Source organism: Cotesia glomerata, linkage group LG7, assembly GCF_020080835.1.
Source record: "Cotesia glomerata isolate CgM1 linkage group LG7, MPM_Cglom_v2.3, whole genome shotgun sequence".
NCBI classification, from domain to species: domain Eukaryota; kingdom Metazoa; phylum Arthropoda; class Insecta; order Hymenoptera; family Braconidae; genus Cotesia; species Cotesia glomerata.
Genome location: NC_058164.1, coordinates 2,654,779 through 3,231,494, shown reverse-complemented (window position 1 = coordinate 3,231,494; position 576,716 = coordinate 2,654,779). Strand labels below are relative to the sequence as shown.

Genomic DNA, 576,716 nt, shown 5'->3' with positions numbered 1-576,716 from the left:
TATTAGATATTAAATAGTTTTTTCAAGTGATTATAAATTCTAAACTAATTGTTTTTTCATACAAATGGAAGATTCTCTAATATGGAGTTAGACAATTTGCTAATTAGAACGTCGATATTTCAAGAGTATACAGTTAAATTTTTAGCTAAAAACATTCAGTAGAATTAAAGTTATAGTGGTTTGAAGACACACGCCTCAAAAAAAATTGACGCTTACTTCTTCAATGGTATCTGTTAATTGGCTTATCTGAAACAAAAAAACCCAGCGGGATTTTAATCTGTACACTTAAATACACCGAGTGGACTACGATCAAAAAAAATTTTTAATGAAGCAAATTATCTCCCGATAAATCAAGATAAAATTAAATCAGAGATCATCTGAAAGCAAATGAGAAACATCAAAGCTCGCCTTGGATTCGATATAATCCAAGCGAATCAGTATCTTGGAATATTTTTAGCAATGTTTCGTCTAATTAACCATCTGGGAATGGTACAAAGTGCATCCACATATCAACCCACACTCTGATAAACACACATGTATTGTATAAGTGAAATATGCTTGCGATGTACTATCACCCAACAGCGCTAAATAGAGCACATAGACCTAACCGGGTACTAATTTAAGCATGGAGATAGTTGCCCAAATTAGCAAGTAGGATCGTCCACTCTCGGGAGATAATCATCGGTTATTTCATTCCGGGTGGATCATCAGCCACTCAAACCATGTATATATTTATGTACAGCAAAGTTAATTCTCAACGGCTGCCTCGTAAAGTCTTGCTCGAGGCGCTTTCTTCCCAGTGCAATAGAGGCTCTCTCTGATTCCAAAGCCACCAACTCTGAACAGAGTGCAGTGCAAACGATAAAATACTGCGGTGGACCAGAGAATTCGCTGGTGGCTCATTAACCCTCATTTGGACTAAAGTACACACCTTCACCCCGTTCAACGTCTGTATTTCATATCTCGCGTTTCCACGACTACCCTCAACTCAACTCAACTCATTTCTGCCTCTTACTACCACTTACTTTCCATCCTGTCGACGTCTTCATACCCTTCATTTTAAAGAGACGAGAGATCTTTTCAGTAGTAAACCTCAACCACAAGAACTCGTTGCTGAATACCGAGCTCGTTTTACAGTACCATTAAATATACTTATACTTTTCCAATTCGGTATAATACTTTTTTTATCGATAAAATAAACCTCAAGCGCTTTTGTGAAAAGATAAATTTTTTTCTTGAACGCAGGTGTTATGTTAAGAGCTCTATCAAGCTAGCATGGACTCATTCATTAGGCATTGACTTATTATTCAAGCAACAAAATTTATTTGTGGTGCTAAATTTGTTGCTTTTTTGTTGCTAATTAGTTGCTCTATTTAGAATATTGTTGCTTGTTTAGATTCCGAGAAATCAATAATAATGATCGTCCAAGATGGGCTCTGTCACTGCTAGCTTGATATGCCTTATGTTAAGCTCTAGCTTAACAATTCCAAAATCAATTCTTTGTAAAAGTTGATATGAGTAACATTAAAATATGTATATTCTTTTTCAAATTTTTGGCTATTTGCCTAAAAATCTAATTTTTAATTTTGTCCCATTTAATCGTTTTTTAATACTTATAAAATTAGAAAATCAAACGCGCTTTGTGCGCTTTTGTCAAAATGTTTATTATCGATAGTTAATTTAATCAATATTTTTACAAATTTTACTCATTAATATTATTTAACCGTTGCCGTGGTAACTGTTGCCAAAGTAGTCACCATTGCAACGAAAAGCGACAACAATGAAAACGTCACATCAACTTTTTAATAAAGGATAATGTACATTTTTGTACATTAAAAAAAAATTCTCGACTGATGTCAAAGTTTCTTGAGCCAAGAAAATTTTTTTGATCTACGAAAATTTCTTCTGGCTCCAAAATAACTTTTGTTTTCCTTAAAATTTTCTTGGCGCAAGAAATTTGTTTTTTCTGTATACAAAATGATTGTTTTTGCACGGAAAAAAGTAAACTGTAATATTCACTCGGATTCCAGTTAATTTTTATAGTTTCTAACAGTAAAGCGGACATCGGGGTGGCAAAAATATAAATATTACAGAACTTAATGTAGAAAGTATAAAAGCCACAATTTATAATTTAGTATCTAAAATAAGTGATTAGTAGCTGTCATTATAGTAAATAAGGACTCTTTCATCTTAAAAAATTACAGTTTCAAACAGTAAAAATTGCCATTTCAACATGTAGTCGATATTATGAGGAGAAGGGGAATTCAGATGAAATAGAAGGTGGTCTCACTCTGGGAGAATTTAACATTTGAAACAGTAAAAATTATACTTTTAAAATATACATTTTACCAGTTCAAGCAAGTCAATAATTACAGTTTGATTTTTAGCGTTGCGTTTAAAATTTACCATTTTACTTTGTAAATATCGACGTTGCTTGTATTAGAAATTTACTAACTTTATTTTATACACGGTGAGAAATTTCTGTAGAAATTTACTATGCATACATAATAAGACTGAACCTTAATGACTCAATTCAAAATATTACCATAAAAATTTAAGAATATCATATTGTACCAATCAATATTTACTAGGGACCATAGTAAATTTGACCATGCAACTGTTACATAAACATATATAAAAAATTTTCGTAAACTGACAGAACAAAAACTGTTAGTGTGCTTAAAACTTTTCATTATAGTTCCATAGTAAAATTTCTGTTGCTCAGTCGACAATAAAAATTTATAAAAAAGTTTCACATTTAGTCACGTGTACTCGGTTTAAATTTAAGATTGTGACTATGAAATTTTCAAATGTCCCATAGTAAACGTATGCGCGTCAGTCGCGACGCGCGCTCTTTCATTTTTTCGTGCTGCTTTGTTTTGTCAACATAAGTCTACAGACGCTATCAGTAGTGGTTAACGGTGTTATGAAAATTGCAATAAACATTAAGTTTTAAATAAATATTAGTTTATAAATCCATCAACACATGAATAGTTAATGAAAATTTGTAAGATTCATAAATAATAAAATATTTAATAATTTACCGTGAAAAATTAAAATGAAAACAAACATTTGATGGTTAACCTGCAACCGACACTTCTAATAATAATAAAAAATAATTTAAAAGTTATATATTGTGTTTATAATTATTCATAATAAAATTAACTGCCAAAAATAAATCCTACGTTCATTGTTAAAAATGAAAAAAAAAATAAAAAAACTATATTTTAAAAAATATTTTTAAAATTATTGCAAACAAAAAAAATCTTGTTTGGTTTGATATTTTTTTTTATTGCTAAAAACATTTTTTACTCTAAAATTTTTTATTTTTTACAAACGTTTTCTTATTTTTTTTTGCTATAGTACATTCGGAAATTTAAATTATTGCATATTTCATTTTACTATGGTACATTTCAATTTCTACCATTTATTATGTCTGATTTCATTTGTTTCGGAAATTACTATGGGCCATTGTAAAATTTTATTCTGAGTCAATAAGGTTCACTAGTAATATGCACCATTGTAATATCTAAAATCCATGCAGAATAAAAAATAATGGAAATTTCTCACCGTGTACTTTTTACATATCATAAGATCATTTTTTAGGTACGAAATGATAAATATCAAAGTCTGAATTCTTAATTATTATACTTTAACATTTTAGACATTTACATAGCGAATATTACAGTTTGAAATAGTATTTTCTTCCATGTAAAGAGTAAATTATAACGTTTAAATTGTAAATATTATAATGTGAATAGTAAAATCATGATTTTACTGTTTGAAATGGTAATTTTTAGCAGTTGATCATTACTTATTATAAATCGACTGTTATTTATTACAGTTTACTTTTTTCCGTGTGAACTACTCATGACCTTAAAGCCAAAAATTTATACAGAACAGCTAACACTATAACTTCAAAAAATTCAATTTTCAAAGTTTAATTTTTTTAATCGTTATATGAAATTGTACTAAAAATTTCAACTCAATAGAGTAGAAGTACTATTTTTGGCCACTTTAGCACCGTTTTTGGCCAGTTAACATTTGAATTAATTTACAAAAAATTATAATATTGTAAACATATTTTTGTTGAGTTTTAAAAAATTTATATTAAAACAAATTGAGTTTATAATGGTTTATAAATATAAATTCATTTCTATCTTTTATTTGAACAATAAATGGCCATAAACGGTACAGTGACCACAAACGATACTTCTACCCTATTATTTTTTTTCTTTACAATTGACAGATTTCAATTAGAAATTATTCCCAATTTTCTATCCTTTGATCAGCCATATTACTTTTTTTCTCATTTATTTGAAACTAGATGAATTTTTATAAATTTCAAATGAGCAATTTGTGTGATAATAACTTGCTAGTAATTTATTTATTTATTTATGACGATATTAACATTTATATTAGAATCAAAATTATTGAACTTTAATTTTCTAAATTGATTACAAATTCCTTATATAACTTTTTTTTTTATTTATTTAAAATATTATCTTTTTTATAGAATGAACACTCAAGACCAAATTTTTGTCCTTCTCAATTCTGCGTAGCTGTATAATTAAATAAACGCCTACCCTGTCGGATTAATTAAACAATAGGAATATAAACTACGTCGGAGGCAGCGGTAGATTGTATATTCCATAAATGACAGCATGATAATGTGTACCTTATATTAATATTAATATTAAATTCGTGAATGTAATTAACGAGAAGTGACATTAGGTGTGACGAGCTGCGTATGACAAGTTACGGTATAACATATAATACTATACGCTGTACATCATTCGATGTTAAAACGTGGGTATGTATGCAGCAGAGTTATGCATATCTGAGTGTGCGAGCTCGCTGTTATATTGTTATGTATCAAGCTCAACCATCGGGCATCCATCGTCTCTCATGTGTCTCTCTGGGGAGGTACATCAGTATGCATACACGGGCTCTGGGGCATTTTAGCTTTCAACCGAAAGTTCCAAGATCAAAGCAATTGCTACTCCTATACGTTTCGCTGATTAATGATGTGACACTGTGACGGTGTGTTGATTCTGGTAATAGGATTAATCAACTTCTCTGATTTCTGTTTCTCTACTACTTCATAAATTATCCAAAATACATACTTGACAAGAATAAAATAGCAAAAAAAAAAATAAAAATACGTGCGTACAAAGTACACATGTCAGAAGTGAAACTTTTTTGGTAAACTAATTTTTAAATCTCGTTTATATTTATACAGTGAAACCTGGTTAAGAGAGAGTTCAAGGGACCGTAATTTTTGCACGACTCATGATGCGAAGCATCAGAGAGTGCTTTACGATCGAAAAATTTTTTTCGCCTCATTTTGGCGGCTATTTTTATTATTATAGCCTTGTTAGTTCACGGAATCAAGATATTTTGCATACTATTGTCGAGATAATTTAATGGAGATTAATTTCATACTTTTTAAAAATTGATTTACTGCAATAGAATTGGAAAAAAACACCAAAATAGGTCAAAAAATTTTCCTGTCCGTCATGTGTGAAACTCGGAAACACTGTAACTTGTGAAAAAATCCATTATTTGAGTTAAATTTTTTTTTAAAAAATTCTAATCGACGATTGTAGGTCACTGAATGCGAATGATTAATTAATTCAGTGTCGTTTAATTGTAATTAATAAAAAGACCATTCGGCAGCCGAAATGGAAGTAGATTTCATCATGAATAGAAAAAAATATAACGAAGATTGTATACAGAACTAGGGCTTTTAACTTATATGCAATCGACAAAAATATATATCGACGGACAAATACTAAAACCAGTGCAATAGCAAATTTCATAATTGGCATAGGGGAATGGGGCATAATTTTGAGACTACACATATGACATGGTACTCACATTAACGCTTATTTAAAGAGCTTTCGGATGCAATTTACAGAATTGCAATAAGTTATCCCATTCAAAAGTTATTCGAGTTCGAAAGTGAAGAAATATGAATTTTTATGATTTTCAAAATTTTGAAATCCTGGTATTTCTAAATTACTTGACCGATTAAGCTCATCTTCGAACTTGACTTTGGTATTTATCTGTAGAATAAGTATGTTGAGTTTGGTAGAGATCCGTTGTAAATTGGCGACGCTATCGTCCTGACAAGCCGCGTTATATCCCATATATATATAAATATATATATATATATATATATATATATATATATATATATATATATATATATATATATATATATATATATAAATACATACATATATAAACTTTTGAACCATATGCATTTTCTGAATTCGCTTGACGAGCTGAGTCGAAATATAGCAAAATTTTTCAAAAGTTCCGTCATGAGGACCAATGCAATAGTTAGATTTCTATGAAATCTACTAAAAAACGAAAACTACAAGACTGTATATCTATATATATCCATGTAAAATTAACATGGATGGTGATATATCTATATCTATAGATATTATGTACGTTTTATTCCACCAGGGGCGCTTGTGCAGTACCTTCCTACTACAGCTGTTTTTTCGGCAATTAATTTTGAACGACTTAAGTTTTTTTTTTTTTTATATTTCATAATTAAATGAACATTATGAGTCGTGCACTTTTGGATTTTCCAAACTTTTTTCTCTTTTAAAGAGGTTTCTCACTAATCCGAGTTTCTAGCTTATGAGGTACACGGAAAAAAAAATTTCGTTCTGGTAACGTAACTGTAGAGTTACCACAACTATACACAATTTACTGTTCGTTGTAAAGTTACAGTAACAAAATGTTATTTAGTTCTGATAACTCAATGTTGTTGAGCTCTCAGAGCTCTACGGGATCGTTCTCAGAGCCAAACGGTATAGTTGGGAGCGCTCTACGTTGCGCAGTAGTGGAGTGCGTTGATATATTTCATAACCTTCTAAAATGCCAAACATAATTATTTTGTTACTAATCTATATTATTAAAAATATATGAGGACAATTAAGTTCCCAATTTATTTATTTAAGAAAATAGTTTTTTTTTTTTGTCAAATTGAATTTCGTTAGAATAGTTTTGTATTTATGGTTTTTCAAGGTTCATTTGCAGTGACTGTTAATTTAATTTATTAGTTGAATATATTGTGATAAGTGATAAGTAGGGCCGAGAATTTAGTTTTTTTAAAAGAGAGAGACAGAAGATAGGTGTAGCCAAGTATTCTGATTCGTCGTAATAAATTAATTGTTTTTTGTTTTTCGCAATCAAGTGAAGACAGCAGATTGAAGAAAAAATAAAAATTAGATTGCTAATCCAACATGAAAATATGAAAAATATGTCAAAAAAAATAGGTTGGTTTGCAAATGTAAAGGTGCTTGTAAACAAATACAAGTCTGTACTGCTCAGATAAATAAAGAAGAGCATTTGAAGCACAGTGTTGGGACTAAAATGTTCGATAAAATTAATTTAAAGTGAACAGTGACAAGCTGGCAATTTCGCTGAAGATCGCGTAAAGGAATCGCTCCCGGTCTCACTGGTAATTTTGTTGGAGATCGCACTGACGTTCTTTTTAAAGGTCTCGCTATAACTCTTGCTGACAGTCTCGCTGGAGATCACGCTGACGGTTATTCTAGAGGTCTCGCTGACGGTCTCACTGGAGGTCGTTTTGCTGGAAGTTGTGCTAATGGTATTGCTGCCGGTCTCGCTTGGTGATTTTGCTGGCGATCGCGCTGACGGTCACGCTGGAGATCACGCTGACGGTCTCGCTGGAGATTACACTGACGGTCTTTCTAAAGATCACACTGACGGTCTTTCTGGAGATCACGCTGACGGTCTTGCTGATGGTCTCGCTGGAGATCACGCTGACGATCTCACTGGAGATCACGCTGACGATCTTTATGAAGGTCTCGCTGGTGATTTCCAGCGAGACTTCCAGAAAGACCGTCAGCGTGATCACCAGCGAGACCTCCAGAAAGATCGTCAGCGTGATTCCAGCAAGACCGTCAGCGTTATCTCCAACGAGACTTCCAGAAAGACAGTCAGCGTAATCACCAGCGAGACCTCTAGAAAGATCGTCAGCGTGATCTCCATCGAGATCGTGAGCGTGATCTCCAGCGAGATCGTGAGCGTGATCTCCAGCGAGATCGTGAGCGTGATCTCCAGCGAGACTCCCAAAAAAACCGTCAGCGTGGTCACCAGCGAGACCTTCAGAAAAACCGTCAGCGTGATCTCCAGCGAGACCTCCAGAAAGATTGTCAGCGTGATCTCCAGCGATACCATCGCCGTGATCGCTAACAAAATTATCAGCGTGACCGGCAGCGTGATCTTCAGAAAGATCGTCAGCGTAATCACCAGCGTGGCCTCCAGAAAGATCGTCAGCGTGATCTCCAGCGAGACCATCAGCGAGACTGTCAGCAAGAGTTTTAGCGAGACCTTGAGAAAGACCGTTGGCGTGATCTCCAGCGAGACCTCCAGAAAGACCGTCAGCGTGATCTCCAGCGAGACCGTCAGCGTGATCTCCAGCGATACCATCACCGTGATCGCCATCAAAATTACCAGCGAAACTCCTAGCAATACCATCAGCTCGATCTCCAGCAAGATCTTTAGCGAGACCGTCAGCGAGACCTCTAAAAAGACCGTCAGCGTGATTTCCAGCAAGACCATCGGCAAGAGTTCTAGCGAGACCTCCAGCGAGACCTTCAAAAAGACCGTCAGTGCGATCCCCAGCAAAATTACCAGTGAGACCGGGACCAATTCTTTTACGCGATCTTGAGCGAAATCGCCAGCTTGTTTACTGTTCTCTTTAAATTAATTTCAATAAACATTTTAGTCACAACACTGCGCTTCAAATTCTCTTCTTTATTTATCTGAGCAGTACAGACTTGTATTTGTTTACAAGCACCTTTACATCTGAAAACCAACCTGTTTTTTTTGACATATTTTTCATATTTTCATGTTGGATTAGCAATCTAATTTTTATTTTTTCTTCAAGCTGCTGTCTTCACTTGATTGCGAAAAACAAAAAACAATTAATTTATTATGACCAATCAGAACGCTTGGCTACACCTATCTTCTGTCTCTCTCTTTTAAAAAAACTAAATTCTCGGCCCTAGTGATAAGTTATCGGAATACATTAAAAAGACCTTTTATTAATTTTATCAACCGTGATTTTATTATAATTCTCCTAACTCGTTATCACCTATTCGGTCATTTTCATGCTAGTATAAATCTAATTTCAAGTGGATGGAAATTTCCATCTTCACTAACAATTTGAGACAATTCGTCTTCGGATAGTTAGATCGATGGGCAACCATCGAACTTGAACACTAGTTAGCTGGTGAATGCTAGTATCTGTTCGACTATATGTTAAGTATTAACGATGGAAAGCTACTGAGAATAAAGGGCAACTTTGAAAAATTCCATGAAAAATTAACCAAGCCAGGAATCGAACCTGGATCTCCCCGATTACATGTCAGGATGCTTTACCAGTTAAGCTACCGGGTCATTCTCCACTTACTTTCTCTCAGTATACACTTAACTCTCAGTAGTTGTCAATACTACGCTACCTCCTCCCTTTAAACTCCATACTACGATAGAAACTGTAGTACTTCTGTTTCCATTTTCTAGGCGCTTTTATATTTTAAACGGATTTTTTCAAAGTTGCCCTTTATTCTCAGTAGCTTTCCATCGTTAATACTTAACATATAGTCGAACAGATACTAGCATTCACCAGCTAACTAGTGTTCAAGTTCGATGGTTGCCCATCGACCTAACTATCCGAAGACGAATTGTCTCAAATTGTTAGTGAAGATGGAAATTTCCATCCACTTGAAATTAGATTTATACTAGCATGAAAATGACCGAATAGGTGATAACGGGTTAGAAGAATTATATTAAAAAGACCCCATTTAACACAAAATAAAATTCGTTTTCGTTTATTTATCTTTTCTCGTGCATATACGGTAGTGATTTTATGTCCAATATTTATTGATATAATTAAGAAAATAAGATAATTTTGTGACGACCATATTTTTATTTTACAAATAATTTTTATTTGTAATATAAGTTCTATTGTTATTTTATTTCTATTATAATACTATTCTTATTTGTCATATACAATTATTTTTGGGAATATAAATTCATTCTGCCGCATGTATTTATTAAATTATCAATGCTAAATCGTAAAAAAAAATTATTAAGCAGACTTTCAAAAATTTGTTATAGTCTCAGAACGATCCTGTAGAGTTGTGAGAGGTAAATAACGTTTAGCTCTCAGAGCTCAACGATGTAGAGTTGCAGGAGCCAAAGGGTATTGTTACTATAAGAATACGTTAACCTAAAAGTAAAAGGGCGTATAATTAAAGACATACGCCCTTTTACCTTTGTAATTTTTTTTTTCAATTTTAAGCGCAGAATGTGTCTACTACTCGATTGGCAATTAAAAAAAAAAAAAATATGCGCCCTTTTACCTTTGCAAAGGTAAAAGGGCGCATAAATTGTTATAAGTCCTTTTACCTTTAGGCACGCGATATAATTGTATTACTTTGAATAGATAATTTCAATTATTTACTTATAACTCATGTAATTGAGTAAATTATTAAATATCTGGTTTGAATTATTTTTACTAAGTTATGACATGAAATACGAATATTAAAGTTCTTTACATAATTTTTGTAAACTGATTAACTAATTTTTAGATTAAATAATGGCAGAGTCTAAATAATGACAACAATGGGTAATAATATTGCGATCATAATTGATAAAATACAATAATTATAATAAGAACAATAATAAAATGAATTACTCATATTATTTGTATGCATGTCTATAATACTAAAATAGCTTTAATTAAATACGGAAAAAATTTTTTTTCTTAAGCCGTATATACCCAATTTCTGTGAAGTTGTAAATAGTAGAAAAATGATATGTCATAAAGAAGTTTCACTTCTTACCTGTGTACTCTGGTGCATACATATATTTTTTTTAAATTAATTTTTTCGATATTTACATTTTTCGATGCGATTTTTATTGGTATTGTTGTGACCAAAGCATTATCATAACTAAAATATGCAATATAAGTCCATGTTTCAACATTATCTAAATATCTTGTAAAAAAATACAAGAATTTAATTTTCAAACTTATAATCCCAAGTGTACAGAACACCAGATTGCATTTATAAAACCACCTCGTTTGATTAAAAATAATTTACAGAAAAAATTTAACTTACATTTTTATAAAATTTATTTTAATAAGAAGCAACGCCTCGGATAAATGAATATGAAAAAAAAATACAAATGAAATCTTATAACACCCGAGTGACAAAAAGTTTAAAATATTATTCCGGAAATAAAAAAACAAATCAAATTTCGTTAAGTGTTTCATACATTATTTCTTACTATAAAAGTATGGAAGTGGAAAAAAAAACAGCACCCACAATGATAAAAAATGAAGTTAATATTCAGAGTCACATAAAATATTTCCGTACATATTTAATGAAAAAAATTCCATCTCTATATGAAATATTTGAATATTTCTACTATCTGTTATTTCTGGGAACCGTCACCCTTGTTATTTTTTTTTCCAATACTTTTAATATTTATATATATTTATATATTTTTCGATAACTATAACTATAACACTCAACGATTGCACTGTTTTTACCTTTCAATATCGAAGAAACGGCGTAAAATCAGGATAATCGTCGGCTTAACCAACTTTTATATATTATAAACATAAAAACGGTTATTTTGAATAATATAATCACAATTACAAATATAAAAAACGAGTACTTTAACATTTACACTGCTAATGATTTTAATAATTCATCTATTAAAAATTTTCTCGGGAATAATTTTATAAATTGTGGGTGTGGATGCTAATCTCAACTTAATTGAACGTATGAATTAATCATGAATGAGTGAATGAATGAATAATTAACGACGCAACAAGCGAGTCAGGAACAAAAGAAGTTTGTACTTTTTATCGGAAGTATAGGAGAATTTGCTCATGGTTATTAAATTTAATTACGCATGATTAATTTAATTCAGTTTCTGATTGAATATTAAGCTCTAGAGTTTTTTTTAGTTCCGATAAAAACTGATTTTTATTGGAATTTTTCCAAGTTTGTTTTTTTAAACGGATCTTCCCGTTGGCTATTGATATCTCAGTGAATTATGAGTAGATAAAAAAAATGAGGATAGGTTTTTAAATTTTAATGAATTTTTTACAAAAATCTTTTCTTTTCGTGAAAAAATCTTTTTAAATTTCTAATTTAACCATGTACAATTTTTTATATGTCCTAATTTGCTCATATATGACCTAATAGGACCTAATATTGCTCTACACTGATAAAAAAAAATTATCTTGACCCAAAAGAATTTTTTTTTAATACAAAAGTCATTATCAAAACATGTAGCAGAAAAAAAATTTTTTTTTCTTAAAAAAATTATTAAGAAGTTCAGAAAGATATTGAAATCTAACTTTAAGGGAGTCTTCTGATTTGACGCCCTGATTTTTAAGCATTTTTTTAAATTTTTTTTGTAAAGACTAATAAAGAGATAAAACTTTGAACTTTTTACCTTTTATTTATATATATTTCAAGAGTATACAGTTAAATTTTTAGCTTTAGTATATAAATTTGTAGTTCATTTTTTGAAAATTTAAAATTATTTACAAATATATTTTGTAATAAATTTTAGCGATTTCAAGAAGGTTAAAAACGATTTAGAATTGTATTTGTCATTATGATAGAGTTTACTTTAAATTTTGCCATATTATATTCCAAAAATATTGTTTTTTATTACTTATTTATTTTTTTAATAGTATTTAAAAGAAAGCTAAATTTATTAACAACAGCTTGTTTTATACACTAAAAACACTAAATCTGTTTGGTGTAGTTTGAATAAAAAAACTTTAATCATTTTGCACTCGCAATTAAACTTTTGGCTTTTGATCACTCGAAATAGAGGTGTTCTACAAAATTAATCAAATATCCTATTAGAAAATTTATTTTGATGAAAAAAAATTTTTAAGGGGGTCTTCTGGTTTGACACTGATTTTTGAGCATTTTTTTGGGATTTTTTTGTAAATACCAATTAAGAGATAGAACTTTGAACTTTTTGCCATTTATTTATACATATTTCAAGAGTATACAGTTAAATTTTTAGCTAAAAACATTCAATAGAATTAAAGTTATAGTGATCTGAAGACACCTGCCTCGAAAAAAATTGACGCTTACTTTCTCCATGATATCAGCTGATTTATCTGAAACAAAAAAACCCGACGGGGTTTTAATCTGTATTCTCAAATACACCGAGTGGACGACGATTAAAAAAAAAATTTTGAAAATTGGATTTTTGACAGACTTCGGAACAAAAAAGCCCGAATTTCACGTATTTTTTTGTCAAATTTTTGATTTAAAAAAAAGTATAAATTTTTAAAATTTTGAATTATTAATTATTATAAAAGCTTTTTAGAAGAAAAAATTTTTTTACTAAATTTTCGAGATGCCTCTTCCCTTCCTTATAGAAGAAATTAGTTCTTAGTGATTATAAACATGAATACGAAATTTAATTACACACATAAATTAAATTGATAAAAAAAATCCCGAGAATAGTCGTCTTGGTAATGAACACATTAAGCCGATCGATCATTCATTATATGATATCACTTATACACAGACTGTTTTAATTATAATCCGCGAAAGAGCTAGTTACAATCCTCCTATGTGTTTCTCCTATATGCACATAATTATAGTCATATCCACGTATATAGACCTTGGTCTATATACTTCTCTTTACTACTTACTACTTACTGTTATACGTATACGGCAAGCTGAATTTAGTACACTGTTATATTCATAGTGGTAGTCGTAAGTTATATTATTAATTCCTTCTCATTACTCCGAGTGATTACACGTAAAGATCAAACTTTTAAAACATATCTAGTGATAATTATCTAAGCTTTTGGGTTAATTGCTTTGAAATGATATTTTTCTTAATTAAAATGTGTTTAACTTTCCTGCCTCTGAGCCTGCGATTATTTTACCCACTCAGAATAATTTTTTTATAATAATAATATTTTTATTTACAATGCTTTGAATTCTTCATGATGATTTTGAAAAGTTTAATTAAAATTAGTTTTTATTTACTCAAAAAAATAAACACATTTGTTATTTTAAAGTAAAGAAAATAATTAAAGATATAAAAAATTTTTTTATAATTATTAAATAATTAAATAATAAATAAAATAAAGAGCAAAAACAAAACCGCACTAAGGGTAAATAAAAATAAATTTAAGTTTATATATAAACCTACGAAACGTAGATTTAACGATCACACTAAATGCTCTCAGTTGCAATAAAAATAAAAATAAAAATAAAGTATAATATGAGTTAAGTGTTTATAAGGTTTATGTGTGTGGTACGTCTATGTAGGTAGGACCCGGACCAGTCATGGTGGGTATATATGTACATAAAAACCCCTTTAGTTTTCTCCCGATCGTTTATTCTTGAGTGAGGGTTTCGTGGCAAAAATTGCAGCAATATCGTTGGTTGGATACCCGACTCTGCACCCTGCACACTACTTTACTCTGTGTACTATCGCTGTATATGTACATAGATATAGATATATAGAGTAGTGACAACAGTATGGTCTCTGGTGAGGATACGGGCCGTACGGTGGTGAAATTTTCGTTGAAATAACAGTTGAAAGCACACAAGCCGCAGCAGGTACTGCTGTGTGCTAGTCCAGACTCCCAATGAAAAATATCTCTTTCTATTCTACTTTCTAGTAGCGTTTTTCCACGGTTTTCATTTTTACTCACTCACAATTGTACATATATATATATATATATATATATATATATATATATATATATATTTTTTTTTTACTCTGAGCTGTACAGCTGTGTATATATTAGAGCACTATAACAGTATTGTTAAATAAATAAAGTACAGAATAACAAAAGGTTTATTTGTTGAAGCCCAACATGTGTTTTCGTACTCTAAGTTAGAACTCTGTGTTGAATTACATTCTCTTCTTTTGCCAAAGATTGCTTTAGTTTGGCTATTTGTACTTTTATAAACAATACACTGTAAAATTCGGTAGTGAATTTGGAGTACCGGAGTAAAGAAATAGAGGAATATGGGTATGGAGTAAATTTGAAGTTTCTTTTCAGCGGGGTGGACTCCGGAAAATATTCAGTACGGAGTTATACATGGAAAAAAGTAGACTGTAATAAATGATAGTTGATTTATAATAAGTAATGATCAATTGGAAAAAATTACCATTTCAAACAGTAACATCATGATTTTAACAATCACTTTATAATATTTATCATTTAAATGCTACAATTTATTATTTACATGGAAGAAAATACTGTTTCAAACAGTAATAATTATAATAAGTATAATAATTAAGAATTTTGACTTTGATATTTATCATTTCGTACCTAAAAAAATGATCGCATGATGTGTAAAAAATATAAACTACAGTTACTAAATTTCTATACTAGCAACGTCAATATTTACAAAGTAAAATGTTAAATTTTAAACGCAACGCTAAAAATCAAACTATAATTATTGACTTGCTTGGACTAGTAAAATATGTATTTTAAGAGTAGAATTTTACTGTTTCAAATGTTATACGGAAAAAAAAACTGTAATAAATGATAGTTGATTTATAATAAGTAATGATAAATTGGAAAAAATTACCATTTCAAACAGTAACATCATGATTTTAACAATCACTTTATAATATTTATCATTTAAATGCTACAATTTATTATTTACATGGAAGAAAATACTGTTTCAAACAGTAATAATTATAATAAGTATAATAATTAAGAATTTTGACTTTGATATTTATCATTTCGTACCTAAAAAAATGATCGCATGATATGTAAAAAATATAAACTACAGTTACTAAATTTCTATACTAGCAACGTCAATATTTACAAAGTAAAATGTTAAATTTTAAACGCAACGCTAAAAATCAAACTATAATTATTGACTTGCTTGGACTGGTAAAATATGTATTTTAAGAGTAGAATTTTTACTGTTTCAAATGTTACACGGAAAAAAAAACTGTAATAAATGATAGTTGATTTATAATAAGTAATGATCAACTGGAAAAAATTACCATTTTTAACAGTAAAATCATGATTTTAACAATCACTTTATAATATCTATCATTTAAATGCTACAATTTATTATTTACATGGAAGAAAATACTATTTCAAACAGTAATATTCGCTATGTGAAAGTCCAAAATGTTAAAGTATAATAATTAAGAATTTTGACTTTGATATTTATCATTTCGTACCTAAAAAAATGATCGCATGATATGTAAAAAATATAAACTACAGTTACTAAATTTCTATACTAGCAACGTCAATATTTACAAAGTAAAATGTTAAATTTTAAACGCAACGCTAAAAATCAAACTATAATTATTGATTTGCTTGAACTGGGAAATATATATTTTAAAAGTAGAATTTTTACTGTTTCAAATGTTAAATTCTCCGAGTGTGAAACCTTCCCCTTCTTATAGTATAGACTATATATTAAAACGGAAATTTTTACTGTTTGAAACTGTAATTTTTTAAGATGAGAACAGAATAGTGACGGCTACTAATCACATTTTCGATATTAAATTATAAATTGTGGCTTTTACACATTCTACATCAAGTTTTGTAATATTTACATTTGTGCCATCCCAATGTCTGCTGTACTGTTTGAAACTATAAAAATTAACCGGAATCCGAGTGAATTTTACAGGTTTCTTTTTTCCGGGTAGATTAAAATAAATTTTCATTAACTGAAACTAGATTTTGATGTTGAATTACTCACAAATACTTTAATAATTTTATCTTGAATTTAAATTTATAAATATTTATTATAATTTTGGGATTTTTTTAATAAATCAATTATTATAAAGAGAATTTATTAAAAAATTCTACTTGTAGAAATTGAAAAAAAAATTTTTCTTATAATTAAATTCATATTTTAAAACAATTATCTCTTCATAATAAATTTAAAAAAGCCATGTCAAGTTTCTTATAAAAATTTATAAAATTTTTTTTGTAAGTAAATATGCTTTGTAACAATAATATTACACCATTAAACTTTCTACAGAGAAAACATTTACACAAATATTTATGAAATTCATCACCAGAAAAAACTTTTCTGGATCGCTAAAAAATAAATTCTCATTTTAAAATAATTGATGTCAATTAATAGAATATTAATTAATGAGTAAAAAACAGTCAAATATTTTATATAAAAATGTAAAACACATACAATAAGCACACATTTTTTACAGGATTTTCTTTTATGTCATCTCGAGGGAATTGTGTGTGTAGCACCAGATGAGTGACAACGCTTTTTACATGTGCGGTCACTGCGTAAATGTAGATACCAGATCTTTTATTTTTATTCATATGCACGTATTAAAATGAATATACATTGTCTCTTTTATTTTTTTGTTTTTTATTATCTCATGTGTGTTTGCATCACGAGTAAAAAAACCTTTGAACTTTCTTTCCTAATTTATGTCATCATATTTTTTTAGCGAAATTGCTGAAATGTAAGTTTGTAATTATTCATGGAAAATTTTCATGAATATAAATTGTTAAAACTCAAATTTATTATTCATTATTATTATTTCATGGTCATTTTGACTATTGAGTATCATAAAAATAGTAATATTTTTTTAAAGCTTCAAAATTACAATTAGAGCTTGCGGATTGAATATGTCTGTATTTTTGGGTATTATTAACTATTAATAATAATAAACAAAAAATTATAATTAGCTGGACTTGAATTTTCAAAAGGTTTTTTTGTAATTAAAGGTAGCATTTATATTTATTGAAATAAATGAAAAAAAAATCAACAAAAAGACATACATGGAATTGTAATCAACGCATTGTAATTACTGGATTTGTGCAGATGTACATGCAAATCTTATTGCTCTTCATTGGATAGTAAATAACTATTTATGTGTTTATATTTATATAAACTGGATTATGGTTAACTCCCAGGTTGTTTGCCAAAGCTACAAGTTATGACGCGAGGAAGCTTTCATTTACCACGCATGGGTGGACGTGTATGTACAGTGTAAGAAGATATGTGCAAGGAAAGGGATCAACCTTCTGGTTTTCCTCTCTCAGCACTCTACTCTTCTGATCTGGTGTACCGAGGATCCGTTTTATTTCAACGGTTGTGTGCTAAATATCCGATATTATTTTGTTTATACAAAATGGAAGTTTGTTTTGTAATCCTTAAAGGTTTACCTTTAGGTAAAATTGCTTAAAATGTATTTTTAGATTTTTATAAAAAATTTAAAGTAATTTAATTTTGTAAAATATAAATTAAAAAAGAAATATTTCATGAAATTAATTGTTTAAAATAATATCATTTGTCTTTTACGAGTAACTGTAGTACGACATTTTTTTGTAGTGAGTTTTATATGACATTAAATGATCTATTTTTTTACTTTAATGCGGAGTGGTAATAAACGCTGACAATTTTTCTATTTTTCAATTTTATTTTTATTTCTTATTAATAATAAATTGAATTTTAAAAAATTGAGGTCACTGTTAATAAAAAAAAAATAATTTATGGGAATTTATTAATCAGGTTAAACATTATGATGATAATTGCAATTATTTATATTATTAATAGAATAAGCAAAATTTTGTGACCAGTGTATTTATATGATAAAATGGATTTTTATGGTTAAATTTGGTATCATTGGAAAAGTCTTGACTTGATTTTATGCCTTTTCAAGGTTTCATATCATTCTCACCAATAGTCAATTTATGATGATAAGTATCTAGGCTGCATTCGAAAATGCTCTATCTCTAGATACATAATTAAGAAATTACCTTGTATCTTGTGAACTATTGACCGGCTGCTCAATTTTAAAACACAGTAACTGCAAAATTTTTATACCTGATTTTTTTCAGTATTGCTGCATTTCTTATAACTTTTAGACCTTAATTTCAAGTAATTTTTCTTAAAAATATTTGTATTCAAGTATTTTCTATTTGTGAATCCAATTTTTTATGAATTTGGCGCGTAAACTTTTTTTTTTAATAAGAAAAATTTTAAAAAATCTTAAAATTGTCAGTTACTGTGTTTCGAAATTGGGCAGCCGTGACATCTTTAAAGATATAAGTTCTCCCCGACATTACACTCATCAAGACCTTTCATTTGAGTACCCACATAAATTTTTCATATATTTTATATATGAATATATGAAAAATATATCAAAATGCATGTGGGTACTCAAATGAAAGCTCTTGATGAGTGTAACGTCGGGGTGAGCTTATATCTTCAAAAATGTCTATAGTTAAAAAAGTACAGTTCAATTTAACAAACATCTTGTGAAATATTGACATTTTTAAAGATATAAGCTCACTCCGACATTACACTCATCAAGACCTTTCATTTGAGTACCCACATAAATTTTTCATATATTTTATATATTTATATATATGTATATATGAAAAATATATCAAAATACATGTGGGTACTCAAATGAAAGCTCTTGATGAGTGTAACATCGCAATGAGCTTATATCTTTAAAAACGTCAATAGTTAAGAAAGTACAGGGCATTTTAACAAATATCTTGTGAACTATTGACATTTTTAAAGGTATAAACCCATCCCGATGTTACACTCTTCAAGACCTTTCATTTAAGTACCCACATCAATTTTTTATATATTTGTATATATTATATATATGTATATATGAAAAATATATCAAAATACGTGTGGGTACTCAAATGAAAGCTCTTGATGAGAATAACATCAGAATGAGCTTATTTCTTTAAAAACATCAATAGTTAAGAAAGTACAGTGCAATTTAACAAAAGTCATTGTTTAATAAAGCAAAATTTTATTTATTTATAGTTCACAAGTCACGGCAGTCTCATAGTGACTACAAGGTTGCTAGTTCATATTATTTTAATTATATCTATCGCATAAAAAATTATTACTTAAATTACTTTTAAATAGAATTCGAAAATTCATTCAATAGATTTTGTAAATAAAAATTTTATTAATTAAAGAAAAAATTACTTTTTAATTTATAAAAGTAATTGTTTTCAAGTATTTAATATCTTATCATTAAGATAAACTTCTGAACCAATTAGTGATGAAGAAACAAAATTCAAGAGTGTGATTGTTCGAGTTTATCAACCAATTTTTTTCGACTGTCCCTCCACAAACCGGAAAATTATTATAAATGCGGAGATTGAGTGCGTAGAGCATCAGAAAATAAAAACTGCGCACCATGTCGAAAATAACTTTAATTCTCTTCATTCTCGGTGTTTTACTGACTATTACATTGGCGGCTGATGACAAAAAAGAAGAAACTTGTGAGGGACAATGGGTGAGCTTAAAATTTTTATTCTTTTTAATTTGATTGCTTAAATTATTATTAATTAGATAATATTAAATAACAGTGCCATGTTATGAAACAACATATATATGGCTGTTGTAATGAGAAATTTGTGTGTCGGCTAGTCAATCCTTGGAAATTTTGGAGTAGTGAAGGACAGTGCACATGGAAATGAACCTACAGATATAATTATTGCAATAATTGGGTTAAGACAGGCAATGTATTGTTTATTTGAAGGAATTTCATGAGTTATTATAATAAATCTTACTTATTGAATAAATCATAAATTGTTTTTAATATTTATTTACTGCTAATTTAATTCCTCGAGGATTTTAAAATGTAAAATTTGTTGAGATATGATTTTTACTATTTATTTTTACAAACACAGCTGCTTAATTTGGAACAGTAACTGATTTTTTTATATTTTTTTTAAATTTGTTTTATGAAAGAAAAATTTACAGTTTAAACTGACAAAAAAATTTTATTTAGATTTATAAAGCTTTTTATTCAAAAAAATAATATCAGACTGTCAATTTAAAAGATAAAAAATGTAACAATACCAAAATAAAACAATTCTAAAAAATTTTGTAGTTATTGACGATAAAATTAAATGATTAATATTCAATCAAATTTATTATAGTAATTTTATGTGCACGGAAAAAAGAAAACTAGAAAAATTACATTAAATATTGTAACGTGGTGCTCCGTGATGAAAACTAAAAAAATTACAGTTTCAGATTGTAATTATTACAGATTTTGTAAGAATAATATTGTAAAATGTAAATATTATATTGAAAGCTCTGAAAATTAACATTCAAAGTTTGAATTTAGAAATAGTATATTAACAAACAAATTTGTTCCAAAAAATTATTCATAAAAAATTGAATTTTTTATTTCATAAAATTCCTACATGTCAATTTAAAAAAAAAAATTAATCATAAAAAATTTTTTTTTGTCATAATTTATTTTTTACAAAAATTATCAAAATATCAAATTTCTACTAAGTTAATTTTTACTACAATTAGACAGCTCAATATTAATTAATTATTTTGACTTTTTCTAAAAGTATGAACTTTGTAATGTCAATCTCACTTCTTTAATATTGACAGTTTTCACAGTCAATTGCGTGCGACAAGTAAACTTGTTGCACTCAAATAACAGTTTCATTTATGAAAAAACAAAATTTTATTTCGAACTGGAATTTTTCTAGTTTTTAATACGACGGGATACTCATTACTATTTACAATGTATTTTTTCAAATTTTCTTTTTTCCGTGCGATTACAACTAAGCGGAAAAATGATATAATATGTTATTGACAATCTACTGCTCATATAATTAATTATAAATTTAGGTCAAGTATGAATACTTATGAAACAAAAAGCGTAAAAATTAAAAGCGAACGTGATAAGGGTCAGCTTACAGGTCAACCGTTTGTGATTTATTATTACATTAATAGTCGTTGATAATTAATTTAATTCTGAGTCAAACACTGACAATCTATTTTTATTTTATTTAAACGGTCAAGAACAACTTGGGGTCACTACACTGATCAAAATATTAACTGATGTGACTTTTCTTTATAAATAAGTAAATTAATAAAAAAATTTTAGTAACTTTTTAATATAAAAAGCTCTTAAAAAAATAAAATTCTTAGATCTCGTACTAAAAAACTTTACCTTTTACAAACAAGCTAAAAAATTTACCACGAACGATAAAAGATCGCGCAGTTAAATTTTATATTTATTAAGCCTAATTTAATGAATAATCTGACGGCATAATATCCATAGACACACAAGTCGTTGCATAATCTATTAGAATAGAATAAAAAGGAGGAATTTAAAATTCAAGTAGCAATTTCATCTTTTATTCAATATACAGCGGGATGATATCCCACAGGTGCAAGACACGCGATACAAAATGTCTTCCCGGTATTGGGTCCTGTTTCTTCACCGTCATATCGTCCGAGTACACTGAGTACTACTACTTGTTCTCCGTTCTATTCACCCATTTTAAAACCTGATATTTTACTGCACGTAAAAAAGCTAGTGGATAGAAATAAGATCAAAGTGAAAACCCTTCTCTGAATATATTGACTGGAATTCACTTCCTGTCCTTAGTACTTACCACCAATGGGAGAAGAAGGCATACATTTGTATACATTCCAAACACGTTTTGGCCAACATCGGATGCACGTCACAATATTTTCGAGTGTTAGTACAAAGATGAAAGTTTTAAATCCAAATTTTCTTTAAAATTTAAAATTATTTAATAACTTTTTTTTATTAATTTAATTTTTTATAGGGTAAATGCACCAATTATTGACCGATTAAGGTTTTTTTTTTCTGTACTAAGCTGTAAAAAAATTATTAACTTATTAACTACAATTTGTAATGGATTTTATTAAAGTTAAATACTTAATTAATAATAATTAATAACTATTTACAATAAAAATTAACAAAATTATATTAATTTTGTTATTTAAATCTTGAAATACTAAAATCACCAATTATTGACCGAAGAAACCCAATAAATAACCGATCGTTCTCCAATTAATTGACCGCTGAAATAATTATAAGTAATTTTATAAACTACATGTATGTAATTAAATTTATCCAGTACTTTTGAAGTATTAATGACATCTTTAATAAAACTAAACTTCCAATATAATTTTAAATCGTACTTTTTTATAAAATAATATAAATAATAGCAATAATTAACATAAAGTCACAATTTCTTAGGTCACAAATAATCACAAATTCATTTTGATGACGATAATTCTTCTGATTAACTTGAAATTTTTTTATTCTTCTTCTTCTTTTTTTAATTAAAGCTTTTTTACTAGCTTGTAACTCTTTTTTTCTTTTAATTGCTTAGCAATTTTTTCTTCTAATAATTCGTTCCTTAAAAAAGGAAACCATAATTTATAGCTAAATTTGTCATTAAAGACAAATTTGGGAACTGGGGAAATAAAGGATAAAGGGGGGAGGAGGGACCTTACTCAGTAGGAATTTTTCGGTGACCGAAAAAATAATTCAGACAGCCCAGACTGGGACTCGAACCCGGATCATTTGGTTACGCGCCAAAGGTTACGCGCTTGGAAAAGGTTTATATGTTTCAAAATATATGATTAAATATATTGATATTATAATGTGATATATGGAACGATATATAAAATCATATCTATAATTTTGCCACAATGATATAAAAAAATATATTGTAAATAAATATATCATTTTCATGTATAAACCATATATTCATCAATATATTTGCTTCATGTATGCACGATCCATACGTGTATCGGTATAACTTTTTATATAATGATACCTTATACTTAAAATAATGTATCGATAAATATATGGTGTCACATATATTCTTCATATATTGTACATGATATATTATATATGGTTTTTATGTATTTGGTAATATAGCAGATGATATATACTAAACAATATATGGATCACCATATATTAATGAATATATTATTTAAAATACATGGTTCCATATATAGAATAAAGTTATACTTTTCAATATAGACAATTTCGCCGCCATATATTCATCACTTATATGCAATATATTGTATAATATATTTTTAACGATATATAGTATTTTCATGCGGGTTGATATAACCGTTCACGAAAAAAATTAGAACAAAATAAAATTTAATAATTATAAAAGATTTTAAGTATTATTTTAATTATAAATATACATTTTATAATCATTATTTTTATATTTACAAAACATTGGCTGCGTTCAGGTTTACTAAGTTCTGAGCAAGGCTGACTTTATCTACCAAAAAAATTAATTTTAGACACACTTAAATAAATATACATTGCATTGTTTTATTATAGATTTAAAAAAAAAATAATATAGTTATTTTAAGTTGTTGCTACAAGATATGCTCAGATCTGCTAAGAACTTAGTAAACTTGAACGCAGCCATTGAATGACTAAAGTACTTTAAACAGTTGACAGATTTAATTTTGAGGTTAAGAAGTTTGTATTATAAATATACGGTCATTAATTGGATTGTGATAAAATCAGAGGGTCTAATAGATGACCATGCATTTTTTACTGGGTAATGGGCTTCTGACGGGTCCAATAGTTGACCGGTTTTAAAATAATATTAAAACTGATAATTTTACTATATTTTTCGATAAAAGTTGGAATCTGATCTTTAATTAACATAATAAAACTAAAACATTTTGTATTATGCCGATAAATATCACTAAATTAATGATGAAATGCACTCACCTCCCAATTGTGCGCTAGTTATTTTTGACCGCTTTATGGCTGGTCGCGTTGTAAACAAACTCAGAATATTTTTTTAAAGCTATAATCACTGCGCAATGAATTGCGTAATTTTTTATTATTTATTTATTTATTTATTTCTTTACATAAAGACCCAACAGCAATAGCCAATAACAGGGTCACTAGAGAATAACTTTAACGTCCTTTTACAAGATTATATTACATATAAAAGAAAAAGTGTAAACAGTAATGTTTTAATGAACTTGCATTTTGAGAAAAATGAAAAAAAAAGAGAAAAAAATTGGAAAAGAAAAACAGAAAAATTTGCGCTTTTTAAACATCTGTATAAATTTGAAAACTTAGCTAAAAGAATTTAAATTGCGGTAATGATACATTATTTAGTCGATGATTATTATGATGATTAAATGCTATATTTTTTTATTTTAATACTTTAAGAAAAAAACACCCTTGTAAAATATTAATTAATTAACTTTTTTATACATCGGTCAACTAATTGGTGACCGGTCAACAACTGGTAAATTTATCCTAAATAAAAAAATCTAATTTTTTATAAATAAAAAAAATCTAATTTTTTAATTAATAATTTTCAACCTTTTGGATGTACCTCGATCGAAAGATTTTTAATTAATTGATTTTTTCCAGTTATTACATTTTTTTAACTTCCCGCTAAGAAAATTGAAAATTTTCAAAAATTGGGAAGTTATTGGTTTTACCCCGTTTTTCGAAAATCGAGTTTTCATCAGATCTCGACGTTTTGAGGTCCTAGGAAGCTTTCCTGACTATTCCCGCGAGGGTGTCACTATGTCTGTATGTATGTGTGTGTGTGTAAGTATGTAAACCTCTTATAACTTTTGAACGGTTGAACCGATTTCATCGCGGTTGGTGCCATTCGAAAGGGCTTCGCCAAACTTAGATTTCCTGTTAACTTGAACCGATTCGGACCGATAGATTTTGGGAAATTTGGAGAAATCTAAAAAAAAGTAGGAAAAATAATTTTTTCTGAAGTGGTTTTTTTGGGATAACTTTTAAACGGCTCAACCGATCGATTCCAAAAACTAATTAGCTCTCAACCTTGAAAAACCACGTCGATCGCCGCCAATCCGGTCAAAATCGGTTGATTCGTTCGAGAGATATCGTGAACGAAAGAAAACCGAAAAAAGTGTTTTTTCAGAGTTACTCCGAAATTTCTAGTTTGACCAATTGAAACTTAAAAATTATTTATAAGGCTTAAAAAACTACGTAGAATGCCGCCAACCGCGTAAAAATCGGTTCATTCATTCAAAAGCTATTGCGGTATGAACATTCAAAAAATAGTGTTCTATGAAACTTCTATCAGACTTTTGAGCTCAAAGAGCTCAAAAGCATAGAAAAGGTATCTTTTTGAGCTCGAAGAGCTCAAAAAAGCGGCCAGGTATTAACGGAATTAGCGGGAAGTTGCAGGGATGGCCTTCAGGGTCAACCGTTTTCCTAATTTTTTTAAATAACATCGAAAAAAACTCTCTTTATTTGAAGTATTTCAATGAAAAGAGTGATTAATGTTCTTTACGTGGTATCAAAGGTAGTAATTAAATCCATCATACACATACTTGCATTTTTTGTTCAAACATCCCGTTCTATTTCCATTGAATTAAACTTTTTCATTTAAAAAAAAATATGTTGACATAACACAGAATTTTTCATATTAAAATTATTTTTGCATAAAATGAAAATCTCATAAAATTATATTAATAATCTTTGAGTTAAATTCAACAACTCGCATTTTCCATTATACTGTTATTTATTTATTTATTTATGTATTTACTTCTATCAAGTGATACTTTTGGTCCGTCTTTCTCTCTGTTGGCAAAACGAGGATTTTTATTACATTAGGAAACTTTGATATTCTCAGCCGGACTTTGTAACACAACGCTGGAAAATAGAACCCAGAAACAACAATATCAGTTATGGCGCCCAACTGGATAAAAAATAATAAAATAAAGTATAAAACGAAAAAGCATAAAAAATGTATTAAAGTAAGAAAAGTATAAATATAAAAATAATAAAATGAAGAATCCATCAACACTATGCTATGCATTGAAATGTTTTTTTATGTTTTCATCCACAGTAACAGTAACTGAACTCCGCAAATAGTATACTAGGGCAGAATCGTCTGGTGTAATGTAGTAGTATCGGTACACGCAGATAGAAGGGTGCTCTTGAAAACGCGACTGGAATAAATATCCGGGTTTTTCAGACACGTCAACCAGGATGGCTGCATCCCCGTGCGATGAAGTGTTGGAGAATGCGAGTCAGATGCTAAATTCAACGAAAAATAAGAAATAAAATGAGGGAAAAATAGTTTCATGCTGAAGGGGATCTGAATTTTAGACGTCAATAAGACTTTTTTCCGTCAACCAGGAACCGTTATTCTTAATATCTTTACACGGAGAAAAAAGTATTGCTATTGTAGGGATCCAGTGGATCGTGAACGTAGTATTGTGATTAGCTTAAAACAGTATTGTCATTTTCACAATATTATAACCTGATATACTCAATACTTCGGATTCTTATATTCACTTGCCGTGGTATGTGAATATGTAAAAACGTATTGTGATCATAAAGAAACGTTTCCTTACTACGGCGAAACGGATCGTGATTATCACGATCCACGACGCCTTCAGCGCCACCACGCATAACCAAGTCTGAAACTTACGAGTGGATTTGTTTACAATTTTGGTGATGAAATAGTGATAATTACATAAATTAGTGAATTAATAATAATAGCGATATAGATGATTGGGTTGTTGATAAATTACTCGACTGAAATCTTGAAAAACTTGTGTCGATTTTTGAAGGCTAGTAAAGAAATAAATCTTCCTATGTTAACTGTGTTAATGCTGTGTCCGTGGTTATTGTATATAATTCTACTGCGTTGATAAGGAAAAACAATGTACATTATACACGGAAAAAAAAATTTCGTTCTGGTAACGTAACTGTAGAGTTACCACAACTATACACAGTTTACTGTTCGTTGTAGAGTTACAGTAACAAAATGTTATTTAGTTCTGATAACTCAATGTTGTTGAGCTTTCAGAGCTCTACGGGATTGTTCTCAGAGCCAAACGGTATAGTCGGGAGCGCTCTACGTTGCGCAGTAGTGGAGTGCGCTGACATATTTCATAACGTTCTAAAATGCCAAACATAATTATTTTGTTACTAATCTATATTATTAAAAATATATGAGGACAATTAAGTTCCCAATTTATTTATTTAAGAAAATAGGTTTTTTTTTTTTGTCAAATTGAATTTCGTTAGAACAGTTTTGTATTTATGGTTTTTCAAGGTTCATTTGCAGTGAGTGTTAATTTAATTTATTAGTTGAATATATTGTGATAAGTGATAAGTTATCGGAATACATTAAAAAGACCCCATTTAACAAAAAATAAAATTTGTTTTCGTTCATTTATCTTTTCTCGTGCATATACGGTAGTGATTTTATGTCCAATATTTATTGATATAATTAAGAAAATAAGATAATTTTGTGACGACCATATTTTTATTTTACAAATAATTTTTATTTATAATATAAGTTCTATTATTATTTTATTTCTATTATAATACTATTCTTATTTGTCACATACAATTATTTTTGGGAATATAAATTCATTCTGCCGCATGTATTTATTAAATTATCAATGCTAAATCGTAAAAAAAAATTATTAAGCAGACTTCCAAAAATTTGTTATAGTCTCAGAACGATCCTGTAGAGTTGTGAGAGATAAATAACGTTTAGCTCTCAGAGCTCAACGATGTAAGGTAAAAGCCCCAATTATTGACGATATAAGAGACAAAGTTATGATTTCATTTTTTTTAAGCAATCAAATATAAATATCGATGAATTTTGTTTGTGGTAATGTCTTCAGTAATGTTTTAACTAATCAATTTCTTTTTTTAAAATGATAATCAGTGATATTTACTAATTAATTTTAAATAATTAAATGTATGATCTGGATACACCAATTATTGACGGGTTAAAAAACTGATTGATCTAATTATTGACGTACCGTAACCCCAATTATTGACGCCCCTACTGCACATGCGTCGAATCATTTGGTTATATTGTTATTTATCAAAAACTTGATATAAAGTAATCAATATTATTAAAGTTAATTAATAATAATTTCTATGAATGAATAATTATTATGAAAAATATAACAATTTATTTAAAAACTTATTTAACACTAAAACACGCCGAGTTATTTGACAGTTAAAAGCCTTGAATATAATCGCGTACACAACGTATTTTATACTTAAAAAAAAAGGCGTCATAGCGCTGTCGACTGGCTGTCAATATGGGATTCACCATAAAAATTATGAACTAGTTATTGACTCCTATTATTTAAATATCATAAACCCGTGCAAAAAAAAATTCTGATTCAAAATGAATTTAAGATTGACATTCATATTTTGACACAAATATGAATTAATTTTGAGATAAATCCAAATTTTAAATTGATTTGTAAATAGAAATTAGCGCACCTGTAGAACTTTCGATCCTGTTTCAGAATTTTAATAAAGACTTAAAAATATTTAGGATTATTTTATGTATAAAATATTCTTAAGTTTTTATTAAAATTCTAAAGCATGATTGAAAATTCTATAGACGTGCTAATTTCTATCTACAAATCAATTTAAAATTTAGATTGATCTCAAAACTAATTCTATTTGTGTCAAAATTTCAATCTTAAATTCATTTTGAATCAGAATTTACGAAGCTTAATTAATTTCGATTATTTAATTTTATAAATATTTCATATATTGTTAATTAAAAAAAAAATAGATCATATAATTACATGAAAAAATTAATTTAAACTCGGCAGTTAAAAAAAATGCTTTTCTAACCAAAGTTGTTAAGAAAATAGACGCTCGTAAGCTGATTTGATGAACTGGTGCTAACTTTATTTTTTTTTTAATAATTAATAGTTAATATTTTGAACTGAATGTGATTTTTTTCAATTTTTTAATTAATTAGAATTTAATAAAAATTTATTTGATCGTTATTCTTATTACAGATAATTTAATATATTTAAAAATAATTTAGAGTGTCAATATTTAGACCCCCGTCAATAATTGGGGCTTTTACCTTAGAGTTGCAGGAGCTAAACGGTATTGTTACTATAAGAATACGTTAACCTACTGGAACTTTTTACAACTAACTAACTACTATAGAGTTCCTATAGCAAAATTTTTTTCTCCGTGTATCATTGTCGAAAGTGGCCGTATGATCATTTTTTTATTTTGTCGAGCTTAGATACCAAAACACGATTAAAACATCTCAATATTTTCCCCAGAAAATTAGCAAAACCCAAAAGTTTCCATGAATATGTATTTAGAAGTACTTTTGGTCTATTATATAAATTATTTTGAATAATAATTCAATTGTTATACTATTACATTGTTAAACTTTCGTCTCGTAATACAACAATAAAATAACAAGGTAATGCAAACTTGTTTGAATGCAAGGAATATAATTGGTATTACGCGAGGCTAAGTTAGCTGTAAGCTGTAGGAAAGCTATCAAAGCTGGCATTAAATGTTAAATGTTACTAGTTTGCTCTATGCCATACTGAATATATACATACATACTACTTCGTATTCTGCATCACACAAATTATCCTCGAGTCAAACCTTACGTACAAATGTAGCTTAAGAACCAGTGATAACTGCATCTGATAGAAATCTGCTAGTTTATCTCTCTCCTTTCAGTTTTCGAAATTATATTAAACAATACCGAATCCGTACAGAAGTTAAGTATTAATAAACTCCAATGTCTGCTCAATTTACTTACAAAGTTTCGTTTTGAAAAAAAAATAAAAACATAATAAAAAAAGAAGACATAACGTAAATAAAAGATCAGTTTAATGTGGTTAGAATGATGTAAGCTGAATGAAAACGGCTCTTATACACAAGGTTTAAAGTTGAAAAAGGGTAGATTGAATGAATTCAACTGAAACAGGAATGAGTATCAGACGGAAAGAAATGAGATATTTTCATTGGAAGGGGCTTAAGAACTTTAATTTGAAGCTTCCTCATCAAGTACTTTCTTTTACTTTTTCTCCGTCTGGTAAAGTTTAATGAAGTGCGCCCGCAGTGTTTATTTTTCTTTTTTCATTCCGTAATTAAATAATATTATCCTGAATTTTTTCGCTCACGATGAATTCAGTTATGACTAAATAGTAATTACGAAAACTTTATTTCCCGAGAATTTTTATACCCGTAATAATAATTTCAATTTAAAAATAGTTCAAGATTTAAGTTATGAATATTTAAATATTTTTTCGTAAATAATAAAAAAAAAAAAAAAAAATTTAACAATTATAAGAATGAGAATGAGCAATGGGAAAAACTAAAAGTTGAGCTCGATAAATAAAAAAGTTTTTTAGCAGTTTACTTTTTACACTTTAAACTCGTTAAATTCAACAGAAGCGTATAGAGTTTTATACTATACTATAATTGAGTGGCTTTGTTTAACGAAAGGCTCTAACATTGTTATTGTTACTAGTAATAAATCAGTAAGAAACCTCATTAGCGATCTTAGAAGCCAATACCGTATAGGAAGTACATGTATCTATAACACACCGAATAGAAGCTATGACCACTATCCGTTTCCTAGTGTCGAGTTGTAATGTCACAGTTATTGTTACGGGTACACATACTGTACCTTGCCGCGAACGTCATAGCTCATACGCCGGAGTCACGTGACAGTGTGACGCCGGCGAATTTATGGCGCCCGACTCTACTGTACTATAGTGTATATAATAATAGTATATAGTACGCAAGCGACTAAAATATATCTGAAGAGTTCATGTTCACGTTCGTGCCGACATTTATACTCCCCATATAGCGGCGTATAACTCGCAGGCCATTACTCCACAATAATTAATATCGAGTATCGAAAATCGAGTCTTGTGACGCTCCGTGCAAGCGTAAGGGCAAATTGTCAAATCCATTAAGCACTAACAGTGTTACTAAACATTTATCACTTGCCATTAAATAATAAATACTTTTTTTGTAGTTTATTTATTTAAAACTAGCAACCTTGGAATTACTATGTGACTATCGTGACTTGTGAATTACACTGATAGAAAATTTATGTTGACTCAAGAGATATTTTCTTGATCTAAGAATTTATTTTGAAAGACAAATGATTATTTTGCTTTAAGAATTTCTTGTCTTGATTTAGATTTTCTTGGCTTAAGAGCTATATTATCTTCAATCGATATATTTAAGTTTTTTAATCAAAATAACATTATCGTTTAAAAAACTTAAAATAATTCATCAAAGTATATTTCAAAAACTAAATAGTCTTTAATTATTATACCAAAAAAAAAAATTATTTCTTGGAAATAAGTAAATTAATGACTCAAAAAAAAGCCATTTTTAACACAAGACGGTAACATCTTGAATCAATGTTATCGCTTATCTTGAACCAAGAGACAACAATTCTTGGAAGAAATATATCTATATCTAGTTTCAAGAGTTCAAGTTTTGAAGAAAAAAAGTTTCTTGAATCAAGATTGTTTTTCTATCAGGGTAGGAAACATTAAAATTTTGCTTTATTGAATAATAATTTTTGTTAAATTGCACTGTACTTTCTTAAATATTGACGGTTTTAAAGATATAAGCTCATCCTGATGTTACACTCATCAAGAGCTTTCATTTGAGTACCCACATGCATTTTGATATATTTTTCATATATTCATATATATATATATATATATATATATATATATATATATATATATATATATATATATATATATAAATATATGAAAAAATGATGTGCGTACTTAAATGAAAGGTCTTGATGAGTGTAACATTGGAATGAGCTTATATCTATAAAAATGTCGATAGTTCACAAAATACAAGGTTATTTTTTAATTATGTTAAATTACACTGTATTTTCTTAAATATTGACATTTTTAAAGATATAAGCTCATCCCGATGTTACACTCATCAAGAGCTTACATTTAAGTACCCACATGCATTTTGATATATTTTTCATATATTCATATATATAAATATATAAAATATATGAAAAATTGATGTGGGTACTCAAATGAAAGGTTTCGATAAGTGTAACATCGGGATGAGCTTATATCTTTATAAATGTCAATAGTTTCCGAGATACAAGGTCATTTCTTAATCATGTATCTAGAGATAGAGCATTCTCGAATGCAGCCTAAATACATCGTAATAAATTGACTATCAGTGAAAATGAAATGAAACCTTGAAAAGACACAAATTCAAGTCAAAACCTTTGCAATAACACTAAATTTCACTAAAAAAAACCGATTTTATCCTATGACTATTCTGGAAAGAACTTTTTTTTTATTTTCTTAATAATATAGATTATTGTTGATAAAATTCATAATCATAATCATAGAAGAAAATATTTGATTTATAATTTATGAAAAAGTGAAAAAAGCAGCGGAAATATTTTCGAGTGCAGTTCAAAGTTTGCGTAGCGAACCGAGCGATTCCAGTATTGCACGGTTCGTTGACCAGCGAGTAGTACAGCCCGTACGAGAGCAGACGGCTGGACGGTACTCCAAGAAAGAACAAGCTTTTCGGTCAAGTGAGCATCCATTTGACCGTCCGTTTATTCTACGTTAATTTAATCAACATTAATTTATATATATATATATATATATATATATATATATATATATATATATATATATATATATATATACATTTAGTTCACTCATGCAAGAAACTCCACATTTTTAAAACATTTTTGATATATTTTATGTTGTGTGTATGTTTAATTAGCTTACTCTCCATCGTAAATTCGAGCTGATACACAAGCTTAATTAAGCTCAACGTTGGTTAATTTAATGTCTCATTGTCGTGAAAAACTCGCTAATTACATTGACATTACATTTATTTATATGAGTTTATAAAATCGTGGAACATAATTAGTCAACCGTTATAGTTTATGCAATTACGAAAACTAATTTTATTTGAATTATTCATTTATTTACATTTAAGTTTTTTTTTTTTTTTTTTTTTCCGAAGCATTGAAAAATTATTTTTAATTTAAAAAAAAAACATTTATTTTTTTTTTTTTGAGAATTGAAAAATAAATGTAAAAAATTCAGGTTTAATTTAAAAACTAAATAATTTATAAATCATATTAAAATAAAACTTTTTAACCGCCATCAATTACACAAATTTCCAAAAATGTTTAATATGAAAAAATATTGAGGCACTTTAATTAGCAATCTTTCGAAAATAACATAAATTAAATAAAGTTACGCGAGTAGCAGCTGCGAAAAAGTTTTCTTATAAACGAATCCCTTAGTTATTTATTTGTACAATATATCAGGAATACATACTAATACATGATTTATAAATAACTCCCCATCCTCTCCCATCTCTTCATTTCTTCTTCTTCTTCCAAAAACTCCAGGAAATTAACAAGGTTTCGACAAAACTTTTCAATTAATTTAACAAAGAACACTTACCTCGCATGATACATTGTGATAATAATAAAAATTTCATTTTCGCCCCAAAGAATTTTATATTCTTGTTATTAAAAAAAATAGTGTTTAAGCTATAAAAATTTTCGCGTACGTGAAAAAGTTTTTCGCATTGCGGCGGTATTTGTATGAAAACACGTACACGTTATATCTTTTGGTAGCACACCCGGTAGTTTTCTTATCAGAGACCCGCGAATGTCGGGAACATATACACCAAAGTTGTATTTCGAGAATATTATCCTTTCATATTTATAAATGATAAATGGTAGGGGCTTTTTTTTGTTGACCGCGCATAAAACAAAGTTAAAAAAAAATTTATAAATTTCTCTCTAAAATTAGAACGATCTTTTTTATTTATTTTATTCATTGAAGATTATTTTTTTTTTAAACGAAAAACTCAAGATTCTTGTCAATTTTCTTAAAAATAATCAATGTTATCAAGAGAATAACCAAAATTTTTTAGCCAGTGTATTTATATGATAAAATGGAGTTTTATGGTTAAATTTGGTATTATCAGAAAAGTTTTGATCTCGAGTTGTGCCTTTTTATATATGATGATAAGTATTTAGGCTGTATTCAAAAATGCTCTATCTCTAGATACATAATTGAGAAATGACCTTGTATCTCGTGAACTATTGACATTTTTAAAGATATAAGCTCATCCCGACATGACATTTATCGAGACCTTTCATTTGAGTACCCACATCAATTTTTCATATATTTATATATATATTATATATATGTATATATGAAAAATATATCAAAATTCATGTGGGTACTCAAATGAAAGCTCTTGATGAGTGTAACATTGGAATGAGCTTATATCTTTAAAAATGTCGATAATTAAAAAATAACCTTGTATCTTGTGAAATATTGACATTTTTAAAGATATAAGCTCACCCCGACATTACACTCATCAAGACCTTTCATTTGAGTACCCACATCAATTTTTTATATATTTATATATATTATATATATGTATACATGAAAAATATATCAAAAATGCATGTGGGTACTCAAATGAAAGCTCTTGATGAGTGTAACATCGGGATGAGCTTATATCTTTAAAAACGTCAATAGTTAAAAAAGTACAGTGCAATTTAACAAAAGTCATCATTTAATAAAGTAAAGTTTTATTTATTTATAGCTTACAAGTCACGGCAGTCACATAGTGACTGCAAGGTTGCTAGTTTTTATTAATCAATTTTAGTTGATTTATTTTTAGTCACACGTAAATTTTTTTTAGTTTATTTAATTTAATTTTTATTAAAAAAGAATACTAAACAATTAATGATTTTCATTTTAAAAATTAATTATTAAATTCTTTAAAAAATTGAAGATATTTTTACTCAAATAAATTTAATAGGTCACTAAAAATAAAATTCATTAATTTTTTTACGGTATTCAAATAAAATAATAAAAAAAATTCATTATTTTAATGTTAAAAAATAATTATTAAATTCTTTGAAAAATCGAGGATATTTTTATTCAAATGAAATAAATAGGTCACTATAAATTAAATTCGTCAAATTTTTTGCAAGTTTGCTAGTTCATTTTATAACAGTTTTGTTAATTAATTTTTTTTATTGAAGTTTTTGTTATTATAAAATAAAAATCAAGAACAGCATTATTTTATTAATTTTATTTTTTTTAATTTTCAAAAAATTAACATTTATGTCAATTTTTTGAAAAATAATTTATTCTATAAAAATTCTTGTAATTAATTTAATCAATTATTTCAACGATAATTATTTTTGAATGGAGAATAATTTTAAAGTTATGTAATTGAGAATAAAAATTAAATCTTAATTTCTTTTCAAAAAAATTTTCCTTTCCAACATAATCAAGGATAATAAATCCCGAGTCGAATCCTTACATCGAAATGACTTGTCTCATTAATACAAAGGGCTCACAATTCCCGCTAACGAGCAGCAGAAGGTCTCGAAAATTTTTTATATACCTGACTCAGTACAACCAGCTTGCCCTTTCAGAACCACAGCCGGTGTACTCACACCCCTTGCGTAGGTTTGAACTATTCTGCGCACCGCGACCGCAGACTTTGCAACAGAACGGAGTAGTAAAAGGATCAGGGGCAAAAGTACTGAGTATAAAAATCCCTTTGCTTTAGCTTTAGTTTTCTTTACTTATTTCAGACCACGCTATATATACTATATAATAAATATATATATGTACACTAGACTGTACTTAAAATTTTTTATTTCAAAACTAACTCAGCAAGCTCTCTCTTTCTCTTTATCAGCCTGAGCCACGTCGTCAAGGAGCAGCTCAACTTCGTTTGATCCTACTAAAAATGCTTCCATGTTTTTGCTCGTTTCGACAATTCCCGGGCTAAACTTTTCCAGAAAATGTATTGACCAACTTTTTTATTACCCCGCGCCTTGCCGTGAAAAAGTTGGGTAATAAATTAACCGGGTAAAAAATTCTTTGCTTCACAGTGATGGTGATGAATTAACAAATATAAAGGGACATCTAAATAAATTCAAACGTTTCCTGGAAATTTTTAAAATCGTATTATACACGCCTGAAAAATTACGCTCGTTTATTTTAAGAACAAAGGGACGATACTCCTACGGAAATTATTTTTGTTTGTTTTTATTGTTTTTTTTTTTTTTTTTTAATGTTACAAGTGAGTCCAGAGCTCAGGAGGGCATTAAATTAGGTTCAAGAAAAAAATTTTTATTTATTTTTCCACGAGCTAAGGAGGTTCAAGCGCAATTGATGAGTCAAAAATAGCCTTTGAATTTTTCTGTATTCTCCATTCTTACAATAGAAATTTAAATTCGTTGTTTTTATTTATAATTGGAAATTATTAAGTATATCAATAATTTTATATTCTAAAGATGTTACTATATTTATTTACTCAAATTTTAGGTATATAATTTTTTTAGTCAAAGTTAGAAGCTTAATATAAAAAAAAAAAATTTTTAATCATGAGAAAGGTTTTTCAGTCATTAAAGCCTGTTAATAAAAATGAAAAAAGTTATTTTAAAATTTTTTTTTAGGATTATAATTAAAATTTGAGAATCTATATTATTAAGAGAATAAGAACAATTTTGTCAATTTTGTGTTCTGGGTAATAATATGATAAAATTGATTTTTATAGAGAAATTTAGTGTCATTGCAAAGATTTTGACTTGAATTTGTGCCTCTTCAAGGTTTTATTTCATTCTCACCGATAGTTAATTTATTATGATAAGTATTTAGACTGCATTCGAAAATGCTCTATCTCTGAATATATAATTAAGAAATGACCTTGAATCTTGGGAACTATTGACATTTTTAAAGATATAAGTTCATCCTGATGTTACACTCATCGAGACCTTTCATTTGAGTACCCACATCAAATTTTTATATATTTATATATATGTATATATGAAAATACATGTGGGTACTCAAATGAAAGCTCTTGATGAGTGTAACATCTGGATGAGCTTATATTTTTAAAAACGTCAATAGTTAAGAAAGTACAGTGCAATTTAACAAGTTTGTTAAATTTGTTCACAAGATATTTATATCTTGTGAAATATTGACATTTTTAAAGACATAAGCTCACCCCGACATTATAGTCATCGAGACCTTTCATTTGAGTACCCACATCAATTTTTCATACATTAATATTTATTATATAAATGTATATATGAAAAATATATGAAAATGCATGTGGGTACTCAAATGAAAGCTCTTAATGAGTGTAACACCGGGATGAGCTTATATCTTTAAAAATATCAATAATTAAGAACTGACATTTGTTATCTTGTCAACTAACGATATTTCTAAAGATATAAGCACATCCCGATGTTACACTCATCAAGACCTTTCATTTGAGTACCCACATCAATTTTTCATATATTTATATATATTATATATACGTATATATGAAAAATATCTGAAAATGCATGTGGGTACTCAAATAAAAGCTCTCGATGAGTGTAACCTCGGGATGAGCTTATATCTTTAAAAATATCAATAATTAAGGAAGTACAGTGCAATTTAACAAAAGTCATTATTTAATTAAACAAAATTTTATTTATTTATAGTTTACAATTCTCGGCAGTTACATAGTGACTGCAGGTTGTTAGTATATTAATAAAGTATTAATTTGTATTTATAAAAAATGATAATATGCCTGTTAATTTTACATCAGTATGATAAAAAAAAAAAACTTTTCTCAATGATTTCGTAAATTCCTATTACAAGTTTTTAACAGCTATAACTAACATCAGTTTGACACTTAATATAAGTCCAACCGTATATATTAATGTAAAGTAAAAACTTAAAAAGATTACCAAAACTCTGAAACTAAAAGCCAAAGCGGGTGATTTAACTTCGAATAAATCAATATCCAATAAAAGAGCGATAAAATTTTAAATAACGCTGACAAGCTCTAATGCATATATCATCAAAAATGGTTACGTAAATCCCACATCCAATAATTTTTCCATGTCTCTGGAAAAAAAATTTCACATGTATCATTTTAAAGCGTTTTAAGAAAATTACTTTTACATGTACAATGTATATACTTAAAAATATATCTTAGTAGCCAAAAAAAAAAAAAAAAAAAGAAAAATTACAAAATTAAAACAAAAAAGTTGACCTAATTTTGTATGCAAGGATAATTAACTCGATTTGAAGCGACGAATGCTAAAAATTCAGGGAAATCTAAAAATAGTTTAAAAATAAAGAGAAATTCAATGAACATGCACGTATGCACGTTAAATGCGACAACACGAGAATGAGAGAGAGCGAACGATAATTCTGCACTTGTGTGGGTCCTTCTACAGGGAAATGGAGTCAGCGGCACAAGCTAAATAGGTTTGTATCCTCGATGAAGAGCAAATTAGATTACCGCGGAACAACCTACGCGACCTCACCCGGTTGTACGCGACAACTATGTTATATGTTGCATGTTACATGTTGTATATATATTGATATTGTGTATCTTCGTATAAATTTAATGCGTATATATATATATATATATATATATATATATATATATATATATATATATATATATATATATATATATATATATATATATGCCGGCGTTTGAGGGTGTGTGGAAGTTATTCACCAAAATGTCAGGTACATATGTATAAATTTAAGGGCCTCAAAAACATATAGATACCTCTTGGCGTCATAAACGAGAATATATGCCTTCTAGAATATCATCTATGGAATATGAAATACTAAAAATTTGTTCACTAGACTAGAATTATGTCAAAACCTTGAGCGTTAAATATTTATGAAATATAAAATTATCTTTTATTTTTCCGGGGATCCAGACATGATTTTTATTTTTTTTTTTAGCTTGATTCTACTCACTTGCGACCTCGTAAATTTAAATTTGGAGGTTTTGCATTTTTTTAACAGTTGTTGACTGTTTTTGGGTAAAAAAATAGTTTGAAAATTTATTTGAGAAAAAAGTAGTGAAATTTAATTATATTAACGTAGGTAATTAGTCAAATTTTTGTAAATACATCTTTTAGTCAGTAAAAAAATTAGGAAAAAGTTTCTATCCAATCATAGAAAATTGAAATTCAATTCTTTGTTTAACAATAAAATCTAGCAACTTTGCAGTCACTATGTGACTGCTGAGAATTGTGGGCTAGAAACAAATAGAATTTTGCTTGGTTAAATAATAACTTTTGTTAAATTGCACTTTACTTTCTTAACTATTGACATTTTTAAAGATATGAACTCATCCCGATGTTACACTTATCAAGAGCTTTCATATGAGTACCCACATGCATTTTTGATATATTTTTCATACATACGTATATATAATATATATAAATATATGAAAAATTGATGTAGGTACTCAAATGAAAGGTCGCGATGAGTGTAACATAGGAATGAGCTTATATCTTTAAAAATGTCAATAGTTCACGAGATACAAGGTCATTTCGTAATTATTGACATTTTTAAAGATATAAGCTCATCCTGATGTCACACTCATCAAGAGCTTTCGTTTGAGTACCCACATGCATTTTTGATGTATTTGTCATATATACATATATGTAATATATATAAATATATGAAAAATTGATGTGGGTACTCAAATGAAAGGTCTTGATGAGTGTAACATCGGGATGTGCTTATATCTTTAGAAATATCGTTAGTTGACAAGATAACAAATGTCAGTTCTTAATTATTGATATTTTTAAAGATATAAGCTCATCCCGATGTTATACTTATCAAGAGCTTTCATTTGAGTACCCACATGCATTTTTGATATATTTGTCATATATACATGTATGTAATATATATAAATATATGAAAAATTGATGTGGGTACTCGAATGAAAGGTCTCGATGAGTGTAATGTAGAGATGAGCTTATATCTTTAAAAATGTCAATATTTCACAAGATACAAGGTCATTTCTTAATTATGTATCTCGAAATAGAGAATTTTTGAATACAGCCTAAATACTTATCATAATAAATTGACTATCGGTGAGAATGATATGAAACCTTGAAAAGACACAAATTTAAATCAAGACCTTTGCAATGACACTAAATTTCACTAAAAAAAACCGATTTTATCATATGACTATCTTGGATACAAAATTTTCCTTATTCTCTTAATAATATAGATAAAATGAATAAATAAAAATTTACAAAGATTTGTTTCTTTAAGTTTTTTATGCCCGAAGTAAACTTGTAAATATAAATTGATCAAAATAAAATTTAAATATACAAAAAATTTTTACTAATAACTTTAATAATATTTTCAATTTTTTAATGATTTTATATTAAACGTCCATAGAAAAAAATATTAATAATACAAATTATTAATATTACTATTATTATTATTAATATTACTATTATTATTATTAATATTAATATTACAAATAAATTAATTTCATTTACAGTTTATTCTGAAATTTTTTATTGAATATTAATGAATTGTTTTTTATTCCGAAAATTTTAAAACAAAATAGATAAAGTTTGGAAAATCCAAAAGTGCACGACTCATAATGCTCATTTAATTATGAAATATAAAAAAAAAAAAAACTTAAGTCGTTCAAAATTAATTGCCGAAAAAACAGCTGTAGTAGGAAGGTACTGCACAAGCGCCCCTGGTGGAATAAAATGTACATAATATCTATAGATATAGATATATCACCATCCATGTTAATTTTACATGGATATATATAGATATACAGTCTTGTAGTTTTCGTTTTTTATTAATTGTAATTAAACGACACTGAATTAATTAACCATTCGCATTCAGTGACCTACAATCGTCGATTAGAATTTAAAAAAAAAATTTAACTCAAATAATTGATTTTTTCACAAGTTACAGTGTTTCCGGGGTTTCATACATGACGGACAGGAAAATTTTTTGACCTATTTTGATGTTTTTTTCCGTTTCTATTGCAGTAAATCAATTTTTAGAAAGTATGGAATTAATCTCCATTAAATTATCTCGACAATAGTATGCAAAATATCTTGATTCCGTGAACTAACAAGGCTATAATATTAAAAATAGTTGCTAAAATGAGGCGAAAAAAATTTTTCGATCGTAAAGCACTCTCTGATGCTTCGCATCATGAGTCGTGCAAAAAGAATTAAATAAAATCCTCTATTTATTTCTGTAATTAGAATTATAATTGCTATTGCTATTTATAAACCTGCATCATCTGTAATAATTAATTAATGGCTAATTCATCAGTCAATTATTTAGGGATCGCTCACTGAATGTGTACGTATTAAATTAAATAATTCAGGTTTAATTCTACATTTTACCGTAATTAATATCTTCATTTAATTATCCATTATCATTCCACACACATTTAATAAACCAAAGTAACTCAACATCACTGATAAAAATACGTAAACTAATTAAATTTTTAACTAACAAATAACTCGCTTATATAACAACAATTTATATTAATTAATTACGAAAGTTACTCATCACTCACGGCGAAATTAGTTTAATAAATAAAATCTCGGGGTTTATATTTACTATCGAGTAATTTTGAATTTTATACCGGTCTCTCCCTTTCTCTTTGCTTTAATCCTCTTTCGCGTCCACAGTTACTCACCCCATCTTTCTCGCGTATAGAGGTCATTTCTCGTCGTTTCCGCACTGAGGACATCAAACCGAACCACACGGTGAACACAGAACAGAGAAGCTCGTTCCTCGTTCTGGATACCAACGACGTGTCCAGGTCATAAAGCAGATTAATTTGCTTGTTTATACTACCGTCCACTGCTATGCGGCGTATGACCGCTCTTGTGTCGGTTGTATTAATGCCACACTGAGAAAAATACTTTTTATATACATATATATATTTACAAGAAATTTAATACACTATTCGTGTATTATTTTTTTTTTACGGACAAAAAATTTTAGAAGGTTTAAATTAAAAAATTGGTTAAAGTTGTTTAAGTTTCATTTTAATCTCAAATCTCTATTGGAGTTAAATTATTAAAATGAATTGATAATTTTAAAAACATTTTTTGTAAGTTAATTTTGAATTTGTAGAAGTTATTAATATATTATTAAATTAAAAATTTACATTCAAGAGATTAGACTAGAAATTAGTTTAAGTTTTTTTTTTTTTATTTTTTAATAAATTAACTACATTAGAGTTTTCCAAAGCTTCAAACTAACTTAATAAAAATTCAGGTTTTTTTTTTTAAGTAATTTCTCATTAAAATATTACAAAAAATTAATGTATGATTTTCAATTGATTTTTTTAATACATTAAATAATAAACAATATAGTAATCTATATTATTAAGAGAATAAGAAAAATTTTGTGTCCGGGATAGTTATATGATAAAATTGTTTTTTTAAGTGAAATTTAGTGTCATTGCAAAGGAATTGATTTGAATTTTTGCCTTTTTAAGATTTTATATCATTCTCACTGATAGTTAATTTATTATGATAAGTATTTAGACTGCCTTCGAAAATTCTCTATCTCTAGATACATAATTAAGAAATGACCTTGTATCTTGAGAACTATTGACATTTTTAAAAATATAAGCTCATCCTGATGTTACACTCATCGAGACCTTTCATTTGAGTACCCACATCAATTTTTCATATATTTTATATATTTATATATATAAATATATGAAAAATATATCAAAATGCACGTGGGTACTCAAATGAAAGCTCTTGAGTGTAACATCGGGATGAGCTTATATCTTTGAAAATGTCAATAGTTAAGAAAGTACAGTGCAATTTAATAAATATCTTGTAAACTATTGACATTTTTAAAGATATAAGCTCACCCCGACATTACACTCATCGAGACCTTTCATTTGAGTACCCACATCAATTTTTTATATATTTATATATATTATATATATGTATATATGAAAAATATATCAAAAATGCATGTGGGTACTCAAATGAAAGCTCTTGATGAGTGTAACATTGGAATGAGCTTATATCGAAGAGCTTATATCGAAGATCGAGAAGAGGGCGCTAAAGAGTGACAACGTGGAGTTGAATCGCTCCTCTTAATTTAACTATCAATTTATTTCATCAATCAGTATCAAGTGTTGTTTGGATAACATTCAGTGTAAATAAAATCATACTTCAGATTGACATATAAACAGTGGTTTTTTATATTGTGTATCGGGAGTTGTCGTTTACTTTATCTTGGTCATTCTGGTGCTAACCTATAACCAAGTAACCAAGTAATTATAACTTTCGCCATTAGCGCTATCTGTAGCACGGGTGCAGAAGCTTTTACTAATTACCATATTACTGTGAAATCTATATTACCGGCAAACATATATTTTATTTTGTTCTCAGTGTTACTTTATTTTCTTTATAACCTCCAGTTTCACTTTATTTTTCTAATTAATATACAAAACTACATCTGAATAAACTGGTTAAAAAGTGCATACTTAACTTATCCAACATGCCGAAAGTGAATAGCCCTGCAAATAGCCCTGCAAATTCCTCTAAAAAATGTAAGGGCTGTAATAGTGCTATTGTTAATGTTAACCCGGTGTTTTGTAAACAATGTGGATCATCGTATCACCCTGGATGCGCGAAAGCCACCTCAGTTCTGGCAAATGGAGGATTTCAGAAGTGTTGTGGCATCAAAAAGTCGCTGTCTCTTGAAGATATTAGGGAGATGTTCCGTACAGAAACTGTCACATTAAGAAATGACATTAATGAGGACAATCAGAAGTTCATTGACCCACTTAAAATGAGCATAACTGAGCTCAGGGCTGATGTGGAAAAATTTACTGCTGGCATTGAAACAAAACTCCATGATTTTGATGAAGGTCAAAGAAAAATAACAAATGAATTATGCTCAGTTCGCGTGGATATTAATAAAAACATCGAATCCATAGTCAATATTCAAGTAAAATTAGATAACAACAACGAGAACATTGAAAGATTGGTACTTGAAGAAATGGAAGATCGTATTAACCGTTCCACCAACGTAGTTATCTTTGGTCTTCAGGAATCACATGACGTAAATAATGAAGTCAGAAAGCAGTTCGACTCTGGTCAAATAGCAACTGTAATGAATGCGTTAAAACTTAACATAGCGCATGTGGACCACCATCGCCTAGGTAAATACTCAACTGCTCTTACGGTCCCAAGACCTCTAAAATTACGCCTCCGACACTCTCATGACACTGACATTTTAATACAGAACATTGTGGAACACAAACGCAAAAAATCTCTTCCGGAAGAATTGTCCAAGATAGCGATCTCAAAAGATCGCACTATTCGTCAACGAGCAGCACAAAAGGAAGCAGAAGCCGAGTTAAAACGTCGCACAGCCGAAGGGGAATTGAATCTTATGATAGTGATGAGGCGTGGAATGCCGATCATCACCAAACGTCATCAGAAACAGCGGAATACAGCAGAGACAAACACACAATATTAAATAGTACAATTAAACATTTTTCATTGTACTATCAAAATGTTCGAGGCATAAAATCAAAACTCAACACGATATACTGTAATACAGCATTTATAGAGTATAATATTTTTGTTTTTTCTGAAACGTGGCTCAGTCCTATAGTCTTTTCATCTGAAGTATTCGATATTAATTTATTTTCTGTTTTTAGGTGTGACAGGCGACCGGACTTCAGGAGGTCTGGAGGCGGAGTCCTGATAGCATGTGAGGTTACACTCAAAGCTCTGTCAATAGATTTTGTAGATATTTTGCTCCAGTTTAACCAGATTGAAATTGTGGGTGTTTTAATTAACTCACATATTACTACAACATTAATTGCAATATATGTACCGCCTGACTTGGACCCTCAAACTTACTCAGACTTCCTGGAGATCCTGTCGTCTCACTCGTGCATGGATGCTGTGTCATTGATTATACTAGGTGACTTCAACTCTCCTCTCTTCTATCAACACATCAGCTCCGGATCATCGTCTAACAAATCTGACTTTTTAGTATCTTTTGCATCCTATCTCAATCTCAAGCAACACAACAACATTCTCAATTGCAGCAATCGTTTACTTGATTTGGTCTTTGCATCTGACGACTGCTTTGTTGAGCTTTGTACTGATCCAATTATTAAGATCGACCCTTATCATCCTGCTTTATTAATTTCTATGCAAGTATTGTCTACGCGTACAAAAGAAACCAGTAAGAAACCTGTATGTAAATTTAACTTTCATCATCTGGAGAAGGCTTCGCTCATGTGGGAGCTTGATCAACTAGACTGGTCAAATCTGGACATGGAAGTCTCATGTAACTCTATGTGTGACATATTCTATGAACTACTTGATGTCGCAATGTGCAGAGCTATTCCTGTGTGCAAAGGTCATTCCCATCGTAGTACCCCTTATCCACCGTGGTTCACGAGTGATATTATATATGATTGTAAACTCAAGGAAAAAATCAGGATAAAATATCGCAAAAATCATAATATTTATCTCCGTGAACAATACAATGGTCTTAGAGCTTCGCTAAAAACAAGAATTAAAGTAGCTTACAGCGAGTATCAGGTAAAAATAGAGTCCCGACTGACTGAAGATCCAAAAAGTTTCTGGAAATTTATAAAACACAAAAAGAATAACAATCAGTTCCCAGCATGTTTCGTAATCAATGACAAAATCTGTCCAAACCCTGAAACCATTGCTTCTGCTTTTGCTAGTCATTTTAGTAATGTTTATCTAGCTAACGATAGAAACACTTCTGACATAACGAATAGGAATATGAACCAATTAGATACTCTAGGCGGAATCGAATTCCTGTCAGAAGATGACATTTTACGTTACCTTAAAAAATTACCGGACAAGATGTCAACAGGAATCGATGGCATACCGTGTTCAATAGTTAGGTCATGTGCTAGGTGTTTTGCAAAACCCCTTAAAATTATATTCAATAACTGCCTAAGATTTGGTATCTTCCCAGAGAAATGGAAACTGAGTAAAGTATGCCCTATTCTTAAGTCAGGTGACAATGCTCTTGTAACTAACTACCGTCCAATATCAATAATCTCGGTATTTGCAAAAGTATTTGAAATGGCAATATACGATAAACTCTTACCTTTTTTTAAAATGGAAATATCAGATGCACAACATGGTTTCTTTAAAAAAAGATCTACAGTCACAAACTTACTATCTTTCACGCAATACGTTAATGACGTTGTATCAGACAATGGACAGGTTGACATGATAACGACTGACTTCGCCAAAGCGTTCGATAGAGTAAATATACATATCTTGATCAAGAGACTTAAAGATATTGGTATACCGGAGCAACTTCTGAGCTTGTTATCTTCTTATCTTATAGGCAGGAAAAATTTGGTCTTATTTAATGGATACTATTCTTCGGAATTTGTATCTACCTCAGGTGTACCACAAGGCTCCAATCTAGGACCATTACTATTCCTTATATTCATCAATCCATTACCGGATAATATCTCATGCTTCTTTGAGCTCTTCGCAGATGATGGTAAGTTCTATATGCAAATTAAATCGGAAGCTGATTGTCAATTCTTGCAGAGAAATTTGGATGTCCTAGCACTCTGGTGTAGTGACAACAAACTGTCGATTAATGAAGATAAGTGTCAAGTAATGACAATTACTAGAACTAAATCACCCATTTTGTATGAATACAAATTGAATGGTATTAAGCTCAATGCAGTCACTATATGTAAGGACCTTGGTGTATTATTTGACTGTCGGTTGACATTTCAAGATCATTTTAATTATATCGTTAATACGGCGTTAAGAACTCTCGGTTTTGTTATAAGATGTACAAAGAATTTTAAATGTATTAAAGCTATAAAGACATTGTACATCGCCCTTGTACGTCCTAAATTGGAATACGCTTCCATAGTATGGTCCCCAACGTATAAAAAACACATACTTGAGATTGAGAAAGTCCAAAGAAAATTTCTGAAATACTTATCTTTTAAAATTACTGGTATGTACCCTGCGTTGGGTACCAACTATATACAGTTATGCAATGATGCTGGTGTGTTGACCCTGGAGGAGAGGAGAGCTTGCTCATCTATATTATTTGTAAAAAAGTTGCTTACAGGTTTAGTAGACTGTCCTAGATTATTGCAGCAGGTACCTATATTAATACCGTCGTGTAATTTAAGAACAACAGATTTATTTTATTTACCCACAGTCAAGTCAGTTCTGGCTCAAACTTCCCCTGTTTATAGGATGTTAAAACTATGTAATATAATTGTAAACAATTGCGTACATGATTGCGACTTACTAGGATCTACTCAAATATTAACTACCAATGACATAGCATCTATTCTAGTAAACTTGCGTAGTTAACTCAAAATAAATTTTAAATAACAGCACAGGAATTAATAAATCAGATTAAATTTTAATTTTAATGAATATATTATGTCAATTTAACAATATTTATCTGTGTTAACTATTTTATGTGTCTCTCTTGTGTAAAACTCGATGTAATTAAAATTATTATTAGTGGCCCTGTTAATGGCAATTGCTGTTGGGCCTAAATGTAAATAAATAAATAAATAAATAAATAAATATCTTTAAAAATGTCGATAATTAAAAAATAACCTTGTATCTTGTGAAATATTGACATTTTTAAAGATATAAGCTCACCCCGACATTACACTCATCGAGACCTTTCATTTGAGTACCAACATCAATTTTTCATATATTTTATATATTTATATATATAAATATATGAAAAATATATCCAAATGCATGTGGGTACTCAAATGAAAGCTCTTGATGAGTGTAACATCGGGATGAGCTTATATCTTTAAAAATGTCAATAGCTAATGAAGTACAGGTGAATTTAATAAAATTTACTATTTAATAAAGTAAAATTTTATTTATTTATAGTTCACAAGTTACGGCAGTCACATAGTGACTGCAAGGTCGCTAGTATTAATTAATTAAATAATTAAGAAAGTATGAAAAATTTGTTCAGCGTATTTTTATAATAAATTCTTATTTTTTAGTTAAATTAAGTATAATTGGAAAGGTTTTGACCTTGTTATTCCATATATATTTATGTTATTTCACGGTTTCATATGTTTTTTAACAAACTCTAGATTGAGTAGAAGTACCATTTGTGGCCACTGTACCGTTTATGGCCATTTATTGTTCAAATAAACAATAGAACTGAATTTATATTAATAAACCATTACAAACTCAATTTGTTTTAATATATATTTTTTAAAATTCAACAAAATATCGTTATAATATTATAATTTTTTATAAATTAATTAAAATGTTAACTGGCCAAAAACTGTGCTAAGGTGGCCAAAAACGGTACTTCTACCCTAGATAAGAATGTCGCGCTGGATAAAATTTGTTTTATTTTGTTGTAAGAGAATAAGGAAAATTTTGTGTCCGGCATATCTTTATTATAAAATAATAATAACAAATATTGTAAGTGATAAATGATTTTAAGAAGCAATTAAAATTCGTATTAATATCTTTCCATCAAAAGCCATTTGTATTTAGTATTTCCTTCTTGACGTTCTAAGAAATATGAAAGATTGCGACAGGCTTTAATGAATATTTGAGAAGACTGAGTAAAGTCAAAAAAAATGACAGTAAACACGAGAGGGTTAAAAGTACGTATGAAATATGATGAAAGTGGTGATGCAGAGAACAGAGAAGACGGACGTGTCACTTCCCCAGAGAGTTGAGCAGACGACCCGCAAAAGCCCTCACACTCATTCAAGTTCCACGATTAAAGTTGGGTTAAGCTCATCCATACTCGGTGCTCCTCATTCCGTACGGTCCTTTTTTCCATTGGCAACCCCGAGTTTTTTCACTCGCGACCCGATTTCATTGTTGGACGGCGATGGCTGCCTAGTGGGAATCCCTCGTTAGACAGCCCACGACTAAATCCCCAGTGAACCGATCGAACATGCTGACTCTTTCTAGCCGTCGTGTGTAATGACGTAATAACGAGTTGAACTAGACAATGCTGAAAAGCTCCGATGGATTATTCACCCGGGCTAATTGTCCCGTTTGATAAATCTCTGCAGCGTCGACTCTGTACGAATGGATTCCCAAATGAGCTGAGGTCATACTTTATGAACGAATATGCCAACAACGACCGCTATGCCACTGCTGCGAATGAACCCCTCAATGCATCTCCATATATGTCGATAAATATCGATATATTGCAATACATGTGTCTTTCGATCGCATATTGAGGGTCAGTACATGGGAAATAGAAAAGGTTGATGTGCGAATGGGCGCCACAGGGCTGGAATCTCGATATGTGAATTCAATGAACGGTATTAAGTGCTCATAGAGTGCTTTCGAAGGTCCTAGATCGAGTTCGGTTATGACTATGACCGATCGCTGATCGATTATTCAGGGAACATTTTTAAACTTTTATTGACAAATCACTAAAAAGTTGATAAATCTAAAAGTGCATAGCTGAAGCCATGTGTTCTTAAAATAAAAAAGCAACTAGGTGTAAACTGTAAAATTAACTCGGATTCCGGTTAATTTTTATAGTTTCAATCAGTACAGTACATCGGGGTGGCACAAATGTAACTACTACAAAATTTAATGTAGAAAGTGTAAAAGCCACAGTTTATAATTTAATATTGAAAATGTGATTAGTTGTCACTATAGTAAATAACGACTCTCTCATCTTAAAAAATTACAGTTTCAAACAGTAAAAATTGCCGTTTTATTATATAGTCTATAATATGAGGAGAAGGGGAAGGTCTCACACTCGGAGAATTTAACATTTGAAACAGTAAAAATTCTACTCTTAAAATATATATTTTACCAGTCCAAGAAAATCAATAATTATAGTTTGATTTTTAGCGTTGCGTTTAAAATTTACCATTTTACTTTCTAAATATTGACGTTGCTTCTATAGAAATTTAGTAACTAGTTTATATTTTTTACATATCATGCGATCATTTTTTAGGTACGAAATGATAAATATCAAAGTCAAAATTCTTAATTATTATACTGTAACATTTTGGACTCACATAGCGAATATTACTGTTTGAAACAGTATTTTCTTCCATGTAAATAATGAATTGTAGCATTTGAATGATAAATATTATATAGTGATTGTTAAAATCACGATTTTACTGTTTGAAATGGTAATTTTTTCCGGTTGATCATAACTTATTATAAATCGACTATTATTTATTACAGTTTACTTTTTTCCGTGTAGTTTCAAACAGTACAGTGGACATCGGGGTGGCACAAATTCAAATATTACAAAACTTAATGTAAAAAGTGTAAAAGCCACAGTTTATAATTTAATATCGAAAATGTGATTAGTTGTCACTATAGTAAATGACGACTCTCTCATCTTAAAAAATTACAGTTTCAAACAATAAAAATTTCCGTTTTAATATATAGTCTATGCTATGAAGAGAAGGGGAAGGTCTCACACTCGGAGAATTTAACATTTGAAACAGTAAAAATTCTACTCTTAAAATATATATTTTACCATTCCAAGCAAATCAATAATTATAGTTTGATTTTTAGCGTTGCGTTTAAGTTTACCAGTTTACTTTGTAAAAATTGATGTTGCTTGCATAGAAATTTAGTAACTGTAGTTTATATTTTTTACGTATCATGCAATCATGCGATCATTCTTTAGGTACGAAATGATAAATATCAAAGTCAAAATTCTTAATTATTATACTTTAACATTTTGGACTTTCACATAGCGAATGTTACTGTTTTAAATAGTATTTTCTTCCATGTAAATAATAAATTGTAGCATTTAAATTGTAAATATTATAAATTCATTATTAAAATCACGATTTTACTGTTTAAAATAGTAATTTTTCCAGTTGATCATTACTTATTACAAATCAGCTGTTATTTATTACAGTTTACTTTTTTCCGTGCAAGAATTAAAAATTAAGGATGAAAAATTTTGGCTTAATGATTTTTCAATATTTTTAAAATCAAATTTCCTTATTCTCTTAGTTTTTCAAATAATAAATTGTCTATCGACGTTTGAATTTTAATTCTTTTTCATTAAATTTTAGTGAATTTCCATATGACGGATTTAAATTGCATCATTCATGTCCTACTTTTACTGATTTAATTATTGATGCTCCATCAATGTTTGTCAGTTGTAATTCATGAGCTTTTATTGAATTGACTTTTACATACGTCGAATATTCAAATAGCAAAAAAGTTATTTTATCTTTGGAATACCGCGAATTTTAGTTAATTGGATCAGTCTTTTGATTAACAACGACAGAAATTCCTATGATGGATTCCAATGAATTGTTTGAAAAAATTGCATCAAATTTTAATAATTCCGACACTTATCCTTTATAAAATAAAATTTGTCAAAGTGAAATAAAATTTTTCAACCTTTGATTTATTTTATTGAATTAAATTTTTGGCAAAAATAAAATTAACAATATAAATTAAAACAAAATATTTTTATATCCTTTGAAGTGAAATTGCTATCCAGAAGGTTAATAAAAATCCCGTGATAGTTTTTTTAGACGTTGTCTCGTAGTCATGACAGTGAAGTTTTTATTTTATAGAATCTAATGAGTAGATGTATGCAAGGAAAATATTTTCACGGTGTATAAAAAATCAGCCTGGTAGTAAACCGGTGAGGAAAACTTCCTAAACTAATTTAAAGTAGACGTGAAGGCATGTCATTTATGATTGACATTTCATAAACCTTCAGATTGAATAAAAAATTTTTTATCCCATTTTTTTTAGTTTCAAACTTTCAAATAAATTTTCATAGTTGTTGTGAGTTTTTTATTATAATAAAAAATCAACCTTTATTATCTTGCAATTTATTTTATTTATTAAATTTTTTAATGAATAATAATAATTATTTTTTACATAAAAAAATAATAAAAAAAATTTTTCAATTGTTCTTTTCCATTTATGTTAGCTTGCAATTAATTTAAAGTAGCACTCAGGTTAATGAATGCATAAAATAAAAAATCAAAAATAAAAATAATAACTAAGAAAATTAAAGTGGTATCTTGATTAGAGCTTTTTCATCCTCAAATAATTCTCAACTGGTTTCTATTTAACCCTCGGATTGAGCCTTATCACAAGGTTCCCCGATGAGCTGAGGCTCTTGAAAGTTCAAGTGACTGAGGAAACAAAATCTCGACAATCGCGACCCTCACGCTTTTCAAATCCGGCCGAAGTCTACAAGTCTCGTGTGTCAGAATATACAGAACAGATCCTACTCATTCTCTATCTCTTTTGCTCTCGCTTTTTTTCTAAAACGTCTCTGTCGTTCCAACGACTGTCCCTCTTATCCTCATTTCATAGCTTAGCTTTTGCGGACGCTAGTAATTCCCTCCGTCGGATTGTTAGATGGAAAACGTAATTGTGAAATTTTTTTTTCTGGTTTTTTATTCGTTAGAAAGTTCCATGCATTTTTATGACGATGGAATTATGAATTTATGAAATTTTTTTTCTGCATAACATTTTTTTATAATCTAAGTTATGTATTTCAATTATATTATTTATACTTTATAATATTAAAATTATGTTAATAATTGAAAAAGTTTTGACAGTTAAAAACATGGAATTATAAAGTTAGTAAATTTTGTCTTAGTTGATCTTTATGATCCACTTCACACACAATATTAAGTAGTTAAAAAATGAATAATTTTTTATAATATTGGATTTTCAAATTTTTCAAAAATTATTAGTTGTAGATTTTGGTCACAGGAAAAAATTAATATTTAAAAAAAAAAATTATTTACTTAAAATAAAAATAAATGAATTAAAAAAAAAACTAGTAACCTTACAGTCACTATGTGACTGTAATAACTTATGACCTATAAATAAATAAAATTTTGATTAATTAAATAATGACTTTTGTTAAATTGCACTGTACTTCCTTAACTATTGACGTTTTTAAAGATATAAGCTCATCCCGATGTTACACTCATCAAGAGCTTTCATTCGAGTACCTACATGCATTTTTGATATATTTTTCATCTATACATATATATATATATATATATATATATATATATATATATATATATATATATATATATATATATATATATATATATATATATATATATATATAAATATATGAAAAATTGATGTGGGTGCTCAAATGGAAGGTCTTGATGAGTGTATCGATGAGCTGCTTCTAAAAAATGCCAATATTTTACAATATATTTGATAAATTGCACTGTACTTTCTTAACTATTGTCGTTTTTGAAAATATAAGCTCATTTCGATGTTACATTCATCAAGAGCTTTCATTTGAATACCCACATAGATTTTGATATATTTTTCATATATACATATATGTGATATATATAAATATATGAAAAATTGATGTGGGTACTCAAATGGAAGGTCTTGATGAGTGTAACATCGGGATGAGCTTATATGTTTAAAAATGCCAATATTTTACAATATATTTGATAAATTGCACTGTACTTTCTTAACTATTGTCGTTTTTGAAAATATAAGCTAATTGCGATGTAACATTCATCAAGAGCTTTCATTTGAATACCCACATAGATTTTGATATATTTTTCATATATACATATATGTGATATATATAAATATATGAAAAATTGATGTGAGTACTCAAATGAAAGGTCTTGAAGAGTGTAACATCGGGATGAGCTTATATCTTCAAAAATATCAATAGTTTACAAGATACAATAGCATTTTTTAATTATGTATCTAGAGATAGAGCATTTTCGAATGCAGCCTAAATACTTATCATCATAAATTGACTATTGCTGAGAATGATATGAAACCATGAAAAGGCACAAATTCAAGTCGATATTTCCAATGACACCAAATTTAACCATAAAAATCCATTTTATCACATAAATACGTTGGCCACAAAATTTCACTCATTCTCTTAATAATATAGATAACTTGGTTTTCTAAATAAAAATGTAATTAAAGAAAAATATAAAAATTATTGAATAATAAGAAGCAGAGGAAAAAGAAAATTATGTAAGATTTTTTAAAATAATGACATTAATGTTGATAAAGTACGCGTCACACATACATTGTTAATAAATCAAAATTTTTAATTACCTTTAAAGGAAGTTTTGATTTTTATTAGTATTTTTTTTTCCTGTTCTTTTAAGTTGGACATTGAAGTAAAGTAACATAGTTCGATATTTTATTTAGAGAGTAAAAAAAAATAAGTAGCCTAAATGGAGTGTCAAAAAATATTTGACCGTGAGAAAATGCTTATTTAGACTCCTTGCGAAGAAGCTTAAAAAAAAATAAGAGTAAAAAAAATATAAAGGATGTAAGAGAGATCGATATATATATTCGTCCACTTCTCTAAGGACGCTCTCGGCTCTCGAACGGCTTTTCCGGCATCTCGAGACCGTCTCTCTTACTCCCGGTTCTCATCGCAACTGAAGCACGAACTCTGCTCTTAAGGTGAACCAACTGAGGACGATGGAAAGATCCTGCGGAGTGAGAAGGCGAGAACTGCAAAGGGTTTAAAGGCGAAAATGCAGAGAGTAATTCCTTGGATCTTCCACATGACACGTGCGAGTGACTGTCGAGGGCTTTCTAACCATCACACTCAGCTCACTCTTCCCTTTTCTCCTTCCTCCCTTTCTTCTTCTTACTATTTGTTGTTTTTATTTGGAAAAGATGCTTTTAGCATCAAGTGTTTATTGTTGTTTTAAATAAATAAAACTAGCCATTTTTTTTTGCTTTCAAGTTCTCTGCAAACATTTTTCGATAAGTGTTCAAATATTTTTATTTGCTGGTATTTACTTTCATTATATTGGTGCAATTTTCATGAAAATGGTTCACAAAAATAATGTATTATTATAAACCTGCAGTTACTATATAACTGTTGAAAATTACAAATTTCAAATAATAAAACTTTCACTCAAAAATTTTTTGATATTTGTAATTTTAATATATATTATTAAGAGATTAAGTAAAATTTTGTGACCAGTGTATTTATATGATAAAATAAGTTTTTATGGTTAAATTTGGTATCGTTGGAAAAGTATTGACCTGGAGTTGTGCCTTTTCATACCATTCTCACTAATAGTCAATTTATGATGATAAGTATTTAGGCTACATTCAAAAATGCTCTATCTCTAGATACATAATTAAGAAATGACCTTGTATCTGGTGAACTATTGACATTTTTAAAGATATAAGCTCATCCTGATGTGACAATCATCAAGACCTTTAATTGAAGTACCCACATCAATCTTTCATATACTTATATATATTATATATATATATGTATATATGAAAAATATATAAAAATGCATGTGGGTACTCAAATGAAAGCTCTTGATGAGTGTAACATAGGGATGAGCTTATATCTTTAAAAATATCAATAATTGAGAAATGACCTTATATCTTGTGAACTATTGACATTTTTAAAGATACAAGCTCATCCCGATGTTACACTCATCAAGACCTTTCATTTGAGTACCCATATCAATTTTTCATATATTTATGTATATGTATATATGAAAAATATATCAAAATGCATCTGTGTACTCAAATGAAAGCTCTTGATGAGTGTAACATCAGGATGAGCTTATATCTTTAAAAATGTCAATAATTAAGAACTAACTTTGCTATCTTGTCAACTAACGATATTCTTGAAGATATAAGTTCATTTCGATATTACACTCACCGAGACCTTTCATTTGAGTACCCACATCAATTTTTCATATATTTTATATATTCATATAGATGAATATATGAAAAATATATGAAAATGCATGTGGGTACTCATATGAAAGCTCTTGATGAGTGTAACATCGGGATGAGCTTATATTTTTAAAAACGTCAATAGTTAAAAAAGTACAGTGCAATTTAAAAAAAGTCATTATTTAATAAAGCAAAATTTTATTTATTTATAGTTCACAAATCACAGCAGTCACACAGTGACTGCAAGGTTACTATTATACATCATTTGGGTAGTTTTTAAATAAATGAAAAAAGTAATATTGTTATTACAGGATCAATTACCATTAACTTCATGGACAAATATGACGGAAAAAACTTTTAGAAACAACAAACTATTTAAAACTCCTCCAAAAAGCTAATACAAAATATTAATAATTTCCAAAAAATATATAAAATTCTTCAACGGCACAAATTGACATCAAAATATTTCTGATATCAAATTTAACTATAAAAAATTACTTTTACAGAAAATTTATGCCCGTCACAGAATTTTCTTTACTCTTTTAATTATATAGATTGAAGTAAAATGTATAAAAATAAATAAGAAAAATTTATCTAGCACAAAATTTGAATTTATTTAGAACTACTTTGAAAACTTATCATAATAAATTAACTGTTGTTAAAAAACATATGAAACCTTGAAAAGATATAAATTTCCATCAAGATCTTTTCAAGGATACTTAATTTAATTTTAAAAAACCATTTTATCCTACAAATACGCTAGACAAATTTTTCATACTCTTTTAATGAGATAGATAACGTTTTGAATTTCTCTTTATTCAGAAATTTTTTTTTTTTAATAATTTTGCCTCAAGCTCCTCTCTTTATTCTATTATCAAATATTTTTATAAATAATTTCAATACAACACTGAGACATAATACAACACATACAACACCTCATTTTTAAATTATCAAATAAACGGATTTAATAAAATTCTCTACCGAGAATTAAAAGGTTATATAGTGAAGAAAAAATAAAGTAAAAAAAAAGAATAAAAGATGTCGACTTTTGTGGACGAATAATCCCCAGCTCACTATCTTACTTGAGTGCACAGACTCGTCGTCCTTCCAATTAGCCAAAGACCTTTGATTAAAGTTACTTCGCACGAGGTTCTCTCACCCCAGTACCCACAGAATTTCTCTCCTTTCTTTTTATTTCTCGGAGCTTCTTTTCTGTTCCTTAAACCCTGAACTCTCTCTTGGCCTGCAACCCCAACTACGACTACGACTGGCAAACCAGAGTTTTCATCCTCAGCTAATCCCTTTCTTCATTCTCCTTTAGTCACTCGCGTTTCATTAATCAACAACTTTACAGCCAATGCCGCATTATCTTAATGTATTACCCTGTAACCGTATAGCACTTTGCGTTACTATTTAATTTTATGTGGCTGGGATAAGAAAAAAGAAGTCAAATAAAATTTAATTTTAGTTAAATTGAATTAAAGTTAATGGATAGTTCCTTAAAAAATCCTAAAATCAATTTTATTTTTATTTTACGGAGTATTTTTAAATACCAGTCAGCAAGCAAACAATTAATTTGAAGTAAAATGATTAACTGCTGTTGTTTTTTTTGATTTTTTTTTATGAGAGAAAAAAGTGAACCGATGACCGAAATACGAATCAGCGGCGTATATGTATGTCTGATTTAATTTACATAAAGCAAAATCTGATGGTATAAATAATGGATAAAAATAAAAATAAAAAAAACGAACAAATAAAACGAACGAAAATATAAATACAGGGAAGATATCGAAAAGAGAGAAACGAAAAATATGAATATCTGAATAATCTTGATAACGGAGTGGAATATATGTGCATATGTGAAAAATGCCGATTAAAATTGGTAGCCTACATATTCCATTTAGCAATGCCAAATGTCACGGTGTTGTTTTTTGGATACTTGTTTGCGAATACGTTTATTACCATTTGCGTTGCGCTTCGCTGATTTTTTACCAAGTTTATCACCTGCAGCTGTTTTTTATTACACATCACTGCATTTACACTTTTTATTATTTTCATAACTGACTTCCTCGATTTATATACGTATTTTATCTCCATAAATATACATATAAATATAAATATGATAACTTTATATCAATATACTCTCATAATCTCTTTGGAGTTTTTATATTAGTAAAATACAATAAGTAGAGCGCGAGAAAATACTAAGTTGCTTGTGTGGAAAATTGTATTTTAATTTTAAGAGGTAAAATTTTGACGTTCTTATACGATATTAATTATTAATTATTAATTATGAATTTGTGGAGTCACAAATTCACTTAGTTTAAATACATTCAAGACAAGTGCTTTTGAATTCTTCGTGAAGCGTGAACGAGACAATAAATGTTAATTTTTAAAATATTAATATTCATTTTCTCAATTTTGGTCCATGAGTTTATCATCTTAAATTATCATCTTTATGTATTTGCATCACTTATTTTAATTCTTTCATTCAAATTTATACTTTTGTTGTATTTATCATAATTACATTCCAAATTTAAGGAAAAAATGATTTTATTGAGTCAAGAGAATAAATTCTTGAGTCAAGAAATTATTCTTGATTGTAGAAAATTTTTTTATCAGTGTATCTTCATTTATAAGTGTACTTTATTATACTATTTTTCTTGTATACTTTTGCCATTTGGCTGTACTGCCTTGGCATTGAAATTAAATAATAATAATAATATTTGTTTGGATGTTGAAACCCACCTGAAAAATTGAGCTATTGAAATTTTAGTTATTGCAATTGAAATTTAGTTATTCTTCATTGCAGAGCTACAAATTATTTATTAAAAAGTTGCCAAAATTTTATAATTTGTTTTTTTTGGTAATTTAAGAATTAAAAAATTTTTGTCTTATTTTTGATTGATATTTTTTCAATATGAATTTTTAGAGTACCATAGTATTTTTTTCTTTAAATAGCATGAAAAATTATGCAAATTAAAAAAAAGTGTCATAAAATGATCGGCTGCCCAATTTTAAAAGAAAGTAACTGCAAAATTTTTATACCTGATTTTTTTTTTTAATATTGCTGCATTTCTTATAACTTAAAGCTTAATTTCAAGTAATTTTTCTTAAAAATATTGATATTAAAGTATTTTCTATTCAAAAATAAAATTTTTTATCAATTTTGCGCGCAAACTTTTTTTTAATAACAAAAATTTTTAAAAATCTTAAAATTGTCAGTTACTGTATTTTGAAATTGGGTAGCCGCGATGATTTAAATATTTTTTATAAACTTTTTAAAAATTTAACATTGCATTAACGATTTAAAGGCAATATGTCAATATTTCATTATAAAATTTTCTTATATTCTAAATCAAAAACAGAAAAATTAAAAAAATACCAGCATCAAAATTTTTCAATTTTTATCTTGAATTCCAGATCGAAACAATTATTCACATGATTTACAAAGCAAAAAAAATAAAAAATAACTAAACATTTAAAAAAAAATTACCATTGCATGTTTACAAAAAAAAAAGAGTTAAAATTCCTTAAAAAAAAATATTGAAAGACTAAAAATGCTAGAGAGTGATTTTGTTGGTAATTTTTCACTGAAGGTAATGAAGCGTCGTAACGGACGTCAATTACGCTGTGTCCGGAATTTATCGGATTCTTGGAATGCTCTTTCAACCGAAGACGTGAAACTCGATTACTAAGAAACGGAACCTCGACGCTGGGTACTGGAAAAGGTATCTGGTATATAGTACATACCCGAGCTGTCGATTTGTGTGCAGAAAGGATTTTACTGAGTTATTGCCTTCGCTGCTTTTACATTGTAGGCAGAACTTTTTTTTTTTTATTTACTTTTCACTCTATTTTTATCCTGCAAAATTGTAAGACCGAAGTTGAATTAATGGCGCCCAAAAATATTTAAACAGCTAACGTGCGCTAAATATCAAGCAAAGAAAGCTTACAGACTCGTAATCGCCATTGTATGAAGCATATATACACCCGTGACTACCGATTGAACAGCAAACTCTATTATTAAGTTCTATTGACCGTATAAAGTAAGTCGGTATCCATATCAAGTATCGTAAAACCAATGTTGATTACATTACTAGCGTACAGAAAAAAAAAAAAGGGAGGTTGAGGTATCTCAATACTTAATCCAAACTTTTCGACTTCTTTCAGTCTTAAGCTCCGAGTATTTTTTTTTTTTTTTTTTATTTGTACTCTGAGAACTTACGTCTAATCGAAATGGATACTTGTACAACTGTTATTTTTTTTTGTCAGACTTTTTGTGCAAAAATAAACTAAACTTTTAGGTAAATTCAAACTTAAAAGCTGAAAAAAGTAAACAGAGAGTTTTTAGTTTTTTTAGTTTCTCATTGGCGATTTTTGTTTTTGTTACAGTGTGTTACGGCATTCAGATGTTTGAAGAGACACCGAGGTACACGGAAATAAATCCGGGGGAAGATGCTAAGCTTATTTGCCGTGTTTCTGGCAAACGCGGATTATGTATTTGGCAGAAGGATCAAAAGGTATGCTAGTCATTTATTTTAAGTCTATTATAAAATAATTTATTTTAAAAAAGTTTTTTTTTTTTTTTAATTCAATCGCTGAGTCTACACTGATAGAAGGATTTAGTTCTATTTAATGAGATTTAGTAACAGATACTAAATGATTTAGTAACAAACCTTTCATTACCAAATATTTAGTAATAGGTACTAAATCATTCATTAAAGCTCATTTAGTTCCACCAAATAAATATTTAGTAGTATTTAACAAATGATTTATTGGTACTCAATAAATCGTTTATTGGTATCAAAAAAATTAATTTTTTAACTAATTTTAGCGTGTAACCTAACTTTTTAACTTAAAATAAATTAAAATAATTAAAATAAATAAATTTAAGTAAAAATATAAGGTATTATAAAGAAAAGAATCTCATTAAATTATATTTTTTTGTTTAAGACTTTTATAAAATTTAAAATTAAACAAGTTTTTAACATATCAATAATAGACAAATTAAAAAATGTAAAATAAACTCCACTGAGAAAAGACATAAATAGAAGCCATTTATTGGGCGTATGTGTATTTGTAAAGGTTTAATAAATCTCCCAAAATCAAGCTGAATAAAATAATCTAAGAGGCGCGCAGTAGCCCTATCGGATCCGGCCCTTGCTTACCAAAGCATTGGACCGGGTTCGAATCCGGCGTACACCAATGAATATTTTCAATATTTAAGTGTATTATTCTGCTCAGCCTAAAAAATAAAACGAGTTCCAATCTCAAAAGTTTACTCCCTACCGTAGTCGCTCATGACCTTAGTAGTTTATGCGACTTTAAAACAAATCAAAAAAAAAAAAAAAAAAAATAATCTAAGTCAGTGAATAGGTTATGTATCGCATAAACATTAAAATTAAAGCATACACTGATAGAAGGATTTAGTACGGAGTACTAAACTGATTTAGTACGAAGTACTAAAGTGATTTAGTACGGAGTACTAAAGTGATTTAGTACGGAGTACTAAAGTGATTTAGTACGGAGTACTAAAGTGATTTAGTACGGAGTACTAAAGTGATTTAGTACGGAGTACTAAAGTGATTTAGTACGGAGTACTAAACTGATTTAGTACGGAGTACTAAACTGATTTAGTAACAAAATTTTTATTAATTTATTTGGAGAAACAAATATTTTGTACCCATCAATATTATTTGTTACAGTTTAATAAATGATTTCTTTATATGAACAAAGCCTTATTACATGGAAATAAATATTTAGTTCCACCAAATAATATTTAGTAACAGGTACTAAATATTTCTTTGGCAAGTATTGTCGGTAGATGGCTATGCTTTAATTCCAATGTTTATGTGATACATAACCTATTAACTAACTTAGATTATTTTATTCAGCTTGATTTTGGGAGATTTATTAAACCTTTACAAACACATATACTCCCAATAAATGTCTTCTATTTATGTCTTTTCTCAGTGGAGTTTAATTTACATTTTTCAATTAGTCTATTATTGATATGTTAAAAACTTGTTTAATTTAAAATTTTACAAAATTCTTAAACAAAAAAATATAATTTAATGAGATTCTTTTCTTTATAATACCTTATATTTTTACTCAAATTTATTTATTTTAATTATTTTGATTTATTTTAAGTTAAAAAGTTAGGTTACACGCTAAAATTAGTTAAAAAATTAATTTCTTTGATACCAATAAACGATTTATTGAGTAGCAATAAATCATTTGTTAAATACTACTAAATATTTATTTGGTGGAACTAAATGGGCTTTAATAAATGATTTAGAATCTATTATTAAATATTTGGTAATGAAAGGTTAAATAAATAGAACTAAATCCTTCTATCAGTGTAGCTATCTACCGATAATACTTACCAAATAAATATTTAGTACCTGTTACTAAATATTATTTGGTGGAACTAAATATTATTTGGTGGAACTAAATATTTATTTCCATGTAATAAGGCTTTGTTCATATAAAGAAATCATTTATTAAACTGTAACAAATAATATTGATGGGTACAAAATATTTGTTTCTCCCAAATAAATTAATAAAAATTTTGTTACTAAATCAGTTTAGTACTCCGTACTAAATCCTTCTATCAATGTAAAGACTAATGATTTAATTTTTATTTTATTTATTAAATAAAAATACAACTGAATGTCCAAGAAGTCCTATGTAGGTTTTTTCCAGCATTAAAAGTTTTAATTTCTGACCCAAGCTAAAAAAGTTTTTATATAAAAAAAAATAGTAATTCGGAAAGTAATTAGACGAAATAATTATTTCTGTGAAGCAAAAATGAGTTAGCAAAGTTAAATTGAAGATCAAAATTACTACTTTCACATAAAACATGCATTACAAAAGTCTTAAACAGTATTTAAAAGCAACTAAACTTGGAAATCTCTTCTAGGATTTCATGTATATATATATATATATATATATATATTGTAGGAACCACACACGTACAATGCTTAAAACATTGGTCATGAAACTGTTTTCACTCTACTTACTCTGGCATTCTATTCAGTATCCATTTAAGTTGAAGCCCTTCACACAAACTTCAAACTCTAAACTACTGTACTGAGCTACGACATAATAAATAACATAAACAATTCCACGCTCTTCAGTTTAAAATTCATTTAAAATTACTGTTCTCTAAAACTTTCATCGCAAACATTATCAACTAAATAATAAAATAATTTATCAACGGGTCGTAAAATATATGTGTGGTAAATTAAACTAACTTTTGATCTATAAATTATGCATGCACAAATATTTTATTCCGTATAGTATCACATGTTATATCATTCAATTCAGTAAAAATAATCTATATTATCAAGAGAATAAGAAAAATGTTTCCAGGATATTCATAAGATAAAATCGGTTTTTTAAGTGAAATTTTGTGTGATCGCAAAGGACGACTTGAATTCGTGCCTTTTCAAGGTTTCATTTCATTCTCACCGATAGTCAATTTATTATGATAAGTATTTAGGCTGCATTTAAAAATGCTCTATCTCTAGATACATAATTAAGAAAAGACCTCGTATTTTGTGAACTATTGACATTTTTAAAGATACAAGCTCATACTGATGTTACATTCATCAAGACCTTTCATTTGAGTACCCACATCAATTTTTCATATATTTATATATTTTATATATATGAATATATGAGAAATATATCAAAAATGCATGTGGGTACTCAAATGAAAGCTCTTGATGAGTGTAACATCGGGATGAGCTTATATCTTTAAAAATGTCAATAATTAAGAAATGACTTTGTATCTTGTGAACTATTGACATTTTGAAAAATATAAGCTCATCCCGACATTACACTCATCGAGACCTTTCATTTGAGTACCCACATCAATTTTTCATATATTTATATATTTTATATATATGAATATATGAGAAATATATTAAAAATGCATGTTGGTACTCAAATGAAAGCTCTTGATGAGTGTAACATCGGGATGAGCTTATATTTTTAAAAATGTCAGTAATCAAGAAATGAACTAGTATCTTGTGAAATATTGACATTTTGGATGATATAAGCTCATACTGATGTTACACTCATCGAGACCTTTCATTTGAGTACCCACATCAATTTTTCATATATTTATAAATTTTATATATATGAATATATGAAAAATATATTAAAAATGCATGTGGGTACTCAAATGAAAGCTCTTGATGAGTGTAACATCAGGATGAGCTTATATCGTTAAAAACATCATTAATTAACAAAATGCAATAGTCATTTCTTAATTATTAACATTTTCTCAAACATAACTCAATTCTTATGTTATACTAATCGAGACCTTTCATTTGAGTACCCACATCAATTTTTCATATATCTATATATATATATATATATATATATATATATGAAAAATATATCAAAATGCATGTGGGTACTCAAATGAAAGCTCTTGATGAGTGTAACATCGGGATGAGCTTATATCTTTAAAAACTTAAATATTTAAGAAAGTTCAGTGCAATTTAACAAAAGTCATTACTTAATAAAGCAAAACTCTAATTATTCATAGTTCAGAAGTAACGGCAGTTACATCGTAACTGCAAAGTTGCTAGATTTAATTAATTATTAAAATATCCAAAAAAATTTTTTAAATTAAATTCTCCAAGTACATAAAATTCCTCATATTAAAATTTACTTGAACATGCGCAGTTACAATAAATAAGATTAAATTCCTCGACAGTAATGCAAAAAAAAGAATTTTTAATATTTATAATAACATCATGAGTTTTATATTCCCAAATCTATTTAGCATGAATTGAATCCTATTGAAATTCAATCAATAACTTATCTTATACAATCACAATCCGTAACGATTTATCATTAATCTCATTTCTACCAAAAGTAAGAAGTTTAAGACGATATTAAAAGAGTTGATTTAATTTTTTCGAGGTAAATTGATACTCAAGAAGTCAATTAGAAACAGAAACAAGATTTATAAATGAGAAAACTTGAGACAATAACATCAAACGCACTTGATTAAATAACAAATAAAAGTATCCGAGAAAAGTCTTGGGTATTATCTTTAAGACCATCTTCTTATTGAATTCTAAATACAAAGAAAGTGAATGACTGGATGGGATGTTCTGTAGGAGGGTTGAAGGTAAGGCTGAGTATTGGATTTACTTCAAAGATATTTATCGCCACAGGATGAAGAAAATAAATAAGAAAAGAAGTAACTCAAAGTTGAAGTCTTTATCCAGAGCCTCTGATCTGTTTTATCTTCTTCTTATTATTTTCTGTCTCTTCTTCAATCAACCCCTGTCTGATGAGGATGAGAAAACTAAACATATATATGCTATGCCGACAATAAAGAAAACGTGAAGATGAGAAAGGTTAAAAATACTTGTAGTCGAAAACATGCACTGTATTTTTTCTTTTTTTTCAATTTACGAGCGTCTATCTCTTCTTATTCACGCTTTTGAATGCCCGAACTCGGTTTTTCTTCTTTTATCTGTCATCTATTTCTGAATAATTCTAGCTGAGAATTTACGAGACCTCACGGCGATGTAAGCTTCCGCATCATCCCAGATTGAACCTTTGAGCTTTTAAGCGACGGTTTTATCATTTTTATAAGATACAGATGATATTGCTCTGACTGGAGTTCAAATTTCTTCGATACAAAATTTTTTTAATTTAGTTCAGTCGGAGAATTCAGTCTTGAAAGAAAGTAAACTGTAAAATTCATTCGGATTCCGGTTAATTTTTATAGTTTCAAACAGTACAGCGGACATCGGGGTGGCACAAATGTAAATATTACAAAACTCAATGTAGAAAGTGTAAAAGCCACAATTTATAATTTAATATCAAAAATGCGATTAGTTGTCACTATTGTAAATAACGACTCTCGCATTTTAAAAAATTACAGTTTCAAACAGTAAAAATTGCCGTTTCAATATATAGTCTATACTATAAGGAGAAGGGGAAGGTCTCACACTCGGAGAATTTAACATTTGAAACAGTAAAAATTATACTCTTAAAATATATATTTTACCAGTCGAAACAAACCAATAATTATAGTTTGATTTTTAGTGTTGCGTTTAAAATTTAACATTTTACTTTGTAAATATTGACGTTGCTTATTTAGAAATTTTGTAACTGTAGTTTATATTTTTTACATATCATGAGATCATTTTTTAGGTACGAAATGATAAATATCAAAATCAAAATTATTAATTATTATACTTTAACATTTTGGACTTTCACATAGCGAATAATACTGTTTAAAATATTATTTTCTTCCATGTTAATAATAAATAATAGCATTTAAATGATAAATATTAAAAAGTGATTGTTAAAATCACGATTTTACTGTTTGAAATGGTAATTTTTTCCAGTTGATCATTACTATTATAAATCGACTGTTATTTATTACAGTTTACTTTTTTCCGTGTAGTTTCAAACAGTACAGTTAACATCGTGATGGCAAAAATGTTAATATTAGAAAAGTCAATGTAGAAAGTGTAAAAGCCACAATTTATAATTTAATATCAAAAATGCGATTAGTTGTCACTATTGTAAATAACGACTCTCGCATTTTAAGAAATTACAGTTTCAAACAGTAAAAATTGCCGTTTCAATATATAGTCTATACTATAAGGAGAAGGGGAAGGTCTCACACTCGGAGAATTTAACATTTGAAACAGTAAAAATTATACTCTTAAAATATATATTTTACCAGTCGAAACAAACCAATAATTATAGTTTGATTTTTAGTGTTGCGTTTAAAATTTAACATTTTACTTTGTAAATATTGACGTTGCTTGTTTAGAAATTTAGTAACTGTAGTTTATATTTTTATACGTATCATGAGATCATTTTTTAGGTACGAAATGATAAATATCAAAATCAAAATTCTTAATTATTATACTTTAACATTTTCGACTTTTACATAGCGAATATTACTGTTTAAAATAGTATTTTCTTCCATGTTAATAATAAATAATAGCATTTAAATGATAAATATTAAAAAGTGATTGTTAAAATCACGATTTTACTGTTTGAAATGGTAATTTTTTCCAGTTGATCATTACTATTATAAATCGACTGTTATTTATTACAGTTTACTTTTTTCCGTGTAGTTTCAAACAGTACAGTTAACATCGTGATGGCAAAAATGTGAATATTAGAAAATTCAATGTGGAAAGTGTAAAAGCCACAATTTATAATTTAATATCAAAAATGCGATTAGTTGTCACTATTGTAAATAACGACTCTCGCATTTTAAAAAATTACAGTTTCAAACAGTAAAAATTGCCGTTTCAATATATAGTCTATACTATAAGGAGAAGGGGAATATCTCACACTCGGAGAATTTAACATTTGAAACAGTAAAAATTCTACTCTTAAAATATATATTTTACCAGTCCAAACAAATCAATAATTATAGTTTGATTTTTAGCCTTGCGTTTAAAATTTACCATTTTACTTTGTAAATATTGACGTTGCTTGTTTAGAAATTTAGTAACTGTAGTTTATATTTTTATACGTATCATGAGATCATTTTTTAGGTACGAAATGATAAATATCAAAATCAAAATTCTTAATTATTATACTTTAACATTTTCGACTTTTACATAGCGAATATTACTGTTTAAAATAGTATTTTTTTTCCTGTAAATAATAAATTGTATCATTCAAATGATAAATATTATAAAATGATCGTTAAAATCACGATTTTTCTGTTTGAAATGGTAATTTTTTTCCAGTTGATCATTACATAATATAAATCGACTATTATTCATTACAGCTTACTTTTTTCCGTGTATGCTGACTTAACCAAACCTCAAGCAAGCAATTGACATGAAAAATTTATAATTTTTTAAATTTATTGTTTAATTAATTTTTCATAAAAACTTTGCAGTCAATTTACTCCAATAAAAATTTTTTCCATCAAATAAAATTCTAATTATATCGTTCATATTTACATAGTAAAATTTTAAATCCACCCCTTTCATTAATAAAATATATCTTTCAATAAAAAAGGAAAGAAAGATAGCGTAAAAATTATTTCCTCATCAAATAAAACTATTTACCAACTTCACTCTTGTGAATTTTAATTAAAAAATTAATAGCCTATTCAGAGCCATAAAAAAGTATTCAAAGCGTTGGGTACTAAATTTTTGATATCAATTTTCATTAGCTCTTTTATGTCGGTATCACTTAATAAAGCTACACTGGAATCAATCGGATGCACAGTTATGCTCCAGATGAAATTAAAAAAAAAAATAAACCCGCATATTCATTTTACGTTCCACACATATTTATTTATTTTTTATCGTTATTCAAAATACATTCTATTAAATGTCAATAGAACTTTAGCCCTTACATAAATTTAAAAAAATTTATCCCCGATTTACGTCACTTCAAATTCGAGCATTCATTTTATTCGTGAGTTACATTTTTCATAATCGGCTTTTCAACGTGAACTTCATTTATTCATCAACGTCTACTTCGAAAGTTGACGTTACATTGATCGACATTATTCTTTAAAAGTATAAAAGTATAAAAAGGAAAAAAAAAAAAAAAAGTAACTTTTCTGTCTTTTATCAACTTCGGCCTTTTTTATTATTTCTTACTTCCAGATTTACTCTCCGGCATTTTATCAGGCAATAAAAAAAATAAACTCTTATAATAACGGAATTATATATACAGTAGTCTTGATCCCTTTTATATTTCCTTACTCTGTCATTCAGCGATAAAAATTTATTGCTCTTATATTAAAACGGGATATTCAAACTTTAACTTTTTGTCAATACTTAAATATTCGGAATTGTTATTTTCCGTGTGATTAAACTGCTTTGAAGCGCGAAACTGTGGGTGACAAAGTGGATATTCGTAGTGAGCATCATAGTCATAAAAAAAAGAAAAAAGTGTGGATGTAAAGGTGAATTGAATAGTTGCAGATGGAATGGGTGGAAATTTTGAAATATAGAGGGTGAGAAAGTGAAGGGTTGGATGCCGTGTTGTATACACACAAAAGCTTAAGCATCAGTTGGTTGAGTGTAGGGCGGAGGATGATGTACGGAACAATTGGCCCTCGTAATATGCGTCAAACTAAAAGATCGACGATCCGTCGGGTTTAAATTGAATGCTCGTTAATCAACGTTGCTTCCAGTACAAACACGTAAATAAAATCCTGGTGTAAGTTTTGAATGAAGTGGGCGAGCGCGAATGTGGGGCATCGATTTTTAGTGTAGTATAAATTTTGTTTTTATCTGGGAATATCATATTTAATTACGACAAATGGTTATCGTTTATTTTAATTAATTGGACTGAATATTTATGGGTGCTTGGGAATACATTTTTTAACTGCGCTGCTGGCTATAATTGTTATTGATTATTTATTATTATTTTTTTCTTAATATAAAATCATTTATAATTTTTTAATTTGAGATTATTTTTATTGAAAATTTTGATCTCAATTTTTGCTACGGTGACAAAAGTTAACTGTAATAAATAATAGTATTTATAATAAGTAATGATCAACTGGAAAAAATTACCTTTTCAAAGAGTAAAATTGTGACTTTAACAATCACTTTATAATATTTATCATTTAAATGCTACAATTTAGTATTTACATGGAAGAAAATACTATTTAAAACAGTAATATTCGCTATGTGAAAGTCGAAAATTTTAAAGTATCATAATTAAGAATTTTGACTATGATATTTATCATTTCGTACCTAAAAAATGATCGCATGATATGTAAAAAATGTAAACTGTAGTTAGTAAATTTCGATACAAGCAACGACAATATTTACAAAATAAAATGGTAAATTTTGAACGCAACGCTAAAAATCAAATTATAATTATTGATTGGCTTGGACTGGTAAAATATGTATGTTAAGAGTAAGGTTTTACTGTTTCAAAAGTTACACGGAGAAAAGTTAAGGGTAATAAATGATAGTCGATTTATAATAAGTAATGATAAACTGGAAAAATTACCATTTCAAACAGTAAAATCGTGATTTTAACAATCACTTTATAATATTTATCATTTAAATGCTACAATTTAGTATTTACATGGAAGAACTTGGAAATACTATTTAGAACAGTAACATTCGCTATGTGAAAGTCGAAAATATTAAAGTATAATAATTAAGAATTTTGACTTTGATATTTATCATTTCGTACCTAAAAAATGATCGCATCATATGTCAAAAATATAAACTACAGTTACTAAATTTCTATACAAACAACGTCAATATTTACAAAGTAAAATGGTAAATTTTAAACGCAACGCTAAAAATCAAACTATAATTATTGATTTGCTTGGACTGGTAAAATATATATTTTAAGAGTAGAATTTTTACTGTTTCAAATGTTAAATTTTCCGAGTGTGAGACCTTTCCCTTCTCTTCATAGTATGGACTATATATTGAAACGGCAATTTTTACTGTTTGAAACTGTAATTTTTTAAGATGAGAGAGTCGTTATTTTCTATAGTGACAGCTACTAATCACATTTTCGATATTAAATTATAAATTGTTGCTTTTACACTTTCTACATTAAATTTTGTAAGATTTACATTTGTGCCACCCCGATGTCCACTGTACTATTTGAAACTATAAAAGATAACCGGAATCCGAGTGAATTTTACAGTTTACTTTTTTCCGTGCAGTCGATCATTTTTTTTTTTTAATTAACAATGAAAATAATGACTTAAATTTTTGTTTGTTAAATAATGGAAATAAATTTTATTGTTAATTTAACAAAAATCACAAAAATTGTTGCTAAAATTTGTGATTTAAATTTCCAATAAAGATAATGTGAAATTAAAAAAATGGGAAGCCTATAAAATTAATATTACAAAATATCATCATTACTTATTATTTAATTTTTAATTTCAACGAATATTAAAATCCTGATGATGTTATAATAATATATTCAACGACAAAAATTCCAATATACATCAACCTTTTAGTTAACAACAGCGTAAAATCCCGTATAATATGTAAATTCATTCAACTACAAGCTAAATTTAGAATTTTATTTAACATGGTCCTAAAAGTATCAGATTAACATATTAAGCATTATTAAAAATAAAACTAATTCACAATATAATCATTGAAAAAATTTTTTTTTCTATTTTTTCAATACTAAATTTATTCTCCAGACCGAAATTTTTTTATTATGATTAGGATTAACTGTCGAGCGCGGTACAAAAACATTTTTGTAAATATAGGGGAAGGAAATTTTACGGCACTTGAACTTTTGGCACCGACTCCCGGTTCTTTGGCATCAGTTAGCCGTGGGTTGGGAATCAAGAATCGAAGTTGGCTCAGTTCATGACCAAGCGCTATCAATTTTACCAGTGGGCGTTCCCAATTGTCGATTTGAGGTTTCACCAATTTTCGCGGATACTTATCTTACTAATAAAAATACGTATCTCTTCTTTTGTTTTCCCAGATAAATTGTTGATCAATACTTTCTAGAGCTTTTGATAGAAGAGATAACTCCTGCTTAACCTCTTTTTGGGTATCGAAAACTTTTTCCGTAAAAAGTTTCTTCCATAAACTTCTTAAATCTCTACTAATTTCTGTGTCACTTAATGAAAACTAGCAACCTTGCAGTCATTAGTCGACTGCCGCGAATTGTGAATTATAAATTAACATAATTTTGCTTTATTAAATAATGACTTTTGCTAAATTACACTGTACTTTCTTAAATATTGACGTTTTTAAATATATAAGCTCATCCCGATGTTACACTCATCAAGAGCTTTCATTTGAGTACCCACATGTATTTTGATATATTTTTCATATGTACATATATATAATAAATATAAATATATGAAAAATTAATGTGGGTACTCAAATGAAAGGTCTTGATGAGTGTAACATCAGAATGAGCTTATATCTTTGAAAATATCATTGGTTGACAAAATAGCAATGTCAGTTCTTAATTATTGACATTTTTAAAGATATAAGCTCATCTCAATGTTACACTCATCAAGAGCTTTCATTTAAGTACCCACATGTATTTTGACATATTTTATATATATATATATATATATATATATATATATATATATATATATATATATATATATATATATATATGAAAAATTGATGTGGGTACTTAAATGAAAGGTCTCGATGAGTGTAATATTATGATGAGCTTATATCTTTAAAAATATCACAAGTTGACAAAATACAGTAGGGTAAAAGACCCCATTAGTGGCGGGGACCCCATTACTGACACTTTCTTTGATTTTGGTACTTATTCAATTAATTAAATCATTAATTTCAATAATAAATATATTATTTATAATTTTTAAGACCTTTTGATCAAAAAAAATTTTTAATTTTTATTCCAAGTAGAACATTTTTCCATTGAAAGAAAAAGTGCCACTAATGGGGGTTAAAGGTGCCACTAATGGGGTCTTTTACCTTATAATTCCTTAATTATTGACATATTTAAAGATATAAGCTCATCCCGATGTTACACTCATCAAGAGCTTTCATTTGAGTACCCACATGTATTTTGATATATTTTTCATATATACATATATATAATATATATAAATATATGAAAAATTGATGTGGGTACTTAAATGAAAGGTCTTGGTGAGTGTAATGTCGGGGTGAGTTTATATCTTTAAAAATGTCAATAGTTCACAAGTTACAAGGTCATTTCTTAATTAACTATCTAAAGATGAAACATTTTTTAATACAGCCAAAATACTTATCATAATAAATTGACTATCGGTGAGAATGATATGAAACCTTGAAAAATAACAAATTCAAGTCAAGATCTTTACAATGACACTAAATTTTACTAAAAAAAATATGACTATCCGGGAGATAAAATTTTCCTTATTCTCTTAATAAGATTAATAATATAGATGAATGAATAAAATCATATGCCTCCTGAATACGCAAACATCCAAATCTTCTCTTTCGAGTGTTTGAATACATTGTGATTGTGATTGTACGCATAAATTATCATTTTAAAGTTGTTTATTAATGTAACTAACGTACATCAAAATGCATCAATTAACAGCTATATACACAAGTTAACATCTAACTTTATGTTCTGGCAACTACATGCTATGCTAAGTAACATCTACATCATTCTATTTATACGTTCACTCCTACCCTATAAATACACATATATTTATGTTTCCCGGCAAAGATATGTATATCTGGAACAGATAGGACTTTCCATTGATGAGGTAGTCAAACTAAATTCACGACTAACTATCGTCACCTATATATATGCATCATCTCTTGAATTTATGGAACAGAACTTTGGGAAAACTTCCGATCTTGGAGTTGATATAGTGGCATACTTGATCACCGTCCCGCATCCCAAGTCTCACGTTCCACTCTCTCCGCTCTAACCGAAAAGCTAAGTGATTTATAATGAAAATATAATTAAATCTAAAGTTTTATCAAATTAACTCTATCCGATTCAATTCAATTGATAATTAATGTTATAATTATCTACAACACTTCAATTTCATTTCATTCGTTTGATTCAAGATTACTGACAATTACTCTTCAGTGATTTCATCAAACGTTATTTAATTTTGGATTCACAACCAATTAACGAGGTAATTGTATTCTCTTTCATGATATCGATACCTTGCAAATTTGTAATTATGACAAAAATCAATTAACCATCTAGTTAGTTAGTATATGTATATTTATGTACTTGAGTTTAGATGCTTTTGGGGGAGTATTGAGTCTCTTTTCTCGGTCCTGGTTGCGCATAAAGGGAGATTAATTCTCGCTTTTTTTCGGAAATTACACTCACTCAGTAAAAGAGCGACGATTGCATTTTTCTTATTGAAAATTTCAAGCTGTGGTAATTATTTGTGTTTGTAACTTCTGATAGAATTCTTTTACTGATGGTTAATTTATTTTATAATTTACTAGCCGATCTGTGCGAATATTTTTACGGTTTTGTGATAAAATAATAAATTTATTTTCTATAAAGTTTAAATAAGACTGATGAATTTATTTTCAATTTTACCATTCAGATCTTATGTATATATTAATAATTGCTAGTTATCTATATTATTAAGAGAATAAGCAAAATTTTGTGGCCAGTGTATTTATATGATAAAATGGGTTTTTATGGTTAAATTTGGTATCGTTGGAAAAATCTTGACCTCTAGTTGTGCCTTTTCATAGTTTCATGTCATTCTCATCAAGACCTTTCATTTGAGTACCCACATCAATTTTTCATAGATTTATATATATTATATATATGTATATATGAAAATTATATCAAAATACATGTGGGTACTCAAATGAAAGCTCTTGATGAGTGTAACATCGGGATGAGCTTCTTTCTTTAAAAATGTCAATAATTAAGAAATTACCTTGTATCTTGTGAACTATTGACATTTTTAAAGATATAAGCTCGCTTCGACATTACACTCATCAAGACCTTTTATTTGAGTACCCACATCAATTTTTCATTTATATATATATATATATATATATGAAAAATATATCAAAATGCATGTGGGTACTCAAATGAAAGCTCTTGATGAGTGAAACATCGGGATGAGCTTATATCTTTAAAAACGTCAATATTTAAGAAAGTACAGTGCAATTTAACAATATTTATTATTTCATAAAGCAAAATTTTATTCATTTATAGTTCATAAGTAACGGCAGTCACATAGTGACTGCAAAGTCACTAGTAATATATTATACTACAACTCTTCGATACAAAGATGTATTTTTATTTTTCTAAAAAAATTTTTACTCATTAACCCTTTAGAGTCTGACCTTGAAACCCCACTCTTTGGTCTGGCGGAGCCCAATAGAATTAGAAAAAGCGCGAAACAAATGTGACAGGGCCGTATTATAAGAGAAAAAATTTCACCTGGGTGGGAAGTAAAAAATAATTTTTTTTTCAATTTTTAATTTATTAAATAATAAATATCAAAGGACTCAAATTCAAATTAAGAACAACATTTTGTCTCATTATAAATATAGTTAAGTATTTTAATTATCAGCATAATTATTAGAAAAAATATATACTAAGAAAAGTTCAAATTTCAATATCAATTCTTATAATGTGAATAATGGCCATATTTTAATAATATTTTTAATTATATTTTTATGTTTTTTATTTTTCTTTTTGGCATACTAGCGACTAATTATGAGCAATCAAATTATTTTTCAATTACATAGCAATGTATGAAATTTAAAAAATTTTTCTAACCTTACTTTCGAAGAGACTATTTCTTTACGTCAACAATACTAACTACGGCACTGTCAATGAACGCAGCGCGAGATTCAAATGAGTGGAAGGGTACTCACAGGCACACTACTACTCTCACATGTCACTCATACATACTCACGGGACTCTACGATTCGCGCTCTCCCCACCAGTCTCACACGTAGACGTTTCAAGATCCTCTGACTCTAAAGGGTTAAACGAAAACTCTAAATTATTGTATGCCTAAAGAAAAAAAATTATACTTTATATTTAAATTAATGACATATAATATTTAATATTATATATTTAATGTTAAATATTTGATATCTGATGTTTGATGTCGGATGTATAATATTTTTTTTAACGCTTGATATTTGATGTCTAATATTTGATGTTCGATATTTAAAATTCACCTTGATGGAAAATTTAATATTAAAATCGGAAATTAAATTTTTTAATATTCAATATGTTATGGGTCTACTAAAAATATATCAGAGTAATCATTTGAATGAAGACTTAATAGCCAAATATAAAAAAAATTCATCATAGTTAATTTTTTTTTTTAACTAATATTGTTGAATATTTTATCAATTTTTTTAATGAAAAATATTTTTTATTTTTCAACATATTTTTCTTTTAAAATATTTTTTTTATTAAATTTCAATGAAGTAATGTAAAAAATCATAAATATTTTTTAAAACATTATTTATTATTATTAATTTTCATTATTACGGCAGTAGCCAGCTGTATAAAAAATATTTTTCACTCCAAAAAAATTGCGTTAATTAATTAACTAATTAATTAATTAGTGAAATCTTTCGCGCATAAATTCTCTCAATAACTTAAAAAAAATACTGTTTTATTGTAAAAAATATCAAATAACATTTCATACGTTAAAAAAATCGTACGTGATGGTCAAAAGCGCAAAAAATAAAAGTAAAATTGCCCCTATCCTCTACGCGTCAATTATATTATCATGAATAAATAAAATAAAGACAAACATGAAAGATGAAGAGCACAAAGGCCGTATAAATAATGCCGGAGAAAAGCAAGTATATAAAGTACGAGTATAATTATATTTTTCCCTATATGTAGGCAGCATTGTTGTGTACTTGCTTTTAAAAACTTATTTGTAAGGGATATCATCTACACCGGGGTTGTTATTTTATAAAAAAATTTTATATATCTACTTAGCGATGATTCAAATAAAATGTGGGCTATAGACCGTAGCGTTATCTCTTTGTTTGATACTCGAAACAAAACCCAAGTACATTTGTGTATTTTGAATAAATATAAATTTGAATACGTGTATGATATGTTGCATTATGCGGCTTTGTGAAGTTGAGCAAAGCATATTTACCCAGTATTCAAGCAAGTATGTGTTTGTGTGTATATACACTATACAACCACATATTATGTATATTGAAAAATAAAACACAAGTGCAGAAGTGCATTGCAAGGAACAAAAAGAATATTGAGAACAAAACGGACTCGAGAGAAGTTAAACTAAAAATGTTAAAGTAACTAAAATTGCGTCGCGAGTCGTGAACTCAAGTTTCAACTCAAGTTGGGTCAAAAGAATTTTTATATAAAAAAATATATATATTACGTAAAACATAGTTGTTATGCTCAACACTTGTATGATAGACTTGTAACCTTATAGTTTTTCTTTTTTGCGGTAACACAACATTTTAAGCTCGTTGTAGGTTTCTTGAAGCTCATGTAAGTCTTTACAAGTAATGAGAGCATTTACGGAGTTCTAAAGAAAAATTATGTCGGGTTTCTCGTGTTAGTGAGCACTCTTGTTTTGGAAAAAAATAGTTAAGAATTGAGAATTCGTTTTTTGTGTTTGCGCGTAACAGTAAAAAGTTAAACGCCCTCGTATTTATCAAGATTTCTTTACATTTTAGCGTCTTTCATATTTATACACTCTGTTACCTCTCTTGGGGTTACTTTACATATATTTTATTTTAGACGTAAGACATAACATCAGCTCTTAACTTCTCAAATGCTAACATTTTGTTGAACGGCTTTAAACCGTGAACGATTTGTTTAGGTACAGTTTTTAAAGTTTTGACGTTTAAAAGGTTGGTTTATTGCGGTAGAAAATTATCCGAACAAAAACAGTTTCACTGTAAAAAAATCGCGACAAATCCACGTTCATAAGACTATTAAGAAAAAAAAATTTGTTTTTTTCTTTACAAAAATATATAAAATAAAAAAATTAAAAAATCCAAGTAACCGATATGATTACTTATGATTTTCGGAAATTAAAAAAAATTTTGTTGTAAATTTAAAAATTAAAAAAAAAATTTTGGAACGTATTTAGTGTGCGTGGTTGCAAAATATTTTACTTTTAATGAAATTCGTAAAATCTATTTACTAGGACTTTAAAAAAATTGAAATACACAATGACGCACACCAAGTACGTTCCAAAATTTTTTTCTTAATTTTTAAATTTATAACAAAATTTTTTTTAATTTCCGAAAATCATAAGTAATCATATCGGTTACTTGGATTTTTAATTTTTATTTTATATATTTTGTAAAGAAAAACAAATTTTTTCGTAATAGTCTTATGAACGTGGATTTGGCGCGATTTTTTTACAGTGAAACTGTTTTTGTTCGGATTTTAGTATTTTTTGTAATTATAATGAAAATTTACAATTGATAACAACTTAAATCTTGTGTTGACTGCATTTTTTACTGCAAACTATCCCCTTGAAGCTACAGTTTATGTAGATGTAATTCCAGTGCACCCTGGCGGCCGTAAATGTAAGCTGTGAATTACTTTTTTTAACTGTAATTGCGTATCTATAGGAGGATTACTATGCATTTTCGAATTATTTAGTCTGTGGCAGATCACTTTGCTCATCGAAAAAAAGTCAGGATCGAAATTTTTGCGTTTCTATAGTTTGTGCTGATTAAATTTAATAATTTCAAGTAGATTAATTGTTATAAGTTAATATAATTAATTAATAACAGTCAAATAAAGTATGAATTACTGTTATAATATACAATTTAGGAAAATAAAGTACCGTAGAATTAAATAAAATTTTGCAACCTCAAAATACCGTTCTGCTTACAGTAAACACAGTCGGTAGTCTGGCGCTCCGTTTACAGCAGATTTGAACGGAACTTGGCGCCAGATTCTACCGAATCTGTGGATGAAGTTTTCTTTATATGCTACAATGTGGGTATGTATGGTTTTTTGATATAAAAAATTTAAAAAAATATTTTTGACTGGGATAATAAAGGAATTTGGGGATCGAGTTGTTTTAGTTTTATAAAGTATGCATTAAAGATTATTCTCCTAAATTTTTATTAAAAAATATCATGTTGTTACAAAGTTATTAGCATTTTTGTGGAGGACCAAAAAAATTTCCTCCACCACGGTGCGAACTCTAACTCAAAAACGGATTATCTAAAACGAAAAAACGAAACAGCTTTGTAATCGGCATTCATGTGGTTATCGTTGCACGTAAGGAATTTTGAAAATTTGGATTTAAAAAAAAAATGGCGACATATTAAAAGTTTTTTCGTTTTTTTTTTCTCATTTTTTGGATTCAAACAGCCCTAAAGAATCTTAAAAATCAAAATTTTCAAAATCCCCTAGATGCAACGATAGCTACTGAATAGACAAATACGGAGGAATAAAAGTTGCAAATCGGTTCATATTTATGCAAATTACAGTTTGCACCAGTTCAAAAAAAGTAGTTTCGAAAAAAACGCATTTTTGTCGGAGCGCCACGCGTGCAATGGTCATTTGACACACTGTTACAAAAATGACTATAACTCGAAAAATATTCGGAATTTTTCTATAAAACTCTAGATAATTAAAGATTTTTTAATGAAGATTATTTTTTTTTTTTTTAATGTGCTTAAGAAATTTTTTTGCAAATTTAATTATGATTTAAAATTCTGATTATTCTTAAAATTTTTCTCTAATATACACTATTGTCATATTTTCTTACTTACATAATATTCATAGGAATAAATTATCAGATAAATAAAGTATTAATTTCAACAGTAATTAAGTTGCGACAATTAAATTTTTCCTGACGATCTCACCGTAATTTCACTCCATACCAACACAATACTAAGTTATAATTTTAATTGAGCAACAAATTATTATCGGGATGTAATTAGCGTAATTTACAAATCGCTTTTCCGCTAATCGACTGCGATACAATATTCTCACTGTAATAATAGCTCGGTGAACGTTAATTATGCAATCAAAAAACCACAATACCCATCGCCCATTACATTACCATAAACAGCACATCCATCCATACATACTCACATCGATATTAACAAAGCGCGTAATAATATATACCATAACGGAGATAAAATATAAATCAGCCAGCGAATGTGCTTTGTGTTATACCAGAATACTTGTCAAATATGCACAATGCAAAATTTAAATCCTCATTATGCAAATAAATTTTTTTATATTTCAATCCCCAAAATTTTTTTTACATTTTTAAACAACAAAACTCTCCATAATTAAATGTCAGTTATTTTTATCAACTAAATTCTTCCCCTAAAATTTTTCTATCTAAAAAAACTCTTAATTTAACCACACTGATAGAAGGATTTAGTAACAAAATTTTTAGTCATTCATTTGGAAGAAACAAATATTTTGTACCCATCAATATTATTTGTTACAGTTTAATAAATGATTTCTTTATATGAACAAAGCCTTATTACATGGATATAAATATTTAGTTCCACCAAATAATATTTAGTAACAAGTACTAAATATTTCTTTGGCAAGTATTGTCAGTAGATAGCTTATGCTTTAATTCCAATGTTTATGTGATACATAACTTATTCACTAACTTGGATTATTTTATTAAGCTCGATTTTGGGAGATTTATTAAACCTTTAAAAACACACATACTCCCAATAAATGTCTTCTATTTATGTCTTTTCTCAGTGGAGTTTAGTTTACATTTTTTAATTTGTCTATTATTGATATGTTAAAAACTTGTTTAATTTTAAATTTTATAAAAGTCTTAAACAAAAAAATATAATTTAATGAGATTCTTTTCTTTATAATACCTTATATTTTTACTTAAAATTATTTATTTTAATTATATTTATTTATTTTAAGTTAAAAAGTTAGGTTACACGCTAAAATTAGTTAAAAAATTAATTTCTTTGATACCAATAAACGATTTATTGAGTAACAATAAATCATTCGTTAAATACTACTAAATATTTATTTGGTAGAACTAAATGGGCTTTAATAATTGATTTAGTACCTATTACTAAATATTTGGTAATGAAAGGTTTGTTACTAAATAATTTAGTATCTGTTACTAAATCTTATTAAATAGAACTAAATTCTTCTATCAGTGTGTTAAATTCATTAAATTTCTAACATATTTTCCTTCTTCCCTCCCTCTAAGTCTCAGAATACCAAAGCTTTAGATTAGTATTAATATAAACAAGATTTAAAAATCATTTTGCCAAAGAAATTTCACTTCTGACATGTGTACTTTGTACGGACGCATTTTTTTTCACCTAAAAAAACTCTTAAATTAACCACCAAGATTATTATTTATTCTTAAATAATAAAAAAACTTCACCGCAATATAATATCCACCAGCGCATTAATTTTCATTTTAGTATGCACAAGTAATCTATTTTAATGACGCTCCTGGATCGGAGAATTTAAGGTATAAAACAGCGCTATAATATCTTTTACCTTCAACCGAGAAAAAATAACAAAAATAATCCAAGAAAGAACAAGTGAAAAACTTTTTCCTCGTACTAAGCTCCAAGAAAATTTACAAATAATTAAAAAAGTTGACGGATGATTAAAAAAAGTTTTCTCCGTCGTGATTATTATAAACTGCGTAGTGCAAAAAAAAAAAAAAATGCTCGTACATAATATTGATAGAACATATTACTCAAGTTTTGTTGTGTGGTAAGCTTATCAAAATTTCCGCTTGTATTATTTAATATTTTTTGCTACACGTTTCGTTACAGTGAATATTTATGAAAGATGTAAATAACCAGAGGATCATTCTCTTACTCAGCATCTACCTGACGTTGCATTGGGCGCCAGAGGGGACTCCTTGGTTAACCAACCGCAGTAATCCTCTAGCTTCAAGCTTTAGTATCTTTCTTTTCCTCATTTTCTATCCCGGTCTGGCAATCGCGCTCGTGGTGGAAAACACGCAAGGAAACTAAACCCCCTTCTGGGATCCACAACATCGTTGTCTCTGATTCAAAGCAAGTCGCTGGCAGCCTCCAGAGCAGAGAACCTCGGGCTTTTGATTTAATTTTAAATATCTATCTCCGTCATTTTATTTTTTTTTCCTCACTCCATCCTCGAACTTTGTTATTATTATCGCAATAATTTGCGCCTGGTTGCTCCCTTAAATATCGACCGATTGTTTTTATTTCTCATAAATCTCTGTCACTTTCATTCGACACATATTATATCAGAAATAAAAAAAAAATTTCACGATAAATTGTGTAGTACATTTTTAAAATTATATATCTTGCAATTGCAATTACATTTTTTAATTAACGTTCCATTTTGTGATTAAAAATGTAATTACTTTAGTTAATTAATTTAACTGAAGCACTGGAAAATAATATAACAATAATATTAAACAGTTGGAAAATATATTGGATATTATTTTATTTAAATTAAACACCGCTTTGATCAAATTGAAGGAAAATATTTTTAAAGGTCAAAATAATAAACATGCTTTGTCGTTCATCGTAAATATAATATTTATGGGAATGTTTGTTTTTTTTTTTTTTTTTTTTTTTTGCTGTAGATAAAAACACGGTCAAGTAAAACAATAGGATCTTGAGGTAAAAGGAAAAAATTGTTAGTTTTTTTTTATTTGAACAAAAGGATTGCGATGGGTGGAATATAATTGAATAAAATAATTGGTTATTAAATTTCAATGTTATGCTTTACATAGAAGTTGAAATTGAAGCTTTGAATTTCAGTCGTTAAATAGGTATTATTTCACACAGAATTTCGTTTCAATTGTAATTTTTAATATAAAAAAGTCCAATGCTGAAAATAACATATTTGGAAATGGAGATATGGTGAATTTTTTGACAAGAAGTTAATTTTTTATTTGAAGTAAATTTTCCAAAAATTTGTCAATTTTTTTAGTATAAAAGAACAATGGATGCATTTATTTTTTAAATAAATAATAATTAAAAAAAACTAAAAAGTACGGTTTTTATAGAAAACCAAACTAAAAAATAGAATATAAATTTTTACACTATATAAATAAAGAATAGCGTAAAAAATTTTAATAAATATAAATTAATAGGGTAAATAAGGGAGAAATGTATTTTATTTTAAAAAAAGTGTGGGGTGCATGGTGTCAATAGTTATAAATATTTTATTGACAGATATTAGATAAAGGATTGTTATTTTGATAATATCTTAAAAAGCACCCCACGCTTTTTTTAAAAATAAAATACATTTTTTTCTTATTTATACACGGAAAAAAGTAAACTTTAATAAATAACAGTCGATTTATAATAAGTAATGATCAACTGCTAAAAATTACCATTTCAAACAGTAAAATCGTGATTTTACTATTCACTTAATAGTATTTACCATTTAAACGTTACAATTTACTCTTTACATGGAAGAAAATACTATTTCAAACAGTAATATTCGCTATGTAAATGTCTAAAATATTAAAGTATAATAATTAAGAATTCAGACTTTGATATTTATCATTTCGTACCTAAAAAATGATCTTATGATATGTTAAAAGTATAAAATAAAGTTGGTAAATTTCTAATACAAGCAACGTCAATATTTACAAAGTGAAATGGTAAATTTTAAACGCAACGCTAAAAATCAAATTGTAATTATTGACTTGCTTGGACTGTTAAAATGTATATTTTAAAGTATAATTTTTACTGTTTCAAATGTTAAATTCTCCCAGAGTGAGACCCCCTTCTCTTTCATCTGAGTTCCCCTTCTCCTCATAATATAGACTATATATTGAAATGGAAATTTTTACTGTTTGAAACTGTAATTTTTTAAGATTAAAGAGTCGTTATTTACTATAGTGACAGGTACTAATCATTTTTTTTGGATATTAAATTATAAATTGTGGCTTTTTTACTTTCTACATTAAGTTCTGTAATATTTATAATTTTGCCACCCCGATGTCCGCTTTACTGTTTGAAACTATAAAAATTAACCAGAATCCAAGTGAATATTACAGTTTACTTTTTTCCGTGAACTATTATTAATTTATCTTTATTAAAATTTTTTACACTATTCTTAATTCAAATTTATTTTCTATTTTTTAGTTTAGTTCATTTATAAAAGCGTATTTTTTTGAGTTTTTTAAAAATATCATTTGTTTTTTTGAATTAAAATTCTCTTTGGTATTCGAAAATTTATTAATATTAGAGAACTCGGCTAAAGATTATGATTGAAAATTAAAATTAACATCAATGTTGTTAATATTATCGTCCATAATTATCAACAATTATTAGTATATCAGGAATGTAGATAAGATAGGATCATAATAACAAAGGCAACTGTGCAATATAAAATAGTGATTGTTATAATTCGAATTATGGTAAATATTGTAATTGTAGCGATTGTTACGTTATTATGTTGGTTATTAACATGTGTAATTTTCAGATGCCTGAGGAAAGTCTAATAAATGACCAAAACGTCTCAGAAATAATAATGTAATTTTTTATTATGATCCTATCTTGTCTACATTCCTGATAAACAAATAATTATTAACATCAATTCCTGCATTATCGATGAAAATTATATATATAAATTAACAAGAATAATCTTATCAAATTAGTGTATTGTCATCCATCCTCGATCTATCTACAAAGTTTGAACGAAATCTGGCCGTTTAATTTGTTAAATTTTTTGGAGCAGAAAAGCGCATTTCATTGAACGCTTAACCCAGTAAATATTTATTCAAAATAATTTAATGAACGATTCATTGACAAAATTTCTGCATTTACATTAAAAAACCCAAAAGCTTCTCCATTAAACCAAATTACGCTTCCATAAATCATCAACCATCAACCATCAACAAACTAAATCCTCTGAAAAGCCAAAAAAAATCACTCAGTATCCCTGAAAGCATGAAAATCGGTTCATACAAAATTCAATCCCCGGTTTATTTTATTGAACGTCGGGCAACGATCTGAAGGCTCCTCTGGTGAACGAAATACAGATGCGTGATCTATTCGGTAGCTCTCAGTGTGATTGCCCTGTTCTGCAAGTGCGATGCATTTGGCGTGTGTCTGTGGCGCCTTGGAATTCGACTTTGCTCGACTTTGCTAAAAAACTAGTACTTATACATAGATCCAGACCCAGAAAAAGTAATAGAAATGGAAATAGGTGTCAGTACAGGGACACAAGTGAGAGAAAATCTAGTGTGATACCAAGAGAATTATTCCTTTACTTCTCCTTGCACGGGTGTTTTATTTCTAACGAGTAGTTGTATGTACACACATGTACATACAGAGTGTGTATGCAGAGAACGAGTATGAACAGAAGGAGAAGGGATTACTGAAGTTCCCGAGAGGCTGGGCGGTATGTCTGCGGCGGGTACATTACGCTGATTGCTGCTCGCGGCCTTACTCTATACTTCGGAGAATACACTCAAGTGGGGGTTTATGAAACTCTTTTCTTCTCCTGCTTTTGCATGATCTCACTCTTGCTCTAGTGAAGAAAGAATAAACAAAAAAAAAATAAAAGGGAAAACAAGAAAGAGAGAGAGAGAGAGAGAGGTTTTATTCTTCTTGCCATTAGTTTTCACGTGACAAGCTTGACTGTACTCGTACTGCTTCACTTAATATTAAGTAAGTGTACCATGAGTAGACTCGTGCCTTGATTTTAATCCCTTAAATGAATGACGCAGGCTCTTGTCTTCTCAAACTCTTATCTGAGGCTCTTTCTGCACCAAATAAAATTATAGTTTTTATTTTTTTGACACTTTATTATCCAGTTTACCAGACTCGAGGGCCCGTATCTTGAGACAGATGGTCGAGGGAATTTTATTAGATGTATGTATGGTGTTATGGTATGTGAGGGAAAGAAATGTTAGGGTATAAAAATATTGCTGAGGGTAAGTAAGAAAGATCGAGTTTTACGATCGGTTTTAGAAACGGAAACTGATGAAAGATTTGTCGGAGGAGTCGGATTGACTTGCTTTCGTTTTATGATCTTGGAATGGGAATTTTAGTTTGTTTTGATGAAGGATAATTTTTTTTCAAAGGTTGTAATTTAAAACTTTTATTAAATATAAAAAATTTATAATTGTGAAATAAAAGAAAATTTATTGAAGATATTTTTTTTTATCTGTATTAAGAAAATAAGCAAAATTTTGTGGCCAGTGTAATTATATGATAAAATGGGTTTTTGTGGTTAAATTTGGTATCGTTGGGAAAATCTTGACCTGGAGTTGGGCTTTTTCATGGTATCATATCATTCTTACCAATAGTCAATTTATGATGATAAGTATTTAGGCTGTATTCGAAAATGCTCTATCTCTAGATACATAATTAAGAAATGACCTTGTATCTTGTGAACTATTGAAATTTTTAAAGGTATAAGCTCATCCTGATGTTACACTCTTCAAGACCTTTCATTTAAGTATCCACATCAATTTTTCATATATTTTATATATTTATATATTTCACAAATACCATATATATAAAATATATAAAAAATGCCATGTGGGTACTCAAATGAAAGCTCTTGATGAGTGTAACATTGGGATGAGCTTATATCTTTAAAAATATCAATAATTAAGAAATAACCTTGTATCTTGTAAACTATTGACATTTTTAAAGATATAAGCTCATCCCGATGGTACACTCATCAAGACCTTTCATTTGAGTACCCACATCAATTTTTCATATATTTATATGCATTATATATATGTCTATATAAAAAATATATCAAAATGCATGCGGGTACTCAAATAAAAGCTCTTGACGAATGTAACATATGGATGAGCTTATATCGTAGAAAATGTCAATAATTAAGAAATGACCTTATATCTTGTGAAATATTGACATTTTTAAAGATACTAGCTCATCCCGATATTACACTCATCAAGAGCTTTCATTTAAGTACCCACATCAATTTTTCATATATTAATATATATTATATATATTTAAATATGAAATATATATGAAAATGCATGTGGGTACTCAAATGAAAACTCTTTATGAGTGTAACATCAGGATGAGCTTATATCTTTAAAAACGTCAATATTTAAGAAAGTACAGTGCAATTTGACAAAATTCATTATTTAATAAATCAAAATTTTATTTATTTATATTTCACAAATCACGGCCGTCACATAGTAACTGCAATATTACTAGCTTTTATTAATCAATTTTAGTTGATTTATTTTTCATCACACGTGAATTTTTTTTAATTTATAAAATTTTCATTACAAAAGAATTCTAAAAAATTAATAATTTTCATTTTAAAAATTAATTATTAAATTATTTAAAAAATTGACGTTATTTTTATTCAAATAAATTCAATAGCTCACTAGAAATAAAATTCATTAAATTTTTTTACTGTTCAAATTTCAAATAAAATAATAAAAAAATTTATTATTTCAATGTTAAAAAATAATGATTAAATTCTTGAAAAATCGAGAATACTTTTATTCAAATAAAATAAATAGGTCACTATAAATTAAATTTGTTAAATTTTTTTTATCCGTGTGTTGTTCAATTACTCAATTTAATTATTAACCATTAATTAGTTGAGCAAAATTAATGATAATAATTATCCGACAATATTTATTCTCTGTAATGGCGTTTTTGAAACACCGACATATAATGAAACTTTATAAAATTAATCTTCATACATAATGAAATCATTTTTACCGGCATAGTGCATCAGCGCGTGTAATTAAAACCCATTTATAAAAGCTAATTTTACAAATTTTGTATAGTATAATACAAAAACAATGTACAATATGTTGAGCAATTTATTTGAAATTCAGATTATTTAATGAAATATATAATAAAAAATGTTCAATAAAATATCCGAAACAGTTGGTACATATATATGTATATATGTATAGATTTAATGGGAATACCAGGTACTAGATACTAAATGCCAGTAACATAATTGTGCAGCAAAGGTTGAGGGCTGGAGGAAAGAGTAGGAGTATGAGTATGAGTAGAGGAAGTATAGGTCTGACCACAGGGGAATTTATCTACTGAGATATTCGGCAAGTTTCTCTATCGTTTCTACACGTCTGTACTCAACACCAGACTTTGTGCAGTAACAAGTGATTATTATACTCATACTCATCCTGGTAGTTATTCTGACACGTCTGACTGTTCTGTTGGTCTACTACATTTACCGTCACATCATACCGCACTGGATAATATAACAGCACACCAATCCACGTAGAAATAGTTACACTACACCGCTCCTGAATGTTACTTAGGCAATCCAGCTACTGCGACACGTTGGTTAACCCAGAGTATGCCTGACTGAAAATTTAACTATCACTGCAGTGCTCCGGTATTACTATCAGAGTTACAAAACTATCTACCGTATTAATTTCAATTTAATTATGTTTCGTAAATCCGGAATTTCATTTCTCAAATGTAACACATTGGTATTAATGTGTATTAGTGATGCGTTCTATCACAGTTTCTAATTTCATTAATTGTTTAGCTGTGATAATTATTTCCTTTTTTAATTAAAATTGTTAAGAGAATTTTTAGATAGAAAATTATTGCAACGATTGTCGGGAAATTTGTAAGCGATATTTAAATCTATGTTATTAAGACAATAAGGAAAATTTTGTTTCCAGGATAGTCGTGATAAAATGTGTCATTGCAAAGTTCTTGACTTGAATTTGTACCTTTTCAAGGTTTTATTTAATGTTAATTGATAGTCAATTTATTATAATATGTATTTTGGCTGCATTCAAAAATACTCTATCTCTAGATACATAATTAAGAAATGACCTTGTATCTTGGGAACTATTGACATTTTTAAAGATATAAGCTCATCCTGATGTTACACTCATCAAGACCTTTCATTTGAGTACCCACATCAATTATTCATATATTTGATATATTTATATATATTAGATATGAAAAATATATCAAAATGCATGTGGGTACTCAAATGAAAGCTCTTGTTAAGTGTAACATTGAGATGAGCTTATATCTTTAAAAATGTCAATAATTAAGAAATGACCTTGTATTTTGTGAACTATTGACATTTTTAAATATATAAGCTCATTCCGACACTACACTCATCAAGACCTTTCGTTTGAGTACCCACATGAATTTTTCATATATTTATATATTATATATATGTATATATGAAAAAATATATGAAAATACATGTGGGTACTCAAATGAAAGCTCTTGATGAGTGTAATATTGGGATGAGCTTATATCTTAAAAAATGTCAATAATTGAGAAATTACCTTGTATCTTGTGAGCTATTGAGATTTTTAAGGAAATAAGCTCACCCCGACATTACACTCATCGAAACCTTTCATTTGAGTACCCACATCAATCTTTTATATATTTTATATATTTATATATATTATATATGAAAAACATATCAAAATGCATATGGGTACTCAAATGAAAGCTCTTGAAGAGTGTAACATCGAGATGAGCTTATATCTTTAAAAATGTCAGTAAGTAAGAAATGACATTGTATGTCGTGAACTATTGAGATTTTTAAAGATATAAGCTCACCTCGACATTACACTCATCAAGACCTTTTCTTTGAGTACCCACATCAATTTTTCATATATTTCTATATATATTATATATATGTATATATGAAAAATATATCAAAATGCATGTGGGTACTCAAATGAAAGCTCTTGATGAATGTAACATCTGGATGAGCTTATATCTTTAAAAACGTCAATATTCAAGAAATTACAGTGCAATTTAACAGAATTCATTATTTATTAGAGCAAAATTTTCATTTTTTTTAGTTCACAAGTCACGGCAGTCACATAGTGACTGCAAGGTTGCTAGTATATTTTAATTAGACATATTTTCTTAAATAAAATTTTTCGTAGTTATTTAAAAAGGAAAGTTTGTTAAAAAAAAATCAAATTTTAAAAATTAAGTCAGTTTTTAATTAACATAAAAAATTTTCTAACTAACCGTAATTTAATTTTTAAAAATAAATATAAATGTAGACCGCAAAAAATTAGCAACGAGCAAAATTAGGTCTGGACTTTGTGACCTCGTTTAAATATTCACCGTAGCGAATTCGCTGAAGAATCGAGTGAATTTTCGCTCTAAAAATCTTAAAAAGAATAAATAAAAGTAAAAAATTTAGTGAAAAATAGAATAAAAAAAAAAAAAAAAAGTAGGGAACCCATTTGCGAGATTGAAGTTCAATCATTTATTCGCAGAGCTTTCTGTGCATATAACACCCACCACATACGCGGTACACATACGCGATACACATCTATATATTTTCAGAAACGAAAAAAGTAGATATAAATATAGTATAAAGTAAAAAAGATCCTTTGGTTTAGTTGTGCGGTAGTCTTGGTTTGTTGTCAGGACGCGGAAATTCAATACGAAACGGGACTGTGTCTATTGTCGAAGAAACGGTTGGTATGGAATGTTAATACTTCAATACCATAACCTCTTGAGTAGTGTGTTATGTGTTGTGTGTTGTGTGTTGTACGGAGGCACGTAAATCCTTATTCGATTTGAATGTACTACTTTTGAACTCACACAACTATACACACTTGCGTCACAAATGGAGTGATTTTTTTTGTTTTTGCAGAGCTTTTATTTCGATTTTTTTTGATTTACGAATACGTTTGTAAGCTAGATGAATCCATTGGTTCAATGACGTTTTTCCATAAACGTTTCAAACGTGATTCAATCTTGTTCGAGTACATTATACTGTCGTGCAGTTTGTTTTATCCATTCAACAGCAATACGTCCTGAAATGTTTGCATCAATCTTTCTGACGCATCATAATTTCACGTTTCTGTTTACTATAGTAAATAACGTTTGATTAAACTAGCAATATCGTTATCAAGGAATCCTTTTTCCTCTTTAATTAAAATTTATTATTATTTATCCTAATTTTAATTAATAAAATATTATTATTATTATTATCTATATTTTTAAAAGAATAAGAAAATTTTTGTCTTCAGGGTAGTCATATGAGAAAATCGGTTTTTCTAGTAAAATTTAAAGTCATTGCAAAGGTCTTGACTTAATTTTGGGCCTTTTCAAGGTTTCATATTTCAACTCTAGATACATAATTAAGAAATTACCGTGTATCTTGTGAACTATTGACATTTTTCAAGATCTAAGCTCATCCTGATGTTACACTCATCAAGATCTTTCATTTGAGTATCCACATAAATTTTTCATATATTCACATATATTATATATATGTAAATATGAAATATATATCAAAATGCATGTGGGTACGCAAATGAAAGCTCTTGATGAGTGTTACATCGGGATGAGCTTATATCTTTAAAAACGTCAATAGTTAAAAAAGTACAGTGCAATTTAACAAAAATCATTATTTAATAAAGAGAATAAAAAAAATTTTATCTTCAGGATAGTCATATGATAAAATCGGTTTTTTTAGTGAAATTTAATGTCATTGCAAAAATCTTGACTTAAATTTGTGCCTTTTCAAGGTTTCATATCATTCTCAATGATAGTAAATTTTTGATGATGAGTATTTAGGCTGCATTCGCAAATAACCTATCTCTAGGACACATAATTAAGAAAAGACCTTGTGTCTTGTGAACTATTGATATTTTTAAAGATATAAGCTTACCCTGACATTACGCACATCAAGACCTTTTATTTGAGTACCCACATCAATTTTTCATATATATATATATATATATATATATATTATATATATTATAAATATATATATATATATATATATATATATATATATATATATATATATATATATATATATATATATATATATAATACATATAAATATATATATTATATATATTTATATGTATTATATATATTTATATATGAAAAATATATCAAAATGCATGTAGGTACTCAAATAAAAGCTCTTGATGAGTGTAACATCGGGATGAGCTTATATCTTTAAAAACGTCAATAATTAATAAATGACCTTGTATTTTGTGAAATATTGACATTTTTAAAGATATAAGCTTACCCCGATGTTATACTCTTCGAGACCTTTCATTTGAGTACCCACATCAATTTTTCATATATTTTATATATTTATATATATGTATATATGAAAAATATATCAAAATGCATGTAGGTACTCAAATAAAAGCTCTTGATGAGTGTAACATCGGGATGAGCTTATATCTTTAAAAAGATCATTAGTTGACAAGATAGCAATGACATTTCTTAATTATTGACATTTTTAAAGATATAAGCTCATCCCAATATTACACTCATCAAGAGCTTTCATTTGAGTACCCACATGGCATTTTGCATATATTTCATATATATGATATTTGTAAAATATATAAATATATGAAAAATTGATGTGGGTACTCAAATTAAAGGTCTCGATTAGTGTAACACCGGGATGAGCTTATATCTTTAAAAATTTCAATACTTAAAAAAGTAGAATGCAATTTAACAAAAGTCATTATTTAAAAAAAGCACAATTTTATTTATTTATAGTTCACAAGTCACAGCAGTCACATAGTGACTGGAAGCTTACTTATTATTATTATTACTATCATTATTGTTATTATTAAAAAATAAAACATTATTTTTCAGCCAATTGGAATGCATTTAAAAAAATATGAATGGGTCGCCTCGCCAGATTTGGGTGACTGCTCGCTTTGGGTACGATCAGCAACCCTAGAATTTGACGACGGATTATGGCAGTGTCAAGTCACCGCCAGTGATTTTACAACGCAAGATGCGCTGGCTTCAGAACCAGCCCGATTAGTAGTCAGAGGTAAAATTAAAAAATCATAATATTAACAACAATGAAAACAAAAATAAATTTCCCAAAACTTTTAATGAAAATATAATCCGCTTATTTCACTTTTACTTTTAATTGAACATTTTTCATCCTCTCTCCCATATCTTCTAGTTATCTGTTATCTGTCTGCAAAAAGCTTGCTTGCATTTTCCTATTATACATAATTGCAATCCTACAATTCCACAATTTAACAATCCAATACAATATACAATATACAATAATAATGAAAGTACCCGATTCATGGAACGTAAATAACAATACCGGATTCAGTAGACAACAATAAAAACTAAATATTTTCAAGCCCATTAAAATAATTCATTGATCTGAAAAAAAAAATTCACGAAAAATAGCGAAAAAAAAATTGACGATCTCATCAGTTATGCGCCCGGATTTTCCGGGTCGTAAAACTGGCTCGACATTGATCGATAGCCAGGATCTCGTTCGCGAGTACCCGTCCTTGATGTTGTCAATAAATCATTAATTATTCATTATGTATTGCGCACACAATGTTATACATATTTTCCTCTCTTTTAATCCCTCGTCTTCGCAATATCATCCTGCAAAACTTATACATTGATTCAAGAAGTTAACTTTTGACAGATGCATTTTTTTAAATGAATTAATTTATTGATTTTTTGTTATAAATAACTACACTTAAATTTAAATTTTTATAAATTAAATAGCTTAAAATCTACAAGGATGAAAAATTCAAAAATTTTAATTCTAAAGTATTTAATAAAATTGAGATAAATATTCATATCTCTGAAATTTATATTATTTCAATGTTTTAATTGATTGCTAAATTTTTTCATCGGAACAAATATTTATATTAATTTTTTTATTAAAAATTTTTAATATTCAATTCATTTTTTTACACGGAAAAAAGTATACTGTAATAAGTAATAGTCGATTTATAATAAGTTATGATCAACTGGAAAAAATTACCATTTCAAACAGTAAAATCGTGATTTTAACAATCACTTTATAATATTTATCATCTAAATGCGACAATTTATTATTTACATGGAAGAAAATACTATTTCAAACTGTAATATTCGCTATGTGAAAGTCGAAAATGTTAAAATATAATAATTAAGAATTTTGACTTTGATATTTATCATTTCGTACCTAAAAAATGATCGCATGATATGTAAAAAATATATACTACAGTTACTAAATTTCTATATAAGCATCTTCAATATTTACAAAGTAAAATGGTAAATTTTAAAAGCAACGCTAAAAATCAAACTATAATTATTGATTTGCTTGGACTGGTAAAATATGTATTTTAAGAGTAGAATTTTTACTGTTTCAAATGTTACAAGGAAAAAAGTAAACTGTAATAAATAATAGTCGATTTATAATAAGTAATGATCAACTGGAAAAAATTACTATTTCAAACAGTAAAATTGTGATTTTAAGAATCACTTTATATTATTTATCATTTAAATGCTTCAATTTATTACTTACATAGAAGAAAATACTATTTCAAACAGTAATATTCGCTATATGAAAGTCCAAAATGTTAAAGTATAATAATTAAGAATTTTGACTTTGATATTTATCATTTCGTACTTAAAGAATGATCGCATGATCGCATGATACGTAAAAAATATAAACTACAGTTACTAAATTTCTATACAAGCAACGTCAATTTTTACAAAGTAAACTGGTAAACTTAAACGCAACGCTAAAAATCAAACTATAATTATTGATTTGCTTGGACTGGTAAAATATATATTTTAAGAGTAGAATTTTTACTGTTTCAAATATTAAATTCTCCGAGTGTGAGACCTTACCCTTCTCTTCATAGCATAGATTATATATTAAAACGGAAATTTTTATTGTTTGAAACTGTAATTTTTCAAGATGAGAGAGTCGTTATTTACTATAGTGACAACTAATCACATTTTCGATATTAAATTATAAACTGTGGCTTTTACACTTTTTACATTAAGTTTTGTAATATTTAAATTTGTGCCACCCCGATGTCCACTGTACTGTTTGAAACTACACGGAAAAAAGTAAACTGTAATAAATAATAGTCGATTTATAATAAGTTATGATCAACCGGAAAAAATTACCATTTAAAACTGTAAAATCGTGATTTTAACGATCACTATAAAATATTTATCATTTAAATGCTACAATTTATTATTTATATGGCAGAAAATACTGTTTCAAACAGTAATATTCGCTATGTGAAAGTCGAAAATGTTAAAGTATAATAATTAAGAATTTTGACTTTGATATTTATCATTTCGTACCTAAAAAATGATCGCATCATATGTCAAAAATATAAACTACAGTTACTAAATTTCTATACAAACAACGTCAATATTTACAAAGTAAACTTGTAAATATTAAATGCAACGCTAAAAATCAAACTATAATTATTGATTTGCATGAACTGGTAAAATATATATTTTAAGGGTAAAATTTTTACTGTTTCAAATGTTAAATTCTCCGAGTGTGAGACCTTTCCCTTCTCCTCATAGTATAGACTATATATTAAAACGGCAATTTTTACTGTTTGAAACTGTAATTTTTTAAGATGAGAGAGTCGTTATTTACTATCGTGACAACTAATTACATTTTCAATATTAAATTAGAAATAGTGGCTTTTACACTTTCTCCATTGTTTCGTAATATTTACATTTGTGCCTCTGTCCGCTGTACTGTTTGAAACTATAAAAATTAACCGGTAATCCGTGAATCCGTAAAGTATTTAATAAAATTGAGGAACATTTTTATAAAATTTTTATTATTCAATTCATTTTTTTCCACTATTACTCATCAAATGGAATTTTTTAAATCCCAAACATTCCTCATAAAAAATAAACCAAAATAACTGCATACGTAATCTCTTTAATAAAAATTTTTCAACCGGTGTATTTATTTATCAAATTACATTCCACGCCCGAATAAATGAAATGTACATGAATAAATCTCATTAAACACAAACAAATCTTCCTATAAGTGTGCCACTGTACATAACTACCTATGTGTGTATGTTGATGATGAATGAACAAGATAGTAGGTTAGTTACGCGATCAAATGGATCAACCGTAGTCTAGCCTTAATCTGTAGCCTTGCATGTGCCAAGTATAGCATCGGACTTTTATCATCAATCCCTACAGCGTAATTTGACTCCTATCCGTCTCTATCCTTCTAATCCAAGCGTACAGGTATACAAGTGTACAAACAATAGAGTGTACTGTACCGTAGTATACAATAAACTATAGTATATATTAGCTAAAGCGCCACGTAGTGGAAGCGTCCTGAAGTAGACACGATGGCGGCCACAGGATAAACGACAGGATTACGAATTAATCTTCGCTAATTGTCTCATTCTAGTCAGCCCTCAGCGGCCGCAGATAGAGTATGCTGGTGGTGTAATTCTACCGGGTGGCAACGTGACAGCCCGAGCAGGTGAGATTGCTACGCTCACTTGCACTGCTCGCTATGGGAATCCTCCGCCTCTAATTAAATGGTTCGTAATTGTTACACGTAGATACACGTCTTACTATTTATTTTGTTAATGGATCTATCATTTCTCGGTTCTTTATTCCTGTACTATTCTTTATTCTGTTTACAATTACTTGTATTGTTTATCCTGTCATTTTTTATTTTTTCCTCGTCCGTATTATATCAATACGTATATACTAATTAAGTGTTGTCCATTAGACGGCTCTTGGACAAATAAATGGGGAGATTCTTTTAGTGTTCTGTCTTAATTAAATTCCGTATTTTTGCTGAAAGAATCTCTGCGTAATACCGTCCAAGGCACGTGGAAAGCTCTACTTCTCCTACACGCCGGTCATGAATAATCATGATCTGTTCTGCATCTTGTATAATAAACCTCTATTCCGAGAGGAACAGCTGAGGGAAGCCTACGGGAATACATGTGTGTATCTTAGAAAAACCATGCAAGTCACGTATTTTAATCATGGCTCGTAGTTTTCATGAATTTATAATTTGTTTATCTTGTTAATTAAAACCAAATCAAACACACGAGTTCTGATGATAAATTTATGTGATTTTCGAGAGGTCAAATTTCGTGGTGAAAAAGGGTTTAATTATTTATTTATTAAAGTTTTGGTCTTGATAAAAAAAATTATAAAAATTGGTAATCTATATTATAATGAGAATAATAAAAATTTTGTTTCCAAGATAGTTATGTGATAAAATCGGTTTTTTTAGTGAAATTTAGTGTCATTGCCAAGGTCTTGACTTGAATTTGGGCCTCTTCAAGGTTTTGTATCATTCTCGCCGATTAGTCAATTTATGATGATAAGTATTTAGGCTGCATTCGAAAATTCCCAATCTCTAGATACATAATTGAGAAATAACCTTTTATCTTGTGAAATATTGACATTTTTAAAGATATAAGCTCATCCCGATGTTACACTAATGAAGACCTTTCATTTGATTACCCACATCAATTTTTCATATATTTATATATATTATATATATGTATATATTAAAAATATATAAAAATGCATGTGGATACTCAAATGAAAGCTCTTGATGAGTGTAACATCGGGATGAGCTTATATCTTTAAAAACGTCAATATTTAAGGGACTAAAGGGTATTTTAACAAATATCGGGAACTATTTACATTTTTAAAGATATAAGCTTACCCCGACGTTACACTCTTTAAGACCTTTCATTTGAGTACCCACATCAATTTTTCTTATATTTTATATATTTATATATATGAATATATGAAAAATATATCAAAATGCATGTGGGTACTCAAATGAAAGCACTTGATGAGTGTAACATCGGAATGAGCTTATATCTTTAAAAACGTCAATACTTAAGAAACTACAGGGCATTTTAACAAATATCTTGGGAACTATTGACATTTTTAAAGATATAAGCTCATTCCGATACTGGACTCGTCGAGACCTTTCATTTGAGTACCCATATCAATTTTTAATATATTTTATATATTTATATATATATGTACATATGAAAAATATATCAAATATACATGTGAGTACTCAAATGAAAGCTCTTGATAAGTCTAACATCGGGATGCGTTTATATCTTTAAAAACGTCAATATTTAAGAAAGTACAGTGCAGTTTAACAAAATTCATTATTTAATATAGCAAAATTTCAATTTTTTATAGTTTACAAGTTACGGCAGTCACATAGTGACTGCAAGGTTGCTAGTAATGAATAAACAAAACAAGATAGTGTTACGTAAAGCTTGTGTTAAAATCTTTTATTTAATCTTAAACAAGTTAATACAATAAAATATCAAAAATTCAAATAAAAATTTCGAAATAACTTTGAATAATTTAGCAAATATAATAAACTTCAATTTCTAGTAAGTTAAACTTTAACCTTGAATAGCTTTTTAAAAAGTGTATTTATCAAAAAATTATTAAGAATCTTTTTTATTAAGCACTTAATTCTATACGAAAATATTATGATGAGACTAAAATAAATATATTTAAGTCTCATCAATAAGACAAAATGTCAAGAAGTTACAAAATTCCAATTATAAAAAAAAAAATCTTTTTCCATTTTAATTTAATGACAAAAATGCGATTTAATATTGAAAAATAAAACTGAAAAATAAAAAAAAAAGTAGTTTTCAATGCAGCCTGTTTAATTGAATTAATAATTAACCAGTGGGCAGTGATTAAATAAACAATTATCGCTCGCATTTAAATTCTTATCGAACTTTTTAGCTCTAGTATATTATCGAAGCAATTTTCCTTCCCAACTTCACACAGTTGTTACGTTAATTCTCAGCATTTTTCCTGGTGCATGTCTACAGAATACTGAATATTTTTGGCAGGCTATTCCGCCATACTATATACAATCCACAATATACTATATAGTACATATTACATACTATTTATAGATATATATTTGAATAGTATACATATACAGCGTAGTTATACACAACAGCAGTTGTGCAATGCACAGTCGCGCTTTTAAATTCGAATTCCAGGCGACAGAAAAAAAATATAAAAGTTTAACATCAACCCTCGTAGTTTCACTCAGCCCACGATACAGTGAGCTCGCTACGTGAATGCAAAAACAGCTCACCTCGGTACATACAAAGATACTGCACAATATATCTACAGTACTGTAACATCCACACATAAATTCTTTTACAAAGAAATAAAAGAGTTTCTACAATCGAACTCGTCCATCCTGCAAAATCGACTCTTGACGGTTTCGTATAAAAATCGCATTTGTTTGTTACGGAAATCTCACTCGATCTCTACCATCTACTATCTACTATCTGCTATCAAACTCATTCCTATACTCATTTTACTATCAATGAACAAAACAACAAAATACACTTTAAATATTTTATTTCAAAGAACAAAACTTTTATTGTTTTTAGTTTTCAAAAAACTATTTCATTTTATTTATGATTCAAATTAAAAAACTTTACGGAAAAAAATTTAAATAAAATTTTCCAGACGTCAAAATTTTTTTTAGCCGCTTAGGAAATTTAAAAGGTTAAAATTTTTAACTAATACAATTTTTTTGATTGATTCAAAATTTATATTTAAGTATATTTAAAGAAAAAACATTAAATTTAAATATTGCAATTCTAAAAAAATTACAGTTCTTTTAAAATCAACTTTATTGTCACTCGAGGTGTAATTTTGAACTTCTTTTTTTTAGAATGTCATTTATTTTCAATTACAATAGGAAAGAACTTAAATTACAGTGTTCGATAGAGTCTAAATGAAAAGAAATTTAAAAAATATTAAAGAAGCTAATGGATGTAACGTACAAATTGTAAATGCAAGTGGAGATCGAGTTCCGAGTAGTCTAGGTCTAAAGTTAGAGCCACGGGAAATACTTAGAAATCCTGAAAATTACTTGAGGTTTTCAGGGCAAGTAGCTGAAAGGTAAGTGGGTTACGGATCGGAGGATCTCAAGATTTAAAGCTCAAGCTTGAGAGATATAAGAAAAATACGGTACGATGTTATTCGATGCTTCAGCTGTCCAATTTTAAAATGTAGTAACTGATATTTCTTTAATTTTTTTAAAATTATCTGAAATGATCAAAAATTTTATTTTAAAATAAAAATGTCAGACTGTTTATTTAAAGTACTAAAAAATGTGGATGGGAAAAAAGTTCTATCAAAATTACAAAAAAACTTTTTAAGCTTACAATTTTATTTCTATCAAAATATTGTCAAATTGAGATTTTTATTTTTATTATTATTAGATTTTTAGGAATGTTAATTTTACACAATAAAAATTGTTAATTTGAATACATGCAATTTATTTTGGAAAAAAATTTTCCAAAAAATAAAAATTTTTAATTCCAAAAAATGAAAATCTAGCATGTAAAAAATGTAATATTTTACATTAAAAAAAAATTTAGAAATTTGTAAATTTTATTTTAGAAAAGTTTAGTATATTAAGCTATATAAAATTATCTATGGCCAAATATGTTCAGGATAGTCATATGATAAAATCGGTTTTTTTTAGTGAAATTTCGCGTCATTGCAAAGGTCTTGATTTGAATTTGTGCCTTTTCAAGGTTTCATATCGTTCTCACCGATAGTCAGTTTATGATGATAAGTATTTATGTTGCATTTGAAACTGCTCTATTTCTAGATACATAATTAAAAAATTACCTTTTATCTTGCGAAATATTGATATTTTTAAAGATATAAGCGTACCCCAACATTACACTCATCGAGACCTTTCATTTGAGTACCCACATCAATTTTTTATATATTTATATATACTATATATATATGTATATATGAAAAAATATATAAAAATGCATGTGGGTACTCAAATAAAAGCTCTTGATGAGTAACATCGGGATGAGCTTATATCTTTAAAAATCTCAATAATTAAAAATGACCTTGTATCTCGTAAACTATTGACATTTTTAAAGATATAAACTCACCCCGACATTACACTCATCGAGACCTTTCATTTGAGTACTTACATCAATTTTTCATATATTTCATGTATTATATATATGTATATATGAAAAATATATCAAAATTCATGTGGGTACTCAAATGAAAGCTCTTGATGAGTGTAGCATCGGGATGAGCTTATATCTTTAAAAATGTCTATAATTAAGGAATGACCTTGTATCTCGTGAACTATTGACATTTTTAAAGATATAAACTCATCAAGACCTTTCATTTAAGTACCCACATCAATTTTTCATATATTTATATATTTTATATATTATACTTATGTATATATGAAAAATATATAAAAAGACAAGTGGGTACTCAAATAAAAGCTCTTGATGAGTGTAACATCGGGATGAGCTTATATCTTTAGAAATGTCAATAATTAAGGAATGACCTTGTATCTCGTGAACTATTGACATTTTTAAAGATATAAACTCATCAAGACCTTTCATTTAAGTACCCACATCAATTTTTCATATATTTATATATTTTATATATTATACTTACGTATATATGAAAAATATATAAAAAGACATGTGGGTACTCAAATAAAAGCTCTTGATGAGTGTAACATCGGGATGAGCTTATATCTTTAAAAATGTCAATAATTAAGGAATGACCTTGTATCTCGTGAACTATTGACATTTTTAAAGATATAAACTCATCCCGATATTACACTCATCAAGACCTTTCATTTGAGTACCCACATCAATTTTTCATATATTTATATATATTATATATTATATTTATGTATATATGAAAAATATATAAAAAAGCATGTGGGTACTCAAATAAAAGCTCTTGGTGAGTGCAACATCGGGATGAGCTTATATCTTTAAGAACATTAATATTTAAGATAGTACAGAGCAATTTAACAAAAGTCATTATTTAACTGTCACAGTTACTATATTTTTAAATGGGACACCCGATTTATTATATATTATAAATTTAAAGTGATTTTATTTATAAATGTATACGTATACGTATGTATGTATTGTACTGATTTGGTACTGAAGCATCTAGAGTGTGGATTTGATAATGAAAGTGTGGGTGTACGTGCAGGTATCTGAGGGACACGGAGCTGAGAACCACGAGGCCGCAAGTAAATGCCACGGAGATTGATAACCCACGAACGTGGTCCACCAGGAGTGTTTGCGATATCGAGGCAGATCGCTCCAGATATGGACACCTCATTCGATGCGAAGCCAATCATCCGGCATATCCTACGAAAACTTCTAATGTTGAAGTGCGGTTTGATGTTACTTGTGAGTCAACAAATTTCAATTATTTCTAAATAATAAAAATTATTTCATTATTAATTATTAATATTTAATGTTAACATATTAATATTGCAAACATGAACATTTTTATTAAAAAATAATATAAAATGACCAATAAAATAAATCGAAAAAAAAGTAACGTTACTGAGAAAACACTCGGGACAAAAAGCACTCTACTCGAATAATATTTATATTCTTTCTCGGTAAACTTTTATTCTCTTCTCATTCTTATTGGTGCGGTTTTTCTGACCCCTCTTCTATTTCAGTGGCTCAACATGTCCAATCCTTTCATATATACCAGCATCGTATTTCAACCACCTTGTGATTCTGTATAGGATATCTACTTCACTTTAATCGGCATCGATCTCGGGTCCACTACGTGACCACTGACCGGGATTCACGCTACCCGGAGGTTGATTCACTGAAAAACCCACTGAATAAACGATTCACTGAATTAATTTAGATTCCGGAGATTCCAAATTTCAATTTGGACTTTATCATTCTACATAAATTCATTATGTTTATCAACAAATAAAATCTATCTATGTAAATAAAAATTAAATCCTGTTTGTTATATTGGAGAGCGTATCGATTGAGAACAACTTGACCGATTCGGGCTTTGTGTTTTTTATTTTAATTTTTGTAACAATTGGAAATAGGTTAATGTGTTTAAAACATTAAAAATGTTACTTGGAAAATTAGTTAATTCGAAAAAAAACTTTAAGAAATTTTTGTAGGAATTTAAGACTATTATTTAAAAAAAAAAAAATTTTTTTTTGCATTTATAAAGAAAAGTCGGACAAATTTTAAGAAATTTCAAAAATCATAATATTTGTTTATTAATTATAAATAAAATAAATTTTGGCTTAATGATTTTTCGATATTTTTTATCACAATATATAATTGATAGATTGGGTACTTATAAAAAAAATTTTTAAAATAATATCATTACAGAATCAATCAATTAAACATATTATCATTACAAGATCAATCGCCTATAGTTTAATGGACAAATGTGACGGAATTAGCTTACAGACAAAACCCGGAAAAAAAACTTGAAAAATTACATCATAAATAGTAATAACTGTCCCGTTATATTAAAAAATAAAAAAATTACAGCTAAAAATAAAATTTTTCTAAATTTAAACTTTGAATGTTAATTTTCAGAGCTTTTAACGTAATATTTACATTTTACAATGTAATTTTTACAAAATTTGTAATAATTACAATCTGAAACTGTAATTTTTTCAATTTTCATAAGGGAGCGCCACGTTACATTATATAATGTAATTTTTCTATTTTTCTTTTTTCCGTGAACTGCTCGAAAAACGTATAAAAATTAACCATATAGCCAAAAAATATAAAAAAAAATACAAACTTAGAAAGAGATTTTTCCAATTATACTAAATTTACCAAAAAACAAACCTCTTCTATTATATAAATACGCCGGAGACAAAATTGCACGACTCATAGCGCGAAGCGCGTGAGGTTGTGCTTTATACTCGACTCGTTAAAGTTGAGCAATTTTGTGATCGAATGCCTCTATCACAACCATATTGTACTTATATAATAAGATAAGTAGATGTACACCGAGAAAATACTTAAATAAAACCATCTTATAATTTTTAAAATCATTTAAACTTGCTATTTTGAAAAAAAAAACTTTTTGAATAAAATTTTACGCGGACGTACTGATGTCACTCCATTTTGGATGTACTAAAGATTACTCAAGAACAAATTGATATTTCGAGACCTCGGGCTTTTTTTATTAGTTTAAGAATTCGATGAACTGGTGCCGTATTTCATGTCAGTAGTCTACACAGTAAAAAATTTTGCGTCATTGTGTCAAAAAATTTTGTGTTAAATATTTAACACTTTTATGTGTAAATTTAACATTTATTGTGTTAAATTAATACAGAAAAGTTTTAAATTAACACAAAAAAGTGTTAAATATTTAACATAAAAATTTTTGACGCATTGACGCAAAATTTTTTACTGTGTATAGTTTACATATTTTTTTTTTAAATTAAATTTTTATTAAAATTTACTACGATACACATGTACAAATAGCGCGAAGCGCGTGAGGTTGTGCTTTATACCCAACTCGTCATGTTTAAGCAATTTTTCTTATTTCTCTCTTTTCTTTTCTTAATCATTATTTTTCTTTTTAATCAATTACACTATTAATTTTTTTCTTAAAAAATAAATGAGCGTTATGAGGCGTGCCCTTTTCGATTTTCCAAACTTTTTTCCTTATTTTTTTAATTATATAAATTACAATTGTTCAGATTTTTATTTCTTCAGGATATTTAATTTTGTAATTAATATTTTTGTTGATGAAAAAAAGTGATTAAAAAATTATTTGAAATTTCTATCGGCAATTCAACAATTGTCCGATCAGTTAATTGATAAAAAAACAAAAAATATTGGTGTTAGTAATTTTTAAAAAATTACTCAATATACGTAACACATGAAAGTGACATTAATTCAAACAGATGACCTAAAAAAAGGCGAATAATTTGCGGATAGTTCTTGAACGATTGAAGTGCGAAAAATATAAAAATCAGGAGTGCCGATGGCGGTGGTTACATTTCATTTTTGCTGACGTATTTCACACGTTTGAGTCGTCAAAAAATTGGAGAAAAAAAGCGGGTCATGTTGGCACTTTCAGCTGTGTATGTATGAATTTATACTTTTCGCGTATATAGTACAGTTTTAGCCCGCAGTCAATCCTCAGCTCTTTTAATATGGCGACAATTGTCCCTCATATTCAAAAAGCTGTGTATGCACGCACACCCAACTATTTGGTATGTGACACGTTGTATAAGCCTGGATATAATAATGGAGAATGGAAAGCTAAAATTGGGAATGGGTCAGCAGGTATTCGTTCGCGCGTATTTTGAAATCATTGTTACGTGAAATGGACAGCTGCGAAAGCTATCCGCTCGATTTTTTTCCTCCTCAAACCCCACCCCCGTATACCACACACCCTCATAACCGGCACAAACGACAAAAAATTTAATTGGAGTATCATGTGACTAACTTACTTTCGGAGGCTTACGCTTTATATATTTCATCTACTTTTTCTAATTCGTTTATTTTTTTTTTTTTTTTTTTTTTTTCGTAATTTAGATCTCGAGTTATTTTTTTTTCTTTTTTATTATTTATAGACTTGCAATTTACTTTATTAATTTTTCAAATAATTAAAAAAAATTTTTTTAATTATAAGATTTTAGAATTTTTTTACACTCAAAAAAATTTGGATTGAAATTTTATTCAAAAATTTAAAATTGAAAAAAATTTTCCAAGTAATCTGCATTATTAAGAGAACAAGCAAAATTTTGTGTATTTATATGATAAAATGAGTTTTTATGGTTGAATTTGGTATCGTTGGAAAAGTTTTGACTTGAATTTATGCCTTTTCAAGGTTTCATATCATTCGCACCAATAATCAATTTATGATGATAAGTATTTAGGCTGCATTCAAAAATGCTCTGTATCTAGATACATAATTAAGAAATTACCTTGTGACTTGTGAACTATTGACATTTTTAAAGATATAAGCTCATCCCGATGTTACACTCATCAAGACCTTTCATTTGAGTACCCACATCAATTTTTCATATATTTCATATATATATATATACATATGAATATATGAAAAATATATCAAAAGTGCATGTGGGTACTCAAATGAAAGCTCTTGATGAGTGTAACATCGGGATGAGCTTATATCTTTAAAAATGTCAATAATTAAGCAATGACCTTGTATTTTGTGAAATATTGACATTTTGAATTATATAAGCTCATCCCGATGTTACTCTCATCAAGACCTTTTATTTAAATACCCACATCAATTTTTTATATATTTTATATATTTATATATATGAATATATGAAAAATATATCAAAATGCATGTGGGTACTCAAATGAAAGCTCTTGATGAGTGCAACATCGGGATGAGCTTATATCTTTAAAAACGTCAATAGTTAAGAAAGTACAGAGCAATTTAACAAATATCTTGTGAAATATTCACAGATTTAAAAATATAAGCTCATCCCGATGTAACACTCATCAAGACCTTTCATTTGAGTACCCACATCAATTTTTTATATATTTCATATATTTATATATATATGAATATATGAAAAATATATCAAAAGTGCATGTGAGTACTCAAATGAAAGCTCTTGATGAGTGTAACATCGGGATAAGCTTATATCTTTAAAAATGTCAATAATTAAGCAATGACCTTGTATTTTGTGAAATATTGACATTTTGAATTATATAAGCTCATCCCGATGTTACTCTCATCAAGACCTTTTATTTGAATACCCACATCAATTTTTCATATATTTTATATATTTATATATATGAATATATGAAAAATATATCAAAATGCATATGGGTACTCAAATGAAAGCTCTTGATGAGTGCAACATCGGGATGAGCTTATATCTTTAAAAACGTCAATAGTTAAGAAAGTACAGAGCAATTTAACAAATATCTTGTGAAATATTCACAGATTTAAAAATATAAGCTCATCCCGATGTTACACTCATCAAAACTTTTCATTTAAGTACCCACATCAATTTTTCATATATTTTATATATTTATATATCTGATATATATGAATATATAAAAAATATATCAAGAATGCATGTGGGTACTTAAATGAAAGTTCTTAATGAGTGTAACATCGGGATGAGCTTATATCTTTAAAGACGTCAATAGTTAAGCAAGTACAGTGTAATTTAACGAAAGTAATTATTGAATACAGCAAAATTTTATTTATTTATGGTTCACAATTTACGACAGTCACATAGTGACTGCAAGGTTGCTAGTTATTCTAATTTATTTATTATTTTAATTTGAATTAAAATTTTTATTTTTGCAAAATTTTATATTTTCATAGATAAAATTTTTTATTTTGTGATTATTAATAATATCGGTACTAAAAAAAAAAAAATTAACAATCCTCAGAGCCTTATCTAACTTTTTTGAACAATAAAAAATTTTTTTTTAATTATAAAAAATTATCCCTGACATTAATTTAAATTTCAAGACTAATTTTACGACTTGATTAAAATCGTTTAATTGTAATAAAAAATCAGTATAAAGTACACATGATTGCTGCTCACTAATTAAACGTTAAATTTGTTCAGATGCGCCAGAAACTCGGCTCGTCGGAGTGCCAGTAGGGCCATTAGAAGAAGGCCGGGATAAATTAGAAATCCGATGCCTCGCAAATGCAAATCCAACAGCATCAATTCTATGGAAACGAATAAAAGGCGCAGACATGGAAGTTGTCGGTATTGGGGAAGCTTTGATGTATTCACCAGTCCATAGAAATCACGCCGCGACCTACGTTTGCTCGGCATCCAATACTGAGGGTGAAAGTAGCCCAGTTTCCGTTCAAATATCCATTAATTGTAATTATTCCATCTATATTTAAAACAATACCCATTCCAAGTTCAAATTCAAATTCAATTTACTTTATTAATTTCATTTAATTGTAATTGCTATCAGTTCCGCCGAAAATAGACTCTGTTGGACCAGATCGATTGTCAACCGCGCTTCTCTACTCCGGAGCTTCTTTTGAATGCAATGCCGACGCTATGCCACCTGCTGAATACAGGTAAATATTATTTTAATAAACTTAATTTTATTTTTCTATTTTAATCGTCAATGACTTTTTTTTTTCTTCATTTTTTTAATTAAATTTAATTCAATGTGAAGCGATAAAAACGACATTACTGTTTCAATTCCAACTAAATTGAGGGAAAATGTTTTTATAGATGGGAACAAGTGTTTACTGATGGAAGACCTCCAGCTGAGTGTGGGAAAGGTCAACGTCTAATTCTTACAAATGTTACTTATGAGCAACAGGGTCAATATATATGTCTAGCGTCCAACACGATAAATGGAAAAGTTCGTGAAGTTAAGAGCATTCCAGTATCTCTGGAAGTTGTTGGAGCTCCGAGGGTAAAAATTCATTAACTTTAGCAATTATTTTCATTTTATTTCATTTTTTTTTTTTAAATCATTAATAAAACTGATAATTGATTTAGTTTTGAGCTTCGATTTAATAAAAATTGAACCAATTATCTAGTTACTTAAAAGAGCGTATAAAAAAATATTTAGCTCCAATCAATTTAAAAATAACAGAATTGTTAAAGTTTAGTGAAAAAATGAAATGAAAAAAAAAGAATTTTATCGACATTCATTTGCGCTTAAAAAGTACAAATTTTTTGGAAAAAATTACTTTTAAATTTACATGAAAAATAATATACTCGGAAGAATAAAATTTAAAAATATTATCAGTGGACAAAATGCAACGTCGTTACTTAATTATTGACATTTTCTAAGACATAAGCTCATCCTAATGTTACGCTCATCGAGACCTTTAATTTGAATACCTACACGAATTTTTTATATACTTTATATATTCATATATATGAGAAATATCATATGTATGAAATATTTGGTAAAATTCATGTGGGTATTCAAATGAAAGGTCTTGATAAGTGTAACTTCAGGATGAGCTTATATCGTTAAAAATATCATTAGTAGACAAAATACAACGTCATTTCTTAATTATTGGCACTTATTAAGATGTAAGCTCATCATGAAGTTATGCTCATCGAGACCTTTCATTTGAGTACAAACACGATTTTTTCCATATATTTGATATATATGATATTTATCATATTTGTGGAATATATAAAATATATAAAAAAAATTCGTGTGGGTATTCAAATGAAAGGTCTTGATAAGTGTAACTTCAGGATGAGCTTATATCGTTAAAAATATCATTAGTAGACAAAATACAACGTCATTTCTTAATTATTGACATTTTTCAAGATATAAGCTCATCCTGATGTTACACTCATCGAGACCTTTCATTTGAATACCCATACAAATTTTTTCATATATTTTATATATTTCACAAATATGAAATATATCATATATATAAAATATATGAAAAAATTCGTGTGGGTATTCAAATGAAAGGTCTCGATGAGCGTAACATCAGGATGAGCTTATATCGTTAAAAATATCATCAGCTGGCAAAATACGTCATTTCTTAATTATTGACATTTATCAAGATATAAGCTCACCATAACAAGAGTAAAACTGAGGAGCTGATTTTCAAAAAGGTATCTTTTCATATTTAAAAAAAAAAGTTTTTTGAACTATTAAATATTAATTAATTAGAGAATTATAAAGATTTCTAAATGAAAACCGAATTGTAGCTTTATAATCAATAAAACTTCATAGCTAAAATAAAAAAGTTCAATAAGAATATTTATAATTGAAGATAACCAGTTTTTTGTCTCGATTAATCAAAAATGAAAAGATACCCTTTTGAAACTCAACTCCTCAACTGTAAATTTTCTAAATTTTTCTTTAACTCAAACTTTCAGAGGAATTTTTTTCCATACGGCCTTTTAAAATTAGTAACGCGATAAATTGAATTATTAAATTTGAAGCAAACTAAATTGATACCAGATGAATTACAATTTATAAACAAATAAACAGTTGACCATAAAGGATCTGTTTGTGATTAAAGATAGTGAAGCCATTAAGCACCGAGAAATACATCGTATCGACAACAGAAGGAAATCCCGCCAGATTGGAAATCAGATTGTGCTCGAATCCAAAGCCGCGACTGGTCGCCTGGGAGTGGGGCAGCACGAGACTCCATGCCGGTTAGATCCATCGATTTTCCAGTTTAGAGTCTTCGTAATCTATTTGGTTTGCCTTTTTGTTTTATTTGTTTTATTTTTTCAATAATTTTGTATTATTTTGCTGCAAAATTTGTTTTTTTAGACATTTAAATTTCAGTTTTTCTCACCTGCGACTTTTTAAGTTATTGCACGAAATAGTTTGAAGTGTTAACAAAAATATCAATTAATAACGATCAATTATTTTTTTTTTAATTAAAAAAAAAAAATTTATCAACAGGTGAAGTGTTGGAGTCGCGGTACAGAGCATTAGACTTAGAACCACTGCCATTAGAAGATTGTTTTGTTGCAACTTTAGAGTTAACTAGTACTGTTAAAGAGGACCAAAGACTTTATTACGTAATTGTTGAAAATGACCGCGGGAGCGATAGGCGGACATTGATGCTGCGAGTAGACGAGCCAGGCCAGGTTAATTAAATTATTTAAAAAAAAAATTAATTTCCCGATTTTTGAAAATTTTAAATTTTTTTAGCGGGAAATTTAAAATAAAATAATAATTATAAATAATTTATAGATACCGCTGGTTATTGGAGCAGTGGCGGGATTCACCGTCCTCTCGGTTTTGATAATGGGTTTCATTTGTTTTCTCCGTTCAGACAGATGTTGCGTCTCCAGAAACACTGGCCCGACGCTTCAGCAAGTTCACTGGTAAGATTTATATTTATTCATGAGTAAACTTTACAGACGAAACTTTAAGTGTGACAATTCTATTCCATTAAATGCTTTTAACCGGCTACATACCGCACTCCATTTACAAATTGTTCTTCTTTAGATTATAATTCCTCTTTTGTGATGTATTATTATTTAATTTAAATAATCTTATTTAAAAATTCGTAATTTTTTAATTTATTTAATAAGTAAAGTAAAGTTTAAATACGAAAATTTATTAATTAATTTATTAAGTCATTGTTAAAAGTTTTATTGATAATAATAAATAATTAATATTTTATTAAAATTCAATAAATAAAAACAATTAATGATAAATTAATTAAAAGTTAATTACAAAGTTTTAATAATTAATTATTGCAATTATTAAAAATTTTATTAATTATAAAATTATAATTAATTTTTCCCAAAAATTCAAACTTTCGAAAAATAAAAAAATTAATGATTAATTAATTGAAGCTTAACTATAAAATTTTAATATTTTAATATTTAGCTAAATTTTAATACTTAGCTATTGTAATTGTTGAAAATTTCATGGATTTTAATTAATTGTTTTATTAAAAAAAAATCTAATTTTCATGATATTTCTCCAGCGAATAAAATAATATAAAATTCTGACAAAGAAGATTAGTCCCTACAAGAAGTTAATAATTCAACCGGTCTCATTACACTGCTTGCACAGCAAAAGCACTCATAAATTGAATTATTAATTTAAGATAACTCGACAGAGTAATAAATCAAATTAATGCATATAGCTTGAACTATAAATCGCACAATATCTAACAAAATAAAAAACAATACTCGTGCAAAACAAAACTTTAAAATAACAATCTATATTATTAAGAGAGTAAGAAAAATTTTGTCTCCAGGATAGTCATATGATAAAGTCGGTTTTTTTTTTAGTGAAATTTAATTGCGTGAAATTTAGTGAAATAGTGAAATTTAATTTAGAGAAATGTCATTGCAAAGGTCTTGAATTTGTGCCTTTACAAGGTTTCATATCATTCTCACCGATAGTCAATTTATTATGATAAATATTAAGGCTGCATTCGAAAATGCGCTATCTCTAGATACGTAATTAAGAAATGACCTTGTATCTTGTGAACTATTGACATTTTTAAAAATATAAGCTCATCCTGATGTTACATTCATCAAGGCCTTTCATTTGAGTACCCAAATCAATTTTTCATATATTTGATATATTTATATATTTCACAAATACCATATACATATATGAAAAATATATCAAAATGCATGTGGGTACTCAAATGAAAGCTCTTGATGAGTGTAACCTCGGGATGAGCTTATATTCTAAAAAATGTCAATAATTAAGAAATTACCTTGCATTTTGTGAACAATTGACATTTTTAAGAATATAAGCTCATCCTGATGACATACTTATCGAGACCTTTCATTTGAGTACCCACATCAAATTTTCATATATTTATATATATTATATATACATATATATATATATATAAATATATATATATATATATATATATATATATATGCATATATGCTATATATATATATATATATATATATATATATATATATATATATACATATATATATATATATATATATATATATATATATATATATATATATATATATGAAAAATATATCAAAATGCATGTGGGTACTTAAATGAAAGCTCTTGAGGAGTGTAACATTGGGATGAGCTTATATCCTAAAAAATGTCAATAATTAAGAAATTAAATTGTATCTTGTGATATATTAACATTTTTAAAGATATAAGCTCATCCTGATGATATACTCATCGAGACCTTTCATTTAAGTACCCACATCAATTTTTCATATATTTGAATGTATTATATATATGTATGTATGAAAAATATATCAAAATGCATGTGGGTACTCAAATGAAAGCTCTTGATGAGTGTAACCACGGGATGAGCTTATATTCTAAAAAATGTCAATAATTAAGAAATTAACTTGCATCTTGTGAACAATTGACATTTTTAAGGATATAAGCTCATCCTGATGACATACTCATCGATACCTTTCATTTGAGTACCCACATCAAATTTTCATATATTTATATATATTATATATATGTATATATGAAGAATATATGAAAATGCATGTGGGTACTCAAATGAAAGCTCTTGATGAGTGTAACATCAGGATGAGCTTATATTTTTAAAAACGTCAATCTTTAACGAAGTGCAGTACAATTTTACAAAAGTAATTATTTATTAAAGCAAAATTTTATTTATTTATAGTTCACGAGTCACGGCAGTCACATAGTGACTGCAAGGTTGCTAGTATTAATAATCCATCATTTTTTTAATTTCAAACTACCCCTTTCCCAATTGTTAACGTTACGTAATCCATGAAACACAATAGAACGATTTCCATGTAACTAAATTGAATGATTTCCAGTACAAAAGCGTCAAATGCAATGATAGAAGATCCAAGGCTGAGCGTGGAGCCAATGGAGCGAGCGAGAGAACAATTTACATCAGAGAAACGTCAAAATCACGTGTTGAAGCCAGTACCGACTCAACAGTACCAACAAGACTGTTATCAACTAAATCGGCATGAGCCTCTGCACGAGCCACACTACCAGAGGCATCATCACCACACCCAACAACTTCATGGACCTCAGTACACACTTCAGGTCAGACTTAACGCATAAAGTTGGTTGTAGAGGATTCGAGTCCAAGTCCATGATGGAGAACTTGGATGGATGCTAGACTTTTCACCCCCAGCCCTTGTTTAAATAGATGTAGTCAATTTGTTGATTGTCTTGTTAGCGCTTCGGCAAAATCACTTCAATTAGTCTCTTTCTTTTTTGTTTTATTTGTCTCAAAAATTCATTACTCAACTTTAATATTTGCTTTTAATATTTCTCAATTTTAATATTTATTTTAAAAAATTTCATGTTATACTTTTTTGTTAAATTTTGAGAAAGAGACTAAATTATTATATTTTTTGAGTCCATTAGAATCAATATTTGCACCGTTTTTTGTAGATTCCCAAGCATGCTAGCAAGATGATCCTTCTCCATACCTGGACCTACCACCAACTTCTCAATTTCAATAAATATCTGGGGATATTTTTTTTTATTTTCAAATTTATTGTTTTTGATTTTTTGAAAAATTATTTAATTAAAGAAAAAATTACCAGCGTTAATATTTTTGGTAATTTTTATTGAATATTTTTGGGACAAAAAATAAATATCTTGGATAAAAATTTTAATGAAAAATTAATACACTGAGAAAAAAGTATTTTGCTACTAAGGATATTTTTTTTTGATAATCAGAATACTTGGTATTGTGCTACTAAGAATACGTGGTATTTTTATTATCACAATAAGTATACTGATTATCACAATAAGTATACTGATTATCACAATACCTAGGTATACTGATTATCAGTATATCAGTATAACAGACTATTAGATGTTTATAACCTCACTTTACTGGCACAAATCAATTGACTTATAAAGCTAACAAAACAAATTAAAATTAAAATTAAAAGTGTAATAATAAATTTTTTTAAAGCTAATATAATAAATGTTAGTTGAATTCTATTTTTACCAGTGCATAAATCAAATAAACTGACTGTTAGTGTTAAAACGTCGATGGCAGTGACAGAGCATATATTATAGTTTACTGCGCAGAGTATAGGTCTTGAACTGACTTATATTCTGACTAGAATTTAATTTGCGCGCGCAAGCCGCGCCTCATATTTACTTTCATGATATATTTATGTGTCGTTTATGTATATTATATTCGTTTTCAACCAATCAGAATGAGAATAAATATTTTCAACCAATCACATTACGAATAAATTGGTTTCACATACATTTCATCTCAATTTTATTATGGGATATGGGACTAAAATTCAAATTTGCGCGCGCAAGCGCGCGCCTTGACTATAGAGTTTGCATATATTTTCATGCATATGATATATTCGACCAATCACATCACGAATAGTTTGGTTTCACATACATTTCATCTCAATTTTATTATGGAATTATGGAATAATCACAATACTTGGTATTTTGATTATCAAAATACCAAGTATTTTGATTATCAAAATACCAAGTATTGTGATTATCAAAATACTTTTTTCTCAGTGTATAATTTAATTTAAAATTTTTGGTAAATATTTACAAGTGGGGACAATGATTTTAATTTTCATTATTTTTAACGAAATATTTATTTGATTTTATCAATATATTTTTTTTTAAATAAGGTAAAAGCCCCAATAGATGATCACGTACCAGTATATGATCACTCCATGTATTTGTATACCTATATTTATGAATATAGATATACAAATACACGGAGTGATCACATACTGGTACGTGATCACCTATTGAAGCTTTTACCTTACATAAAAAAATGAACAATTAAAAAAAAAAGTTGATTATCACAATTTTAACAAATTTTCAAAAAAATGTATAAATTTTTTATAAAATTGTAATCAACTTTTTTTTTAACTGTTCATTTTTTATGTACTTTTCAAAAAAAAATATATCAAAAAAAGATAAAATAGATATTTTATCCAAAAATATGAGAGCCAAAATTTTTTCCAACTTTTGAAGGCAAAAAATCTATTGAAATTTTTAATTTTTTCTTTCACGACATTTTTTATCATAAATGCGCCGTAAAAACAAACAGAGTCAAAAAAAAATTTGATAATGTTAATTTTTTACCTAGTTATGGCCCAAAATGGGATTGACCCCATTTGTAAATAATTACCAAATTTTTTAATCTATTTGTGATTAAAAAAATGAATGGAATTAATGAAAAATAAAATTTTTTTATAAATTTAGAAGCTATTTAAAATTTACATGAACTAATTTAATTAAAAATTTTAATTTATTAATTTTTTAATAAAAAAAATTATTGTATAACTTGAATTTTAATTATTTATTGTAATATATTAAAATTCTAATTTTATTAATTAAAAGATATTTTTTTATAAATTATAAAAACATTAAATTAGTATATATTAACGCAAGTGGCAAAAAAATAATCATTAATAATATTGAAGACGAAAAAAAAAAAATTATTTTGTCGCGATACCTGGAAGTAGGAATTTTTTGGTTACAGCGTGGAACTGGGCTGAAGACCGAAAGACTGAACGATTCTAATTCAATCCGGAATGTTTCGCGACCTCGTTACAGGACCTAGATGAACGTGTCTCTTAAGGGTAGCCCCAAAATACTATGAACAATGAGATTGCCAAACTCAGAAGCTATATAGGTATTGTTGTTTAAGGGATGAACGCTCAAGCCTGCCTGTGACGCTCACCGAATAAGTGTGATTCACCAATACAATGACTAATTATTACAATGTAATAAATAATCAAATTTTAAAACTGATGATTTAATAAATTTAAATTACTTATATAATAAATTATAAATTATAAATATAAATATATTAATATTAAAGTTTAAATATAAATATAAATATTAATTAATCGTGAAGAGTGATATGGTATTATATAAGTTTAAATATATTTGCGGGAACATTAAAAAGCTTTGTATTTGAGCAATTATTAAATTAGTTGCCGACTAAACAAACTTATTATTATCTTTTTGTATATTGTATTAATATTAAATTACCAATGCTTGAAGTCGCTTGTTGTCTGTACTGTTTTAGTGCTAAATTTATTTACTTTTTTGATCTGAGAAAATTTATTAATTAGTTTATTAATTTTATAGAGAAAATCAGGTTATAAAGATCGGCTCGATTTTTAATTTGTCAAGCATGAACGTTAATCATGAATTTTTTAAGATTTAAGAACATCTACAATAATTTAGAAATATTAATCATATTATAAAAAATTTTCTTATGACATTAAAGTTACACGGAGAAAATTTTATAGTAGAGTTTACTATCTAATTATGGTAAAATCTATTAACTGAATTTGATAGTAGTAAATATTATTTAAATTATTATGTAAACCATCTGAATTGTAGTAGTTACTATCCTGATGGTAACCAGTAATAATAGCTATTATTATTTTAACTAGTTACTACTATTATCAAAATCGTAATTCCTAATATAACCTGATGGTTACAGTTACCATCAGTAATAATAATAGCTACTATCTAAGCTAGTAAAAAATATTTAAAAAATTAAAAATTTCCGTTAGCGTGGATGCTTTTCTGAACGAGCTAAAAGCAATTGTAGCGCAGTGTAGTAAAAAAAATTTTAATCTTACAAAAAATTTTTAAAAAACATAATTTTCAAAAAATCTAAGATTTTCAAAAAAAAATTTTGAATACAATGAAGCTTTAAACTAATTATTTATCATAATTATCTAATTATTTAAAATGAAATAAACTCATCGACCTGTTCAAGTTATGCATTCTGTTGAAGAAATTCAATGCACAAATTATTAAAACTAACAACCTGCAGTCCCTATGTGACTGCCAAGAATTGCAAACTATAATAGATAAAATTTTGCTTAATTGTATAATGATTTTCGTTAAAGGGTACTTTACTTTCTTAACTATTGACATTTATAAAGATATAAGCTCATCCCGATATTACAATCATAACGAGCTTTTATTTGAGTACCCACTCGCATTTTTGATATATTTTTTATATATACATATATATAATATATATAAATATATGAAAAATTGATGTGGGTACTCAAATGAAAGGTCTCGATGAGTATAATGTCGGAGTGAGCTTATATCTGTAAAAATGTCAATAATTCACAAGATATACGTTCATTTATTAATTATGAATCTAGAGATAGAGTATTTTATCTTAATGATATTCTTTTAATAATATAGATGATAGGATTACAATTAATTCAATTATAATGGAACCATTAAATGATGTTTCATTATTTTATCTTGTGAAAAAATATTAATAATTGATAATAATAAGACTTTTTTAGTAACCCAAATCTTGGATGATTGCTATTTTGATAATCATAGTCAATCATTCAAAATAATCAATAACAGCTCTAATTTAAACGATTGTGTTATTATTTGTTTTAATATTTTAAAGGAAAAAATGTTCATAACTGAAATATGGATGCAAATAAAGAATTAAATTAAATAAATTTATATTATTTTTTCTTTTAGAATTTTTACAATCTGAGATGGTTACAGTTACCATCTTCGATTACAGCAGTTATAATTTTTAATAATTACAATTATCATTTTCGATAGTAATCGTTACCATTATTAATAGTAACTAGTACAATTGTCAATAATAACACCTATTATTTTGTGACTAATTAATTTTATTACCATTTCAGATAGTAGGAGTTAATATTTTCGTATAGTAAATACTATAATTAATTTTTCTCCTTGTAGTTGTCACTTTACAATTTTTTTATTTTATTTAACAAAAAAATTTGTTCTAAAAATTTATTTTTAAAAAATTGCATTTTTAATTTTTAAAAATTTCTACATGTAAATTTTTTGCTATAATTTATCTGTTATAAAATTTTTAAAATTATTAAATATATGCTAAATTAATTTTCATAATTTTCTTACTTAAAAAAATAATCATTAAAAAAATAAATCGATGTTTTAATAAGCAAATTGTCTAACTCTATTTCAGAGAATCTTTCATTTGTACGAAAATACAATTAGTTTGTAATTTATTATCACTTTAAAAAATCATTTAATATTTATTAGAGGTATGATATTTTGGTTAGGATCATTCAAATAATTTATAAGCGGACTATTACTACATCAAAATGTTAAAAAATAAGGAGTTAGACCACACGGAAAAAAGAAAAATAGAAAAATTACATTGTATAATGTAACGTGGCGCTCCGTGATTTTTTTCTGTATAATTAATTCACACTATTTATTTAATATTGTATTTAAATAACAAAAGGGCGTATGAAAAAATTTTTTTCTTCTATTGACACATAAAAATTTACTTAAATAATTAAAAATAAATTTTTGTTCTTAAAACCACAAAAACATACAAAAAAATTTATTTTCATTTTTATTTTTGAAATTTTTGCTTCAGAATTTGAATATTTTAAACTTTTGAATATAAAAATAAAAATTGAATAATTTTCAATTTTTAATTAGATTTTTAAACCTTAAAATGAAACTTTTATAAAATTTTAACATCCCGAAAATCTACTTAAGAAATTTTTCAATTTTTATAATCAAAACTTTCAATTTCTAGAGCAAGAAATTCAAAAATAAAAATAAAATTTTTTTTATGTACGCTTTTTTGATTCTAAGATTTTTTTTTAAATAAAAAAATTTACCTTTAATTATTTCAGCCACATTTTTAAGGTTAATAGAAAAAAAAAATTTATTTTTTGCGCTCTTTTGATGACTTTAATTATTTATAACAATTGACTTAATTATAAAATAAGATACATTAAGAAGTACAGATAACTTGACAAGCTTCAAGCCATTATTGTGTTCATAAAAAAAATCTATGTATTAATTTACAATCAAATATGTGCACATATTGAATGAAATAAAAAATGTGGGAGGGGTTTAAAAATAAGAATGTAATTATAATTATATTTGTTAATAATTCTTTACCCTCGATATTTTGAATCCTTCTATCAAAAACTCCTAAACTCCTTTATTTTTCTTAATGCTTTTTGAATTTTTCTCCCTATCACGTAATTATTTTTTTTTTATTGATTAGTTTTGAAATTTTGTGGAAAAATTTATCCCGAATGTGCATTACCCTGCAAAATTTAGTTTGATACTCTAGAAAAAAATTAAACAAACCAAAAAAAATATTTTTTATTTTATTTTTTGACATAATAGAATTTTGCTTTTTATTTAAAAAAAATTGCATTGATAAAACTATGATTTGTTATATAAATTTGTCTTATAAAAAGAGTAAACAAATTGGTTTGTTTAATTTGATTTATTTACGATTTTATCAGGAATAATCCTTTCTGCCTTAAGATTAGTAGAATGTGTAGTAGCCTGTTGTAAATAAAAGAGATAGTGTAATATAAAGCACAAAAAATAAAAGAGACGGTAATAAATGTAAAGATAGTAAAAAATATAAATGATGATGACTCTAAGATAGTAGTTGACGATAAATGTGCAGGCGGAGCAGCTGTTTCTCAAGCCAGAACGTCTAGCCACCTTGAAGCCACACAACAAGAAGGAAAAACCGCCCCAATATACAACCTTCAAGCCGAGTATCAATCATTGAGAAATTTGTTATCTATTTTATATTAATACGATTAGGAAAATAAAAATAAGAATAAATATAAATAAAATAAAAGTGACATTCAATCAAAACTTATTTATGAGGGTGTTTTTATTTTTTTATTTTACCTATCCGGTTTTTTTTTCAATCTATCAATAGAATAAAATAAATTTAGTAGATATTTATCTATATTGTTAAGTGAATAAGAAAAATTTTGTATCCAGAATAGTCATATGATAAAATTGGTTTTTTTAGTGAAATTTAGTGTAATTGCAAAGGTCTTAATTTGAATCTGTGCTTTTTCAAGATTTCATATCATTCTCACCGACAGTCGATTTATTATGATAAGTAGTTAGGCTGCATTCGATAATTATCTCTAGATACATAATTAGAAAATGATCTCGTATCTTGTGAACTATTGACATTTTTAAAGATATAAGCTCATCCTGATGTTACACTCATCGAGACCTTTCGTTTGAGTACCCACATCAATTTTTCATATATTTATATATATTATATATATATATATGTATATATGAAAATAAATCAAAAATGCATGTGGGTACTCAAATAAAAGCTTTTGATGGGTGTAATATTGGGATGAGCTTATATCTTTAAAAATGTCAATAATTAAGAAATTACATAGTATCTTGTGAACTATTGACATTTTTAAAGATATAAGCTCACCCCGACATTACACTCATCGAGACCTTTCGTTTGAGTACCCATATCAATTTTTCATATATTTATATTATATATATATATATATATATATATATATATATATATATGTATATATGAAAAATATATCAAAATAATGCATGTGGGTACTCAAATGAAAGCTCTTGATGAGTGTAACATTAGAATGAGCTTATATCCTAAAAAATGTCAATAAATAAGAAATTACATTGTATCTTGTGAAATATTAACATTTTTAAAGATATTAGCTCATCCCGACATTACACTCATCGAGACCTTTCGTTTGAGTACCCACATCAATTTTTCATATATATTTATATATATTATATATATGTATATATGAAAAATATATCAAAATGCATGTGGGTACTCAAATGAAAGCTATTGATGAATGTGACATCGGAATGAGTTTATATCTTTAAAAATATTAATTAGTTAAGAAAGTACAGTGCAATTTAACAAATATCTTGTGAAATATTGACAATTTTAAAGATATAAGCTCACCCCGACATTACACTCATCAAGACCTTTCATTTGAGTATCCACATCAATTTTTCATATATTTATATATATTATATGTATGTATATATGAAAAATATATCAAAATGTATGTGGGTACTCAAACGAAAGCTCTTGATGAGTATAACATCGGGATGAGCTTATATTTTTAAAAACGTCAATTATTAAGAAAGTAGAAAGTACTGTGCATTTTAACAAAAGTCATTTAATAAACCAAAATTTATTTATACATAGTTCACAAATTACGGCCAGTCACATAGTGACTGCAAGGTTGCTAGTTAAATCTTAATAATTTTTTTAACAATTAAATTATGACAAAAAAAATGACGTAGATGTTTTCAAAAATTAAAAATGTAATTGTTTAAAAATTATTCTTCGAAACAATTTATTATTAAAAAAAAAAAAAAAAAATTATCATTTGACTGCTAACTTTGTCATAAAAATTTTGTTTTTTTTATAATCTAAAAATTCTACCCCAAGCTAAGAAAAGATTTTTCCCTCCACCATAAATAATAATTATTATAGAAAAACTTACCATTTGGAAACTAAAATAACTTCAACCAACCCTACATTTCCAACCGCAGGAGCACATTCACTTAAAACAGGCGAGACCGTCCTGATAGTCAGCGCTTTCTCAGTAAGTGTTGACTTCCAGCAGTTACGGTTAATTTATACATCAAGTTGGCGGTAATTCTTCACTCAACAACAGTTGTAAGCAAATTGACGGAAATCTACGGCCGCAACTTGAATACAAGTTAACAATCAAACTTGTAGTTAAATTTCCTTTCAACTTTACTACAATTTGACGGAAATACTTGTACAGCAAGTTTTGACGTCTATTTGCAGAGTAAGTTATATGTAACTAATAATAGGTAATCGCTCACTTTGCCAATTCTTTCCGTCAAGTTTGCTTCAAATTGCGGACGTAGATTGACAGTAAGTTATAGGTAAGGTGGCTATCAGGGCGCATCTTTTTCTCACTTTGCTCTCACGGAGTTCAACGGAACTATCTCTGTTGCACTCCCAACAGCAGAGCAATTGCAGTTTCGATTGGTTTCACGAAACGAATGAAATTTTTGAAAAAAACCCTTTGTGGTGAAATAGTTTATCCTAATATAAAATTGAGATGAAATGTATGTGGCATCAAACTATTCGTAACGTGATTGGTCGAATATATCATAAGCATGAAAATATATGCAAATGCTACAGTCAGGCGCGCGCTTGCGCGCGCAAATTCAAATTCTAGTTATTATTAAATTAAGTATCTATTATCTCTAAAAACGTTTTTTCAAAATTTCCATTCGTCTCCCCTGATAGCCAAGTTGGCCGCAACTTTCTGTCAATCTACTGCCGCAACTTGTCACCAACTTGGCGGCAACTCTTGGAAAGTAACTCGGTTGGTGTCAACTTGTTCACCAAGTTGTCACCAAGTTGTCGGCAAAAGTTGCTCTGAAACTTTTTCACACCAAGTTAACGATAAGTTTCTCAAGAAATTTGGCGACATATTGCGGCAGTAGATTGGTCTCTTTTTTCTCAGAAACTTGTAGCCAACTTGCCGCCAACAGTTACAAATTCGGAAGTTGACCGCAAGTTGTCGCTAAGTTGGTGGCAACTATCTGACACCAACTTGGTTGGTCTGAAACTGCCCTGATAGCCAAGTTGGCCGCAACTTTCTGTCAATCTACTGCCGCAACTTGTCACCAACTTGGCGGCAACTCTTGGAAAGTAACTCGGTTGGTGTCAACTTGTTCACCAAGTTGTCGGCAAAAGTTGCTCTGAAACTTTTTCACACCAAGTTGACGACAAGTTTCTCAAGAAATTTGGCGACATATTGCGGCAGTAGATTGGTCTCTTTTTATTACACGCTTTATATTAGCTTCACTTGTATGTCAGTTTGTCAGTATGTCAGTAACTCTCCGTGGGTAATCTGCGCGCCTGCGGCCTTCCTTGGTTCTGGTAGCCGTTTCTCAGGCTCCCTCTCCGAAATCGAACTCTGATTCCCCGTATTTATAATATTTATAAATAATTATTTTTTATTAGCTTCACTTGTATCTCAGTATGTCAGTATGTCAGTATGTAACTCTCCGTGGGTAATTTGCGCGCCTGAATATTTTTGATAATCAACAAATAATAGTTTAAAAAAATAAAAATCACGCTTTTATAAATAAACCAAACTAAAAAGTAAAAAATAAATAATAGTTTAAAAAAACTAAAAACACGCTTTTTATAGAAAACCAAACTAAAAAATAGAAAATAAATTTAAATTAAGAATAGTGTTAAAAATTTCAATAAATATAAATTAATAATAGTGTAAATAAAAAAAATGTATTTTATTTTAAAAAAAGCGTGGGGTGCTTTTTAAGATATTATCAAAATGATAATCATTCTACTCATATCTGTCAATAAAATATTTATAACTATTGACACCATGCACCTCACGCTTTTTTACACGCTTTTTATTAGCTTCACTTGTATGTCAGTTTGTCAGTTTGTCAGTTTGTCAGTTTGTCAGTATGTAACTCTCCTTCGCATAAAGAGACTACCATAATGATATTATTTAAATTTTGATTATTATCAACCTAGAACCCAGGTGATGACCTTCCTAGTCATCCTCTGATGACCATCCCGAAGTTATATCTCGAAACCAGGTGTTTTCCTCCGTAGGTTTTCATCGGGAATGGCACAGATAAACCCGTACATCAACCCGGAATCCTCTGATGACCATCCCGAAGTTATATTTCGAAACCAGGTGTTTTCCTCCGTAGGTTTTTTACACGCTTTATATTAGCTTCACTTGTATGTCAGTTTGTCAGTATGTAACTCTCCGTGGGTAATTTGCGCGCCTGAATATTTTTGATAATCAACAAATAATAGTTTAAAAAAACTAAAAAATCACGCTTTTATAAATAAACCAAACTAAAAGTAAAAATAAATAATAGTTTAAAAACTAAAAACACGCTTTTTATAGAAAACCAAACTAAAAATAGAAAATAAATTTTAATAAATTTAAATTAAGAATAGTGTTAAAAATTTCAATAAATATAAATTAATAATAGTGTAAATAAAAATGTATTTTATTTTAAAAAGCGTGATGTGCATAGTTTAAATAGTTATAAATATTTTATTGACAGATATGAGTAGAGTGATTATCATTTTGATAATATCTTAAAAAGCACCCCACGCTTTTTTTAAAATAAAATACATTTTTTTATTTACACTATTATTAATTTATATTTATTGAAATTTTTAACACTATTCTTAATTTAAATTTATTAAAATTTATTTTCTATTTTTTAGTTTGGTTTTCTATAAAAAGCGTGTTTTTAGTTTTTTTAAACTATTATTTATTTAAAATAAAATACATTTTTTTTATTTACACTATTATTAATTTATATTTATTGAAATTTTTAACACTATTCTTAATTTAAATTTATTTTCTATTTTTTAGTTTGGTTTTCTATAAAAAGCGTCTTTTTAGTTTTTTTAAACTATTATTTATTCTCAGAAACTTGTAGCCAATTTGGCGCCAACAGTTACAAATTCGGAAGTTGACCGCAAGTTGTCGCTAAGTTGGTGGCAACTATCTGACACCAACTTGGTTGGTTTGAAACTGTGGCTATCAGGGTGTGGCTATCAGGGTCGCTAAGCCGATTGAAACTGCAATAATAACTGGTCTCGGCTGTTAACTTACCTGCAAAACATAACATATATAAATCCCCCAATTCTGTAGAGAATACTGCAAGCTTCATAACCCAGCCACCGGCGCTCGTGTTTCCTTTTTCGTCTCCCACCATTTCGGCCATATTCCAACGATCCAACGGTCACACAAGCAGATTCATACCACGCAAGTTTATATATAAACGTTTACGTTTTATTTCACTTGCATTAAAAACTCGTGTTTTTTGGCGCCAACCACCATAAGCCCCATTAAGTGTATTTTAATTACCAATAAACAAACAAACAAGTGAGTAATTGATAAATTTTCCCGGCATCCTTAACTATTCAACATTCATATAAATAATTAGAGTTAATATTAACCTTTTAAATGTGTTTATTATTTGTAAACTTGCAAGCTAACCTGAAAATTATTTGTAGTGCCGCCAAGGAGAGGAACTAAACGCACAGCAACTCCTGTTCAAGAGGAAGAAGTTCATGAGCCTAAACAGATGAAAAAGAAAGGTGAATTTTATTTATTAATCTTCATTTGTAATAATTATTTTATTAATATTAATAATTTAATTGCAGTCGCACCGTAGTTAGGTTAAGACTCAAAACATTGAATTTTATTTAAAATTTTTTTTTTTATCAATATAAATTACAATTAAAATTATTTTATAAAATGTTTTGTTTTAAACTAAGTAAATAAATTATAATTATTTATTTATTTATTTGTGAAAAAATAATAATTTTTTTTATTGTAATTTATAATAAAAAAAATTAACCGACTTAACTTCTAGTCTCAGCAACTATTTTACCCCTAATTGACTATTGCATTATTGTTTTAACAAATTCATTATATGAAAATGATCGTAAACTTCAACGTGCGTTAAACTCAGCTATTCGCTTTATCTTTCACTTGAAGCGTGACGAACACATCACGTCTTACAGACGTGAACTTGGTTGGCTATCTATTAAAAGTCGCCGTATTTATTATGTTGCTTGCTATTTTTATAAACTTTTACACACAGAAAGACCTTGTTACTTGCGAGATTTATTCTGTGAAGATCTTACTGTTAGGCACTCTGAAAGATTAGCAGCAAAGAAAAACAGTAGTTCCAAAATGCCGAATTTTGCTACAACTCATTATGAATATTCTTTTGTTGTAACGGTCATACGTCTTAGGGATGAACTTCCAGTAGACATTGTTAACTCATCTAGCCTAGAAATCTTCAAGAATAAACTGTTCGATTACTTATTTAATCTCTATTGTCTTATTTACTATAATTGGTTAAATCGTTTTATTTGTTTACTATTATCAGAATTAAACTCTTATTTTTAACATTGTTACTTCCCGTACAAAAAAAAATTTTAGTTCATGATGAATTTCCGGACGAACTTCAGATTGTGAAACAAATATGAATTTCATGATGAATTTTATAATTAATTTCATCGTGAATTTCAGATGAAGTTCATCGTGAATTCCAGCTGAATTTCATGATGAATTTGAAACAAATCGTATATGAAACTTAATTTTTTTAATCTGTAAAAAAATATTCGCAGTCAATTATATTGAAATTTTTAGTTTTATTTATACTGACTCAACATTTACGATTCTTAAACTTATATTTGGATAAATTTTTTGAAGTAAAAGTAGACAATATGCAAAATTAAATTTCAATATTCATTCTGAATTATTGGTCAAATTTCAGCTGAAGTTGATGATGAATTTGAAACAAATCGTGTATGAAACTTAATTTATTTAATGAGTATCATATACAATTTGTCTTCAATTCATCATGAAATTCAGCTGGAATTCACCCTGTAATTCATGATGAATTTCGAAATATTATTTTGCATATTGTGTTATTTTACTCCAAAAAATTAATCCAAATAGGAGTTATAGAATCGTAAATGTTGTCAGTATAAATAAAACTAAAAATTCCAATATAATTGACTGCAAATATTTTTTTACAGATTAAAAAAATTAAGTTTCATATACGATTTGTTTTAAATTCATCATGAAATTCAGCTGAAATTCACGATGAAATTCATCATGAACTTCATCTGAAATTCACGATGAAATTCATTATGAAATTCATATTTGTTTCACAATCTGAAGTTCATCCGGAAATTCATCATGAACCAAAATTTTTTTTGTACATATTAATTAATATGTAAAATCGTTAATATTTATAAATACTTATTATATCAATTTTGTTATTATTTAGGTATAGCAAATAATCATTGTATAATTAACTGTTAAACAAATTTATGTACTTAATTTCTGAATATTGCCATCTGGCCAAATTGGCTTTGGCATAACAATAAATTAATCTAAAAATCTAATCTAAAAAATCTAACTTGTGTATTACAGAAAAGGTTGTAGAACCAGATTTACGAGGTATTACGACACCAGGTGTTGCGCTCACAGTTGGTCAAGGTGATGTGGGACAATTGGGCCTCGGAGAAGATGTTATGGAGAAAACGCGGCCAGCTGTCATTCCAGGACACAATGACATAGTGGCAATAGCCGCTGGAGGTATGCACAACGTCTGTCTGACCAAGTCCGGCAAGGTATTGACCTTCGGGTGCAATGACGAAGGCGCACTAGGACGCGATACTTCGGTAGAGGGCTCAGAGACTACTCCTGGATCGGTAGAGTTGGATGGTATTGTTGTTCAAGTGACTGCAGGTGACTCCCACAGCGCTGCCTTATTGGATGATGGACGAGTGTTTGCCTGGGGATCTTTTAGGGTAATTATTTTTTTTATTTTATCTATTTTTATTAATTAAATTTTTTAATAAATGTGGAGTATAAAAAAATATTTTCTAATCAAAAAATTGTTGATTGTGAGTAAGGTAAAAGACCCAGTTATTGACACTGGCCTAGTTATTTGACACTTGCAATTTTATTTAAATTAAAAAAATAAAATGTTTTTAAAAAATCAATTATTTTTAAATTTATAATTTTGAAATTATATTTATTAATTTATGAGTTGAGTTGTTTTTTTTTTTTTTTTTTTTATATAAAATTGCTAATGTCAATAACTGTGTTTTTACCTTAAAGAAATAAAAAAATTTATCTCAAAATAAAAATAATAAATTAGAAAATTAGCAAACTTCCGAAAGTTTTTGGAATTTTTATAACAAATAACTGTGATTTAAAAAAAAAAGTATTTTTAAAAAGTCGCATTTAAAATTTTATTTTATTTTTTACATGGAAAGAACAAGATGACACTGGATATCATCCCAGAGGTAATCGGAAAAAATAGACCCAAAAAAAATTTGTAAATTATGAAAAATTCATATTATTTCATTAAAATTATTATAAAATAAAATTATAATAATAACAATTTAATAAATCTGAAATAATATGAATTTTTTATGACTTTAAAATTTTTTTCGGTCTATTTTTTCCGAGATTCCATCCCAGATTATACTCAGTGATATCTATGGTGAAAAAAAATTTTAGATTGTAGCTATAAAAAAATCCAGATTATACTGCGTGATATCTGGATTATACTAGCTACTATCTGAAATTTTTTTTCACTCAGTATAATCTGAGATGATATTCAGTGTCATCTTGTTGTTTCCATGTAGCTGTAGACTTTTTAACTTAGTTATGAAAAATTTTACTCAACAAAGTAATTTTTAACTTCCCGCTAAGAAAATCGAAGATTTTCAAAAATCGGGAAGTTATTGTTTTTACCCCGTTTTGTAAAAATCGAGTTTTTATCAGATCTCGACGTTTGAAGGTCACAGGAAGCTTCCTTGACTATCCCCGCGAGGTTGTCACGGTGTCTGTATGTGTGTGTGTGTGTGTGAAAGTATGTGAACCGCTTATAACTTTTGAACGGCTTGACCGATTTCATCGCGGTTGGTGCCATTCGAAAGGGCTTGACCAAACTTAGATTTTGAAAACTATTTGGACCGATTCAGATCAATAGATTTTGAGAAATCTTAAAAAAACTGAAAAAAAAATTTTTTTTAAATGTGGTTTTTTTGGAATAACTTTTAAACGGCTTAAAGGTTCAATTCCAAAAACTAATCAGCTCTTAATCTCAAAAAACCACGTCGATCGCCACCAGTCCGGTCAAAATCGGTTGATTCGTTCGAGAGATATCGTGAACGAAAGAAAACCGAAAAAAGTGTTTTTTCGGAATAGCTCCAAAATTTCTAGCGCGATTAATTCAAAATTTAAAATTCTTTGTGAGGCTTAAAAAACTGCCTCGAATGCTTCTAACCGCGTAAAAATCGGTTTATTCATTCAGAAGTTATTGCGGTTTAAAAATTCAAAAAATAGTGTCATCAAATCTCTATCAGACTTTTGAGCTCGAAGAGCTCAAAAGCATAGGAAAGCAATCTCTTTGAGCTCGGAGAGCTCAAAATAACTCATAAATTGTATTTTTGAGCTCGAAGAGCTCAAAAACGTCATTGGTGCAATTTTAAGCGCCTAAGTATGGAATTAGCGGGAAGTTGCAGGAATGGCCTTCAGGGTCAACCGTTTTCCTAATTTTTTTGCTAGTGTTTGATTTTTTTTTAAATGTGAGAAATGATTGTAATTGATTTTTTATTGAACAGGATTCACATGGAGGTATGGGCTTGACACCTCGAGGCAAAGAGAGTCTACCGATAGAAGTCTTGCCGACGATTAAGATAGTAAAAATAGCATCTGGAGCTGATCATTTGGTGATGCTGACAGACCGCGGTCGTGTTTACACTTGTGGATGCGCTGAGCAAGGACAACTTGGACGGATTCCGCCAAGATCAGTAGACCGACATTCTCGTAATGCCTTGTTACACATACTTACACCAGGACTAGTTGGGTTTAAAGTTTCCCGCAATTTGGTGTTCGATGACATCTGGGCTGGCCAGTATTGCACTTTGACGAGAGATCGAAAGACCGGTGATATTTGGGCGTTTGGATTGAATAACTATCACCAAATAGGTATTTTATTGGTCATTATTACAATTTGATGTTCTAATGAGCAAATTATTTAAGTCCATTTAAGAAAATCCTTTATTTATCTGAAAAGTAATAAATTTTATTCAAGTAGAAATTTAATATCTGATTATAGTGCATCTCTATATAAAATTTCTTTGAATTTTAAAATGCCTTAGAGAAAATTTATATTTGAAAAAAAACTAATTATAAATCTCTGCAATGATAAAGATCTATTTAATTAAAAATGTTCTGAGAAAATAATTGATTACGTAACAAATTTTCTATAAGTCAAAATTTTACAGACAAAACATCTCTAAATATTTATTATAAACTAGAAAAAAATATTTACTTGATTCAATAGAGAAAAAAAATCCTAGCAAATCATTTTACGAAGTCTTATCGCCTTAAAAAAGAATGAAAAATTCTATAATTAAGTTAAATTTACTCAAACTGGAAAATAAGTCTTAGCTTAAGAAAATTTCAACTTGGTTTAAGACAATAAAATTTTTCAAAATGATTTTCTTAATTTAAACATTTTTTTTTTTTCAGTGTAAGGTAAAAGACTCAGTTATTGATACTGGCCTAGTTATTGACATTTGCAATTTTATTTTAATTAAAAAAAGCATATCAACTCTTATAAATTTATTAATATAATTTTTGAATTATAAATTTTAAGACCTTTGGTTTTTTGAGAATATTTTATTTTTTTAATTAGAATAAAATTGCAAGTGTCAAATAAAATATATTCATCATATAAATAGACCACATTCTAAAAAATGTTAAATTACATAATTTGCTAATTAGAATATCAGAAAAAATTATCAAAAATTTTAGTTGTCAACTAAAAATTAATATTAAAATTTGAATTATTTTTTCAGGTCTTAAAGACACTGTACCATATTTCCAGCCAAATTTATCAAAAACTTTTAGTAATAAACAATGGAAACATATCAGCAGTGGTCAGCATCATACAATAGCCCTCGATGATCTTGGTTGTGTTTATGTTTTAGGACGTAAAGAATACGGTCGACTTGGTCTAGGTCCTAATTGTAATGATGCCACAGAATTGACTAAAGTTGAAAGCTTAGAAAAGAAAAAAGTTATTGATGTTGCTGCTGGTAGTGCGCAATCTTTTGCTGTTACTGATTCTGGTAATTTTTTATTTTTATTTAATTAATATCAAATTTATTTATTTTTTTTATTTTATAAAATATCTAAACAGTATTTTTTTTTTTTTTTGATAATATTTTTTTTTTTTATTTAAATTTATAAAATATTCTAGACATTTTTTTTTTTTATTAATGATATTATTTTTTTATTTAAATTTATAAAATGTTCTAGACAATATTTTTTTTTTATTTAAATTTATAAAATATTATACAATATTTTTTTTTTTAATATTTTTTTTTTATTTAAATTTATAAAATATTTTAGACAATATTTTTTTTTTTATTTAAATTTATAAAATATTTTAGACAATATTCCTTTTTTTTTTAATATTTTTTTTTTTAAATTTATAAAATATTTTAGACAATATTCTTTTTTTTTTAATATTTATTTTATTGAAATTTATAAAATATTCTAGACAATATTTTTTTTTTTTTTTTTTAATGATAATATTTTTATAGGAGAATTATATGCTTGGGGTATGGGAACAAGCGGCCAACTTGGTACTGGTGAAGAAGAAGATGTCGACACTCCGGTGCTAATAAAAAGCAAACAATTAGAAAACAAAAATGTTGTAAGAGTTGCAGGCGGAGGGCAACACACAATAATCCTCGCTCAAACTCATCCTTCGAAGGAAAAAACTGCTGGTTAATTTATAGCCAGTTTAATTTTAGTAACAATTGAAAAAAAAAATCCGTGCACAGAAATTTTTCAATATAAATCAATTGCAACCTACTTTTTTAGTCAAAGCTCAGTGCCGTATTTACATAATTTGTTTTTTTTTTGTTTCTATCTAAATGAATATAGTTAAGAATACTTTACTTGAATATTTATAATTGACTATTAATAAATTACTGTGGTAACAACCAACACGTCAGTACAAATCATGTCGCGACGTAGACGCAAGTTCTCTTGCGTAATTTAAATAACAATTATTTAGATTATCAAATGAATAATTCCAAAAAAATGTAAGACGTATAATTAGTGTATAAATTTGATAAAAGAGAATCTAATTAAGTAAAGACAAATATACTTAATTTATTTTCTCATGAAAGTAATTAGTAATAAGTCAATAATATTTGACTCTCTGTTATTGTTGGTAAATGTTCTTAAAACTAGAATAATTATTAATTTAATTTTTGTTCAACTATTATTTTTTTTTGTTTATTTTTCAGCTTTTCAATTATTTGTTTCGTTTAATATTTGATAATTCTGTAAACTTTGTTTGTTTAATAATTAAGAATGATTTAATTGTAAAATATAATAGTTTTTAGTGGTTTTCTGATGCAATTTATTGCATTTATTATTAATTTATAAATATAAGTATTAAATAAAATTTGAAATTTTCTATTAAATTGTGTTTATTTCTATTTATAATATTTATCCATTCAACTTAATTTAAATAATTTTTTCTATTAATTTTAGTCTGCCAAAAAATAGTTAAAGTTTTTTTTTCATCATTTTTATCAATGAAAAATATTTTAATTTATTAAACAAAATTGAATAGATAATTTTTATGATGATAAATAAAAAATAGTTTCAATAATTGAAATGAATAAAAAAATTTGAATTAATTTTTATTGATTAAACTGCTTATTATAATTATATTATTTAGGATGTAAAAAGAAGTATTTAGTCTTTACATCGTGAATTTAATAATAATAATAACCAGCAACCTTGCAGTCACTATGTGACTGTTTTGACTTGTGAACTATAAATAAATAAAATTTAGCTTTATTAAATGATAATTTTGGTTAAATTGCACTGTATTTTCTTAACTATTGACGTTTTTAAAGATATAAGCTCATTTCGATGTTACACTCATCAAGAGCTTTCATTTGAGTACCCACATGCATTGTTGATATATTTTTCATATAAACATATATATAATATATATAAATATATAAAAAATTGATGTGGGTACTCGAATGAAAGGTATCGATGAGTATAATATAAAATGGACTTATATTTACGGAAATGTCAATAATTAAGGAATCACTACTGCATTTTGTAAACTAATAATGTTATTAGTGATATAAGCTCATCCTGACGTTACACTCATCAAGAGCTTTCATTTGAGTACCCACATGCATTTTTGATATATTTTTCATATATACATATATATAATATATATATAAATATATAAAATGTATGAAAAATTGATGTGGGTACTCAAATGAAAGGTCTCGATAAGTGTAACATCAAGATGAGCTTATATCTTTAAAAATATCAATAGTTCACAAGATACAAGGTCATTTCTTAATTTTTGACATTTTTTAAGATATAAACTCATTTCTATGTTACATTTATTGAGAGCTTTCATTTGAGTACCCACATGGCATTTTTCATATATTTTATATATCTGATATTTGTGAAATATATAAATATATAAAATATATGAAAAAATGATGTGGGTACTCAAATGAAAGGTCTCGATGAGTGTAATGTCGGGGTGAGCTTATCTTCTTAAAAATCTCAATAGCTCACAAGATACGAGGTAATTTCTTAAATATTGACATTTTTAAAGATATAAGTCCATTTTTATATTATACTCGTCGAGACCTTTCATTTAAATACCCACATAAATTTTTCATATATTTATATATATTATATATATGTATATATGAAAAATATATCAAAAATGCATGTGGGTACTCAAATAAAAGCTCTTGATGAGTGTAACATCGAAATGAGCTTATATCTTTAAAAATGTCAATAGTTCACAAGATACAAGGTCATTTCTTAATTATTGACATTTTTTAAGATATAAACTCATTTCTATGTTACATTTATTGAGAGCTTTCATTTGAGTATCCACATGGCATTTTTCATATATTTTATATATCTGATATTTGTGAAATATATAAATATATAAAATATATGAAAAAATGATGTGGGTAGTCAAATGAAAGGTCTCGATGAGTGTAATGTCGGAGTGAGCTTATCTCCTTAAAAATCTCAATAGCTCACAAGATACAAGGTCATTTCTTAAATATTGACATTTTTAAAGATATAAACTCATCTCGATGTTACACTCATCAAGAGCTTTCATTTGAGTACCCACATGGCATTTTTCATATATTTTATATATGTGATATTTGTAAAATATATAAATATATAAAATGTATGAAAAATTGATGTGGGTACTCAAATGGAAGGTCTTGATGAGTGTAACATCAGGATGAGCTTATATCTTTAAAAATGTCAATAGTTCAAAAAATACAAGGTCATTTCTTAATTATGTGTCTAGAGATAGAGCATTTTAGAATACATCCTAAATACTTATCATAATAAACTGCCTATTGATGAGAATGATATGAAACCTTGAAAAGGCATAAATTCAAGTCAAGAATTTTACAATGACACTAAATTTACCCAAAAAAACCCATTTTAACATATGACTATCCTGGACACAAAATTTTTCTTTTCCTCTTAATAATATAGATAATACTAGTAGACTTAAATTAATCTTTAACAAAATCAATTAAATAAATTTTATACATTTTATTTTCAAAATAATCTAAATACAATAGTGTATCTACTTGTGAATGATATAAACAACTAAACATACACATCAAAAGCCCACCAGCTTCTAAAATGTATTTTATCTATTTAACAAAAGAAAAATACCATAAGATAAATTTTTACATCATCCAATCAAATAAAATGCATGTACCATTAATAATTTTCAATATCAAATTTAATATTTTATTAAGACGAAGCCGCGTTTCCTTCAACTTGCTGCTGCTCGTTCATAGAAATTTGGGTGAGTTTTTTACCAATTCTCTCGTGAACATCAAGGTACTTAGCGACGCACCTATCTATGCACACGGACTCTCCTTTCCCCATGTCAGGTTCGTTGTACGAGGGAAGGATGCACTTCCGATGACAGGCGGCTGTCATTCTGTTGTACATGTCAGACATCATCTCTATCTCCAGCTGCTGGACCAGCTTCAACTTTGCTTCATCTAACTCCGGTAGCCCAGCCATTTTATTTTTCTCGCCTTAATTTCTTAAATTACAATTTCTAAAATAGTAATAATAACTACTATTATTTTTTATGACTTAAATAATAAAATACAATTAATGTAATAATAATTATAAATAGAAAAATTAATTATTGGTTAAAAGAAAAATAATTTTTTTAATTATTTTCAGATTGAAGGGCAGCCAGACGTGCTCTTTTTCTTTCTAGCATTTCCTCGGTTCTGCGCGCTGTGATTGATCTCTTGGAGGCCACGAATGATGACAATCCAATTACTGTTATGATAAGCCTGAAAAATAATAATAATTAGTAAATAATATTGTTAAAATTTTTTATAAAAATTAATTTAGTAGATATTTAATAATTTTAGGAATTTTTTTAAAAAATAAAATATGACAAACAAAAATTGGCATGTAAAAATTTAAAAAAAATAAAAAATACAATTTTGTTGAAATAAAAATTTTTAATAAGTTTGTTTGTTAAAAAAAATAGAAAATGCAATTTTTAAATAAAATTTTTAATAATAAGTTTGTTTAAAAAAAAAAAAAATAAAAAATGCAATTTTTTTAAAAATAAAATTTAAAAAAATAAGTTTGTTTGTTAAATAAAATGAAAAATGCAATTTTTCTAAAAATAAAATTTTTAAAAATAAGTTTGTTTGTTAAAAAAAAATAAAAAATGCAATTTTTAAATAAAGTTTAAAAAAGTTTGTTTGTTAAAAATGAAAAATGCAATCTTTTAAAAATAAAATTTTTAAAAATAAGTTTGTCAGTTAAAAAATAAAAAATGCAATTTTTAAATAAAATTTTTAATAATAAGTTCGTTTAAAAAAAATCTAAAAATGCAATTTTTAAAAATAAAATTAAAAAATAAGTTTGTTTGTTAAAAAAAATAAAAAATGCAATCTTTTTAAAAATAAAATTTTTAAAAATAAGTTTGTTTGTTAAAAAAAATAAAAAATGCAATTTTTAAATAAAATTTTTAATAATAAGTTTTTTTAAAAAAAAAAAATAAAAAATGCAATTTTTTTAAAAATAAAATTTTTAAAAATAAGTTTGTTTGTTAAAAAAAATAAAAAATGCAATTTTTAAATAAAATTTTTAATAATAAGTTTTTTTAAAAAAAAAAAAATAAAAAATGCAATTTTTTTAAAAATAAGTTTGTTTGTTAAAAAAAATAAAAAATGCAATCTTTTTAAAAATAAAATTTTTAAAAATAAGTTTGTTAAGAAAAAATAAAAAATTATCAAAACTGCTAACTTTGATGTCATATATTTATGAAAATTAATTTAGCAGATATTTGATAATATTAAGAATTTTTTTAAACAATTAAAATATGACAAACAAAAATTAGAAAAAAAAATTGGCATGTAAAAATTTAAAAAAATAAGAAATGCAATTTTTTAAAAAATAATTTTTTAAAACAAATTTGTTGAAAAAAGGTCAAAACTGCTCACTTTAATGTCATACATTTATGAAAATTAATTTAACAGATATTTAATAATTTTTTTTAATAATAAAAATATGACAAACACTAATTAGAGAAAAAATTGGCAAGAGTTTTAAAAAATAAAAAATGTAATTTTTTTTTTAATAATAATTTTTCAAAACAAATTTGTTGAAAAAAAAAATGAAAAAATAGTCGAGATTCTTAACATTAACGTCATACATTTATGAAAATTAATTTAGTATATATTTATTAATTTTTTTAACAAATAAAATATGACAAACAAAAATTAGAAAAAAAAATTGGCATGTAAAAATTTTAAAAAATAAAAAATGCAATTTAAAAGCAAAAAAACAAATTAAAAAATAATCACAACTGCTGACCTAATGTCATACATTTTATGATTTTTAAAATAACTGATTTATAATAAATAAATGATTACAAAAAAATATTTATAAAAAATTCCACTTAAACACGCTTAAAAAATTATTGATGTAATTTTAATAAATGTTTTTTTTTGTTTTGCAAAAATTTGTTTATTTTGAAAAACTGAAAAATTGTCAGCTGATTGCTAATTTCATTTTTTTTTTTTAAGTTTTTTAGTTGAAAGCTAATAAATAGTTGATAATTAATGATTGATAAAAATGAAAAAATTAAGCGATAGTTTGGAGGTTAGGAACTGAATTTAAAAAAATAAAAATAATTATTTGGAGAATGTTAATAGTGAGTGCGATAAGAAATTACATACCTACCATCCAGTTACTATTTTACTCAGTTGTGATTTAAACATGTTATGTTAACTAATGCACTTTGATAATTAAAAATTACTCGTTTTACTTAGTGCTCAATTAAATAAAGGTTACGGCAGACCATAAACCATGTGAAAATGAACGCGTGCGCAAATTGAATTTTTGACGGAAGCGCTGTAGTCACTTTTATTTAAATTTTCCCGGGAAAAATTTACGATCTCAAAAATAGTAAAAAAGAAAAGTTGAAAATTTTTCATAGATTTAAATGAGTAAAATTTGATCGATGAAAAATTTTCTATGATGTAAATATTTTTTGTTGAACTTTAAATTAGATAAAATGAAAAAAAAGTTTGGAAAATCCAAAAGTGCACGCCTCATAACGCTCAATCATTTTTTAAGAAAAAAATTAATTGTGTAATTGATTAAAAAAAAAAATTATAATTAAGTAATTTCTTAGAGTATTTTTTATTTTTTTTTTAAATATCAGCGCCCTTTTTTCTTGTCATATGCGCACGCAGTTTAAAAAAATCTAGCTTGATCAAGTGGCGCCATAGTTTTCACGTGACAAATAAGAAAAGTTCGTTTGGCTTTGTACGGTTGTATCCGTGAATTTTAATAAAAATTCAATTAAAAAAAAATACATAAGCTAGGCCACTGATATGAAATACGGACCCAGTTCATCGAATTCTTAAACTAATAAAAAAGGCCCGGTCTTAAAATATCAATTTGTTCGGGAGTAATCGTTGGTACATCCAAAATGGGGTGACATCCGGACGTCCACGTAAAATTTTTTTCAAAATAGCAACATGAAATGATTTTAGAAAGTAAAAGATGGTTTAATTTAAGTGTTTTTCGGTGTACATCTACTTATATTATTGAATAAGTGTAATATGGTTGTGATAGAGGCATTTAAAGATCACAAAATTGCTTGATCTTGACGAGTCGAGTATAAAGCACAACCTCACGCGCTTCGCGCTATGAGGCGTGCAATATAGAAGGAATGAAAAATTATTTTTCATACAAAAATTTTTTAGTTTAAAAATTTGTTTTTAATAAATCATTTAAATGAATTTATTTCTTCGCTAAAAAATATCAAAATCAATTTTGATGATTTTCAACAATGTATAAGTTAACATTATTATTATTATTATTATTATTATTATTAAAGTTTTTCATGCCTACTAGTCAAGTGACTAGTGAACCTTATTCAAGCCAAGCGATGGACATTCCATCTGCACTATTGGTCGAGAGATTACAGTCAACGCTCTCTGTATTGGACCTCTCTGTATTTGACCGCTCTCTGTATTTGACCACATTCTTCCTCTGTATTTGACGATTTTACACAGCTCTTATGGACAAGGACGAGTCAAATACAGAGAATGGTCCTGTACGGGCGAGTCAAATACAGAGAGCGTTGACTGTAGTTCTATGGGGTCCATCAAACTTGAATACTACTCTCTAAACATGAATTAGTGAAAATTCACTGGAATAAGTAAATATTCACTAATTCTAAGTGCCAATAGAACCACTTTGAAACCACAGTGGTTCAATTGGCACTTAGAAAAAGTGAATATTCACTTATTCCAGTGAATTTTCACTAATTCATGTTTAGAGAGTAGTAAAGCTGGAAGTTTTGTGGTATCAGTTCGAGTTGTAAAGATGTTAAACAAATGAAAGAAAATGAAAAAAACTAAGGTAAAAGACCCAATACCGAAACGACGAAGGGTACATGACTGGTTTTTATTACTTAGAAAATATTCAAATGGTTCATTAGTAATAATAATTCATCCAATCATGTAGAATAAACATGTAGTTACACGAAAATAATTGAATTTATCAATTTTGTCGAATTTAATATTAAAAAAAACATGTTTTTTGAAAAAGTCTAAAAGACCCAATATCGGAACACCTTAAATGCCTAGTCCCAATACCGGAATATGGTTGACCCAATACCGGAACGATAAATAAAACTAATTTTTTTAATCTAAAGAGTCCGCTTTTCGTAAGCTGGATTAATTAAACAATTATATTATTATTATGCTTTACTTGTACACCTCTCGGTTATTTTTTGTTCCAGCTTTACTAGTATTCAAGTTCGATGGACCCCATAGAACTAATGTAAAGAGAGAATGTCTCTCGACCAGTAGTGCAGATGGAATGTCCATCGCTTGGCTTGAATAAGGTTCACTAGTCCCTTGACCAGCAGGCATGAAAAACTTTAATTTATAAATACATAATGGGTCAATGAAAAAAATAATTGTTAATTATTATTATTATTATTATTCTGAAAAAAATTTTCTTAATAAAACTATTTTTACTAAAAACATCGTGTTAAATTTATTCACTTGAAAATAGTCCTTAGAAATTCACTTTACCCTAAAAATATTTCAAGAGTTTAATTTACAAAAAATAAATTATTTACTTTTCCATTTCCTCACTGTAATTTCCATTAAAAAATGTTCTCAAGTATCTTTAAATCGTCCAAACTTGTTTTCCTTTTTCCATCAGCCTTCCATTTTCTGCGAATTACATCGTTCTATTTTGCCCTAGTAGACTTCCTTCCTTTGTTCCGGGTCCTCTATCAGATGTTTACTCTCAACTCGAAACATAATTTCTTCAAATAACCACTTTTTTCCCCATTTCTTCTCCCTATCTTTTTTTTTTTACTCAAAATATTTCCTAAAGATCTTTTAAAAAAGGATTTCAAATTAGTTTGACATCGATCATTCAAAAAAAAATTTTTTTAACAAAAACAGGTCAATTTTAGCTTAATTTTTTCCAGTTTGAGAATTTTTTAAGCATAGTAAAAAAATTTTTTTATTCAAAATTCCTTTTTCAGACTAATTTTGATAGTATTAGAAATATCTGTACTAAATTTCAAGTCATTCTGTCCATTAGAACTTGAGACATCACGTTACCGTATCGAAAAAAATAATTTCAAGAAAAACGCGTTTAAAGTTCAGGGTTTTTTTTCGGGCTTAAAAAAAATACCTGTAACTCTGAAAATAATTTAAATTAAAAAAGAATCTTAATTCTTAAATGTCTAAACTTAAAAAATATGAAAAAAAATTAATTTTCAAATTTATCGACAAGAAAATACCTTCTAAAAGTGAAATTAAGATTTTATATCTTAAATCCTTGTTTTTTTTTTTTAACAATTATTTACCAAGTTAATATCGATGTAATCCTAAGCCAAATTTATCTAAAATATTCTTGCTTATATCATTGTTCTATGTACTCACAACTATATATTTCCTTATGTAATAAATGTATTTAATATAGTAAATGTATTTACATATATGTAATGAAATTTGCCATTTGGCCTGTGCCTTGGCATTAATAAACTAAATTCTAATTCTAATTCTTAATTTAAAAACTCCGTATTTTTCGGAATAAAATCAACATTTATGAAAACTCTTTTTTGATTCATGTCATAAAAATTTGCAATTCGATACCAGCTAATATTACAGTAATTGACAAATTCGAACATTTTAAACAAGCTTGCTCTAATTTCTTTTTACAATCAATATAATTACCATTAATCCTATAGTTTAATGTGTTAGTAATAATCATTAGTACACAGAAAAAAAATGTTATTAAATCAAGTATATAATTTTGAAGAAAATCTTCTTGATTTGAGTAAAAAAATTCTTGAACTAATAAATTTTTCTTGATTTAAAGAAATTTTACTTGATTAAAAAATTTTTCACCCTCTTCAAAATTATTTTCTTGGTTCAAAATTTTTTTCTCTCGAATCGTTAATTTTTTTTTTTTCTTGTATCGATCTTTTAAATTGTATTGCCACTGTATCTGATGTGTCCTTCTAAATTATTAACATTATGTATTGTTGATAGTCCCAAAGAAGCTTTGTTAGGACTAAAAAAAAAATTTTATCCATCTATTTATTCCAAAAAAACTCCAAATTCACTCCGTACATGGAAAAAACAAGATGAGGCTGAATATCATCCCAGATTATACTCAGTGATATCTGTTGTGAAAAAAAATTTCAGACAGTAGCTAAAAAAATCCAGATTATACTGCGTGATATCTGGATTATACCCATTGTCATCTGGATGATATTCATTGTAATCTAGATTATACTAGCTACTATCTGAAATTTTTCTTCACTCAGTATAATCTGGGATGATATCCAGTGTCATCTTGTTCTTTTCGTTTACGCGGCATGTTTAATTTCTTCACTCGAGAACAAAGTGTAAGTGAAAATTTACTCCAATTTGTCTCGTATTGAAATTCAATAGAGCTTTCTTACAAACTCGCTCACCCATCCATCCATCGAAGCGTTCATTCGTTAAAATAATCGAAACAGACAAACAAGGGTCTTTGAATTCGGTGCTCATCCTCTTGGCAATAGTAATAGTTACAGTCCTGTACCGTCTAGATCTCTGAAGAGAGTTTATCGTCGCAGCAGCCACTCCCGTAGCAAAGCGATGTGATTCGTGGAAAGCATCATGGGGAAAATGCAATCCCTCACACATACACACAGGGTAGAAATTAAACAAGGGGATGTTCGGCAATTCCAGGCAGACATCAGCCCAAGCGAGACAGACTGATAAATTGCTCGAGGATATAATACACGTTCAGGACATGATGGAAGCGCTCATTCAGACCGCCATAGCACACATATACAATATATATATATATATATATATATATATATATAAAACCGGAATCGGGAATTCGCGCACCGAGATCCACGCAGATACTCAGTGCTATATATACCTTGGTTCAACGACCACCGCCCTGCTCTCGGCCAACCCCAACACGTCCCAGGACTATCGAGGGTGTCCGAGGGAGTACTCCAGGGTGGTGGCACTCGTAGTGGATCGTAGTGGATCACTTTTGCATCTCCCGGATCCCAGAGGGAGCCACACGTAGTGCTCGCCGCACTGGAAAAGGAAAAATATAATATAAGTACTATAGGTACACTTCATCCCCATCTGTAGCACAAGTCTGCTACACAGAGTCTGGGCTGGAGAGAGAGAGCTAGAAGGGCGGATGGTGTAAAGGCTGGATGAAAACCACCCCTTTCGCGATGATCGAGAACCAGCAGCATCGAGCATCGAGCCCAGTTTCGTCGAGTCCAGGGATAGAAGCTACTGGCCGCTTGTCTGCTCCCTTCTTTCGCTAGTTTCATTTATTTACGTTTTTAGTTCATTTTTGATTACATATTACATTACGGATTACATTGTATTACGTTGTATTAATAATTCGTGTTGATTATTATTATATAATCACCGGTACATTAATATTATAGTACTTACATTGATATAGCTAGATAATTAATAATTAATAATCATAATAAATTCGTGTAATTGATAATAATTATAGTTACTAATAATTAAAAATAAAAGGCGGATTTCGTCGGGTTTTTTTGAACCGCACCTTTTAGTGCTCATTATATATTAGTTTATATATATATATATAATATATGTGTAGTTAACGTAGTTGCGCTTGCAGGTATCTAGAGTGTAAATATCAAGTCTTAATAATTATTATCATTAAAATAATTAAAAAAACAGATTAGGTTTTAACGAGGGTGTCTGGCCGCGCGAATTAAGTTCGAGCAGGTGTAAATTATTTTATTTACACTCTCTGCATCACACGTGCCATCAACTTTCTACGGTTTCATACAGGTATGATTTTTTTTTAAATAAAAAATTTTTTATTTTTTTTTGTTTTTTATTTCTTGTTTGTTGTTTGTTGTTTATGATTAATTTACAAGGGTTTTGTTTTGATAACAGGCCGTAAGTGAATTATTTTATTTTTATTTTTTTTGTTTGATTAATTTATGGAAGAGAAGGGAGGGGTTAGTACGGGTGTAAGTGAATTAAAAATAGTTGATAATAAACGGGTGAGGTACATCGTAATCGAGTGCAGCGGAAGTTTAAAGGGGTGGGGCTCAGCGTGTATTTTATCATGTGAATTATTATCGCCTGCTAAGGCGTGGCAGTAAATTTTGAATTGCTGATTTGTTTTGTTTTGTTTTTGTGGGATCATTTTTGCTTTGTGAAGGGGGTTGGAGGGGGGAAAGGGGGGGGGGGAAGGGTTGAGGTTTTGGGGATTTTGTAGGGTGGAAGAAAAATTTTTGATGGTAAAAATAGTTAATTTTACTTTGTAAGAATTTGGAGAGTTGAAATTAGTTAATTAATTTTTTGGATGGGATTTTTAAATTGTTTAGATTAATTTTGAAACTTTGAAAAAGTAATAAATAATTCATAATGTTAAAAAATGAAATTTATTTGAGGAATAAAATTTTGAAAAAATTTTATTTTGTTTTTTTTTTATTAAGCAGAAAATTTTATTTACCGAAAAATTGATTTTGGTCACAATAAATTAAAAAAATAATTGATTATACTTTGTAAAAATTTGAACAGTTAAAATTAATTAATTAATTTTTGAAATTATTTAGACTAATTTTGATTCATTAAAAAATTAATAAATAATTTATACTGTTAAAAAATGAAATTTATTTGAGGAATAAAATTTTGAATCGAGAAAAATTTTGAAAAAATTTTATTTTGTTTTTTTAATTAAGCAGAAAATTTTATTTATCAAAAAATTGATTTTGGTCAAAACAAATTAAAAAAAAATTAATTATACTTTTTGAAAATTTGGACAGTTAAAATTAATTAATTAATTTTTGAAATTATTTAGATTCTTTAAAAAAGTAATAAATAATTCACACTGTTAAAAAATGAAATTGATTTGAGGATTAAAATTTTGAACCGAGAAAAATTTTGAAAAAATTTTATTTTGTTTTTTTAATTAAGCAGAAAATTTTATTTACCAAAAAATTGATTTTGGTTAAAATAAATTTTATTAAAATTTAGAAATTTTTTGTTTGATTCAAAACAAATAAATTTTTCAAAGTAATTTGACTCCAAATTTAATTTCTTTTTATTTAATCATTTTATTAATTTAAAGTTTAAATAATTTGAAAAAAAATAAAAGATGCAAAAAAAATTTTTATTGTATCTTTGTTGTTTTTTCAAAATTTAACCCCTAAAACTTTTTATTTATTTATTGAAATAATTGTAATTTGTAAAGTAATTTAATTAATAATTCAAAAAATTGAGCGCAAAGCCTATGTACAAAAATTAAATTAAAATCCCAAAATTATCGCCTGAATTTGGTCAAGCGATCGGGCGATTTTCTAGGAATTTTAGCGCGATTTTTTCCGGTGGCGCGGTCCAGACCACCTCTGGTCAGCTGATTGAAGTCAATGATAGCCAGTCTTGGCTCAGAATGTCCTTGCATTATCAAGAGCCCGTTAGACTTGCCGGCGTCCAGCGGACCTGCCCCCGGGCTGCGATACCTGTAGCTCGGGTTTTTGACACTGGTCGTGCCGATCGCACTGGCAGTACCCGCCCCCAGGTTCATTCTGGTCCCGCTCATTGATCGGTACCGAGGTCCCGTGGGTAATTCCGGTATATCTTCTTTGAAGTACCTAGTTAGCAAATTTAGACAAGATGTGTTAATAAACTTGAGAGTCATCGACTAAAAATGTTTGATTTATGATACTGAAATTAACGACAGATAATTTTTATTAAAAAAAATATTAAAAGAAGAATTTCATATGTGCAATTTTTTAAAAATATTTTTTTTTAAATCTAGTTTAATTAATTAAAAAAAAAATTTTTTTTCAAAAATTTACTAAGTCCAATTTTATTTAGAAAAAAAAAATTATTGTTCAAAAAAAAAATTCTTACTTTAAAAATTTTTTGAAATTAACAATTTAAATTTATTCATTTTTTTGACATTTTTATTCTTTGTTTAAATTAAATAAAAATTATTTTAATTAATGTTATATTAAATAAAAATTATTTTAATCAATTTGACAAATTATTCAGACAAGAAAATATTTTCACAAAAATTTTTTTATAGATATATTTTTTTTTTCAGTTAAAAAAATTTCAAAATTGACAAAACATTTTTAATTTTAATTAAAAATTGAGTAAAATTTGTATTTTAAAAAAAATTGACCTTGAAAATTGAAACTTCATAAAAATGTCTTAATAATTAATTTATAAATAAATTATAAATTATAAATTGACAAAAATAAATTAAATATGTAGAATTTTTCTAAAAAATAGTAAAAATTCTACAAATGAGTAAAAGTCAGCAACAAGACTCAGATAAAATTTGAATGCTGAGAGTATTTAATCCGTTGTATGTCATACTAAAGTTGATTGAATGTCTGGGGATTTAAGAGCAGAATAGACGTAGGAAGAAGCATAAAGGATTTTAAAATACGAGTGAGTAATAATAATGAGAAGTGGTATTAGGATTGTAGGACTCTAGTAAATAAACTAAGAAAGATAAAGATGGATGGTAGATGGAGATGTAGAGGTAGGTAAAGTATCCAGAAGAAAAGATGAAAAATATATAATGGGATGCGATACGATATGATGATGGTTAAAATACGAACTCGTGAATGCTTGCGAGATGTAAGGGCGCAGGCGTCCTGGCTGTCCGGGGTCGTGGATCCCGAGGTTGCCGATACCTCTGTCTGGATTGACGGCCCCGTTTGTTCGACGGCTGGTCGGGTAGTCCCGAGGGTATCAATCCTGTCAGCTTGTAATACTCCATCAGGACTCGGGCTAAGTTTCGTCCTACTCTGTAATCTAAATCCCAAATTTACCAGCTAAGGAATTCATTTTTTGCAGATTACAAATCTGTTTTACTTTTAGAAGACTTGAAGATTTTTTTAAAATGTTGATTTGTAATATGAAAGGATACAAATTTATTTTTTTTAATTTCAGAAGTTATTATTATTATCTATATTATTAAGAGAATAAGAAAAATTTTGTCTCCAGGATAGTCATATGATAAAATCAGTTTTTTTAGTAAAATTTAGTGTCATTGCAAAGGTCTTGACTTGAATTTATGCCTTTTCAAGGTTTCATATCATTCTCACCGATAGTAAATTTATGATGATAAGTATTTAGGCTGCATTCAAAAATGCTCCATCTCTAGATACATAATTAAGAAATGACCTTATATCTCGTAAACTATTGATATTTTTAAAAATATAAGCTCATCCTGATGTTATACTCATCAAGACCTTTCATTTGAGTACCCACATCAATTTTTCATATATTTATATATATTATATAGATAAATATATGAAAAATATATAAAAATGCATGTGGGTATTCAAATGAAAGCTTTTGATGAGTGTAATATCGGGATGAGCTTATATCTTTAAAAACGTCAATATTTAAGAAAGTACAGTGCAATTTAACAAATATTTTGTGAACTATTGACATTTTTAAAGATATAAGCTCACTCTGACATTACATTCGTCGAGACCTTTCAATTGAGTACCCACATCAATTTTTCATATATGTGATATATATTATATATATCACATATATAAAATATATGAAAAATGCATGTGGGTACTCAAATGAAAGGTCTCGATGAGTGTAATATCAGAATGAGCTTATATCGTTAAAAACATCATTAGTTAACAAAATGCAATAGCCATTCCTTAATTATTAACATTTTCGTCAATATAAGTCCATTCTTATGTACACTCATCGAGACCTTTCATTTGAGTACCCACATCAATTTTTCATATATTTTATATATTTATATATATCATATATATGTATATATGAAATATATATCAAAAATGCATGTGGGTATTCAAATCAAAGCTCTTGATGAGTGTATCATCGGGATGAGCTTATATCTTTAAAAATGTCAATATTTCATATATTTATATATATTATGTATATTTATATATGAAAAATATATCAAAATGCATGAGGGTACTCAAATAAAAGCTCTTGATGAGTGTAACATCAAAATAAGCTTTTATCTTTAAAAACGTCAATAGTTAAAAAATTACAGTGCAATTTAACAATAGTCATTATTTAATAAAGCAAAATTTTATTTCTTTTTAATTCACAAGTCTCGGCAGTCATATAGTGAACGCAAAGTTGTTAGTTATTATTATTATTATCTTTTGTAATATTTTTCAAATTATTGGTTAAATTCTTTAAAATCAAATATAAAGGAGCTTTATATTTGAAAAAGGATACAGCTTTCCTCAGTATAAGGAAGAAGCTCAGGTGATCCTTTACGGTAATAGCCATACATGGAAACTTGAATCGTGTAGCAATTGACGTGCTCACTGAGAATAGAGCACAAAAAACGACGTGCTGTTCCAGCTTTATGGGGATCCTGGTTGTACATTGTATTGTCTGGATTGTAGTCTTCTGTGTGCTGAGCCAAAAGCTTTGGGAGAACAATGTGTCTTTCGTACCTGAAAGGCTGGCAGCTCTAGTTTACATACTTTCGTTTTTACTTAACAAATTTGTGTGATTTTTATTCAATTATTCTTTTTATCTCATTTTATTTTATTTGCGGCTTTTATCTATAGACGCTGTTTTTGGCTGGTGATCAAAAATGTCGGATGTTGATTTGGATACAAAGTAATTTTATTTGCAAATAGAGATATTGTGAAACACGGTGATGAGTTATTGATTTTAACAAACAGCAATTAAATTTAGCGAATTGAGTTTCGTGATTAAATATTTATTGAAGTATTTGATGATTTTTTTTTTTTTTTTCAATTGAATGTTCGACGGGAAAATTTATTTGTATGAAATTCAATGCAGACTTTAATGACATTTTAAATTCATGAATAAAGAATTTTACATTTTTTTTTAAAGCTTTGTAAATTTTTTTTTTTTTTATTCAGAAACTAAATAATTAATTACTTTAAAATTCATTTTTTAAAATTATTAAGAAAAAAATTTTGACTTAAAATTACAAAAGTTTAGAATTTATGAATTATTATTAATAATACGGGAGTAAAATAAAATTTTTTAAAAAATGAAACAAAATATATAAGGATAAATATAAAGCAAAAGGTCATATGATCTTACCTATATACGTCATCGTAAGTATTTCCATAAACAAATAACCCATTGCCATTAGTATGAGCGTGTAAATCAATAACACAATCGAGAGGCGCATTTGCATTCTTATCCAAACCCTCTAAGAGTGTTCGTGTCGCAAACAAAGTTGGGTGAATCCATTCCGAAATTCTATTCCAAGCTCGATTCAGATCTACACCCATCAGCGTTGATCTAGTGTAAACAACGCTCTTAAATTATTCTGCTGAAGATATCACTCCGTCGATTGTATAATTTTGTAGAAGTCAACTTTCAATTTAACTTTTACAATTTTACGCCGAACCAAAAGTTATCTTAAATCGAGCGAATTTTTTTTTCAATTCGAGAGGATTTTTAAAGGAAAATATTTCAATTCAAAAATATTCGCTCAGATCGACGATAAAATTTTGACATTTCCATACCTCAAAAATTTTTTAAAATAATTTTCTTCTTACACACGGAAAAAAGAAAACAGGCATAATCTATATATATAAAAATAAATTGCTGTGCGATTTTCAAAATTGTTTTTTTGTTTTGTTCGCTACAGTTCAGGGATGGTTTAGAAAAATAAAAATTTTTGAAAAACCCGAGAGTTCAGCTAAAAAAAAAAAAACAAATGAATTGCTGTGTGTTCATCTCACTAAAACTCAAAAACGGCTGGACCGATTTTCAAAATTGTTTTTTTGTTTTGTTCGCTACAGTTCAGAGATGATTCAGTAAAAATTTTTTTTGGAAAACTCGACAGTTCAGCTAAAAAAATCATTATCATTAATCATCATCAAATAATAAAAAAATATAAAAATAAATTGCTGTGGGTTAGTCTCGCTAAAACTCAAAAACGGGTGGACCGATTAAAAAAATTTTTTTTGTTTCGTTCGCTATAGTTTAGGGATGATTTAAAAAAAATTTTTTTGGAAAACCCGAAAGTTCAGCTAAAAAAATAAAAAATTTTTAATTTTGTATCGGAATCGCTATTGTTACGCTTGAGCCTCAACCATAAGGTTGCAAGAGTGTACCAAAATTGTTCAATATGTAGGAAAATACGTACAAGTATACTGCAGAGTTATACTACTTACCTATATTCAGTTTGTAGGACATAATCACAAATCTCAAGAAGAAACTCAAGAAGAATGTTTGTCATTACTTTTGTTTTGTTCGTGTTTATTTTCATATTGTTTATATTTATCTATCTTTATATATACAATCGCGTTCATTAATTCGAGTCAGTTTCTATGTTTAGGGATTTATGGAAATCCCTAAATTTGGAGGTTTCTAAAATCTTAAATTGGAAAATTTTAAAATTAGCTTTTAGTAAAATAAGTTAAACGTAAAAAATGATAATATTAAAAAAATAAAAATTTAAATTATGTCAAAAGTAAATTAAGCTTGTAGAAAAACATGCAAGTAGAAAAAACAGCCAACTTAAAAAATGGAAATCTCTAAATAAATATATTCTTAAAATCAGAAATTAAAAAAAAAAGAATTCATAAAAATTTAAAAGTCTTTAGATTACCGAATAAAAAAAAAAGAATAATTATAAATTGAATGAATTAAAAAATAAATAAACGAAAAATTTGAACATCTAAAATAAGGAAATCTTAAAAAAGAGGTTATTTAAAAATACGATCTTTAAAAATTGGAAATTACTAAATATGGAAACTTTAAAACTTTACCTCTTGAACTTAGCCAATACTAAATTCTGTAATCGTTAAAATTGGCCGTTTCTAAAATCGCTAGTTCGTGAAATCAGCCGATTCTAAACTCGGTAATTATTAAAATTGGCCGTTTCTAAAATCGGTAAATCGTAAAATCAGCCGATTCTAAACTCGGCGATTCATAATAATAGTTAATTTTAAGCCTAGATTTTACGTATTTGAGGCTATTAAAATTAAAAAATTTAGTTATTGACGAAATAATTAAAAAATAAATCTGTTATTCGTGGTGATTCGTAAATCTTTTAATAAAAATAATATATTTTTCATGTTGATATTTTTTTTATTTTAAGAATATAAAAATTTAATTTTTTAGAGGTGACCTACCGGCCAACTCTCGACATTTATAATTTTTACGAGCTTGAAAAACTAGAAAATTGTCCTGTGGTCTATTTTTGTTTTCAAACTGACTCGAATTAATGAACGCGATTGTATATATATATATATATATATATATATATATATATATATATAAATGAATAGCTGTGCGTTAGCCTCGCTAAAACTCAAAAACGACTGTACCAATTTCAAAAATTTTCTTTTTGTTATGTTCGCTATAGTTCAGGGATGTTTTCAAAAGAATAAAATTTTAGGAAAACCCGTAAGTTCAGCAAAGGAAATCAACAGATCTAAAATTGTTAATCGTCTATCTTCTGGATATATGCACAAAAAAAATTTCATTAATTCAGTGTTGATTTTTCGGGATCTTAATTTTCAGGCAATAATTAGAAGCGAGTTTTATTTAATAACTTGACAAAATTCTAACTGTACATACAGCCAGTATTTATTTTTAATCGGAGTAGATTAGAGTTTAAAGATTGATAATCGCTGATCGAAAGGTGTAACAAAATATATTGTAGGTGATACGAAGTTCACCGGGTCAGCTAGTTACAGTATAAAATGTAAAATCGGTCCCGTCATAATCAAAATTAGAAAAATTACAATTCGAAATAACATTTTTCTAAATTCAAACTTTAAATATTAATTTTCAGAGCTTCCAATGTAAATATTAAATTCTACAATGTAATTCTTCTAAAATCTGTAATAATTACAATCTGAAACTGTAATTTTTCGAGTTTTCTTTTTTCCGTACAAATTTTAGTTTTTAATATCAAATCTTTATTGACAAAACATTAATTTAAGTCAAGATAAAAAATTTTCAGCCAATAACATTTTTTTGTTTTAAATCAAACAGAAAAACTTTTGAATCAAGTAAAATTTAGTTTAGTTTATTAGAAAATTTTTTTATATAAATTTTTCTGTTTAATTTAAGATTAAGAAAGTTTTCAGAATAATTTTCTTTGTTCAATTATTTAAGATGTAACCGTCATGATGGAAAACCTTACGCTTGCATTATTATAAGAATTATCATCGCATAAATTGTAAAAACTACAATACAAAGATCGTTAACGCTACACTGATAAAAAAATTAACTTGACTCAAGAGCCAAAATCTTGAACCAAGAATACCATTTTGAAGAAAATGATTTTCTTGAGTCAAGAAAATAAATTCTTGAGTTAAGTAATTATTTTTGGTCTAAGAAAATTTTCTTGTTTCAATAATTTATTCTCTTGACTCAAGAAAATCATTTTCTTCAAAATGGTATTCTTGGTTTAAGATTTTGGCTCTTGAGTCAAGTTAATTTTTTTATCAGTGTACGTAAAATCCTTTTCATGCGCTTTTTTTATGTTATTAAAATACTTTTTTTTTTAATTTCAAACTACGATTTACAATCAAATTAATTACCTGTAATTCCCTAAAAAAACTCCGTCAGGATTGAGCATCGGAACAATTTTAAACACAACATAATCGCGCAGAACTTGAGCAATAGGATGCGCACTGACCAAAAAATCCATCAGCCCCTGGCAAACAAAGGAAGAAGGAGACTCTCCGGGATGCACCCTGCTCAAAACAGCAACAACTCTCCGCTGTCTTTCTTCAGCATTGGATCCAATAGTGACTAACTCAACTTTGCGCTTCTGGATGGAGGAAGCCAAGGTTTCGCGCTTCACCGAGGAGCACTTGGTGCAGAGATTATCAAGATGGCCGAGGTACCTGGAGTAAGAATAGGGATACGAGAGGGAAAACTGATAAACGTCATCCTCGCGATCAAAGTTGAAGGCAAAAGTTAGCACGTGATGATTTTGATGCTGGGGTGATCTGTAGTAATAAACTTGCCGACGAGGGATCCTTTGCCACCTTGGCTTGCTGGTGCTCTTCACCAGCGGGGTCATACCTTCACGGAATAAATTCCGGGTTTTTGATATGTTAACGATGTTAAATATGACGCGCTGGTCCAGGCGAACGTTGTCCACTGTGAAATTAAACCACAGACGCAGACGCGGACTGCATGTATCCGGCCTGATGAAGAGGTCATACTCGTACTCTGAAACTAGGTCCACCCGTCCTAGGTTTCCGGTTTCAAAGGCTGCGTCAAAGCACAAATGACCTTTTTTTGCTTTGCCGCTATGTCCTGGCGGACGTATAATCAGTCGGCTGACATTTCCAAGTCCTCCTTCTGCATCGCTATCATCGCTGTCTGCAAAAGAGACTTTTTTATTTTCAATTCTCTTTGATAAAATTGTCTTAAATATTTTATCATATTTTCCCTTTTTTACTTTTTTATATTCAACCGACAAAAATTAGATTTTATAATAAAATTTATGAATTTTTTTATGAGTTTAGGTGGAAAAAAATTACTTCTTGTCACGCGTTAATATCTATTAATTTAATCTTTTTATAATTTATAAAAAAAATGTCTGAATAAAATTGAAATTTTAGTAGGGTAGAAGTACCGTTTGTGGCCACTGTACCGTTTATGGCCATTTATTGTTCAAATATACGATAGAAATGAATTTATATTAATAAACCATTACAAACTCAATTTGTTTTAATATAAATTTTTTTTAAATTTAAGAAAAATATGGTTATAATATTATAATTTTTTATAAATTAATTCAAATATTAACTGGCCAAAAACGGTACTTCTACCCTATATTACAATAAAAAAGTAAAATTCAAATTAAACACTAATTTTTTTATTGCATTGAATTTTAAATTAAATAAGTTCATGTAAATTTTAATTAGCTTTTAAATTTATAGAAAAAATTTTTTTTTCATTAATAATTTATATTTTTAATCAAAAATAGATTAAGAACGCTCCTAGACAAGAAAAAGACACCAATAGGTTATGGGTATTGGTTTCTTTCTCACGCACTAGTGCTGCTTATTTTTACAGACATCGCTAACTTAATTCCACTCACGTAAAATATCAAAAGTCTCTAACTTCTAAAAAAATTTGGAACGTATTTAGTGTGCGCGGTTGCAAAATATTTTACTTTTAATGAAATTCGTAAAATCTATTTACTAGGACTTTAAAAAAATTGAAATATACAATGACGCACACCAAGTACGTTCCAAAATTTTTTTCTTAATTTTTAAATTTATAACACAATTTTTTTTAATTTCCGAAAATCATAAACAATCATATCGGTTACTTGGATTTTTTAATTTTTTTATTTTATATATTTTTGTAAAGAAAAAAACAAATTTTTTTTTCTTAATAGTCTTATGAACGTGGACTTGGCGCGATTTTTTTTACAGTGAAACTGTTTTTGTTCGGACTTCAGTATTTTTTGTAATTATAATAAAAATTTACAATTGGAACCAACTTAAATCTCGCGTTGGTTGCATTTTTTATAGCAAACTATCCCCTTGAAACTACAGTTTATGTAAAAATAATTCCAGCGCACCCTGGTGGGTGTAGATGCAAGCTATGAAATATCTTTTTTTAACTGTAGTTTCCCATCTAATGAAGGATTACTATGCATTCTCGAATTATTTAGTCTGTGGCAGATCACTTTGCCCATCGAAAAAAAGTCAGGATCGAAATTTTTGCGTTGCTATAGTTTGTGCTGATTAAATTTAATAATTTCAAGTAGATTAATTGTTATAAGTGAATATAATGAATTAATAACAGTCAAATAAAGTATGAATTACTGTTATAATATACAATTTAGGAAAAAAAAGTACCGTAGAATTAAATAAAATTTTGCAACCTCAAAATACCGTTCTGCTTACAGTAAACATAGTCGGTAGTCTGGCGCTCCGTTTACAGCAGATTTGAACGGAACTTGGCGCCAGATTCTACCGAATCTGTGGATTAATGATTTTCAGTTTTTTAAAACAATCTTAAGAAAAGTACGATTGATATTTAATAAAACGTTTGCTTGAACGTCGGCAGGCATAGGGTTTGTATGTAAAATATACAAATTTTCAAAGCTAATCTTCAAAATTTAGTACTGCAAAGACTATCTAAAAAAATTCCTGCGGATAGAGGATACTTATAAGTATAAGTACTCAAAATTTCAAAAAAATTCTAAGAAAACTTTTTCTCGGAACGTCCTTAAGATGAACATAGAAAATTAACTTGATTGAAGATAAAAAATAATTTAACCAATGAACAATATTTAAAGAAAATTTATTTTTTTTTCTTTATTCAAGAATCTAAATTCTTCAAAAGATTGTTTTTGGTACAATTTTTTTACTTTTGAATCAATTTTTCAGTAATGTAAAATTTTGTAATTAATATTTGATTGTCTCGAGTATAATTTATTTTTATTGAGCAATAAAATTAGTATTTGATAGTTTATAATGTCAACAATATTCAAAATTAATTTTTCTTTTTAATACTAAATATTCTCGGAACGTCCATAAAAAATTTGAAAATAATTTATATTAATTTTTCATTAAATTATCAAAAATATTAACGCTAGTAATTTTTTTTTTTAATTAAATAATTTTTCAAGAAATCAAAAATATAAAAAATAATTAACCAATAAACAATTTTTAAAGAAAATTTATAATTTTTTTTGTTTCAAGAAACTAAATTCTTTAAAATTTTGTTTTTGGTACAATTTTTTTGCTTTTGAATCAACTTTTTAACAATAGGAAATTTTTTAATTCATCTTCGATTTTCTGAAGTATAATTTTTTTTTTATTTAGCTATAAATTTATTATTCGATAATTTTTAATTGCAACAATATTCAAAATTTATTTTTATTTTTAATAATAAATATAAAAATTTTATGAAAATTACTTATTAAATTTTTTTACCATAAAAAAAAAATTATAATAAAATCAAATAAATTTTTTGATGAAAAATTGAACAGTTAAAATTTTTCTGCTCAATAAAAAAAGAAATAATGAGTTGTAAGAAAAATTAAAATGATCAAATCCTTGCATATGAATAATGAATAATGAATATCGATGATTAAAACGTGTTCTGGGCTTTAGGATGAATAGATACTTATTGGTAAATGAATTCACGTTGTAATGAGAATCGAGGGGTGTTCGATTAAACGTCAGTTGCGTGAGAAAATTTAAAAAATCCAATTCGTTTCACCAAAGTAAATACTGAAAAGGGACAAAAGGAATCGGCATGCGTTGTGCGGCTGTACAGACTTCAGACTAATATATATACATGTACATATATGTCTACATATGTATATACATATCTCTATATATGTGTAGAAATACTATTTCATTCGGATGGAAGAGATCGAATGAAGAGGACCGCATGCAAAAGTGGATTAAACGCGCAGAAGAATAATTGCTTTACCGATGCACGACAGAATCTGTTGAGAGTTTTGTCACGGTAAAAGGGAGCTTGGAGCTTGGCTTCACCCCAAATTGCCTCCAACTTTTGTAAAAATTTACTCAAGGAGAAAAATTCCTCGGTTTAATTTTGAATTATATACTGCTATTTAGAGTTTTAACAATGAAATTCCATTTCACTATTTTTGTATTACATTTTTATCATTTATCTCTACCAAAAATTAATTATATTAAAATATTCTTTTTCTTCATAGACAAAATAAAGATAATTATCTTAATTTATCAAAAAATTTTATTTTTATTTCTAATAACTAATAACCAAGTCATTCTTTATTTTCTTAAAATTTTTCATGTACAAATTAATTTTTTTAAATTAAATTAAATTTAAAAATCAAATCAATTTTTTACGACAAGAAAAAATAAATTATATTATTAACAAAATAAGAAAAATTTGGTGGCCAGTGTATTTATATGATAAAACGGGTTTTTATAGTTAAATTTGGTATCGTTGAAAAAAATCTTGACCTGGAGTTAAGATCCCAAACGATCCCCAACGTGCCTTTTCATGGTTTCAGATTATTCTCACCAATAGCCAATTTATGATGATAAGTATTTAGGCTGCATTCGAAAATGCTATATCTCTAGATACATAATTAAGAAATGACCTTGTATCTCGTGAACTATTGACATTTTTAAAGATATAAGCTCATCTCAATGTTACACTCATCAAGACCTTTCATTTAAGTACCCACATCAATTTTTCATATATTTATATATATATATATATATATATATATATATATATATATATTTATATATATATATATATATATATATATGAAAAATATATCAAAATGCATGTGGGTAGTCAAATAAAAGCTCTTGATGAGTGTAACATCAGGATGAGCTTATATCCTAAAAAATTTTAATAATCAAGAAATGACCTTGTATCTTGTGAACTATTGATATTTTTAAAGATATAAGATCATCCCCATGTTACACTCATCAAGACCTTTCATTTGAGTACCTACATCAATTTTTCATATATTTCATATATTTATATATATATATATGAATATATGAAAAATATATAAAAATTCATGTGGGTATTCAAATGAAAGCTCTTGACGAGTGTAACATCGGAGTGAGCTTATATCTTTAAAAATGTCAATAATTAAGAAATGTCCTTGTATCTTGTGAACTATTGACATTTTTAAAGATATAAGCTCACCCCGACATTACACTCATCGAAACCTTTCATTTAAATACCCACATCAATTTTTCATATATTTATATATATTATATATATGTAAATATGAAAAATATATCAAAAATGCATGTGGGTACTCAAATGAATGCTCTTGATGAATGTAACATCGGGATGAGCTTATATCTTTAAAAACGTCAATAGTTAAGAAAGTACAGTGCAATTTAAAAAAAAAAGTCATTATTTAATAAAGCAAAATTTTATTTATTTACAGGTCACAAGTCCCAGCAGTCACATAGTGACTGCAAGCTTGCTTATTTGCTATAATTTTATAAGTGAAATTATTTGATTTGGTCTGAAAAAAAATACTTAATTATAAAAAAAAAGATCAAATAAATTTTTCTTTTTTTTTAATATTTTTCGGTAGTTGTATTGAAGATACTAAACCAAGAATATGAAACTCTGAAGTTTTAAGGCAAAAAATTCTTAAATCAAAATATTTTTCTTCGATCTGAAATACTTATTTACAATCAATTTTTTTTTTTGTTTTTTCAGTACATAGCTTCTGAAGCTCTTCTAAATATTATCAAACAATCATCAATAACTTTTCCACAAAAATTCATGTTCTCTTTATCTTTTGTATTTCTTTCCGCTACTAACATCGATATATTTTTATACAATGATATTTAAAAAAATAACAAAGATATAAAATACTTTTATGTGGAAAAATAAAAAAGTACCAGCTCGTTGATAAAGACTAGTATGCTCTAGTGCATCTCTGCCGTGCATTATAAAGAACAACAATAAACAGTACCACACAGAATTGTTCCACCCGGTGGAAAACACGGCACAAGACTGATAGCAAAAGCCAGAGGTCGACTTTTGCAAACCCATCGCACGTTAATGCACCGACGTGCACAACACTTTGAAGCATAGTTCTAAGCATGAACTAGAGGATCGCGTTTCGGTCAATCTCACTACGTCGCTCACTGTTCGTGCTTGTGTTTGACACCTTTCTGCCCCTGGTAACTGCTTATTCTATTCTCTGTTTGTTATAAAAAATCAAAATTCTTTAAACAAACTCAGCAATCAAAAGTTGAGCCAAACTTAAACATTATTGAATTAATCCACAATTCATAACTCGAGCGTGAGCTGAATAATTAAAAAAACTGACTCAATGCAAAACCTGTTGATTGGAATTTATAATTATGATTATGACTATCAAATCAGATGAAATTTGGTTATGCCCAATAAAGAGCAAGACGTATATAATAATAACCTCGTTGACATTATGGCTCCTCTTTATGTTTCGGCAATTGAAAGCCGTTTCGTGATGGCATGCAATCTCTGGTTATATTAACCGATCGCGTTACTCAAACAATCTTCCTATTCCATCATTCCATCACTTTTTTTTTTCGCTACTTGGAGCAGCAGCTAAAGTACTCGCGTGAAAATTCCCGTCTAATAGAGTGGAATTATATTATAAAAAAATTGGATTTTTGTAATAAAAGTAACAGTTTAATTTCCTGGACTCAAGTGAAAATTTTTGTCGATAAAAATAATTATATGACTAGAAAGGTTTTAAATTAAATGCTTTATTTATATTCTTTTGGAGTGGGGGGATTAAATTTTTGGAGTAGATTTTGAGTGGCAATTTTTGATTTTTTTTTTTTTTTTCATGAATTATAAATACTTCGTGACTGTCGAAAATTAAAAACTATAAATAAATAATACTTATGCATAATTAAATAATGACTTTTGTTAAATTGCACTGTCCTTATTTAAATATTGACGTTTTCAAATATATAAGCTCATCTCGATGTTGTACTCATCAAGAGCTTTCATTTGAGTACCCAGATGCGTTTTGATATATTTTTCATATATACATATATATAATATATAAATATATAAAATATATGAAAAGTTGATGTGGGTACTCGAATGAAAGGTCTCGATGAGTGTAATGTCGAGGTGAGCTTATATCTTTAAAAATGTCAATAGTTCACAAGATATTTGTTAAATTGCACTGTCCTTATTTAAATATTGATGTTTTCAAATATATAAACTCATCTCGATGTTGTACTCATCAAGAGCTTTCATTTGAGTACCCAGATGCGTTTTGATATATTTTTCATATATACATATATATAATATATAAATATATAAAATATATGAAAAGTTGATGTGGGTACTCGAATGAAAGGTCTCGATGAGTGTAATGTCGAGGTCAGCTTATATCGTCAAGATTATCATTATTTAACAAGATAGCAAAGTCAGTTCTCAATTATTGACATTTTTTAAGATGTAAGCTCATTCTGATGGTACACTCATCAAGAGCTTTCATTTGAGTACCTACATGCATTTTGATATATATTTTTTCATATATTCATATATATAATATATATAAATATATAAATATATGAAAAATTGATGTGGGTACTCAAATAAAAGGTCTCGATGAGTGTAATGTCGGGGTGTGCTTATATCTTTGAAAATGTCAATAGTTCACAAGATACAAGGTCATTTCTTAATTATGTATCTAAAGAAAGAGCATTTTTGAATGCAGCCTCTATATTTATCATTATAAATTAAACATCGGTGAAAATGATATGAAATCTTGAGGAGGCACAAATTCAAGTCAAGACCTTTGCAATGTTACTAAATTTTACTAAAAAAACCGATTTTATCATATGACTATCTCATTTTATCTTATGATTATCCAGGACACGAAATTGTTCTTATTCTCTTGATAATATAAATTAATATAATTTTTCCATTATAAAAATATAAAAGAATTTTATTTTGATATGAATTATTAATAAAAACTTTCACACAATTCGCGATTTTTTAGTGGCTCAATAAAATTTTTTATCTGTGATGGACTTTGTGATTTTAGTTGAATTGTGTAAATTATTATTATTATATTTAACCTGGTACAAGTTAAAGCTCGTTAACAGAATCGATGTGGGCGGGGTTGATGAGTTTTATGAAAGCGATAAATAGAAACTCTGAGTCGAGAATTGGGAAAAACTTTTTTGCGAGCCGTAAATTTACCTGGAGTATTACACACTGTATCTATATAGCGGTGTTGTACATAAAAAGATACATGAATGTATTTTATCTAGATATGTATGTATATGCATAATGTTTTTATTCTATACATATTTATAAATAGGATGGAGTGTACTTGATTATAATTAACAAGACAGTACAAAAGCGAGTGAAAATTAAAGGAGAGAAAAAGCAGAGCAGAGCTAAAAATTTATTCCGGCGTACTTTGAAGAGATTAACGAGGATAAATCCTATCTACAATAATTCGCCTCAGTAACTTTCTCTTGTTTTCGGATTTTTTGAGTACCGATGCCAACGATGATGGTAATAAAAGTTAGGGGAATTTTAAAGTTTGTGTAGTTTTAATTGATATTGGACCGTGAACTATTTAATGAGATTGTTACTATTATTATTAATATTGTATATTTAATATATGAAGATCGGTGTTTTAAATTTATTAAATCAAAGATGGTTAATATTATAAGCCAGACTACCCGATCCAAATTGTTAGATAATGACTAATTTTTCATTATTATTTCTTCACCATAATATTTTATCGGTATGAAGTCTCAATACCATCAGAGAAAATTTAGGTGAAAATAACAATTAAAATTTGTTTTGACAATTATGATTAGAGAAAGATGTAATTTTTTTACTCAGCGTAACTTTTTTCAGTGACTGAAAAAATAATTCAGATAGCCCAAACCAGGACTCGAACCTGGACCAGGTTTGATTTGATAAATTTAAAACACCGATCTTCATATATTAAATATACATTAAGAATTCCTGGCCATATGAGAATTACTTAGTTGAGCTTAATAGGTAACTGAATGATAATTACAGATAGGTGTCGGATAGCTTAACTGGTAGAGCATTTGGCCCGTAACCAAAAGATCCAGGTTCGATTCCTGGTCTGGGATATCTGAATTATTTTTTCAGTCACTGAAAAAAGTTACACTGAGTAAAAAAATCACATCTTTCTCTAATTATAATTGTCAAAATAAATTTTAATTGTTATTTTCACCTAAATTTTCTCTGATGGTATTGAGACTTCATACCGATTAAATATTATGGTGAAGAAATAATAATGAAAAATTAGTCATTGTCCAAGAACTTTGATCGGGTAGTCTGGCTTATAATATTAACCATCTTTGATTTAATAAATTATTAATATTATTATCTATATTATAAAGAGAATAAGAAAAATTTTGTCTTCTAGATAATCCTAATATGATAAAATCAGTTTTTTTAAGTAAAATTTAGTGTCATTACAAAGGTCTTGACTTGAATAGACTGCATTCGAAAATGCTCTATCTCTAGATACATAATTAAGAAACCATCTTGTATTTCGTGAACTATTGACATTTTAAAAGATATAAGCTCATCCCGATGTTACATTCATCAAGACCTTTCATTTGAGTACCTACATCAATTTTTCATATATTTATATATAATATATATATGTATATATGACAAATATATATTAAAATGCATGTGGGTACTCAAATGAAAGCTCTTGATAAGTGTAACATCGGGATGAGCTTATATCTTTAAGAACATTAATATTTAAGATAGTACAGAGCAATTTAACAAATTTCTTCTGAAATATCGACATTTTTAAAGATATAAACTCACCCCGACATTACACTCATCAAGAGCTTTCATTTGAGTACCCACATGCATTTTGATATATTTTTCATATATACATGTATATAATATATATAAATATATGAAAAATTGATGTGGGTACTCAAATGACAGCTTTTGATGAGTGTAACATCGGGATGAGCTTATATCTTGAAAAACGTCAATAATTAAGAAATGACCTTGTATCTTGTGAACTATTGACATTTTTAAAGATATAAGCTCACCCCGACATTACACTCATCAAGACCTTTCATTTGAGTCCCCACATCAATTTATCACATATTTTACATATTTATATATATTATATATATCTATATATGAAAAATATATCAAAATGCATGTGGGTACTCAAATGAAAGGTCTTGATGAGTGTAACATCGGGATGAGCTTATATCTTTAAAAAAGTCAATAGTTAAGAAAGTACAGTGCAATTAAACAAAAATCATTATTTAATAATGCAAAATTTTGTTTATTTATAGTTCACAAGTCACGGCAGTCACATGGTGACTGCAAGATTGCTAGTTATTATTCAAATAATGAAAAGAAAAGCAAAAGCTAAATAATATAAATTACATTTCATTATTATTAAATTTTCTATCAAAACATTTATTTAATATAGTTTAAAAATTTTCGAAAAAAATATTTTTCTTCAGTCAAATAACTTTTTTTTTCCATTGCATATCCTCTAAATTAAAATACATTAAAGTCTTGAAGTTAGTCAAAGGTCGAAACTCGCAAAAAACGGGCCACGATTCATTATTGGTTAAAATTTAGGCACGCGCGTGGCACGCTATTTAAATTTCTAGTATAATATAAAAGCTAATATAATATTTTATTATCTGGAGCATGAGTCTGGCGAGTAGAGATTCGACTCTATTGGACAGCTCCATCCCCATTCTCACATTCCGTAATTACAGTTGTCGCTAATCGAACGCAATACCGAGAAACCGAGTATACATGGATATTGATTGAGTTTTTTAACCGAAAAATGAAAAAAAAAAATTTTTTTTTAATCGACTTTTATTGCTTACGAGTCAATAATATTATTTTCATTTCATTTGAAAAAAATTTATTTCTGCGTACCTTGATTCTAAAAAAGCGATATGAATCAAAACCTCGTTACAAGTGTAACCAGGTGGATCGGGCTTGAATACGAAACAGACCGGAATCCGATCCTTCATCATCTTCACAATGAAAGCTTACTCTGTCAATGAAACTGCAACAATAGATCCAATTGCAGGTTTATTGTTCGCTGCAATATCATTTTATAGTACGAGTCAAATTTCACGCGCTTTAACCAAATATTTTTTATCTTTGGTCAATATTTCTAAATTATTAAAAAGAGCCATTCGGCAGCCGAAATGGAAGTAGATTTCATTATTTATTACTAAATGCCTAGCAATTGAATAAGAAAAGATTATATATATATTGTGTAAGGATGTACAACAATTTTTGAAAATTCCGACATAGAGTACTAACGATATGGTTCGATTTCTATGAAATCTACTGAAAATTATAAAAATTAATTTCAAGCCAAACAAATTTTTTGAAAATTCTGACATAAGGACCGATGCAATAGTTAGATTTCTATAAAATCTACTAATAATTTTATTTTACATTTGAATTTTTTTTTCCGCGATTAAATCACATTGACGCGCTATCTTATTTTTTACGTATCGAGGCCCTAGTGTACAATTTCCATATTTATATCTTATACAATTATGAGATAAAGTAGTTTACTGTGGTTTATAGTATGTACTTTTTTCCTCTCGTTATTTAATATCTTAAAGACATTTTAATTATAAATAAAATATTTAAAGTAAGTAAATATAAATATCAAATTATATTAATAATAACATAATATATAGACCCATATATATAAAAAAAAAAAAATTAATCGAAGGTAATTTTGAGAATAAGCTTGTCAAGCTAAATCAAAAAAGAATTTTTTAAATATCTAATGCATACACTAATAAGAAAATAAAAACGACTGCAACAGTAAAATTTCATTAAATCTGTCTGAGAAAGTAGGTAAATTTTGGACTAGACTGATAATGAGGTATGCAAATTAAAGCTTATTTAATAAGCTTTCAGATGCAATTTACAGAAATTTGATGGTACGTCGCGTTCGATTGTTATCCCACTGAAATACGGAAAAAGTAAAAATTTTGGTAATTTTCAATAATTTTTGAATTGCTGTCATTCCTAAACTATTTAATTTAGAAAAATAGATTATTAAGTATGCAAATTAAAGCTTAATAAATAAGCTTTTAGGTGCAATTCACAGAAATTCAATATAATATCTCGTTTAATTGTTATTGCACGGAAATACGATAAAAGTGAAAATTTTTGTAATTTTTGAAAATTTGTGAATTGTTCCCATTTTTAAACTAATCAACCGATTTCGCTCATCTTCGAACTTAACTTCGGAAATAGTCCTAAGAATGAGTATGTTACGTTTTATTAAGATCCGTACAGAATTGCGGGAGTTAGAGTAGAGACAAGGCCGGTTATATCGTATATATATATATATATATATATATATATATATATATATATATATATATATATATATATATATATATATATATATATATATATATATATAAACTTTTGAACCATATGCATTTTCTGAATCCGCTTGACGAGCTGAGTCGAAATATAGCAAAATTTTTCAAAAGTTCCGTCATGAGGACCAATGCAATAGTTAGATTTCTATGAAATCTACTAAAAATTACAATTTTTTTACTCTCAATTTATTCAAAATTATAATTTTTTTACTCTTAATTTATTAAAAGTTATAAACTTTATGCATAATTAAATTCAATTCATTGAAAAAAAAAAAAAAAAAAAAAAAATAAATTTATCTTACGAAATTGAATCGACGGGCTTATTAAAAAATTCAAAGGAAATTTTATTAAATAATCTTGGATCTTAAATAAAATACGATACGTGAATTATTCAACAGATTTAAATAATTTAAAATTTTCACATCACCGCAAATTAAATCAATAATGTCTATGGTTAATTCAGCCAAAGTATAATATTAATTTTAATAAATCCCAGTATAGAAATGGGATATTACTTTTATAATATTTCTCTGCTGAAAGGTTTGACATAAATAGCAATCCTTTCATACACTGATAGAAGGATTTATTAACTATTAATAATATAATTTATTTGAAGACAATTATTTAATTTAATAAATATTTTTTAACATTCAATAAATATTTATTTGGGAGGAAAGTATATTTATTAATAGTCAATAAGTATTTAATAATAATTAACAAATATTTATTAACATTTAATAAATAATTTATTAACTATTAATAAAGCTTATTGAATATAAAAAAATCCTTCTATCAGTGTACTAGCGCTGATTATTTATTTAACAATGAAATCGATGTTTTTTCTACATGTGATGTGATGATCCAGGTGGATCATTAATTATCAGTCTACCTTTGAGAGACATTTCGTAATTAATTTAGATGCACGTCAACCTTTTGCGATATCGATGTACAATGCTAAAAATAACAACACGTACTACTTTTATCCACGATCTGACCATAAAATCCGCTTTAATATCAATTAATTAACTAATGAATAAACAAACAAGTATATATTAATAGATCTTATATAAATTTGTCTTCTCTATTTATATTTATAAAAAATAAATAATACACTGATAGAAGGATTTTTTTATGGTTGAAAATATTTGTTAATATTTAACAAAAATTTATTAATATTTAATAAATTAACATCAGATTTATTAAATACAAACAAATCATTTTAAATAAGGTAAAAGACCCAATACCGGAACGATTTGACAATTATTATTTTATATTTTATCTCGTACTCAATCAAATTAAACAAACTTTTCTTTATTAGAAACCTCAATCTTTTTGTTACATAATAAAATATGAATGAAACTTTAAATTATATCGGAAATATTGAAAAAAAATTTTTAATGATGTCAATAGTCTTAGATTCCTGACTTATCAAGGTCTCTTAATGGTTTTGCTAAGAAATCACTCGATGATCTTAAGCTCATAGAAACCTAATGGAAATACTTTTCACTAAAATTTTTTTTTTATGTATTAATACAAATACTAAGAATTCGATTCAATTAATTGATAATACAAAAAAGACCCTATTGATATTTGAAATTTACTGTTCGTCTATTGGTACACCCGAAATGAGCTAATACCCAGTATCGGAACAGTCAGCCATATTGATATTATTTATTATTATTTACGATTAACTGTGTTGATTGTTTACATTAAGCACAACAACAAAAGTTTTTGTGAAATAAAATTTAATATAGAAAGTAATTTTATTATAAAAATTGCTTCAAATATTCGTAAATTTTAACTTGAAGAACAAAAGCAAATTTCTGTTTTGAAATTTTCTTTTTACATAAGTGTCGTCAAGTATAACCTCGAATCGTTTATTAACTTCCCGCTAAGAAAATTGAAAATTTTCAAAAATCGGGAAGTTATTGGTTTTACCCCGTTTTTCGAAAATCGAGTTTTCATCAGATCTCGACGTTTTGAGGTCCTAGGAAGCTTTCCTGACTATTCCCGCGAGGGTGTCACTATGTCTGTATGTATGTGTGTGTGTGTGTGTGTAAGTATGTAAACCTCTTATAACTTTTGAACGGTTGAACCGATTTCATCGCGGTTGGTGCCATTCGAAAGGGCTTCGCCAAACTTAGATTTCCTGTTAATTTGAACCGATTCGGACCGATAGATTTTGAGAAATTTGGAGAAATCTAAAAAAAAAGTAGGAAAAAAAATTTTTTCTGAAGTAGTTTTTTTGGGATAACTTTTAAACGGCTCAACCGATCGATTCCAAAAACTAATCAGCTCTCAACCTTGAAAAACCACGTCGATCGCCGCCAATCCGGTCAAAATCGGTTGATTCGTTTGAGAGATATCGTGAACGAAAGAAAACCGAAAAAAGTGTTTTTTCAGAGTTACTCCGAAATTTCTAGTTTGACCAATTGAAACTTAGAAATTATTTATAAGGCTTAAAAAACTACGTAGAATGCCGCCAACCGCGTAAAAATCGGTTCATTCATTCAAAAGTTATTGCGGTATGAACATTCAGAAAATAGTGTTCTATGAAATTTCTATCAGACTTTTGAGCTCAAAAGCATAGAAAAGGTATCTTTTTGATCTCGGAGAGCTTAAAACAACACACAGATTGTACTTTTGAGCTCGAAGAGCTCAAAAAAAGCGGCCAGGTATTAACGGAATTAGCGGGAAGTTGCAGGGATGGCCTTTAGGGTTAACCGTTTTCCTAATTTTTTTTTTTTTTTGATTTTTAGTAAAAAATTTATTAGATTTTATTTTATTAGTTATTAAAAATTTATTTGATTTTTTAATATTAAATAATTATTGTTAGTTTCACTATGCATACATATCATTTGAGTTCTGAATTAACTGCTTAATTTTTTATAGGTAGTAGTAGGATGCCGAAAGTTAAGTCGAAGATAACATTTTATAAATTAATTTTATAAATTCAGAAAAATTTACATAAAGTATTATGATTTCTTAATTAATTATTTAATTAATCCAGCTTACGAAAAACGGACTCTTTAGATTAAAAGAATTAGTTTTATTTATCGTTCCGGTATTGGGTCAACCATATTCGGGTATTGGGACTAGGCATTTAAGGTGCTCCGATACTGGGTCTTTTAGACTTTTTCAAAAAACATGTTTTTTTTAATATTAAATTCGACAAAATTGATAAATTTGATTATTTTCGTGTAACTACATGTTTATTCTATATGATTGGATGAATTATTATTACTAATGAACCATTTGAATATTTTCTAAGTAATAAAAACTAGTCATGTACCCTTCGTCGTTCCAGTATTAGGTCTTTTACCTTACTAAGAAATATTTGTTTAATACTAAAAAGTGGTCTCTAATAAATGATTTGTTAAATATTAACAAATATTTTTAACTATAAACAAATCCTTATATCAGTGTACAAAATAACATAAAAAGGGTTTTAAATTACCAGGATCCTTGATTAAATCTCCGTTTAATTTCATTTTTGATAAGAGTTATCCTTATCAGTCTTCAGATAAAAGAATTTACGGTAAATTGAAGCTGATCACGTTTTAAATATCGCGTGTGGATATTTTATAGTCAAGACTGGCATGAATTTTATTTTGCGAAATTATAAATAATGAATAAAGATTATTTGTCTAAAAAAAATTATTTAGTATAAAATAATCTTATTTTTTTTTGTGGAAAATTAAATTTAAACAAGAATTGATTGATAATTGTTCAAAATCACATTTTTGAATGAAATTTTCGGTGACTATAGATAAGGTTGAAGTGTCAATAGCCAATTAAAAGCGATAATTAATAATCATGGACAGAAATCGCGCAGCTCTGAGAGAACAAAAGGGCTAAATTTTGAATTATCGAACGGTACGGGGAAGTTTGTATCAACAAAAGGTAATACGCTGCTGCGATAACACGCTAGGAAAATTTAGGGTGTGTCATTTTCAGGCGCTTGTTAGTTCGATTATTGAACTTTCAAGCTGTTCAATTTAATTTTGCAACTAATTTTAAATTTTGATTGGTTATTTTAGAACTTGTAGAATATTTTGATTAAAAAAATTGAATAATAATAATAATAACTAGCAACCTTGTTAATTATAAATAAATAAAATCTTTATTAAATACTGACTTTTGTTAAATTGAACTGTACTTTCTTAACAATTGACGTTCTTAAAGATATAAGCTTATCCCGATGTTACACTTGTTAAGAGCTTTCATTTGAGTACCCACATGCATTTTGATATATTTTTCATATATTCATATATATAATATATATAAATATATGAAAAATTGATGTGGGTACTCAAATGGAAGGTCTTGAGAAGTGTAATGTCGGGGTGAGCTTATACCTTCAAAAATGTCAGTAGTTGAGAAGATACAAGTTCATTTCTTAATTATTGACATTTTTAAAGATATAAAGTCATCCCGATGTTACACTCATCAACAGCTTTCATTTGAGTACCCACATGCATTTTGATATATTTTTCATATATTCATATATATAATATATATAAATATATGAAAAATTGATGTGGGTATTCAAATGAAAGGTCTCGATGAGTGTAATGTCGAGGTGAGCTTATATCTTTAAAAATGTCAATAGCTCACGAGATACTAAGTCATTTCTTGATTATTCACGTTTTTAAAGATACAAACTCATCCCGATGTTACACTCATCGAGACCTTTCATTTGAGTACCCACATGCATTTTTGATATATTTTTCATATATACATATATAAATATATAAAATATATGAAAAATTGATGTGGGTACTCAAATGAAAGGTCTCGATGAGTGTAATGTCGGGGTGAGCTTATATCTTTAAAAATGTCAATAGTTCACAAGATACAAGGTCATTTCTTAATTATTGACATTTTTAAAGATATAAGCTCATCCCGATGTTACACTCATCGAGACCTTTCATTTGAGTACCCACATGAATTTCCATATATTTTTCATATATACATACATATAATATATATAAATATATAAAAAATTGATGTGGGTACTCAAATGAAAGGTCTCGATAAGTGTAACATCGGGATGAGTTTATGTTTTTAAAAATTTCAATAGTTCACAAGATACAAGGTAATTTCTTAATTATGTATCTAGAGGTAGAGCATTCTCGAATGCAGTCTAAATACTTATCATCATAAATTGACTATCGGTGAGAATGATATAAAACCTGAAAAGGCACAAATTCAAATCAAGACCTTTGCAATAACACTAAATTTCACTAAAAAAACCAATTTTTTCATATGATTATCCTGGAGACAAAATTTTTCTTATTCTCTTAATAATAATAATAATCATAAAAGTGATGAATCTATAAAATTTTTCACCGTAAAATAAAAAAAAGAGTAATAAATTTATGTGTAAAAATTTATCACGTAAAATATTTAATATCATCAATCAAACCAGCCATCCATCTAATTCAATCCACACTGCGGATATTTATAAAACAATAAATAATAAAATAAATATCTCGGCTAGAAGATTCAATTTTGATGAAAATATTTCGTGACTGTTTAAATAAACGAATTCGCCATATGGATGTGAATATTACAATATAATACCTATAACCATACCACTTCTCGTGTCATAATCATACGAGCGAACAATTCAACGCCTCAGTTCCTCTCTCTGGTTCATATATTTATATACATATATGTTTAAATATAAATACACATTCTCGCAATAGCTTTCAGTCATGTATGACAATAACAACTAAACGCACGTCAACTCAGTACGGTAAAATTGCTTTCACGCTTACTATTTACCACTTTTGCCATTCTAGTTTTTTTATCTTCTATCTACATTTCTCCGATAACAGAAATAACAATATGATAATGATAATGATAATGATAATGATAATAGTGATGATAATAACAAACAGCAATCATAATCCACCAGTTGAAAATTAATTTAAGTACTTATGTTAGGAAATAAATAACGTACCAGAATCTGCATCTGACATATTTAATAAACGTAAATAGAGTTAGCACAACACACCGACGTACCAGAAAAAGAACGTTCAACTTGGCGACACTTTGGCCAGTCTCCTCAGCTTCAACCCCCTCGCCGTTACCCTGGGTTTGTTGAATCGATATATAGAATATATTTGTGACTGGACTCGTCCAAAATGGAAAAACTTTTTTTCTTCTAAAAGATTTTTTCTGTTCTTCATCACGGAAAAAAGTAAACTGTAATAAATGGTAATTGATTTATAATTAGTAATGATCAGCTGGAAAAAACTACCATTTCAAACAGTAAAATCGTGATTTTAACAATCACTTTATAATATTTATCATTTAAATGCTACAATTTATTATTTATATGGAAGAAAATACTATTTTTAACAGTAATATTCGCTATGTGAAAGTCGAAAATGTTAAGGTATAATAATTAAGAATTTTGACTGATATTTATCATTTCGTACCTAAAAAATGATCGCATGATTTGTAAAAAATATAAACCACAGTTTCTAAATTTCTATACAAGCAACGTCAATATTTACAAAGTAAAATGTGAAATTTTAAACGCAACGCTAAAAATCAAACTATAATTATTGATTTGCTTGGACGTAAAATATGTATTTTAAGAGTAGAATTTTTACTGTTTCAAATGTTACACGGAAAAAAGTTAACTGTAATGAATAATAGTCGATTTATAATAAGTAATGATCAACTGGAAAAATTACAATTTTAAACAGTAAAATCGTGATTTTAACAATCACTTTATAATATTTATCATTTAAATGCTACAATTTATTATTTACATGAAAGAAAATATTATTTCAAACAGTAATATTTGCTATGTGAAAGTCGAAAATGTTAAGGTATAATAATTAAGAATTTTGACTGATATTTATCATTTCGGACCTAAAAAATGATCGCATGATAAGGTAAAAGCCCCAATAGATGATCACGTACCAGTATATGATCACTCCATGTATTTGTATATCTATATTCACAAATATAGGTATACAAATACATGGAGTGATCATATACTGGTACATGATCATATATTGGGGCTTTTACCTTATGTAAAAAATGTAAACTGCAGTTAATAAATTTTCTATACAAGCAACGTCAATATTTACAAAGTGAAATAGTAAATTTTGAACGCAACGCTAAAAATCAAACTATAATTATTGATTTGCTTGGACGTAAAATATGTATTTTAGAAGTAGAAATTTTATTGTTTCAAATGTTACACGGAAAAAAGTTAACTGTAATGAATAATAGTCGATTTATAATAAGTAATGATCAACTGGAAAAATTACAATTTTAAACAGTAAAATCGTGATTTTAACAATCACTTTATAATATTTATCATTTAAATGCTACAATTTATTATTTACATGAAAGAAAATATTATTTTAAGCAGTAATATTCGCTATGTGAAAGTCCAAAATGTTAAGGTATAATAATTAAGAATTTTGACTGATATTTATCATTTCGGACCTAAAAAATGATCGCATGATATGTAAAAAATATAAACTACAATTACTAAATTTCTATACAAGCAACGGCAATATTTACCAAGTAAAATAGTAAATTTCAAACGCAACGCTAAAAATCAAACTATAATTATTGACTTGCTTGGACTGGTAAAATATATATTTGAATTTCAAATTTTTTTCAAAAAATTACAATAAAAAATATTTATAACCACCAGATAAATAAGAATGAATGTCCGCCTAGATCTGGTTTTTTCTACTTCAAACTCCCGGCAACTTTCTCGAGCCATTGATTTTTTACGCTCTACTCTTACTGATGTTTTTTTTTTATCCCCGATACAGGTTTCTCGGACATTCTATTATAAGCTCTCGTATCTTCAATCACTATTATTATTATTATTATTATTATTATTATTATTATAACTCTGAAGAGAAAAAAAAGTAAATATCAATATAAATATATAAACATAAAAAAGCTCAAACAAACAAAGTATCCTTGTTTTTTAAAAAAACCGTCTATAATTTTATTTTAAAATCCTTTGTATTGTCTTGAGAGCAACTCTTTATGCCCGTTTAATTATTTCTAATCCAGTGAATTTCATCGCGCATTAAGTCTTCCGTCAACCCGGATATTTTCGGATGTCGAGGGTACAGCAGAGCACTCAGCTCGACTCTTTTCCTTACCCTTTTTAAGGAGAGTTAAAAATGTTTCAAGAGGGATTTAACGCTAGAGGGTCACAAATGAGCTTGTTATTTTGTTTTTTTAGCCATTTATCTATTTTTGTTCCGTTTCTATTCAAAATGTCAGCTTGAAATTGTTTATATTTTATTTTATTTCCATCCCTGTAGTTTTATTTTATTTTATTTTATTTTATTTTATTTTATTTCACTCAGAGAATGTGGAATGTAACGAGATATCGAATCGCATGCGCTGAAATCGTGGAAAGCGAGGGCGTGTTTGTGCGATGGAAGGCGGATGTTCTCTACTTGACTCTACTCACTTTGTGAAGCGGGTAGAGGGAAGAAAGGAGGGATGATTATGGTTGCGAACTTCCCGATTGTGATACGAGGGTTCCTATGTACTTATATGTATGTATTTATGTATGTAGAGTACTTACGGGCTGTAAACTCTGTTAGATAGCGATAGCAGGAATTTAGATCTATAGATTGTGTTACATAATATGTATGTGTGATCATGAAATGGAGGCAAGCTAGTGGTAGTCTTGGCGGCGGTGAGAAATTTGTTAGATGAATGACTAAAAGCACGCGAGGATCGATAATCAAAATCGACTGATAGCTGCTTAGTTCTATGTATTATGTATTATGTATATGTATATATGTGCTGGGTTTCACTCCTTTTTTCCCGGCGTCTCTCTTTGCACCCTTGATTGCGACCCCACCCATTTGTACTTGTCGTAACAGTACCGTAGCTAAATAAATCGTAACCTTGTATAACATATTTGGAATGAGAAAAATATTTTTTTGGTTAAGAGAAAAATTTGCGAGTTAAGAAAATTATTTTGAGGGGTTTTTTTTTTATTTTATTTTAGTTTGGTTATGTACGTAAATATCCCCGAACAAAATATTTTCGTGACAAAATATCTTCAGAAAAAATAACACTGCAATCGAATATTAATAAATTAAATATCATGAGAATTATTTATGAAACGATCAATATCGAACAAACTTTTTTAACTTCCCGCTAAGAAAATTGAAAATTTTCAAAAATCGGGAAGTTATTGGTTTTACCCCGTTTTTCTAAAATCGAGTTTTCATTAGATCTCGACGTTTTGAGGTCCTAGGAAGCTTTCCTGACTATTCCCGCGAGGGTGTCACTATGTCTGTATGTATGTGTGTGTGTGTGTGTGTGTGTGTGTGTGTGTGTGTAAGTATGTAAACCTCTTATAACTTTTGAACGGTTGAACCGATTTCATCGCGGTTGGTGCCATTCGAAAGGGCTTCGCCAAACTTAGATTTCCTGTTAATTTGAACCGATTCGGACCGATAGATTTTGAGAAATTTGGAGAAATCTAAAAAAAAAGTAGGAAAAAAAATTTTTTCTGAAGTGGTTTTTTTGGGATAACTTTTAAACGGCTCAACCGATCGATTCCAAAAACTAATCAGCTCTCAACCTTGAAAAACCACGTCGATCGCCGCCAATCCGGTCAAAATCGGTTGATTCGTTTGAGAGATATCGTGAACGAAAGAAAACCGAAAAAAGTGTTTTTTCAGAGTTACTCCGAAATTTCTAGTTTGACCAATTGAAACTTAGAAATTCTTTATGAGGCTTAAAAAACTACGTAGAATGCCGCCAACCGCGTAAAAATCGGTTCATTCATTCAAAAGTTATTGCGGTATGAACATTCAAAAAATAGTGTTCTATGAAACTTCTATCAGACTTTTGAGCTCAAAGAGCTCAAAAGCATAGAAAAGGTATCTTTTTGAGCTCGGAGAGCTTAAAACAACACACAGATTGTACTTTTGAGCTCGAAGAGCTCAAAAAAGCGGCCAGGTATTAACGGAATTAGCGGGAAGTTGCAGGGATGGCATTTAGGGTCAACCGTTTTCCTAATTTTTTTGTGTAGTAAACAATTCAAAATTTTTCTATATTTATTAGGGTGCTTTTTTTTTTTCAACTATTTTTTTTTTTCGGTCCCATCGTGAAATTTTGTTGCAAGTACCCAAGAAAAAATACCCTGAAAGTTTGGGCCCTTAATATTAATATTTAGACCTCGACCCAGGCGTTGAAAGATATCCCCTTTAAAAATCACAGGAACTCTGATTTTTTTTGTGTTAAAATTTCTGTAGCTCAGTGGCATTTCATAGCATCGCTTTGACCATGGACGGGTTTTTTTCAGAATTGAATGCTCTACAAAAGTGTCCAATGCGGCCAAGCCGTAACTCGAACCGGCGAGGTAGTACATGCCTCTAAACTTGATTTTTCCATGAAATTCGCGTTTTTTTGCAGTTATCTCGTGAATGACAAGAGCTATAGAAAAAATGTAAATGACTTGTAGAGCATTTAATTTCCTACAAAAAAGGTCCTGAGCACCAAGTCGCTAAAATCAATACTTTCGGAGATATTTAATAATATTTTTACAAAAAAATCACATTTATTAATCATATACGATAATATAAATCATAGATATTAATAATATTTTTCACAAAAAAATCAGAGTTCCTGTGTTTTTTAAACGGGATATCTTTCAACGCCTGGGTCGAGGTCTTAATATTAATATTAAGGGCCCAAACTTTCAGGGTATTTTTTCTTGGGTACTTGCAACAAAATTTCACGATGGGACCGAAAAAAAAAATAGTTGAAAAAAAAAAAAGCACCCTAATATTTATCTAAAAACAGGCCAACACACACTGAAAAAAAAAATTAAATTGAATAAAGAGAAAAATTCTTGAAACAAGAAAATAATTTTGAAGAGTTTCATTGTCTTAAATCAAGATGAAAAGTTCTTGAATTAAGTAAAATTTATTTAAACCAAGAAAAATTTCTTAGTTTAAGAAATTTTCTACTCAAATCAAGAAGATTAAATTCTTCAAAATTATTTACTTGATTCAAGTAAATTTTTTTTTCTGTGCATAAGCTTGCTACCATGAAATATTTTGTCCGGGGATATTTCGTCGCAGAAATATTTTGTCTCGGGGATATTTTGTCGGGGATATTTTGTCCGGGGATATTAACGCGTGTCACCAGAAATAATATTTCAAGAACACATAGAAAATAATAAGATGAATATTTAAGCAATTATACAAAATTTTGAACCATAATAACTGGTGAAACAATAAAATAGTTAAATATTTGGCTTGCAATTTAGAACTAAGACTAGATTATATTTTTGTGAAAATTTTTAGCGACTTTAATGTTTTTGTCACTCCCTGGAGATTTTTTTCTCGTCGCTCAAGCACTTGGACAGGTCATTTTGAAAAGTTTTATTGTCTTGAATTAAGACGGAAAATTCGAAAGGGTTTGACCAAACTTAGATTTTGAAAACTATTTGAACCGATTCAGATCAATAGATTTTGAAAAATCTTCAAAAAACTGAAAAAAAAATTTTTTTCAAATGTGGTTTTTTTGAAATAACTTTTAAACGGCTTGATGGTTCAATTTCAAAAACTAATCAGCTTTTAACCTCAAAAAATCACGTCGATCATCACCAGTCCGGTCAAAATCGGTTGATTCGTTCGAGAGATATCGTGAACGAAAGAAAACCGAAAAACGTGTTTTTTCGGAATAACTTCGAAATTCCTAGTGCATCAATTCAAAATTTGAAATTCTTTGTGAGACTTGAAAAACTGCGTCGAATGCTGCTAACTACGTGAAAATCAGTTTATTCATTGAAAAGTTATTGCGGTTTAAAAACTCAAAAAATAGTGTCTTATCAAATCCTTATTAGACTTTTGAGCTCGAAGAGCTCAAAAGCATAGGAAAGCAATCTTTGAGCTCGGAGAGCTCAAAATAACCCATAAATTTTATTTTTAAGCTCGAATAGCTCAAAAACGTCATTGGTGCAATTTTAAGCGCCTAAGTATGGAATTAGCGGGAAGTTGCAGGGATGGCCTTCAGGGTCAACCGTTTTCCTAATTTTTTAGCATAAATAATTTGATCCCATACTGTTTTATCCAAAAATATGTTATTGTATGAAATATGTACAGTAATAAAGGCGTAAAAATTCCATTAAAAATTTTTTTCTTATGATAAAAATATTTGCCTCTTTTAAATGAATATTTCGATAATACAAATTTCTAGACTAATAATAATAATATCTGTAAAAATAAAAAAAAAATCTTATGAGATAAATTCCAATAGTACTGCTGTAAGTCATTATTAAAACATTTTTAAACCTAACCCAATTCTTGACTGTCATAATCTACACAAAAATTTTTAACTAATCAAGCTACAAAAGGAATTTGTATTTATGTTAATAACAATAATATACCAAAAAAATAATAATCTGCAATAAAATATAATTAATATTTAATTCAAGACAACTAATAATTTATAAACCATAGCAATATAGACACTCGATATCCGAATCCATGTGGATCGTGATAATCACGATCCACTAGATTGGGCATTTGCGCATCTAAAGTATAGTAGTGCGGGGATCGGGATCCACTTATACTGTATTGTGGTAATAGCAATACTTTTTTCTCCGTGTAGTGAAGCGATAATTGCTTTTAATTATTATTTTTTATGTTAAATTTTAATTAACATTTTTTAAAATATTGTGTCAATGCGTGATGACAATTACCGTTGACATGAGTCTAACACTGTGCTGATTTTAATCTATTATATAGATAAGCCATGAAACCATAATGTAAAATTAAGTAATGTATTATTTTAAGTATAAGGCATTGCTAGGTCCACTTACGTACTTCAAAGAATTGTGTCATCATGAGTATGTTATTATCACGATTATTATTTATTATTATTACTATCAGTATATTTTACGTTTATTTTTCTTTATTCTCTTTGTGAAGAAGGCGTATAGTGGATTTAACTTTTTTGGTATTATAAGATAAGTGGCACTGATTTGTTTACTAGTATATTATAAGCAATGAAGCTATGTGGATGATCATTACTACTGTTGCTATGACTTAGTACTGTTAGAATAAGTCTTGGTATTATGATTGCAGCTGTAATGTTTAGTATAATTATATATATATATATATATATATATATATATATATATATATATATATATATATATATATATATATATATATATATATATATATATATATATATATATATATATATATATATATATATATATATATATATATATATATATATTAGGGTGGCGCAAAACCGACTATTTTTTTTTGAGTCTCGAGTGAAAAAATGTTAGTTTTGATGTTTTAAGAGCTCTCTCCAAAGGACAGCTTAAAAAAAAAATTTTTAAGATGTCGCTCCAAATTTTTTTAAATTTCAAAAATCGTCAAAAATCGAATTTTTTTTTTTTTTTAATTTTTTTTCTCGTTACGGTATAATTTTATAGACTAAAAAAAAATAAGTTTCTGAAAATTTCAGTTCAAAATTTGAATTTTGAAAGGTCGCTCATAATTTTTTTCAATTCATTAGTGCATTAGTTTAGATTTTTTCGAGCGACCTTTACTATTCAAATTAAAATTCCATGCATTTTTTTTTTTTTTATTTAGTACAATAATCGATAAAAATACATCACGAGATGAACTAAAAATCAAGCACAACATAGAAAATATAATTTTTTTTTAATTTAATAAATTTATTTAATCAACTGCCAGGCGTGGGTTCGAATCCCAAGCTGATCTTAGAAACCAGCTCGGTTGAGATTTGACCTTGCCACGTAGGTTAAGATTTTTTCAAACCAAAAAGACCCCAACGTACCACTCCCAACACTTAAAGTCGGCGATATGACCAATTGAAGAAAAAAAAAAAAAATTATATGCAAGCTCTCAAAATTTAAATTTTGAACTGAAACTTTCAGAAACTTATTTTTTTTTTATCTATAAAATTATACCGTAATGAGAAAAAAAATTAAAAAAAAAAAGTTCGATTTTTGACGATTTTAGAAATTTTAAAAAATTTGGAGTGACCTCTTAAAAATTTTTTTTTAAGCTGTCCTTTGGTGAGGGCTCTTAAAACATCAAAAACTAACATTTTTTCACTCGAAACTCAAAAAAAAAAAAAAATAGTCGGTTTTTTTGCGCCACCCTAATATATATATATATATATATATATATATGAATTGATTATTATTGCCATCTTGTATTAAATATTATAATTAGTGATCCTGTTAATGGCTGTAAGCTGTTGGGTCTAAATAAAGGAAACAAAACAAAACAAAACAAAACAAATATTAATTAAAAACAAATATTTTCTATAGAATTTACTCAAAAATTTTGTGACAATAAACCCGCTCATTACCACAAAAGAGAATTCGACTTGCTCTAATTACCGTCATCACATTTATCTGATTATTCAACTGGTTTGAGGAAACCCATTTGAGGTACTGCCCATTAAAAAGATTAAAACCCTGGTTAACCTGATCATTATACAATCGAAGTTTCAAGGTCTAATTAAACAATTTAACTTACAGTTAAATATATATTTTACGCGGGAAATTATCAAAATGTTTTATGAATTAATCTTGAAAAATAAAAAAAAATTTCAAATTTTTTAAACGAGATTTTATTGGACTTAAAAAATATTAAATAATTGAATCAACAATAAAATTTTTTTTTCTATTAACAAAATATTAAAAAAATCCATTTTTTTTAATTTATATTTTTTTAATTAATGCCAAAAATTTATTGAAATTTTATTAAATTAACCAGGCATTAAATTTCTTTTCCAAATAATAAAACTACATAAAAAGACAATAAAAAAAGGACATCTTACTGTTGACAATTAACGTAATTTATGTCATAAATTAACGAACGATTATCCGTATCAATTATTACATTTTTATAGCTCAGTCATTTTACAACCTTACTGTTAATTATGGACTCTAGTCATAAGTTATAAGTTACAACTCAATTAGGTTACTTTCGTAAATTAATTTTAATAAGAAAGATAACAAAATTTCCGAACGGCCATCTATTACCCTCCTACTTAGCCGCTGCCCAAACACCATAAAATGCAGAAGATCCCAAAGATATATAATAATAATATAATAGGAAACTCAGTCTTGGGTTTAATAGTAGCTATCAGGTGTTATCGCTGTCGGCAGCTTAGGGTCAACTACCAGTTAATAGAATCTCGTGGAAATCTGCCAAAATACTTCAGCATAATTTTATTCTGCATATTATAATATATAAACTTTAGTTTTATTGGCGATAAAACTCAGACTATAGTTACATTTATTCGTCATTTATTGCACATGATAATTTTAGTGTTCTTAAGGAAACCAAAAATACTTATCAAGCATTTTATTTCCAAATGGAAAAAATTGCTAACATCAAAAAAATTTTTATTGCATATGATATTTAAAAAAATTATGTTCTCGTTAAAAGTTTATTCTCCATATGTCGACGTTAATTTTATCGAAAATTTTCATCAAAAACGATTTAAAATTTCCCCTAAGCATTTAAAGGTTTGAGATTTTTGATAAAAATCGGTAGAGGCTTTATGATTTTGTAATAATTTGATAATATTAGGGTACATAAAATTTAAACGGTAGACCCACCGTCGATGAAGAAAAAACAATGAAAAATTTTTAATAAAAATAACTTTAGTTTAAAAATATTCAAAATGTTTCCAATAAAAATTTTTTAATAATATTTTTCTTAAAAATTATAAAAAATAAAAATTGCAAAAGTGAAATTTCAATAAAAAAATTTTAATTATTTTTACTACAAAATTTGTATTTTTTTATTCTATGCAGAAAGGCATAAAAATAAAAAAAATTTCTAGTGTAAAATTTGAGATTTTCAAAAAAACTCAAAATATATTATAGTTCAAAAAATATTTTTCTTCATCACAAAAAAAAAAAAAAAGAAAAAATGAAAATTTACTGATAAAAAAATTTTGAACCAAAAAAAATAATTTTGAAGAGTTTAATAATTTTGAATCAAGTACAAATATTTTTAAATTGAGATTTGTTTTATTCAACTCGTTTGTTTGATTAAAATGAAAAATACTGTTATCAAAATAAGGCTACACAGTAAAAAATTTTGCGTCAAAAAATTTTGTGTTAAAAATTTTTATGTTAGATATTTAACACTTTTTTGTGTTAATTTAACAGAATAAATGTGAAATTTACACATTTATTAAAAGTGTTAAATATTTAACACAAAAATTTTTAACACTAAGTTTTTTGATGCAATGACACCAAATTTTTTACTGTGTATCATTTTTTAAATTATACCCTCAAAATTAAAATTCTGGCCAAAAAAATTAAAGATGTGAAAAAATCATAAGAAACTTTTTATTATAGAGCACAGTAAAAAAATTTTCGTCAAATTTAACACAAATATTTGTGTTAGTAACTGTTTTTACACACTGATAGAAGGATTTAGTACAGAGTACTAAATTGATTTAGTAACAAAATTTTTATTCATTTATTTGGGAGAAACAAATATTTTGTACCCGTCAATATTATTTGTTACAGCTTAATAAATGATTTCTTTATATGAACAAAGCCTTATTACATGGAAATAAATATTTAGTTCCAGCAAATAATATTTAGTAACAGGTACTAAATATTTCTTTGGCAAGTATTGTCGGTAGATGGCTATGCTTTAATTCCAATGTTTGTGTGATACATAACTTATTCACTACCTTGGATTATTTTATTAAGCTCGATTTTGGGAGATTTATTAAACCTTTGAAAACACACATAAGGTAAAAGCCCCAATAGATGATCATGTACCAGTATATGATCACTCCATGTATTTGTATACCTATATTTGTGAATATAGATGTACAAATACATAGAGTAATCATATACTAGTACGTGATCATCTATTGGGGCTTTTACCTTACTCCCAATAAATATCTTCTATTTATGTCTTTTCTCAATGGAGTTTAGTTTACAATTTTTAAATTTTTTCTATTATTGATGTGTTAAAAACTTGTTTAATTTTAAATTTTATAAATGTCTCAAACATAATATAATACATGTATAATCAAATATAATACATTATATTTTCACTTAAAATTATTTATTTTAATCATTTTGATTTATTTTAAGTTAAAAAGTTAGGTTACACGCTAAAATTAGTTAAAAAATTAATTTTTTTGATACCAATAAACGATTTATTGAGTACCAATAATTCATTTTTTGCCCTCGGGGCGGAAAGTGGCAACTTTGGTCTCACTGCGCTAAACAAAGTTGCCGCTTTCCTCCTTCCTCGGACAAAAAAATATTATACAGCCCTTGGGAAGTAAAAAAGAAAACCTCAGATCACATGTTTGTTGACCTCGGCTTCGCCTCGGCCAACAATTACATGTGATCTGAGGCTTTTCTTATTTTCCTTCCCAAGGGGTGTAATATACTATTGTTAAATACTACTAAATATTTATTTGGTGGAACTAAATGGGCTTTAATAAATGATTTAGTACCTATTACTAAATATTTTGTAATGAAAGGTCTGTTACTAAATCATTTAGTATCTGTTACTAAATCTTATTAAATAGAACTAAATCCTTCTATCAGTGCACAAACTAACGTTAAAACATTCTACTGTGTTAAATTCTATACACTAGAGTGTAATAATCTACACAAAAATTTTTACACTTATAATTTATACACAATAACGAAATAGTATATTTCTTACCTAGGGCAGGAAAATAAGAAATGTCTCAGATTACATGTAATTGTTGACCGAGGCGAAGCCGAGGTCGACAAACATGTGATCTGAGGCTTTCTTATTTCCTGCCCGTGGTGAGAATACTGGTTTTCTCCTCGACGGAGGCGGAAAGCGGCATTTTCGTTTAGCGCAGCGGGAGGAAAATTGACGCTTTCCGCCCGGAGGGGAGAAAAATTTTTTACTGTGAGAATAAAATTTGCTTAAAAAAGTTCTTAACAATTTTAACGTAGCTTTAACCCTTTATCCATAATTCAAGAATTTTCTATCATTATTCAAAATGAGAAAACTCTTAAATAATATTTTTTTGATCCAAGAATTTTTCTCTATAATCAAGTTAATTTTTTATCAAAGTAAATCTTGAAATAAAAATTAACATCTTCGCTTGATCAAAATCAATTAACGTAAAATGAAATTACATGCGCATTTCAATCAATTAATTAAGCAAAATACCTTGAGCCTTGATCACGCTTTTAAAAAATCTTAACATAAAAGCAAAGTTGATAATTGAATATCCGCCGTAATTAAATATAATTATCCCACTCAATGTAACAGACTAAAAACTCACAGAATTTTTCTTTTATACTTCCTTTTATACTTTTATACTTCGAATAATTAAATAAAAGTGAGACAATAAACATTGATTTAAATCTAAAAAGATTTAAACTAAAAGATAGCGACATTGAAATTTTTAAAAGCGTTATATTATTTCCGCATGTTCATCATGCAGGCAGCTGTTATATAAAAGACGATCATTTATCAGTTGCACTCTCGACTCTGTGTTCAGATGTGTACATGTAGTAAAAGGGTAAAAGGTCGGGGATGGAGATAATGTTAGAAAGCGATTATCCGTACGTAGCTTGCAGAGAACCTGACCTTACCCAGTCCAGTTAGTCTTCTCCTCTACTCTAGATTATCCCTCTTGCTCCCTTTTTACACACCAGGAGTAGAAAAGAGAATATAATATAAGTAAAGTAGGCGGCTGCCAGACGGAGATAAAAGACAGACAGGATAAACACCCTTGGAGATTTACTCAAAAAAGTCACCTCCATTCGATCTATTCCTTGCTCGTGTGCACGTCACAGCACCCTTGTCTTTCTCTGGGCTCTTTCTCTGGCACGCTCAAGATAAAAAAAGTACTTATATTTATTTTATTTTTTTACTCATTACTCCTTGGGCTGTCTCGAATAAGAACGCTTGACAATATCGCGGTTCCATCTAAAACGCAAATGACATTTTATTTTACGACTTACACGTACGGTATGCCGTTATGCTCTCCAAACAAATTGTTATCGCTGAATCGATTTTTGTTTATTTTCTACCTGCATAATATTTCTTTTATTATCTAGGGGTTCGTTATCGAGATATATCATCTTCCGATGAAATTACTCTTTATTTTCCTTTCACATTTCATATAATCCGCTTATGTTGTGTAGTAGTATAAATAATGTTTGTGTAATGGATGCTTTTTATTTTTTTCTACGAATGGTGTGTGGTAAAAAAGGTATTACTGTTTTCACACCCTTTTTTTAGATAAGGATATATTTTTTTTTTTTCATTAGTCATAACTCATAATGTTATTAAAAATTTACAAGTGCAAATAATTTATTTATGGAAGTGTAAATAAATTATTTTACGGTTTTGTGGAAGAATATTTAATTATTTCTGTAATAAAGTTTTTATAATTATTAAAAAAAAAAATTCTTTTAATTTCGTGATTCGTGAACTATAGATAAATAAAATTTTGCTTTATTAAATAATGATTTTTGTTAAATTGAACTGTATTTTCTTAACTATTGACGTTTTTAAAGATACAAGTTCATCCTGATGTTACACTCATCAAGAGCTTTCATTTGAGTACCCACATGCATTTTCATATATTTTTCATATATACATATATGTAATATATATAAAGAAAGTTTGGAAAATCCAAAAGTGCACGACTCATAATGTTCATTTAATTATGAAATATAAAAAAAAAAAAAAAACTTAAGTCGTTCAAAATTAATTGCCGAAAAAACAGCTGTAGTAGGAAGGTACTGCACAAGCGCCCCTGGTGGAATAAAATGTACATAATATCTACAGATATAGATATATCACCATCCATGTTAATTTTACATGGATATATATAGATATACAGTCTTGTAGTTTTCGTTTTTTATTAATTGTAATTAAACGACACTGAATTAATTAATCATTCGCATTCAGTGACCTACAATCGTCGATTAGAATTTAAAAAAAAAAAATTTAACTCAAATAATGGATTTTTTCACAAGTTACAGTGTTTTCGGGTTTCACACATGACGGACAGGAAAATTTTTTGACCTATTTTGATGTTTTTTTCCAATTCTATTGCAGTAAATCAATTTTTAAAAAGTATGAAATTAATCTCCATTAAATTATCTCGACAATAGTATGCAAAATATCTTGATTCCGTGAACTAACAAGGCTATAATACTAAAAATAGCCGCCAAAATGAGGCGTAAAAAATTTTTCGATCGTAAAGCACTCTCTGATGCTTCGCATCATGAATCGTGCAATATGAAAAATTGATGTGAGTACTCAAATGAAAGGTCTTAATGAGTGTACTGTCGGGGTGAGCTTATATCTGTAAAAATGTCAATAGTTCACAAGATACAAGGTCATTTCTTAATTATTGACATTTTTAAAGATATAAGCTCATCCTGGTGTTACACTCATCAAGAGCTTCAATTTGAGTACCCACATGCATTTTTGATATATTTTTCATATATACATATATATAATATATATGAAATAAATGAAAAATTGATGTGGGTACTTAAATGAAAGGTCTTGATGAGTGTAACATCGAGATGAGCTTATATCTTTAAAAATGTCAATAGTTCACAAAATATAATCTCATTTCTTAATTATTGACATTTTTAAAGATATAAGCTCATCCTGATATTACACTCATCACGAGCTTTCATTTGAGTACCCACATGCATTTTCATATATTTTTCATATATACAGATATATATAATATATATGAAATATATGAAAAATTGATGCGGGTACTCAAATGAAAGGTCTTGATGAGTGTAACATCAAGATGAGCTTATATCTTTAAAAACGTCAATATTTAAGAAAATACAGTGCAATTTAACTAAAGTCATTATTCAATAAACAAAATTTTGTTTATTTATAGTTTACAAGTCACGGCAGTCCCATAGTGACTGCAAGGTTGCTAGTAATAATAATAATTTGATCTGTACCTTAATTAATGAAAATATTCAATGAAACAAACGTTTAATTCACCTTAAATTTAATTTATTTAATGATAAAAATTTCTAAGATTTTGAATTTTTTTTTAATGATTGAATTATAATATTACAGCCTGGATTATTGTCTATCTAATGAAGCTTGTCGAGTGAGAAAACGAAAAATTCTTAAGACGCAATGCTCCTAATTCTCCCCTTGAAAAACCTTACAAATAATTAATTTGTCAGTTTTATTATTAATAAATTCTCTAGGTAAAAAATAACTTCCACGACGAAAATAATCCCAAATTTGATAGCTGTAATTTCCGGGTGATTAGTCTCAGTTTCATTAATCGATTGAACTGAATAATTAATCCACTTTTACTGAATACTTGTTTGACCGAATTACAAGCGATCAATTATACAATAAATTACCATCAGAATTTTCCTTTCTTGCACCGAACTTTCAAATGCAAGCTATGAATTATTCACAATATTATACAATATATTTAAAATTTATACTAAAATCCATCCCTCAATTATTCTCGAACTTTATTCCACGTAAAACTTTTATAATTCCATTATCCCAACAAAAATTCTAAAGCCCTCGTTATTATTTTTCTTATTCCTCAGTTTCTTGAAAAAAAAATTCTCCCTAGAGACGTCAATTGTCCCAGACTCAGAAAGACTCGTAGAAAAAGTTACCCCAATTAGGTAACAGCCTTCTGAAAATGATAGCTGATCAAGCTGAAATAATTTCACTTTATGAACTTAAAAAAAAAAAAAAAATTTTCTTTCTTTGACATTTTTTCAAGCAGTTGATGTGACAAAAAAATTTATTTTATCATCAAATTTGTCATTAAATTCGTGACCCCTAAAAAATCCGACCATTGAAAAAAATGTATTTTTTCAAAATTCAAACTAAATGTTATTATATTATAAATAATTAAAAAATTAAAAACCTAAATTCAACATCTATATTATTAAAAGACTAAGCAAAATTTTGTGGCCAGTGTATTTATATGATAAAATGGTTTTTTATGGTTAAATTTGGTATCGTTGGAAAAGTTTTGACCTGAAGTTGTGCTTTTTCATGGTTTCATATCATTCTCACCATTAGTCAATTTATGATGATAAGTACTTAGGCTGCATTCGAAAATGATCTTTCTCTAGATTTATAATTAAGAAATTGCCTTGTATCTCGTGAACTATTGACATTTTCAAAGATATAAGCTCATCCCAATGTTACACTCATCAAGACCTTTTATTTGAGTACCCACATCAATTTTTCATATATTTTATATATTTATACATATATAAATATATGAAAAATATATCAAAAATACATGTGGGTACTCAAATGAAAGCTCTTAATGAGAGTAACATCAGAATGAGCTTATATCTTTAAAAATGTCAAAAATTAAGAAATGACCTTGTATCTTGAGAACTATTGAGATTTTGAAAAATATAAGCTCGCCCCGACATTGAACTCATCGAGACCTTTCATTTGAGTACTCACATCAATTTTTCATATATTTTATATATTTATATATATATATATATATATATCACAAATATCATATATATAAAATATATAAAAAATGTCATGTAGGTACTCAAATTAAAGGTCTCGATTAGTGTAACATCGGAATGAGCTTATATCTTTAGAAATATTTCTATTGACTATTGTCAATTAACTATTGACATATGTCAGTAATTAAGAACTGACATTGTTATCTTGTCAACTAATGATATTTTTAAAGATATAAACTCACCCCGATATTACACTCATCGAGACCTTTCATTTGAGTACCCACATCAATTTTTCATATATATATATATATATATATATATATATATATATATATATATATGAAAAATATATCAAAAATGCATGTGGGTACTCAAATGAAAGCTCTTGATAAGTGTAACATCAAGATGAGTTTATATCTTTTAAAACATCAATAGTTACCAAAGTACAGTGCAATTTACCAAAAATCATTATTTAACAAAGCCAAATTTTATTTATTTATATTCCACAATTCCCGGAAGTCACATAGTGACTGCAAAGTTACTAATAAATACAAACTACCAAAAAAATATTTTCTTCATCATACATATAAATTTAAAAAAAGAAATAATCTACAGAGCCTTTCAAAAAAATCAAAAACAACACTCTAAAATCCCGCGAATTTTCACACGACCCACCCCTCCCACGGCTGCACTCCTCAAAACTTTCTTTTTTGCTACAGCGGCGCCTGCGCGAAAATTTCCATCCTCAGTTTCCTGATATTCTCCGAGAGAGTACTATTATATATATTCTGTCTATCTATGTAGATATAATAAATAAAGAGCAGAGGCAGAAAAGAGAAGCAGCACAACCACCCCTATCCCTATCTCACCCCTCGTTCCACCCCTACCACCCACGCCTGCGCAGATTTTGCGCCTTCTCCGTCTTCCACCCCCAGTTTTGAAGACCCACACATTGACAGTCAAATGTACACACACACACACACACACACATATATATATATATATATATATAAATATGACAGAAGAGAAGAGATGTAGTACTTATACCAATAGTATATATGTATATATAAACATATATATGTAGACAGTAGGTCTCTGGCGGTTCTTTCCGGTGGTTTGTAACCCCTGACGGGACTCCTCGGAGGGTTGAAACTAAAACCCACTCTTTCTTGTATAGCTCTGAACCGGCGCGTTAGCTCGCTCTAGGTGCAGCCGCTGGGTAATGTGCTCCACCCGTCAGTTTAGTTACCGCACCACATAAGGCATTGCGTTGTAGACACCGTTACCCGCAATATTATTATTATACCTTATTACTTATACTTGTATTCATTAATTGGTTAATTCATTCATTCGTTATATATATATTTATATATATATATTCGTTATCGTACGTTGAACCCTTCCCGAAGACAGCTGAGACTTAACAAAAATTAAATCACACCACCAACAATTAAATAATTACTTACACATCATACCAACCATTACTATCACAATCACACAGTAACAATTATTTTATATAAATTAAGTCTCTTAATCCCTCTCGCGAGTTCCCTTCCTACCCCACCAAAGTATCCTAAAAAAGTTGTTAAAATTACTTATTAAATTAAACTAAAAATAAATGCAACAGAATTATAATTTCAATTTTTTCTGTTTGTTAAAAACTGTTTTTTATTAATTAATAATACTTTCGGGAGTTATAATTTTGACAAACGGTGCTTGAGATGAGACTTTTATAAAAACATAAATTAATATATTAATATCAGTTGTTTAAAATAATTAAAAATATATCTACCTACAACTGGAAGATTTCATTGGATTTAATGAATACTTAGTTAATTTTTAATAATTAGTACATACTATTTATTTTTGACGAAACGTTATTATTTAACAATTAATAATATTTATAACCCATCACTGCGTTTTGTTCTGCGCTAGTCAGCATCCTCCAACCACTGATTTTCATCGTTAACCGGTATGTTCATTTTTTTCTTTACTTTTTAATTTATGTTCTGTACTGCCTGTCAATATTTTATTATCATTTATTATTATTATTATTATTATTATTATAATTTATTGTTATTATTATACCAATTGCTATAAGTTTAGTTCATTAATTTTATTATTAATTAATTATTATTAAAATCCTGTCACCTATTTGGGATATTTTGAGCTTTAATATTTATTTTATATTTTTTTTTCCCTTCATTATTTCTACGGTGCGCTCGCTACATCCAAGTTTTTTTTTTTATGGTAATTATTTTATTATTAAAACGGAAGTTTAAGCTGATAATTATTTTTTTTTCGATTTAACGACCCGTAAACCAGCCAGCTGGTTAGTATTTTAATTTTTATATCAAAATAATCACAATTATTTGTATTTTTTTTTTTGTGATAAATTATAAATTTTTTTTAATAAAAAAATATTTTTTTAACTTGGGTGTGGCTTGAGTTAGCGCACCGCGACGACGCCGACTCCGACGTCGACGAAGAAGCTTGGGTTATCGACATCGACGAACCCCTAAGAATTAAGCTCTATATTTTTAGAGTCATTATTATTTTTATTATTATTTAATAAAAATAAAAAAAAATAAAAGTAAATTGTAAAAAATAAAAAAAAATCTAAGGTGAAGATGAAGATGACGGACATTGCTCTGGGAAAATCGATACTTGGAGATGGATACTGTTGTTGTTGTTGTTATTATTATTATTACTGCTACTCTGTAAAACATTGTAAGGAAAAGAAAGAAAATGGATAATGTAGGAATGAGTTTTAGTTTGAGTATTGAAAGAATAAACGGAAGATGATGTGGAGAAATAATGTTTCGCGACGCATCGGGGTCGGCAACCCCACATTTTCCATTCCCTATTCCCCAAGCATTGTCTCAAGGGACGATGGGTATGGCCACGAGGGTGCGAGATCAAGGGCAGTCCAAATATATGAAAGGAGTCCAAAATACTAACGTAAGTAGTTACTCGCATAAGCCCGCTTTGCTTTTTAATCATTTCTACTTAAGTATCTACAAGGAGTATTCTTTTTATGATGCATATTTTTTTTTAAATAATAATAATAATAATAATCTATATTATTGAGAGAATAAGAAAAATTTTGTGGCGAGGTATTTATATAATAAAATGAGTTTTTATGGTTAAATTTTATAACATTAAAAAGATCTTGACTTGGAGTTGTGCCTTTTCAAGGTTTCATATCATTTTCACCAATAGTTAATTTGTGATGATAAGTATTTAGGCTGCATTCGAAAATTCTTTATCTCTAGATACATAATTAAGAAATGACCTTGTATCTTGTAAACTATTGACATTTTTAAAGATATAATCTCATCCCGATGTTACACTCATCAAGACCTTTCATTTGAGTACCCACATCAATTTTTCATATATTTATATATTTTATATATATATTATATATATGTATATATGAAAAATATATCACAAATGCATGTGGGTACTCAAATGAAAGCTCTTGATGAGTGTAATGTCGGAGTGAGTTTATATCTTTAAAAATGTCAATAATTAAGAACTGACATTGCTATCTTGCCAACTAATGATATTTTTTAAGATATAAGTTCATCCCGATGTTACAGTCATCAAGACCTTTCATTTGAGTACCCACATCAATTTTTTATATATTTTATATTTATATACATGTATATATGAAAAATATATCAAAAATTCATGTGGGTACTCAAATGAAAGCTCTTGATGAGTGTAACACCGGGATGAGTTTATATCTTTAAAAATGTCAATATTTAAGAAATGACCTTGTATCTTGTGAAATATTGACATTTTTAAATATATAAGTTGATCTCGATGTTACACTCATTAAGACTTTTCATTTGAGTACCCACATCAATTTTTCATATATTTATATAAATTACATATATGTATATATGAAAATATATAAAAATGCATGTGGGTACTCAAATGAAAGCTTTTGATAAGTGTAATATCGGGATGAGCTTATATCTTTAAAAACGTCAATATTTAAAAAAGTACAGTGCAATTTAACTAGATTTATTATTTAATAAAGCAAAATTTTATTTATTTATAGTTCATAAGTCTCAGCAGTCACATAGTGACTGCAAGATTGCTAATAATAATAATTTGATTTATACCTTAATTAATGGAAATATTCAATGAAACAAACGTTTAATCCAACTTAAAATTAATTTATTTAATAATAAAAATTTTTAAGATTTTGATTTAAAAAATTCTTTAATGTAGTTGTTGAAATTTATACTTTATTTATCTTATAATTTACTCCTTTGAATATTATGTAAGTAAAAAAATATGACAAGTGTATATCAGAGGAAAATTTCAGGGTTTTAGTTTGATTAAAGAATAATCAAAATTTATTTAAAACACACAATGAAATTTACTCAAATTTTTTTTTTATATTCTTAATTATAATTAAATTTGGAAAAAAATTTTTTAAGCACATTAAAAAAAAAAGAATCTTCATCAAAAAATCCTTAAGGTAGTTCGGTCATAAATGCAAAATTTTAAGCTTTCGAAATTTGAAATATGGGTAATAGAATTCGCATTACATGTGCTGTTGAAATTTAAAATCAATTAACCATACCAAAAATGAAATAATTATAACTAAAAATGATATTTTAACACAGAAAGTAATGGGCGGAGAGTGAGAAAATCACAAATATTAATAATTATTGCATTGAAAAGATTTCAAGATAGTTTCAAAAAACTGATACCTGTTAAAATAATATACTTAAAATAATCCAAAAAAAATTTTAAAAAGTTTGACCATGTAATTTTTTATAAATTGTTAATAAACTCGCTAGTTAAACAAAAATAACCATTAGTAAAAGCGAATAAAAGATAAATCATGAGAAAGGCAGCACTAGTGAGAGAAAAGGAAAGAAATAGCACAAACTATATCTCCCGAGTGAACTACCTTAAAGTTCAAATAAATTTTACTTTACTCAAAAATTTTTCTTTTTGTTTCAAGCTTTTTTTTTGCATTAATTGTTAAAAAAATACAATCTAAAAAAATTAATCGCTAGTTATTTATGAAATTTACAATATTATAGCCCGTAAATTAATCTTTACTCGTATTTGTCTATCAATCAAACACTCTTGTTAATTATCAGCATAAAATACCCTCGGTCAATGGCCATGAAGTCAATTTAATTGTTAATCAATAATAATAAATTTATAAACTTACAACCCAAACATTTTTTAATAATTTCACTTAAAAAAAAAAAATTTTGTCTCAATTTTGATAAAATAAAAAAATTAGTAAAAAATCTTTGTGACTTTTAAATAAAAATTAAAATTGGCATAACAATAATTATAAATAAAAAATTGAGCATGAAGCGTAACGATTTATCGCGTACCGTAGAATACAATGTACGTTATATTGTGTATGAGATTGCATTGTTTTAGGGAGAAAACAACGAGAGCGAGGGAGAGAGATTAATAAGAATAAGGGGTGAATTTTGTTCTTTATTTCTTAGGCTTTGGGGTGTTTCTTTTTGGCGAGGGTTCGAGAGAGACTATCTATGGTGGTGGTGTGTTGGGGTGAAGGTGGCGGCAGACTCGCTCGTTCAGTATTGATCGGTTTGGGTCCATGTGTCGCGCGTGCGTTTATAGAGGGTGAACCTGCGATGGGGTGAGTTCCGAGTTTGCCAGCAAGCTGTATACGTAGAGAGCCAGTCGGGATAGGGTGGCGCTCCGTCGATTCAATAAAGATAGAGATAGAGGGTGAGGGTGGGGAGTTATCGAGTGAGATAGTGAGAGTTGAGGTAACTGGGGTTCATATACCCCCGGGTTAGCTCCGAACCTCGGCTACAACCGTGGCACATCGACCAATCAATGGAGCCCCTCGGACACTATACTACTCTGCTCGCTTACACTCACTCTCACTGCCAAAAGACAACTTTCTTTTTTTAGTTTCATTATTATTATTATTATTATTATTATTATTATTATTATTATTATTATTATTGTTATATATGTGTTTATTATGCGCTTGTACTGTCCACTGTGACAAAAATAACGGTGATTCATGTTTTATATTATATTTTTTTTTGCCCTGTCATAAATTATTGACAAACAATGTTTTGTCGTAATAGACGCGTTATTTATTTAAATTTAATATTCTTTTTTTTTTTTTTTTTATTGAAAATTGATTTCTTTAACATGCTTACACTGAAAAAAAAATTAACTTGATTCGAGAGAAAAATTCTTGAACCAAGAAAATAATTTTGAAGAGGGTAATTGTCTTGAATCAAGACGAAAAATTCTTAAATCAAGTAAAATTTTCTTAAAAAAAAATTTATTAGTTCAAAAATTTTCCTACTCAAATCACACCGATAGAAGGATTTATTTGTATACAAATAAAAAAATTAACTTGATTCAAGAGCCAAATTTCTTAGTATCTAAAAAATAATGTTTAAGAAATGATTTCTTAAATACAAAGAAATTTTCTTAAATACTAAGAAATCCTTCTATCAGTGTTTGTTCAGTTTTTCATGCTCCAAAAAAAATGTGGGGTTAAAAAAATACTCCAAAAAAAGAGCCAAAATCTTTAACCAAGAATACCATTTTGAAGAAAATTATTTTCTTGAGTCAAGAGAATAAATTCTTTAGACAAGAAAAATTTACTTAAATCAAGAATAATTTTTTGACTCAAGAAAATCATTCTCTTTAAAATGATATTCTTGGTTCAAGATTTTGGCTCTTGAGTATAATTTAACTTAATTTTTTTATCAGTGTATTAAATAATATTTGTTAATAGTTGAGAAATCATTTATCAGAGACCACTTTTTAGTATTAAACAAATATTTCTTAGTATTTAAAATGATTTGTTTGTATTTAATAAATCTGATATTCATTTATTAAATATTAATAAATCTTTTTAAATACTAAGAAATATTGGTTAAGGACTAAAAAGGGGTCTTTAATAAATAATTTGTTAAATATTAACAAATATTTTTAATTATAAACAAATCCTTCTATCAGTGCAAGAAGATTAAGTTCTTCAAAATTATATACTTGATTCATGTACATTTTTAACTTCCCGCTAAGAAAATTGAAGATTTTCAAAAATCGGGAAGTTATTGGTTTTACCCCGTTTTGCAAAAATCGAGTTTTCATCAGATCTCGACGTTTGAAGGTCACAGAAAACCTCCCTGACTATCCCCGCGAGAGTGTCACTATGTCTGTATGTATGTATGTATGTATGTATGTATGTGTGTGTGTGTGTGTAAGTATGTAAACCTTCTATAACTTTTGAACGGTCCGACCGATTTCATCGCGGTTGATGCCATTCGAAAGGACTTGGCCAAACTTAGATTTTGAATACATTTTGGACTGATTCGGATTGATAGATTTCGAAAAATCGCAAAAAAACTGTAAAAAAAAAATTTTTTCAAACTGGTTTTTTTTGAACAACTTTTAAAGGGCTTTATCGATCAACTCCAAAAACTAATCAGCTCTTAACCTTAAAAAACCACGTCGATCGCCGCTAATCTGGTCAAAATCGGTTGATTCGTTCGAGAGATATCGTGCAGGAAAGAAAACCGAAAAAAGTGTTTTTTCAAAATTACTCCGAAATTTATAGTTGGATCGATTCAAATTCAAAGATTCTTTATGAGGCTTAGAAAACTGTGTCGAATGCATCCAACCGCGTGGAAATTGGTTCATTCATTCAAAAGTTGTTGCGGTTTGAAAATTCGAAAAATGGTGTTATATGAAACTTCCATCAGACTTTTGAGCTCGAAGAGCTCAAAAGCATAGAAAAGCTACCTCTTTGATCTCGGAGAGCTCAAAACAACACATAAATTATATTTTTGAGCTCGAAGAGCTCAAAAACGGCATAAGTGCAACTTTAAGCGTCCAGGTATGGAATTAGCGGGAAGTTGCAGGGATGGCCTTCAGGGTCAACCGTTTGCCTAATTTTTTTTTCTGTATAGTTAAAAATTCAGTTTTTTTATCTAACTGATTTTTAATTCATAAAAATAGTAAATTATTGTCAGTATTTTTTTTGAAATTTTTAAAGAAAAATTTACACCGTTAGTTATTATTTCTAACCCCTTCAAAAATTATTTTGGACCAAAATTGAAAAGTTGTCTTGTATTTCTTTCAAACAGTAATGTAAAGAAAATAAAAATTTATTTGTTCAGCGAATGAAAATTTGAACCCAATTTTTCCCAGAAAAAATTTGCCCTTTGATATAAGTTCACTTAACTCATTTGAAAGAAAAATAAATATATAGTTGACATATTGAGGGTTTTTGAACTCTACTAGGTATCTCTTTTTAGGGGAGGTAGAAAGTGATTTATTTAAAATTTATGGTCCTTTAAAATCGATACCCATAAATTATAGGATGGATATTGTGTCAAATAACTATTACCTACAATGATGAAATTAATATGTCAGTTAATAATATTTTTGATGAAATTTATTAAAATAAATTATACACTGTTAAAAAAAGAAGTAATTTTTAGTCAAAATAATTTTTTGTGATAATATTTGTATTTTTTAATACTACGTTTGGTATTAAATTTATTGACAAATTTATTATTTTTATAATTTATACAATTAAAAAAAGTTTAACTTTCAAATAAAAAAAAAAAAAAAAAAAAAAAAATTACAATTGTTTAGACACTTATTTTACTTGCATACTAAAAAAAGTAATTTGAAATTTCTATTTTTTATGTTACATATATTACATATTCTGTTTTACAACTTTTCTCGGCACAAAACCATTTCAATTACATAGAGGCAGAAAGGTTCGGCCTTTCTTATCGATCCGAAGATAAAAATCTTAGTTTTACGGCCGCTGTAAAAAATAACAACTTATTTTTACTGCTAAAGTTATAACTCACGTTGCATATGTATAAAATCCACCTTTATATTTTCTTTCAAACCATTTAAGCCCATCTCGTTATTACGTGAGTGCATCTACACCCATATCTATACCAAAAAAAAAAACCGTATGCACAGCGTATATACTCCGCTGAGGAGATAATAGTTTCAAGACCTTAGACCTCCCTCAATACCTTTCTATTCAAAATAAAAGTTAAGATCTTTGCTTGCCATTTCTCTTGACTTACTTAGTGCACTGATAGAAGGATTTAGTTCTATTTAATAAGATTTAGTAACAAACCTTTCATTACCAAATATTTAGTAATAGGTACTAAATCATTTATTAAAGCTCATTTAGTTCCATCAAATAAATATTTAGTAGTATTTAACAAATGATTTATTGGTACTCAATAAATCGTTTATTGGTATCAAAAAAATTAATTTTTTAACTAATTTTGGCGTGTAACCTAACTTTTTAACTTAAAATAAATAAAAATGATTAAAATAAATAATTTTTCATATAACCTGCATTGAAAATGTGAGTTTCAATGCCTGTTGAGCCAACCGAAACTAGACAATTTCAGACCAATGCGACTGTGCCGGGCAGGTATCAATTATTTCTTCCCGGCGGACAGAAAATGACGATTTTCTGTCCGCGAGGTGAAGTTGCAGCTTTATTTTCAATCCTATCAATTGTTTGTTTATTTTATACCTTTATAATTGTCATTCTAACCGTTAACTGTACTGACATTATAATTCTGTTATTAAGCATAAATAAGAATGATAAAAGAAAACTTGTCAATTTACGAAAAATGTTTGGTAAAAAATAAACTATTACTTTCTATTTTATTATAAGTTTCATAATAAAAGAGTATTTTCGCTGTTCGTCTGAAACTATCTAGTTCTGGTTGGCTCCAGACATTGAAACTAGCATTTTTAATGCAACTTATATGAAATAGTATTTTACACACCTAGGGAAGTAAAGTAAGAAATGTCTCAGATCACATGTAATTGTTGGCCGAGGCGAAGCCGAGGTCAACAAACATGTGATCTGAGGCTTTCTTATTTACTCCCGTGGAGTGTACTATTTTGCCCTCCGGGCGGCAACTTTCGTCCCGCTGCACTAAACAAAGTTGCCGCTTTCCGCCTTCGTCGAGCAAAATAGTATACACTCCACGGGAAGTAAAGCCTCAGATCACATGTTTGTCAACCTCGGCTTCGCCTCGGCCGACAATTACATGTGATCTGAGACATTTACTTTACTTCCCTAGGTGTGTAATATACTATTTTTTTGTCCGACGAAGGCGGAAAGCGGCAACTTAGTTTAGCGCAGCAGGACGAAAGTTGTCACTTTCCGCCCGGAGGGCAAAAAAATATAATGTGTGACGCGGGATGAAACACGATTTCAGACCGAGTGATACCAGCCCTCGCTTCGCTCGGGCAGGCAACTTCACTCTGGTCTGAAATCGTTTTGTTTCATCCCTAGTCACACAATATACTATTAAGTAAAAATATAATGTATTATAAAGAAAAGAATCTCATTAAATTATATTTTTCCGTTCGAGACATTTATAAAATTTAAAATTAAACAAGTTTTTAATACATCAATAATAGACAAATTAAAAAATGTAATCTAAACCCCACTGAGAAAAGACATAAATAGAAGATTTTTATTGGGAGTATGTGTGTTTTTAAAGGTTTAATAAATCTCCCAAAATCGAGCTGAATAAAATAATCTAAGTTAGTGAATAGGTTATGTATCACATAAACATTGGAATTAAGGTAGTACCCTCGCCAAAGTCGTTTTCTTAGGATTTTTTTTTAATTTTGGTAGATTAATGTTCATATAATTCTTCGTCGATTGGCGTAATTTGAGAATTTTTTACTATCTAGTTTCCGAGATATTTAATTTTAAAGTTTGAGTTTTGAACGCTCTTATACATTACGGTATACGGGATATCGAAAAATTTACCTACAAACATTTTTATATCTTAGAAACTTTTCTTAGGATCTTTTTAAAAAACTAGAGTAACGTTAACTAACAACTAAACAATTAAAAAAAAAAAAAATTCATTGATAATTACCACACAGTTTCAGAGATATTTATTAATAAGTAATGAAAAATTTACCAGACTTTAACTGAGGAGGGGATACGTTAATAAAGCTGTGGCAACAGCGCAAGTTTTGTTAGCCGCGAAAGAAGTATGAGACGCGCATGCGCTGACAAATTTGAAAAGTTTAATTTACGTTAGATGTAATATTATAGTTATTAATTTTATTTATTTGAAAAAAAAACTATGATTATTTTATGAAAATAAATATTTTTTATGATACTAAAGTTAGCCAACATTTTTAATTTTTGACTTTTTTAATAATTAAATTAGAAAAAAAAAATTTTTTATATTGCATTTACAGTTTTTGAAGTTTTTTTCAAGTGAAATTTCTTTTTTATTTTTTTATAATCATTTTTTCAATAAAAAAAAATTCTAAAAATTTTTAAATGTCGGCTGAATTAATTTTAATTTTTTTTATATTTATTAAAAATTCAAAAAGTTAACAATTTTAATATAATAATATATATTAATCTTTCAATGTATGTAAATAAATAAATAAACGCATGTATCAAAACAGAGGTAAGTCTACAGCCAGTCCAAAACACTACAGTATAACCACTATAAAATATCTTAACGCTCACGCAGTGTTGCCAGACTTTTCAAACGATCAGTATCTCCTTCGTGATTGGCTGAAATAAGTACATAAACAGCAAAAAGTTTTAGGCTTGTCAATAATGGCTATCTGGTATGTGTACCGTACACTCTGGCATAAACTTTTGACGACGGAAGTCGCGAGGGTAATACCTTAAAGCATAGCCATCTACCGACAATACTTGCCAAAGAAATATTTAGTACCTGTTACTAAATATTATTTGCTGGAACTAAATATTTATTTCCATGTAATAAGGCTTTGTTCATATAAAGAAATCATTTATTAAGCTGTAACAAATAATATTGACGGGTACAAAATATTTGTTTCTCCCAAATAAATGAATAAAAATTTTGTTACTAAATCAATTTAGTACTCTGTACTAAATCCTTCTATCAGTGTGTCGATCCGTTGAAAAAATATTTACTTTGGAAAGCGCATCTGTTACCGAAATCAAAATCTCTTTAAAAAATCTCTAGCATATTTTATTATTATTATTAATAATAATATTCCGCGTTCCCATAGACTGATATATGATAAATAATATTTATTGCATATCATGTTGAGTTTGGGCCAAAAGGGCTTGGGCCCAATTTAACATGCCGGTTGAGGTCAACAACACCGTAACGCATAATATATAGGATAGATAGCCAAAGCGATCAAAAACGTTAAAAATCGCTATTGTATACATAAATATAAATATAAATATAAATATATGTGCCAACTGGCAGCATTGCACGATACAGTGGGCGTTACGTAGCAGCATATGACGCCAAACTGTATAATGTTAAATGTATAATATATAATATAATAATATAATACAAGGGGAGACTTTTCATTCTTTTCTTTTCTTTTATTTTTTCTTCCTAGCCATTTGGTGTCTCTAATATTAGTCCTTACCTTACCTTGACATGCTTTAATATTACAAGAGGTAAAGGTAAAGGTACACTAGGTACGTCTGAACCCTCAGCTCTGAGGAAACAGGAAAGGTGCATGGAAAAATAGTTAAATTAACGTTTAAATTTCCCGCAGATGCCACCAATCGACACACATTTTAAACCCCCTGATATTCGGACATTATTAACTTCCCGCTAAGAAAATTGAAAATTTTCAAAAATCGGGAAGTTATTGCTTTCACCCCGTTTTTCGAAAATCGAGTTTTCATCAGATCTCGACGTTTTGAGGTCCTAAGAAGCTTTCCTGACTATTTCCGCGGTGATGTCACCGTGTCTGTATGTGTGTGTGTGCGTATATGTATGTATGTAAATCTCTCATAACTTCTGAACGGATCATCCGATTCGATCGAAATAAGCGGCGTTCTAAAAAATTCCTTTCCCCCTAGAATTCTGATATTAATTTACAAAATTTGAGTCGATCAATTTTGAGAAATCTCAAAAATAAAATTTCCAAAAATTCGTTTTTTTGAAATATCTTTTAAACGGCAGAACCGATCAATTCCAAAAACTAATCAGCTCTTAACCTCAAAAAACCACGTCGATTGCCACCAGCCCGGTCAAAATCGGTTGGTTTGTTCGTGAGATATCGTTGCCGAAAAAAATGTTTTTTTCAGAATTTCTATGAAATTTTTAGTCTGACCAGTTTACGCTTAGGATTTTTTTCGAAGAACTCAAAAAACTGCGCTAAATGCCGTAAACCGCGAGAAAATCGGTTAATTCATTCAAAAGTTATTGCGGTTTGAAAATTCAAAAAATAGTGTTCTATAAAACTTCCATTAGCCTTTTGAACTCGAAGAGCTCAAAAGCACAGAACAGCGATTTATTTGAGCTCGCAGAGCTCAAAATTACACAAAAATTATATTTTTAAGCTCAAAAAGCTTAAAAATATAATTAAATAAGTGAATTGTTGAGCACTTAGGTATGGAGGTAGCGGGAAGTTGCAGGGATGGCCTTTAGGGTCATCCGTTTTCCTAATTTTTTTTTTATTGATATTATCATTAATTTAAGGAAAAAAACTTACCGAAGAAGTTTTTTATTTTAGGAAAAAAATTTTGAGTTTTTAATCGGCTGTACCTACTTGCTTAGGGGAGATTAGTAGCTGTTTTTGGTACAAGATAATAAAATTTTGATTAAAGATTGAAGATTAGATTTGGAAATCTATAAAAATAAAAGGGTTGTAATTATTACTCTGAAAAAATCAATTCTTACGCAAAGAAAAAAGTTTGGAAAATCCAAAAGTGTCAATCTATAATCTCATTTTTCACAATAAAATTGATTAAAATAAGATTAAAATTAATTTAGCAGATATTTGATAATTTTAAGAATTTTTGTAACAAATAAATTATTACAAAAAAAATTGACGTGTAGAAATTAAAAAAAATTCAATATAGGAGAAAATTTTGGGTTTTTAATCGGTTGTACTTGCTTAAGGACAATCTTAGACAAGAATAAGACACCAATAGGTTATGGGTAATTTTTTGTGTTAATAAAAATTTAATTGTCATTTAGAAATGCATGATATGAAATGAAAGTTATATCACAATAGTTGATAATGTCTTGCGAAAGTTTTAAAACCTACACAGTAAAAAATTTTTTATACTTAAATTTAATGATCGATTTTTGACTATTCTAATTTAGTTGACCTTTAAAAAAAAATTAAACTTATACAAAACAAAATATTTTCTTATTAAAGACGTTCTTAAACAAGAATAAGACACCAATAGGTTATGGGTATTGGTTTCTTTCTCACTCACTAGTGCTGCCTATCTTTACAGATTATCGCTCACTTACTTCCACTTACGTAAAATATCGAAAGTTACTAATTTCAAACATTTTTTATAAAAAAATGAATACCACTCGTTTATGTTGTTTTTGATAAAAAATACTTGTTATATCTTCAATTAATGATTCTCAGTTTTTTAAAACAATCTTAAGAAAAGTACGATTGATATTTAATATAACTTTCGCTTGAACGTCGGTCAGCATAGGGTTTATATGTAAAATATACCAATTTTAAATGCTAATATTTCAAAATTTAGTGTCGCAAGGACTATTTAAAAAAATTCTTGCGTATAGAGGATAGTTATGAGTATGAACATTCATAATTTCAAAAAAATTTTAAGAAAACGGTTTTTTTTCGGAGCGTTCTTAAGATAAACATAGAAAATTAACTTGATTCAAGATAAAAAATAATTAACCAATAAACAATATTTAAAGAAAATTTATTATTTTTTTCTCTATTTAAAAAAATAAATTCTTTAAAATTTTGTTTTTGGCACAATTTTTTTGCTTTTGAATCAATTTTTTAGCAATGTGAAATTTTGTAATTAATCTTTGATTGTCTGAAGTATAATTTTTTTTTTATTTAGCAATAAAATTATTTGATAATTTGTAATTGCAACAATATTCAAAATTTATTTTGGTTTTTAATATTAAATATTAAAATTTTTGAAAATTACTTATTAAAGGGGAGATCAGTAGCTATTTTCGGTACAAGATCGCAAAATTTTGATTAAAGATCGAAGATTAGATTTGGAAATATATAAAATAGAAGGGTTGTAATTATTACCCTGAAAAAATCAATTCTTACATAAAGAAAAAAATTTTCTTGGCTAGACAATAATCATTTTGGGTAAAATAAATTTTTTTTAAACGAAAAAAATTTTCTCCCTTTTTTTTTCTGTACAATATTAATATTATTCATCATAATTTTGGTACATACAAACAGTCATTTGTGACAATTTTTTTGATTATGAATAAAGACGAAATCGAGGGAAGAAAAATATAATGTTCGGAAAATTGACGGATCGATTAACTGCCACTTCAGTAACTATTTTTTGCTTTTGCTCCAATTTAGCCTGTTATTACACCGACTGACGTCTATTAGAGTTGATTAAATTGACGTTTTTATCTTTTGGTAATTTACAATTTGTCAAAAATTATTTTCGTAAGAAATAATGGATTTTTATCAAGGTTTTTAGGCAATTTTTATTTTTAGTTAATTATCAAAGAAATTTCCAACAAGTTAAATAAATAATTTGTTTTACACAATAATTTTTCCCTAAAAGACTTAAATAAAATAAAATGACAATAATTGTCAATATAATTCAGTGTGAATTAGACATTTGAAAGCTTTCAAGCCCGAAGCATTTACGATTAAATTGATCGTACAATAAATAAAGTAGTGACTAAGTAAAATGTGCAATAGCCCATAAAATACAGACGTCTTTTCTCAGCAAATTTACCCCGACAATTACAATCTAAATCGGACAATATATATATATCAATAGACAAAAAGTATAGGAGCGTATAGCACTCTTGGAGTCTACAGTAGACTTACACATGTAGATATAGCATCTAGCATGTCTGTCTAATCTACTATGAGCTATGTATGGATCCAATTCCAATAGAAGAGACTAGATTGTAAAGTAAAAATCGTCTGCATAGTTTATTGTATTGGCAGATACAATTGGGTGAGATACACCAATTCGAGCTAATGTAAGTAAAGTAATAAAAGTAAAGAGCTTGGCACACACACTGCATACGTATAAAGCATCAAAATTGCCAGCTGTGTTGTATTGGTCGCAAAGGAGGGTTGCTCATTTGTCAAGCCCCGTTGGCATCGTCTGCTACTCTTCCCTGTTATGTTTAAGTTACTGCTATGTGTAGGTAGTATTAAAGAATCATTCATATTTCTCCACTTTGGCCTTTGGGATCCATAACAAGCTTACATACATATATTTAGGTATTATATATCTCCAATGGGTGGATGTCTGTATGTATATAAGGTCTTAGACTTGAATTTTATATCAATTCATAGATATTTTAGGTACTAACAGCCCACGTATGCGCAATAAGGGGCTAATAATCCCAAACGTCACCATTTGGTCAAGTTCAGCAAATCCTATAACAAGCTTTTGTAAACATACGCTAATCACTTTAAATTTATTTCGTTATAATTTTTCTTTTTTTTTTATTTAAATTAATATTTAAATATTTATTATTAATATGAAATTTTTTAAGAATGTTTGGGCGTGAAAAAAGATTGTTTGAATAAAAATTAGCGAAGAAAATAATAAAAATAGTCTATCTTAAATAAAATTTTTGAAGCAAGAAACTTTTCACTTGAAAAAATTTTATCTCACCCAAGATAATTATTATTTTTATCTATATTATTGAGAGAATAAGAAAAATTTTGTGTCCAGGATATTCATATGATAAAATCGGTTTTTTTAGGGAAATTTAGTGTCATTGCAAAGGTCGTGACTTGAATTTGTGCCTTTTCAAGGTTTCATTTCATTCTCATCGATATTCAATTTATCATGATAAGTATTTATGCATTCGAAAATTCTCTATCTCTAGATGCATAATTAAGAAATTACCTTGTATCTTGTGAACTATTGACATTTTTAAAGATATAAGCTTTTATATATTTCACATATATATACTTTACTGGACACTGGCGCTCTCTCTCTAACAAATAAAGAGACGTTATTTTTAATTAATAATTAATTATCTATGCGGTTAATTGAAAAATGGCTAAGGACTTTTCGTCTCAGAATTATTTTTTTCATCAGATGCTACAATGGCGTCCGTGACTTTCGGGACACCCTGTATAAAAAATGCTATGTGGGTATTCAAATGAAAGGTCTCAATTAGTGTAATATCAGAATGAGCTTATATCTTCGAAAACGTCAATAATTAAGATCTGACCTGGTATCTTGAGAACTATTGACATTTTTAAAAATATAAGCTCATCCCGACATTACACTCATCGAGACCTTTCATTTGAGTACCCACATCAATTTTTCATATATTTTATATATTTATATATATGAATATATGAAAAATATATCAAAATGCATGTGGGTACTCAAATGAAAGCTCTTGATGAGTATAACATCAGAATGAGCTTATATCGTTAAAAATAGCATTAGTTAACAAAATGTAATAGTCCTTAATGTAATATTCCTTAATTATTAACATTTTCGTAAATATAAGTCCATTCTTATGTTATACTCATCGACACCTTTCATTTGAGTACCCACATCAATTTTTCATATATTTCATATATTTATATATATTATATATATGTATATATGAAAAATATATCAAAAATGCATGTAAGTACTCAAATGAAAGCTCTTGATGAGTGTAACATCGGGATGAGCTTATATCTTTAAAAACAATTTAACAAAAGTCATTATTTAATAAAGCAAAATATTTTTACTTAGTGACTGCAAGATTTCTAGTAAATGTTAGTTTTAGTCAAGAAAATTTTATCACCCATTCAAAAATTGATTTTATTTAACAAAGTGCAATAATATTAAATTAATTAAAATTTTTTATGACTTGCTTTAAAAATACTTTTTTAATTAATTTTTTAAATAATAAAAAATCAAAAATTAACTTGATTGCAAAGAAAAATTTTGAACTATTAATTCCAAAAACCCGCGTAATATTTATGCAGCTTCATTTTTATAGGAAGTAACCCTGACCTTTTTTATATTATGCCACCGACCGGAGTATAAAGAATGAAAACAAAATTAAAAAAGTAAAAAATAAAAAAAATTTTATTATAAATAAAAGAGTGTGATTTTTGGGAGATAATAATGATGACAAGAAGAAATTATGTGAGTCTGACGAAACAAACTGAGTAAGACTTGGCCAGTCAGCCAATATCACAACAAGCTGTACTGTACCAACTATATATATATATATATGTATATGTAGTATTACTAAACGCATACGCGCCAATATCATTTCCAAGAATCACACTTGAATGTATATATATATATATATATATATATATATATATATATATATATATATATATATATATATATATATATATTCTTCTCTATTATACTTGAGAGTGTGAGGAGTAAGTACTGTCTTAGAAATACCGTAAAGTGAAAATAAAAAAGAGGCGGGTTTTGTCAAAATAAAAGAGTTGTCTTGAGTAAATAAGAAACAAAAATGTTTACGCGTACATACTTTCGGAGAACTCCGGAATGGTGTGTATTATATATTTTGAATTATTTATTATCATTATTATTATTATTATCATTATTGTTATGTATATAATAGAATTATAAATAGAAGGAATACTCTATTTTAGAATAGAGTAGGCTCTGGCTCAAAGAGTGGATGGAATTTTTTTTATTTACGTAAAAACTAAACGTGTTGTGCAAAAGTTATCCCAAGTTAATTTATAAATATATATCGTACTTCTGGTATAAACACTATAAATATACGCGGGTTCGTGCGGTTGCATGTGAAAGATAGTTCGGTTTGGTTTTCACTGTTTGGTTCTATACGGCTACTTTATATATAATGTATGAGTATAATTGTTGGCTTAAATAAATCATAGTATTATTATGAGACTTGTAAATTTAGATTGTGGAAAATTTTTTGGTTCATTATTAAAATTATTGAACCAAGAGAATTAAATAAAAAAAAAAAAAAAAAAATTTGTATCTTCAATTTTTGTACAGAATTTTGACTCCAAAATTTTTGTTGACAACTTTCTTAGCTTACTTTAAAAATAATTTTTTTTAAGCATAAAGATAGAAAATATCGTAAAATTAATTAGGACTTTTTTGGTAGAAAATTAAATTTCCTACAAAAAAAAGTCTCTTATTATTTTTTCTTATTTTCGATATTTTATCCAAAATTTTTGGAGACAACTTTTTTGGCTTGCTCCAAAAATATCCTTTTTTTTTAGCATAAAGATAAAAGATATTCAAAAATTGGTAAATATATTTTTGATAAAAAATTTAATTTCCTACAGAAAAGGTCTCTTATCATTTTTTCTTATCTTTGAAATTTTTTGGATCATTATTAAAATTATTGAAGTTAAGAGAATTAAATTTCATAAAAAAAAAATTTGTTATTTTTTTTTATCTTCAATTTTTATACAGAATTTTAACTCCTAAATTTTTGTAGACAACTTTCTTAGTTTACTCTAAAAATAATTTTTTTTAAGCATAAAAATAAAAGATATCGTAAAATTGATAAGGACTTTTTTAGTAAAAAATTAAATTTCCTACAAAAAAAAGTCTCTTATTATTTTTTCTTACCTTCGATATTTTATCCAAAATTTTGAATCCAAAATTTTTGTAGACAATTTTTGTAACTTACTCCAAACATATCTCTTTTTTCCAAAAGAGGTCTCTTATCATTTTTTCTTACCTTCGAAATTTTTTGGTTCATTATTAAAATTATTGAAATTAAGAGAATTAAATTTCATAAAAAAAAAAATTTGTTACCTTTTTTTTTATCTTCAATTTCTTTACAGAATTTTAAATTCAAAATTTTTGTAAGCAACTTTCTTAACTTCTTCCAAAAATAGTTTTTTTTAAGCATAAAAATAAAAAATGCTGAAAAATTGATAAGGATTTTTTTGATAGAAAATTAAATTTCCTACAAAAAAGGTCTCATCATTTTTTTTATCTTCGATATTTTATCCAAAATTTTGACTCCAAAATTTTTGTAGATAATTTTCTTAGCTTACTCCAAAAATATCCTTTTTTTAGCATAAAGATGAAATATATTGAAAAATTGATAAGAATATTTTTGGTAGAAAATTAAATTTCCTACAAAGAAGATCTCTTATCATTTTTTTGTATCTCTAATATTTCATGAAAATTAAGTTAGCCGAAACCTAGAAATTTTTATAATTTTGTATTCATTGAAAAAATTATTACAAATTAATGAAAAAAATTTTCACTTGTAAAAAACTTGAAGAATTATAAGTACAATTTTTTTTAAAATATTTTTTAGTGCTAATTTAATAAATAAAAAAAAAATCAAAAAGTCCAAAAATCGGCTAACTTAAATATCATAATATTTCGCTCAGAATATTGATTTCAAACTTTTGAGCACAATTTTCCAAATTTATTAGCTTGGTATTTTTGATACCAATCTAATAAATTAATTGATTAAGCACTGTTTCTTTTGATAAAAGTTCGTTGAAAACGTTTTATTAGCAAAAGAAAGCAATTTTTATTTTAAAAGGAAATTTAAAGAAGAAAGCGGTAGAGTAAAGTACAAAGTACAATGAGTAAAGAATAAATAATGGGAACACATGTAACAAGTATTCTTGTTTCAATAACGGAGAACAAGTATCAGTATACATTATATTATACCGTACATATATAAGTAATGTGTAGAATAAAAGGGAATTTGATACTCGGGCTAAATGTATGGGAAGATTATTTGTACATAGGTGCGACACAGGAAGTTAAGGCCAGTGAACTGTTTAAGACATTATTCCAATACTTTCAAGGATTTTCGATTGAAAAAATTTTATTTAGTTCATTTTATCTTTCTGTTAGAGGTTCAGGGGGTTTAAGTTAAGTACCGGCGCTAATTAGCGCTTCTTCAGTGTAATTTGCACAGTTTTTTTTGCTCCAAAAATTCGCATCTTTATCTGCAATTACTTTTATTTATTTTGAAATTTTTTCTATTTTCAGGAAAAAGAAATTTTGAAAAGTTTTTCTATTAAAATTTAAACAGATTTTTTTTAATTAAAATAATTTGTTAAAATTTTTAAAAATTTTACACAAATATTAAAATTCAATTAATTTTTCGAATTAAATCACTTGTAATTAAAATTACCGGTATATTTAATTAATTGGAACAAAATTAAATCCTCGCTGTTTAAACAACAAATATTTACAGATCGATATCTCATCTCTATTTACTACAAGTACTAACTACAAACCCACTTGACATTTAATCTGTTGACCTTTAAAGGCTCTTATCACTCCGGTTAAAATTTATCCAACAAAAATAAAAATGAAAATAAAATTATATTCTTTTGTCTTCTATTTTCTGTAAAATTCTCTCTAAAAAATTAAATCACAAATCGATCTCGACGCGGACTTGGAGCGTGTGTAGCATCGCGGCGTCGCGAAATTTCCGACCGCCGTGTCAGGAACCAGGAGCGTGCAGATTCACTCATATAACCCGGCGTACCTAATCTCAATCTATAGTAGAATTAATTAACATATTATTCATACGTGTATAAATATCACATGTTTATTTTTTTTTTATTTAAAAAATTCAAATTTTTTTATATCACCAAAACTTTAGAAATTATTTGCACATTTAATTTTTTTTTTTAATAGTTAATTCAAAATTTTTTTTAGAATGTTTTTGACAATTAGTGAATTTTATCGAAATAATTATTTATTTAATATTAAATTTATTTTTAATATTTAAAATATTCAAATTTGACAATTTTTTTCAAATAAGAATAGTTTTTATTAAAATAATTTATTTCTTAAAAATAAGAATATTTACAAGTGAAAAAAAAAATTAAATCAATAAATGCAAATTACGAAAGAAAATAGAATATAAAATTAAAATCGTGAAAAAAATAGAAAAAAAATTATTATTAATATAATAATTATGTAAAATACTGATAGTGTACTTAAAAAAATTTCCACGCGCTAATTTTAGTGTTTTATTACAATTTTAGATTTTTTCAATTAATTAAAAACTTTTAATCTTTTCAATTATTCAATTCGAATTAATAAAAGAATAGTGAATAATTACCAATAGAATAAATATTAAAAAATTTTTTTCTAATTTTTTATCAATATAAATTTTTTAAATAATTTTTATTATTATTGTTAAAACTAATTAAATAATTTTCTTAAAAAAAAATTATTCAAATAAATAAAAAAATTTTAATTGTAATTATCAAAATTCTAAATTTTTTCAATTAATTAAAAAACTTTTTATCTTTTCAATTATTGAATAGAATAAAAGAAAAATATAATCAATAATTACTTATCAAATAAATAATTAAAAAAATTTTTCTCTAACTTTTTATGAATGTAAATTTTTTGAATAATTTTTATTATTATTAAAATGACTTATTATTATTATTAAAACGAATTATTATTATTATTAAAACTAATAAAATAATTTTTTCAAAAAAAAAAAAATTATTAAAATAAAAAAATTGTAATTGTAATTATCAAAATTCTAAATTTTTTCAATTAATTAAAAAATTTTTTATCTTTTCAATTATTGAATAGAATAAAAGAAAAATACAATCAATAATTACTTATCAGATAAATAATTAAAAAAATTTTTCTCTAACTTTTTATGAATGTAAATTTTTTGAATATTTTTTATTATTATTATTATTATTAAAACTAATAAAATAATTTTTTCAAAAAAAAAAAAATTATTAAAATAAAAAAATTGTAATTGTAATTATCAAAATTCTAAATTTTTTCAATTAATTAAAAAACTTTTTATCCTTTTAATTATTGAATAGAATAAAAGAAAAATACAATCAATAATTACTAATCAAATAAATAATTAAAAAAATTTTTCTCTAACTTTTTATGAATGTAAATTTTTTGAATAATTTTTATTATTATTAAAACGAATTATTATTATTATTAAAACTAATAAAATAATTTTTTCAAAAAATAAAAATTATTAAAATAAAAAAATTGTAATTGTAATTATCAAAATTCTAAATTTTTTCAATTAATAAAAAAATTTTTTATCTTTTCAATTATTGAATAGAATAAAAGAAAAATATAATCAATAATTACTTATCAGATAAATAATTTAAAAAATTTTTCTCTAACTTTTTATGAATGTAAATTTTTTGAATAATTTTTATTATTATTATTAAAACTATTAAAATAATTTTTTCAAAAAAAAAAAATTATTAAAATAAAAAAATTGTAATTGTAATTATCAAAATTTTAAATTTTTTCAATTAATTAAAAAACTTTTTATCCTTTTAATTATTGAATAGAATAAAAGAAAAATACAATCAATAATTACTAATCAAATAAATAATTAAAAAAATTTTTCTACAACTTTTTATCAATGTAAATTTTTTAGATAATCATTATTAAAACGAATGCTAAAAATTAAGTTAGCCGACATTTGAAATTTTTTAGAATTTTTTTGATTAAAAGAATTATTAGAAAAAAAAATTCAATTTTAAAAAACTTTAAAAACTATAAGTGCAATTTTTAAAAAATATTGTTTAGTTCTAATTTAATGATTAAAAATTAACAATGTCGGCTAACTTTATTATTATAATTATTAAAACTAAAAAAATAATTTTCTTGAAAAAAAAATTATTATAATAAATAAAAAAAAAACACATACCTAAAATAATTTTCTTTGAATAAACCTGTGCATTATAAATTAGAATAGTCCATTAAAAATCAGTTAAATTTTCCCAAGCTCAGTTAGAAACTTTCTGTCATAAAAAGCCAACAGTTTCTGGCCCGCGAATTTGCGAGCGGACTACGGACTTGCATTAACTCAGCAAAAGCTACGCCGGCAAAATTAGGGGGTATGCGCGGCAACACTCCATCCTTTATATTACTTCTGTGTGTAATATCACACACACACACACACACACACACATTATTATTATTGTTATTATTATGACTATAATACATATATATGTATTAACTAAAAGCCGAAGCGGCGAATACTATACGAAGTTTACCGAGTATTGACTCTTCGCTCGGGCCTTGGTGGGGTTTGAGGGGAGCGAACGAGGGTCGTCGGCGTTACACCGAGTGCCCGGTGTCTCGTGTATACTGAATACTGTGTAGTGACTGCCAATCCCAATAGAAGAGAAACCTCAAACTCGGAACTGAAACTCAACTCGGCTCGAGTCTTATTTCGTTTTTCGCTCAGTCTCTAGGCAGCCTCCGCCCGTAACGTTGTTTCTTTGTTTCCTTAGTCTAGTTACCGTCTTATATTATTTTACGCCTGTCACGCGTGTGTCGCGGCTCCACCAAATATTTATTTACACCGATACTTATTAATAAATAAATAAGTAAATAAATTACAGTGTAAGTGACAGTTTATTTGAAGAAAATAAATAAATAAATAAATAAAATAAACGGCATGGATTACAGAGCCGGATGACGGGTTTAGATATTTTTTGTTCGGTTGTTAATAATTCCTCTTAAGAGTTTATCCTTTTTATTAAAATTAATCGATTAAATTAAATAAAATTTATTTACTCACCCATTAATCACTGATCTCTGCATTAGTTAATTTAATTAATTAATAATTGTGGTTTTAACTGGTGACAAGTTTGTTGTGCAAATGTCTACTTGTTTATTCGTAAATAATTGTAACTATAACTATAAAAGACAGCAAGTTGCAGTTTAGTTGGAGTTGAGTTAGTTGTAGTTGACTTTTATTGATTTTTTCGTTTAGTTTCGGGCGGCGGCGAGAGCGTGACGCGTCTAACGCGGTGGGGGGTCATTCCATCTCGCGTTTACCTTTAAATTTTTCGTACTTTTTTATTATAATATTTAATTATTTATTCAAAACTTTTATAAACTATTTTTACAAGTGTGATTTTGTTAACGGAGTTGCTGTGATTGAGGTAAGGTTACTATCAATCAATTGTGCTCTGAAATTATTTTTTTTATAAATAATAATAGTTAGCCGACATTTTTTATTTTTTTTATTTTGCTTAATTTATTAAATTATAACTAAAAAGTGTTTTTTAAAAATTCCTCTTATGGTTTTTAATAATTAAATTTTTTTTATTTTTTTGTAATAATTTGTTAATAAAAAATATAAAATTTTTTAAATTTCGGCTAATTTTATTTTCATCATTTATAAACTTATAAATAATATATATTTTTAATGTTAACTTTTATTGTTTTATTCTTTCAATGTTAATTGTTAATTCATTCACTTTTTGTTTGGTTTGCCAAAAGACCGGCTGTTATATTAATGCCGAAAATAGCAGACATTTTTTTTTTTAGGAAATAATATTAAGAGTTTTATGAAAATGTTTAAAATCGGCGTTTTTTAATTTTTAGGTTAAATTTTTTTGAAGCGCGTTTTTTTTTTTGTTAATTTAAAATTATCAATTTTTTATGCTATTAAAGTTAATTATAAAAATATGACATTAAAGCTAGCAGTCTTGATCATTTTTTAATTTTTTTTTTAACAAACAAATTTGGTTTGAAAAATTAAGTTTAAAAAATTGCATTTTTAATTTTTTTAAATTTCTTCAATTTTTTTTCTGAATTTTTTTTGCCATCATTTGTTAAAAAAATTATTAAACATTTATAATAAATTTTCATTATAAAAATTGACATTTTTTTTTAATTAATGAATTATGATAAAGAAAATTAAATGTTAATTTAAAAAATTCGAGAAGCTTCAAAATTTTTTTTTTAATTACTTCAAATGTCAAAAAATATTTTAATTTAAAAAAACTAACATATTTAATAAATTAAATTATTTAAAAAAAAATTAAAATTAAAGTAGAAGATATTTTATAATTTTTTTGAGAAATAAATTACTGCAAAAAAAATAATGTAGTAATTTTAAAAAATTAAAAATTCAATTTTTCAGAACAAATTTTTTTATTAAATAAAATTAAAAATTATCAAATGATTGCTAACTTTAATATCATTAAAAAAATAAAGAAAAGCATTAAAAAATTAAAAAAACTAATTTATTTATTTAAAAATAAATGATTGATTTTAATATAAAATTTTATGAAAATTAAATTAGCTGAAATTTGAAAATTTTGATAATTTATTTAATTAAAAAAAAATTAAAACAAGAATTTTCACACAGAAAATTTTAAAAATTATCCTTAGAATTTTTTAAAATAGTTTTCTAGTTCTAATTTTTAATAAAAAATTTTTGAGTGTCAGCTTACTTAATTTTCATCAAAATTTTTACTCCAATATTTTAAATATAATTTTATTTGATAAAAAAAACCTAGAATTTTTTTTTTAAATTCTTTAATAATTAATTTCTTAAACAAGCAAAAAAAATATGTCTGTTATTTAAAATATTAAATTTCTAAAACACGTGTAGAGTAAATGAATCTAAAACTAATTTACAATATTATTTTTTTTTTAAGGAGAAATAATGCAAGTATTTCACGTGCTACGCAATCCCGAATTAATATTCATAAATATACACATATATGTAGATGAAATATTCGTGGATGGATGGATGTATGAAGATGTTTAATTTGTGTTGGTAAACCGGCGCGGACGTCATATGTAATATAAGCGACACGAGTAGAGAGCCGAGAGCGTGCGTGGCTGCTGTCTCTGTCGGTTTGAGGAAAGGGGCGTATGAGCTAGAGGGGTTTCCCTTGGAAATTATTTGCGAGTGGAGCTACCATGTACTCGTACATGTATGTGTGCATGTATTATATGTAATATACGTAAGTATGCATGAGTAGTACATGTATTTTGGTGGATTGTGTGGATAGAGCCGGTGACGGCGAGAGAAAGCAAGAGCGAGGGCGCGCGATGTATTGATCGTCTGTGGCCACGCGATTTTCATGATTCGTCGCCATGACCACCTGGCTGGTTAGGTGTTTAAAGATTATCTTTTAGGTTTGAACTTGCGCAAGCTTTAAGAGATTATTATTTTTATTAAAATTAAGGATTTAAATTATAACGAGAATAATTATTTTTTTTTGTAAAATAGAGAATAGAGAAAAGAACTGGCTGTTTTTTTTTGTTTTAAAAAAAGGCACGCGGAAAAGGATGCCTGAAAAAATAAGTTGAGTTTATGAAAAGAGGATACGAGCAGAGAAGAATTAAAATTTCGAGTGGATGTGGAAAGAATAAAAGAGTAGAGTGGCTTCCTTGCGGGGGTGAATGATATCATGGGTTTCTCTTTATTAAAGGATAACAATGGGATTGCCAGGGTCGCATTGTCATGTCCAAAATCCCGAGCGTTGAGTATGAGCTGATCGATAACGCCTTTTCTGTCTTCTTCTTTCTTTAACGCTCACTTTAATTATCAGGGATAGATATACATGCTTACAGGATATGTCAAAATGTATGAGTGATATGATATGAATTTTTAGGGTGCTATGAAATTTATTACAAGAAATTTCGGTTCTAATTACTGAAAAATTTTTCGAGTATTTTAGTTTTTATTATATTTTAGTAAATTTTACAAGTCATGAAATTTATTTTTTTTTTCTTTAAAATAAAAAATAGAGTTTTAAAAGTTAAAATTTTTTTATTTCTTCTTAAGTAATTTGACTTGTACTTCATTTGTAATTCAAGTTAATTTATTTAAAAATTTTTTAATATATATTATTAAGAGAATAAGAATAATTTTGTTTCAAGAATACTCCTATGATAAAATCGTTTTTTTTGCTCTATCTTTAAATACATAATTAAGAAATTACCTTATACCTTGTGAAATATTGACATTTTTAAAGATATAAGCTCATCCCGATGTTACACTCATCGAGACCTTTCATTTGAGTACTCACATCAATTTTTCATATATTTTATATATTTATATATATGAATATATGAAAAATATATCAAAATGCATGTGGGTACTCAAATGAAAGCTCTTAATGAGTGTATCGTCGGGATGAGCTTATATCGTTAAAAATATTAATAATTAAGAAATTACCTTGTATCTCGTGAAATATTGACATTTTGGATGATATAAACTCATCCCGATTACACTTATCGAGACCTTTCATTTGAGTACCCACATCAATTTTTCATATATTTATAGATATTATATATATGTATATATGAAAAATATATAAAAATTCATGTGGGTACTCAAATGAAAGCTCTTGATGAGTGTAACATTAGGATGAGCTTATATCTTTAAAAATGTTAATAATTAAGAAATTACCTTGTATCTCGTGAAATATTGACATTTTAAAGATATAAGCTCATCTCGATGTTAAACTCATCGAGACCTTTCATTTGAGTACCCACATCAATTTTTCATATATTTATAAATATATATATATATATATATATATATATATATTTATAGATATTATATATATGTATATATGAAAAATATATCAAAAATGCATGTTGGTACTCAAATGAAAGCTCTTGATGAGTGTATCATCGGGATGAGCTTATATTTTAACAAACGTCAATATTTAAGGAAGTACAGGTAAACTTAACAAAATTCATTATTTAATAAAACAAAATTTTTTTTTTTTAGTTCACAAGTCACGCAGTCACAAAGTGACTGCAAAGTTGTTAGTATTTAATTACCACAATTCATGACAATTAATTTTATGTTTTTTTAAAACTATACTAGTTCACAAACTAAAAATATTTCCATAAAAAATTACTCAAATTTTTATTTAAAATTCAAAATTATTCTTAGATAAAAATTAATTAGATTTTTTTCAAGTAAATTGCTTTAAAATAAAATAACAATTCTTTAAAGTGAAGATATGAAGCCGCGATATGAAAAAATTTAAAAGTAACTCCTTTTATTCAAAATAGAAGTAAGGTCGTACAAGGCTTACAACGCTGGTGAGACACGCGACAGTTAGTATATAATATCTTGACTTTACGGTAAAATCTAAACCAGGTATTTTGTAATATAAGGGCAGTGTAGCAGTGAGGGATAATCAATAAAGCGTGAAAAGGTGGATCCATAGATGAAAACATCTGTAGAGAAGATCTATAGATCGTAAGACGATTAATTAAAAATTTAAAAGCCGGAATGAATATCAGAGTGTTGGATCTTGGGCACGAGGTTGGAGGGTGCTTAAAGTGTCGGTAGGTCGACAGCTGATACGTGTCCTCAGGTTTGGCTCGCCGAGTGGTCGTAGGTAAAGGTAGTAATATTTAAAAAAGCCGAGTTTAAAATTACGCAAGGGAGCATTAAAACCGTCTCGTGCCGGCTGATGGATGTTGTAATTCATGTAGCAGATGTATGAATGTGTATACATATTATATATGTATTGAAAGGAACAGCTTATTCGTAGATGGTGTACCGTATATATATCGTATACCGGGCACGATTGAACCACCCCAGCCAGACGTTCCCCCTTTTATTTTTTCCCGCGGCCCCGGTTATCTCTCTCTTCCTTTTCTGTCTGTCTTTCGACAAGTTACTCCACTAACTTTACTTACTCCTACTATGATAAATCTATATGTATATATACATTATAATATATATATATATATATATATATATATATATATATATATATATATATATATATATATATATATATATATATATATATATATGTCCCTACGGCACGCATCGCATGCATATGCAGCTCTTGGTAGTTCCGCTGTTACCGGGGGTTCTATAATTCGCTACCATGGGAGCCTTTTAAACGGCTTGGCTTGCCCAGTGACTATAGGGGTTCTTCGCCCTTTTAAATTTAACCATGTACCCTCAGTGATTCTCATTTTTTAGTTTTATCATTTTATCTTGAACGGTAAATTATTTATAGCTAATATTTTTTTGAAATTTTTATTGAAAATAATTTTAATTTTAGAAAAAAAAAATTATTTTTTTAAAAATAAAATTTTTAGAATTTTTTTATTTTATTAAAAATTTTTAGATTTAAAATTTTACTTAAATTTTTTATTTTTTTAAAGTAACTGAATATAATTTTAATTTTGGAAAAAAAGAAAGTTTATTTTTTTAAATATAAAATTTTTAGAATTTTTTTTATTTTATTTAAAATTCTTGAATTTACAATTTTACTTAATTTTTTATTTTTTCAAAAGTAACTGAAAATAATTTTAATTTTGGAGAAAAAAAGGAAGTTTTTTTTTTAAATATAAATTTTCAGGATTTTTTAATTTTTTATTTTTTTAATTTTTAGATTTAAAATTTTATTTAAATTTGTGATTTTTTCAAAAATAATTTTAATTTTAGAAAAAAAAAAAAGTTTATATTTTTAAATATAAAATTTTTAGGATTTTTTATTTTATTTAAAATTCTTAAATTTACAAGTTTACTTAAATTTTTACTTTTTCCAAAAGTAACTGAAAATAATTTTAATTTTAGAAAAAAAAGGAAGTTTATTTTTTAAAATATAAAATTTTCAGGATTTTTGTATTTTTCTTTAAATTTGTCATCTTTTCAAAAATAACTAATAATAATTTTAATTTTAGAAAAAAAAAGAAAGTTTATTTTTTTAAATATAAATTTCCGGATTTTTTTACTTTATTAAAAATTTTTAAATCTAAAATTTTACTTAAATTTTTGATTTTTTCAAAATAAAATAATCTTAATTTTTTTTGGAAAAAATTGAAAATTTTTTCAAGGTACATAAAACTTTTTAAAATAAAATTTTTAGTTTGTTTTTTATTTTATCAGAAATTTTTACTTAAATTTTTGATTTTTTAAATTATTGAAAAGTTACCAAAAATAATTTTAACTTAATAAAAGTAAAATTCAAAATATTTAAAAAAAATTGAAAAATTGTGAATTTTTAGTTTTGAATTTTATTTGTTTATTTATTTGTTTATTCAAAAGCCAATCAGCTTTACTCATTAGTTTTACACTAAATAAATTTTAATTTTAGCAGAAAAAAGTAAAAAAAAGCATTAACATTTTGTTAGAATTTAATTAGAATTAAATTAATTAATATTTTTTTTTCAAATGAATTTTTTTATTCTAATTTATTATTGAAAATAATTTTTATTTAAAAATATGGTCCATATACTTTTTCATTGAAAATATTTTAAATAATTGTTGATTAATTAATTTCTAATTTAAAAAATTGAATAATTTTGTTAAAAAATTTAAACTAACAATATTTACTCCTTAAAACTATAACTAAAAATTTTAAGCATAATTATAAAAACTAACTTTAAAATTTTGAACAGCAAAAAATATTCGGGTGTTGGCAGTCACTGACCCACCCTTCAGACGGTCAGACAAGGGAGTTAAGGGGGTCGAGAGTAGGATTGTTAAGGGTGGTTGGTGTTGTATCGTCAGCAGCGCAATCCCCAGTAATTTCGATCGCTAGACTGTAGGGCTGCCGGTATTACCAATACAGTAGACACTCTACATTCTAAATTCTACATTACACTTACAAATACACATACATGTAGCTTATGCAATTTTATAACCCAGACATGTTTGTACCGACGACAATGAGTAGGGTGATCATCCGATTGGTTCTTTCATCTCTTGCTATGGCTTTATGACGTTCCATTATTGCTTGTATGTCCATTCTGGTTTAACATAAAGCTCATATACGTATACACGTACTTATACATATTCGGCTATAACAAGGGGATGGACAAGTACATTCGCAAATATTTAATGATTCCATCAAGTCCTTTTCCCTAATCAATCTCTAGTCTCGAGTCTCTAGTCTCTACCAAGAATAAATATTATAAAAATTTATTTACAATAATGGATTACATGCAATCAATGCGGCTATTTTTGACACATTGATCTACAGAAATATATTTAATCAATTTACATTCTATATACTTATTAATATATTATTTACCACTTATAGACGTCTATACCCAATTGAATATTTATATAAAAAAAATGGATGGCTATTTTTAGAAAAATTCTGCGTCCGATAAATTTATATTATTGAGAATAAGAAAAATTTTGTGTCCAGGATATTCAAATGATAAAACCGGTTTTTTTTTAGTGAAATTTAGTGAAATTTATGATAAGTATTTAGGCTACATTGAAAAATTCTCTATCTTTAGATACATAATTAAGAAATGACCTTGTATCTTGAGAACTATTGACATTTTTAAAGATATAAGCTCATCCCAATGTTACACTCATTGAGACCTTTCATTTGAGTACCCACATCAATTTTTCATATATTTTATGTACTTATATATTTCACAAATACCATATATATAAAATATATCAAAAATGCCATGTGGGTACTCAAATTAAAGGTCTCAATTAGTATAACATCAGGATGAGCTTATATCTTCGAAAATGTCAATAATTAAGAAATGACATTGCTATCTTGAGAACTATTGAGATTTTTAAAAATATAAGCTCGCGCAAACATTACACTCATCGAGACTTTTCATTTGAGTACCCACATCAATTTTTCATATATTTTATGTATTTATATATTTCACAAATACCATATATATAAAATATATCAAAAATGTCATGTGGGTACTCAAATTAAAGGTCACGATTAGTGTAACATCGGAATGAGCTTATATCTTTAAAAATGTCAATAATTAAGAATTGACATTGCTATTTTGTTAAATAATGACATTTTTAAAGATATAAGCTCACTCTGACATTACACTCATAGAGACCTTTCATTTGAGTACCTACATTAATTTTTCATATATTTATATATATATATATATATATATATATATATATATATATATATTTATATGTATATGTATATATGACAAATATATCAAAATGCATGTGGGTACTCCAATGAAAGCTCTTGATTAGTGTAACATCAGAATGAGCTTATATCTTTAAAAATTTCAATACTTAAGAAAGTACAGTGCAATTTAATAAATATCTTGTATACTGTTGACATTTTTAAAGATATAAGCTTATTTCGATGTTACAGTCATCAAGGCATTTCATTTGAGTACCCACATCAATTTTTTATATATCTATATATATTATATATATGTATATATGAAAAATATATCAAAATGCATGTGGGTACTTAAATGAAAGCTCTTGATGAGTGTAACAGCGGGATGAGCTTATATCATTAAAAATATCAATTATTAAGAAAGTACAATACAATTTAACAAAAGTCATTATTTAACAAACCAAAATTTTATTTATTCATAATTCAATAATCACGGCAGTCACGTAGTGACTGCAAGGTTGCTAGTAACTATTGAAAGTACGAAGAATTTTTTTTTTGTTTCTCGTGATCAATTGATTAATTTTAATCCATTGAAAAATTTTTAATTGATAAAAAAAAATTTTTTTAACTGATTTTAAATAAAAATATGTTTGCTAATAAATTTCAACTTGTTTGATTGCAGATTTCGTACGTAGTTATAGACGGCGTGTATTAAAACGAGTGCAATGATGGCAAACGGAATGGACACGGTTGTGCAACAGAATGGAGGCTCGAACCTCGGTCAGTCCTCTCAAGAGGAGTCCAAGACGAATCTTATCGTCAACTACCTCCCACAGACGATGACACAGGAGGAAATTCGCTCTCTGTTCTCCAGCATTGGAGAGGTCGAGAGTTGCAAGCTCATCCGCGACAAAGTCACTGGTGAGCACATTTATTTATTTAAGTGTTAAATGTTATATATTTATTTATTTATTTTTCAAACAAACTCCTTCACATCCTCACCTGTTTACTCACTTTAAATATAATCCATTCATCGTTTTTTTATTTTCACTTGTTGACACATTTATTTTATTTTCTTATTACATTGATTTAGTTTATTTTGGGTTCTTGTAAGCAAAAAGAGCGAGACAAATCTCTCACTTAAATATATATAAACTCATATATTTATATATATTTTTGTAAATATTTACCCAGAGGCTTGACGTGCCGTCATTTTCCGGCAAACTGCAATTTTTCATCGATGGAGTTTCTATTATTTTTTTTTTATTGTATTCTATTATTTTCTTATTTTTTTTATTATTTTTATTTGAGTGGCTCAAAAAAATTTTTTTTTTCATAAATTTTTCTAAGAATCTTTTGAGAATATTTTTTAAAAAATTTGTCAAAAAATTATAAAGGTTATTTTAAAATTCAAAAATAAAAAATTAAATTTTTTTTTATGATGTTCAAATTATTAATAGGAATATTAAAAATCAAAAATTGTCAATATTAAAAATTTTGAAAGTAAATTTTTAATGTTTAAAATTTTCAATTAAATTTTTGATTTTTTTAAGAATCTTTCAAGAATAATTATTAAAAATTAGTTTGTCAAAAAATTATAAAGGTTATTTTAAAATTCAAAAATAAATTTTTTTTTTGTGATCAAATTATTAATAGAAATATTAAAATTAAAATAAAAATTAAAAATTGCCAATATAAAAAATTTTGAAGGTAAATTTTTAATGCTTAAAATTTTCAATAAAATTTTGGAGTTTTTAAATGAATAATTTAATTTTTTTAATTCAAAATAATTTTAATAAACTAAATAAAAATTCGACAAAATTTATTAATTTTAAATTAAAAAAGTAGAAAATAAGATAATAAATTGTGAAAAAAATTTGAGAAAAACTTAAAAAAATTTTTGACAATTTTCAAAACAGAGTAAAAAAAAATAATATTTTTGTGCCACTCTTAAAAATGATTATTGCCTCGATCTTTAGCTTACTCATTAGATTTATTCAGACAATTATTTTTAGTAAGTTTGTATTAATTATTTTGCAAATGAATATTTTTTTAATGTCCGATATTATTTACTTAAATAATGACCTTCACCTTTTGAACACGCTACATTGTGATCGATCGTCGATTTATAAATACAATGAGACCTTATAAATATATATCTCATAAAAGTATGGCTGGTAGAAAATTCACCCGAATAAAGCCATCATACTGTTGCTAAAGTATAGCCATTATATAATTTTACCAAAATCGAGGAACCAAAAATCGGCAAAATAAAAATAAAATAATATATATATATATATTTTATCTTAAAAAATAAATAACCGCGCTTTCATTGCTTTTACTCTATCATCATTATTATAATAATTATCATTTAAAATAATCTCTATAATATTTTCTTATCTAAAAATTCTATAGCGTTTTTATATAAAAGCTTTTATGAATTGTTAAATTTTTATGTCTCTGTTTTCTTTTTTTCTCATACATTATAGACTCCACTGCGGCTTTATCGCTTGCCGGAGATATGTTATCCCCGGGACAATTTTCTTTTGGTAAGGATAAACATTTTTTATCATGGGAAAAATCAAAATTTTTTTTTTCTCTAATTATTACACAAAAAAAAAATTAGTAAAATTTAACTCAAATAAAAAAATATATAGACAACATTGATCAGATCCAATCTTATATATTTTAATTCCTCCATTATCAAATTAGTTTGTTAAAAATTTATTATTTTATTATTTTATTATTATTTGTCAAAAAATTTTTTTATTTCTGTATTTTATTAATTTTTTTTTCACTCATCTCTACTTTCAATCGTAGTTCGTTCGTGATAACTTCATGTACATATTATTTTAATTAATAGATTAAGATAAAAAAAAAAAAAAATTAATTTTGAGGTAAATGTTAAATTTACAAAATATATTTTAAAATTTCCAGCTTTTGCAAAATAATATACGTAAGTGCGCTATTGTATAAATTGTCAGTACAATCTGCACCTATCTTCTGACGGATTTTCACTTGGAAAATATTTATGTGTATATTAAATGTTTGGATACATTTACAAATATACTCATAAATATATTTAACAAGAGAAGAATAAGAGAAAGGGTAAAATAAGTGAGTGAGCGAAGCTTAAGTTAGCGTGAGCGTATATATGTATATATATTACATAAAAAAAAAATATTATATATTTATATGCATACAAAATTTAACTTGTAAAAGTGGTGGGTCTATTTTTGTCTAGAATAAGCGGGGCGTTGCTTGGATTAAAGCTTCCTCGCTTAATATTTTATATTTAATATTTAATATTACACACATTGGTCTTTTGTAATAGTTATGTTGCCAAATAAAAGTTTAATTGCGGCGAATATATGCATGTATTTTACAGGATAACCAGCTTGTTGTTTAAAATGTTTGTATTGATTATCATTATTGTTAATTTTTAAAAAGAGTTTATATAATTAATTCATTTTTAGGAATTCAAGTTTAAATAATTTGATATTTAAATGATTGATACTGTCAAGGTAGGATTTTATATCTGTAATGTTATATAGTGTAGAAAACTAAAGTTTGCTGTTGATTGTGTTCGTGATTGGCGAACAAAAGCGCGAACAAACGCTAAGATTGTTTGCCAAGTGAGATTGTCAGCACGTCAATCCGTCAAGTTCATCTATTTCATTAAATATATTTAACTTTTAATCATCAAGGTCGATAATGATTATTGGTTTTTTAATATTCAATTTTTAAGATATAAGGATGTTTTTTTATATTTTTATGATCTGGTATTTTATGATTTTTAAAAAATTTTCATCTTTCTTAGTTTTGTGTCTTAAAACTTATTGCCTAAAAAACTTAAGAAAATATCTTTAAAAATTTTTTATAAAATAATTTTAAGAAAATTTTTAAATTGATAATTAAAACAGTTATTTAAAATCCCATTATAAAATTTCAATCTTTTTTAGTTTTTTAAAACATTGCTTAAAAAACTTAAAAAAATTATCTTTAAAAATTTTTTATAAAAATTAATTTTTTAAAATAATTTTTAAATTGATAATTAAAACAGTTATTTAAAATCCCATTATAAAACTTCAATCTTTTTTAGTTTTTTAAAACATTGCTTAAAAAACTTTTTCAAAAATTTTTTATAAAACTTAATTTTTTTAAAATAAAAAATTTTTTTTTAATTAATAATTAAAACAGTTATTTAAAATCCCATTAAAAAATTTCAATCTTTATTAGTTTTTTAAAAATTATTGCCTAAAAAACTTTTTAAAAAATTATCTTAAAAAATTTTTTATAAAAATTAATTTTTTTTAAATAATTAAAAAACAAATTTTTAAATTGATAATTAAAACAGTTCTTAAAATCCCATTAAAATTACCATAATCTTGAATTTATTAAAAAAGAAACTCATACTTAATTTAAATCACAAAAAATCTAATTAAAATTATTTCCATCATAAAAGTAATCCCCGAGTATTTTTCTTTCATAAAAATTCCAACTTAAATTTAAACTGCAGTACAAAACTTAATATTTACTTTATAAATTTATTTTACTTCAAAACTGTCGAGCAAACTCTTAATTTTCTTCATTCCACGGAAACTTCTTATTAATAATAAATAAACCTTATAATCTGTATAAAAAACTTATTGTAATCTAAATACTTCATAAAAAAAAAAAAAAAAAAAAAAAACTATACATAAATCATAAGACAATATTTAATTTAAAAATAAAAAAAATAAAATATCAGAGTATTAAAATTATAAATACATAACTATCCTCACTTCCACATCACTCATACTATTAAAATATATAATTATAATATTAATAAATAATTGATAAAAATAAATATAAATCCAGTTTTAGAAAGAAAAAAATAAAAAAAGCTCAAAGTATTTACTGGTAATTAAATATGATTTTAGGACAAAGTTTGGGGTATGGATTTGTTAATTACCATCGGCCAGAGGATGCTGAGAAAGCGATCAACACTCTAAATGGTCTTCGACTACAAAATAAAACAATCAAGGTAATTAATGATTAATTTTTAATTAATTAATTAATTAATTAATTAATTAATTAATTAATTAATGAGTTTTGATGGAAAATTAATAAATTTACACGGAAATAATTTTTAATCACATGCTGACATAATTAATCACAGGTGTCGTACGCAAGGCCGAGTAGCGAAGCAATTAAGGGTGCTAATTTGTACGTGAGCGGTTTACCAAAAAATATGGCGCAGCAGGACCTCGAAAACTTGTTCAGTCCTTACGGAAGAATAATAACGTCGCGAATCCTTTGCGATAACATCACTGGTAAGTTTTTCTCAAAGAGACCAAACGAAAAAAAAAAAGTTTTTAATAAAAAACAAGTAATAATTTAACTGTAAAAATCATCAAGATGGCGTTGAGTATTCTCTCTGATAAACGATTAAACCGATAACCGATTAACCGAGCCCTTTGCATGTGTTACCTGATCAATAAGCTCTCAGACACATAGTACACAATTTCCGCTGTCTGAGACGAGTCCTTTACCCTGGTTCCGATCACGATAATCCCCGAGACTCGATTCGGGAAAACCAATTTCACTTTTCAGGACTTCCCAGCTGTTGTACTGTATTTTATTAATTGGGTTTGGTTCCTTTGAGATTGATGTGATAAAACTATTTTTACAAGTAGCTTTTATTGGACAATCTTTTGGACCACGTAATTTGTTTTTTTCACAACAAGGATAATTAAATATTAAATGTAAATAATTTTTTTTTTTTTTTTGGTAATTTATAAATAAAAAGGTTTTAATTTTAATAACAAAAATTGCAATCAAGGCAGGGTGGATCGGTGCGCCTTTTTTGAAATTTACCGCTCAAAATATATGGCCAACAAATTATGATTGTCTACGAATTTTATTTGAAATATTATTATGCTTTGTGTTTTTGGTTTTATTTTTTTATTAATTATTGCATAAGGGGTTGTAAAATTTTTTTATAAATTAAGGGAGAACATTACTGAGACAGTCGAAAAAAAATGTTATTTTTGGAAATTTTTTTGACAGGGAAAATAAAGGAATTTGGCAATCGGATTCTTTTTATTTTATTAAGGGTGTATTAAAGATTATTATCCTAAATTTTTATTAAGCTAGTACCTCCACGAAAAGCATATTTCAAGAAACTTATGGAATTTTTCTTATCAAAAGATAATTATATTAATAATTCGGTAATTGGAAAAAAATAGACCTGGAAAAAATTTTTAAGTTATGAAAAATTCATATTATTTCATTAAAATTATTATAAAATATAAATTACAATAGTAATAGTTGTATCACCCATAATTTTCCTGAAAAACAAGCACCTTCAGAATGATCGCTTCATTTTTTGTTACAAAAAAAATTAAATAAAATATCATTATTATTATTATTACTATTATAATTTTTATTTTATAATAATTTTAATGAAATAATATGAATTTTTCATAACTTTAAAATTATTTCGGGTCTATTTTTTTCAGGAATCTAATAACTCACCACCAAAATTTCAGATCAATTCACCGCACCGTTTTCTAGTAATTAATTTTCCAAATTGCATCTTTTACACGTAGAGGTATAGAAAGATGCAATTTCGAAAATTAATTACTAAAAAACGGTGCGGTGAATTGATCTGAAATTTTGGTAGTGAATTATTAATATATCTATCTTTTGATAAAAAAAATTCCATAAGTTTCTTGAAGTATGCTTTTCGTGGAGGTACTACCTTAAATAATGTTTAATTATTACAAAGTTATTAACAATCTCATAGAGCATTAGAAAATATTTCCTCCTCCATGGTCGCATCAATAACTCAAAAACAGATCATCTGAAAATAAAAACCCAAATTGCTTTTTAATCAGTAAGGATGTAGTTATCGTTGCAGGGACGGAATATAAAAAATTTTGCTTTTTAAAATTTTTTTAGCCAGATTAAAATAAAAAAAAAAAAAACAATAAAAATAATGAGAAAATTTTCAATTAGTCGCTATTTTTTTGAAAATTAAAATTTTCAAAATTCCGTACGTGCAACGGTAACTACATCCTTACTAATTAAAAAGCAATTTGGATTTTTATTTTCAGATGATCCGTTTTTGAGTTATCGATGCGACCATGAAGGGAGAAATTTTTTCTAGTGCTCTACCAGATTATTAATAACTTTGTAATAATTCAATATTTTTTAATAAAAATTTAGGGTAATAATCTTTAATATACCCTTAATAAAATAAAAAAATCCGACCTCCAAATTCTTTTATTATCTCTGTCAAAAAAATTCCCGAAAATCACCTCTTTTTTTCGATCGTCACAGTCAGACCGGGTGTTCCCCCTTAATATTGAGCAAATTATTAAGAATCCTTTTTTTAAAAAACACTTAGAAGTATTTAAATGATTTTTTTAATTTTAATTATTAAGAAAAAAAAAAATTTGCAACCTCTTGAAATTTCTAAATGACTTACTAATTTTTTATTTAAAAAAATAGTTAATAATAATTATAATTTTTATTATTATCATTTATCTCCTACTCCTGACAAGTAACTTAAAAGCTTTAAAATAACTAAAACCAAAAATAGCACTAAAAATATCCTAAACTACCAGTACATCTATAAAATTATACGCAGACGCATCGATATTTTTAAAATTATATTATAATTTATTTTTACAAAATTTTTAGTTGCCTCTGATTCGCGGCTGATTTATTATCATTATAATTATAATTTACCTTTATTATTTTATTATTAATTATTAGAATCAAAATTAAAAAAAAAAAGCTGCGAATGAGAGGCTATTCTGGCTATTATTTGATATAATTTTTTAACGAGAATATGATTTTTTTCGTTTCTGTTTAGTACGACAGTTTGTGACTGGCGGTGGAGACAATTTACCCGGTACGTAAATATCATTTATAATTTCATTCTTGATGCACACTTAGTTGGGCATAAAGATAAAAAGTAAGATTTTGAAAATTCAAAAAGATTAAGGATTTTTTGTTAATGGGGTAAAAAAAAATTATTATTATAATTATTTATATTTATATAAATTATAACTCGCGTTCTGCGCGTTGAAAGAATAACGCACACGCATACCATACATACAATTGACATCCACATCACACATATCCTTTCCATCCACAAATTCATTGTTATCATCATTATCATAAACGTTATCATTATTTGTTATATTGAATAATAATTTTTATTGTTCTTATTTTAAATTATCATTTTCAATTTTTACCAATTTATAGTTATCAATTTTATCATTATAATTAATTAATTAATTAATTTCATTTAAAATTTCTTTTGAATTTAATTATCTGATATATATTTTTGAAATTTCGCGAATTTTTTAAAAATTTTTGTTGAATATTTATCGTTTTTTTTTTTTTTTTTTTTTTTTTTTTTTTTTAATTAAATGTATAAAAAATGTTAAATATAAAATTAAGCCCAAAATTATTCGTAATCTCGTTTGAGAACGAATGAGTTGCGCACCGAGCCACTCGCTCGGACACCCTTTAAAATTCGTGTATCATCATCACAGTCATTATTATTAATCATCGATATCATCGAAATCAATATTATATGTGTCAAATTTATAAATATAAATCAATATATATTTATATGAATACAATGATCATTATCAATCACATCGGGTCTCACCATGCATTATCCTTATCATATATTAAAACTGCTGCCTAATTTTATTCCCGGTGAGTGATAAATGATAAACTTTTAAATCAGGTAATAGATTGTTTTATCAAGATGAGTAAGGCTTATTTATTTTTCATAGAATTTTATAGATTGTAATATTTTTAATTTTATACACTGAAAAAAAATTTATTTGATTTAAGAGAAAAATAATTTAATATTTTTAGATCAAGAATAATTATTGAATTAAAAAATATTTTTTGGCTTAATAATTTTTCTCTTGAATTAACTTAATTTTTTTTTTAATGCAATGATGTAAGTTTATTGAGCGGTAAGTCACTTACACAGAAAAAAAATTTAATTGAATCGAAAAATTAATAAAGAATTGAGTCAAAAAAATTTTATTCCTTTTTTAAGAAATTTTTTGTACAATTTTTAAATTATTTTGACAATAATAATTATGAAAAAATTAAATTAAAAAGTTGAACTCAAAAATTTTATAAATTCTTACTTAAGAAATTTTTTGTACAATTTTTAAATTATTTTGACAATAATAATTATAAAAAAATTAAAGTAAAAAGCTAAACTCAAAAATTTGATAAAATATTTGATAAATTCTTACTTAAGAAATTTTTTGTACAATTTTTAAATTATTTTGACAATAATAATTATAAAAAAATTAAATTAAAAAGCTGAACTCAAAAATTTGATAAAATAATTAAATTTTACTTGACTAGTAATTGATAGATGCATTAAAATAACAAAAAACAAATTTTTGGTAATTATTTACAAGTGGGGTCAACTTTATTTTTGGCCATAAGTAGGTGAAAAATTAACATTATGATAAAAAATATCGTGAAAGGAAAAAAGAAATATTTCGATAGATTCTTTGCCTTTAAAAGTTGGAAAAAATTTTAGCCTTTATGTTTTTGGATAAAATATCTATTTTATCTTTTTTTATTTTATTTATTTTATTAATTTATTTATTATTTAATTTCAATGCCAAGGGAGTATAATCAAATGGCAAAAGTAAACAAAAAAAAATTTATAATAAATTTTTAATATTTTTTTTTTTTTTAAAAGTACATAAAAAAAATGAACAATTTAAAAAAAAATTGATCAATTTGATAAAAAAAAAAAATTTAATATGGACTACCATAGGTTGACTCCACTTGTAAATAATTACCAAATTTTTTTTTGTGTCAGTAGTAAATTTTCAATTATTTAAAAAAAAAATACTAGAATAAAATTTTTTTTATCTTGATTATAAAATTTGTTGACTTTTTGGTACTATTTAATCCCTCGGAGGGACAATAGCCATTGAAGGATAAAAACTGTTGGCGTTGAGCACACATAATAATATTTGCGCTTTGATGAATTATTAAAATCACCCTTGAGTAAGAAAGGAGTTCATTAAAATGTCTAAAAAATTTAATTTTCTTCAGAAGACAGAAATTAGAGCTCGTTAACTTTTTTTAAAAATTACTTTTTTTTTTTAATAAATGCGAGAATTAAAAAAATTAGTTAAATTCTTTCTCTTAAATTACAAAGTTTATTTAAAAAAATAACGTCGGTCTTTAAAAAAAAAAAAAAAAATCAATAAGGTGTGGAGTAAAATAAGGGCAGCAGTTTTATCCATGAATCACGTGGCATCCTTCCCCAGTGACCAAAGTAGAAATACCCTCGCTTAACGCCTTAATCTTAATGAAAAAAAAATCCATATTGGTTTGGCACGGGATGAAATTGGCAGGCCTTTCGAAAGGTGTCGGCTTCATAAGATTCGACCAACGTGTGGAGGCTGAGCGCGCGATCCAGGAGCTCAACGGGACCATCCCGAAGGGGTCAACCGAGCCGATCACTGTCAAGTTCGCCAACAACCCGAGCAACAACAACAAGGCCATTCCACCGATCGCAGCCTACCTGGCGCCACAAGCGAGTCGCCGTTTCGGCGGCCCTATCCACCATCCGACCGGCCGCTTCAGGTACATTCCACTGTCGCCACTATCCAGGTACCTACTCGCCTCTACTCGCTCTGCCCAAGAAAAACAGTTATTCTATTCTAAAGAATACTGATTGATTAACAGTTCATTAATTAACAAGTTTAAATTTTCCGAACTTGAGATTTTATTAGAAAAAATTTAGTCAGTCAAGTTCTAGTTTCAAATTTTTCATTTTACATGTCCGGATCATATGTTGATATATATTTTTTAAATATATATCAACGATCCAACTCAGCTGCCTATCTAGAGACAAAACACCCCTTTCTTTAAATTTTTTTTTCTTTCTATTTTTTCAGCTCATTACCTATTTTTATGACCTCTTTGCACGGCTAAAACTTTATCAATCTTACTCTACTTTTCTTCTTTCTATTCTTCAATATTTAAAAAAATAACTCTGATATTAAAAATTCCTCTTTCAATTGAAACTTTATCAAAATAAAATTTTTTTACTTTATTTTTATTTAAAATTTAATATTTATTAATAATTACTGTTTTTTTTAACATCTTCAAAAATTTAATAAAAATTATTCAAGTTAAAAAATTTAATAATAAATTAAAAAAAAAATATTCAAGTTAAAAAATTTAATAATAAATTTTTACAAAAATTATTCAAGTTAAAAAATTTAATAATAAATTTAAAAAAAAATATTCAAGTTAAAAAATTTAATAATAAATTTAAAATTTGGTAATTATTTACAAGTGGGGTCAAACCTATTTTTGGCCATAAAAAATAGTAATCTTTCTATTCTTCATTATTTTAAAAAACAACTCTAATTTTAAAAATCGCTCTTTGAATTGAAACTTTATTAAAATGAAAAAACTTTTTTATTTTATTTTTATTTGAAATTTAATATTAATTAATAATTACTGATGTTTTTATCAATTTTTTTAACATGTTCAAAAATGTAATAAAAATTATTCAAGTTAAAAAATTTAATAATAAATTAAAAATTTGATAATTATTCACAAGTGGGGTCAAGTTTATTTTTGGTCATAAAAAATAGAAGAATTAATTAATCATTTTAATTACTTTTTTTTTTTACTTGGTTTTTACGGTAGATTTATGGTAGTAATATCAAAAATATCAAAAAATTAATATTTCAATTAAAAAATCATCTTTGAAAATTAAAAAAAATTTTGGCTCTCATGTTTTTGGATAAAATTTATATTTTATCTTTTTTTTAATGTTTTTGATACATTTTTCTTGGAAAAGTACATAAAAAAAGAATAATTTGAAAAGAAATTGAATACTACAATTTTCTAAAAAATTTATAAATATTTTTGAAAATTTGTAAAATTTATAAAAATTGTAATAATCAACTTTTTTTTCTAATTGTTCATTTTTTATGAATTTTTCAAAAAAAAAAAAATATATATCAATAAAATCAAATAGAAATTTTGTTCAAAAAAATGAAAATTAAAATTGTTGATTCCACTTGTAAATATTTACCTAAAATTTTTATCAAGTAATTAAAAAAAAAAAAAAATATTGGAATAAGTATACTGAGAATTCTTAAAAATTTTTTTTTGACAAAAAAATCTTGATCTTTTGTCGAAATTACGTATGAGGTATTTTTAAAAATTTGATTTTTTTATTTTAAATTTTAACATTTTAAAATAAAGAGAAAAATATCAAAATATTTTTAACAGTTTCTAAAAAAAAAACTTTCTTTCTTTTCTTTACTATAACCCACGTCTCTATCCAGGCAGCTTGAGTTACCAGGACATTATTGTGTACGAGCGAATCCTAACACAACGCAAAAATTATTAAAAAAATATTTATTTAATATTATTTTTAGTTAAACACAGCACACACATTTTTTTTATTTAAATACATTAAAAACTTAAATTACATTTTATTTACTTAAATATTTATTATTATTTCATTTAAATTATTATTTACTACAGCGCGAATTTTTTTTTTTAAATCCTTGTCCTTCCTCTCACACCAAAAATCCGCTTATATAATATCCAGCTGTTGGCATAAATATTAAAATAAATACTAAAGTTCAAAAATTATTGTTTTTGTTTTCTGATAAATATGAAAATACCGTAGTCGAAAAAAGAATGCTTTTAAAAATATAATTTATCCTTTTTCGGCCCGGCTTTCGAAAATATAATTTTCTCTTATGTTGTCCTCTTGTGTTTTTTGTTTTAGCACTGGCAAGGCCATGCTTGCCATTAACAAAGGCTTACAGAGGTCAGTATTTTTTTTTTGTTAATATTTTCATACTTTCATTGGCTTCTTTACCTCGTCACACTTTATATATTTATTTTACTTTTTTTTTTTATCATTATTTTTATAATTTTATTATTATTACTATTACTATTATTATTATTATTATTATTATTATTATTATTATTATATAAATTTTTTCTAAACAGCATACCCTACTCTAATAATTTGTGTGGCTTCTCTGCTTCCTCACTTTGGAAACCTCTGAATTGTATCAGTAGTTTGCTCTATAGTTTATCCCGTCCCCAATAATGCGCACTTTATTTCATTATTTTTTTATTTAATTATAATTATTTATTTAATTAGTTATCATTTTTTCGAGCTATTTTATTTTGTTTTTATACACAACACAACAAATAGTCTCGGTAATGCGTAATATTATTTTTTCTACTATTATATTTTTTTTCTTCAATTAATAAAATCAATAAACACAGTATAGAGCGTAACTAGAGATAATATAAGTAAAGTAAACTCCTATTACTTTCATAAAATTGATATCCACTAATATTAATAATTATTGTTGTTGTAATATAACTGATAATTCACCGAATTATGCCTTATTTTTACGCGGCTTGTGATGTCAAGTAGGTATGTACATTAATAATTATTTTTTTTTTATCATTAAATTTAGTTCATGTCGTTTTCCTTTTCTTTGTTTGAAAGAATTTTTTAAAAAATTTGCATGGTTGCATTTGCTGGATTATTGATCCTTGCATTAAATATGTAATCTATATTATTAAAAGGATACAAAAAATTTTTCGGCTGCATTTTAAAATGCTGTATCTCTAGATACATAATTAAGAAATGACCTTGTATCTTGAGAACTATTGACATTTTTAAAGATATGAGCTCACCCTGACATTACACTCATCGAGACCTTTTATTTGAGTACCCACATCAATTTTTCATATATTTATATATATATTATATATATGTATATATGAAAAATATATCAAAAAGCATGTGGGTACTCAAATGAAAGCTCTTGATGAGTGTGACATCGGAATGAGCTTATATTTTTAAAAATGTCAATAATTAAGAAATGTCCTCGTATCTTGTAAATTATTGACATTTTTAAAGATTTAAGCTCATCCCGATGTAACACTCATCAAGAGCTTTCATTTGAGTACCCACATGCGTTTTTGATATATTTTTCATATGTACATATATATAATATATATAAATATATAAATATATGAAAAATTGATGTGGGTACTCAAATGAAAGCTCTTGATGAGTGTAATGTCACGATGAGCTTATATCTTTGAAAATGTCAATAATTAAGAAATGTCCTTGTATCTTGTGAAATATTGACATTTTTAAAGATATAAGCTCATCGTGACATTACACTCATCAAGAGCTTTCATTTGAGTACCCACATCAATTTTTCATATATTTATATATATTTATATATGAAAAATATATCAAAAACGCATGTGGGTACTCAAATGAAAGCTCTTGATGAGTGTTACATCGAGATGAGCTTATATCTTTGAAAATGTCAATAATTAAGAAATGTCCTTGTATCTTGTGAACTATTGACATTTTTAAAGATATAAGCTCACTGCAACATTACACACATCAAGACCTTTCATTTGAGTACCCACATCAATTTTTCATATATTTTATATATTTATATATATATATATATATACAAAAAATATATAAAAAAAGGCATGTGGGTACTCAAATGAAAGCTCTTGATGAGTGTTACATCGGGATGAGCTTATATCTTTAAAATCGTCAATATTTAAGAAATTACAGTGCAATTGAACAAAAGTCATTATTTAATAGATCAAAATTTTATTTATTTATAGTTCATAAGTCACGGCAGTCACGTAGTGACTGCAAGGTTGCTATAGTATTTAATTAAATTGAATATTTTAAAAAATACTTAAAATTTAAATAATTGAAGAAAAATATTGATAAAATAATTAAAACAATTTTATTGTAAAAATTGATATTAAAAGTTATAAGACTATTTTTGTGGATAAAAATTTAAAAGCGGAAGAATGATAAAATAAAAAATGATAAATAATGATGCGTTATGAATTAATATCTTGGCACTGAATTTGAAAAGTAGATTTAATAAATGTCAGAGTAGTAGGTATTCAACAACGTTGTACTTGCTAAAAATAATTAAATAGTGAGAAAGACAGGAGTAGACACTCAGTTTAATTTCAATCGTCATTCTGCTCAAGTTCGCTCAAATTTTAAACTAACACATTTCCGGATTCTTTCGCTTTTACATTATTTAACATCTAGTGTTCACTTTACAGATTTATTAATATTTAGAAATTAAATTCAGTCATTTAATACAAAGTTGAAAAAAAAAAAAAAGAAATTGAAGTTGAATTTGATAACTCATGTATTGTTATATTAATTTAGAACAGAGAGATAAAATAGCTTTCGCAAACTTACTTATAAAATAAATATATAAATATACTCTGGACACTTGAGCATATTATTGCAATTGTACTCATTTTATTAACGATTTAAACTGGTGGTTACTTTTACTCAAGTAACGTTTACATTTATTACATCTATTACTCACAAAATATGAACATTAAATCTTGGAGTTTATATTTAGATCAACAATTTTTTTCTTTACATATTTATTCAGATTTATTTTTAAAAAATTCCAGTTATTTTTATTTCTAAATAAAGAAATTTTTTTATAAAAATAAAATTTATTTTTTTTAAATTAGTTAGTTGGTGACTGAAAATTTTAATTAATTGAATTAATTTTTTTTTTTTTTTAATTTGTTTAAAGTCGCATAAACTACTAAGGTCATGAGCAGAACAATACACTTAAATATTGAAAATATTCATTGGTGTAAGCCGGACTCGAACCTGGTCCAATGCTTTGGTAAGCAAGGGCCGGATCCGATAGGGCTACTGCGAGCCTTTTATTAATTTTTAAAATCTTTTTTCAGTCAAATTATTTCACTGTATTTAAAAGGAAAATCTTATTAGATGCTTTTAAGTAAAAATCAACTATAATAATAATAAAAATAATTACTAATAAAAGTTTTTTTAGTGAAATTTAATGTCATTGCAAAAGTCTTGATAGTCAATTTATTATGATAAGTATTTAGGCTGTATTCAAAAATGCTCTATCTCTAGATACATAATTAAGAAATGAGCTTTTATCTTGTGAAATATTGACATTTTTAGAGATATAAGCTCACTCTGACATTACACTCATCTAGACCTTTCATTTGAGTACCCACATCAATTTTTCATATATATGTATATATATATATATATATGTATATATGAAAAATATATCAAAATGCATGTGGGTACTCAAATGAAAGCTCTTGATGAGAGTAACATCGAAATGAGCTTATATCGTTAAAAATATCATTAGTTAACAAAATGCAATAGTCATTCCTTAATTATTACCATTTTCGCAAATATAAGTCCATTCTTAAGTTATACTCATTAAGACCTTTCATTTGAGTACCCACATCAATTTTTCATATATATGTATATATATATATATATATATGAAAAATATATCAAAATGCATGTGGGTACTCAAGTAAAAGCTCTTGACGAGTGTAACACCGGAATGAGCTTATATCTTTAAAAATGTCAATAATTAAGAAATGACCTTGTATCTTGTGAACTATTGACATTTTTAAAGATATAAGCTTACCTCGACATTACAATCATCGAAACCTTTCATTTGAGTACCCACATCAATTTTTCATATATTTTATATATTTATATATATGTATATATGAAAAATATATCAAAAATGCATGTAGGTACTCAAATGAAAGCTCTTGTTGAGTGTAACGTCGGGATGAGCTTATACCGTTAAAAATATCATTAGTTAACAAAATTCAATAGTCATTTCTTAATTAGTAACATTTTCGTAAATATAAGTCCATTTTTATGTTATACTCATTGAGACCTTTCATTTGAGTACCCTCATCAATTTTTCATATATTTATATATATTATATATATGTATATATGAAAAATATATCGAAAATGCATGTGGGTACTCAAATGAAAGCTCTTGATGAGAGTAACATCGGGATGAACTTATATCTTTAAAAACGTCAATAATTAAGAAAGTACAGTGCAATTTAACTAAAATCATTATTTAATAGATCAAAATTTTATTTATTTATAGTTCACAAGTCCCGGCAGTCACGTAGTGACTGCAAAGTTGCTAATAATAATAATAAAATAATAAAAAATATGAATAAATTTTTAATATAAAAATAAAAAACTTTAACCAAAAACCCCAAATGTTCCAGGTACAGTCCCTTGGCAGGAGACCTTTTGACGAACTCGATGCTACCAGGGAACCCAATAAACGGTAGCGGATGGTGCATCTTCGTGTACAACCTAGCTCCAGAGACCGAAGAAAACGTACTCTGGCAATTATTCGGACCATTTGGCGCCGTACAGTCCGTAAAAGTGATCCGCGATCTTCAAACCAACAAGTGCAAGGGCTTCGGGTTCGTCACCATGACGAACTACGAGGAAGCAGTAGTCGCAATTCAGAGCCTGAACGGCTATAATCTGGGCACCCGCGTGCTCCAAGTAAGTTTCAAGACCAACAAGAGCAAGACGGCGTAGGACCCGGGTCACCGTCAGTATCAGCATCAAAGTCTAAATCACAATCATCAGCACACCAATAACAACACCATCAGCAGTATAAACATTAACAACATCAATATCATGAACCAACAACAAAATTTAATCTCTTTGGCCTTCTCCGAGAGTAAATTACGCCGGCAGTTCGACTTGGTAAACGCCTACTGGGGCGACAACAATTTAGGGCGTAATTGTCGGTATATTGATCCGCTTCTTACAGCGTCACAATTGGTCACAATACATCTTCATCAGCAGTTGCATAATAAAAGAAATAATATTATTATTAACAACAACAACAACAACAACAACAACAAAAATAATAATAATAAAAACAGCAAAAAAAATAATCAGAATGTCGGCTTGCTTTATTCTAAAAGCAAGCCCTTAGGGACAGCACAAGCCAGTAAAAAAGTCCAACAGCAATTACTGAGGACGAATTAATAAGGTGTAATTTATTTGGATAAAAATTATGATAATTATTTATTAATTATCAAGTATTAGGTGTGAATGATTGTAATTTATTTATTTTTTTCTCTTTTTTTAAAACGGTTTGAGCGTATGCTTAGGAGTTTATCTAATTGATCCAGAGTTAATAAATGGTACTCAATTATTAATTATTGATAAAAATAAAGAGTATCATTTATAAAGATAATCAGCATTGCTAACATCGGGTATGGAAAAAAAAATTTTCAATTAATTAAATTGATGGATTAAAGTTAAATTATGTGTATGTAAGATAATGAGAATGCTATAGAAAAATAATAAACGCGTGCTGTGAGTCTTGGACTGTGAGTACTGAGAATAATGGGGAAAAATTAAACCGGGCCAGTTTGAAAGAGAAAAAATTAAATATTTAATATTAGGGGTTTAGAAAAAAATCCCGATAAATAATTACAACAAAAAATGGATTAATTAGTATGATACTAATAATAATGAATATAAATAATCTTTTGGTTATTTACCTGCGTATTATACTGTACATACTATTATTTATGTATTATTACTGGTAATAGTAATAGAGTAAAAAAAATTTTGGTAAAGAAGAAATAAAAATAAAATAAAACGCGGGGGCTGGGGTTAGGAATATTAATGATAATAATAATTATTATTATCGAGTTGACTAAAAAAAAAAAAAAGCAACAATTGTAGCCGTGATCTTTCTTGTAACATATATAATACTAGTATTATACGCTAGCTTAAGGATGTACAGAGTATGCTTTTGATTTATTCTTTAAAAAAGAATAATAAAAGTATAACAGATAAATTAAAAAGACTTCATTATTAATTAAATAAATAATAATAAATAAATAAAATAAATAAATGACTCTATGACTCGATAATATTTATATTATATATTATTTTACTATTTAAAGATGTAATACATTAGCATTTACTGTACTTCCTTTTACACAAGCGTAATACCCAACGTTATACATACTCAACTGTGTATAAGTTATTATTATTATTATTATTATTTTTATTATATTTGTCTTTAAACTATTGTACTATTATTGTGGTTATTATTATTATTGATTTGTAATTGATAATAATAATAAGAGTGAGAATTTTTAGCGAGTGAGAATTGAATGAAGAAAAAAAAAAATAAATTATAAGAATTTAAATTAATAAATAAAATAAATAAAAAAATTTAAGAGACACTTATGAAAAAATAATTCAAGATAAGTAAATGATTTTTTAAAATTTAATACGTCAGAGTTTAAAGTAAGGTTTAAATTCAATAAAATTAGAGGAATAATAATAATAAATAATTGAATGATTTTTTCATGTGTAAAAATAAATTATATAAAATAGACGTCTGATGTTATTCACAGGCGCTGTTTTATTATAATAATAATTAATAATAAATAATTAACATTATGGTATATATATTATTTATATATATATATATATATATATATTGTAATTGTAATATTAAGTAATTTAGGGAACGAAATAATGCTGAAATAGATTATTAATTATTTTAAAGTACTATTGTAGAATCAACTCCGTATAGGCCGTGAATAAATAATTGAACAATTTTTGGGTCGGGGCTCGCACATAAATTTAATTAATTATTATAATAATAATGATAGACATTTTTAGTAAAAATATATTGATTAATTAATTAATAATTGAAATGAGATAAAAATGATAATTATTAACTGATTTGAGGCAACCAAGCGGCCGATTTGTACTTAATTTACATAATGCGCGTTTTTTATAATCTTGTGACTTATTACAACAAAATCGCCGTCGATGGTACGCTAATTCCTTACCTAAAAGCGCACCGATATCTGCCCAGATATTTTAAATCTATAAATTTTTTTATTTACACGGAAAGAATAAGATTACACTGGATATTATTCTAGATTATACTCAGTGATATCTGGGGTGAAAAAAAATTTTAGATAGTATTTTAAAATAATATTTGACTATCTTAAACGGAAAGAATAAGATCAGGTGCAAAAAAAAAGTTGAAAATGAATTTAAGATTGAAATTATTATTTTGACAGAAATATGAATTAATTTTGAGATCAATCTAAATTTGAAATTGATAGTAATTAGCTTCAGAATTTTTATAGACTTGAAAATATTTTATACAAAATTTATCCTAAATATTCTTAAGTTTTTATTAAAATTCTGAAGCAGGATCGAAAGTTCTACCAACGTGCTAATTTTTATCTACAAATCAATTTCAAATTTGGATTAATCTCTAAACTAATTCATATTTGTGTCAAAATATGAATGTCAATTTTAAATTCATTTTGGATCAGAATTTTTTTGCACGGGATGACACTGAATATCATCCCAAATTATACTGAGTGAAAAGAAATTTCAGATAGTAGCTAGTATAATCCAGATTACAATGAGTATAATCTAGATAACAATGAAAATAATCCAGATTTACGCAGTATAATCTGGATTTTTCTAGCCACTATCTGAAATTTTTTATCACCACAGATATCACTGAGTATAATCTGGAATGATATTCAGTGTCATCTTGTTCTTTCTTTGTAATATCTAAAACAAATAATAAATATGGTAATACAAAGTGCTCAGGCATCAGAAAAAAACAATGCCGGAGATATTACTGGGTATAATCCAAGATTATATTCAGTATAATCCAAATTATACTGGATACTATCTCAGATTATCTCCAGTGTAATTTTACGCGGTATAATCAGAGATATTACTGGATTAAATGAGAGATTACAATTATAATCCAGATATCACTCAGTATAATCTAGATTATACTAACTACTACACAGTAAAAAATTTTTTGACGCAATGACGCAAAATTTTTTACTGTGTATCTGAATTTTTTTTCACCACAAATATTACTGAGTATAATCTGGGATGATATCCAGTGTAATCTTGTTCTTTCCGTGTATTTTACTGATAAATATTTTTTTTTTCAAATAGTCTTATTAAAAATTGATGTTACAAATAATTTGTCTCTAGTCACGTTAATTATTTCATTTCTCAGAGCGTTCGCGGATGTTTAAAAAAAAATAAAAATAGGTTGAGTACTTTAGTGCATTTAGAGTTAAAGTTACAATTGCGAGTAAGTTTAACGAGGGGTTTAATTATTAATATTTAATTAAATTAATCATTATCACGGTTGAGTCAACTTGATTTTTAGAGGCCGCTTGCAATAAGATTTATATTTAATTATTTTCTTAGCGCTATTCCTATTTATTAAAATATATATTAATTAATTCATATTTATACATTATATTATTATATATTATACACATATACATTATTATAATTACAGTTATCAATTTTATATTAATATTTAATATTAATTATTTAAAAAAAATCGTACAATTACGATAAATTAAATGTATTTTAGATTACATTTATTTGATATATATCGTAAGTAAGTTAAAATATAAATTATATAATTTGCTATATTTTTTAGATCGCATCGATCACAATATTTATATTTTAACGCAAATATTGCAAGAATCTCTATTTTAAGCCCACGCGTATTTATTAGTAGTGATATAGTTCAATTAATTCATTAATTATTCATTATTATTTAGTACTGATGAATTAATTATTAATTATACGGTAGTAGTAAAACACAAGATGAGCTTTCGACGTGAGTTGACTCAATCGTGGGGGTGAATAAATAAATAAATAAAATAAAAAAAAAAAAAAAACCGCGAGCAAGATGTCTAGTCTACGTGCAACGTGACCGCGTCACAAGACAAACAAATAAATAGTTTAATTTTAAATTAGTGGATTTATTGATAGACGGACTTAGTCGATAGGTTATAAGTTGAGGAACAAAAGTGAGGTGATCTGTTTAATAAAATCTCACCTTATATATTTAATATAAATATTTAAGTGAGAATTATTATATCGTGTCCTATTAAATATGTACCTCGATGTGTCTAGTCGTCGTGTGCGAATTATAAGCCTCGATTTATAAATAAATTACTCACTTTTTTTTTAGTGAGCGGCGGTATCCACTGGGACGCTTGATCTCCCTTATAATTAATTTATATTATTAATTACTACTTAATATTAATTATTTACTTTTTTTTTTTCATATTTATCAATATTTTTTGCTTAGAATTTTTTTTTTAACCAGAGATTTAAGAAAAAAAAAGAAGAAAGTGCAAATGATAATATTTAAAAGTTTAATGGACGGAAAGAACAAAATTACACTGAATATAATCCCAGATTATATTGAGTGAAAAAAAATTTCAGATAGTAACTAGTATAATCCAGATTATAATGAGTATAATCCAGATTACAATGACTATAATCCAGATTATAATGAGTATAATCCAGATAACAATGAGTATAATCCAGATTATAATGAGTATAATCCAGATTACAATGAGTATAATCCAGATATCACACAGTATAATCTGAATTTTTTTAGTTATCTGAAATTTTTTTTCACCACAGATATCACTGAGTATAATCTGGGATGATATCTAGTGTCATCTTGTTCTTTCCGTGTGGATAATTAATTAAATTTAATTATTATAACTTTTATTTTTTAATTATTGACGATACATTTTTTATTTTAATCATGTCGATAATTTTTTTTTGTCATTATTATTTACTTTTATTCTTTATTACTCCTTTCTCTGGTTATTATTATTATTACTATTATTATTATTATTATTATTATTATCATTATTAATTATAATTATACTATTGCCATCTATCATAATTTTTCTTACGTACTTATTAAAAAAAAATTAGATAACTATCGCAATTATATTATTATTATTATTATTTTTTGTGTCTCTCTTGTGGTAATATTTAGTTAATAACACTTAGAATTTTTATTGCTTTACTTACACACAAATTCTACACCTCAAAAAAAAAAAAATAAAAAAAAAAATTGGCTTGAAAAAATAAAAAAAAAAAAGTGAAAAATGAAAAAAAACTCAACGCCTACTAACGACTAGCCGATGAAAATAAAAACAACTAATAAAGTAAACTATTGATTTATAAAATAATAAAATTATAAAGAAAAAAAAAAGCTTGCCATTACTACGATACTGAAAATAGCATTTTCACTCACCTACGTAACAATCACCGTTACAACGCTACTACTACCACCGATTATTTATTTATTTATTTAATTATTATAACATAACAACAACAAAAAAAATTATGTTTTATTTGAGGATTAAACTGATTTGTGTTTGGTTCAATGGTCGTTTTATTTTTATTTATTTATTTATCTATTTATTTTGCTACCCTCCTTTATACCACTATCCTTTATTTATATTTTAATTATTTACATTTATAATTTTTTTTCAGTACAGATCCAGTTATTCATACTTAAAAATAAAATCAGCGCTTTCAAGAAAATTATCATTTTTTAATTTATCAAATTGTGATACTGAAAAAAAAAAAAAAAAAAATTGCACAAATTTTTTTTTAATTTTCTACACGGAAAGAACGAGATTACACTGGATATCATCCCAGATTATACTCAGTGATATCTGTGGTGAAAAAAAATTTCAGATAGTATTTAAAACAATATTTGACTATCCTAATATCTAAAATACATAATAATAGATATGATAATGCTAAGTGCGCAGGCGCTAGAGAAAAAATAGTGGAGATATCACTGGGTATAATCCAAGATTTTACTGAGTATAATCCAGATTATATTGGATACTATTTCGAATTCTATCCAGTGTATAATCTTATGCGGTATAATCAGAGATTTACTGGGTTAAATGGGAGATTACAATGAGTATAATCCAGATATCATTCAGTATAATTTGGATTATATTAGCTACTATCTGAAATTTTTTTTCACCACACTGAGAAGGATTTTTTAGCATTTAAGAAGATTTCTTTGTGTTTAAGAAATCATTTCTTAAAGATAATTTCTTAGTATTTAAAAAATATTTCTTAATATTTAAGAAATATTTCTTAGTATTCAAGAAATATTTCTTAATATTTAAGAAATATTTTTTATTATTTAAGAAATATTTCTTAATATTTAAGAAATATTTCTTAGTATTTATAATATTTCTTAGTATTTAAGAAATATTTCTTAAATACTAAGAAATATTTTTTAAATACTAAGAATTGATGTTTAAGAAATGATTTCTTAAATACTAAGAAATCCTTCTGGCAGTTCCCAGATATAACTGAGTATAATCTGGGATGATATCCAGTATCATCTGTTCATATACATGTGCAATTTTTTTTTTTTTTTTTTTTAATTGACTTGAAAATCAAAAAAAAATATTTTTTAGTATCCTAAAAAAAGTATAAAATCTTTGCAAAAAAATCTCCGAAATTCGGTACTTTCATTTTTTTATAAAAAAAAAATTAAAAAATTGATTGAAAAAAAAAAAATGCGTACACTCGGCGCCCAAGGGTAAAAAAAACGCACATGTAAAGGGAATAAAAGCAAGCACGAATGTGATAAACGATGAGTGAAGATCGATTGTTATTTAAAAAAAAAAATAAATTAAAAAAAAAAAAAAGATTATCAGCCCGCCGGGCATCGCACAAACTAAGAAAGTAGGGGTTGAAATCTTAATTAGAGAACTGTCGAAGGACACAAATCTCAAGCAATTTTCTCGCTAATTCCAGAGCTCTCTGTATCTTCCTTAAAAAAAAATAATTATTAAGAGCAAAACGGTGAGCGCCTGGGATAAGACTGCAGGTTTTTCTTTAATGTTCAAAGCGAGAAAATTGTTTTTCTTAATTATTATAACGACGGTGTATGGGTTTCTGAATTTAAGTGTGAGCCCAGACCCCCGGAAAGCCTCGGCCCTACGCACATGCAACACACGAACGTGAGTGAGATTTTAGATTAGATTTTTTTTGGGGGATGATTTTATAAAATTCGGCAATATTTTTATTTTTTTATAAAAAATTCATTATAAAAATTGCATAATTTTTTTAATGTTAAAAAATAAAAATACTGTCGGAATTTTGGTAAAAGTAATTTATAATTTTAATTATTTAAAAATTTTAATTATAATAATTAATATTATTAATACTCGCGCTAAGACGAGAGTAAATTAATTAAACATACGTGCAGTTATTTTCTATTTATTATAATTAATTTAACTAAAGAAAGCCACGCTAATTAATTGATTAATTAATTGAAATTAAACGATATTAATCGTTATCTTATTACTTATTACGTTAGATAAAAAAAAAACATTATTATCTGTATGTATTTATGTCTTAATAATCGTTGTTAGTTATTATATCGCTACGATGATATTTATTATGTCGATATTATTATAAACATTTTAATGAAAAGTAAAAGTAATTTTAAATTAACAAAAAAAAAAATTAAATAATCGATCCATTGACATTTTAATGTTTGGATGAATTTTTGGTACGGTTGCGCGCGTTTTTCACGATTAATATGTAATAATTGGGTTTGAGAAAATGGATCGATTTTAATTAAAGGAAAAAAAAATCATTACACAAACAGGGACACTGAAACCGTAATTATATTTAAAAAAAAAGAGAAAAAAATCTAAAAAAAAGAAAAAAAATTTTTAAAAACACGGACACGGGTTTTTTAGCTTTTGTCTTTATAAACCATATGATATTATATTATTATATTTATTGATTATTATATTAATCACTAGAATCTCATTAATTATTGTATTTATTGTACTACTTACTTAGTACTACATTATTGTATTTACACATTACAGCATAAACTAAAGTTTATTGATGATATTTAATTAAAGCGTACAACATAATAATGGGTATGGTTATTATTATATTGATAATTGTCAGTGGCGCGAAACAATTAATTATTCATTATAATTATAATTATAATTACAATTAATATTATATTTATATTAGCTCGGCGTGGTCTTCGACGGATTGATGGAGGGCAGTCGCTTTTTTTATACCCAATTTTTCGGTAAATAAATCAATAATTTTGATTTTAGTTTGAGATTTCAATTTTTAATTATTTTTGGGATAATTTTTTTTTTCTTAATGTTAAAAAAGTTAAAAAAATATCAAAAATTGATTCTTTAAATTCTTTTGAATTTTATTGAATTAATTTTTTGAATAATTAAAATTTTGGAAATTTAAAACTTGTTAAAAATAACAAGTAAAAATTTTTGGAAATTTGGAAAATTCCAACTTCCAAATTTCAGCGCAAAAAATTAAAAATATATTTTTAATTTTAAGAAGATAAAAATTAAAATTAGTCCCAAAAATTACCGACTAAAAAAAAACAGTCCAAATTTTGAATTCTTACAAAAAAAAAAAAAAAAATAAATTTTTCAAAAAATACATCAGTAATTTCGCTTTTATTTTGAGATTTCAATTTGAAATAATTTTTGGGGTAATTTTTTTTTTCTCAAAATTAAAAAAGTGAAAAAAATAAAAAAATTAATTCTTTAAATTCTTTTGAATTTTATAGAAGAATAATTAAAAATTTGAAACTTGTTAAAAATTACAAAGTTTTGAATTTTTTAAAGTAAAAGAAAAAATTTTTGAAAATTTGGAAAATTTTAAATTCCAAATTTTACCGCCAAAAATTAAAGAAATCTTTTTTATTTTTAGAAGAAAAAAATTGAAATTAATCCCAAAAATTACCGACTAAAATAAAGTCCAAATTTTGAATTCTTAAAAAAAAAATAAATTTTTTGGAAAATAAATCAATAATTTTGAGATTTCAATTTTAAATAATTTTTGGGGTAATTTTTTTTTTCTTAAAATTAAAAAAATAAAAATTAATTCTTTAAATTCTTTTGAATTTTATTGAATAATAATTAAAATTTTAAAAATTTGAAACTTATTAAAACAAAGTTTTGAATTTTTCAAAATAGAAAAAATTTTTTTCAAATTTGGAAAATTTTAATTCCAAATTTTAGCGCAAAAAATTAAAAAAAACTTTTTTATTTTAAGAAGAAAAAAATTAATCCCAAAAATTACCGACTAAAAAAAACAGTCCAAATTTTGAACTCTAAAAAAAATATAATAATAATTAAATAAAAAAATTTGTTTTTCTCTTAATGATTATTAATTTGTTCCACGAGAATATTTAGCGGGCTTTTCGGGGGAATTCAAATGGTGCTGTAGACAGATTCATTTTCCCCTCGGGTCGTGAATCTTCGTCGATAAACTTAATTATTAAAATAATAAATAATAAAACCGAAAAGTAAACCTAATTAACGTAAAATAATAATAAAAAAAAAAAAAAAAAAAAATGTATATGTAAATGCGCTGGGGTCAGGATTTAACCTATGATTTGTAATCCGTACGATAATTTAGATTAATTTTATTATTTTTTTTAATTAAGAGTATCGATGAAACAGATTAAATTACGGCTGACAACTCTAGCTCACTGTAGGCCTAATTAAGCGAGAGACAAGTTAATAATAAAGAATAAAAGAGAACAAATATTCTACTTATTACAGTTAAAAGTATCAAAGTTTTCACGAATACGAAAAGTTTACTCAACTAATTACAATTACTGCAAGCGGTAGAAAAAATGGACTTAATTAATTAATAATTAATGGAAAAAAAAATAAAAAAAAACGTCTAAAGATAACGAATGGAAGAGGGTGCGATAGTGTGAGTGTAATCTCAGTAAAGGACTCTTCGTAAACGAGATAAAAATAAGTTAAACTCCAAGTAAAGTTAATAAAAGTAAAGCGAGCCACAACGATCAACAATTTTAAAGATAATTATTGTTTGAATCCAAATCTTGCGACGCGATTGAAATGATTGAAGAAATAAAATATAAATCAAGGGAATTTTACATTTAAAAACGATCTATAATCTTCTTTACATGTTTTAATTATTAATTATTATATAAATTATACTTATTGTAATGAACTATTGATTATAATTAATTAACGAATTACTTGAATACATTTATCTATTTAAAGCAAATAAAAAAATATATTTAAACGAAAAAGAAGTAATTAACGTGGTAGTTAGTCTGTCAATGGGTGTTTATAAATATTTATTATATTTATTAATTATTAATGAGTAATTATTAATAGTTCGACACGCGACGGGGACGCGACTACGGTTCGGGGGATGATTAGAAGTTATTAATGATAATTAAGGTGAAAGAAAACTCACAGGCTTCCGATTTTTGATCATTAATTTAGAGGTTCGGTTGTTGACAATCTAATTTTGAGTTTTTTTTTTTTTTGGTATTGAAATTAAGAAATTTTTTTTAGTAAAAAAATTATTTACTAAAAAAAAATTTGCTAATTTTTGTGCCGTAAAAAAAGGACCTAAATTTTTTTTTTTTTATAAATTAAGTGAAAAAAATATTTTTTTTTTCAATAAATTTTAAAGAAAAAAAATTTTTAATATTTTTTTTTTTTTTAATAAAATTTTGAAGAAAAAAATATTTCAAATTTTGGAGAAAAGAAAATTTGAAATATTTTTTTTTCAATAAAATTTTGAAGAAAAAAAAATTAAAAAAATTTTTTTTTCAATAAATTTTGAAAGAAAAATTTGAAATAATTTTTTTCAAAATTTGAAATATTTTTTTTTCAATAAAATTTTGAAGAAAAAAAAATTTTTAATATTTTTTTTTTTAATAAAATTTTTAAGGAAAAAAAAATTTGAAATATTTTTTTTCAATGAAATTTTGAAGAAAAATAATTTTTAATATTTTTTTCAATAAAATTTTGAAGAAAATATTGAAAATATTTTTGTCAATAAATTTTGAAGAAAAAAAAATTTGAAATATTTTTTTTCAACAAATTTTGAAGAAAAAAAAATTGTAGGTCCTGTAATAATAATTTGGGAGTAAATAAATAATTGCACGAACGAATAAGACTGCTAATGATGGAAGTTTAACAAATAAAAATAAAAAGATAACAAATAAACATTCCGATATTTTATAACAAAACACATTCCTTTGAACATTTCCATATACACATTTTTATTTAATATTATATCGAGTGCAAAAAGTCTACCCTGGGAGCAACCCATGACTACACTTTCGAATAAGTAAATTATTCTGTTTAATTAAACTAACCAATATTTAAGTAATCTTTTAATAAATGAGAATACTACTGAAAACTGAAATAGAGTTATAAAAATAATGATAATGTATGTGTATATATGTGTACGTTTATATGTACATTTTATAAAAAATTAATCCATTCGTATACATCATTACCGATTGCTACTAAATGTCCTTTAATGCAGACTTTTGAATAATAAAATCTTTTATAAAATCGAAAAAAAATTTGCTGAAGCGAGTGTGATTATTTTAAACGATAGTAGTGTGGGGGTGTAAGTGACAAGTGAGTGAAAGTCTTTTAGTATTTCATAATCCACGAGCTATCGACAATTGATATTAATTCGCGAAAAAAAAATTTTTTTTCTCATTGGTTTTTGTGATTGATTTTTAAATTTTGGGCAAATTTAATTTTTTTGTAAAATATTTGATAAAAATTCATAAATTTGAATTTTTAAGTAATTTTAAACCATGAAAAAATCTTGATAGTGTTTCAAAAAAAAATTTAAAATTTTTGAAAAAAATCAAATTTTTGAATTTAACAACGCAAGAAATTTTAAAAATTAAATTTGTCTTTTAAGTCGCTTCGTATAAAAAACTAGAAAAATTGCAGTTTAAAATGACATTTTTATAAATTCAAACTTTGAATGTTAATTTTCATGAAAATTAAGTTAGCCGACATTTAAAATTTTTTAGAATTTTTTTTTTATTGAAAAAATAATTAAAAAAAATAAAAAAAAAATTTCACTTGTAAAACACTTTAAAAACTGTAAGTGCAATTTTTAAAAAATATTTTTTTGTTCTAATTTAATTATTAAAAAAAAAATTAAAATCGTCGGCTAACTTTATTATTATTAATTTTCATGAAAATTAAGTTAGCCGACATCTGAAAATTTTTATAATTTATTTTATTGAAAAATTATTTTAAAAAAAATTAAAAGAAAAAATTTCACATATAGAAAATTTAAAAAACTATGAGTGCAATTTTTTAAAAATTATTTTTAGTTTTAATTTAATTAATAAAAAGAAGTCAAAAAATTGTTGAATGTCTGCTAATTTAAGTTTCATTAATTTTCAGAGCTTTCAATGTAATTATTACAAAATCTGTAATAATTACAATCTGAAACTGTAATTTTTCCAGTTTTTTATATGAAGCGCCACGTTAAATTATACACAGAAAAAAAAATTAACTTGAATCAAAAGAAAAATTCTTGAACTAAAAAAATAATTTTGAAAAGTTTCAAATTTTTGAATTAAATAAAATTTACTTAAACCAAGAAAAATTTCTTAGTTTAAAAATTTTTCTACTCAAATCAAGAAGATGAAATTTTTCAAAATTATTTCTTTTATTCAAGTAATTATTCCTTTTTTCTTTTTTCCGTGTATTTAAAAATTTTTAAACACAAAAATTAATAAGAAAAAATTTTTTTTTCACGGGTAAAAAATGGGGGTGCGGATTCAAAGTATCAAAAGGATTCGCTTGACTGAAAATAAGTTAAAAGAAAACTCAAAAAAAGTCCACGATAAGACCTTAAAAAAAAAAAAAAAAAAAAAAAAAAAACGCTATTATAATAACAAGGATATTAAAAAAAAATAAAAATAAATAACAAAGTTATGTATTTTATGACGGTTTATAAGTAAGGTTACGCTATTGCTATTATATAACGATAACGATAATGATAAAACGACCTGTGGTATAAAAACTACGTTAAGTAGGCTGTAAAAATACTAATGAGAGAATTTTTAGGGAGATAACTCGGCGTAAAGGAACTTCGCTGGACGATGTTTAAATTAATTAATATTTCAATTATCATTTATTTGAATAATCAATTTAATTGGGTTTCATTGAGTATAAAATTTGGTAGCACTATTTAAATAGATAAAAAGAGAACGGACAATCCTAAATAAAAGTCTCTATATATTACCAAACTAAACCCGGTCGCGTGCTTCCAAAAAACCAAACAGTGATTGGGGGATAAAAAAAATTTTTATAACATTATTCTCTTTTTATCTTATCAGACTGTCGAAAAAAATCGAATTAGACTAAATAAAGTCCAGGTTAAAAAATCGATCGCGTAAAACGGAGGCATTACCCGAATTATTTTCTTAGTTTGGATATTCTTAATCCCGGGACAAAAGTAACTAAGTAATAATTAATATCGAGTCGGGCCGAACCCCGAGCACCCTGGTCATAACCCCGCAGTGTCGAGGCGGTTCCGAATCTACCGATATATGTTGAATAATTAATTAATAATAATAATTAAAAATACATATGTTAATGTAAATTAATAAACGACAAAATATCAATGACTATCGATATTCGATAACGAATAATAATAATAATAATAATAATAATTAATAAATGCCACTAATATATAACTATAAATCATAATATACAAAACCAACTAGAGATTTACAATTTAAATAAATTTTAACATAACAAAAATCGAAAATTGTCAGTACCTATATACATATATATATATTTAAAGATAAATATTTAATTAAATATTGTAGTATGCCGCAATTTTTTAACACGGGATATTTGGACATAATTTTAATCTTTATTCAAAAAGTTGATGTTATGTCACCGCTTATAGTTGTCGTGATAATGGTTGCTATGATTTTTTTTCCCTTAGCAACTGTTGCTATGGTAAAATTTACGGAAAAAAAATTTTTTCAACTATCAATTCAAAACAAATTAAATTATTTTTAACTAAGAAAAAAAATTCTTGGTTCAAAATATCTTTAAATACACGAAAAGAACGAGATGACACTGGATATCATCTCAGATTATACTCAGTGATATCTGTGGTGAAATTTCAGATAGTATTTAAAACAATATTTGATATTCTAATATCTAAAATAAATAATAGATATGATAATGCTAAGTGTGCAGGCGCTAGAAAAAAAATGCCGAAGATATCACTGAGTATAATCCAAGATTCTACTGAGTATAATCCAAATTATACAGGATACTATTTCGGATTATATCCAGTGTATATATCTTACACGGTATAATCAGAGATATTACTGGGTGAAATCGGAGATTACAATGAGTATAATCCAGATATCTCAGTATAATCTGTGATAACTCCCAGTGATAACTCCCAGTGATAACTCAGTATAATCTGGATTTTTCTAACTAATATCTGAAATTTTTTTTCATCACACATATCACTGAGTATAATCTGGGATGATATCCAGTGTCATCTTGTTTTTTTCGTGTACACAGTAAAAAATTTTGCGTCAAAAAATTTTTTATTAAATATTTACCACTTTTATATGTAAATTTAATATTTATTGTGTTAAATTAACACAAAAAGTGTTAAATATTTAACATGACAAATTTTTAACACAAAATTTTTCGACGCAAAATTTTTTACTGTGTAAAATTTACTTAAGCCAAGTAAAAATTTCTTAGTTTAATAATTTTTTTATTCAAATCAAGAAGATGAAGTTCTTAAAAATTATATACTTGATTCAAAAAAATTTTTTTTTCTGTGTTAAACATTTTAGAATATATTAATAATTTTTTTAAACATCTTCAAAAACGTTAAATTGCTGAAAAAAAAATTTTTTTTCAGATTAAAATTAAAATTTACGGAAAAAAAAATTTGAAATTATTAATTCAAAAAAATAAAATTATTTTGAACTAAGAAAAGAATTCTTGGTTAAAAATATCTTGCAAGATTTTTTTCCGAGTATTTTTAAATGTTAGCAGCCGTTGCTACGCAAAAACTTTCCCTAGCAACCGTTGCTAAGGACAACTGTAACCATAGCAACCGTTACCAAGACGATAGTAGCTCCTAGAAAAACAAAAAAAAAAGACACGTGTACACATGAGAATTCTTCACGCACTCAACGGCAGACTACACACGGGTTAAAGTATTTAAAAATAATAAAAAAAAAAATCTACAAACAAACAAACAATAAAACGCACACAGTGAAGTTGATAAGGTGATACAACTAAAACTTAAAAATTATAAAATGATATTATATATTATATATACGTATAATACAACACACGGGAATAGGATAAACAAAGTAAAAGTAAAAAGGAAGAATCACGTAACGCGCAATTAGGGTAATATTTTCCGAACATAAATACAAAAAAAAGAAACACAATTAACACAAAAAAAAAAAACGCGCCATCATATTGTTGACATAAATTGCGATCCATGATTATTAATATTTACGATATAATTATTATCTTGCATTGTCTAGTCATACGTTATTATTATATACTAACGATATTAATTATTAATTATTAACCTGTACTACCTAGTCGCATTATGTGTTGCATAAAAAGTAATTAATTATTGAATTATGAGTATGAGGATGAGAAGAGATTATTTCCGAGCGCTGATTCACCAAAAAAGAGAACAATATTAATTATTAATAAAAAAAGTTCTCGTGGATTTAGCGAGAGACGCATTACGCAGCGTTATTTTATTTTTATGATCTCTGGATAATTGTCTAGTCGGGTTTTAAAAATAATTTACATAAAATTCGGCTTGTTTTTAATTAAAATAGCGCTGCGTTAAGGGTGGGTTTGTCTTGGCGCGCTCGAGGTATCTCCGATTTACAATATGTATAAATAAATATTATAAATAATATATAAATATATATATATATATTGGTATGATTTATGTCGATTCTTTACTCCTCTATTGAGGCACCTTTAAGTAGGCGGGAAGAAATACAGAGTAAAATTTAGACAGTAAAAAATGAAAAATTGTAATGAGAAAATAATAAATTAAAGAAGAAAAAAAAAGAAAAAAAAATATGAAGAAGAAGAAATAAAAAATATTAAATTAAAATCTCGAGATAAGGACGAGCGCGCGAAGGCCGAAGTAATTAATGAGTATTAAATATATGCGGGGGCCATGGAGAGGAGGGAACCTCTTCCTTGAATCAACCTGATATTATTAATATAATAATAAACTAATAAATATAAAACGTTTTAAAAGTATTAATTTAAAATAAAACTATGATTGAGTGACATGTTCACGTAATGTCGTCCAAAGTTTTCATGCGCAAGATGGCGATGCTTTACTTAATATATTATATTACATTATATATTATATTACATGCATTATATTACTATACTTTTGATCTTATATATTATATTACATAACCTGCATCGCGTCTCTGGGCATGTACTATTTACAATTACAATTACTAAAAACTAAACTATATAATAATGAAGAAGATGAAGAAGAAGAAGAAGATGATGATTAATAATAAATATTGTCCACACCTCCTCCTGCTGTCCCCGACCCCTCACAAAAAAAAAAAAAAAAAAAAAAAAAAAAACAGAGTTACTATTTAAATAACAGTAATATTATCGACTCTCGCACGTGCGTCTCTCGTCCCTCTGTTTAAAATGATTAATTAAAAATAAACGAATAATAATGAGTAACAAATGATTATTTAATAAAGGAAGGTTTATTTGAAGGTAAATTATTTTACAAAAAGTGATACATTATGATAAAGGATTAAAAGGTGTTTACCTCGTTTATCATATACTTCCTTGTGCAATTGTACCGCAAACATCCCTCCCTCCCTCCCTCCCTCCCGAGGAGAGCTCGCGGGCCCTATATTGCAATATTTGTACTTTTCCATGTTGAAACCTCGATATACAATAAATTATATTAACAAAATTACTGTTGTCATCATTTATTTTTTTTTTTAAGTCCTCATTATTTTTTTAATTCAGTTTTTTAATTACTTTCCTTCAAAATTTGATCTATCAAACTGAAATAGAGCAATAATAATAATATTAAATTTTTTTAGTACATCTATTGGGTTAAATTTTGATTGGCAGATAAATATTATTCAATTTTTAACTATAAATTATGAAACTTATGAAATTTTATCAGCTGAACTGAGAAAAAAAAATTTTATTGAAAAAATTGGACATTTTTATGACAAGAAATTTATTTTTGGAAATTTAATTTTTTAGCTGAAGAAATAAAAATTTTTCTCAGTAATTTTCTTGTTGAAAAAAAGTTTTCAACATTCGGACTAACAATTTTGCATGGAAATTTTCAATCTAAAATAAAATAAATTTTTAAAATTAAAAATAATTTTGGTAAAGCACTGATAATAAGTGTTAACAAAACTCCTCAAATTATAAGCATCTAATTTTCTCGCTTACTTTTATTTCACCTCATTCTTACTGATTGATAATATATGATTACATTTCTCAAATTTTCAATTGTTTTCGCTGTTTTATTAGCCGAAATCCAAATATTGTTAAAATATCTATGTAGATCTGTTTACACTCTTACATGTACTTTGTACTCTTCTATTTTTGTATTTTTGCCATTCGGCCATTGCCTTGGCATTCAAATTAAATAAATAAAAATATAAATATTTCGCTACTTCTATTATACACACTGAAAAAAACAAATTAACTTGAATCAAGAAAAAAATTCTTAAACCAAAAAAATAATTTTGAAGCCTTTGCAAAGGTAAAAGGGCGCATAAATTGTTATAAGCCCTTTTACCTTTAGACACGCGATGTAACTAGATCATATAGTTACAATTTTTTCTTCACCAAAGAGCGCTTTTCTATGATAATTATCAAGCGCTTGAAGGAAATAGTGATAAACTGTCAATGCTTGTACCTCACTCTCTGTTTTTGACAAAATTTGGTAAGCCGAAATCTTCTTATTATTAAACTTCAGTACTTTGTGCTTTTACTTCTCAACAGTAATACTTAAAAAAAGTTGCGCGGATAATTTTTCAAATCTTCGGCACGTAAAATTTTTTCTTTTAATTTTTTTAATAAATAAAATTATAAAAATTTTGAGAAGTCAGCTAATTTAATTTTCATGGAGATCAAGGGTTTGATTAAAGTTTAATTACCACATTTGAATCTAGTAAATTTTCCCGCGCTTAAAATAGATGGTTTTTGCGCATGCGCATACAAGATCAACAAACATGGCGGCACAGCTCCGGTCATATTTCAAGCATTTAGTAATATCCCTGTGCGCATGCGTGAAAATAACTTTTGGAGGGAAAGTTTCAAGTTATTTTTCTAATATTCGTGATCATAACCTTCAAAGTGAACATTTGTTATTGTTTTTTTGTTGCCGGAATATTTTTAATTAAAAATGGAAGAGATTGAAAAATTAAAGCGGTCATTATTAATTCTAAATGCAAGTGTCACGGGCTTCCCAGTTGCCGCAGTAACACTTGATGATTATAAACCAATTAATGAAAAAATTAAAGAATTACGTGAATCATTGAATTGTTTAACTGCTAGGATAAAAACATTAAAAATTAAATTGAATTTGGGTAAGATTAAAATGATTATTTTATTGCATGCAGTTGATGACTTTTTTTTGCCTTTATTATTAGATAAAAATTTTTTTAATTTATCTGAATTTTTTTATTTTTTATTCATTTGTTTTTTAAAAAATTTGCTTGTGCCTGCAACTGTCAAAATTATGTAATTTTAATTTTTATTAAATTATTAATGATACTAAAGTTAGCCGACGTTCAAAAATTTTTCTATTTTTTTTAAATATTTAATTTCAAGTAAAAAAATACTTAAAAAAAATTGCACGCATAATTTTTCAAATTTTCTACATGTGAAATTTTTTCTTTTAATTTTATAGTAACAATTTTTTTAATAAAAATAATTTTAAAAATTTTCAGCTGTTGGCTAATTAAATTTTCATAAATTATTATCATTATTTTTTTTTTTTTTTTTTTCTAGGTTCAATAAAAAGTCCAATAGATGATGAAGCTCCAAGACTTGTTAAAAATTTACAAAATAATTTAACAAATTGTGTAATTAATGATAATGCCGTGATAGCTTGTCATCAATCTTATGCTGTTCAACAAGCATTGTTTAATAAAAATGTTGATCCAGCTACTCATAAGTAAGTTAACGTCCACAAATTTTTAAAAAATCAACAGTGAAAATATTTTGAAGTATATTAATGATTTTAAAGGATAATTAATGTAAAATTTAAATTAAAAAAAAATCACGTAACTTCATAAAAAAAAAAAAAAAACTAATTAAAATACACATTTAAGTTTTAAAATTCTCAAAATAAATAAATGATATTAAAGTCAGCTGACACCTGTCAATTTTCAAAATTTTTACAATAAAAATCTTTAAAAATTCCCATTAATATTTTTTTTTCTTAATTTTCACATGTAATAATTTTTGAATTTTATTTAATAAATAAATCTTTTCTGAAAAATTATTATAAAAAAATTGCATTTATAATTTTTTAAAATTTCTACAAGTCAACTTTTTTTTCTCATTTTTTTGCCATAATTTAATTGTTAAAAAAATTCTAAAAATTATTGAACATCTAAATTAATTCTCATAATAATTTTATTGCTATAAAATTATAAAAAAATATTTAATGTCTGTTAACTTTAGTGTCATAACAAATAAATAAATATTTTATTAATTTATAATTTTTTTTATTTCAATTTCAGTCGAATAAAATTACTCATGGCAAATTTATACACTCTAAATGATTCCATACTGAAGTACAAAAAAGAAATGTCTATTAATTTACGTGAGCAAGAATTGAGTTTGAAAAATGAGATGTATCAATTATTGATGGATTATCATGAATTTTTAAAAGTCCAGGAAGCAATACGGAGTGAAAAATTAGCTGAATCAAATCCAGAAGTAGCTCAGTAAGTCAAATATACCCGTGTAAAAATGATATGATATCATTATGAAGCTCATAATGAATATCATAATGAGTCTAATATTTTGGCACTAATATAAGACTCATATAAGCGCCATATCAATACTTTGGAAACCCGTAATAAGTAAAATACCTGTGAGAACGAATCTTTTTTATGTAGATTAGTAAAATTTTCATTTTTTCTGTTAATCAGAGGAAATGTATAACAATTGAGAAAAACAGTATTTTTATCATGCACTATACTGTTGAACTACTTAACTTTCCTTCTTGACTTTCTTAACTTGGAAGAATATTTAGAAAAACATTGACTATCTTGGTTTAAAAAAAATTTTTAACTGAAAAAATTTTTTCGTCTTAAGATAATTATTTTTTATTTTGAAAACAATTTATATCGTCCTAAAAATTTCTTTAATTTAATTATTTTGCATTATTTCCTGTATATAGTTATTGTGACTCAATAACTTTAAGGTAAAAGCCCCAATAGATGATCACGTACCAGTATATGATCACTCCATGTATTTGTATATCTATATTCACAAATATAGGTATACAAATACATGGAATGATCCTATACTGGTACATGATCATCTATTGGGGCTTTTACCTTATATCACGATTTAAAAAGGCTAACAATATCATTATGATTTTATGCAGATATGACCATCATTACCATTAAACTTTGAATTCAATTCAATATCATTTTTTTTGCCCTCCGGGCGGAAAGTGGCAACTTTCGTCCCGCTGCGCTAAACTAAGTTGCCGCTTTCCGCCTTCGTCGGACAAAAAAATAGTATACACTCCTCGGGAAGTAAATAAGAAAGCCTCAGATCACATGTTTGTTGACCTCGGCTTCGCCTCGGCCAACAATTACATGTGATCTGAGACATTTCTTACTTTACTTCCCTAGGTGTGTAATATACTATTCTGCCCTCCGGCCGGAAAGTGGCAACTTTCTGGCCGCTGCGCTAAACAAAGTTGCCACATTCCGGCTACGTCGAGCAGAAATAGTATATTACACACCTAGGGAAGTAAAGTAAGAAATGTCTCAGATTACATGCAATTGTTGTCCGAGGCGAAGCCGAGGTCAACAAACATGTGATCTGAGGCTTTCTTATTTACTTCCCGTGGAGTGTATACTATTTTTTTGTCCGACGAAGGCGGAAAGCGGCAACTTTGTTTAGCGCAGCGGGACGAAAGTTGCCACTTTCCGCCCGGAGGGCAAAAAAATAGTATACACACCTTGGCCAGTAAATAAGAAAGCCTCAGATCACATGTTTGTCAGCCTCGGCTTCGCCTCGGCCAACAATTACATGTGATCTGAGACTTTTCTTATTTTACTGGCCTAGGTATGTAATATACTATTGATTTCATAATGAAATTATGTTAATATCATCATGGAGATACTATCCTAACGAATTTACAACAGTAAAACAAAATTTTTTTCTTGAATTATGAATAAAAGGCAACAATATCATTGCAATATCATAATGAATTTGAAAAATTTCACCCTGATTCCATCATGAGTTTACGCAGATACTATTATGACTTCAGTATGAAATCATGCGTTGGTCACTATGGATTGGTCACGAATGTAGATCAAATTTTATAATAAAACATAATCAAATTACTAGAAATTTTCTTTCTCCAACAAGAAAAATAAAAATTTTATAATCTAGTTAAATAAAAATTAGTAAAACGGTTCACCCTAAAGGCCATCCCTGCAACTTCCCGCTAATTCCATACCTGAGCGCTTAAAATTGTACTTATGACGTTTTTGAGATTTTTGAGCTCAAAATATAATTTATGTGATATTTTGAGCTTGCTGAGCTCGGAGTGATGGTATTTCTATGCATTTGAGCTCTTCGAGCTCAAAAGTCTGATAGAAGTTTCATAGAACACTACTTTTGGAATTTTCAAACCGCAATAACTTTTGAATGGATCAACCGATTTTCACGCGGTTGGCGGCATTCGTCGCAGTTTTATCAGCCTCATGAAGAATTTTTGGGTTTTAATTGATCCAACCAAAAATTTCGGAGTAATTTCGAAAAAACACTTTTTTTGGTTTTCTTTCGTTCACGATATCTCTCGAAAGAATTAACCGATTTCGACCAGCTTGCTGGCGATTGACGGGGTTTTTTATTGTCTAGAGCTGATTAGTTTTTGGAATCGATCTGTGAAGCCGTTCAAAAGTTATCCAAAAAAAACCACATTTGGAAAAATTTTTTTTCTTAGTTTTTTTAAGATTTCTTAAAATCTACTAATCTGAATCGGTCCAAATTATACTCAAAATCTAAGTTTGGTCAAGCCCTTTCAAATGGCACCAACCGCGATAAAATCGGATGAGCCGTTCAAAAGTCGTAAGCGGTTCACATACTTTCACACACACATAAGTATTTTACTTATTACAGGTTTCAAATGTATTGATATGGCTTTTATATGAACTAGAATTTGAATTTGCGCGCGCAAGCGCGCGCCTGACTGTAGCATTTGCATATATTTTCATGCTTATGATATATTCGACCAATCACGTTACGAATAGTTTGATGCCACATACATTTCATCTCAATTTTATATTAGGATCTCATATTAGAGTCAAAATATGAGCGTCATAATGATATCGCGTTACAGATGCCATAAGGGCGTATAAAAATTATACGCCCTTATGGCACCCGGGAACCATAAAGGCGTATAAAATTTTTTTTTTTCATTTCTGCACATTTCGGACGAAAATACATCGATTACCGAAAAAAAATTTTTTTATACGCCCTTATGGCTCCCGGGACCCATCTCGGATGCTATAAGGGCGTATCAAAAAAATTTTTTTTTCTGAATCGACGTATTTTTGTATGAAACGTGCAGAAATGCAAAAAAAATTTTTTTCTCTGAACTAAAAATTTTCTTGGACTTAGAAAAAAAAACAGAATTTTTATTATACGTCCTTATGGCATCCGAGGTGGGTTCCGGGAGCCATAAGGGCGTATAAATTTTTTTTTTTGCATCTCCGTACATTTCGAACGAAACTACGTTGATTCCCGAAAAAAAATTTTTTTTATACGCCTTTATAGCTCTCGGGGCCCACCTCGGATGCCATAAGGGCGTATAATAAAAATTCTGTTTTTTTTTTAAGTCCAAAAAAAATTTTTATATGAAAAAAATTTTTTTTTTGCATTTCTACACGTTTCATAGAAAAATACGTCGGTTACTAAAAAAAAATTTTTTTGATACGCCCTTATGGCATCCGAGATGGGTCCCAGGAGCCATAAGGGCGTATAAAATTTTTTTTTGCATTTCTGCACCTTTCAGACAAAACTACGTTGATTCCCGAAAAAAAATATTTTATACGCCCTTATGGCTTTTCACCGGGACCTTTTGCCGGTATACGCCCTTATGGCATCTGAAACGCGATATCATATCATTTTTACACGGGTAAAAAATATACAAACATACCTTTTTATTTTATTTTATTACTTTAATTACACCAGAATTACCAAAAAATAATTTTTTATTTACAGAAAAAAAGCAAAAGCGTTAAAATTAATAACAAAAATAAATATGATGAAACGACTGATAACTAATTTTATAAGTGTAGCCTCTCATTTGATAAGAGAAAACCCAGATCTTAAAGTTATTTTGAAAAGACACAGAAATTTAATTGATTTGGATTCAATAATCGATCCGAAACATCAAGCACACGTCGAAGAATCAGAAGATTAATTTTTACAGTATTTAAAATAATATTAATTTAACTAACACAACATTTTCCTATTATAATAATAATAACAATAATAAATTATTTTTTTATACATTAATTACCTGCTAAATTTTTATAAAATAAAAAAAATATTTCCTATCAAGATAAATTAAATACATAACTAAGTGAATTAAAAGTCGGTTTGAGTAGATCGATTAACTTGAGCGCGATCAGGTAGGGGTAGAATGGCGTCCTTGGTGGTCAAAGCGCCTTGTTGGAAGCATTGAGTCTCAAAAGAAACACCACGAGGCAATGGAGTCGAGGACGAGCTATTTTTCATTCGGGAAATAGGTTCGCGAGGTCGGACTTGGTTGTACCATCCGCGTGCTTTTTTTACAGCCGGACTGCGAGTATTGTTCGGGGTAGATTTGTTATTATCCTCGTCTTCTTTATTTCTGCTTCCTCTTTTATAATCAATTGATGAGTCTGATGAATAAGATGAAGATGAACAAGGTAGAAATTCTATTTCTTCACGTGGACGTTTTGATGCTCGAGATAATGATGTTATAGCGCTTTCACATGAATCTATAGATGACCAATCTTGAAGGATTCTCTCAGGTGAATTTGGTTCAAGGGTACTCGTATTTTTGGAAGATCCTGAAATTTTTAATTTTATAATTAAACATATCGCGTTACTAAAACCATAAGGGCGTACAAAAAAATTTTTTGTGCTCCAATCAATGTAAAAATATTGAAAACATTAACATCTACATGGAGAAAATTTTATAGTAGAGTTTATTATCTAGTTATGTTAAAATTTATTAACTGAATTCGATAGTAGTAAATATTATCCGAACAAAAACAGTTTCACTGTAAAAAATCGCGCCAAGTCCACGTTCATAAGACTATTAAGAAAAAAAAATTTGTTTTTTTCTTTACAAAAATATATAAAATAAAAAAATAAAAAAATCCAAGTAACCGATATGATTGTTTATGATTTTCGGAAATTAAAAAAAATTGTGTTATAAATTTAAAAATTAAGAAAAAAAATTTTGGAACGTATTTAGTGTGCGCGGTTGCAAAATATTTTACTTTTAATGAAATTCGTAAAATCTATTTACTAGGACTTTAAAAAAATTGAAATACACAATGACGCACACCAAGTACGTTCCAAAATTTTTTCTTAATTTTTAAATTTATACCACAATTTTTTTAATTTCCGAAAATCATAAACAATCATATCGGTTACGTGGATGTTTTTATTTTTTTATTTTATATATTTTTGTAAAGAAAAAAACAAATTTTTTTTCTTAATAGTCTTATGAACGTGGACTTGACGCGATTTTTTACAGTGAAACTGTTTTTGTTCGGATTTTAGTATTTTTTGTAATTATAATAAAAATTTACAATTGGTACCAACTTAAATCTCGCGTTGGTTGCATTTTTTATAGCAAACTATCCCCTTGAAACTACAGTTTATGTAAAAATAATTCCAGCGCACCCTGGCGGGTGTAGATGCAAGCTGTGAAATATCTTTTTTAACTGTAGTTTCCCATCTAATGAAGGATTACTATGCATTCTCGAATTATTTAGTCTGTGGCAGATCACTTTGCCCGTCGAAAAAAAGTCAGGATCGAAATTTTTGCGTTGCTATAGTTTGTGCTGATTAAATTTAATAATTTCAATTAGATTAATTGTTATAAGTGAATATAATTAATTAATAACAGTCAAATAAAGTATGAATTACTGTTATAATATACAATTTAGGAAAAAAAGTAACGTAGAATTAAATAAAATTTTGCAACCTCAAAATACCGTTCTGCTTACAGTAAACATAGTCGGTAGTCTGGCGCTCCGTTTACAGCAGATTTGAACGGAACTTGGCGCCAGATTCTACCGAATCTGTGGATTTAAATAGTTAAATAAACCATCTGAATTGTAGTACTATGCGCGACATTAATTTATCCCTGTTCGTGTTACTTTTGTATTATTGGAAATGTGTATTTTTGGACATTTGAATAAATGGATATGGAAATTTCTAAAAATGGACATTTGATTTTTTGGAAATAATAATAAAAGTACTTGAGTAAAATTAGACATTAATATAAATGGACATTAATAAAAAAGGAAATAATTATAAGTGTACAACTGCACTTATGGCCAAATTAAAAAAATGAAATCCCTATTTTTGAAAATATCTCCAAATGGAAATAAAAGTATTTGGTAAAGAGTTCAAATGAACAAATGGATTAATGGACATATTCTTAAATAGACATTTATGAAAATGGATAATAATATAAAAAGACATCAGTAAAAATGGTTAAAAATACAAATGTACAATCGAATAAATGGAATAGTCATTTAATGAACATATGATTTTATGAACAATTGAAAAAATGGATATTTAAATTTTAGGAAAAGTGAATAAATGGACATTTGTATAAATGCCCATCAATAAAAATGAACTCTGTAAAAATGAACATTTAAATAAATAAACTTCGATAAAAAAATACTTACTTAAATGGAAATTAGTAAAAATGGACATTCATAAAAATGGACATTCGTAAAAATGGAGATTTCTAAAAATGGATAAATGATTTAAATTTAATTATAAATAATTATGAAGTTGATAAATTATAAAATTAGGGTTTTTGGTGTGCGTAAAGGAAAAAAGATGTCAGAAGAGCTGGGAACTTGGCTACCAAGACATCTTCTTCGTAGGTTTTTTCGGAAAACGATAAAACATCAATCAGCTCATCAAACATTACACTTAAATGATGTTAAAAAAATGTCTTGGTAGCCGCGTTTCCAGCTCTTCTGACATCATTCAAATACTTTTATTACCAAATACTTTTATTTCCATTTGGAGATATTTTCAAAAATAAGGATTTCATTTTTTTTAAGTTGGCCATAAGTGCAGTTGTACACTTATAATTATTTCCTTTTTTATTAATGTCCATTTATATTAATGTCTAATTTTACTTAAGTACTTTTATTATTATTTCCAAAAAATCAAATGTCCATTTTTAGAAATTTCCATATCCATTGGTATCTACCACTATTATGATGGTAATCAGTAATAATAACTGTTATTATTTTAATTAGTTACTACTATTATCAAAATCGTTATTCCTAATATAACTTGATGGTTGCAGTTACCATCAGTAATAATAATAACTACTATTTAAGCTAGTAAAAAATATTTAAAAAATTAAGAATCTGCGTTACTATGGATGCATTTCTGAATAAACTAAAAGCAGCTGTAGTGCAGTGTAGTGCACAAAAAATCGGGGTTAAATTCGAATTGAAATTATATTTATAAATTTTTATTTGTCTAAAACAAGTTTCAACGCCAAATTTTTAAAAAAGATTTTGAAATTTCTAAAAAAATCAAAATTTTCAATAAAATTCAAATTAAAATTTCAAAAAAAAATTTTTAAATCAAATTTTCAAAAAAAATTTTTGAAGGGAATTTAAAATATTTTAATATTTCAAAGAAAAAAATTTACATTATCTAAAATATGGATGTAAATAAAGGATTTAATTAAATAAATTTATATTATTTTTTCTTTCAGAATTTTTACAATCTGAGATGGTTACAGTTACCATCTTTGATTGTAACAGTTATAATTTATAATAATTACAATTATTATTTTCAATAGTAATCGTTGCCATTATTAATAGTAACTATTACAATTGTCAATGATACTACCTATTATTTTGTTACTAATTAATTTTATTACCATTTTAGATAGTAGGAGTTACTATTTTTGTATAGTAGGTAGTATAATTAATTTTTCTCCGTGCATGGAAAAAACAAGAAAAAAATTTTTTTTTGTGATACGCCCTTATGGTTTTAAGGAAACATTTTTATGTTTGTTGATAATAATAATATCAATTATTGTATTTTCAAAAGTTATAAACATTTAATCGAAAGAAACTGATCTTTTTTGAATAGTTGAAAATCTGCAAAAAAGTATAACATAATTTATAGTTCCAAATTTTTACTCAATTCTGGATTTTAGATATGAATTCTAGCATACAAAAATTATTTTTAAAATAATTTGCAATTATAACAAATATTTGAATAACAATTTTTTTTTTTGTAGGTTCTGGAATTTTATTTTTGGTCAGAGAATTTTGAAATTAGTGTTCAGTCGTCACCCTGACTGAGAAAAAAAATTAATTTTTGAAAATATGGGCATTTTTTGAACAAAAAATTAATTGTTTTGAGTTTTTTAAATTTGAAAAAAAAAAAACAATTTTAGATAGACACCTTGAGAATTTTCGTCCAAAAAATTTTTTTTTGGTAAATATTTACAAGTGAAGTCAACCATTTTAATTTTTTATTTTTTTGAACGAAATTTATATTTGATTTTATTGATATATTTTTATGAAAAATACATAAAAAAATGAACAATTGAAAAAAAAAATTTGATTATCACAATTTTAGTAAATTTTCAAAAAAATTTATAAATTTTTTAGAAAATTGTGATATTTATTCATTATTTGATTTCAATGCCAAGGCAGTAAAGCCAAATGGCAAAAGTTTACAAGAAAAAATCTAATAAAGTGCACGTATGAATAATGAAGATATAAAATTTCAAAATTTTAGATATTAAAAAAAATCATTTTTCTTAAATTTGGAATGTAGTTATGATAAATACAAGAAAAGTATAAATTTGAATATGAAAATTAAAAAATAGAGAGTTAAACTTCAACCTTGTTTTTTTATTGTTCGTTTTTTAATGTACTTTAAAAAAAAATATATATATATTAAAAAAAGATAAAATAGAAATTTTATCCAAAAACATGAGCGCCAAAATTTTTTCCCACTTTTGAAGGCAAAAAAACTATCGAAATCTTTATTTTTTTCTTTCACGGCATTTTTTATTATAAATCCGCCGTAAAAACAAGCAGAATAAAAACAAAAATTTGGAAATATTAATTTTTTACCTAGTTATAGTCCAAAATGGAGTTGACCCCACTTGTAAATAATTACTAGATATTTTTATATAGACATAAGTTTGTGAACTAGTAAAGTTTCAGAAAAAAAATATAAAAAGTTAATTGTTATGAATCTTGACAATTAAGTATTAAAAAATTGTCTTAGAAATTTTTAAATAAATAAACTTGAATTAATAATGAAGTCAAATTACTTAAGAAGAAATAAAAAAATTTCAACTAATTATTAAAATTCTATTTTGTATTTGAAGAAAAAAAAAATAAGTTTTTTTATAATCACCAAATTTTCTTTCAACAAAAAAATTACTGTCAGAAAATTTTTCATTTCTTTAGCTAAAAAATAAAATTGTTTAAAATTTCCAACAAATTTATTTTTCATCACAAAAATATTCATTTTTTTTTCTCACTTCAAAAGACTAATAATAATTTACAAAATCAAGTCAAAAAAAAAAAACCAAAAATTACCTGATATATTTTTGAAGACACTTTTAACAGCATTAGCAACCGAAGCAAAAATTCCCTTAGAATTATTTTCTTTACCCTGATTTTTCCGCAAGCAACTGGAGTAGCTCGAAGCTGAATCAGAGTTCTTAACACACTCCACAGTAGATACTTTCGTATAACTATCAACCGAGAGCATTGCGAACCCACTCTGACAATTATCAATAGCTTCCTGACTAATACAAGTCGCGGCTAACTGGTCATTAGAGCCAGTAATAGCAGTCTTTAATTTCTCCAAGCTCGAGTCTATAATCGGCGCCAGATCTCTTGGGTAAACTTCCCCCGACTTCTCCAGAAGAACCATCATTACAACTCTAGAAGAACCAGAGCAACCTGGCTGTGCAATATTCTCCTTGTTTTCTTTAAGTACATCACTTGCATTTTCTCCAACAAATTTACCATCACTAGATTGAATTTTTTCCGTCGAGCTTACAGAAGTGTCTGAAAAACTCTGACAAGATTCGAAAAATTCTTCTTTATCATTATCATCAGTCAAATTATCATCTTCTAATTTTAAATTAAATTCATCGGAAAATCTTACACGCTTATTAGAATCTTTACTGTCTCTTCTTTTTTTATTTTCTGAATTTAAAGAATCATCTTGCTCTAATAATCCACCAACACTATCCGGTACTTCTTTATTATTATTATTATCAGATTCATCATTTAATTCCATCATAGCTTCTAATCTACGCTCAGATAAATTTTTGAATAAACTTCCGCTTTGATTACTTGAATCTTTATTAAATGATTTTGAAGACAAAATAGATCTTAATGGTGTGCGTTCAAAATTTGATAAATTAGATTTTTTTATATTATCTTGAGAAATAATTTCAGGAGAATTAAAATTAATACTACTATTTTTATTATTATTATTAATATTAATTGACTTATCGCTGCTGCTTGTAATACTTATTATTGGAACAACAGGCCGCTTAAGTGTTTTAAAAAAAAAATTACCGCTTTTACCACTTATATTATTAATATTAATGTTTGATAAATTGAGCTGCTTTGTCAAGCCAACGTGCATCGGAGTACTTGTATGTCGAGTAAATTCGCGAGGCGAATCTTCAAATTGTTGATAATCGCCGCTGAATGACAAAGATTTGTGCTTGGTTAATGAAGAGTTTAATGGAGTTTTAGTGACTCCTGATGTAGCTTCCAAGCTTGATGAAGATAACGATGTGACACATAATTCGGTCAACGTGGGCGGCTCTATCCGTATAATAGGATGCCGGTCGCAAGTGCCGATGTATTTTAAATCTTCGTGCTTTTCAAACAACTCACCACACTTGAGACACTGCAACGGCAGGTGGTTGAATACCACGTGGTTTTTAAGCTGTTCGAGGTCAAAATTACGCACTGTTAATGGCTCTCTGCGACACAGAGGACAGTCGGTGATAGTATGACGGGTACTGTGTTTTTTCTTTATGTGCTCCTCACAACAATCTACACAGCAGAATATTTTATCGCACACGTAACAACGTCTTGGCTGTGAAAATAAAAAAAGATTATTGTTTTAGTATATACTAGCAATCAAGTCACTATGGGATTTTTGTGACTTGTGAAATATAAATAAATAAATTTGGGTTATTGAATAATGATTTTAGTTAATTGCACTGTACTTTTTTAAATATTGATGTTTTTAAAGATATAAGCTCATTCTGATGTTGCACTTATTAAGAGCTTTCATTTGAGTACCTACATGTATTTTTGATATATTTTTCATATATACATATATATATATATATATATATATATATATAATATTTATAAATATATGAAAAATTGATGTGGGTACTCAAATGAAAGGTTTTGATTAGTGTAATGTCGGGGTGAGCTTATCTCCTTAAAAATCTTAATAGTTCACAAGATACAAGGTCATTTCTTAATTATTGACATTTTTAAAGATATAAGCTCATTCTGATGTTACACTCATCAAGAGCTTTTATTTGAGTACCCACACGCGTTTTTGATATATTTTTCATATATATATATATATATATATATATATATATATATATATATATATATATATAAAATTGATGTGGGTACTCAAATAAAAGGTCTTGATTAGTGTAATGTCGGGGTGAGCTTATCTCCTTAAAAATCTTAATAGTTCACAAGTTACAAGGTCATTTCTTTATTATTGACATTTTTAAATATATAAGCTCATTTCAATGCTACACTCATCAAGAGCTTTCATTTGAGTACCCACATGCATTTTTGATATATTTTTCATATATACACATATATATAATATATATAAATATATAAAATATATGAAAAATTGATGTGGGTACTCAAATTCAAGGTCTTGATTAGTGTTATGTCGGGGTGAGCTTATTTCTTTAAAAATGTCAATAGTTCACAAGATACAAGGTCATTTCTTAATTATTGACTTTTTTAAAGATATAAGCTCATCCCGATGTTACACTCATTAAGAGCTTTCATTTGAGTACCCACATGCATTTTGATATATTTTTCATATATACATATATATAAATATATAAAATATATGAAAAAATAATGTGGGTACTTAAATGAAAGGTCTTGATTAGTGTAACATCGGGATGAGCTTATAACTTTAAAAATCTCAATAGTTCACAAGGTACAAGGGCATTTCTTAATTATTTATCTAAAGATAGAGTATTTTCGAATGCAGTCTAAATACTTATCATAATAAATTGACTATTGGTGAGAATGATACAAAACCTTGAAAAGGCAAAAATTCAAGTCAAGACCTTTTATTTGCAATGTCACTGAATTTCACTAAAAGAACCGATTTTATCATATGACTATCCCGGAGACAAAATTTTTTTTCTTTTTTCTAAATAATATAAATTACACTAAATAAAATTTTAGTATATATTTTAGTGTACATATTTATTAATACATTAATACCTTATAGGAATTTTCCGTACCTCGTAGGTTGCCATATTTGGTGATTAGATCATTGTCGGTGGACTTCTTATTTACTACTGATTACTCACTCACTCTATTTTGTTTGTATACTAAACCCTACAATGTATGCAAGTGTAAGCACTTATTGTATGTAAAATAATTGTATATATTACTATTCAAAGAATAAATTTAATTAGGAATTAAATTAATTGTGTGAAAATAATTATTAAGTGTTAAAAAAATTATATTTAATTATAATTAATGAATAATCAATATTCATTAATTTAATTGTAAATTTACAAAATCTTCATGGATGTCAGTTTTTTTTATTTGGGAATTTCCTGCTGCTGCTTCTTTATTTTTCTGAAATTCAAAGGAACTTTTTTTGAAGTCTTCAATTGATAAATCATCATCGTAAAAAATTTCAGATGCAGATGGTTCTGCTTTAATCGATTTTTTGTTGTTTGAATTAAATTCTTTTTGGATAGCTTCTTTGTAAGGTGCCTCGATGGGTTCCTGGATTGGACTTTTATATACATATTCTTCGCCACTCAACTGTTGAATAATTTTTATAAGTTATTAAAATATTTAAAATTTTTAAATTAAATTAAACTAAACTTTAAATTTTTAAGCTATATAACAAAAATTTTGAATTTTTTTTTATTTTTAAACTATAATAATAAATAAATGTTTTACAAAATTTAATAATAATGTAATGTAATGTTTATTATTAAGCTTTCCCTTGTTTTTTTAATTATTTAAGTAATAATAATAATAACAATAATAATAATAATAATAATAATAACTAGCAACCTGTAGTCACTATGCGACTGCCGAGATTTACGAATTTTAAATAAGAAAACTTTGGCTCCATAATTTTTTTATACATATAAGAACACTGTACATAATTTGGGTGCTTTTTAAACAAATTAAAAAAAAATAGTGCTATATTAAAAATAATATCCAAATAATATAAACTAGCAACCTTGCAGTCACTATGTGACTGCCGTGATTTGTAAACTATAGATAAATAAAATTTTGCTTTATTAAATAATGATTTTTGTTAAATTGCACTGTACTTTCTTAACTACTTATTAACATTTATAAAGATATAAGTTCATTCCGATGTTACACTCATCAAGAGCTTTCATTTGAGTACCCACATGGCATTTTTTATATATTTTATATATATGGTATTTGTGAAATATATAAATGTATGAAAAATTGATGTGGGTACTCAAATGAAAGGTCTCGATGAGTGAAACATAGGAATGAGCTTATATCTTTAAAAATGTCAATAGTTCACGAGATACAGGGTCATTTCTTAATTATTGACATTTTTAAAGATATAAGCTCATTCCGATGTTACAATCATCAAGACCTTTCATTTGAGTACCCACATGCATTTTGATATATTTTTCATATATACATATATATAATATATATAAATATATGAAAAATTGATGTGGGTACTCAAATGAAAGGTCTCGATGAGTGAAACATAGGAATGAGCTTATATCTTTAAAAATGTCAATAGTTCACGAGATACAGGGTCATTTCTTAATTATTGACATTTTTAAAGATATAAGCTCATCCCGATATTACGCTCATCAAAAGCTTTCATTTGAGTATCCACATGCATTTTGATATATTTCTCATATATACATATATACATATATATATAATATATAAAATATATGAGAAATTGATGTGGGTACTCAAATGAAAGGTCTCGATGAATGTAATGTCAGGGTGAGCTTATATCTTTAAAAATATCAATAGTTCACAAGATACAAGGTAATTTCTTAATTATTGACATTTTTATAGATATAAGCTCACCCCGATGTTACACTCATCAAGAGCTTTGATTTGAGTACCCACATGCATTTTGATATATTTTTCATATATACATTTATATATAATATATAAAATATACGAAAAATTGATGTGGGTACTCAAATGAAAGGTATCGATGAATGTAATGTCAGGGTGAGCTTATATCTTTAAAAATGTCAATATTTCACAAGATACAAGGTAATTTCTTAATTATGTATCTAGAGATAGAGCATTTTCGATTGCAGCCTAAATACTTATCATCATAAATTGACTATCGGAGAGAATGATATAAAGCCTTGAAAAGGCACAAATTCAAGTCAAGACCTTTACAATGACACTTAATTTCACTAAAAAAATCGATTTTATCTTATGACTATCCCGGACACAAAATTTTTCTTATTCTCTGAATAATATAGATTAAAAAAAAATTTTTTTTTATATTGTAAGAAATTTAATGAAAAGTAATACTCACTGAAAGAGGATAGCACGAATCAGAATCAGGCTGTGTTAAATCTCCACATACAACAAATGGAGCAACATATTTGTTGATACCAGTCAACTCATCATAGTTTAATGGCTCGTGAGTTAACAGTGGGTTTAACATATGTGGAATGTAATTATCAGGTGGTGAATAATCTTTGCAAACGACGAACGCTTCGATACTCGAATTTCGTGAGCTACTCGGTTTTGCGCAAGAGACATATTTGAAAAATACTTTCAACTGTGAATATAGCAACGAGCTTTCTCTGGCTCGGAATATTTTAGCAACAAAAGTACCACCCGGTCGTATAACGTGTGTTGTTATGTTTAAAGCTGCCAAAAGTAATTGCGATTGAATGTAAATGTCCATGTCATGCAATCCGGTTACTAAAAAAAATTTTTATTAAAATTATTTAAAAAAAAAAAATTAAATGGAAGGATCATTTTAGTTTATAACTTTTGAAAAAAAAAAATAATAATTTTAATATTTAGTTACCATCAGGCGCTCCATCGCAAACAACTAAATCAGCTTTAGAATTTTCAAAATAAGCTATTATTTTTTCAGCAGTAGATATTTTAGTAATATCACCTTGTATTTGCACCACGCCGTCCAAGGGTGCCATTGCTTGTAAATCGACGGCTATTATTTTTGGTGGCTCATTTACTTCGTCATCGCTTGAAGACCAAGTCCCAGATTTTAATTCTTCGTTTTTTAATTTATAACTTTCGCTGTAGAGGGAAAAAATTCATTAGTTAAATTTTTATTATATTAATAGAGACAGGTATCAAAAAATTCTTATGAAAATTAATTTAGCAGATATTTAATAATTTTTAGAACTTTTGTTAACAAATAAATAATGGAAAAAAAAATTGACATGTAAAAATTTTAAATGCAATTTTTTTTTAAATAATTTTTTAGAGTTAATTTAATTGTTAAACAAAATTAAAAATTTGTCAAGTGACAGCTAACTTTAATGTCATAAAATTCTTTGATAAGATTTATAAAAAAATTTTTTACTTTAATTTTCGGGTTAAAACTTGGCTCCAACTCCCTGGTGCTGCACATAAATCAACTGCCTTTGTAACACCTGATAACAATAAATAATAATTAAAAATTATATCATCAACTGTTTGATTTGAATTATTTTGACATAGCAAAAGCAAACTCCTGAAATTAGCAAAGATTTGACAATTTTTTTTATTTAAAAAATTATAAGAAAAATTGTACACGTAAAATTTTTGAAAAATTCTAAGTGCAATTTTTAAAAAATATTTTACTTATAATTTCTATTAATTAAAAAATGATCAAATGTCTGCTTATTTTAGTATCAATAATAAATAATAAAAAGTATACCATCAAAAATATTAAATTCGCTGTCAATTTGGAGTAATTTAAATGCACTTCTTGCTCTCCAACCCTCCTCTTTAGCTTTTCTATAATAAATATCTCTCTTGTCTTTTGATGTTTTTCCCATTTTGTAATTACAAAATATTATTAAAATTTATTAATTTATGAAAAAGGTTAAAAACTATTTATTTATTTATATTATCATCACATGTGCATATGACAGGTTATAATTTCTATTTATCTTTTTTTTATATACACTCCCTGATAGCCACAGTTTCAGACCAACCAAGTTGGTGTCAGATAGTTGCCACCAACTTAGCGACAACTTGCGGTCAACTTCCGAATTTGTAACTGTTGGCGCCAAGTTGGCTACAACCCTGATAGCCAAGTTGGCCGCAACTTTCTGTCAATCTACTGCCGCAACTTGTCACCAACTTGGCGGCAACTCTTGGAAAGTAACTCGGTTGGTGTCAACTTGTTCACCAAGTTGTCACCAAGTTGTCGGCAAAAGTTGCTCTGAAACTTTTTCACACCAAGTTAACGATAAGTTTCTCAAGAAATTTGGCGATATATTGCGGCAGTAGATTGGTCTCTTTTTTCTCAGAAACTTGTAGCCAACTTGGCGCCAACAGTTACAAATTCGGAAGTTGACCGCAAGTTGTCGCTAAGTTGGTGGCAACTATCTGACACCAACTTGGTTGGTCTGAAACTGTGGCTATCAGGGAAGTTTCTGAGAAAAAAGAGACCAATCTACTGCCGCAATATGTCGCCAAATTTCTTGAGAAACTTATCGTCAACTTGGTGTGAAAAAGTTTCAGAGCAACTTTTGCCGACAACTTGGTGAACAAGTTGACACCAACCGAGTTACTTTCCAAGAGTTGCCGCCAAGTTGGTGACAAGTTGCAGCAGTAGATTGACAGAAAGTTGCGGCCAACTTGGCTATCAGGATATAATTTGAATTTACTCTACCGCCAGTTATCTAACAAAATTTACCTTACCGACAGCTAATTTCTTACTTACCCTGATAGCCATGCAGAATACAAGTTGGCTTTAGACTGGACTCCAAGTTGTGAAAAATCTACGACTCGAATCTAACGACAGTTTCATTAAACATCTTGTAGTGCAGGAGTTTGAGTGAACCTGCACTGAACTTTGAGACAATGTCTGTTAATGCGGCAGAGTACAAAAATTTTACCATTTGCATTCTACGATCGGTAAATTACCGAAAATTGATGATAGTTTGTCGGTATAAGCCTTATAGCCATCAGAGAAATTCAATCTTATGGCCAATTGTTAATAAATTACAACTACAATTATAATTGTTATTACGATCACTATTATCATTGTTATTTTTACTATTTTTATAATTATTAATAAATTATAAGAAATATATATTAATTCTGAGACCAATGTAATCAATTTTATATATTTGTACAAAATCAAATAAAAAAAATTAACAGTAAATTTATTTTTCATATTTATTTTGCGTATAAATATAACTTTGGTGCTATATTTGCCGTAGGTGAAAAACTTCTTCGAATAAATGTTTTTTAACGATAGGAAAAAACATCAGGTTAAAAAATTATCTTTTTCAAATTTATCCTATTCAATTAAAATATAAAAATTTTTATTTAATTTCATTGAGTTACTTATTTATGAGTTATAAGTAATTAATACTTCATCAAATGACTAAGAAAATCGTAGGTTCTTAATTTTATGCATTATCTTTCTTAAAAAATCATATCGAAATAATTGCCTCAAAATTTGTTGTGTTGTAGATTGAACTTTCTGAGTTAAAAACTTGATTGCTAAATATGTCTTCATATTTGTTAGTATTTTAAATGAAAATTGAAGTTTAAAATTTATACAACTTCAGCTAAAAAGTTTGTTAAAAAATGTTACAGTCTAACTTGACATTATTTTTTACGCAAATCTCATTACAACTTTTAGCTAACCTTCTGCAAATAAAAACTTGTCAACAGCTTTAGTTCAGATGTCGGCGTAGGTTTATTTGAATTTCCTAACCAACTTCACTACAGATTCAATGCAGGATTCTGCAGTGAGTGACTTTAAGTGAACTTTGAAACGACTTGGCTAAAATCCCGCCAGTGCAGGTTATTTTACTCAAAGCGTGGCTATCAGGGTATGATTTAGAAGACAGATCAACCCTGATAGCCACAGTTTCAGACCAACTAAATTGGTGTCAGATAGTTGCCACCAACTTAGCGACAACTTGCGGTCAACTTCCGAATTTGTAACTATTGGTGTCAAGTTGGCTACAAGTTTCTGAGAAAAACAAGACCAATATACTGCCGCAATATGTCGCCAAATTTCTTGAGAAACTTGTCGTCAACTTGGTGCGAAAGAGTTTCGGAAGCAATTTTTGTCGGCAACTTGGTGAACAACCGAGTTCATTTCCACGACTTGCCGCCAAGTTGGTGACAAGTTGCGGCAGTAAATCGACGGAAAGTTGCGACCAACTTGGCTATCAGGGAGTTGTCGTTGTTTTGTAAAGTTTCATTGCTTACAGTTAAATTTTTTCACAAATATGGTATTTAAATGTTTTAATGTGTGTATTTCATTACATAGGATTTACTATTATTTGATCTCTATTAAGTGTTATATATGAAGTGTTAAATGTATATAACTTGTAAGAAAGCAAGTTACTTTTTGAATTCCTTTACAATTATTACATTGGCTACATTTCCGTTCGGATCACTCAGATGACCCCACAGATTCGGTAGAATCTGGCGCCAAGTTCCGTTCAAATCTGCTGTAAACGGAGCGCCAGACTACCGACTGTGTTTACTGTAAGCAGAACGGTATTTTGAGGTTGCAAAATTTTATTTAATTCTACGGTACTTTTTTTTCCTAAATTGTATATTATAACAGTAATTCATACTTTATTTGACTGTTATTAATTCATTATATTCACTTATAACAATTAATCTACTTGAAATTATTAAATTTAATCAGCACAAACTATAGCAACGCAAAAATTTCGATCCTGACTTTTTTTCGATGGGCAAAGTGATCTGCCACAGACTAAATAATTCGAGAATGCATAGTAATCCTTCATTAGATGGGAAACTACAGTTAAAAAAATATATTTCACAGCTTGCATCTACACCCGCCAGGGTGCGCTGGAATTATTTTTTGTGATGTAGCAGCACATGCCGCCATCTACATAGGATATAAATTAGCGGTTTATTTAAATTCAAATCAGACAAATAATTGATTAATAATATAATTATAAGAATAATTATTTGTAGAAATATAATAAGAATAATATTAAGAACATCGTAACAAAGAAAAAAAAAACATATGGAATACTTAAATATAGAATGGTCACTCGAGAGGAAAATAAAATATAATATCTCGAGAAAAGCTATAAAAAGGAGAAACTAAAATCTTAAATAACAAATACATCTTTGTTTCTTAGAGACTCTAGCAAAATACTACAATTTACGACTTTGAATAAAGGACTTTATTATCCTAGGCTAAACTAAATATTCCCTTTTTTATGGCTTTTCTTCTAACCAGGCAACGACTACGACGCCATGTGTTAAACACATGGTTAGTTTCACTTTTCCGAGAGAAAATTAAGCGAAGGCGTCACTTTTACTTTTGAGTCCCACTCTTGAAGAAATCGAACAATTAGAAAACATTCTTATAATAAATCCAACCCTAAAGCTAAAATCTCCCCTCTAAAATAAGTTATTAACTCGATGTAAAACTTAGGAAAATTAAGATATAGCAGTAAGCAAGTAACTCCTGTATATGAAACATCTTACAATATATCCCATATAACTTGCATATAAAATCTCATCATTCATAATACCGAATGCTAAATCCTCATCCTAACTAGTATAAATTAATAATAATATTAATTATTATTCACGAAAGTCCGTAACAGGAATACTTTCGTATTCTTTAGCGAATTTTAAAGAGCCCGCCGATCTGAGCCGAATCTAACTATAATATTGAGACATCTACAGCAGTAAAAACTTACTAAACATCGGATCAGATCATAACATTTTACATAAACTGTAGTTTCAAGGGGATAGTTTGCTATAAAAAATGCAACCAACGCGAGATTTAATTAAGTTGGTACCAATTGTAAATTTTTATTATAATTACAAAAAATACTAAAATCCGAACAAAAACAGTTTCACTGTAAAAAAATCGCGCCAAGTCCACGTTCATAAGACTATTAAGAAAAAAAAATTTGTTTTTTTCTTTACAAAAATATATAAAATAAAAAAATTAAAAAATCCAAGTAACCGATATGATTGTTTATGATTTTCGGAAATTAAAAAAAATTTTGTTATAAATTTAAAAATTAAGAAAAAAATTTTGGAACGTACTTGGTGTGCGTCATTGTGTATTTCAATTTTTTTTAATTTTGCAACCGCGCACACTAAATATAATTTTTTATTGAGATCACAATCTGAGGCTTTGTATTTTCCTGCCCGTGGTGAGAATACTATTTTTCTCCTCGACGGAGGCGGAAAGCGGCATTTTCGTTTAGCGCAGCGGGCGGAAAATTTACGCTTTCCGCCCGGAGGGGAGAAAAAGTATTTTAATATTTGGCCTTTTTATTAGCTAAAATTTTCATTTCTTCTGGAGTAAATAGTAAATTATATAACTAATAAGATATTTATTTTTGAAACAGCATATACTCAATTATAATATACATAACACCAACTTAAATTTCGCTACTTTTTTTTTAGATCTGCCGCTCGTAACATTTGGAAATAAGTAAATCCCGTTTTCAGTACCTAGAAGTTAAATTATTTGACAATTTAAAGAAATTATTATGAGTATAAAAATACAACTTAAATCATTATACTGAATTTAACTGACATCTAACAATTTTTTAAAATAAAAAACAAATTTAACAAAAAAATTCCATATCTAAAAATTTTTCAAAATTATTTCAAAAATTATTTTTTTTTATAGTAATTGACTTCTAATAAAAATTTAAGAATTTTTAATAGATGTCTGCTAACATCAGTATCATTTAGAATCTAATTAAATAAAACTTACCTGTATATAAGTACCGTAAGATAAATCAATTATACCGCCAGCGGTTAATTTTTGAGGACGTTGCGACATGCAGATAATTAAAACAAGATAACTTCTTATTTTCTGAGGAAATCTGTACCAATCTGTCATAGATGATTCTGTTCCGATCTCAATGAACTATTGAATAGTTTTATTTTTGCAAATTGTCAATATAAAAAATCTTTATTATACAATAATTTATAACAGAAACTTTTTTTTTTTTAAATACCTGACTGTTCAAAAGCTCGCTAAAATAACACAGCACTAATATGTTGAAATTTAAACATACAAAGAGCATTCCAAAAGGAATCATATTTGCAATATCATTTGTTTCTAACATCTATAATAAAGTCAATATTTATAAAAAAAATACAATAAGTTTGATTAGGGGTTCTGTATTCGTCGTTTTAAATATTTTATTTATATTCATACTGGTAATCTGAAAAAATAGACCGGAAAAAATTTTAAAATTATGAAAAATTCATTAAAATAATTATAAAATATCACACTCACAATTTTCCTTAAAAACAAGCATCCCCAGAATGATCGCTCTATTTTTTGTTACAAAAAAAAAAAATCTTCCGGGTCTATTTTTTCAGGTATTCATTCATACAATATCAGGCCAAAAAATAAATTTTATTGCTTAACATTAATTTTATTAATTGACTTACTTTTAAAAAACAATATTCGTCAATACAAATAAGTACAGTAGATGCACCCATCTCGAGCAAACATAATTCAAGTAAAATTTTTCGAACATTTTTTGCAAAACTATATTGAATAAAAATTTAAAACGTCATTACTTAGTCTTGAAAACTTTTAAAACTGAATAAAAAATAAAAACATTGTCGTTTATTTTTTAGGTATCAATTTTTCAATTTATTTTTACTGAATAAATTTTTTATTGACATGTGAAAGATTATTATATTTTACTAAATTTATTTTTAATTTTCAAATTTTTTTTAATCAGTTCATTAAAAATATCAATATCGACCCTTACAGATGTATTATTAATCAATGTGTAAAATCCATAATTTTAAAAAATTAAAAAAATATATTTTAATAGTTAAGCTTAGATTAGTTTATTTATAATTATGCCAAAGCCTTTTTTTATAATTATTGTGCGCAATTATTAAATCTACATTTGTAAGTAATAAAAGAATAAAAAAAAAAAAAGATTTTATTAAAACAAAAAAAATCGATTTAAGGTAAAAGCCCCAATAGATGATCACGTACCAGTATATGATCACTCCATGTATTTGTATATCTATATTCACAAATATAGGTATACAAATACATGGAGTGATCATATACTGGTACATGATCATATATTGGGGCTTTTACCTTAATTAACATTAAGAAAATTTTAATTAATTAAAAAATTAATTACCTGAGTACCCTAATATGACGGCTGATTATCATCGATATTTTATTATGAATATTATTTATGTCCATAATATCAGCTATCAAATATCTAATTAGATAATTAATAATTTGAATTTGGCCACACGCATGAGTTACTGAAACTATTGTTAAGTGACACATAAAAATAAGTATTGAGAAACCTATTATAACTGCATACACTTGAAAACAAAATGTTATTTCATAAATTGGCGACACTTGAGCATTGAAAAAAATATCGTAGCCGTCAAAAATCGGTATTCGATCAGAAGTATTAGGTTTACTGTGCAATAGTATCGGTATTACAAAAGGTATTACAATATTATACAACGATCCACTGACGTACATCAAAACCATAAAACATAAAGTTATACGATTACACAGTTGGGAATTTCTTACCATTATTAATTCTTCTTCAGGTGATTTTTTTTCTATCCAATCCATTTTTATATGTTCAATAATCATTATAATATCATTACTACGAAATATCATAAATATATATTTTATATTTATAACCACTAAAAAAGACCAAGGAGCAAATAATAAAATTTTCTCATCAAAATTTCTTTCTACTGTTAACATATCAATCGATCTAAAGCTTATATTCCAGAAAATAAGAACGTTCATAACAACAAGTCCAACCGCGGATGATAATTTTTTTTTAGTAGAAAGTTTTCTTTTATATCGGTGTGGTATTGCTAAGAATGCCATAAACCATTGTGTATACTTAATTGCATTTTGCACATCCATTATTTTTTTTTTTTACTGAGTTAATGCTTTAAAAAAGCTTCATAAGATATCCTTTCAACAGAAGGGAGCAATAATAACTGAATAGTTTTTAAAAGATAGAAAAAAAAAACACCCTCCAGCGCTTGCGTCTTAAATTACGCTTTAAACGCTTCCGAGTTATGAATTAGAAATGAAGGGAAAAAGTTTTTTTTCACGGGTTTTATTGATTATAAGAATAATAAATTAAAAAGTTTTCAATCTTCATTAAATATTATCTTCTGTCGTAAATTAGTAATTTTTGAAAAAAATTTTGAATTTTTTTTATGACTAATAAAATCACTGATGATAATAATAATGAAGTAAATCAGATTCAATGGAAAAAATATTTTTTTCTTTCAAGTTCTTAGAATTTATGCAAGATAAATAAATGATTCAATGAATAAAAGGTTTTTTTTTTCAGGCAGATAATATTATTTATTAAATTATAATATAAAATATAAACGTGTAGAAAATATATATTTTATGAAAAATATAAAATTGACGTGGAAATATTCTATAATTAATAAAACTATCACTGACTACAAATTAAAAATTTTTTTTAAAAATACTTACTTGATATTTTAAAGTACCTATTGGTAAATTTATTCACAGAATTTTAATTCAAAATAGATGAAAAATTTTTATAACAAAAAAAGAAAAAAAAATCTGGAAATCGGTTAACTGCACAGACCAATTCTAGAACTTCTCGCTAAGTTTGAATTTGCACAGAAAAAAATTTTGCGTCAAAAAATTTTGTGTTAAATATTTAATACTTTTTTGTGTTGATTTAACAGAATAAATGTTAACTTTACACATAAGAGTGTTAAATAAATATTTAACACAAAAATTTTCAACACTAAGTTTTTTGACGCAATTACGTAAAATTTTTCACTGTGTGAAGCGTTTTAAAATGTGTTTTTTAGTCAATGTTTGAGGTTTTCAAGCTCAAAGCACAGTTTTTCACATTGGACGCAGTTTATAAAGCACAAAAAGAAATTGTATTGCACTGGTTTATATTGATTGGTTTGGAAATCTGGAAGATGTCTTACAAAAATACCAAAAAATAAAATTTTATGCATTTTTAAACAACAATAACTTTTCTTTATTGGAATATTTTTAATTCTGTTAGCGGGAAGATTATGAATGAATTAAAATTTGAATAAATTATCATAATATAATCAATTAAATTAATAATGTCATACGAATGTATTTTCTTATAAAAAAAAAATTTTTTTTTGTTTATAGCCCCATGAAAAAAAAAATATATGTTAAAATATATAAATATATAAAAAATATGTATAGTAAATATATTTTTAATAACTAACTTTTGGCCGATTTTCATATATATATTATATATTTTAGATATATTTTCAAAATATATCTTAAAAAACATAAAAAACATAGCTAAAAATATAAAAAAATATATATTTTGAATATATCTAAATTATATTTGAAATATATAAAATATATATATGAAAATCGAGCAAAAGTTAGTTATTAAAAATATATTTACGATACATATTTTATATATTTTTTATAGATTTTTAATATATTTAAAATATATTTTATATGTATTTCGAAATATATATTTTTTTTATGGGAGTATTTCTGAGAATAACTATTTATTATTGTCACATAATTTAGTTAACTAAAGTATGTCAAGTATTTAAAAAACTCGTTAAAACTGTCTTTGCCTGGTTTAATACCAATTAAATCACTCCATCAGTATGAAGACATTATTCATAACTTTAATACGCGGTAAAATAAATTGCTCTTAAAACTGAAGTAAATTGTTAAAGGGTTGAGTCAAGACTAACCAGCAAAAAAGTTTACTGCGCAAGCGCTAAACTTTTGTGCATTTTCTTTAAAAAAAATATCTCTATCTTATAAACTTCGCAGACAATTCATTAATTATGAATCACCTAGGAAGGGTTGAATTTCTCACAGATCATTTATTATTAACATACTTCAAAAGTATATTGTAACAAAGTAACCATATTTTTTCTTATTTTTTAAAATCGATTTCGATCTATAAGCTCTAGTCTCGTTTTTTTAGACTTTAAGGTGAATTTTACAGTTGGAAACAAAAGAGTTATCTTTAGAAGGTTAATAAACTCTTTCTCGCAGTAAGTTTTTGCGACAAAAGTATGAATAATTAATACCTAAACGCGACATCGACCTTTCCAGTATATTATTTTTAACAATTTAAATTCAAGTTTTGAGAAATAAAATTTACCATGTTTCATTTTTTTCACGTGAATAAATAATACCTATCATTATCTTCGTTGTTTATTCATAATCGCAGGTGTGCTTTCTGTCGCCAGGTGGGGAAGAGATGCGCGCTATTCTTTGTGCAGAACACTAATTCTTCAGCCGTTGACTAGATCACTTCTTTTATTTTATAAAAAGCTCCATACATTCTAACTTCTACTTCAGCTGCTAAAATTTTCAAGACACTGCATCGTAATCATATAAGTGGTAATATTTTGAACTGAAGATAATCAAACATCATTAATTGATCAAATTTGGGAACACGTAATCGTCAATTTAATTTTAAACATAAGAATGATTTGGAAAATATATTAGAATTTTTTGTTCTTACTTTGAGATTGTTTGAAAATATAATAAAGGTTTGTTATGTATTTAGATTTTTATAAATTTAATGAATAATTATTTTTTTTTGCAGACGCTTCTGTTCTTATAATGTCTTCGATAGTTTTAGAATATTAAAATAATATTGAGGTTTATTTAAAAACGTATGAAATTTTTTGAATTTTATTTTGAGAAGTTACAGATACTATCTTGAAAACTTTTTTAATTGTAATTAAATTTGTAATTTCAGATATTCAATTATGGACTTTTGTAAAGTGAGCTTTGTTATAATTTAATATTGTCATTAGTATTTAGAAAACTAATCCAGCGCTGAAGAAAGAATTAATTTAATTCAAGAAAAAAATTTTTGAATCAAGAAAATTATTTTAATGAGTTTTATTGTCTTGAATTAATTAAGCGAAAAAATTTATTCTAACGAAAAAAAATTTCCTAAGACGATGAAGCTCTTCAAAATGATTTTCTTAATTCAAGAACTTTTCTCTGAATCAAGTTAATTTTTTTTAGTTAAAAAATTAGTGCTCCACTAAAAAAAAAAACAATTAACTTAAATCAAGAGAAAAATTCTTGAAACAAAAGAATAATTTTGAAGAGTTTCATTGTTTTTAATTTAGAACGAAAAATTTTTGAATCAAGTAAAATTTACTTTCAAGTAAAAAAATTTATTAGTTTAAGAATTTTTCCACTCAAATCAAGAAGATGAAATTTTTTAAAATTATTTTCTTGGTTCAAGACAATTTTTCTTTCTGTGTACAAATAAGTCTTTCTACTTGAACAATTTCCAAAATGGAGATGCCGATTTGCAATTTTAAAAATATATTCACTACAACTTACTCTTATTACAAATCGACGTTCTAATTAGCAAATGATCTAACTCTTTATTTTTTAGAGGATGATTTTTTAACATGTTGATTTAGTAATAGTCCGCTTATAAATTATTTTAATGATCTTAACTAAAATACTATACCTCTATTAAATATTAAATGGTTTTTTAAAGTGATAATAAATTTCGAACTAATTGTATTTTCGGACAAATGAAAGATTCTCTAAAATAGAGTTAATTAAACAATTTGCTAATTAGAACGTCGAAATATCAAATTAAAATTTTTTTGGAATTATAATTTCAGAACAACAATAAATCAAAAAAGTTTGGAAAATCTAAATGAGCATGCCTTAAGTGCTCATGTCATACATAAATTATTGAGATCATAACAAAAATTATTTGTTTTTAATTTGAATTTTCCCGCGAGTAGTATTATCCCCTCTGTAGGTCGAACTAAAGAAAAATTTTAACAGATGATAAAACAACTGATGAGAGCGTATGCAATTAATATTAATTATCCAATTTTTAATTGAATTCATCTCGGTTTATAGGTGGTCAATCGACCTCAAATTTTAAGGGTACACAGTAAAAAATTTTGCGTCATTGCGTCAAAAAACTTAGTGTTAAAAATTTTTGTGTTAAATAATCAACACTTTTTTGTGTTGATTTAACATTTACTGTGTTAATATTTAATATAAAAATTTTTAACACTAAGTTTTTTTACGCAAAATTTTTTACTGTGTAATTGTATCATTATGTCCTTTATAAGTATACAAAAATTTAGAATTTTCTGACGGTATGCCTTAACCACGACAACTTTAAGAAAAAAAAAACGCCATTCGGCCATACCCGACATGGATAGGTAGAGTTCTTGTTTGAATATTGAAAAAAACCCATTATTAAAAGGCAATAATGTCCTAAAATTTATTTTTTAATATATTTTTGCAAATAGTAATATGAGACCGGCTACAGCAAATAGATATTCAAAGACATCTACCTAAAAAATAGGATTTGTAACAGATAAAAGTCATTTGATAAATTGAAAAAAGTATCAAAAAGTGACGAATAATAGCTCAAATTGAAGAAAATTATGTGAATTTTAACATAAATTTGTTAAATTAAAGCTATCTTTTACGGCTTAAAAATTATTTAAAGAAAAAGGGCTGAAATACGTTAATTGGAAAATTTTTGAAAATTTTTAAATTCACGGAATTCATAAAAAAAATCATCAAAACTAGTCAAATAATAGTTTAAATTGAAGGTAATTAAATGAAGTTTAAGATAAATTTGATAGATTTTATCTATCTTTTATATCTAGAAGATTATTTTCATAAAAAAAAACAAAATTCAAAATTTTTTGAAAATGAAAAAAATTTTCAAACACCCACAACTCTTAAACTAACCGGCGGATTTTGCTCATCTTCGAACTTGATCTTGGTATTGATCCACAGAATAAGCCCACAAAATTTCATAAAGATCGGTTGAGAACTGTGGGCGCAATCCTGCTAACATGGCGCGTTATATCACATATATATATACATAAATAAATACATATATATATTTTTTTGAGCCAATGCCATTTTTCGACATTACTCGATGAAATAAAACATATTATGATAAAATTTTCTTAAAATTACAACATGAGACGGGCTACAATAGTTAGATTTCTATAGAAATCTACCTAAAAATGGTCTGTTCTCTTTAAAATTCAATAATCTTTATTTTAGATCTTTTCTTACAGAATTTCTAAGAAGTAATTTAGAAAAGAAGTTTTACTAATTATCTTGAACCCTTCCCTAAATATAAAGAAAACTAACCTATACCTATTGCTGTCTCCTTTAATGAGTTAATAATACCGTAGCTATTTACTATTACAATTTTTATCTATAATTTTAGTCTTTCTCTAATTCTTGTCACAAACTGTTGACTTAAAAATTATTGAAGTGCATAAAATAGTTTATCGCCGTAGTTGTTAAAATTTCAAATAGTAATTCTAAAAATTTAAACTTCAAAAGTGATATATCATAATTGATACAGTTATTTGCAGACATCACTCACTTTGTTCCACGTGTTTAAGTTCAAAGAACTATCGATAAATTTTACATGCAAATATTATCATTATTATTGTACGTTTAATGATAAATAATTGATAATTAATCGCAAAGTAAATTAATAATCTGTGATTAATAATAAACATATTTACATTTTACAACTAATTTTTTCAATCCAGGATAAAAATATAATTATTATTGCCAATATATTTTCTATGCATAAAATATATGTAGATATATTTCATCATTGGATAAAATTTAATTCTGGATTTAAAAACTGGCCCTTAAAGTACCGAGTAAAATAAAATGCGGTAAAATTACATTGTAGTGCGTCAAAAAAAATCGTATATTATTTTTTTAATAATTTGTAATGCAAGTGTGTGTACGTACGATATATATATATTCCGTATGTAATAACAGATTGACGGTTTCTAAATAGTCAGTGATGATAACGAGACTCAGTGTCCGCGTTTCATTTGAAACGGTTGGATGTGTCGAGACGTGACAACCTTGTGTATATAATTATAAATTATCGAGCTTTGTAAATTATCATAGTAATTAATTGCATTAGTTGATATTACTGCACATTCGATAAAACAAATATTTTTATCTTGATATATTGTATAGTATAACATTTAGCATGGACGTTGTTAAAGGTATGGTATTTGATATTCTTATTTTTATAATACTTTGTCATTTTGGAGGATTTTACGGGTTTTTAATTTCTTTATGTGTTAACGACTTAATCGAATTCTTAATAATGTTCATTATCTTTCAGCATTATCGTAAATGAGATATTTATAATTTCTTAGTTTAAGTATTAATTTATAAGTTACTAAAAAATTATTAATATTATTTTTTTTTAATAATTACTACAAAAAATTAATTTTTTAATAATTTTTACCACACATTTATTTTTTAATAATTGCTATAAAAAATCAATTTTTTAATAATTGCTACAACAAATTTACTTTTTAATAATTGCTATAAAAAATTTACTTAATAATTGTTACAAAAAATTAATTTTTAAAATTTTCAAATTGAAATTTTTAATAATTGCTACAAAAAATCAATTTTTTAATAATTACTACAACAAATTAACTTTTTAATAATTGCTACAAAAAATTAATTTTTTAAATTTTTAAATTGAAATTTTTCGAGTTTCAAACCAATGTTAATTTTTTTTTTAAATTAAAACAAAGACATTATAATTATAATAAATGATTATAAAAGTTGTTTAAGCTTTAAGACGACTTTGAACGAAAAATTTAAGCTTAAGAACTTTAAGATGCGTTTAAAGCTCAATTGATCCTTTAATTATAATTTAATAAAAATATATTCTTTTTTTTTTTTTAACTAAGTAAGTATTCAGACTGAATATCAATTTTTTTTAAGCAAAATTTTATTGACAATAAAATTTAGTAAAAATAAAACGTAAGAAATGAACTTGAGAGTTGAATGAATATTTATTTTACATAAAAATAAATATTCAAAACAATATGATTATTTAATTTACTAATTTAATGAAGATTAATTCGCGTTTTTCATATACAATAATAATAAAAATCGATGTTCATTTTATCATTTAATCGTACCTGGAAAATATCTGTAGTATTGATAAGAATAAAGTAAATAATACCATTTTCAATGACCTTATTTTCTGGAATTTTTTATGCGAATCTAGTGCACTTAATTAATTTTTTATCAATTTATACTTAATTAGTAAGTTTGTTTACTAATCTGATTAAATATTTCGATAATTAATTGCTTTTTATTGAATCACTCGACACGGTTGACACACAATAGATTTTTTGGCGCGTAACCAGAAGATCTGAGCTCAACATATCCTGTTTGGAAAATCAAAAATATTTTTTTGACTGACTCATTAACTTCCATTGAAAAAATTTCTTACATTGAGAAAATTTTTTACAAATTATAAATTCATTTAAATTTTCTATAAAAGAATTTAATTACCTCCATGAAAAAAAAATATATTTTAAATATATTAAAAATCTATAAAAAATATGTATAAGGTAAAAGCCCCAATTATTGACGGGGGTCTAAATATTGACACCCTAAATTATTTTTAAATATATTAAATTATCTGTAATAAGAATAACGATCAAATAAATTTTTATTAAATTCTAATTAATTAAAAAATTGAAAAAATCACATTCAGTTCAAAATATTAAATATTAATTATTAAAAAAAAAATAAAGTTAGCACCAGTTCATCAAATCAGCTTACGAGCGTCTATTTTCTTAACAACTTTGGTTAGAAAAGCATTTTTTTTAACTGCCGAGTTTAAATTAATTTTTTCATGTAATTATATGATCTATTTTTTTTTTTTAATTAACAATATATGAAATATTTATAAAATTAAATAATCGAAATTAATTGTATGCTTTACGATATTTAAATAATGGGAGTCAATAACTAGTTCATAATTTTTATGGTGAATCCCATATTGACAGCCAGTCGACAGCGCTATGACGCCTTTTTTTTAAGTATAAAATACGTTATATACGCGATTATATTCAAGGCTTTTAACTGTCAAATAACTCGGCGTGTTTTAGTGTTAAATAAGTTTTTAAATAAATTGTTATATTTTTCATAATAATTATTCATTCATAGAAATTATTATTAATTAACTTTAATAATATTGATTACTTTATATCAAGTTTTTGATAAATAACAATATAACCAAATGATTCGACGCATGTGCAGTAGGGGCGTCAATAATTGGGGTTACGGTACGTCAATAATTAGATCAATCAGTTTTTAACCCGTTAATAATTGGTGTATCCAGATCATATATTTAATTATTTAAAATTAATTAGTAAATATCACTGATTATCATTTTAAAAAAGAAATTGATTAGTTAAAACATTACTGAAGAAGTTACCATAAACAAAATTCATCGATATTTATATTTGATTGCTTAAAAAAATGAAATCATAACTTTGTCTCTTATAGCGTCAATAATTGGGGCTTTTACCTTAGTAAATATATTTTTAATAACTCCTGTGTAAAAAAAATCGTCTTAAAATTGTCGTTCGCCCGAGTAAAAATGAAATTATTATTTTTTACGGAAAAATAATAAATTTCGTTCGACCGCCGCTGCACGACCGCCGTTTGGCGGACTATTACGCCACACGCTAAAAATTTACTCCCCCTACCATCGCCGCACCACCGCTGCACCACCGCCGCACCAATGCTAAACCATACCTACAATTTCACAAAAAATGGTATCATAATCAATTTATCACGCAATAATTAATTAATAAATAATGCGACTAGAACTCTTAATCTAAGACCTATTGATCAACCTCCTTTTAATCAAATGTCTAATATTAAAAAAAAAAAAATTTTTTTTAGATCAGGCCAAAGCACCGCGAAATTATTGATTTTTTTAGTCGTATTGTTGATGTAGATTTTTAATTTTGTCCTCGGGTTGTACAGAAGCGGCACGCCTATCGAAATACTCTGAAAGAATTTTAAAAATTGAACTGTGATGGGGTTCGAACCTGGATCGTCTGCATGGAAGTTTCGAACATTGCCAACTGCGCTGCAAGCCATAGCTAACTAAAAAATTTAGTTAAGCTATTTGAATGATCAACAAATATTTTATTTCAATGTATATACCATCAAACGGCGGTATGGTGCGGCGGTGGTGCAGCGGTGGTGCGGCGAATAGAAATTTATTTACTTGTCACGGCGCTGGTGCGGCGGTAGTGCGGCACTTGTAAAATAATCAAAATTGTCACGGCTGTAGTGCAGCGGTGGTGCGGCGGAATTCTGTTTTTACTCGGGCGTTTAAGATCTTAAACGTGACACAAACCAAGACTATTTTAAGACTCTTTTAAGACGCCAAAAAAAAAATTCCGAGAGCAGATTTTTGAAATTTTGGTTCTCGAATTTGTTGTGAAAATTAATTTTTAGACATTTTTAGACGATTTTACGACTTTCTAACCGCAATATTTTGAGTAAAATGTTTTAAAATTGAATTTAAAATTGTTAAAAATTATCATCCGACAATTTTAAGACGTTCTGTTTTAATGTTCCGGAGCTCTGTCGCTGTTAACTCATCTTAAAATAGTCTCTAAATTTTTTAGACTTCTTTAAGATCATTTTAAGACTATTTAATGACGCTCTATAATAATTTTCCGGAGCTGTCGCTGTGATATCATCTTGAAATAGTCTGAATATTTTTGATGATTTTTAAGACGATTTTAAGATTTTAGTCTTAAAATTATTTGTAAATAGTCTTAAAAAATCTTAAAATAGTCTTAGAAAAAATCTTAAAATCGTCTTGAAAAATCTTAAAATAGCCTTAAAAAATTATTAAAAATTTCCAGGCTATTTTAAGATGATATCACAATGACAGCCCCGGAAAATAATTATGAAGCGTCTTTAAATTCTCTTAAAATGATCTTAAATTAGTCTTAAAAAATCTTAAAATTGTCGGATGATAATTTTTTAACAATTTTAAATTCAATTTTTAAACATCTTACTCAAAAATATTGCGGTTAGAAAGTCGTAAAATCGTCTAAAAATTAATTTTCACAACAAATTCAAGAACCAAAATTTCAAAAATCTGCTTTCGGAATTTTTTTTGGCGTCTTAAAAGAGTCTTAAAATAGTCTTGGTTTGTGTCACGTTAAGGATCTTAAACGAACGACAATTTTAAGACGATTTTTTACACAGGCTAGCTTTTGGCCGATTTTTATATATATTTTATATATTTAAAATATATTCAAAATATATCTTAAAATATATATAAAATACATAGCTAAAAATATAAAAAAATATATTTCGAATATATCTAAAATATATTTGACATATATAAAATATATATGAAAATCGGCCAAAAGTTAGTTAATAAAAATATATTTACCATACGTATTTTTTATATATTTAAAATATATTTTTTATATATTACGAAATATATTTTTTTTTTTTCATGGGGGTAATATAATTATTTTATTTAAATATTTATCCACAAAAATGTTGCGCAAGCTCACTAAAATTCAACACTGTTTTAAAAAATAAAGTCATAAACTTTCTTCACAAATTCTTTGTTAGAGTCGTTCCATAAATTTCAGCACTGATCGTTAATACGCGACTAAACATATCAGAAAGTTCAATGACTTTAGAATTTTTACATCATTAAAACAAAAAAAAAATTACTCTAAAATTAAGTAATTACAACTTGTACTTATTTACAGTCTCAAGTGAATTATTAAACAATGAAAATATGTAAACAACTAACTGTTTACATTCTTAAGTTAATCTGATAAAATAACTGATCAGTTCGAGATAATTTTTAGAGTGTAATAAATTTTTTATCACTTGAAGGTGTGTCTTTATTCTAAATGCATGAATGGTAGATAATAAATTTAAATCAAAACATTTATTTTCAATGTTATTACACGGACAAACGAAACCGAAAGCGCGGCTATCTTTTCTAGCATTGATGTGACTGGAATAAATAATTTCGCTTACACTTTTGCAGGTTGTTTGTTTTATACGTGTAATTTTCGATCATGACACAATTTTCATTTTTGGTCAATGTCATTGATGCGTTAGATCATTGTTTGTTATGGTATCTATAAATTTTTTTTATGAATCACTTTGAAGAACAGTTTTTAGCTTCCCATTAAGAAAATTGAAAATTTTTAAAAGTAGCAGAGTGATTTTTTTTATAAGATTTTTCAATTGCATTGAGGCAAATTTATATTTGTTACACATCTGAACTCTTAGTGCAAGAAAAACATTAAAGGTGAAGGACGTTATCAATTTCATTGTCGACATTGATTAGATAAGAATAGTTATTTTAATGGTATTGTAAATTATATTGTATGTGAGTACGCTTATTTAATCATTGATAAATAAATTTTTAATTTAATTGTTTCCAAACAAATTTTAGTTTATTATAATCGAAAGAATTACAAAGAAAATTTATTAACCAAACATGATACATTAGTTTTTTATTTATTTATTAGGTTTAAATGCCAAGGCGCGAAGTCGAATGGGAATAATTATATGTTTAAAGTTATACTTCACATAAGTACGGCCAATATACATCCTTTAATAAAAAGCTGATGTGACGTTTTCATTGTTGTCGCTTTTCGTTGCTATGCACAGTAAAAAATTTTGCGTCATTGCGTCAAAAAACTTAGTGTTAAAAATTTTTGTGTTAAATATTTAACACTTTTATGTGTAAATTTAACACTTATTATGTTAAATCAATACAAAAATTTGTTAAATATTTAACATAAAAATTTTTAATCCCTATTAGTGGCACTTTTTCTTTCAATGAAAAAATGTTCTATTTGGAATAAAAATTGAAAATTTTTTTGATCTAAAGGACTTAAAGATTAGAAATAATATATTCATTATTAAAATTAATGATTTCATTAATTGAATAAGTATCAAAGAAAGTGTCAGCACACAGAAAGAAAGATTTCTTGACTGGAGAACAAAATTCTTGGCTCAAGTAAATTTTCAGTCGCCCGAAGGAAAACCGAAGTTGTCTTGGCCGAAGTAAAAATTTTTCTTGAAATTATATTCTTGATGGAAGTAATTTTTTCTTAATTCAAATTATCATAAATACTTGATACAAGAAATTTTTATATTTGATCAAGATTTTTAGATACTTTAGGGAAGCAGCGCCACCTACTTCAGCTGAGAAAAAAATTTTCTCATCTTGAGAAAATTTTTCTCTTGAATATTTGATACCCATTTTAGATTATTTTAGCGCGCAATTGTACATATTGAATGAAAAAAAAATGATTCAATATTATTTGATCTTCCCATTTGACATGTTAGTCAATAGAAATATTAATGAAAATTTACTATCGAGATATTTAATTTTTTGGAGCAAGAGAAAAATTTTCTCAAGACAAAAAAATTTACTTCTGTCAAGAACTTAATTTTTTGGAGCAAGAGAGAAATTTTCTCAAAACAAGAAAATTTTCTTGACTTAAATAAATTGACTTGGATCAAGATACGTATTTCTTGAAGCAAGGGAATTGATTTTTTGGAATAAGTGAAATTTCTTGTATCAAAAAAATTTTTTTTTTTCGCCCAAGTAAATAATTAGGAAGAAAAATATTTTCTTGGCTCAAGTGAACCTTTCTTTCTGTGTAATGGGATCCCCGTAGTAATCGGGTCTTTTACCCTATTAAAATATAAAATTTACACAATACTCAAATGGACATACTGTTTTTAAATATTTTAAAATAATTATTTTTACCAGCTCACTATTTTATTGTTGTTCGAAATTTATAAGAAAATCAAATACTCTCGTCTTAAAAGATTCTAAGCCAAAAGAATTAGAAATTTCAGCAGGTAAATCTTGCCAAATCCATACAGCTGATATGACAAATGAGTGCTCGTAGGTTATAGTGACAAAATTTGGTATTTTAAAAGTGATGTTGTTATTTTTGGTTGCTTTTCTGTGCATGTGTAGTATTTCTTTAATTTTTTTAATTTATTTTAAAAATAAAAAACTATAAATGAATTAACTGATTATTAAATTTAGAAAAAGAATTTATACTTTATGGACAATAGTTAAAAAAAATTATTAATGAAAATTATCTTTTATAATAGATGATATTTTTATCGAACAATAAACTTTATGCTCCAATTATTGAACATTAATTTTTAATATTATCGTTTTAATGTTAAAAAAATTTTTTTTATCTATATTAATCATAATAATAATTCGAAATTTTCATCTATATAAATCAACGAATAAACTGTCAGGTTGATATTTATAGCAACGATCTATATTCAAAACGATCACTATTAGCCTCAATTGATCGCAATTTGTCTCTAAACTTGTCTGCTATTATATGTTATAATAGTGACATGTAATCACACTTATATAAATTATTCAATAAGTACTTGATAATAATTAATAAAAACAAAAACAACATTTCTATAAACAAGATAATAAATAATTTAGCAAGCAGGTTTTTAAATAGTTTGCAATTTAAGTTTTACCAATATTGTATTCCTTGTTTACTAAATTATATATGTCCGGTAAATAATTAAAAGTTATCTATCGCTCATTAATATATATATATATATATATATATATATATATATATATATATACTCGTTCGTCGTTATCAGCCACAGCGTACCGAGACAAAGAGATATTTTATAACCTAAAGACATAAAGCGAGCCCCTCTATTTGCTCACAAATATTTTGGTGACTGATAAGCTTTGAGGTGACGTAATTTATGACGTTAATGGAATTATTCAGGAAGAAATCTATTTATAATAAAAATTTTTTATCTTATTACTTAAATTGCACTCTTTATTAATTCAATTTAAATTAGCAGAAATTTTCATGATCTTGGTAGTTAGTAAGAAATTGTTTTTTTCTAGCCGCTAAATCATCCACGGCTAGTGATGAGTTAGGAGACACGCGAGCTAAGAGATGGAGAAATTTTATAGCGTTTTGGCTAATTGGTCTGTGTAATAATTACGGGTACGTTGTAATGTTAAGCGCGGCTCATGATATTTTGAAAGAAAAATTTTCTCCACCTGTAAGTATATTTTTTTTCAATTTTAATTATTTTTTCCCGAAAAAAAGTCGTTTATAATCAATGTTATTTTTTTACTTACGCGTTCAGAAAAAAAATTTACTTGAATCAAGTAAATAATTTTGAAGAACTTCATCTTTTTGATTTGAGTAGAAAAATTCTTAAAACAAAAAATTTTTCTCGGCTTAAGTAAATAAATTAATGAGGTTTTTCAAAAATTTTTTACTCAGAAACAAATTTAAGAACATAAAATAACAAAAACATAAATTTTTTAAATTATAACATTATAAACCAAAGGTGTAAAATTTTTTAGTTATAAAAATGGGAACACTCTGTAATTCTTAGCAACTAACAAGTTACACTTGTGCTTTTGAAAAATGAATAAAGAAAATTTTAAAAAGTAAAAAGTCGGTTTAAGTAAATTTTACTTAACTAGAATTCAAATTTGCGCGCGCAAGCGCGCGCCTCATATTTATGGTCATGATATATTTATGTGTAGTTTATGTATATTATATTCACTTTCAACCAATCAGAATGAGAATAAATATTTTCAACCAATCACATCACGAATAAATTGGTTTCACATACATTTCATCTCAATTTTATTATGGGATTCAAGACAATGAAACTCTTCAAAATTATTTTCTTCTACCACGGAAAAAAGAAAAAGGAAAAAATTACATTATATCGTGTAAATGTGGCGCTTCGTATAGAAAACTGAAAAAATTACAGTTTCAGATTGTAGTTATTAACGATTTTGTAAATATTACATTCTACAATGTAATTCTTATAAAATTCGTACACGGAAAAAAGTAAACTGTAATAAATAACAGTCGATTTATAATAAGTAATGATCAACTGCTAAAAATTACCATTTCAAACAGTAAAATTGTGATTTTACTATTCACTTTATAATATTTACCATTTAAACGTTACAATTTACTCTTTACATGGAAGAAAATACTATTTCAAACAGTAATATTCGCTATGTAAATGTCTAAAATATTAAAGTATAATAATTAAGAATTCAGACTTTGATATTTATCATTTCGTACCTAAAAAATGATCTTATGATATGTAAAAAGTATAAAATAAAGTTAGTAAATTTCTAATACAAGCAACGTCAATATTTACAAAGTAAAATGGTAAATTTTAAACGCAACGCTAAAAATCAAACTGTAATTATCGACTTGCTTGGACTGGTAATATGAATATTTTAAAAGTAGAATTTTTACTGTTTCAAATGTTGAATTCTCCCAGAGTGAGACCCCCTTCTCTTTCATCTGAGTTCCCCTTCTCCTCATAATATCGACTATATATTGAAATGGCAATTTTTACTGTTTGAAACTGTAATTTTTTAAGATGAAAGAGTCGTTATTTACTATAGTGACAGCTACTAATCACTTATTTTGGATATTAAATTATAAATTGCGGCTTTTATACTTTCTACATTAAGTTCTGTAATATTTATATTTTTGCCACCCCGATGTCTGCTTTACTGTTTGAAACTATAAAAATTAACCGGAATCCGAGTGAATATTACAGTTTACTTTTTTCCGTGTAATAATTACAATTAGAAACTTATAATTTTTCTAGTTTTCTAAACGGAGCGTTTTTCTTTTTCCGTACAGAGTTGAAAAAAATTAACTTAAATAAACTTAACTGCTAAAAAAAAAACAATTAATTTAAGCTCATCTAAGTTAATTTTTTCGACTCGGGATAATTCTAGCATTTTTTTTTATTGATTCAAGTTAATTTTTTTCAGTGCGTTCAAACTAATAATTCCCGTATTTATTTATTTATTTAATTTTTTTCGTATTTTTATTAATAATCAAACAAAACTTAAGAATAAATTAACTAAAATTATAGGATTCGGTAGAAACTTCAAATGATATCACAATTGAAAATCCGCGAGGTTGTAACCAAGTATCAACAGGTGCTATTTTACTGGCTGATATATTGCCGTGTGTTATAGTAAAACTTACAGTGCCTTTTTTGCCGTTCCATGTAAAGTGAGTATTAAATAAAAATTCTTCACTTATCATACAGAAAATAGAGGTCAATATAAGTAAAGAAACGTTGTGTTTCAATGTCAGACCCTGACCATGATCATGATTAATTGTTATGACTATGAACTGCGAGTTATGATAATTTTCCTGGCTTGGCGGAAAAAGTAGCACGGCAATTATATAATCTATGCATTGTTAACATTGTAAATATAAATAGCAAGGTCGTTTTCGTTTAACATTGCAGTGTACGAGTAGCGATATGCGTAATATCGCAAGTTCTGGGTTTTCTGGCTGTTGCATTCGGCACGACACCTTGGATCACTATCTTGGGGGTGGTATTGACTTCGTTCTCTTCAGGCTTGGGAGAGATTACCATACTCAGTCATAGTCACAAATACGGAAGGTATAAAACAACAATTCTTATATTTACTGATAGCAGGATTTTTTAATGTTTAGAGCTTTATTAACTGTTAATATTTTTTTTTAATTACAAATATTATTTTGGTTATTATTTTTTAACAATCGATGATTTAATGAATATTCATTTAAACGTAATAAATTTTACACAAACATTTTTACACTTTACACAATGACGAAAAATTTTTTACTGTGTAGGATCAATAATTTCGCTGTAATTTCAAAACTAAGATTCATAATTATTACGAAATTTGAACTTTTTATTATAAATCTTAATTTACAATAAATTTAATAATAGATCAAGTATAGCTGCATGGTCATCAGGAACAGGAGGAGCAGGAGTAGCTGGCGCGTCATCTTACGTAGGGTTCCGACTAATAATGTCTACAGAGACTACCCTTTTGGTAATGTTAGTGGTTCCTATTGCAGAAGCTATCGCTTTCTGGGTTATTATGACTCCACCGAACGAAAAAACGGTCCTTAAATACGGCCTTAGCAGTCAAGATGAGATTATCAAGGCGCCCAAAAAAACAATTAGAGAAAAAGTCGCGCTGGTGCCTGGATTGATGCCTTATCTTATTCCACTGTTTCTTGTTTATCTGTTTGAGTATTACATCAACCAGGGATTGGTAAGAAAAATATCATTTAATTTTAAAATTATCATTTAAGATTAAAATTTTTCTTAAATTATCTTTCTTGTTGAAAAAAAATTTTCTAGATTTGGTAAAAAAATAATTATAGATAGTAAAACTTCAAAATTTTCATCAAAAATTTTTTTTTCCATATTTAAAAATCTTTTTTTCAACAAGAAAAATATTATGAGAAAAATTTTAATTTCTTCAGCTAAAAATTAAAATTGTTAAAAATTTCCAAAAAATTAATTTCTTTTCACAAAAATGCCCAAAAAATTTTTTTTTCTCTCAATGTAAGAACCGCTTATTTTCTAGCACGAACTCATTCAATTCGATGGTATTTGGTTGAACCACGCCGAACAATACAGATGGTACCAAGCGGATTATCAAATTGGAGTTTTTATCTCACGATCATCTGCGACTTTCTTCACTTGCAAAAAAATTTGGCTGATGGCTCTTTTACAAGTAAAAAAATAAATTACCCAAGTGATAAATTTATCAAAATGGAATCAAATTCTCAAAGGAACAATATTAACTGTTTTTTTTTTTTTTTTTTTTTAATTTCTTTCAGCTCATTAATATCGTGATATTTACAACAGAAGCGATATATTTCTACATTCCAAATATTTGGATTGTTTTGGTGATCACTTTTTGGGAAGGCCTTCTCGGTGGCGCAGCATATGTCAATACCTTCTATAATATGGGAGAGACGGTAAATATTAATTTTAAAATTGAAGAAATACTAAAATATCCCTTTTTTGTCCTTGATAAATAAGTAAATTTATTTTAGATCCCCGACAGAGATTTGAAAGATTCATTGGGAATTGTATCAATGGCTGATTCTCTTGGAATAGCCCTCGCTGGTACGCTTGCCCTGCCTGTTCATACTGCTATTTGTAAGCTCCCACGACCGACGTAATATTAAAAAGACTAGTATAGGTTCTTTTAAGGGGGAACACCACTGTGACGATCGAAAAAAAGAGTTGATTTTCGGGAATCCACAGATTCGGTAGAATCTGGCGCCAAGTTCCGTTCAAAAATCCCGTTGTAAACGGAGCGCCAGACTACCGACTGTGTTTACTGTAAGCAGAACGGTATTTCGAGGTTGCAAAATTTTATTTAAGGTAGTTGTAGCGTGATAGGCATTTCAACAGAAAATTATGAAATTTTTTTTATTGAAAGATAAATATATTAATAATTCACTACCAAAATTTCAGATCAATTGACCGCACCATTTTTAAGTAATTAATTTTCGAAATTGCATCTCTTACACGTAGAAGTATAGAGAGATGGTAAAGTTAGTATGAAATCTTCCGTACCACTCGAGTGGGCCAAAGATTTCATACTAACTTTACCATCTCTCTATACCTCTACGTGTAAAAGACGCAATTTCGAAAATTAATTACTTAAAAACGGTGCGGTCAATTGATCTAAAATTTTGGTAGTGAATTATTAATTTATTTATCTTTCGATAAAAAAAATTTTATAATTTTCTGTTGAAATGCCTATCACGCTACAACTACCTTAATTATATGGTTCTCCTTTTTCCAAAATGATATATTATAAAAGTAATTTATACTTTATTTTACGGATATTAATTAATTATAATCAATTATAACACTTAATTCACTTAAAATTATTAAATTTTATCAGCACAAACTATAGTAAGCCCAGAAATTTCGATCCTGACTTTTTTTCGATGGGGAATGGTGACCGCCATAGACTAGATAAAATGAATATGTGTAGTAATCCTTCCTATAGACACGCAACTACAGTAAAAAAAAGTGATTCATAGCTTGCATCTATGGCCGCCAGGGTGCACTGGAATTACATCTACATAAACTGTAGCTTCAAGGGGATAGTTTGCAGTAAAAAATGCAGTCAACACGAGATTTAAGTTGTTATCAATTGTAAATTTTCATTATAATTACAAAAAATACTAAAATCCGAACAAAAACAGTTTCACTGTAAAAAAAAGTCGCGCCAAGTCCACGTTCATAAGACTATTAGGAAAAAAAAATTTTTTTTTTCTTTACAAAAAGATACAAAATAAAAAAATTAAAAAATCCAAGTAACCGATATGATTGTTTATGATTTTCGGAAATTAAAAAAAATTTTATTGTAAATTTAAAAATTAAAAAAAAAATTTTAGAACGTACTTGGTGTGCGTCATTGTGTATTAAAATTTTTTTAAAGTCCTAGTAAATAGATTTTACGAATTTCATTAAAAGTAAAATATTTTGCAACCACGCACACTAAATACGTTCTAAAATTTTTTTTTTTATTTTTAAATTTACAATAAAATTTTTTTTAATTTCCGAAAATCATAAACAATCATATCGGTTATTTGGATTTTTTAATTTTTTTATTTTGTATCTTTTTGTAAAGAAAAAAAAAATTTTTTTTTCCTAATAGTCTTATGAACGTGGACTTGGCGCGACTTTTTTACAGTGAAACTGTTTTTATTCGGATTTTTTTGGCAGGGAAACTAAACGAATTTGGGAATCGGGTCTTTTTTATTTTATTAAGGGTACACTAAAGATTATTACCCTAAATTTTTATTAAAAAATATTTAATTATTACAAAGTTATTAACAATCTCGTCGAGCACTGGATAAAATTTACCCCCTCCACGGTCGGTTCGATAACTCAAAAATAGATCATCTGAAAATAAAAACCCAAATTGCTTTTTAATCAGTAAAGATGTAGTTATCGTCGCACGTACGGAATTTAAAAAATGTTTATTTTAAAGATTTTTTTAGCTGGGTTAAAACAAAAAAAAACAGTAAGAATAGTGAGAAAATTTTCAATCAGTTGCCATTTTTTTTAAAATTAAAATTTCCAAAATTCCGTACGTGTGACGATAACTACATCCTTACTGATTAAAAAGCAATTTGGGTTTTTATTTTCAGATGATCCGTTTTTGAATTATCGAACCGACCATGGAGGGGGAAATTTTTTCTAGTGCTCCACGAGATTGTTAATAACTTGATAATAATTAAATTTTTTTAAATAAAAATTTAGGGTAATAATCTTTAATGTACCCTTAATAAAAGAAAAAAAATCCGATCCCCAAATTCCTTTATTTTCTCTGTCAAAAAAATTGCCGAAAATTACTTTTTTTTTTTTTGATCGTCACGGTGGTGTTCCCCCTTAAGTTTCTAGTAAGTAAAATAAATTCTAAAGAGTAATTTTTCTACTCAATATTTAATAAGATAAATTTATACATAATTTAGTATTTTTTTTTGTTAAAATTTACTGAAAATAATTTGATAAATTTCAAAAATTTAGGGCGTTTAAGCAAATAAAAACATTCGAATTTTTAAGTAATTTTAAGTAACAATTTGATACTCTGCACTGAGAAAAAAAAGTACTACTCAAGAGAAAATTTTCTTGTCACAAAAATATATATTCTTGATAATTTTCAAGAATATATTTTCTTGTCTCAAGAATTGATCGAATTATTTTTTGTTTAATTCCAGTGAACCCATTCGTTTGTTAATCTATCAAAATTAATGCCAATATTTTATTATCATGATAGATATTGATATTTTTTTTATCAAAAAATCAAAATTTATTTTAAACGATTCTTGAGCCAAAAAATTTTTTCCTGGACAAAAATTTTTTTTTTCTCAGTATGAATTAAAATACAATTAATCAATAATTCATAGGGCTGATAAAATAGGATATTTATTATTAATTTTTATTTTATTGAAAAGGTCACGAATTTTTGGCAATTTATTTTTATAGTATTTTATTTTCAGTGTACTTAATAATTTTTACAAATAAATATTATAAAATATTGCTGAAAATTAATTAGTAAAAAAATTTAGTCATTATTAAAAATGTAACATCTCAATAGTTATTTTTACAAGTTGTTACATATTTATAAAAAAATTAATTTATTACAACTAATAATTTTATAAATTAATAATCATTTAAATAATTTTTAAGGAAAAAAAATAATGTCATCAGTATTGCTAATACACATTTATTTATGAATATTAATCAGTATAAAAATAGTATATTACAACCCAAGGCCAGAAAGTTGGATTTCCTGGCGTATGGGATATGATGGCCGAGGCGTAGCCGAGGCCATCATATCACATACGTCAGGGTATCCAACATTTTGGTCGTGAGTTGTATACTATTTTTCTTGCTCTCCAGCCGAAAGTACGCAACCCCGTGGAAGGGGTTTTGCAAAACCGAGGCGAAGCCGAAGTTTTGTCGGGCGCGAGGGGGGCGCCGCCCGACTTTTGCAAAGCCGAGGCGAAGCCGAGGCTTTGCTGGTCGGGGCGGGTATAAAAAAAAAAATAAAAGTTAATAAATTGAAAAAAAAATGTTATTTTAAACTTTACTAACAAATGCTCTGATTAAGAGTGATATCATGCACAGAATTTGTCACAAATATTTAAACTCATTCTAATTACAGAATTTATTTTTTTAAGTTGATTAAAATAGTATATTACACATCTAGGGCAGTAAAATAAGAAATGTCTCAGATCACATGCAATTGTTGTCCGAGGCGAAGCCGAGGTCAATAAACATGTGATCTGAGGCTTTTTTATTTACTGCCCATGGTGTGTATACTATTTTTCTGCCCTCCAGGCGGAAAGTGGCAACTTTCGGCCCGCTGCGCTAAACGAAATTACCGCTTTCCGCCTCTGTCGGACAGAAAAATAGTATACAAACCTATGGCAGGAAAATAATAAATATCTCAGATCACATATATGTCGACCTCGGCTTCGCCTCGGGCAACATATATGTGTTCTGAGACATTTCTCATTTTCTTGCCACAGGTGTGTAATATACTATTTCTCCTCGACGGAGGCGGAAAGCGGCATTTTCGTTTAGCGCAGCGGGAGGAAAATTGACGCTTTCCGCCCGGAGGTGAGAAAATTAGTTTTTAATTAGTAATCGACGGCTAAGAAAGATTGAAATTAAATTATTACAAGTTTGTAGAGTACATGGATCGTTTTATAAACATTGCTTTACTAACTATCAAAATATAAAAAAAAAGCAAATAAAATTCACAAAACTATTATGTTTTATTTTTTAAACTTTTTATATAAATTATTTGTGCAGTATTATTATTAAATAGTTCATTAACAATGATCTAGTTAAAAATTATTTTTATTTTTTTGACATTTTTTGGTTAATTTATGCGCTGACATGTTACATACAGACGATGTTGTGACTGTTATATATACAGTTGAAACTCGCTGTATTGGCCGGTCACGCCACGAAAATGCGAAAGAAAGCGAGGTTCTGTGCTGCCGAGCCAGAAAATATGCGTAGCGCGCATGCGTTAGAGCAGGCCATAAAAGTTGCTCTTCCTGGAGTAAATTGCTGCCAGGAAGAGCGTACTTTCGGCTAGGAGAGCAAGAAAAAATATTTAACATAAAATAAATGTTGCAGCACCTTGTTATTTTATTTATTACAAAATAAGAGCATAAATATTTATTATTGTACGGTCGAAGATAAATAAAAAGTAATTTTTACAAAATATTATTAATAAATCATTTGACTAGGTATTTTACGGTGTCTGTATAAAATAATTAAAATATATTAATACTAATAATTGTAAAAAAAATTACTTGGCACAATTTTACTAAATATCAAAATTCTTATATTAATACTTTGGTTTCCTCGTTTGATCATTGATTGTTTATTGCATTGATTAATTGAATTAGTTTCTAATGTAATATTAGTGATATATTATGTATTAAATAAAAATAAGTACCAAAAATTGTTAATTTAAGTACATCGATCCAAAATTATTTTACCAGATTCTTCGTATTCGTGACGGGACAACCACATTTGTTGAAACGATCCCAAAGAACTTAATATTGAGCCGCCAATCCAAGCGCCAAAGCGACGTTCGTTTAAGCTATTGGCGCTGATTATTTTCAGTCTCATACTCTGTTAATAATTTAATTAAAAATTATACTATTTATTGCTTTTTAAAATTAATATTTAGGTTTTAAATTTACCGGAGGAGTTTTGCTGGCCAAATCTCTGTTTAACCGATCACTGAAACCTTGTAGACAAGAATTCCCACCCGTTACGACAACACTTCCATACAAACTCTGAAAAAATATTTAACAATAGAATAATAAGTATATTAGAACATAATTTTAATTCAAATAAATTACACTCTCGAAAAAATTTTCTGATAGTTTAGTTTAGTTTAATTTACTAACAATTATGCTAAGGCTAATGACGAATGGCAAAGAGAAAATATACAAAGAATTTTTTACATTATTGTGCAGTTTAAAGTATGTACAAATGTACGTATTTAGAATGTTTTACATAAATTCTTATGTGAATATTTACGATAGATAATATTGAATTGATATAAGATTATGAGTGAGTATAAAAATTGAATTTAAAAAAAGAATTAACTAACTAATTTAAGAGTCTATAAGTTAACGGCACTAACAAAAAAGGAAATTTGAATTATAAAGAAGCTACATCGTGAAAGTTAAGTGGAAGGTTAGGTGGATTGATAGGTCCGTATATAATTTTGATGTCTTGATATGCTCATATATCGACATATATGGTTTAATGTGTCTTGACATGACTTGGTACTTCTATATCAGACTTAATACAGTCATATATGTCCATGTATAATTTTTCGATCAAGGGTAGTGTTGAAAAATTCCGACAGGTGGCGCATAGTCGCTGAATTGTTTCTTTACTGGAGATTTAAGTTTGACGGATTAAATTTTAAAATAAAAATTATTTTTTTTTACATTTTCAAAGATCTTATTTGTCTTGAATTTTTAGTAATAAATTTTAAGGCTTTTTTAGTGATATTATATTCTTACTTAGTGAAAGCAAAGGTTGTTAAATAAAATATTTAAATTAAGGAATCTGAAACAAACTAGGAATCGAACCTGGATCTCCACGACTACATGTCGGGTGCTCTACAATTCAAGCTACTGGATCCCGAATGTAGCTATGGTTTTTTGTCATTTTAAATTTTTTTATTGCGTTAAATATTCTTCTACCAAAATTAATAATTTAATTAAACTACGTGAAAAGAAAATTAATAATATTTGAGAAAAATTTTATGTTATTTTTCAATTAGAGCATGTTATTAAATAATGATTTTAGTTAAATTGCACTGTACTTTCTTAAATATTGACGTTTTTAAAGACATAAGCTCATTCTGATGTTACACTTATCAAGAGCTTTCATTTGAGTACCCACATGCATTGTTATATATTTTTCATATATACATATATAAAATATATATAAATATTAGGGTGGCGCAAAAAAAACCGACTATTTTTTTTTTTTGAGTCACGAGTGAAAAAATGTTAGTTTTTGATGTTTTAAGAGCTCTCTCCAAAGGACAGCTTAAAAAAAAATTTTTAAAATGTCGCTGCAAATTTTTTTAAATTTCCAAAATCGTCAAAAATCGAATTTTTATTTTTTTATTTTTTTTTTCTCGTTATGGTATAATTTTATAGACTAAAAAAAAATAAGTTTCTAAAAATTTCAGTTCAAAATTTGAATTTTGAAAGGTCGCTCATAATTTTTTTCAATTTATTAGTGCATTAGTTTAGATTTTTTCGAGCGACCTATTACTATTCAAATTAAAATTTCATGCATTTTTTTTTTTTTTTTTTTTTTAGTACAATAATCGATAAAAATACATCACGAGATGAACTAAAAATCAAGCACAACATAGAAAATATAATTTTTTTTTTTAATTTAATAATTTTATTTAATCAACTGCCAGGCGTGGGTTCGAATCCCAAGCTGGTCTTAGAAACCAGCTTGGTTGAGATTTGACCTTGCCGCGTAGGTTAAGATTTTTTCAAACCAAAAAGACCTCAACGTACCACTCCCAACACTTAAAGTCGGCGATATGACTAATTAAAGAAAAAAAAAAAAATTATGAGCGACTTTTCAAAATTTAAATTTTGAACTGAAACTTTTAGAAACTTATTTTTTTTTGGTCTATAAAATTATACCGTAACGAGAAAAAAAATTAAAAAAAAAAAATTTCGATTTTTGACGATTTTTGAAATTTTAAAAAATTTGGAGTGACCTCTTAAAAATTTTTTTTGAGCTGTTTTTTGGTGAGGGCTCTTAAAACATCAAAAACTAACATTTTTTCACTCGAGACTAAAAAAAAAAAAATAGTCGGTTTTTTTGCGCCACCCTAATAAATATATGAAAAATTAATGTAGGTACTCAAATGAAAGGTCTTGATGAGTGTAAAGTTGGGGTGAGTTTATATCTTTAAAAATGTCAATAGCTCTCAAGATAAAAGGTCATTTCTTAATTATGTATCTAGAGATAGAGCATTTTCGAAAGTAGCTTAAATATTTATTATTATAAATTTACTGTCCGTGAGATTGATATGAAATCTTGAAAAGACACAAATTCAAATCAAGATCTTTGCAATGATACTAAATTTCACTGAAAATAACAATTTTATCATATGGCTATCCTGGACACAGAATTTTTCTTATTTTTTTAATAATATTGATTTATGCACGAATGGAAAAATTTTAAAAATAAAATCCTTTTCAAAACTAAATAAAAATCTACCGGATCCCTTGATCAAATATTTAATTCTTAACTCAATTGGTTTTTAGTTTAATAATTAGCTGCTACATCAAGTTTTTAGAAAAATAAAAAATAATTTTTTTATAGCCTAATTTGACTATATATAAAAATTAGTCATAAATGGCAAGATCAGAAAATTTTTTAAGCAGTTTTTAGAATAAAATACAAGACTTACAGGCCTTATATCCATATCACACATTCCAACACTTGTGGTAACTAGAGGACCGACTCCAAGAATACTGGTCCCAACACCTTTGACATTACTAGGATCAAATAACGCTTCTGGAATCATCAATCTGATCGCTCCATAATCATCATTATAGCCAGTGGGAAACTCAAAATGTTTCATAGGCAACGCATTAGCTGCGTCTTCGTCGTAAGGATTGTCCGCAACTTGAAGGCAATTCATTTGAAAATCCTGGAGAACTTCGCGGACCATATAATTAAGCCAGGAAGAAGTCGGCTGGAGACCCGGCTTTTTCGTCCAACGAGGCGGATCTCTTTCACGTACCACATCTATTCGGATGATTAAAATTATAGTATATTACATACCTAGGCCAGTAAAATAAGAAAAGTCTCAGATCACATGTAATTGTTGGCCGAGGCGAAGCCGAGGTTGACAAACATGTGATCTGAAGGCTTTCTTATTTACTGGCCAAGGTGTGTATACTATTTTTCTGCTCGACGTAGCCAGAATGTGGCAACTTTGTTTAGCGCAGTGGCCAGAAAGTTGCCACTTTCTGGTCGGAGGGCAGAAAATAGTATATTACACACCTAGGGAAGTAAAGTAAGAAATATCTCAGATCACATGTAATTGTTGGCCGAGGCGAAGCCGAGGTTGACAAACATGTGATCTGAGGCTTTCTTATTTACTGGCCAAGGTGTGTATACTATTTTGTCCGACGAAGGCGGAAAGCGGCAACTTAGTTTAGCGCAGCGGGACGAAAGTTGCCACTTTCCGCCCGGAGGGCAAAAACTATTTTCTTTCTCTCCTAGCCGAAAGTACGCTCTTCCTGGCAGCAATTTACTCCAGGAAGAGCAACTTTTATGGCCTGCTCTAACGCATGCGCGCTACGCATATTTTCTGGCTCGGCAGCACAGAACCTCGCTTTCTTTCGCATTTTCGTGGCGCGACCGGCCTATACAGCGAGTTTCAACTGTATATATAACAGTCACAACATCGTCTGTATGTAACATGTCAGCGCATAAACTAACCAAAAAATGTCAAAAAAATAAAAATAATTTTTAACTAGATCATTGTTAATGAACTACTTAATAATAATAATGCACAAATAATTTATATAAAAAGTTTAAAAAATAAAACATAATAGTTTATTTTGTTAGTTAGTAAAGCAATGTTTATAAAACGATCCATGTACTCTACAAACTTGTAATAATTTAATTTCAATCTTTCTTAGCCATCGATTACTAATTAAAAACTAATTTTTAATTAACTTAAAAAAATAAATTCTGTAATTAGAACGAGTTTAAATATTTGTGACAAATTCTGTGCATGATATCACTCTTAATCAGAGCAAGTTTAAAATAACATTTTTTTTTCAATTTATTAACTTTTATTTTTTTTTTTATACCCGCCCCGACCAGCAAAGCCTCGGCTTTGCAAAAGTCGGGCGGCGCCCCCCTCGCGCCCGACAAAACTTCGGCTTCGCCTCGGTTTTGCAAAACCCCTTCCACGGGGTTGCGTACTTTCGGCTGGAGAGCAAGAAAAATAGTATACAACCCATGACCAAAATGTTGGATACCCTGACGTATGTGATATGATGGCCTCGGCTACGCCTCGGCCATCATATCCCATACGCCAGGAAATCCAACTTTCTGGCCTTGGGTTGTAATATACTATTATTGTAATTATAAATTAAATAATTGTTCCATTTACCTTTGCTAGATATCAAACAAGCTGGAGTAAGTTCAATATTTTTTTCTTCAAAAAATTGCCTGCATTGCATCGTTATAAAATCCCCGCCCAGTGGACTTTTAACGATACCTTGAGTTATGACATAGCCGTCGTGAACAGGAACAGCACTTGTGTGAGTCGCACCACTATCGACGACCATAGCCGTCGATCTTCCGTTTGCATAAGCAGCTAGGACGGCATTTTTGCAAATATACATAGCGGGGACGTTGAATTTTTCAAACATTAACTCTAATAATTTTTCTCTTTTAGGACGTGTGTTCCAAGGACACTCGGACATTAGTATCGGGTGGTGCTCAGATAGTGCATGAAGTCTTTGTTTGTATGTATACTCAGCCAAATGTTCGAACATGTCCCAGTCTTCTATCATGCCGTCCTTTACCATACTTACTATCTCCATATCTGAAAAAATTTTTGTTTTTTAATAGTTTATTTAATTTTGAAGGATTGTAAGAGTTTTTTTTTGGTTTTAATACATAAAAAAAAAATTACTTAGAAGAAATTCATTGTCTTAATTAAGGTGATAAATTTCTGAATCAAAAAAAATTTTCAAGAATTTTTCTACTTAAATCAAAATAATGAAGCTTTTCAAAATAATTTTCTTGGTTTAAAATTTTTTCTCTTGAATCAAGTTATTTTTTTTTTGCATGGGTCACAGTTAGGATTAAAGTAATCAAAAGTACACTTTTTTAAAATCAAGAGTAGTGTGTAAATTTTAAAAATAAACAAAATAAGTCAGTTGAAAAAAAAGGTAATTATTTACAAGTGGGGTCCACCATTTTAATTTTCATTTTTTTGGAAATTTTGATATTTTTTTTTTTAAATATTAATACATAAAATTTAAATTTAAATTACATAAAATATTTTTTTAAAATATTAATACACTAGCAGTTCGCCCCGGCTTTGCACGGGTATTTAACAAAAATTTTCGAATTATTTATAATATGAGATAGCCTATGTCACCCGGGGATAGTGTAGCTTTCCAACAGTGAAAAAATTTTTCAAATCGGTTCAGTAGTTTCGGATTTTATTCAATGCAAACAAAAAAACAAACTAACAATCAAATCTTTCCTCTTTGTAATATTAGTATAGATGACAAAGAAATTTATTGAAAGTTTTGAAGCCTATTTTAAGATATTTAATGTGATTTTATGTCGTTTTATGAACGCGGCCATGTAATACCGAAAATTCTAAATTTCTCAAATAATAATAAACTTGTCAACTTTTTGGCCTGAAAACCTTGTAGTGGGTGCTAAAACAATTTGATTGGTATATAATGATCATGAGAAATAAATTTATTGAAAGTTTTGAAGCCTATTTTATGTTATTTTATGTCGTTTTATGAACACGGCCATGTAACAACCATTTATAAATTTTTTAGAAAATTGTGATATTAAACTTTTTTTTTTTTAATTGTTTGTTTTTTTTTAGTACTTTTTAAAAAAAATCTATCAAAAAAAGATAAAATAGAAATTTTATCCAAAAACATAAGAGCCAAAATTTTTTCCTACTTTTGAAAGAAAAAGCTATCGAAATCTTGATTTTTTCTTTCACGATATTTCTTATAAACAATCAGAATAAAAAATTAAAAATGTTAATTTTTCACCTAGATATGGCCAAAAATAGGGTAGACCCCACTTGTAAATAATTACCAAAAAAAAAATCTCAATGATCAAAAATACTGATATTGTAAAAAAATAAATTTTAAGTATTTGAAAGTACTTGAAAATTATTTTAACGCGTTTTAAACTTTTCTTTTTCTTTAATTTCCAATAGTTTAATTAGATTGCAACGAGGAAAAATTTTATTAAATTAAATGTCGCAATAGAAAATAAAAATTACAAATTTTCATATTTTTTTTTTTTTTTTTTTAAAAATTACATTTTTAATAAAATAAAATAAATTATACTTTTAATGTAAGAGTAATAATTGTTTAAAAATTGAATTATAAAAATGGGTAATTTATATGAAAATAATAAACTGAGCATACCTTTTCGCCGAACTTGAATAGCCGTAACATCAATGTTATAATGTTTCTTGGAAGATTGTGGATTGGTTTGATCAGCATTATCAAGGGCGTCCTCCCACACCCCGAGGCTGGTCGGGATTTCGGCTTTTGGACAATCCTCTCCGCCATATCCGACGCGAAGACTTTGATGTCCAACATCAAATATAATGGCGCCGACCTCGTCTATTCACGGGCATGTGCAATAATGGATATATTTGTCAGACTATTATTTATGTAGACAAATGTTTGAATATAACGATTACTCACCACCACCGTAGACACCACCGCTCATAGTATACAATAGTATCTGATGGGGGTACTAATTTTGCGCATGCTTATCAATCCTTTATATATTTTATACACAATAAAATCGCTATAAGCTGTAAAGAGATAAAAATTACTCTGTTTAAGAGTAAATAAATCAGTAAATTCCTGCAGAGACATCTGTGAGTCAACTGTGGAAGGATGTTAGGGGATGAAATCGAGAAGCCGAGAAATTCGGGGGTGAGTTTGATGCGAGATGATATCCCGAGATTTTATCTTCTGCGGGTTATGTAAAAAGATTTTTTTTGCTTGTAATTTTTGAACAATAAAATATATGAATTTGTTTTTAAAAAAATAATTTTTTATTGTAAAAAAAGGTTTAATTTTTTATGAAAATTAAGTTAGCCGACATCTAAAAATTATTAGAATTTTTTTTTTTCATTAAGAATTGTTACAAAAAATTCATTTTTAAAAAACTTTAAAAACTATCAGTGTAATTTTTTAAAATTATTTTTTTTGTTCTAATTTAATTAATTACAAAAAAAATCAAAAATTTAATATAAATTTTTGGTTTTTTTAGTGAAATTTAGTTTCATTGCAAAGGAATCGACTTGAATTTGTGTCTTTTCAAGGCTTCATATCATTCCCACCAGTAGTCAATTTATAATGATAAGTATTTAGGCTGCATTCGAAAATGCTCTATCTCTAGATACATAATTAAGAGATGACCTTGTATTTCGTGAACTATTGACATTTTTAAAGATATAGACTCATCCCGATGTTACACTCATCAAGACCTTTCATTTGAGTACCCACATCATTTTTTCATATATTTTTCATATATACATATATATATATATATATATATATATATATATATATATATATATATATATATATAATATATGAAAAATTGATGTGGGTACTCAAATGAAAGGTATTGATGATTGTAACATCAGGATGAGCTTATATCTTTAAAAATGTCAATAATTAAAAAATGACTTTGTATCTTGTGAACTATTGACATCTTTAATGATATCAGCTCACCCCGACATTACACTTAACGAGACCTTTCATTTGAGTTTCCACATCAATTTTTCATATATTTATATATATTATATATATGTATATATGAAAAATATATAAAAAATGCACTTGGGTACTCAAATGAAAGCTCTTGATGAATATAACATTGGGATGAGCTTACATCTTCAAAAATGTCAATAATTAAGAAATGACCTTGTATCTTGTGAACTATTGACATTTTTAAAGATATAAGCTCACCCCTACATTACACTAATCAAGACCTTTCATTTGAGTGTCCACATAAATTTTTCATATATTTATATATTTTATATATATGTATATATGAAAAATATATCAAAATATGCATGTGGGTATTCAAATGAAAGGTCTTGATGAGTGTAACATCGGGATGAGCTTATATCTTTTAAAATGTCAATAATTAAGAACTGACATTGTTATCTTGTCAACTAATGATATTTTTAAAAATATAAGTTCATCCATATGTTACACTCATCGAGACCTTTCATTTGAGTACCCATATCAATTTTTCATATATTTTATATATTTATATATATTATATATGTATATATGAAAAATATATCAAAATACATGTGGGTACTCAAATGAAAGCTCTTGATGAGTGTAACATCGGGATGAGCTTATATCTTTAAAAACGTCAATATTTAAGAAAGTACAGTGCAATTTAACAAAATTCATTATTTAATAAAGCAAAATTTTATTTATTTATAGTTCACAAGTCATGGCAGTCACATAGTGACTGCAAGGTTGCTAGTTGTCTTTATTTTCATGACTTATTATATAATACTCGATAAATAATTGAGATAAGTATGATTGCGCGTGGTATATAGGATAAGTGGTCAAGTTTAACAACAAAGTGAGCCCAATTGAAGATAATCACAGTAAATAGTTTTAAAATAGATCGTAACTATAAATATAAATCCAGACTTATTAATATGTACAACGGAATAGATCTAGATATTGTAAATTAATTTGTGACGTCAATTAAAGTTAGCAAGCTGCCATTTTGTCGCAGTAGTAATGTAATTGTATTAATATTCATGCAGTTATTTGATTTATTTTCTACGTTTATAGGTCACCAATAATTAATTTTAAATTGTTACTACCTTTAAAATTTCAAAGAATAGTTAACAATTTTTATTACAAAACTATGGTAAAATAATTCTTATTTATTTTATTTATTTTATTTATTTACTTCCCAAAAAGATAGATATACAAAAATCGTACATATAAATCCTAAAGAGGAAACACAATGTTCACACAATGTATTGTTTATTAATAATTATTATAATATATTATATTATAATAATAAATTATTATTATTATTATTGAATAAAGAGTTCTATATTTCAAAACCATTATCCTCGATCCAAATTGATGTTAGACTAATTTTTAAATTTTACATTAAATTTTTATTTATTAAATTCTGTAAATTTTTATTTTTACTTATTATTTATTTTCACCACATTATTGTCGGTATAAGCACTTATTTCTGAGTTATTATTTTTTCGGTGGCCGAAAAAAGTCTCACTGAGTAAAGAATATAACATCTTTGCTTAATCTTAAATTAAAATAAAGATTTTTAATTGTTAGATATATTCACCCAAGGACGGTATGAGTGCTCATACTGACAATAATGTGGTGAAAATAAATAATAAGTAAAAATAAAAATTTACAGAATTTAATAAATAAAAATTTAATGTAAAATTTAAAAATTAGTCTAACATCAATTTGGATCGGGGATAATGGCTTTGAAATATAGAACTCTTTATTTAGTAAAAACACCGATCTTCGGAAAAAACAGTAAATTATTATTTTTATTATAATTATATTTAAGAGTAAACATAAATGACAAGGAAGTAAAAAATAACAAAAAGATTTTTTCAATCAATATTGTATATTTTACAAAGTAAATAGAATATAAATAATCTACAGTTCACCTAAAACACAAAAGTGTTAATTTCTTTTTTTCTCCATGGTAAATAATTTTTTTTATATATATAATAATAAAGTATATATATAATATATACGATATCAACAGGAAAAACTTTTATTTTTTTTTTTTATTTATTTAAAAAACATTTTTATAATTAAATCAGTATACCAATTCAAGACATGAAAAAATTTATCGTTTTAAACTTACGATTAAAAAGTTAGTGCCGTGTAACTCAAAACGAAAATCGTTTTTCATTTTTCAATAACTTCACTTTTAGATTTTATCAACATTACATAAATTTCGTTCCTCGGTAATTTGTTTTTTACTAATTAATGAGATTAACATTTAGTTTTTCGTTTAAGTCAATTCGTTAGTTTAAAACGTGAGCGTGTGAGTAAACAATTTTTTTTATTTAACATTTTATGTGATCAGGACATAAATTACATAATAATTATCAAAGTCATGTTACAGAGAGACAGATAAACCATTTGTAAGAGAAGTTGATATTCTTTTAATGTTTACTCAATCAATTCGTATAATCCAATTTGTTTATTTCTTCCTTTACTTTCTCTTTATTTTTTTATCCCATCAATCAGCTTCAATATATTTTTATTTATATTAATAATAATAATAAATATGAAATAGCATTTGCACAATTATTTACACCGCAATAACGAAGTCTCGTCGATTTCGTTGGCCACCGTGACCACGATCGAGGTCGCACTCGGCTTCACTTAGCTCGAGCGCGTCGGAGAACCCCGAGGGTGGGTCCAGTTTGGCGATGAACAGGGTTCCTGATCCTGCATCACCACGCTCCTGCTCCCGGGTCCTATTACCCGGCTGGTGCTTGGGATTGCCAGGCCTGGGGATTGTCCCGAAACTTGTACGGGTCTCCTCGCCGGTATAACGCGCCAACTGTAACATCCTAAAAAAAAATTGTTGTTTTATTATTTTTTTTTTTTTTTGATAAAAAACTAGTACATCTTTCAATTACAATGAAGCTTAATGAATACAAAATAAAAATATTGTGTTTAAAATTAGTGAAATTTTTGTCAAACGGTTATTTGTTTGATTCTTATATTTTACAGAAAGTTCCAAAAAAGTAAAAAAAAAAAATTTTAAGAGTTGAGGGCTATACATTTTTAAAAAATTAAATTGATTATTAATTCTAAGCACTTATTAAGGATAAAAAGTGTAAGACTAAGTGTTAAAAATAAATTGGAATTTCATATAATCCTTTATTAAAAAGTTGATGTGGATTTTATTGTTGTCGCTTTTCTCTGCTATGGCGACCACTTTGGCAACGGTTAAATATTAATGAATAGAATTTGTAAAAATATTGATTAATTAAATTGTTGATAATAAAATTTTTGACGAAAGCATACTCAAATGAAAGGTCTTGATGAGCGTAACATCAGGATGAGCTGTTATCTTGAAAAATGTCAATAATTAAGAAATGACGTTGTATTTTGTTCAACTGATGATATTTTTTGCGATATAAGCTCATCCTGGATTCACACTTATTGAGACCTTTTATTTGAATATTCACACGAATTTTTGATATATTCCACAAATATGAGAAATATAATATACATAAAATATATGAAAAAAATTTTGTGTGCACTCAAATGAAAAGTCTCGATGAGCGTAACGTCAAAGTGAGCTTATATCTTGAAAAATGTCAATAACTTAGAAATTACGTTGTATTGCGGCTACTGATGATATTTTTAATGATATAAGCTCATCCTGACGTTACGCCCATCGAGACCTTTCATTTGAGTACATACACGATTTTTTGATATATTTTATATATTCCGCAAATATGAGAAATATCATATATATAAATTATATGGAATAATCCGTGTGGGTATTCAAATGAAAAGTCTCGATGAGCGTAACATCAGGATGAGCTTATATCTTAAAAATGTCAGTATTCGCAGGTTTATTTTATCAAAATAACTGTAAAGAAAATGAAGCTAAAAGATTGATTTAAATAAAGCGCTCTTGGCTTTACAAAGGGTTGAAATGAAGCTTATAGACGAACCTTTGGTTTACTGTTTTTTAACTCTGCATAAACAAGAAAATTTACTTTATAGAGGATTAATTTTAGCGTTGTACTAAATATCCTGCTTACAACGAACAATGAGTAATATTCTTTAGCTATTAATTAATTAACTACCAGACAAGTCAATTTATGTTAAGAACAAAAATCCGCTTAAAATTCAACTTATTATTATATCTATTTACTGATAAAATCCATTTACAAAATAAATTTTAATTTTTATTCATTTTTTATAGTTCTCTACTCATTGCTGTGCCTGATAGCTATCTTGTACTTAAAAACTAAATTTATCTACTTATAAGTACTTTGTATGCACAGAAAGAATGGTTCACTTGAACCAAGAAAATATTTTTCTTGCTAATTATTTTCTTGGGCGAAAAAATTTTTTTTTTTTGACACAAGAAGTTTCACTTATTCCAACAAAATTAATTCTCTTGCTTCAAGAAATACGTGTCTTGATCCAAGACAATTTATTTAAATCAAGAAAATTTTCTTGTTTTGAGAAAATTTTTCTCTTGCTCCAAAAAATTAAATATCTCGATGATAAATCTTCATTAATATTTTTATTGACGAATATGTCAAATAAGAAGATCAAATAATATTGAACCATTTTCTTTCATTCAATATGTATAATTGCGTGCTAAAATAATCTAAGATGGGTATCAAATATTCAAAAGAAAAATTTTCTCAAGGTGAGAAAATTTTTTTCTCAGCTGAAGTAGGTGGCGCTGCTTCCCTAAAGTATCTAAAAATCTTGATCCAATATAAAAATTTATTGCATTAAGTAAGGTAAAAGCCCCAATTATTGACGGGGGTCTAAATATTGACACCCTAAATTATTTTTAAATATATTAAATTATCTGTAATAAGAATAACGATCAAATAAATTTTTATTAAATTCTATTTAATTAAAAAATTGAAAAAAATCACATTCAGTTCAAAATATTAAATATTAATTATTAAAAAAACATAAAGTTAGCACCAGTTCATCAAATCAGCTTACGAGCGTCTATTTTCTTAACAACTTTGGTTAGAAAAGCATTTTTTTTAACTGCCGAGTTTAAATTAATTTTTTCATGTAATTATATGATCTATTTTTTTTTTTTTTAATTAACAATATATGAAATATTTATAAAATTAAATAATCGAAATTAATTGTATGCTTTATGATATTTAAATAATGGGAGTCAATAACTAGTTCATAATTTTTATGGTGAATCCCATATTGACAGCCAGTCGACAGCGCTATGACGCCTTTTTTTTTTAAGTATAAAATACGTTATATACGCGATTATATTCAAGGCTTTTAACTGTCAAATAACTCGGCGTGTTTTAGTGTTAAATAAGTTTTTAAATAAATTGTTATATTTTTCATAATAATTATTCATTCATAGAAATTATTATTAATTAACTTTAATAATATTGATTACTTTATATCAAGTTTTTGATAAATAACAATATAACCAAATGATTCGACGCATGTGCAGTAGGGGCGTCAATAATTGGGGTTACGGTACGTCAATAATTAGATCAATCAGTTTTTTAACCCGTCAATAATTGGTGTATCCAGATCATATATTTAATTATTTAAAATTAATTAGTAAATATCACTGATTATCATTTTAAAAAAAGAAATTGATTAGTTAAAACATTACTGAAGACATTACCACAAACAAAATTCATCGATATTTATATTTGATTGCTTAAAAAAAATGAAATCATAACTTTGTCTCTTATAGCGTCAATAATTGGGGCTTTTACCTTATTTATGATAATTTTAATTAAGAAAAATTACTTCCACCAAGAATAGAATTTCAAGAAAAATTTTTACTTCGGCCAAGACAACTTCGGTCTTCCTTCGGGCACCCGAAAATTTACTTGAGCCAAGAATTTTATTCTCCAGTCAAGAAATCTTTTTTTTCTGTGTGTATATTATTAACCCTATAAATGGCTCTGGCTGTTGGGTTTGATTGTTAATAAATAAATAAATAAATAAATAAATAAATAAATTAATTAATTAATAAAATAAATAAAAATAAAAATAGAAATTTTAAACAGATAAAAAAAAACTTACTTGGGTCGTCCCCTTCCAGGAAACGATTTTCTCTCAAAAATCGGTGAGGGTTCCGTAGACGTGCTAGATTCTGGTCCATGGTACAAGAAGTCTAAAAATATAAACACAAAAAATATTAAAATAATTGCAATTATTTTTTTTCAACACTAATTAATGTATAAAAGCTCAAGTACATAAATTTAAATATTATATTAATAAGAAAAAATGCAATGACGCATTGTGCTGTGTGAGAAAAGCACACAAAAGATTGAAGCAAAAGTACTTAAATTTAAGTCTAGCTAAAAGTAAATTGAATAAATTATTTGTAAAAAAAAAAAAAAAAAAAAAAAAAAAAAATAATAGGAGGCATATCGTACTGTGAACACGCGCGTCGGTTGCAAAAGCCGAGTGGTGCGAATCGACGAGGTGATTGGAAGACTCAGTTCGGCTGCTGGTCCCGACTTCAGTGTCGCTGTCCGAGCCCAGGGTGTCGTATTCCTCCGACTCGGACTTGCCCTGATTGACCTTGTGCGTTTTATGCAACGGCGCAGAGGACGAACGGCCTCCGCGCACCTTAGTGTACCGGTTGCAATCCGACTGCAATCAGACGGAATTTTCATCATTTAAGTTTTCTTCTTTTGCTTTTCATTTTTTGTTTTTTATTTTTATCTACGCAACGGTTTTAACACACCGTATCGTTGTTTTTACTTGGATATTTTTAGTTTTTTTCGTCAATCCATTCATTCGCCTGTTAAATCACTTTGTCTTTGTCTGTCAATAAATATTTTCAGTGTAATACTAATTAACAAACGGTTATAAAATGCGGGCTTGACTGCGAAACGAAGCAAGGAGGGACCAGCAGTCGTGTTTAGTTTTATTACAATTAATGATTAATGATTCACAAATTCTAATGGCGACGCAACTAGATCACTCACAAATATTTGAATAACAACTAATGAATTTTTCACATAAATAATTTATTTCATTTGTGTAATTATAATAGTAATAATAATAATTAATGAAAACATGAATGATTAATAATTATTGAATTACATCTATGTAGTGCTAGATGATGGTCATTTTTATACTGATAGGATTTGTTTATAGTTAAAAATATTTGTTAATATTTAACACATCATTTGTTAGAGACCACTTTTTAGTTCTTAACAAATATTTCTTAGTATTTAAAAAGATTTATTGCTATTTAATAAATTAATATCGGATTTATTAAATACAAACAAATCATTTTAAATACTTACATGGAAAAAAGTAAACTGTAATATTCACTCGGATTCCGGTTAATTTTTATAGTTTCAAACAGTAAAGCGGACATCGGGGTGGCAAAAATATAAATATTTATATTATAATATAAAGTATAAAAGCCACAATTTATAATTTAATATCCAAAATAAGTGATTAGTAGCTGTCACTATAGTAAATAACGACTCTTTCATCTTAAAAAATTACAGTTTCAAACAGTAAAAATTGCCATTTCAATATATAGTCCATATTATGAAAAGGGGAACTCAGATGAAAGAGAAGGGGGTCTCACTCGGGGAGAATTTAACATTTGAAACAGTAAAAGTTATACTTTTAAAATAAACATTTTACCAGTCCAAGCAATTCAATAATTACAGTTTGATTTTTAGCGTTGCGTTTAAAATTTACCATTTTACTTTGTAAATATTGACGTTGCTTGTATTAGAAATTTACTAACTTTATTTTATACTTTTTACATATCATAACATGATTTTTTAGGTACAAAATGATAAATATCAAAGTCTGAATTCTTAATTATTATACTTTAACATTTTAGACATTTACATAGCGAATATTACTGTTCGAAATCTACAGATTCGGTAGAATCTGGCGCCAAGTTCCGTTCAAATCTGCTGTAAACGGAGCGCCAGATTACCGACTGTGTTTACTGTAAGCAGAACGGTATTTTGAGGTTGCAAAATTTTATTTAATTCTACGGTACTTTTTTTCCTAAATTGTATATTATAACAGTAATTCATACTTTATTTGACTGTTATTAATTAATTATATTCACTTATAACAATTAATCTACTTGAAATTACTAAATTTAATCAGCACAAACTATAGCAACGAAAAAATTTCGATCCTGACTTTTTTTCGATGGGCAAAGTGATCTGCCACAGACTAAATAATTCGAGAATGCATAGTAATCCTTCATTAGATGGGAAACTACAGTTAAAAAAGATATTTCACAGCTTGCATCTACACCCGCCAGGGTGCGCTGGAATTATTTTTACATAAACTGTAGTTTCAAGGGGATAGTTTGCTATCAAAAATGCAACCAACGTGAGATTTAAGTTGGTACCAATTGTAAATTTTTATTATAATTACAAAAAATACTAAAATCCGAACAAAAACAGTTTCACTGTAAAAAAATCGCGCCAAGTCCACGTTCATAAGACTATTAAGAAAAAAAAAATTTTTTTTTTCTTTACAAAAATATATAAAATTAAAAAATTAAAAAATCCAAGCAACCGATATGATTGTTTATGATTTTCGGAAATTAAAAAAAATTTTGTTATAAATTTAAAAATTAAAAAAAAATTTTGGAACGTACTTGGTGTGCGTCATTGTGTATTTCAATTTTTTTAAAGTCCTAGTCAATAGGTTTTACGAATTTCATTAAAAGTAAAATATTTTGCAACCGCGCACACTAAATACGTTTTAAAATTTTTTTTAATTTTTAAATTTGTAACAAAATTTTTTTTAATTTCTGAAAATCATAAACAATCATATCGATTACTTGGATTTTTAAATTTTTTTATTTTATATATTTTTGTAAAGAAAAAAACAAATTTTTTTTTTCTTAATAGTCTTATGAACGTAGACTTGGCACGATTTTTTTACAGTGAAACTGTTTTTGTTCGGATAGTATTTTCTTCCATGTAAAGAGTAAATTGTAACGTTTAAATGGTAAATATTATAAAGTGAATAGTAAAATCACGATTTCACTGTTTGAAATGGTAATTTTTAGCAGTTGATCATTACTTATTATAAATCGACTGTTATTTATTACAGTTTACTTTTTTCCGTGTAGAAATATTTGTTTAATACTAAAAAGTGGTCTCTAATAAATGATTTGTTAACTATTAACAAATATTTTTTGATACAAATAAATCCTTCTATCAGTGTACTTAAAATCTTAATTATGATTTCTACCAGGGTCCATAACTTGCGTTTTGATATTAATCTATGTTTAACACAGTAAAAATTTTTTTTTTTTTAGTAATTTAATCAAAATTGAGTTTCGTTTAAATTTTACACAGAAATAAAAAATTTTTGACTATAATAATTAACTCAAAAAAATATTTAGAAAGAAGAAATTTTTGAAATTGCTAAAAAAATAACTTCAATCTTGTTTACAATTTCCTAGGTTCAAATAAACTTTTTTTTTTCTGTGTAATAGAAGTTTTTCTGTAAGAATAAAAAATATTTCTAAGCAGAAAATTTTATCTTTTCAGTGAGAGATTTTTATCTTTAATCAAACTTCAGTCCTTAATAGTTACTTTGATTGCCAGAAGATCCATCAAAGTCAGTCAGTTAATTCAGGAAATATCACGCTATAATTTTTTTTTTTTATTACATTTTGTGTCACTTTTGAGAATGATTCTCAACCTATAAAGTTGAAAAAAAATCTAAAGGAAATTAAGTTTCTAAAATAAAAAAAAAAAAATAAAATTTTGTATTTATTTTAAAATTTATTCATCAATTTCTATGATTAAAAATTAGTTTCTTCTTTTATACAATAAGTTTATTAATTTAAGAAATTAAAAAAAAATAAAGATCGATAAACTTTAATAAGAAAATATCATTCTGTTTTGTGTAAGTTTAAATTTTTTTTAAAGTTTTACTAAATTAGAATAGTCAAAAATCGATCATTAAATTTAAGTACAAAAAATTTTTAGTTGAAAAAAAATTTTTTACTGTGTAAATTTTAAAACTTTCGCAAGACATTATCAAATATTGTGACATTACTTTCATTTCATATCATGCATTTCTAAACATAATAATTCAAAGTGATGACAATTAAATTTTTTATTAACGCTAAAAATTTTATAGCAATAATTAATGATCATTAAATTTAATTAAAAACTTTAGTGATGATTGATAAAATTGAATTGAATTGATAAAATTTTCAGCGTTGCTACGATGACTTACAACGACCACTTCTAAATGAGTGTTCTGAAGGAAACCATTGCAAAAAAAAAACATCCGTACGATAAAAAGTGCGATAATATTGGATGCTAATGGATTTTTATCGTAAAAAAAATGCAAGGAATGGGAAAACTTCACTACGGGATGAAAATTGATCAGCACATTAAATTGGAGATTTAAAAATAAATTATTAATATAATTATAGTTTATAATTAAATAGTAAATAGTTGAATAGTAATTTGTAATGGTGGTAATAATAAAAAAAATTTTACCTCGCGTAATTGTAGAGTGTCGGCAGTAGAAAGCCGCGGATCGTGATAAACAAAAGTTTGAAGTGGAGCTGCTGAATCACAACGACTATCTCCACCAGCTGGTACACTTTCCTTCAATTGGAATGTCGCGTACGGGTAGATATCTTCCGAGTATTCTACAACCAGTCAACAATTGTGTTCGCGGAATTATAAGCTACTGCGAAGCAATGTGAGTTTAAGAGGGTTTAATTCTAGTGTATATATTTAGATGGCAATACATACACTTAATGGTAGCAAATAATAAAAATTAAAAAAAAAATAATAATAATAATAATTTTGGTTTGAAATCTTGAAGAAATTATTTTTTACTCTAAAATAAAGTTATGATTTATTATTATTGTTATTATTATTATTATTATTATTATTATTATTATTATTATTATTATTATTATTATTATTATTATTATTTCTATTAATAATAATAACAACAACAACAACAATAATAATAATAATAATAATAATAATAATAATAATAATTTTGGTTTGAAATTTTTAAGAAATTATTTTTGACTCTGAAATAAAGTTATGATTTTTCATTATTATTATTATTGTTTTTAATAATAATAATAACAATAATAATAATAAAGATAATAAAAATAAAATATAACTAGAAGGGTGGAAATGAAATTGATGATGGCCAATCAGCTAGACGTCAACGCTCACCAGGAATACGCTCAAGAGTTCCCATCTCGTGGATTGGTGATCTCAATGGTTTTCGTACAGTCGCGTAATATTGCTCTCGTTGCTCCATATTTTGTTTATTGTCCAACGCGGCAGCTGTTTGAGCATCGTGAAGGCTGCCAATGTCGCCTAACAAAGGACCTAATTTAAAATTAAATTAATTCTATAAATCCAAAGACCGATGGTCCTTGTTTATCATTTATCATTATTAAATTATTATTATTTCAATATAAAATTTATTTATTATTTCAATAATTCAATAATTATATTTGGTAACTATTTACAAGTGGGGTCAACCCCGTTTTGGGCCATAACTAGGTAAAAAATTAACATTTTCAATTTTTTTTATTTTGCTTTTATTTGCTTTTACGGCGGATTTATGATAAAAAATGTCGTAAAAGGAAAAGATATATATTTCAATAGTTTTTTTGCCTTAAAAAGTTTGAAAAAATTTTGGCTCATGTTTTTGGATAAAATTTCTAGTTTATTTTTTTTTGATATATTTTTTTTTGAATAGTAAATAAAAAAACGAACAATTTAAAAAAAAATTGATCAATTTGATAAAAAAAAAAATTTAACATAGGTTGACCCCACTTGTAAATAATTACCTTATATTTATTTATTATTTCAATAAAAAATTTCAACTATTAATTTTTTTTCCAATAAAATTTTTCATTACTGACCATTTTTTATTAAAGAGGAATTAACTTGTATGAAATTTAAAATTTTGATAAAAATTACTAATCAAAAAATTTTCAATTCAAAATAATTGAAACAATTCTCATTTTCAAGTTAATTTTTTAAATTTACTTCTATCTACTCTTTAAAATGTTATTTAAAATAAAAATTTTGAGTAAAAGTTTGAATTTTTCAAAATTAAAATTTAACTCTATAATTAAAAATTTTTATATATTTAAAAATTTTAATTAAGCTTTTTTTTGAACCTTATCAGATTGAGATTCTATTATATTCACTGATAAAAAAGTTAACTTTAATCAAGAGCCAAACTCTTGAACCAAGAATACCATTTTGAAAAAAATGATTTTCTTGAGTCAAGAGATTATTCTTGATTTAAGTCAATTTTTCTTGTCTCAAGAATTTATTCTTTTGACTCAAGAGAATCATTTTTTTCAAAATGGTATTCTTGGTTCAAGATTTTCGCTCGTGAGTCAAATTAATTTTTAACTTCCCGCTAAGAAAATCGAAGATTTTCAAAAATCGGGAAGTTATTGTTTTCACCCCGTTTTGCAAAAATCGAGTTTTCATCAGATCTCGACGTTTGAAGGTCACAGGAAGCTTCCCTGACTATCCCCGCGAGGTTGTCACGATGTCTGTATGTGTGTGTGTGTGTGTGAAAGTATGTGAACCGCTTATAACTTTTGAACGGCTTGACCGATTTCATCGCGGTTGGTGCCATTCGAAAGGGCTTGACCAAACTTAGATTTTGAAAACTATTTGGACCGATTCAGATCAATAGATTTTGAGAAATCTTCAAAAAACTAAAAAAAAATTTTTTTTAAATGTGGTTTTTTTGGAATAACTTTTAAACGGCTAAAAGGTTCAATTCCAAAAACTAATCAACTCTTAATCTCAAAAAACCACGTCGATCGCCACCAGTCCGGTCAAAATCGGTTGATTCGTTCGAGAGATATCGTGCAGGAAAGAAAACCGAAAAAAGTGTTTTTTCGGAATAACTCCGAAATTCCTAGCGCGATCAATTCAAAATTTAAGATTCTTTGTGAGGCTTGAAAAACTGCGTCGAATGCTTCTAACCGCGTAGAAATCGGTTTATTCATTCAAAAGTTATTAGGGTTTAAAAGTTCAAAAAATAGTGTCTTATCAAATCTCTATCAGACTTTTGAGCTCGGAGCTCAAAAGCATAGGAAAGCAATCTCTTTGAGCTCAAGGAGTTCAAAATAATGCACAAATTGTATTTTTGAGCTCGAAGAGCTCAAAAACGTCATTGGTGCAAATCTAAGCGCCTAAGTATAGAATTAGCGGGAAGTTGCAGGGATGGCCTTCAGGGTCATCCGTTTTCCTAATTTTTTTTGTCAATGTTTAAATACTAAAGAATAAAAATATTTTATAATAGATAATACAGCTTACGTTTTCGAAAACAGTAAAATACAGCACCAGCAGTGGCAATAATAGCAAAGGAACATAAAACTAACGGTACTATTAGCTTTAAATCAGCTAGTACGGAAGATTGTTGTGGAATAAATTGATCTATCTCCACAGTAGGCAGTGTTGTAGTGATATGAGGCTGAAGTGTCGTTATTTTGTATTCAGCCACTGAAGATCCAGCGTTATTGTGAGCTCTTACGCGGATGTCGTAAGTTGTTCCTGGATGAAGCTCGCTGAGCGTATAAGATTTTTGAACCTAAAATGAATGATTAATAGAATACCTTCCATTAATTAATAAATAAAATAATTTACTTCAATATTGTTGGATACAAGTGTCCACAATTCTTCATTGTACTTCCGGTACTCGAGTTCGAACCACGTAATAGGGCAGCCGCCGTCGTTCCACATACTCAGATGCAAAACAATCCAGGACACATTGACAGTGATAAATTTGTCGATACTTCCAGGAGAATTAGCTGGTTTGGAACCTTTTGTTGTTGCTTTTACGAATTCACTCGGCGAACCCATTCCTATTCTATTGTAGGCAGTGAGGTAAATTTGGTACTCGGTACCGCACCAGAGTTGCGACAATAAGTAACCATTTATTTTGTGTGACACTTTGACCTCTTCCCAATCCCCGAATTTGCGTTTGTAATGAAGTATGTAGCCGCGTGTAAGTGCACCTCCGTCGTCACCCGGTTTCCATTGGACACTTATTGAATTACTCGTTGTACTCGTTGCGAGAAGCAGCGGTGCTGACGGTGGCACTGGATTTAGATTTTATAATTACATTTTCTCGACAAAATTACCTTGTTAGAATCTAAGTTAGAATTATAATTAATGCTTTGAATAAATAATATGACAGAGATTTTCATTAATATTTTTAACGAGCTTCTACTTGGAAAAGATCATTTTTTGCTTGCTAAAAAATTTTATTTTTTTTATCAACTAATTTAAGTGTTATTACTTTTTTTTTTTTTTTTTAACACACTGAAGAAAAAATATCCCTTTTTTATAATTTATTTTTAATTAATTTTTCATGAACAATTTAATAATAAATTACTATGAAAAATATATTGTATTGAAATATAAAAAATACATGTGTTAAAAATAAATAAATCATATTGAAAAGTATAAAAAAAATATATATATTAACTTTCGGCTGATTTTAGTATATATAATTAGAATATGGATAAAAATATGTAAAAAATTTATTTTAAACTATAATAGCAACCTTGCAGTCACTATGTGACTGCCGTGACTTGTGAACTATAAATAAATAAAATTTTGCTTTTTTAAATAATGACTTGTTAAATTCGACTGTATTTTCTTAACTATTGACGTTTTTATAAATATAAGCTCATCTCGATGTTACAATCATCAAGAGCTTTCATTTGAGTACCCATATGCATTCTGATATATTTTTCATATATACATATATATAAATATATAAAATATATGAAAAATTGATGTGGGTACTCAAATGAAAGGTCTCGATGAGTGTAATGTCGAGATGAACTTATATCTTTAAAAATATCATTAGTTGACAAGATACAATGTCATTTCTTAATTATTGAAGTTTTTAAAGATATAAGTTCATCCCGATGTTACACTCATCGAGATCTTTCATTTGAGTACCCACATAACATTTTTTATATTTTTTATATATATGGTATTTGTGAAATATATAAATATATAAAATATATGAAAAATTGATGTGGGTACTCAAATGAAAGGTCTCGATGAGTGTAATGTCGAGATGAGTTTATATCCTTAAAAATGTCAATTGTTTACAAGATACAAGGTTATTTCTTAATTATTGACATTTTTATAGATATAAGCTCATCCCCATGTTACACTTATCTAGAGCTTTCATTTGAGTACCCACATGCATTTTGATATATTTTTCATATATACATATATATATAATATATATAAATATGTATATATATATGTATATATATATATATATAATATATATAAATATATGAAAAATTGATGTGGGTACTCAAATGAAAGGTCTCGATAAATGTAATGTCGGGGTGAGCTTATATCTTTAAAAATGTCAATAGTTCACAAGATACAAGGTCATTTCTTAATTATGTATCTAGAGATACAGCATTTTCGAATGCAGCCGAAATTATTATTTTTTTTTGCCTCATTTTTTTTTTTGAGCTTGAAATAATTTTTTTTAATTTTTTCATACGTGTTTCTTATACATATATATATTTAAAGTATATTTTTAGTGTATTTTCATTATAGTTAAAAAAATATAAAATTCATACAAAAATCTATTAAAAAGCTTTAAAAAATTTATTTTTTATACTTTTATATATTATTCAATTACTTTAAAAATATTTTTTATATTTCACTATTTCATTTTTACAATAAATTTCCTTCAAGAGGAAATGCATCATCGAAAATTATCTACTTAGGACGTAATCTGTTATTGAAAATTTATTTTCAATTTTCATCCAAGACGTCAAGTATTCAATTATTGAACATTTACTTTCTAGCGCGTGAATAAATAATTAGAATAACTAAGCAGCTTTGTCGCAAGAGTCTTAAAGTCTAATCCTACAACTCATATTCCTGTCTTGACTCATTTTCCAATAAGATAAAAATAAATAATAAGATTACTATCCTAAGATTAAATAAAAAACGGCTTTATAAATCACGTCATTGTTTTGATTATTTATTATTTATTTAATAAAATTTTAAGCTTTTAAATAAAAGGTTTAGTAAAAATAAAAAATATAAAATACTTTACCTTGGACAATTAATTTATGGGTAATTTGATCAGAGCCATGTTGATTTTCTACGTGACAAGTGTAATTACCACTGTCCTCACGATGAAGATCAGCAATATGTAGCGAGCCATCAGTACGAATAGTTATTCTGCCGGACGCTTTAACTACTTGGCCCCATTGCTTCCATAAAAGTGACGGTTTTCCCACACTCTGGCAAGGCAAAGTTACGTCTTGCTTCCATGGAACAATTGGACTCATTCCGAATGAATAAATTGCCGCAGGTACTATTCAAATAAAATATTATTTAATTACATTTCACGTTGTGAGAGTACTTCAGAATATTTAAAACTTTGTGATATTGTATTATAATTAATGAACGAATTCATTCCGGTTATATTCATTTCGCTAAATATTTCAACCAATCATTTTTCAATTACACTAATTTATATTAAAAAATATCAAACATTACCAATATCGTACAATTTAATTAACAGTGATTGTAAATTAATATTTCGATTGAGAAACGAAGTAATAATTAAATTTTTGTATGATTTCAATTGAACTTTTGACTTTTTATCGTTTTCCTTCTCTATTAATAAATATTGGAAGTACATTAAAGTATCAGTTCAAGTTTGCAAATACTCCAGACTGAATCAATAGTTTTGTACTTCGAATGTTATTTCAATAAACATATTTACAGTCATCTATTACCAGAAAGAATGAAAAATAGATGAGGACATGTATCATTTTACTTATCAAATATTTATTTAAATACCTAATATTATAATAATAATTATTATTTTTTAAAAATTATCAAATCTATACCTAAACATTATGTTTTAACTGTAGCAGACAAATTTTTTTTTTATTATTTATTTTTTTTTTAATAATTAACAATTTATGTGAAATTTAATCTTTTACTCTAAAATTCCATTTTTAGACAAACAAACTGCTAAATATTAGTTTCTAATTGAAAAAAAAATTTTTTTTACTACGTAAATAATTTCAATCTAATTAATCTTTATAATAACAATTTACGCGACCGATTTACTCTAATAAAATTGTTTTTTTCCCTTATTCTTGAAGTAATTAGATTTTATTATAAAATTAGCTATTGTAGTCGGTCTTTAAAAAATTTCGAACTTCGTCAATTTTATGGAAATAATTTTCCAGATTTTAAAAAAAGATAAAATCTATTAGATTTCAAATAATTACCTCTTATTTAAGCTACTATTTGTCTAATTTTGATGATTTTTTAAATTAATTCCGTGATTTTAAAAATTTGAAATAATTTTTCAATAAATTTATTTCCGACCTTTGTCTTTAAATGAAAATTAATGTCAAAATTCACATAATTATTTTCAAGTTAAGCTATTATTCATCAATTTTTGATTTTTTCTTAATTTATTTTATAGTTTTAAAAATTAAATTAAATTAATTTTTGGTTTTTATCATCAAATAACTTTTACATACTACAAATCATATTTATTAAATAAATTTCTATTACAATATTCATCCCATAAATCTACCTATCTATATAGGGTGTAGCCGAATAGCGCTTTTTCTATTTTTTTTAACTTCCTGCTAAGAAAAATTGAAAATTTCTTTTAATTTATTTCGAACTAAAAATTAATAATTAAATTTAAATAAAAACAAACATTAAGATCAAATTTTTCCTATAATTAAAAGTGAACATCTATTAGTTTATTAGTTTTTCTAAAAATATCCTTTCAGACTTAAGGATGAAATCTCACATGAGTTGTTAAGGTACAGTCCTACAATAAAAATACATGAGAGTGTGAAGTTAGTCAATAGTCGAAACTCGCAAAAAATGAGACCTGATTCCTTATCGATTAAAATTAAGGTGCTATTCACATTTCTAGTATTGTCAGAAAATTAGAGATTATAGGAGAGCCTGGGGCACGACGGCCCCCTTAAGCTGATTTTTTCTTTTTGTGGCTTTTAACCATCAAATTTATTTATTTTTCATCTATTTCGAACGAATCAGTCGAAATTTCGCAAAAAATCAAAAAAAAGTTTTTTTTTTTTTTTTTTTCTGGGGCACGACGGCCCCCTACCCAAAAAATCATATAAAAAAAATTTTTTTTTCACTAAAGCTATTACCATCAGAATCTAGAGATTCTCCTCCCAGAAAATGGCGTCGAGGGAAAACCACGATTCTTACGAGTCTTGAGTATCACCGAGAACTCGCAGAAAAAAAAAATCAACATGAAGCAAAAACAAAAAAGACTTTAAATAAAAAAAAAATAAAATCAAATCAAAATTAGAGTCATGGATTCAATGTAAAAATTGTAATAAAAGGTCTTATGATTTTTGCGCAGGTATTGGCGAAGATTATTCTGACGAATATGTCTGTGATCATTACGAATAATCGTATATTCATTAAAATATCTCGATGTGATTTCCTAATCATCGAACATTTATATTTCGTGTTTTATTCAAAGTTTAATTTTTGTTAATTAATTAATGTCTTAAAAAATTATTATAAATTTCATTTAAGCTGTTAATTAGTTTTAAATAGATAATAGTTAAAAATATAATTAATTTCTTTTATTGCACTCAGAGGTTTTGAACCCACGTACAAGAAAAAATATAGATGTTATTTAGCAATGAATTGGTTACATTAGTTTACATTGATTGAAATCACAGGTTGAGTTTTCAGGTTGAGCTTTTAAAATACGTAATATCTTGAACCAGACCGTTTTTTTTTTATATTTTTATCAAGTCAAAATTAGAAATATGAATTGCGTAAAGTAAGACATCCTTGGAGGAATTCAAATAAATTTTTGAGATTAGGTTTCTGTCTGGTGCAGAGGATACCGTGATCAATAATTAATAAAATAATTATTACTATTATTATGAGTTTTACTTGTATACCGTTTTCTGGTTTTTACAAGGCTAATTGTCTCAGCTTCTCCGCATATAGTCTTTTTCAACGCTTTATTATCAACATATGCTCCGCTCTATATTATCAACACAATCTTTTCAACTCTTTTATTATCAACATGTTCTCCGCTCTTTTTATAATCAACATGTTCTTCACTTTTTATTATCAACATGTTCTCCGCTTTTTATAATCAACATATCATTTCGCACATAATTCTTTTCTCAATGCGGCTGTGGACCGACTTGTGCTTTCTGTACTGTATTTACCCTATTCCTCACCCCTTTTTATCGGTTGTTGGAATAGTGGTTACTTGGATTTTTTAATTTCTAATTTTATATCTTTTTGTAGAGAAATAAAATTTTTTTTTCTTAATAGTCTTATGAACGTGGACTTGGCGCGATTTTTTTACAGTGAAAATGTTTTTGTACGGATATAAATATATATGATTAGGCAAATTTATTATTTCCCGGGTATTCTATTTTTTATTAGTCCCTCGGCTGAAGAGGGAAGCCCGTATGCACTTTTAGGTCCCCGAGTTCTGATAACTGATATTAACGTATTTTTTCCGAAGATTACGAAAAACTAGGTTATTTTGCTCGCCGATGGTAAGTTGAATTGTTAATAACAATTTAATTGTTTAAACCGCTATAACTCAAGAACGGCTGATTTGACGGGGAAGTTTAATTGATAAAAAATGTTTAAAATAAAGAAACCAACAAAAAATATCCAAATAATTTTTTTGATAAAATGAATATTTTCGAAGATATCGCGAAAAACGACATATAGCGGTCGGACCTCTCTGTCGCGCGCACGCATCTCATGGACTATCGAGGGAAGACAGGCAGAAAAAAATAGAAACGAAAAGAAAATTCAATTCTCGGTGTCCACTAGATATTAAAAAAGGAAACTTATGGAAATCATAAAGTAGACAATATAGAAGATTTCCAGACCAATAATCAATCGATCAACCCCATGGACACCGAGTAAAAGCCCCATAAAAGGCGTTTTTGAACTTATTTGTCAAATATGTGACTCTAGAAAATTCAATCCTCGGTGTGCACTCAAGGTTAAGTAAAGAAACTCATAGAAATCATAGAGTAGAGTCTACTGAAGATTTCCAGACCCATAAGGGGGCGTCCATTAATTACGTGAGGTATTCTAGAGGGGGGGGGGGGGAAGTGGATCAAGCTAAATCTTACCAAATCTCACTTAGGGGGGAGGGGGGATCTTAACAACTATCACGTAATTTTTTCTCTAGCAGAAAACTGTGTAAAATTGCGAGAAAAAGTATTTCTATAATAAAATATGGCCAAATTTGACACAATAGTGTTTGTCGTATTCGTCTGAACCCTGCAGAGCAGCAAAGTAGCGCTCGGTTGTTTAATTTGATTATTGATCGATAGGATTCACTAATTTTTTAGGTAGATTTCTTTAGAAATCTATCGGTGGTAGCCGGTCTCATGTCGTAATTTTAATACAATTTTGTCATAATATGTTTAATTATCTTCAATTTAAGCTATTGTTCGTCGACTTTTAATACTTTTTTCAATTTATTTCGTAGTTGAGAAAATTCAAAAAAAATCAAGAATAAATTAAATTTTAGCTTTTATCATCAAATGACTTATCTGTAAAAAATCTTATTTTTTAGGTAGATGTCTTTGAATATCTATTTGTTATAGTCAATCTCAAGTCGTTATTTGCAAAAATATAATAAAAAATAAATTTTAGGATATTACGGCATTTTAATAACGTGTTTTTTTTCAATATTCAAACAAGGAATCTACCTATCCATGTCGGGTGTATCCGAATGGCGCTTTTTTTTCTCAATAATCCAACACGTTTACAGCCAAAACATAAATTTTGAAGAATCTTGCGTGAGATTAGGGGAGGGGGGAGGGAGTTGAGGAAAATCTTACGAACTCTCATCAAGGGGGGAGGGGGGGGGTCGAAAAATTCTCAAAAATGCCTCACGTAATTTATGGACGCCCCCTAATTAATCGATCAATTCCATAGACACCGAGTATCGACCCCATAAGATGTAAATTTTGTCTTATTTGTCGGAAATTCTACTTTAAAAAATTCAATCCTCGGTGTCCACTCGAGATTAAGAGAAGAAACTCATAGAAATTATAGAGTAGAGTCTACCGAAGATTTCCAGACCCATAATTATTCGATCAACCCTATGGACACCGAGTAACAGCCCCATAAAAGGCATTTTTTTTTACTTATTTGTCAGAAATTTGACTTCAAAAAATTTTAATCTTGGGTGGTCACCAAGAAACGAATTTAAAAAAAATAAATTTTCATCAAATAAGATAAAATTGTCATCTGATGAGGCAGATACTCGATATCTCTGGGGTTGATGGATTAATTATGGGTCTGAAAATCTTCGGTAGACTCTACTCTATAATTTCCATGAGTTTCCCTTGTTAATCTCCGGTGGACACCAAAAATTGAATTTTTAAAAGTCAAATTCTAAAAAATCGCTTTTCGTGGGGCTGTTACTCGGTGTCCAAGGGGTTGATCGATTGATTATGGGTCTGGAAATCTTCTGTAGGATGCACTCTATGATTTCCATGAGTTTTCTTCCTTAATCTCCCGTGGACACTTAGGAATAAATTTGTAACACTCAAATTTCTATCGATTTATTTTAAAAACGCCATTAATTGGGCTGTTACTCGGTGTCCATGGGGTTGATCGATCGATTATGGGTCTCGAAATTTTTTATAGAGTCTACTCTATGATTGACATGAGTTTTTTTTCTTAATCTCCAGTGGACGCCGGGGAATGAATTTTTAAAACTCAAACTTCGCCGAAATTAGCTGAAAATAGCCACTTATGGGGCTGTTTTTCCGTGTCTATGGAGTGGATCGATCGATTATCGGTCTGGAAATCTTCTATAGAGTCTCTTTTACGACTCTCATGAGTTTCTTTTCTTAATCTCTAGTCCACACCGCGCTTCTAATTTTCTTTCGTCTTTGTATTTTCTTTTTGCTTGTCGTTTGTCGATAGAGTCCGTGGGATGCTTGCGCACGACAGAGAGTCAAATCTGCCGTTCCTGAGTTATCGCGGTTTAAACAATTAAATTTTTATTTACAATTGTTTGCGTTATCTGTCAAAAAGTTAAATATGATCTTCGTAATCCTTGACCCAAAATACATAAGAATTCGTTGGATTTTCACATGGACATAAAATGTACACAAGCTTCATTCTTTAGCCGTTGGACTAGTTATCTTATTCAAAACCATTAAGTTAGGATTGAATATTTTTAACGATGTCGAATCATTTCTAATTATCAAGTACTTTCGAAATTTCTGTTATCTGGTAATGATTTAAAATGATTGCGTTAGGATTAATAGTTTTTATTCATATCGAATTATTTTCATGATGAAATATTCAGTGAATTTTTGTCGCTTTTTGATTTAAAATGATTCAATTAGGATTAAGAATTTTTAATCATGCCGAATCATTTCTTATCATAAAATTCCTGTAACTGTAATGATTTAAAACTTTTGAATTAAAATTAAAAATTCATAATATTGTTTCATCACAAAATATTTTATGAACTCAAATTTTAACGATTAGAAATGATTTGAAATAATTAAAAATTTTTTTATCATTTCGAATCATATTTTGATAATTAAAAATGATTAAAAAATTTTAATCATTTTGAATCATTTTCAATAATTTTCTAACGATTAAAAATGATTAAAAATTTTTTAATCATTTTAAATCATTCTGTTTAATCAGAGTTATCTCTTATTTGGTAAATAAATTACTTTTTTAGGTTATCAGTAGGCAAATATGGATTGACGGCATTAATAATTTGAATTAATTGTCCAGATTTGCGTCTAAATTTCTTCTATCTAACTAAGTTATTCTTCCGAAATTCTAAAAATAGTTATTTGTTTAAGATTATTGTTATATATTTGTAAAGTATTTGCCGACTGCATTAAGTAATTAAATATAAATAGACTTTCATTGTTTGGAATTACGATAACGAATCGCTTATTAACCTTCGCTTTGCAAAATTTCATAGCTTTCGAGTTTCCAACACCAAAATGGCTGCATCACAGGTTATACTTGTGGCGATAATCGGGCTGGCGCTCACTAGCGGTATGTACTTGAACTAAAAGATATTAAAAACACACAACAAAGAAAAGTTAAGGACGTTCATACGCTACGCTAAAGTAAAATTAGTATTAACTTTTTATGAAATTCATTGGAGTTTTGAGAAAGATTTTAAATTATATCAATAATCTTAATGATTTATAATTTTTTGTTTATTGTATGGTTAAAAATCAACTAAAATAATTTTAATTATACCAAGTAAAATAATAAATAATTAATTTAAACGTTCGTCAACATTCTATAAATGTTTTGATACATTTATATAAACTACATAAATCAGATAATTTTTTAAAACATTATTTATTATGGTATCAACTTTAATAATGTAAATATTATCATTTTTAATTTTAAATTTATTTGGTGATTTAAAAAGTAGTTACGGACAGTGTCTCAGATAGCGTAACTGGTAGATCTTTTGACGCATAACCAAACGTTCCGGGTTCGACTCCCAGTCTAAGCCGTCCGAATTATTTTTTCGGATACTGAAAATGATACCCACTGAGTAGGTCCTCTCTGTCAAATATGGCTGATCTGCTATAAAATTGTATGTTAAAAATCTAAGAGCCAGTTTTTCAATCCGGGATAAAATTTTATGCGAGATAAAAGTACCGCCAATAAAATAAAAAAAAAAAAAATAAATAATTCAGTGACGTGATATTGTTCTCAATTAGTTCTCCATGAATTTGGTCGCTTATTTAAATAAAAATAAATAAATATATCATAAAAATCATAATAATCTCTTATTGTGTCGTTTAAATTATTTTAAATTAATTAACACAATTATAAATTAATAATAGATATGTCAAACGCAAGATATGAGCTCGAAGAACTCAAAAGCATAAAACAGCTACTACCTCTTTGGGCTCATAAAGCTTAAAATAACACATAAATTGTAATTTCGAGCTTGAAGAGCTCAACAACATTATGTGCAATTTCAAGCGCTTAGGTATGGAATTAGCGGGAAGTTACAGGGATCTCCTTCCGGGTCATCTGTTTTCCTAATTTTTATTTTATTTATTTACAATCAGGAAGTTGTCACAGTTGGAGGTGAATATTTCTGTGACATGTGGCTAATGTTTATTTATTTTAATTCAAAATAAGTGACTGAAATCAAGGAGAATTACTCGTAGGCAATATCACTGTGCTGAATTATTTATTTTTTTATCATAATGGCAGTACTTTTATCTCGGATTGAAAAACTGGCCCTAAATTTTAATCGTTAATAACTTTCTTAAACAATTGACAGCAAATTTTCGATTTTTAAGAGAAGATCACTAAATAATTAAATTTATCAAAACTAATAAATATAAATTTATATCTTGTTATGCCTCTGTAGATTATTCTTATTCTTTTAACGTTATATTTCCAAATTGCTGATGGTGATGTTTATACGCCTGCGTCTGGGCAGAGCACACTATATTACCAGCTTATTCCCGTGCACTGAAAAAAAAGTTTTTTTCTACCAAGGAAATGTTTCCTTATGGTTAAAAAACTGGTATTCTTATGATTAAAATACGAAAGTTTTTTAACTGTAAGAATACCGTTTTCTCACTGTCAAAAAACTAGCCTTGTATTATAGCGTGGTATTTTAAGGTAAAGAATAGCAGTTTTTTTAAATCAAGAAAACTCGAGTAAAAAATTTAGTATTCTATGAGGAAAAATTTTTTTTTTTCAGTTTGGCATATAATGGTAGTTAAAACTGCAATGTATGTTTTTTAACACCTTTTTAATCAGTTACAGAATATGGACCCATAGAATACACTACGGATTGTTATGAATTCCTAGTTACAGAAAATCTTAAAGAATAAATTATAGAATTGTAATTAAAAATCTTCCTTTAATATTATGTTATAAAATTAACCCTAGAATAAATACTAACAATTTAGTTAAAATTTAACAGTTAACAATTAGTTTTCTAGTTGATGTTTATACAGTCCAACTTTATGTTAACAAATAAACAATTAAATGTGACTATAGTTTAGACATTAAAATTTGTGTAAACTATTTCGACGAATATTGAAACTTTCTCCCAAGGCATAACAATCTACTATTGAAATAAGCGTTATGAGACATGCACTTTTTTACTATCATTTCTGTTGCAGTAATAGAAGGCAAGCCACCGAAGAAAATAGTAAACGGCTCGGACGCCAAGATCACCGACTTCCCCATAATAGCTTCCATCCAACGATTTGGGATTCATTGGTGCGGAGCAGTTTTCATAACACAGCGTCATCTTCTTACGGCGGCTCACTGTCTGGCGGATTACGGAACGGGACCTGTAAGATTGCATGACAAATCCGGGATGTCGGTAGTGTCGGGAACTAGTAACCACAATTATCCGAAATATATAAGTGGAATTGAAAGAATGGATATCTATCCAGGTTTTACAGGAGAGCTGCCGGATTTTTTGCATGATATAGGAATAGTAACGGTAAGTTTTAAGATTTGACATTTAAAGTGTTGTTTATTTTATAACTTCAACATAAAATCTGATAAATTTCAGCTGGCGCACGATGTAACTATTGACGAAACACAAAATGTCATCGGGCTGCCATCTTCTGACGTTCATGCGGGCATTTACGGAACATCGTTAGGGTGGGGGTATACATCGCAAAATTCTAGCGTCGCTTCAGATGTTCTCAAGAAGACGCCAATGATAACCTTGAACAACCATGAGTGCAATCAAAGAACTCCAACGAATATTTACGGGGGTCAGTTTTGCGGGTATTACAGTCAGGACAGTGGAATTTGTCATGTAAGATTTTTTTATGGTTGAAGGTTAGTTTTAAGTGGAAGATTATGATAGAGATATAATGGAATTCGGTTACAGGGTGACAGTGGCGGACCTATGATTTACAACAATTCAGTAATAGGTGTTATTTCAATGAGCTGGGGGTGTGGTGGGGGATATCCGGATGTTTATACCCGTGTTTACACCTACTTGTCGTGGATTTATGGGATCATCAGGAGTTATTGATGACTTTTGATAGTTTTTGGCTACTGAAATATTGAATTTGAAATGTATTCTTATTGGTTATATCGAATTTAAGGCTATGTAATATTACAAGAGTATTAAATAATATAAAAGAGATGATTGATGTTGTTATAATTGATTGCACACCTCATAACGCAAAGCGGTTGAGGTAGCGCTCTACTCTCGTTTTACCAAAATCAAGCAATTTTCTGAAGTGAAAATGTTTCTATTTTATTCATATTGCACTTATTTAATAATAAGAATATACGTATGTCAAGAAAAAACACTCGTTTTAACGCATTTGAGATTTTTAAAAGACATTCATTTTATTTAGTGTAAAAAAAACTTACAAAAAATTTCTGAGCCTGTTCAGAAGCCTGTATGTGCACTGATAGAAGGATTTCTTAGTATTTAAAAAGATTTCTTTGTATTTAAGAAATCATTTCTTAAACATCATTTCTTAGTATTTAAAAAATATTTCTTAAATACAAAAAAATATTTCTTATATATTAAGAAATATAACTACTAAGAAATATTTCTTAAATACAAAGAAATATTTCTTAAATACTAAGAAATATTTTTTAAATGCTAAGAAATGATGTTTAAGAAATGATTTCTTAAATACAAAGAAATCTTCTTAAATGCTAAGAAATCCTTCTATCAGTGTGTGGATCTGGCACGATTACGCCTACAAAACTTAAAATATAGAGACATTTTTTTTTTATTAGCTTCAGAATTACATCGCGCAGTTTCCTATCGAAAATGGCTGTGTAATTCGGTGCCGTTTAATTACAATTAATAGAAAACTAAAATCAACTAGTCTTTGGTATGTCTATACATATGTAAATAAAGACTAGCCTTAAGTAACTTATGGGCGCTCGGTCATCTATTCAGTGGTGCCTTTGCGTCCTATTTTTCTTATCTTAGATGAAAATGGCGCAAAATATTTGAATCTATAGTTAAAGTAAAATTTGTTGAGTCATTTAATTCGAATGAGTTAATAAGAATTTTTATTAGAAATTAAATGGACGTTATGAGGCGTGCTTTTTTGGATTTTCCAAACTGCTTATAAATCGAATCGAAGATTGGATTAAAAACAAGCTCATGTTATAGCAAACTAAATTTGAACTCGGAATTAAAATGAGGTCTATAATGATTGATGATACTCTTTAACAATCAAAATACCCACACACGCGTGAATAAATTACTCGATTAAATAACAAAGACAAGCTAAAATTAACTTTTTTTCACAGATTTCATTTGTTTATTCATACAATAAATAATGAAATTATAACGCTCCATTTACTGAATCATAATAATGTCCAATGCAATCACCAAATTGTGTCACCAATTGATAAGACATTTAGGATGCATAAAAGCCGTTAAGAATACATTGTTACCTCAGTATTTCCAAAATGGACCGCTTTATCCATATCGTTTTTATCCTTGCGATCTTTCTACCTCTCGGTAAGCAATCTTGATTAAGAAATCTAATTTAAAATGATTCAATCTATAACTAAGTAAACTCAAATTATTTTGAATTGTTTTTAATAATTTTAAATTAGATTTTTCAATCAGGGGAATCAACTTGCACTTGCTAATACTAAAGAAGAATACTATTAATCTCAAAAAAACTCCAAGTACTGTTTATAACTATATTAAAAATATGAAAAAAAGTTAGTAGCAAGTTTAAAACTTAATGAAAATCTTTTTTAACGTACTTGGCATGCGTCTTTCAGTACCCCAAATTTTTAGAACTTAAGACATTAACGTTTTCTATATGTTTGTGCACATGAAATTAAATATCGCTCACGAAAAAATTTGGGGTACTCAATGACGTACGCCAAGTACGTTAAAAAAGATTTTCATTAAGTTTTTTTGATTTCATATTTTTTTGTAAAAAACGATTATTTTTTTTCGAAGTCTTATGAACGTGGACTTGGCGCGGTTTTTTACAGTGAAACTGTTTTTGTTCGGATGTATACTTTTTCATAAATTGTTGAACTTTAATCCGTTATTTATAAATAATTAGACAGTCAAAAATTTTTTCTTATTTTTTTTTAAACTTACAACAAATGCATTAAAAGACTGTCAGTTTTTTTGAAAGTTTCTGACAGTTAGTTCTTTTTTTATAACTACACGGAGAAAATTTTATAGTAGAGTTTATTATCTAGTTATGGTAAAATCTATTAACTGAATTCGATGATAGTAAATATTATTTAAATAATTATGTAAACCATTTGAATTGTAGTAGTTACCATCCTGATGGTAACTACTACTATTATGATGGTAATCAGTAATAATAGCTTTTGTTATTTTAATTAGTTACTACTATTATCAAAATCGTAATTCCGAATATAACTTGATGGTTGAAGTTACCATCAGTAATAATAATAGTTACTATCGAAACTAGTAAAAAATATTTAAAAAATTAAGAATCTGCGTTAGCGTGGATGCATTTCTGAATTAACTAAAAGCAGTTGTAGCGCAGTGTAGTGCCCAAAAAATCGGGATTAAATTCGGATTGAATTTATATTTAAATTTTTATTTGTCTAAAACTCATTTTCAACGTCAAATTTTTCAAAAAAAATTTGAAATTTCCAAAAAAATCAAAATTTTCAATAAAATTAAAAAAAAAAAAATTTTAATCTTACAAAAAATTTTTAAAAAACATAATTTTCACAAATTATGTCATTCAAAGTAATCAACAACAGCTCTAATATTTGGAAATTTTCATAATATGTGGATTTAAACGATTATGTTATTACTTGTTTTAATATTTTAAAGAAAAAAATGTACATAGAGGAACCTGGGGCACGACGGCCCCCAATCAAAAATTAGGTAAAAATTTTTTTTTTTAATTTTCCTCAAGTTACGACCTCTGTTATGTTTTCATGATATTTTAGGCCAATATGTGATATGTGGGGCATAATTGACCACTCGAAAAAAAAATTGTAACGAAAAAAAATTTTTGTTTTTTTTTAAATTGTGGTAAAATGATTCAGAAAAAATTTAATTCAACTGAAAAATTTTACAAAAAATTGAGTTATACAGGAGAGAATGGTACACGACAGTCCCTGGCATAACGGCCCCTCTCATAAATTAGGTAAAAATTTTTTTTTCCATTTTCCGTCAAGTTATGACCTTTATGATGTTTTTATCATATTTCGGGCCAGTCTGTGATACGTGGGGCATAATGGATCACTCGAAAAAAATGACAAATTTAAAGAATTCATTATTTTAGGCTTTTTCAGGTCAATGAATCAGAATGAATTTAACTAAACTGAAAAATTTAATGAAAAGTTGAATTATATAGCTTATAAAAAGTTAAAAACACAAATTTTTGAAATTAAAATAGTAATAATTATATTATTAATAATTGATCACGGTATCCTCTGCACCAGACAGAAACCTAATCTCAAAAATTTATTTGAATTCCTCCAAGGATGTCTTACTTTACGCAATTCATATTTCTAATTTTGACTTGATAAAAATATAAAAAAAAAACGGTCTGGTTCAAGATATTACGTATTTTAAAAGCTCAACCTGAAAACTCAACCTGTGATTTCAATCAATGTAAACTAATGTAACCAATTCATTGTTAAATAACATCTATATTTTTTCTTGTACGTGGGTTTAAAACCTCGGAGTGCAATGAAAAAAAATTAATTATATTTTTAACTATTATCTATTTAAAACTAATTAACAGCTTAAATGAAATTTATAATAATTTTTTAAGACATTAATTAATTAACAAAAATTAAACTTTGAATAAAACACGAAATATAAATGTTCGATGATTAGGAAATCACATCGAGATATTTTAATGAATATACGATTATTCGTAATGATCACATCAGACATATTCGTCAGAATAATCTTCATAAGACCATTTATTAGAATTTTTACATTGAATCCATGACTCTGAGGACTCTGAGGAAAGTCCATAGCAATAAAGACAATGGCAATCATCATTTTTATATTTTAAATGTTTTTTTTTTTTTCAAATTTTTTGATTTTGATTTTGTTTTATAATATATTAGGAAATATATAAGGAATTAATATTTTTGTATAGTATAATTAATTTTTCTCCGTGTAAGAAACTGGCACAGAACTGCAGAGCGCGTATGCGATCAATGTTAAATACCCAATTTTCAATTGAATTTAAATTTAATTGACTTTAAATTTTTAGGGTAATTGTGTCATGTCTTTAATAAGTATACAAAAATTTAGAATTTTCTGATGGTATGCCTTAATCAAAACAACTACCTTAATCAATAAAAAGAAAAAATTGAAAGCAAATTGAATTGCCAAGTGATTAAAAAAAAATTAATAATAAAACGAATTACCGTGACTAGAGGGAGATGCAGTAACAGACGAAGTTTTAGGACCTTCACCAACAGAAGTAACAGCAGCAACATGAAAAGAGTACTGCGTCCTCTTCTGTAGATTTTCAGCTTTGTAACTAGTCTTGTGAGCCTTAGAGATGTGTTTATACCACTTTCCATCAGTGTCTTCACTCTTAATATAAACATAGTACGTAGTGATAACACCATTAGCTTTCAGAGGCGGCAACCACGAAACTATTATCGATTCATTCGAATTAGCGACAGCTTTAATTCCAGCAGGTACTTCCGGCAAGTCTTCCTTCGTTTTACAGTAAATTGGAGCTGAGGGTATTCCGTCACCCGGTCGGGTCATCGCCGCGACTTGGATTGAGTAGTTCGTATATTTTTCCAAGTTGTTCAACACAATCGTCAAGGCAGAGGTTATTTTGGTGTCGTATTTGGTCGTCTCAGTAAGCGCGTCCATGCTCTCCCAGTTAACTTTGAAACCGCGGAGGACTCCGTTCAAGCTTGTATCCGGTGGTGCTTCCCAAGATACTTGGAGAGATTGGGCAGATAGTGCGGTACACCGAATATCTTGAGGCGGACTACTTGGCACTGATAATTCAAATTTGAATAAAGATTTATCAATGATTTTTACGAAAAGAAGAAATATTTTTCCTAAATAAATAAATTTATAATTAAAATTGTAAATTACCGTCTTCGAGGGTTGTCGCGACCACTTCAGACGTCATTGGTCCCGGGCCTAACGCGTTGTATGCTTGGACAATCACACTATAGCGCGTGAATTTTCGTAAATTGGTCAATTGACATTGGCGACCGGGAATGGCAGTTCGAGCAAGTCCCAAAGTTGCGCTCGCTGATATCGGCCGTCCTTCTACAGTTTTGTAAGTGTACTGTTCAGCAGACAGCCTACTTGAGAATTTTTTTTTGTTAATTAATAAAATAATTAATAACAATTACTATTATTATTGTTATTCCTCAGTGAGGTATAGGTATAATTATAATGGAGGGTTTAATATATAAATGTTAAAGTTTACGAGTTAGGTAAAGTTTAAAGCACCTATTAATTTAAAAATCTTTTTGTTCTATCGAGTTAATGGATGTTTGTGCCAGTTCATAATAGTCGGAATGAGGATACTCGGGATTTAACTTTTGAGTAATTTCTACTTCCACCTATTATACCGGGGAATACTGTGTGATATAATTTAATTTTTTTTTACTGGAAAATTTTCTAATGTTTTTTTTTTTTTAAGCTTCTACGTATAATATGTGCTTAAATTGTCATACTGAAAACAGCAGATGTCAGACAAGTTTTTCATAACGAATTAATTAATAAAAAAATTTTTTTTTTAATTTTGCAATTTTAATTTATTTTTAATTTTACTTGTAGAATCTTTTGTTTAAATTTTTTGTATAAAAATTTAATTAAAAAAATTTTCTGATTTAAGTTAATTTTAGTATCATATTTAATTATAAAAATTAAATTTTTATACTATATTAAAATAACAAGTGTATAAAACACAAAAAAAAATTTTCTTCAATATGAAAATTTTAAAAAACTGTTATTTTTTTTTTTTTTTTTTTTTTTTACTCTATTGATAAAAAAATTAATCTGATTCAAAACAATTTTTTAATTCAAGAATTTTCTTTATCATTTTATAAATAAATATATATAAATTAAAGTTAAACTGAGAAAAAAAAACTATTATTATTAAGATAATTTTTTTCAAACAAGAATTTACACTGTAAAACATTTGCGGAGTGAAAGATTTTTAAGTGATTTAATTTCTTCGTATTATAAAAAAAAAATTTTATTTATATGATTAATAAAAAAAAAATTTGCGGAGTAAATTTTTTATTAAAAAAATAATTATTGTTCGTTTGAAAATTACAAAATGTATATTTAAACATTTTCTAAATTTAATGAAAACTTTTAATAAAATTTTTAAATTTAAGAAATAATTATAATTAGATTAAATATATAATAATTAGATTATTTTTTAGATTAAATAATGTTTGCTCCAATTTATATTTTACTGTAATATAAAAATGTAATTAATTTACTATATAAATAAATTCTTCCAAAGAATTGAATTTTACACATTCAAAGAAAAATACAAAAAACCTAACAATCGCTAAATGTTAATAAATTGCTTCAATAAATTTAACTCAAAGAAAAGTATTCCGTAAATATTAACGGTCCACAACGTAGCCTTTTAACAATATCAGTGACCCGTTCTCAAAATATTGCAAAACAAATGTAATTGATAAAGTTAAATTGTGTTAGCAACTGACGAATTCAAAGTCAATCGAAGTTTTATAATGACCTGGAGTAAATACAATACAATGAACAATGAAGCAACAATTATTAAAACAAAGACCTGTGTTCCTTGAAGCCAACGTGGTACCCGAGAATTTCTCCGTTCCATAAGTCTTGATCGGGTGGATCCCAACTGACTTTAAAGTCTGTCGAACTAATTGGTTCGACTTTGAGGTTCCGAGGAGGTCCTCCAGGCTTCTCACCGTCTGTTGTTACTTCGAGGATCTGAGTATAACAGTTCAATTAATTGGTTAGCTAAATGTATTTGTTTCGTGCTAAAATTTCCTTTGAGACGTAGAGGAGTAGAATGATTAGTGGGAATAGAAACAAATAAGGAAAGTGCGGACAAATGACGGACATTAAGGAGGTTCGAGCGAATCTAATGTAAAAAATAATTTCCAACTTTGAGCTTTGAAATTAAGTATACGTATAAATAAATACGTCATTTATTTAATCCTAAAATTTAAAAAAGATTCACCGTTTAGTTACTTAGATATCAAATTTTAAAAATCACATATTTTATCTCCTTATACACGGGCTCTTATGCCGGACAAACTTTGGTCGAGACTTTAATTATTTATTTCAATATTAACCTCCCAACTTTAACGGATAAAAAACTATACACAAGAAACTTGGATTATTGCAAAATATAAAAACAATTTAATAATAATATATTACCGATATAATTTTTGAAATATTTAAAGTTAAAGTTTATTAATTAAAGTTTTTTCATGCCTACTAGTCAAGTGACTAGTGAACCTTATTCAAGCCAAGCGATGGACATTCCATCTGCACTATTGGTCGAGAGACATTCTCTCTTTGCATTAGTTCTATGGGGTCCATCGAACTTGAATACTAGTAAAGCTGGAAGTTTTGTGGTATCTGTTCGAGTTGTAAAGATGTTAAACAAATGAAAGAAAATGAAAGAAACTACATGAGAGCAAAGATAAACTTTGAAAAAATAAATGGGGTAGGTTACCAAGCCAGGAATCGAACCTGGATCTCCCTGATAACATGTCGGGAGCTCTACCAGTTAAGCTACCAGGCCCCTTCCACCATCCACCTTTCTCAGTTTATATATACATAATGGGTCATGAAGAAAAAAAATAATTGTTAATTTATAATAGCGCCTCAATAATTACTACAATATCATCGTAGTACGTAGTTTGGATGGGGAGACTAAAAAGAAGAAAAAAGTAAGTAAAGTATCGAGAGTATAAGGATGGACTGAGAAAGGTGGATGGTGGAAGGGGCCCGGTAGCTTAACTGGTAGAGCTCCTGACATGTTATCAGGGAGATCCAGGTTCGATTCCTGGCTTGGTAACCTACCCCATTTATTTTTTCAAAGTTTATCTTTGCTCTCATGTAGTTTCTTTCATTTTCTTTCATTTGTTTAACATCTTTACAACTCGAACAGATACCACAAAACTTCCAGCTTTACTAGTATTCAAGTTCGATGGACCCCATAGAACTAATGCAAAGAGAGAATGTCTCTCGACCAATAGTGCAGATGGAATGTCCATCGCTTGGCTTGAATAAGGTTCACTAGTCACTTGACCAGTAGGCATGAAAAAATTTTAAGTTAAATTTTATATTTGTAACTCGTTTATCGTCAGCTATTTATTCGAATAAAGATTTGACAACATCGCGTCAACAGTTGAGAAAAAAGAAAAGGATAGAAATATAGTTACAGAGAGAGAAATTTTTAACTCACACACTCATCCACGTCTCTGTAATGCCAAATTTGTTTATTTATTCCGGCAAGTAATAAATACGAAAGTCATTTTATTACTTTACTTTATTAAATGAGTAAAAATCATCAATTATTAAATTGTTTAAATTATTTTTAATTAAAATAAAGAATTTTGACGAATATTGGGAAGACTAAAATTAAAAAAAAAATTTAATATTATTTTGACCCATTAGTTGCGCTCGAACTTTCTTAAAGCCGTAAATAGAAAACTCTAATATGAAAGATAATATTTTTTATTATCAAAGTAAAGTGCTAATACGGCTTTTATTTGTTCGAAACTATTACACATAGATAAGAATCAATAAAGTTGGTAGTACTATACAGAATATAGAATATAGGTTGTTCGGGAGAGGCTTAAAAACAAATTTATGGGGTCTAGGTTCATATACCTACATCGCTCGCTTGACTACGACCCAATTCGTTCTCAGCAAATACCCGAAACTGATAGCTAGTAGCAGGACGCAAACCATTCACATGCCCGTATGTTTGCGTTCCAGAAACTGTCGCGTGGAACGTATGGTCGTGCCAAATTTCTGTGAGAAAAAATAAACAAAATAAAATAGTGGTAACAAATTAGTGTATTATTTTATTTATCACTTTCTGTTTATATATATATATATATATATATATATATATATATATATATATATATATATATATATATATATATATATATATATATATATATATATTTAAATTCTTTACCTGAATCTGTTTTATATTCAATAATGTACTGAGTAATTGGACTATTCCCATCCTGACTGCTAGTCCACCCTAATTTAATATGGCGACTTCCCTTTTCTAGGACGTGGATATTTCGAGGGAAATCCGGAGGTTCTGTCAAATTGGTCAAGTTGATTAATTAATTAATAGGGTAGACGAAGGATAATAAGATTTACAGTTTGTAAAAAATTTTTTCTCATAGGGTGAAATGGTTGATCAGTTAAAAATAAATTACTAAGACTAGATTGGCTAATTTTAACGATTGGAAAATTGTTAAGTTAATTTATAAATAAAAGAAATTTTTTTTAGTCAAATGAGAATTCATAACTAACTAGCAACATTGCAGTCACTGTGTGACTGCCGTGACTTGTGAACTATAAATAAATAAAATGTTGCTTTATTAAATAATGATTTTTATTAAATTGCACTGTACTTTCTTAAATATTGACATTTTTAAAGATATAAACTCATCCCGATGTTACATTCATCAAGACCTTTCATTTGAGTACCCACATCAATTTTTCATATATTTTATATATTTATATATTTCACAACTACCATATATATAAAATATATCAAAAATGCGATGTGAGTACTCAAATGAAAGGTCTCGATGAGTGTAATATCAAGAGGAGCTTATATATTTAAAAATGTCAATAGTTCACAAGATACAATGTATTTTCTTAATTATTGGCATTTTTAAAGATATAAGCTCATTTCGATGTTACACTCATCAAGACCTTTCATTTGAGTACCCACATCGCATTTTTGATATATTTTATATATATGGTATTTGTGAAATATATAAATATATAAAATATATGAAAAATTGATGTGGGTACTTAAATGAAAGGTCTCGATGAATGTAACATCGGGATGAGTTTATATCTTTAAAAATGTCAATAGTTCACGAGATACAAGGTTATTTCTTAATTATGTATCTAGAGATAGAAAATTTTCGAATGCCGCCTAAATACTTATCATCATAAAATGACTATTGGTGAAAATTATATGAAACCTTGAAAAGGTACAACTCCAGATCAAGATTTTTTCAATGATACCAAATTTAATCATAAAAACCCACTTTATTATATAAATACACTGGCCACAAAATTTTGCTTATTCTCTTAATAATATGGATTAAATTATCAATTTTTTTCATATAAGGATAAAAGTACCCCCTAGACAATATAAGTTTAGATAAATATGTAAAAAAATTAAATTCAACTGTATTATAAAAAAAATTAATTAAATTATTATATAAAAATAATATTTCTATAAAATTTGTCTACTACATTGAAAAATGACATTGAAATTTAAATGAACATAAATAAATTCTTTTATAACTGATAATTTATGTAACCAATAGAAATTAATATATACTGCATATGTAAATATATCCGTTTTGCTATCTCAGTTACATTACAATATCTAATCAGATAAAAAGGTAATTATATTCCACTTCATATTTAAATTATAAGATTATTTAAAATTATACATTTAGTAAATTTTTAACGACATGTGCATTGATATTTATTTATTTATATAGCAGCTGCAGTGAAATTAAATAAGTGTAGTAACATTTGTACTCTGAAATGGATCGCTGGGTCGGAAAGATCGCTATTGTCAGTGGAGTCAGTTCTGGAATCGGCGAGCTGCTCGCTAGAGAGTTAGTTTCTGCTGGTGTTGACGTTCTGGGACTCGCTCGCCGTGAAAACAAACTTCAAGAATTATCGAAGAGTTTAAAGAATACAAAAGGCGCTTTTCATTACTTAAAATGTGATGTGCGCAATGAGCAAGATATAGTTGACGCTTTCGCGTATGTAGAAAAAAATTTTGGCCGTCTCGATATTTTGATAAACAATGCCGCTGTTTTGATTGATAACTCTTTTGAGAGTGAGTATATTCATTGAATTTTTATTTTTTTCTCAATTAATATAAAAGAAATAAAATTTTTTAGATGGAAAAACGGAAGATTATCGTTCACTTTTAGAAACAAATGTTCTTGCGCCAGCTCTTTTCATCCGCGAAGCCTTAAAATTAATTCGCAAGCACAAAAATGATGCTTATATTGTCAACATCAACAGGTAAATTTATCTCGAATAAAAACAATCGTTAGTTATTTACTAAAAAGATTTATTCTAGCATTTGTGGTCTGAATGCAACGGTAGTAGATTTGCCGATGGGTTTGTACCCAGCAAGTAAATTTGCTATGACTGCAATGAATGAGACATTGAAAAAAGAAATTAAAGATAACAATGATAAAATTCGTGTAACTGTAAGTCATTTTATTTATTTTTTCTTTTATTTTATCATCATTATTAATTAATTTAATTTTTTTTCCATTCTAAGGCAATTCATCCTGGAGTAACAGGTACGGAACTCTTTTTTTCATCAGAGCTTCACCGTAATATATATAATATCACGCCTTGTTTGAAGCCTAAGAACGTGGTTGATTGTATAATGTTCGCTTTATCAGCTCCACCTCATGTCCAAGTATGAATTTCAATTTGAATAATTACTAAATCATTAATTATTTTTTTTTTTAGAACATATTTTTTTATTTTTTAGATTGACGAGCTTGTTGTCACTGGAGTTGCAACCAAAAAGTAAAATTAATAAAAATTCATCAGTAATAAAAAATAAAATTCTTTTCTTTATTCACGGCCGAAAGCACGTACTTGCTACTTCTGTTGGGAATCAGAAAGACCGACATTTATGCTTTGGTAGGGGCGCGCATGCGTGCTGCTCTAGTGCGCTGGAAGAAACTAGTTGTGCACTGAATTGATGTACGAGGCAGCGAAAAAAAAGTATTCACCAGAGCTGACGCGGTTTATTGTGCACTCAGGCCTAACCTTAAAATTGCTTTTGTGGGTTCTTATGTCGTTGTGTGTTGAAATTTATAATCTAAAAAATTATATCGAGTGAAAAATAATAAAAATTTTTAAAAATGAATGCGTTATCATCATCAAAAGGAAATTTTAAGGAATTTCGATACGGAAGCTAATCTAATTATAAGAACAGATACGTTACCTAAAAAGTCTGCAGATAAATATTTACACAGAAAGAAAGGTTCACTTGAACCAAGAAAATATTTTTCTTCCCAATTATTTTCTTGACACAAGAAATTTCACTTATTCCAACAAAATTAATTCCTTTGCTTCAAGAAATACGTGTCTTGATCCAAGACAATTTATTTAAATCAAGAAAATTTTCTTGTTTTCAGAAAATTTCTCTCGTGTTCCAAAAAATTAAGTTCTTGACAGAAGTAAATTTTCTTGTCTTGAGAAAATTTTTCTTTTGCTCCAAAAAATTAAATATCTTAATAATAAATTTTCATTAATATTTTTATTGACGAACATGTCAAATGGGAAGATCAAATAATATTGAATCATTTTTTTTCATTCATTATTAATAATTTTTATAATTCTTATAGTTCACGTACTGGTAATAGTTGTGATGAAAAAGAAAATATGCAATAATTAATTAAAAATAGTTGACAAATTACTCGAAATAATTAAAATTCTGATAAAATTAATGATTTTAATGTATTTGAGTAATCAAAAATTAATAAAAATAAGACTATTCAATTGAATTAATTTAATTTTAAAAAGTTACTATTATTTTTGTCTATTTAGATGAAGTCGATGCCTGCCCCCGACCAGCCGCACTCGCTTCGCTCGTGCCGCAAATGTCGGGCGGGCATCGACAACATACTAAGAACATTTAACTGTAACGTTAATTGATTTGTAAGTCAGCGTACTTTCGGCCGAAAATAAAGAAAAATAGTATACACCACACGGGCAGAAAGTTTGAGAGCCCTGAACTGCGCGCCATGATGCCCTCGGCTTCGCCTCGGGCATCATGGCGCACAGTGCAGGAACCTCAAACTTTCTGCCCTTGTAGTGTAATAAACTATTTAAAAATTTTAATATAGAATTTTTGATCTACTTACACAAAAAAATTTATTTGAATCTATGTTTTTTACGTCCAATACGTTAAACTGACGTTTTAAACGTTCAAAACGTTGAGTTTATGATTTGAACGCTTGTTACGTTGAATCTACGACTTAAATTTCGACTCGGGAATAAAAAAGAACATTGAGTTCTTTAGAAGAAAATATTTTTAAACTAATCAACAATTTCGCAATTAACCCACACAGCGATTGATCCAACCCTTGAAGCAATTATACCTATTGTGCTTGCACATACCTTGTATATAGAGATGCATGGTCATTTCATCGCCACCGTAAGCATTGGAAGCTGTGCAGAAATATCTCCCGCTATCCTCCCTGGACGTACTAATGAGCTCGAGGATACTAACAGCACCATCTGTGGTGTTCATTTCCTTGACCATATACCTATAATCGGATACCGCCGGTTCCAGTTGTGAGCCAGCCCGCCTCCACACAATGTTCAGGGGATGATCACCCTTGGCTTCACATCGCAGAGAAGCTCTTGAGCCCAGTCGAGCTGTTTGATTGCGGTGCTTCTCCACAATACGGGCGGGCGCTGCACAGATAATTATCCAGTCGTCAATCAAATTACGGTTTCGTCTTACCTACCTTTAGTTTACAGTTTTCAACTAAACTGGATTACACAATTAATTACTCAATCAATTAATTAATTAATTAATGATCTCACCGTTAACGGTTAAATAAACGACTTTGCTGAGGCCAGCACCAATTCCATTAACAGCTTCACAGAGATAATAGCCCTCGTGATCCTCTTGAACTCGGCCAAAGACCAGTGATCCGTTCGAATGAATTCTCAATTCTTGTGCATGTTCGTGACTAGCAATGTCATGATAACTGCCAGGTCTAGTTCCTGTACCACGACGCCATGTGACAGAAGGCGGAGGAAACCCATCGGCATGACAATGAAGCATCAGTTTGGACATGCCCTCTGGTGCGTGAACATCCTGCGGCTCCATTACCCACCGAGGAGGCACTGGGGTTCGCATTAATGCCATAACAAACTTTTGTTGTAGTATTGTGTAGTTTATAAATACAAATTAATTTATGCATGGTATTATATGAAAGACTATAAAGCACGAGCAACTTAAAGTACATCTGCGGTTTTAACTTACTCCATCTGTTTAATATGCGTTGTATACATTTTTTATATAATATACATGCAGCTGTAATCTTATCTTTGGTTGATGTATATTATTATTATTATTATTTTTAGATTTATTAGTCTCTGTTGTATATTATGAGAGCGTAAAGAACTGAGAAACTATGCCAAAGGAATTTAACGTTTCAGTTTCTCAAAGTATTTTAAATATTTTCGGTAACTAGTTTCAATCGCAGAAGTTCTTAAAGGCTCGCGCTATTTGAGTGCTTTTACAAGCCAAGGCTTTATTTTTACTGACAGCCCTTTGAGTTACGAATTTTTTTTAACTTTTTAGTTTTTTGAAGAATTATTTATGTATTTTTTCATGGGAAAATATTTAATAATATTATCCGAGAAGAAATATAGAGATTAGTTCTTTAAATTAATTTAAACTACACTGAGAAAAAAAAATACTTTTGCTCAATTAACAATTTCTTGGCTCAAAAAACTCGCTGACGATCAAATATTCTATTATTATTAATTATTAATTTCTGAATAGAAGAACATCAATATTTATCTTTGGATAATAGATAAACAAAAAAATAGCTTTATTTGAATTAAGTAAAAATTATTTCAATCAATTTAACAATTTCTTGAGCTAAGAATATATATTCTTGAAAATTTTCAAGAGCATAAATTCTTGTATCAAGAAAATTTTCTTAATGAAGGTATTTTTTTTTCTCAATGTAGCAACCTAGCAGTCACTATGTGACTTCTGTGACTAGTGGACTATTAATAAATAAAATTTTGCTTTATTAAATAATGACTTTTGTTAAATTGCACTGTACTTTTGTAACTATTGGAGTTTTTAAAGATATAAGCTCATTTCGATGTTACACTCATTGAGACCTTTCATTTGAGTACCCACAAGACATTTTTTATTTATTTTATATAAATGGTATTTGTGAAATATATAAATATATAAAATATATGAAAAATTGATGTAGGTACTCAAATGAAAGGTCTCGATGAGTGTAATGTCGAGAGGAGCTTGTATCTTTAAAAATGTCGATAATTGGCAAGGTACAATATAAATTCTTAATTATTGACATTTATAAAGATATAAGCTCATTTCGATGTTACACTCATCGAGACCTTTCATTTGAGTACCCACATGGCATTTTTTATATATTTTATAAATATGGTATTTGTAAAATATATAAATATATAAAATATTTGAAAAATTGATGTAGGTACTCAAATAAAAGGTCTCGATGAGTGTAATGTCGAGAGGAGCTTGTATCTTTAAAAATGTCGATAATTGGCAAGGTACAATGTAAATTCTTAATTATTGACATTTATAAAGATATAAGCTCATTTCGATGTTACACTCATCAAGAGCTTTCATTTGAGTACCCACATGACATTTTTTATATATTTTATATATATGGTATTTGAGAAAGATATTAATATATAAAATATATGAAAAATTGATGTGGGTACTCAAATAAAAGGTCTTGATGAGTGTAATGTCGGGGTGAGCTTATATCTTTAAAAATGTCAATGGTTCACAAGATACAAGGTCATTTCTTAACTATGTATTTAGAGATAGAGCATTTTCGAATGCAGCTTAAATACTTATTATCATCATATGACTATCCTAGACACAAAATTTTTCTTATTCTCTTAATAATATAGATTAAAATTATACTATTTATTTTAAAAAAAATTCGTTCTTTATTTTCTGGAATTTAAACATTTAGAAAAATTCTTGACGATGATTAAAGAAATATTTTTGATTTTTAATAATTAGATAAAATTTTTATATAATTTTAATTGTAAAAAATTGTTTCATTGAAAATTTTATTAATAATCAATAAATAAAATTATTCCGTTTTTTTGCTAAATTTTTAACTACTTATGTTTTTTATTACATGTGAATTTTAAACTCTCAGGGCTGACAGCATTATTTTTATACTACTGAAAAAATATAATAACATGGGCATCGATTTCTAAGGTGCATTTGAGCAGAATAAAAAAAAATAAAAGGTGAATGTGATGAATAAATATTGAAAAAACTTACCCAAGGGTGCGGAAATATTATCAAGGAAATAAAAAAAGTGCGAGGTGAATTCAAACGAAAATAAAAATTATTTACAAAATAAAATAATAAGTGAGACTTGAAAGATACATGTGTAAGAGTGCATAATAAATTGTAAATTATAATAAATATGTAAGTGCAGTAATATATATGTGCGTGTAATTATTTTAATATATATAGATATAAGTGCTTAAGTAATTGTGCGCAATAGTATACAAGTGCATAATTGCGTTTTGCTTGACAACGATCGAGTGTGCCGCTCATGTGCTCTGCAAAATTATTTTCCACTGTGCTTAATTACAACAACGATAATAATAGTAATAATAATTGAAATAATAATAATAAATTGCGATGTGCGTTGGCATTTAAATTGACCGCTGAGTGCTGTAGCGCTACAACTTTTGCTTTTATTTAGATTATTCATTTTTTTTTTTTTATAATTCCAACAATACTATTCAATTATATTGTCCAATCAATTTAATGACTGGGGACTTTGTTTATTATTATATTTCAATTTATTTTCTTGCAAAATTGGTAATTATTTAGATGTGAAACCGTTCTTTGACGATAAAAATTGAAAAAATTAACGAAAATTTTTAAATTTTGAAGTTAAAAAAATACATACTTGACTTGTTTTTTATCAAAATTTTTGGTAATTATTTACAAGTGGGGTCTACTATTTTCATTTTCATTTTTTTGGACAAAATTTTTTTTTTTTAATTTGATATATTTTTTTTTTAAATACATAAAAAAATAAACAATTAAAAAAAAAAAAAAGTTGATTACCACAATTTTAACAAATTTTCAAAAAAATTTATAAATTAAAAAAAAAATTGTGATATTCAACTTTTTTTTAAAAATTGTTCGTTTTTTTATGTTCTTTTCAAAAAAAAAATACATCAGAAAACATCAAAAAAAGATAAAATAGAAATTTTATCCAAAAACATAAGTCAAAATTTTTTCCAACTTTTATTTATTTATTTATTTATTTATTTTAAATAGAATAAACGCCGATCGGCTATATACATATAAGGTTTTTACAAGATTGAATAATTAAATGATTAGATAGCATTATTTTTGTGCATGAACTAGAAAAAATATAAAGATAAGAAATTATTGCACAGATTAATAGACTAATGGAGTAGTAATAAGTTTTTTACATTAGATGTAAAGGAGGAACTTTTGAAGGCAAAAAAGCTATCGAGATATTAATTTTTTTTAATTTTCGATATCACCACCATAAATCCGCCGTAAAAACAAGCAGAATAAAAAAAATTAAAAAATGTTAATTTTCACCTACACGGAAAGAACAAGATGACACTAGATATCATCTCAGATTACACTCAGTGATATCTGTGGTGAAGAAAAATTTCAGATAGTAGCTATAAAAATCCAGATTGTACTGCGTGATATCTGGATTATACTCATTATTATCTGGATTATACTTATTGTAATCTGGATTATACTAGCTACTATCTGAAATTTTTTTTCACTTAGTATAATCTGGGATGATATCCAGTGTCATCTTGTTCTTTTCGTGTAGATATGGAACAAAAATGTTTGACCCCACTTGTAAATAGTTACCAAAAGAATTAATTTAAGCTCGTGTAAGTTCATGTTTTCGATTCGGGATACTATTAAATTTTGGAGCATGAAAAACTGTGCGAATTAAAAAAAATATCATGGTTTAACCATTTTTTGGTCATGTGATAATTATCACATGAATAATTATAATTAAAATTAAATTATAATTAAAAAAATTTTTTTTGTACTCTGTATCAAAAATAAATGAATAATATATAAAACAAATTTTTTTGACAAAATTGAAAAAATTTATCAATAACCTAACTTTTAAATTTTTATATCCAAAAAAATTGAGTCCCAAATCCAAGCAATTACCGTAAAACTAAATAATTCATAATTGCAGTTACTGAAAAAGTCTCCAGTCATTACATAAAAAAGTGCGAGCGTGATATTTCGTTATAACGGTGCATGATTCACAAAAGTATTGAGTTAATCTATTTATAAAAATAAATTTCATAAAAGTTGAGTCACTCGGTAAAATTTACTTTACCACGAACAACTAATTGGGCAGTAGATGCGACTTCGGCAACGGAGTTACGTGCAATGCAGGTATAATTGCCAGCATGAGCGGCAGTAACACGGTCGATTGAGATGGTACTGGAGTGAACATCCATGCTGGTAACACGTAACCCAGCAACGTTGTTCGGTAAGTTGTTTTTGTGTGTAACTGTGCTACTGGCGGACCCAAAATTCGAGGGGGATGAGGTTGCAATAGGTTCCCCGTCTTTCGACCATATTATCGTGAACGGCGGGTCGCCTTTCTCAATAACACACGCCACTTGCGCCCGTACACCCTCCGATAGGTCCTTGTTAAAGCTAAAAGGAGCTATGCTAGGAGGAACTGCAATTATAACAATTTATTCTTAGTCTCCTAATCAGACTTCTAATTTTTGCGATCATTTATTTTTATAAATTATGTATTATTATTATTATTATTATTATTATTATTATTATTATTATTACTATTATTATTATATTAATTCAACATCCTCCGTTATACCAATCTGGCTCCGACTATTTTCTTCGCTGTGTTGACTCTTGATGTTTATTTCCTTTTGCTGTCAAAATACTTCGTTATCCCGAATCACACGATTCACTTATCAGGATAAAAAAAACAGCTGGTAAAAAATTCACTCAAAGAGCGAAAAAATAGTCGGGTTAAGTTAAGTGGAGGAGAATTTTTTTAACCCACAGTAAAAGAGATGTCAAAAATGTTGAATTTACTCTTTGCAGAGCTTTTATTTTGGATTAATGTAAAATAATAGAAAAATGTGAGACATTTTACTTGATTCTACTCATCAGAAAAGATAAATTATCTTAAAGACTTTATTTTCTGAAATAATTAAAAGCTCTTGATTAAATTCAAGTTTACGTAGTAATTAGATAATTTATCTGACGTTTATCGGAGCAAAAATCTTATAATAGTTCAAGCTCCAGTTGAGTTAGTGTAATAGTTGACAATTGAATTTAATTTATAAATAGTGTCAGTAAGACTTTTATTAGCGAAAAGACAAATCATTTTTTTCTAAATTATAACATTAATTCCAAGTTGAAATTTCGAGCGTTCATTAAACTTATAGAAACTTTATATTGAATTATTTTGGACTTAAAAGAGTAAATAAGCTTAAAATAAACATATTAGAGCTTCTCAAGATTCAATTATAAATATTTAAAAGTCAATCATCTACCTGAAAAGTTAATTTTGTTTTTTTTTTTTCAAATTTTCATTTATATAATTTTTTAATTATCGTTACTTAATTAATTATTTATTAATTAATGAATAATTACTTTACTTTAAATTTAACTTCGTTCACTTTTGAGGAATATTCTGCTCTATACGCTCTAATTTTATTATGTTTTTTCGGGTACAATAAAAAAAAAAATAATGAATATTTTTTATCAACTGTTAAATGATATTTCAATGAATAGGTTGGCAAGATTCTAGTCCTAGTAATCTTAAAAAAAAAAAAAAATTCTTTGAAATTCTTAAAGAAGAAGGATATAGTTATCGTACTATGTAAGGAAACTTTGAAAAAAAATTTTCTCGCAAAATGGTGGTAGTGTGGAAGAAAATTTGTTTTTTTGTCATATTTTTTTAAACATTCAGAATTTTGTAACAATAGTAAAAAAATTTTAAATCGACAGTAAAATATAACCGCTAGCGTTCACGCTAGTGGTATGCAAAAAAACACTACGTAGTGCGATTTATGGAGAAGCTCTCTGCCAAATTTCAAGTCAGTTGGTGCATTATAATTTGAGATATCATGCCAAACGTATCAAAGAAAAAAAGAGTCTCGAGAAAAACGTATTGAAGTTTTTCTGCCGTCTAATATTTAATTCAATTTTCTCACTTGGCAGAAAAGTTCATTGAAGGTTTTACGTTTAAACCGGAGTAAATAAGTTCTTGGATGACTTAATAAGTTAATTTAAAAATTATATATCTATTCCAGTCCAAAAAAGTTCAATATAGGTTTTTTAAATTCATATCGGTTTAATTCACGCTTGAAATTATGACTTGGGTATTAAATACAGGGTAATCGGAAAAAATAGACCGGAAAAAATATCAAAGTTATGAAAAATTCATATTATTTCATTAAAATTATTATAAAATAAAAATTATAATAATAATAATTGTATCACACCCACAATTTTCCTGAAAAACAAACACCCCCAGAATGATCGCTTCATTTTTTATTACAAAAAAAAATATTATTATTATAATTTTTATTTTATAATAATTATAATGAAATAATATGAATTTTTCATAACTTTAATATTTTTTCCGGGATTCTAAATACACACACAGTAAAAAATTTTTCGTCATTGTGAAAAGTGTAAAAATTTTTGTGTAAAATATTACACTCTAGTGTGTAAAATTTCACATTCTCATATGTTGATTTAATACATTAGAATGTGAAATTAACATTAGTTTATGTGAAAACAGTCACTAACACAAATACTTGTATTAAATTTAACGAAAATTTTTTTACTGTATAATTGTAAGCGTTGTTGAAAAATTTTTTTTCTTTTTTTTTTCAAACAATTTAACCAAAGCTCACTTTTTATACCGATTTTTCACGTGTAAATACCCGTGTAAAAAAAATCGTCTTAAAATTGTCTTAAAGTTGTCGTTCGTTTAAGATCTTAAACGTGACACAAACTAAGACTATTTTAAGACTCTTTTAAGACGCCAAAAAAAAAATTCCGAGAGCAGATTTTTGAAAATTTTGTTCTCGAATTTGTTGAGAAAATTAATTTTTAGACATTTTTTAGACGATTTTACGACTTTCTAACCGCAATATTTTTGAGTAAGATGTTTTTAAATTGAATTTAAAATTGTTAAAAAATTATTATCTGACAATTTTAAGACTTTTTTAAGACGTTCCATTTTAATGTTCCGGGGTTCTGTCGCTGTTAGCTCATCTTAAAATAGTCTAAATTTTTTTTTAAGATTTTTTTAAGACTAATTTAAGATAATTTTAAAACAATTTAAAGACGCTCCATAATAATTTTCCGGAGCTGTCACTGTGATGTCATCTGAAAATAGCCTAAAAATTTTAAAATATTTTTTTTTAAGATTTTTTTAAGACTATTTAAAAATTATTTTAAGACTTAAATCTTAAAATAGTCTTAAAAAAATCTTAAAATCGTCTAGAAAAAATCTTAAAATAGTCTTAAAAAAATCAAAATAATTATTAAAAAATTTTTAGGCTATTTTAAGATGATATCACCGTGACAGCTCCAGAAAATTATTATGGAGCGTCTTTAAACTGTCTTAAAATTACCTTAAATTATTCTTAAAAAAATCTTAAAAAAAATTTAGACTATTTTAAGATGGGCTAACAGCGACAGAGCCCCGGAACATTAAAACGGAACGTCTTAAAAAAGTCTTAAAATTGTCAGATAATAATTTTTTAACAATTTTAAATTCAATTTAAAAACATCTTACTCAAAAATATTGCGGTTAGAAAGTCGTAAAATCGTCTAAAAAATGTCTAAAAATTAATTTTCACAACAAATTCGAAAACAAAATTTTCAAAAATCTGCTCTCGGAATTTTTTTTTTCGGCGTCTTAAAAGAGTCTTAAAATAGTCTTAGTATGTGTCATATTTAAGATCTTAAACGAACGACAATTTTAAGACGATTTTTTTTTACACGGGTAGTCACTTTTTCTAAAAATAATTTTTCATTAAAATTAATGACCTGAGTTAATCTAATGTAATGTAATATAAGATAATGAAGCTCAAAAATAAAATCAAAAGGAAGTATATTAAAAAAAGAAGAAAAATAAGTGGTAAAGTCTACGAAATCTCAGACACCGTCTGTATTTGTATTGCGCTGAAAGCCAAGCGGAGATTGCATCCCTTAAAATTAAATTACTAGGGTGTTCGCCGGCGGGCGGCTTTAGGCGCGATTCATCGAGTCGCAATTGGAGTAAGCAGTCCTGAGGTTCTGTTCCAATACCAAGAACTTTCTTGTTCCGGCATACACATAAGTTTACTCGCCCCACCTTTAGCGACTCGACTTCTATCTCCTATCTCCTATCCACTACCCACATACAGGAGACTATCGAGATGTTGGTAAGAGAGAGACGTTAAAATGATTCGACTACTTCCTTCTTTTCCTTCATTTTTATTTTTTATTCTCTCTCTCATTCCATCAGCAAAACTACCATCTTCAACCATTCATTCCTCGAATCCTCCGTTGATCCTTTGGGTCGTGCCGATAACGGGAAACTTTTCCCAATAAACCTTATTGAAACTGCTCAACATACTCTTGATTTGCCTCAAAGGTGAGATCGTTTGAACTCAATTTGACCTTGACTTTTTTTTTTATTATTTTATTGATTCTTCTGACTCAATTTATTGATTTTTTTTTTCAGCTATTGAATTTATTTTTTTTTTTATTAATTATTGTTTGATTGTGCAGTTAAGAATATTGTTTTGAAATAGTAAAAATATTCCGATAATGCAATATTATAAATTATTAAAAATTTTAATTAAAATTAATTTTATTGATCAGAAAAAAAATATTTAAAAACACCAAAAAAAGTTCACTAGAAATAAAAAAATTTTAAGGTAATTTTTTTGGTTAAATAATTTTTTTTCTTGATTGAAATTAATTTTTTTACCAATATATTTATTGTAACAAATTATTACTCTATTACTTAGTACTTGATAATTACTCGATGTAAGTGATGAATTAACTTAACACACCAAGCGATTAATTTCAATATGGTGGACACGGGTCCTGAGGTGTCCTCAGCTACAACTTAGAATAGAGAACCGCAATTTGTAGTACAGAGAGTCAGGCTACTAGAGCAATTCTAACTTTCAAACTTTATAACATTTAATAGATACTTATCTATGATTAATTATTTTGTTAATATTTATCACTACAACAATCACTTCTAATAAAAGTCCAATAGTTTATTTATTTCTTTTAGATCAATTAAGAAAGTCATAAAAATATGAAAGTGGAAATAATTTTGAATATTAAAAAAAAAAAAACATTTTTCTTGAAATTTTAATTTGAAATTTTTACAGAATAATAATAACTAGCAACCTTGCAGTCACTATGTGACTGCCTTGACTTGTTAACTATAAATAAAATTTTGCTTTATTAAATAATGACTTTTGTCAAATTGTACTGTAATTTCTTAAATATTGACATTTTTAAAGATATAAGCTCATCTCGATATTACACTCATCAAGAGCTTTCATTTGAGTACCCACATGCATTTTGATATATTTTTCATGTATACATATATATAATATATACAAATATATGAAAAATTGATGTGGGTACTCAAATGAAAAGTCTTAATGAGTGTAACATCGAGATCAACTTATATCTTTAAAAATGTCAATATTTCACAAGATACAAGGTCATTTCTTAAATATTGACATTTTTAAAGATATAAACTCATCCCGGTGTTACACTCATCAAGAGCTTTTATTTGAGTACCCACATGCATTTTGATATATTTTTTATGTATACATATATATGATATATGTATAAATATATGAAAAATTTATGTAGGTACTCAAATGAAAGATCTCGATGAGTGTAATGTCGGGGTGAGCTTATATCTTTAAAAATGTCAATAGTTGACAAGATACAGTGTATTATCTTAACTATTGACATTTTTAAAGATATAAGCTCATTTTGATGTTAAACTCATCAAGACCTTTCATTTGAGTACCTACATGGCATTTTTATATATTTTATATATATGATATTTGTGAAATATATAAATATATAAAATATATGAAAAATTGATGTGGGTACTCAAATGAAAGGTCTCGATGAGTGTAATGTCAGGGTGAGCTTATATCTTTAAAAATGTCAATAGTTCACAATATACAAGGTGATTTCTTAATTATGTATCTAGAGACAAAGCATTTTCGAATGCAGCGTAAATATTTATCATAATAAATTGAATATCGGTGAGAATGATATGAAACTTTGAAAAGGCACAAATTCAAATCAATACCTTAGCAATGACATTAAATTTCACTAAAAAAACCGATTATATCATATGACTATTCTGAACACAAAATCTTCATAATATAGATTTTAAATTTATATAATTTAACAAAATTTTCCAATTTTAAATATAATTTTTAATTACACGCTCTTCGTAACTAGACTTCGTAGAAAAAATAACAATAAAAATTGTCAATTTTAACTTAGCATTGAAAAATAAATAAATTAAAAAGAAAAATTTGTTTCGAAACCAATTACAAATACTCTTTACTGCACAAATCCACAAAACCAAGTCTAAGACATAACATAAATAATAAATAAAATGACAAAACACAAAATTAATTTTCTGAGAATAATCTCTGCAGAATTTCCAGTCGACTCCCTTGAAACCCAAAGAACAGTGACAGCGTCAACGTCATCTCTTGTAACACTTTACTATATTTAATATTCTCTTGAGTACATAAAGTCATGAACGTGTGCTCTCTCGCTCACCTCTGCTCGTGGAGTTTGTTCACACTAAACTCTCGTCTCATTCGAATTCTGAGCACACATACACACATATATAGAGATATTGTGTAAAATATGCGTATGTTGAGAGTGAATGGTAGCTAGGAAGGTTCTGTCTGAAAATATCCGCAGGCATTCTGTAGACTTGATGTGTCTGGATCTGGATGTTCACGAGTCTACCTTGTGTACACCAGACAACAACGGGAATAATAATTATTCAAGCATTCCGTGAATTTACAGCAAGGTATTGTTCTTTGTACAGAGATTATTCCTATTGTCAAACAATGGGAATACCACGCTCTGATGTTTATTGATTTATTTTCATTAATTTGAATAGCATTATTTATTCAATCGGTGGATTTAATTGTCTTCTCTCTGGTAACAGTACTACCGAATCTCATTACTCATTAACTTATTGTCTCTATTGTAAGATGAAGATGTTTTATTGAAGTTTGTTGATGCGGTGTTAAGTGTCAAGTGTGTAATATAGTAGGGTGTAGGGTGTTTAATGTTTAATTAGTGTAGAAAGAGTCAGAAGAGTAGAGAGGTGGAATAAAAATAATGATTTTAAATTAAAAAAATGGATGAGCTACAGAGTAGAGATGAAATATAAAGCTTCAATTGTGACACTGGGATGTCAACATAACACAAACGTAATGTAAATTGCTTGAGGGTTTGTCGCAGGATAAGGATAAAGTAAAATATAAATAAAAAAAACAGCAAGTTTCGTTTGTACTGATTTATGTGTCTGGAGAAGGATGTTATGAAGTAGCGGGTTTGTTTTTATGCAGGATTCAGACATGCCTCGCTTCGGGCATGTGGAAATGCTTAATATTAACCAGAGGATACAAGGCAAAAAATTAAAGTAGCTGAGAAATTTTTTGCTTATTATTTTAAAAATTTACTGCTAACTTTATGTTTTTTTGCTATTTTTTATTTTAGCACTGATCGAAGGATTTTTTTATATTTAATAAGCTTTATTAACTGTTAATAAATGATTTTTTACCATCATAGGATTTAATAAATATTTATTAACAGTTAATAAATTATTTATTAAATACGATTTATTAACAGTTAATAAGTAATTTATCAAGGCTAGCAGCCTAAAATTTAAGCTATTTTAAAAATTTTATTTCTATATGAAAGTAATGACTAATGCTTTCAAATTTTCATTACACTTATTCTATTACTCATCAACTACACCAAAATAAAAATCAAAACAAAAAAAAAATTTTTTTTTTAATTAGAAAAATGGCGCTGAAGTTCTCCTCTCTAAAAAAAAAATGGACCTTACTGGCACAGGTCGATTGACCTCTTCCTCTCGTCTGAAATAAAAAAAAAATGACAGATTTTTAATTAGTATCAGTATGGTTATCGTCGGACCTAGAATGAAAAAAAAAAAAAATATTTGACAAAATGGCGCGTAGTTAAAAGTACGAATCTGAAATTCGTTTTCAAAAAATTCTTGTAACTACGCGCCATTTTGTCAAATATTTTTTTTTTTTTTTTTCATTCTAGTTCCGACGATAATTATATTTATACTAAATAAAAATCTGTCATTTTTTTTAATTTCAGATCAGAGGGAGAGGTCAATCGATCTGTGCCAGTAAGGTCTATTTTTTTTTGGAGAGGGGGACTTCAGCGCCATTTTTCTAATTAAAAAAATTTTTTTTTTTTGTTTTGATTTTCATTTTCGTGTAGTTGATAAGTAATAGAATGAGTGTAATAAAAATTTGAAAGCATTAGTCATTACCTTCATATAGAAATAAAATTTTTTAAAATAGCTCAAATTTTAGGCTGCTAGACCACCGGGTCGCCTTAAGTACAATTTATTAACTGTTAATAAATATTTATTAATGGCCATTAACCATGGTTAATGAATATTTGTTAACTGTTAACAAATATTTATTTAAAATCAAAAGCGAATAGCAATTTTCTTTTGACTTTTTTTATAATCCTATAGCTGGTATACATGATAATATTTAAATTCACTAAATAAATTAACCTTTTTAATATTTAAAAATATAAATGATAATTATGAGCTGTGATAGAATTTACTATTTTACAATAAAGGTTATTATAATGTAATATAATTAATGCAAATAATTTATAAAAACGATTTTTGTTTATAAGCAATCTTCATATCGTATAAAATATTTATTAATTGTTAATAAATATTTGTTAACTATTAATAAATATTTATTAACTATTAATAAATTTACTTTCCTCCTAAATAAATATTTATTAAATGTAAAAAAATATTTATTAAAATTTAATAAATTAAATAATTATCTTTAAATAAATTAAATTATTAATAGTTAATAAATCCTTCTATCAGTGAGCTGTTTAGAATGAATAATTATAATTATTGAGGGAGTAAAGCGATTCATAAGCATGAATTATGCTTATGATTATAATTGTAATTATTTTTTGACTGGGAAAGTTTTGAAAACTTTTACTATGTTATTTTTAGAGGATTAAGGCAAGCGGGGTGTTAATGATAATGATAGTTAATCGATAAATTCAATGACCAAGGAAATTATGAAGTATCTGAGGGGAGATATTGTGGAAAATACCATGAACTAATAGAGATGCTGTGTGGTAAACTTTAGCAGCGTCGTTGCTGGCAACGCAAGTGTAGTTTCCGTCGTGGACTGGGGATGCGCTCTGTATCTTGAGTGCCAGATCGTACTCGTCAGTTCGACGGGTCGTAGCTTCTTTTGGATCTAGTGCGCGGCCGTCCTTCAGCCAGGTTATTTTTACTGGTCCGTCACCCTCGCTAACCACACATGTCACGTGGACTCGGGTTCCAGATTGAATATTTTCGGGAAATTTAAATGGTTCGATTTTGGGTGGGACTGAAAATTTCATTAAAATAAAATATTTTGAGACTTTTATATTGCTTTTTTTTTAAGTCAAAATTAGAGAGATTTTTTAATTGTAAAATTTATTCAAAAAAAGCTTTTATCGAATTCCCGCAAATGATTTACCATAAAAAGTGTAATTAAGGACGTTCCTAGACGATTAATAGAAGAATAATTAATGAACAACATCCCTTTGTCAAAAACCTCGATTACTTTTTAAGTTTCTCGTAATTATCATTTGACTAAGTGTGACTGGTGGGACATCGAAAAATCCTTCTCTCTTACCGCGGTATACTTAAAGTCGAATTTCAGTTCGACTACTAAACTTTTAAAAAATATTTCCCTCTCAATACAAAATTATCCTATAAACATTCAATATTATGAAGAATTAGACTGATTACCTACGTAGAAACAATTAGAAAAACTTTTTTTATTGTGACTGCTAGGACAGGCATTTGTGACTAGTGGGACTAGTATAAAATGTGTACATGAAGTTGTTTATTAAAAAGCCTTTTATATTATTTCTTATTTCAACCTTAGAAGCATTATTGTTTATATATTTAACTATAAATTATTTAGGATAATTAAAAAAAAACGAATTAAAAAACACAAATAAAGGATTCAGCATGCTGACAACACGATCTTGATAAACTCAGGTGTTAATTAATAACGAACATAAAAAAATTTGTTCATAAAACTATTAAAATAACATTTTATCCGGATACAAATTACTACGGCTTGAAAGTTACTAGGAGAGTATGAATATAAACTTCACATAATAAATTAGGACTAAATTAGAATGAATTAGAGAAATTTTTTAATTTTAGTCATTAAGTCCCATTTTGCATGGAATGCCCCTTTAATAAAATGTTCGCTTGAACGTCGGTCAGCATAGGGTTTGTATGTAAAATATACTAATTTTAAATGCTAATATTTCAAAATTTAGTGCCGCAAGGACTATTTAAAAAAATTAGAGGATACTTATGAGTATAAGAACTCGAAATTTCAAAAAAATTTTAAGAAAACGGGTTTTTCTCGGAACGTCCTTAAATAGTAAATTTTATTTGAAATATTAAAACTTCATTCATAAAAATAGTTTATCCAAAAAATTAAATTTTGGATGCTAATTTTTGGCTCACATTTTTTATCTTTTCTTTTAATCAATATAATTGATAAAAAATAAAATAACAGCGTCGAATTTTATCAAAAGTAAGTAAAGTTTTTCCATTGTAGATTGTAATTTGAAGCAGTGAATAAAATCTATATCTTATTCGTCATTTGAAGCGATAAGATAAATGAATGAATGAAAATGATTGGATGATAAGATACAAAAGCTAAGTAATAACGTTCGATCGTGGTTTTCAATGAAATGGAAAAGTATTCGAGCCCTGAAGAGGTTTTGTCGTCTAGTCGGAAAGAGGACGCAGATGGGAGCCGTAACCCTTATGAATGATGGAACTAGTGGGATTTAACACAGAAGCCATACGTCTCTCCGAAGAAGCTGATAGAAAATTTCTCTTTCTTTCTGTCTTTCTTTATCTATTTTATGTCCTTTCATCTTTTAACTTTTTCGTATTCTCAACATTTATTCTGATGTGGTTTTTCTCCATTCGATACTTTCTTCACTTAAACTCCCTCGCGAGTCACTTGTTGTATGGAAGGGAATAAAAGAAACAAAGACCGGCAACAGGACACTTGAGATTTCCTTGAGATATTGATTGTCGATCAATTATTCGTCTGGCTTGAGTTGTGGTCAATTTTTAACCTAAAGATACTTTTTATTCCTGTTGTTTTTCTTGGAATTATTAATCAAAAATTCTGCTTTAATATTAAAAGTTTTTGAAAGCATATTTGTGGTTAAAATTTAAAAAACTACACTGTAAAAAATCAGGAGGAAATTTTGTTTAAAAAATAAATTTCTAATATTGAAATCAAATTTATGATTTAATGTTTCAGATTTAACTGTTGTTAGCAGAATGTCAAGTGGCTATAACGGAATAATATCAAAGCAAACTGGAATGAAGCCCGTTTTGGTCAAAGTCGAGAGCTTACATCACTCACATCTGTGTTCATGTTTCATTGGATTTTGCATAACTGAAACCTAAACTTTGAACGTTTGAGGCCAGTCGGAACAAGTTTATACACGGAAAAAAAATCATATGAAAAATTACAATAGTACACAGTAAAAAATATTGTGTATTTGCGTCGAAAACGGTGTTACTAGATAAAATGACACAAAATTAGTGCTAAGCGGGAAATATTAACACTAAGTTTGTGTTGTTAGCGCTTTCTTTCTTCAGTTTACGCACCAAACGCATTGTATTACCGGACAGCTATTTAACCAAGCGTGCGTATAAATTAAAGTGTTACCGTCTACAAAATACAATTTGAATTATTAAAAAATTACGATGTTGTTTAGTAAATTTTTTTTCCGTAAGAGCAAGTGAATAAGGACGCATACTATATGTTTTAATAAAAGAGAGACAGAGTCCAGTAATTTACGACGCCACCACCGAAAGATGACCAACTACTATATGGAGGGTCTTATTGTGTGACTGAAGGGGTTATATCCACTTGCAAGTCCAAAAAAACGTGTTTTTTTGTGAAGAGGCTTTTTATTAAATAAATACATAGAATAAATAAATGTACATATAGCAAATTTAATTTATTTTAAGAATTCGCGATGTATTTACAAAAATATTTGGTTCCGTTGTTTCTGTAGTAGATTTCCTAGAGGACTTCCACAAAAAGGTGTCTGGTGGTGAGGAAGATATCTCTGATCTAAATCATCAGAAATAAAAAAAATAAAAGATTTATTTTTAAGATATATGAATACAGGTAATGATCGATGGAATAGTCAAAATTTCCATTTTTGACAAAATGGCGGCTTCCCAAAGAAAAAAATCATTTTTCTCAAATTTTGGAGAAATTTTCCTCACCAACTTTGAAAACACCGTTTCGAGAAAAACGCGTTTGAAGTTTTGGGAACCATTTAAACTAAGTTAAAAAATCTTTACAAATACGCTAATTTCTCCGAAATTATTTGCCGGATCAATGTGAAATTTTCGGACGATATTCTCAAATATATGTACATTCAAAATATGCACAAAAAATTCGATTTTTTCAAAATTACAAGTGGATATAACCCCTGAACAGAACTTTTGCATATTTTCTTAGATAGCGTAAGAACATAAACCTTGGGAAACTTCTTTTTAATTTGAATGATGGAAGAAATGTTATTATAGTAACATAATAATTTTTCTTGTAGTGTATAAGACTGTGCGTAAGGATGAACAGTACAATTCTGTGAAAAAAATTTACGATGTTGCATCGTATAAATTATGATGTTTGAATTCCGGTCCGGCACTACAATGTCCTGTACTAAAAATTACGATGTTTTCGTCGTAATTTTTCGTATAATTTTCTTTCCGTGTATGTTCAAATAAATTACTCCTTTCAATCAATATAAATTTATCAACTCGCGAATTAAAAAAAGCTTTATATTATTTTTACACTTGAACTGAATACTATGCAATTAAATAGTTTGAAATTCAGAACAAACAATCAGTAAGCTAATGAGGGTGAAATAAACATGGATTTAGCTTAACCAGAGTGAAGTCAAAGCTTTTTTCGATCCCCGGAAACAGAAAGTTGTTTTTATTCCACTAATTAACTAAATTAGTGATTTGTACAAACGGCAATGGCTTTTCACTGTATAGTTTAAATCCAGGTAGTTTCGACTGGCTCAACCGGCATTAAAAGTTCGTTTCAAAGCAGATATTATGATTATATTTATCGTTTAGCTTTTTAAAATGTGCTTTTGGAAAGTGCTTAATAAAACGGTTCTATACGAAAAATATTGACGTTTTTTTTCATCTTTTAAAAAAATTAAATTTGGTGAAAAATTAATTAAAATAAATAAATTGACCGTCGGATTTTTTACAGTGTAATTGTAGTAAAATATTTTCGAATAAATTTATTAAGTATCAAGTCTTACCTTTTACTTCTATTTGTACAGTCTGAGAATCATAGTGACCCTGTTTATTTTTAGCAGTACATGTATACGAACCGCGATCTGTACTGCTGTCTACATTGTGCAGAACTAGAGTACCGTTTGACGATACTTCTTGTCTTCTACTTGTTGGCAAAACTTGACCATCTGTTAAAAAATTGATAATTACGATTTTTTTTTAAGATAAAAATAATAATTTATAAAAAATGTATAAAGCAAGGCTTATTTACTGAAAAAAAAATTAATGCTTGATCATCATTAGACACTGGTTAGTTGATAAATAGTATATTGTGTAACAAGTGCGACAAGTTGTCGATTGCCCACGGAAGCGAAGTTGAACGCACGAGCGAAGCGAGTGCGGTCATTCGCTTGAGTGGGTAATCGACAACGTCGCACGAGTTGCACATACTATTTTGTATTACAAATGCGGTGATGTATGTGGGTACAAAATTGGGGTACAGGGGCAGAGCCCCGGCAGTTGGGGCGGAGCCCAGTCCCTAAAAACAAATAAAAAGTTAAAAAAAAAGAAATAAATATAAATCAGATAAAAAATGCAAAGTAATTAATATTAATTAAAAAAAAATAAATTTACACACTGAAACAATCAACACATAAAATTAAATGACATTAAATTTAGCTGTCACTACAATTTTTTAATTTTCTTTAACAAACAAATTTGTTCCAAAAAATTATTCATAAAAATTGTATTATTTATTTTGTATAATTCCTACATGTCGATTTTTAAAAAAAATGTTTTCATGTCATTAATTTATTTTTCACCAAAATTATTAAAATTATCATATTTCTGCTAAATTAATTTTCGTCACAATTAAACAGTTCAGTATTAATAAATTATTTTTACTATGGTTAAAAATTTTGTAATGTCAACCTCACTTCTTTAATATTGACAGTTAGATTGTATTTTTTTTTGTTATTTATTTTAATTTTAGCAGTTTTCACAGTCAATTGAATGCGACAAGGATAGTTTGAGTTCGCCAAGAATAATTTGCGTGCGACAAGTAAACTTGTCGCACTCAAATAACAATTTCATTTATGAAAAAACGCACGCGTAATTTTAAAATGGGCAAACGGCTCTTTTTCAACCGCAACAGCGAGCGTCAAGATACTACTTTTCCCGCATGAGAAATACAAAAATTTTTTCCCCAAGATTGGAAGATTAACTGTAGATAAAACTATCGGAATTTTAGGTAAAACCTTTTCAATGTTATTGGTCGAGTCATTTTCTTTGTAAAAAGTTTAAAAGTCCAGTTAGTCTGTCGAGAACAAACTTTTAGTTTCCACTCTCTTTTTATTACGATCGCATTTTACTTGGCAACTTTAGCAAGTAGTGTTACATGCGACATTGGAGCCATTCTCGAGCTTACTCGACCGTTATGCAGTGTCGCTTTCGCGAAAAGACTCTCTTGTTCTCTTAGAACTAAAACTTACGGTAAAGTTCAGTTCATCATTACCAGAACCTTTGGTTTGGGCTCTCACAAGAACTTTGACTGAGTACTCCCTCAGGTACTATATATGTTTTCGCCAACTTCCATTCACTTAAAACCTCCCAACTTTAATAATAATAAAGAATTGCAAGCCGATAAGTCTTACTGGATAATTTTTATCTCATCTTTTTAATCGACTTAAAAATAAACGACTAATTAAATTTTTTTTTAATGGTTCAAAACATCTTTCAAAACTTACCATAAAAAGTTCACAAAAATTTTTAATTTTTTTATACAAAACAAAAATATTTTATCTAGCGTTAAATTTGAATCTATTTATAATTTCACCGGAAACTTTTAATAAAATAAATGAACCATTGCTAAAAATTTTATGAAGTCTTAGAAAGGTACAAATTTAGGTCAAGACCTTTTTGATGATACCAAATTTAATTAAAAAATACCATTTGATAATATAAATACGCCGGAAAAACATTTTTCCTCATTCTTTTAATCATATACACAGAGAGAAAAGAATTAATCTTATTCCTATGTAGAATGGTAACGATTACTTTTGTCACATGGCCGCGTCGATACTAAAATATGACGGCAGTTGTGCGGAACCCTATTTTTACTATTAAATAAAAATTATTGTTTTTAAAGCTAGAGTTCTGGGAGTCGAGACTTTTTTTCAGAAATTTCCTCCTCTTTAAGGATCTTTTTCCGATTTTCGATATCATCTATAGTTATCGAGTTATCTACAAAAAACTGAGATTTTTTATTTTGTTTATGTTTTTTGTTAATAACAAAATGAAATTTTTATTAAAAAAATAAAAAAAACAACATCATTATGTTCAGAATTCAATTCCGCAACGGATGAGTGGTTGTTCATATTTTTATCACAATTTCTAAATTTTTTATCAGCAAATTTACACAGGGTTCTCCCAAAAATTCCCGTTACTATGTAACATAGTAATCGTTACCATTCTGTATAGGAATAAGATCAATTCTTTTCTCTCCGTGATAGATTAGATTTTATAAGCCAAAAAAAATAAACTATAAATATGCACTCAACTATATAGACGGAGAAAAAAGAATAGATCTTATTCCTATGTAAAATGGTAACCATTACTATATTACATAGTAAAGGAAATTTTTTTAAGAATTTTGTCTAAATTTGCTGAGAAAAATTTTTTGTCACATGTTAAAATACGACAGCAGTCGCACGGAACCTTATTTTCAAAATTAAATAAAAATTATTGTTTTTGAAGCTATGGTTTCGGGAGTTGAGACATTTTTTCAGAAATTTCCTCCTCTTTCACGATTTTTTTCCGATTTTTTATATTACCTATAATTACTGAGTAATTTATGAAAAGCAAAGATTTTTTATTTTGTTTATGTTTTTTGTTAATAACAAATTGAAATTTTTATCAAAAAAATAAAAAAACAAAAACATTATTTTCAGAATTTAATTCCGCATATCGAATGAGTGATTGTTCATATTTTTATCACAATTTCTAAGACTTTTTTCAGCATATTTACACAAAATTTTTAAAAAACTTTCCATTACTATGTAACATAGTAATGGTTAACAAATTGAAATTTTTATCAAAAAAAATAAAAAAACAAAAACATTATTTTTAGAATTTAATTCATATTTTTATCACAATTTCTAAGATTTTTCTCAACATATTTACACAGAATTCATAAAAAACTTTCCATTACTATCTAACATAGTAATGGTTATCATTCTACATAGGAATAAGACTTATTCCTTTCCTTCCGTGTATAATACACTAAAACCTTCTCTGAAACACGTTTAATCGTTTACTATAAATTTAACGTATATTGGTTCAGTAGTTACTTCCGTTAGGCATTTATATAAAAAAAAACACCTCTTCCTTTATTAGTATAGATTCAATAAAAATATCAAATAGTACATTTAATTTTACCAAATTTTATTTCCATTCCGTTCAAATATTTATTTAAAAAACGGCAATAAATTTTTATGATCTAAATAAAAAGTTACGTCAAACATGATACTGGTTTGAAATAGGAAATTTATCAAACACTGACAGAAAGGGTACAGCAAATACATATCTAAATTTACAACGTACAATAGTTTTTACGAATATAGAAGAACAAACTGAGAGAGAAAGATAAAAATAAAACTAAAAATTCAACAGTTAGAGCTGTCTTTAAAATTTATTTATATTTTTCGATAAATTAAACTTTTGCTGTATCCATTATACAGTACAGCGTTCATGTATAATAGATTGCCCAAGTATTTAAAAACATTATTAATAAAGCAAATTCAGCAATATCAATTTTGTATCGTATATCATATTTTGTATCCTCTTATATGTAGAGATAGCAAAGTTTCTCTTAAAAACAAGATCATTATTTATAAAATGTGTATTAGACCAGTAATATTATATGCGTGTCCTATCTGGAGTAATACCAGCAAAACAAACTATAATCGGATACAAATTGTACAAAAAAAATGTCTACGAATGATATTAAATGCCGAACCAGGTATATCAAATGTTAAGTTACACAAAAAACTAAAAATTCCAAAACTAGATCAATTAATTATCGAACAAGCAACCTACTTTTATAAAAATAAATTAAATCAACATGAAATTTTAAAGGATGTCTGTAAAAACACTAGTCCCAACCCTTGGGCTAAACACAAACTACCTCAACAGCTATTAATTAATAATCATAGAAATCTGCCTATAAAAAATGTAAATATTTTAAATAGATGTAAGATAAACATAGTTTATAAGAAGTATAATTAAGTTAACCACAACATAACGAAACCTAAATAGGGTTTTTTACCCACTTTTCCCTAAGTAGTCACAAATATCAAATAAATACATATACATATTGTTAACATTAATTTATATAGAAATCTAAAATAAGTTAAAGCCCAACGATGGACCAGGAATTATTAATTAAAGATTTATAAGCTGATTATAATTGATAAATGTAATTGGAAAAAATAGTAAGAATCAATAAAATATATAAAAAAAAAAAAAAAAAAAAAAAAAAAATTGCCCAAGCATTTAGGCGGAGATATTTTGGGTAAATACCTTTTTCCCACGTAATACTCGCTATTGGGAATCCAGCAACGGGACATTTGATGACTGTCGTTTCACCTGCAACCGCAGCATAGCTTCCCATCGGGCGTACATGTGGCAAGCCATAGATATTCAGACGGGCTGCGTGATGAATTTTGGCAACACGGTTGCCTGCCGTGCATCGATACTCCCCTCCATCTTCAACCCTAACAGTACTTATGTTTACATGGGATATCACATCGCCGTGTACTGTCACGTATTGTCCAATCATGAATCTGCAATATGAAACACAAACGGATCTATTAAATATATATCAATTTATTTTTGTTTGAAATTTATTGTAAAATATTTTAGATTAGATAAAAATGCCTAAATATTTAATATTATAGATCAGAAGATATTATTGGCTGGAATATTATATTATAAGGCGTCACCATCTGAGGTCACACGAATTATAAATTTTGTAAGAGTCTATATGTCGCTCTGAAACTAGTAACTCAACATAGTTGTCTGTGCATGAGTTAAGCACGTACCTGTCATTTTGAGGCAAAGGAAATCCATCTAGGGTCCACGTGAAATGTGGTGTCGGGTTCCCAGTGGCAATACATTTCAGAGAAACACTAGGTCCAGGCTGAATAGTTTGTTCAATAAATTTATATACAAGTTGTGGAGATGCATCTGAAAACAGAGAGCAAAATTTTATTATAAAGTATAATTAATTTTTAGGTAGATTTCTATAGAAATATAACTATTGTAGCCGGTCTCATGTTGTAATTTTAGGAAAATTTTATCATAATATGTTTTATTTTATCGAGTAATGTCGAAAAATGGCATTGGCTCAAAAGTTTATATATGTATTTATGTATGTATATATATATATATATATATATATATATGTATATATATATATATATATATATATATATATATATATATATATGTGATATAACGCGCCATGTCAGCAGGATTGCGCCCACAGTTCTCAACCGATCTTTATGAAATTTTGTGGGCTTATTCTGTGGATCAATACCAAGATCAAGTTCAAAGATGAGCAAAATCGGCCGGTTAGTTTACGAGTTGTGGGTGTTTGAAAATTTTTTTCATTTTCAAAAATTTTGAATTTTGTATTTTTATGAAAATAATCTTCCAGATGTAAAAATAGATAAAATCTATCAAATTTATCTTAAATTTCATTTAATAACCTTCAATTTAAACTATTATTTGTCTAGTTTTGATGATTTTTTTAATTAATTCCGTGAATTTGAAAATTTTCAAAAATTTTTCAATGAACGTATTTCAGCCCTTTTTCTTTAAATAATTTTTAAGCCATAAAAGATAGCTTGAATTTATCAACTTTATTTCAAAATTCACATAATTATCTTCGATTTGAGCTATTATTCGTTACCTTTTGATACTTTTTTCAATTTATTTCGGAGTTTGGAAAATTAAAAAAAAATCAAAAATAAATTAATTTTTAGCTATTATCATCAAATGACTTTCGTCTGTTACAAATCCTATTTTTTAGGAAGATGTCTTTGAATATCTATTGGTTGTAGTCGGTCTCATATCATTATTTGCAAAAATATAATAAAAAATAAATTTTAGGACATTTTTGCCTTTTAATAACGTGTTTTTTTTTTCAATATTCAAACAAGAAATCTACCTATCCATGTCGGGTATGGCCGAATGGCGTTTTTTTTTTATAAAAATATTCTCTGATTTTTAGTAGATTTCAATGTTTGAGATCAGTCGAAACAAGTTTATGTTCAAATAAATTACTCCTTTGGATCAATATAAATTTATCAACGCGCGAATTAAAAAAGCTTTATGTTATTTTTACACTTGACTTAAATACTATACAATTAAATAGTTTGAAATTCAGGACAAACAATTAGCAAGTTAATAAGGGTGAAATAAACATGGGTTCAGCTTAACCAAAGTGAAGTCAATGCTTTTTTTTTGATCCCCGGAAACAGAAAGTTATTTTTATTCCACTAATTAACTAAATTATCCACAGATTCGGTAGAATCTGGCGCCAAGTTCCGTTCAAATCCGTTGTCAACGGAGCGCCAGACTACCGACTGAGTTTACTGTAAGCAGAACGGTATTTTGAGGTTGCAAAATTTTATTTAATTCTATGGTACTTTTTTTTTCCTAAATTGTATATTATAACAGTAATTCATACTTTATTTTACTGTTATTAATTAATCATATTCACTTATAACAATTAATCTACTTGAAATTACTAAATTTAATCAGCACAAACTATAGCAACGCAAAAATTTCGATCCTGACTTTTTTTCGATGGGCAAAGTGATCTGCCACAGACTAAATAATTCGAGAATGCATAGTAATCCTTCATTAGATGGGAAACTACAGTTAAAAAAGATATTTCACAGCTTGCATCTACACCCGCCAGGGTGCGCTGGAATTATTTTTACATAAACTGTAGCTTCAAGAGGATAGTTTGTTATAAAAAATGCAGCCAACGCGAGATTTAAGTTGGTACCAATTGTAAATTTTTATTATAATTACAAAAAATACTAAAATCTGAACAAAAACAGTTTCATTGTAAAAAAAATCGCGCCAAATCCACGTTCATAAGACTATTAAAAAAAAAAAATTTGTTTTTTTCTTTACAAAAAGATATAAAATAAAAAAATTAAAAAATCTAAGTAACCAATATGATTGTTTATGATTTTCGGAAATTAAAAAAAATTTTGTTGTAAATTTAAAAATTAAAAAAAAAATTTTGGGACGTACTTGGTGTGCGTCATTGTGTATTTCAATTTTTTTAAAGTCCTAGTAAATAGATTTTACGAATTTCATTAAAAGTAAAATATTTTGCAACCGCGCAAGATTGAGTTCTTGAAAATTATATACTTAATTCAAGAACATTTTTTTTTCTGTGTAGGGAAAAGGACTTCCTATCAATGTGATTGAAGTATTTGTATAATTTGTGTTGTGATTTTATTCAAATAAGAAATTTACTTCCATTTCGGCTGCCGAATGGCACTTCATTACACTTAGGGTAGAAAAATTTTTAACTTAAAATTTTGTGATCTATAAGATATTACTTGAAAGTATTATGAGTAAAAAGTGATGAAAAATCTCTATTTTCAAATTTAAATAATTTTTATGAATATTTATTTATATTCTATAAAAGAACTTTCGTAGTTAGTTTTGACGGGGGAAAAAAAACTGGTAAATTGGTTTTAAGGTACAAAGTAGATAGCAGACATTATCAGTGAGCGAAAACGAGAGAAGATGTTGCGAACAAGAGCCAACTCGTGTTAAGATAATTAATGATGCTACAATGGATTAATGGACGTTAATCTAATAAAGTTAAGTAGGACATGATTTTAGTATGTTAGAAATTTGTTGTGGTGACTTCAGTATGCAGTATACAGCATAAATGTTCGTATATATGAGTATAAATGTTTTGTAATCATTCACTTTTGAAACAACACTAGTTTTAACACATCAGCGTGTACCTTACTCGCCTTTCCCTCTTTCTACCACTTCTTCACAATCTCCGTCTCTTCTTCCCACTGTTCTCGTATATACTTAAACTCTAACTCCTCCATATATACACTTTCGAGCAAAATAATGTGACACATTTTATCACATCGTTTACGAGCATTTTCATAAATCCTCACCGGTATAGCATAGCATTCTGTTTTAAAAGTATCTTATCCCTTTTTTCGCTTTTAAACTCTATATATATTTCAGGACACTTATCATTTTTAGTGCATTATATTCACCGTTTTAGCATTACTTATAAATGTTTTATAGTACAGTAGGTTGAAAGTTTTTATTCCGAGAAAAATAAGAAAAATAAGCAAAAAAATTTATAGTCTAAATATAAATACATGAATAAATTCCTTAGTAAATAAAGTGTTTAGTGTGTGAATGATTAAGAAAAAGTAATTTCCATTATCTTGTAAAATTGTGATGCATTTTAATGCGACATTAGTGTTCCATAAAAAAGGAGAGAGTGTGTTTTAGTACAAGTGTAGACTCTAGAGTGTAGAGCAGAAGTTTTGGCAATAACTCAAGCGTCAAATTGGTTCAAGAGTATAGTAATCTGCATTACTAACTGTAAGTGGTATAAGAGCAGATGCGGGCAGACCATTTAGGATCTGCGTCGCGTTCTCTATGACTTTAAATGTCTAAACTTATGCGTTTCTCTTCGAGCGTTTCACTATCAACTATAACTGAGGAATAACTAACCTCCAGAAGTTTATAGTCTTTAAAAATTAATCGTCATAATTGTGTTGATATTATATGCATATTCATTCTGAAATCAGCTGGGTTGAAAATTTCTACTTTGCAGTTAAGATCTTGTGACACTAAGCTTTCTGTGATAGTTGTCACGTATGTTACGACGGGTAATTGTGGGGACGGATAGTTTTCGATTAAAAAATTTAATAATAATAATAGTGTTTAATATATGACTCTATAGATCGGTAATTTTAACTAATAAAGAGGATAAACAAAGATGGTAATTATTATAAGCCAAGTGCCCGATCCGATTCTTGAGAATGACTAATTTTTCATTACTATTTTATCGGTATGAGGTCTCATACCATCAGAGAAAATCTAGGTGAAAATACAACAATTAAAATTTTATTTCGACAATTTTTGTTTGACAATGTGTAAAGATATAATTTTTTACTTAGTGTAACTTTTTTTCGGTAAGTGAAAAAATAATTTGGACTGATCAGACCAGATCAGGAATAATGATAATAATAATAATAATAATAATAATATTTATAATTATAATTTCAGAAAAAAAAAATTACTCAGAATAAAAATAATTTTCATAAAAAATTTCCTCAACAAAATAAAATTTTTTTTTTTTTTTTTTAATGTGAATAATTTGCCCAGACTTTTAATTTCTTTAACAATTAATTCGCTCGGCTTCGTAATAATTTCTCACACGCTTAATTTCTTAATTTAATCATACCTTCGGTAACAATAATATAAAATTATTAACCAAATAAATACAATAATTAAATAATAATCGCCGCACTAATAACAATAATTGTTTCTATTAATTTTTAAGTAATTAATAAAAAATAAACTAAAATACTCAAATACAAAAAGTAAAATCTGGGTCATAACATTTGAAATTAAATCTAATTGTAAACCTTTAATTAGTTAAGTAATCTTGTAGACTATGTAAACCAATGTAATTTAAATATTGATGGCTTTGAGGGAGCTTAGGTTCCAGAGACAAATAAATTTTTTATCTATCTATCTATCTATTAGGGTGGCGCAAAAAAAACGACTATTTTTTTTTTTAAGTCTCGAGTGAAAAAATGTTAGTTTTTGATTTTTTAAGAGCTCTCTCCAAAGGACAGCTTAAAAAAAATGATTTATTAAAAATAAAAATAAAAATAAATATATTTTTGACATATAACCACATTGATGTGTATAAAACAAAATAAATTAATAAAAAAATTTTGTTTATCGATAAATTCGAATCAATTTATAAATACTTCGAAAACGAATCTCGGAAAAAATAGACCCGAGGAAATTTTAAACTTATGAAATATTCATATTATTTCATTAAAATTATTATAAAATAAATATAATAATAATAATAATAATAAAATTAAAAAAAATTTTTTTTTGTAACAAAAAATGAAGCGATCATTCTGGGGGTGCTTGTTTTTCAGGAAAATTGTGGGTGTGATATACAATTACTATTATTATAATTTTTATTTTACAATAATTTTAATAAAATAATGTGAATTTTTCATAACTTTAAAATTTTTTCCCGGTCTATTTTTTCTGATTACCTTCGAAAACTTATAATAAATAAACTATTGTAGAAAAGCATAAAAAGGTACAATTTCAGGTTAAGACCTTTTCAACGATACCAAATTTAACCATAAAAACCCATTTTATCATATAAATACACTGGCCACAAAATTTCGCTTATTCTCTTGATAATATAGATAATAATAATAATAAAATAATAATACTAATAATATTTATCTATGATTTACTAGAATCCTTACAAAACATAAGTCATAAATCATAAAGAGCAGTCTGATATGATCATTATCGAAATGCAACATTTAAGGAAAGTAATACAAGGTATGTAGTTGTGTGGAACTATTGATCTCTGGGTTAGTGTTCGGTGTGAGGATTCAAGTGCACCCTTGTGAATTAACTACAAATTAGAGGTGCAGTAATAATTCAAAGCATGGTGTAGTGATTGCATATAAAAGCCAATGAGACGAGGGAAGGTGAAGAGCGAGAGAGAGGTAAAGTGGTGACGGGTAAAGGGTGGAGGGGTTTGGTGATAATGGTGAAGAATATTACAGACGGAGAGAAGGGGTAGGGAAAGGAAGGGAAGGATTTTAGGGTAGTGAAAGAGACAAAGGAGCTTGATTAGAGAGTACAGAAATTAAACATGTTTATCCAGCTTAGTGTAAATCAAAGTACGCTATTACGGTTGTTACGGTGGTCATTGTTCTCTTTCCCATTTACTCTTGCACTTATTTGCATAATCGTTATTTAATGCAGCTATTAAATTTTCACATTTTCATTAGTCATTTATTTTACCGAGATCTTACAATTATAAAATTCAATACTAAAAATTCTTATTTAAGGCAAATAAGTAATTAGTCACTTTTACAAGTGGCAATTAATAGATTTTTTTTCTTTTTTATTAGAAAAAATTGACAAATGTAACAGAGCTGATATTCAATAGGGTTCTATTCACTGATCCGAGTATTGTAAAAATAGAAAAGAATTATCTCAATTAATCGAATCGTTCAAGCTAAATCGTGATTGCATCAGAACTACGAACTAACTGTTTTCCACGTCAATTTTTTCTCTGTAATTATTTTGCCGGAAAAAATTATTTGAGCTGGTATTAACTATGTGAGTCGAAGTCTTCTCTTTATAACAATATGCTTTTATACCTCATTAGTGCACTGTAGCAATAAAAAAAAATATTTCTATGTTTCTGTGCTTTGCTGACGAAATGAAAAGCATGAAATTACTTCTGTAATTGCTACAATACACTAACGAACTATAAAAATATAATATAATAAATAAAAATTTTATTATTAACCCGCATGAAGGAGCTATATATCCTTCATTATATACAAAAAATTATATTTTACATTTATAAAAATATATGTGATTATATAAGGACCCATATGCAAAATTTTGCCGTTTCATATATACAATAATAATATATGTAGTATTATGTATTGATGTTATACTCATAACATATATTTCAATTATATTTTCAGCTATATATAATTAAATATATCGTACGTATTATAATCAACACTATATTTTAAATAGTATAAGAACAATGTATTTTTCAGTACAATTTAAAATATATTTTAAATTATACACGGAGAAAATTTGATAGAAAACTTTATTATATAGTTATGTTAAAATCTATTAACTGAATTCGATACTAGTAAATATTATTTAAATAATTAAGTAAACCATCTGAATTGTAGTATTTACCATCCTGATGGTAACTACTACTATTATGATGGTAATCAGTAATAATAACTGTTATTATTTTAATTAGTTACTACTATTATCAAAATCGTAATTCCTAATATAACCTGATGGTTGCAGTTACCATCAGTAATAATAATAACTACTATCTAAGCTAGTAAAAAATATTTAAAAAATTAAGAATCTGCGCTACTATGGATGCATTTCTGAATAAACTATAAGCAGCTGTAGTGCACAAAAAATCGAGATTAAATTCGGATTGAAATTATATTTAAATTTTTATTTGTCTAAAACAAGTTTCAACGGCAAATTTTTCAAAAAAAATTTGAAATTTCCAAAAAAATCAAAATTTTCAATAAAATACACATTAGAAAAAAAAATTAAAATTTCAAAAAAAAATTTTAAAAGGAATTTAAAATATTTTAATATTTCAAAGAAAAAAATGTACATTAGCTAAAATAAAGGATTTAATTAAGTAAATTTATATTATTTTTTCTTTCAAAATTTTTACAATCTGAGATGGTTACAGTTACCATCTTCGATTGTAACAGTTATAATTTATTATAATTACAATTATTATTTTCGATAGTAATCGTTACTATTATTAATAGTAACTATTACAATTGTCAATGATACTATCTATTATTTTGTTACTAATTCATTTTATTACCATTTTAGATAGTAGGAGTTACTATTTTTGTATAGTAGGTAGTATAATTAATTTTTCTCCGTGTATGTTCAATATAATTTTAATATTGGCATTGGTACCGAAATTACAATAGAATGCTGAAGCCAAATAAGTCTCTGAAAAAAAGTTATAAAAAAACGAAAATATTTCGTGATGTGTTACTAATTCACTGAAATTCAGATTTGTTTCGACCGTAAACTCGATTGATCAAGCTGCTCTTGAAACATAAGATATACGACAAACTATTGATTTTTTTTTTTTATTGATCTTTCCGTTTTGAGCTATTTTGACTGTTACGTTCTCGTAAAAATTAATTAATAAAATTATTTCATTTCATTATCTTTCTAAATATTACGGCTTCGTTGGTAATAAAATTCATCACCAACAAAGTAACGGAAATCTCCAATGATAAGATAGTCGCCGGGGTGTAGTCTAAACACCAGCGTGAGAGCTGGGCCCCGTCGACTGTTGACTGTTGATTGTTACTCTGTATAATTATTCTGCGGATAGTCAGTCCAGGGCGAGTCCCGAAGCTGTGAGGACTGACTCCGCTCTCGACTTTTTAATTATTTTCATTAAAACTTAACTTTAATTTTAATTATGAGTTTTATTTAAATAAACTTACAGGGGTGCGGGCTTAATAGCGTTGCTTCCCCTGTTTTTCTACCCTGAACGCTGAGGTTCAGCGTTCAGTTAAAATCCTTCACCAGTGACCAATGACAGGCCCACCTGGGGTCTATTGACACAAAAACAAGGCCAAACCTGGATATAAATTATTTAAATTAATTGAAAAATTAATTAACCCAAAATTTGGGAACGTAACACGACATATCATAAATATCTGGTATTATGTATGGTATTTTACAATAAAATAATATATATTGCCATATAATTGAAATTTTATAAATGAAAGTATACAGTAATAATCTATCTTAACATATATTTTACGAAAAATATCTTTATCTATTATATAGTTTTCTATATAACGACGTTCTAATTAGCAAATTGTCTAACTCAATTTTACACTGAAAAAAAAAGTTTTTTTCTACCAAAGAAATGTTTCCTTATGGTTAAAAAACTGGTATTCTTATGGTTAAAATACGAAAGTTTTTTAACTATAAGAATACCGTTTTCTCACTGTCAAAAAACTAGCCTTATAAATAAAGCGTGGTATTTTAAGGTTAAGAATACCAGTTTTTTAATATCAAGAAAACTCGAGTAAAAAATTTAGTATTCTAGGTGGAAAAAATTTTTTTTTCAGTGTAGAGAATCTTCTATTTGTACAAAAAAAGTAATTAATTATTTAAAGGAGTTAGACAAATTGCTAATTCGACCGTCGATAAGTAATTTTTATATAATAATAGTATATTTTATAATATATACTAAGTAATATACGGCACTAATATATTGCATGCCTTAAGCGTGAAGCGCGCAGGTATACTTTACTCTCGCCTAAAAATCGTGATTTCGATTAAAACGTGATTTTTATAATTTAAACGAAAAAAATTATGGATAAAAAGCATATTGAAATAAATAATAGTAACTACAGAATACGTTAAAAAAATTTTCTTATTGATTAAATAAGATTTCTCAGAAAAAAAACTCGTTTTTCTGATGAATTAAATGAATAAGAGCGTGGTATTCACGGGAGCACTGGGCTTGATAACACCACAACTTTGTCAAAAATCACTTTCACGATTTAATTTTTTTTTCGTTTTATTCCTGAGGAAGTTTATCAAAACCCTTGTGAAAATTGCGTGTCAAAATAATTCCATTTTGATACAGTTAATTTTTTTCGATTGTCAGTTCGGTGACTTTTTCTGCGATTTCGGCAGCCATATATATTATTTTTCATAAACAGAATTGAAATAACTATAAACAAGCAGAAACTATGCATAAATGATGGTATAATTACTAACTGTTTTATCATCTGTTAAAATTTTTCTTTAGCTCGACCTACAAAGAGGATAATGCTACTCGCGGGAAAATTCAAATTAAAAACGAATAATTTTTGTTATGTTATCTAAATAATTTATGTATGACATGAGCGCTTAAGGCATGCTCATTTGGATTTTCCAAACTTTTTGAACTTATATTGAATCAAATATATCTTCATTATATTAACAAAACATTTATTATTTCATACATATAATTTTGCCGCTATATATGATCACATATTCCCCATATAACTTTCCATATATGTTCAGCCATATATAGTTTTTTCATGCGGGAAAGTACCTTTAATTTATTTAAATTTTTCAGTAAAATATTTATTTTAAAAAAATAAAAAAATTTATTTTTTCTGTTGCCAAATTTCTATAAATGGAATGAAATAGAGGGTAGCGCGTCACGTCGACGCTATTCGTTAGAGTCTCTCGAGATACTTTTTCCAGCATACCAGTAGTATAAAGTTTTAACGTTACAAGCACCCTGTTCTGGATGACTAAGATAAATGAGTATGTATTTATCCGCTCAGTCTAATGGATTTTACGAGTTTCCAATACGCCAAAGAAAAAGTTACTCTTTGCCGTTTTTTTCATTATTTTTATCTTCTCATTTATAACTTTTTCTTCGCTACTAATCACTATAATTTATAGCCCATAAAATCAATACAAATTAATCAACTTAATTTAACTGCGCCAAACTAAATCAACCCAAAGATCCATACTAAATAACAAAATAACAAACTAAAATTAAATTATAAATCATAAATCACAAATTATAATCAATCATGCATGCAAGAAGGAGAAGAACGGAATTTTAATTAATTAAAATAGCTGATACGAATCTCGTTTGGTTTGACGTGGTAGAAGATTGACTCGCGCCTAACAAAGCGCCCATTCTACGCGGAATAGAGGAAGTTGGATGTTATGGTTAAGAGAAGACCACCGGAGATTGCATGAGCAGCCCAGTAGAGGAGCTAGTCATGTTTAGCTTAAATCGAAAACTGACTGCTACAAAAGGCGATCAACTAAAAGTTTAGACTTTGTTCGTCTTTTTTGTAGTGCATAGCTTCTACACGGAGAGAAATTTATAGGAACCTTTCCAAAAATTATGGGAATGATTCCTATAATAAAATGATCATTATAGGTATCAATCCTATGCTCATTACGGGAACCATACCCATAATTTATTAAAAACATTCCTATACAATAATGAAATGGTTCCTATAATATTATAGGAATGGTCCCTATATTACTAAAGGAATTGTTCCAATAATATTATAGGAATTATTCATACAATATTTTAGGAATGGTTCCTATGTTATTATGGGAATGACGAACATAATAATAGAAAAATATTCATTTTCATAATAATAGAACAATCACATCAAAAATATAAAGTAATTATCATATATTTTTTTGCTAATAAATTTTTTTTTGTAAATAAAAATTGATCTTTCACTAGAGTGAAAAAATTTCTTTTTCATAATTTTTATTCACGTATTTACTTTATCTTAAATTGTTTATTCCAATTCAGTTATTATTGTGTTAGATAATATTGAAAAATATTGTAGAAATTCTAAAGTTTCTCTAATAAAAGGGATATTTTCTCACTATACAATTAGAGGAGCAAAGCAGATATGGAAATTCATTGTTTATTTTTACAATTTCATTTTATTTTTAAAACAAATTATTTATTTACAATACATACGTTGAATATTTATTAAACCCACCTTTTGGGTATGTAACTTTTATTATTTCCATGAACAATATTACTTATTTTACATATTTCAAATAATGTTATTGGGAAGCAAGTAAAATTATCGAAATTACTAATAATTTTAAATGCTTCAAAGTGGTCATCGAAGTCACAAATAACTTGAGTAGTTATGATAAGTATCTCAATATTATTAGGCATCATCACTATAATTTTATGGGAATGGTTCTCATAATATTATAGGAATGGTTCCTATAATATTATAGTAATGGTTCCTATAATATTATGGAAACTATTCCTATATATTATGGGAACCATTCCTATATATTATGGGAATCATGCCGATATTACAGTTATAATTATAGGTATCGTTCCTACACGGAAAAAAAAGTTTCGTTCTGGTAACGTAACTGTAGAGTTACCACAACTATACACAATTTACTGTTCGTTGTAGAGTTACAGTAACAAAATGTTATTTAGTTCTGATAACTCAATGTTGTTGAGCTCTCAGAGCTCTACGGGATTGTTCTCAAAGCCAAACGGTATAGTTGGGAGCGCTCTACGTTGCGCAGTAGTGGAGTGCGCTGACATATTTCATAATCTTCTAAAATGACAAACAGAATTATTTTGTTACTAATCCATATTATTAAAAATATATGGGAATAATTAAGTTACCAATTTATTTATTTAAGGAAATAGGTTTTTTTATTGTCAAATTGAATTTCGTTAGAACAGTTTTGTATTTATGGTTTTTCAAGGTTCATTTGCAGTGACTGTTAATTTAATTTATTAGTTGAATATATTGTGATAAGTGATAAGTTATCGGAATACATTAAAAAGACCCCATTTAACACAAAATAAAATTTGTTTTCGTTTATTTATTTTTTCTCGTGCATATACGGTAGTGATTTTATGTCCAATATTTATTGATATAATTAATAAAATAAGATAATTTTGTGATGACCATATTTTTATTTTACAAATAATTTTTATTTGTAATATAAGTTCTATTATTATTTTATTTCTATTATAATACTATTCTTATTTGTCATATACAATTATTGTTGGCAATATAAATTCATTCTCCCGCTTGTATTTATTAAATTATCAATGTTAAATCGTAAACAAAAATTATTAAGCAGACTTCTAAAAATTTGTTATAGTCTCAGAACGATCCTGTAGAGTTATGAGAGGTAAATAACGTTTAGCTCTCAGAGCTCAACGATGTAGAGTTGCAGGAGCCAAACGGTAGTGTTACTATAAGAATACGTTAACCTACTGGAACTTTTCACAACTAACTAACTACTATAGAGTTCCTATAGCAAAATTTTTTTCTCCATGTATAATTATAGGAACCATTCCCATTATTATAGTACCATTTCCCAAAAATTATGGGTACAATTCCCATAATTTAAGTAATCGCTCCTAAAATAGTATAGGAAAACATTTCATTAAAATTATAGCAATGATTCCCATATTTTTCTCTCCGTGTACCCACCTTAGATTGCAGTTTCTTATCCTTATCAGAGAGTATGAAAACGGATGCCAAGAAGATTCTCCACTCTCTCCCCTGGGGAATGAGGAATAAGAAGTATAAACGCGTATTCTCGAGGTTATACCCAAAGCGGTCATGGGTGTAGTCAAACGGGTTCTTGCTATGAGATAGACATAGACAGTACATATATGTTCCAGCCACATAGTACATCAATGCCCGGTCCATATACATACTTCAGATGTGTGAGAGTCAGTGAAAATGTATGTGTGTTTGGTTGAGCTTCCACAAGCATCATGAAGCTTCAGAAGCTCTGCAAGTGAAGCATCGATCGGTCCATTGGGTCGTTGCCCATCCAATCAGCTCCGACGGGATTCTAAATCTTCCGGCACATAGACGATACAACCGAACCGGAAGCTCATCATAATTATTCCACCCGAGCTTTAATACTATGTATAAATTATAAAATACTATATACCCGTCTGCATTTTCCGTCTTTGTCGCTTAACTTTATGGATAAATGCTTAGCGAGCTCACCTCTAGATCACCATCAACATCTTTTGCTTGATTATTATTTTATCTCGACCACTATATATACACTAAACCGAGTATTTAGAGCTCGCCGCCAAGAAACCACGAAATTCACTCCCCATTTTAGCTAATACGAATCCTTTATTTTCCTCACGTACACCCTCTGTTATTTGCAATTAAGAAGATGCACTTGTGTCTTCGATATTATCTGAGCTTATGCTGTGTCTGCTTTAGTCACGATTTCCCGAGATAATTCACTCGATTACAACTATTATTGTTATTATTATTCCACCAACGGAATTACTATTAATTTTCATTTTTATTATTACTCAATGTTATCACTTTTTGTTATTATCATTATGGTTATGATTGTTAGGTGGTTTTTTTACTGTTATTGCTACGGGAATAGCAAGAGCGGAAGCACCGGAGTAATATTGATTTTAGTATTTTTTAATTAAAAAATTAATTAAAATGTGAGTTACTTTTTTAGATAATCATTTCGATAATAATTAATATCGAATTATTGAAATGCTACGGGGTTATTATTGTTATCATTTAATTATCTAAATTGATATTTAATTAATTTTAAATTTTGGGTTTGATTTTTCGTATTATTTTAATGGTTAAAAGTATTTTTAATGTTCATTATAAAAGTACCGAATTATTTTTATCATCTAATGAAATTTAATTATTGTTTAAATTTAAAAAAGGGAAAATATTTTAATAGCAAGTAAATTAAAAAATATAAGATAAATTAAAAAAATTTTTAATAGGTTTAGAATAAAAATTGAATTATAAAAAAAATCATTTTATTGTAAAAAATAAGTGAAGTCCAAGATGAAATTGTTGTAAATATTTTATTAATAAATTTTTTTTCAATAAAATAATTTTTTTGTTTTTTTATACGGAAAAAAGAAAAATGAAAAAATAATATTATATAATGTAAATGTGGCTCATTGTAAAGAAAACCGGAAAAATTACAGTTTCAGACTGTAATTATTACATTAAATTATAAATATTACATTCTACAATAAAAGTTTTATATAATCTGTAATAATTTCAATTTGAAACTGTAGTTTTTTCTGTTTTCTTTACAACGGGCCACTTTTACATTGTATAATATAATTTTTCCATTTTTATTTTTTCCATGTACTTTTTAAAAAATCAGTTATTTTCTTTTTTATATTGATAATCCGAGTCAGAATATTAATTTGAAATTGAATTATTGCATTATCATCGGTTTTTAATGTGCATCTATACTGAAAGAAATTTTCTTCAAAAATTACCGTTAAATCACTGTAAATCCAAGTGTTTCAAAAGTGACTACTAATTAGCATTTAACATAGGAAATTAAAACACGTGGAAGTGTTTTAAAAGTGACTACAATGCTTCAAGATAGGAACAAAACACTTTATATGTATTTTGTTAAAACACTTGGATTTACAGTGTTAATTCACGGTAATCTAATCGTGAAACGAACGTCACGAACTAATCATTTCTCGATAAGTGAGATAATTTTGAAATTTTTTTCAACAAATTTTACCGTAGTTTTCTGTAAATTTTATTCGGTTTTCCGTAAATTTTATGGAGTTTACCACAAAATAAATGAATTTTTTCATAATTTTTATTTCAAAAATGGTAATAAAGAAAAAAGCCGCATTGTATCTCACAATTACAGTAAATTTATCGTTAATTTCTAAAGAAAATTTCTTTCCGTGTAAGTTTTCAAATTAAGGTTGTTCGGACACTAATGTACTTGTAAAGATCAAAAGCTAATTTTTTGATATGCTATGAATTGCTATCTCATATGTCTAAATTAATTTTTTGGAATAGATCTGACGAAGGGTTATTCTTTAATAAATTATTAAAAAATTTAAATTTAACATGTAGCCTATAAAGACTATTAGCAGATTGCACATATATCGATTTATGTGACTACCTCATTGAAAAATTAAAAAACAAAAAACTTCTATTTCAGTCTATCAACTTTCGTAGATTACGTTAAAAATAAAATAAAAATTTTCTGACGAAGGCTTTTAAAGATATTTTAATACAAAAGATGAGAAATTCACGAAAATTTCAAGCCGACATATTTAAAAATAAATAAACCACGTGATTCAGCGCAGTGTGGCAACGTTGCACAGAATAGAACGCACGACTTTTGAATTTTAATAATTCCTGTGTATTTTTAAGGGTTATATTTTTCAACTCAACACTACACAGTGAGATAAATATAAACAGCTGTAAAGCGCGGTGTCACGTCCGAGTTTTGTGAAAAAATACTTGAGTCAAACGTTGACTATTTATTGTTTTTTTTAATTAAATTATTTAATTATTTTAATTAATAATAATGTAAGGTGTTAAATTATAGTAATGAATTTTCGTGTTCAAATTTTTAGTTTTAATGAAAAAAAAATTTAGATTCTACTGACTTACGGGGTACTGTCCGTGCAACCTTAATTAGACGTCTTAAGAGCATGTAATACAGTCTGTTGTCGGTAATTCAGTTTGGACTAGTGATAACAAATGCCAATTGAATATGTCGGATTGTTTATTTGAAACAGATAAAATGCACTGAAGATTATCAGACTGACTGTCAATACTCCCAACACTGTTCAAAAATATTAAACTATAGTTTATTTACTATAGTAAATGAAATTTTTTGTTGATAATTAGTTTTCTATTCAAACCTAGTTGCATTTTAATAATTCTGTATTATAAGTAATCTAAACTTAAGTAAAGATTAACCAAAAAATTAAATCAATCTCAAAGACTATATTGGTTGTAAGTTTATGAGTAATTTCTTTATAGTACACACATAAAAACGATTTTGTTGAAATAACAAAAGACGGGATAACTGAAAAATATGTTTTGGTAACAAATGAATGTAGTTATAGTAACAAATCCATTAGTCACATTAACAAAATGTTTCAAATTGTACTAACAAACCAGTCTGTTAAATCGCCAAATCAATTTGTTGTCCTAACAAAATCATTTTATTGCAATAACAAAACTAACTTGTCGCTAAAATATTTTCCAAATCAGATATAGCTGATTATAGCATATTTTTAAATTATGGATTCTTATCAAATTTACTGTAACAAATTTATTTATTATTTTAATAGAATAATTTTGCTATTTCAACAAAAAAATTTATTATACCAACTAAATTATTTTGTCGAATCTACTTAAAGATTTTGCTATAGTAACCAAATTGTTTTGTTGTTATAACATATCAATAACTTGTTATAACCTAAATTTTGTCATTTTAACATATAATTTGTTATCCCTATGTAAACAAATTCATTTGTTACTAGAACATATCTTAGGTTATTTTAACAAAATTTTTTTCTGCGTGTAAAGTTTATTTACTTGAATATATGATGGGCCCGGAGATAAGGCAGTTTCACGCGCGAACTCTACCTATTTATTTATCATTTTGTTATTTTTTTCAATGATTAAATTTAAAAATAGAAGAATCAATTTACGAAAGACTATTATTAACATACTCCGGCCAAGTTTAATAATTTTTTGTTAAAAAATTACTTGGTCAAAAAGCGTCTCAGTATTTTGTCCAAAATTTGAATATTCTCTGTCCTACATGTTCTTGAAGTCAGTAAAAATGACATTAGAAGGTTCTGTCGCATAAGCGCCAGTGATAAAAGGTGTTAAAAAATATAAAGTTTTACCTCCTAATCTGAGTTCAGCAGTCGCCTGAGTCATTTCATAGTCATTTTTAGCAAAACATTGGTACATCCCTTTGTCATCCCTGGTGACTGAGGATATGTGAAGAATTGAGCCGCCGTTACCGAGGATTTTTATTCTCCCGGTACCTTCTCTAACTGGAAGTCCATCTTTAGCCCACGTTATTATCGGGGTTGGCTGTCCTGTCACAGCGCATTGGAATTTTCCATCTTTACCCAAGTCAATAGTCACCTTAAATCCAAATATAGAAGCAATTTATCCGAGTTCCGTAATTACTATAGATTAATCGTTAATCTAATCTAGTATTTTCAGCTCGACATTCTTAATAACTCGTAAATTAATAAGCTTTTCTTCTCGGAAAATAATTGACGTAAGCTTTTTATAGCTGGGTATTAAAACAATTATTGTGTTTTTTTCTTTTTTCGAGAAGAAGAGCTGTAATTGATACTCGAGGTTATAAAAGTTTCCACGATCTCTAGTGGAGTATGTTTTTTATTTATAAAACTTTATGATGCATGCTTTATGTCAGGATTGAAATATCACGGCGAGCTGTTTTTTATTTTAAAAAAATATGAATATGGATAAAACTGACTTGTTGAGGAGTTAGATGAATAGAAATACTGTTAATAATCGAGACTTCAAGCTCAACTCTTTCAGAGCCAGCAGTGTTGTTAACATGGCATACATAACGACCTGCGTCTTCAACTCTTGCTGATTGAATTATGAGTACGCCCCCTCTGGCATGAGCCCTCTCAGAATTAACTATAGCATCAGTACCACCAATTGACTCTCGATACCAAGAGTACATCGGTGGTGGATTTCCACCCTGAGAAATACACGACAGCACTATTGTTTCTCCTTCGCGCACTGGGGATGGATTCATGCGCTCATTTATGCGGGGTGGCTCTGGATTCCGATGTTCTGAAAAAAAAAAAAAAAATATTAATGAAATAACCATAAAAATATTCTAATATTAGCATTTGGAGTTTTTATCTCTCAGTGCTCAGTACTCAAAAGATTATTCATAAAATATTATTAATAAAAGGGTACTGAAAAAAAATTCTTCAAAATAATTTTCTATGCCCGAGAAAAAATATTTATATATAATTATATATATTTATATATAAATTGGTTATATATGATTATATATGAAAAATGGCCAAATATAATCATATCTAATTATATATAATTATATATAACTATATATAACAATATTTAATTATATATTTATTACATCTAATTAATTATTGGGTTAATTTTATGGATAGAATATTTAATATGGTCCTACGCAATTTTGTGTAACCAATTAAAATGCAAAAAAAAATATCTAGTTATAATTTTATAACTATAACACCAGCGGTCACCCATCCAACTATTAACCCTGCTCAATGCTGCTTGACTTTGGTGATCTCCGTGCGTCTTGAAGTGTCTGTCTGCTGTGCTGCTGTCTTAGATGATAATGATTCTATGATCTACATAATATATCATATGAGTTTATCATAAATGGAATATAAAAATTGATTTTAATATATATTTGGATAGTCATTATTCATAATTTATTTATTTTACCGAATTTCATTATAATATAACACTTATTTAAATAATAAAATAAATAATGATTTTACTATTAGGTAGTAGCAGAGCAGACCAAAACATCTCATAGGAAATATGACAAATTTTGTATTTTAGAATTATTTAAACGTAATTATAAACATCATTTTACACTTTTTGTGATTACCAAAAAAAAATTTTTTTTCAAAGAAAAAATTTTTATGTCTGTTAATTATATATAAGCATATATAATTATATATGGGACTATATACAATCTTGCATGGCTGTATATTGCTCCATATATAGTCATATATAATTATATATGATTATATATAACCTCATATACAATTCCATATATAATCATGTATGATTATATATAATTCTATATACTTATATATAATTGTATATGGAACTATATATAATCCTGCATGGTATATTGCTCCATATATAGTCATATATAATTATAGATGATTATATATAACCTCATAAACAATTCCATATATAATCAATTATGATTATATATAATTATGTATGATCATCTATAATTGTATATAATTATATATGTGATTCCATATATAATCATATATAATCATATATGATTATATACAATTATATAGAAACATTTTCTCTCGGGATGTTTAAAAATTTTTATCTTGAATTAAAATAATTGTTTTCTGTGTAGCGGTAAATCATTTGAACATTACTATGGTAAAATAAATCTTTAGCATATCTGAATTATGCAACTGATGTTTAAATTGTTAAGATTATTTATTTTCTGTAGGTTACTTTTAAAGTTAAATAAACTTTAATTGTTTGTGTTTATTTAGCTTTTTTATGCATTAGGATGTAAATCTTCCTTTAGCGAAGAATATTTAAATGCAAATTATATTCAAACGTCTTAATTAATATTTTTTCTGTATTTTATAGTCTGTTTTTTTTCAATGCGCTTCCGAGTCAAAATTTAAGTCGTAGATTCAACATATTGAACGTTCAAACTGTTAATTTGACGTATTGGACGTAAAAAATGTTAGTTGAACGTAACAAACGTTCAAATCGTAAATTCAACGTTTTGAACGTTTAAAACATCAGTTTAACGTATTGGACGTAAAAAATATAGGTTCAACATTTCCAAAAAAAAATAAATTCAAAGATACTTCAAGTACCACTGGTTCTTAATCAAACACTAGCTAGTCTTCTTAAACAGCCAAATACCTTAAAAAAAAATATTTTGGAAACTATTCGACAAGTAAAAAATTCGGACTGAGTATTTTTATCGAACGGATGGTAAAATTTCAACCAAAAAATTGAAATTCTCTTTACACTGAGAAAAAAAATACTTTTATTAAGAAAATTTTCTTGATACAAGAATTCATGTTCTTGAAAATTTTCATATATATATTCTTAGCTTAAAAACTTGTTAAATTGATTGAAATAATTTTTACTTAATTTAAATAAAGCTATTATCTTGTTTATCTATTATTCAAAGATAAATATTGATGCTCGTCTCTTCAGAAATTAATAATTAATAATAATAGAATATTTGATTGTCATCGAATTTCTTGAACCAAGAAATTGTTAATTGAGTCAAAGTATTTTTTTTCTCAGTGTAACAAAATTGAAAAAGACGATTTGAACGTTCAATATGTTGAATCTATGATTTAAGTTTTAACTCGGGGCTCTTTTGGAAAAGTGTATACGTTATTTATTCTAGCTAAATAAATATATTTCAGTTATTTAATTATGAGTGATATAAATTAAATTTATAGATCAATTTTTTGTTCACAATTTTCATTATTTTCACTGAAATATTAAGACTTAAAAATTGAATTTTTATCAAATTTTATCAAAGCTCTAAATTATTAGAGACACCTTTAATAATTAATAAGACAATTGCTGTACCCTTTAAAAACAATAATTAATAATCTTCATCTATTAACGCAGATATCATTAAATCCTCATTTATCATTATCAGTGACCTCGGCTTCATCAAATCATTCGTTGGTTCATATCACCAATAAAATCAAGTGTTAAAGTATGTATAGATAATGCTGCCATTTATTCATTTACTTCCCGTTCTCATACTACTCCATTTATTGATACGTTAACGAGCTGTTTTAATAAGCCCGTATTCAATGCAGTTCTAACAAATGAAAAACATTATTAATAAATAATTTTTATTTAATAATTCAACACAAAATTGGTATGTTGACCCAAGTGAATTCAACATTTCATCGATAAAATTAATTAATCGTTGGATATTAATTTAAACTGAAGCAGTTGTAATAATTTCAATGAATTTGTTTTATTACTGTTAATCTATTTCATGATTTCCAATAAAATTTCTAATTTAAAATTTTACAATTTAATCTCTTTATTACATGTCACAATTTTTTTGTTTTTGTAGTACCTGTAGAGATAACTAAGACATATAAATATAAAAAGCGTTAAATAGGTAAGTCATCCCTCACGGTCTTGGAAATGCCATAAAGATTCGGTATTTATACGATATGAATGCTGTATTTTTACCGTAATACTTCAGTTATTTTAGCCAGTTTTTTTGTCGAATTATTACGAAAAAATTACGAAATAAATTTAGAATATTTAAGGCAATACAATAGAAAAATTACGGTATATTAACAGCATTTAAACCGTAAATGTACCGCATATTTACTGTATATCTGCGGCACTATTGCAGTAAAAGACCGGAAAAGAAGATCCCTACTTTCTATTACCGGCAAAATACCAAAAATATGCTGCTTTACTACTATTTTTCTATAGGTTAAAATGTTTTTTTATAATATTATAAATTATCACGAATAATTTTTAAGAGGTTGATAAATTAATTTCTCTATTACTATTATTATTATCATTTTTTTTAGTCCAGACCGGGATTCGAACCCGGATCATTTAGTTACGCGCCGAAGGCTCTACCAGTTGAGCTATCACAGACACTATCCGTAGCTATTTACTCGGTCACCTAATAAGACTCACCGAGTAATAAACACAACCGTCCATCTTACGGTAGAAAGCATTATATCTTTAATTATATCAGTATAAATGCGGCAAAATTGCAGTATATCTTTGGTATTTTTACCGTAGAAATACGATTTTATTATTGTAAAATTATAGTAATATTATAGTTGATACATAGATTTTTTACGGTAAAAGTTCTAGAGTTTTACGGTAATTTTATAGTATTATTTCTGAACTTTGCAGCAAAACTACGGTAGAAATGCTGTATAACTATAGTAAAAAAACTGGCCAAAATGACCACATAAACACCGTATTGTTTCAGAATTATAACGGTAAATTTATGGTAAACGCATTAATACCGAAAATTTATGGTATTTCAAAAACTGCGAGGGATCGACATCTCTTCATCAAAATTTATTTTCAGATTATTACTTTATACGTGTCACAGTTGACGTAGTTAAGCCAGAAATATTTATCAATACAGAAGCTAAAGATATGAGGCGAGAAGTTTCATATGTTTATTTTTACTTGACAACTTGACAATCTTAAATTGAAACTAAAAAAATTAGTATCCTGAATTATATCTTGCAATTAATTATTAGAGAGGCGTAAATATTATGTCGAATTTTCTACATGGCAAGATGTATTATTAATTTTAGAATTTTATCTTCATTTGATCTTAAAAGGTTTTACATCATACACAACTCTATTTTCATTTCAAACCTTCAACTTAAATTGATAATAAAATTAATTTATAATTAATATAATTTACATTTTATAATAGATTTATTTTATCGCATAAGTTCTCTTAAAATTCAATTAATTATTTATTTCGTAATAATTTAATTAATTCCTAGATATCCACGAAAAAATATACTAAAACATTCATAGGTCTTGACATTTCCGAGATCAAGTTAAAAACATTATGCATAGGGTAATTAAATATGAACGCTGAAATTGAAATAAAATTTTCATCATTTAAATGTTTAAATATAGAATAATATATTGAGATCATACATTCGTTGAAAGGTACAACATGTAGAAATCGTAGTTGGCATATGTCCGAACGCTTTGCTATGGGGCGTGTGTGCGCTCGGTTATTCTCATTCTCATATATCCTCATAAAATATATATACCGCGAAAAACTTTTAACATTTTTCATCCGTGGTTCATAGATATAACTTCGTTGGATATTTTGTGAATACTTTTTACATATGTATTACGTATCTGATGGAAATATGTAGATAGTTACACAGAGAACGATGAACAGCTATTATATCGACAGATAAAAAGTTTGCTGAAGAGAATTTACGATATGTATTTACTTTGAGGTAAAATCGAAAAGTCTTGTCTCTTTTTGATATTATGGTAATATCCTTTGGATTGATTCTGAATAATTTACATTTCTTTTTACAAGTTACAGTGTAGAGAACTATCTGGAGTTTTTTGAATGTCTCAAGCGCGAAGGCTGTGCTAGGATTTCGAAATTTGGCTTTTATGAAATATTAGTTGTCAATCGTTCGTCATGCTGGGTTCTAAGGAGGTTCGAGCGAATCTAATGTAAAAAATAATTTCCAACTTTGAGCTTTGAAATTAAGTATACGTATAAATAAATACGTCATTTATTTAATCCCAGAATTTAAACAGTGTTCCCAGAAACTTTTGCTTGTCTGATCGACACAGTGCCGTAAAATTATCGGGTTTTCTAAAAAATTACCGTAAGCACAAAAAAAAATGTTAAATTTAAGTTTTTGACTAAATTTACAAAATTAAAATTTTTTTATGCAAAAATATTCTCATTTAAAATTCGGATATAAATTTACTCTTGAAAAATATTTACAAAAAAAATGTTTCCACTTTTTTGTTGACTGGTTTAATAACGGTACGATAGATTTAATGTTATTTGAGTTCGACATTTGATGAATTATAAAACATTTAAAGAAATCAAATAATCATTCACAAGGTATTTTCTTCGAAGAATTAGACTTGAGAGAAGAGACTGCAGACTAGAGACAGTAGAGACTATAGATAAAATATTATTTAGTCGGTAAAGAAAATTACATATGCATGTTACTATAAGACTGTGTAGGGTAATAGGGCATCCGTGGGGCGCTGCATGCTTCAAGCGGGTAATAAATAAAAGTTAAGCCACACGGATCAGAATGAAAATCAAACATATCGAAAATTATCGTACAATTATCGTACAAGACTCATATTATCGTAACTTTTCGTCACATAATCAAAGTTGGATGTACGATCGTACAATGCTTCAAATTATGTGACGTGTACGATAATTATGTGACGGATGGGAACGCTGAATTTAAAAAAGATTCACCGTTTAGTTACTTAGATATTAAATTTTAAAAATCACATATTTTATCTCCTTATACACGGGCTCTTATGGCAGACAAACTTTTGTCGAGACTTTGAATATTTTTGTCAATATTAACCTCCCAACTTTAACGGATAAAAAACTATACACAAGAAACTTGGATTATTGCAAAATATAAAAACAATTTAATAATAATACATTATCGATATAATTTTTGAAATATTTAAAGTCAAATTTTATGTTTGTAACTCGTTTATCGTCAGCTATTTATTTGAATAAAGATTCGACAACATCGCGTCAACAGCTGAGAAAAAAGAAAAGGATAGAAATATAGTTACAGAGAGAGAAATGTTTAACTCACATACTCATTCACGTCTCTGTTATGGGTATAATCAAGCGCGCTATTTCCAATTCTGTTTATTTATTCCGGAAAGTAATAAATACGAAAGTCATTTTGTTACTTTAATTTATTAAAAAAGTAAAAATCATCAATTATTAAATTGTTTAAATTATTTTAAATTGATACTTGAAATAAATTTTTGAATTTGAAATAACAATAAAAAATTACGAATTTATAATTTATAAAAGTTATTATTTTTTAAAAACTTTTCCAAAAGTCACCATTATTACTTTATAAGATACGTCATTTCTTAATTATTGAAATTTTTAACTATATAAACTCATCTCGATGTTACACTCTTCGCGACTTTTCATTTGAATACCCACGTAAATTTTTCATATTTTTTAGGTAGATTTCTATAGAAATCTAACTATTGTAGCCGGTCTCATGTAGTAACTTTAAGAAAATTTTATCATAATATGTTTTATTTCATCGAGTAATGTCGAAAAATGGCATTGGCTCAAAAGTTTATATATGTATATATGTGATATAACGCGGCATGTTAGCAGGATTGCGCCCACAGTTCTCAACCGATCTTTATGAAATTTTGTGGGCTTATTCTGTGGATCAATACCAAGATCAAGTTCGAAGATGAGCAAAATCCGCCGGTTAGTTTAAGAGTTGTGGGTGTTTGAAAATTTTTTTCATTTTCAAAAAATTTTGAATTTTGTTTTTTTTTATGAAAATAATCTTCTAGATATAAAAGATAGATAAAATCTATCAAATTTATCTTAAACTTCATTTAATTACCTTCAATTTAAACTATTATTTGTCTAGTTTTGATGATTTTTTTTTATTAATTCCGAGAATTTAAAAATTTTCAAAAATTTTTCAATTAACGTATTTCAGCCCTTATTCTTTAAATAATTTTCAAGCCGTAAAAGATAGCTTTAATTTAACAAATTTATGTTAAAATTCACATAATTTTCTTCAATTTGAGCTATTATTCATCACCTTTCGATACTTTTTTCAATTTATTTCGGAGTTTGGAAAATTAAAAAAAAATCAAAAATAAATTAATTTTTAGCTTTTATTATCAAATGACTTTTATCTGTTACAAATCCTATTTTTTAGGTAGATGTCTTTGAATATCTATTTGCTGTAGCCGGTCTCATATTACTATTTGCAAAAATATATTAAAAAATAAATTTTAGGACATTATTGCCGTTTAATAATGTGTTTTTTTCAATATTCAAACAAGAAATCTACCTATCCATGTCGGGTATGGCCGAATGGCGTTTTTTTTATATATTATATTTGTAGAATATATAAAATATATTAAAAATTCATATGAGCACTCAAATTAATGGTCTCGATGAGTGTAATATCGAGATGACCTTATATTTTAAAAATATCACAAGTTGACAAGATATAATGTCATCTGACCAAAAACAGTTTCACTGTAAAAAAATCGCGCCAAGTCCACGTTCATAAGACTATTAAGAAAAAAAAATTTGTTTTTTTCTTTACAAAAAGATATAAAATAAAAAAATTAAAGAATCCAAGTAACCGACATAGTTGTTAATGATTTTCGGAGATTAAAAAGAATTTTGTTGTAAATTTAAAAATTAAAAAAAAATTTTGTAACGTATTTAGTGTGCGTGGTTGCAAAATATTTTACTTTTAATGAAATTCGTAAAATTTATTTACTAGACTTCAAAAAAATTGAAATACACAATGACGCACACCAAGTACGTTCCATAAATTTTTTTTTAATTTTTAAATTTACAACAAAATTTTTTTTAATTTCCGAAAATCATAAACAATTATATCGGTTACTTGGATATTTTAATTTTTTTATTTTATATCTTTTTGTAAAGAAAAAAACAAATTTTTTTTTCTTAATAGTCTTATGAACGTGGACTTGGCGCGATTTTTTTACAGTGAAACTGTTTTTGGTCAGATTTTAGTATTTTTTGTAATTATAATAAAAATTTACAATTGGTACCAACTTAAGTCTCGCGTTGACTGCATTTTTTATAGCAAACTATCCTCTTGAAGCTACAGTTTATGTAAAAATAATTCCAGCGCACCCTGGTGGGTGTAGATGCAAGCTGTGAAATATCTTTTTTTAACTGTAGTTTCCCATCTAATGAAGGTTTACTATGCATTCTCGAATTATTTAGTCTGTGGCAGATCACTTTGCCCATCGAAAAAAAGTCAGGATCGAAATTTTTGCCTTGCTATAGTTTGTGCTGATTAAATTTAGTAATTTCAAGTAGATTAATTGTTATAAGTGAATATAATTTATTAATAACAGTAAAATAAAGTATGAATTACTGTTATAATATACAATTGAGGAAAAAAAAGTACCGTAGAATTAAATAAAATTTTGCAACCTCAAAATACCGTTCTGCTTACAGTAAACACAGTCGGTAGTCTGGCGCTCCGTTTACAACGGATTTGATCGGAACTTGGCGCCAGATTCTACCGAATCTGTGGATCTCTTAAATATTGAAATTTTTAAAGATAGAAGCTTATCCCGATGTTACTCTCATCGAAAGCTTTCATTTGAGTAGTCACATGAATTTTTAATATATTTTATATATTCTACAAATATATTTGTGATATATCATATATATAAAAAAAAAATATAAAAAAATTCACGTGAGTACTTAAATGGAAGGTCTCGATGAGTGTAATATCGAATATATTATCTTTCAGTACAAGTTTTATACAGGTTAATTTTGTAATTTTTTTTAAATTGACCATTAAAAAAAAAATTCTGTTCATTTATTAGTATAGATTTATTATTTCATATTTAAAAATATGATATTGACGTATACATTAAAATTAAAAAAGGTTTTTCATATTTATTATTTTAAAAAATATGATTTTTTATGTAACACAATTTTCATTTATAATTGTATAAAAGTTAAAATAATATTATTAAAATTTGAATAATATAATTTATATATTAAAGCTTTACTTAAATATTCGAGTAATTTTAAAAGTATAAAGTTTTGTTTAATTCTACTATCAGTAAACGTAACTGATGAGTTTCTATTAATTAATCCTGTTATAAAAAATTATAGCCGCACGATATTTAATCATCGAGCTTAAAGTAAAAGTTATAAATTGTTCGCAACAAGAATTTGAAAGTTTTTAATTAAATCAGACGCGTTTGTTTACTATTATTTAAACTGGAATAATACAGATAACGAGGTAAAAAAGTGAAATATTTATCAACGAGTACTTGCGTGACTGGGTAGCAGTTGCGGGAATAAATTATCAATTTATGTTGAGAAATGCGATAATGAAAAACTGTTTTAAAAGTAATAAATAAAAAAATGATAAAAATAATACAATAATTATATCATGAAATAAGGTAGTTTCACGGTATTTTTACTTGTTCATTTTCGTCATCCGTTGGCAATAACTGGCAGCATCCGGTATGGAACTCGAAGGCCACAGTAAAAGAGAGTTTTTATGTTCACTTGAGTTTTGCTCGTGACCGTACAACTTTCTGAGAGCTACCAGTAAAGTTATGCACTTTTAAATCGACTAGCTATATACATTGGAAAATATTAAATAAACCACCAACATAATATAAACTTGAGATGGAAAAATAAAACTACGGGATAGAATGACAATTGATAAAAATAAATTAACAAAATGTTATAAATTGTCAAACAAATTCTACAAATTTGTAATAATTAATTTTAAGTCTAGGTTAATTCGTCATAATGAATTAATTAAACATTAATACGTAAAAAAAATTTTTTGATGCTTCTATATTAAGCTATAAACTGAGAAAAAATAAAAAATATATGCACAGTAAAAAATTCTGCGTCATTGTATCAAAAAAATTGGTGTTAAAAATTATTATGTTAAATATTTAACACTTTTATGTATAAATTTGACATTTTTTCTTTTAAATCAACATAAAAAAGTGTTAAATATTTAACATAAATATTTTTAACACAAAATTAAAAAAAAAAATATATTTTGAAAAAAAGAAATATATTTAAAAAAAAAAATATATTTTGAAATATATAAAAAATATATTTTTTTTTTTTTTTTTAATTTGTTTAAAGTCGCATAAACTATTAAGGTCATAAGCGGCTACGGTAGGGGGTAAACTTTTGAGATTGGAACTCGTTTTATTTTTTGGGCTGAGCAGAATAATACACTTAAATATTGAAAATATTCATTGGTGTACGCCGGACTCGAACCCGGTCCAATGCTTTGGTAAGCAAGGGCCGGATCCGATAGGGCTATTGCGCGCCTTTTATTAATTTTTAAAATCTTTTTTAAGTCAAATTATTTCACTGTATTTAAAAGGAAAATCTTATAAGATGCTTTTAAGTAAAAATCAACTATAATAATAATAAAAATAATCTATATTTCTTTTTTTTTTTTTTTTAACCCGTTCCTGCCTTTATGGTCATTTTTTCTGCTAGTATAAATCTAATTCAAGTGGATGGTAATATTCCATCTTTACTAACAATTTGGGACAGATCGTCCCTGGAGAGTTAGGTCGATGGGTAACCATCGAACTTGAACACTAGTTAGCTGGTGAATGCTAGTATCTTAATTAATCTTTCCATCGTTAATACTTAAAAATTGAGTTGAACAGATACTAGCATTCATCAGCTAACTAGTGTTCAAGTTCGATGGTTACCCATCGACCTAACTTTCCAGGGACGATCTGTCCCAAATTGTTAGTGAAGATGGAATATTACCATCCACTTGAATTAGATTTATACTAGCAGAAAAAATGACCGTAAAGGCAGGAACGGGTTAAAAAAAAAAAAAAAGAATTATTTGATCACGGTCGGAAAAATTAGTAGAAGTTATAATCTATATTATTAAGAGAATAAGAAAAATGTTGTCTCTAGGATAGTCATATGATATAATCGGTTTTTTTTTTAGTGAAATTTAGTGTCATTGCAAAAGTCTTGATAGTAAATTTATTATGATAAGTATTTAGGCTGTATTCAAAAATGCTTTATCTCTAGATACATAATTAAGAAATGAGCTTTTATCTTGTAAAATATTGACATTTTTAGAGATATTGCACGCCCTAAATATATTTTAAATATATTAAAAATCTATAAAAAATATATAAATTATTTATAGTAAATATATTTTTAATAACTATTTTTTGGCCGATTTTCATAAATATTTTATATATTTTAAATATATTTTAGATATATTCAAAATATATTTTAAAATATATAAAAAATACATAGCTAAAAATATAAAAAAAAAATATATTTTAAATATATCTAAAATATATTTTAAATACATAAAATATATATAAAAGTCGGCCAAAAGTTAGTTATTATAAACATATTTACTATACATAATTTATAGATTTTTAATATATTTAAAATATATTTTTTATGTATATCGATATATATTGTATTTATATTTTTTTTCATGGGGGATTGGACAATTTTTTCACAGAAAATTGATTTAATATTCTTAAAAAGTGTTGATTAAAGATATCGATAAATAAATTCACTCGTTATCAATTGTACGATGGGGTAAAATTATAATAAGCAACACAAATATTGACTGGTGAGTTTTTAGCAAACGTATGACCTCCATACAAAATTGATGGCGTCAATCTAATAATGATTGACAGTTGTGAAAGGGGCGAGCCGTTGTTATCTAGACATAATAGTCTGACGTAGTTGCAATTGAAAATGTGTACAGATGTGAGATGAAAAGGGGGAGCATTATGGAATGCAAGCTTGCTGATGTGAATACAATAGATATTTTGATTTTCCGGAAAATCCAATGCGCTCACTGTGGAAGCGTTGACATGAGCTTGCTGGTCTCTCGCTTTGTTGAATCCCAATTTCAACCCATTCATCGAATTTTAAATTTAAATGTGTTTTTCAATTTATGAAATTTCATAATGATTCTATTTAATTTAATAATAGCAACAGCCGACCAACAATTGTATAATAGAATAATTTTTTATCTAATTACTGATTATATAATAAATAATATGTTTATTGCAGTATAAATTAAAGATTGCAATTGGAAAAAATTGGAAAATAATAAATTAGTTTTAGCTTCTTTGCTTTTTAAATCTCAAAGTATTGAAACGATTGGAGCATTGATGATTGCATTGTTTCTCGTCGACGTTGCAAATTCTAAGTGCTCTGCATTCGCTATTCCACTTTGCATTTCAAGGGATTTTCTATCGTGCAATTCCTATTGAAATGTCCTTTAAAATGTTCTATTATCACTTTTTTGGTGCATACGAATACATGTTTTCAATTCTAGATAAATTTCATTTGTTTTTCGATAAATTAACAAGAAAAAGCGACAATACTGATTCTTTTTCAAGTAGAATTCTCGTATCAATAGTCAGACTGATAAGCAAGTTAATTTTTCTATTTTATTTTAAAAAATTCATTGTAAAAATTTTTAAAATAAATATTTAATATTTTTATGTGTTGACTTAGGGGAAAAAGGTGTCAATTGAACCACTCGACTTGAAAGATCGAAAAAATTGAAAAAATGCTTCATGCACTTAGAATTAGATTCTAACATGTTAAATTCTGATATGATCAAAATTTGAAATCATTACGATTAAAAAATTTTGAAAAATTAAGATTTTTCTATTTTTAGGTATGAAACTATTTTTTTCGGTTGGTAATAAATTGTTTAATAATATTTTAATTTTTGAATTAATTGATAAAGTTTGAATTATAGTAGTTGTATATACTTATACTTTATAATCCCCAACTTCGTTTATAGTGCACTGAGAAAAAAGTATTTTGATAATCACAATACTTGGTATTTTGATAATCAAAATACCAAGTATTGTGATTATCAGAATATAAGTCAGTTCAAGACCTATACTCTGCGCAGTAAACTATAATATATGCTCTGTCACTGCCATCGACGTTTTAACACTAACAGTTAGTTTATTTGATTTATGCACTGGTAAAAATAGAATTCAAGTAATATTTACTATAGCTTGAAAAAAATTTATTATTACACTTTTAATTTTAATTTTAATTTGTTTTGTTAGCTTTATAAGTCAATTGATTTGTGCCAATAAAGTGAGATAAACATCTAATAGTCTGTTACGTTGGTATACTGATAATCAGTATACCTAGATATTGTGAAAATCAGTATGCTTATTGTGATAAAAAAAACAGCCTGAGAAGGTGAGGTTCAGGGTGAATACGGTACAGAAAGCACAAGTCGGTCCACAGCCGCAAAAATTAAAAGTAGAAATGAAGTGTCGGGTGGGACTCGCTGAGGTCCAATATGAGAAATAGAAAAAGCGTAGAGCTAGGAGAAAAAGAGGAATCAGCCTTGTAAAAACCGAGAGGTGTACAAGTAAAGCATAATAATAATATACTATTTATTCATGAAAAATTACGATATTACTATTGTAAAAAGTAAGAGATGAAAATTTCCAGTGCTGCCTCTGTATCTTTCCAATAGAACTGTAGCAAATTTTACAATAGTTGAATTGGAATGTTTCTCAATTAGTGTGAGTGATGGCCGTGACAGCGCTAGACTCCGAGTTTATGTAAATGTTAAATGATATAGGTCTTAGTTTACCTCGGATAGCGTAGAGGAAAAGTCTCTGGCTGCCAACACAGGGTTCTAGGTTCGATTCCCAGATAACACGAAAATGTCGGTTTCTTTTTTCGATTACTGTACAGGTACCAATTAGTCCAACCTTTTATCTCTCTCCCTCCCTAATATTTCTTTTAAAAAAACCAACTGTGAATTTTTACAATAGTTGAATTGTAAAGTTCACAAACACATATTGTATAATTTGCTCTATAGTATCCGACTTTTTAAGACTCTTGCTAGTCTTATTTGTTGGATAAAATTTACAATAGTAGATCGTAAAAATTACTAAATGAGAAGTATAGTCCACCGTTACTATTTTATTTAGTAAAAATTACAATAGTAAAATAGTAAAAACTCCTTCAATTTTCTTTCCGTGTATTAAAACTATGAAGTATACTCAGAATAGTAAGTATATATATTGATTACATCTTCAGCCTTTTTCTCACAATCATTGAAAGCAACAAACAAAAAATAAAATCTCAAAAAAAAGAAATAGCTCTCTACCTTGATCCTCAAGATAAATAATAGAGAGTCTTTGAAACTCAATTAAAGTTAAAATGAGAAATATAATTAAGATGTTTTCAGATAAAGATGATCAAAACGGAGGTTTGTTCGCGACAAGGAATAAACCACTCGATAAATCGATTATCTTAGAGGACATTAAAGTGCAGACTATGAAGGAAATATAAAGTGGAGAGAAAATAAAATTTATACTGCTGATAGTAAAAGATAGTAAAGACATACACAGATATATATATATATATATATATATATATGCAGTTGGTAGTAGTTATGAAGAGCAATAAAGAGAGAGATGAAGATGTATAGTAAACGAGGGAGTTTTCCTCGCAATCTTAACTTATAAAGGGAGGAGTAGAGTGCGGTAGTGAAACCTCTGTCGCAGCGATCTATGCACCGAATCGGCTAATGGGAACGACGAAATAGAGTACAAAACAAGAGTGACGCAGCGTTGTGAAAACAGAAAGACACTGATGAAACTAGACAGTGGACGGAAAGGAAGGGAACGAGTAAAATGCATCTTTCTTTATCACGCCATCTGAGAAATTATGTCGTCGCTCTCCTCTATTTTATCTCTTTTTGTTGGTGGCTCCACTATCAACTGTATCACGCTGATGTTCATCTGAGTCTCTTCCTTCTATCCAACGAGACGTGCGATTTACTTTCCTCCTCATCCCTCATTTCTCCGGTAACCCATAACCCGCTCGTCTCACCAACCTCTTCCTCCCTTCTCTTTTTTACTCCCCCGGCACTTTCACACCGCTTAATTGATGCTAGCGCTGAACAAAGTTCATGACCTCTGGTAATCATTTTCTTCTCTTTTCTTTTCTTCCCACATTTTTCGTTTTGTTTTATAATATTGTCCCGCAAAAACAAGGTCATACAAATAATTTCTCCCACAAAAACAAAGATTGTATTTTAAGGTAGTTTGATAGTCGCAATCCGAGGTCAAATTAATAGATATTTTTTTTTCTTTTTTGCAAGTGATCACTTGAAAAATAGCATAAAATATAAAATTATTTCTAATCAGAATTTAATTGAATAAATTAAATTCATAATTTTGGTTAAATAATTATAATAATATAATTATTAAAATATCAATTGACAAGTACTACACGGAGAAAATTTTATAGTAGAGTTTATTATATAGTTATGTTAAAATTTATTAACTGAATTCAATAGTAGTAAATATTATTTAAATAGTTAAATAAACCATCTGAATTGTAGTATTTACCATCCTGATGGTAACTACTACTATTATGATGGTAATCAGTAATAATAACTGTTATTATTTTAATTAGTTACTACTATTATCAAAATCGTAATTCCTAATATAACCTGATGGTTGCAGTTACCATCAATAATAATAACAACTACTATTTAAGCTAGTAAGAAATATTAAAAAAATTAAGAATCTGCGTTACTGTGGATGCATTTCTGAATAAACTAAAAGCAGCTGTAGTGCAGTGTAGTGCACAAAAAATCGGGGTTAAAGTCGGATTTAAATCATATTTATAAATTTTTATTTGTCTAAAACAAGTTTCAACGCCAAATTTTTCAAAAAGAATTTGAAATTTCCAAAAAAATTCAAATTTCAATGAAATTCAAATTAAAAAAAAAATTGAAATTTCAAAAAAAAAATTTTTATGTCTCTTAAACGGAGTAGTAAAAAAATTTGATGTTTTTTCTATAGATGTATTTAATCGTAATCTTTCGAATGAATATATAAAAACATGGAGTCAAATTAAAGTCATTTGGCTCCCAAACTACCTTAACTTTAAAATTGGTAAATTATTTTTGAACAATTTAAAACTGAAAAATAAAAGATCTAAATTTTTAATTTTAATCAAAGTTTTTGTAATAATATTCGTTTAAATAATTTGTTTATAGATATAGACTTTGGTTAAAACCGATGCCATGTTTTCCGATCAGCCTTAGGCGTTGTATTGATTACTATTATCATTATTGATTTTTTTTTATAATTGAATAAACATGATCACTGAGCTGCGGGCGATAAACTCCATCAGAACATTTAAAAGAATTAATTATAATTTGAAATTTGTTTTTAAATATTTAAAAATGAATAACGAGGTTCAATTCACTGGAACTTGAATGCTGATTCAATTTGCGCGAGTGGATTTTCATTACAAATCACATTTACAAAAATAAGCGTTTCTGCTTTAGCTCGGAAACATTCAATCAAAATTTTATTTATTCAATGCTTCATTTATTTCCTGCAGATTAATGTAAATATATTTTGAAATGTTATTTTGATTGTTAATTAAATAAAATACTTTAGAGGTAAATGAACTTTGGTGTGACGCAACTTATTTTATTACAGAATTTATACTTCATTTTTAATAGTCAAATTATTTTGTTATTTGCAATTATTAGCTTAGTATTTTTAATGTTGTTACTTTAATTATTATTTTTTAAAGTTTTACTAATACACAGAAAAAAAGGTTCATTTGAGCTAAGAAAATAGTTTTCTTTCTAATTATCTTCTTAAGCAAAAAAATATTTTTTGACACAAGAAATTTCACTTATTTCAACAAAATTAACTCTCTTGCTTTAAGAAATACGTATCTTGATCTAAGAAAATTTATTTAAGTCAAGAAAATCTTCTTGTTTTGAAAAATTCAGCCTTTTGCTCCAAAAAATTTAGTCTTGATAGCAGTAAATTTTTTGTCTTGAGAAAATTTCTTTCTTGCTCCAAAAATTAAATATAAAAATAGAAGTAAATTTTCATTAATATTTTTATTGATCAACAGGTCAAAATTTTTTCTCTGCTGAATTAGGCGGCGCTGCTTCCCTAAAGTATCTAAAAATCTTGATCAAATATAAAAATTTATTGTATCAAGTATTTATGATAATTTGAATTAAGAAAAATTACTTCCACCAAAAATAGAATTTCAAGAAAAATTTTTGCTTCGGCCAACACAACTTCGTTTTTCCTTCAGGTACCCGAAAATTTTTGAGCCAAGAATTTCGTTCTCCAGTCAAAAATTTTTCTTTCTGTGTGACTTAACTATACAGATCCTTAAATTAACAAAATAGTTACCTGTTTTAACGAAACTATATATATTTACAATAGCTATTCTCTGTATGCTTAAGTGAAACAAATGAATCCTTAAATCAGAAAACCGGATTATTATTTTAAGGAAACGTCATTTGAGGATACATTGAGGATACACGGAAAAAGTAAACTGTAATATTCACTCGGATTCCGGTTAATTTTTATAGTTTCAAACAGTAAAGCGGACATCGGGGTGGCAAAAATATAAATATTACAGAACTTAATGTATAAAGTATAAAAGCTACAATTTATAATTTAATATCCAAAATAAGTGATTAGTAGCTGTCACTATAGTAAACAACAACTCTTTCATCTTAAAAAATTACAGTTTCAAACAGTAAAATTGCGATTTCAATATATAGTCGATATTATGAGGAGAAGGGGAACTCAGATGAAAGAGAAGGGGGTCTCACTCTGGGAGAATTTAACATTTGAAACAGTAAAAATTATACTTCTAAAATATAAACTTTACCAGTCTAAGCAAATCACTAATTACAGTTTTATTATTATACTGATATAAGGATTCCTTAACATTTAAGAAGATTTCTTTGTATTTAAGAAATCATTTCTTAAACATCATTTCTTAGTATTTAAAAATATTTCTTTGTATTTAAGAAATATTTCTTAAATACTAAGAAATATATATAATTTTAATACTACGAAATATTTCTTAAATATTAAGAAATATTTTTTAAATACTAAAAAAGGCTGTGTAAGAAATGATTTCTTAAATATAAAGAAATCTTCTTAAATACTAAGAAATCTTTCTATCAGTGTAGCGTTGCGTTTAAAATTTACCATTTTACTTTGTAAATATTGACGTTGCTTGTATTAGAAATTTATTTTATACTTTTTACATATCATAAGATCATTTTTTAGCTACGAAATGATAAATATCAAAGTCTGAATTCTTAATTATTATACTCTAACATTTTAGACATTTACGTAGCGAATATTACTGTTAGAAATAGTATTTTCTTCCATGTAAAGAGTAAATTGTAACGTTTAAATGGTAAATATTATAAAGTGAATAGTAAAATCACGATTTTAGTGTATGAAATGGTAATTTTTAGCAGTTGATCATTACTTATTATAAATCGACTGTTATTTATTACAGTTTGCTTTTTCCGTGTAGTTATTTTAACAATTATGATTTATGTTATCATCCATGATATTAAATATAATAGTATAATTATCAGGAACTAGGACAGGAAAAAAAATTAGGAAAACGGTCGACCCTAAAGGCCATCCCTGCAACTTCCCGCTAATTCCGTTAATACCTGGCCGCTTTTTGAGCTCTTCGCGCTCAAAAGTACAATCTGTGTGTTGTTTTAAGCTCCCCGAGCTCAAAAAGATACCTTTCTATGCTTTTGAGCTCTTTGAGCTCAAAAGTCTGATAGAAGTTTCATAGAACACTATTTTTTGAATGTTCATACCGCAATAACTTTTGAATGAATGAACCGATTTTTTCGCGGTTGGCGGCATTTTACGCAGTTTTTTAAGCCTCATAAAGAATTGCTAAGTTTCAATCGGTCAAACAAGAAATTTTGGAGTAACTCTGAAAAAACACTTTTTTCGGTTTTCTTTCGTTCACGATATCTCTCGAACGAATCAACTGATTTTGACCAGATTGGCGGCGATCGACGTGGTTTTTCAAGGTTGAGAGCTGATTAGTTTTTGGAATCGATCGGTTGAGCCGTTTAAAAGTTATCCCAAAAAAACCACTTCAGAAAAAATTTTTTTTCCTATTTTTTTTTAGATTTCTCCAAAGTTCTCAAAATCTATCGGTCTGAATCGGTTCAAATTAACAGGAAATCTAAGTTTGGCGAAGCCCTTTCGAATGGCACCAACCGCGATGAAATCGGTTCAACCGTTCAAAAGTTATAAGAGGTTTACATACTTACACACACACACACACACACACACATACATACAGACATAGTGACACCCTCGCGGGAATAGTCAGGAAAGCTTCCTAGGACCTCAAAACGTCGAGATCTGATGAAAACTCGATTTTCGAAAAACGGGGTAAAACCAATAACTTCCCGATTTTTGAAAATTTTCAATTTTCTTAGCGGGAAGTTAAAAAACACTAATACAACTGTTCTTACCATAACAGTTGTTTACTCTCAGTCTGTTGCTGTCTGTCTTGTAATTGTTGTAATTTTATAACTAAAAATTGTTGACTAATTTGTTTTGAAGGAATTGAAATTGACTAAGTTTCTTAATATTATGGTTACCACTTGTTTGACTTTATTTATGTATTGTAAAACGATGAAATCTTTCGGAGTTTATTTTGATACACAACAGTATTAACCTTAAATTTTGCCTGATGAAGTTGTGAAGTACAACGAAACGTTGCAACATTTAAAAATTTAACACTAAGTGTTTTTTTTTCCTGTTCAAGTTTCTGATAATTATACTATTTTATTTTAACAATATTTTTTTTTTCCGTGCGTCAAATTATTTTGTCATTTGTAATTAGTAGTCTAGTATTTTTAATGCTATTACTTTAATTATTATGTTTTGAAGTTTTACTAATATAACAAATTCTATTAAATTTCAAAATTAACTCTACGACTGACAGTATTATATTAAACAAATGGCTCTAATTTAAGAAGCTAACTCATAAATCAATTCTCCTGAGACTAACGATCTTCGTTACTAACTTCATATTGACAAATTGAGAGTGTAAAATGAAATGTTCGGGTATAATGGCCATTAATTCTAAAGTTTAAGTATTTCACGGTTCAACACTCAGAAGGTTCAGTGTGCTACTACAAACGTGAGCGTTCAGTTGGGTACACTTATTTCAAATTATCTTCCCCGCTCTTACATAAAATAAAAGGGTATTATATTATATTATTTTATTATATTATTAAAACTCTCTAATAATACTTATTTTCGATGTATACATGTTGAAATAAAGACTCTAATGGGCTTACAGTAATGCAACGAGTTTGAAATTATAGCTCATTCTCAAAAAAACTCAATACAGATGCTTATTAAAAATCAATGGAGCTGCATTAATGTATTTATTTTTATTTTTTGTATTTTATAAACTCTAACGATCGGAAAATTGATGAGAAGAAATAAACTTTAATATATAAATAAAAAATAATGCTATTAAATTAAACAGATTCTTTATAAATTTTAATATTAGAGAGTATAGTGGATTATATCCGGACCATTTGATCCTTTTGATGAAAAATATACATCGAAAAGGAATTTAAGCAGGCGACGTTGTGTCGCGTGGCGCTATATATGTATATAGTTACCCATATAAAATTCGATATACTGTGTACTTTCCGTTCAATTTCCGTTACATTGAAAAGCGTGTGTGCTGACCGGATTTCACTAACATCCAACGATTTTTCTTTAAAAACCTGACTCGGAAGTTTCTTACCGAATTTAGAGTTTTGACTTTATATTTTACTCGACCCGAATTCACGATAACTTTCAGCGAAGACATTTCTATAGGAGTGTAATATAAAAAAAAAAAATGTAAAAAAATGAGTTTTTTTTTTAAATATTAAATTGTGAAATGTTGAGATTTATTTTGTCGCGTATCAGCGGGGTTAAGTTTGAGTATTAAGGTAAAAAAGTAAAATCGATACTCAGCAAGATAAGTCGACGACCTAATCTAAATAACTAAAGCCTCATGGATCAATGAACTCTGTGATCCGATGGGAAATGATAGAAAGTTTATGAGATATTGATATTTTATTATTATATTTTAAAGATATCTGTGAATTTATTATTGAATTAAATTTCGATGGTAAGTCTAGATTTTTTTAAGGGTGATAAAATTTTATGATAATGTAAATATTTTCGGAAGAATAAATTTTAAGTTTATGTTGATTAAACTTGAGGAATTTTACTTTTCTTTGTTAGAATTATCGTGAAAATATTTTTTGATCTGGTTATATATTTCCATATCAAGCTATATAAAAGAAGGAATATGTAATTTATTATATATCTAAAGTTTAAGTTCAGAAGTTGATTAAAATCAAAATTAATGTCTGATAAGCTCTTTAGAGGAATGAAAAATCAATTTTTATTTCATAATATATGAAAATAAAATTAATTCTCTTGTTAGGAGACAATTTAGCGACCATGCGCCATCTATCGGAAAATTTCAACACTACTTTTTTATCGAAAAGCTACATTATAGGCATATATGACCATATTAGGCATATATCAGCACATTAAGTGATATTAGACTATACACGGAAAAAAGTAAACTGTAATAAATAATAGTCGATTTGTAATAAGTAATGATCAACTGGAAAAAATTACCATTTCAAACAGCAAAATCGTGATTTTAACAATCACTTTATAATATTTATCATTTAAATGCTACAATTTATTATTTACATGGAAGAAAATACTATTTTAAACAGTAATATTCGCTATGTGAAAGTCGAAAATATATAGCCCCTTTAATTTAAAAAATCTCCAACAAGATAAACTTTTTAAAACAAAAAAAAATTGACTTATTTAAAAATAATATTTAATAATAATACATCCAAACATAAATGCATTCTTACGGGAACCTCCAAACTGTACCGATCAGACCCGACTTTTTAAATTCTGACCTCCCTACTTTACTATTGCGATGAGAAAATTTATAAATTGTAGCTTGCACACTTTCTACTTTAAGTTTTGTAATATTTACATTTGTGCCGTCCCGATGTCCGCTGTACTGTTTGAAACTATAGAAATTAACCGAAATCCGAGTGAGTTTTACAGTTTACTTTTTTCCGTGTATCGAAAAATTTTCTTACTGCTAGACAAAATATATAATTACTAGAGAACGAAACAAGAAATAAATTCGAATGAATAGAAAAATTAGTAAAGCAGTTTAAAAAATGTATGCTGCCTTTGAAAGTTAAATTTAAAATTTCAATATAAAAAAATATAAAAAAGCTCCGAACACAACAGGAAATCACATGAGAATAATAAAAAGCTAGTCCCTTAAGGTTTAAAGTAAACTTTTTCTAAAGCGTGCAGTATAGAAGTAATATAAAGTATAGTGATGGAGCTAGGTCGGGACCGAAAAACGTTAAGGGAAGCATCCCAAAGGATCTACTGACAACCGAAGGAAACTAGTTTCTCCTGGCAAAGTTCCGGACGATCGGAGCCAACGGAATCGTAGACACTCTTCAACAAGCTAAGCTCTCTTTCCGTGGTCCCACTACACGCTTCGTGAAAATATATAGCGGCTGAATCGGGGGTGAGAATGAGAAACACGTCTATGGAGAATCCATCGACTGGAACATACGAGGAGGTTAGGTGAGCCCCCTTTCCAAAGGGGCTGAAAAAGAGGTATAGCGCTGGGGGATGAGTTTCTGCGATCTTACTCAGGAGACTTGCCACGTCGGCAAAATGCTCCCTAGAAACACCTGGGAAAGGAGGAACAGAGCCAACAAATCCGATAAAATCGAATTCGCGATTTCGTAAGCTCAGAGCTTACATGTTATAGTCTGATAACAAACGATGCGGTAAAACAATTTATCGTTAAAATGAAAATCGACACATTTTTAAACTATCTTTTCTCTATCATTCATTTTTATTTTTATTTTACTGTTAGTTTGTTTTCGGCTTAAGTTGTTTTCTATCCAATTTATCGAGATATTTTAGTAACTTTTTTGCCGTGAATATCAAATAACTTTTTATCGTTTTATTTTACAGTTTTTATTTTCAGAAAAAGCTTTTTTTGGATGATTAGACAAAAAAGTAATTTTTTCAATGTTGTGGCTAGTTATTGTATCAATTCAAAAATGTTCTCAGGTCTATTTAAAAAAAAAAAGTCAATTTCTCAAATTGAATCAAAATCAGTTGATCAAAATATTAAGCTTCGAGTTTACAAACAATTGAGAGCATGTAGTTAAGTCTGTTGTCGGTAATTCAGTCTGGGCTAGTGATAAAAATTCCAATTGAATATATCGGATTGTTTATTTGAAACACATAAAAATGCACTGGAGGTTATCAGGCTGACTGTCAATACTCCAAACACTATTCAAAAAAATTAAACTATAGTTTATTTACTATAGTAAATGAAATTTTTTGTTGATAATTAGTTTTCTATCCAAACCTAGCTGCATTTTAATAATTCTGTCTTATAAGTAATCTAAACTAAAGTAAAGATTAACCAAAAAAATAAATCAATCTCGAAGATTATATTGGTTGTAAGTTTATTAGTAATTTCTTTATAGTAAAGTTTATTTGCTTGAATATGTGATGGGCTCTACCTATTTATTTATCATTTTGTTATTTTTTTTTTTAATGATTAAATTTAAAAAAAGTTTGGAAAATCCAAAAGTGCACGCCTCATAACGCTCATTCATTTTTTAAGAAAAAATAAATTGTGTAACTGATAAAAAAAAAGAAAATTATAATTAAGTAATTTTTTACAGAGTACTTTTTTTTTTTTAAATATCAGCGCCCTTTTTTCTTGTTATATGCGTATGCAGTCTAAAAAAATCTTCCTTTATCAAGTGGCGCCATAGTTTTCACGTGACAAATAAGAAAAATTCGTTTGTCTTTGTACGGTTATATCGTAATAAATTTTAATAAAAATTCAATTTAAAAAAAAAAATACGTAAACTAGGCTACTGATATGAAATACGGACCCAGTTCATCGTATTCGTAAACTAATAAAAAAGGTCCGGTCTTGAAATATCAATTTGTTCGGGAGTAATCATTGGTACATCCAAAATGGGGTGACATCCGGACGTCCACGTAAAATTTTTTTCAAAACGTTTTTTTTTTCAAAATAGCTACATGAAATGATTTTAGAAAGTAAAAGATGGTTTCATTTAAATGATTTCTCCGAGTACATCTACTTATATTATTGTATAAGTGTAATATGGTTGTGATAGAGACATTTAAAGATCACAAAATTGCTTGACCTTGACGAGTCGAGTATAAAGGACAACCTCACGCGCTTCGCGCTATGAGGCGTGCAATAAAAGAATCAATCTACGAAAGACTATTATTAACATACTCCTGCCAAGTTTAATGATTTTTTATTCAAAAATTACTTGCTCAAAAAGCGTCTCAGTATTTTGTCCAAAATTTGAATATTCTCTGTCCTACATGTTCTTAAGGTACCGGCGGGTAATAAGGCCTAGCTCAGGAAGATTTTGAAAAAAATCGAAAATATTGCATTTAATTATTGAAATGTAACATTAATTTTTATATTAATACATTAGCCACAAAATATAATGGAGTAATGGTAATTTTCACCATAAACAAACACAAAATTAAATTTTTTCAAAAACCTTGCGAATAGGCCTTATTTTACTACGGTAGGATAATAAGGCCTGCGGGTTAAACATACTGGAAATAGTTATACTATACTTAATAAAATTGGTATTAGAGATCAATCATCACTTAAATTTAGCAACAATACTTTTTAAGATGTTAATAAAAATTAGAACAATGATTTTAAATTATTAAATATAAAATTATAAAAAATGTTTACCATTTACTCAAACCGTTTTTTAGGAATTTTTCTGCGCTACTTTAGCTTATGACGGATGATGAAATATAGAAGACAGGGAACGTTGTATCGGGATTCTATAAACTTGTAGCGACATTTCTATGCTAGACACTTCTACTAGAGAAGCCTTTAGCGGAAGCGGTTATTTTAAATATCATTTCTATCACTTAGGCCTTATTACCCGCGGGTACCTTATATCATCTAATCTAAAGTTTTAGCCCATAAAAAATGTAATTCAAAACTTTTTTTGGCAATATATCATCAAAAATGATCCAATCATCTGAGAAAAAGTTTATCACTAATCAAAAGTTTTGATTTGATCAAAATTCTGAATTCCTCGGGGATCAAATTCTAAAGTTTAAATCTTGACGTTTGTTTCGTCTAGCAGTAAAAATAATTTGTTAATTTTTAAACATATTTTATTTATAAGAACATTTGTTAACTAAAACTTTTATTATTATAAAAACTTTAGCATTAGAAAATAATTTTAGGCCGTTCATGATCATAAGCCTATTTTCTTTTCTTTAAGCTATTGAATATTCTTTTAAATAGTTTTCTCTTTAGAATTTGCTGTACCTCATTTAAAGCTAAACCTTTCAGTCTAAAATTTTAAATACTATCGTAAATTTAGGGATTGAGTATCCTTGAGTTAATTTTTTATTATCTTTTTATTGCATCTGACGACGAATATTTTTTCTAATCTGTGAGAAAATTTTTCTGTCAACCATGTGCATAACAGCTGTTCTCTAACTTACTCTCTCTACCTTCAAATTATTTCTTTACGCCTACAATTTACATCTACCAATAATTTTGCACAATTAACGTTACCACAACTATCGACCCTTTCATCATTGCCTCAAACTGTAACCTCTGACTGTATCACTTCAAACAAAATTCTTCAGTCAGTCATCTACTCACAAGACAATTGCATCTATCTATTCATCGACTATATATCGACAATCTATCTATACATCGACTATCTATCGACAATCTATATATCTATCGACAACTTATCAATTTTCTATTAATCAGTAATTAATTTAAACATATCAAAAAGTGTGTAATTTTACATTATTAAAAAGTATCTATCAATAAATCTTTAAGAGTAAAAATTTACTTTTGTGTGTTTAAAATCAACAATTTAATTGAAATATCCTCGCTCCAGTAAATTGTAGCTAGGAAATAAACAACGTTTGATTGATCATCTTTGAATCCTCGAAGTTCTCTAGTTTAATCATTGAAATCGAAGTTAGTCGTAATTTTATTATGAGCCAACATGAAGTTTCTGACAACTCATCGTAATATGCAGTATAAAAATGTCAATTTTTATTAATTAAAAATAATTTGATATGATTTAACCAAAATAGTGATATTAATATATTCAATTTCTTATCAGAGAAATATCAATTTATTATTTACATTAAAATAAAATAATACGCTTATGATATTTTACCTTCAACATATCAATGTTATTATTACAACATTCAGCTTGTTTGAAATGTCATCCGTCATTAAATACGCTATTGAATCGTAAAATCACATATTAAATAATTCCCACTTTCTTTTCCTGACAGTAAAAAATTTTTTTTTAGTAATTAAAATTTTACAACTAAAAATTCTACGTCCAGCAATGAACAGAGTGAAAAAAACTTTTACAATTAAAATATAAAAATAAAATAAAAAATAATTGGCAATTTTTTTTTTCTTTTCAAGAACTGTAAAATTCCACCTATTACAGTTTCAACGACGCAATTTTTTTATTACCCAAGTTTATGAGCACGAGAAAGCAAACAATAAATGGATGTGCGTTACAACGTGTGCTCGTTACGCAACTTTGGGTTGTTAATGTGGGAAAAATGTCAGAGGGTTGTAATGAATAGCATGAAATAAAAAGTATAAGTGTATGTGTATTCAGTGAGGAGTATACATGTATATTTTGTTTCATATTTGCTTCACATATATTTTGTTGCGCATGTATGTAAGTAGTAACATATACTTGATAGCAAGAACCACATGCGCAATTAGCTATGACGGATTGTTATATCATAAACGCTCGGTATACGTGCCGCGAATTTTCATAATTGCAAGAGTCTATCTAAACAGAAATTAAGTTTTCAATATTAAAGAGCGGGGGGGAATTGCTCCCAGCATTTTAATAATAAGTATTGCGGATCATTAAAAGCTTCTTGTCTAGTCGAATTGAAATTATTTTTTTATTTGTGCTGTTAATAGTATTGCAAGACTTAAATTTAAGCGCGAAGGTATGTTTTATTATTGTCTAAAAATCAAGATAACATTTTGTCACATTAAATCGTACCAGCAATCATAATTTTCATATAAATTATACAAAAAGCACTCTGTTAGAAAGAAAAATTATCTCTGAGCTTAAAAAAAATTTTTTTTAATTAATTAATTGCCATTTTTAGATAAAGAAAGTAATTTTAATGGCTTGGTGTGGATTTTTAAAGTTTTTATGGAGGGACAAACACGATAACTTTTGAAAAAATCAATTTTTAAACTCAATTTATTTTTTAATCTTCTCATCTGGCTTATTGAAAATTGCAAATTGAAAATTGCAGCTTGATATTGATTATTTTTATTGTAATTAATTTTTTTCGGCTGGTAGGAGAAGGTTTTTGTTCTTTTGAGCAGCTAAAAGCAAAAATTTATATTTAAATACCGAATTTTTTAATTTATTTCATTTTAAATAGATTCACGAGTAATCTAAGCTTTAATTAAAAAATGTACAACCGTTGATGATTGTATGGCTACCAAAAAATTTTATGTTGAAAAGTAATAACTTCAATTAACTCCATTAAACGGGAAGAGTAATTTCACAATTCAATATAAAGATTTTATTACTACATTTAATAATCCTTAAAAAAATATACATTTTAATTAATATCAGAATTAAATCCATCATATTTATTTCACGTGTAACTCTATAACCGATGCGGTTTTCTCTTAAATTAATTATGTTTTTTTCTACCAAAAAAAATGGTTGTAATTGAAATTTGATAACGCGATGCATATAGTATTTTCAACTAAATAATTGCACTAAAGGGAAAAAAAAGCACACGAGATTTTTTTATCATTATTTGCGGCTTTTAGGACACCAATTAAAAAATTTACTTGATTTAAGAATGAAATTTTGAACCAAAAAATTCATTTTGAAAAATTTCTTTGTCTTGGGTCCGGCTGAAAAATTCTCGAACCAAGTAAAATTCACTTAAACAAGAAAAATTTTTTGTATACTTCATTGAAAATAATCAAATTATCCAAAGTGATCTTCTTGGTTCAATGTTTTTTTTTCTTTTAAATCAAATGAAATGAAATTTAATGTTCAGGTTCAAAAGCTTGCATGAAAAAACGAAGTACAGAATTAAAAAAAAATGTTACGCTCGGTAACAAACAAGTTTACTTATAAAGCGATCGATCAGTTTTTATAACAAAGTCAGTCACGTTACAATAACAAACCAGGTTGTAATATCACAAAATCAATCTGCTGTTCAAACAAAATAAGTTTGTTAGAACAACAGAACACTTTATTACTAAACCCATAGCTTAAGCTGATTTTGTTGTCATAGGAAAATCAATTTGTTGTCGTGAAAAAATTATTTTTTCGTTAAAAGAGTGAAAGAAAATTCATACATCCATGCACATCAAATTTTATTAGTGTAATGACTTAACCGAGCTATCTAATAATTTTTTCTCGCATATTCTATAAACTCACATTAAGATGATCCTCTCCACATTCCTTTCTCAATCCTTTCCTACCAATATCCTGTTACGTGAATGTGGAACGCTTCACGTAATAATTACCGTAACTCCTATTCTTTCCCGCTTCACAGCATTATTTATATTTGTAAAAATGCTTGCCGTAAGATGGACGGTGTGGCTTAATGTATATAGAAGAAGCGAAAGGAAATTTAATATAGACCGGATAGCTCAAATGGTAGAGTAGCCGACATGTCTTCGGAAGGTTCTGGGTTCGAATCCCAGTCCGACCTCTTTAATAATTTTTTCTCGCATATTCTATAAACTCACATTAAGATGATCCTCTCCACATTCCTTTCTCAATCCTTTCCTATCAATATTCTGTTACGTGAATATGGAACGCTTCACGTAATAATTACCGTAACTCCTATTCTTTCCCGCTTCACAGCATTATTTATATTTGTAAAAATGCTTGCCGTAAGATGGACGGTGTGGCTTAATGTATATAGAAGAAGCGAAAGGAAATTTAATATAGACCGGATAGCTCAAATGGTAGAGTAGCCGACATGTCTTCGGAAGGTTCTGGGTTCGAATCCCAGTCCGAGCTATTTAATAATTTTTTCTCGCATATTCTATAAACTCACATTAAGATGATCCTCTCCACATTCCTTTCTCAATCCTTTCCTATCAATATCCTGTTACGTGAATGTGGAACGCTTCACGTAATAATTACCGTAACTCCTATTCTTTCCCGGTTCACAGCATTATTTATATTTGTAAAAAAGTATACTTAATAAGAATACTAAAAAAAAATATAAGATCAAAATACTATTTTTAAAAATTGAACTATCGTAAACAAAGATAAAAATTCTTACTATGAAAAACTTTTCTAGATTTACGTAATTTTTTATATTAATTCAAAATAATGAAACTCTTCACAATTATTTCCGTGGTTTAAATCATTGTTTTTGAATCAAGATAATTTATTATCAGTTGAGTAATTATAGTTCATACACTGTAAAAAATCCGGAGTGAATTGGGAGTGAATTTCACTCCCATCACTCGGAGTTCCGGAGTGAAGTAATTAATCACTCCGCGTAGGGAGTGAATCCGGAGTTTTTATTTGCGGAGTGATTTCGAATTTCACTCCGAAAAATATCCGCGTTCGGAGTTTTTAAAATAAATAAAATAAGAATGAATTTTCGTTCTACAAAAAAAATCTCAAAATTAATTTACTATTAATTTTTTTTAACAAATTTCAAAAATTCATATTTTTGAAAAAACAAAAAACACAGTTTCAAAAATTTCAGGATCTTTTAAGATTGGTACAAGGTAGTACACAAAAAAATTTGAGCCAAAAATTTATTGTCGACGATCAATTTTGACAATTTTCAAAAATTAAAAATTTCACAAATTGGAGATTTTAAAAAATTTTTTTTGGAATTTTTTTTTTTAATAGCCCCAAGTATTCCCTTTGAAACTTACTCAATGCGATTTTTTTAATTGCAATAGTTTTCGAGATTTTTAAAACATAAGTTTAAAAAATATGGAAAATAGTGAAATTTTGGATTCTGCATAACTTTTGAAAAAAATTTTTTTAATTTTTTTCCTTTGGCAGAACTTCGTTATAAGATAAAAGAAAACTTCTGACCAAAATTTGTCCAAATCGAAAGGGGTCGAGTCCAACTATTGGTCGATTTGACGTGGAATGACCCAAATAAAAACATTATAATAATAATTAAAATGAAATATTATTAAAAATAATAAATTAAATTTTTAATAACTAAATATAAAAAGGGTTCATAAAAATATTTTCTTGACAAAAATTTATTTATTTCTAAATTCATTTATTTTGGGAGTGAATGCGAAGTGAGTTTTATTATTAATAAAAATTAACTCCTCGGAGTAAATATCACTCCCGCTGGGAGTGAATCAATTAAAAATCATTCACTCTTCATTCACTCCGCAAATTTTTTACAGTGTATAAATAAAGATAAATAGAACGAAATGAAATAATTTTTTAAAAATAAAGCGTGTTAATATAAAAATCTTCTTGACATTCAATCAGAAATTTTTTTTATAGTTTTTAGAATCTCTCTTGATTGAAACATCTATGGATGAAGGTCTTTACATAACTATTCAGTCCTTAGTGATAATCATCCTTATTCTCATCAAATTTAACCGGTCCACTTGAGAATTAATTTAATCTCATCCACGGATAACCCTCAATATCCCTTAGGCGCATTTAAATCGTTAGATACTTTCTTAATAACTTTTTAATTGATCAATTAATAAAAAAAAAAAAAAAAAAATTCATTACTTAGTTATGAAAAAAGTGAAAATAAAATCTCAAACTTTACTATTATCAATAGTAGCAAAGTTATTCTATCGATTATCAATGAATATTTAATAATACATTACCGTACGAACGTCGCAATAACGTTCTATTAAATATTTAATTGAAGCTCATTACCCGACAGTAATTAAAGGATTAAATTGTTAAGTAGATTATTCGAAAATTCACCAACCTGTGACAATGAGTCGAGCGTGGTTGGAGCTTTCAATGGTTTCTCCAGTTACGTGATGGACGGTTCTACATCGATACCCGTTGTGGGTGTCGGCTGCGGTCACTGAGAAAATTAGAAGCTCGCCGGTTGGTAGCATGTGATACTTTCCATCTGAAAGAATTAAAAAGCTTTCATTAATTTTTAATTACAGCAGCTTAATAGAAGATTGTTCGAATATAGCGCAGTGTATGACCCAATTTCTCAGATTTTTATCGTTTTTAAGATTTTAAATATTAATTTAATTGCAATAGCTGTGCTCAGAAGAGAAAATCAATCAATTCGGTTTATTTTTATAACAACTATCGAAGATAAATTTCGGATATTAAGTCTTAAATTTAGTTATATCGCGTCTATATTATTAAATTAATAAATTAATTTTAATTAATAAGAATACTGAAGTAAAGTGAAGCAGAATTAAAAATCAAATTCTTTAATACTATTTTTCATTGTAAAATTTAAAAAATATTTTTAGCTATGGTTTAATCTACCAACAAGTGGTTATATCCACTTGTAAGTCCGAAAAAACGTGTTTTTTTTGTGAATTTTTTGTGAAGAGGCTTTTTATTAAATAAATACATAGAATAAATAAATGTACATATAGCGAATTTAATTTATTTTAAGAATTCGCGATGTATTTACAAAAATATTGGGTTCCGTTGTTCCTGTAGTAGATCTCCTAGAGGACCTCCACAAAAAGGTGTCTGGCGGTGAGGAAGATATCTCTGATCCAAATGATCAGAAATAAAAAATAACAAAAGATTTATTTTTAGGATATATAAATACAGGTAATTATCGATGGAATAGTCAAAATTTTGATTTTTGACAAAATGGCGGCTTCGCAAAGAAAAAAATCGTTTTTTTTTCAAGAAAATTTACAGTTTAAAGTGGCTAAAAAAATTGAAATTCTTACCAGAAACCTTATTCCTTCGATCATTACCTGATACAAGTATCTAAGAAGATCGTGTGAAAATTTCAAGCCGATCGGTCCAACCGTTTCGGAGAAATTTTCTTCGCCGGCTTTGAAAACACCGTTTCGAGAAAAACGCGTTTGAAGTTTTGGGAACCATTTAAACTAAGTTAAAAAATCTTTACAAATACGCTAATTTCTCCGAAATTATTTGCCAGATTAATAGGAAATTTTTGGACGATATTCTCAAATATGTACATTCAAAATATGCAAAAAGAAAATTCGATTTTTTCAAAATTACAAGTGGATATAACCCCTTAAAATTTAATTGTGAGATACGGTAAAATTAATTGTTTTTTTTATAAATCTGGTGAAGATGTACAATTATTAAATGTTGCAACAAAAAATTCGATTGTATATTGTATTGAATCGGCGAAAAAAATAATAGTTGATTTTTTACAATTTATATCCGAGCAAAATAAACTGGAAAAAATTACATTTTTAAAAAAATTCTTGAACTAATAAATTTTTCTAGATTTAAGGAAATTTTACGTAATTCAAGAATTTTTCGTCTTGATTCAAGACAATTACCCTCTTGAAAATTATTTTCTTGGTTCAAGTACATTCTAAAATCGTAAAAATGAAAGTTTGAAATAAAATTTTGATAAAAGAAAATTTTTAATTTGAACTTTTTACATATTTAAAAAGTACTTCACATAAATTGTAGCAAAATTTGGATAAAGTTCATAAAAATTGATGCAGTCATAAATAATAATGAAAAAAAGTATTCAACAGAAAATAAAAATCAAAAATCAATAGCTCTATATTTTTGAGTCAATCGAAAGAAATTGTTCCTCTACAATAAATAAATTGAAATTACTTATAAAATTTTCACAATCAAAAAGCTCTTAAAAAGTTTTGTAAGTCTTAACTTATCAATAGAGCAGAATAGAGTAAGCTTTTACAGAGTAGTACTGTCGATACTTTAATTTTGAGTTCATAAAAGACATCAAACGTTAAAAAATTGAATAACGTTACTTGTACGTTATTTGGTGATCTAAATAGATTTTAAGGTAGTATACATGTTGTTATGAAATTTGTGATTGTTATTATCAGTATGACATACTTGATAGGATGCGGAAATTTATAACGAAAAGAGTAAAAATAAGCAATGGATAGAGGATGGGTAACCCTGGACTCTATCAATATGCAAATTTTCTTAATGGAAAATCCCTCTGTTGTTACCGGGCTGACATACATGACGTCAGGTATAAAATAAAAATAGTAAAAAGTATTAAAGGAAATAAAAAAATATTATAGGAAGCTATACTAGGTGAAAACAAGAACGAGTATTGCGAAAGGGAGGAAAGGAAACACGGCCAGACGCTTGGATGGTCCTTCGAGCGAGTCGAGAGCAAAAAAACCCGCCTGAAAAAAGTACACCACGGAGAGGAGATGTAAAGGAGACCAGAAAAACCGAGATCGCTTGAGAGAGTTGAATTATACGAACATGACAATGTGTGTAAAAGAGATGAACTAGTTTTCAGGAGATAGAACTAGTATTATATTATGGCTACTTCATTTATTTGAAATTGAATTAAAACTTTTTGTTTTTCGTCAGGTTCTTTTTATTGATTTCAGAAATGCTCTTTTAATTTTTAAAATTAAAGTAAAGTTAGATGTTAATTAGAGGATTGTGGAGAACTTTTTTCACTCTTTAATTTAATATTTACGGGGTTTTAAGATTGTAAGTATGTAAAGACAATTTTAATTGAGTGCAATAGAAAATTTTATTTCATTGTGATACTTAATGTCTTAAATGTTTATTAAAAATTTTTTTCTTCAAATTTATTTAAAAATAAAATTTTAATTTTAAAAATACATATTTTTTTTTATTTGTATTAAGCGCTATACCATTGAATTAATTTCAAATAATAATAATCTATATTAATAAGAGAATAAGCAAAATTTTGTGGCCAGTGTATTTATGTAATAAAATGAGTTTCTATGGTTAAATTTGATATCGTTGGAAAAGTCTTGATCGGGAGTTATGCCTTTTCATGGTTTCATATCATTCTCACCAATAGTCAATTTATGATAATAAGTATTTAGGCTGCATTTGAAAATGGTCTATCTCTAGATACATAATTAAAAAATGACCGTGTATCTAGTGAAGTATTGACATTTTTAAAGATATAAGCTCATCCCAATGTTACACTCATCGAGACCTTTCACTTGAGTACCCACATCAATTTTTCATATATTTATATATATTATGTATATGTATATATGAAAAATATATTAAAATGCCATGTGGGTACTCAAATGAAAGCTCTTGATGAATGTAAATTCAAGATGAGCTTATATCTTTAAAAAGTTTGGAAAATCCAAATGAACATGCCTTAAGCGCTCATGTTATACATAAATTATTTAGATCATAACAAAAATTATTCGTTTTTAATTTGGATTTTCCCGCGAGTAGTATTATCCCTCTGTAGGTCGAACTAAAGAAAAATTTTAACAGATGATAATACAGTTAGTAATTATACCATCATGTATGTATAGTTTCTGCTTGTTTCTAGTTATTTCAATTCTGTTTATGAAAAATAATATATGTGGCTGCCGAAATCGCAGAAAAAGTCACCGAATTGATAATCGTAAAAAATTAACTGTATCGAAACGGAATTATTTTGACACGCAATTTTCACAAGGGTTTTGATTAACTTCCTCAGGAATAAAATAAAAAAAAAGTTAAATCGTGAAAGTAATTTTTGACAAAGTTGTCGTGTTATCAAGCCCATATCTTCCGTGAATACCACGCTCTTATTCATTAATTCATCAGAAAAACCAGATTTTTTTTCTGAGAAATATTATTTAATCGATAAGAAAATTTTTTTAACGTGTTCTGTAGTTACTATTATTTATTTGAATATGCTTTTTATCCATAATTTTTTCGTTTAAATTATGAAAATCACGTTGTAAACGAAATCACGATTTTTAGGCGAGAGTAGAGCATACCTGCGCGCTTAAGGCATGCAAAATGTCAATATTTAAGAAAATACAGTGCAATTTAACTTAATTAAGAAATGACCCTGTATCTAGTGAACTATTGACATTTTTAAAGATATAAGCTCATCCCAATGTTACTCTGACCAAAACCTTTCAATTGAGTACCCACATCAATTTTTCATATATTTATATATATTTTATATATGTATAAATGAAAAATATATCAAAATGTATGTGGGTACTCAAATGAAAGCTCTTGATGAATGTAACATCGGGATGAGCTTATATCTTTAAAAATGTCAATATTTAAAAAAGTACAGTGCAATTTAACAAAAGTAATTATTTAAGAAAGCAAAATTTTATTTATTTATCGTTCACAAGTCACATAGTGACTGCAAGGTTGCTACTTTAGTATTAAATTTTATTAAAATTGACTTAAATTAAACAATTATGCAGTTAAATTATAAAACATGATCGTTTTAAATATTCTGCTAGTGAATACTTTCGAAAATATGCGAAATTTTCATTTAAAATTAATTTTAATTATCGTTAAAATATTGATAAAATTCTCCAGCTCTTCATTTCCTGAATATATAATCAAAACCTATGCGCTGAATTTTATTGTTTAAGCGCACATATTATTCCTTTCATTGGACATATTTTCCATCATGATATTAACATTCATTTTTCACAGTATCATTTCTCACTCCTTTCATTATTGTGTCCAGATACACAGCCCGTATTCGTTGGAAAAATAATATAAACGCGAGTATTTATTAACAAAAATCGGAGGATTTCTGTGTGTGCTGATAATACACCGGTACTTCATTTCATTGGTTGAACTTCTGTCTACGCTTTGGTATTCAGTGGCCATATACTATACGGCTATTATCGATTTCATTTTCATCTCTGCACGCGAGTTAATATCGCGAGAATTCGAGTAATCCACTACACCGGTACCAGTACAAAAACAAAAAAAAAATACAACACCCTGCCGAACTTTTTACGACCATGAATATATATGGGATGAATTTTTTATTTTACTTTCTACCGAATCCTTTCTACTTGAATGCCGTAGCCCCATTGAATAAATACCTGTCGTAACCAGGGATTCGCGCCATTCACTGATTTTCTCATCATCCATCACACTTTATTAACGCGAAATATGCTTTTGAAGTTATTGTACTCCAAATTAGGAATTGATGAAAATATTCTAAATTTTCGTTTACCAAAAAAATTTTTCCGCAGAATGTAACAATTAAATTAAATTAATTTATTCAAATTAAATTAATTAAATCAAATTAAATCAGTTCAATTAAATTGAATTAATTAAATTAAATTAATTTAAATTGTTTGCCAAATTTTCAATGCAATAAATATTTTTCATAGTGAATTTTATTGAGTAAATATTCAAGATAATTCTCTAAATAATTTTCCAGAAACACGTAAAAAAAGGAACCGATAATTTTATTTCCACGGATAGACAATTTTTATTTGATATTTTTCCATCCAAACAACTCTAATAACTATAAAAACATCAAAATAATTAAACAAAGATATTTCTGATCTCTTCAAATATAATCGAAGTATTTTTTTTGTCATAGTAAACAAATGTGTTATACTGTTGGTATAGTATTTATCTTTATAAATATATCCTAGTTTACCTTTGAACTTGACCAAGAGAAACGCAATGATGCTACTTTTTTTTTTTGTTATTTAATTTAGCCGAGAGCGAGAAAATATTGTTGGTTAAAAAATAAACTTTATTGGAGTTGTTTAAACAGCAGGTAAATGGCTTATAAAATAGGTAATGTTTTGTGTGAATATATTGATGAAAATTAGATTAGTACTCTGACAATTTTTAGAATTTTTCAGATTACAAAAATTGTTACAAAAAAAAATAAAAAAAAAATAGCAACCTTGCAATCTTTGTGTGACTGCCGTCACTTGTGAAATATAAATAAATAAAATTTTCCTTTATTAAATAATGACTTTTGTTAAATTGCACAGTACTTTTTTGAATATTGACGTTTTTAAAGATATAAGATCATCTTGATGTTACATTCATCAAGAGCTTTCATTTGAGTACCCATATGCATTTTAATATATTTTTTATATATACATATACATAATATATATAAATATATGAAAAATTGATGTGGGTACTTAAATGAAAGCTTTCGATGAGTGTAATGTCGGAGTAAGCTTATATCTTTAAAAATGTCAATAGTTGACAAGATACAATGTAATTTCTTAATTATTGACATTTTTAAAGACATAAGCTCATCTCGATGTTACAATTATCAAGAGATTTCATTTGAGTACCCACATGGCATTTTTTATATATTTTATATATATGGTATTTGTGAAATATATAAATATATAAAATATATGACAAATTGATGTGGGTACTCAAATGAAAGGTCTTGATGAGTGTAACATCGGGATGAGCTTATATTTTTAAATATGTCAATATTTCACAAGATATTTGTTAAATTGCACTGTACTTTCTTAACTATTGACGTTTTTAAAGATATAAACTCATCCCGATGTTACATTCATCAAGAGCTTTCATTTGAGTACCCACATGCATTTTGATATATTTTTCATGTATACATATATATAAATATATAAAATATATGAAAAATTGATATGGGTACTCAAATGAAAGGTCTCGATGAATGTAATGTCAGGGTGAGCTTATATCTTTAAAAATGTCAATAGTTCACAAGATACAAGGTAATTTCTTAATTACGTATCTAGAGATCGAGCATTTTCGAATGCAGCCTAAATACTTATCATCATAAATTGACTATCGGTGAGAATGATATAAAACCTTGAAAAGGCACAAATTCAAATCAAGACTTTTGCAATGACACTAAATTTCACTAAAAAATCCGATTTTATCATATGAATATGGACAAAAAATTTTTCTTATTCTCTTAACAATATAGACTACACAGTTAGAAGATTTTAAGAACTATAAATGCAATTTTTTTAATATTTTTTTGATTCTAATTTAATAAATGAAAAAAATCAATTTTCTGAATTTTAATTCCAGGATCATATTATTTTTATTATTTAAAACAGTCGTCATTTGTTGTTATTGTTTTTAAAAAAGAAATAAATATTTTCTGCGAAGTTCATTTAAATATTCTATATTTAAATAAATATTTCCATTGGTCAAATCAGGCTTAACAAATATTTAAAATTTTTCTCATTGAAAATCAACAATTAAAGCCAGTGTGTTGATGTTAATCACTAATTTCGTTGAGCAATTTAACAACAAACGACTTAAGATAAAGTAAATCCTCTTAAAATTAAGAATAATAGCTAATAAAATTCAAATTCGTGAGGACAGGATTAACTTTGTGGATTGGTAAAGTTTCCGAGTCTTCAGAGAGCAACCTTGCTGCAAAAACAATTGGTTTTACATCCACTCAGGATTGATAAACAACAGGAAATTCTATTTAAATCTATAAGTCAGGAAGACATCCAGCGTTCAGTATCGAAGACGTCCGTGTTGGTACACGTAACACAAGCGAATGAGACAATAAAATGAATAGATGAGACAGATGGATCCTTTTCGACGTAAAGTAAATGGGGATAGATTTCGCATGGTATTGCAAGGTAAAATAGTAAGTACATGGGTTTGATGCAGACATTTGTTGAGAGATTTCAGAGATGGAGATGGAGATGAAGGTAATGGTATACCACTGCGAACTTGCATTGTGGTTTAAAGCCCTCTATGCTTTTCTATGGATATACATTTCTCATTCAGTAGTACACTGCAGGCTAGGCTAGACTATCTCTAGTGCATATCCAACTCAAACTACTCTTCAACGTTAAAGTTATTTTGTGGCTTGTCTTCTGATACTGTGTGCGCCGCTTCGCATCTTTACAACTTTTCTTCAACTTTTGATTTTGAATAATTCACTTTATCAATCAACAATTCTTCTTTGATTTTAAGGAAACTTTTATTTTATTAAAATTTTTTAATATATACTTTGATTTACACAGTAAACTACAATATTCTGTTAGAAAAATTAGAAGCATATGGAATAAGAGGAGTGGTCCTGGAGTTATTAAAGAATTATCTAAAAAATAGAGCACAGTGTGTCAAAGTTAATAATGAAAAGAGTAAAAATATGAAAGTGACAGTGGGAGTACCACAAGGGACGATTTTGGGTCCTTTACTTTTTATAGTGTACATAAATGATGTCTTTGGTCTACTCCCGGACAACTCTATTGTTTCCTATGCTGATGATACTGCAGTTTTATGCTCAGGTAAAAATTGGAATGAGGTTCAAACTAAAACTATAAAGTGGTTGAAAGTACTGAACAAATGGCTATGTGTTAATCAGCTTTCTCTAAATATTGAAAAAACCATATACATAACTTTTGGATGCTACAAAGATAGTGTACCAAAAGAGACAGAAATTTACATAGAAAATAAAAAACTAAAAAGGGTAACAAATTGTAAATACTTAGGAATAGTTATAGACAGCTGTATGAAGTGGGATTGTCATATCAAAGAGTTGATAAAGAAAACCAAATACCTTATTTTTGTTTTCTATAAGCTTAGTTTAATAATGAATAAAAGAATTCTGAAAATCATTTACCAGGCCTTGATTGAACGTGTAATTAATTATAGAATTACTGCCTGGGGTGGAGCGTATAGTAATACGTTAAACTCACTAATTACAATTCAAAATAAACTAATTAAAAAAATAAACAGTGAGGATGTATTAAATATCAGGCAATCTTTTATTATAAATTCTATTATGACATACTGTAATGAATGTAAACTTAGATATAAAGATATAGTTGTAAACACAAGAAACAAGTCTATTGCAATGCCAAAGAAGAACAAAACTATTTCATGCAAGAGTGCTAGCTATGTTGCTGTGAAATTTTACAATAGGTTACCAAACAATTTAAAGATGTTAGACGGTTCTAAAAAATCTATTAAGATGAAAATAACTGAATGGTTAAAACAAAATACAGAATAAATTGAGTTAATTAGTTTTTAAGTTTTAATTGTTCAATTTTGTATGCTAATAATTTTGTCTTCATGGATATAAATTACTGTACCAGTCCTATGTACAGATGGAAATCATCTCTATAGGACAGATATTTTTGTATTGTACACTTATTATGTATTTTTTCAAATATCTGTATTCTGGTAATAATAAATTATTATTATTATTATTATTTTACCAAAACTTGTTTTGGTAAAAATTTTATTAAAATTTTTTTACTTCAGAAATAAATTAGTGAAAAAAAAAATATTTAAAAAATTTGAATCGAATAAGACTGCAGAGCCCTCTTTGTAATCGGCTGGACCAATCCGGTGCATCGTGACATGCGTTTAAAAAATTGTATGTGGGAACACTACAAGGTTACTCCACCCGCATGCGTAATGCGATTAATTCTTAAGTGGGATTTCCAGACTGTTTACTAAACGCAAGCGAGATTAAAGAGAAAAATATATACAAATTATATAAAATTGTCGTTCTTAAAATTTAATTATGGCAAAAGTATTAAACTGTGTTTTCTGTAGCAATTCTTCCGAAGAAGTGGTATTATTTTCTGAACAAATGTTGAAGCAGTGTAAAAGAGTTTTAAATTATAGAAAGGAACATAACCTTAAATACAAAGACGTTGTTCTACCGAACAGAGAATATGAAGGAGGTTATCACAAAGGTTGTCAGAAATTGTTTACAGCGTTGATGAAGAAATATTGTAGGTATAAATCCAATAAACCAAAATCTGTTAAAAAAAGAGTTTTAAATGATTCAGAGTATTTGTGTCAAGAGACTTCGGTACATAAATTAAGTACACAATCAATTGAACAAAGTTCAGTTACTCTTACACCTAGCCCGATAAAATTACTTGTGCCAGTTATAAGACTTGAGCGGATAAAACTTAATCAGGTTAAGCCATCAACTTTTAGAGAAAATGAGCAATTAGAAAATACTAATTCGTCCTCTGAAATTAAAACTAGGCCTGAATATAAAAGAAATATTTGCATATATTGTGATCGAACTTATAAAACTTACCGTCAAAATAAACAGCGTTTATATACAACAGAAAAAGATAAATTTTTATTGAAGATAACGCGTGAGAACAATGAAAAATTTTATGACAAAATAGTTAAAAATCCTGATTCGAAAATTTATTATCATAATACTTGTAAATTAAGATTTTGTTTTGCTACGCCATTGGTTGGTTCTCAAATTATTGGGGTTAATTCTTGGTACTGTATACGTCAATATCATCAGAAAGCTTTTAAGAAAATAAGTACTTTTATTCTGAAAAATGTTGTGAAGAAAGAACGTTGTTATTTTTTGAGTTATATTTTTAAGATTTATTTGGATTATTTGGCAAAAAAGAGTCAAAAAAGTGAGGAAGATATTGCAGGATTTTTATCGACGCATCGTTTGGGAGATCAGATACTCAAAGTACTGCGCGCAGATGTGAAAATTTTAGTGGTTCAACGTAAGAAGATATTAGCGCCGAAGAAATTAGAGGTTGTTGATGATGAGTTATTTAAAAAATTGAAGGGCGACAATCAATCGTTGGTGAAGCAGTTTCGATTGTATCAGGTATTTTATTTTTATCATAGTTTAGTTTTTCGTAATTATCCTGATAGCCACCTCATACTATGAGTTCTTGTAGATAAATTTAGCGACAAGCCCGTGCAAAAAAAAATTCTAATTCAAAATGAATTAAAGATTGAAATTCATATTTTGATACAAATATGAATTAGTTTTAAAATCAATCTGAATTTAAAATTGATTTGTAGAAAGAAATTAGCACGCCTATAAAAAATTCGATCCTGCTTTAAAATTTTAATAAAGACTTAAGAATATTTCATATATAAAATTTATCATATATAAAATTCCGAAGTAGGATTGAAATCAATTTTAAATTTAGATTGATTATAAAACTAATTTATATTTTTGTCACAATATGAATTTCAATCTCAATCTTAAATTCATTTTGAATCAGAATTTTTTTTTGCACGGGTTAGTTATCGTTAAGTTAACATCAAGTCTACAGATGCCCATTCTTATATGCAAGTTGACAATAAGATAGTGCCAATATGGCTTCAAAGTACAACAATGTCTCGTTTAGCTTTCCAAACTTCTCAACAGCAGTATATGAACACTCTTTCTTAATATCATCAATACGCCTTTGGCGTGAAATACCACTGGATGTCATAAATTCAATTACATGGAGAAAATTTTATAGTAGAGTTTATTATCTAGTTATGTTAAAATTTATTAACTGAATTCGATAGTAGTAAATATTATTTAAATAGTTAAATAAACCATCTGAATTGTAATATTTACCATCCTGATGGTAACTACTACTATTATCATGGTAATCAGTAATAATAACTGTTATTATTTTAGTTAGTTACTACTATTATCAAAATCGTAATTCCTAATATAACCTGATGGTTGCAGTTACCATCAGTAATAATAATAACTACTATTTAAGCTAGTAAAAAATATTAAAAAAATTAAGAATCTGCGTTACTGTGGATGCATTTCTAAATAAACTAAAAGCAGCTGTAGTGCAGTGTAGTGCACAAAAAATCGGGGTTAAAGTCGGATTTAAATTATATTTATAAATTTTTATTTGTCTAAAACAAGTTTCAACGCCAAATTTTTCAAAAAGAATTTGAAACTTCCAAAAAAATCAAAATTTCAATAAAATTAAAATTAAAAAAAAAAAATTAAAATTTCAAAAAAAAAATTTTAAATAAAAAAATCAAATTTTCAAAAAAAAAAAGTTTTGAAGGGAATTTAAAATATTTTAATATTTCAAAGAAAAAAATGTACATTAGCTAAAATATGGATGTAAATAAAAGATTTAATTAAGTAAATTTATATTATTTTTTCTTTCAGAATTTTTACAATCTGAGATGGTTACAGTTACGATCTTTGATTGTAACAGTTATAATTTATAAGAATTACAATTATTATTTTTGATAGTAATCGTTACCATTATTAATAGTAACTATTACAATTGTCAATGATACCACCTATTATTTTGTTACTAATTAATTTTATTACCATTTTAGATAGTAGGAGTTACTATTTTTGTATTATAGTAGGTAGTATAATTAGTTTTTCTTCATGTAGCATTGAGGCATTTAAATCCAAAGCATTTGAAATCTTCCATGACCTTGAACTCAGAGAGACATAGTAACCAAAGACTGCATTCACTCTACATAATTTATAGATTAACTAATATGTACAAAACTTCATTGCTCAAATCCATGAGTGTTTTTCATGTTTCTATTTTTTATATTTTATATCATCGATCTATCTTTCTGTTATTATATTTCTCTATATATGATCACATACTAGCTAAATTCCATCATTTAGATGATGACTATGTTTATAGTTTTACATGTACTTTAATCACACTATGTATAATTTTGCCATTTGGCTCTTGCCTTGGCATTTAAATTGAATAAATAAATAAATAAATAAATAAAATATTTAAAAACAAGTTATTTACAAGCTTATAGTAAACTTAAATAGAAAATTTCGGCAACTTAACGGCAATTGTTTCAATACAATTCTTTGAAGTAAAGTTGACCATAACTTTACAATAACTTGTAGATTAACACTTATTGCCAACCTACTTTTCGTCAAGTTATCTATAATTTGCGGCACCAGGTTATTTAAAAGTTATAGTATGAGATGGCTATCAGGGTAAACTTTTTTTTTTTTACAGGGAAATTTTCAAGAAGAAAATTCGAATGATGAAGCAGAAAACTTGGAGGATGTTGATGACACTGATGAGTTGTCGGTTTTATAAATCTGTTTATATATGTCGTTTTTATACAAATTATTTTTTAGAGTTTTATTATGAAAGTATTATTGATCGTTACTATTTATAAATGATTAATTTATTAAATTTATTGTCAAGGAAAGAAATTAATTGAAACTATAAATTTTATTTTATTCAAAGATTTAAGCATAAAAAGAGATGAATAATATATTTGTGCTTAATACTTGAAACACTTAATTTGAAATTAACTATTGAATTGGTACTTAATATTAAACATAAGATATATTAATTAATTTATTATTCAATATATTTTAAGAACTCGTTATTATCTCATTTTTTGTGGTTCTTCTCGAATAAAATATTACTTAAAAGCGAATAAGCTCAATATTAAAAATGTGTTTCCATTAATTTCTATATTAGTACAGCGTTAATATTTTAAAATAATAATGATAATAAGTAAAATTGATAACGTTAATAAGTAAAAATAATAATGTTTTAAGTATCTGAAGGGATTTTACTGAATTTTATAATAATTTTTTCATGAAATAAAAAATAAAAAATTTTATTAATTACAAAAATATTTTTTTCTTCAATATTATTTTTAATTATAATAATCAAGTTGATCAGGCTACAAACGCAATATTGACAATTAGTTCACTATATTCTATAAAACAAATTCCACAATTGAATCTAAACATTTTACCTAAATTTACGACAACTGTTTATGAATTATCTTTAGTAGTTACCTGCATTCGTCTCTGGGAAGAATTACCAGTCGACGTGATAAATGCTTCCAGTATAGAAACTTTCAAGAATAAACTTTATGACTACCTTTTTAATCTAGACATCTAAATTGTAAACTTAATTTTCAGTTAAATCATTAAAATCATTAAAATCCAAATTATGAATGTTGTAAACTATTAGTAATAATTTACATTCAAACTGTTTCTTACAAAAATTAGTATTTAAGCAATATTACTTTTACTCTAATTTTATAATGTTTAAGTATATATAAGTTCTAATAATCCTGTTAAAACAAAAAAATTAAAAAATTTAAATGTGTATTGTATTCACATAAATTTCTTAGATTCCTTTTCGGAATTAATAATTGCTATTAGCTATAAGGTAATAGTAGCTGGTGATTTTTAACATTAACAAACTTATCTAGCATCAGGATAATCTGAGTTATAATACAAAATCTGCGTATTACTATTTACTATTTGATTGTAATAATTTACATAAATTTGAACATTGTAACTCAATTATCAATTATCAGGATAATTACCTAGATTTAATACTCGCAAATATATTTTGTAAAGTAGAAAGGTCTGACTGGACGTTAGTAGGCATTGACTTATTTCATCTTACTTTATTGCTGAGATGGGTGCATCTCCTCACAAGTTTAATTTTTATTTTTTTTATTTTTTGTAAAAAAGTATGAAAAGTTTTGCCTGGTCATTGCCCTACATTAAACAGACTGGTTGAATCTCTCTATGAATACTTATACTAATCAGTGATTCAGATAAGAAAAGAAAGAAACGTAAATTATAAATTAAAAAATATAAATTGAAAAGAAATAATAATTGCACAATTCAATTGCATAGAAATAATAATTTTACAAAGGTGATTAGTAATCACCTTTGTAAAATTATTATTTCTTTTTAATTTATATTTTTTAATTTATAATTTACGTTTCTTTCTTTTGTTATCCACTCATAGCTGTGCAATATAAATGAGTCATCTTTGGACTCAACGAAGATAAACAATGTTTACTCGCTATATGGCTATCTTGTACTTAAAAAACTAAATTTGTATATGGGTTTAATAATCAATAAATAAATAAATAATGTATATTTTTTCTTTTGCCATTTGGCCAGTGAAGGTTTTGGCATAAATCAATAAATTCAATTCAATTCATATTCAATTCACATCAAATTTTTTTTTAAAAATTAACAGAATATTGTATTATTTTATATTTATTGTAATGATGAAATTTAAAGAGTTATTTGACATGTTTTATTGAATTATAATTTATTTGTTTGATGCATGCATTTTTAGATTGCCTGAAGAAGTCGGGATGTCCGACGAAACGTAGCAATAAAGTGTGAACTAACTGTCAACATTGCGTTTGTGGTCTGATCAACCTAACTATTATAATTATATATTCCCTTGGACCTGATTAAAATAACTATGAATGATTATTTTTAATAATAATTCAAAATTATTCAGCTTCTATTATTCGTAAATGCTCTTGCAAATATTATTCTTCATGTTTCTTAAAATTATTATTTCAAGAGTCTTGACTTGTATTCTATTTTTTATTATAAATGAATAATGAATTTATGAAAAACAAATTCTCAGTACACCTGAATATTTCATAAAATTATTCTCAGAACGACTGTTGTGTACGTTGAAGTTTTTTTTCTTTTTTTTTTAAACTAAAACCAATATTTTAACGATCAATATTTATAGCAAAAATTATCCACCCCATTTTAAAGATTTATTATCACTGTACTTTTTTTTATTTCGTAACAGTTTTGACTTTCTTAAGTTATATAGTATAAAGTGTAGCTTTAACATCACCCCAGTTAGTTTATCGCTTCACTATATATATAATACTAGTACCGTGAGTTTCTTAAACTTTCTATGCTTGTACGACTCAAATAAACGTCAACGAATATTTGCTACATCTGGCTACTTGAACTTGTTCTTACTGTCGTTGTTTTCCTTCCATATTTTATTGAAACTTTCGATGTCTTCTATTCCATCTATTTTACCTTTAATATTTTTACCCCGACTACACATTTATTTTTTTTTTATTTATTTCCGACGTAGACATAAACATTTCCGGTTTATGTTTTACAGATAAACTTTTTTTTTTCAGGAAATTTATGCACGGAACTACTCTGATAAATAATTTATCATTATCATCATAAAAATTGAATAATTTGTTTTTTTCTATGCTGATAGTTGAAATTAATTGTTATTTAATTATGATAAAAAACGTAGTTTATAAGTTTTGTATGTAAATTTATTCATACGAATGCAGTTATTAAAATTATAAAGTTTTAAATGAATTACTCAGTTTTAATGAATTACACGTGAAATAAACTAAATACCGCTGGGAATATTTATGGTTTGAGTTTTTGGACCCATGGGGCTTCATTATAATATATGAGTAATTAGAAACATATATTGTATTTCACTGTTTTTGAATTAAAATTATTTTAGCTTTTATGTTTGTCATGGTCATCATTAGTTACAATATTGTTATACTTTTTATGTACCACAAAAATATGATGAAAGAGATAAAGTCTTTTGTGCAAAACTTAATATAATAATAATTATTATTATTATTAATATTACCAATTATAAATATAAAAAAAATTGGGCTTCATGATTTTTTTGATATTCTAAATCCGAACACAAACAGTTTTACTGTAAAAAAATCACGCCAAGTCCACGTTCATAAGACTATCAAGAAAAAAAAATTTTATTTCTTTACAAAAAGATATAAAATAAAAAATTAAAAAATCCAAGTAACCGATATGGTTGTATATGATTTTCGGAAATTAAAAAAAATTTTGTTGTAAATTTAAAAATTAAAAGAAACAATTTTGGAACGTACTTGGTGTTCGTCATTGTGTACTTCAATTTCTTTTGAAAATCCTAGTAGGTAGATTTTAGGAATTTCATAAAAAGTAAAATTTTTCGAACACAGAAAAAAAAGTCATCTTGACTCAAGAAAATAATGTCATATACTTATCCCAAGTAAATCTTTCTCTTGGTTTGAGAAAGTAGCGCCAACATTGGCGACGTGATTTTTTGGAACTAAACCGAAATTTTTTTAATAAAGAATTGAATTTAAAAAAATAACCTTATGCATGATTTTTATTTTTTGCGTTCATTTAATTAGACATTTTTGATTAATTTTCAACGTGCTGATTTCCCATTATATTACTGCTTTACAGTTAAGTGTGTAGTGACAAAAATATATGTATATACAAGTATTCGCTCGACTCATACAAAGTACACGGTTAGAAATTTGTTGCGTTAATAACTCAATAACTATAAGTGATATCGACAATCAAAAAAAAGATCCTTAAAGAGGAGGAAATTTCTGAAAAAAAGTCTCGACTCCCGGAACTCTAGCTCCGTAAACAATAATTTTTATTTAATGTTGAAAATGGGTTTCCGCGCGGCTGCTGTTAGATTGGCATTAGATTAATGAATCTTAATGAAAAATTGCTTATGTAATAACTCAAAAATAGAACAAATCAATAGTTATTAACATACTAAGTTTGTTATAATAAATAACAAGCAACTGTTAAGAATTATAATTAAGAATTCAGACTTTGATATTTATCATTTGGTACCTAAAAATGATCTTATGATATGTAAAAAGTATAAAATAAAGTTAGTAAACTTCTAATACAAGCAACGTAAATATTGACAAAGTAAAATAGTAAATTTTAAACGCAACGCTAAAAATCAAACTGTAATTATTGACTTGCTTGGACTGGTAAAATGTATATTTTAAAAGTATAATTTTTACTGTTTCAAATGTTAAATTCTCCCAGAGTGAGACCCCCTTCTCTTTCATCTAAGTTCTTCTTCTCCTCATAATATGGACTATATATTAAAATGGCAATTTTTACTGTTCGAAACTGTAATTTTTTAAGATGAAAGAGTCGTTATTTACTAAAGTGACAGCTACTAATCACTTATTTTGGATATTAAATTATAAATTGTGGCTTTTATACTTTCTACATTAAGTTCTGTAATATTTATATTTTTGCCACCCCGAGTCCGCTTTACTGTTTGAAACTATAAAAATTAACCGGAATCCGAGTGAATATTGCAGTTTACTTTTTTCCGTGTATGATTATATCTAATTGTATATAGACTCAATTACAATTAGATCTTATATATATATTTATATATATATATATATATATATATATATATATATATACTACTATATAACTATATATATATATATATATACAAGTGTCCCAAGTAACGGACGCCATTGTGGCATCTGATAAACAAAATAATTCTGAGACGAAAAGTCCTTAGCCATTTTTTAATCAAACGCATAGATAATTAATTATTAATTAAAATAACGTCCTTTTATGCGTTAGAGAGAGAGCACTAGTGTCAAGTCAAGTGCGTTCCAACGAAGACGCTTGCACGTGTGAATGTATAAGTAAATATGTGTGACTACGTTAGCTATAGAAACTAGTTAGTCATACAGTTAGTTGTGTCTTTGTTTGGCACATACTTGACTGGACACTGGCGCTCTCTCTCTAACAAATAAAGAGACGTTATTTTTAATTAATAATTAATTATCTATGCGGTTAATTGAAAAATGGCTAAGGACTTTTCGTCTCAGAATTATTTTTTTCATCAGATGCTACAATGGCGTCCGTGACTTTTGGGACACCCTGTATACACACTTATATATGATTGAATGTGGAGTTATAACAGCAAGGTATGATAAGATCTAATTATGTATAATTATATATAATCCCATGCATAATCATGTATAACTTTAATCATGTATAACTATATATAATTTCATATATAATTATATATATGATCATATATAATTAGACAAAAACTTTTTTCATCGGGTACCCATTTCTCTGAGACGATGGCACCTCCACATTCGTCAAGTTCATCGAGCAGATATTTTACTTGGTATGGAAAATCTTCAATAACTGCGTGCGTTATGTATTAAGTCAAGGTTGCGCGATATTATATACATATACATAGGGTAGAACCACCGGTTATGTACACCTTAGTGCTAGTTTTGGACACTTTGAAATTCAATGACAGTGTTGAAAATTGTAACAATAAAATAATATTTTCATAGAATTTTTAAACGCTTACATTAGTACAAACAGAATTTACGATGCTATTACGTTTATAATTTATTTATACAATAATTTGGACATCAAATGTCCAAAAACAGTATAGTGTCCACAAACACTATAGCGCCAGTATAGTGGCGCTTCTACCTTATATAAACTTTTGAAATTTCTACGAATCAAGCAATGAATTAATTCAACGTATCTTGATAAATTTTGATACATTTATAATAAATAGAATTAATATAAAAGTTATCATAGATTTTTGATTAGATTTATTAATATTCTGATAAATTATATACTTGTTGATCAAAACTTTCGATTATGGTACAGATATATTATTACCAATATGACTTAATACTAATAAGCCCACTCATGATTTATTAAGAAACCTAATCAAGATTTTATGATAACTTTTATAATAATTAAATTCAGTATAAACTTATCAAAATTTATCAAGATGTTGATTCGTAGAAATTTCAATGATGATAAGTGCTTAAAACCATATATAAATGAATAGAATGTCGAATCAATCAGTAGTAAAGATTCTAAAAGTCAATATGATGATGATAACACTTTTCGCTCTGTTTGTTTCTTCTGCAGTGGTAATAGGTATGTTTTTAATTAACATTTTCTCTGACTATTATGCTATTAAATAGATTTTTGGTTAGAGTTTCGCACAAATTTTGAAGTGTTAAATTGTAAAATTTTTGAAATCTTATTATAGCTGATCCACTGAGAAGCAACCTCGACTTAAAAAATAGTGCACGAATAGTAGGCGGTAATAATGCAGATATTGAAGATTTTCCATACCAAGTAAATTTTCTGCTCGATAAATTTGGCGAATGTGGAGGTGCCATCGTCTCAGATAAATGGGTACTGACTTCTGCTTCCTGTTCAGTTGATAACGGAACAATAATTCGTGTGGGAAGTAATTTAAAAAACAAAGGTGGTTCTCTTCACACAGTTGTTCAGGTGATCCGACACGAAGACTATGAATCATTCGAAAGTGGATATACAATTAATGATATTGCGCTCGTTGAAGTCGAACCATTATTTGTATTCGATAAAACGCGTCAACCAGTACCATTATTTGACAAAGGTGAACAAGTTGAAACTAACTCGTTTGGTAGTGTAGCAGGGTTTGGCTTGACTGAAACTGAAGTTTTTCCTCATAATTTATCAAGTATTTCTATTCCAATTATGTCTGAATATAAATGTAATGAGTTGTATGATATACTACATGGACTTCATCAAGGTCAATTTTGTGCGGGTTTAGAAGAAGGTGGACTCGGGTTTTGTGCTGGAGATATTGGCAGCCCCTTTGTTGTCAAAGGACGAGCTGCAGGTTTGGCAACTAATCTTTTCGGATGCGGACTTTCACAATATCCGGGAATTTTCACTAACATTTCTTATTACCGATCATGGATCGATGGTAAATTGTCGACTAAATAAAAAAAAAAAATTTAGAATCGATCAATTCTACGATGATGTTCTCGATTTTGTTAATTAATGTATTATATCAATATAAATAATGTTTATTTTATGATAAAAAACAACTATTATATAATGGTGTCTTTGTAACTTCTTGCTGAAGGAATCGAGAATAAAAACACATATTAGATTCAACTCTTGTGAAATTTTATCTTGTTACTTAATGTAGTGTCCATTTTAGTAGACTTTAGAGAACTAAAAATATTGCATTTGTCCTCATGACGGAACTTTTGAAAAATTTAATTTTTTTTCGGCCATCTTGTGAAGCTGATTAAGAAAATTTGAACAAAAACAGTTTCACTGTAAAAAAATCGCGCCAAGTCCACGTTCATAAGACTATTAAGAAAAAAGAAATTTTTTTTTTTCTTTATAAAAAGATATAAAATAAAAAAATTTTTAAATCCAAGTAACCGATATGATAGTATATGATTTTCGGAAATTAAAAAAAATTTTGTTGTAAATTTAAAAATTAAAAAAAAAAATTTTGGAACGTATTTAGTGTGCGTGATTGCAAAATATTTGACTTTTAATGAAATTCGTATAATCTATTTACTAGTTTTTCAAGCTAGAATTCCGGGAGTCAAGACTTTTTTCCAGAAATTTCCTCCTCTTTAAGGATCTTTTTTCCGATTTTTGGTATCACCAATAGTTATTGAGTTATTTACGAAAAACTGAGATTTTTTATTTTGGTCATGTTTTTTGTTAATAACAAATTGAAATTTTCATCAAAAAAATAAAAAAACAACAACATTATTTTCAGAATTTAATTCCGCATCGAATGGGTGATTGTTCATACTTTTATCACAATTTTTAAAATTTTTATTAGCGAATTTACACAGGGTTCTCACAAAAATTTTCGTTACTATGTAACATGGTAATGGTTACCATTCTAACATAGGAATGCGTTCTATTCTTTTCTCTCCGTGTATAGAATAAAATTTTGTGATAATTAATAAAAACTTTTTATTCTATTTAAAAAAAAATTCGAAAATTCTTTAAAAATTTTTATAAGTAAAAAATTAAAAAGAATTTCCCAAATATTCTTTACATCGTTTATCAGTTTTTCAAAATAATAAAAATATTTACATTAACTTAAAAACCATTAAAAAAATTTTACTGTCAACAAAACTCACCGCTTTCAGGAGCCGGATAAATATTAAAAGCTGAATCTTGTACCCAAGATGTTATAGAAACATATTCCTTGGCTTGTGTTGGAACGTCACATCTTAAGACTCCAGTATTTCCCGCGAGTACATGCGAGTCCTTGACTCCAACTTGGTACTTCTGACGAACCACTGTAATAATGAAGTCATCCGAAATTATACTCAAGCACTCAGACATAAAATTACAGCAATTTTAATTATAATTCATGTTAAATTAAACAAAATTCCTATTCGTACATAAGCTCGGTATTATGCACTAGGATTTACTGAAATGTTAAAATAAAAAATAACTATACAAAATAATTTAATAATTACTAAAAATTTTTTTTTCAAATCTTGAATTATAAAAAACGTGTGCTAAAAATATTCCGCTGGTATTTTATTTTAAAAACATTACATCTGGCATTAAAAGGTTTGAGTAAACGCTTCAAGCATTTAGAGAGTGAATGGTGGAGTATAAAAGTAGTGAAACGTTCGTTGGAATAAAAGCAGTTGGCGCGATATGGGACTGAGCTGACTCTCTGTGTGTATGCTACCAAAATCTTGATCTTGGCAGCAGAGGGTGTGAGAGACGGTCATTATCCTCGCGAGTGGGAAGTGTGCTTTTGTGACTTTTATTCCAAATATATAAAAGCATTAAGCGTACGTATGTTTGCGTAGAAACTCTGATACCTGATAACATTATTTAACAGAAATGCGTACATTTACATCAATGTGTGCGCGTGTATGTAGTGGTAAAGGTAATGAATATACCTTCCTGAGTAATCAAACGAGGGAATCCCTAAGTCATCAAGTTAACTTAGACAACTTCGGCATTTACTCATTCACTGTTAAACTCGTACTAATCACTTGGATATTTGAATTTCTGGGCTTCCTTCACGTTCCGGTGATAAGAAAATTAATACTAGACGTTAGATTAATTCATCTTTAATTACTTGGTATTGACATTTATTTTTGACTACATTTCAATTGCGTCGTCACTCAAGATCCTTTTTAAGATACTCATCTCTTATTTTCTTTTTTTTTATTTAGTAACTTTATACGTGAAGTGAAGTCTATTACAATTTTTGAAAAGGGTACTTAAATTACTCTTTCTTATGTATTTAACCCTTAGAGTGCACACACCGTCGTCAAATGTAACGTTTACTTAGGATCAATGTCTTCACAAAGTGAAAGTTGTTTATTATTTTAATTTTGCATGCACTAAATTTGAATATTGGCTTGTTAGATTAAAGTTACTTTATTGGCTAGAATTAACGAGAATTTTTATACAAGCAATTTTTGAAACAATTGTTAAAAAACAATTATTAATTAAAAATCTATATTATTGTCCAAACAATTAAGATTTGTCTGTAGATACAATTTGAAAAGGATTTTTTTTAATTAAAAAAAATATAAAGTTTTGAGAGATTAAAATAAGATTTTTTTTATTTTTAATAACAATTAGTTACGATAATTAATTACATGAATTTATTAATCCAAAAAAATCAATTGTTTAAGTTATTTTCAATTGACATATGGAATAAACTTAGTTTAGTTATATTAACACATGTTATTTTATTTTATAAGGATGAAAACTAAAAATTTTAAGTTTATATAGATTCATATTATCACTTATGATGTGTGTCAATCTGTCGAAATCATTAAATCTGTAAAAATTAAGAAACCTTGTTATTGGCCCATGGGCTGTTGGGTTAGAATAAAGTCAAATAAATTCATAAATAAAAAATTCCTTTGGAAGGAAGCAGTAATTAAAATCAATTATTTAATAAAAATGACATAAATTCAAAAATTGATAAAAATGTTTACCAAAAAAAAAGTATAAGTTGAGAATTAATAGAAAAAAAGTTTAGAAAATCCAAAAGTGCACGACTCATAATGCTCATTTAATTATGAAATATTAATAAATTAAAAAATGTGAATAAAATATATAAAACAGCTAAAATAGCACGGTAATGCATACGCGCCTCTAGTGGGATAAATTTACACAATATATATAGATATACAATCTTCTGGTTTTTGTTTTATTTCATTAGTTGTACATGAACGAGACTGAATTATCTAGCCATTCGCATTTAGTGACCTACAATTCTTTCAAAGAATTAAAAAAAAAAAAAATTTAACTCAATTAACGCATTTTTTCGCCAGTTACAGTGTTTCCGGAGTTTCATAAATGACGGACAGGAAAATTTTTTGACCTATTTTGATGTTTTTTTCCGTTTATATTGCACTAAATTAATTTTTGAAAAATGTTACATTAATCGCCATTAAACAATCTTGACAATAGTATGCAAAATATCTTGATTCCGTAAACTAATAAAACCATAATAATAAAAATAGTTGCCGAAATGAGGCGAAAAAAATTTTTCGATCGTAAAGCACTCTCTGATGCTTCGCATCATGAGTCGTGCAAAAAAATTGCATTATATTTTGAAAGAAAGTAGTAATTAAAATCAATTATTTTTAAATAAAAATTTCATAAATTTGAATTAAAAAATTAATTAAAATTCTTAAAAAAAAAAATATAAGTTGAGAATTAATAGAAAAAATTATCAATTATTTTTATCTCAATATCAGTCAGTATGTGTTCGAAGAGTTTAATAAAAATATACATAAGTACAAAATATATTTACATATTAAATAAAATCCCCGGATAAGCATTAAATATATTGGTATTTCCATAAAAATATTATTTATAGGATTATTATAATAAAACAAAAAGCGCTGTATAAATATATTGTTATCAGTATCAGGGTAGACCAGTCAATAAATAATTCCTGAACCGGGATAAGTGATCCTTGGCACGTTACAGCCATTAGAGTAAAAATAAATAAATATGATACTAACCCAGAAGAGAAAAAAATAAAATAAAATGTAAAGCACGTATTTCCTACCGGAAAAAGCTGCCTTGCTTTAACGTGAATCTCGATCTTGGCAGTGTACGTTTTAGTCTGGTGATTGTTAGCCCACAGACAAAATGGGTTGGCGGTAGAGTAAAGAGGTGAGTTGCGACCAATCTGTCTGAACGAAGAACGAACGCTGAATCCTCTGGTGGGTAAATGCAGTTGGCGCGATTCCCTGAGAAACTTACTCACCTCAAACACATTTATCTAGCTCGCTTAGACTTTAATTTTACTCCGACACTCACTTACGTTTATATTGCTCACGGCGACTCTCTAATTGGATTCATTTTGCTTCGCGAGCGTTATTAATATGGATCACGCATAGAATATTATTTTTAAAAACTTAAAGATTAAGGCTTGTCATTGAACTACTCAGTTAAAAGTGAGTAGTAAAGCCTTACCATTAGTCAGGCTGTTATAGTCGAGGGAAAAAAAAAATATTTTTATTAAGGAAATTTTCTTGATACACGTTGTTAAAAATACTTTTAATTGAATTGATCCCTCCGAAGTAAAATTCATTCCAAAAAGAGCTTTATTTATATTATTGATGAACAAACTCTACAGAGTGAATCTTTTATTTTTTTTTTTTTAATAATAAATAAGAATAAATAACCCCTATTAGTGGCACTTTTTATTTCAATGAAAAAATGTTCTATTTGAAATAAAAATTAAAAATTTTTTTGATCTAAAGGTCTTAAAGATTAGAAATAATATATTCTTAATAGAAATTAATGATTTCATTAATTGAATAAGTATCAAAATCAAAGAAAGTGTCGTAATTGGATCCCCGCTACAAATGGGGTCTTTTACCCTATAACCTTTTTCTAGAGTTTGAACAATAAATAAATTTTAACAATTAAAAAAATATGACAGGAATTTTTATTTTAATTTCTACAAGTATCATTTTCTGATGAATTTTCTTTATAATAACTAGCAACCTTGCAGTCACTATGTCACTGCCGTGACTTGTGAACTATAACTAAATAAAATTTGGCTTTATTAAATAATGACTTTTGTTAAATTGCACTGTACTTTCTTAACTATTTACATTTATAAAGATATAAGCTCATCTCGATGTTACACTCATCAAGAGCTTTCATTTGAGTACCCACATGCGTTTTGATATATTTTTTATATATAACATATATATAATATATATAAATATATGAAAAATTGATGCGGGTACTCAAATGAAAGGTCTCGATAAGTGTAATGTCGGGGTCAGCTTATATCTTTAAAAATGTCATGAGTTCACAAGATATGATGTAATTTCTTAATTATTGACGTTTTCAAAGATATAAGCTCATTTCGATGTTACACTCATCAAGATCTTTCATTTGAGTACCCACATGGCATTATTTATATATTTTATATATATGGTATTTGTGAAATATATAAATATATAAAATATATGAAAAATTGATGTGGGTACTCAAATGAAAAGTCTCGATTAGTGTAATGTCGGGGTGAGCTTATATCTTTAAAAATGTCAATAGTTCACAAGATACAAGGTCATTTATTAATTATGTATCTAGAGATAGAGCATTTTTGAATGCAGCCTAAATACTTGTCATAATAAATTAACTATCCATGAGAATGATATGAAACCTTGGAAAGGCACGAATTTAAGTCAAGACCTTTGCAATGACACTAAACTTCACTAAAAAAATCGTCTTTATCATATGACTATTTTGGAAACAAAATTTTTCTTATTCTTTTAATAATATAGATTTTTCTGTTTCGAAAGTCCTAAAAATCGCCATACGTCAGTTAATTTCAGTAATTGTTTTTATTCAATTAAATGTAGTAATGTTAATAATTTATTATTTCTTACTTTTACGGTGAAATTTATTAACTAAATTCAAAAACAAAATAATATTCAGGAAAATTAAGTTTAATGTTCTTGAAATTTCTTATTTCAACAAATTATTGAATCAATATTTTCTTTTGTGGAATGATTAAAAACTTTCCTAATTTTTTATTTACAATTTTAAAAATTTTGGTCGTGAGTAAATAAAGTAAACTTCATCTATGTTTCTGCAGTGTTGTATAAACATGTAATTACGGGAAGTACTAACCAGCTTTGACATTAACTTCACGCCCAAGTACACGACCCACGCTGTTGGATGCTTGGCACCTGTACACGGCAGAGTGAACGTCATGACGGTAGCTTTCAGCACCGAATGGCAGAAAGTACATCGAACCATTGGCCAGTATCTCTCGGATGTTCGGAATAGGATGTACAGGCGAGCCATCACCCATTAACCAATCTACTCTTGGCGATGGACTCCCATGAGCTGAACAATGCAACATTGCTCCTGTGTCATTGGAAAATTCTACCGTCGAGCGTGGCTCTGACGCTAAAACTGGCCCTTGACTGTCCAGCAGTGTTCCTCGACCTGTAATTGTAATGATTAAAGTTCAATTATTTCAATAAATTAATTGCTCTCGTATAAAATTTTGTCATTAATTTTTTTTAATTATAAAATATTTTTAAAATTTTGACCCGAAAAATTTTTTATGACTACAAAACTATTTTTTCTTTAACAAATTTTTTTTTATTATAAAAAATTATAAAATTGATTTAAAAATTTTATTCATAACATTATTTTGATTTTTTCATCAATTTAATGATTTATTTTGTAGAAAATTCATTCGCAAAAAGTTAAGCTGCGTTGATTCGTTCCAAACTTCCTACTTTTATTTATGTCCGGGTTTCAAAACGCACTTAAGTGCTCCAATTAGTTCGGGGGCAATCCCGCTCCATTAAAATTTAAAGAGGCTCATTTTGTTCTTCTCTTAAAAGTTTTCGGTTGCAGTGGGTCTTGTCAAAAACTAGCTACCATGATAAATATTATGACACAACTTTTAAAGGCTTGCTTATATGAATTTGAATTTTTAACGCTGGTGAGCAGCTTGGACTGATGTGAAAAGTTTTATCGAGTTGAAGATATTTTTTCTAAGTTAATAATATTCATATACACTGATAGAAAAATTAACTTGATTTAAGAGCTAAAATCTTGAACTAAGAGAATTATTTATAAGAATTAGATAATTCTGAATCGCAAAGAAAAATTCATATATTTTTTCTATGTATTTTAATTATAACCAAAATATATAAAATCGGTCAAAAGTTAACTATTGAAAGAATATTTTGAATACATTTATATTATTTATTTATTTGAGATATAATTTTTTTCATGGCGGTGACTAAAACGACACAGAAAAAAGTAAACTGTAAAATTCACTCGGATTCCGGTTAATTTTTATAGTTTCAAACATTACAACGGACATCGGGCTGGCACAAATGTAAATATTACAAAACTTAATGTAAAAAGTGTAAAAGTCACAATTTATAATTAAATATTAAAAATGTGATTAGTAGCTGTCACTATATTGAATAACGACTCTCTCATCTTAAAAAATTACAGTTTCAAACAATAAAAACTGCTGTTTCAATGTATAGTCTATAATATGAGAAGAAGGGGAAGGTCTCACACACGAAGAATTTAACATTTGAAACAGTAAAAATTCTACTCTTAAAATATATATTTTACCAGTCCAAGCAAATCAATAATTATAGTTTAATTTTAAGCGTTGCGTTTAAAATTTACCATTTTCCTTTGTAAATATTGACGTTGCTTATATAGAAAATTTAGTAACTGTAGTTTAATTTTTTACATATCATGCGATCATTTTTTAGGTACGAAAAGATAAATATCAAAGTCAAAATTCTTAATTAATATACTTTGAGATTTTCGACTGTCACATAGCGAATATTACTATTTGAAATAGTATTTTTTTCCATGTAAATAATAAATTGTAGCATTTAAATGATAAATAATATAAAGTGATTGTTAAAATCACGATTTTACTGTTTGAAATGGTAATTTTTTCCAGTTGATCATTACTTATTACAAATCGACTATTATTTATTACAGTTTACTTTTTTCCGTGTATAGTCTAACATCTCTTAATGTGCTCATATATGCCTAATATGGTCGTATATGCCTATAATATTGCTTTCCGATAGAAATTACTGTTGAAAATTTCCGATAGATGGCGCATGGTCGCTAAATTATCTCCTAACAAGAGAATTAATTTTATTTTCATATATTATGAAATAAAAATTGATTTTTTATTCCTCTAAAGAGCTTATCAGACATTAATTTTGATTTTAATCAACTTCTGAACTTAAACTTCAGATATATGATAAATTATATATTCATTCTTTTATATAGCTTGATATGGCAATATATAACCAGATCAAAAAATATTTTCACGATAATTCTAGCAAAGAAAAGTGATCATCACTTATTATAAATAGACTATTATTTATTACAGTTTACTTTTTTCCGGGTAACATTTGAAACAGTAAAAATTCTACTCTTAAAATATATATTTCACCAGCCCAAGCAAATTAATAATTATAGTTTGATTTTTAGCGTTGCGTTTAAAATTTGTCATTTTACTTGGTAAATATTGACGTTGCTTGCATATAAAATTTAGTAATTGTAGTTTATATTTTTTACATATCATGCGATCATTTTTTAGGTACGAAATGATAAATATCAAAGTCAAAATTCTTAATTATTATACTTTAACATTTTCGATTTTCACATAGCGAATATTACTATTTAAAATAGTATTTTCTTCCATATAAATAACAAATTGTAGCATTTAAACGATAAATAATATAAAAAGATTGTTAAAATCACAATTTAACTGTTTGAAATTGTAATTTTTTCCATCAGTTGATCATTACTTATTGTAATTCGACTATTATTATATGTAAGAACAATTTTTTAATCAAAAAATTTTTCTACTTGATTTAAGATAGTTTAACTTTTTAAAATAATGTTCTTGACTCAAAATTTTTCCTCCCGGATTAAGTTAATTTTTCAACACGAAGTACATATACGTCTGCTAAGCGACGTATTTATGTTATTAATCTCAGCAGTGTTTCTGCATTAATTATTGGTAATTTCGAAGCAATGTGAACTGCAAATTTAGCATTAGATTAGTGAGGGTAGATGCTTGGAGCAAATATATGTTTAAACTGGGTGTATGGCTTAAAGGGGCTTTCGTACGTTAATATAGGATTGGCATATATGCACGTCCATGTATCTTGAAAATGTCGGTAGTAAAGTCGGATATACTGCACAATATATACAGCGAAGACGAGATGAAGCTTCTGCGACTGGAAGAATAATGAAAAATGTTATTTTATGTCTGTACCTTCGTGTGGGTATGAAAGAGTTTTATTTTTTGAGAGTACAAGTATGTAAAAAAATCCAGTAATAGAAGAAAAAATGTCAATGTTATGAAATGATATATAATGTCAACTAGAAACTTAATATCCTACACAATAAACATCTGATGTACGTGAGCACATATTATACGAGAACTGGTAACTTTACTACCAGTTTTAAGGGAAAATACCATATGCTTATATTAAATGCAAGGACTCTATGAATCCTTAAATTATACATTACACAGCAGGACATGATTCCGTTTATACCAAGTTACTGAATAAAAAAGATTAATGAAAAGTAAATAAGAAATATTTAATTTAAACGTTAACCGCTTTGATATTTTCCGGGAGAGATACCCACGGTTAAATTAAATAGCCAAGCCATAATGGCGGACATGTAATGAGATATTTCCCAGCAAGTAATTAATATTTAGTAGCAAAAGGGAAAGATTTATGCTCCTTATTTATTTACTTCTCTGTACATTACCTACACTTGAATGAGGACTACCGTGACTCTTGATGATACCAACATAATTTACTGACGCACGAATTATTTTCCTTACATTTACTGAATACGCTTACTGTAGTATGTTTATGTACATTGAGAAAATGAGACTTGGAAATTTAATATCAACATTTATTAATCTGTGGACGGAAATTTTCATAATTAATGTCATATTCCCATAACAAAATTTATATCAAAAATACATTTTTTTTAGAAAATTTATTTTCAATTGCTAATTAGCTGGTTTTCGTTTGTATATTCTAGAAACCTTAACTATAACTAAAGCACATTGAAAGTATGTAAAAAAATAAATGCATATAAATGTTTTAAAAAAACATAAAAATTTATTTTGAACTGGACAAAAAATTTTAATACATGTATTTTAATTATAACAAGAATTTTTTGGCTTGATTCAAAATATCAAGCCTTTAAAATATTATTCTTAGCCCAAGAAATTTCTTTTTGGATGAAATTAATTTTTTTAATATAAACTATAGCAACCTTGCAGTCACTATGTGACTGCCGTGACTTGTGAACTATAAATAAATAAAATTTTGCTTTATTAAGTAATGAATTTTGTTAAATTGCACTATATTGTCGTAACTATTGACGTTTTTAAAGATATAAGCTCATCCCGATGTTACACTCATCAAGAGCTTTCATTTGAGTACCCACATGGCATTATTTATATATTTTATATATATGATATTTGTGAAATATATAAATATATAAAATATATGAAAAATTGATGTGGGTACTCAAATGAAAGGTCTCGATGAGTGCAACATCGGGGTGAGCTTATATCTTTAAAAGTGTCAATCGTTCACAAGATACAAGGTCATTTCTTAATTATTGACATTTTTAAAGATATAAGCTCATCTCGTCATTACACTCATCAAGAGCTTTCATTTGAGTACCCACATAGCATTATTTATATATTTTATATATATGGTATTAGTGAAATATATAAATATATAAAATATATGAAAAATTGATGTGGGTACTCAAATGAAAGGTCTCGATGAGTGCAACATCGGGGTGAGCTTATATCTTTAAAAATGTCAATATTTCACAAGATAAAAGGTAATTTCTTAATTATTATGTATCTAGAGATGGAGCATTTTCGAATGCAGCCTAAATACTTATCATCATTAATTGACTATTGGTGAGAATGATATAAAACCTTGAAAAGGCATAAATTCAAGTCAAGACCTTTGCAATGACATTAAATTTCACTAAAGAAACCGATTCTAGAAACATAATTATTCTTATTCTCTCAATAATATAGATATCAAAATATCTTGTCATATTTCAACATCTTCTGCAAAATTAATCCTAGAAGTCTAAAATTTGTCGTTCGGTTCAAGAAAACTACTGAAACTTTGGTGTTAGTTTAGTGTTATTGTTCCGCACTGTTGACTGCGTTGAAACAAGGCTGAAATAAATGTAAATTTATTTAAATCGTGCGCGAACCAATGAGCAAAAGTACACAATCGAGTATAAAAAAAGTTTGGAAGTTCTCTTGCCCCTGCCACTGCGGTCTACCCTCTATTTAAATTAAATAGCATATCATTTATTTAAAGCTGGATGTCAGTACAAAAGAATTAAACGTGTTGGTCAGTCCATGCAACCAGGCAACAATAATTTACAATGTGCAATCTGTCAGTGTAACATCATGGATCACCGAGACCGAGAGTAAAAGTAAAAATAAACCTCAAAGCTCTCTCAAATGTATATAGAACCGCAACTCTCTTCCATTGATTACATACCTCACTTTTAACTTATCGTTCGATAAAGTTTCAGATGTATGCTCGTAACAGTAGTATGTGTATGTTTTCTACCGACTCGATCGACCAACTGAAAAGACAGCAGAACATTACGAGGGTAGTACAAGAATCGTTGGTTGGTGCATTATGCATGAACGGGAGGTTGATAACCATAGCCGAAGCCACCTTCAGTAGATACAGAAGGACGAGAAAGATGGAGAGAACAAGGAAGGAATATTCTCGCTTGGCAATCACCGTTTGTCTTCCCTCTTGCTCCCTCCCACTTTACTCCATTCCATTCTACCCTCATCCTCATCTGTATCCTGTATCCTGTTTCCGCACCCTCCATCCTCTACGCTCTGTGCCACCCGTACCCGTACCCGGCTAGACTTGGAATGCAGACAAGGGCCTCTGGCCATGTGTGGTTTGGCATATGTACATATGCCCGTGTGAAGTTTATGTCGACAGATTTGTCTATAAGCATTTACACCTGTGCCATAGGCTCTGTTTAGTTCCTTCCGTACATGCTCGTACAACAATAACCTCATTTTGGTTATAGGCCGTACGAAAATCCGTTGTTGTGTTTTGTAATAGCCTATTCTGTGATCTTTAGCCACACCTTGTGTAAGCGCCGCACTGTGGAAGCGTCCTAAAGCTCGTTTTACTATAAAAATATTTGCTTGACGATCTTTTTGGTAATTCAAAATATTATTAGGCTTGTTGTTGTAAATTTTTTATAGTATAAGAAAATTATCCATGTGATGTTTCATAAAATAAACTAGCTGACCCGGTAAACTTCGTATCACCTACAATATATTTTATTAGACCTTTCGATCAGCGATTATCAATCTTTAAACTCTAATCTACTTCGATAAAAAATAAATACTGGCTGTATGAAATTCGGTTAGAATTTTGTCAAGTTATTAAATGAAACTCGCTTCTCATTATTGCCTGAAAATCAAGATTCCAAAAAATGAACACTGAATTTATGAAATTTTTTTTTTGTCCATTTATACAGAAGATAGACGATTATCAATTTTAGATCTGTCGATTTCCTTAGTTGAACTTTCGGGTTTTTCAAAAATTTTATACTTTCGAAACCATCCCTGAACTATAGCGAACAAAACAAAAAGAAAATTATTGAAATCGGTCCAGTCGTTTTTGAATTTTAGTGAGACTAACGCACAGCTATTCATTTATATATATATATATATATAGATCAATCGAAATGATAATAAATAAAATTAATGTGAATAAAACCAGTAAGTTAGAAACCCAAAATATGTTGAATCTATATTATTAAGAGAATAAGCTAAATTTTGTGGCCAGCGTATTTATATGATAAAATAAGTTTTTATGGTTAAATTTGGTATCGTTGAAATAGTCTTGATCTGAGTTGTGCCTTTTCATGGTTTCATATTATTCTTACCAATAGTCAATTTATGATGACAATTATTTAGGGTGCATTCGAAAATGCTCCTTCCTAGATACATAATTAAGAAATTACCTTGTATCTTGTGAACTATTGATATTTTTAAAGATATAAGCTCATCTCGACATTACACGCGTCGAGACTTTTCATTTGAGTACCCACATCAATTTTTCATATATTTTATATATTTATATATATGTATATAAGGGTGTGCCAAAATGTAACTTCCTTGATGGATCTCTTAAAATTGGAATTTTGAGTTCCGCTTTTAACAGGAGTTGTGTTTGGGCATTTCCTGACGTATTTTGAGCGTTAAGGATTTATTTAATTTTTATAGAATTTTTTAACAGAAATTTTTTTATAGAAATTAAATGAGCATTATGAGGCGTGCACTTTCAGTCATTTGACTCAAACAATTTTTGGATGTTCTTTTGATCCTTCTAGCTATTCAAAAAATTGTCTCTAATGCATAAAAAACAAAAAATTAGCAACAAAATCTTAGTAACAATAAATCTTTTTGATTTCGCACAATATATAATTAGAATCCGTAATACCTCTATCTGTATTAACAATAATGTAATTATTCAGAGACATTGTCTCGGGCGTGCAGTCTTTGTCTTTTTTGTCCTATTAATAGCATAGAGTCTAGAGCCCCGAGCCTGGATCGTAGTTCCACGATATTACTATCTGTGTACATGCACATAGATATATAGTAGTGTGTAAATGTCACAGAGTACCCTGTATTTATACTCCCAGCGGTACTCGTTCTCTTTACCTTAATTACAGAGAATCTCGCGCTATTCTGCCAGCCCGCTCACGCATCGTTATCATTAAACCGGCGCTTGGTTACACCAGTACGGACCATTCGTCGACTATGTACGCTTTACATTTACTGACTCTATTGCAATGTTCATATAAATACATAACAGCGCCATAGTTTCGTAGCGTCGGTTATCGTGCTTTATTTTTTTTTTCAGCTAAAAATATGTGCTTTTTAATTCTCAGCGGACCAATGGCAGATTTTTCGGTAAACTTTACCCTCAATTTTTTTTTTTTTTTTTACCAGACAGTTTTATTGAATACAAAGCCACCAATCAAGGACAAATGATCCGAGTTTCAAATGACATGACATTTTTAAGATAATAAAAAATTCAGTCTCGCGCCAATTTTTCATCATCGATAAATTTTTTGTACTGTCGAGCTTTTTGATCAAGATAAACTTTTATCATTTAAATTTCCCAAGAGAACCACCGCTTATTATCCGCTGAAGGAACAAGAAATAATACTCAGTACTTGTTAACGGTGACATTGCATTCAACTGTTATATTGTGAGAAAAATAAAGACAAGAAAGAGGGCGAAGCTAGGAAATGACTGAAAAATAAAAAGTTTACTGAAAAACTAACAAAACAATTGTCTTGGAGCAACGAGTTGTTAGCACCTCGTATTTGTATCGAGAAAACTGCCATATCCCTGAAGCATTAAATTCGCTGAGATTCTTTTAGTGTTGATGGGTAAACTTTGTAACAGCAGACAGTATTAGTATATATATACAACACAGGACTATTATGTTGACACAAAAAAACTCCACAAATGTCGTGTGCGACTACGACAGTAACGGGATTCATGTGATGCGATATTTTCACTGTTTTTATCTTTTTACGGAATAGTGTGATGCTTTTTATTTTCTTGCTCTATTGTGCGATGCAAAAACTTAACTGTCATTGTACAAAAAATTTTAGTTTGTATAAAAATTCATACAAATATTGAACAATTATTAAGTGTTGATACAAAAGTAATAACATTTTAAATTTTATTTTCAGATTAAAATTAAATTTATTTTAAAAAAATAATCAAGATTTATCAGAAAAAATTAAAGGCACACGGAAAAAAGTAAACAGTAAAATTCACCCGGATTCCGGTTAATTTTTATAATTTCAAACAGTACAGCGGACATCAGAATGGCACAAATGTAAATATTACAAAACTTAATGAAGAAAGTGTAAAAGCCACAATTTATAATTTAATATCGAAAATGTGATTAGTAGCTATCACTATAGTAAATAACGACTCTCTCATCTTAAAAAATTACAGTTTCAAACAGTAAAAATTACCGTTTCAATATATAGTCTATACTATGAGAAGAAGGGGAAGGTCTTACACTCGGAGAATTTAACATTTGAAACAGTAAAAATTCTACTCTTAAAATACATATTTTACCTGTCCAAGCAAATCAATAATTATAGTTTAATTTTTAGCGTTGCGTTTAAAATTTACCATTTGTACTTTGTAAATATTGACGTTCCTTGTATAAAAAATTTAGTAACTGTAGTTTATATTTTTTACATATCATGCGATCATTTTTTAGATACGAAATGATAAATATCAAAGTCAAAATTCTTAATTATTATACTTTAACATTTTCGACTTTTACATAGCCAATATTACTATTTGAAATATTATTTTCTTCTATGTAAATAATAAATTGTAGCATTTAAATGATAAATAATATAAAGTGATTAGTAAAATCACGATTTAACTGTTTAAAATTGTAATTTTTTCCAGTTGATTATTACTTTTTATAAATCGACTATTATTTATTACAGTTTACTTTTTTCCGTATAAAATAAAAAAAATTACTTTTTTAAATTGAATTATAAATTTACGATCTGTCAAATTTGAAATGAGTAAAAATTAATTAAGCAATATCCAAAAATTTCAATTTTTTGTTAAAATTTCCACGAAAAATTTTAATTCTGCATTGTTTTTGTAAAAAGTATTTTATTATATTTAAGAGATTATATTCCTGATGGTGTGTGCCTGTCTGTGTAGATGCGATGCGTGGTAAAAGGATAAGACGGAGTAAAGCAATATCGCAGGAAATCGAACGGCAAAATGAGCCAGAGCCATTTCCCACCTCTATATAAGACTATACACGAAAAAAGGATAAAAAGGAATGAAACGAAGGGAATCTGGAGTTGGCGGGCAGAGAGGAGATGAAAGTCGTGATGGAGGAGAGGAAGGACGAGAATATAAAGTTGAGGATCGAGGAAGAGAACGAATAAGAGGGAAAGGAACGGGGATGGCTGGAATGCATTTCGTTCCAGGTTAATCTCCCGAGTAAGAGTCTGCTCCGATGGCTGACAATTCCAAAGCCTCCATACCATCCAACCCCATACCAGATCACTATGCAAGCTTCTCGACGTACAGTACAAGAAAACTCGTCGAGGACAGAAGACATCTCGGAACTTGACGTCTTGGATCTCATCGTCTTCTCTGACTTCTTGGCCTCATATTATCGTCTTATAAATCGATTCTCCTTCGTATTCGTATAATGTACCAATACGCGACGTAAATGGATCGTAATACCCGCCGCCGGTATTCCAGGCTGGATAATCAAGAGAAACCCAAAAGCTCCCGATATCAATGTGAGAGAATGGATGCTGAGAAAAAGAAAGAGAATTCAATGACTTTAACACGAGACTAGAGTGTGAGAAATTCTACACGATTTCTTTTTTTCTTTTTAGGGGTTGATTTTTTTTTATGTCATGGGCTCTTAGCAATTTACTTTATTCGCAGAGTGATCGATCATCGCGAAATTATAAGCCGAGCGCGTTTTAAATTTATTTCTTCATCGATTCAATCAATTTCATATCAATTTTACAGCTGATTTGACTTGTCATTTGTAAACGAGGGAATTCAGATTTTTTTATTATATTATTAAATTTAAATCCTCATTTTTGACGTTATTAATTGGTAATGTATATTTGAATATTTTTTTTGTTGACAAATAAAAAGCTTTCGGTGTCAAAATAATTGAAAAAAATTTTTTATTAGGCGAAATTGTTTTTTTGTTACAATAGACCCCTATGAAAAAAAAAGTATATATGTCGAAATACATAAAAAATATATTTTAAATATATTAAAAATCTATAAAAAATATATAAATATATATATAAATTATGTATAGTAAATATATTTTTAATAACTAACTTTTGGCCGATTTTCATATATATTTCATATATTTCAAATATATCTTAGATATATTCAAAATATATTTTTTAAATATTTTTAGCTATGTATTTTTTATGTATTTTAAGATATATTTTGAATATATCTGAAATATATTTAAAATATATATGAAAATCGGCCAAAAGTTAGTTATTAAAAATATATTTAGTATACATATTTTTTTCATATTTATATGTTTTTTATAGATTTTTAATATATTTAAAATATATATTTTTTTTTTCATGGGGGGAAGTTATTTTTTGATATTAGCTCTTCAATTTAGACTATTTAGATAAGATTATTTATTTATTTATGCCAAAGCCTGATGGATAAATGGCAAAGTAAAAATAAAAAATTTCATTAATTACAAATTTAAAAATATTAATAACAACAATTTTACAATTATTATAAGCACTCTGATTGAAATTATATAAAATAATTATGATTTTGATTTTTCTTATAATCTTATAAATATTTATAAACTCTATTTATACATCTAGATTGAACAAATAGTCAAAAATTTTATTCTTAAATTTAGTTATTTTATAGTGGGGCAATAAAAAATTATGGAGAGAACAAAATTACGGATTTATATTGGATAATTAGAATTTTTTTAAATGCGGAAACTTAAAGTTGAAAAGCAGAAAAATAAAATAAATTAGTGGTTGAATTAGTAGAAAGCAAATTACTTTATAAAACAGTGAAAAGTAATAAAAATCTGAGGATATTTTGCAATTTATTTTTTTCCACGCAGAAACCTGCAACGAAATACCACTTTTAATGTGAATTCTAGAAGCTCTACTTTTTAGAGGGCTTTTATTTCACGTTATATTACTACAAGTATACGATCTGTCTTCTAGTTGACATAAAAATGTTGGTTAAAAATGACATTTTTTTTGAGAGACGTATAAAAGTAAGTTCGAGATTTAAAAAATCATATGAAAATAATTTTATGAAAATTACTATTTGTAATGAAATTTTCTGATATATCGATATAAGGCTTGATATGAAATTTTTTTCACTAGTACTATTAAAATTAAAATATTTAAAAGAAAAACTATGGCATTGTTGCATGGGAAGGAGCCTATGACAATTCAATTAAATCTGTCACATCTCTTCAATATAAAATAATTAAAAAGCTATGTATAAATAATTACAACACTATTTCCTTGGCAATAAGAAACTCATTTATGATAAATGCACTAACTTACTACTATCAAGAATGCAAATGCCTGTACTCTGAAAAACTTACAAATACAAGATCTAAGTTGCTAGTACTACCAAAAATTAACAAAACTATTAGTACACAGAATGCTTATTATGTAGCAATTAAATATTATAACAAACTCCCTACTGATATAAAAACTATAGATTGTAATAAAAAATTGTTAAAAAAAAAAGTTAAGTTACTAGGTAAGAAACCTTTATGGTTAATATGCTTAAAAAATGTAATGGAAAATGCGAGTATTTGATTGGATACTTCTTTTTGTATTTCTTTCTCTAAAAAGTTATTACTTTTTGTACTCATTATCTTTTTGCATTGGATTATCGATGCAAATTTTGTAAAAAAGATTGGAAAATCCAAATGAGAATGCCTTAAGCGCTTATGTCATACATAAATTATTTAGATCATAACAAAAATTATTCGTTTTTAATTTGAATTTTCCCGCGAGTAGTATTATCCCCTCTGTAGGTCAAACTAAAGAAAAATTTTAACAGATGATAAAACAGTTAGTGATTATACCATCATGTATGTATAGTTTCTGCTTGTTTATAGTTATTTCAATTCTGTTTATGAAAAATAATATACATGGCTGCCGAAATCGCAGAAAAAGTCACCGAACTGACAATCGAAAAAAATTAACTGTATCGAAACGGAATTATTTTGACACGCAATTTTCACAAGGGTTTTGATAAACTTCCTCAGGAATAAAACAAAAAAAAATTAAATCGTGAAAGTGATTTTTGACAAAGTTGTGGTGTTATCAAGCCCATAGCTCCCGTGAATACCACGCTCTTATTCATTTAATTCATCAGAAAAACGAGTTTTTTCTGAGAAATCTTATTTAATCGATAAGAAAATTTTTTTAACGTGTTCTATAGTTACTATTATTTATTTCAATATGCTTTTTATCCATAATTTTTTTCGTTTAAATTATGAAAATCACGTTTTAATTGAAATGACGATTTTTAGGCGAGAGTAGAGCATACCTGCGCGCTTCGCGCTTAAGGCATGCAAAAGTCTATTTATCATAAAACTGTTATTTTTTGTACTGGTTCTATACACGGGTGTTTTTACACCTTGATAGGATTCCTTACCAGATAAATAAATAAATAAGTAAATAAATTATAATAAATAGTCATCAAATAATTGTGTAGTTAAAAAAAAACTTTTATTTTAAAAATTATTCAAGCGACGTATAAAGATTAACATGAATATTTAATGTCTGGAAATATTAGTAGTCTAAAGCACCATGTTCTGATTTAACTAGAATTTAATTTTTTTTTAAACTCAAACAACTTTCTTAATCCACCTCTTAGTAGAATTAATTTCCTCATTAAATTCTCGGATAATCTGCGAGTTTGAAATTTTCATTCCAGTACAACTGAGACAATAATTTTTTTAACAAGTTATTAAATATTTTTTTTTTTTTTTTTTAATAAGAATAATTAGTTACAATTTATAATCTAAAAATAATCCGTAAATTTTCTCGTACAATTCGATGGTTTATTTATTTATAGTGTGACATTTATGAGTGGAAATAAGATAATAAATAATAATAAAACTGTTGTAAATATGAAGCGAACCGAAATATCCTGTCACAATAATAATATATACTGACACTATGAAGAACTCGTTCAGTATAATGATATGAGTTGGTCGTTTATACGAACTCAAGTCGAGACTTTTCCAATTTTCTACAAGCGAAGAAATACGAGAAGAATATGTACACGTATATATACATACGGGATGAGCAATAAAATGCAAAGTATAGTGAAAGGAGTTGTGTAGTCTTGAGTTCGTCTTGGTAAAAGGGTAAAACCTGGGAGGAGATATACACACAAGGAGAAAGGGAACAGTCTTGGTCGACGAATTTCAACGAAAATATCTCAAGGAATAACTTGAAATGACGTGTAGATATGAGAACAACTTTCATTCAAACATTTTGTCTGTGTGGATGTACTTCAATAATGTTGAGCAATAGATGAAAAAATTTTAGAATAAAAGAGTCGAATTGTAACAAGCTGGAATAAATTTTCACTCAAATTTTGTCAGTATTTTATTTATAAACTAGCTGTTACTCGCCCACTCCGCTGGGCGCTTTATAGAATTGCATTTTTAGATCTAGACTTGAAATTCAATTAGAGTATTGTTTTGACGTGCACAGATTCCCAATTCTATCGAATTGGCATGCACCTTTTATCCATGTAATTATTCTAGCTAATAATCATTGTAACTTTCAATGTGCAATCATTATAACATTCCCGTGTCTTTCTTACAAAAATGAATAATAACTGATTTGAAAAAAAAAATTTGTAATGATCATTGAAAGTTTCAGTTAAAAAAATTGCAGGTCTCATGAGTGAAGAAATCTGCTTAGTATATAAACATCATCAATAGAATTAAAAAATTTATTTTAAACAAGTGACAATCGAATAGAATAAATTTAGTTAAAATAAAAATTCATTATTTCTAAGTCAAAAAAATATAGGTTCCGGATAAGTAGTCACCACCATATCATATATTAAAACCCCCTCCGAAACACTCTGCATCCTATGGTATAAGTATTATTCCGATCTGTTCAGTAGTTTTCGCAGTATAAACGGACAAAAAAACCAGTTTTCTATTTATTAGTATAGATTTTTCTTTGAACTTGAACAATAGAAAATATTAATTTTTTTAGAAAAGAATAAAAACTCAAAGTTTATAACATAAAGTGTATTCTTTACCGCATATTTATTAGACCACACTAATTCGTTATATTTTATAACTATAGTAAAAATGATTTAAGGAAAGCAAACTCGCTTTTAATTTTGTAGAAATACAGTATTGCTTTTTGAGGCGTGCAAAAACGCCTCAAACGCTTCCATTTATTTTTAATCTTCATGTAATTTAAATTAATGATCATTTATAAAATTTATTATTTATTATAATTTTGTATATAAAAAGGAATGAATAAGAAGAGAAAAAAAGATGATTTAAGATGAGTGTTTTCTTCTAAATCCCTGTATGATAATAAACCTCGCGCTTGAGCAGCGTAATACATTTTATCACATCTTTAGATTATCCTATTTTAATGGCAATAAAAAATTTAATATTTTTTTAAACTACTAAAGTTGAAGATGTTTGTTATTTAAAAAGAGTGAATAAAAGTTGCAAGAAGTACGTTAATAATAAATAGTAATGAAAAATATATTTCATTGAAAAATGCTCTTGGTGTACATCTGGGTAAAAAAGTCTGGAAAGTATTACCACAAAAGGTTTAATAATTAAAGACACGAAAAAGTTTTCTAATCAACATCTGTTAAGTGTTTCCAAGTTTCTTCATTTAAAAACTCTTTATTTATTTCAATAAAGTTCGCGTGTACATTTAACTACCTATTACTTTTACATTTTGCATAACTAACTTTGTATAATTGAAGGGAATTTCTTAGCACTCAATGTCATTGCGCATTTTCACCTCACTCGGATACTTCCTTCTCTTCTGACTGTTTGTGTGAAATTCATGGTATTTTTTAAGTCAGAAAACTTCATCTACCAAAGTGCTCATCCTGAATGCAACCGTAAGAACAGCGTAAAAAAATAAAAAAGGACGAAAAGAAAAAAAAATACTTACACTTTCTCAGCTTTTTCATCTGGAACTTACTCAATAGTGAGCAGAAATATTTCTTTGCAACATTTATTTTATGTATACTCTTTTTTTCTGCCTTGGCTTCAACAACCGGATGTCATTCATAAAACGTATCAACTATTTCATGAGTTGTTATCCTTTAATATTGTTATTCCGCTAAATAAATCAATAAGCTCATAAATAATTTTTCTTTTCAAATTCATTATTTATCACTGGCTTGGTAACGAGATTTTGTTGAAATTAACGCAGATTTATGTTGAAATAATTTTTTTTTTTATTTCCAGCGTACATGTTCGACTTGAAATGAATAATATTTCGGAGTAAATAAAAGCGGATGTCAAAAAAAATCCACAGCCATTGCAATACGTAAGATCATAACTCAAATCAATCTCGTGGATGTTTCCCATGCATATTGTGTCTATATATCGATCATAAATTCAATTCCACTGACGTTTCGCCAGCATCCATATATCCTTCATAACCATACACACACCTATAAATGTTTAGACCGCGTATATTCACTATCGCGCCATTAAATTCGTTAATTTAATGCGCATATACACGTCCCATCGGCTAACACATCACTTAAACATGATCGCCGTAATATTTTGATACTACGCCATAATTTCGAAATCTAGGCGGAACGAGATAATTAAATTTTTATTTTTAAACACCTTCGTGGAAAATAGTTTATATATTCTGCTAAAAAATCTGGGTTAAAACTACTAAATTTAGACAATAAAGTTTAAACGCTATTGAAATCCGATAGTTTCTGCTGTACATCCAATAAAATTTTTATACGCTCGGTAATTTTTTTTATTTGAATATCGGAGTGACCTATTTTGACCGATTATTGGTTTTGTCTATTGTAAAACCACGTTTTAGAGGTCATCAACAAAATTTTTTGAATTCCACAAATTGAATTTTTTTTTTACGCCAATAAAAGATTTAGATGACCTCAGCACAAAATTTTCTAACATTTTTTTGAATATTTTTTTTTTACATTTTAGCAAACACAAGGAAAAAATTAAACTGTAATAAATAATAGTCAATTTATAATAAGTAATGATCAACTAGAAAAAATTACAATTTCAAACAATAAAATCGTGATTTTAACAATCACTTTATATTATTTATCATTTAAATGCTACTATTTATTATTTACATGGAAGAATACTATTCCAAACAGTAATATTCGCTATGTGAAAGTCGAAAATGTTAAAGTATAATAATTAAGAATTTTGACTTTGATATTTATCATTTCGTACCTAAAAAATGATTGCACACGGAAAAAAAAATTTCGTTCTGGTAACGTAACTGTAGAGTTACCACAACTATACACAGTTTACTGTTCGTTGTAGAGTTACAGTAACAAAATGTTATTTAGTTCTGATAACTCAATGTTGTTGAGCTCTCAGAGCTCTACGGGATTGTTTTCAGAGCCAAACGGTATAGTTGGGAGCGCTCTACGTTGCGCAGTAGTGGAGTGCGCTGACATATTTCATAACCTTCTAAAATGCCAAACATAGTTATTTTGTTACTAATCTATATTATTAAAAATATATGAGGACAATTAAGTTCCCAATTTATTTATTTAAGGAAATAGGTTTTTTTTTTGGTCAAATTGAATTTCGTTGGAACAGTTTTGTATTTATGGTTTTTCAAGGTTCATTTGCAATGACTGTTAATTTAATTTATTACTTAAATATATTGTAATAAGTGATAAGTTATCGGAATACATTAAAAAGACCCCATTTAACACAAAATAAAATTTGTTTTCGTTTATTTATCTTTTCTTGTGCATATACGGTAGTGATTTTATGTCCAATATTTATTGATATAGTTAAGAAAATAAGATAATTTTGTGACGACCATATTTATATTTTATAAATAATTTTTATTTGTAATATAAGTTCTATTATTATTTTATTTCTATTATAATACTATTCTTATTTGTCATATACAATTATTGTTGGAAATATAAATTCATTCTGCCGCTTGTATTTATTATTATCAATTCTAAATCGTTAAAAAAAAATTATCAAGCAGACTTCCAAAAATTTGTTCTAGTCTCAGAACGATCCTGTAGAGTTGTGAGATGTAAATAACGTTTAGTTTTCAGAGCTCAACGATGTAGAGTTGCAGGAGCCAAACGGTATTGTTACTATAAGAATACGTTAACCTACTGGAACTTTTTACAACTAACTAACTACTATAGACTTCCTATAGCAAAATTTTTTTCTCCGTGCATGATAGGTAAAAAATATAAACTACAGTTATTAAATTTTCTATATAAGCAACGTCAATATTTACATAGTAAAATGGTAAATTTTAAACGCAACGCTAAAAATCAAACTATAATTATTGATTTGCTTGGACTGGTAAAATATATATTTTAAGAGTACAATTTTTACTGTTTCAAATGTTACCCGGAAAAAAGTAAACTGTAATAAATAATAGTCGATTTATAATAAGTAATGATCAACTGGAAAAAATTACCATTTCAAACGGTAAAATGGTGATTTTAACAATCATTTTATATTATTTATCATTCAAATGCTACAATTTATTATTTACATGGAAGAAAATACTATTTCAAATAGTAATATTCGCTATGTGAGTCGAAAATGTTAAAGTATAATAATTAAGAATTTTGACTTTGATATTTATCATTTTGTATCTAAAAAATGATCGCATAATATGTAAAAAATATAAACTACAGTTACTAAATTTTCTATACAAGGAACGTCAATATTTAAAAAGTACAAATGGTAAATTTTAAACGCAACGCTAAAAATCAAACTATAATTATTGATTTGCTTGGACAGGTAAAATATATATTTTAAGAGTATTTTTACTGTTTCAAATATTAAATTCTCCGAGTGTAAGACCTTCCCCTTCTTCTCATAGTATAGACTATATATTGAAACGGCAATTTTTACTGTTTGAAACTGTAATTTTTTAAGATGAGAGAGTCGTTATTTACTATAGTGACAACTAATCACATTTTCCGTTTACTTTTTTACGTGCAGTAATTGTGAAAAAAAGTTATATGTTGCTATTATGAGATTGTTTACAGTTTTTAAGCTGAAAAATTTATTTTTTCGCGAAAGTTTTCATATATTTAATTTATTTTGAATTTGCTCTTCTATAAAATTTACCAAAATTAAGTACATAATTTTATGAAGAAAAGCAATAAACAAATTTACCAATTTAATTCAAGCCTTTTGATTGAATTTTTTGATTTTCGGATATCATAAAATACTCACGGAAATAAAATAACCCAACTGAAAAAGTTCTTACAAAAGTATTAAAAATTTAAATGAATTCTATAATAACTAAAATTATATATTATAAGCTGTGATGAAGATGAATGATAAGAAATGACTTAAAGGTATTAAAAAAGTTAAAAAGACAACCAAGTTAAATATTGATCCAATGTCTAGTCTCAGAAGACGACGTTTGGACAATGGAATGAATAAATGTGAAAGAGAGAGTTAGTAACTTTGAACGTTCAAGTTGAGTGAAAAAGTAAAAGTCAGAAACGTTAAAAAAAAAAATTTAAGAACATCCGACTAGAGTTGAAGATGAAGAGAGAACCAATGTGAAGGTAAGAGACGATAAAAAAAAAACGATCCGTGAGTTAAGAAAGAAATCGTGGGGTAGTAAAAGCTACCGGGAGGAATAAAATAATAAAAAATAAAAGAAATAAGAAGTATAAAAGACAGAGAGAAGAAGTTGAGGAAAAAGTCACGACGTACTTGGTATCTTTCGACGACACCTTGAATTAACTATCCTTTCAGCAGTACTTGAGTTACTGTTGCATCAGTGATGGCTAACGTAGGCACTTTTAAATGCTCCTGAATTTATAATGTAGGGTTTAATGAACTTAAATAATTTCATTTTTACTTTTATTTTTTATTTTCTCGGCTATAAAACATTTTCATTTGAATAAACTACATTTATCATACTGAGCTTAAATAATGTGTTGCATTTGCATTTTAATTTGCATTCCTACATAATTATATCGCTTAATTTATAATGACAATAATTACGACAGTGAAAATATTAATAATGATCGTACAACGGGGAACATTGGTAATTATTGTTGACTAGGAGCAATTGAGTGAACGATCGAGTATTCATGATTCATGTCAAACAATTGTCGAGTATATATTCTCTGAGACTAGTTTTTACATAGAGCTTCTGTAGCTCCCCAGCACTCGTCTTCTGTACACATATCAGGGGAAATATTGGCAGTCAACAATATTCGAGTTCATGAATCTCAATAAAATCACGTTTTCAGAGCTTGAAATTGCATGGTCAGCAATTGCATTTGCAATTTATGTATACCCGTGTATACATATGTAACCACTTATACATAGGCTGTTAGTATGGATTCACTTCAATTGGTCTACTCTACTCTTTTGTACTCTACTATATTCTCTTGATATCAGACTTCGGCTTATTGTGGTGCTCTCAAAACTACTACTACCAATTATACAATAATCCTCACCAAAGTTGTAATATTCCTCGATAATTGTATATATTTAGTCTCTTTGTTTCGCTTTTACTCTACGATATTACTCTAGCTTTCTCTGTTTTTGTTTTCAAACTCAAAGAAATTTGTGTCTGCTCTTGAAGCGCGGTTAAACATTCAGAGCTTTTAGTAAAGTAATAATTGTTTATTAATTGTATATTTATAAAGTTTTAGTATTGTCTGAAATTTTGTTTCGATAATTTTTAATATTGATATCAATCAAATGATTAATATAAATAAATTTAAAAAAAGACATGTAAGGAAATTTTTCGCTAAAAAATTACTGAAAAATTTTTGAATCAATTATTTTTCAAATAATAAATTATTTAAAATTTTTTTGTTCTAAATTAGAACAACTAAATGATATAATTAATGTGTTTTACTGATTGTCACTCATTGAGCTGAAATATTTACGCCACAGTTGATGATTTTATTCACTGCGATAGATCTCTCAGTGGAAATATCCCTTTAGAAATTCACGGTAAACGCCATACTTTATCTAATTATAATAAATGAATTCACACTAGCGCATTTATACTTCAATAACAGCCGTATTATTAATTTTTAAAAATATAGAGATCAATTTAATGTTTTTGTTGAATGAAAAAATAATAAAATTTAAATTGTTTTATTTTTGTTTTAGGAATTAAAGTTGAGGATGAAAGAAAATTTTTAAAATCGTTTGTATTTTATTTAAAATTACTTAAATATTTTCAAAAAGTTCAAAAATATTTTCCATATTATATCATTGGCCTAATTTTTAAAAAAGTAATTTTAACTGTTTTTCGGTTTCAAACAATTGAAATATCTTCTTAGTTTTATTGCATGCCTTAAGCGCGAAGCGCGCAGGTATGCTTTACTCTCGCCTAAAAATCGTCATTTCGATTAAAACGTGATTTTCATAATTTAAACGAAAAAAATTATGGACAAAAAGCGTATTGAAATAAATAATAGTAACTATAGAACACGTTAAAAAAATTTTCTTATTGATTAAATAAGATTTCTCAGAAAAAAACTCGTTTTTCTGATGAATTAAATGAATAAGAGCGTGGTATTCACGGGAGCACTGGGCTTGATAACACCACAACTTTGTCAAAAATCACTTTCACGATTTAATTTTTTTTTCGTTTTATTCCTGAGGAAGTTTATCAAAACCCTTGTGAAAATTGCGTGTCAAAATAATTCCATTTTGATACAGTTAATTTTTTTCGATTGTCAGTTCGGTGACTTTTTCTGCGATTTCGGCAGCCATATATATTATTTTTCATAAACAGAATTGAAATAACTATAAACAAGCAGAAACTATGCATAAATGATGGTATAATTACTAACTGTTTTATCATCTGTTAAAATTTTTCTTTAGCTCGACCTACAAAGGGGATAATGCTACTCGCGGGAAAATTCAAATCAAAAACGAATAATTTTTGTTATGTTATCTAAATAATTTATGTATGACATGAGCGCTTAAGGCATGCTCATTTGGATTTTCCAAACTTTTTAATTTTTTTTATTTTTGTAATATATTTTTATTATTAAAATCAAGTACGGACTGATAAAAAAATTAACTTAATTCAAGGTAAAAAATAGTATTTGATTTAATAATTTTTCTGTTTGATTAATAACCAAATTTTTCAAAATAACATTATTGGTTCAAAATTTTTTCTCTTGAACAAAGTTAATTTTTATATCTCTGTATTTTTTTTATTCAAAACTTAAAAGAATTTCGAAATCAAATAAATTTATAACAAAATTTTTCAAACTATTTTTTTACACACAAGTATTATCATAACAAAAAAAGAAAAAAAAATACCAAACTGAAATAAAATGTAATAAATGAATGGAACATCGTGTTGATTGATTGCCACTGTACACTTTTATTGCAGTTAATATCTTTTGACTACAAAATAAAACACAAACAGAACGCAAAATGAAAAAGGCATACCGTCGATTGGCTACCCCAACAAAAATGTCGACCAGAAAATACAGGTAATAAATATAAATAGATGCGGACAGATATTTCATTTCATCGGGGCTGAATTTCTGATCGCCCCTCTACCTCTTGGTCATGTACAGGAGAGAGGACGATTACACGAGCGAGTTGTTCAACTGCAACGCGTGGTCGAGCGACAAATCGATCGTAATCGTCTCCACCCTCTCTTTGCTCTGGCCTGGCTAGGCTTGTACCTTTACAACTCGGTTGCTCGGTCTACTCGGCATACACTCGCCATTCGCTGGTCCTCGTCCTGTCTCTTGTAACTACAGATGAGAACGCTGGTAGTCCTATATAGTACTAGTGTACACCATACAGGAACTGAAACTGGAACTGAAAGGGGGAGGATGCAAGCACTACACTGACCAGAGACCGGAGTATAAAGACAATTGTACATCAATGTTCCATGAATCAAGTGAAGAGAAAAGAGATGGACGAATATAAATAGTGAAGAGCTAGCTTAACGGTCTATATTCTCTGGATCGGTAAATCGGGGTTGGTTAAAGTGAATTGCGCTGGAGGACAAACCGATGCGATGCGGCTTATCTATCGCCTATTTGCGCGATAGTTCCCATTTCCGATTAATCAGCTGCACGGAATTAACGCGGTACATTCCCACCCTCCGGTCTAATGTCCTCTGCATCAGTTCATCTCCCTCCTAACTCACTATTCCACTATCTATCTGTCCCACCATGTTTAAGCTTCTCTCTCACTCTCTCTTTCTCTCTCTTGGCCCCTTCTCTGACTATCGCCTCTCTATTACTCGGTTTAGTTCTCGGTAAGTTAAGCTTCTGCAGTGTATTCCATCTCACTCATTGCGCAATATAATGGTCAAAGTCCAATGTTCTCGGTGAATTACTGCACGTTGACGATCTCGATCGGCAAAGTCATTGCCCTTTACACAATAAACCTCTTCCGATATCCAGTTAAACTATAAATTATGTATTCTCGTTATAATTATTATCATTATTATTAATTATAATATTTTCCACCGGCTTGATTATTACGACAATCATCTGTATTATTATTCTTTACACTCCAAAACCAAGTGTGTTATTTTAACATATATCAAGTATGTACTATGCTTTGACGGCATAAGCAATCTATAGAATTTTAACACACCATAAAACGTGTAAAAAGTGACTCCAAAAAAATATAGTTCGTTTACCCGGGTAAAAAATATTATGGACAATTATATATAATTATTAATAATTCATATATAATTATATCGCGTGCCTAATGCCAAAAGGGCGTATAATTTTTTTTTTGGTGCCAATCCTTTTGTAAACATGTTCTAAGCCTAAAAATGAAAAAAAAATTTCCAAAGCCAAAAGGGCGTACGTCTCAAGTTATACGCCCTTTTGGCTTTAGTACACTGAAAATTTAGTGATATAAAACCAAAAGGGCGTATAATTTTTAACTTCCCGTTAAGGTGTTTTTCATTCTATGCATACATATTATGGATTTTAACACCAATTTTACGCAACGGAATCGGTGGTTTGAATTTTTAGGCGAGTAGAGCATACCTACGCTTGCGCTTAAAGTATACAATTAAACAAAAATATATCTTTTATTACAGCTATTGCGGGCAAGAAATTATTATAATAATTCGAAGTTAAAAAATACTAGAAAAAACTAATATCAAAATACGGAAAGTTTATTGGGGTACAATTCCTGCACCTTCTATACGTGCATCTTTTACATTTTCGTCTAGAAAAAAAAAGAAATTTATAAAAAATATGAAAATTTTAGTACGCGAAAAAATTTTTAATTCATAAGCTTTTTTAATCATTGGTCTGTCCAAGATGATGAAAATTTGAAGTTACTACCATCGAAAATGTTGACTTTTAAAAAATTTTTTTTATACAAATTTTCTCCGAACAATTTTGAAGACTATTTTTCGAAATTTTGAAAAATCCTGATTTTTTTTTATACGCCCTTTTGGCTTTAGACCGACAATGTTCTAAAGCCAAAAGGGCATATATCTTAAGATACGCCCTTTTGGCGTTAGTGCATCAAAAATTTTTTTTCTGCAGATCTTTACATTTCGAGTGATTCTAGAAAGAATGGCAAAAAAAAAATTTTTTATACGCCCTTTTGGCATAAAACCCTATCTAACTGCTGTAATACGCCCTTTTGGCATTAGGCACGCGATATATAACAATACAAAATTATATATCATAATATAAAATTACATATAATTATGCAAAATTATGTGTAATTCTACATATTTCTATAGAAAGTTTTTAGCTATTTTTGTATAATTATGTAAGAGTTTATAATGTAACGTATACGGCGTTAAATATGGAACACACTTCATGTGTGTTAAAACAACGCAATTAGGTTTTGCTGTGTAGTGATTTAATAGTTACCCGATTTTCACAATTAGCCAGATTAATACACTGATAGAAGGATTTGTTTACAGTTAAAAATATTTATTAATATTTAACAAATCATTTACTAGAGACCATTTTTTAGTCCTTAATAAATATTTGTTAGTATTTAAAAAGATTTTTTAATATTTAATAAATGAATATCAGATTTATTAATTACAAACAAATCATTTTAAATACTAAGAAATATTTGTTTAATACTAAAAAGTGGTCTCTAATAAATAATTTGTTAACTATTAACAAATATTTTTTAATACAAGCAAATCCTTCTATCAGTGTATAGATCTGCAAGGGAGGCCTCAAAAACAATAAACATTAAAACTAATTCTTTAAGGAGATGTTGCGGCAAATTAAGACACCAATAGGTTATGGTTATTGGTTTCTTTCTCACGCACTAGTGCTACCTCTCTTTACAGACTATCGCTCACTTACTTCCACTCGCGTAAAATATCGAAAGTCGCTAACTTCAAACATTTTTTGTAAAAAAATAAATATCGCTCGTTTGTTATTTTTGATAAATAATACTGTAATAACTTCAATTAAATATTCTCAGTTTCTCAAAAAAATTCTGAGAAAAGTATGGTTGTTATTCAAGATGTACGATTTTTAATTGCTAATATTTCGAAAATTAGCACCGCAAGGCCTATTAAAAAAAATCTGGAAAACAGTTGACCCTAAAGGCCATCCCTGCAACTTCCCGCTCAATTTTCGCAAAACGGGGTAAAACCAATAACTTCCCGATTTTTTTAAATTTTCAATTTTCTTAGCGGGAAGTTAAAAATTTATTCGTATAGAGAACACTTACACCGATAAGAAAATTAAGTTGACTCAAGAGCCAAAATCTTGAATCAAGAATACCATTTTGAAGAAAATGATTTTCTTGAGTCAAGAAATTACTCTTGATTTAAGTAAATTTAAATTTCTCTTGTCTCAAGAATTTATTCTCTTGACTCAAAAAAATCATTTTCTTAAAAATGATATTCTTGGTTCAAGATTTTGGCTCTTGAGTCGTTAATTTTTTTATCAGTGTAGAAGTACGCGTATTCAAAAATGGAAGAATATTGTAAAAAAAGAGATTTTGTACAGTACCTCCTTAATATTAAATAAATTGACTCTTTTTAAACAGGCAAAAATTATTTTTATAAAAATTTCCAAGTTTTACCAGTTTTTTTGAAATAACTCAAAATATATCAAAATTTTATTGATTCAAAATTGCAGAACATAAAAATTCTTACAAATATTGTCTTAAACAATTTTTTATCCGACTATTTATTTTTATAATAGAACACGTTAGAGTTGCATGAAAACAGAGAAATTTAGCGATTTTTTTTTCTATTCGAAATAACAGCTCGCTCCAAATTTCAGGCTTACATAATAGTTAGGAATTAGTTCCAATCTTAGTGATAGCCCCTCGCCTGATCTAATACTATAATGGAGCAGTCTAGTTACTGGTAATTCCAGACAGGAATATTGTAATAACCAAATTATACTGCAATATCCTAAAAGATTAGCAGAAGCAATTATTTTAAGTAGGGAATAATTGATAATTTAATTGATAATAGATATTAAAAATCTTTTTTCATATTTTAGCGAGGAGCGAAGGATTTTAGTGTGATTGGATAATTATTTAAATTAGTTTTTTGAGTTTTTCTGGCTTAATTTAGTTAACGCGTGCTTTTAAACTTGTAATTATGTGGTTACATTGACAGGAGTACTTTGTTGTGGTTACACTTTAGAAAATAGTTTAAAGATAAATTGGACAAAACCACGAATTTTGGACACGTTAAGCACAGTTTTGGATACTTAAAAATTATGTGATGAAATAATTTTAAATTATCGTTATTAAAATTTAAAGTGATGAAAATTTTTTTATTAAAAAAATTGAACATTTGTGAGGTAAACAAAATATTTAAAATAGTAATAACAAAAAAATATTTGATTAGATAAATATTGTTGTTGTGACATACCTGCTGGTAAAAGTTATTTATTCATAATTTATTTTTAGATTCTAAATATTGACTCTTCCTCTATAGAAAATTATCTATAGAAAAATAAACAAACTTGAGGAGAAAAAAAAGAAGATAAATTTTCTTGAAAAATAATTTTGCTTAAAGTCGAGAAAAACAAATTTTTCGAGCGACTTATCATTTAGAAAGTCGAAGTGTTTACGCCTTCCTCGTATCTCTAAATGTTTATTTATTCCCAAAATATTTTATTCCGTCCATGTGTTCTATACATTATCGCTCGGGTCAAGGACCATAAATTTCTACGTTTGGGTCAGCTTCGTTCAAACTCAAATAGGTTCTCTACCAGTGAAGAGGATCGGGAGTTTATAGTTTTTCGGTGCCAAATATTATTCTGATAATTTACGTGACAGTATTAATATAAGAAAGAATAATAAATCGTATAAATTATTTTTTATAATTTAATAAACTGTAATATTTAATAAATATTTTTTAAACAATGTATTTATCAACTAAAGTACAGTTGACTTTAATTATTGCTGTGATTTATGTAAGTTCTGTGATGATAAGCTCCGAGGGAACGCCATTAATTTTAGTAGACAAAAATTATGCAAGACGTTATTGCTCTAAAGATTTAAGCAATGCATTACGATTCGTTTGTGGCAGTTTTTACGCGGAATATTTTCAAGAGAGTAATTATAAGCAGAGTAATTTTAAAGGAATAGTTGACGAGTGTTGCTATAATCCTTGTACTTTTAATGTGTTGAGGAGTTACTGCAGTTTTGTTCGATTGAATTGATACAATTTCGTGGTAAGTTGAAAATATTTAAAATAATTTTATTTATTTTGCTCAATTTTTTTAATTATTCTTTAATAAAAAAAATTATTTTCTCATGAAATAAAAAGTTAAAAAACTTTTTTTTTTTTCATTATAAAATAGGTATAAATAAATAATGTTTTATTAAATTTATTATTTTTTTCAGCAAATACACCAGAATCTGGATTACAAACGATCGATCTCGCTTCGAAGGAAAACAAATTGTATATATTTACTGTAAGGAAATCTGATCTCTTCAGAATCTCACGTTTTGTATAAAAAATATAAAGTTGTATTGCAGCATAAAAACTTTCGTAATAAATAACGCAATGTATAATAAATTTTTTATTGATTTTTATTTGTAATAAAAAAGTTTTATTTGTAATTAAAAAATTTTATTTTAATTATCATAAATTCATTAGTTTGAACGCAATAATCATAAATAAAAAGTAATTAAATTTAAAGTTCAACTACTTCAAACCGATCAACATAATTCAAGTATCAATTTCAAGAAAGGTTCGGGAGTTTAAGTTTCTTTACATACGAGGTAAATTTCCATTATTTATACAAAGTGCTACTTTAATTCTCTCTGCGTGTGAACATGAACGCTATAAATTTAAGTCAGCCCGAGATCATTCAAACGCAAATACATCTTACTATAAAATTTATTAAAGTGTGTTTTCAATTCTCCTATTCTGCTTATATTGGTCAAGTTTTATTCATTTTAATCTTCATACAAATTTTTCTTATTTTCATCAAAAATGAAATTTCACATAAAAAAAAAAGGTTCATTTGAGCCAAGAAAATATTTTTCTTCCTAATTATTTTCTTGAGTAAAAAAAATTTTTTTTTTGTCACAAGAAATTTCACTTATTCTAACAAAATTAATTCTCTTGCTTTAAGAAATACTTATCTTGATCCAAAAAAATTTATTTAAGTCAAGAAAATCTTCTTGTTTTGAGAAAATTCAGCCTCTTGCTCCAAAAAATTTAGTTCTTGATAGAAGTTAATTTTCTTGTCTTGAGAAAATTTCTCTCTTGTTCCAAAAAATTAAATATAAAGATAAAAGTAAATTTTAATTAATATTTTTATTGGTTAACATGTTAAAAGGGAAGATCAAATAATATTGAATCATTTTTTTTTCATTCAATATGTATAATTGCACGCTAAAATAATATAAAATAGGTATCAAATATTCAAGAGAAAAATTTTCTCAAGGTGAGAAAATTTTTTTCTCAGCTGAAGTAGGTAGTGCTAGTTCCCTAAAGTAAGGTACCCGCGGGTAATAAGGCATAAGTGATAGAAATGATATTTAAAATAACCGCTTCCGCTAAATTAAGTCTTCTCTAGTAGAGGCGTCTACACGGAGAAAAAAATTTTGCTATAGGAAGTCTATAGTAGTTAGTTAGTTGTAAAAAGTTCCAGTAGGTTAACGTATTCTTATAGTAACAATACCGTTTGGCTCCTGCAACTCTACATCGTTGAGCTCTGAGAGCTAAACGTTATTTACCTCTCACAACTCTACAGGATCGTTCTGAGACTATAACAAATTTTTGGAAGTCTGCTTAATAATTTTTTTTTTACGATTTAGCATTGATAATTTAATAAATACATGCGGCAGAATGAATTTATATTGCCAACAATAATTGTATATGACAAATAAGAATAGTATTATAATAGAAATAAAATAATAATAGAACTTATATTACAAATAAAAATTATTTATAAAATATAAATATGGTCGTCATAAAATTATCTTATTTTCTTAACTATATCAATAAATATTGGACATAAAATCACTACCGTATATGCACAAGAAAAGATAAATAAACGAAAACAAATTTTATTTTGTGTTAAATGGGGTCTTTTTAATGTATTCCGATAACTTATCACTTATCACAATATATTCAACTAATAAATTAAATTAACAGTCACTGCAAATGAACCTTGAAAAACCATAAATACAAAACTGTTCTAACGAAATTCAATTTGACAAAAAAAAACCTATTTCCTTAAATAAATAAATTGGGAACTTAATTGTCCTCATATATTTTTAATAATATAGATTAGTAACAAAATAATTTTGTTTGGCATTTTAGAAGGTTATGAAATATGTCAGCGCATTCCACTACTGCGCAACGTAGAGCGCTCCCAACTATACCGTTTGGCTCTGAGAACAATCCCGTAGAGCTCTGAGAGCTCAACAACATTGAGTGATCAGAACTAAATAACATTTTGTTACTGTAACTCTACAACGATCAGTAAACTATGTATAGTTGTGGTAACTCTACAGTTACGTTACCAGAACGAAATTTTTTTTCCGTGTAGCATAGAAATGTCGTTTTTTTATATTAAATTATTATAAATTGTGGCTTTTACATTATCTAAGGTACCCGCGAGTAATAAGGCCTGTCGGGTAATAAGGCCTTAGTAATAGAAATTATATTTAAAATAACCGCTTCCGCTAAAGGCTTCTCTAGTAGAAGCGTCTAGCATAGAAATGTCGCTACAAGTTTATAGAGTCCCGATACAACGTTTCCTGTCTTCTATATTTCATCATCCGTCATATGCTAAAGTAGCGCAGAAGAATTCCTAAAAAATAGTTTGAGCAAATGGTAAGTATTTTTTATAATTTTATATTTAATAATTTGAAATCATTGATCTAATTTTTATCAACATCTTAAAAAGTATTGTTGCTAAATTAAAGTGATGATTGATCTCTAATATCAATTTTATTAAGTATAGTACAACTATTTCCAGTTTGTTCAACCGGCAGTCCTTATTACTCTACCGTAGTAAAATAAGGCCTATTCGCAAGGTTTTTGAAAAAATTTAATTTTGTGTTTGTTTATGATGAAAATTACCATTACTCCATTATATTTTGTGGCTAATGTATTAATATAAAAATTAATGTTACATTTCAATAATTAAATGCAATATTTTCGATTTTTTTCAAAATTTCCCTAAGCTAGGCCTTATTATCCGCCGGTACCTTGTTTAAAAATCTTGATCAAATATAAAAATTTATTGTATCAAGTATTTATGATAATTTGAATTAAAAAAAAATGACTTTCATCAAGAATAGAATTTCAAGAAAAATTTTTACTTCGGCTTCCCTAGGCACTCGAAAATTTTCTTGAGCCAAGAATTTTATTCTCCAGTCGAAAAACTTTTCTTTCTGTGCATTAATAAAAACAATAGAAAAATTTAACTACTAAATTTCCAAAAAATTATATAAAATTCGTGATAAAAAAGTGTTACGCACGTGGCACAATTATTTTAATATTCTCAGCTCATTAAAAATTTACTTCTCTAATTATCACAGTTGAATAAATTATTCTCTTTTCTTCGCGTGGACGGGTGGGATATTTATATCAGAGCCTCTGAAAAGTATCTGACCCACTCGGAAATAAAATAGAATAATTATAGTAATTTGGTAAAACTTCAAATCGATGAGTTAACGCGCGCCTGTGCAAACTAAATTGTGAATTCTCCCGTTATCGCATATGGTGAGCCTATGCGATGCGGATTCACAGTGAAGCGGGGTTGGGCTGCCCGGGTTTATCCGGGGATATGTCTAGATTCTATAGATGCGTGAACGGGTTCATCTGCAGAGACAAAGCTACGGCAATCGCAGAGATAGGGACTGCAATAGAACATATCTAGCTTGTATGCATACACACATACACAACACATGGGTGGAAAAGAGACAGAGAGAAGCAGGGTGTGAGGCAAATGGCGTTGGTTGCTTGAGCTTTGTCTCCCTCGTACAACCGAGGGTGTGAGTGGATATTGATTGGTAGGTGGTCTCGACAGGGCTCTGTTCTTCTTGCTAACTATCGGAACGTTACGCTTATTGCATAATAATATTAATCGTAATATCTGGAGCTAGACGTGACATAAAGTCACTCAAAAGCCATACTCGTATCAATAAACATTAATGATTCATTAATTCTAGGTATAAGTAAACAGACCGAGAACGGAGTTAGCCGAAACTTTTATCCAATTACGTAATTATATCCAGTTAATTTTTCCATGTAATTATTTTTTATGCTTCGTATTTAATTACTGCACACCTTTTCAACCTCAGATTCATTCCATTCAACTACGAATACATAACTCAATTAATTTATTAAATCACCGAAACTTTTTCAATTACGATAAATTCTAATGAGTTACATAAATTATTTTTAAAAGCCAACGAACTCTATTTAGTTGACGGTTCGATCATAAATGTGAATGCCCGGTAATTTATTTGGCCAGAGAGACGAAGAGGGTAGGCGTAAATTTCCTTGGAATAGGTCAAGAATCAAGCAATTGATCAATGTACGTCATAATTGTTTGACCCCTAAATGCACCCTAGGTACAAATTTGGTTGTCCTCAATGTACGTCGAGTTGAATTCCGTGATCATGGTGTGGTGGTTTAGGGAGACGTTGATAAATCAATGCAACGCGATGACCTAGATTCCACTCGACATCACGATATGGAACGCATTCATTAATTATAATTAATAACCATGTTTCATGTTGATTCAATTCATATGGCTAATATATCATCTCTATACTTCTATACGTCTACCCTCGAGCTCATTAATTATTTACAGTTACATTTTGTCACTTATTTAATTAATAAGCTCCAGGAATTTTGTCTCGGAATTATGTCGAGTACTGTCATACGGAGACTAAAAAAACTTCAGTCCGAATGCGTTAACATTAATTACTAGGTCGTAATTTTGGTTAATTAATCTACGTATTTTCAAATTTGTATCACACTTATACAATACATTTGTATCAGTAGAAATAATAAATTACTAGTAACTTATAGAATTGTGATTGAAGAAACTTTAAGTAAATAATTTTTCAATATTAAGATAATATAAATACTAAAAAATTTCTCAAAGTATCAATTTTTTGTTTATACAAAAAATTATTCAACACATTGATTTTTTGTTGATTTATGACTGCAATGACCCAATTTTCCATAATAGCAATATATTTTATATTTACTTTCAATATTTTTTTTTTTTAATCAACGGTTACCTATGTTCAAATTTTTATAGTGAATTTTTAGGTAGATTTATGTGATATAACGCTATTTTTAGGTAGTTATATGTGATATAACGCGCCATGTCAGCAGGATTGCGCCCAAAGTTCTCAACCGATCTTAATGAAATTTTGTGGGCTCATTCTGTGGATTAATACCAAGATCAAGTTCGAAGATGAGCAAAATCGGCCGGTTAGTTTACGAGTTGTGGGTGTTTGAAAATTTTTTTCCTTTTCAAAAAATTTTGAATTTCGTATATTTTGTGAAAATAACTTTCCAGATTTTAAGGATAGATAAAATCTATCAAATTTATCTTAAACTTCATTTAATTACCTTTGATTTAAACTATCATTTGTCGAGTTTTAATGATTTTTTCAAATAATTCCGTGATTTTGAAAATTTTCAACAATTTTTCAATAAACGTATTTTAGCCCTTTTTCTTGGAATAATTTTCAAGCCGTAAAAGATAGTTTAAATCTATCAAACATTTTAAAATTCACATAATTATCTTCAATTTGAGGTATTATTCGTCGCCTTTTGATACTTTTTTCAATTCATTTCGTAGTTGGGAAAATTAAAAAAAAAAAAATTTTTTAGCTTGATCGTCAAATAACATTTATATATTACAATTCCTATTTTCTAAATAGTGTTTTTGTCAATATTCAAACAAGAAATCTACCTATCCATGTCGGTCGTAGCCGAATGGCGCTTTTTTTAGTAACAATCTTTTTTTATTAATTTGAAAAAAAATTCGCTTCTATTTCTGATATATGTACAGGAAGAATATGAAACCCTTGAAAATGATAAAAAACGTATAAAATTAATTAAATACTGAGTAAGATAATTGAAAAAAACTTTAATAATATTTAATAATTTTTCTGTTTGATTAAAGAAGATAAAACTTTTCAAAATAATTTTTTTGATTGAAGAATTTTATTTTTGAATCTACTCTAATCCAAATCAAGACTTTCTGATACCAAAATTACCTCTAGCAACCCATTTTACAATACAAATACCCCCACCACAAAGTTTTAGATATTCTCATAACTATACAGATAAATTATAAATTAAAAATAATACATTCATAGCATGGGATTACGAGCCTATTGTATGTTGATTGAAATACGTCTAATACAAGATGACTCGACGATGTATACACTTAAACACCCTGATGAGATATCTTGTCACGTGCACGTAATTGCGACGATTATGGGCTTTGTCTTTTACTCATAAAGGCACATTAGTTGTCAACAACAGCATCTCTACCCGTCGAACATTGAACTAAATGACATACTTACCAATTAATCATCTTCCTCTCCCTTCTCAGCATCTGAATGGATCTAGCTCTACTTTCGCATTCTCCGTTCCCCATCCCTTCAGTTGATTCTCGGTACTGAGATTATCAACCACTATGACTCCCGCTCCTTCCTCCTCCCTCCGAAAGCAGCTCCAATGTCCTTTGACCGAGATTCTATTATGATAAGCGAACTTAACGTTACGGCAGAATCCCGGAACCAATCTCGAGAGCTTTGAAATAATATCCATAGTGTATTGAAGAAGGGGTTCTGGTACTCTGTGTATGCCGATACTTCCTCTATATATAGTTATGGTAGTACTACAAACGTAGTAGATAGGTTAAATGCCATCAGCAGACTTGCAGTCAATCTGTGGCCTCGATACGCCGATACTCGATATATTCTCTGAGTAACAACCAAGATCTCCTTCTGGATATAATGGTGAATGTATACTTTATGTGTTGTGTCTAGTATGTATCTGAGAGCCCGTAGTAGAAGTCTCATGTATACCATAAACTGATAGGGTTATATTCACCCTACATCTAACTTGCTCAGTTTCTTCATTTATTTAATCGGAAATACAATCGGGTATAAATTGAATCGTCCGAATTGACACGACGACATTCTGATAGATGCTTTATTTCTCAGGATTTAATCAACTACTATTTTACGGTCTGTTTAATCAGAACAAGAATGAAAATACTCGGCTGTTTAACAAACTGAGCTTCGTAAAAACATGTATGTGCACAGAAAAAAAAACTTCTTGTACACTGATAGAAGGATTTGTTTATTGTTAAGAATATTCGTTAATATTTAACAAATCATTTATTAGAGACCACTTTTTAGTCGTTAACAAATATTTCTTAGTATTTAAAAAGATTTATTAATAATTAATAAATGAAAATCAGATTTATTAAATACAAACAAATCATTTTAAATACTAAGAAATATTTGTTTAATACTAAAAAGTGGTCCCCAATAAATGATTTGTTAATTAACTATTAATAAAAATTTTTTAGCACAAATAGATCCTTTTATCATTGTACTAAGAAAATCATAACGAAGACAAAAATTTTTTTTGGAGCAACAAGAAATTTTTTTGACTCAAGAAACTTCGATTTCATTAAAGAAATTTTCAATCTTCCTCAATATTTTCTTGAGCCAAGAAAATTTACCCTCCAGTCAAGAATTTTTTTTTACAATGCATGTATGTACTTGTTACAATTCTCGAATTGGTTAGAATAAAAAGTAGAATTTTTGTTGGTTTTAAATTTAATCGCAATGTATACAATACATTAAAAAATTGGTTGTTTTTAGTTATCAAATTTATAAATCGATATTAATTACTTTTAAGAATTAAAAGTTTTTCCAAGAATCATAACATTTATCACCTTGTTTTTGTATTAAGTTTATAGGCGCTATAAATCGGCTAATGACCTTGTAATTTTATATTAATTGCTGTGTATTTTATGAAGAACATAAATTTTTTTGTATCTATGATATCATCTGGGTTTTTTTTTGTTTAAAATTAATAAAATTCTTCACTAAATTTTTTTATTGTAATATCACCAATGATTGTTAATTAAAATTGACATTCACTCTTATGAAAAAAATTTTTTTTTTTATTCACTAAGAGTAGTAATTCAATATTCATTTTATAATTTAATTATTGAAGAGTAAACATGAATTTTAAATGAAAAGTAAGATAAATGAATATTCCATCAGTGTTCGGAAATATGCTGGATAGTTTACAAATTTTTACATTTCGGTTTAAAACAAGTTAATCAAAAAGTGAATTCCCTTTGTAGCAAACAAAGTTATTTAAGTGAATTTAACTGTAAAGTAAAATAAAAAATAGAAACTAATTAAACTAAAATTAAAAATTTTGCTTGCATAGAAAGAAAAAAAAGCCTCAAACAAAAGACTCGAGCTCTTTTTATTCCCAAAGAAAACTAGAACAAGTGAATGAGTGAATAGGTTTCGCTCGATATTTCGCACTCCGAAATCTGAGTTAATGAACAGAGAGACTAACGAGTGTCCTTCTTTTTTCTATCGCTCCACCCATACCGGTGTTTTTTGCACATTGTCAAACACACTTGACAGTACGTGACAAGTATCAGCAGCTGGAAATCCTCGAGCCTAAATTAAATAGTGTGACAATATACTATTTAATAACTGCGGCTTTAACACTGCAATAAGTACCACCCTTCTTTCACGCAACTTCCTTTATTAAACTCTGCCGTAACCCTCCAGCTAGTTTCTCTTTAGATTGCTATAATTAGATCATACAGGATTAGGCCAATTAATTTACCGGCCATTAACAATTAGGCCACTCGCTCTCGGCAATTGAATCATGCGAAACAAATATATCCGCACCGCTGCTACACGGAGAAAAATTAATTGTACTATTTACTATGCAAAAATATTAACTCCTACTATCTGAAATGGTAATAAAATTAATTAGTCACAAATTAATAGGTGGTATAATTGACAATTGTAATAGTTACTATTAATAATGGTAACGATTACTATCGAAAATGATAATTGTAATTATTAAAAATTATAACTGCTATAATCGAAGATGGTAACTGTAACCATCTCAGATTGTAAAAATTCTGAAAGAAAAAATAATATAAATTTATTTAATTAAATTCTTTATTTGTATCCATATTTTAGTTATGTACATTTTTTCCTTTAAAATATTAAAACAAGTAATAACACAATTGTTTAAATCCATATAAGGTAAAGTACCCAGTACTTGAACACTTCTAAAAATGGGACCAGTAGTTGAACAGACTTTTAGAATTGTTGTAATACAAAATCTGTATATATATTATGATTAATATACGCATGTTATAATTATTCAATGATACAATAATTGATTTTGGTAAGTTTTTTCAATTATAAGTCAAAACAATTACATTTTTGTTAACTTTAAAGTTGACATGTCGAGAATAACCGATAGATGCTATTTTTTTCATGAAAAAGGTACTAAACCGTAAACCGAACAATCAGTAAAAAAAACGGTATATCATCATTTATATTTGTATAAGTGAAAAAAATTGTACCACCCAATGAAATAGTCTTTTCTAAATAATACACATTTTTTGCAAAGACATTAACTATAATTTTTATATTAAATTTTAGCGTTCAACTATACCTCCCAATTTTCAAAGCGGTACCCAGAACTTGAACAAGCTGGGACCGTATAATTTTAAAAGCACTCTAACCTTTAATAGGCTTATAAACTAGTGATCAGTATTGTGATTTGTATTAATTACTGCAAATTAAATAAGTTTTATAACTAAAAATTAGTATAGTTAAAAATTATTGAACGTTTTGAATTGTGTTTTTTTTTTTTTACTTATAATTGAAAATTTACTTTGTCATTCATAAAAAATGTAATTAAAAAATTTAATACAAATATTTTTCATTTTTAAATTAACCTATTAAATATTTATAGTATTATTTTTAGTGTGATTCAATAATATGTTATAAACCTTTGAATATTTCAATAAAACGTTAAAAAATTTTGGTGTGCCTACTGCCATATATTTTATTAGTTCAACTACTGCTCCCGGAGTGTTCAACTACTGCGGCTTGTCAGAATTGATTGTTCAACTACTACTCCTTTTATAGTCTATTTTAAAAACGTTGTCAAAATATAAATAATCAATTATTTTTGTTATTTTGCGCTTCAATCAATTCAAAATTGTTTATATTTTCATGAAAATCACTAATTTGAGCTAATAATTACATCTTAATTATATATTAAAAGTAGGGTCAAATACGTTTTACTTTGAAACCTGTTCAACTACTGGGTACTTTACCTTATGATAAAAATTTCCAAATATTAGAGCTGTTATTGATTATTTTGAATGACATAATTTTTGAAAATTATGTTTTTTTTTAATTTTTTGTAAGATTTAAAATTTTTTTTTTTGAAAAATTTGGCGTTGAAACTTGTTTTAGACAAATAAAAATTTAAATATAAATTCAATCCGAATTTAATCCCGATTTTTTGTGCTCTACACTGCGCTACAACTGCTTTTAGTTAATTAAGAAATGCATCTACGCTAACACAGATTTTTAATTTTTTAAATATTTTTTACTAGCTTAGATAGTAACTATTATTATTACTGATGGTGACTGCAACCATCAGGTTATATTAGGAATTACAATTTTGATAATAGTAGTAACTAATTAAAATAATAAAAGTTATTATTACTGATTACCATCATAATAGTAGTAGTTACCATCAGGATGGTAACTACTACAATTCAGATGGTTTACATAATTATTTAAATAATATTTACTACTATGGAATTCAGTTATTAGATTTTACCATAACTAGATAATAAACTCTACTATAAAATTTTTTCCGTGTATATCAAGGAGCAATTGATTTTCTACAACTTAAAACTTTTCAATGACGGTATTAAAAACGAAGTTTTATATTTTTTATTCATTTAAATTTTTCAATTTGCATGTCGGGTAACTCGCTTCTCTACTTTTAATCCTTTACCTTTGATCGAAATCTAGATAGCTGAGTATCATCATCTTTTTTTCATTTTTATTGAACTAATTATTGATCACTTATAGAAGAAATAATCGAGACCCACGCTTTGATCATTGATCGGCATATAAAAGTCCTTTTTATTATTTGAGTGTCAGAAGCTGAATTAATATTCGTTCTCAGTCTCCATGCGCATAAAAATGTGACGTATGTTGTATTTTGTATGTACATTTATATTTATATTTTAATATAAAAAAACACCCAGAGTAAAAAAGTCTAAAGAACAGGTTGTGCTGAGTAGAATGGGGTTATGCGTTAAACAAGAGGGTGCTCTTTAGAGAGAGCTTTTACGATGATTACTCAACTTGCGCATTTGCTCATTGCATCGGAAATTATTTTGCGCCCAATTGAACTACAGGTTAGTCAACCCTTAACTTTTATCCGCTCACCCTACGAATATATATTGCATGACTTAAACATCAACCGAGGAATATCTACCATTTTTCGTCTCAAAATAGAGTAAGTTATTGATTTCGTAATTTTAAATAGCATATATATTCATCATTTATTTTTAAATGGTGTCGCAATTTCTTTGGTTTAAAAATAATCAACTGATCTGATTTATTTAATTTAATAGATTTTTGTCCTTCTAAATAAATAGGACCTTTTAATTAAATAGATCAATTCAATTTAATTTATGAATAAATAAAATATTTAAATAAAAAAAAATAATTAAAACTCAATGTTATAGTTTATTTATGATTTTATTCTTTTTAATTAATAAAATTGTTTGTTCAATAAGAATTCAATTTTATATATTGGTCACGACGATATCCAGACTGAAAAAAAAAATTCTTGACTGAAGGGTAAATTTTTTTGGCTCAAAAAAACATTAAGGAAGATTGAAAATTTCTTGAATGAAGTCAAAAATTTTTAAGCCAAGAAAATTTCTTCTTAGTCCAAAATAACTTTTATCTTCCTTAAAATTTTCTTGGTACAAGAAGTTTTTTTTCTGTGCAGTTGCCGAATGTTCTTTTTTATACACAGAAGAAAAAATTTACTTTAATCAAGTAAATAATTTTGAAGAATTTCATCTTCTTGATTTGAGTAGAAAAATTCTTAAACTTAGATGTTTTTCTTGATTTAAGTAATTTTAATTTGATTCAAAAATTTTTCATTTTGATCCAAAACAATAAAACTCTTAAAAATTATTTTCTTGGTTTAAGAATTTTTCTCTTAATTCAAGTTAATTTTTTACTGATTAAAAAAATTGAAATTAGATATTATTTATAGTGAATATTAATACTTAAAAAGTTATATTACAAATAAAAATTCTTAACTTAAAATAATAAATATTAGATTGCCGTTATTTTTTGAATATAAATTTTTTCAACAAAAAATTTTAATTAATTATTTATAAATTTTTATAATAAAATAAATTTTCCAGGTAATATAAATAAATATATTTTATTTTAATTTTATTCTGCATTTAATTATAAATTATTAAAGTGCTTCAAATGACATTTCCTCTACAAAGCCCTTAACTTATTATAACTTGACTATTTATCATATAAATCGTCCTAAATCTTTGGAGCTGTCGGTTGAGCAGAGTGTACAGCTAAAACTAAACTTAAGGTACACGTAATCCTACCGCAAAATGTCAAGCGAATTAAATTCACCGGAACGGCGTTAAATGTGTTGAGAGAGGCAAGAGAGGTGGGTCGACGATCGAAGTACCAACCTCCACCGACATTACCACTTACACAACATCTCTCTCGTCCTCTTCCGATCTCTTTTCCTTTTATTCACTCTCAATCTCCGTCTCTCTTTCCTCCTGGTTCTTCAGTCTTTACTCTCTACGTCTGGTTTATAGCACCCTTCGGACGTGTAAATTATTCCGGATAACCTGAAGTATGGGTTTCTTTGTTTGAAAATAAAAAGGAACGTTTATTCCCGGTTTTTGAGCTGAGAAAAAAAGTTTTAAATCGAAAATTTTAAATTGAAATGTTTAAATTTGAATATTGTTACAAAGGAGCTATCAAAAAAATATCTTTGATACATAATTAATTTACTAAAAAATTTACTCTCTTTGAAGAATAATCTTTCAAGCGTAAACTTAATTAAATTTTAAATAAAAAACGGAATAAATAAATTATTTTTTAAAGATTTTATAAGGTGAAATTCTAAAAGAATTTTTTTTTTCAGAAATTAATTAAAGATGATAAATTTATGGATCATAAAGATAATTTTATCGGAGATTATCATAAATTACGCATACTCGAAATTGATGCTGATGAATGTGGTAATTATCGATGAACAAGCAAACAACTAAACCGACACCCTGCACACTTGATACACACCAGAGCAGCCTAATCCACCATTACTTTATTCTCTTTATTCACCTTTTTCACTTCGGCATTAGTCTTTGTGTAACAAAGTTCATTTTATCCCTCAATATAAGAACTAGTCAGCAAAACTTGCCGCTTAATATGAGTGGAAGTCTGGTGGCGGCTAAAATGATGTCTCGAAAAGTCTCGGAACGCTGTCGCAGCTGCATTGTAGCGACACAATAGGATTATCCAACTAATACGATAACTAAAGCCACCGTGTTGAAGCTTGTCAGACTTAACATCCTATGAATTACTACTATTGTTGGTATCATTTATTGTGCAGCTATCATGTGAAGAGAAAGTAATCGCACTGATTTAAGTGGAGTAAGATAAACTATCCATTTACTGACCTGCATTTTTTTCATAATTCATCATGCTTTTATGGTGAGTAAACATTAATTATTAATTGTATTGCCGTTAAAAAATTTTTTGATACGGCCATATTAAATCTAATAAATAGTCATAAGTACCGACATTGATAAAAAATTGTACTTGACTCAAGAGCAAGAATTTTGAACCAAGAACACCATTTTGAAGAAAGAGAATTTCTTGAGTCAAGAAATAATTCTATATATGTTCTTGATTTAAGAATTTCACGCCTCATAGCGCGAAGCGTGTGAGGTTGTGCTTTATACTTGATTCGTCAAGGTCAAGCAATTTTGTGATCTTTAAATGCCTCTATCACAGCCGTATTACACTTATACAATGATATAAGTAGATGTACACCGAAAAAACACTTAAACGATCTTTTACTTTTTAAAATCATTTCATGTTGCTATTTTGAAAAAGAAAACGTTTTGAAAAAAATTTTACATGGACGTCCGAATGTCACCCCATTTTGGATGTACCATCGATTACTCTCGAACAAATTGATATTTCAAGACCGGACCTTTTTTATTAGTTTAAGAATTCGATAAACTGGGTCCGTATTTCATATCAGTGGCCTAGTTTACGTATTTTTTTTTTAAATTGAATTTTTATTAAAATTCACTACGATACAACCGTACAAAGCCAAACTAACTTTTCTTATTTGTCACGTGAAAACTATGGCGCCACTTGATCAAGCTAGATTTTTTTAGACTGCGTGCGCATATGAGAAGAAAAAAGGGCACTGATATTTAAAAAAAAAATAAAAAATACTCTGTAAGAAATTACTTAATTATAATTTTTTTTTTTTAATCAATTACACAATTAATTTTTTTCTTAAAAAATGAATGAGCGTTATGAGGCGTGCACTTTTGGATTTTTCAAACTTTTTTTCTTCTTGACTCGAGAGCGTTATTTTCTTCAAAATGATGTTCTTGATTCAAGATTCTTGATCTTGAGTCGTTAAATTTTTTATCCGTGTATATATCATTTTTGGCCCAAAAATAGTACTGAAAATTTTCAACAGGTGGCGTATGATTTTCAAATCTTCTCCTTAGAAAAGAATTAAGTTCTGAAGTACAAATTATTATTTGCTTCTAAAACCATAAAATACATTTTTTTATCCGATGATTGACGATTTTTTATCAATCTAAATTTTTCATCAGTTGACGCAGCAAGACTAAAAATTTTGAATATTCGCTTCAGTAGAATTAAAAATTCTGTACGACAAAGCATTAGCAGATCAGTGTTTGTACACAAAAAGAAGAAAGTAATCCATTAAAATTTTTTGCTGAGTTAAAACTGATGCATGAATTAGAATGAACAAATTTCTACGAAACTCACTGATAAAATTGAGTTTATTTGATGTAACAGTAAACTAATATTAAATTTTTTTTTCAATACACTTAACCTGTCAAATAAAATTTACTTTCAATCAATCCTCTGTGGATGTTTTCAATTTCTTTTTTCTTTTTATTCGACGTATAATGTTCTGACTATAAAAAAGTAAAATATGTCAAAAAGGATACAGTTGAAACATTGAAATTGACATTACAGTGCACAAAAACTCATACTGATACTTGACAAATTTTCACTCTGTAAAATTACTACACTTAAAAGTGCGTTTTTTTTTTTTTTTTTTATACTGTCTTTTATATAAACTAATCTAAATTGAGTGTAGCACACTTTCCTGGCAACTATACAATTCACCATCAGACTACTACCACCACTCCGGCAAGAGAGTCTTTGTGCACTCCTGAACTTGCTAATTGAGCTTGTGACCGTTCTACTTTTGTCTTTCTTTTAAAACTTTTTATCGTTTTTCCTTTCTTCCTTCCTGTGCTTTTTCATCCAGACGAACGACAAAGTTCTGATCTTCGGGGGAATTGAATAGTCAGGGTCTAGAGTAAATGTTAATCGGTAAAAAAAAATCATTGTAAATGAAAAAGACGATTATGGCCCTTCGAAAAGAATTACCGACTAAAGAGAATTTTTCGAAATTGAATTCTTTATTGCGCTCATGAAATTAATGATGAATCTAATTACATCAGTTTAAAACTCTCCCCGACTTCACAACTTTGTAATTATATTTGTTATTGTGAAGGTATTTAAAATGTAAAAAAGAAAAATCAAGTATCATTAATCAAAGGTATTAATTTATTTATTATATACTTACAGCATCTAATCTGAATATTAATCATTGTTTCATTTATAGATGCTTGAATTATAATTTTGCATGAGAGTTTGCATTCATAATCGTCATGCGATGCAAGTAAAGCTTGAGCGCACATTTTGTATATACCGACGATAATGTACGGCTGAGTTTCCTCGAGTTTATTAGTTAATTCGCGGTAGTACAAGTCCGTATACAGTTAATAGTTTATTACTATCCACAAATGCATACCATATCGTGCTAATATTGTATGACAAGTTATAATGCATTATTATTTCATAAAACATCTAATCTCAGGTGCTTAAATTAATCATTAAAATTTAGTTTATTAAACAAATTTGTTTTTAAGCACATTAGTGTTTCGTGAGAATATTTTGGTACACCTATTTAAAATATACCTATTTATATCGATGGTTTTCTGACGCAACCTCGTATCTCAAAAATGACAGTTTTAAAGATGAGGTGAAAAATAGCTTATAAAAAATTAATATTCATCTGAAAACAATATTTATCAATTGTATTTTCTAAAAATACTATCGTATTTATTATTATTCTGGTTAATATTTTTTTTCAGTAACGCGCTTATGATTAATTATTAATTTTTCAGTTGAACCCTTTCATCTTCAAAAATCAAGATACGTGGTTGCATTAGAAAACCCTCGATATATACTAGACTGGGCCAAAAAAACTGACTATTTTTTTTTTCTATCGATACTGTGAAAATATCATTCATGATGATAAAAAAAAATTATTGTGCAAGTTTGAGTCCTTAATAATAATATTAAGGGGTGTATCGTTACGACTATTGATTTTTCAACAGTAATCGCATTTTTTACTCAAAATTCGTTAATTATCAATCTGAAAAATTTTAGCGATATGTATTCTTATAGGAAATTAAATTTCCTAAAAAAAAGTTATCTTTGTAAATTACTGTAAAACAAGCCGTTTCCTTGTAATCATGCCTTAAACAAAGATTTATTTTTTCAATTTTGCGTTTCAATTTTGGATTTTGTAGCTACCAGAAATATCAATATTTTTACAATTTAAAATACTTAGTTTCAAAGGAAATTTAATGCTCTACAAAAGGTCTCTTAACATTTTTGATTAAATTCACTCCTTTCAAAGTTATTCGACGTTGAAGTTAAATTCAAAATAATTTATCGTTTTTCGCGTTACATGATTTTTTCCTTTTGATTGAAAAATTTATGACTTTAATATTGAGAATAATTTTTTTGTTGGAAGACTAAATTTTTTATAAAATCATAATTTACCAATGTATTATTTTGCTTTTTAACGATTAATTATCGACATAAATTCATTTTACTGTATTTAACTAACTCCAATAGTAAAATAAATTCGGTCCCTTTATTATAAATTATTTGTTGCCCTAGTGACATACTTTTACTTACAGAAAAAATTGAATAATAAGTCAAAACAAATTAAATCAATAAAAGAGATAAAAAATCATTTTATTTTCACTTATAATTTATATTTTACAAAAAAATTCTTTAATTGTTATCAAATCATGGCAAATGATCAGTTGAAAAAATAATTATTCAATCAAATTACTTTTATTACAATTTGGGTATTTTTTCCGGTGTTCACTAACGACTAACAACAAATACTGAAGTTGTTCTTCGTTTTTAATTGAGACACTTATTGTAATCTTCAATTAATGATGCGCCACGTTCTGCAACATCATTGACGACAACTAATTTTCCAAAATTCCTTACACTCTTGAAAACTATCATTATTGGACCAATTGCTTATGTCTTCATCGATAAAATCATACGGCAAATCAAATTCTTTGAATATGGTGAGCGATTCTACAGAAATGAAGTCACTGATATCTTTTCTAACAATTCATCTGAATCGCTTGCTACTTCATATTTTCTGGTTTTAGTATTTGATGATTTATTATTTATTAGATTTTCAATCATTTTTCTTCACAGTCAGGTCAATAGAATCATCAAATAGAGACATTATGGCTAATTGATCACTCAAATACCATAAATATCTCACCATTTTCTTGAGAGCAACTTGCGATACAGTCGAGTTTATTTTGTTATATAATATCAATTGTTGCATCAAAGTCAAATCATTATTTAGACCAAAATTGCCGAGGATGAAGTAAACCAAGCTTTTATATAAGTTGTAACTATGAAAATACAAATATGACGAAGATTATTTAACTCTTTAGGTGTAATCTTAAACTCTGTTCGAAAAATAAATATTTTCAAACAATAAATCGCCTTCGACATCCAACGAGCATGACTCATTGCTCCCGGACATTTAAAAGTGTAATTATCGCTTTGGCGTAGCTCCCAAGAAAATAGATGATAACTCAAAAATTCTCGATAGTCATTTCTTGGAAGAAATTTCTGCAAAAAATATGATCATTTCTGTTATTATTGAAAGGTAATATCTTTACATGAGAACTGGAGATTTTTTAAATTATTGTACACAAAAACGTGGTCAACTTGAATTAAGAAAATTATTAAAAAGAACACTATCTTGCCTAAAATGAAAATTTTCTTTGACCAAAAAGTTTTTCTGTGTACTTTACAACTCAAATAACAACTCAAAATATACCTGCGAATAATTATCGATAAAACTTAATAGTTCATCTTTTTGTTTAATAGTATATTAGCCACTATCTTATCGTTGATGCCAGCGTTATATTTGGATGTGTTGATTTTATTCAACCGATTTTAAATCGATTAAAAATGGAACGTTCGGACCTGATTGTACTGGCCAGTAAGCTTCAAAAACGCCTTTTATGACAAGTTCAATTACATGATGACGACAGGGTAACCATATAAGCTTTCGTTTCAGAATTTTCTCAAGCTCTACGCCAGCGCCATGATGAATTCCTATAGATTAGAAAGATAAAAGATTTGATTAGAAACATGAATGGCAAATCAAGTGATTTTTATTTTGAACTATATTACTTCCATAAATTCTGAAAATATAACAATCAGTGGAGTTAATTTTTGTAATAAAGTTTATTTTTAAATATTATCATCTGACCACAGAAAACTTTATTTTTGGCAAAAAATCAACTTGTCGGTTTTAGAGGTTTTTAATTGGAATATTGAAAAAATAATTGTGAAAAGATCTTAAGTATAATTTTTCTCTACTTTTTCAAATCTGAGCTTTTCAAGTAAATAAGACTAATAATTAAAATTTACCCGTATTGGTTGCTGCAGTATCAAAGCATATCGCTTTTATGTAATTACTGACACCCATTGCTCCATAGTTGAGTATACAGCTAAAGCTTGCTCAATCCCAGATCCTGAATTAATTTTGGAATACCCAATAGCTGTTCACTGCCAGACGATGTTAAAAGCACCGGAAGCCTATCTACTGTTTCTGTCCCAACAATATCACTTAGCAGTTTACCATCCCAATGGACCACATAATTGTCATTGAATTTTAAGTCTTCTTTTAAGCCTTTAGCAATTTCTTTCCGATGAATTATACGCTGTCGTTGAATAGTTTTATAACTCAAATTTACATTCCAGTATCGAATCCCACACTTTTAAAGTAGCTGCCAAAACATATGTGGCGCTTCGGCTGCCCATTACCACGATCCAGTGCAGCAGCTAATTCTGGCGTCATAATATTAATTTTGGTGTCCGTTTTGCTGTTAAAAAATCTGTTTCAAAGTTAGACACATTTGAATTTTGACTCATAAATGAATCTGACTTTGATTGCAACTCCTGACTAGATGTTGTAGCATCACAATCATCATTACTGTTATAATCACGAGAGGTGTCTTCTGAAAAATATAAATTATTTTGACATTGTTAAATAGAAAATACACTTCTTACAAAAAATAAGGGAGCAAGAAAAAAATCAAAATATTTGGGGTATTTTCAACAGTCTGTAACTTATAAAAAAACTATCGTACAACAAATAAAAAAAAAGCAAATTGCAGCTCTCAGTATTTTATTTTTGGATCTGAGTTCCAAAAATTTTTTTATTCCTAATCTTAAGAAATCTACCGAGATAAAAATTTTTGAAATTTTTTGGTTTTATTCTTAGCTTATGGATTTGGAAAAAATTTTTTGATTTAATCTCTATATGGACTGGATATCTTGCTCATTGAGCTTCGATTTGTTAGTTTGAAAACCTCGATTTGAGCATTTCTCGCTGAGATATCGGCGTTTTAATGAAAAAAGACCATTCTGTCTTTGATTATCAATACCTCAGCAACCAATGATCGTAAAGAAAATTCAAGATGGGTTTTGAAAACTTGGATGAATTTTCTACAAGAATTAGCCATTGATTTTTTGAAAAAAAATTTTTTTTTAATCATTACATGAATTTAAAAAGCAACAAAAAAGGGCTTTTCGTAGTTTTTTAAAAAATCAATTGCCTAATCAAAATTTGCTGCAATTTCCTTTTTTTATTTACTGTACGATAATTTTTCACAAGTTACAGCCTGTTGGAAATCCTCCGAATACTTGGATTTCTTTCTTACTTCCTTAATTTTTGTAAGAGTATGATAAAAATTACACAATTGTGTAAGTTTGCAAGGCAATTAACTACTAAAATATTATTTTTGTGTAGAAAATATGCAAAAAATAAGTTATAAAATTGTCAATCTTAACATAATTTAAGTTAATTGTACAGAAAAAAAAGATTATATCATCAGCCATATAAATTTTAGGAAAATCTGAGATTTTTCGAGCGTGAAATAATTTCATTGGCCTAAAACAATTCGATTTGAATCAAATTATTTTAGTTTTCTTAGATATATTTTCATCAGTTGAGAAAATTGATTCTTTATTGAAGAATTTTTTCTTACTTTGTGTAAAACTTAAAAATTTATTGAATATAATAATTTAGATAAGTATTTATTCATTAGAACATAGTAACTTATTATTAGCACGGTACAAAATAGTTATTTTGACTTTATTAAACTATTATTAATGAATACGTACCCTATCGCCTCTATTTCCATTATTTCTTCGTGTTTTTCGTCTGAGATATTATTATTATTTTCTTGCAGATTTGAAGACATTGGAAGTTGAAAATCAATATTATTATTTCTATCGAAACCTTTTAAACTATTCTTCCCAGCGATGTCAAATAATTGTTCGAGTTTTTTCAAAGCTATTTTCTCTTTGTTTTGAGCACGTGATTTTTGCGATTGCACAGTAAATATTTCCACTTTTTGAAAATACTAATTATTTTTCTTTACAATGTTGCAAAAACCAGAAGTTGAAATCTGCAAATTATTCCAGCAGTCTTGAACGACACTAGCAGTTTTGAAGCACTATCATAAATTTTTAATTTGAGAACTTTATGTTGATAAAAAATAATGATAAAACTTCTTTGACAGTCGGAAGCTTACGGTTATTAATTTTCTCAATAGGAACACCGATTAAATAAGTTTTCTCCAATGACATAGTGGCGAGTTTTTATCAAATCGAACTTAAACGTTACAAAGTAACGTAATGAAACAATTCACAAACACAGAATTAACTAAACAGCTTAATTTGTAATACTGAAACAATTAGATACCATAAATAAATTCAAACTATCAATTACAATTAAACAATCTAAAGAAATAAAGAAGAAAATTATATACCAAACAATAAATAAATACTTAATGAAAACTCAAATTTGCGTTGACAACGTTTAAGTTACTTTGCACAATGAAGAATAGAATCAAAGTAATTATGCACAAAGAGTATTCATTTTTTTGAACAATGCAATGATAAAAAGCTTGAGGGGTGGGGAGTGAAGAAAGGCTATATTTTCAGCTTCAGTAATAGATTACGGAAAAGCTCACGATACCTCGCAGCGCTTTGGCGTGAAGAAGGCAGCGCTGTAGCGTATAACAATCAAGGTCATTTTCCGATCAAAGGAAATCAAAGTTATTATACACGGATAGTATTCCCTTTTTGAAAAGCGCAATAATAGAAGCAAGGTGGTGGGAGAAAGGAAGGCTATGTTTTCAGCTTCGGTAACAGATTACGGAAAAAGCTCACGATAACTCGCAGCGCTGTAACGTGAAACTTTCAAGGTCATTTTCAGGTGGTCGACTTCGCTAATAAACACTTACAAATGTAATCGTGGAGGGAGAGTAAAATTAAATTCTCGTTGACATTAAAAAGGACAAAACAACAAGAGGGCTAAAAACGGAAGTTTAAAAGTGTAAGTTTATAGAAAAAAAAATATATCCTATACAAATAAATAATTTATAATAACGGGACCGAATTTATTTTATTTTTGGAGTTAGATATTTACAGTAAAAATGAATTTATGTCGATAATTAATCGTTAAAAAGCAAAAATAATACATTGGTAAATTATGATTTTATAAAAAAATTTAGTCTTCCAACAAAAAAATTATTCTCAATATTAAAGTCATAAATTTTTCAATCAAAAGGAGAAAATCATGTGTAACGCGAAAAAACCGATAAATTATTTTTGAATTTAACTTCAACGTCGAATAACTTTGAAAGGAGTGAATTTAATCAAAAATGTTAAGAGACCTTTTTTTGTAGAGCATTAAATTTCCTTTGAAAATAAGTATTTTAAATTGTAAAAATATTGATATTTCTGGTAGCTACAAAAATCCAAAATTGAAACGCAAAATTGAAAAAATAAATCTTTGTTTAAGGCATGATTACAAGGAAACGGCTTGTTTTACAGTAATTTACAAAGATAACTTTTTTTTAGGAAATTTAATTTCCTATAAGAATACATATCGCTAAAATTTTTCAGATTGATAATTAACGAATTTTGAGTAAAAAATGCGATTACTGTTGAAAAATCAATAGTCGTAACGATACACCCCTTAATATTATTATTAAGGACTCAAACTTGCACAATAATTTTTTTTTATCATCATGAATGATATTTTCACAGTATCGATAGAAAAAAAAAATAGTCAGTTTTTTTGGCCCAGTCTAATATATACCCTTATATAGCCAAAAATAATCAGATCGAGCTGCATATAAAAAAAAAGTTTAGAAAATCCAAAAATGCACGCCTCATAATCTCATTTTCCGTAATAAAATTGATTAAAATAAAATACAAAAAATACTTTTAAATCTTTCGCGCGATTGTCCATTCAGAAAAGAAAGATACTGCGTATGTATTGTAAACGAACCTTATTTACATAAATATATATATATATATATATATATATATGCGCTATATATATATATATATCAACAACTATATATATGTATATATATACAAACGATAAGTGGATTTTTAGTTTATTGCTAATCTATACTAATAAATGGAGAGCCGGTTTTTTTTGTCCGGTTATACTTTGAAAACTACTGAACCGATCGGAATAATACTTATACCATAAGATGCAGCGTGTTTCGGAGAAAGTTTTAGTATATAATATGGTGGTGATTATTTATCCGGAACCTATATTTTTTTGACTTAGAAATAATGAATTTTTATTGTAACTAAATTTATTCTATTCGATTGTTATTTGTTTAAAATAAATTTTTTAATTCTATTGGTTATATTTATATACTAGGCAGATTTCTTCACTTATGAGACCTGCAATTTCTTTAACTGAAACTGTCAATGCTCATTACAAATTTTTTTTTTTATATCAATTATTATTCATTTTTGTAAGAAAGACACGAGAATGTTATAATGATTGCACATTGAAAGTTACAATGAATATTAGCTAGAATAATTACATGAATAAAAGGTGTATGACAATTCGACAGAATTGGGAATCTGTGAAAGTCAAAACAATACTCTTATTAAATTTCAAGTCTAGATCTAAAAATGCAATTCTATAAAGCGCCCAGCGAAGCGGGCGAGTAACAGTTAGTTACAAATAAACTACATTGAATTAAATCATGATCTTCGAAAGGACTTAGTTTTAGATCATACTGAAGCGTATAAAAAAAGATGGACTTGATCAGTTAAGTTTTTCGGCAGTTACTGTGACTAGGCAAGTTTTCATACATACATTTGACAGCCGAACGTCCACGGAATAATTTTTTAAACCTTTTTTTTTATTTATTTAAAAAGCAAAATATCTTTTAAAAATGTTATAAGTGTTAAAACTAGTGTTTTTTCATGACATTTATGTGTAAATATTGTTCTACAAGAGTGATAGAAAATAAATAGAGACAATTTTAGTTCAAGAAATCGCTTAATTTTTGTAAGGCGAGTGTAGAGCGCAACCTCATCCGCTTCGCTTATGAGGCGTGCAATAAAAAAAAATTTTTTTTTTTCTATAAAAATGCGTACGTCAATTTCCATGTCAATTAAATCTAAAATCAGTTTAGTAGATAAGTAAATTAAAAAATGTCAGATAAGCTCATTAAGAGAGTAAAAAATTAATTTTTATCTTGTAACTTACATATCAAACTAAAAACCAATCGTACTTGAAAGTAATGAAAAAATAATTCGTAACAACTCTAAGCTTTCTTCTTTTTTTTCTAGATTTTTTTTTCTGCTCATAATAAAAATGTATTAATTAAAAATTTTTTTGAAACTCAGTAAACGTAAAAACAGTCTGACACATTGAAGATCATTATGCAGTAAACAAACTAATTACATAAAGTACTTCTGTGTCGCGCAACCCTCTTACATTGAAAGTTGAGCTGAATGTTGAGTAAAAATGAGACTGAGCTTACAGAAAAAAGAGTGGAATAAACTAAAAGTGCCAGTGGTTTAATCGTTTGACGTCGCTCTTGCTATTTGATAAACATTTTAGCGGTTAATTATTTTCTTTGTGTGAAAAAGTAAAAGAAGAGACATTTTTTTCGATGAAGTAAAGACAAATAAATAAATATTTGAATAAATGAATAAATAATATCAAATGATGATAATAAAAAATAAATACAAACGAAGATCGAAACTTTGGAACTTCTTGAATCTATCGATGTCTCGAGTGCTGTCGAGTTGTTAGTTGAATGAATAAGAATTTCAAACAAAGCACGACCGTAGACTCGAAGCTTTTTTAGTCTAATAGTGCTTTTTTTTTCTATTTTCTTCTTTGTGTTTGTATTTTTCGTTCATTGCACTGAATCAATTGTTCGGTCGTTTACCGCACTTATTTACAATTCATTTCTGCAAGGTATTCTTTTTATTTTCTTCATTCCGTTATTCATAGCTCGTATATTTGATGTATTTACATCTAAAAAACCTTCGAGAAAGTTGAGGGTATTTGATTTTACGATTTTTATTTTTCCATATTCACCTTGATCCTTTTTTTTAAATTTCCATATCAAAGGACCTTCCGTTATCGATCTGCCGATTGAGAGCCTGATTAAACGGAATCATGCCGTGCGGATAGTTTAAAATTTTTTTCTCGCTTTTGACGACTCAAAACTCGTTAGCAAAAAATTTACGCGTCCATATAAAATGCTTGATAAATTCTTTTGAGGTGAATATTTTTTTATCGTTAAAAACGTTTGTGGTTTTTTCTATCAAACTTAATAATAAAATCACAGCGGTCAAATTAATATTAAACTCATACACTTGTAAAAAAATGTTCAAAAACTTTTTAGTGTTGATTTTTTTTGTATACTGATAGAAGGATTTAGTTCTATTTAATAAGATTTAGTAACAGATACTAAATGATTTAGTAACAAACCTTTCATTACCAAATATTTAGTAATAGGTACTAAATCATTTATTAAAGCCCATTTAGTTCTACCAAATGAATATTTAGTAGTAATTAACAAATTATTTATTGCTACTCAATAAATCGTTTATTGGTATCAAAGAAATTAATTTTTTAACTAATTTTAGCGTGTAACGCAACTTTTTAATTTAAAATAAATCAAAATACAGTCTACTCTCGATAATTTGACACTCGTTAATTTGAATCTCTCGATAATTTGAAAAATTTTTCCGGTCCCTTGAAAAATACTTGATAAATTGAATAAAATCAATGATAATTGGTCCCTTCGGTAATTTGAAGTTAAAGGAATATTATCTTGCTCACCAACATGTGATAATTTGAAATCCGGGCTTCCCTGCTCTCTGTAATTTGAAGCGTTTATCATGGACATACCTGTCATTTGTTTACATACATGTAAAGACTTGTCAATTGTTTACATAAATGAGATATGAGTAAGTTCGCATTCCCTAATGATGATTACTTCGCAGCTCTCACCACTATCGAAAATTCTTTGGACAATGATAAACTGAAGTCACTCACTCAAAAAAAGATTACAGACTTCTTTTTGAAATGAAAATTTGGGAATAATTGTATTATTGAATTTAATTGTTAATACATAATAATAATATAGAAATAATAAATGACGAATTTTGATCAAATTTTTATTTCTTTCAGTCCCTCCTCCCCCTCGTGGTTATTTAAACACTTGTTATTTTGAACTCTTGATAATTTGAAATTTATCTCTGGTCCCTGGAGTTTCAAATTATTGGGAGTCGACTGTAATTAAAATAAATAATTTTTAGTAAAAATAAAAGGTATTATAAAGAAAAGAATCTCATTAAATTATATTTTTTTGTTTGAGACATTTATAAAATTTAAAATCAAACAAGTTATCAACATATTAATAATAGACAAATTGAAAAATGTAAACTAAACTCCACTGAGAAAAGACATAATAATAAAAGACATAAATAGAAGCCATTTATTGGGAGTATGTGTGTTTTCAAAGGTTTGATAAATTTCCCAAAATCGAGCTGAATAAAATAATTTAAGTTAGTGAATAGGTTATGTATCACATAAACATTGGAATTAAAACATAGCCATCTACCGACAATACTTTCCAAAAAAATATTTAGTACCTGTTACTAAATATTTTTTGCTGGAAATAAATATTTATTTACATGTAATAAAGCTTTGTTTATATAAAGAAATCATTTATTAAACTGTAACAAATAATATTGATGGGTACAAAATATTTGTTTCTCCCAAATAAATAAATAAAAATTTTCTTACTAAATCATTTTAGTACTCCGTACTAAATCCTTCTACATGGAGATAAATTTATAGGAACCTTTCTAAAAATTATGGGAATGGTTTCTATAATAAAATTATCATTATAGGTATCAATCTTATGCTCATTATGGGAACTATACCCATAATTTATTGAACATTCCTATACAGTAATGGAATAGCTTCAATATATTTTGGGAATGGTTCCTATAATATTATAGGAATGATCCCTATATTATTAAAGGAATGGTTCCTATAATATTATAGAAATGGTTCCTATGATATTATGGGAATGACGCACATAATAATAGAAAAATGTTTATGTTCATAATAATGGAGCAATCACATCAAAAATGCAAAGTAATTATTATATATTCTTTTGCTAATAAATTTTTTTTTGTAAATAAAAATTGATCTTTCACTAAAGTGAAAAAATTTCTTTTTCATAATTTTTATTCACGTATTTACTTTATCTTAAATTGTTTATTCCAATTCAGTTATTATTGTGTTAGATAATATTGAAAAATATTGTAGAAATTCTAAAGTTTCTCTAATAAAAGGGATATTTTCTCACTATACAATTAGAGGAGCAAAGCAGATATGGAAATTCATTGTTTATTATTACAATTTCATTTTATTTTTAAAACAAATTATTTATTTACAATCCACACGTTGAACATTTATTAAATCCACCTTTTGGGTATGTAACTTTTATTGTTTATATGAACAATATTACTTACTTTACATATTTCAAATGATGTTATAGGGAAGCAAGTAAAATTATCGAAATTACTAATAATTTAAAATGCTTCAAAGTGGTCATCGAAGTCACAAATAACTTGAGTTGTAATGATAAATATCTCAATATTATTAGGCATCATCACTATAATATTATGAGAATGGTTCCGATAATATTATAGGAATAGTTCCTATAATATTATAGGAATGGTTCCTATAATATTATAGAAACTATTTCTATATATTATGGGAACCATTCCTATATATTATGGGAATCATGCCGATATTACAGTTATAATTATAGGTATCGTTCTTATAATTATAGGAACCATTCCTATAATTATAGTAACATTTCCCAAAAATTATGGGTACAATTCCCATAATTTAAGTAATTGCTCCTAAAATGGTATAGGAAAACATTTCATTAAAATTATAGGAATGATTTCCATATTTTTCTCTTCGTCTATCAGTGTAAGATAAATAGAATAATTTTTTTTTCAATATAAAAAAAAAAATTTGAACTCCTCTATTTTTCATTCCTCAAGTAGGTATTACATGAAATATATATACGAATTGAAGAAATAAATTTTATTATAGAGTTAAATAAAAAAAAAGCCCTGGTCTAATACTCAGGTAATTTATAGCGGGTACGTGGGTAACCTAAATATATAAAAGCATATGTACACACAGATACATTTACACTCTCCGAGGTATGCATACACATATACAAACTCACACATGAGTACATCCATATTACATGAAGCAATGAACAATACTGAATAGATTCTTTCCACTTTCTTTAGAAAATCGCTCGAGGTTTCACGGAGATTGACGGTACGTGAGAGTAACTCAAAGTTTTTCTCCCATTTTCGTGTCTGCGTGTAAGCTGAGGAACAGAAAAGAAGATTAAAATAAATAAAAAAAACGCCTGAAACAAAGGAAAAAAAATTTAAAAGAAAGCACTGCTGGGTCAGGTGTTTCCTCTCCCCCTTCACCGAGCAAATGTTGAATAGTCCACGGGGTATCTTCCTCTTCTACATAAAACGCCTCCCTGTTCGCACATTCAGGACGCCCTTTTTTTTTTTTAGTCGCTAGTGTCTCACGCTTTTATTTTATTTTCATCCATACTATTTTTCATCCTGTTTGTTGAGTGCGCGCGCATCCAACTCCACGTTGGATGCAAGCGCTAAATGTCCCGAACACTCAAAAGCATTCTACTCCTTTAACGGGTAGGAGCTTTTTGCACTTTTTAGAGTTTCCTGGCGCTCTATCTGTTCACTCGTTATACCCTTGCTATGCTTTCTCACGCATCTCCCCGTTACTCGTAATTTGGAATGTCCAAGCTATGTGATATATATATATGTATAGAATAGAAGTGAATTGGTTTATTTTCCTCTGTGTCCCACGAGGAAATGGGTCATCACCGCGGACGTCACTTCGAATCGACTCGTAGCCCATTTTTTATCTAACTCCTGTCTACTTCGTGCACGTCACTCATATTTCGTACCTTTTTCATGTGCCAGAAACTTTTTTTTTCTCTGTTCTGTTTAAAGTGAGTCTTGCATCGTTATTAAAAAATTTAATATTTAAACTATAGTAACAATAATTCAAAAGTGCAGGTAACAATAATTCGATAAAATAATTGAAGTTTTATACTTCCAAAGTTCACAAAGCGTCGGGTACTTTTTTGTCGGTTCAGATAAAGCCTTTGAATAAAATATTACCATGACGTCAAGAGTTTTTGTAAAATCAATATGTTTAAAAATACTTTATGCATCCACGATATTTAGTACGAGAGCTTTCGACTATAATAGTCCAATACCTATTCAATTATACGGAGCTCGATGGAATTTAATAACTGTAATTATCTAATTAGGTAATTGCTATAGTTGTAGCTTAGAGATTGATATTTACGTAATACGCTTGAGTACTATACTTTGTATGTTATTTATAATTTAAAAAATGTATTGTGATTAATCTATATTAAGAGAAAAAGTAAAATTTTATAGTTAGTGTATTTATATGATAAAATGGATTTTTATGGTTAAATTTGGTATCGTTGGAATAGTCTTGACCTGGAGTTGTGCCTTTTCATGGTTTCATATTATTCTCACCAATAGTCAATTTATGATGATAAGTATTTAGACTACATTCGAAAATGCTCTATCTTTAGAATTAAGAAATGACCTTGAATCTCGTGAACTATTGAGATTTTTAAAGATATAAGCTCATCCTGATATTACATTCATCAAGACCTTTCATTTGAGTACCCACATCAATTTTTCATATCTTCTACACTAATAAATGGAAAGCCGGTTTTTTTGTCCGGTTATACTGCGAAAACTACTGAACTGATCGGAATATTACTAATACCATAAGATGCAGCGTGTTTCGAAGAAAGTTTTTGTATATGATATGGTGGTGATTATTTATCCGGAAACTATATTTTTTTGACTTAGAAATAATGAATTTTTATTCTAACTAAATTTATTCTATTCGATTGTCATTTGTTTAAAATAAATTTTTTAATTCTATTGGTTATGTTTATATACTAGGCAGATTTCTTCACTTATGAGACCTGCAATTTCTTCAACTGAAACTTTCAATGCTCATTACAAATTTTTTTTTTCATATCAATTATTATTCATTTTTGTAAGAAAGACACGGGAATGTTATAATGATTGCACATTGAAAGTTACAATGAATATTAGCTAGAATAATTTCATGGATAAAAAGTGCATGCCAATTCGATATAATTGGGAATCTGTGCAAGTCAAAACAATACTCTAATTAAATTTCAAGTTTAGATCTAAAAATGCAATTCTATAAAGCCCAGCGGAGCGGGCGAGTATAAAGCTAGTATTATATATATGTATACATGAAAAATATATTAAAATGCATGTGGGTACTCAAATGAAAGCTCTTGATGAGAGTAACATCGGCATGAACATATCTTTAAAAACGTCAATTGTTAAGTAAGTACAGTGCAATTTAACAGATATCTTGTGAACTATTGATATTTTTAAAGAAATAAGCTCACCCCGATATTACACTCATCGAGACCTTTCATTTGAGTACCCACATTACTTTTTCATATATTTATATATATTATATATATGTAAATATAAAAAATATATCAAAATGCATGTGGGTACTCAAATGAAAGCTCTTGATGAGTGTAACATCGATATGAGCTTATATCTTTAAAACCGTCAATAGTTAAAAAAGCACAGTGAAATTTAACAAAAGTCATTATTTAATAAACCAAAATTTGATCTATTTATAGTTCACAAGTCACAGTAGTCACATAGTAACTGCAAGGTTGCTAGTAAATAATGATAATTTTTTGTGAAAAACTTTTTAGTATGGTATGTCTGATATAGCTTAATATATCCTTATATGGTCATATATAGTTAGTTTGCACGACCTACCATAACCTGATATGTCATGATCTAAATAATTTTTATAAATCTTATTAAAATTAACAAGAGATTAGAGATAGATTAAAATTATAAATTTAAATTTTCTTAAACCAGAAAAGTAAGTCAGTCTTAAATAAATTGGCGATTAAATCGAGCATAAAGTGACTAAGAGGATTAACATTTACGTCAAATTTGTTGGTAACACCAAAACACACCAGCTTTTCTGTGGCTTACTTTGCAATTGAAATGACCTCATTCCCTTTTCTTAATAGCGGTTAGCAGTTAAATTCTCCGAAATAATTCAACCCCCAACACCTTCACTTATCCGCAAAATCTCTTACATAATCTTATTTATCTTTCTTCATATACAGTTCACATAAACCACCACCGCTAAAGTAAAATCAAGAATAAAACAGTCTAAATTTATATTTTTTTCGACCTAGCAATTTTATTTTAATTAAAGAAAAAAGCAACTGCCAATTTACTGGTCGTGAAAATCGCTCGCGTCTATTTTACCGTAAGCTTTCGGTATTTCCTTTTTTTTTTAGCAGAAAAAAGTTAATGGAATTTTGTTGTATGCCGTTAGGCTTAATGACGTTACAGTGAAATATAAAATAAATAATGAAATCTTTAAAGTAGATGGATTTTTTTTTTCATTATCCAAATTAGAGAATGATTTTTTGATAATCAAGTTTTATAGTAACTAACATAATTTTTTTAAACGATAATTTTACAATAACAATTTAATACTTAATAAAAAAAAAAAAATTGACAATTTATACGATAAAAAAAATTTTAAAATGCAGTTCTTAGTATTTTTTTAGCAAAAAAAAAAATAAAATACCTTGAGTAATAGTGAGTTTGCATATGTCTACATAGTTGAGAATATTCTGCTATGTCCACATAGATGGGAGGTGAAGCGTTACGAGTTCTATTACTGCCTTGAAATAATTTTCCGTAAATTTTCATACTATAACAACTGAGACTTCTATATTGTTATTCATATTTTTTTTGCACGCCTCATAGCGCGAAGCGCGTAAGGTTGTGTTTTATACTCGACTCATCAAGGTCAAGAAATTTTGTGATCTTTAAATGCCTCTATCACAATCATATTACACTTATACGATGATATAATTAGATATACACCGAAAAAACACTTAAATTAAACCATCTTTCACTTTCTAAAATCATTTCATGTTGCTATTTTGAAAAAAAAAAAAAAACTTTTTAAAAAAAATTTTACGTGGACGTCCGGATGTCACTCCATTTTGGATGTACCAACGATTACTCCCGAACAAATTGATATTTCAAGACCGGACCTTTTTTATTAGTTTAAGAATTCGATAAACTGGGTCTGTATTTCATACCAGTGGCCTAGTTTACGTATTTTTTTTTTTAATTGAATTTTTATTAAAATTCACTACAATACAACCGTACAAAGCCAAACGAATTTTTCTTATTTGTCACGTGAAAACTATGGCGCCACTTGATCAAGCTAGATTTTTTTAGACTGCGTGCGCATATGACAAGAAAAAAGGGCGCCGATGTTTAAAAAAAAAAATAAAAAATACTCTGTAAGAAATTACTTAATTAAATTTTTTTTTTTTTTAATTAATTACACAATTAATTTTTTTCTTAAAAAATGAATGAGCGTTATGAGGCGTGCACTTTTGAATTTTTCAAACTTTTTTAAAATTATCATTTTTATTATTAATGAGCTAACCTAATCCAACTATTTGACATATAAAACTAAATGGGTCTTTTCAATAATTATAAAAAAAAAAACCGATAGAAATAAATCGATAACCACAATTGATAAAACTGAGAGACACCGTAAATTATTTCCCCTCTGTAATAACTATATTGATTCAAAAAGATAAATATTTTAACGGGCCAATAAATAACACGGGAATTGAAAATTAAATTAAGATTGGTGTTGGAGGAAAAGGAGCGAATTTCAGAATAAATTTGCTTAAAATAACAGCCTGACATAAATCATTATTAAACTCTTATTTGTGTAGCAGAATACTCCTATCCTATTTATCCGAGCGTATGAATTGAGGAGACAATAAGTGAGTAATTTGCATGTGAGTATATAACGCTCTTTTATAATTGTTATATACCGTCCGGACTGTAGTCAGTCATTTATTAAGTGTTGAACTAAAACTAAGTGAGATATATGGACGAGAATGACAATATTCATGTTTAATATGTAGAGCACGCAGATAGCGATAATCTCAAAATCAATAATGTGCCAGTGGTACGACAGATATCCGGCGTGATGAGCGTGCGCAGGCTTGAGGGCGTCCTAATTTGGAATAGCCACGTACTGCACTTAACGAGACACGTTAGCCATGCACCGCCAGACGCAACATTTTATGTGCCAGACTGATAGGTTGCTGACCGTTCGAACATTGTTTATTTTATTTAACTACAATTGTTTCGTTTTTTTTTTATAGATTATTCACAACTACCAATTTAGTTTTAACTGCTTTGGGTTTGAATTGATTGATTTTGGAATTTTTTGAGCTTGCAATTAACACTTTAATGAAGGTGTATTTCAAAAATTAATAATTGAAAATTAATTTTGTACTTTTTTATCTCTTTAGATCGATACTTGAACAGAAATAAATTTTCTGGTATGTAAAATACTTTGGTGAATGTCAATACTTTTAATTAACCCAACAATTTGTGAAATTCGTTTTATTGTGAATGCATGATAAAAATCTGGTATGTTGTAAAGTGTCAGCTTCAATGTAACGAGTACCCATAAAATTGCATGAAAGATCTAATTTACTATTGCCATTTTCAAGCTTTGGAATTTCGAGTAGTTGATTATTTATTTTATTATTTTTTTTTTTATCAAATAAAAAGTTTGAAAATTAAAATTAATTAACAATATTATTGAAATGACTATAAAGAGAGGTAAGCTTTGTAACCAAGGAAATAATTTTGAAGAATTTCTTTTTTAGTAGATTTTATAAAAATCTAACTTTTGTAGCCGTCCTCATGGCGCAACTTTTAAAAAATTTAGCCATTTTCTGACTCAGTTTGTCGAGCTGAGTCAGAAAATGTAGTTCATTCAAAAGTTTATATATGTTTGGAAATAACAGAATTTTGAAATTTTGAAAATCGTAAAAATTGATGTTTTTACTACTTCAACTTGGTATATTTACTGAACTAGACAAGATATTGAAATTCGGTAAAATGCATCGTAAAGCTCTTTTAATAAGCTTTAATTTTCACTACTCAGAAGTGGTAATAACCTCAATATTACTCCTTTTAGAGTTCGTTCAATGAAACAGTTTTACTGTTGCAGCCGTTTTAGAATTATTGTCTGCATCATAGTTTAATTATGATGTAAATTCAATAATTATGATATTGATCAGTCTTTCGTGTTATGTTTTCAGGTAGGTCGTCAGTCAATATGTTACAAACTAGTTCTAAATATTATTTTCTTCAATTAAAATTTTATCTGATTTCAAAATTCTAATTAACTTGGAAACTGTTGTTCCTAAGTAGTTACTTAAAATTTAGATATTTATAATTCAAATCTTATAATCTTTAAAATTGTTTGATAAATATTAAAAAAACTTTTTCTTCACAAGATAATTTTTTTCCAAAATTTGTTCTAAATAGTTTTAAATTTATTATTGAATTTTGTTTTTAATTCATGAATTAAGTTATACATTATTAGTATTTACATTATTTTATTAAAAATAAATTTTCTGTATTTGAAAAATCTACTTCCATTTTGGCTGCCGAATGGCCTTTTTTTTTATTGAGGTCAAAAAATTCTTGATCTGGCAATTTTTTTTCATTTTGAGTAAATATTACTTGATTCAAGAATTTTTCTATGCAGATGTTCAACTTTAAATTAAAGTTATATATTAAGAATTTATTTTAATAAATTGTCATCTATTCAAATGTAATAAAATTGTATAAATATAACTATTAATTTAAATAATAGCTTCTGCTAAATAAAAACCCATTAAGATTTATATTTATTATTTTTAATTCAAGAAAAGATAAAGTGAATAGCCTCATTAATGTTCTATCATCACCATATAATTGAAATAAGATAAATACACATCTAATTGGAGCATGTACAAAGAACTTGAGAGTTAATCCCCAGTATACGGTTTATTGAAGTAGTTTAAACTAGAGTTGAAGAGTTTAATTTAAGTACAGTTAATTGAAAGTTTATATGAGTTTTATGATTTACTTTTAGAATTTTAATTCGATGTTACCGCCAAGCTTAACACAAACAAGAACAGTGTATTGACCTATTTGATTGTGTAATATTACTTACCTCAACCGAGAGTATTCTAAAACAAAGAACATTTGAAAGATACATCGAGTTTGTCTGTCCGTCTATGTCAATTCTGAATGAAACTATTGCGGCTGACTAAATTATTTTTATTCTACTGTCTGACATTTAGCGTACATACACATATTTCATTTCGTTTATCGGGAACGTTTTTCCCGAATTGAATTATTGACTTTGATTTATGTGATGAAAGTCAGTTTTTCAATGCATTATTCGTTGAAAAGATTTATACTTATTTTTTTACAAAATAATGTAGCAAACAATAAATAAAATGGTAGTTTTTCACGAGTCATAAATTACTAGTGATTCGTAAGGCAATAAATAGTAAATAAAAGAAAAGCTGTTTGGTCAGAAAGTAAAATTCTATTCTACGACGAAGAAAAAGGTTGTATCGTAAAAGAGAATCAATTTGATTGCCTGCATTCCCCTGTACCTATACTATCGTTCTTTTATACGATTGATTTCCCTTTTTACGTCTATAGTGTTGGTGTTTTTCTCACCTAACGTTCTCTACGAATATAACGTTTTCCGCACGGTTTTTTACTCCGTCAATCTCTTTTTACACAATTCCTATATTCTCATACCAACCATACCCTTATTCTCATCCTCGACCTCATCCGTACACTCACTCTCACCGTCGGGTTAGATTTATCCGGTACACCCAACCTACTCCGTCTTGCCAAGCAACAAGTGCGCCCCGATTCGCATCTTAAAGAAACTACCCGAGTAACTGAAAGCTCCCTATCGTCGACTTACACTACGCCACACTCTCGTCTCTCTTATTTTCACTGTCAGCTGTTATTTGTGTAGGTATCTGGTGTCTAAATATATACGTATAGCATATGTGGGCTGTACAAATACTTGTTTGCATGAGCGTGTCTCACTTTGGATCGTATACACCAGTTCGTGTTATTTCTTTTCCACTTATGTGTCTCTAAGGCGCTGCTAACATAAAAAATCAATCCCACGGGCACGCTATTTTCTTACCGCCTTGTTTTATCGCTGGATCTTACTGAGTGGTTTACATTTTTTTTTTTTTTTTTTTTTTTTCCAACAATAGTGCTATTATCGGCGAAATTATGCGAGCATTGACAACGGTTGACAGTTTTTGGATAGTTGATACCTTGATTGATGAGACTTAGAGAAGGGGTAGGGCTTTTGTCAGTTTAATTCATGAAAGTATAGGGGAATAGTAAATTTTGATGAATGGGGATAGGCTTAAATGGTTGCGGGGATATGTAACGAAAATAACCATGTGAGTTATAGTACATATTGTACTTATAAGAAAAATATTTTGATATGGCCATATCAGGGTATACATGAGAGTAAAAAAATTATTTAATACATTTTTTCACATTTTCTAGAAAAACCTCCCCCAATTTATATATCTTATAATATAAAAAGTAGTTAAATAGCGGTATAAATTTCTTAAAACACACTGATAGAAGGATTCGTTTATAGTTAAAAATATTTATTAATATTTAATAAATGAATATCAGATTTATTAAATACAAACAAATAATTTTAAATACTAAGAAATATTTGTTTAATACTAAAAAGTGGTTTCTAATAAATGATTTCTTAACTATTAACAAATATTTTTTAATACAAATAAATTCTTCTATCAGTGCAGTTAAAACAAATAATTTGTATTTTAGATTTTATATCTTCACCTAAGAGATGATTTACTGTTCATGCGTCATCTGTTGAAGATTTTAAAAAATACTTTTTGTTTGAAAATTATATATAGACTCGATAGAGAATTTTTTTTTTTAGGGTACTAGTTCTCCATAAAAGGGGTATTCTGTATCAAGTTTCAGAAATTTTTTTCTTCAAATATGAACGGTTCCTTATTCTGAAATTTTAACACACGGAAAAAAAATTCGTTCTGGTAACGTAACTGTAGAGTTACCACAACTATACACAGTTTACTATTCGTTGTAGAGTTACAGTAACATAATGTTATTTAGTTCTGATAACTCAATGTTGTTGAGCTCTCAGAACTCTACGGGATTGTTCTCAGAGCCAAACGGTATAGTTAGGAGCGCTCTACGTTGCGCAGCAGTGGAGTGCGCTGACATATTTCATAACCTTCTAAAATGCCAAACATAATTATTTTGTTACTAATCTATATTATTAAAAATATATGAGGACAATTAAGTTCCCAATTTATTTATTTAAAGAAATAGATTTTTTTTTGTCAAATTGAATTTCGTTAGAACAGTTTTGTATTTATGGTTTTTCAAGGTTCATTTGCAGTGACTGTTAATTTAATTTATTAGTTGAATATATTGTGATAAGTGATAAGTTATCGGAATACATTAAAAAGACCCCATTTAACACAAAATAAAATTTGTTTTCGTTTATTTATCTTTTCTTGTGCGTATACGGTACCCTGTTTCAAATTTCCAATATGATCCCATCAAAAGCGACAAAAGCCACTTAGAAACCCATAAATTTTATTAGTTTCTAAGTGGCTTTTGTCGCTTTTGATGGGATCTTATTGGAGATTTTCAACAGGGTAGTGATTTTATGTCCAATATTTATTGATATAATTAAGAAAATAAGATAATTTTGTGATGACCATATTTTTATTTTACAAATAATTTTTATTTGTAATATAAGTTCTACTATTATTTTATTTCTATTATAATACTATTCTTATTTGCCATATACAATTATTGTTGGCAATATAAATTCATTCTGCCGCATGTATTTATTAAATTATCAATGCTAAATCGTAAAAAAAAATTATTAAGCAGACTTCCAAAAATTTGTTATAGTCTCAGAACGATCCTGTAGAGTTGTGAGAGGTAAATAACGTTTAGCTCTCAGAGCTCAACGATGTAGAGTTGCAGGAGCTAAACGGTATTGTTACTATAAGAATACGTTAACCTACTGGAACTTTTTACAACTAACTAGCTACTATAGAGTTCCTGTAGCAAAATTTTTTTCTCCGTGCAGTAAATTATTTGAATGTAAAAAAATTTTTAGCCCTAAAATTAACAATTTGTGTGACGCTGATTCATCCTCAATTTGATATTTGATTCTTATTAAATTTACACTCGAATTTAATTCTAGTTTTGTTTATTTTTAGATATGAATTAAAATAATGAAGATAAAATATCTTTGTTAGAAAAAGTGTATAATTGATATTCAGAAATTTTTTAAGCAAATAAATTAATAAAAAAAGACGGGAATAGATGAGTAAAATGGTATGACATCTGGTCTCATGATACTTGACCGGACAGCTCGAGGGTTGGAATAAATAGCGCGTAAAATATCTCATTTGTGTTAAAACTTTATAAACTTCCAGTCCCCGGATACTCGTCTGGTCAACATCCGCGCGTCATTTATTATACACATATTCTATATCTATAGTGAGAAAGAGAGAAAGCGTTGACCAGGTTAGAAATTTTGATCTTTCTACCGAGAATTATCCGGCTCACTGTTCAATAAATTAATCTACCATGAAAATTTGAATTCCGCTATAACAAAACTACCGAATACTTGAATATAATAAAAAACAATATTTGCATAGTTGATTGCGCGATTTTTTAAATTACATTTTTTCGTACAATTTAATTAAATATTCAAAATATTTTTTCCAAACAAATAAACTCTTTATTATGATCAAAATTATTTATATTTAATTTACCAGAAAATATTTTTTATCTCAACGAATATTTATTCACATATTTATACATTTATAAACACATTGTAAACATTTTAACAAGATAAATCTCAACAATGATTTTTCATAATACCGCGGAATTATTGTTCGACACAACATATGGATTTGTTAATTATGTTTATTAAATAAAAATTCTTGTACTTTAATACTTAAATTATTATATGCCAGTGAATAAATTGCGTAATGTTTATTATACTAATAAAATTTTTAGAGCCAATAAAATACGGAGTATTATTTTTAACGGGAATGATTAAAAATATTATTTAAAATTTACACTGATTAAGATTATGGTCGCAGTAAATATTTTTATGTAATTTATACCCGGGAAATATTTTAATTTCTGTTAAAAGATAGGTTCGTTAAATTTAATATGAAATCCCGAAAGCTTTCGATTCGTTACAGTCGCTATAAAATGCACATTTTTTGATGGTCGAAAAATATATTTTATACGGTCATATATATATATTTTTTTTTTTTATTTAAAAAAAATTTTTTTAAGAAGGTATTTGTTAATTATTAATAAATTTTTTAAAAATAGAAAAAAAAATTTTATCAGCGTGTGCATGATTTTATCTTGATAAAGAAAAATCAATTATGAAATTTCAACAAAAGATAAGACTTTTCTATTATTTACTTGGCCATTGATCAACTTTATTAATGAAACTTTATTTAAGTTGACTTATTGGAAATAAATAATTAAAAAAAAGTAAGACAAAAAAAATCTAGATGCTGACGAGGAAAATTTCTCATTATATAACGGGCTTTCATAAAATAAAAAACGAGAGTATTAAATCCCTTGGGTTCGTCTGGTCGTATAAGTAAAGCGAATAAAATTTTCATAAAGAGTTTTTCGCGTAATAATGTACAGTCTTAATTTTCTATTCTTCTTTTAGAGTTATATATATTTTTTATACTCTTCAACAGCTTGAGTAGAAATAACCCTGGTGGGAAAACATTTTCTCAAGGTTGTGAAGTAAGCAAACGGCTTTTATAAAGTTTGGTAAATGGCGCGTGAGATTGCCAAGAGGGAATGAACTACCAGCTACCTCCGATAGAAGCTTTACATTATGTATACATAACGCCTGGCAAAAGGTCCGATTATGAGGACGTGAAAATCGAAGATCCAAATAATATCCATTAGCTACATATTACCCATTTCCTCCCTTTTAATTTATCAGGGATAGATAAATATATTATACGAATGCTCGAATTTATACAAATGCCATTGGAAGCCTGGTTAATTTACTTTACTTTATTTATACTGCCTGCCCTATTAATGGAAGTCAAACTTTAATCGAATTAATTACTGAATTTTAATTGAAGAGCGTAGTTTAAATTGTAGAGAGATGATTAATTAATTTGGAAATTTAATTGCTCGCAGAACCGTGATTCTATGGAATGTATTGTCGAATTTATAATTTTTAATTAGTATTAATAACTATCATGAATTTTTGGTAAAAAAAGTATACACGGAAAAAAGTAAACTGTAATAAATAATGGTCGATTTATAATAAAGAATGATCAACTGGAAAAATTACCATTTCAAACAGTAAAATCGTGATTTTAACAATCACTTTATAATATTTATCATTTAAATGTTACAATTTATTATTTACATGGAAGAAAATAGTATTTCAAACAGTAATATTCGCTATGTGAAAGTAGAAAATGTTGAAGTATAATAATTAAGAATTTTGAATTTGATATTTATTATTTTGTACCTAAAAAATGATTGCATGATATGTAAAAAATATAAACTACAGTTACTAAATTTTCTAAACAAGCAACGTCAATATTTACAAAGTAAAATGGTAAATTTTAAACGCAACGCTAAAAATCAAACTATAATTATTGATTTGCCTGGACTGGTAAAATATATATTTTAAGAGTAGAATTTTTACTGTTTCAAATGGTAAATTCTCCGAGTGTGAGACCTTCCTCTTCTCCAATTAGTATAGACTATATATTAAAACGGCAATTTTTACTGTTTGAAATTGTAATTTTTTAAGATGGGAGAATCGTTATTTACTATAGTGTCAGCTACTAATCACCTTTTTTTATATTAAATTATTATAAATTGTGGCTTTTACACTATCTAAGGTACCCGCAAGTAATAAGGCCTGTCGGGTAATAAGGCCTAAGTAATAGAAATTATATTTAAAATAACCGCTTCCGCTGAAGGCTTCTCTAGTAGAAGCGTCTAGCATAGAAATGTCGCTACAAGTTTATAGAGTCCCGATACAATGTTCCCTGTCTTCTATATTTCATCATCCGTCATATGCTAAAATAGCGCAGAAGAATTCCTAAAAAACGGTTTGAGTAAATGGTAAACATTTTTTATAATTTTATATTTAATAATTTTAAATTATTGTTCTAATTATTATCAACATCTTAAAAAGTACTGTTGCTAAATTTAAGTGATGACTAATCTCTAATAACAATTTTATTAAGTATAGTATAACTATTTCCAGTATGTTTAACCCGCAGGCCTTTACCCTACCGTAGTAAAATAAGGCCTATTCGCAAGGTTTTTGAAAAAATTTAATTTTGTGTTTGTTTATGATGAAAATCTACAGATTCGGTAGAATCTGGCGCCAAGTTCCGTTCAAAAATCCCGTTGCAAACGGAGCGCCAGACTACCGAATGTGTTTACTGTAAGCAGAACGGTTTTTTGAGGTTGCGAAATTTAATTTAATTCTACGGTACTTTTTTTCACTAATTTGTTTATTGTAACAGTAATTCATAATTTATTTTACCGTATTAATTAATTTATATTCACTTATAACAATTTATTTACTTGAAATTATTAAATTTTATCAGTACATACTATAGCGCGCTCACATTTTTCGATTACCATTACTCCATTATATTTTATGGCTGATGTATTAATAGAAAAATTAATGTTACATTTCAGTAATTAAATGCAATATTTTCGATTTTTTTCAAAATTTCCCTAAGCTAGGCCTTATTACCCGTCGGTACCTTATATTAAATTTTGTAATATTTACATTTGTGCCACCGCGATATCCGCTGTACTGTTTGAAACTAGGGGAAGGACGGGCAAAACGGATATGTTAATTTGAAAATGAAATAACAAATATATATTACAATCATATCCATTCTTAACTTTGGCTAATAATTTTTTGGGTAATTGAAGTTTATAATTAAAGTAAAATAAAAATAATAACAAAGAAATTCTTCTTCGAAATTAAAAAGTCAACATTATCCGTTTTGCCCTACCAGGGCGGGCAAAATGAATACTCAGGTCGCGTAAAACGAATACTGATTGGAAAATACATTTCAATCAAAACAATCGTCGCAAAAATATCAACCGCGTCCTGAATATGAAGAAAAAAAATCAAATCTGCATCGTCTTTAACAACATTAAACTAAGTATTGTATACTTACGATTTAAAATTTTATTTTTTTTCCTAAATTTCAATATTTATAAAAAAAAATTCCCACAAGTATGCAAAACCAATGCTTTATCGATAACGGTAAGTGTAGTTACATAATAGATTGATAGATTGCTGTCTAAAATGTTTCTATCGACCGACCAGCGATTTAAAACGATTATTCATTTTACCCGCCCTCTCCGTCTTGCCCGTCCGTCCCCTATAAAAATTAACCAGAATCCGAGTGAATTTTACAGTTTATTTTTTTCCGAGTAAATATATCTACTATTAATCAAATTTTTAATGATATAATTATGTAGTTTTAAGTGAAAAAATCATTTTTATTTTAGAACTCAATACTTCAGACTTAAATATCTTGTAAAGAGATAATTTAGCGATCTCGCGCCCTCCGTCGGAGATTCTTAACACTTTTTTCAGCCAAAAAATTGAAAATAAAAAAAATGAAAAAATATACGAGCAATAAAATTGTCAAGCACACAGAGCAGTTGAAAGAACATGATCCTCGTAAACCGGAAATTCGTAGGTAGTGAAACATATTCTCAAGTTAGTTCTCAAGTAGCTATAGTGTCCGCCAACGTTTCCATAGATACGGATCAGTGATAAAAAGTTTCCGAGAGAGCACTCGGCGAAATTGTAAGAACCGATATCCGATTTGAGCTTTAAATTCTTGACTTACCGCGAACGAGGATAAGAGCGCTGGACAGGAGCACAGCTCTCAACGGCCAACTGGCCATTCTGCCGTGGAACGTTACGTCGATTCAGCTTCCTCCTGTAACAATACAAAACGTCTGCAATTAATCAACCTATTCATTCAGAACCCATTTGACTAATTACTTTAATTGTTTCACTTTTTTTTTTCAGAACTATTATTCAGTCTTTTTCTTTCTTACTCAGACTATAATTAACTCGCTGAAAGTGCTTTTGGTAGTTTATTTAAAAATACTTTTTTACGTGCTCACTTTATAAAAATAAAACCAATCATTTCCGTTCAATTTAACGATCAATAAATTATTAAATAAGTTTAATTATTTGATCAGTATAAGTCTTTAATTATTGATAAATTAACAACTTATTCTAATTATAACTATCAATAAAACGACATGAGTTAATTGTAAGCAGTTAATTTAATAAATCAAAATTTACCTCCATGAGAAAAATTTATATAAAAAATATGTGGGTGATTCTCTGTAAGGATGTTTTTTGCTGTCCCAGGCATTTTTTTATCAGAAAAATTGTTATTTTGTTACTAAAAAAAATTTATTACGAAAGTAAAAAAACATTTCTATTTGGAGCATTGAAAATTAAAATGAAATAAATTTTAGTTTTTTTGTTATAAATTCGTAAACCATCGAAATAACAGTCCCCTGGGCTGTCTCATTCCCAAAATTAAAACTTTAAAATGAAATTTTAAGTTATTCGTCCATAATATATCATTTTGTCCATAATGTTTATAAACTTAATTAGTTAACTAACAATCTTCTTCAATAAATGTACCGAAAGTTAATTTGTTTCATTAAATTCATTAAACCAAAGTCTGTCCCAGGTATTTTAAGAACAGTCCCCTGCCAGAAGTTCAAAGCCAAAAAAAAAAATCCAGCGTGTTATTTTACCTTTTGTAAGGTTTATAAGGATCTAACTACACTGATAGAAGGATTTATTTGTATTAAAAAAATATTTGTTAATGGTTAACAAATCATTTATTAGAGACCATTTTTTAGTATCAAACAAATATTTCTTAGTATTTAAAATGATTTGTTTGTATTTAATAAATCAGATATTCATTTATTAAATATTAATAAATCTTTTTAAATACTAAGAAATATTTGTTAAGGACTAAAAAGTGGTCTCTAATAAATGATTTGTTAAATATTAACAAATATTTTTAACTATAAACAAATCCTTCTATCAGTGTAGCCTTAAGTTAATAACCATAGGGCTGTTAGCGCTTTATCATCATTTTATTTAGTGTCAAAGCACTGTTTGTGCTGGAAATATGTGTCTGGGCGACTTGAAAACTCAGTCCCTTGGCAACTATTTTTATTTATAATTTATTTATAAAATTGGATCCATAAGTCTTAATATTATTCTAATTAATATAAACATTCATTGAGAACTTGAAAATTTGAATGCATTGAAATAGTTTGCTTGATTTTTCTCAATTTGATAAAAAAAAACAGTCCCCTGGCAAACAGTTCCCTGTCATGTTATATGGCAAAAGATACACAAATATCGAAAAAGCAAAAATTAAATCAGCTGTTTATTTATTATGATTAAGCTGATAGTTTTGTAGCCCTTGTTAATTTTTTTTCTAATAAAATCAAAAATAATTAGGTCAGACAATTTTGTACAGATTCAAGACGTCCTTACAAAAATTGATTTTAAACTAAATAATATGTTCAATATATTTCAATGAATATGTATTGTATATAATTTAAAATAAATTTTTTCCATACTTTTATAGATTTGTTTTTTATTTATTTTAATTGTAGTTGATATATATAAAAAAATATACGAAAATGAGTCCGAAGTTATATAGCTATTGAAAAAATATTTTCTTGCATATTTTATATATTGTTCACTTATTTTTAAAATATTTTTTTTTGCTCTCCTACCCGAAAGTACGCTCTTTCTGGACGCATTTTACTCCAGAAAGAGCAACATTTGTGGCTTGTTTTGGCGCATGCGCGCTATGCATATTTTCTGGCCGGGCAGCACAGAACCTCGCTTTTTTTCATATTTTCGTGGAGCGAGTTTCAACTCTAACAGTCACAACTTCGTCTGTATGTAACATGTCAGCGCATAAACTAACCAGAAAATGTCAAAGAAATAAAAAATAATTTATAACTAGATTATTATTAATGAACTATTTAATAATAACACTACACTTTATGGACTTTACTATATAACACTACAATTTGTGGACTTTATTTGCTTTCTTTTATATTTTGACAGCTAGTCAAGCAATGTTTATAAAATAATAGGTACATGTACTCTACAAGCTTCTAATAATTTAATTTCAATCTTTCTTAGCCGTCGATTACTAATTAAAAATTAATTTTTAATCAACTCAAAAAAAAAAATTCTGTTATTAGATCGAGTTTAAATATTTGTGACAAGTTCTGTGCATTTTATCACTCTTAATTAGAACAGTTGTTAGTAAACTTTAAAATAACTTATTTTGTTTTTTTAATTTATTAATTTTTACTTTTTTTTTTATGTCCACCCCGACCAGCAAAGCCTCGGCTTTGCAAAAGTCGGGCGGCGCCCCCCCTCGCGCCCGGCAAAACCCCTTCCACGAAGTTGCGTACTTTCGGGTGGAGAGCAAGAAAAATACTATACGAGGCTACGCCTCGGCCATCATATCCCGTACGCCAGGAAATCCAACTTTCTGGCCTAGGGTTATAATATACTATTTATATGAATTATTTACATGGAGGTAACTTACTTTATATTTTACTTTATTTTCCTTTAATTAATATTTAATAAAGCGATGGTACCGCAAAATTTAAATTTTTATATACTAAATTTATTTAAAAATTCTATTATTCCAGTTTCCATTTCAGCCAAAAAAAACTAAGAATAAATTCTGTTTACTTCGCTCAAAAGTTTATTTTCCACTCCTTCAGTCCGTCAATCCCAATACCGAACTCTGAAGCTGGAGTTTGATTAAAATAACTTCGCACACCGAGTAATCAAAGTTGAATTGAAAATAAAATAGACTGCATGTGAGGCAAATGTTTCATTTTATTTTGTTGTAGTTGTCTTCATAAAAACCGCTGCTTGCTAGAGCTCACAATAAAATTAATCTCTAAAACTGTATATTCATTGATTTTTTCGTACTCAACGGTCCAATTAATTTATTAAGGTGCTTTTTATCATTAAGTTACTTTAAAAAATTTTTTGAAACTTTTAATCAGAAAAATTTATTTTTTATAAATTAATAAGATTCGAAAATTAAAAAATAAAATGTTAATTGATTAAATAGTTGATGATACAAAAAAGATTTATTTTGGTAATTAATTAAAAATGAAAAAACTGGTTAATTATAAAAAGGATTGAAACCCTTTTATAATAAACTACGGGTTCTGGAAAGTTGGTAACGTACAGCATTGTTTCCACTTTTCATTGTTCACTTTCATACTTTTTTCTTTATTATTTTACTCTATATTCTTTTTAACTGGATACTTTAAAAACTCAACACGGGGTATCGCCCATCGCACGGCTCAAAGTTTTAAGCGGCTTAAAAGTATGCGGAAAACTGAAAAACGCGCCAAGAGATTTGAGACCGTCAGCAAAGTGTTTTTTTCGAGTGAGCCTATTGGTCCAGAGAATAATAATTATATTATAATGTTATACAATTGTGTTAATCTCAAGCTATGTAAATAAATTCATTTTTTCGTTATTTTGCTCTAATTAGTTAATTTTCCACTCAACTGATCTGATTTAATAACAGAAACTATCATATTAATTACTTATTATAAAATTATACAAAGTTTTCTGTAAATGATACTAGGGTTACATGTCGTAAGTAAATGTTTGACTGAAGTATTTTTTAAAACAAAAAATAAACAATTGAAAATTATCTCTGTGTTTGACGTAATGAGGTAACTCGTATTGTTCAAATATAGAGTGAACAGAGCACTAAAGCAAATAAATAGCGCATTTGTCTATGGATTACTGACGGTTTATTTACTGAGTAAAGAAACCAGTGTACTACGCAATCACTGCAGTACTTTTTGGGGAAAGACTTATTTGTCTGTTGGAAGAATTTTATTCTCTGTGATGAGAAAATTTTGAGATTAATAATTTTTAATTTATCAAATTACTAATATATTTAGTATTATAGGTATCATAAGTATTATATGGGTGATTCTCTGTAAGGACGTCTTAAATCTGTACAAAATTGTCCGACCAAATTAGTTTTGATTTTATTAGAAAAAAAATTAACAAGAGCTACAAAACTATCAGCTTAATTATAATAAATAAACAGCCGAATTAATTTTTACCTTTTCGATATTTGTGTATCTTTTGCTATATAACATGACAGGGGACTGATTGCCAGGGGACTGATTTTTTTTATCAAATTGAGAAAAATCAAGCAAACTATTTCAATGCATTCAACTTTTTAAGTTCTCAATGAATGTTTACATTAATTAGAATAATATTAAGACTTATGGATCCAATTTTATAAATAAATTATAAATAAAAATAGCTGCCAGGGGACTGAGTTTTGAAGTGGCCCAGACACATATTTCCAGCACAAATGGTGCTTTGACACTAAACGAAATGGCCATAAAGTGCTAACAGCCCTATGGTTATTAACTCAAGGCTAGTTAGATCCTCATAAGCCTTACAAAAGGTAAAATAACACGCTGGATTTTTTTTTGGCTTTGAACTTCTGGCAGGGGACTGATCTTAAAATGCCTGGGACAAACTTTGGTTTAATGAATTTAATGAAACAAATTAATTTCCGGTACTTTTTATTGAAGAAGATTGTTAGTTAACTAATTAAGTTTATAAACATTATGGACCAAATTATATATTATTGACGAATAACTTAAAATTTAATCTTAAAGTTTTAATTTTGGGAATGGGACAACCCAGGGGACTACTGACATTTCGGTGGTTTATGAATTTATAGCAAAAAAACCAAAATTGATTTGATTCTAGTTTTCAATGCTCCAAATAGAAATGTTTTTTTACTTTCGTAATAAATTTTTTTTAGTAACAAAATAACAATTTTTCTGATAAAAAAATGCCTGGGACAGCAAATAACATCCACTGATGTTGTTTTTTAATTTCTTATATTCAAATTTCCTATTAATATAATTTTTATTAATAATTATTATTAATGTAACAATTAAGAAAGTCATTAAACTATTAAATTTGATATAATTTTATAAAAGAACTTCTAAAAATTTTAGAAAATTTTGTAACTTCAAATATAATTGAATATTACAACAAAACATTTTTTCAAAAGTGAACCTTTCAAGGAATTTTTTTGTCTGTGATCAAAACCAAAAAAGTAAATAAAAAAAGAAAAAAAAATAACAAAGCTTGAAGTAAATAAAAATTGTTTGATCTATAAAGTGCGACAAGTTTTCCAATCTCAAAATGTTCCCTCACATTTTAATACATTTTTTATTATTTTTTATTTGTATTCATGCCATACACCGAACTCATTTCTTACAAATGTATTTTTAAGAAAATGCTCGATGTCAAGCTTAATGAGGTATTGTACTGTCGGTTATTATACATCATTGAGGACGACACTAAGATGCGGAAAAGGAAACAGAACATAACATTATTATAGCACTACATTATCATAGGTACTTTTGTTAAATTAATCGATGATTGTATACATCCTCAACAAATATGACATCAACTAAAGTGATAATTAAAAAGCGGATTAATATTGTTCAAATGTTGAAGATAGAACTATTATAATAATGGATTTGTCAAGTAAAAAATTATTTTAAAAGGTTTTATCTCAAACTCGCACAAAAATAATCTTGCTATCGTAAAAGCATCATTTTCACCGAACGGAGAAAAATTTATCGCTTTAGAAAAGTACTTTGTAATAAAACTCTAAGCGGTCCTTTTTCCAGTCGTTCAACTCGGAGAACATAAACGTACTGAAATCTTTCACAATTGTCGATTCCCTAACAATTTAAATCCAAAACCCGAGTAATTAAAAGCGCGTATTTTTTTTCTTTACTTTTTTTTTCTCATGGAACAGTATTGAAAATTTTTTGTTGTTTGAAAAGTTTATAATATACTGCTATTTAAGTGATTTTTATTTGATTAAATTTCTCTTTGCTCGTGAAAAAATTTTCCGATTCACTGATAGAAGGATTTGTTTATAGTTAAAAACATTTGTTAATATTTAACAAATCATTTATTAGAGACCACTTTTTAGTCCTTAATAAATATTTCTTAGTATTTAAAAAGATTTATTAATCTATACTAATATTATAAAGAGGAAAGATTTGTTTGTTTGTTTGTTTGTTTGTTTGTTTGTTTGCATCGAATAGGCTCCGAAACTACTGAACCGATTTGAAAAATTCTTTCACTGTTGCGAAGCTACACTATCCCCGAGTGACATAGGCTATATTACATCATAATTAATGTTGAAATTTTTATTAAATACGCGTGCAAAGCCGGGGCGGACTGCTAGTATTTAATAAATGAATATCAGATTTATTAAATACAAACAAATCATTTTAAATACTAAGAAATATGTGTTTAATACTAAAAAGTGGTCTCTAATAAATGATTTGTTAATTATTAAAAAATATTTTTTGTTACAAATAAATCCTTCTATCAGTGTATGTCCACATATAATAATTATTGACATGTCCTGCGTTTAAATATGGCCTGATTTGAGAATCAGGCTTGATAGGCCCGTATGTAATTTTTAAAGAAAATTTAGTTTTGAAAATCTCCGACAGAGGGCGGATAATCGTTAAATCGTTTCCTTGTTAGAGAATTAAGTTATAAGATAAAAATAATTTTTTTACTCTCCTAAAGAGCTTATATGATGTTGATTTTTAAAATTTAATCAACTATTAAACCAATTTTTGTTAAGTAAGATATAGTTATTGTTATTGATATACAAATTTATATAAAAATTGCAACAAAGTATTAACTTCCCGCTAAGAAAATTGAAAATTTAAAAAAATCGGGAAGTTATTGGTTTTACCCCGTTTTTCGAAAATCGAGTTTTCATCGGATCTCGATGATTCGAGGTCCTAGGAAGCTTTCCTGACTATTTTCACGATGATGTCCGTACGTCTGTATGTGTGTGTGTGTGTGTGTGTGTGTGTGTGTGTGTGTGTGTGTAAACCTCTCGTAACTTTTGAACGGCTTGACCGATTTCATCGCGGTTGGTGTCATTCGAAAGGGCTTTGCCAAACTTAGATTTTCTGTAAGTTGGAACCGTTTCGGACCAGTAGATTTCGAAAAATTGAAAAAAATGTGAAAAAAAAGTAACAAAAAAAGTTGTTTTTTTTTTATTTTTTTTTAAATATCTCCGAATTGGCTGAACCGATCAACTTCAAAAACTAATCAGCTCTTAACCTTGAAATCCCGCATCGATCGCCACATTGAACGTCAGAATCGGTTGATGCGTTCGTGAGATATCGTTGTCGAAAAAAATCGAAAAAAGTGTTTTTTTGTAATAACTCCGAAATTTTTTATCAGATCAATTTTCTGTTCAAAAATATTTATAGAACTCAAAAAACCACATCGATCGCCGCCTATCACGTGAAAATCGGTTGATTTATTAAAAAGTTACAGCAGTTTGACAATTAGAAAAATCGTGTTTCATCGAATTTTGATAAGACTTTCGAGCTCGAAGAGCTCAAAAGCATAGCAAAGCTATCTCTTTGAGCTCGGAGAGCTCAAAATAACACATAAATTGTATTTTTGAGCTCAAAGAGCTCGAAAACGTCATAAGTGCAATTTTAAGCGCCTAGGTATGGAATTAGCGGGAAGTTGCAGGGATGGCCTTCAGGGTCGACCGTTTTTCTAATTTTTTTTTTTTTTGTTCTCGTACATGGATTGATATAGCATGTATGACCAAATCAGGCCACACCTAGTTATGTCAGAAAATATTTACCTGGGAATATAAATTTGTTTTACGTTAAAAACATAAACGACTATGAAAAATTTCCAACCATAATTTCTATGTTTAAAACATAAGTTCGTTGAACTTAGTTATTTTATTTATCTACAAAATATCGATAATATTAATTGAAAGTTGAAATGACTCATTAGTAAGAATTACGATTTTCAGAGCATCATTAAAGCTTCATCAATAAAATCCATTTAAATTTAAGACGAATAAAATTCAATGAACATATGTTCATAAAAAACAAATAAGTACACTGATAGAATGATTTGTTTATAGTTAAAAATATTTGTTTATATTTAACAAATCATTTATTAGAGACCACTTTTTAGTCCTTAACAAATATTTCTTAGTATTTAAAAAGATTTATTAATATTTAATAAATGAATATCTGATTTATTAAATACAAACAAATCATTTTAAATACTAAGAAATATTTGTTTGATACTAAAAAATGGTCTCTAATAAATGATTTGTTAACTATTAACAAATATTTTTTTAATACAAATAAATCCTTCTATCAGTGTAATAAAAAGTCTAAAAAAAAGTTTTTTTTTTCCGAACAAGTTTATTATTTGATAGTCGATTTCCTGTCAAACTTACTATGTCCACTCCAGTTTTAGTTGACTTTTCCGAGTTTCTCTCACACCTACGTCCATTATTTTCTTTCTTTCTTTCTTCCTTTCTTTATATTTTTCACTCTTGTCGCTAAGACACTTTTTTGTTTACAAAAATTACCCGTTGTTCAGGTCTTTCATAAAACACGGCAAAATATCAGTCTTACTTTTTATTCAACTCAGTGTTTTACATTCACAATGTAGAATGCAATGTTTATAATCTATCACCACCCTCAGCAAGCTCCACCTGGCACTTTTAAAATTAGTGCATGTCTGTCTTAACTCGAGGCTGTGCCAGCGATAAAGAATCTAAGTCAAGAAAGAGGGTTGATAAAACCTATCCTCTATCCCTCTTGCCCTCATCTATCTGTACCCACTATATCTGTATACACACACTTATAGTTTTCTATATCCCCTGGATCTGCGAGTAAAAAGTGGAGTGCTCAAGGAGACGGTCGAATACCGCATCGAACTTTTAGAGAGTCTTATCTTCGCCACATTTTTTTCTGACTCTCAAATAAATTTATTTTTTATTATTCTTACTGTTGATTAAGAGATAAAAAAAAAAAAAGATTTCACGGTAAATTTTTGTGAAATTTACGGTAAAAATTGACATTAATTTTTTTTTAATAATAATTTTAAATTGCTGGCAGAGTAGACGATGTAAATTAATAATTATATAAAATATCTGGAACAAATTAAACATTCTCTTTCATTTATAGAATATAAATTTATTCACCAATAGAATATAATGCAATCAGTTTGTTCAATTTATAAAATAAACGAATTTATAAATTGACAAGTCTATAAATTATTATGCATGAATACATTAAATTTATATTCTGAATAAATGCTTTATAGAAATGAACTTTCAACGTTCTATTTTTAAATGTATACTGTTGAAATAAATTAGCAACTTTTATTAAATATAACAGTCAAAAAAACTTGAATAAAATATCACAGGATTAAAAATAATAAAATTTTTTTTGTTTTCAAAATACCCTCACGGGTTTGAAAATGCCGTAAAGATTTTGTATTTATACGATACAATTTAGAATATTTACAGCAATACAATAGAAAAATTACGGTATATTAACAGCATTTAAACCGTAAATGTACCGCATGTTTACTGTATATCTGCGGTACTATTGCAGCAAAAAACCGGAAAAGAAGATCCCTACTTTCTATTACCGGGAAAATACCAAATATATGCTGCTTTACTACTATTTCCAATAGCTTAAAATTTTTTTTTATAATATTATAAATTATCATGAATAATTTTTAAGAGGTTGATAAATTAATTTCTCTATTATTATTATTATTTTTTTTTTAAGCCCAGACCGGGATTCGAAACCGGATCGTTTAGTTACGCGCCGAAGGCTCTACCAGTTGAGCTATCAGAGACACTATCCGTAGCTATTTACTCAGTCACCTAATAAGACTCACCGAGAATAAACACAACCATCCATCTTACGGTAGAAAGCATTATATTTTTAATTATATCAGTATAAATGTGGCAAAATTACAGTATATATTTGGTTTTTTTACCGTAGAAATACGATTTTATTATTGGAAAATTATAGTAATATTATAGTTAATACATAGATTTTTTACAGTAAAAGGTCTAGAGTTTTATGGTAATTTTATCGTATTATTTCTGAACTTTGCAGCAAAAGTACGGTAGAAATGCTGTATAACTATAGTAAAAAAACTGGCCAAAATGACCACAGAAATACCGTATTATTTCAGAATTATAACGGTAAATTTATGGTAAATGCATTAATACCGAAAATTTACGATATTTTAAAAACCGTGAGGGTAACTTTTGTCGTTTCAAAAATAATATTTTTAAAATATAAAGATTACATTTTCATGATGATAAATTAAATTCTTTAAAGTATAGTGAAATATTATGTAATTTTTCACTTAACTTAAATTGAAAAAAAAGAAAGAAAAAGACTAATTTTCTCACTTGTCTCAATTTAAAAGTAATGGGAATAATTTTTTTATTTTAAAAGAAAAAAAGAAATCCACTTAGAAGCGTCGGAAAAAGTAACAAATAGTCTTCCGAAATTCCTTGGTTTCCAATTCTCTTTTTGACCCTTTATTAGATGAAATAAATTACAAGCATACAACATTCGAACGGATACTGCCAGTCAGGATTGCTTTATATCTTTTCTTCTTTAAAACGATTGAGATCATAAGGAAAGCATCAATTTAACGTTCGCAGAAAAATCTGATCGTAAAATAATGCAAAAGCTATATTTATGTTTGAACGTAATTCAGAATTTTCGACATAAATTTCTTCTTTCATTCTCAATAAAAATTATATTATTTTTAGTGTTTTTAACTAAAAAACTAAAATTGTTAAAGTGGAAAGAATTTTATTTCATTTTTTTTTTTTAACGATAAAAGACCGACCGAACTGCGAAATGTTTCCATCAAAAGCGAGGAAGAATAAGAAATAAGTGAACTATAAAAGCAGAAGATTCGAGAGTAAAGGACATAAAAGAGGATTGATCTATGTGCTGAGAACTTTTCGCGGTTTTAGGCGTCATTTATTGGAGATTGAATTTCGTATATTGTCCGCTTTTCAAGGAATTTCATTAAAATTATTACTCAAATATTGAAGCTACTGAGAGGAAGTATAACAAAGATATTAAGTTTTTTTTTCTCGATTGCTCTTTTTTTCATACATTTATCCATAAAATCTTTCGTCTGTGTAAGAAAATTTACATATCAGTGACCACGCATGTATCAACAGGTAATCATAGAAATTATTCTTATTATTTTTAGTGCTTTTAAGATATTTGATAGAAGATAATCGCTTCGAATGTGACTCACCATTTTTAATACCTCATTTACATTAATTATAAATATCCGCCATTCATTATGCTCTAAGGAATCAATTAAAATGTTACTATGTTACTTGAAAAATAAATGGTATTTGTGGAAAATTTTTGTGTGACAATTATTATTGCCCCAATGAGAATTTAAATTAATTTTTTCTGTGACATAAGGCCATTAATTAGTTATAAAAAAATTTATGTTTTTAACTTCCCGCTAAGAAAATCTCAGATTTTCAAAAATCGGGAAGTTATTGGTTTTACCCCGTTTTACAAAAATCGAGTTTTCATCAGATCTCGACGTTTGAGGGTCACAGGAAGCTTCCCTGACTATCCCCGTGAGGGTGTCACTATGTCTGTATGTGTGTGTGTGTGTGTGTGTGTGTGTGTGTGTGTGTGTGTGTGTGTGTGTGTGTGTGTGTGTGTGTGTGTGTGTGTATGTAAGTATGTAAACCTCTCATAACTATTGAATGGCTCCACCAATTCGATCGCGGTTGGCGCCATTCGAAAGGGCTTGTCCAAACTTAGATTTTGGATTGATTCGGACCGATAGATTTCGAAAAATCTAAAAAAAACTGAAAAAAAAATTTTTTTTAAAAGTGGTTTTTTTGGAATAACTTTTGAACGGCTTCATCGATCAACTCCAAACACTAATCAGCTCTTAACCTTGAAAAACCACGTCGATCGCCGTTAATCCGGTCAAAATCGGTTAATTCGTTCGAGAGATATCGTGCAGGAAAGAAAACCCACAAAAGTGTTTTTTCGGAATTACTCCGAAATTTCTAGTTTGATCAATATAAACTTAAAATTTTTTCATAAGGCTTAAAAAACTACGTTGAATGCCGCCAACCGCGTAAAAATCGATTCATTCATTCAAAAGTTATTGCGGTTTGAAAACTTAAAAAATAGTGTTTTCTCAACCTTCTATCAAACTTTTGACCTTGAAAAGCTCAAAAGCATAGAAAAGTTATCTTTTTGAGCTCGAAGAGCTTAAAACAACATATAAATTGTATTTTTGAGCTCGAAGAGCTCAAAAACGTCGTAAATGCAATTTTAAGCGCCCAGGTATGGAATTAGCGGGAAGTTGCAGGGATGGCCTTCAGGGTCAACCGTTTTCCTAATTTTTTTTATACTAAGAACTACCCAGTTTTTTGGTTCGATATCCATAAGAAATTTTATAACATACATTATTATTTTACATACAAATTTGTAGCTTCAACTCGAACAGATAAGCTCATAAAATCGAGAATATTTTTTTTCACTCTACACTATTTATTGGTTATTAAAAATCTTATAAAAATGTAAAAGCCTTTTTTTATTAAAAAACATAACAACGCTCTTTACTAGTGTTGGCAAAAAATTTTATTACGTCTTAAAGTCGTTATCTTGTGCAACCACTTTGCGACGAATTTAATAAAATTTAGATGATATTTTTGTAATACTTTTTTCACAGTAATAATAAAAGAAAAAAATAACTTTATTTTTTAAGATAAGTCATATCGAATGAAATTTTAAAATTGTACAATTTAGTTTCTATCAAGAGGTATTCTTATAATTCATTATTTAATAGTTATGGAGTTCAAAAAATATAGAGTGAAAATATCAATAATATCCATAACAAGCCTTCATATAAAAATACATAAAATTACATTACGACTGTCTAATTAGCAATTGGTCTAACTCCATATTTTTTAGAGGGTCATTTTTTAACATTTTGATGTAGCAATAGTCCAATTATAAATTATTTGAATGATTCAAACCAAAATATTATACCTTTGTTAGATATTAATGATATTCAATGGTTTTAAAGTGATAATAAATTTTAAACTAATTGTTTTTTTCCATACAAATGGAAGATTCTTTAAAATGGAGTTAGACAATTTGCTAATTAGAAAGTCGATTAGAATCAAAAATGTATAGGTACAATATGTATAAATATTTGAAAGACTTGAACTTTCAAGTGGATTTACGATAGATGGACAATCTTTTGAGGAGTGTTGATATGAAAAGAAAATACATTATAAATAAGGCTTACGAATGAAACTCCACTCAGCGAAAAAGAGTGTATGTATGGTATGAAAAAATTTAAGTGCTCGTAGACGGTACATGTCCACGAATATATGAATGAAAATATAAAGCCACTTGGTTTGTCAAAAGGGCTGAATAATTTGCACAACAAATACTAAATATTTGTGGGTATGTATTTCTGAGAATTCTCAACTAATGGTAGATAATAATATACTTACACAATTTTAAGATAAAATATTGTGAAAAAATTTTAAATAATTTAAAAATACATTCCTTTTATTCGAAAAAAGTATTCTTTACAATCATTTATTTATTTATTTATTCATTTATTGCACAAGAACGCCGATCGGCAGTGTACATTAGTTTTAACAATCAATTATTTTAAGTGATACTTGAATATAAATATAAATAGTGAGAATGAGGCCAAAAATGAAAGTAAAAATAAAAATAAAAAACCAAGTAAGACAGAATGGAATATGTGAAGTACAATTGCCAAGAATAATTTAAGAAAATACATAGTATTTTAGAGGGTATACATAGTATATTATACTATACATAGTATAGAGGGTCAGTCGTTATCTATCACGTGAACAGCCTGTGGCAAATATTAGAGCTATAAAGGCTAAATGATAATTTAAAACGATTGATTAAGTGGTAATTAGAAGATACTACATTGTGAATTTATTGTATATTTTACATTGGAAAAAATTTAATTATGTCGAAAAATTTTTGTTAGTTGAAGAGCAATTGATTGACTAATTTAAAATAAAAATAAACTCAAACCACAATACTGAAAAATAATGGAAATGATTTTGGACGAAAAAATGATTACTTTGTCGAAAATTCAGAAACATTTCACAAAAGCTATTAACTTTAAAGTCGTCAGTAATTAGAAAAACATCGTTGTGTGGGAATTAGCTAAGATATCAACGACATTTCTAAGAAAACAATTAGCCCAATTAACTTGAAAGTATCATCTCTAAAATTAAATTATTTTGCTGTTTCAAAATACGCTTCGGTTGTAGTAAAATTTTTGAGTAAAAATTTTTTTGTAAGTTGACAAATAAAATAATAAATAAAATTGACATTAGTGTTTAAAAAGCGAAAATTAGAAATATTTTTATAAACTCAAGAATGAATTATTTTAGTTCCAACAATCTTGAAATAGGATAAAATATTATTTATTTTACTATAATTGTTTATAAGTTTTATTTTATGAATCATTTAGGAAGGAAGATATATACTTGTGCATACTATATATAAACTTTATAGATAGTTATCTAGTGAACTGGAAATATACCGATCATAAAGTCATTGTTAAATGTAAAAAATCTATTAAACTTAATGACATCATGACTTTAGATAATACGACACTCGCTACAATTAACAGAAATAAAGTTTATAGTGATATAAATTATCAAGGTGTGAACTAAAGCATTTACAAGTTGTTATTTTTTATAAGTATTAAAGCTACCAAATTCAATCACGTCGAAAAATTTTTATATTTAGTTTACTAATTAGTTATTATTCATTGATATTCTATTAAAAAAATGTGAGAACGTTCAAAGTTTATTTAAAAAGTGATTTATTTTGCTGATTTGCAATGAAAGTTTGAATCATAAAATTCATGTGTTTTTTCTAATGAAAGTTGTTTTTTGAATTAAGTTACAAAAATGATTAGAATAATTATTATATCCTCAGTCATTATTCTGATAATGACATTCAAAAGTGCAAATGGAGCCTCACGAAATATTGATGACCTATGTGTACAGAATCTTCACCGTGGGTTAGCTATGGATAGTAGTTTATACAGTAAGTAAAAGTGAATATCGAAAAAGTTTTTTGTGTGAAAATATCAAAAATTATCTTTAATGTAATAAAAATTATAAAAGAATAATTTTTTTCATTATTTTCTATCTTATGTAAATAGTTTCGGTGTGTAAAAATGTGGAACTAGAAGGCATACCACGAACTGGAATGCTGTTACCATATATGTTGAATCTAAAAATAAGATCAAGTACCTTTGAAATAAATCTTAATTTGCGAAAGAAACTCTTTGTAGCTGCTTTAAATACTCCTATTGTAAAGGAGTATTTAAATGATAATCAAGAAGTAATTGAACACACAAATATCTCAAAGGTATGTGGACAAAAAAAATCATACACTGAGAAAAAAAATACTTTTATTAAGAAAATTTTCTTGATACAAGAATTCATGTTCTTGAAAATTTTCAAGAATATATATTCTTAGCTCAAGAACTTGTTAAATTGATTGAAATAATTTTTACTTAATTTAAATAAAGCTATTCTCTTTTTTATCTATTAATCAATGATAAATATTAATGCTCTTCTCTTCAGAAATTAATAATTAATAATAATAGAATATTTGATCGTCATCGAATTTCTTGAACCAATAAATTGTTAATTGAGTAAAAGTATTTGTTTTTTCTCAGTGTAAGAGAACAATTTTCCGATATTGATGGGAAAATAATTATAGTTCAATTTCAGATAATAGGAATTCATTCAGTGGCGTATTATTCGGATATAAGAAAAAATGCTGCGATGGTTGGTCTTTACGACAGCGATTTGAGAGTGGTATTTATAAATATTAAGTAATCTAGAGCAAAATAAACGATATTATTCAATTATAATAATGTTGTAATTTAATATCTAGGAAGGCGTTATCGGAAAATACACACTTCGTTTTGTGCCAATTGTTGATCGCTATATATTGTTCGTAGCATCATTCGCTACGGCGCCGATTTGGAATCAGAGTAAGAATGTTCACCCTCCATAAACATTTTCAAAAAGATAATAATAATTTTGAGAATTAGTTATTACCCGCGTTTATTGTCATTTACAGATTTTATTGTTCCTGATGTTGTGGACGAGGTTCCTTCTTTTGATTTAAAGTCTCAGGTTGACAATGTAAATATAAAACTTGTAGTTGCCATAGACGACGTTTTAATTAGGTGAGTACGGAAATTGAAAGATTAATTTATCAATCATCAGTTTTAAAGTTATAAAACTTGAGCTAATAATGGATTTCTGTTTCCATCTATGAATTAAAGTGGAAGATTTACAAAAGAAAGTGTAATCGGTACTCTAATACACATCAATGCGGCTGATTTCTTGTTCTCGAAGTTCACTCATCCAAGGATTAGTTTATCTATTCATGGTATAATTTTACCTTATGTAAGTTATCACAGACTAAATTTGGAAATTAAATAAATTGTAACTGAAAGGTAACTATCAATTAATGATTCATTGATGTTTAGACAAAACGCAGTTCTATTTATGGCATAAGATATAAAGATATTTCGAAAAATAGTCGCTTGGAGAACATAAGGACTTCTCAAATCAAAGAAAGTAGTGACTTTTTTATAAGCAAGCGCCATTACTTTCCAATGTATACCTATCACTTTGGAATAGTGATAACAAAGTAAACACAATAATTATATTTATTTATTATTTTTTTTAACTTCAGTTTGTAATCAGAAAATTTTTATTTCAAATAGACTTTGACATCACTAAGTAATAATAAAATTAATTTTAGCTTGCCAATTTGCAATGATGGGGCAAAAAATTGTGACATATATGGTATGTTATTTGTTGAATTTAAATAAAATGACACGTTAATGTTACCCGAGTCGAAATTTAAGTCGTAGATTTAACGTATTGAACGTTCAAACCGTAAATTTGACGTATTGAACGTTAAAAACGTCAGTTGAACGTAACAAACGTTCAAATCGTAAATTTAACGTTTCGAACGTTTAAAACGTCAGTTTAACGTATTGGACGTAAAAAATATAGATTCAACATTTTTAAAAAAGAGTAAATTCAAAGATACTCCAAGTACCACTGGTTCTTAATTAAACACTAGCTTGTCTTCTTAAACAGCCATATACCTTCGAAAAAAAACATTTTGGAAATCATTCCATAAGTAAAAAATTCGGACTGAGTATTTTTATCGAACGGATGGTAAAATTTCAACCAAAAAAATGAAATGTTCCCTAACAGAATTGAAAAAACATTTTTTATCGTACTTCTGTTTAAAATCATAGTTATCTGAATAGTTTTGATATTACTTATTTTCACTCCTTATTGGTTTGAATTACGCTCACAATATGTTTAATACGTTCAACTAATGTTTTTAACGTTCAATACGTTCAAATAACGATTTTAACGTCCAATACGTTGAACTTACGTTTTCAACGTCTAATACGTTAAACTTACGATTCGAACATTCAATACGTTGAATCTATGATTTAAATTTTAACTCGGGTACATATGTAAAAAAATAAATGTTAATTTTCTTCTTCAGTTTCTGGGTATCGATCTTACGAATGTCCACACTATATGAATCATCATAGCAAAGCAACGATTGTACGTAGTCCAGATTTCTACGGTAATTACGCAGCAATTGCACAAAATATAAAAACAAGGTCAGTGAAAAAGAACATTTAAAAAATGGAAGAAAATACATTAGAAAGAAGTGAATATATTATTTAATTTTAATTATTCTATGTTACAGATTTATTCGAAAATTTGTTCGTCGTTATGATAAAGCAGATGAAGATATAAATTTAAACAATCCCTTGAAGGGATGGTCTAGAACCGATGTAGAAAATTTATCTTCGTATTTTCAGTAAGTTGAGTTTGAATTATCTTGGAAGTTATTTTCAATTCGGTTGTTATTAATTAAAATAAATTCGATTTGTAATTGTAAAATTTGTTAAAGATCTACTGAGGCAAAATGTTGGCAACGAATAATTCCTACTACACCCAGGCCAAAAATAAGGATGACAACTAGAAGACCAGAAAGTAGATATGATCTTCGACCTCGCCCCGCAACGATAACAACAACAACGACAGAGAGGATAAGTGAAGCTAAAATTAGACGGCCGACTGAAATTGGAGGTAAGATAGATGTGCTAAATTATACTAAAGAAGATAGTCCTGTCAAATTTGAAAATAGAGCGCTAGATATCCGAAGAGAAGAAGGACTCGAGCAAAGCAAACATTCTGTAAAAAATGAATCCTCTAAAGCTGGAAGTGGGAAATACGGAAATGTAACCGTTGATAGACCAAGTATTAGAGAGGACATAAAGAAAGATATCAAAGTTTCACCGGAGAGTTTAGAACGGCAACCAACAGTACAACCAGTAAGAATTATAAATAATGTGATGAAAGAAGATGAATTATTTCATAAAGCTGAAAGGAGGAAATATGGAAATGTAACGGTTGATAGACCAAGTGTTAGAGAAGATATAAAAAAAGAAGTTAAAGTTTCACCGGCGAGTTTAGAACGGCCAACAACAGTGGAACCAGAAGAAATTAGAAGTAATATGATTAGAGAAGATGAATTATCATATAAAACTGGAAGTAGGAAATATGGAAACGTAACGGTTGATAGACCAAGTGTTGAAGATGATATAAAAAAAGAAAAAGTTTCCCCGGAAACTTTGAAACGGCCAAGAACAGCACAACCAGAAAAAATTAGAAATAATATGAGCGAAAATGAATCATCACATAAAACTAGAGGTAGGAAATATGGAAATGTAACGGTTGATAGATCAAGTGTTAGAGAAAATATAAAGAAAGAAGTTAAAGTTTCACCGGAGAATTTAAAACCGCCAATAACAGTAGAACCAGAAAAAACTAAAAGTACTATGATGAGAGAAAATAAATTACATAATGCATTGATTAAAACAAAAAAATCAGTAACTCAACCAAATACGAAATTGCAGATGGATCGATTAACTGGTTCAAAATCGAACACAAGTAAAGTTTCAGTTGAAACGGTAACGACTACATCAAAACCGTTAAATGTATCTCGGCATGAGCAAATACAATCAATGAAGCCAGATGCATTAAAAAATAGAACAGAAACGAGAAATGCGATAAGTGGTTCGAAAATAGAACTATCTCATTCGTCAATTAATAATATTACTGCAACTACTCCGAAATCAACGATAGAACAAACTATTAAAAGAACGATATCGACAAAACCGGAAAAATCAGAGAATAGAATAACTGGAGAAAAAAAAAAGTCTATTCCAACAAGTAGTCAAAATGACAAATCGAAAAGTTTAGTACCTTTAGTAACAACGGAAACAGCAAAAAAATTAAATTCAACAAGTTCAACGATAGTTAAACCAGAAAATATAACATTGAAAACAGATAAGCCAATGGGTGCAAAATTTCAAAAAAATGAGACTTCAGATAGAACGATCACAGTAACACCAAAACAAGTGAATATACCTAGTTCTGAATTAATATTAACAGCCAGCCCACATTCAATAAACGGAACAAAATATCTGCGTTTCAATCGATCGATTATCAAAGTATATTCAAGAATACCAAATCTAGATTTTGTGGATTTCTTTGATGAAGGATCGTTACCGAAAAAAGTGGAAGCGGAAAATAAAGCAATAGAAAAGAATACGCAGCCTACTCCAACATTTAATCAGGGTAATGAAGCAACAAATTCTGTAAATTCGAAAACATTAAAAAAGAAAGAAAAGTCAATTTCGAATACAACGACGGCTAAACTAGTAAGAGAATCAAGTTATAAAAAAGTAACAACACCTAAGATCGATGCATTAAAAAACATAACGGATACATACAATAACCGAAATGGTTCAGAAATTAAACCTCCTTATCAAATAACTGATAAAGACAATTTGACTACTCTAAAATCGAATAAAAAAGCGAGTAAAAACGAAGAAGAAGGTAAGAAGTCTTCTTCAATCGATAATGCAAGAAGTGTCATAACTTCACCCACACCAAAGTCGACGGTAAAATCAAGTTTGAGTAGCGTAACGACACTTGACAAAAAAAATATGACAGTAAAAGAAAATAAAACCAAACAGTTAAATTTTTTCAGTCCTGAAAAAACGCAAACAGAAAAGCCTAATGGATTAGAATATGAGATAGACATAAAAAATGCAATTAATGATTATACGGAGGCACCTTCACTACAGCCAATCATTACAGTTAATACAACCATACCGAAAACGACAGTAGAACATAAAATCAAAGAAAAACCATTGGACAAAAACATCCCATCTCCACTAAACTCTTTTAATATTGATAAATCGATGCCAACAAATATAAATTCGAAATCATCAAATCAAGAAAAAATCCCTAAAGTTAATAAAAACGGAACAGGAAAAAGTAAAAAGATAGTAAATCTTACGAAAACAGAAGATCAAAAAAACTTATTGAAAAACGGTACTCCTGATCAATCAAACGATTTAGTGACTTCTACAGAACCATTGCCGACAAAAGTCACTACTGAAAGATTAAATGATTCAAATAACGTTACACCAAATAATCAATCCTTAAATAAGAATGTCTCTTCTCCACCGAACTCTGTTAAGAATAAAAAATCAATGTCACCAAATGTGAATACACCATCATTAAATCAAGAAAACAACCTTACTGTTGGTAAAAACATAACAGTAACAAGTAGAAAGAAAATAAATGTTACAAATCCGGGAGATCCACAGAACTTATCCACACTGAGTACTCCTGATCAATCAAACGATTTAGCAACTTCCACACAACCACTGCCGACAAAAGTCGCTACTGAAAGATTAAATGATTCAAATAACGTTACATCAAATAATCAATCCTTAAATAAAAATGTCTCTTCTCCACCGAACTCTGTTAAGAATAAAAAATCAATGCCGCCAAATGTGAATTCACCATCATTGAATCAAAAAAACAACCTTACTGTGGGTAAAAACATAACAGTAACAAGTAGAAAGAAAATAAATGTAACAAATCCGGAAGATCCACAGTACTTATCCACACTAAGTACTCCTGATCAATCAAACGATTTAGCAACTTCTACACAACCACTGCCGACAAAAGTCGCTACTGAAAAATTAAATGATTCAAATAACGTTACATCAAATAATCAATCCTTAAATAAAAATGTCTCTTCTCCACCGAAATCTGTTAAGAATGAAAAATCAATGCCACCAAATGTGAATTCACCATCATTAAATCAAATAAACAACCTTACTGTTGGTAAAAACATAACAGTAACAAGTAGAAAGAAAATAAATGTTACAAATCCGGAAGATCCACAGTACTTATCCACACTCAGTACTCCTGATCAATCAAACGGTTTAGCAACTTCTACACAACCACTGCCGACAAAAGTCGCTACTGAAAGATTAAATGATTCAAATAACGTTACATCAAATAATCAATCCTTAAATAAAAATGTCTCTTCTCCACCGAACTCTGTTAAGAATAAAAAATCAATGCCGCCAAATGTGAATTCACCATCATTGAATCAAAAAAACAACCTTACTGTTGGTAAAAACATAACAGTAACAAGTGGAAAGAAAATAAATGTTACAAATCCGGAAGATCCACAGAACTTATCCACACTCAGTACTCCTGATCAATCAAACGGTTTAGCAACTTCTACACAACCACTGCCGACAAAAGTCGCTACTGAAAGATTCAATGATTCAAATAACGTTACATCAAATAATCAATCCTTAAATAAAAATGTCTCTTCTCCACCGAACTCTGTTAAGAATAAAAAATCAATGCCGCCAAATGTGAATTCACCATCATTGAATCAAAAAAACAACCTTATTGTTGGTAAAAACATAAAAGTAACAAGTAGAAAGAAAATAAATGTTACAAATCCGGAAGATCCACAGAACTTATCCACACTCAGTACTCCTGATCAATCAAACGATTTAGCAACTTCTACACAACCACTGCCGACAAAAGTCGCTACTGAAAGATTAAATGATTCAAATAACGTTACATCAAATAATCAATCCTTAAATAAAAATGTCTCTTCTCCACCGAAATCTGTTAAGAATAAAAAATCAATGCCACCAAATGTGAATTCACCATCATTAAATCAAGAAAACAACCTTACTGTTGGTAAAAACATAACAGTAACAAGTAGAAAGAAAATAAATGTTACAAATCCGGAAGATCCACAGAACTTATCCACACTCAGTACTCCTGATCAATCAAACGGTTTAGCAACTTTTACACAACCACTGCCGACAAAAGTCGCTACTGAAAGATTAAATGATTCAAATAACGTTACATCAAATAATCAATCCTTAAATAAAAATGTCTCTTCTCCACCGAAATCTGTTAAGAATAAAAAATCAATGCCACCAAATGTGAATTCACCATCATTAAATCAAGAAAACAATCTTACTATCGGTAAAAACATAACAGTATCAAGTAGAAAGAAAATAAATGTTACAAATCCGGAAGATCCACAGAACTTATCCACACTCAGTACTCCTGATCAATCAAACGATTTAGCAACTTTTACACAACCACTGCCGACAAAAGTCGCTACTGAAAGATTAAATGATTCAAATAACGTTACATCAAATAATCAATCCTTAAATAAAAATGTCTCTTCTCCACCGAAATCTGTTAAGAATAAAAAATCAATGCCACCAAATGTGAATTCACCATCATTAAATCAAGACAACAACCGTACTGTTGGTAAAAACATAACAGTAACAAGTGGAAAGAAAATAAATGTTACAAATCCGGAAAATCCACAGAACTTATCCACACTCAGTACTCCTGATCAATCAAACGATTTAGCAACTTCTGCAGAACCATTGCCAAGTAAAGTCGCTACTGAAAGATTAAATGATTCAAATAACGTTACATCAAATAACCAATCCTTAAATAAAAATGTCTCTTCTCCACCGAAATCTGTTAAGAATAAAAAATCAATGCCACCAAATGTGAATTCACCATCATTGAATCAAGAAAGCTACCTTACCGTTGGTAAAAACATAACAGTAACAAGTGAAAAGAAATCAAATGTTACAAATCCAGAAGATCCACAGAACTTATCCACACTCAGTACTCCTGATCAATCAAACGATTTAGCAAGTTCTACAGAACCATTGCCGACAAAAGTTACTACTGAAAGATTAAATGATTCAAATAACGTTACATCGAACAATCAATCCTTAATCAAAAATGTTTCTTCTCCACTGAACTCTGTTAAGATTAAAAAATCGATGCCATCTTATGTAAATTTGCCATCATCGAGTCAAGAAAAAAACGCAATTGTTAGTAAAAACATAACAGTAACGATTGGAAAGGAAGTAAATGTTACAAATACAGAAGATCTGAAGAACTTATTGAAAAACAGTACTCCCGATCGATCAAACTATTTAGCACCTTCTACACGACTATTGCCGAGAGATAAAACCATCGGGAGAGTAAATGTTTTTGATAACGTTAAATCAAAAAATCAATCCTTGAATACGGATATCCCATTCCTACGACACTCTAATAGCATTGAAAATCAATTGCCACAGAAAATAAATTCACCTACATTAAATCACGTCAACATCCTTGCTGCTAATGAAAATATAACAGTGAGGAATGGAAGAAAAGTAAATGTTGCAAATACAGAAGATCCAAAAAACTTATTGAAAAACGGTACTTCTGATCAAACTAACAATTTAGCAACTTCTACTCTACTATTGCCGAAGAATCAAACCACTAATAGAGTGACTTACTCTGATAACGTTACTTCAAACAATAAATCCCTGAATACGGATATTCCATATCTGGTACACTCGAATGGCATTGAAAAATCGAAACCACAAAATATGAATTCACATACATCGAATCACGAAAACATTTCTACTGTTAATAAAAACGGAACAGTGATGAGTGAGAAGAAAGTAAATGTTACGAATGCAGAAAATCCAAAAAACTTATTGAATAACGGTTCTCCTGATCAGTCAAATGATTTAGCGACTTTTGCATCACCAGTGCCGAAAGATAAAACCATTGGGAGAGTCAATAATTTTAATAACGTTACATTAAACAATCAATCCTTAAAGACGGATATTTCATCTCCGCTACAATCAAATAATATTGAAAAATCGATGCCACTGAATGTAAATTCACGATCATCGAATCAAGAAAACAAACCTTCTGTTGGTAAAAACATAACAGTAATGAGTGGGAAGAAAGTGAATGCTACAAGTACAGAAAATCTAGAGATCTTATTGAAAAACAGTACTCCCAATCAGTCAAACGATTTAGCATTTTCTACACCACCGTTGCCAAAAGATGAAACCATTGAAAGAGTAAATGCTTGTGATAACGTTACATTAAATAATCAATGTTCAAACAAAAATATTTCTTTTCCAATGAACTCTGTTAAGATTGATAAATCGATGCCACCAAATATAAATTTACCATCATCGATTCCAAAAAACCCGACTGCTAAGGAAAATGTAATAGTGACGAATGGAGAAAAAGTAAATGTTGCAATTACTGACGATCTAAAGAACACATTGAAAAACGGTACTCCTGATCAGCCAATCGATAGAGCTACCTCTACACCACCATTGCCAAAAGATAAAAACATTGGGAAAGTAGATGATTCTCATAACGTTACATCAAATAATCAATCATTAAATACGGATATTCTATTTCCGCTACACTCAAATAATCTTGAAAAATCAATGCCACTGAATGTAAGTTCACCATTATCGATTCAAGAAAACAACACTTTTGTTAGTAAAAACATAACAGTAACGAGTAAGCAGAATATAAACGCTATAAATACAGATCCAAAGACCTTATTGAAAAACGGTACTCTTCAGCAATCAAACGATTTAGCAACTTCTAGACCACCACTGCCGATAAATGAAACTACTCGGAGGATAAATAATTCTGATAGTGTTGCATCAAACAATCAATCCGTTAATACGGATAGCCCAGCGCCGTTACACTTTAATGAAATCAAAAAATCTATGCTACTGAATGTAAATCTACCATCATCGAATGAAGAAGACAAAACTTATGTTAGTAAAAACATAGCAGTAACGAGTGGACAGAAAGTAAATATTACAGATGCAGAAGTTAAAAAGAAATTATTGAAAAACGGTACTGATGATCAGTCAACCGATACAGCGACTTCTACACCACCATTGCCAAAAGATGAAACCATTGAAAGAATAAATGATTCTGATAACGTTACATCAAACAAGCAATTCTTGATTGAAAATATTTCTTTTCCACTGAACTCTGTAAAGATTGATAAATCGATACCACCAAATGTAAATTTACCATCATCGTATCAAGAAAACAATTCGAATGCTAATGAAAATGTAACAGTGGCGAGTGAAGAAAAAGTAAATGTTGCAAATACTGAAGATCCAAAGAACTTGGAAAACAATACTCCTAATCAGTCAATCGATATAACGACCTCCACACCCTTATTGCCAAAAGATGGAACTTTTGAAAGAGTAAATGATTCTGATAACGTTACTTCAAACAATCAATCCTCGAATCCGGAGATTTTTCCTCTGCACTTTAATGGAAGTGAAAAATCGATGACACCAAATATAAATTCACATACATCAAATCAAGAAAATATCTCTACTGCTGATAGGAACGGTACAGGAAAAAGTAAAAAAATAGTAAATGTTACAGATACAGAAGATCCAAGGAACTTATTGAATAATGGTTCTTTTGATCAGTCAAATGATTTAGCGACTTTTGCATCGCCATTGCCGAAAGATGAAACCACTAGAAGAGTAAAAGATTCTGATAACGTTAGATCAAACAATCAATCCTTAAATACGGAAATGTCATCTCCACTACACTCAAATAATATTGAAAAATCGATGCCACTGAATGTAAATTCACGATCATGGGATCAAGAAAACAATCCTTCTGTTGGTAGAAACATAACAGTAACGAATGGGAAGAAAGTAAACGCTACAAGTACAGAAGATCCAAATAACTCATTGAAAAACGGTACTCTTGATCAATCAAATGATTTAGCAACTTCTACACCACCGTTACCAAAAGATGGAACCATTGAAAGAGTAAATGATTCTGATAACGTTACATCAAACTATCAACGCTTGAATGAAAATATTTCTTTTCCACTTAACTCTGTTAAGATTAATGAATCGATGCCACCAAATGTAAATTTACCATCATCAAATCAAGAAAACAACCCGACTGCTAATGAAAATGTAACAGTGGCAAGTAGAGAAAAAGTTAATGTTGCAAATACTGAAGATCCAAAGAACTTATTGAAAAACGATGCTCCTCGTCAGTCAATCGATAAACCGACCTCTACACCCTCATTGCCAAAAGATGGAACTTTTGGAAGAGTAAATGATTCTAATAACGTTACTTCAAACAATCAATCCATGAATCCGGACTTTTCACCTCTACACTTTAGTGGAAGTGAAAAATCGATGACACCAAATGTAAATTTACCACCATTGAATCAAGAAAACATCTCTACTGTTGATAAAAACGATACAGGAAAACGTAAAAAGATAGTAAATGTTACAGATGCAGAAGATCCAAAGAACTTATTGAATAATGGTTCTCTTGATCAGTCAAACAATTTAGCGACTTTTGCATTACCATTGCCGAAAGATGAAACCACTAGAAGAGTAAACGATTCTGATAACGTTAGATTAAACAATCAACCCTTAAATACGGATATGTCATCTCCGCTATACTCATATAATATTAAAAAATCGATGCCACTAAATGTAAATTCACGATCATCGAATCAAGAAAACAATCCTTCTGTTGGTAGAAACATAACAGTAACGAGTGGGAAGAAAGTAAATGCTACAAATACAGAAGATCCAAAGAACTTATCCATACTCAGTACTTCTGATCAGCCAAACCATTCAGCGATTTCTACTCCACCACTGCCGACAAAAGACACTAGTGGAAGATTAAATGATTCTGATAACGTTACATCAAACAATCAATCCTCGAATAAAAACATCTCTTCTCCATCGAACTTCGTTAAGATTATTAAATCGATGCCACCAAATGTAAATTTACCATTTTCAAATCAGGAAAACAACCCGACGGCTAATGAAAATGTACCAATGATGAGTGAACAAAAAATAAATGTTGCAAATAGTGAAGATCCAGAAAAGTTCTTTAAAAACGATACTTCTGATCAGCCAATCGGTATAACGATATTTACACCCTCATTGCCAAAAGATGGAACTTTTGGAAGAGTAAATAATTCTGATAACATTACTTCAAACAATCAATCCTTGAATCCGAACTTTTCACCTCTACACTTTAGTGGAAGTGAAAAATCGATGACACCAAATGTAAATTTACGACCATTGAATCAAGAAAACATATCTACTGTTGATAAAAACGATACAGGAAAAAGTAAAAAGATAGTAAATGTTACAGATGCAGAAGATCCAAAGAACTTATTGAATAATGGTTCTCTTGATCAGTCAAACGATTTAGCGACTTTTGCATTACCATTGCCGAAAGATGAAACCACTAGGAGAGTAAACGATTCTGATAACGTTAGATTAAACAATCAACCCTTAAATACGGATATGTCATCTCCGCTATACTCATATAATATTGAAAAATCGATGCCACTAAATGTAAATTCACGATCATCGAATCAAGAAAACAATCTTTCTGTTGGTAGAAACATAACAGTAACGAGTGGGAAGAAAGTGAATGCTACAAATACAGAAGATCTAAAGAACTTATCCATACTCAGTACTTCTGATCAGACAAACCATTCAGCGATTTCTACTCCACCACTGCCGACAAAAGACACTAATGAAAGATTAAATGATTCTGATAACGTTACATCAAACAATCAATCTTTGAATAAAAACATCTCGTCTCCATCGAACTTCGTTAAGATTATTAAATCGATGCCATCAAATGTAAATTTACCATTTTCAAATCAGGAAAACAACCCGACGGCTAATGAAAATGGACCAATGATGAGTGAACAAAAAATAAATGTTGCAAATAGTGAAGATCCGGAGAAGTTCTTGAAAAACGATACTCCTGATCAGCCAATCGGTATAACGATCTCTACACCCTCAATGCCAACAAATGGAACTTTTGAAAGAGTAAATGATTCTGATAACGTAATTTCAAACAATCAATCCTTAAATCCGAATATTTCACCTCTGCTACACTCTAATGGAAGTGAAAACTCGATGCCACCAAATGTAAATTTACCACCATCGAATCAAGAAAACATTCCTACTGTTAATGAAAACGGAACAGGAAAAAGTAAAAAGATAATAAATGTTACAAATACCGAAAATTCAATGAACTTATTGAAAAACGGTACTCATGATCAGCCAAACGATGTAGCGACTTCTACACCACTATTGCTGAAAGATGAAACCATTGAGAGAATAAATGATTCCGATAACGTTACATCAAACAATCAATCCTCGAATGTAAGTTTACCATCATGGAATCAAGGAAACAATCCTTCTGTTGGTAAAAACATAACAGCAACGAGTGGGAAAAAAGTGAATGCTACAAATACAGGAGGTCCAAACAACTTATCCACACTCAGTTCTTCTGATCAGCCAAACCATTTAGCGATTTCTACTCCACCACTGCCGACAAAAGACACTAATGCAAGATTGAATGATTCTGATAACGTTACATCAAACAATCAGTCCTTGAATGAAAACATCTCTTCTCCATTGAACTTTGTTCAGATTGATAAATCGATGCCACCAAATGTAAATTTACAATCATCAAATCAGAAAAACAACCCAACTGCTAATGAAAACGTACCAGTGACGAGTGGAAAAAACGTAAATGTTGCAAATACAGAAGATCCAAATAACTTTTTAAAAAACGGTACTCCTCATCAAACTAACGAATTAGCAACTTCTACACCACTATTGCCGAAAGATGTAACCCCTGGAAGTTTGAAAGACTCTGATAACGTTACATCAAACAATCAATTCTTAAATAAAAATATCTTTTCGCCACTGAACTCTGTTAAGATTAATAAATCGATGTTACCAATTGTAAATTTACCATCATTGAGTCAGGGAAACAATCCGACTGCTCAGAAAAATGTAACAGTGACAAGTAGAAAAGAAGTAAATGATGCGATGACAGAAGATTCAAAGAACTTCTTGAAAAACGACACTACTGATCAGTCAAACGATATAGCGACTTCTACACCACCATTGCCAAAAGATGGAACCATTGGAAGAGTAAATGATTCTGATAACGTTACATCAAACCATCAATCCTTGAATACGGATATCCCATCTCTACTACACTCTAATGAAATTGAAAAATCAATGCCACAAAAAGGAAATTCAACTACATCGAATCAAGTAACCATCCTTACTATTAGTGAAAACGTACCAGTGACGAGTGGAAAAAAAGTAAACGTTGCAAATACAGAAGATCCAAAGAACTTATTGAAAAACGGTAATCCTGATCAGCCAAATGATGTAGCGACTTCAACACCACTTGTGCCAAAGGATGGAGCTATTGGAAGAGTAAATGATTCTAATAACGTTACTTTAAACAATAAATCCTTGCATCAGAATACTTCACCTTTGCTACACTCTGATCATATTGATATATCGATGCCACTGAATGTAAGTTTACCATCATCGAATCAAGAAAACAACACTTCTGTTAGTAGAAACATAACAGTAACGAGTGGGCAGAAAGTAAATGCTATAAATACAGAAGATCCAAAGAACTTATCTACATTCAATACTGATCAGCCAAATCATTCAGTGACTTCTACTTCACCACTGCCGACAAAAAACACTACTGAAAGATTGAATAATTCTGATAACGATACATCTAACAATCAACCCTTCAATAAAAATGTATTTTCTTCACTGAATTCTGTTAAAATTAATAAATCGATGCCATCAAATGTAAATTCAACATTATTAAGTCAAGAAAACAATTCGACTGCTCATAAAAATATAACAGAGACGAGTGGAAAAAAAGTCATTGTTGCAAATACTGAAGATCCAATGAACTTATTGAAAACCGGTACTCTTGATCAGCCAAACAATGTAGCAGCTTCTACACCACCATTGCAAAAAGATAAAACCATTGGGAGAGTAAATGATTCTGATAACTGTACATCAAACAATCAATTCTTGAATATGAATATCCCATCTCTACTACACTCTAATGAAATTGAAAAATCAATGCCACAAAAACTAAATTCACCTACATCAAATCAAGTAAACATCCTTACTACTAATGAAAACGTACCAGTGACAAGTGGAAAAAAAGTAAATGTTGCAAATACAGAAGATCCAAAGAACTTATTAAAAAACGGTAATCCTGATCAGCCAAACGATTTAGCAACTTATACACCACAATTACCGAAAGATGAAACCACTGGAAGAGTGAATGGCTCTGATAACGTTACTTTAAGCAATCAATCCTTAAATAAAAATATTTCTCCTCCACCGAACTCTGTTAGGATTGATAAATCGATGCTGTCAAATGTAAATTTACCATTATTGAATCACAAAAACAACCTGACTGCTAATGAAAATGTACTAGTGACGAGTGGAGAAAAAGTAAATGTTGCAAATACAGAAGATCCAAAGAACCTATTGAAAAACGGTACTCCTGATCAGCCAAACGATATAGCCACTTTCACAACACTATTGTCAAAAGATGAAACCATTAGGAGAGTAAATGACTCTGATAACGTTACATCAAACAATCAATCATTGAATAAAGACATTTTATTTCCGGTACAGTCGAATGAAATTGAAAAATCTAAACCACAAAATATAAATTCACATACATCGAATCAAGAAAACATTTCTACTGTTAATAAAATTGGAACAGCAAAGAGTAAAAAGAAAGTAAATGTTACAAATGCAGAAGATCCAAAAAAATTATCGGAAACTGGTTTTTCTGATCTGCCAAAAGATTTAGCAACTCTTACACCAACTTTGCTGAAAAATGAAACATCTGAAAGAATGAATGATTTTGATATAGTTGCATCAAACAATCAATCTTTAAATACAGACAACCTGTCTCTACTGAACTCTCTTAAGATTCAAAAATCTATGCCACATAATATAAATTCACCAACATTGAATCAAGATAACATTTCTGTTGTTAATAAAAACGAAACAATAATGAGTGAAAAGAAAATCAATGTTACAAATGCAGAAGATCTAAAGAACTTATTGAAAAACGGTACTTTTGATCAGTTATACGATTCTTCTAGTGATCCCGAAGGTCTATGGAAGCTTTATAACATTTCACTATTGGGAGATCCCCGTGAATTGCCATTAAACATCTTTGGATTTGGTTTTCCCTTTCAAAACTCTACCGAAATATTGACATCAACACCTGTCAAGAACTCTTCGAACGTGTCCAATGCTTCGATCATTATTGAAGAGAAAATTGCAGACGCAGATAATACTTCTTCGTCAGATTTTCTGAATCAAGTCATCCACAAGAACTCTCCTCTTTTTAATGCAAGTCAAGTCTCATCGATACCTTTTGTCCATTTACCTAAAAACGAGAATTCAACGAATCAAGTGGTTAGCGGTTATTTATCTCCGGCTTCGATCATTGATATATTTTCTGATTTGAGCCTAAAATCGACTTCAACTGAGTCTACTGACCAACCTGATCATCCAATAGTTCCAATTGCTGGAACAACAAATTCTAAAGAATTTTCTTCATCATCAGCCAAACCCACCACTGAATCCAAGAACTCGGATTCAACTGAAAAGACTTCAGACACTACTATGTTAATTTTCTACGCATCTTTATCTCTACCTGTTTTATTAGCTGTTGCTTGCACATTCTATATAATTTTTTTAATTCTTAGACGTAGATGTAGACGTAGATCTCATTTTGAATAAAATTTATAAATATCAATGTATGTAATATAAACTATGCGACCTTGCATGAATTTAAACAAAGTGATTTTACTTGTTTAATGCCTATGAGGTATGATTCGAAATGATTTACATGTTTTGGAGGGATTAAATAATTAACAAATAATTTATTTTCAATCATATCGAATCATTTTCTTTAATTAAGGATGCAATAACCTATGATTAAGTTTTTCTTGTCATTTTCATACTCAAATAATTTTTAATATCATCTAGACAATTTTCCATGCATCAAACTATTAATTATCTAGAAATATGTTACCTTTGTATTACTTTTTAATAAAATATTAATCTCATTATTCTTATTCTACTTTTTTTCCTTATTTACGAGCTCACTGACCACGTAATTTAATGCAATTGTGTGTTTCTCCAGGATATTCGTTCGACATATGCAACTTTATTGGGATCACAATAAATGCCAATGTCCGATAAAAAAAAAAAAAAACGGAAATGAAACGGACCGAGAGTGAATGGCCAAGCCAAAAGAAAAAAAGAGAATAAGGTAGTTAGTATCGAGGTCATAGATGCAAAAGATGCTAAATAGAATGTACAAAAATCTAAATACAATAAAATTGATGTCCATCCGGGTTTCAAATTCCAATTTGATACAGAAATTTAACAATTGACAAACGTTTCTCCGAGTTTGGTATCGATTTTTTTTCTGAGAAAAGCATAAATTGTCTGTTAAAAAAAAAGGTCAACACAAATTTTATATTGATGCTCTCAATCAATAAGTATAAAACAACTTTACGTACAAGCAATGGCATAGAATAAATTAACCTAAATGTTTCAAATTTATTTTATTCACTAGAAATTTCACTAGAAATTTTATAGCGTAATTCATGAGATACATATAACATAACCGAATGACTGAATGCAAAGTAAAAAAATTTAATGAAAAAGTAGAGTGCAGCTATAAATAAATGGCCTGGAGTTTTTGTACTTTTACATGCTCGCAACAATTCACCCACTCAAACATCTAAACAAACATATCTGCGTACAGATTCACACACATGTGCTTACATCTATTGAAGCAGCGGTTCAATCTTCTCCAATTAAATTCTACTGGAATTCGGACCAATAACAATACCTAACAGCATACTTGTTCACTGTGTCGAGATAATGAGGAAAACTATGAGGCCGGCAAAAAGCATCGAGCTCAATAAACGCAGCATAGCCCGTTCTCGTCAATATAACAGTTTAATTTCGAATTTCTCGATAAAGTACGAAGAGTTTTTTAAATATAACCGATAGCTCGTTTAATAAATAATCAACGTCAAAAATTTTGAGACTGTGCTTTCTACAGCTCAAGCATAAATTTTCGATAAGATGTATTTTTAGATTTCTTTCATTACAAATGATTAAATTAAATTATGCACAATACTGTCGAACTCATAACGTGAGAAAATTAATTTTTTGTCAGTAAAATGATGAATCTTCCACAGAAATTTGATGTCAATATCTTGCAAAAATATGAAATTTTCTTATTTATTTTTTAACAATTTATTGTTACAAAGTTATAAGCGTAAAAATTTACCATGATTCATTAGAATACGTTACTATTGGTGTTTCTTTTATTCTGCGTAGAATATTTTTATAACCAGATTATTAAATCGTTAGATTGATAAATGATAATGATAACAAATGATGACGAACATAGCAATTAGGGCAGCCTACAAGCGTTTTAATATATTTTTTATGATGATAACGTTACAGTACACAAGCATATCTGAAAAAAATATTAAGTCTCATTCGTATTTTGAAAATGAAATACTAAAAATTAATTTTATAAATTATATTTTTATTTTTTCCTTGTTAATTTATACCTATAACTAGCTTTTACCCGCGGCCTAATAAATATCAAAGATCATAACATTCCTAATAGAAATGAATCAATGTGATTCAGTATTTAAAAATTAGGTTTCTTATAATAAGACTTCAAATAATTATTAGGTGACTGAATAGTAGTTACAGACAGTTTCTCGGATAGCGTAACCGGTAGAGCCTTTGGCGCGCAACCAAATAGTCCGGGTTCGAGTCCCAGTCTGGGCTGTCTGAATTATTTTTTCGGTTACCGAAAAATTCCCACTGAGTGGCGTCCGACCTTTTCCTTCATCCTTTTTTTCCCCAATTCCCAAATAAGTCTTTAATGGCGAATTTAGCTATGAATTATGGCTAGATTTAATTTTAGTATTAATTTAATAAATAAGAGAATTGAGCCATAATTAAGCTATCCGAGGGCACTGTCCTTAACTAATATTCATTCCCAGAATAATTAATACAATGCTATATTAATTATAATTATTATTATCATAAATCACCTAAAAATTTATTTTTTTCATTTTTTTTTTTTTTTTTTTTTTTTTTCATTTTAAAATTATTATAGCTGAAGCTATAGTCAATAAGAAATTAATTAAAAGGCTTTGAAGTTGCTAGAGTTCCAAATTTTTTGACAAACAATCATGCGTGCCAAAATAATTTTTTCAAAAAATATATATATATTTTTTTTAATAAAAAATATCCTAAGGTAAAAGCCCCAATTATTGACGCTATAAGAGACGAAGTTATGATTTCATTTTTTTTTTAAGCAATCAAATATAAATATCGTTAAATTTTGTTTGTGGTAATGTTTTAACTAATCAATTTCCATGAATGATTAATTATTATTAAAAATATAACAATTTATTCAAAAACTTATTTTAAAACTTATTTAAAACCAAAACACGTCGAGTTATTTGACATTTAAAGCCTTGTATATAATCGCGTAACATATTTTATACTTAAAAAAAAAAGGCGTCATAGCGCTGTTGACTGGCTGTCAATATGGGATTCACCATAAAAATTATGAACTAGTTATTGACTCCCATTATTTAAATATTATAAAGCATTCAATTAATTTCGATTATTTAATTTTATAAATATTTCATATATTGTTAATTAAAAAAAAAAATAGATCATATAATTACATGAAAAAATTAATTTAAACTTTGCAGTTTAAAAAAATGCTTTTCTCAACAAAGTTGTTAAGAAAATAGACGCTCGTAAGCTGATTTGATGAACTGGTGCTAACTTTATTTTTTTTAATAGTTAATATTTAATATTTTGAACTGAAAGTGATTTTTTTCAATTTTTTAATTAATTAGAATTTAATAAAAATTTATTTGATCGTTATTCTTATTACAGATAATTTAATATATTTAAAAATAATTTAGGGTGTCAATATTTAGACCCCCGTCAATAATTGGGGCTTTTACGTTATGTCCTTTTTAATACCTCTAAGAATATGTGTAAAAAGTTTCATCATAATCGGTTGTGTAGTTTTGGCGTGAAAGCGTAACAAACAAACTTACATTCACATTTACAATATTAGTAGGGATGATCAATTGACTGTAACGATATCTTATGAACCAATTCAATCGATCTAAACGGAGCTGATAACACAGCTCTTGAGATTAGATTTAAGAAACAAAGAAAGACTAAAATAAACTACAATGTTTTTGAATTTTCAATTCCTTTTGAAAAAAGTTTAATAAAAAACAAATTCATGAATCAAAAGATATTTTTTTTTTATGTGTCGATTGTAAACTCCGAAGTACAAAGTTTGAAATAATGTTGAAACTAAAAAAGTTTCAATCTAACTTTTCAACAACACAAAAACATATTTTGTGAGACAATGAACGCTTTCAACCTCCAGTTTAATAATCTTGGCCCTTAACTTTTTACGAAATTAATTTCGTTATATAATTATCTCACCGATAGAGCTCCAGTTCCTTAATTTGATAAAACAGGCGCTTAAAAAACATCGAAAAACAGCGAGCTAATCATTAAGCCGGTTAGTACATTATAAAAATAATAGAAATGCAAATAAGTAAATATAAAAGCAACACCCGAGGCGTGGCGAGTCTCGCAGGGGCAATTGCGCGAAAGATCGCGCAAGTCGTTGAAAGCTCGTGCGTAATTTACGCAGTATATTCATTGTAAGCACAAAGCCGAGCCCAGAGGCAACTTTAAAATTCAAAGCTTTAGAACTGAGGCTATCGTTCAAGCCATTTTAACTATGTACTTTCAACAAACTTCTGCCCTCGATCTTGATAAATATGCACTTCCTTATTGTGTATGGGTGCATCTCTGCCTTCACTGCACCGGTACTTTCTTCCCTACACCCTAAACTTCCTTCTATTCGCAGTTTTCTCCCCAGCTCTCTGATAACCGCAAGTCGAGGATGCTATTCCCCAAGGCGCTTCACTTTCCTTTCAGCTCGTACTCTAGAGCCATTCCCGCTCTTTTACTCTTCCCGAGCGTCCTACTAACCACCTACTGAAGGTACTCACTTTATAGCTATATACTCCCTGCATTATTTAGTCAATATCGCACCCCATTTTCGGAAAATTTTATCAACCCTTTACAGTTCTCCTATCTCTTTACTCATTTTTTCTTTTACTTCTGATTCATTTCACTCAATTCATCTCTTCAACTGCACAGAACAAGAAATTACATGGAAAAAAGTAAACTGTAATAAATAATAGTCGATTTATAATAAATAATGATCAACTGGAAAAAATAACGATTTCAAACAGTAAAATCGTGATTTTAACCATCACTTTATAATATTTATCATTTAAATGCTACAATTTATTATTTACATAGAAGAAAAAAGTTTGGAAAATCCAAAAGTGCACGCCTCATAACGCTCATTCATTTTTTAAGAAAAAATAAATTGTGTAATTGATTAAAAAAAAAAAAAAAAATTATAATTAAGTAATTTCTTACAGAGTATTTTTTTTCTTCTTCTTAATATCAGCGCCCTTTTTTCTTATCATATGCGCACGCAGTCTAAAAAAATCTAGCTTGATCAAGTCTCGCCATAGTTTTCACGTGACAAATAAGAAAAATTCATTTGTCTTTGTACGGTTTTATCGTAGTGAATTTTAATAAAAATTCAATTTAAAAAAAAAAATACGTAAACTAGGCTACTGATATGAAATACGGACCCAATTCATCGCATTCTTAAACTAATAAAAAAGGTCCGGTCTTGAAATATCAACTTGTTCGGGAGTAATCGTTAGTACATCCAAAATGGGGTGACATCCGGACATCCACGTAAAATTTTTTTCAAAATGGCTACATGAAATGATTTTAGAAAGTCAAAGATGGTTTAATTTAAGTGTTTTCTCGGTGTAAATCTACTTATATTATTGTATAGCTCCTTAACTAGCTATTACTCGCCCGCTCCGCTTTACATTTACGCTTCCGAATTACATTTTTAGATCTAAACTTGAAATTTAATTAAAGTATTGTCTTGACTTGCACAGATTCTCAATTCAATCGAATTGGCATGCACCTTTTATCCATGTAATTATTCTAGCTAATATTCATTGTAACTTTCAATGTGCAATCATTATAACATTCCCGTGTCTTTCTTACAAAAATGAATAATAATTGATTTGAAAAAAAAAAATTTGTAATGAGCATTGAAAGTTTCAGTTAAAGAAATTGCAGGTCTCATAAGTGAAGAAATCTGCTTAGTATATAAACATAACCAATAGAATTAAAAAATTTATTTTAAACAAATGACAATCGAATAGAATAAATTTAGTTACAATAAAAATTCATTATTTCTAAGTCAAAAAAATATAGGCTCCGAATTAGTAATCACCACCATATCATATACTAAAACCTTCTCCGAAACATGCTGCATCTTATGGTATAAGTATTATTCCGATAAGTTTAGTAGTTTTCGCAGTATAATCGGACAAAAAAATCGGCTCTCCATTTATTAGTTTAGATTTTTATGTTCTTCATCGATTTTTTGCTGTTTCGAATTACTGCAAGCATTATCGGTGGCAACGAAAAAGATCGATTTTTTTTTAATTTTTGCATCTTATTACTAAACACTAAAAAATGTTAAGAAATTTTTTTACTTGTGCATATAATTTATTTAAACAATAATTTTAATTTTTCTTTGTTTTTGTTGATTAGAAAAATTTGATTAACTAAAATAAGTTAAATTGAACTTTTGGTAGATACTAATTACTTTAAAAAAAATTTTAACTGATTTTATTCAGCGACAAGTAAATAAACTAGTTTACTTAAGACTACTATCAACTTGAAAACAACGAGAGCAATTAAACCGCATTAATACTGGTGGAAGAAATAAGTTGAATAAGTTTTTATGATCCTCAAATAATACAAAGGGAATAGTATAAAGAATAAGTTAAGAACGCGTTAAAAAAGTGTAAGAGGAGTTGTTGTTCGCGTGAGCATGTACTAAATTTTTCATCTCAGAGTCTAAATATCCAAGCTGTTGTACGAGCTAAGGATCCTGAGTGAGTCATTAAATTTTCATAATATATAACACGCACGCAGCTGGATGTATACATCCACTCGTGCCGGTTTAAGCTCTATTTAAACTTCTATATACATAGGTTAACTTCACGAGGGAATGAAGAAAGAAAATTTATCATGCTCAAGCTCCATAGCAGCGCATTAGTTAGGATAAGTCTTGGTGAATTCTAATATAAACCTGAAAGCTCAAAAGCTTCATTTTAAATTATTATTCTTGATAATATTCTATTGAATTGTTGATGTCATTTTCTTTGAACTAATTTAAAATTTTTTTTTCAGTTTCAGATGTCCAATTCCAGGAATTTCTCATCTTGGAATGAAATTAAATAAAATTAGTTTTCGCGGTAAAGTCTTCTAATCATCTTCAAATGAAATGTAATGAGAACCCGGCAATTATGTAAATTTTATATTAATATTCACTAAATATAATACGAAACAATAAAAGTATTAAAAAATTTATTTATGAATTGTGTATAGTTTTGCATGAACGTTAAAGTATGAAGATACTTATTATTATTTAATAACATTTTAAAGAAAATACTAACAAAAAAATAAGGTACCGGCGGGTAATAAGGCCTAGCTAAGGGAGATTTTGAAAAAAATTGAAAAAAGGTTGGAAAATCCAAAAGTGCACGCCTTATAACGCTCATTCATTTTTTAAGAAAAAAATTAATTGTGTAATTGATTAAAAAAAAAAAATTATAATTAAGTAATTTCTTACAGAGTATTTTTTATTTTTTAACTTCCCGCTAAGAAAATTGAAAATTTTCAAAATCGGGAAGTTATTGTTTTCACCCCGTTTTTCGAAAATCGAGTTTTCATCAGATCTCAACGTTTTGAGGTCCTAGGAAGCTTTCCTGACTATTTACACGGTGATGTCACCGTGTCTTTTGCCCCTAGAATTCTGATACTAATTTACAGAATTTGAGTCGATCAATTTTGAGAAATCTCTAAAATAAAATTTCCAAAAATTCGTTTTTTTGAAATATCTTTCAAACGGCTAAACCGATCAATTCCAAAAACTAATCAGCTCTTAACCTCAAAAAACCACGTCGATTGCCACCAGCCCGGTCAAAATCGGTTGATTTGTTCGTGAGATATCGTTGTCGAAAAAAATTGAAAAAAATGTTTTTTTCAGAATTTCTATGAAATTTTTAGTCTGACCAGTTTACGTTCAAAGATTTTTCAAAGAACTTAAAAAATTGCGTCGAATGCCGTAAACCGCGCGAAAATCGGTTAATTCATTCAAAAGTTATTGCGGTTTGAAAATTCAAAAAATAGTGTTCTTCAAAACTTCCATTAGCCTTTTGAGCTCGAAGAGCTCAAAAGCACAGAACAGCGATTTATTTGAGCTCGGAGAGCTCAAAATTATACAAAAATTATATTTTTGAGCTCGAAGAGCTTAAAAAATAAGTGGATTGTTGAGCACTTAGGTATGGAGGTAGCGGGAAGTTGCAGGGATGGCCTTTAGGGTCAACCGTTTTCCTAATTTTTTTTTTTTAAATATCGGCGCCCTTTTTTCTTGTCATATGCGCACGCAGTCTAAAAAAATCTAGCTTGATCAAGTGGCGCCATAGTTTTCACGTGACAAATAAAAGAAGTTCGTTTGGCTTTGTACGGTTGTATCGTAGTGAATTTTAATAAAAATTCAATTAAAAAAAAAAAATACGTAAACTAGGCCACAGATATGAAATACTGACCCAGTTCATCGAATTCTTAAACAAATAAAAAAGATCCGGTCTCGAAATATTAAACTGTTCGGGAGTAATCGTTGGTACATTCAAAATGGGGTGATATCCGGATTTCCACGTAAAATTTTTTTCAAAACGTTTTTTTTTTTCAAAATAGCAACATAAAATGATTTTAAAAAGTAAAAGATGGTTTAATTTAAGTATTTTTTCGGTGTACATCTACTTATATCATTGTATAAGTGTAACATAGTTGTGATAGAGGCATTTAAAGATCACAAAATTGCTTGACCTTGATGAGTCGAGTATAAAGCACAAACTCACGCGCTTCGCTTTATGAGGCGTGCAATATTGCATTTAATTATTGAAATGTATCATTAACTTTTATATTAATACATTAGCCATGAAATATAATGGAGTAATGGTAATTTTCACCATAAACAAACACAAAATTAAATTTTTTTAAAAACCTTGCGAATAGGCTTTATTTTACTACGGTAGGGTAATAAGGCTTGCGGGTTAAACATACTGGAAATAGTTACACTATACTTAATAAAATTGGTATTAGAGATCAATCATCACTTAAATTTAGCAACAATACTTTTTAAGATGTTGATAAAAATTAGAACAATGATTTTAAATTATTGAATATAAAATTATAAAAAATGTTTACCATTTACTCAAACCGTTTTTTAAGAATTCTTCTGCGCTACTTTAGCATATGACGGATGATGAAATATAGAAGACAGAAAACGTTGTATCGGGACTCTGTAAATTTGTAGCGACATTTCTATGCTAGACGTTTTTAATACTAAAGAAGCCTTTAGCAGAAGCGGTTATTTTAAATATCATTTCTATTACTTAGGCCTTATTACCCGCGGGTTCCTTATTAATTTTTACGATAATTGAAATAAAATTAAACACTTGAAGTGTAGTAGGTTAATAAAACCTATGAATTGGTCATACTTACTTGAATAATTTTAATTGTTAAAGTTTTTTATAACGGCAAAAGTTAATTTTCTTGCTGATATTAAAAAAAAATAATTTGATAATAACATTATTGAATTAAAACTTGTTTATTAAATTGATATTGTTTATCATTATTTTGCCAAATATTTCTTACCTACTCCGTACTACGCCTTATCGCCCACTGGTATTTTGTATCGCAATTAAAAAGTATGATAATAACTCTAAATATAAATAATGAATGAAAAAAATCTGGTAATGATTGAATTAGCATTAACGAGCTTTGCTATTGAATTGAAAGTTTATAATTTTATTTACGACTAGCGGCAATTGAATTTTTGGTATCACACGAAAAGTTTTACGGTAAATCTATTTTCAGCTAAAAGCTAAGTTGACATCTACTAGTAATTCCGTGTATAGTTCAATTGTACATCTATGGAGACGTATACACTAGTTTTCCAAGTGATATATATATATATATATATATATATATATATATATATATATATATATATATATATATATATATTCTCATATTAAAGCAATTGAATTTCCTAAGTTTGATGAATCTAATTTTACAGCATTTCGTCTGTATATTACACACAATATGAATGGAAGCATACAAAAAAATGACATGAAAAAAAAAATTAATTACATATACACACTTAAAGTTCAATTTATTTTCGCATTTAAATATCTCTCCGTAAATGAGACTCCTCTTATAAGTCGTCAAAGCATACCAACTCCACTCAACAGATGTACATTTTTTTTAATTTATGAAATTCTAATATTCATAAACTGCAATGAAATTACTGTTTATAGAAAGAAAAACTATTTGCCAAATTTTTTTACTCTTTGTGTATTATATAAATGCTTATGCGAAAAATTGCAGTCCCCAAGAATCAGAGCTCAAAAAAAGTAAACAAAAATTGAAATGAGACTTGTGAGGTGGAATAATATCTCGAAAAAAAAAAAATAAAAAAATAAACATGAGGTTTAAAGATTTTAGTGATTAAAATTCCATGCGATTCGTTTGCTTGTGCATTTAATTACAAAATAAATGAGAAAAAGCTAAAAAACATTATACGTATAAATGGGTGTAATGAATATTTGTAAAACCATTAGTAGAACTTGAAAACATATTTTTTTTTTTATTTTATTTTATATAATTAATGGTAGAAATTTAGCATCAGTAAAAATTTATTTTTCCTGTCTTTCTTTCACGAAAGAATTCGATTCTCGTCGGAAATGTCTGCGGAGGAAGACTATTACTGCCTCTAATGAGATTAGCGACGTCGTTGCTCTGCAATAAGAACTAAACGTTTCGTTTCAATTCAGTCACGTACTTGACGGATATTTTTTAATGAATTTTTCCTTCGATAAAATTAACAAATTTTATTTAAACTTTTTTTTTCAGTATTTTATAAAAAAAAAAAATGTATTTAAGTATTAAATTTTTTGCAAGTGAATCTTTTCTTTAATTAATTCATTTAATTCTGAAAAATGAAATGCATTTATATACAGTCAGAATAAATTACATAATATTACAGATAAAAAAATTTAAATATGACATTAATTACTTTAATCGTCCGCGAGTTTAAATTAAAGATATTTTTTTCTAGCTTAGCCATTAAATAAAGTGCTCTGATAAATGCACAAAAAAAGCTTTTGCATATGCAACCCATTAAAAGTCAACCCGATAAGCTCGCTGAATCATAAATAATTGCTCTATCTCGTCGACCCCGCAGGAAAATGAAAATCGTTTAAAAAAAGCATTTCAAATGATATTTATAAAGAAAATGAAATTACAATAAAATCATCAGAAAGTTTGAAGCTTTTAAAAATATTCTATTTATAAAATGTACGTACATTTTTATTTATCGATATTCCGTTCATGTTCACAAATGTCACGTGTTTCTAAAACTAGTTCCAGCTCCTAGATGCAGTGATTAAAAAACTGTCAACTTGTATCGTATAAAATTGAAAAAAAATATGTTAAAAGTCACGTTTAAATTTAAAAATCACATCAAATTTTAAGCAATAAATTAATAAATAAAAAATGTATGTTCTATTTAACTTATGAAATTTGGTATTGAGGATTAAAAGAACTCTACGAAGTCACTGAATGCAAAAGGGGGCCGACTAATACGATTGGGGGCACCTTGCTCCGAGTAAATCGCGTGGAGAACTGACACCTAACGCGCGATCCAGCATCCCTTTCAGCATCCAACCACCGAGAGGATCCGAGCACGCGCGAAATACTCCCTCTCTTAGAGGCGTACAAACCACCCCGCTCACCCGCTGTCAACCCTTTCGGCTGTTCACGTTTCTTGTTCGCTTTTTTTTTTTTCATATTTTTCATTCTGTGTGTTCGTATCTGAGCTTTATCACGTTAGCTTTCTCACTTTTTTTTTCTCACGAACTCTAGTAGCTAGGTCTTTCAACCCACTCAAGCTCCAACACACACACGGAGCCTGTTTCTTGTAATTTTTCATCCTACATACACAATACACACATCCGTCTTACGTGACAGTGGCTCTGTAACATAAATCTTGGACCAATCAGCCCAAATCTGATTAAGTGCTGAGGAAGAATTTAAACTAACGATATACGTCTACTCATTAAAGTTTTTTTTTACTTCTAAGCGTCTGAAGTTACCATCTAATATTTTTTTTACTGTTAACTTTTGGGTAATTTTCCTGATTGTATAAAGTATAGTTATGATGAGTATCTTCATTGAAAAAAAAATTTTTTTGAAACAATCAGTCTTGAAAATCAAATGGATTAATTAATTCATGTAGATCTTTAGGTTAAAGATTTTATTTGAATCTCAAGTTAAAATTTAAATTATAGATTCAACGTATTGAACGTTCAAATCGTAAGTTTAGCGTATTAGACGTTGAAAACGTAAGTTTAACGTATTGGATGTTAAAATCGTTATTTGAACGTATTGAACGTTAAAAATATTAGTTGAACGTATTTAAAATATTGTGAGCGTAATTCAAACCGATAAGGAGTGAAAATGAGTAATGTTAAAACTATTCAGATAACTATGATTTTAAACAGAAGTACGATAAAAAATGTTTTTTCAATTCTGTTAGGGAAAATTTCATTTTTTTGGTTGAAATTTTACCATCCGTTTGATAAAAATACTCAGTCCGAATTTTTTACTTATGGAATGATTTCCAAAATGTTTTTTTTCAAAAGTATATGGCTGTTTAAGAAGACAAACTAGTGTTTAATTAAGAACCAGTGGTACTTGGAGTATCTTTGAATTTACTCTTTTTTAAAAATGTTGAATTTATATTTTTTACGTCTAATACGTTAAACTGACGTTTTAAACATTAAAAACGTTAAATTTACAGCTTGAACGTTCAATGCGTTGAATCTACGACTTAAATTTCGACTCGGGTAAAGTTTAAAAATAAGAAGTTATTTATTTCACTTCGATTTTAAAAAATCAAATATTTATCAGATCAGATCAAATTTTAAGTCAATCGAAAGAGTTGAAAAATCAACTGATCGGTAAACTGAGTTGGGAATAGCAAGAATTTTTAGAGAAGGCCTTGATTACAAGATCAATCATTTTCAGATTTTTTGTGGAAAAAATCTCAAAAACCCGGAAAAAAGAAAACTCGAAAAATTACAGTATATAATGCAACGTGGCTTAAGCCTACGTTTGAACTATATTTCACGGAAAAAAGAAAACAGGAATAATCACAGTATAAAATGTACAATCGGTCCCGTCGTAATCAAAACTAGAAAAATTACAGTTTGAAATAACATTTTTCTAAATTCAATTTTTTAATTTAATTTTCAGAGCTTTCAATCTAAATATTACATTCTACAATATAATTCTTATAAAATATGTAATAATTACAATTTGAAACTGTAATTTTTCCAGTTTTTATCACGAAGCACCACGTTGCATTATATACTGTAATTTTTCGAGATTTCTTTTTTCAGTGTTTTTGAAATTTTTTCCACAATAAATCTGAAAATGATTGATCTTGCAATCAAGGCTTTCCCTAAAAATTCTTGCTATTTCCCAACTCAGTTTATTTTTCAGCTCTTTCGATTGACTTAAAATCTGATCAGATCTGATAAATATTTGATTTTTGAAAATTGAGATGAAGTCATTAATTTCTTATTTTTAAATCTTATGAATTTTTATATCGTAAAATTGAAAAGTAAAATTCAAGCGAGAAATTTAAATTTTTCAAGCAAAAATATATAATATTTCATAATCATAAATAATGAAAAAAATCTATAAAGTTCGTCTAGAAGAATAAATAAATAAATTCTCCAATAGATGATATGTTATTCGAGACACGTATGAAATTATAAAACGATACCAGTGTTACAAAGCTTAATTTTTTTACCATGTAATCTAACACTCATTAGTCGGTTAGTTGAGACAAAAATACATATATTCAATGAGAATAAATAATGTTTTAATGTGTGTGTTGGTTAACTTATGGGCTTAGCGTCTGATACATTTACTAAGGGTACTGGTAATGTAATCGATGTCATTGTTGTATTGATAGCATACGTATAATTACATACGACGCAATGAATAACCATGCAGCTCAAATGATTATGTAAAATGTATAATGCCCAAGTTAATCCGATTTCCGGTTTTGTATTGTGCAAAATAATTATATTGAATTCTGATATTGAAGTTAAGTGTTTAAGTATTAAATGAAAAGTAAAACTTTGTATTTATAAATATACAAATTTATGGCCACAAGTTTTTGAATTAAGAAGGTAACAGAATTCTATTCTTGCTGAAAGATCAATTATTTATGAATAAAAATAAATTTTAAAAGTATAAACCTCAAAGGAGTACTTGTTAAAGTTACGGTAAGCCGAAGTGTATTCTAACGACGAAAAGTCGAGGTTACGATGATTTATTGGACTCTCGAGTGTTCTTGAGATGTCTAGAATCTAAGAAATATCTTTGGGACATCCCTTAGATCATTACAACCAAAAAATTAGTTATTTTTATGAATATTCTATCGCTTTGCGCTCACTTGCAACTACATTCATTGTAATTTATTGTCAGAAGTAGTAATTGTATTTCAAGTTTGTATTTGTCAAGCATAGTATATAATTTTTTAACCAAAGATAGTTTTAAAAGCATCCAACAGAGGGCGAATGATAGCTGAATCATCTCTTTACAAGAGAATTCATTCTTATTGATTTTAAGTTCTAAATTTGTATTCTAATCGATTACACGGAGGGAAAAAAATATTGTCTAGCAAAGAATTTCTTAGCTTAAAAATTTTTATTTAAGAATATTTTGACAAAAAGTTTGGAAAATCCAAAAGTGCTCGCCTCATAACGCTCATTCATTTTTTAAGAAAAAAATTAATTGTGTAATTGATTTAAAAAAAAAATTATAATTAAGTGATTTCTTACAGAGTATTTTTTATTTTTTTTTTTTTAATATCAGCGCCCTTTTTTCTTGTCATATGCGCACGCAGTCTAAAAAAATCTAGCTTGATCAAGTGGCGCCAGAGTTTTCACGTGACAAATAAGAAAAGTTCGTTTGGCTTTGTACGGTTGTATCGTAGTGAATTTTAATAAAAATTCAATTTAAAAAAAAATACGTAAACTAGGCCACTGCTATGAAATACGGACCCAGTTCATCGAATTCTTAAACTAATAAAAAAGGTCCGGTCTTGAAATATCAATTTGTTCGGGAGTAATCGTTGATACATCCAAAATGGAGTAACATCCGGACGTCCACGTAAAATTTTTTTCAAAACGTTTTTTTTTTCAAAATAGCAAGATGAAATGATTTTATAAAGTAAAAGATGGTTTAATCTAAGTGTTTTTTTCGGTGTACATCTACTTATATCATTGTATAAGTGTAATATGGTTGTGATAGAGACATTTAAAGATCACAAAATAGTTTGACTTTGACGAGTCAAGTATAAAGCACAACCTCACGCGCTTCGCGCTATGAGGCGTGCAAAAAAAATCAATATAAATATTCACTTTAGTTATGAAATATTTGTATTTATTGTAATAGTTAAACAGACGAAGAACCACTCGAATTAAGTAAAAATTATTTTGATCTATTTGATCAATTAGATAAGATTTAGATAAGACAATATATTCTCAATAATTAATTGAGCCAATTTTTGTTTAATTTTAAATTTTAATTATCTTTCACATATCTAAAAATAATACAAAATTACAATAAATTATTTTTTCATTGCCATGCATAGAGCCTAATATTCCCACATCAGAAAATTTTTTCACGGGAAGGAAACAACAATAAATATATAAATTAATTGAATGTTCAAAGTTGAACGTTAACGATATCGATTTGCTTATAAAATTAAAGTGGAGTATAAAGAGAGGATGGAAGTATACTCTGTGAAGTTAGTGCAGAAACTTGTGCAAAGTAACGACCCTACAATTACTGAAGAAAAGAATAAGAAAATCTCTGGCTCTGGTGCATTTTCTCTCTTTAACTTTTCTTTCGCATTTATTTTTTCCGAGAGCTTTTATTACGCTTCTCTTTCTTTCAATTCTCGTCAACGCTTTTTCTCATTCTCATTTTGAGGCTTGGACGGATTTCACCCGTGTCAGGTTGTGTGGCAATTGTCTGGAAGAAACGAATACAAAATTAAATGCAGGTGAAACAAGATATGTGATGATGGTATGTATAATAGTAAGAATAATCGTTGTTGAGGTGTTGCTAGTGGTTGAGATAATATTGGTATCTGGAATGTCGGCAGACAAGTGGAAAAAAATAAAAGATGAGAGCTGTCGGATATAATATCCAAAATTCATGATTTTACAGAACTTATTTTTTCCGTTCATAATTGAATTAAAATAACCTACTTTATAGAAGTTTTCATAAATTTAAGATTGTTCTTCGTCAAAATTTAATAAAGATTTCAAAATGAAATTGTTAATTAATGATTTTACAGAACGTAATCATATCAAAATATAATGTCTCATTCAAGAATATTTAATAAATAATTTAATTAAGACTTAAGAGACAGAAAGTAAAATCTAATTAAATTTTACTCGAGCTTGAATAATATAATTTTCTTAATAAATTAAATTTGAAGACTAAATCCCGAAAATGTATAAGAAATATATGTAAATATGAAATATTACATTTTAAAAAGTACTCAAAGTTTTTCGTAATATTGACAAATTGTTATAAAATTCAAAATCCAAATAATAAATCACGATTGAAATGATTTGTTAAGAAATCTGCCATGTTTCATGCATACAAGTTAAATCCTTTTCTCCGCTTTCCTAACATTGGAAATGAAATATATATGTGAATACACTTGGTATTTATACATGTTAGATCCAAGAAGAACGTGTTTAAGTAAAAGTAGGAGAAAGATAGACAAATGGGAGTAAGTGAGAAAGAATGAAAGTTGTTTAAAGTGTTCTCTGTCGATGGTACATTTGAAATGTGTAAAATGTACAGCTACAGGTTGTGAGCTAACGCTTTAGAGGACTGTAGAAAGAGTCGTCGGGCGGCGGGGTGAGAGAATAGAAAGAGCATGCCATGAGGCAAGCAAGATTTATAGTAGCCGAACCCGCAGGCGGTGGAGATTGATACGCGGGGTGTTGCCGCTTCGATGCTTTTGAGCTTTCCAAAGAGGATACCGAGGTGCAAGAACGTGTTCGGTTGGTGGCTCGCACGAATGATTTTATTTTTTAACGTTCCCGTGCTCCAGTTATTCAACATCATTGCTGTACTGCTAAGACCTGTTGATTCGTCCGTTTTTTCTCGGTGAAAAATACATTTTATCTATGATCTCCTCTTTTTTATTTCTTTGCATTTCCGTTTGAGCCGATTGTAACAAATAAATTACTTTAACGCAGATAAACGCCTCTGGAAGATATTGCTTGTTGTTTGGCTCTTTTCTCGGGTGATTCTTGATGCATTGATAATTTATGCTACATTGAAAAAAAAAAAAAAAAAAAAAAAAAAAAAAATTAACTCGATTAAAGAAAAAAATTCTTGATTCAAAAAAATCTTCTTATTGTCTTAAATTTGAAAGAAAAATTGTTTTTATTTTATTTGAAAAAAAAAAGTCACTTAAATTTCGATAAAAATTAAAATAATTAGGAAAAAAAAACACCAACTATTTTAAATAATTAAAAGTACTGATTCAGAGCATGCAATTGCAACAATAAGTAAAATACTATCAAGAATTCTCTATCTCTTTCTCTTGAACTTGGCAAAGCAGTTTTTGGAGCATATTTTAAATATTGAATAAAGATATTTCAAGTAATGTAAAAGGTATTAAGCATTCAATGCAATTTTAAATACTTCGGAAAATATTTTAGGATTGTAAATTTCTTATCGAGCAGGAAATCGAGAGAAAGATAGTATCATTTTTTAATTAATTATTAATTTTCTATGATCTATTTAAAAATAGTAGCAGGTACAATTTAAGGGTGACCCCTGATAATATCTCTAGCAATAATATCTCTGAAATAATATCTCATCAATTTTATCTTTGTTAATAATATCTCTCGAACAAAAAAGTCTCTGATGTATAAAAATATCTCAATTATTTTTATTTCAGCTATTATGTTCTCTAGAATTAGCATTTATGTCTGAGATATTATTGTTTTGAGACATTATTTGTCAGATGTAAAAATGGGTAGCTGGGGTCCAAGGGCGAAGCCCCGGTGGTGGTTGGGGGGCGAAGCCCCCCACATTAAAAATTTTTAAGATGTACACGGAAAAAAAAAATCGGTAGCAGATACGAACTAAATTACGAACCTAACAGTATATGACTTGATTAAATCCGATAAATCGTCTTAAAGTTATGGAAGGTCGAATGAAAAAGTGATCAACTAGCCCCGCCCTACCCTAAAGAGGGGTAGCCTCATTTAAGCTATTAGAGACACAGAGTTGAACTCCAAAATTATTTTTATAAAAATACTTACGAAAATTTATCATCGGTGTAAAAGAATATTCACAATGATAAAATAAATATTGAATGACTTGAAAAAAAAAATGAGTAGGTCAAGAATGTCAAGAGAATGATATAAATTGGAAGCTGCCTTCGAGTGAATATTTTATCGAAAATCTTTAGATATTTCGAGCGTACAGACAAAAGAAATTTTTCCATAGAAGTTAAATTGAAGACAAGCGTCGATGACAAAAGAACAAAGGGCTGTTCTTTTATATGAAAATAAAGTTTTTAAGAGGTTATAAAACCCAAGCTTACAAACGTAAGATCAAAAGCTAAGACACTAAAATATTTAATTAAGAAGCTATATTATCATAATCCAATTGTTAATTAAGTCTAGTACTTTTTTACAACTAGTTTTCTTTCCAGTAAATAAAATTTTTTTCCGTGTAATGTTTCCCTATACAAATAGAGATTAACTAATTAGGTAGTAAAAATCAACTTACATTTTTTTTTCATATTTTACGTGGTTATGAATCAATTTATTTTCTCTTCCTTCTTTCTTTACAAAACTCTTTTTTTTTTTTTTATTTTTTTTTTTATTGGTATCGCATTCATATCACTTGAATTAAGCTCGAGCGTAAAATCGAGTGCGCAATGGCTGCGTAATTTTTATTATGATTGTAGTTAGCTCTTACTAGTCTACAGTGCTCTGTACTCTGGTGTGGTGCCTTGAAAGCATCCACCATATTTGCTAATAGAGGACCCGCAGGTTGCAATTAATTATAATTGCAGCGTTGAACTGGAATTGTTCACGAATGCTGGCCGCATTTGAATCTCTGCGTTGGTACATATAGAAGTGTAGATGTATTTCGAGTGTGTGTGTGTGTGTGTGTGTGTGTGTGTGTGTGTGTGTGTGTGTGTGTGTGGATTTCTGTTCAGTTCAGTTCACTGCTCTCAACACCCCGATTTTTCACCTCAGAACCGAGAAATAATACTCAGCAACCTTTGCTAGGGATATACTCTTTAAATTTAAAATAAAAAAAAAATTTAATCACTAAATGAAATAATAATTTTAAAAATACTGGACTGCGAGTATTTGATTACGTGATTACACTATTCGCTTAAGCCACCTTGAAATTTTTTTTAAAATTAATTTATTTTTACTAATTAAAGGATTTATACTGTTAAAAATATTTTAAGCGTTTAATTATTTAAAAATTAAAAGTATGCAAAAATAAATTAAAGTAGTAATTTTTTTTTTGTTAATTTGCGAATTTTGAGGAATATTACAGCAAATTTGTAAATATCGAAATATTATGTAAAACAATAGAATTTGATTGAACCAAAACAGACTCTCGAATAACTAACCAATGTAGAATATGTTTAGATTATTAATTCAGATAGTACAACTCTGATAGCAGAGAGAATCCTTCATAATCCTGTATATACACATCTCACTTAGCATTCTGATCTAAATTTTCCCAAATTATATTGTCCGATATTATTACAGACTAAACAGTAAATATTTTTCTGATAAATTATCATTATTTTAGTATGCAAATAGTCATTTTAGTTTAATTATCAAAGGATAAATATAGTAGATGGTGTTTGATTAATATTAATTAGTTTCAATAACTTAAAAAATTAAAAAAGATCAAAAATAAATCTATGCCGATAACTTGTTAATTTTTCAGTTCATGATTTATTTATTTTTTATTATTTTCGTTACAAAAAAATTCTATAGAGGTGCGTATAGCACCTGTGCATAGAACAAGTATTAAATTATATAATTTTTCTTATAAATAATCACTTAATATAGTAATAGTAAATATAGTAATACCTAATACAGTGCAAGCTAAAAGAATATCAGCCTAGCAAGTTTCACTGAGCAAAGTTTTACATTATTTAAAATGGATTTTATAAATTTTATAGTTTATATTAATTTTATAAGTAATATTAGTGTAGAAATTATATTAATATCACGATTTTTAACTAATTTATTTTTAATATCACGATTTTTAACTAATTAACTATTTTTATCCATTCTCTCAGTTATTTATTTATTAATTTCTTCTTACCATTCAAAGTTTTTATCTCAGATGGTAATTTATTGAAATATTTCAATACTACATAATAAGCACATTGTGAGTAAATTGTTTTACTTATTTTTGGGAGAGACAGTTGCTTATGTCTTGTACAAGTTATTTTATTATTATAGAGATTTATGCAATCTTGATAATACACGGAGAGAAATTTATAGGAACCTTTCCAAAAATTATGGGAATGATTCCTATAATAAAATGATCATTATAGGTATCAATCCTATGCTCATTATGGGAACCATACCCATAATTTATTGGAAACATTCCTATACAATAATGGAATAGCTTCAATATATTATGGGAATGGTTCCTATAATATTATAGGAATGGTCCCTATATTATTAAAAGAATGGTTCCTATGGATATTATGGGAATGACGCACATAATAATAGAAAAATGTTTATGTTCATAATAATGAAGCAATCACATCAAAAATATAAAGTAATTATTATATATTTTTTTGCTAATAAATTTTTTTTTTTAAATAAAAATTGATCTTTCACTAAAGTGAAAAAATTTCTTTTTCATAATTTTTACTCACGCGTTTACTTAATTTTAAATTGTTTGTTCCAACTCTTATTATTGTGTTAGATAATATTGAAAAATATTGTAGCAATTCTAAAGTTTCTCTAATAAAATGGATATTTTCTCACTATACAATTAGAGGAGCAAGGTAGATATGGAAATTCATTGTTTATTTTTACAATTTCATTTTATTTTTAAAACAAATTATTTATTTACAATACATACGTTGAATATTTATTAAATCCACCATTTGGGTATGTAACTTTTATTATTTATATGAACAATATTACTTATTTTACATATTTCAAATAATGTTATTGGCAAGCAAGTAAAATTATCGAAATTACTAATAATTTCAAATGCTTCAAAGTGGTCATCGAAGTCGCAAATAACTTGAGTTGTAATGATAAATATCTCAATATTATTAGGCATCATTACTATAATATTATGGGAATGGTTCCTATAATATTATAGGAATGGTTTCTATAATATTATGGAAACTATTCCTATATACTATGGGAATCATGCCGATATTACTGTTATAATTATAGGTATTGTTCCTATAATTATAGGAACCATTCCCATAATTATAGTAAAATTTTCCAAAAATTATGGGTACAATTCCCATAATTCAAGTAATCGCTTCTAAAATGGTATAGGAAAACATTTCATTAAAATTATAGGAATAATTTCCATATTTTCTCTCCGTGTAGAAAGATAACGCAGTGGTAATGAAAGTTTTTCTAATCTCGAGGGGAGTGTTGTTGACATTAGTTACGCACAATTTACTTAGTAATCTATTTTGTATATTTGAGATAATTTAAATTGATTTGTTATTTGATAGATTGATAGAATAGATTAAAAATTAAAATCAATTAAATGGCATTGTTTATAAATGTTCTTACCATGTCCATCAATCTCATTTAATCTATCAGAATCGAAACGATTTGTGAACAGGAATGATCGCGAATAAATATTGCATAGTAAGTGAGCGAGTATTCACAAATAAATATTACCTGAAATGTAATTTAATTAGTGAATTTTGAGTTCCTGATCCAATTATATTGATTGCTGGTTATCAATTCATAAAGTACTTTAAAAGGTTTAATGGATAATTTATTAAAATGAGAGTGTGTTTTGATATATAAATTTAAATTGAAACCTGATGCTAACAACTCGATAAATTAAATAAAAAAATAATGAGAATGGACAATAAACGTGTGCTATGTTGAAGAAAGTGAGCGAAACAAGTGAAGTGGTTTCAGTTCATTCAGACAGACGGAAGTTTATTCCACACCTCCAAGCTTACGGTCCGATGCTTTCTAACAACGCTTTTCTGTTCTGGACATTTCTCTCGCGCTGGCCGTATAATACAGAAATGACATGCTTCACCAAAGTTTCTCCTGTTATTTCTTCCTTTCTTTATCTTTACTTTTGTTGTCGTTATCAACCGACTATTATAAACAGTGCTTTCATTGTAACCTGTTTCTTATGTATTTTCTTATGTTTATTTTTACTGTAATTATTATTATTAAGAGAATAAGAAAAATTTTGTGTCCAGGATAGTCATACAATAAAATCGGTTTTTTTTTTTCATAAAATTTAAAGTCATTGCAAAGGTCTTGATTCGAATTAGTGCCTTTTCAAAGTTTCATATCATTCTTACCGATAGTCAATTTATTATGATAAATATTTAAGCGGCATTCGAAAATACTCTATCTCTATATACATAATTAAGAAATGACCTTGTATTTCGTGAACTATTGACATTTTTAAAGATATAAGCTCATCCGAATGTTACACTCGTCGAGACCTTCCATTTGAGTATCAACATCAATTTTTCATATATTTATATATATTATATATATATATATATATATATATATATATATATATATATATATATATATATATATATATATATCTATAAATGAAAAATATATCAAAATGCATGTGGGTACTCAAATGAAAGCTCTTGATGAGTGTAACATCGGAATGAGCTTATATTGTTAAAAACATCATTATTTAACAAAATGCAATAGTCATTCCTTAATAGTACAGTGCAGTTTAACAAATATCTTGTGAACTATTGACATTTTTAAAGATATAAGCTCATCCCGATGTTACACTCATCAAGACCTTTCATTTAAGTACCCACATCAATTTTTATATATTTATATATATTATATATATCTATATATGGAAAATATATCAAAATGCATGTGGGTACTCAAATGAAAGCTCTTGATGAGTGTAACATAGGAATGAGCTTATTTCTTTAAAAATGTCAATAAATAAAAAATGACCTTGTATTTTGTGAACTATTGACATTTTTAGAGATATAAGCTCACCCCCACATTACACTCATCGAGACCTTTCATTTAAGTACCCACATCAATTTTTATATATTTATATATATTATATATATCTATATATGGAAAATATATCAAAATGCATGTGGGTACTCAAATGAAAGCTCTTATTGAGTGTAACATCGGAATGAGCTTATATCTTTAAAAAAATCAATAGTTAACAAAGTACAGTGCAATTTAACCAAAGTCATGATTTAATAAAGCAAAATTTTATTTATTTATATTTCACAAATCATGGCAGTCACATAGTGACTGCAAGGTTCCTAGTTATTATTATTTATACATTAAAAATATATTTTTTACTTATTCAGAAAATATTTAAAAATTTTTGCTGAATTTATTTTATAAATATTTTTAAATTGATGAAAATGAAATGTGAAATTTGTTTTTGTCAGATTTTTGCGATAAAAAATAAAATACTGATTATTTCTCTTATAATGAAAATTGTAAGTTTAGTAATTGAATATTCAATACATTTGTTGTTGGACGAAAGTTAACAGACTGATTACTGATGATAGTATTGCATCTATAGTTAATACATGGTAAAAACTAAAACAGTTAGTCAGAATAGTCAACAGCAGCTCGTATTTGTTGAATCCGAATACGAAGCTAAACTGGACTTGCCTCTGGCACACTATCAATCATCAATTAACCGTATTCAACAGTTCTATAGCCGGGTGCTAACTAATGTCAACCTCAATCTCACTCGTCTCATTCGTACATTGATAACAGGTTAGAATTGGGTTAATGAAATTACTTTGTTATAACTTGAAGTTTCTAAAAATAATAATCTAAAATTACAAGTGAATTTTAATTAATGTAATTGAAAGAGGAGGGGTTAAAAAACGTTAAAATTCACGATGATGACGCTAAATAACAGGTTCAAACTTCTCGGATGACGTAAAAACATGATGTAATCGAGAGAGAAGGGGGTAAAAAACGTTAAAATTCAAAAAACTCTTACCCCACATCGATAAAACAGAACATAATTCGGTATCCAACCGACTGTTAACAATACTCTGCAGTCGATAACATAGATCACCAGTTGACATCAAACTATCGACAAAAACTTACCTCAAATCGATAAATAAACTTCAATACCTACACCTCCATTTCATCCCACCAGAGCGGCGTAAGTATCGAACTTTTTCGCATATACTTATACCACAAGTCATTTGAATATATACAAAATTCATCATCACATCAAATAAGTGCATATCACATCAACACCAAAGCTGATACACAGCAAAGGTATCAGCTCCGCTGTTGGGTGGTAGCATTTTGACCTCAAACAATCGATCAAAAAATCGATGATAATCCCCCAACAGTCGGTAAAAATCGATCACCAAATCGATGATAATCCCCCAACAGTCGGTAAAAATCGATCACCAAATCGATGATAATCCTCAACAGTCGATAAAAATCGATGATAATCCCCAACAGTAACAATCGATCAACAAACCGATGCCAATCCCCAACAGCCGGTAAAAAAGAACACAAAAAACGACCTTCGATACCGCAGAAACACCAACAACAACCGTCGATAAGACAGAAACCCAAATGTCGCAGAAATATAACTCAGAAATCTACTTTATCGGTGGGTCAAACCCTCCTTGCTTAGCTACTGATAGTCATTCCTGACATCGCCTCTCCTTAATGCAATCGGCAGAAATTCTAATTTTGATCTGAATAATTGATTATAATTTAGTTTGACCTCTTTGTAAAATAAACAAGCTATGAAGTAATCTCTTCTCGCATTAAGTTTTAACCAGCCTAATTCTTTATAATACGGAGTAGTGTGCTCAAATCTAGAAATTTTAAAAATATATCTGATACAAGATTTTATTTTACGCTGTAATCTTTGCTGTAATTTGCCTGAGATATTTGTGTAAGCGGCACAGCAGTAGTCAAAGATGGGAAAAATCAAGGTTGTAACCAATTTTACGCGTAATTGTTCATTGAAAATTTCGTTATTGATTTTCAACTGCGCTAACGTTTTCATCGCTCGATTGCATACACTCACTACTTGATTCTCCCACATTAGAGTATCATCAATGATCACACCTAAATATTTAACTGACTTAACATACGGAATCACATGATCACTCACGATTGTATTTTGAGCACTTTTACAATAATCACTGCCAATTTTTTGCCTACTTCCTAGTATAATGGCACTTGTTTTTGATGCATTTAATTTTAGACAATTCAAACTACACTAGTCAACGATTTTTTGTATTTCATTATTTAGCATGACAACATATTCATTTATTTGTGACAGGCAACATGAAGTGTATATAATTAGATCATCTGCATAAAATAAATATTGACAATTTAATTGCTTCGCAAGATCAGATATGTGTAAAGTAAAAAGTAAAGGACCGAGCACACTACCTTGAGGTACGCCGTTCAAAATATCCTTCCAAGACGATTCACTGCTATTATAATAAACAGAAATAGTTATACTATACTTAATAAAATTGGTATTAGAGATCAATCATCACTTAAATTTAGCAACAATACTTTTTAAGATGTTGATAAGAATTAGAACAATGATTTTAAATTATTAAATATAAAACTATAAAAAATGTTTACCACTTACTCAAACCGTTTTTAGCTACTTAGCATATAGCGCTACTTTAGCATATGACGGAAGTCTTGGGGTCTGTCCAAGATAGAATAGTGGGACATCGAAAGTCGAGTAACACTTGACAATTTTAATGTAACAGATGTCTGTCCAATAGGATGTCTGTTCAATAGTGACTGCCGCAAACCACAATACCACTGAACAGTGGTAGACTCTATCCACCAAAGGGAGTTCACGTCACACCGGCTGATTGGACTTTGGTCTACTCTCCTTCGTGTCTTG

At 27.7% G+C, this 576,716-nt stretch overlaps 16 protein-coding genes, 6 long non-coding RNA genes and 1 other non-coding gene across 57 annotated transcripts in view; 15 read left to right on the top strand and 8 right to left on the bottom strand.

Moving 5' to 3' along the window:
- LOC123269526 (kin of IRRE-like protein 2) overlaps window positions 1–119,339 on the top strand; it is a 187,727-nt gene extending 68,388 nt beyond the window's left edge. The window contains exons 2-13 of one of the 3 annotated variants that reach the window (XM_044735279.1): window positions 60,638–60,765; window positions 92,263–92,446; window positions 95,831–95,966; window positions 101,470–101,672; window positions 106,853–107,119; window positions 107,217–107,325; window positions 107,486–107,672; window positions 109,261–109,399; window positions 109,656–109,843; window positions 109,950–110,083; window positions 112,514–112,751; window positions 119,161–119,339. In XM_044735279.1, coding sequence (XP_044591214.1) covers window positions 60,638–60,765; window positions 92,263–92,446; window positions 95,831–95,966; window positions 101,470–101,672; window positions 106,853–107,119; window positions 107,217–107,325; window positions 107,486–107,672; window positions 109,261–109,399; window positions 109,656–109,843; window positions 109,950–110,083; window positions 112,514–112,751; window positions 119,161–119,268 — 2,021 coding nt within the window. In that variant the 3' untranslated portion in view covers window positions 119,269–119,339. Of the gene's footprint in view, window positions 1–60,637; window positions 60,766–73,832; window positions 73,854–92,262; window positions 92,447–95,830; window positions 95,967–101,469; window positions 101,673–106,852; window positions 107,120–107,216; window positions 107,326–107,485; window positions 107,673–109,260; window positions 109,400–109,655; window positions 109,844–109,949; window positions 110,084–112,513; window positions 112,752–115,197; window positions 115,505–119,160 lie in introns of those variants that run through there. The other 2 variants (XM_044735280.1, XM_044735281.1) reach the window with 2 other exon arrangements.
- LOC123269533 lies at window positions 115–11,673 on the bottom strand. Its single transcript, XR_006510446.1, has 2 exons — window positions 11,609–11,673; window positions 115–246 (listed from the first exon to the last, which is right to left on the bottom strand). It is a non-coding gene; the product is annotated as an uncharacterized LOC123269533 (long non-coding RNA).
- LOC123269532 lies at window positions 20,180–20,639 on the top strand. The gene is made up of 2 exons (XR_006510445.1): window positions 20,180–20,343; window positions 20,417–20,639. It is a non-coding gene; the product is annotated as an uncharacterized LOC123269532 (long non-coding RNA).
- A 4,941-nt stretch (window positions 119,340–124,280) lies between the features above and the next one.
- On the top strand, window positions 124,281–130,937 carry LOC123269528 (regulator of chromosome condensation). 2 transcript variants are annotated; one of them, XM_044735286.1, is made up of 6 exons: window positions 124,281–124,447; window positions 124,579–124,662; window positions 126,518–126,897; window positions 128,725–129,091; window positions 129,967–130,239; window positions 130,717–130,937. In XM_044735286.1, coding segments are annotated over exons 1-6 (1,296 nt in total). In that variant the 5' UTR covers window positions 124,281–124,446; the 3' UTR covers window positions 130,908–130,937. The 2 variants fall into 2 exon arrangements, with proteins under 2 accessions (XP_044591221.1, XP_044591220.1); XM_044735285.1 differs by having other exon boundaries at window positions 124,281–124,451.
- A 2,807-nt stretch (window positions 130,938–133,744) lies between these two features.
- Window positions 133,745–136,588, bottom strand: LOC123269531 (mitochondrial import inner membrane translocase subunit Tim10). Of its 2 annotated transcripts, none has more exons than XM_044735314.1 (2): window positions 136,435–136,588; window positions 133,745–134,529 (listed from the first exon to the last, which is right to left on the bottom strand). In XM_044735314.1, exon 2 carries the CDS (start codon window positions 134,243–134,245, stop codon window positions 133,967–133,969), a length of 279 nt encoding a protein of 92 aa, XP_044591249.1. In that variant the 5' UTR covers window positions 134,246–134,529; window positions 136,435–136,588; the 3' UTR covers window positions 133,745–133,966. The 2 variants fall into 2 exon arrangements, with proteins under 2 accessions (XP_044591249.1, XP_044591250.1); XM_044735315.1 differs by having other exon boundaries at window positions 136,439–136,582.
- A 5,206-nt stretch (window positions 136,589–141,794) lies between these two features.
- Window positions 141,795–236,630, top strand: LOC123269529 (ELAV-like protein 2). Of its 24 annotated transcripts, none has more exons than XM_044735290.1 (11): window positions 186,933–187,669; window positions 188,322–188,658; window positions 218,990–219,228; window positions 220,797–220,856; window positions 223,230–223,333; window positions 223,469–223,622; window positions 226,172–226,210; window positions 228,717–228,975; window positions 231,125–231,166; window positions 231,788–231,790; window positions 235,479–236,630. In XM_044735290.1, the coding sequence occupies exons 3-11, from the start codon at window positions 219,033–219,035 to the stop codon at window positions 235,801–235,803; spliced, it is 1,182 nt and encodes a 393-aa protein (XP_044591225.1). In that variant the 5' UTR covers window positions 186,933–187,669; window positions 188,322–188,658; window positions 218,990–219,032; the 3' UTR covers window positions 235,804–236,630. The 24 variants fall into 24 exon arrangements, with proteins under 24 accessions (XP_044591224.1, XP_044591225.1, XP_044591223.1 ...); XM_044735292.1 differs by lacking the exons at window positions 186,933–187,669; window positions 188,322–188,658 and adding exons at window positions 210,068–210,606; window positions 212,113–212,122; XM_044735289.1 differs by lacking the exons at window positions 186,933–187,669; window positions 188,322–188,658 and adding an exon at window positions 141,795–142,089.
- Window positions 143,498–169,375, bottom strand: LOC123269527 (cytosolic carboxypeptidase 6). 2 transcript variants are annotated; one of them, XM_044735283.1, is made up of 6 exons: window positions 169,135–169,375; window positions 150,822–151,614; window positions 147,355–147,558; window positions 146,506–146,729; window positions 144,885–145,080; window positions 143,498–143,903 (listed from the first exon to the last, which is right to left on the bottom strand). In XM_044735283.1, exons 1-6 carry the CDS (start codon window positions 169,151–169,153, stop codon window positions 143,573–143,575), a joined length of 1,767 nt encoding a protein of 588 aa, XP_044591218.1. In that variant the 5' UTR covers window positions 169,154–169,375; the 3' UTR covers window positions 143,498–143,572. The 2 variants fall into 2 exon arrangements, with proteins under 2 accessions (XP_044591218.1, XP_044591217.1); XM_044735282.1 differs by lacking the exon at window positions 169,135–169,375 and adding an exon at window positions 156,639–157,326.
- Trnat-cgu lies at window positions 159,798–159,869 on the top strand. Its single transcript has one exon. It is a non-coding gene; the product is annotated as a tRNA-Thr (tRNA).
- Window positions 236,631–254,326: 17,696 nt separating the features above from the next.
- On the top strand, window positions 254,327–259,758 carry LOC123268848. Its single transcript, XM_044734247.1, has 4 exons — window positions 254,327–254,602; window positions 255,027–255,192; window positions 255,764–255,970; window positions 259,497–259,758. The coding sequence occupies exons 1-4, from the start codon at window positions 254,419–254,421 to the stop codon at window positions 259,696–259,698; spliced, it is 759 nt and encodes a 252-aa protein (XP_044590182.1). The 5' UTR covers window positions 254,327–254,418; the 3' UTR covers window positions 259,699–259,758.
- Window positions 259,759–259,786: 28 nt separating this feature from the next.
- LOC123268847 (mitosis initiation protein fs(1)Ya) lies at window positions 259,787–268,272 on the bottom strand. 2 transcript variants are annotated; one of them, XM_044734245.1, is made up of 3 exons: window positions 268,066–268,265; window positions 265,106–266,633; window positions 259,787–260,332 (listed from the first exon to the last, which is right to left on the bottom strand). In XM_044734245.1, the coding sequence occupies exons 1-3, from the start codon at window positions 268,078–268,080 to the stop codon at window positions 259,866–259,868; spliced, it is 2,010 nt and encodes a 669-aa protein (XP_044590180.1). In that variant the 5' UTR covers window positions 268,081–268,265; the 3' UTR covers window positions 259,787–259,865. The 2 variants fall into 2 exon arrangements, 1 of the variants encoding a protein (XP_044590180.1); XR_006510309.1 differs by lacking the exon at window positions 259,787–260,332 and having other exon boundaries at window positions 266,498–266,633; window positions 268,046–268,272.
- Window positions 268,273–268,324: 52 nt separating this feature from the next.
- LOC123268972 (putative tRNA (cytidine(32)/guanosine(34)-2'-O)-methyltransferase) lies at window positions 268,325–271,983 on the bottom strand. Its single transcript, XM_044734439.1, has 5 exons — window positions 271,716–271,983; window positions 271,380–271,449; window positions 270,858–271,090; window positions 270,354–270,748; window positions 268,325–268,600 (listed from the first exon to the last, which is right to left on the bottom strand). The coding sequence occupies exons 1-5, from the start codon at window positions 271,834–271,836 to the stop codon at window positions 268,325–268,327; spliced, it is 1,095 nt and encodes a 364-aa protein (XP_044590374.1). The 5' UTR covers window positions 271,837–271,983.
- A 4,405-nt stretch (window positions 271,984–276,388) lies between these two features.
- LOC123269095 (odorant receptor 4-like) lies at window positions 276,389–278,988 on the bottom strand. The gene is made up of 5 exons (XM_044734624.1): window positions 278,167–278,988; window positions 277,448–277,547; window positions 277,006–277,116; window positions 276,759–276,914; window positions 276,389–276,490 (listed from the first exon to the last, which is right to left on the bottom strand). Exons 1-5 carry the CDS (start codon window positions 278,925–278,927, stop codon window positions 276,428–276,430), a joined length of 1,191 nt encoding a protein of 396 aa, XP_044590559.1. The 5' UTR covers window positions 278,928–278,988; the 3' UTR covers window positions 276,389–276,427.
- A 5,817-nt stretch (window positions 278,989–284,805) lies between these two features.
- Window positions 284,806–299,248, top strand: LOC123269343 (battenin). Of its 2 annotated transcripts, XM_044734957.1 has the most exons (9): window positions 284,806–285,085; window positions 292,831–292,991; window positions 294,858–295,000; window positions 295,242–295,400; window positions 295,713–296,043; window positions 296,362–296,511; window positions 296,618–296,758; window positions 296,837–296,991; window positions 299,199–299,248. In XM_044734957.1, exons 1-8 carry the CDS (start codon window positions 285,070–285,072, stop codon window positions 296,963–296,965), a joined length of 1,230 nt encoding a protein of 409 aa, XP_044590892.1. In that variant the 5' UTR covers window positions 284,806–285,069; the 3' UTR covers window positions 296,966–296,991; window positions 299,199–299,248. The 2 variants fall into 2 exon arrangements, with proteins under 2 accessions (XP_044590892.1, XP_044590891.1); XM_044734956.1 differs by lacking the exon at window positions 299,199–299,248 and having other exon boundaries at window positions 296,837–297,074.
- A 2,520-nt stretch (window positions 299,249–301,768) lies between these two features.
- LOC123269358 (actin-like protein 6B) lies at window positions 301,769–308,947 on the bottom strand. The gene is made up of 6 exons (XM_044734981.1): window positions 308,840–308,947; window positions 308,555–308,755; window positions 306,529–306,966; window positions 304,807–305,147; window positions 302,039–302,134; window positions 301,769–301,967 (listed from the first exon to the last, which is right to left on the bottom strand). Exons 1-6 carry the CDS (start codon window positions 308,862–308,864, stop codon window positions 301,803–301,805), a joined length of 1,266 nt encoding a protein of 421 aa, XP_044590916.1. The 5' UTR covers window positions 308,865–308,947; the 3' UTR covers window positions 301,769–301,802.
- A 3,002-nt stretch (window positions 308,948–311,949) lies between these two features.
- On the bottom strand, window positions 311,950–562,136 carry LOC123269825 (Down syndrome cell adhesion molecule-like protein Dscam2). 5 transcript variants are annotated; one of them, XM_044735685.1, is made up of 26 exons: window positions 561,806–562,136; window positions 518,746–518,838; window positions 448,323–448,643; window positions 443,312–443,473; window positions 422,043–422,192; window positions 390,475–390,803; window positions 389,867–390,113; window positions 372,840–372,984; window positions 372,319–372,581; window positions 367,767–367,928; window positions 363,482–363,763; window positions 349,814–350,119; window positions 349,382–349,681; window positions 345,153–345,284; window positions 344,841–344,980; window positions 342,756–342,919; window positions 341,069–341,283; window positions 340,375–340,968; window positions 326,033–326,296; window positions 323,575–324,029; window positions 323,245–323,518; window positions 321,121–321,279; window positions 320,419–320,573; window positions 316,330–316,549; window positions 315,974–316,064; window positions 311,950–312,762 (listed from the first exon to the last, which is right to left on the bottom strand). In XM_044735685.1, exons 2-26 carry the CDS (start codon window positions 518,801–518,803, stop codon window positions 312,498–312,500), a joined length of 5,853 nt encoding a protein of 1,950 aa, XP_044591620.1. In that variant the 5' UTR covers window positions 518,804–518,838; window positions 561,806–562,136; the 3' UTR covers window positions 311,950–312,497. The 5 variants fall into 5 exon arrangements, with proteins under 5 accessions (XP_044591620.1, XP_044591617.1, XP_044591619.1 ...); XM_044735682.1 differs by lacking the exon at window positions 363,482–363,763 and adding an exon at window positions 354,400–354,750; XM_044735684.1 differs by lacking the exon at window positions 363,482–363,763 and adding an exon at window positions 354,400–354,750 and having other exon boundaries at window positions 320,419–320,561.
- LOC123269828 (brachyurin-like) lies at window positions 326,204–336,074 on the top strand. The gene is made up of 5 exons (XM_044735689.1): window positions 326,204–326,293; window positions 332,960–333,036; window positions 335,154–335,482; window positions 335,555–335,806; window positions 335,882–336,074. The coding sequence occupies exons 2-5, from the start codon at window positions 332,982–332,984 to the stop codon at window positions 336,026–336,028; spliced, it is 783 nt and encodes a 260-aa protein (XP_044591624.1). The 5' UTR covers window positions 326,204–326,293; window positions 332,960–332,981; the 3' UTR covers window positions 336,029–336,074.
- Window positions 346,730–348,125, top strand: LOC123269829 (farnesol dehydrogenase-like). Its single transcript, XM_044735690.1, has 5 exons — window positions 346,730–347,066; window positions 347,131–347,257; window positions 347,316–347,448; window positions 347,523–347,666; window positions 347,742–348,125. The coding sequence occupies exons 1-5, from the start codon at window positions 346,766–346,768 to the stop codon at window positions 347,781–347,783; spliced, it is 747 nt and encodes a 248-aa protein (XP_044591625.1). The 5' UTR covers window positions 346,730–346,765; the 3' UTR covers window positions 347,784–348,125.
- LOC123269833 lies at window positions 396,043–406,407 on the top strand. Its single transcript, XR_006510474.1, has 3 exons — window positions 396,043–396,106; window positions 400,100–400,103; window positions 406,397–406,407. It is a non-coding gene; the product is annotated as an uncharacterized LOC123269833 (long non-coding RNA).
- On the top strand, window positions 431,381–434,958 carry LOC123269827. Its single transcript, XM_044735688.1, has 2 exons — window positions 431,381–432,605; window positions 434,755–434,958. Exons 1-2 carry the CDS (start codon window positions 431,529–431,531, stop codon window positions 434,836–434,838), a joined length of 1,161 nt encoding a protein of 386 aa, XP_044591623.1. The 5' UTR covers window positions 431,381–431,528; the 3' UTR covers window positions 434,839–434,958.
- On the top strand, window positions 533,462–535,020 carry LOC123269830. Its single transcript, XM_044735691.1, has 4 exons — window positions 533,462–534,004; window positions 534,123–534,331; window positions 534,700–534,786; window positions 534,866–535,020. Exons 1-4 carry the CDS (start codon window positions 533,866–533,868, stop codon window positions 534,986–534,988), a joined length of 558 nt encoding a protein of 185 aa, XP_044591626.1. The 5' UTR covers window positions 533,462–533,865; the 3' UTR covers window positions 534,989–535,020.
- Window positions 535,075–535,627, top strand: LOC123269831. Its single transcript, XR_006510472.1, has 3 exons — window positions 535,075–535,163; window positions 535,263–535,386; window positions 535,470–535,627. It is a non-coding gene; the product is annotated as an uncharacterized LOC123269831 (long non-coding RNA).
- LOC123269834 lies at window positions 536,809–537,249 on the top strand. Its single transcript, XR_006510475.1, has 3 exons — window positions 536,809–536,839; window positions 536,933–537,111; window positions 537,178–537,249. It is a non-coding gene; the product is annotated as an uncharacterized LOC123269834 (long non-coding RNA).
- Window positions 559,329–576,450, top strand: LOC123269832. Its single transcript, XR_006510473.1, has 3 exons — window positions 559,329–559,507; window positions 566,717–566,718; window positions 576,302–576,450. It is a non-coding gene; the product is annotated as an uncharacterized LOC123269832 (long non-coding RNA).
- The last annotated feature ends 266 nt before the right edge of the window (window positions 576,451–576,716 follow it).

What these genes read in the sequence shown, in the direction of transcription:
- LOC123269528 (XM_044735286.1), top strand. An exon ending in GAATAACTATCACCAAATAG is followed by an intron (nt 129,092 to 129,966) that starts GTATTTTATTGG and finishes TTATTTTTTCAG; the next exon opens with GTCTTAAAGACACTGTACCA. An exon ending in TTTTGCTGTTACTGATTCTG is followed by an intron (nt 130,240 to 130,716) that starts GTAATTTTTTAT and finishes ATATTTTTATAG; the next exon opens with GAGAATTATATGCTTGGGGT.
- LOC123269531 (XM_044735314.1), bottom strand. Translation starts at nt 134,245, where the DNA reads ATGGCTGGGCTACCGGAGTTAGATGAAGCAAAGTTGAAGCTGGTCCAG.
- LOC123269527 (XM_044735282.1), bottom strand. Translation starts at nt 156,792, where the DNA reads ATGGGTTTGCAAAAGTCGACCTCTGGCTTTTGCTATCAGTCTTGTGCC. An exon ending in GTTTTTTTAGGGAATTACAG is followed by an intron (nt 147,559 to 150,821) that starts GTAATTAATTTG and finishes TGTTTACACTAG; the next exon opens with ATCAACGCTGATGGGTGTAG. An exon ending in TCCTTATACTGAGGAAAGCT is followed by an intron (nt 145,081 to 146,505) that starts GTATCCTTTTTC and finishes TTTGGGATTTAG; the next exon opens with ATTACAGAGTAGGACGAAAC.
- LOC123269529 (XM_044735289.1), top strand. Translation starts at nt 219,033, where the DNA reads ATGATGGCAAACGGAATGGACACGGTTGTGCAACAGAATGGAGGCTCG. An exon ending in CCCGGGACAATTTTCTTTTG is followed by an intron (nt 220,857 to 223,229) that starts GTAAGGATAAAC and finishes ATATGATTTTAG; the next exon opens with GACAAAGTTTGGGGTATGGA. An exon ending in CCTTTGCGATAACATCACTG is followed by an intron (nt 223,623 to 226,171) that starts GTAAGTTTTTCT and finishes GTTTCTGTTTAG; the next exon opens with TACGACAGTTTGTGACTGGC.
- LOC123268848 (XM_044734247.1), top strand. Translation starts at nt 254,419, where the DNA reads ATGGAAGAGATTGAAAAATTAAAGCGGTCATTATTAATTCTAAATGCA. An exon ending in GTTGATCCAGCTACTCATAA is followed by an intron (nt 255,193 to 255,763) that starts GTAAGTTAACGT and finishes TTTCAATTTCAG; the next exon opens with TCGAATAAAATTACTCATGG. An exon ending in TCAAATCCAGAAGTAGCTCA is followed by an intron (nt 255,971 to 259,496) that starts GTAAGTCAAATA and finishes TTTTATTTACAG; the next exon opens with AAAAAAAGCAAAAGCGTTAA.
- LOC123268847 (XM_044734245.1), bottom strand. An exon ending in TGTCTTCAAAAATATATCAG is followed by an intron (nt 260,333 to 265,105) that starts GTAATTTTTGGT and finishes TAAAAATTTCAG; the next exon opens with GATCTTCCAAAAATACGAGT.
- LOC123268972 (XM_044734439.1), bottom strand. Translation starts at nt 271,836, where the DNA reads ATGGGAAAAACATCAAAAGACAAGAGAGATATTTATTATAGAAAAGCT. An exon ending in CGAATTTAATATTTTTGATG is followed by an intron (nt 271,450 to 271,715) that starts GTATACTTTTTA and finishes TATTGTTATCAG; the next exon opens with GTGTTACAAAGGCAGTTGAT. An exon ending in TTGCGATGGAGCGCCTGATG is followed by an intron (nt 270,749 to 270,857) that starts GTAACTAAATAT and finishes AATTTTTTTTAG; the next exon opens with TAACCGGATTGCATGACATG.
- LOC123269095 (XM_044734624.1), bottom strand. Translation starts at nt 278,927, where the DNA reads ATGGATGTGCAAAATGCAATTAAGTATACACAATGGTTTATGGCATTC. An exon ending in CGTCATATTAGGGTACTCAG is followed by an intron (nt 277,548 to 278,166) that starts GTAATTAATTTT and finishes TATTCAATATAG; the next exon opens with TTTTGCAAAAAATGTTCGAA. An exon ending in ACGAATATTGTTTTTTAAAA is followed by an intron (nt 277,117 to 277,447) that starts GTAAGTCAATTA and finishes ACTTTATTATAG; the next exon opens with ATGTTAGAAACAAATGATAT.
- LOC123269343 (XM_044734957.1), top strand. An exon ending in CATAGTCACAAATACGGAAG is followed by an intron (nt 295,401 to 295,712) that starts GTATAAAACAAC and finishes ATTTAATAATAG; the next exon opens with ATCAAGTATAGCTGCATGGT. An exon ending in TCTATAATATGGGAGAGACG is followed by an intron (nt 296,759 to 296,836) that starts GTAAATATTAAT and finishes AATTTATTTTAG; the next exon opens with ATCCCCGACAGAGATTTGAA.
- LOC123269358 (XM_044734981.1), bottom strand. Translation starts at nt 308,864, where the DNA reads ATGAGCGGTGGTGTCTACGGTGGTG. An exon ending in TTGTTTGATATCTAGCAAAG is followed by an intron (nt 305,148 to 306,528) that starts GTAAATGGAACA and finishes TCATCCGAATAG; the next exon opens with ATGTGGTACGTGAAAGAGAT. An exon ending in TGGCCAGCAAAACTCCTCCG is followed by an intron (nt 301,968 to 302,038) that starts GTAAATTTAAAA and finishes AATTATTAACAG; the next exon opens with AGTATGAGACTGAAAATAAT.
- LOC123269828 (XM_044735689.1), top strand. Translation starts at nt 332,982, where the DNA reads ATGGCTGCATCACAGGTTATACTTGTGGCGATAATCGGGCTGGCGCTC. An exon ending in CGGGCTGGCGCTCACTAGCG is followed by an intron (nt 333,037 to 335,153) that starts GTATGTACTTGA and finishes TTTCTGTTGCAG; the next exon opens with TAATAGAAGGCAAGCCACCG. An exon ending in ATGATATAGGAATAGTAACG is followed by an intron (nt 335,483 to 335,554) that starts GTAAGTTTTAAG and finishes GATAAATTTCAG; the next exon opens with CTGGCGCACGATGTAACTAT.
- LOC123269829 (XM_044735690.1), top strand. Translation starts at nt 346,766, where the DNA reads ATGGATCGCTGGGTCGGAAAGATCGCTATTGTCAGTGGAGTCAGTTCT. An exon ending in GATTGATAACTCTTTTGAGA is followed by an intron (nt 347,067 to 347,130) that starts GTGAGTATATTC and finishes AAAATTTTTTAG; the next exon opens with ATGGAAAAACGGAAGATTAT. An exon ending in ATGATAAAATTCGTGTAACT is followed by an intron (nt 347,449 to 347,522) that starts GTAAGTCATTTT and finishes TTCCATTCTAAG; the next exon opens with GCAATTCATCCTGGAGTAAC.
- LOC123269827 (XM_044735688.1), top strand. Translation starts at nt 431,529, where the DNA reads ATGGCAAAAGTATTAAACTGTGTTTTCTGTAGCAATTCTTCCGAAGAA. An exon ending in AGCAGTTTCGATTGTATCAG is followed by an intron (nt 432,606 to 434,754) that starts GTATTTTATTTT and finishes TTTTTTTTACAG; the next exon opens with GGAAATTTTCAAGAAGAAAA.
- LOC123269825 (XM_044735682.1), bottom strand. Translation starts at nt 518,803, where the DNA reads ATGGCCAGTTGGCCGTTGAGAGCTGTGCTCCTGTCCAGCGCTCTTATC. An exon ending in ATTTTACTGTTTTCGAAAAC is followed by an intron (nt 321,280 to 323,244) that starts GTAAGCTGTATT and finishes ATTTTAAATTAG; the next exon opens with GTCCTTTGTTAGGCGACATT. An exon ending in AACTCTTGAGCGTATTCCTG is followed by an intron (nt 320,574 to 321,120) that starts GTGAGCGTTGAC and finishes GACTGGTTGTAG; the next exon opens with AATACTCGGAAGATATCTAC.
- LOC123269830 (XM_044735691.1), top strand. Translation starts at nt 533,866, where the DNA reads ATGATTAGAATAATTATTATATCCTCAGTCATTATTCTGATAATGACA. An exon ending in TATGGATAGTAGTTTATACA is followed by an intron (nt 534,005 to 534,122) that starts GTAAGTAAAAGT and finishes TTATGTAAATAG; the next exon opens with TTTCGGTGTGTAAAAATGTG. An exon ending in AACACACAAATATCTCAAAG is followed by an intron (nt 534,332 to 534,699) that starts GTATGTGGACAA and finishes GTTCAATTTCAG; the next exon opens with ATAATAGGAATTCATTCAGT.